At 41.6% G+C, this 576,716-nt stretch overlaps 10 protein-coding genes, 4 long non-coding RNA genes and 7 other non-coding genes across 32 annotated transcripts in view; 10 read left to right on the plus strand and 11 right to left on the minus strand.

Moving 5' to 3' along the window:
* The window catches only part of rev3l (REV3 like, DNA directed polymerase zeta catalytic subunit), a 96,258-nt gene extending 67,433 nt beyond the window's left edge, over nucleotides 1-28,825 (minus strand). The window contains exon 1 of one of the 3 annotated variants that reach the window (XM_035995770.1): nucleotides 28,145-28,824. In XM_035995770.1, coding sequence (XP_035851663.1) covers nucleotides 28,145-28,283 — 139 coding nt within the window. In that variant the 5' untranslated portion in view covers nucleotides 28,284-28,824. Of the gene's footprint in view, nucleotides 1-28,144 lie in introns of all 3 variants that reach the window. The other 2 variants (XM_035995771.1, XM_035995772.1) reach the window with 2 other exon arrangements.
* Nucleotides 28,826-46,736: 17,911 nt separating this feature from the next.
* Nucleotides 46,737-56,947, minus strand: traf3ip2a (TRAF3 interacting protein 2a). 3 transcript variants are annotated; one of them, XM_035995779.1, is made up of 11 exons: nucleotides 56,843-56,895; nucleotides 56,651-56,725; nucleotides 56,387-56,443; nucleotides 55,797-56,291; nucleotides 54,260-54,407; nucleotides 52,639-52,814; nucleotides 51,885-51,973; nucleotides 51,732-51,800; nucleotides 51,545-51,655; nucleotides 50,106-50,180; nucleotides 46,737-46,989 (listed from the first exon to the last, which is right to left on the minus strand). In XM_035995779.1, the coding sequence occupies exons 3-11, from the start codon at nucleotides 56,400-56,402 to the stop codon at nucleotides 46,843-46,845; spliced, it is 1,326 nt and encodes a 441-aa protein (XP_035851672.1). In that variant the 5' UTR covers nucleotides 56,403-56,443; nucleotides 56,651-56,725; nucleotides 56,843-56,895; the 3' UTR covers nucleotides 46,737-46,842. The 3 variants fall into 3 exon arrangements, with proteins under 3 accessions (XP_035851672.1, XP_031141520.1, XP_035851673.1); XM_031285660.2 differs by lacking the exon at nucleotides 56,651-56,725 and having other exon boundaries at nucleotides 56,387-56,432; nucleotides 56,843-56,947; XM_035995780.1 differs by lacking the exon at nucleotides 56,843-56,895 and having other exon boundaries at nucleotides 56,651-56,834.
* A 2,992-nt stretch (nucleotides 56,948-59,939) lies between these two features.
* LOC116040334 (probable G-protein coupled receptor 139) lies at nucleotides 59,940-63,068 on the minus strand. Its single transcript, XM_031285642.1, has 2 exons — nucleotides 62,990-63,068; nucleotides 59,940-60,952 (listed from the first exon to the last, which is right to left on the minus strand). Exons 1-2 carry the CDS (start codon nucleotides 63,066-63,068, stop codon nucleotides 59,940-59,942), a joined length of 1,092 nt encoding a protein of 363 aa, XP_031141502.1.
* Nucleotides 63,069-69,614: 6,546 nt separating this feature from the next.
* fynb (FYN proto-oncogene, Src family tyrosine kinase b) lies at nucleotides 69,615-187,499 on the minus strand. 4 transcript variants are annotated; one of them, XM_031285602.2, is made up of 14 exons: nucleotides 187,288-187,499; nucleotides 165,642-165,711; nucleotides 124,712-124,968; nucleotides 114,155-114,251; nucleotides 103,716-103,814; nucleotides 99,880-99,983; nucleotides 98,564-98,713; nucleotides 89,246-89,410; nucleotides 88,751-88,906; nucleotides 85,836-86,015; nucleotides 82,730-82,806; nucleotides 78,794-78,947; nucleotides 73,132-73,263; nucleotides 69,615-70,307 (listed from the first exon to the last, which is right to left on the minus strand). In XM_031285602.2, the coding sequence occupies exons 3-14, from the start codon at nucleotides 124,956-124,958 to the stop codon at nucleotides 70,099-70,101; spliced, it is 1,770 nt and encodes a 589-aa protein (XP_031141462.1). In that variant the 5' UTR covers nucleotides 124,959-124,968; nucleotides 165,642-165,711; nucleotides 187,288-187,499; the 3' UTR covers nucleotides 69,615-70,098. The 4 variants fall into 4 exon arrangements, with proteins under 4 accessions (XP_031141462.1, XP_031141461.1, XP_031141459.1 ...); XM_031285601.2 differs by lacking the exon at nucleotides 89,246-89,410; XM_031285599.2 differs by lacking the exon at nucleotides 88,751-88,906.
* Nucleotides 95,434-97,079, minus strand: LOC116040293. The gene is made up of 2 exons (XR_004102633.2): nucleotides 96,111-97,079; nucleotides 95,434-95,891 (listed from the first exon to the last, which is right to left on the minus strand). It is a non-coding gene; the product is annotated as an uncharacterized LOC116040293 (long non-coding RNA).
* Nucleotides 187,500-192,177: 4,678 nt separating the features above from the next.
* On the minus strand, nucleotides 192,178-222,040 carry si:dkey-119m7.4 (uncharacterized protein LOC560629 homolog). 2 transcript variants are annotated; one of them, XM_035995379.1, is made up of 11 exons: nucleotides 218,505-218,580; nucleotides 218,153-218,155; nucleotides 217,882-218,025; nucleotides 217,521-217,675; nucleotides 205,491-205,659; nucleotides 203,169-203,292; nucleotides 201,475-201,578; nucleotides 199,633-199,844; nucleotides 197,072-197,180; nucleotides 193,474-193,686; nucleotides 192,178-192,437 (listed from the first exon to the last, which is right to left on the minus strand). In XM_035995379.1, coding segments are annotated over exons 1-11 (1,329 nt in total). In that variant the 5' UTR covers nucleotides 218,507-218,580; the 3' UTR covers nucleotides 192,178-192,343. The 2 variants fall into 2 exon arrangements, with proteins under 2 accessions (XP_035851272.1, XP_031141500.1); XM_031285640.1 differs by lacking the exons at nucleotides 218,153-218,155; nucleotides 218,505-218,580 and adding an exon at nucleotides 221,690-222,040 and having other exon boundaries at nucleotides 217,882-217,985.
* tube1 (tubulin, epsilon 1) lies at nucleotides 221,826-260,364 on the minus strand. Of its 3 annotated transcripts, none has more exons than XM_031285634.2 (13): nucleotides 260,138-260,361; nucleotides 259,801-259,874; nucleotides 257,993-258,045; nucleotides 257,837-257,894; nucleotides 257,024-257,139; nucleotides 255,772-255,893; nucleotides 254,559-254,746; nucleotides 251,598-251,770; nucleotides 249,279-249,419; nucleotides 242,656-242,796; nucleotides 241,533-241,707; nucleotides 241,058-241,218; nucleotides 221,826-221,888 (listed from the first exon to the last, which is right to left on the minus strand). In XM_031285634.2, the coding sequence occupies exons 1-12, from the start codon at nucleotides 260,160-260,162 to the stop codon at nucleotides 241,060-241,062; spliced, it is 1,425 nt and encodes a 474-aa protein (XP_031141494.1). In that variant the 5' UTR covers nucleotides 260,163-260,361; the 3' UTR covers nucleotides 221,826-221,888; nucleotides 241,058-241,059. The 3 variants fall into 3 exon arrangements, with proteins under 3 accessions (XP_031141494.1, XP_031141493.1, XP_031141497.1); XM_031285633.2 differs by lacking the exon at nucleotides 221,826-221,888 and adding an exon at nucleotides 240,047-240,862; XM_031285637.2 differs by lacking the exons at nucleotides 221,826-221,888; nucleotides 242,656-242,796 and having other exon boundaries at nucleotides 240,047-241,218; nucleotides 260,138-260,364.
* Nucleotides 232,799-240,300, plus strand: ccn6 (cellular communication network factor 6). Of its 2 annotated transcripts, none has more exons than XM_031285639.2 (5): nucleotides 232,799-233,062; nucleotides 236,047-236,323; nucleotides 236,801-237,037; nucleotides 239,292-239,464; nucleotides 239,546-240,300. In XM_031285639.2, the coding sequence occupies exons 1-5, from the start codon at nucleotides 233,015-233,017 to the stop codon at nucleotides 239,825-239,827; spliced, it is 1,017 nt and encodes a 338-aa protein (XP_031141499.1). In that variant the 5' UTR covers nucleotides 232,799-233,014; the 3' UTR covers nucleotides 239,828-240,300. The 2 variants fall into 2 exon arrangements, with proteins under 2 accessions (XP_031141499.1, XP_031141498.1); XM_031285638.2 differs by having other exon boundaries at nucleotides 232,800-233,062; nucleotides 239,271-239,464.
* Nucleotides 260,365-264,622: 4,258 nt separating the features above from the next.
* Nucleotides 264,623-320,595, minus strand: lama4 (laminin, alpha 4). Its single transcript, XM_031285663.2, has 40 exons — nucleotides 320,203-320,595; nucleotides 311,417-311,518; nucleotides 310,947-311,074; nucleotides 310,770-310,850; nucleotides 307,783-307,997; nucleotides 306,507-306,607; nucleotides 305,859-306,039; nucleotides 305,317-305,400; nucleotides 305,048-305,199; nucleotides 304,111-304,221; nucleotides 303,678-303,789; nucleotides 302,138-302,302; nucleotides 298,696-298,889; nucleotides 294,431-294,547; nucleotides 293,685-293,833; nucleotides 292,755-292,896; nucleotides 292,121-292,214; nucleotides 291,903-292,019; nucleotides 289,347-289,532; nucleotides 288,623-288,762; nucleotides 287,498-287,662; nucleotides 285,339-285,484; nucleotides 284,394-284,556; nucleotides 284,162-284,295; nucleotides 282,642-282,813; nucleotides 281,260-281,391; nucleotides 281,037-281,179; nucleotides 278,546-278,675; nucleotides 278,159-278,296; nucleotides 277,057-277,190; nucleotides 275,631-275,795; nucleotides 272,776-272,929; nucleotides 271,959-272,140; nucleotides 270,704-270,893; nucleotides 270,450-270,605; nucleotides 269,532-269,691; nucleotides 268,494-268,621; nucleotides 267,718-267,811; nucleotides 267,102-267,221; nucleotides 264,623-265,476 (listed from the first exon to the last, which is right to left on the minus strand). Exons 1-40 carry the CDS (start codon nucleotides 320,302-320,304, stop codon nucleotides 265,331-265,333), a joined length of 5,625 nt encoding a protein of 1,874 aa, XP_031141523.1. The 5' UTR covers nucleotides 320,305-320,595; the 3' UTR covers nucleotides 264,623-265,330.
* A 77,870-nt stretch (nucleotides 320,596-398,465) lies between these two features.
* Nucleotides 398,466-413,775, minus strand: LOC116040366. Its single transcript, XR_004895839.1, has 3 exons — nucleotides 413,698-413,775; nucleotides 400,329-400,336; nucleotides 398,466-398,476 (listed from the first exon to the last, which is right to left on the minus strand). It is a non-coding gene; the product is annotated as an uncharacterized LOC116040366 (long non-coding RNA).
* Nucleotides 413,219-413,300, plus strand: trnas-gcu. Its single transcript has one exon. It is a non-coding gene; the product is annotated as a tRNA-Ser (tRNA).
* On the plus strand, nucleotides 413,451-413,532 carry trnas-gcu. Its single transcript has one exon. It is a non-coding gene; the product is annotated as a tRNA-Ser (tRNA).
* trnas-gcu lies at nucleotides 413,699-413,780 on the plus strand. The gene has a single exon. It is a non-coding gene; the product is annotated as a tRNA-Ser (tRNA).
* Nucleotides 413,781-413,930: 150 nt separating this feature from the next.
* On the plus strand, nucleotides 413,931-414,012 carry trnas-gcu. The gene has a single exon. It is a non-coding gene; the product is annotated as a tRNA-Ser (tRNA).
* Nucleotides 414,013-414,162: 150 nt separating this feature from the next.
* Nucleotides 414,163-414,244, plus strand: trnas-gcu. Its single transcript has one exon. It is a non-coding gene; the product is annotated as a tRNA-Ser (tRNA).
* A 166-nt stretch (nucleotides 414,245-414,410) lies between these two features.
* On the plus strand, nucleotides 414,411-414,492 carry trnas-gcu. Its single transcript has one exon. It is a non-coding gene; the product is annotated as a tRNA-Ser (tRNA).
* A 150-nt stretch (nucleotides 414,493-414,642) lies between these two features.
* Nucleotides 414,643-414,724, plus strand: trnas-gcu. The gene has a single exon. It is a non-coding gene; the product is annotated as a tRNA-Ser (tRNA).
* Nucleotides 414,725-434,042: 19,318 nt separating this feature from the next.
* Nucleotides 434,043-453,724, minus strand: LOC118493819. Its single transcript, XR_004895842.1, has 3 exons — nucleotides 453,710-453,724; nucleotides 453,486-453,487; nucleotides 434,043-434,218 (listed from the first exon to the last, which is right to left on the minus strand). It is a non-coding gene; the product is annotated as an uncharacterized LOC118493819 (long non-coding RNA).
* Nucleotides 453,725-526,733: 73,009 nt separating this feature from the next.
* Nucleotides 526,734-527,335, plus strand: LOC116040363 (gamma-crystallin M2-like). Its single transcript, XM_031285677.2, has one exon. The coding sequence runs from the start codon at nucleotides 526,772-526,774 to the stop codon at nucleotides 527,318-527,320; it is 549 nt and encodes a 182-aa protein (XP_031141537.1). The 5' UTR covers nucleotides 526,734-526,771; the 3' UTR covers nucleotides 527,321-527,335.
* A 12,798-nt stretch (nucleotides 527,336-540,133) lies between these two features.
* LOC116040371 lies at nucleotides 540,134-552,853 on the minus strand. Its single transcript, XR_004102653.2, has 3 exons — nucleotides 552,842-552,853; nucleotides 552,094-552,097; nucleotides 540,134-540,257 (listed from the first exon to the last, which is right to left on the minus strand). It is a non-coding gene; the product is annotated as an uncharacterized LOC116040371 (long non-coding RNA).
* A 16,160-nt stretch (nucleotides 552,854-569,013) lies between these two features.
* marcksa (myristoylated alanine-rich protein kinase C substrate a) lies at nucleotides 569,014-572,965 on the plus strand. Its single transcript, XM_031285675.2, has 2 exons — nucleotides 569,014-569,440; nucleotides 570,967-572,965. Exons 1-2 carry the CDS (start codon nucleotides 569,345-569,347, stop codon nucleotides 571,696-571,698), a joined length of 828 nt encoding a protein of 275 aa, XP_031141535.1. The 5' UTR covers nucleotides 569,014-569,344; the 3' UTR covers nucleotides 571,699-572,965.
* Nucleotides 572,966-576,716: the final 3,751 nt, after the last annotated feature.

Consider the following 576,716-nt stretch of genomic DNA (forward strand, 5'->3'; position numbering starts at 1 on the left):
AGAGCAGGCACACTAGTGACATCCACCGGCTAGAGTGTTTTTGGGCTCCATGGCATCATGTGACGCATTACGTGACACATGGTTGCTATGTCAAATTGGCTTCAAATCTCTGCACACTTGGCACACTTTTTTTTCTTTGGATGTGCACAAGTTAGCAATATAAACATAGATTTGAATATATCTTCCCCATTGTCACGAGCCTCGATCCAGCTGTTTGGGTCAAATCTCTGCAGTCACGTTACTGCGGCTGGTGCACAAACCTAGCACGTGCCTCTCAAAATCTAAAAACATCGTGGCCTGCAGCAGTGAATGCCCAAACTCCTTGAAGAGGATGTGGTACCCCTTCCGCTATCTCCACTTCCTATTTTGCAAGGGCACCGTCGCTGCATCCGGAGCTTAGCGGCGCCCGAGACAATTGTGATTGATTTAAAGAAATACAAATAACCCACAGCGTTTTTTCCCCCTATCCCAGAATGATAACTCGTGCAAACAGACCATACTCCAGCGCTGACACAAAGCTGGAGTATGGCAACGTGCGACTAGGTAGCCAGTGTATTTCTAAAGAAAGGCAGAATCAGTGAGTGTTACAATACAGAATGCATGAGGGAGACTTTTAGAGAAATCAAAATACAATGATACGAGGCTACGATGTGCCTGTTCTGGGGATTAGACCAATTCAGGTGCCTAGTAGGGTTGGGTACCTTTCGCGTCTGAACCAATATCAGTACTGATACCTGAAATTTGGTACCCAACGGTACTTTTTATCGGTACTTTTCCTCTGTAATTACAAAAAAAATATTTCAGTTGTAAAAATAATTCCAAACCTATTTATCCTATTTACTTAGAACATTATGTTATTTATTTAGAATATTTTACACTGACAGAAATTAAATAAAAATAAAACCCCTCCCTCTCTCCTCCCAAACCCGTCCCTACAACCTATTAACTTTTATTCTTGTATTTGTATATTATTCTTGTTTAGCCGGTTTTATTTTCATCATGACCGTTTTTAATTGCTCTTTAATGTTTCATGTAAAGCACTTTGAATTGCCGTGTTGCTGAAAGGTGCTGTAGAAATAAAGTTGCATTCATAGACAGTTAAAGAAATGGACACTGTGACGCCGTAGATTTCCAAGGAGACCAGTGAAGGATATTAGAAGTCACTTTCCCGGTGATGGCTGAGCGTTACTGAGCAGCCTCCTACTGAGCTTGACGACGTAAATGTGACGTGAGCAACCTGTCTGAAAGTTGGAAGTCTTCTGGTAGCTGTGCCAAGAGAAATCTCAATCATTCCCAATCTAGCAGAGACGGAGAGCGTAGGTATATGTAAGGAGATAACATAGACACAGGCTAATTATTGATCACTAAAATGATAGTTAACATTAGTAATTAAACTTAAACAGCTAATGGAAGTCCAAACTGCCTGTGAGCTTCTCCTGTACTATACGGTAATTCCTCTACTATGAGACAGTAAGTCTCGTGGTTATGACCCAATCGTTAGCCTATTTTTATAAAAACGTCTGCTACGGAGCCATAACGTGAGGTACAAGGTAATGGAGCCTTTTATACATTGTCGTGTTTCTTTAGAAATAAACAATGGACAAATAGTCTTTAAACTCTTCAGATGTAAAGTTATTCTCTGTCAAAGTGACACCAAAATGAATGGCAGTCAATGGAATGCTAACGGCGGGTGATGGCTTGTTGCATCAAAATGGCTCCATAGGAGCTACGCTTTGTGGACGCTCGCTTACCCCCTTGGTTGCCTTGCCTTACAACCTCAGCCTGTCAGTCAGTCCCCAGGGCATAAAAACCACTGTTGTGCCTGCTTGTCTCAGAGGAAGTGTAATGTCAACAGCACCGCGACTGCTTTCGGCTCGCCATTAATATCATATCACAGTGAATGGTGTCTGCGTGAAGTTTTGGAAAACTGTAACCACACTTGAAACCACTTTATCGGCATTGCTGTGACTCACTGTGACTTCAACAAAACTGCAGAGCCGGAGTTTGCTCCATCCACACCTCTGCATGCGTGCGTGCATGTGTGTGTGCGTGCCGGCGCGCCGCTCTCTGTCAACATCAACATGCAGAGAGGACAGATAAGCTTGTGCTTACGCGCTCTCAGGTACTGAAATTTGGCACCATTTGATTTGACGTGAACCAATACTCGGTAATACCGGCGTGATTCGGTTGGTACCGGTAAAAGTACAGGGTTCGGTACCCAACCCCAGTGCCCAGGGTGTGGCAATTCAAGAACTGTATTTTAATTCAAGTGGTCAGAAAAAGACTTTGGTGGCCACAATAACAGGGTGTAGGATAATATTAAGACACTGGAAATCAACTCGCTTTTTGGATGTAATAGAAGAAATGTCTGTTTGATTTTGATTGGTATATTGGATCGGTAGGCGTGATAACTGGTTCTATCAAGTCATGTTTATTGTTTAATTTGTATCACTTTTTGTTTTTGTGGTTTGATTATTTTATTTGTATTGGTTTGTATTCCTCATATTGTTAGGTTCGTTTTGTGATTTTGTAATCAACGGCTGACTAATTTGTCCAAGATGCTTCGGTCATATGTTGGGGAAAACAAACACTTTGGGTTGGCTAAAGTGGAAACCACTCTTGGGTGGTAACGCTGGTTGTGGCAGTGCTGCAGTGAGAGTGAGCAGCATCATTTAGCTCAGAGGCAATTCCTGCAAAACTGTAAACTTAGCTTCATCTGCTGCCATGGCAAATCAGTGTAGTCCTTCCATCAAGCAAATGAAAGGAGCTATTTTGGCTTTAATTAAGAGGTGAGAAAGAAGTAGAGAGCTGACAGGAAATGAGGGGAGGGAGAGAGAGAGAGAGAGAGAGAGAGAGAGAGAGAGAGAGAGAGAGAGAGAGAGAGAGAGAGAGAGAGAGAGAGAGAGAGAGAGAGAGAGAGAGAGAGAGAGAGGAATGACATGCAACACAGGTCCCCTGCCAGAATCAAACCAGCGACCAGATTATATGGCCCTCAGGCACGAGGCCACCTCGGTGCTGGAGGTCTCTTTCTTTGTGAATGTCTGGAGAAGGCTGTTCTGTCAGAACAAACGAGGCACAGCAACCTCCTTCACTCTACTCTACATCTGAAACTCACCAGCTTTACACCAGACAGAAATCATCGCTTGTTCCCTTACACAACATAAACTGCAAAGCTTAATCAGTCCACTTTGCTATAAACAGCAGTCCATCATCTTATGCACTCTTCCACTTCTGTAAACAGAGCAGCTCTGGTGGTTTCAAACAAGCCCTGTCGATGATTCTGCTGGCCAGACTTCACATAGAGCCTGATAAAACTCTGTGTGCTCTCTCCTCACTGGACCACACAAATAATGCATTTTGCATAGATATTAGTGGCTGCCCGCCCACAAGTCTTAAAAGGAGAATTCCGGTCGATTTCAACGCGTAGCTCTGTTGTTGAAAAACATATTTCAGAGTCAGCATAGATAAAGAGCCATTTCCTCACAATACACTAACAAAGCCTTTCTCAAAAAGCCAAATTCATGCAGTAGTAGGGAGAGCTGCGCAGGACGGTATCCAAGTCTGAAACTGACTGGGTGAGTCTCCCTCTGAAGCCTGTTTTACAGTTCTGCGGAGGCTCCACGCAGAGCTTTCTCCGAAGCCTACATAAGTGGCCTGATGTTTATACTTGTGCGCTGGTGTGTGCGTCGAGCCGGCATGTGTGTGTGTGTGTGGGGAGTGTGTGGTAGAGCGAGGAAGAAGTGAGAGAGTGACAGCGATTAGCTTCGGAGCGAGTAGTGACTCTAGAGTCATAGTGAGAGAAACAAAGTGTCTCCCCTGTTCTTTCTGACCACGGTGGGAACTCTGAAGCAGGAAAAGTTAACCCTCTCCTTGATTTCATGTTTATGGAGAAGGAGAACCAGGAAATGAGTCAGGGGAAATGCAACGCTACCAAGCCACGGCCGTGCGTCGCTGCGACATGGAATTACATTTTTCGAGAGGTGCAGGTCAGGCTACAGCATAGTGTCCGGCGTAGGTTTGTGTCTTCACGTACCTATGTGCGTAGCAACGGCGTAGATTTTAGGCAGAAGTATAAATCAGCCTCGCCTGTGTCTGGGCTTTGATCACTAGACAAATAGGTGCTTGCCTGAGCAGCCATGACAGGGGCTGGGGAGAGATGAGTCCTAGCTTGGTTATTCCTAAACTAGCTAAAGGACTTCCTACTTTGCTCCTGTGCACAGTGCTTAAGGTCTGCTTAATGAGGTGAACATTTGAGGCAGGGTAATGATGCATTCTCACGTACTTTTGTCCCCAGTCTTGACTTCAACAAGGCACCAGAACACATTCTGCACACCAGTAGTGATCCAGACCACATCTGGCCCAATCCATGACATATAAATCACTTCGGTTTGATCTGCAAGTGCTCAACCAGCCTTAGTCAAATCAGTGTAACCACAATGCAAGATTTCATTTCCCCCAGTTTTACCCAAATTCAGTCACCTGTGTCTAACATAATGCCCGTGATGGCAATGAGCAGGTGAATGGCGACCAATCCATTGTCCCCCTTCCCCAGTTTCATGACAGGAAACAGAATCAGCTCCCCGTTTTTCCTTAATGACCACTTTGTAGCCAGCATGTCCCCGTCGCTCAAGCTGAGCCTGCTGGAGCACAGACATGGATGGCAGCCTCGATGCCAGCGATCCCCCGACGCCTTCCTGGCCGTCGAGCCAGTCATCTGAGCAGACAGGATGAGGCAGACCAGATGGAAGGTTCTTCATGCCAGACCTCCGTTAAGCAGACAAAGTAAGAATACATCAATCTTCACAAATGTGAACACTGAAATCGAGGTTGGCTGCAGTGTGATGTTGGCCAGCCAACGCTGTGATTGTGCAGGCCGGTCTTTCTGTCGTTCCTTCTTGTTAAGATTCCTGTACGTCTGCCTGGCTGGTGGGAATGGAGGGAAGATGGAGGTAGCAGACTCAGACAGATCTGGACTGGGTGAGGGATGAATCAAAAGCAAGATGGACACTCATGGGATGTGATTAGAACAACACAAAAAAGCAGGCAACACTAAGCTACTTTGAGCTATTTTATTGAGTTTTTTAGGTCGAAAAACGTTGGTAAGCGCTGCCTTTGTCAAGGTTGAAAGTATTAATAAAGTATATTAATTGTTGTATTACGATCCTCATAAATAAGCAACTTAACATGATTGGTTGCTGTCTCTCGTTCCGAATAAGAATTTACGTCGCTTTATTGCTGAGCAATATTCTGTGTGAAAGTACTCATGACAAAAACTACAGTTTGAAAAAGAATATCTTTCTCTTTCAAATAAGTTTGGCTGATCTGGGAGGTTAAAACCTCTGATTGTCGGACTGCGTTTCTTTCCCTGTTGGACATCTTTTTAGTGAGGTCATATTATTACCAGATGTCATATTATTACCAGAAATATAACCCAGGCTGTAATAAACGGAAATGATCCTTTATACCATAGGATGTTTTTACAGTTGTTTGAGTGGTTTATTCTAAGATTCTAAGAGAAGAATGTTTTTTTCTCCTATCCTTGAATGCATGTGTGATAAGAGTCAGACCTTACTCTACAGCACTGTGGAGATAGGGCTGGCAATGCGAGACTACCTGTTGACTAATACCTTTCTACTGCCGCCAAGGTGCCCTCGAGCAAGGCACTTCAGTTTCGTTCCAGCGGAGCTGGTCAGCAGCCAACGGTACAAGTTTGTGGCTGTGCGACTCTCAAGCGTGAGAGCAAAATGAGTAAAGCCGGGCAGTGCTGAGAAAGAGCACATGCTCGGTCAACTTTCCTGGGGATAAAAGAAAGATCTGCTCAAAGGCTCCAGTCACCTGAGCAGGAGTCAGAGGAAGGGCAGACGAGATATGAATCACTCGCCGTCAATGCAGAGCGAGGTGAACAAGAGGTAAAGACACGGTTTTCGGGTGACTCAGGGAATTCTTTTGGGCTGTGAATCAAACTCTTATGGAGCACAGCCTGTGTGTTCTAACAAACAACTACTCTATGGTAGTAATATCCATATCATGCAGAAAAGGCTGAAGAGAAGCCACTTATCTGTCCACTCCGCCGGTTATTTGGTGGCCTCTCCCTCCTCCTCTTATCTCTGCTGGCGTGAACCAGAGCCCATTACTAAAAGTGTGTACAATACATGCGGAAAGAGAGTGGAGAAATAAAAGGGCAAAAGACAGATTAGGTGTCTATCACCTGTGCATCCCAGCCTATAAATCCTATCCTACAGACTAAAGAAGAAATCTTTGTTTGGTACAGATCCTCACAAAAATCACACCATTATCTATCTACCTACCTACCTATTTTTTTTTTCAATGAAAATGAGAATAATGATACAAAATTTATCATTCCCACCAATATCTTGAATTATATCGCAATCCCAATATTAGTCAAAATAATCGCAAATTCCATATTTTCCTCATATCGTGCTGCCCTACATTGCAGATGTTTTCACGCTTGGTGTATCTATAACAAGAAGATGCAATGAATGCAGTTGTACCTAAGAGGTAATTCAAGTACTGTTAAATTGTATGCATAATACTGACAGGTGTTTCTATCATTGTGTGCAATCTATTTCTAACAATGAGGGTTGGTTGATTACATAACAGAAACAGTGAGTCCTGAGCGTGGTCCCATATCAACAGATTATAATGAAACAGCTGAAAAAAGTTACCTAGGCGATTACAATGTGTAGTTCCTTTTTAGCAACTGTTTGCATTACTGGCAATTGTTTCTCAAAAGCATCATATGTCTTACAATAACATTCCAGGGTAAAGTGTCCTTTCTCTCACACAGGTCAGAATAAAATCTGTTTTACTACTGGGAGTCCTTTCAGCTTTACAGACACCACACATCGCTAATGAACAATTCCAGATACATAAACAAATTTTGCAATGTGCATGTCAGATCCCATTTTCAATCACTGTGATCACTACTACTGTCAGTACTCAGGGCTCGACAGTAACGGTTGCCCGGTTGCCCTTTTTGTCAACCATCTGTTCAAAATGTGTTTTTCTTAATATATGAAAACAAATCAAAACTGAAATAATCTCATTTCAAAAGAAGTCAATATTTTATTTGGATGTCTCCTTAAAGTTTAAACACTACGTTCATGCGCAACACGATCATTTCAGCTGTTGTGCGACCACTTTCTACACACGCGTTTGCCGTGAAAAGATAGCTACAGGCAAAGCAATTTTCTGTTCACGTTAACGGCGTATGTTAAAATCCGGTGCTAATATGGCACCGGTGCCCGGTATCTACCGGCCGGAATAGCAACGCAGATTTCGGTGCCTCATTACGGTGCCACCTAAATGTCAGCGCTGCTCTGATGCTCTGAAACCGACGTTACCGGCAATTTCCACCGGGTGCGTCTGCGCTGCATTAATAATCATTTAAATCCCCCCCCCTTTTTTTGTGCTGATCTGAAAATGTATCCGATCCATGACTCAAAACCGTGATCCAATCCGTTCTGTTATCCGTTGCACCCCTATTTGAAAGGGATGGGAAATTATATAGCAAGTCATTCTCTCATTGTTTCATTTTGAATATGTGCGGTATAGTTACATAAGAAATTAAATTGCTCCAAATATAGGCAGTTTAAAACATGGCAACCGCATTGTCAATTTCGGCAACCATAAGCTGATGCCTGGTTGCCAAGCCGGAAAACTCCAGCACATAGACGGTTACCTGAAACAGGTGACTTAACGTCACCACACATTTTACATACAGTTTAGCAGCAACACAAAATGCTGGGTGAACATTACCATGTTTTCATGTTGGTTTCAGAGCTGTATGCATCCCTATGAACCTAGAAAGCGTTTTAAACAGTGAGTTAATACAGCGTGTCGGGGGGCAGAGGGACAGCAGGGTTCACCAACGTTAGCTTCTTGTCTCATCTGGGGTCTGATTCATCAAATTCATCCAATTCAGTTCCCATAACACTACTATCCAAGCTAATGCAGACATTTTGCGGGGCCCGCATGAGCACGGTTTTCATGGTAAATGAAAGCGATTTCGTCGATTTTGGCTCTGCCTGGAGAGAGAATGCTGTACTCGCGCTGTTGTTTATTTGGTTGCCATGACTTTGCGAGTGATGACGCCCAGCACTGTTCCAGTTGCTCACCCTTGCTCACCCTGACGCGCCCGTTACCGGCAATAACTCGAGTTATTGCCGGTAACGGGCGCGTCATGAAGTTGGCAACATTGCCCCGCCCCCTCTGCTGTACAGGGGCTGGTACAACCAACAGCGTGCTGCGGGTGACATCTTTTGCGCATGCCGGATTGTTTGAAACACACACACACACCCACAGAGGTTCCTCGATTTATAGTTAGATGTCATGAAGTTGTAATTACACGACTCTGCAGAGCCGTCTGCTCCACTGAAATCAAGCGAAAAGCTCTCTCCCGCTCTCTCTCCCCTTTTTGAGGGTGAGCAACTGGAACAGTGCTGGGCGTCATCACTCGCAAAGTCATGGCAACCAAATAAACAACAGCGCGAGTACAGCATTCTCTCTCCAGGCAGAGCCAAAATCGACGAAATCGCTTTCATTTACCATGAAAACCGTGCTCACGCGGGCCCCGCAAAATGTCTGCATTAGCTTGGATAGTAGTGTTATGGGAACTGAATTGGATGAATTGGATGAATTTGATGAATCAGACCCCAGATGAGACAAGAAGCTAACGTTGGTGAACCCTGCTGTCCCTCTGCCCCCCGACACGCTGTATTCACTCACTGTTTAAAACGCTTTCCAGGTTCATAGGGATGCATACAGCTCTGAAACCAACATGAAAACATGGTAATGTTCACCCAGCATTTTGTGTTGCTGCTAAACTGTATGTAAAATGTGTGGTGACGTTAAGTCACCTGTTTCAGGTAACCGTCTAGGTGCTGGAGTTTTCCGGCTTAGTGGTAGAACATTACTGATTATGTACTCTTGCCGTCACCTGCTTTTTATTTTGGGAAATCTACTTAAAACTTGAGCAATATTTGGATGGAAACAGCTGGAGAGCAAAGAGACAGGAAGCAATTGGTCTGGAGAGAAAGACAGAAACTTGGCTTTTACCACAGTGTGAACAGAAACAGACAGAGAGAGAGAGAGAGAGAGAGAGAAACAGAGAGGGAATGAGTGAGAGGAGACAAGCGGAGAAGATGAACAGAGAGTGAGCGAAAACAATTGGAGAGAGAGGAGAGCAACTGAAGAGACAGATTGAGAGGGAGCGAGCAGGAGAGAGAGCGATTGGGGAGAGAGAGAGGGAGAGCATGGCTGAAAGGAGAAGTCCATCCAGTGAGAGTGTAATTAGCAGCCTGAGAGTTTACAGGAAGAACCCTGTGAACTAGGACACTTTATTCCACATAACCTCAGCTGAACTTCTCCTCAGAGCAGAGACGGAAAGGGAGGAAAAAAAAGAGGTCTGTTTGGCCTGAGCGCCGTGCATGAGAATAGGGAGCATCAGTGTAGGCCATGTAGGCCGAGCACAGCCCGAGGGCAGGAGCAGGGCAGGGCCAGCAGAGGAGGCTCACACATTGGTCCTGCAGCGACGTACGGGGACCAGGAGGGAGGAGTGACGGCAACTTTGGGTGAGGAGAAGAGAGTAGTGCAGATGCAATGAGGTACAGTGGGGAAAAAGGGCTGGAGGAGAAGACTGAGGCTGAATTGAATTAAGCTGCATCAACATGCAATGGAAGGAAAATGAAAACGCCTTTCCATACAAGAGAGGAGGAGTGAAAGCAGATTTATCTCCGACGCACACAAAGGACATGAAGACGGTCGTGTTTGTTGCGCACATAATAACACATGGATTAGCCTGATTCAACTATTTAATTAAGCATACTGCCAGTCACACCAGCCATTGAAAATACCATGTTCAAAGGGAAGTGTGTGTTAGGGATGCACCGATCGGACTTTTTCAGTCCAGACCAGTGTTTAATTAATAAGCTGTGTGTTTCACTGTGTGAACGTGACTGAGATCAAAGGTTGTATGAAGGCAACATCATTACGAGATGCACATGAATGCACCATGCGTTTACCAGGGCCACCTGAATGCACCATGAAGTCCCGTCGGAGCTAGTGCTGGGTATCGTTCAAAAATATCCGATACCGGTTCCTTAACCTTTTGCAATACCAATTGTATAAATCAAAAAGAAATAACAACATTACAGCACAAATCTTTGCATTTAGTTTTCAGCTCCTGCTACGTGATAGGGTTAGACCGATGATCGGCCCTGGCCGATTATCAGGCTGTTTTTTGGCAGTTTGCAGATTATCTGCGTTTATAATAGAGGTGTTGAAATGAATCAATGTATGCATCGAATCGTGGACATGGACGATGCTGCATCGATAATCGGCCGGGCCATAATCGATTATTTCCGTTTTCAATTTAATGTAGGCCTAACAACATTTCTGTTTTCATATTCTGTTTTGTTTTGCACATTCAGAAGTGCCATGTGCTCAGTGCTGTAGTTTTATGTATCCAATTTATTTAGTATTAGAGCACTGCAGAATGTTTGGTTTTTGAAGCTTGAAAAGCTATGAATTAAATATCCTATATGTCTTTAATAGAAAAATGTATGTGACGCATCGTGATATCGAAATGAATCGAATCGCGGACATGATAATCATAATCGAATCGGGAGATCAGTGACGATTCACACCTCTAGTTTCTAATTATTAATAATTATTAAAAAGTGGTCTAATATGGCTCGGCTACAGCTCTGTGTCTGTCCCTCTGCTTCGGTTTCACTCACCACTGAGTCTGACTTAATGTCCCCCCCCACAACACTATCTGACTCTCTGTTACTGGGGACTATGTTGATTTATTTCAATTTATTAAATAATAGCTTAAAGCATGTCAACAAAGTTTTGTGTTGGAGTTTGTAACATTGCAAAATCTTAATTTTGACAACAAAAAATTTTTAATTTTACTGTAAATGCATATCAGTTCCATATATCGGTTATCGGTTTCAGTAACTACTTATAATCGCTATCGGCCTACGTGAGCCCTGTCTCTGTGTAACGTAGAGTTTTTCCTGCCTGCCTCTATGATGTGTACCGTCACAAACATTATTAGATCTGGGTAGATACATGCTGCGTGCTTATTAGTACCCAGCCGTAGTCGGAGCCCAGTATCAGAATGGTGCATCCCTAGTCTGTGTAGGGCCATTTCGGTAACTTTCTGAAACCGATAATCCAACATTCACAGCCACGTCAAACCCTGGCTCCTGATTCTTTATGACACAGTTGTTCCATACCAGTTCATTTCCAGTGTAATGTTGACCATCGCGGTTTAGGCGCATACTATATAATCACAACTGCTGTGATTCGATTGCGACAGGGGACCTTGGTTGTATGTCACACACCTCTAGCCTTTCCCCTTGTTTCCTGTATCGATCTCCACTGTGGACTGTCCAATAAACACAAGACAAGTAATGCATACAGGTCAAACACTCCACACACACACACACACAACTCTATACAGGGGTTAAAGGGGTTTGTTATCCCAGCAGGAAGGCTGACAAATTAAAGTCCGGAATGAATAAACCCTGGATTACCCCAGCCCCACAAAAGGACCTGTCCATTTTACTTGCACCCCCTCTCTTATTGCCCTCACTAATGATTGCCCCCGTGTTAATGTTTAGGCATGCGAGTGTGTGGGTCTACACGATATGAAGAAGAGGTGGGCGTGGAGTGCAGAGAGGGATTTAAAGGCTGTGTGAGGATTTGAGTTGAGGGGGGCAGCTAGGAGGGGTAGGGGGAGTTGACAGAGTGAGGGCAAAGACCAAACTAGCTCTAGTTGTAAACACTCCCTCTGTGTGCGCTATGCGGCAGCTCTCCCGTGGAGCCAGCCCAGGACAATCTGAGGGCAGGAGGAGGAGGAGGAGGAGGAGGAGGGATGGCGGAGAGAGATGAAAGGGAATGCTGATGGGATTCAGGGAGAGAAAGTAAAAACCCTCGAAACTGGAACGGCATGTCGAGGAAAACAAAGGAATGTGGAGGACTGTAGGAGAAGGAGAGCCATAGACCGTGACCAGCAGAGGGGAAATCCTCTGGGTGCCTGCAGAGAGAGAGAGAGAGAGAGAGAGAGAGAGAGAGAGAGAGAGAGAGAGACAGAGACACACACTCTTTGCTTCCTTTGGAATTCATTTCTCTGTATAGACACGATGGCACCAAACCCAAACCTGGCAACCTCAGTGATGACTAGGCTTAAATATCACTGTGCCCGGCGGTTGTGATGTCACATTAGTCGGCATCGGTTGAGGCTGAAGACTACAATTGTGAGTCAGACAAAAACTCTCATCAAGAAATCAGCTTCTCTAATCTAATCTGCTTCATCAGGGCTGTATGGGTGCGAGTGACAGAAACCAAACAACCCACCAACTGAAATCTAATTTTGAGTTTCTAAATCCGGACTGGTGCACGGTACCGGACAATAGTTTATCCCCATAACGGGTCCCAGAGAAGTTAATTACAAAAAATAACCAATACTGTTGAACTCATTTCATGTAGGATTTCATAGGAAGGCGCGAAATCGAGAAAAATACATTTTGAGGGCCTTTATAGCACAGACATAAGAGTGGTGTTGGCCTTCTCATCTCACTCTCCAGGAGAACACAAATAAACACATTTCCAAAAACTATTCCATTAAGCGTCGACTTCAACCAGATTTACCGACTGCCGAGCCAGTCTAAATAAATAGACCGTGAAAGCACAAGGATAGTTTAATAACGGGAGGCGAGTGCCGAAGATTCTGAGCTCCCTTACGTAATGCATTATGCAAAACTCTTAATTAGTGTATTAATGTGTGCCCTCGTTTTAAGCAGCCTCAATGAATGCCGATCCTCAGTTACTGGAGATTCATATCAGAGGGAAAAGCAGACCTAGTGGAGCACCTTGAGAGGAGGAGGAGGAGGAAGGGAGGATGATGAGAAAAACAGGACTCAATGAGAAACAAGGAGTATAAGGAATAAAGATGTTCTTTTAAGAGAAATGGGAGCTCAGTGTGAACGAAAAGAGCAAAAAGAGGAATCCATGACAGACAGATTTCCTAATGAGTGAGAGGAGCACTGGTTAGAGCTGAGTGGTTGCCACGGTGCTAAAGGATGCTGTGTGTGTGTGTGTGTGTGTGTGTGTGTGTGTGTGTGTGTGTGTGTGTGTGTGTGTGTGTGTGTGTCCGGAATTGCTCTCTGATGAGGGCAATGTCTCGCCAGACACAGGAGCTTTTTTTCCAAGCTCTGCCCGCTCTCCTTTGCTCAGCTCCGACCACATTTGAGATTCACAGCGCGTCTCGCTCTCCGCCGCACATCACGAGAAGGGGGACGGCGGGCTCGGCTGGTGCATTGGGCGAGCGAGACTCACGCTCTCTCTTCTCCTCGGCACCCTCTCCTCCCTTTTCCCCACCCGTCCACTCTCAGTCTAACACGGGGGCAGCCATAAAGACACAACAAAATAGTTAATAATACATTTATTTAACGGTCGTCAACATTTTTTGAGCGAAGCACCCCTTAACTGAATTAAGTAAGCCTATCATCAGTGGGGATTTATGTTTGCTAATAATATGTTGTAATTAATTAAGACATTTTAATTTTTGAAAAAAACTTTCAAAAATTGACAATAATTTGGAGGCCCCCGTAGGGGTCCAGGACCCCCTGTTGAAGATCTCTGGTCTACATTAATTAAGTGTCTTGAACCATGCTTTTCGTTACATTAGGTTGGCCTACACAACAAGAACGTGCTATTTAAAATAAATCGGTGCAGCAGAGCGAGAGGTGAAACATTGTTTCACAGACTATTAAAGATTAATTGTCATCATTTCGATGAGCAGCCATTGAAATCAACAACATGGATTCAGGTCTAGTTGCTGAGCCGAACACAACAGCACCGCTGTGTGGCACAACACGAGCACAAAGAAAAAATTTAAAATCGTTAATCACAATTATTTGTGTGACAATAGTGAACTAAAGTTCATAATTGTGACAGCCGCAGACTGGAGCAGATTACGGTGGGAGAACAGAGAGCGGAAGCAAAAAGAACTGAGCCAGTCTAGACAGAATCAAAAGGCTTTTGGTTCTGACGTCAGAGGAGGTAAATGTCTCCCACAAATATAAAAAAAAAAAAAGGTTTCACAGACAGAACCAACTGGAGACAGTTTTAGAGTCGGTGGTTTGTTAAGTAGCAGCAACAACAACAACAACCAGCCACAAACACAAGCTTGGCACACACACACACACACACACACACACACAGAGTTATTTTTAGAGCCGGGCTTCCAGAATATCCCTCCCCCCTCCCCCTTTTAATAAGCCTGCTCTCAAGCTGACTGTACGCTGCTACGGAATTAATAATTGATCAAAACAGACCCTTTGGTTCCCACTGCAGTCTCAGATAAAAACAGCGGCAAAAAGACTGATGGGTGTTGAACTACTAAACTCTACTACTACTACTAATAAAGGAAAAGTGGACTTTGCACAGGTAAAGGAATAAGCAAATTCCTCTGGAGCTAAATGCATGCAGAGAGATCGAGTATGCACACATGAGCAGCGGTAAAACCACGAGGTAGGACGCAGAGCATAGTGCAGACACCTCAGAGGCAAAGCGCAGCGCATTTTTACCTCATCATTGCTTCTGGCTACCTCTTCATCTCATTGGTTGTACTTTGAAAGAGAGGTCGTCAGCGGCAACGAGGTCAAAGTTGAAATCATTTGAACTTTAAACGCTCGGTGGCAGACAAGTTGGGCTCAGTATCAACACCTCCAAAACACAAGTGATGTGTGTCAGCTCCATCCCCACAGCACCCATCCTCGTTAATGAGGAACCACTTGAGTTTGTGGAAGTGTGGGAAGTATCATCAGTAAGGACAGCGAGGCATCTAAAGATATTAAAGCAAGGCTGGGAAAGGCTCAGGGTGCCTTCTCCCAACACCGTCCCATCTGGAGATCAAAACAATACAGCCTTAAAAACGAAGATGCTCCTATATAACTGCAATGTAAAGTCTGTTCTGCTGTACGGTTCAGAGAGCTGTCAAAACAGACATGAGGAGAATGGAAGTGTTCCCTAATGGATGCCTCTGACGAATATGCCAGATCTTTTGGTTTAATAACATCTCCAACAATGAACTGTACAAGAAAACAGGAAGCCGGAGCATCACCAAGGATATTACGCACAGACGCCTGAGATGGCTAGGACATATGTTGAGGATGGAGCAGGACCGCATCACAAAAGTCGCCTTTAGATGGACACCACCTGGCAAAAGAAAACCTGGGAGGCCCAAAACCACCTGGCGCAGAACTGGAACACAAGAGCTGGAACAGCTGAACCGGTCATGGGGAGAGGCCCAACATGCTGCCAGGGACCAGAGGCAATGGAGAGGGCTCACTGAAGCCTTATGTCCCATAGGGGACGAAGAGGAGGAAGTAAATAAGTCGGTGGCAATTCTGAGCGATGTGCCACACCAAGGGCAGCGCTTCCTCCCGACTTTTCTCCCCAGAGGAAAACAGCGGATCATCTGTAGGCTGCTCAAAATCTAGAGCTTATAAAAGACCTAGGTACATTTGTTGTATTGCATTGTGATTTGAGATGATTCTGAAGACATTTCCAGTAATAACTAATGACTAATAGGTTCTGAACCAAAACACTAAAAAGAAAACGACTAACAGACTAAAATGAGGAGTGACCAGAGACCTTAGGGACACTTTATGGGACAATAGTGCTCCAAATACCACAATTGCATCCAATCTTTGTTGAAGGATACTATGAAGGAGTATGCCATTTCAGCTGTTGTGCGACCGCTTTCCAAACATGAGCGTTTGCCGTGAAAAGATACAGGCAACGCAATTTTCTGTTCATGTTAACGGCGCATGTTATCCGGTATCTACCGGACAAAATAGCAACGCGGATTACGGTGCCACTTAAATGTCTGCGTTGCGCTCTGATGCTCCAAAACAGACGTTAGAGGCAACAGAAACATCGCTGCATGTCACGTTAGCAAACACTAATAACACGTTACACAGCAGCTAATGTTGGCCTACCATTAGCTACAGTAGTAAACACGGCTAAAATGCTGACAGCTAAACGGTGTAGTGTGACTATATTTCACTGTAGAGGATTAAAACAGCGGGACGTCCAACAGTCTGCCGCTAAAGCTATGAGCTAAAAGACTCAAACTAGCACTGGTCACTGCTGTTGTCTGAAAAACAACACAGACGGGACTAAATGTTGCGTTTACTGGTAAACTGGTAAACCTCGTGACGATTTATGACCGACTGCTATCTGTTGTGGAATTTTCCTCACGTTACTCTGTCCCCTGAGACCAAAGAATTTCTAATAAGGGAAGAAGTTCCACTCTCTCGTTACTTCCGGCTTCTGAACTGGTTGCAGTTCCACCAGAGTTCCAAATAGGGGGCGCTCACAGGCCAGTGCAGAATGAATGGGACTCTATGGAGCTGTACCCCTCAAAATCCACTTTTCTCAGGATATAATTTTTTGTCTAGTAATTTGAATGTTGCATTTGAAAGGGGAGGCTAAGAAAATACACACTGCTGGGTGTTGGATTTTTTTAAAGTGGCTTTTTTGTTCTAAAAAGCCTTTTAAAATGTCAATGACGTCATACACATATACGGCCAGAGATTCTGCTTTACGGCAAGCTTTGAGTCGCTTCCTTTTTTCTCTCGAGGCATCGACAACACAGCTGACAGGTTAGACTCTCCCTGTCAATACACATGCTAGAAAGAGGTTTGCTAATGTTTTAAAGACCACGCCGAAATATTCACTCTGGCATTCTGGTTCTGCTTCGGATGCCGTCAAGCGGGATCTCCGATCGTAATCTGTCCTTCACTGACCAATCAGCATTCATTAGCAGAATGCTAGCGTGTTATGGGCAACAACGACTCAACCTGTAACAAATCGAAAGGGCATAAGTACTTGTTCATTCAACTTTTGACCTATAATCCATGTTGAACTTGCAAAAACTACAATCCAATCTGAGATTTCTCATCGACAATCAGGCAAAAGAGACAAATTTAGCCGTCTAGCTCCATAGGGTCCCATTCATTTTGCACTGGACCGTGATCACCCCCAGTGGAACTCTGGTGGAACGGCTTTCCGTAGACGGGCTTTGCCTGAGACTGTCTACATCTAAACTAAGCTGCGTGGTGCAGGGAACAACTCTGATTGGCTCATGGAGGCACGTGATCAGAGAGTGGTTCACGGAGCTTTGAAAAAGAAAAAGAAAAAACTTTGATACAGAGCGTTCTATGAACGGAATGAAGCATTTTAAAATATCACTCGATCACGTGAATTTGATCTTGGGAAGCCAAAATCGTGATCGTGATTATAATTCGATTAATTGTGCAGCCCTAGCTAGCGTGTTAGCGTAAAGCCTGTAACATGGATGTAATGTCGTTTCCCAAACTGGCGGGGCTATCACCTAGTAGCTATTAGCGGTAGCTAGCATGATACATCTTATGATACATCCGAGGGCTGTATGCTGTAAAGCTTGTAACGTGGATGAGGGATGAAGCCATGGATGTTATTAAGAGAAGCTCTGTTCACCAAACTGCAGGCTAACCTTAGTAACTAGCGTTAGCTCGTAGCTAGCTAGTAGCACGACATAATGATTAAATCTCCTTGGTTGTCTAAATACATCCATCGTTTATTGAGATAAGCATGTAAACGACCAGGAACAACGAAAACACAATGTTTAACGTTAGTGAATATTTTAGACAATGAAAACGGCGAGTTCATGAGTTCGCCACTTGTAAGAGACACAAGAGTGAAGCTCATGAACGAGCATGTTGCTACCGGTTGCTACGACAACACAAACAAACTGTTGCTTATGTCCACTAGGGCTGTTGGAACGAATGCCGAAATTGGAATATAATTTGAACAGTAAAAAAATCAATACTATTCGAATGCCGAAATTACTATTCGAATGTGACTTTTTTTTATAAATATGTTGGCTAACATTAGCTAATCTCCCTCTTCTCGCCTTGGCCTACCCGCATGCGTCACTCATGTCACGTCTTATGAACAATAACTTAGCGGGAGTGAGAAACACAAGGCATTGTGAAGATAACGTTAGTACAACATTATGGAGCTAGCGTTACGTACCGAGTAACGTTAGTACAACATTACGGAGCTAACGTTACGTACCGAGTAACGTTAGTACACGGGGGAGTGACAGGCTGCGGCTGGAAATCGTAGAAGGACGGGAAATTGTTTTAACATGACTTTAAAATCGACTTCCACCGAGCCAAAGTGCTTATTAGTTAGCTCATTCTTGTTTTCTAACTGCGTCGCGAGGTACAGTAACGTTAGCGTAGCTGGGAGCTTCATGGAGACAGCTAAAGGTAATGTTAGCTGCCCTACAGCTGTCAGAGTTAGCTTCTACTTATATATTACCTTCTAATAGCTGTATTCTCAGTAACGTGACAATCTGCAAGAAACATGTTGCTTATAAATCACTAAAATAGTAGGGACAGCCCCGTTTGGCTTAGTTATTAATGCCGTTAGCATCATTTGTTACTTATCTAGCTAGCTAGTTTATGACAAAACGTTTCGGCTGTGCTTTCTAACATGATGTCATTGTGCTATATGCTTGTAATGCCATCGACAATGCATAAGCCTGAGTAGTGTAGTACATATTATTTTACAGGCTGCAATTGAGCATTAAATATTCAAATATTTAAAAAAATATCAAGTGGAATACCTAGATTATTATAGAGGAAGATTGACAGCTCTAATGTCCACCGTCACGTCATGGGCCAGTCAAAGCGGAAGAGCCGAGCTCCATGTTTGCTTTATGCGCTTTTGAGCACTCTCATTGGAATGAACGGGGCTTCCCACCTAACACTGTATCCACTTCTCTTAATACATCCATGGTTTAAACTGGTCAAGCAAAGAAGTCTGTTTTATGTCAAAATAACAATACTTTACATATAGAGGCAAAAGTCCTATGAATCCTGTTATTGCACAACAATGCATTTATCAGTACATTCATGTGCTGAAGTATTGGTGCATTCCCATAATAATAGGAGCCAGTGCTAATTTGCAGATATACCCAAAGCTACAGATGAAACGAAACTTTGAGTGTAAGCAAGCACACTTGTGTGTACGCCCATCACACACACCGGTGCTGAATGGCACAGCATGGCAGGTTCAAAGCATTCTCCTTCCCCCCCCCCCCCCAGCAGCAGCAATTCAAGCTCTGCTCAGCCTGCCAAATGCTTTCATTCTTTTTAAACAAGATCTTAATCTGCTTTGAAACACTGCAGAGTTCTCATGCAGCACTGCCAGTGGCCCTGAGGAAACACAGGGTGGGATCTCTCTCTCTCTCTCTCTCTCTCTCTCTCTCTCTGGAGGACCAGAAATGACCCAACACCACGTGCCAACATGGGCCTCTCTCTTCAGACCACACAGCACCACATTACAGGAACCTGCTTTGGAAAAGATGCGGTGCAGCCAGAATGGAGGACTTTACAGAGCTCCGGTCAACAGCGGCACTCAGCAGGCCGCTGCATTAGCAGGCACTTCACATCAAACACTGGCTTTTTCCATACAGCTGCATCAAAAGACAAAATACTTCCTGTAATACCCCACTCCCTCCTTCCGTCCATCCATCCATCCATCTGACCATGGATATGAACTAAAATCACATGCAGCTACCAGAGAGAAACAGCAACTCCAAGGCTCCAACTCCTTGGGGGCCTTACTTTGTCACGACCCGAAACGCCCAAAGTGGCTTATAACACATATAGGGCAGGCCCTGCATTTTAAATTGAATTTAAAAATGATTTTAACATCAGAGTAAACACAGAGGTGTGTCCTTTCGCCGAGACTTGGCTGGATCCTGGAGTGCTGGTGCCATTCAGCCGGGACACTCTTTTTCTGTGTGCTGATCTGCCAGCTAATTCTGCTTTATGAATCATGCACAATTTAAAAAGGAGCTGATGGGATTACATTTTACTGGAATTATACCTTGTACAACTGCACGTGACGAATAAAAATTGACAGACACTACTTGTGCATCAGGAAAAAAAAGCTCAAAGACATGTTGAACAAAGGTAACCCTTTGTCTTATAGAAAGGAAGCAACTAACACATTGAATTGCCAGGACAAATTGACAATGCAACTGTCATGAGAGAGCACATGCATGGACTGCAAGTTGGGGTTGTTATGCTTGATACTCGGGGGTGCTCGTTGGTGGGGTTGCTGGGTTACTGGTTAATTGGGAGAATGAGAGGGGGCAAGGCAATCCACCACCAACCCCCTTTATTCCCATCACACTGGACTGAAAAAGGTGTGTGTGTGTGTGTGTGTGTGTGTGTGTGTGTGTGTGTGTGTGTGTGTGTGTGTGTGTGTGTGTGTGTGTGGTGACAGTGATGAATCTGACATCCACAACATTTCCCCACATCAAGTCTATCTTATTTTCAAAGCTAAGAATGCCTCTTTACAAGAAACGTGGGCGATGTGGTGCACGAGTAGCAGTCACTATGTGCTGGAAGCTCAAGATGGTCCTCCTTGGTTCAAACGTGAATGTTGTCCGTTTATGTTGTCTATTTATATGGGTTAACCCTGTGATGGACTGGCAACATGTCCAGTGTTGAGTCCCTGCACCTCAGGAGCTTGGGCTGCTTTCTGTATGCGCCACTGCTCCACGATAATGAACAGCCTTTAAATAGTGGAGAAAGACATCCAATAGCTACATAGGGCTAGCTACATTTTTTTAACAAGATTACTCATTGTCTTTTGGAAAGATTTTGTTTGAATAGTTGAACTTAAAAGACAGTGAAACAGTTAAATCAACTGTGAACCAACTGAAATTTCCCTTAATACTTTTCCCGTTTGAACATATTTTTTCCATTCAGAACACATGACAAAATAAGAGTTTACTTGCAAAACGTGATGTTAAAAAATACTTGGTTTTTCTTTATTATTCTGTTTTGTGATAAATAAAAAATAATTGATTAATTGCACAAACCCTACAGCTACAGATGTTAATGTAAAGCCACCCGTCCAACCTGAGTGAGGAATCGAGGTGAAAGGAGATGCATTGGGGACGAGGATTGCTGCAGTGTCAGGCCATTGATGCCTTCGGATACCTAGTGAGAAGCCGGTGGGAGCCATTATAGCCATCAATCAGACTGACTGGGCCGCAGCAGCACCAAGGACACTGGGGCAGCTGTTGTACACTCACAGCTCCTTCAAGACAAAAGGAACTCACTGCTGGCTACCTTGGAGTCAGTGCTGCTGGCTGTGGCTGGTTAGTACAGCTACTGAAACATGAAAGTAGCACGAAACACATGTATGACTACAGGGTCTTTGTCTATTCTCTTAAACCGCAGGATGTGGCTGTGAAGTTCAGGATGCTTTTAGTCTCGCATTTGGCAGACCTTCTTCCACAGCGCTGCGGAGGAGGGTCCGGCTAGTCCACACAGCATTCTGGGATGGGAGAAAAACGCGCTCTGGTTTATTGCCATTTCTTTAAACCAATCACAAACGTCTTGCCGGACGGAGCCACGGTGCCTCTGCAAAATAGCCTCGGGAAGGAACTTGTTTTGGTGGAACATGTTTACATTCAAAAGTTGTTTCAGTCGTGCAACAGAAAACTCAGATTGGACAGATAGTCTAGCTAGCTGTCTGGATTTACCCTGCAGAGATCTGAGGAGCAGTTAACCATAGTCTTCATAACTCGAGTTTAAAATGCCAACACAAAGAAAGGGGAAGGTGACGGAAATCCAGCCAAATTGGATACAATCGGCGCTATTTCCGGCAGCACCTGAACAATTCCGCAAATTAAACATTGTCAACATAGACTAGTATGCATTAGACATAGTGGCATTGCTGCACAGTTCTGTATGAACAGGTCAAAAAGAGAAACAGTGAGAAAGAGAAACGGAGAGGCTAAACAAGCAGAAGGACAGGGGGAAAGCAAGCGTATACATTATGAGACTTTGAGTTGCAAAAGGCATTATAGCAATTCCTTGTAGCACTGCAGTCAATGGAAGTTCGACAACCTTTGTCAACACGCCAAATGTGATTCATGCTGTGAATTCCTAGTGGAGTTCTGATAGTAGAGATGTCAGTCACGGTTAAGCACCTTGGTATTTTCAGGGGGGAAAAAAAAAACACCTGGTTGAGTGACTTTAGATAAATCAGCATGGGAACAAATACAGCCTCTGAGGTATAAAAAGGTATTCAGGGAGATACAAAGCCTCCTCGCACATGTATATACATGGTTCACACAAGCCTGTGGGAAAGGTAGGGGAGGGGTCTTAGCCTGTTTACTTATTAAACACTTTTCAATGTGGCTGCCCTCACTGTGTCTGGACAAGCCTCTCTGAAACCAGATAGCACGTGGAGATGCCTTGGATGTTGGAATGCCCTGGCAACAGAGACATGACAGAAATGGCAGTGCTACCAACATGACAGCACCAGAGAGGTGCGAGTGCCCGCGGCCCGGCACTGTGCGTCGGCGACTGACCGGGACACCTTTGGAGTCAACTGAAACTCACAGCTGAAAATAATCCAGGATGTACTGTAGCTAATAATGTCCGAAGCTGAATGTAGCCTTTCACAACAGCTGCCATTCATACAGGATTCAGATATGAATAGCATGCAGTGTTTGCCACGGGTTAAGAAATGTACTTGTGGTGGTGGGGGGCGCAGGATGTGACAGCGCGGCGTGCGATGGCTGGGTTCAGTATAAACTAGTCAAACAAAGGTTTACTTTTTGAATATGATCATTGTTTACCAGTGAAGATACAGATGAACAGTAGCCTAAATGCTTTGCCAATTAAATCTGGTTGGTTTGTCAAATACAATTTTTTGGTTCAGCAGATAAAATACCTGATTACCCAGGGCCGAAATGTTCTATGTAAACTTAGCACAAAAAGTAAGGAAATTTGTGTTTGGTAGATTATTTCTCTGTGGTAACAATGCTTTTTGGCAATACATTTTATAACGTTGGAAAGCCTGTTGAGCAGCAGCGCTGAGTATGTGGGTTGCGCCCATGAAAAATTTGCCAAATCTTCTCTGCCAATGCCAAACAGGTGTGAAAAATGAATGAGTCGTTTGCCATTTTAGTTCGTTTTGGAGCCACACCATAACGTGCGCATATATCATACATATATCAGATCCAGGGCTATTGATAAATTAAATAAGAACAATCCAGAGACACCATAGCAACAAATAGACATCTCACTCATTCTTAAAGTAATTAGAAGCAACGGGAGCAGCAGTTACAGGACCATAATTGAACCTGAGTAACTGACAGGGAGAGAGGAAAGTAAACATTTAAGGGGACAATGACCTTCTGCCTAATGAGCCACAGAGTCCTTCTGAATCCGCCTATTATCCTATTAATGGATCCGGGAGGAATTCCTTCAGATGGCATTAAGGGTTCCCCTGGAGAGAGCTAAACCTGGGGGGAGAGGGAAGGAAGAGGCCCTCGGTTTTATTCTTCCATGCGCTTCATGCTTGGCCCCCCCTCATTCAGGTCAATTGGTCATGCACTTACTCCTTTTCTGCTCTTACACACACACACACACACACACACACACAATAAACACTCAAGTGCACATGTCCAAGCGAGGAACCAAAACAGTGTGCCTCCTGCTGTCGTGGGTCTCAGGGCCTGCCAGTGCGTCTGGGCCCCGCTTGTCAGCGTCAAGGGGGGAGATCAATGCTGTCAAACCTCAAAAAAGGCTGGAGCCACCACAACAACAACAACAAGAACTCATAGCAGTGTGAGAAGAGGCTCGCGGTTTACCTCCCAGGCAGATTTTCAACCACAAGCACGGCAATGAAGCCGGTTATTAATAAGCATAACGCGATACTGATCACAAGTGCAATTTTCACAACAAAGGGATTCCTTTTTCCACCCCTCTTCTGGAGCTATTTTAGAGACAGATGCGTGTACAGTAGTGAGCAACACAGGCAGGACCGGCCACTGAATGCTAACAAAGAGAGGGGAGGGGGGGGGAAGCAGGAAGCGTTGCATCGAATTACACCGGGCTGATTGGTGGGAGTGAGCATGGCTTAGGTCAGGGAAGGACAGGGAATACGAGGCCTGGGGTTGTATCCAGAGCCACATGGTGCAGATGCACTGCTGACCGCCCACACCAGGGTAAACACGCTGATGAGATAAAAGCCGACACACATTAAGCAAAACTGCTCATGAATTCCTCCCTTCAGGCCAGACAATGGAACTCACCGTGAAGACAACAGGAAATAAAACAAAGTAACCCATTTGGGGTAGGCGTGGCCTGTTTCTGAGCTACAGTGGAACAGATCCCTCTCCGCTTCAATGTGTTCCAGATGGTGATGTTATTTTTTTTCGGGAAAAACGCAGAGCTAACTCTGACTCTGACTCGCCACAAGTGGTACATAAACTGAGCAAGAGCAAAGTCCAACTGTGCACCCACAGCACACACACACACACACACACACACACACACACACACACACACACACCTTTATCATTACTGCAACTTGAGGCAACACATGTCCAATTCGGACCACATTTATAACATGTGTTGTGTACATACTTGTGTCAGAACTCGATCAGTGAAAGCTTTTAAAGCTCCAATGGGGTACAGATATCCGTTTACATTTTGCATGCTGGCTCACTTGAGCCTCTTTCACACATGCACTGCAACCCTGAAATTACCCAGAGGAGATGTTTAATGCAAATGTCTGAATCAGATGGACCGCACATTAAATGGCCTTTACCCTCCCCAGTACAAAGTCTGCGTAAGGTCCGACTGAGCCCATGTGTGAATGGAGCAGGTCATTGTTCAGATAATTCACAGCGAGCGAGTGTGCTGCTGACGTTTCTGTCAACTCGCGCAAAACCGAATAAAAAACAAAAATCTGAGGGTGAAGATGAAGGGCGATTTACATGAAGACGGCAAAGAAAACGTCTAACCGGAGAAGACGAGAGTCGGGAACTTTTGTTGGTGAGGGCCGACGCTGAAATAGTCAGACAAATTCAAGGAACGGCAAGAGACTCGGTTGTATATGAGCTAGTCTGGTTCAACGAAAGTACAGTTCCAGGATAATTGCCCAACACCCTCACCTTCCGCTCTCCGTGTGTTGCCGTTCTCAAACTCCCTTCGCTACGGGAAACGACAACGACCTTTGAGCTAACGAGCTACACGCTGAAAATGGCAAGTTTAGAGGAAGATTTGGATTGTGCAATAATGCAGGTCAGCGTGGTTCTTTCAGGGAATGATTGTAAAGATTTACAAAGAATATGTTTACAGCATTACTCTAACTGGGACGTTTTGGCACCGATTGGTGGGATTGCTGTGGACGAAGTACACACGGAGATACACTGGTAAGAGCCAATGACGTTTAACCATCTCTCCAGCTAATTTAAATAGCTTGCGTTATTGTATTGTGTGAACAGTTAACTTAATTTAATATTGTATGTGGCGTTCTCTTTTGCGGAGTGCAAAACAAGTTCCTTCCTGAGACTATTTTGCAGAGCTGCCGTTGCTGCGTCCGGAGCTTAGCGCCACCCAAGACCATTGTGATTGGTTTAAAGAAATGCAAACAACCCAGAGTGGTTTTTTTCTCCTATCCCAGAATGCCTGAGTGGACAGACCTTACCCCACAGCACTGTGGAAATAGGTCTGGCAATGTGAGACTATATGTGACCAAATGACGAGCCGGCTGCGTGACGCAGTGTAACCTGCATCGTTTTCTGTCACTTCTGTTGTAGAGATTTGGGAGACAACTCCACCAACTGAGCTGAAACTGCATATTAGATTAATTTACTTATTAATCCAAGGTGCAGGAACCTAGTTTCAGATAGTTTCGGCCCACTTCAACTCCTCCCCGTAGTCATGACGAACACAATTGGCCTATGAGAAGACCTAGATTGGCAAAAAATATAAGCATTTTTCTGGATAAGGGCTAAAAAATGGTTGGTAGATATTAATTATTTACTACCAATTATATTCCTCATGTATATCGTGTTTTATATCATTGTAAAATGCATATCTTTGGGTTTTAGTATTTTATAATGTCGATCACAATTTCCTAAAGCCAAAAAGGGGGACATTTTCAAATTGTTCGTATTGTCTGACCAACAGTCCAAAATTATTCAATTTATTATCGGATAAGACAAAGAAAAACATAAAATCCTCACATTTCAGATGGCAAAACCAGCTAATGTTTGGCATTATTGCTTAAAAAAAAAAAAAAAAAAAAAAAGACTTGCAGATTCAGACGATTACATAAATTATTGAGTGATTGACCAAACATGTTCATTTTACTCAGTGGGTCATTCTCAGAGAATTGTACAGTAGCACTCGGCATTAATGCATCTATTAAGACCAGAGCAGAAAAAAGGAACAATATGGCCGGTATGATACATGTATTATCAAATGACCAAAATCCAAGACAGTATCCAGTCCAGTATCATACAATTAGAGTCATATCAGTACACTGAACAATGTGTTTACAGACTCTAGAGCCTGCATGCAACGCTGTGTTCATTGTGCTTGAATCAGTGTTGATGAGTTGCTCCTCAACATTCATTCACTGACAAGATACCTCGGCTGCAGAGTGAGTGAGTGAGTGAGTGAGTGAGTGAGTGAGTGAGTGAGTGAGTGAGTGAGTGAGTGAGTGAGTGAGTGAGTGAGTGAGTGAGTGTGTGTGTGTGTGTGTGTGTAAGTGAGCCCCCTCGTATCAGCTCAACCACAGGCAAACAGTGCAGGTTTATGACAGTACCAAATTAGGCTTGGCATCCTAACCCTGACCCACAGTCCTTCATTTCTCTGCTCTAAATCCCTTAATCCTCACTGAGGTACATCCTGTTGGACGCTGCTCCCGGGTCTTCCTGCAGAGGAGCACTGCCACAGCCCATGGGCACAAGTTTTGACTCCCATTTTCCCCCACTGGGGACTAACTAACCCTGCTAAAAATACACACAGTCACTATACTGCAACGGGGTTTTCGCCTGGCAAATAGGACTGAAGAGAGGGCACAGCATTCACTGGAGGATTTGGCTGGGGGGGATAATGCTGTGCCATTGTGAAGGAAATGATTCTATTGTTTTGCAGCGTGGGGATTAAAGGTACCCAGAGTGCTCGGCTGTAATGAGTTTATTAGAGAGCATGGCATGTGCCAAATCTAAGAGAAAACACAAATCTACTCTAAATCGTAGCCCCTCCTTTGTGTGTAGATGCGTTTTATTTTTTGAAATCAGGAATCTGCAAGCCATGACATGTTCTCATGTAGGCCTTGTCTAGGCTTGTGATGTCAATATGCACTGCACGTTCATTTTCACACAATGTAGGATTGTGTTTTCATTTATCATGTCTACCTCATTGTTATATCCTGCATATTAATGTACTGTCATGACGGCTCCTGCCTTTTCAGACGCTGCAGTCTTCTATAGCGCACAATATACCAGAGAGCTTTCAAGAACCAGTATCTTAATCTCGGCTACTGATATTATTATACCTATTCTTTGGCTGCTAATATTGCTGCTGTCACACAATTTCACTATGGTCATGAACAAAGTTTCCTTTCATCTACCGCTGTCGTTTAGCTTGTACTAACGTTACATTGACACTGATTATTACACTGACAAAATGAAAAAACGCTCCGAAAAAGGATGCAGCACGTTGTAGTCTAGCCTGTCCACACTCTACAGGTTGCTATAAACACAATAGAACCACCATAAATGGAAGCATGTAGCCTACGCTGTCCCTGAATGCCACATGTGGCAGACAGCTAGGCGCAAGTCGAGCCCTTAAAGCAGAGCTGACCGCCGCCACCATGCCACGATGGAGCAGGGGAGCGAAAACAAAGCCGTGTGAGGAGGGGGAAGCAGAGGAGGACTCCCACCGCTGCAGACAGTCCGTATGCAAAGCAACAGCGGTGCAAGCCGCGTTGGTACAATGTGTCAACACCCTACATGATCTTCCTGTTGACATTTTTGCATACCAGACCCGTTAGATTTCCTCTATACAATACAGTGCGGACGCGTTTGTGTGTGTGCGCGCGTTCCCAAGCAGCAGTCATAAACACGTACCATGCCGCGTGGTGCGCCGCCACCATTAGCGCCCTAAAAAAAAAAAAAAAAAAAAAAAAATCACAATAATAAACAGGAGAGTTGTCCAACCTGCAGGCGTTGCTCCAAAGATCCGCACCACCGGCACTTTCTTCACCTCGCTCTCCCTGAATTCAGAATAGCAGACGTCCAGGTCTTTAATGGGACTTTGCAAATAGAAGTCTGCGGTGACGATACGCACGGCAAACATGACTGCCGCGTCCGTTAGAGAGGGACCGACCGTCAGAAAAGCCCAAAAACTATTGTTAGGAGTCCATAAGATGCGTGCGCCTCGGTGGCCAGTCGACACCAGCCGAGGGGGTTGCTGTCACGGCGGTAAAACAACGACAAAGCGGAGGGAAAGCCCGGTTGTGTCCCATGAAAAAACGCGAACAAAGATTCCCGTGGCTCCAGCGCGCCCCGAGGTGCCGCCGTTTAGGTTCAGCTGCGGCCGGGGAGAGCTAAACTCGACGGCGGAGAGTAATTACCGGACGCTCTGCAGCTGTCAGGTCCATGTTGAACTTATAATTGTGGCTGTCCCGTGATTTAGCGCTCTCTATCTATGGTGTTTTTTGTTTTCCGCCAGGAAGACGTTCCCCAGACTTCCGGTAGCTAGCGTTATCTTTCCCTATCACGCCTCAGAACTCCCAGCCAGTCCCGTTTTATCAGACAGCCCCTCGGTTGTGCTCCTTCTTCTTCCATAACAGGCTAGCCCGCATTAGCTTAACTATGAGAGGAGGCAAGCTAGTAAGATGGTTTAATAATAGTACTTCCGACTAAAATTTTCAGAATAAAATCAATGTTGACGCGTCACCAGCGCAGTCACACAAAGCACCACAGTGAAAATGACCGATTTATTTTGGAAGACTCACATCTGTCACAGTTGTTTATGGGCAGCAGTTATGGTCGCTGCTTTTATCGACTGCCTAGCCGGCTAACCACGGTAGTGCGCAGACGTTTCTTTCGCAAGCAGGAGACAGTCTTGGACGTCTTCCTTCGACATTTGTTAAAAGGGTAGGGTCGATTAAACAGACTGTGTTGGTGTTGTCCTTAAGTACAAACGGTGCAAATCAAAATGTACATGATTTTCCCGGTAATATCCGGAAGCATCATGTTTGGCATTTCAAAATAATAGCATACAACCTTGATGATTCAGAACAGAAACAGGTTGTGGGTTTTCACATTCAAGGAATTTCTCTTGCTATTTCGGTGCGTAAAAGTCACGATAAACATAATAAGAGAAAAGAACAAAAATACTGCAGACCACACTTTAGTAATCATGAGGCTGGATGAGAGTCAGTGTCAGTGGGGGTCCCAGGCCTTGTTGATGAGGCCAGCTGCAGTCGGGAAGAAGACCCCAGAATACAGATTCAACATTCAATGCTTTATTTCGAATTCATTTTGTTGAGCTCACATAACAAAATCTTATCACATACAATGACAACACTAACATATGAAACAAGTGGTAAGAACATAACATGGCCATAGTCAGCAATGAACCCATTATGCATTAAATAATAGGCTAAATAAACAAAACAAGCATTCCCATGGGAACAGCACCACACACCAACTATGATGTGTATACCATTGCAAAGATACCATCACAGTGTTTTATGAACATGAGAAATTTAAGACTTAAGTACATGAATGGCCTCTGGGTGAGTGCTGCTGCAGAACCTGGCTATCTACTACTTTTCTGTTTTATAAGAAAGGGGAAGTTAACACATGGTTAGTAGGGTTAGGGTAAGAGGAGTCTAGAATGTTCATTGTTTCTAGAATGATGGTGTAAAATGTGTGCATGGATTGAAAATCAGCTATTGAATTCAGTAGAGCCAGTTTTCACTCCTAAATGGTTCAGGCCACATTTCTTCCTCTACATGTGATACTTGGAAATGACTTCAAGCCAAGGTCTGTCTCCTTTTCAACCACAAAACACAGAGAGGGCATTTTAGAAAATGTGGCCATCCTCTGTGCTCTAAATGCTTATGCAATACAGGAATTATAGAATGCAGACACACACAAAATCTTTAGAAAAATGTCTTTAGAAAAAACAAAAAAAACTAAAAAACAATAACATTGGAGAGCATATTGTCAAAGCTAGAAGCCTAGTTATTGATCAGTTCATCATACTATAATCAAATTAAACCTGCAGGAAGCTTAGCCTCATATACCTAACTCCCTATTTATGTAATATGAAACTTAGCCTGACCCCTTAGATTGCACTACAGCCCGGTGGAAAAGTACTTTTAGATCATAAATAATGAAAGAGAAAAGGGATGAAAAAAACTTTATTTCTTTAGTCCATTGCATATGTCTGATGTCTGTTAATTTTCAATAACTAAAGTTCTAACAATTAAATGGACATCATGCAGTGCTGCAGCAAGGACTGCCGACAGTTTCAAACTGACGCCCTTGGTCGACTTTTATTTTGTAACTACATGCATTTGAACAAGGAAATGGGGAAACAGCATTGTGGAACTTGATGGAAAGCTTGAGGTTCACCCCATTTACCACTGCAGCATCAAAACAAGGATCAGACCCACATCAAAGAGCTGGAAAGCATCACTTTCCCTATTGGTAAGGAACACGTTTCTCCTGTGCTTGGGGAAAGAAAAAAATCTATCCTAAAATACATCAAACAAATAGGTATCACTTAGAAACATCAAATCCATTAAGAAATCATACAAGAAGATGTTAGGCCTATTGAAAAATCTATTAAGAGCAATTGGACTGCCCTTAGCAAATACACTGTTAGCTTATATGGGAATATTATATTGATACAAAAGGATGAAATTATCATGAAATACAGTGAGATGAACATGAGGCCACCACGGACTAACACTGACATATTCTAACATCTGAAATATTCATATCATTTATATTCATTATTGACTTTTCATAAAGGCAGTTTTTATGGAGCTTATGCACAAGCCTTTAAATTGCAGACAGATGAACACAGTCTTGGCATGCTGTATACTGTATCTCCTCTTCAGGGTCGTAGCTCATTGCAGACATTGTATTGTTGTTTTTTTTATCGATTGATATTCTACATCAATCACAAATAAATTCTGGCATTTGATATTCTTAAATGTGACTGGCATTGGAACAACATTTAGACCATTGTATAGGTGAATACAAATATAATGTAACAGTTAAATAAACGCAAATAATGTTAAAAATACAAAAAAATATATATACTGGTGTTTTGGGTTGTAATTTTTTTAACTTTAGTTTGTTTATTATATTTCCAAGTACAAATACAAACACACAGGATATTGATATGTGGTATATGTCTAGGGCACAACAGGAAAAAATAATTCAGGAATTTGAATTAAGAAATTATACCACACATTGTTATATGAAAACAACTACACACAGAACCCCCCACTCACCGATCCATACATATAGTGTGCATGACATATGCTATGTCTGCGGACATTTACCATATAAAAGAAAAAGAAAAAAAGTGAAAAATAAATAAATAAATTTAAAAAAAAACACACACACAAAGCCTGCATTCTACAGAGAAATGTGGGTTGTAATTTAAGAATCTCTCGGGGGGTGGGTGGCACTGGTGGAATTATAACTTATGACCTCATAAATTCTGCTCCTTTTTTTTCGTTTTATTTATGATTTTAGATTCTATGAGTGTCAGAATTACAATTTATCAGTTTATCTGTTTTGACTCTGAATCGACTTATTATTACAGATGAATCTAATATTTCTTCTAAACATGATCACGCTCAGAAAAAAATTATATTTTATTGGTATTATAGTCCTTCCACCTTAAAATCAGTCATGATATTAAAGTCACACATTAAATTAAAAGTCCCATGTCTTTTTTTTAATTATAAATCAGGTCAAGGTGCTGAACAAATACTGTGAAAGTATCGAAACGCTCAATCCACAGAGAAATGCACACAGCCGTATTCAGAAACTGTGCCTTTAAACAAACCAACAGGACTTCGGTAAGGTTGTGATGTCACATATATATATATATATATATATATATATATATATACTATACATAGGTAGAAAGTGACTGTGCTGTTACAGTCAAGTCATTCCCCGGCTGCAATGATGGTGCAGACACTCCGAGAGTGCAGATGCGGAAGAACCAGAAACGCTGACCAATCAGAGCAGGCTGGGCTTTTTCAGGAGGGAGGCTTAAAGAGATGGACGTTGAAACGGAGCGTTTTACACAGAGGGTAAATCCGGATATATTTAAACAGACAGTATGAGAAAAATAATGTGTTTTTTGAATATTAAAGCATGTAAACATATTCTAGTAGAAACCCCAAATACGTATATGAACCTGAAAATGAGCATAATATGGGACCTTTAAGGCTTTATCAGTTATTACCGATAGCCTTGTTAATCTTTTATAACCTCCCAAGCAGACTTTTTCTGTGACTCTGCAACAAGAGGTAGTTCACTGGCAGTGTGTTTGATGCCATTTTGCCTCCTACACACGTTTGAGCTGTTTAGTATTCCAGTCAGATTCCCATAATGGCCTATACATAGCAGGCAGCAGTGGTGGATGTGCTGAGCTCACTGCTTTCTCCTCTCCACTGATAGAGCCATAACCTCTCTAAACAGCTGGTTCGGTCCGGTTCATGTCAGGGACAAGAATGAAAAGTGTTTCATTTGCATTTTCATCTTGATGGAGAGGGAACCTCTGTCTGCCAGAGTGTGTGCTGACCTTGAGTGAGAGCCTGACTGTCTTAATGAACCAATCAGCAGGCATCTGCTTACATCTGCCAGCACCACGCCTGAGGTCAATAAGAACATACATTAAACCGACCCAGAAATGTGATATATGCCATATTTAATGCAGTGTTTGCTGGGAGCTTTTATCTAAAGTGCTTCACAGTATACTGAGTGCATATGTATGGATGTCCTCAGTGGGAGCAGAGCCTCAAACTGTGATGGTGAAAGTGCCATTTACTACTTACCTCCATCATGAGCACCCACTTTCCTCTCAGCGATAATGATGGAGGAGAATTAAAGAAGAAAATGAGTTGATGAGAATGATTTTTTATTTTTAGTATCAAATCATAACAAGAGTTATCTCAAGATACTTTAGAGATAGAGTAGGTCTAGACCACACTCTTTGTAATTTACAAAGACAACAACAATTCCAGTAATTCCCCCAAGAGCACGCATTTAGTGCAACAGTGGTGAGGAAAACCTTCCTTTTAGGGAGAAACCTCGGACAGACCCAGGCTCTTGGTGGGCGAGCATCTGCCGCTGCTGGATGAGGGTGATGAACAGTAGCAGGGTGTAGCAAGGCATAGTAGGGCGTATCAGGGCGTATCAGGGTGCCGAACACGACCATGGTAGCAGCTGCAACCATGACTTAGGTGCCACCCTGAGCCACCCTGTGGCTTAAAGGAAAAGATCCCCCCAAAAATCCAAATCCAGACATCATCAAGCCAACCCCATGTCAGTGAAAACTGGTAGAGGTACACAGAGGACCCAGAATAAGTTTGATCCCAAACTGTTTACGTCAACAGCCCCAGACAAATTCCCAGTGTATTCAGCATCACTTAATTAACAAACATTACCAACTCCCGGGCCACTTACTAGCTTTTTCCTGAGCTTCCAACCAGCGTTTCCTAACCCAATGGAGTTTGTGTAGCTGTTATAAGAATGGCTCAGATGTCATGGGTCATACATGGGGGGAGTTGGTAACCCGTCTCTGTTCAAAGATGTCTGCGGCGTCATCCACTGACTTCTGGTCAATTACCTTTTCTTTTTTTTAAACAATGTTTTTATTAATTTTTCCTTGCAATTATGACAGTATCACAGTAGCAGCTCCCCTATGTCTTCTTCTTTTACGAACCGGTCAAATGGCCTCCATATTTTCTCATACACCCATACAGTCTCTCAATATATGTCTCTCCATGAACATACATTGCGCCATATTCTTGATCCAAGCACCAATTGTAGGTGCCTCCATTTTCTTCCAGATGACAGCTATAGTCCTTTTTGCCTGTATTATAGCAAAATCAATACATTTCCCGATTCAGATTTGTTGGATACAGGTGCAGCAAAATAATCTTAAGGTCAAGTGGAATGTTCATAGACAACATGAACATAGTTTTATAGATCACCTCCCTCCAGAATGTTTTTTTCAGTTTAACAGGAGTTGTGTATGTCTGCATCAGCCAATTAAATTGGAATAGCTTTAAATTAGTCACACGTTTCCTTCCAATTGTTTTCTAAAATGTCCTCTTTTATGTCCGCCCTCCATGTCTAACTATCAATAACTCTTTAGAGCCAAATGCAAACCAGTTATTTATTGATGAAATCATACTGGTTTTGGGTGTAGGACACAAATTGTCCACTGGTGACACTAGTGTGCTTTTGAGTGTCTATTTAGGTAGGAACCTTTCAACAGGTAACATGGGGTGCTGTTAATCGGAGGAGCACAAATAGTTTTTGACCGCATCAAATCCAAGGGGGTAAGCCTCTCCTCACAACGCGTCGCTCCTATGGCGCCATTTTGATGCTAACAAGCACTCACCCGCCGTTAGCATTCCATTGACTGCCATTCATTTTGACGTCACTTTGACAGCGAATAACTTTACATCTGAAAGACGTTTTTGTAAAAATAAAAACGATTGTGTCATAACCACGCGACTTAGTAGAGAAATTACCGTAATGTACAGGAGAAGCTCGCAGGCAGTTTGGACTTCCATTAGCTGTTTAAGTTTAATTACTAATGTTAACTAGCATTTTAGTGATCAATAATGAGCCTGTGTCTATGTTATCTCCTTACATATACCTACGCTCTCCGTCTCTGCTAGATTGGGAATGATTGAGATTTCTCTTGGCACAGCTACCAGAAGACTTCCAACTTTCAGACAGGTTGCTCACGTCACATTTATGTCGTCTCTCTCAGTTTGAGGCTGCTCAGTAATGCTCAGACATCACCGGAAAAGTGCTTCTAATATCCTTCACTGGTCTCCATCCAGAGACACGAGATCTGGTGGTCCATTATATATACTGTCAATGATCAAATCGCTACACACCGCAACGCTCGTGTGGATGTGTAAATGTTTGTTGATGGAGCTTAATGGACACATGGATTCTTGCACGTTCATTCGAAGAACATTTTGATCAATAAATGTCCATCAAAACTTCAACAGTAGGCTACTGAGCGGTGTAAGGTAGAAGAGAGCGCGTCAGCTAGTTTACTAGCCATAGACTGTTAGTTTCAAGTCCGTATAGCAGCCCCTCAGTGGCTTTAAGTTTTTAGGCTTAGCCATTATAATGACCTGTGACCTCTTCCCAGTGGATGCGGTTTGGGTCCGGTGTTAACAGACAGCTGCTGTTGTCTGTTTGTGGGGAAAAAAGGAATCCTCCACACTCACACTGCAGTGACGGAGGCAGGCTGACATGATTGTTTTTGATACATCACACTATGTCAGAGTATCCCATTCACCCTGGATGTCAAATGTAAAATTAGAATAATAAAAACAAAAAAGGAGGAGATACTAGGACAAGAGCACTTCTCTTTAGACACAAATTAAGGTTGTTTTGATCCACTTTAGCTGGACTGATGCTTTTTGTCATGGATATATCAAGGCGTAGAAAATAAATCATAAACTGAGCCAGTGTTGGGAGTGTATTTTACAAGCAGCAGGGCAGATGGATCCAGATATCTACATCTGGTTGCTTTGGACTCACCAGATAAGGCAGAGTCAAGTGGCACGCAAGTCCTGGAACAATGACAAACAGTGGATTTATTGGTACTGGCAGCACTCATGTTTACAGACTGCACCCTGTTGCAGGGGCTGATAAAAGCCTGGATGGACATCACCAGAGTTACCCTCATACACACACTGATGTGAGCAAATCATTTTTGTCAAGTTTGGTAAACAGGCTGACAGAATTGAAGTAGTCTGTGCACACTGACAGGGCACAAATGATGAAGTTCTGGGTGAAAGCTGGCAGTTGGACGTCTCTCACAATATGCTGGCTTATCAGGGAGTTAGTGCTCAACATATGGACAGGATGTGTCTGCTGGGCCCCGTCTACAGCTCCTTCAGCACAATCAGGACCCTCGTGAACTCCTTTTTTTAGAACCACAGTCAAAATTGTCAGTCAGATATCCTCACCGGGTAGTTAAAACAATGGCATTTATTCCAAAGCAATATGAAAACGCGATATCAATATCATAAACTAATATTGAATGGAAATTGAAGCTTTTGCCATGAAGAAGTCACCGAGACTGGGAGTCATTATTTGGGACATGCTGCCACCTGCTGGTTAATGATTGGCTCCACAGAAAAACACAGAGGGTTTACTGTGGAACCACTGGAGTAATTATAGGCTTTACAGTGTTTATTATGATCTATTAATAAATAGCATAATTTAAAAAAAGCTAAGAAAAGCTATTATAAATTGATTAAAACAATTTAAATTCAAATGCTGCATTAATAAGGTTGAAATTAAATAATAAAACGTTAAAAAAGATAATTAAATCGGTCTGTAATGATGGTTTAAAAATCCCGATTTTAATGTGGAATAGCAAAATGAATTGCAAAATGTCATATTATCACTTTCCATTTCACAAAACATTTGTCTTCTGCTTTAATAATTACAGTTTCTATTTCATGAAGCTGCACTAATCAATATTTTCATATTAACAATCAAGGGTTAAATGGCTGTGTGGAATGTAATGGTGACAAACCCACAGAGAATTATTATTAAGCCTCTTTTAGCTCTGAGTTTTGATTTAAAGCTATAGTGCGTTTCTGTCGCCCTGATTAGGAATTCTAAGTAATGAGAATGAAAGTGTTGACTTCTGGGATCCCGCACCCCCACACCCCTCCTCCACACAGTTGCTAGTAGCCAAGGAGGACACGGAGGATTAAAAACACATGATGGACTCTTCAGAAGAGGTCATTATCTTCACTCGATTTTCTGTGAGGGAAAGTCACCGGACACCACAATCTTCTGAACATAGTCATACTGAGAAATCCAGAGAGAGTTGTGTGGAGCTGATAGTCTTAACCCTTGTGTTGTCTTCTGGTTCGACCATGCACTTGTTGTCCTTCTGGATCAAAATTACTTATATTTTTGACACATTTTCTGACGTTTTCGTCATTTTTTTTCAATGTTTTTGTCACTTTTTTTGTCACTTTAAAAAAAATGTTTGTCACTTTTTGCCACATTTTCAATGCTATTTTTCCACTAACACTGGAATTCATGGTCAATAAATCTCATTTATAGGAGATTATATGTGATTTTGAAATGATGAATGATTTTGACTAATATTAGAGGAACGTATGTTGGTGGAGAATCAAAGATGTGTGGATGTCAAAGTTTAGTCAGGTTTTGAAACCATTTCAATTTTTTCAAATGCTATAAAACTGAATACCCACAATTCAATGAAAGTACTGATTGAGTACTTGCAATTGTACTTCATTTTTTGAGTCATATGGTTAAAAAGAAACCCATATTTCTGATATAGAAGTTTTGAGAATGGGTCAAATTTGACCCAAGGACAACATGAGGGTTATAATTAGCTTTGTAGCAACTCATTTGGCAATGACTTGAATGTAACGGATGTTCATTAATATCAAAAAGTTATGCACTAAAGCTTTAATGGCACAATTTAACTGTTTTGGTACCACCACTCTCATCAGCCTCAGCTGGAAGCCGTTTTCAGTGAAAAAGCTCTGATAAACCGACAGGAGCTACCTGCCCAGAACCAAACAGCAGACTGGACAACGTTAGTGACTATCTGGAAACATAGTGGAGCATTTAGCAGCTACAGAGCAGCCCCCCCAGCTGCCCCCCCTAACTTTGGTGTTCAAAAAACTGTGCTTGTAAAAACAAACTGCCACTATGTCCACAAGCTTCTTAAAACATTGAAACAAACAATTGCATCAACAGCAACTAACTAGGATTAATTAAAGAAAACCACAAACAAGGTCCTGGTTTTATACTCACGGCAAACGAGCCCCCAACTTGTTACGACCGGCTCACAGGCCACAACAAAAGAGGGAGATGCACAGCAACGTAACAATAATAAAGTGACATTTATTAAAATCATGATGCAAACAAGAGAATGATGAGGTGTGGTTGTCAGTATCAGTAATGAATGAAGGTGTATGGATGTAATGGAGAATGTGAGCTGCATGTTGTCAGTAGTTAACAAAGGGAAAACTCAAACAGAGAGAAAACATGTTGGTGCGCAGTCGGGAGAATGCAGCCGCCTGGTCTCGGGGCGGGCGGGGTTAAATAGTCTGGGAGGACCGGCCAGGTGATCACAGTCATCTCATTATCTCCTCCGCTACACCTGCAAGTTAACAAGACAAACCACAGTACTCATGTACGACAGGCCCAGGGCCGTCACACCAACAAACAGGACATCATTTTGATGCATTTATTTTAAAAGTGTATTTGTGTAGCTAGTGTTTGTGTGTATGTAGAAGTTATTATATAGTTGTGAGGACTAGTTTCAGTTTTCTCACATTGCCACAGGACTTTTTTGGGGGGTGGCGGCAAGAAGCTTGCGCATAGGTGAGGATGAAGGTGAGTGTGTGGGTGCACAGACCTTACTCCCACCATCTTCACTCCTACCAGATGGACCTCCAGTGGCATGAGGGAACCCATGACGACCTTCGTCTGGCAGGAGTTGCAGGGGGCTGCCGGTGGTCCGGTCAGTTGGACTCTGCCTGTGCCTGTCCCCAGGTGCAGGTTTGTCTTCAGGGTTTGCTCCCCTAGCCACTGTACCCTCCCGAGTTAACCCACGTGGCTGTGGGGTTGCCTTCTTCCATCTTCCCAGCCGTTGTGGTGGTTCTCACACCAACATCTTCCGCCTGCGCCGCCGTTGGGGTCTTCACTATTTACCCATAGCTGGGGCTATTTACCCATAACTGGGACAGTGGTTGACGGACATCAGGGCGTTTCCACTCACCGATGGCCCTGCATGCCACGTCTCTGGGGCCCACTGCTGCTCCGAGATCCTGTACAACTTAGCTTGGAACCACAAGGGACCAGTTACCATGTGTGCCACGGGGAGGCGTGTACGAGATCTTGGCAGTGGAGAGGCTATGTACCGGCGGAGGAGGCTTACACACTCGGCTCCTCTTTTCGCCCCTGAGAACAAAGGGCTGTCCGGTGGCAGTAGCTGAAAGCAGAGAGTGGTGAGCAGAAACAGCATGCACTAACTACAGGCACTACTACTCCAACACTACTGCACTGACGCATCACACGCCCTGCTGCAAACGCGCACACACACACACACACACACACACACACACACACACACACACACACACACACAGACCCACAGACAGACAGACAGACAGACAGACAGACAGACAGACAGACACACACACACACACACACACACACACACACACACACACAGGCCCACCCACACACAGACAGACAGACCCACCCACACACAGACAGACAGACAGACCCACCCACACATAGACAGACAGACACACACACAAAGACAGACACACACAGACAGACAGACACACTGACAGACAGACCCACCCACACACAGACAGACAGACAGACCCACACACAGACAGACAGGCAGACAGACAGACCCACCCACCCACAGACAGACAGACAGACACAGACAGACAGAAAGAGCCACCCACACATAGACAGACAGACCCACCCACACACAGACAGACAGACAGACCCACACACAGACAGACAGGCAGACCCACACACAGACAGACCCACCCACCCACACACAGACAGACAGACAGACAGACAGACAGACAGACAGACACTATACAAGTACAAATGCATTTCAATCAATCAAGATTGATTCAAGCAATCTTTTCCTCAGCCAGGCAGAAGCTTTCTGTACCACTTCTTCTTCTTTGGCTTTTGCATTATCTGGCTCTGAAGATCTACCAGCTGGGACCTCATGGTGCTCTCGGTCCTCTCCCACGCCCGCTCTTTTTCCTGGTGAGTCAGCTTCAGGCTTTCTGTGGCCTGAAGGAGGGATGCCTTGTCCTCCTTCCACTGGTTGAGATTACTCTCCAGCTGCTGCTCAGTCTTCTTCAGAGCAGCCAGGAGGCAGTCACTCGCAAAGCTTTGCTCGTCATTCTGATACACATAGGAGGCTCTTGATTTCTTGCTCTCCTCTAGCAGGGAGGTTTTCTCCTGCTGCCATAGGACACGCTCACTCTCTAGCTGATGTTCCCACTTTTTCTCAAGAGCAGCCATGAGGTTCTTGTTGCTTTTGTCCTGCATCTCCAGCTGGGCTCTATGGGAAGCCTGGGATCTTTTTGCTTCCTCGTCCTGTTTTAGGAGAACTTCCTCCATCTTGCTCAATTTATCCTTCAGCTCCTGAGCTTGAGCCCTCTCAATCTCCAGATAGCTCTCCAACGTCACGTTGGTCTTACCTACCGCGAGCGTCTGTCTTTCCTTACAAAGCTCGATCTTCTGAGTCTCCACATTGTTTTTAAGGGCCTCCTTCTCTCCCTTCATCTGCTCCAATTCGACTTTTAGGTCTTCAGTAATGAAGTACTGCAGGTCGAGATCTTTCTGGGCTTTTCGCAGCCTGTTGCTGAATTTTCCCAGCTGGGATTTCAGATACTCTGTCTCCCTGGGTGGGGAGTGGACCCGTTCAGCCAGAGCCTCATCCAGCTGGGCTCTATGGGAAGCCTGGGATCTTTCCAGTATCTCCTTTGCCTCCTCTGCCTGTTTTCGGAGAGCTTCCTCCACCTTGCTCAATTTATTCTTTAGCTCCTGAGCTTGAGCCCTCTCAATATCCAGATAGCTCTCCAACGTCACGTTGGTGGTCTTACCTGCCGCAAGCATCTGTCTCTCTTTATGAAGCTCGATCTTCTGAGTCTCCACATTATTTTTAAGGGCCTCTTTCTCTCCCTTCATCTGCTCCAATTTGACCTTCAGGTCTTCAGTAATGAAGTACTGCAGGTCGAGATCTTTTTGGGCTTTTCGCAGCCTGTTGCTGATTTTTCCCAGCTGGGATTTCAGATACTCTGTTTCCCTGGGTGGGGAGGGGACACGTTCAGCCAGCTGAACTTTCAAGTCACACATCTCCCTCTGCATCAGCTTTTTGTCATGGCTCAAAGTGCTGCCCTCTCTCTGTTGTTGGAGATGATCGAGGAGATTGGCCAGCAAGTCCTCTCGGATTATCAGGTGAACTCTTCCCTCAGATTCACATTGGGTGAGCCTCGCCTCGCTGTCCTTCAGTTCACACCGTACTTGTTCTTCAAGTGAACTCAGATAGAAATTCATTTGCGGTTCAATCTCTCTGGAGTGGAATTCCATGTTTTCCAACTTTGTATTCTGCTGACCAGTGTTTTTTCTCTCGTTGCAATCTGCACCTTTGGATTGTCACAGTCCAATGACTCTCTGATACAAACTACTGTCTGAGTGAATTTGTGTCAGAACTAAAGTTGGGTCCCAGTATTCATAGTGTGTCGTTATGACAACAACAACAACATGTATTCTTATGTTTTCAATCCAAATGGTTATTGATTCTATTCCATTCTATCTTTGATTCTATTGTTGCTATCATATACTAGTTTGTTTATGTTTGAATATACAGTATGAATGTAATGATTTCTGATGATTCCTAAAATATGGCAAAGAAAGAACACTTTACGAAATATGGAAAGGAAAAAGATGGATGTCTTTGCACAAGAGCAGTACACCCAAGTATGCGCCAGTTGGGACGCCATTTTCTCTAACTCCAATAACCATGTGCACTCAGCAACTACCTATTATTTAAGATGTGTATTTACCACAATAAAACATACTCCATAAGTCCAACCCATTTCCTTTGTTCTGGCTGGCAGCAACACGAAGCAGCATGTGATGGCCCTCTGTCCCAACGATTCAGAGACATAAACCTATGGTTGTGCTTGAACAGTCTTGTATAAAGTACTTGAAGCAATACTTAAGTAAAAGTACAAGTATCTTGGCAGAAAATGACTTCGGTAGAAGTTAAAGTCACCTTTTAGAATATTACTTGAGTAAGAGTCTTAAAAGTATCTGATATTTACTGTACTTAAGAATCAAAAGTAATTTTATGATATTAAATGTACTTAACTATTAAAAGTAAAAGTTAAAAAAAAAACAACTAACAACTTTATTGTGGCTTCCTTATAGTGAAGCATAATATTCAGGGTTTCCACTCCTTATTCTTTTATTCTTATTCTTTATTTTATAATGGACAACACACATTAATTAACATTTCTGTAAATGTGCCAGTGTTAGCCAGCCGGCTAATTTTCAACTGTAGTCCTTTGGCCAGATGATTTTAGACCAGAGCAACAGGAAACAGCCAGACATTAGTACAGTTTAAACTATGCAGACAGAAGTCAACCAGACACCACACAGACAGCCCGAGCAACAAATAAGCTTTCTCAGTAAGCCATGCAGAGCTACAGGAAGCAGCAAGACATTAGCACAGTTACACATCAACAATATCCCCATTCAGTATAAGAAGCCATGCAAGCATCAAAACACAGCCAGCAACACAGACCTGAGCCATCGTCTTGCCCCGTTCAACCATGCAAAGCAGTAACAAGCATGAATGATGAAATATCACTCATGAGGGAGGCGTTAATACGACACAGGTTAATAAGATGGTAAAATAGGTAAAATACAAGTTAATTTTTCATACATACCCAAGAAATGCAGAGCGGGCTACATTTGACACCGGGCAAAACATCAAACATCAAACATGTTAGCAGCAGGTCAGCAGTGATAATTCAATTCAATTTTATTTATAGTATCAAATCATAACAAGAGTTATCTCAGGACACTTTACAGATAGAGTAGGTCTAGACCACACTCTATAATTTACAAAGACCGAACAATTCCAATAATTCCCCCAAGAGCAAGCATTTAGTTAGGAAAAACTCCCTTTTAGGGAGAAACCTTGGACAGACGCAGTCTCTTGGTGGGCGGTGTCTGACGGTGCCGGTTGGGGGTGTGATGAACAATGGCAATAATAGTCACAACAATAATATAAAATTACCAGGAGATTCAAAATGTTCACAAGTCTGACTTTCCAAGAGCCAGGCCTTGAGACTTTGTGTAAAGTTATGGTAGGTGGTGCAGTTTCTTGTGTGTGTGAGTGTTCCACCTGTTAAAGGCTCTAACACAAAAGCATGATTGAGTAAAGATCTTAAACATCATATTCAAATTCTGACTTCAATAAAGAGAAAAACAGAAACAGAATTTTAATTTTTAGTGAGCATGAATCTTTCACTCCAACGTATGAAAAACTTTCTTGCAAGTATGGAGTATCGAAGACGCTGAGGGAAAATGTAAAGTAAATGCATACATTTTATTTAGGATATGTAGTGGATTAAAAGTAAAAGTTTCCAGAAATATAAATAGCAAAGTAAAGTACAGATACTAAAATTCCACTTAAGTACAGTAACGAAGTATTTGTATTTTGTAACATTACAACACTGTGTGTGATAAAGTGAGTTTACTGCTTTCTCCATATGTTGTTACATTAAATGGTTATTTGTAAATTGGATGTTATTTAATGCTTGACCTGTATATATTGTTAAATGCTATGTCATCTTGCCTGTTTGCCTTGAGGCTACAGAAATAATAGTGTGTAAGTCAGTGGTGTAGTGGTCCCTGGAGAAGTGGGTATACTCTCAGTTTTCACCTTTTTTTTTTTTTTTTTTTAAAGTAGTCCAGAAAAAAGCCCTGTTTTAGAAACAGTGACATGTAAGACTATGATTTAGTTTACCCAAAAATCTGTAATTTCTACTTGCTCACTATTATAAAATGATCATGACTTCATTAGGAGCAGTTTGTAGTTACTACTGGTCACACAAGCAGCCTGGATGAATGTAAAATGTATTTATCATGAGGCAAACATGGTGTTATCTCTTCTCCTCTAAATGTGCAGTCATATTGCCACTGGCAATTTGGCAGTAGTTTAAAATAATTATTCATTTGGAAACCACCTTAAAACTTACCTCAGAATTATGTCTTCCATCAACTGGGGTGGCACACCGCCGCTTGTGTTATTTCTTCAGCTGTTGTTTGGTCTGCTGCCGTTATCGTAGTCAAGTGGCACCGGCACCTGAGGTTTTTTTTTGTTTTTTTTCACTGGCACCTGAGGTATTAGCGATATTTTCCTCGGCATGACCCGCCCTACTCTGCCTCTGATTGGCTCATCAGTCCTCATGCCTAAAGTTAACCAATCTAATCAGTGAAAGCAGCGAGTACCAGCCAATTAGAGGCAGAGGAGGGTGGGTCATGGCTTCACTATCCTTGAGGAAAAAATGGGCAATCTGGCTCACAGATATTACTGAATGGTGCGCATCAGGGGGGATTTAGAAGTGGGTATACGCAATGCTGACTGAAAAATAAGTAGGTATACGCCGTATACCAGCGTATACCCTGGACTACACCACTGGTGTAAGTGTGCAGTGCACAGGACTTGTTAATTGTAGCTTTTAAAGGTGCCCTGCCACACAAAAACGTTTTTTGAAATATGTTAGGTCCATATGTGTTTGTGCTATGTCGTGAATGTGAAAATGAACTGCTACCTCCTCTGTCAGCTCTAGCCACTGAAAAGAAATAAGCGGAGAAATCAGGCCAATTACAAAAGCTGGTCAGTCTGACGTGGTGTTGCCTGAGCTCATTACTATTCATGAGTAGCCCAGTTGCGCTGGGTGAAGGATGCTGATAGCCAGCCTCTCATTGGCTAGCTGTTAGTCAATCAGAGTCAAGCAGCTTAGCTCGTCAAATATTAATGAGAACTGGCACAAATCGAGTTGAGTCTTCCTGCAGGCTTTCTATACCACGCTAGAATGGCTTGAAACAAGGTAACCAAGGCATTTTTTTCCACAAAAAATGTTAGAGTCCATGGTAGAACTTCAGACATTACCACAAAGTAATGAAATACGTGTGGCAGGGCACCTTTAAAGAAATGCAAGTATCCTCATAACCTGATTTAGATTGTTCAATTTCTTATGTAATTGTCAAATGAATGTTTGTAATGTAGTACTCTACAATTTCAGCAGTGGTAGACCTACCCCTCACTCGGGTTAGAGTAATCATATGTATGGTGATGTATGTATGGTGTATGTATGGTGATGATGAAATCCCGACTGTTCACTGTCCTGGCTCCCAAATAGTGGAACGAGCTCCCCATCGATATCAGGATGGCCGAAAGCCTACACATCTTCCGCCGAAGGCTAAAAACGCATCTCTTCCGACTACACCTCGGATAAAAAAAAAAAAAAAAATTCTTGAACTTGCACTTTCGAACCTGCACTTTCATTTGTCTCTTTGTAGCTTTGCCTATTTAAAGCTACTGTATTTGCACTTACTACTTGTTGTCTGGAGTTTGAACCTTCACAGTTGAAAGCACTTAATTGTAAGTCGCTTTGGATAAAAGCGTCAGCTAAATGACATGTAATGTAATGTAATGGTTGGTGAGGTACCTAATTGTTAAGTTTGTTTACGTTATATATTGATTAACTGTATTGTAATTTCAGTCAAGCCCCATCTGCCTTTGCCTTGAATGTGTGCAAAGTAAAAATAAATAAACGAAACCCAACTTCAACTAGAAAATCCATTCCCTGCAGAAAATGCGTGTGAATGCTAAATAGCTAAATTGCTAAAGCTAAACTGGATTAATAGCATAAATCTGTAAGAAGAAGTTGAAGTGGTGAGACTAGTTGGAAAAGTGGGAATGGTTTTAATTAGTATGAATTTCATTGACGAGTTGAATAACCACTAATTTAAAAAAGATGTGGAATAATTAAAGGTTTTTTTGAAAAGCTAATGCTAAAGCTAAACTGGATTGCTGGTTATGGGAACGTATTGATATAAAATGTATGTGGAAAAATAAAAAAATGTGGGCATATCATGGCCGGGTTGGCTCAGTGGGTAGAGCAGGTGCACATATAATTAGAGGTTTATGCCTCGACACAGAGGTCCAGGGTTCGAATCTGACCTGTGATGATTTCCTGCATGTCTTCCCCTCTCTCTCCCCTTTCTCACCTAGCTGTCCTATCAAATAAAGGCGGAAAAGCCCAAAAAATAATAAAAGTAAAAAAATAAAAAATAAAAGTGAGCATATCAGCGATTCAAAAAGTGGTTCGCTGTGCCTTTGCGTGGAAATGTCGAGGATGTTTAACATGGGCAGCGAATGGAGGAAGATTTGGAATTGTTGTCATTTGGAAGCTCACCGAGCGAAATGTATAAGCCCTATTGCTTAAATAAGCACATTGGCTGAAAATAGACAAAAAAATTTTGGGCGTGAGAGCAAGTTATAGAGAAGGGACTAAGATGATTTTTTTTAAGGCTCCGTGCTCTACCGATGACCTCACCCACTGTAAGTCATGCAATACACACCCATTATAAGCTCCCTGAAAGAATCAGCATTCACACAATAAATGCTATTGCTGCGGTGTCTGCTGGAAATAAATAGGGAACTGTTTTGCTAACAACTTTGTAAAGTGATGATATTTTAATGTTGTGTTTACAGCTTGTTCTGCGGCCCCAAATCAAATAATGCAACTTTGACTTGTCAAGGAGAAGATTAAACGGTATTCATTACTATGATATTAGAAACACTGGTACATTTTGTTTTTATATACTGTATATAAAAGAACCAACAGCAAAGCTGTATCTGAAAACACTTTCGACTAATTTTCTGCAGTGTTAACAGTCCTCATGCCTACAGCATGTTGAGGCCTTGAAAAAATTATCCATTTCTTTTAAATTGCTTATGTTCCACATGACAGTCCTTTGTTTAGTTTTTCTCAGAGGGGACGAACAGTGAGGGTGAGGTCAGCCCCTCGCTGGGGGATGATGTAGCGCTCCTCCCTGAGCAGGCGCAGCAGCAGGTCCTGGGTGTCCTGGGGCCAGTGGTAGATCCTGGTGCTCCGGAGCCAGTTGGGGACATGTCTCTGTAACACAGACATACAGCACCAAGGGTAAGTGAGTAGAGCTAGCGCTAGTCTATATCAACAACGTTTCATTTCTGGGATTGTTCTGGTGCCGCCGGAAATTCCGTTGGATGTCCCTAATTTTTGGCCAGATGTCCGTCCCCTTCCTCTTTCTTTGTGTTGGCGTTCTAACCTCTGGTGGATTTGTGAGGACTATGGTTAACTGCTCCTCAGATCTCTGCAGGGTAAATCCAGACAGCTAGCTAGACTATCTGTCCAATCTGAGTTTTCTGTTGCACGACTAAAACAACTTTTGAACAAGCATGTTCGAACATTTTCCACCAAAACAAGTTCCTTCCTGAGGCTATTCTGCAGAGGCACCGTGGCTCTGTCCGGCGCTTAGTGCCACCCAAGACGATTGTGATTGGTTTAAAGAAATGCCAATAAACCAGAGTACGTTTTTCTCCCATCCAGTAACACTGTGTGGACTAGCCAGACCCTCCTCCACAGGGCTGTGAAGGAAGGTCTGGCAATGCGAGACTAAGCTAGCGCTAAACCCAAAGGGGTATGTCCTAATGTGCTAAAGGCTAAAGTATTTTAACCAAGATACAACAATGACTATTAGCATCCAACAACTACATCTCCCATAAGTCTTAGCCATATATGCTATATGCCTGGTGTGAGAATGGCCTATTGTCACTGGCGGTTCTAGGGGGGGCATTATTAAGCCTGGACCCCCCTCTGGCCCCCATAACTGTGGCAAATGTTTCCCATCTGGGCCGACATTACTCTCTTTAAAAGGCCCTTTTCAAGTTAGAGTGAAGACAATATGACCTAGAGAATCCATTGGTACCAACCATGGCATGCTAGCTTGTCGGCAAAGTTAGGTTAAACTTTCTCTTAGCTCAAGATATCTGAATGAATATGGGATCTATGGGTACTTATGAGTCTCCCCTTTACAGACATGATTTATGATATTGCACGCAGTTTTTTCATGTGTAAATGTGTTATTTTCACCTATTCTAAAATTATGTATTTGAATATTTCTGCATACAAACGGTCTTGGAATTACATAAATTGGGTACGACTGGATAGCTGAGACTCTTGTGGATTCAATGAGTGTATTTATGTGTGATGATGTTATTCCGACAGTAACTATTTCATTGTAGTGAGACCAATTTATGAAACTTGACCTCACTGTATAAAATGACCTGCTGTAACCTCTCGAATACATACCACAGCCTCATGAAACTTTACATCCCCAAACTAGAGACCTAGGGCATTCAGAGGATGTATGGCTTTAGGTATATTGACAACAAGTGGGTTTCTGAGCAGAAAACAAAACAGAAGTGCTCGCCATCCAGTCGCCAAAATCGCATTTCTTTCTTTTTTAAGATTATTTTTTGGGGCTTTTTCCCTTTATTTCAAAGTGACAGTGGATATACAGCAAAGGTGGGATTTCTCCCACCTTTCCTGTATATCCGTCTTGATGGGGGATGACACGGAGCAAAGGGCCACAGGTCGGATTCAAACACAGGCCGTTGCAAAGGACTCAGCTTACATGGGGCGCACGCTCTTACTGGGTGAGCTAGAGGTTGTCCCCGAAATCGCAATTCTTACAGAAATCTCCAAATGTCAAAGGTTTTTAAAAATCACACACCAAATCACAGCATGGATTTTCTATGGTTGTAAAAAAGGTTAAATTCTGCACCAAATCTGTGTAACAAATGGTATCAACCCAAAAATTGCTGCAACAATATATGAGACATAATGGAGCACGATAGCATCATATACTTCCATCATGATGTTCTAACCCCTATACACTCTAAAGTTTCATTATTTAATAGGCGCAAAATGTTGAACTTGACAAACGGTGCTGAGCTGCATCCTTAAATTTCAGATGACGTATTCCACTTCTGTGTGGCTTCTACTGTTCTTCTTCCCCTAAAGATCCACTGTTTCCACTAAAAGAAAATGTGTCTATTCTGATTCTCTGAGGATTAAAGCGTAACTCTCGCCAAAATGCAACCTAGGGTCTTTTTGTGAATGTACCCGAGTCAAACTTTCGTTTAAAAAGAATATTTAGGACGGAAGCGCCACTTTTAAGATGTACCGTATTTTTGTTTTTCGGTCAAATGGCCTTTTGAATGGGAGTGCTAGGGGCACTTTTATGGGGGTCATCCCTATGTTCCCCGGGTCCTATGTTCCCTAACTAACATTCATTGAAAGGATCCCTTGGTTAGGGTTAGGGTTAGGGGTTAGGGCTGTCAGTAATGGTGGAAAAAGTAACAGACCGGGGAACATATGACCCTTTTTTTGAAAAAGGGTCCTATGTTCCCCAGTCTCATACAAAGAGGGGAACATAGGACCCAGGGAACATAGGACCCGGGGAACATAGGACCCGGGGAACATAGGACCCGGGGAACATAGACACGCTCCCGTTTCCCGGCTGCTACCACCTCGGCAGTCAAAACGAGTCAATATCAAAACAAGTAGCCACAGATGTAGTATATCCCTTGGTCACCGGTGTAGTTAAGGTGTAGAGCCCTGGTGATACTTGGAGCAAAGTTTCATGTTGTGTCGAGCCTTCTTAGTGTTTTAAAAATAGCTATTTTGAGGCTAGCATAAAAGTGCCCCTATTACTCCCATTCAAAAGGCCATTTGACCGAAAAACGAAAATTTAAAAGTGACGCTTCTGTCAATATGGTTTTAAACGAAAGTTTGACTCAGGTACATAAAAAGACCCTAGGTTGCATTTTGGCAAGAGTTACGCTTTAATATGTGTAGTACCCCTAAAATCACATGTGGCCCCATGGTCTAATATGGTCTAGGACGGCCACTGCCTATTGTAGCCTCTGTCGCCTCGGCTACTGTACTGGTTAGTGGTTGGTGATTTGAAATGAGGGGTAGCACTGTAGAGAACTGCTTATCTTAAAAGTTCAATTCACCCAAATCACAAAAACATGTTTTCTCAGTTATCTCATGAGGTCTTCATTCAGTAAAGGGAGCTGAGTGAAGGTGTGGTTGAAAAGCTCTGACAGCTGACACATCTGTGTCAAGAATGAATTTTTTATGCTCATATTGTTTTTTACTTTATGTAATTTGGGTGAACTGTGTTTGCTGTTTACTGTACTTACCTTGGATGCATTAGGAAATACCACAGGTACCAGTCTGAAGTTAAGGCAGCCTTGTTGGATGAACTCATTTTGGATCTTTACCAACAGAAACACATACAAATCAGTGCTGATAGTTTTCCATACGCTTAATAATACAGCCTAAAAAAGTACTGTAATGAAGTGCTTCCTTTACATTTGTGTGGTCCAAAAATAGTTAGCATTTGTCTATGTGTCCATGTTTACTGTATGTTGTACTTAAACTGCTGATACACTGTAGCCTGGATTTTAAAATGTACAGAAGTCATTGAAGTCTGAAAAAGGTCATGAATACTAGTCAGACACACTGGTGGAACTGAAGCTTTGACACAACACAACAGGCTTCACAGAGAGTTGCAACAAGCATCATTGAGCAGTGACAGTCTTCTAGGCCCACAGCCAGGTTGCTTGAGTCACTGTGGCACACTAACACTGTGGGACAGTGGGTGGAACTGGCAAATAAAAAAAAAAAAAAAAATCCCAGTAGGCATTTCCTCATTCTCCTGTCCCTATTGTCATGTGGTAGTAGGGTGTGTAATGACAGAAACCTGCCACCAGAGGGTGATATTTCACACAGACCTCAGTTGTTGACAGCTGTCTTGATAACTAAGTAAGTAGTGCTTTTCACAGATAAAACAAATCACAAGTATAAAACATACAATATGATACATATTAAAACAAAGTACAATTAAAATCACAAAGTAATACATGAAAATAAAGTGCAGAGAGGTCATCCAAAGGCCTAGTGCAGGACCGTCAATGGTTTTTAAGCCAAGGACCCCTTAACTGAAAGAGATGGATCAGGGACCCATTACTACATATATTGTAGAAAATGAAGTTGTATAATAAACTGGGTCTACAATAACGTGTGGGTCGTCTAAAGCTTTTATACATACATTTGTAGTGCATAGAATACTAAGCTAATAAAATTACAGATGTTGGCGTGATTTTATAAATCATGTTTAATACTAAACGTGCATGTGGCACAGTGAATCCTTAGGATGAACTGCATCTGTGGATACTTTAGAACAGGGACCCCTTAACTGAAAGAGACGGAGCAGGGACCCTCTACTACACATATTGTATAAAATTAACTGGGCCTAAAATATCGTGTAGGGCGTCCCAAAGCCAATCATGTTTAATACTAAACATTCATGTGGCACAGTGAATTTTAGGATTAACTTTACCTTTGCTTTGAATGGCTACCTTAGTGATTACCTTACCTATTAGCCAGTCATCCTAACATCAGTGGGGATTTAGATTTGCTAATATGTTGGATTCATGTTAAGACATTTGAATTTTTGAAAAAACTTTCAAAAATTAATAATTTGGAGGCCCACCTGCAGTGACTCTGAGGACACCCCCTGTTGAAGATCCCTGCCTTAGACTCTTAGAGACTAATGGATAAGCGTGCAAGTTCTCACCTGATTGTGAATGTACTTGGTGTGCAGGCCGTGCTCGTCGTCTCCGTCTCCGTCTCCCTCCACGTCCTCCTTGTACTTGGGGCTGATGACCACGATGATGAGCACTGATTTCTGTAAAATGACATCTCACTGTCAGCATTACAAGTTTGATTCATTCTCTCCGCTCCGACTCATTAGTTCCACTTACATCGTTCAAAAATCTGTCCATCCACTTGATGATGCCCATTTTTCGGATTGGATTATCAAAGATGTCAATCTGTCGACAGACAAGCAGATTGTGAGTGTTTATAATGGAAAGTCACTGAGAATCAAAAGTGATGGAAAACATGACATAACTTACTGCTGGTTTGAACCCCTGGTCAGTCAGAAATTTGGCGAAAGGAATGATCTCTTTGGCTGTATCCACTGAATATGTGATGAAAACATTCCCTGTCAAAAGAAGGACAGTGAAACATCCTTAGCTATTACATTCTTAGGGATTAGAAAAAGAAGGTTACAATACACATGTTCATGCAGGGACATTGAGTATGTTTACACGCACACCAATATTCCACTATTATTCAGAATATGACAATCCGAATTTGAAACAGGTCAAGTAAATAGCATATTCCGGTTGGATAATCCGAATAAGGCCTTTTTCCAAGTATAGCATTTTCTGACATTATATTATATTCCGATATTTCGGTATTATTCCGGCTTTAGAGGCATTCTTTGGACATGTATACAGCGCATTCGGAATATGCGTCTCAATCTGGGTTTTTACCGCAGTTTACAGCCTCTTGCCTGTTTACGACTTATGGTCAGCTCTGTGCGTTGCTATGGTTGCTGTACACAAACCAACCAGCCAACAGTTTGCAAGGCTGCAGACCCGTGTTTGCACGGTCCAACAAGTCCACCACCGTTGGTAAACTTTGACATTTTTTATTTATTTTGCACGGCTACATGTAAACGGGAATATTAGTGGAATATTCACTTTCATTAGGCATGTAAACAGCTTAATTGGAATATCGTCTTTTTCGGAATAAGAGCAAAAACTGAAGTAAAACAGAATATTACAGTATGTGCATGTAAACATAGTCAATGATGTAACTTACTACACTCCTCAGACAGACTGATGGTCCTCCTGAACTCCCTTGTGGCTGGTGCTGGACCAGCCTGGAGGGAGCGATTCACACTGACTTCATGCATCACATCTCTCAGAGGGGCCACATACTGAGGCTCAGACCCATGGGAAGCATCTTTACGTTGCAGCCTATTATTGGGTGGAGGCCTGTGGAGGGAAATAATAAAAAACATCTGAATTCTTAGGAAATGTAGATGAAAGGTTAAATTGGAAAATCCATATTGATCATGTAAACAGGAGGTCTTTGAAGATGCTTGGTATATTGAGAGTTTATTTTTTGATACATCCTTATTCCTATTTAGGGACCGTTCGGTATTTATGGAATGGACCACCGGAGGAAAATAGGGGAGGGTCATGTCTTTTTATTCTAATTTTTCCCTATATCAACTACTGTAATATTGTTTGGGCTTCTACATATTCTTCATTTCTCACCAAACTACTTGCAATTCAAAAGAGGTTCTTGAGAATGATTTCATATTCCAACAGAAGAGATCCATCTGCTCCTCTGTCATTGCTGTCTAAAGATAAGGTAAATGTGTTTCAGACCTGCATGTTAATGTTTAAATTCATGAATTGCAGGCAAGATCTCCCAGATACATAATAATACATAAATTGGGGGTGGCAGTAGCTCAGTCTGTAGGGAGTTGGGTTGGGAACCGGAGGCTCACTGATTCAAGTCCCCATACGGACCAAAGTATGGTGGTGGACTGGTAGCTGGAGAGGTGACAGTTCACCACCTGGGCACTGCCAAGGTGCTCTTGAGCAAGGCACCGAACCCCCAACTGCTCGTGGGTGCCTTTCCATGGGCAGCCCCCTCACTCTGACATCTCTCCATTAGTGCATGTAGAGGTACTGAGCATGTGTGTGTAATTCAGGCCTGTGTGTAATAGCATTGTAATTTCCCCTTGCGGGATTAATACAGTATACATTATTATTATTAAGACATGAAAGGGGAGAGAGAGAGGGGGGAATGACATGCAGCAAAGGGTCGCAGGGCGGAGTCAAACCCGCGGCCGCTGCGTTGAGGAGTGAACCTCTACATATAGGCATGCTCTACCAGGTGAGCAACCCAGGTGCCCACATTTCACATTTTTCAAGACATCCTTTCTGTTAATCAGATATAGAGGTCCACTGCTGGGGAATTCATAGACTATGTCACTAAAAACATGAATGTCTCTGCCAGCCTTCAGCTCACAGTTAAAAAAGTGTTTAATTTCATCTTAAATCTCATGTTGGGATCATTTTTGGTCCGACTCAAAGGATTGTACCTTTGTTTGCCTGGTCTTTTTTCTTGCTTTAACTATGTATAGTTACGTAATATATATTTACATAGTGTGTATGTTTACCTGTTTGTTTGTTGCTTCTTTTATTTATTTTTTTTATTTTTTATTTTTTCTTTCGGGCTTCTCTCCTCTCCTGCACTGTAATTGCTTGTTTTTAAAAAAAGTCTATTGTATGTATTTCACTTGTTTGTGCAAATAAACAAAACTAAACACGCTGAGGTTTATGCAGGACATCTGTTAAGAATTATACAAATCAATGTTGAAAACATCAGATCGTAATGACAGACAGGACAGGAATCGCTCTCATACCATGACGGTTGATGATGTTGAGGCTCCTTGCATGGATCCGCCGGGTAATCATGCTTGTGATGATAATAATTGTTCTTGTGACGGGGCAGATTTGCTGGAGGACAGCACGCACATTGTCTGAGACGACTCTCCTGCATTGGATTGGGGCCTGCAGAGACACGTGAAAGAGCAGACATACAAGAAGTTTCCAACTCAGCAGTAATGAGGTCATCCAGACTCAAACGGAAACACAGTGAGCAGCAGCCAAATGATAGCTTTTAGGAGGTTTGGGAGGCAACCTTTAGAACTAAAACCATCACAGATGTTGTGATTACTGGATCTGTGCAGAATCAAATCAAATGTTCCAATTTTGGCATACGTTGTATCATTTATTCTATGTTTGGAACACATAACTTGAATAGTTTTTTATCTGAAACAGCTCACGGTACCCTTTTCCTCTAACTACCACTTGAGACACTCTACACCAGAAGTGTCAGACTCAAGTTCACTGAGGGCCACACTAGAAAAAGAGAATCACCATCAAGGGCCAGACATGTAGAGTTTATTGACATGCTTCTATTTAATTGAAAAAGTAAAATATCTTCTTACTGTATGTTGCATTTTTCGTCATTTTTGCAGTTTATTTTCAACATTGTTGTTGCTTTTTTCCGTCTTTTTTGTAACTTTCTCCAACGTTTTAGTCGGGTTTTTTTATTTGTCGTTTTTTTTCGACGTTTTTAGAACTTTTTTCATCATTCTTGTTCCTTTTTTTTTACACTTTTGATGATGTTTTTGGACACTTTTGACACTTTTTTGTCACTTTTCTTGACATAAAGCCCAACAAAACTCAGCAAAAAAAGTACCTTAGCCATCATAGAATTTAGCAAATCAAGAAAAACATTTTCACGTCTTTTTGATTTGGCGCACAAGCCAAAATGTATTGGGCTGTATTGTATTGGCCAGATCAAAGTCTGCGAGGGGCCGGGTTCGGCCTGTGGGCCTTGAGTTTGACACGTGCTCTACACAGTCCCCCCCCCCATCTACCTCTACAGCTAAGAAAGTTTATGTTTAAAGCCCCCTCAGATTGGATGTAAGAACAAATGTAAGAACGTCTACGCCACTTGTGTCTAACTCAAGGCCCGCGGGCCAAATCCAGCCCCTCGCAGATTTCAATCCGGCCCGCATATCAGTTTAGGTTCACAATCAATTTTCAACCACCTAGTTTTTGTCACTTTTGCCGATGCTTTTGGCTCTATTTTTTTACGTTTTTGCCACTTTTCCTGACTTTTTTGGCCCATTTTCTGACGTTCTTCTTTCGATGTTTTGTCAAGTTACTTTTTTGCTGAATTTTTGGGGTCTTTATGTTGTCCAAACTGTGAGAAGGCTATATGAGACATGCAATAATACAGTAAAAGATGTTTGACTTTTTCTCTTAAATAAAAGCATGTCAATAAACATACATGTCTGGCCCTTGATGTGATTGTTATTCTCCAGTATGGCCCTTAGTGAAATTGAGTTGGACACAGTTTTCTAATGATAATGCATCACTGACACTGACCGGGCATGCATGCTGCTGCAGGGTATTGTGATGGGACGCAGTTGCTGTAGTTAACTCCAGACTTGAGTGAGAGAGGGGGCTCCAAGTATTCTGCCTCCTCCACAGAGTGATCCTGGGGCCAGTTTGAAGAACTCGCAAAGCCTCTGCTTTGGTTAACCATGAAGTCCTGTACATACAGCGGCGCCTGTTCTCTGAGACCATGAGGCCAAACATCTGCAAACTGTCCCCCTGAGTGTGTAGGGGGGATGAAACGAGGTTCCGGGGCCACATAACAGGCTGCTCTGGGTTCATGCTGGTGCAGGCTCTCAGGGAGTCTCCACTGGCTGACATTGTTTGCTGCCCCCCTAGCTCGCTCATAGTCATGTTCCTGCAGCCGTTTGCTGGTCTCGGTGTGTCCACTACACTGTTTGCAAGAGGCAGGCAGGGCCAAGTCCAGACTGGAGGAAGTCATGCTCTCATCCATCTCAACGGGAACACTCTGGTGAGGGCAGAGTCCTAACAACAAGAGTTAACAAACCGGTTTTCACGTCACTCAGACATTTTTGACAGATTCATGACTGCTGCGAGTCTGATGGCGTTTTGTTTCCTACCTTGAAAAGAGGCCATTCTGTCACTGAGAAAAAGTGTGTGTTGCCTCTGGTGAAGAGAAAAGGAAAACAACGTCAAAGGAATTCAATGGAGCATGCCAACTTCAAGAGCCCAGAGACAGGAAAACAAGTGTAGTTTCAACCGAGAGATTCAAAGTCCACTTTTCAAAGTCATAGGAAACGCACATCTAACAAAGTAGATAGCAGACAGAAAAGTATTTTCTAAGTATAAACTGTTGAGGAGTAGTATTCACAGTACACATTCCTGTGTCTTCCTCACTGAATAGGTGTGACATGTCAACACGATCGCAGCAAACTAGTACAAAGGTCAAAATCACGGATCTAAAGGTATGCCTTCTTAAATGACAATTAAACTATCTCAAATGTTTTCAGTATGTTTGTCCGTATAAATGTACACACAGAGAAAAAAGCAAAACTTCACTGGGATCCCACACCTACCTTTTTTGGATCCGCTTATCCCTCAGCCACAGCACAAACCTGTTCTGAGGCAAACAGGAAATATTCCCACTATGCAAAGCAGGGAAGTCTCGTGACCCATTTATGCAAATAATGCAGAACATTAAAACTGAAACTAAACCAGTCAGGTTCAACTGTAACTTCTCTGTAGCGGGTCTCATTTTCATCAAGCAATGCAAGCATTCAAGCAATTCATTCAAATCTGTCAAAAAGTACACAATTGACTTGACATGTAAAACACAAAAATGTGTAGATGTATATGGGTATGCATGTGTATATGTGCCTGTAAGCAGGTATATATGCATGCATGCATGTGTATGCATATATAAATAAGCGAAGAATTAAATTGTTTGTATAAACAGTAACTAGCAGTGGCGCAAAAAGTGGGTATGCGCTATATGCGGCGCATAAGGGCGCAGCACCATGGGGGGCGCCAAAGCGATGGTAAAAACATATATATATATATATTATTTTTTTGGTATTTTCTATATGTGGCTGCTGTTGTGCATTTCTAAATAATTTCTGCATTTCCTCAATGTTATTATATAACATTTTAGAGGCCTAACAGGCTAGAGTAGGCGCCCTGTCTCATAAGATTCATCATAGAATGTTGACATAGAAGGGGGGGGGGGAGCGGGTGGGCGCCGTAAGCGCAGAGCGAGCAGGTACGAGTAGTGAAGTAGAGTAGTATGGAAAAAGAACAAAGCAAAACAGCTGTTGGGGCTAAAAGTAGAAAAAGAAAGAGGGAAAAGGAGATGACATGTCAAGGGCTGTGACAGCAGTTAAATAAGTGGATGGTGACAGGCAACAGGTAGGATTTAAAAAACGTCAAAATTGTTGCTGCATACCCCTCTGACACTGGGTAGTTGCGCCCTGGTAACTAGTATATAAAAGTAGAAAAAAGGGGGTTGGACCAGAAAAGTATTTTTTTTTACTTCTTCCTACTCCTTTTTTGAACATGGAAATCCTTATTTGAAACATTCACAATCATTTAAAAAGATATGTCTGCTGAGTATTTTGTTTTTGTCGGTTTTCTTGCGTGTACTGAAATGTACATGTTCTTATTTAGCTTTGATTTTATTTTTATTAAACTCAATCAAACAATAGCACTGCAGCACAGCTCACATTTATTCCGATTTTATTTGGAACAAACCATTATACTATTTGATGTTATGTGGCAGTTTTGGAGGAGCAAATATTTTTAAGGCTATAAAGCATCCAGTTGCTCTCCTTTTTTTTTATTATTATTTTTTGGGCATTTGTAGGTCTTTACTGACAGGATAGCTTAAGAGAGGAAAGGGGAGAGAGAGTGGGAACGACATGCAGCAAAGGGCCGCAGGTCAGCAGGTCAGAGTCGAACACGCAGCCGCTGCATCAAGGACTGAGCCTTCGTACATGGGGAGCCTGCTCAACCAGGTGAGCTACCCAAGCAGTTGCTCTCCTACTGCACGTGACCTGGGTGACTCAGAACCTACAATTAGGCTACACACCAGAGAATAACTGTCAGTTATGGCCTCTTGATCACGTTTCGTTAATACAGTTCAGCCCCACCCTACATTACAATGTTAACTTACTCACAATGACAGTGCTGACATGCTGATGTTTGTCAGGTATACTGTTTAACATTTGCTAATCAACACTCAACACAAAGTACAGCTGAGGCTGATGGGAATGTCATCATTTTCTTATTTGTCGTTCTTTATTTTTCATTTCAAACAAAAAATAACAATAAAATAAAATATAAAAAAACAATAAGTGCGTAGCAACACAGCAAAAGGAAAAACAATATCTATAAAGCGTTACAAACAATATGTTCAATCTGTCCGAAAAGGAGCGGGATGAAGCCGAAGCTTGTTTTTTTTCCCACCCCTCATTTCATTTTAAAATAGTTCCTATAGTATATACAGTATATTATATAATTTGTATATGTATCATATATTATATATTATATATTAATAGAAAGATAACATATAAATACCTAACAAACATTTTCTTTTATTTTGCACCAAATAACCCATTACCCTAATCACCCACCTCAGTACAGTCAGTATAATAACCCACCCTCACAATCATCTCTCTTCATCCTCATATCCTTTTAATAAAGTGTTTTTATACAACTTTTTATTTTTAAGATATTTTTTTTGGCATTTTAGGCCTTTATTGACAGGACAGCTGAAGACATGAAAGGAGAGAGAGAGGGGGAATGACATGCAGGTTGGAGTCGAACCTGCGGCTGCGGCGTTGAGGAGTAAACCTCTATATATGGGCGTGCGCTCTACCAGGTGAGCTACCCAGGCGCCCTTTATACAACTTTTTAAACTTTATAATGATTGTACAATGTTTTAGCGCCAGGTCCAAACCATTCCACAAACCCACCCCACAGATCGTGATGCACATACTTTTTAAAGTTGTTCTTCTTTTGAGCTTTTTAAAGTTTAGTTCTTCTCTCAGATTATACCCACCCTGCCTTTCCATAAACATTTTTTGTAAATTTCCCAGAAGTAAATTATTTCCTTCTTTGAACATGATTTGTGCTGTCTTAAATTTAACCAAATCAATCAGTTTCATAATAGCTGGTATTTCATCACAATCCAAGAATTGGATTCATTAAAACCCTGAAATGATGGTGGCGCTAGAGGAAGAGTGAAGGGGTCACCTCCTACATGTGTGCAAAAGGAAACTCCAGACAATGACTGTTTTTAATGAGAAAACGGTTTACGATTAATCCTCTGGGGGCCATAAATGTCTATACAAAATTTCATGGAAACACATCAAAAAGTTGATGTATTTCAGTCATCAACCAAAGTGGTGGACTGACCAACCTTGCCATCCCTATAGCCACGCAGGTGGCTAAAAACAACTCAAGGTCCACTTAATCACGTGTTCACGACATTTGTGAGGATGGCTTGGTTGTCATCACGTGACCTAGGTATATATCCGTCAATGAGGACTATAAAATGTGGTTGAAAGCCCTGAATAAAAGGTAGTAAGTGGATTATTTTGTCTGAATAAAAAGATAAAAGAATAAACGTTCATGCTTTTTGAATGTCTGATCTCTGTCCATTCTTCCAAATCCTTTCTATTCTACAATCAGTTTGAGATTAGTTAGCACTACAGTCACAGGCTCCCTGGATGGCGATGCCTTATGATCTACCACTGAGAAGACTTTCATGGTGGTGTGGGTGATGACAGAGCTCAGCTTACGTGCCTTTGGCTTACAAGTTACCACCTGGACCAGCTCCTGCCGGAAGCGCCGGCTGACCATGCAGTAGAGCAGGAAGTTGGTGGTAGAGTTGAGGTTCTGCAGCATGTTGGCCAAGTCTCCGGCCACATTGATGGGGATCCTGTAGTCGTTCCGGTTGAAGCTCTCGTGGTTGTACTTGGTCCTCAGGGTGCAGTATGTGACAAAGCGGGGCAGGCTGAGGACGACAAAGGCCACGGAGACAGTGCCCAGCAGCAGGATGGTCCTCCTCAACATGCCCCTGGTGCTCCTCCCATGCATAACGCGACGCTCTTCCTTGGTGAAGAGGTTGCTGGCGTGGCACAGATGGTACCCGATGAGGTAGTTGAAGATGATGACCAACACAATAGGGATTCCTCCTGAGAGGAAGGTAGTTATCCACACTATGACAGTAGAGTAGGCATGATCGCGGTAATGACACCTAGGCAGCATCATATTCTCCCCTTCCACTGTAAAGTTAACAGGTGTGACAGTGTTGATCCAGCCCAGGGGCACAGAGACAACATGTGACACTAGCACGATAGCCACACACGTCACTTTAGTGACCCAAGACTGGTAGAAGTGCTGCTTGGCCACTGTGCTGCGAAGAACAAGGTAGCGCTCGATGGTGAACACCACCACGATCCAGGAGGAGCTGTAGAGCGATCCATACTGCAGGAATCCCAGGATGCCACACCAGGGTTGGGAGTGCCAGAAGGGCTGCAGTAGCCAGAAGGTGAGGGTCAAGTCGATGAGGATCACCCACACCAGGTAGAAGGTGTCTACGATGGCCAGACAGCTCAGGTAAATGATGGCCGTGTTGGACATCCCGCAATTACGGAAGCAGATCATGTAGAAGGTAAAGAGGTTGGCTGGAAGACAGGAACACAAAGTTTAGATGGATACATTTGCCTGTCTGGTCGAACTTTAAAGTGCTCATATTATGCTTTTTGGCTTTTTCCCTTTCCTTTGTTGTGTTATGTATCTTTTTGTGCACGTTATAAGTTTACAAAGTGAAGAAGCCCAAAGTCCACCCCAAAGGGACTTACCATCTCCAACAGAAAACACTGTTCACAAACTGCTCCAAACAGCTCTATTGTAGTCCAGCCTTTACTTCAGAGACAAACGTGCGTCACTTTGTAACACACGTTATAATGCTCGCCTAGCTGCTAGCGTGGCACGCGCTCATACTCTGCTTCTGACTGGCTAGTAGTCCTTACCTAGCTACTGCGGATGTGCGACTCCCAACAAAGTTGGAACAGAAGTGAGATGCCTCACTCTGTAGCTAAAACAGAGTGCTGATAACCCAGAATTGCAGGTGTGTGAAGGAGATTGATTCAGGAGATGGTTTCTGGCTGGAAGCAGTCCCGAAGAGCCTCAAGCGGACGGCTGCACACCAGACATTTCTACACAGAGAACCCAACTGAAGACAAAGACTCTGAGAGACTATTCTCATTTTCCCACAACACAAACCTTTGTATATACACCTTTTAAAACCTTAACTACAACAACAAGGAAGAGCAGGGCTGTCCCGGCAAAGATGCTGACGGAGCACACGGGTCAGCGGACCCAAAGCTACGGCGTGGTCACCGAAGCAAGCAGCAATCTTCCGATGCGAAACCATGCAATGTCTGGGTGAGTCAGTTTAACACAGCACAGACCCCTCTAGAAGTAGAAAAGACATACACTCATCCAGGCAAGTTTAGTCTCATTCTCACGTTAAACGCAACACGTACGGAAAAGGAAACGGGGATTAACTTTACGAGTTAGGTTAACCTTTAGCAGCTGTGTGTCTTTGTTATACAAGCACAGGTTAGATTTAGCTTTGTAACACAGATGATCATGGGACTGGAAACCCAAACCATAATCTAAAAGATGCTTAAACAGAACGTAGCACTGAGGGCAACTTAATGCAGTGAGTTTGGCGATAACTCTCTGTACACACAGCATCTAGACATTTGATTCATTTTCAGAAAAACAATATTGAATAGTGCCAACTAATTATTTTAATGCTCAGTGTATAAATTAATGGACATTTTATGGTTTGCCAGACTGTTTAGCCTAGCTTAACTCATTTCTAAATCACATGAGGTACCCTGGTAATACTTATTACTTACGTAATAATTAAAACCCTATTCGCACGGGACTAGTATTCACACAATAACACAACCTCTGTGTTTGGCAAAATATGGTAGGCGGTGGAATTTGTACTTGACAAATTACAGACATGGCAGATTCGCACAGGATCAAGTAATCCCCAAGTAATACTAGTCCCTTGCAAATAGGGCTAGGCAGTGTCTTTTTCTTGAAGTGTATTTTTTTTTAATAGTCAGAACGAGGCTAACAGTTTTCCCCTACTTCCAGTCTTTGAACTAAGCTAGGCTACACATCCGCACACCACTGCCAGCACCAAAACGGGTTGTGGCCCATTTATGGCTGCCAAATCTGGGCCAGATTAGGCCTTGTAGACACGGGCCTGTCCCGGCAGAGACATGGCTGCTGGACACGGCTGCCAGCACCAAAACGGGTTCTGACACTTTTATGACTACCAAATCTGGGCCAGATTACTTTTAATACTTTAAGTACATTTTCCTGATGAAACTTGTTATCTGAATGTGGTTTTGAACACCAATGTACATGTATTACAGGACTATCCTTTAATATGTGTATATGTGTGTAGCCTATTGCTGTAATGTTAGTCATTCATAAACAATGGTTATTGATTTCTGAGGGCAGAAGGTCATAGTTTGCAGGAAAGGAGGCTGATTACTGCCTGCAGGACAGAGTGAGCTTAAAGTGATTGATTAACAATAATAACGCCATTAGTTACCTATAAACTTATGACTGCTCTGATAAAAGCTATGCAAGCATGGACAGCCAAAGACCAAACACGATGAGAAGATACAAACCTGGAATACCCATGACACAAAGCAAAGGGTAGTAGATCTTCTGAACAGTAACGAAGATGGTGACGCTGGCTTCATCCATGGTTCACTCACCGCCAGGCAATCGCTAACATGCTAATACCTGCAATAAAGGCATTAGAGAGGTGAAGGGGAAGAGGAGTACAATAAACAAATACTGATGAGGGGCCGATGTTGCAGATTACAGCTTTTAACTCTTTAGTGTTGGAGCTTTAGAGCTTTTATTATTTAACTATTTCTTTTGCACGTTAAGGTGCTGTGAATACAATTATCACCTAAATGACTAAAATGTCAAATGTGAAAAAAAACATTAGACACTAGAAACATTAGGGTAATTGGATCTGTAATTTGCATTTCATTTACTTTTGGTTGTATATCAGAGGCCATTTGATCTTTTTAGCCTATTTGTCTGCATAACTAATGTGTCATTACTCTCACAAATGCTTTGCTCAACTATTCAGAACTTGCACACGGAGATTAGACAGGTCCACATATGTTACAGTAACAAAAAGAACTTGATCCAGTTTCCAGTTAAAGTGAACCATTCAGCTGATGACTCAGTAAACGCTGGATGAAAGCTGATCCGTCTGTTTGGGTGGGTCTCACCTGGGAGTCACTGCAGTGGAGGTTTCTGTCTCTCTAACTGCCGGGAAAATAGCTGTCCAGTGTTACATAATAACAGTACACTGATCCACTGTTATCTTGATGCTATCGCTAAGAGGTTCATTCATATTCAAACAACCTCTTGTGCAAACTGCTGTTAAAAGCATGTGTATTTCAGTTTGTGGGATGACCATATGGAATGGACTAAACAATGAAATCAAACAGAGCCATAATGTTATACAGTTCAAAAATAGATTAACGAAAACAATACTTGACCAATATAAAATGGTGACCTAAATATAGGAAATAGATGGTAATGTAAGTGTTTTGTTGTATGTTGTGTATTGTGTAAGTTATTATATGATCTAAAATTTCATATACGCATATCTTTTTGGTTTTGTAATAATATGAAGTAAGGGAAGATTTTATAATCATTCTACTTCCGCCTGCTCCTTCTCGAACTTATCCTTTTTATTGTTCTTTGTTAAATTCTGAATAATTTGTCTACATTTGTGTTAATGTTATTGTGTTTGTTTTGTTTTTAGAACATTGATGGTTAAATAAAACATAAGAATACAAAATAAAAAATAAAAAATATAAATACAAAATAAAGAAAATAAAACTAGCGCCTAATGCTTGTTTTACCGAGGCTCACTTTAACTTAACATAATCAAGGTAGAATGTTTCAGTCATCTCAGTTTGTCTTTTCACAGTTCATTATCAAAATCACAGGTTTATTATCTTCATCTGGGTGAAAATAGCAATATTTCAATGGATAAAGTCAGACATACCTGGTGTCTATATATATATCCTCCGTGCTGTGTTCTATGGAGCTATGAAGGTGTCATACAGAAGTGACTTCTGCCACAGAGGTGCATAGCAGCTGGTTATGTCTCCACAATATAAAGACTATGAAAGATATGAGGAGGGATGGATGAGACAGCTCCAGCTGTGCCCCCATAAAGCTTCAGGAGGAGGGGTCAGGCTCAGTTGTTCCTAAATGATACTCAATTATGCCAATAACTGATGGCACAAAATGAAACTATGTTATGAATTTACCAAAGTATTTTCTAAATTTCTGTGAATAGAAGTGATAGTATTGATTTGTGTTCAAACTCATCAGTTTAAATAGTGCTTCCCACAGGCTAGCTGGCACCTTATTGATCAGAGAATCCATTTTTTCCTAAGGACTGGTTTGTGTGTGTTTTCTACTGGATAGCTGCAACTACAAACAAAGTTAAAGGAATGAAAAAAAACAATGAAAGGTTTGTGTTACAAAAGGACAACTAAGCTAAAATTCTTAATTGAGAAATCCAAATGTTCCAACTGTTGGGATGTTTGGCGGTAGGCTGAATGATAGCACTAGATAAAAAGTCAGGGGATCAATTCAATTCAATTCCATTATATTTATAGTATCACATCTTAACAAGAGTTATCTCAAGACACTTTACAGATAGAGTAGGTCTAGACCACACTCTATAATTTATAAAGACCCAACAATTTCCCGTGAGCAAGCATTTTGTGCAACAGTGGCGAGGAAAAACTTCCTTTAGACAGAAACCTCGGACTGACCCAGGCTCTTGGTGGGCGACATCTGTCGCTGCCGATTTGGACCCTGACACTGATACAGATATACAGATATAGAGAAATATGATTCATAATAATTATAGCAGTTGGAGTGATGAACAGTGACAGTTATAGTAACAATAAAAATAGTGGAACTATGACTAGAAATAATAGTTGTAGCAATTCAGGGCGGGGCGATGTGGGGCGTAGCAGGGCGTTGTGGGGCATAGCAGGGCATAGCGGGGCGTGGGGAGGGTAGCAGGGCATGGCAGTGCACTGTGGAGCATAGTAGGGCACAGCAGGGCGTTGCGGGGCATAGCAGGGCGTAGCGGGGCATAGTAGGGCGTCGAGCAAGACCACGGCAGCTGCAACCGTGAATTAGGTGCCACCCCAATCCATGGAAAACTGCGAGGTGAGAAAACATAAGGACTCTGAGGAATAAGCTCCCCAGAGCTAAGTTAGTAACAAGCATTAATGGAACATGAATGCTGAAGAGAGAGGAGAGAGAAGCTCAGTGTTTCAGTCCCCCGGCAGTCTAAAACTATAGCAGCATAACTATGAGCTGGTCCAAGGTAAACCTGAGCCAGCTCTATGAGGGTCGGTAGATGATTAGGATGACTATGAAGAGAAGCAGAGAAGAGGAGGGGTGCCGTGTCTGTAGCGATACACCCTCCCCCGCCTGTCTAGGCGAACGCTGCAACTCCTCACTCCCTAACTATAAGCTTCATCGAAGAGGAGAGTTTGAATTTTACTCGGACACGGTGTCTGCTGGGATCACCGAAGTTATCAGGTTTCATCCTCTGGGCACCATTAATATGTGTATGAAATTGTATGACAATCCATCCAAATAGTTGTTCAGATATTTCTGTCTGGGCCAAAGATGTGGACTGACATTGTCATGCCTAGAGCCATGCTGCAAGCAAGGCTAAAAATGACCAAAATTGAGTCAATAGACTGTAAAATACCAATTTCACGTACTCACATGGATTGTGAACTGTTATAAAAAATGCATCAACACACATTAGCCTTAATACTTCAGGTTATAAAAAAAGTAGAATTGACAGCGTCATAAAATAAATGCCGTAAAGCTAGTAGCTTATGTGCTTCCTTTATGCAGAGCAACAATAGATTAGCTCAGAATCCACCGAGCAACTAATAGCAACACATACAGGAGGTAAGGGTACAGCCGTGAAGAATATACCTGTTCAGAAATTTAAATTCCAGTTTGAGATTAAAGTGCTTGGAGAGAAGATACAAGGATAGCGGAGGACAGAGTCAACAGCAGGAAGATAGTAAAGGAAGGTGGAGAGGACATGAAGTGTCTTTTGAACCGATGAGTGTTGAGGTCCAACAGAAAACAGTTGTTCTGTAACTTAGCTCCAGGGAGCTTATCCTTATGTTTTCTCGCCTCGCAGTTTTCCATGAATTGGGGTGGCACCTGGACCGTGGTTGCATCTGCTTCCGTGGTCCTGCTCAACGCCCTGCTATGCCCTGCACTGCTCCTACTAGTAGTTCTAGTCATAGTCCTTATTGGTACAATAATTGCCGCTGGCATTGTTCATCATACCAACTGCTATAATTACTGCATTATGAATCATATTTCTCCATATCTGTATATCCGTATCAGTGTCTCTGTGCCCACCAAGAGCCTGGGTCTGTCGAAGGTTTCTGAAGAATTTTTTTTCTCGCCACTGTCGCACCAAATGCTTGCTTGTGGGAAATTGTTGGATTGTTGTGGAAATTATAGTGTGGCCTAGACTTACTCCATCTGTAAAGTGTCCTGTGATTTGACACTATGTATACAATTGCATTGAATTGCTGAATTGAGGTGCATGGAAAACTTGGACAAACAGAGGCGAGGACTGTAATAGACCTTTCTCATGGTGCCCATATCGATTTGTCAGACACTGGTGTAATAAATATTGGCTGCATTCCATCTTGACGTGCCAGTGCCCTGCTCACTGGCTTGGTTTAGGCGACTGGGACACCCAGATGAAATCATTAATGATTAAATTAGTTTCACCTGTGTTTTTCCTGATATTGCACTTGAAAAGTCGCCGCCCTGTGAGAAAGGTCTGTTCTTTCATCTCAAGAGGAAATATAACTAGAGGTCTTCATGGGCCCACTCAGACTTGCTGCCAGGTCTAAATTATATTCAGTCGAAAACAAGTCTGTGTAGGGTCCTGTTCTATTGCTACAGGGCTTGGGTCTGTATGTACAATACTGAAACAACTGGACTCATTTCAGTTCTGATTACATGGTTTGTTATAATCAAGAATTCATTTTTTCAGGCGAGTAAAGTTCCGAGAAAAATATATGAATTGTTGGTCTTTTTTTAAACTATAACTGCATGCTAATTGGGGTTTTATCATTCATCTGTTTGGCTCCATCACACTTAAATCTGTTTTAATTTCATTAGAAGCAGTATCCCCTTCAGTTTGGTTGTCTCAATAACACAACTGGCTGTCAGGGACCATGTTAGAAATGACAAGAACCACACAGTGCATACAGAATAAAGCACTCCAACGTGGGGCAAAACCCTTTAAATAGAAAAAAGGACAAAAGTGCTTGCTACTGTTTCCCCTGCTCCAGGCTTTATGGTGTTTAGCACTGTGTCTACCTGGCACTAGTCTATAGGCTATCGACAACGTTTCATTTCCGGGATCGTTCAGGTGCCGCCGGAAGTCCCGCCGGAAGTCCCTCGTTTTCGGCCGGATGTCCGTCACCTTCCTCTTTCTTTGTGTTGGCGTTCTAACCTCCGGTGGATTTCTGAGGACTATGGTTAACTGCTCCTCAGATCTCTGCAGGGTAAATCCAGACAGCTAGCTAGACTATCTGTCCAATCTGAGTTTTCTGTTGCACGACTAAAACTACTTTTGAACGTACACGTTCCACCAAAACAAGTTCCTTCCTGAGACTATTTTGCAGAGACACCGTGGCTCTGTCCGGAGCTTAGCGCCGCTCAAGATGATTGTGATTGGTTTAATAAATGCCAATAAACCAGAGCCAGTTTTCTCCCATCTCAGAATGCTGTGTGGACTAGCCAGACCCTCCTCGGCAGCGCTGTGGAGGAAGGTCTGGCAATGCAGCTAGGAGCAAATAGACTTCAAAATGCATAAAAATACATGTAATGGAAAGACGGCTTTCTGGAGTCTGAAAAATAACCCTGATGATGTCATCAGGGTTATCACAGCTTGGACTTGAGACTTATTTATAACAGAGAAACTGCTTTACAAACTAGTTGTGTCTATGGAGTTGCTTCACAGGAACTGTGGGATGTAGTGTTTTTGAGGCTAGCCCCATATTGAAGAGTTAAATCTGGATATGTCTCTTGTGAATCCCCTGGCTTTATGAAAGTTTTAGTGATTTTAAATATGATACTAAATATTATCTTTTCTCCTCTCCTCAGACAGCGTGCTGGATTTGACTTCACACACAGAAGCATGTCATGGTTTCAACACACAAACACTGGCATGTGGAAGGGAAGTGTGTTGGAAAGAGTGTAAAATGTTTATTGTTCTTTTCTGAATTCCAAACGCCAAATCACTGAATTAACAAAACAAGTTGTGTTAAAAAAAATGGAAATGAAAAGATATAAAGGAGGGAAGTTAGCGACACTTAAAACCATTTAGCTGTACAACTGACAAATGAAGGCTTTTCCATTGGCCACGAAACCATCTGCAGTAAGATCAGATCAGGGTGGGTTGGATCCGTTTTCAATTCAATGCGTTCCTTTGTGAATTCAAACCTTAAAATCTTTATTTTCAATTCAAATGAATTGCAACGTGAATCGGCCCCCAAGCCTCCTCTGATCATACAGTACAACTGGGATCACTTTAAAAGGGTTAAATAAGAACATACTCAAAGCAAAGACTCAAAATACTGAAAGAATATAACCGTGTCAGTAAAACATAAAAGAAGAAATAAGTCGGGAGGGGAGCTGGTCCAGGTTCAGCTGCAGGAAAACGCCACCGTCCATGCTGACTTCACCCGAAAAAAAGCCGTCCTGGCGAGGAGCGACCAATAAGTCATACATACTCTCTTCTTAAATTAACTCAACCTTTCTTTTTTCCAGCTAAACAAAAAAAAAAAAACTTGCGGTAGAAAGACAGAAATATTTTCCACCCAAATTGTTTTAAAGTTATAAGCGAGGAGGGATATGTTCAAAATCCTTGCACGCTCGGCTGTCATTCACAAAAATGTGACTGTGTATATAGTTTGTAGAAGAACCTTCTTCGGTACAGCAACAAGCGCTCTGAGGAAGCTTTTTTTTTTTTTTTTGGGCGGGGGGGGGGAATGCTAGAGAAGATCAGAAGGCTGATGGAGGACTGTGTCATGCTCGTCTGAAGAAGCCTCTGCAATACTACCAACTGAAAAGTCAGGAATAAAAGCAATAATCTGGGGCAGAATGTTTTTTTTCCTTTTTTTTTTTTTTTTTTTTTTTACACATTATGGAAAATTTGAAAAAAATATATGGAGGCTTCCAATTCAATCTCTAGAACATAATACAGGAGCTGCAGTATAATACACGTACAATGTACTTCTCTTCTTTTGCCTTCGTCATGTTTATCATTATTATTTTGTGCAGGAGAAAATAAAATCTTAAAGCAAACAAATGAAACTAAAACAAGCCTTTCTTATTTACACTGAATACATTGCATTAACACAACCCCAGTTAACTCCGTCCATCCTCCACCTCCTCAACTTCCCGTACTTGTGGCAGACAGCGGCGGGGCGTGTCGGAGACCGAGGGTTGGGCTTTAGGGGTTGGTGGTTGAACTGGAAATGCTCGGGTTGAGCTGAGGAAGCTGTACAGATCCCTAAAATAAAGGCCTGGCTGGGAAGGCTCCAGAGTTTTTGTAACAGCGCTGATTGGGCCAGTCCTGCCCCAGCCCCCGGGCCGACCGCCGGGCGAGACAGGGGGTCTAGAGGTTGTCCCCGGGCTGGTACTGAGGCTCGGTGGCTGTGAAGTAGTCCTCCAAGAAGGCTTGCAGGTACTCGAAGGTGGGCCGCTCCTCTGCGTCCTTCTTCCAGCACTGCAGCATGAGCTCGTGCATTGAGATGGGGCAGTCCTGGGGGCACGGCATCCTGTAGCCTCGCTCCACCTGCTCCAGCACCTCGCGGTTGTTCATGCCTGAAAAATGAAGCACACGCAGAAGGTGAGTAAGTGCACCAGGGGCTCTTAAACAGATCAATATGGCAGCTGCGTGGAGACGGACTGCTTTGATTTTGCCTTGGTGACCTTCAACACAAACACAATCCCACTGCTACCAATCTGTTGATCTTCTCCCAATCAATCTCTTCAGTCTAAAACTAAACCAGAGCATTCTCTAATGAGTTACATTTGCTCCATTACATGACCCTGGAGTACTTTTAATGTTGCTTTTTTTACTCTCACTCAACTACTTCATATTTTGGGAGAAAAATAATACTTTTACGTAAGAATGCAGACCCTATTCATTCCTTCTCACACTTGAAACAGATCCCAGGTCTGCTCTAATCACTCTGTTCACAGCTGGAGAAGAATGGATGAAGCTACAGCGGGAGATTCAGATCAGACACAACATCTGGGGTCCCTCTTTTCATTTCTTTTTTTCACTGTCGGAATCTTGCTTTTCAAACGGCACCGCTCGGACTGTAGTGAGCTCCAGATGTGAGGTCAATCGCGCGCGTGTGTGTGTGTGTGTATCACTCCATACTGCTTACAATGTGTCACAGGGCTGGGACGATATGCTTTTGTCCCGATTCGATTCTTTCCCGATACATGGGTGCCGATTGGATTTGTATCGTGATTTTCATTTATCATGACTCTAAAGTATTGCGATTCGATAGTATTGAGTATTGCGATGTTCTTTTCCTTCTCTAACAAAAACAAAAGTTGAATAATACACTTTTAGAGACAATATATCATTTCTAAAAACTGATAGTTTTGTAAGAAGAATGACATCACATGTCAGTCAGTCAGTGACATTTATTTACTTTGTCAAGAAGAACATAAGATGGACTTTCTGCTTTTTCTGCTTTCACTCTGTTTTGCTGGAAACAGATATGATGTAGTCGCCGTCGGCGATACGGTTTAAACAGAAAGTATTTAGGTGAATCATTGAAAAAAAAAAAACGTTTCTAGGGAAAGAAAAAAATCACAATATATCGATTTTTTTCTCCCTCCCCTAGTTTGTAGTATCCAAGTAGTGAAGAAAGAGATCAGAAAGAAAAGATTATCATACATTAGAGGTGTTAAAAGCTGTGACAACCATGGCCAATCACATCCCATAATGTTAGTGAACCCTGTGGAGAGCTTCTAACATCATGACAGTCACATGATCCATAAAAGACGTGGGAACAAGTGTGCTAGCGTTTTTTACTCATGAATATCTGATAAATACTCAATACTGAAGTAGTTTTTTCCGAGTATACTTTTGTACTTTAACTCAACTAATTATTTTGATGATGGTGTCTTCTGTGTTGTTGTACTGTTTTTGTAAATGAGGGTCGCCCCTCAGTGATCTCTCCAGTATAAATAAAGGTTGAATGAATGAACTTGTAGGTATGCGTGGCTCTACAGAGTTAGCTGCTAACACATCTGTTAGCATGCTGCTCGTTGTGTGCTAACTCTCCCCACCTCCTCCCTGAAGCACATGCAGCCCACCAGCCCCATCTGGACAAACATGCGTTTCCCTCCCTGCGTGGAGCTGCACTCAGAGTCCTCTCTGGGCCCCCACCCAGCCCGGTCCAGGCCCGGCCTCCCCCTCCATTTCGGTTTTACTTTCTGTCTAAGATGCAGTTGTCCCACAGGCAAGCGGCGCTAATTCATAAAGGGTTATCTCACATTCTGGCTGGGAAAGGAAGGTTACCCAAGCATAAAGAACCTTCTACAAAATAAGGAGACATAGGGAGCTTCTACAGAGGGAAAATATGGGACAGGATACCTAAAGTCCAAACGGGTGGGAAACCCCAGAAGGGGAAAGGACTGAGACATGTCTTGATGGGTGACAGCAGAGGTGCAACTCTTATTTATTTGTGTATTTATGCATATCATGGCTTTGCTGGAGGTGCCGTTGTTCTGTACTTATGATACTGTCATATAATTAGTGATATAATAATATATTTAGTTTTTTCTTGTTTTTTTAGCTCTTAGGCCTCCTGCACACTGGCTGCGTGGCGTGAGCGTGTCAGCTGCGTGGCGTGTCCGTTTTCATTTCGGCTCCCATGGTAACAGGTTAGAGCTAGAGAGGCTCGAGCCGCGCCGAAAACGCGTGCATTCTAGAAATAGAACCAACGCCTATTTTTCATGCGACACGCAAGCCTGTTGGAAGCGTTTCCAGGCAACATAGAATATGAAAAGATGTTTATATGTCATTTTGACACAAATACATTTAATAGACAGACACGTTTCTGATGTGCAAAGACATAGAAAACGCCACGCAGCTGACACGCCACGCTCACGCCATGCAGCCAGTGTGCAGGAGCCCTTATAGTGTAACTATTGAGAGACAAACTTTGTTGTGGGTTGGGTCAAGGGGGGTAGTTGTTAAACAAAAGTTATATGTATAACGTATGTATGTATAAGTATCAGTAAGTGCAAAAACTCAAAAAAGAACGTTTTACATCCATAACCAGCAGGAGGGGCTTGTTGTCGTAGAGACAGCTGTGTGTGTTTTGGTAACAACTCATACGGGACAGGTTTTTTCTTATCAGGGCGCTCTATCCACGTGTCGCGAGTGGCTCCAGGTGAAAGCTAAGCCCCGCCCCGCCCTGCCTCTGCTGTCTGTTTAACCCTTCCTCATTTAGATGAAATTATACCTATTTCTTTAGTTTAAAAAAGCAGAAATTATGAATGATTCTGACTCACAGGAACATGTGTTGAGTGGATAATCACAGATTGGAAGAAAAAAACTTTGAAAAGGGGTCAGATTTGACCCGAGTACAACATGAGGGTCAACCCTCCCCCTCCTCACCCGGGTAAGGCACCCGACCCTTGGTGACCAGCTCCGTCAGCAGGATGCCAAACGACCACACGTCCGACTTGATGGTGAACTTCCCGTACAGTGCAGCCTCAGGGGCGGTCCACTTGATGGGGAACTTTGCACCTGTAGGAGAGCAGAAATTAAATAATTACCTTTGGACATGTCATCTTCTCTTTCCTTCGTCCCTCTACGCCCTGCTCGACGCCCTACCATGCCCTGCTATGCCCCGCATCGCCCCACTACGCCCTGAACTGCTACAACTATTATTTCTAGTCATAGTTCCACTATTTTTATTGTTACTATAACTGCCACTGTTCATCATTCCAACTGCTATAATTATTATGAATCATATTTCTTTCTATCTGTATATCTGTATCGGTGTCTGTGTCCAAAGCAGCAGTGCCAGACACTGCCCACCAAGAGCCTGGGTCAGTCTGAGGTTTCTGCCTAAAAGGAAGTTTTTCCTCGCCACTGTTGCTCCAAATGCTTGCTCAGGGGAAATTGTTGGGTCTTTGTAAATTATAGATTGTTTCCGAGCTCGGAACTCGGACAACCTCACAGTACCTCGAGCTCAAAATCCAACATGGCTGCCCCGTGCATCAACAGTAGTGAAAGCTATATTAACATACAGATTATTAACACTTCTGTCTTATTTGTTTCCCACTAAATCAGTTGGGGTCAGCCCTATGTTCCCACAGCCCTATGTTCCCACAGCCCAATGGTCCCACAGCCCAATGTTCCTACAGCCCAATGGTCCCACAGCCCTGTGGGACCATTGGGCAGTGGGAACATAGGCACGCTCCCAATCAGTCGTACACACAGTCCTGTCCAACTTGTATCTGTGGACATGTTGCTAACATGTTATAAACTAGGAATTGCTAACACTTGTAAATGTGAAGCTCCCTCAGTTGACATTTTTAAATCTAGATGGAAAACCCACCTCTACTCATTATACCCCAGCCAACCATAACACACCATCCTTTCAGTGTCCTTCACAAACAAACCCCTTTGCACTTCTTCTCTTATGTTGCTGGTTTTGTATTGTTTATTATTACTGATTTAATGCTGTTCAGTTGTTTTGTTGCTGTCTGTTATTTCTGTGTTCCTTTAATTGTAAAGTGAACTGAGACCATGTTTAATGGAGGTAAATGGAACACACTATTACTTACTCAATGGGGAACTCCACATTTTACAGATCAAGATTTTAAGTTACATGTCATTTAGCTGACACTTTTATCCAAAGCGACTTACACTACGTATCAGAGGTCGCACGCCTCTGGAGCAACTAGGGGTTAAGTGTCTTGCTCAGGGACACATTGGTTGATGTATCACAGTGGGAATTGAACCGAGATCCCCCACACCATAGGCATGTGTTATATCCACTGCGCCATCACCACCCTGTGATCAGTTTACCCTGTCATTAGGAGTGAAACAAAACAAAACAGCACAAAGCCTTTGCTGTCAAACGCATCAAAAGGATTTACATCTGCCATGACACACATTTATGGCAGTTGCTCCTAATATTTAAAAAGGCCCTGCATTTTTAATCTGATATCAGCTGTGTCCATTATGGTAATTCGATGATTCTAGCCTACAAACACACAGTCAGTAGTAATTCATAGTCAATAGTTAAACAGGTATGTGTGCACCTCTGTGGACTGAGCCCCTTTGACTCAGAACACGTGTTCTCATTTTAGTGCTAACTGGGTCTGAAGGGATACAGCTGAGCTAAGCGTGCCAGCTGCAGCCACATGTATCCAATAAGGTGATTCACCATTCTTGTTACTGAATGTTGCCATGTGCCATGACATACACAAGTCTTGCACGTTGTAAATAAGGGCCATCAGTGAAGCTTTTAAAGGTAAAGGTACTTTATTGTCACATACACATGCGTGTAGCAAAACTCATTCTCTGCATTTAACCCACCCCTCAAGGGAGCAGTGGGCAGCCAAACACAGCACCCGGGGACCAACTCCAGACCTGAGCCAGCCTTGATCGAGGGCACTGACTGGAGAACCTAGTACATGTTTTTTGATGGTGGGGGAAACAGGAGCACCTGGAGAAAACCCACGCAAACATGGGGAGAACTCCACACAGAAAGGCCCGGAACAAGCTGGATTTGAACCCAGAACCTTGTTGCTGTGAGACCACAGTGCTAACCATTGGGGCACAATGCTGTAACTTTCTAGTAACAAATAAGACTGATATATTAGGGTTACTGCGTCTAAAAAAAAGTGTGTGGTGAGAGTGAGGAGTTTAAAACTTTATGGAGGTACAATACCAAATCACTGTAGTACCCAGAGCCGGACGAAATGGAAAGATTACACTAGGCAGACTGCATTTATCAGGCCCTTTCCAAATGGATACTTTGTTATTTGGTGATTAAACAAGATTACTTTTAACTGCCACATGATTATTGTGCTAATTTATTTATTTAGGTATTTTAATGCATCTAATTTAGGCCCCCCCCCCCGCTTTGCTGCACCCGAAAGCATCCCAGAAAAGTGGTAGTGTAACCGTTATGGCTAACATACGCTAACATACTAACTACTACTACTTTTTTCCTTTACTGTACTTTTAATTAACAACATATAATATAATAATTTATATATATAAAAATAAACAAGTTTAGATGAAGTGTTCGATTGGAAATTTAAATTTCTGCCTAGAATGCCTCTGCCTAGATTTGGGCCTGGTAGTACTCTTTAAATCTGCTTTTATGTACAAGGGGAGTATTGCACATGTGTTGCCTGAGTAGTAGCTCATTTTCATTCTGCTCAAGAAGCAAAACCAAAACCTGAACAAGTGCAGCCATATGTGCTGGGCAAAATAAATAGTTTCATTCCATTATATAATTTGCCATGATACTGTACTCTCTGATGGTGTTGGTTTGACACGGTGCCATTTCACTCTTGAAGATGCTCCTATATAACTGCAATGTAAAGTCTGTTCTGCTGTACGGTTCAGAGAGCTGTCAAAACAGACATGAGGAGAATGGAAGTGTTCCCTAATGGATGCCTCTGACGAATATGCCAGATCTTTTGGTTTAATAACATCTCCAACAATGAACTGTACAAGAAAACAGGAAGCCGGAGCATCACCAAGGATATTACGCACAGACGCCTGAGATGGCTAGGACATATGTTGAGGATGGAGCAGGACCGCATCACAAAAGTCGCCTTTAGATGGACACCACCTGGCAAAAGAAAACCTGGGAGGCCCAAAACCACCTGGCGCAGAACTGGAACACAAGAGCTGGAACAGCTGAACCGGTCATGGGGAGAGGCCCAACATGCTGCCAGGGACCAGAGGCAATGGAGAGGGCTCACTGAAGCCTTATGTCCCATAGGGGACGAAGAGGAGGAAGTAAGTAAGTCTTTCACTCTCTCTTACAAAGTCAGTGTGCTTTATTGGCATGATTAACATGGTATTGTTGACACAACCATGAAGCCAATACAATCTGGTGTAAAAGAGTTACAGGGGGCAGATATTTGTTTTTCTGTATTTATTGTTTATTTCATATTAATGTTTAATATATATTTGTTTGTTTGTTTATGTATGCACCTTTCACCAAGGCAAATTCCACATAAGTGTACTTATTGTGGCAATAAAACCTTTATTCTGATTTAGGAATGTAAAAAGTATTATTATTTTTTTTTTCAGCTCTATCTGGTGGCTCACATATAGAAATGTGATTGTCTAAACTGTAAAGCTACTTAATGGACAAGTTCAGAAGGTGAGTCACGTTACAAACACTGCTATAAACTGGGGTCGTGTTAGGCTGAATGCCAAAAAAAAGAAGGTTATACTTCTTAAGGCAAAGCTTCAAAAACATATGCGCAGCAAAATGACTGCAAAGGACAAAGAATTCTCAGAATTGATACGAGAATTTTCTGAGCACAAACAAACTGCAATCAACAGGAACAGCTGTTATGAGCTCAGACTGACCAACAGGGAGATGACGGACATTAACATTTACAGAGGACTGGCTGCTGACAAATGTTTCAACTAATATAACCCACATTTGTAGCAGAATTTGAAAACCGTGTTTCATGAGGTGTTTCTGTTACTATGTGTACATATTAAGTGAAGAATGTTTATTATATTATTTATTATTATTATTATTATTATTATTATATTTATACAGAACACCAGGAGTCTGTGAATGAACCATAGACGTAGATTTCGTTGGGGGATGCAGGGGATATCTCCCCCCCCAATATTTAGTAGACGTACATTTGTCCCCCCTCAAAAAATATAAAAGAACTCACTCCCAAAAAGAGGTGAAGATAACCATTCAGGGGGCTCAAACATGTATATATCCTTCCCAAGGATTTCAACCTTGAACCCTGCAGCGTCACAAAGCACAGTCCCTCCGTCTCTTTTCTTTCTCTTTCTCCGTGAAATGACGCTGCCTTCGATCGGAAACGTCGAGATCTACAAACAATCTGACGGAAAACAATAGCTGTGTCTATCAATTTAGATGAAATTCACAAGAATGCAGGACATTAAGTGTTTGATGCTCCAAATGCCCCCCCCGGGATATAATGTTTTCCCCCCAGTGTTGAAACATAACCTACGCCCTTGGCAATGAACGTTCAAGCTCTGCATTTTTCTTCAATCAACTGAATGACAAACATGAAGTAATGATGCTGACAGGATGGATACCAGGGGCGGGGCTAGAAAGGGGGAGTGTTTTCTGTGATTTCCATTGGCTCAGACTACTGTCACTTGGCTGTTCCCCCCTCCCCCCCCTGGACTGATTATTGGTCCCCCCTGTGCCCCCCCACTTAAAAAATCCTGGAATTGCCCCTGATGTATACACCAGTCAAATACCAGAAAACAATGTGTGATTCAATGTGACTATCAGGAGAGAAACAACAGGTTTCCTTTCTCGAACACATGCCTTCTAAACTCCTTGTCTCTGTGGAGCAGGGAGTGTCTGCTCTGTGTTTCAGAGGATCAGTGACTCTGATCATGACTTCACAGCTAACTATTTGCCGGTCATGTTAATGTGGGCGTGTTGCAAATGTTGCGGTTCTGCTGCTGAGAGAATTTCCTCCATGACCTAATGCAGTCATAGGGTATGTGAATGTGAGTTGGAGAATTAAGTATGTGCATTTAACCAGAGACAGTTTAGGACCGAGACGCCCCGACTCAGAGTAGTTTCCTGTCTCTGTGTCCCGTGGGTTTCTCCACCACCACGTCTCTTTAAGAGACTAGCGGCAGGTCTGAGCGTGTTGATTCCAACGGGAGAAGTGAACGTGAACGGGAGCGGTTCTTTCGCCCTGTTGTCACCTAAGTAAATATTGGATCCATTCTTCACAAGCCACATATATTTTTTGTTGTTTCTGTCTCAGGACCAAACTCTCGCGAGATCTGGCAACACAGCTAACGTCAGCTAATGTTTTTAAACGCCCTACCTTTGTGGTGCCTTATGTTAGCAAAAGAAAATGTTAATAAATGATTCAAATATAACTTTTCATTCATCCACACGACGTTCACTACACGCCCATTGAGGAAACAGGAAGTGTGAACTGTTTCATACCATTGGTGCTGCTTGAAATGTGCTATCGTTAGTATAGAGGATCTTTGATTTAACTTTGTGTGTGTGTGTGTGTGTGTGTGTGTTTGTGTGTGTGGGAAGCCCCACCTTGCCGAGCGGTGTACTCGTTGTCTTCGATGAGCCTGGCCAGGCCGAAGTCAGCAATCTTGCACACCAGGTTGTCTCCCACCAGGATGTTGGCGGAGCGCAGGTCTCTGTGGATGTAGTTCATCCTCTCGATGTAGGCCATGCCCGCTGCCACCTGCAGCACAGCACAGGGAGCACCCAAGTCTTACTGCTCAACACTGCAACTGGGATTGGTTTCAGGACATCACATCTCAATCTCTATATTCTCGGACATCAATTGTACAATTATGTACAGTAATTACTCAGTGCAGTAATGTTTGCACTGTAGCTATGTTAGTTATATACAATTATTGACTACCTTTTTTTCTTACTCTTTTTGTTTTTTAAAGATGATTCTGTTTGGGTCTTTATTATACAGGACAGCTGAAGATGTAAGAGTGGAGAGAGAGGGGAATGACATGCAGCGAAGGGCCGCAGGTCGGAATTGAACCTGTGGCCACTGTGTCAAGGACTGAGTATTAGTACATGGAGCGCACACTCAACCAGGGAAGCTATCCAGGCGCCCCTACTCTCACTTTTTTTAATTTATTTTTATTTATTTATTTCTTTACCTTCAATCTGACTGTGAGCTAGCCTGGTCCTACCAGACTCTGGTCCATTAGCCTGGTCCTACCAGACTCTGGTCCATTAGCCTGGTCCTACCAGACTCTGGTCCATTAGCCTGGTCCTACCAGACTCTGGTCCATTAGCCTGGTCCTACCAGACTCTGGTAGATTTCATTGGTCCACAGAGTCTGGCCACTCTCCATTGACAAGTGTTAACTTCCTTGAAGGCGGGTACTCTGTTGAAGTTTAAAACTATTGGATCTGCCCAGAGCCACTCTGGATCTGCCATAACCAATATGTCATGCGCACGTGCAACAATAGGGGAGACCGTCAAGGCTTATATTTAGCATTAGCATCGCTAGCGTTAGCCCTAGCCAACTCCTTCACCACTAACGGAGCGAGCTGGAAAATCAAACATTTCCCAAACCCCGTGGGGAGGAGGGCCACAACATCATGGCCACCAACACAACTCAGCAAAGATAGTTCTTGCTCAGGCTTTAACTTCTGGATATTCGGCAGCGTTGCCACAACGGACCGAATGGCTTCGCTCGCATCTTTCTCCGCCGCCATTACTGAACTACAACTCAAACTAGCGCACAACCTCAATGTCATCGTTCTCAGCCACTCCCTCTGTTCGCTGATTGGACCGCCAAATATTTGGCTGGAGAAAACCCAAGAATATACCACGAACCCAGAAGGAGTACTGAAGGGAAATGAAAATTGAATGTAGGTACGTAGGAGGGTGGAGCCAGGCTAACTGTGAGCAACTGCAACTGAACAAATTCCCTGAGGGGATCAATATAGTATTCGGATTCTGATACATGTAGCATGGAGCTTTTTCTAAATAAGTACTACTATGTGTATAACTTACAGTGCATCAATTAAAAATATGGGGAAAATATCGGCTGACAGAGAAAACATGTAAATCAAACACCCCAAAAACAAACAAACAAAAAAAAATCTGTAGGCAAGTGATTCCATAGAGCAGAAGAATAGCTTGTTTAGGAAGGAGCCTGATATCCTGTATCATCTTGAGGCTTTAGAAATGCTAATACTTAGAGCTCATATAGACCATTTTTCCAATAAATATGCAGGCCTAACAAATACCTCTGTGTGGTTTCACCTGCAGAAAACCGGTCATCAGAAAATCAGGTTAAGGGAAGTTTAATCCTATTACAGGTGTATTATTATACAAATGTGGGTCAATATAGGATGATCTGCTATGGACTGAATACATTCTGTGTTTTTCTTCTGAATATGTTTCTAATAAAAGTCTACCAGGCAGGTATTATGTCGCTGGAAGACTTTCAATGCCAAAGACTTGTAAGGAAGAGTTGTCTTTGTCTTTAACAGCGATCGAAAGACAGAAAGGTAGAAGCAATTCTTCTTCAGACCCAGTAGCTGTGCTGGAAACCGTTCCTTATAACGGAAATAGTGCACTATATAGTGTGTTCGCCATTTTGTAGTGGTGTTGGAATGTTGTGAATTTCATAGTCCACTGTAAAATACCCACAATGCACAGCTTATTTGAGTGTACATACGGTGTACCCTACATTTTACTCCCGTATACCACAATGCAATGCGGTCGTGTTTTCCCGGAGGAGGAGAAGAAGCAGCAGCAAGGAAAAATGGAGCGGGCTTTCGTTTTTAAGCAGTGGAAATGTAACATGCAACATACTGTATATACAACCTCTTATTATCCTCCCGAGTGCTCCGTTGGTTTCAGGGACGTATTAGAAGTATTTTTGTTTGTTTACATGATGCTGGGCGCGCCTAGCGCCGCCCTCCTACGTACTTCTGCTGAATTTTCATTTTCCTTCAGTACTACGTCTGGGTTTGCGGTATATTCTTGGGTTTTCTCGGGTCCAATCAGCGAACAGAGGGAGTGGCTGAGAACGTTGACGTTGAGGTTGTGCGCTAGTTTGAGTTGTAGTTCCGTAATGGTGGCGGAAAAAGATGCGAGCGAAGCCATTTGGTCCGTTGAGGCAACGCTGCCGAATATCCAGAAGTTAAAGCCCGAGCAAGAACAATATTTGCTGAGTACCAGGCTAATGTACCAGAGTCTGGTAGGACCAGGCCAATGGACCAGAGTCTGGTAGGACCAGGCTAATGGACCAGAGTCTGGTAGGACCAGGCCAATGGACCAGAGTCTGGTAGGACCAGGCCAATGTACCAGAGTCTGGTAGGACCAGGCTAATGGACCAGAGTCTGGTAGGACCAGGCCAATGGACCAGAGTCTGGTAGGACCAGGCCAATGTACCAGAGTCTGGTAGGACCAGGCTAATGGACCAGAGTCTGGTAGGACCAGGCCAATGGACCAGAGTCTGGTAGGACCAGGCCAATGGACCAGAGTCTGGTAGGACCAGGCTAATGTACCAGAGTCTGGTAGGACCAGGCCAATGGACCAGAGTCTGGTAGGACCAGGCTAATGGACCAGAGTCTGGTAGGACCAGGCCAATGGACCAGAGTCTGGTAGGACCAGGCTAATGGACCAGAGTCTGGTAGGACCAGGCTAATGTACCAGAGTCTGGTAGGACCAGGCTAGGGCGCGCCCGCCTCCATCACACAAATAACCGGCACATCTACTGACGCAACGATACTTTCAGTGAGTGTCCGAAATCTGTTTTGGTCGTTCCCAATATAGTTCACTATTTAATAAACACTATATAGGGAATAGTGAATGACTGAATGATGGAACGGTTTCGAACACAGCTACTGAGTCACAGTGGTGAGGAGAGCTGAAACAAATTCAATTAACAGAAAATGATTTGCCAACTATGTTGATAACTGACTAATAGTTTCAGTCATTTTAAAAAGAAAAATTCTTTGGTTTCATCTTCTCAAATAGGAGGATTTTCTTTGTCGTATATGATTTTGAGTTATTTGGGGCTTTGGACTGAATTATGGATATGTCACCTTGGGTTTTAGGAAATTATAAGGAACATTTTCACCACTTTCCAGCATAGACAAATCACCTAATGGAGAAATGAATCTGCAGATTAATATCACTAATGAAATAATCTTTCTGACTAGTAACATACTGAATTTATCAAGACAACATGTGAACATGGCGGAAGTGTTGAATTTTTTTATTTTTAACACTGGACCAAATTAGAAAACAGGGAGGCTTCTGACTAAACATAATACAATATAAAAACAAAGGCTAGTCTCTGTAAGCCTATTTCAAATGAAGGCCTGATTCTCTGGGCTGAGGTCATTAGAGTTTGCAAGTTTCTGAAATATTTTCTGTCGTTTTCAGGGAAGCAGTGATGAATAACCAGTCTACTCTTCTTGTTACCTTCATATAACAGAAGCAGACCAGCGAGAGGTGTACAGATCAAACAAGGTATACCTGTGCTGCCATGTCCACCAGGTTAGGCAACTTCAACGCTCGTCCTTCTCCATCCTTCAAGAAGTCCAGCAGGCTTCCTACAGCAGACATAAACAGATGTCTGATTTCAGCGCACGTACACATACAGACACTGAAGACACTAGGTGGGGGGGGGGGGTCCCCGACTAAGAATTTTCACAGTCGAATCAGAATGGTCAAGTCTTGCTTATTGTCGACTGATCGGTGAATCATGTTGGTGGGGGGCGACTGTCGGTCACGGATCATGGAAAGTCAAACTTAAATCTGTCATGGGACGGTTGGATTTATTTACTCACTTTAAAAAGATTTATGAAAAGCTTCAAAGATTCGCGACGAGACGAAAACGATTTAGAACGTCGACGAGCACCCACAAGCACGGTATGTGGTCGAGAGACCTAGAGTGACTGAAGAGAGCGAGCGGCGTTAAAACAAAGCAGCGAATCAGAGAAATGAAATGTGTTTTCGCTGTTTCATCACTAGAAATGAGGCTGTAGCAAGCATCTCACTATCAACAACGTTATCCACATTCATATTCACAAATGATATTCAACTACAAAAAAACGCCTGAAAGTCGGAAGTTAGGACGGAAGTACAGAGAGTCGTGCTAAGAAGATGATACACCGTCTCATCTCGTTGCATTGGTGTAAACTAGCTGCTTTCACAACGCTGCAGACCGACGCGTTGCAAGTAGCTGCAAGTTTACACTCCTTACGTCCAGAATCTTTGGTCTGAACTGGACTTTTCAGTCTCTTTCGATTCTAAGCATTGAATATTCGACTATTCGGGGTCACCCCTAGAAGACACAAACTATATGTCTCATGCTGCGTTCCAGACACAATATTTAGCCCGTAAGTTACGACTTCAAGTCACGACTCACGACTTGGTAGCATTCCAGGCAAAGTCACGACGTCGCTCTGGTCTGATGATCTTGGCGTCAGCAAGCCAAGCTTTGGTGTCAGCAGACAGACGTTTATGTACAGCAGATTTGTGCGTCTGATGATAAAAATAATGACATTTGGCACACCGTCAAAGCTGGCTAGCTAAACATTGTGCCATTGGCAGGATTCAGGTTAGGCTACCTAACGTTGACGTTAGCTAGCGCTAGCTGATACTAGCGATTTCTAGTCGGCGACATATTTTGGGCTTCATTTAATAAACATAACCTGTAGTAGTACACAATCGTATGTGTATTGTTTTGATTACAATGTGCGGAATTACTTTACTTTACGTTTACGTCTATTTCTCACCGTTAATCACCGGCGTCTGTACAGCATCAACAGGCGTCGCCATTATTGTTTATGTGTGTGTGACGTCAAAAACTTTAACTAGTACTAGTAACTAGTAAGTTAGGGTTTGACTGCCGTTCCAGGGCACTTTCACGGGTAGAAGGTTGTGAAAACACGAGTTACGGGTTGCCTGGAACGCAGCATCAGATCCATCAGCCAATCAGTGGGGCCCTATGGCCCCTACAGGAACTGTTTTTAATTCAGCAATTACCAACCACAAGCAATCCGCTGACAGCTGAATGTTCTGGAGACATGAGGTTTGTAATATGTCTGTTCACTTCTACTTTATATCATCAACAATCATTAGTTAGAGTTAGAGGATAAATACAGGACAGGGGGACTTTATGATCACCACAAATGCATTTTGGCATTCATCACATTTCACACTGGCTCTGCTTTTCAAAAACGCTGAACATGTGGCAGCCTCTGCACGCAACAGACACAGTGATGCACATCAAAGTTTCCATTCTTGGGTTCTCTGGTGTTTAATGTGCGTTTCTTGTGGGGTTTCTAAATGCCAGTGTTTTGGGAGGATTGTTTTGAAGGCCTTAATCATCTTCAGTCTCTTTGAAACAAAGGGTTTACCAAACCAGAACAGCTACTATTATTCTGACTGGAATGGAAGTAAAACATTTCTGCTGAACAGAAAAACATTTTACAAAGCCTGCATGCTTGTGCGCGGTGTCATATGCTCACACACACTAGCACACAACAGGCACATATATAGAGTACGCTGCTTTGGATTTAAAGCATTTTTTACACTTTACTGTGCTATTGTATCATGTCTTTGCTATCGTGGCAACTTAGGTCAAACAGAGCAAAATGTTGAGACTAATCCTATTCATATTTTTGCTCCACAAGCAGTAGGGCTGTCCATCCATAGGTCATTCCATCTACAAACACTACATTTAGTGTGGGTATTCATGGTCCTCAGAGGATCATTCCAAATGATTTCAAGGAACCCCTGACGTTTCTTCTTGTACCAGCATCAGGCAAAAATCTCCACTGACACAAACATCCACATCGAATGTGCAGATTGCCAGTTTTGCTAAATTCATTAAGCATATCCCAGAAGGATAAATCCCTTACATCTGAATGAATAATCTTTCCTCTACCACAGCCCTACTGCTCTAACCCTACAGTATGTGCAGACATGTATGACACATGAACACATGTCTAGGCATTACTTATGCTGACTTTAAAGTTGTGCACCTCCTTAAAATGTAAGCTACGTTGGGGCTACGGAGAGATCACATGGGGACCAGAAGAGAGGGCTGTACAAATTATCGATATTTTAATCGCAATTAGGATTTCGGCTGCTAATGATCACAAAAACAGAAAAATCGAGAAAACGATTATTTAGCACATTACGTTTTGCAAGTAATCTGCAAGGTTTGCAAGGTTTAGCGGCTGCAAAAAATTGCTGTGCGTGAATTTGCCTGAGAGTGTAGCCAAAGTGTTGCTTTATCCTGGTGAGCTAACCGTCAGTATCAGTATCAGTTGGGACCAATCGAGTTGGGTCTTAAAGGTGCCGGTACAGGTTCAGCTCTCAGCTTGATACCCCTGCTAGTGGGGCCTTACACTTTGGGTCGTTTGGCTGTTGTAGTTCTACTTCTTGTAGAACATTTGATATGACTTTCCACAGTTCTGTTTTCTGTTTGACAAAGTGGAAAGAAACCTTTATTGAACTGAGTTTATGAAACTGCATAGCCAATAGCTATAGAATGTTTAAAGAACTGTATCCATGTCTGTTGTGTGTATACTGTATATGCATACTGTATGTTTGTGTTCATCTACTGTACCTTTGCCCATGTACTCTGTGACGATGTAAATGGGCTCCTCAGACACCACGGCGTAGAGCTGCACCAGCTTGTCATGGCGGAGTTTCTTCATGATCTGAGCCTCCTCCAGGAAGGACTCGGGGGACATGGTGCCAGGCTTCAGGGTCTTCACCGCCACCTTAGTGGTGCCGTTCCACGTTCCTGGCACACGCACACACATGCTGGCATCAGCACAGAGAAACCGCGATTCATATTCAAATCACATCATTTCAAGTCAGACTTGCCAACCCTGCTGTCTAACTTGAAGAGATGATTGGCAGGTGTGAGTCAACTGTAGTCAATAACAGGGGGAAAGTCTGGCTTTTAAATGACAATGAGGTAAACATGCAACACAGAATGAGATCAGGAGACAGTATGAGAATCAGCGTGCCTGTTATTCTCATGCGCAGAGGTTGTGCTGAAGGATAATTAAATGGGTACGAGATTTAGAGTGGACCTTGATTTGAAATGGCTTTAAAAAGCCAGGAGAAGGGATCCAGCAGGGCTTTGAGAGCCACAGTACACCGACACAGGAGCAGATAATCCTTTGTAGGATGATTAACAAAGGCAAGCCTGTAAGCTCCTCACTGGTCGCATGCCAGTTACTGCAACACAGCATGGCTATCCCACCAATGTGCCAGAGCATGCAAAGACACTCCAATAAAGTAGTACTCCATTTATCTCATTCTGTGACAGTTATGGGTGCAGGTGTATTAGTAGTGACCCAGAGGGAGGGCAGAGCCCACCAGCTAACATGTGATCTACTGTACAGGTGTTTGGGGGTTTGATTTAAGAGTAAGCCCATAAATCAGAGTAGACTTCTTTAGCGATGCAGCTGTGCAGACGTTCTGAGAGTCGGGACTGAGCGGGTGATGGTCACCTGCTGGGTTGTGAGGTAATATGATCCCAGAGGCTGGGTGTCATCTGGGAGCAACCCTATCCTCAGTATCTGTCCAGCTGGAATATGACTAGAATGCACACCCTCATGTTCTGCAGTATGGAAGCCCAAAATGGACCAAACTAAACATTAGGAAGTTATATGAACGAAAAGTGTAAAACAAATTAGTTAATAAATTATTACAACTTTTGCTGTCAAAAACTATTACTGTGAATATTTTGTGGATACATACTCTCCTGTAGCCAGCCAGCCTCTATGAGTACCAGTGTATGGCTTTGATTGATAGGAGCATGGAGACAGAAGTTGAAGCTAGTTACCTAACTAACGAGCTAATGACAGTGTGTCAAATTGAAGAAGAAACTATTATACATTTATTCTGGGAGTGTGAATTGAAAACTATTTCAACATTCAAAAGAATTACGTAATTAAATTGGAAGCAGAAGATGTAATTCTATATTATGATAAATAACAAAAACAAAACAATACATAGGATTGTCAACCTATTAATTCTACAAGGACAATTTCATATCCACAAAGCAACATTTTCAAAAACTCGGCCAGCTTTTAATCACTTCAGAATTGAATTTCGGAATTCTTTTTAGTCTATCGATATTATTATTAATAAGAAAAGTATTTACATAGCTGATGTTCTACAGATTTTTTCAAGGAAATGTGATTATATAGCCTACCTTTCAATTCATCTTTTCTTTGTATTGTATTTTTTATTGTTTATTTTTTACCTTATTCTTTCAAGTGCCTTTCTTCTTAAGTTTCTTTCTCCCTTTTTAATTTTTTTAATTTTTTTTTTATGCCATTATGTAAGGTTGTAATGCTCATTGGATGGAAATAGATGTCTTATTTATATATTAGTACAATGCTGAATTGTGTAAAGATTGTCTGTATCACATGATATTTGAAAATATGCAAATAAAGTTAATACAAAAAAAAGAAAAAAGCTAACGACATTTCATTAGCAGTAATGTTGAAGAATAAGGACCACAATATTTAGCAGGTAAGTGCTACAACTGACTAGCTAATTAGCCATGTAGCCTGCAAACCAACTAGCTGTTTCTATAAATAAAAATTTAAAGGAACACGCCGACTTATTGGTACTTTGTCTTATTCACCGTAACCCCCAGAGTTAGATAAGTCCATACATACCCTTCTCATCTCCATGCGTGTTGTAACTCTGTCAGACGGCTCCACCGCTAGCTTAGCCTTAGGAACATGTTGGCGTTATTTTATCACTTATTCGGAGCAGTAGGCTAGTTGGAACCGATTACCTTCTGGATCTGTGCTAGCCTAAGCTACCGGTGGAGCCGTCGGACAGAGTTACAACACGCTTGGAGATGAGAAGGGTATGTATGGACTTATCTAACTCTGGGGGATACGGGGAATAAGACAAAGTACCAATAAGTCGGCGTGTTCCTTTCAAAATGCAATGCCTCCCTTTCGTCTTTTAGCTTTTTTAACAAGGCTGCAGAATGCTAACTAGCTAGTTTTGAGTTTGACCGAGCTTCAAAGTAAAGAGCAAATGTAAATAACAGCTGGTAGCTGGCCAATTACTTTGGTTATTTGGCCAGTGTTTTCATTTCACACACGTTCCTCAGAGAGAACAAATACTATTCCTCTTTGGGTACTTTGGTTTATACATTTTATCTGATTATTAATCCATAATATCTGAAACATGTATTTAGTATTGCCCTTTTTGGAGTTCCATACTGCATTTAATACTGTACTCAATTAATTACAGCAACGTAGAAACTTGTATTTATGAATAGGGACTTATTTTCTGGATTTTAGAAAAAAAAAAGATCATCCTGCAGGAATGCTGGAGAGGGATAAAAAAGCAGTTGCTTTCATCTCCAATTAGCAAACAAAATTGCAATTATTTTTTTGGCACATTTAAGAATGCAGGTATTTATTTATTTCCAGGGTGGCCCAAGGTGAACATTTAAAAAAAAAAAATAGAGGTACTTTTTGGGGGGGATTTCCTTACCGTAAAAGACATCAGCAAAACATCCTGTCCCCAGCTTTACTTCCAACTCAAGTGTGTCTCTGCTGACCTCCCAGGCATCATGACTCAAGCCCACAGTGTCAGGGATGTAGTTCACACACACGGCCGTTAAATTAAAGCACAAACCATCAGCACTCTCTACATGGGGAGGGAAGGCAAGGCACACAGGGTTAACTACTGGGGAGAGGAACATGCAGTAAGGGACATGGAAGGGAGCCATCTTCAGACTGTGAGAGCAGAGTCTCTTGACACATTGCATGTTTTTCCAGATGATTTTGGAAGGGAGGGGTCAGAAACCAGAATCATTTCCCTGGCAAAAGCCCCAAACTGAACATTTTCCAAATTTCCTGCCCAATTTTCTCATTTTATCCCCTCCCTTCCCCAGGCCACATTATTTGCTTGTGTTTTGGTGTCTCTGCTAGCTCAGCGTGGCCCCTTCCATGCAGCCTCTTCGTCCGGCGGTCCCTGGATCCGTACCCATCCAGACCTCCCCAAACTGTCCGTTCCCAAGACGCTTGATGAGCTGCAGCGACTCCCGCGGGATCTCCCACACGTCTTTGGTTTTAACGGACAGGTCGGCGAGGCGTGGCATCCCTTTGTGGCAGGGAACCACCAAGCGACAGCAGAGCCCGGCGGCTCGGTCTGCACACGCCGCACAGCGATGCACAAACGGGAGCATAGACAGAGATGTACAGAGAGTTAGCAGAGCATTCTGCAGGAGAGGGGAAAGCCTCAAGGCGACACAAGAACTAAAAACAAGGGCAACAAAGAGCAGAGTGAACATGGAGCTGAAAATCCGGCTGCTTCCAGGTCAGGTGATCCATCAATGAGCAGTCTAATGCGGTCTCCACGGTCCTTACTTATCACCAGATTTATTTATTTTTATTTGTTTATTTAACAGGGACAATGGACAGTCATTGACTGTCCTAGAATTAGCCCATTAGCTACATTTAATCAGCAATCAACCAGAGTGGTGCCAGGTCACACACATCTCAGCACACATAACCACAGAAATAAATGAGAGTAGAACAGATATTCCCATTCAAATCAACATAGCAAATATGGTCAGAGTGGCAGTCATTTTTATGTGTACCGTTGCCATTGCAAGAGCTGTGACCATTCTATTTCTATGGTCAATGCACAGTAGTGAGAGCAATTTTCTTTTGAACTAGTCAAAGGACCACAGCAAACAGCTCAATGTCCATTCTACTCTCACTCTACACTCTTTATTCATTCTATGACTAAAACGTTACCAGGGATTTATCTCCAGGAGCAGCAAGACAGCAGTGCTGTCACAGTCCTAACACCACTGATTTCACACATCAACATCATTCTTCTACTCATGGAAAGCACTACTCAGCCTGTAAAAACAGTTATAGTAGTAGTAGTAGTAGTATATATGTCTATTGCTGATGTCATCATGGTTATTTAGATGACGTCATCATGCTTTTTTGACTTGGGCTTGGAATCTACAAATCTGTAATGGTAGAGTTATAAACTGGGGGCATAGAGTTTAAAAAAATATGACAGGGAAGCACTATTTAGTTGCATTATGGGACGTGTAGGTTCCAGCACTTTTGGACCATTGACCCATTCTAAAAGACATAATATCGGTACTTTTTCTGCACAGATTTTGCCATATTTTCATTCCGACTCTTGCTTAACCTTATTGACAGTATCAAAGGAAATGGCTGGAGTAGTTAAACAAAACAAAAAAAGAGAAATCCTGACAATTTCGATGAATGGTATGCTTCCTCACCGGCAACTTTTACCCGTCCTTCATTCCTATCAGCTGCTATTTGCAGATATTTATTAGAACTTTAACTGGGATAGAGCACACAATTAATCTTGGCCGAGAGATGCAGCTACAATGCTTTCTCTTTCTGACTTGCATTTTATTATCTTCAGGAACAATTAGCAGTGTGGTATACACAGTTTATAATAGGTACACCTAGCTAAAACAAACTCAGTCTGATACAACGGTCCTGCAACAAATCCTTGATGAAAGTACTAATGTTCAGATTCTATTGAAAGGGTTTAGGAGAGGAGTTGATTCTACTATTTGATAATTTTGGAGGCTGCAGTTTGTGATTCTGTTGAACTGCGTTATACAGAGAGGTGTTTCTGTTATTTAGCATACCCTCATTGATATAAATGGGGTGGACAAAATGGAAGCACAATGGAAGGAGGATTGGAATAAGCCAAAGGATAGTAATGATCATAGAATATTACTCAGTCCTTCCAGAAAAACGTGATTATGCGATCGCATAATTCAATGCATAATCAGCCAAAGTCCGCATATTTATGCGGGGGCCGCATTTTTTCAAATACGCCGCATTTTCGCCGCATAAATTGCAGATTTCCGCGCAAAATATGCGGGGCTTGCATGATTTCATAATCCCCGCATTTTCGTTGCAAAAAAGCCACACATATCTTAGCAGAAAGTTGAAAAATGTTGCGTTTACTTCACACAAGAGCAGCCATTTTCCCCTGTTGCCATGGGATAATTACGCAACGTGAACATCATCAAAAAGCTGCAAACCCCGCGATGAAGCCATGATGAAACCGTAGTTTTTGCAAGTTCCCGCAATTTCATCGCATAAAACTGCATAAATATCCCACATATTCCATCGCATTTTTTAAGAAAACGTGCCACATAATCAAGGATTTTTGCCCGCAACAATCACAAAAAAACACAGCATTTTTCTGGAAGGACTGATTACTACACAGAATCAAACATGAAATATCATTTGATGGACAATTCCGGTGCAAAATTAACCTAGGGGTTAATAACACATGTGTACCGAGTCGACCGTTCTCTGGGATCTGTTTTCATGCTAATCCAATGTGTCTCTAGCTTTAAACAAGCTAGCGTAAACCGGTGATTAGCTTACAACGCTAGGCTTCGGGGCAGAGGGTAAATGACTATTTTCTACACCACTAACAAGGCTCAAAATAGCACCACACTTCAACGGTAGCATAATGAGGGTCCCTACATGTAAACTGAAGCATTGAGAACTTTGTAAGTGTACAGATAGTTTATTAAAAATATAGATTATAAAGACAGTACCGTTCACTATACAGGCATGCGCATTCCCAAGATGGCGCCTGCCTGTATAGTGAACGCTACTGTCTTTTTTTGGCAGAGTGTGTGCTCCATTAACAACTGGTACATTAAACCTGGCAATTGAGGTAAGCAAATATAAAGGCATTCTTTAGGAGTAGCGTTTATGTGGTTTTAGGATTTTGGTGCTTTTGTAGAGGAGTTTTCATATTGTGTTTCATTAAAAGGCTGGGCACTATTTTGTTACTTCTGAGGGACTCGTTGCATTTCGACCACAGGGACCAGGTACTATATTTAGTTCTGGGGACATTTTCCAGGGCCTTTTAACCTGCCCCAAAAGCCCCAGATCGGAGGGTAGTATTTTCTGAAAGTACAGGAACCTTTGGGGTGGGGTTTGCATTGATGACCGTTGCTGATTAGTGAACCACACACAGCGCGGCAGCTTCAACCCGCCGACTGCTTCATCCATAAAACAAGGAAGTACTCTCATATCTATTTGGGACCGTTTTAGGTTGAGGGGAGAACATTGCTCTTTGTTGGATAACGTTAAAAGTAAAGATAGGCTTTGCTGTTGGCTTCCTGACTCATTTTAAAAAAGACAAGAGAGAAAAAGAGAGAGAGGGAGATCGGGCGAGCTGCAGGCTACAGAGACGTTGCGCTTTGAGCTCGGGCGGGCGCAGAGAGCAAGTGTATTTTCTGACTGTGTCACAGCAGTTGCGTTCTGAAGCACAGTGAGACAAAATCTATGTTGTAAGTGTTTTTTTATATGAAACAGGCAGCACACTGAACTCCAGCTGCAGAGGGTGTTGACCCCGCACCACCAGCAGCCCTCATCCTCATACTGCCATGTTGCTTTGTCATACGTTTTTCGACTAATTTGCCTAATCTTCACGGGTCTTTAGACCACGGTGGAAAAGCAGACATCAATGCCACTGTCAACAATAGGATAAAGGAACCTGTTAGTTTCTTAAAGTGGACATATTATGCTTTTTGGTACGTTTTCTGTCACATTTACAATGTTATAATGTCGGAGATATTTTTCAAATAATGAGGTAAACGTATTTTAGACAAATCCCCGTGAGCTAAAACGTTCAGATTTCCAACTGTTCTGAACGCTCCGTTTTCAACAGTTTTTTCTAATCTCGGCTAAGTCTTATGCAACTCTAAGCCGGCCTTCTCTGATCGGTCGTCTGCTCCAGGTAGGCAGGACTGGAGTGATTTTTTTTAAGCTACTGCGGTATTAACATTAAAGTGAAATACGCAGTAAAATATGTCATCTTGGCTGCCAGTGTTGTTAAATTCTCCCCAATTCTAGGTCACATTACCCCAGAAACATTTTCGGTTTTGTAGTATTTGGTTTAAAAGCCTTTATCTGTGATTTTTGACTGTAGAAAGAGCATTGGCAGCTGCTTGGCTGCCAATGTTGTTAAATTCTAAAAAACATGTAAACATGTTCTAGTAGAATCACAAAATACAAGTATGAACCTGAAAATGCTATATAATAGTTCCCCTTTAAAAGTTGTTCCTAGAACTAAAAACAAGCAACTTTGGGTCAAAACGCAGCTATAGATAAACCAACATAGCTACTTCCAACAGCTTTGGAGTTATGTTTTAGGGAAACCTGGTAGTAAAATGTTATTTAGGGCATGGTTTTCTCTGCTGTATATTTTAGTCTTTTTGTAGTGGGCCCCATCTTGCTAAATAAATATACAGTAAAAGTATGTCATCCATCTGCTAAAGCTGGAGAACCAAAGCAGCAAGTGTGGGTGCAGGTCATAGACAAAGTAGGGATCTATGTTACGGCTCACTATGGCTAATGGCGTCTACGACTCCCATACACTTTACGATAATGACAGTAATTTATTTCAAGAGAAAGCTCTGGCTGCCAGTCACTCTTCTGGGAAATGTACGTCAAAAACATAAAGATGGAGCACAGGGACTTTATGCACCATGAGAAGCATTAACGACCATGCCTGTTTAGGCAACTGAGTGGTGCTCCAGCTGCTTCCATTTTGATCCTCTCTGGCTGTGAATGCTTGATGACACCATCTCATCTGTGTCATAAAATCAAACATCTCTTGCTTTTACTCTGGAAGACGAGGAAGCTCTCATGTTTGCCTATGCTTAATTAAACCAGTGGATTAGGGCAGAGTTTCCGTTGGTACCTCCATGCTAATATCTAGTGACCCCCCCCCCCCCCTAATACTGCAAGTACAAAGTGATAAGGCCCGAGGTTGTTTGCATGAGGCAGTAAAAACCAGATAAAGGCCCGCGTCTCACCCGCGGGAGTGTTCAACCTGCAGCTCGACCATCGACGCTGCCTCAGCTGCTCCACTCAGACATCAATACAGCTCTATGTTGACTGTCATAAAACCTGTCAATATGTGGACCGTAACCACGCACCACGCATCAAAACAGTCAGTGTTTCCTAGAAAGGCGTGGCAGCTTCAAATGATTCATTTTGTGCTTTGATCGGAGTTAGTTACAAAGTTACATCCGTTACTCACCTTTTGGCTTTCTAATCATTTTTAAAAATGTCTCATTTTATTTCTAACTAGCGCCGCCAAGTGGTAGTTTGAAAAACCGCCAGTGATCCAACCTGGGGACAATGACTGAATGAATGGACATAGACCAGGACTGTCTCATGTTCCTACAAACAAAAACATCAGAAGAATTTGAATCTTGCTATAATCACATATAACTTTAATACATAGTGGCCTTAAATCGTGACTATGCAATTACAGCATGTTGGCTCATTGAGTTTCCCTTCATTTCCTAAGATTCTCTTGAGTCAGGTCATCATAAGAAAAAGGAACTACACCTGCCAACCGTAAACATTAATGACGTACTCCTCAGCTATGCTAGCAGTATCAGTTAGCTATAAATTAGTCTATATGGACGACAGTTCATTTATCGCATAGTTCCAGTGCTGCCGGAAGTTCCTCCGGATTATTTTTTGGGCATTTCAGGCCTTTATTTTTATAGGTCAGCTGAAGTCATGAAAGGGGAGAGAGAGAGGGGGAATGACATGCAGCAAAGGGCCGTAGGTCGGAGTCGAACCCACGGCCGCTGCATGGAGGAGTAATCCTCTATATATGGACATGCTCTCTACCAGGTGAGCTACCCAGGCGCCCCACTTCAAACTCCGGTCCCATCAAGGAAACATTAACCGGAACCTCGGAGCAACGTTACACGCTGAAAATTGCAAGTTGTAAAGAAAATTTAGATGGTGCAACAAGTCAGGCCTGCTTGGTTCATTCAGGGAATGATTGTAAAGATTTACAAAGAATATGTTTACGGCATTTACTAACGTCTAACTGGGACATTTTGGGGCCGATTGGTTGGAATTGCTGTGGACGAAGTACACACAGCGATACACTGGTAAGAGAAAATTACATTTAACCATGTATCCAGCTAATTTAAATAGCTCACGTTACTGTATTGTGTGTGTGCGTTTTATTTTGCTGGGTACAAATATTCTACTAAAACAAGTTCTTTCCCGAGACTATTTTAATGAGCCATACTTGCTGCGTCCGGAGTTTAGCGCCGCCCAAGACGACTGTGATTGGTTTAAAGAAATGCAAACACCCCCTGACCGTTTTTCTCCTACCCAGGAGTGTATGCTCATGTTGCCAGACCTTCCTCCGCAGCGCTGTGGAGACAGGTCTGGCAATGCAACACTAGCGATAAATGAATCTCCTGTTCACATCTCGAGCCTCTTGTCCATGAGTACGCCATGATACCGCTGACGGTTGAGTTCGGAAGAAAGAAAACATGAAACTGCTCACAACCAGGTCTGTTGATTATCTTGTGCAACCGGGTCATGATTTCTAGAAAGAGACATTGCTGTTGAGTTTTTTTTTTAATATATGTATATTTTTGGAGCTTTGAGGACCACAAGCCAAGTGTCATCTAGTTCCATTATATTTGAGAGAAGGCAGACATCTCTACGGCCGATATCTCCAACTCTGGGCAACTCACACCCAACCAATGTAGACTGATAAATAACACTATAGGTAAGAGGAAAATATGTATTTTTGATTTTGGGGTGAACTGTCCCTTTAACATTTTTTTGTTTTTTTTTTGGACATAGTATCTCAAATTATTGACTCAGTAAGTCATTATTTGGATTTACTTTCTCATAAATACTTACTGAGTCAACATTGGTAAATATGAGATGATAAATCAACATTTAGATGTGCAATTGCTATCTCAAAAATTGGACTTAGTAGGTCATAATTATGAGATAGCAAGTCAACATTTTCTACTCAATTTGACTTATTTTGACTTAGTATCTCATGATTTTGACTTACCATGTCTGTTTCCTTTCTTTTACTGGATGAATTTAGCAAGGCTCCTTTATTGCTTAGGAATCAACTGTGTATTTGCAAGAGGATGGATGGGCTGGTACACGATGCCCGATATGCTCTCTAGCTCTTTAAAGACATGAACATAGAGGAAAGCAGAAAGCAATCAAAAGCACAAGCCCTGAAAAGAGTCAAGGTTATTTGCAAAGATGTGTCATCGGCTCCATACATCATCTGGAATGGTAAATCATACGTGGTGAGAATGTAAAGGGACGGTTAATGTGCCATGACACATACACGCAGAAAATCCATGGTGTTGATTTTAGGGCTGAAACATCGATATGTCAAAGTGCCAAGTAGAGCGTGACAGGATAAATATCCATTTTTCGAGACGGACACAGAGGATGAGAGCGATAAAACACAGACTCGGTTACACTTTGTACATCATCATTACTCCGAGACATAGAGAGAAACACTGGGAAAACAAAGTGAAGAAAGAGGAAAAACACAGAGTACAACTAAGGACAATAATCACTGTCTCCACCTGTAATCTGTGTGTCAAATATGTGTTAGCAGCTGCAGGGGTCAACACACACACACACACACACACACACACACACACACACACACACACACACACACACACACACACACACACACACACACACACACACACATCTGGATAACATGATGCAAACTGTAGCTCACACACTAACTCCCTCTGCTTAAGGAGAGTGCCAAATAAGTGCTTTTCTACTCTAACGTGACATCATGTTTCTTGTTCACTGTGCAGTTGTGCTGCTTCATAAACAAAGATGCATGTAAGGTAGCAAATGTATGCTGGGGGGGTGGCTATTGGCCCAAATGTTTTGTCAAAAGCCCTGAATCTTTTAGGGTTTTAAAATAATTTCAACTTTGTGTCATTTCCAAACATTTGTTGTGTTCTGGTTTCAGAATAATAAAGACAGTTAGAGAACAATTAGATACAATGATGTAAAAAACAGAAAATAACGTTGAAAAAGCGACAAATACATCGAAAATAAGCAACATAAACGTTAACAAAAGCGGAAAAAGCAATCAAAAACGCTGAAAAAATGACAAAACCCCCGAAAAAAGGCGAAAAAAGTGAGAAAAAAACCCGTCTAGGTTTGGGCTGAGCCCCAAATGTTTTCAACGTCTGGCTCCGCCCCTGCTCATGGTGAGTGCCACCTTTTATTCCTGTATGTGGAAATGGGATGCTGGAAGACCAGATGCAATTATAGTGTAACAGTGTCTGCTTAATGCATTCTGGATCAATTTAGGGAAATGGACACCGGACAGGAGAGAAGACTTTGAAGTTGCTATTTGGGCAAATGAGGCCACAGTGTCAACGCTCGCCATCTCCATCATAACATATCTCTCTATGGCAACATCTGTCTGTTTCCCTTTTTAATGCAGGGTGGGCAATGCAATGCTTCATGGGCCATATGGCAGCCATACCACTGAGTACAGTGATCACAGTGAGTGATGTGCACTATCTTCTTGGTCTTAGTTAAAAGTCTAGCAGCAGAGTTCTGTATGAGTTCCAATTTCTTTATAGGTTTTTTTGGGAGACCAGTAAAAAGTGCACTGCAGTAGTCTAACCTACTAGTGATGAAGGCATGGATTAGTTTTTCTGCATCTTGTTGAGTTAAAAAGGGCCGTACTTTGGCAATGTTTCTCAGGTGAAAATAAGCTGTCTGGGTAACTTTACTGATCTGGGGCTTGAAGCTTAACTCTGTATCTAAGATGACACCTAGGCTTGTTACTTTTGGTTTGACCTGGTGTGCCAGGTTCCCAAGATCACTAAGAACGGTGTCTCGCTTTGATTTTGGTCCAACCAAAAGTACCTTTGTTTTGTCATCATTTAGCTTTAGAAAATTGTTGGTCATCCACTGATTAATGGAGGTTAATCATGTGATAAATGAATCAATGATACAAGCCTTCCGTGATCGCGCACGCGCCCCCCAACCCCTCCCCCACGAAGTTGCTAGTAGCCACCACTGTAGCCACAGTGGATTAAAAATACATGATGGACTCTGCAGAAGAGGTCAACATCTTCACTCAAGCTTCTGCGCGCGAAAGTCGGCGGACGCCACAATCTTCTGAACATAGTCATACTAAGAAATCCACAGAGAGTTGTGTGGAGCTGATAGTCTTAATTAGCTTTGTAGCAACTCATTTAACAATGGCTTGAATGTAACGGACATTCATTAATATCAAAAAGTTATGTACTAAAGCTTTAACTGCTCTTTAATGTGTTATGTAAAGCACTTTGAATTGCCCTGTTGCTGATATGTGCTATACTGTACGAATAAAGCTGCCTTGCCTTGTCTTCTGAGTTTGTCCTTAACACCCATCATGATATAAAAGCAGTGTGCATCATTCAAAGCGTAGCGTTTGTACCTGAGTAGTGCTGAACCAGCTGCTGCAGCGTGTCAAACTGAGCCCTGGTGGTGATGTAGTAGCCGCCACTGTCCAGCTTGCGGATCTTATAATGCTTGACATGGTCACCTTTCACATCGTCCCAGTCCCGTATGGACAAGGAGAAGGCACCTGGGGGGGAGACACAGTCCACGCCAAACATCAAGAACTTCTCTACGATTTAAATCAGGAAACATCATATTAGGGCTGGGCAATATATCAATATTATACCGTCATTGATATATCAGGATAGATATCGCCTTACATTTTGGAAAACGTAATATGGTGATATAGAATAAGTGTTGTCTTTTCCCTGGTTTTAAAGGCTATATGACAGTAAAGTGATGTCATTTGCTGAAATTACCAGACTTATTAGCTGCTTTATTATTTGCCTTTACCCACTTAGTCATTGTTTCTCCATTATTGGTGACTATTTATCAAAACTCTCATTGTGTTCATGGCACCAATAGTCAACCCTACAATATCGACGCAATATTGACATTGATGTATTTGGTCAAAAATATGGTGATATTTGGTTCTGGTATCTGGTATCTGGCTCCATATCGCCCAGCTCTATATTTTATCAAAGAATAATTACGCGTAACGTATGCGGACCGTTCCCGGAGCGGATGTATCTTTTAACCGGCTACCCCACCGGCCTTGGATTGTGTGACTCATAGGAGACACGGTGAGCTTTCCCTCTGCGACTGTTGTTGTTTCTCCAGTTTTTTTGGAGCCGGCACAGCGCTGTGAAACGTCAATCTCCTGTCAGCTGTTATCAGAGGACGCAGGGAAGGAAATAAAAACAGAAACCCTCAAAATGAAACTGCCAACACGCTCACTGACAGTCTTTAAGTCTTTTCCTGTGTATCGGTAGTTTAATTTAAAAGACATATAGACATTTTATGATCCATTTCTGTGTCAAAGGGCCGCACACACCTCACGTAAAATATCTAAAAATAGAAGACTGTCCTATTTTTATGCTTGTAGAGCAGATCTCTGCGGAGCATACGCGCTGCTGTCTGCCCGGTGTAGCCAGTTTCATAGATTATAGTGGAAGCGTAGAGTTGGAATGTACGCGTGCAATGCAGCCAGCCCGTAAGAATCAAGTACTTGTCACTTAAAAAAACATGCTGCTGTGGAAACAATTTGGTAGGCACTCAAAAAGAATGAAGGTTCTCTACTCAGCCGTAGCCAAAGTTCACAAAAGCAATGAAGATTTCCACAGGTTCTTCTTGTACTGACGCTCTCAGGCTGGTGTGAATGGGAGTGAATCTGTCGTGTGTCTGTGGTTTTACCCTTTGTGGTTTCACTCTCCCGGATGAGATAGGTTCCTCGAGGGTTGCCGGTGGACAGCAGCTGCCTCTCTGCATCCTTACGGCCCAGTTTACCAAAGTACCAGCTGCAATTACAGGACATGACATGTTAACTTAGAATTCACTGCATTAACTCCTTGTTCTCTTACTCAATTGTTTTTGCTCCATACAATTTCTTATTCATTTTTAACACAACACACAAAACAAAACATACAATTTGCAACATGTACATATCCACCAGTACCACACACAGTACCAGTACTAGTCACTTGTAGTCATTGTGACCAATAGCTTTGTTGATGTTGTAACCTGAAAGTCCTGATAAAAGCACTTGGGATCAACACAATTTAAAAAAAGCTGCTCAACTCTGTGCAGATGTTGGAAACGTTTTCCTTTTCCCTACTTCCCCATAACACATGCACATGTGACTGAGCCAGGCTGACTGCCCGCACAAACGCTTTCCAGACCCAGTGGTTCGATCCGTGGCGATTCTTTTGTCTGAGGATATAGCTGGTATGTATTAAAAAAAGTTTGTTCAGAATATTATACAATATATTGGGTAGACTGCTGTGACCTTAATCGAGCATATTCATACCCCCCAGATGATGGACGCTTTTGTCTTCAGTGCCACCCTCAGGACAAAAGGTACATGTTTAGGCTTTAAGACGAGCAACAGTGTCAGTAGGCTGTTCATTTTTCATCACAACACTTTCATCATGTGGGATGTAAGCAGCATTGTAGCCACTAGGGATGCTATCGTTCCTCCACGTTTTTCTCCCGTCCCGGAATGTTGTGTGACACTGCATTCTGGGATGGGAGAAAAACGTGCTATGGTTTATTGGCATTTCTTTAGACTTAGACTTAGAAAACTTTAATGTCCCAGAGAGGCAATTTCTTGTACAGTACAGGCATATTGACACATAATCCACAACACAAACATTGAACCAGACATCTACAGTGCTATTTATCTAACACATCAATAAATAGAACACAGTAAAAGGAGTATATTGCACAATGTCATAAATAAATCAAATAAAACTACTGCACATTATCGTACTTCACATCTATTCCTTCAGTCATACCCCTCCCTACATCTTATTTAATTGGGTTATTGCCATAGGAATGAATAAGTTTTTTGCTCGGTTGGTTCTGACATTGGGGTATCTATATTTACGACCAGAAGGGAGCGGCTTGAACTCCACTGAAAGTGGATGGGTTGTATCCATACAAACCTTGTCTGCCTTCTGTGCCAATCTGGTCAGATATAGTTGGTACAGGTCTACCTGTTGCCTACCAATGATTTTTCCACAGGTTTTAACAAGCTTCCCCAATTTGTTCCTATGGGTGATTTTTGAATGTCCATACCAGCATACAATACAGTAGGAGAGAATACTCTCGATAAAGGACTTGTAAAAAAGAGTTAAAATAATTAAGTTTCCTAAGAAACGTTGTTGTTGGCCCTGTTTAAAAACGGCAACAGCACACGGATCCCGGGATAATTTATGGTCAATGATGAGACCGAGATATTTGCACTCCGTCACCAGCTCTATCTCCTCTCCTCTTATCAGAGTCGGAGTGGGTGAGGGAGCCCCACTACTAAAATCAAAGACCAACTCTTTGGTCTTGGACCTATTCAAATGCAACTGGGAGGCTTCACACCAGTCAGCAAATTCCTGCAACACTGGACCATGTTCAATTTCATCTCGCTCCAGTAAACTAATCACAGCAGTATCATCTGCAAATTGAATTATATGACGTCCAGGGTAACTACTGCGACAACAGTCAGTGTACAATATATATAGCAGTGGTGACAAGACACTACCTTGTGGTGTCCCAATTGAAGTAAAGTGGAGCCCAGATAAAGTGTTTCCCACCCTTCTCTTCTTCTCTTCTCTTTGTGGCCGCCCACTCAGGAAGTCCAAGATCCATTTAGTTAATGTTGAGTTTAGCTGGAAATTGTCTCTAAGTCTGTTTGCTAAAATTTGTGGGTGGATTGTATTACATGCTGATGAAAAATTTAAAAGCACTGCAATGGAATCGTCCGTCCCCCTCCCAAATCTATAGGCAAATTGTAGAGGGTCAAGGGCATGTCTACAGGAGTTAATGATGTGTGTTTTAATGATCCGCTCAAGTGATTTAACTAAAAGAGTGGTTAGGGCGATGGGCCTATAATCCTTGGATGAGGATGGATGGGAGACTTTGGGAAGGGGGGTCATGACTGCTGTTTTCCAAAGCAGTGGAACCACCTGGGTGTCCATTGAGCGCTGGAAGAGGGAACAGAAAATTCCACTTAATTGGACCGCACAGTGCGGACCGCAATGTTATCCGGCCCCGGGCTCTTCCGCACATTAGTCTTCTCAAACACTCGCTGGACCATCTCCTCCTTAATAATCAAAGTGCTCTCCATCCCAGCATCGTCTATCACAATCTGTTGCCAGGCAGAGACGTTCATGTCATTTATTTCAAAGCGGGTAAAATGTTCATTTAAGTTGATGGCCAGAGCAAGGGATGCTGTGTCATCCATGAAGTCAATTTTTTCCCCCGTCTTAAACCAATCACAATTGTCTTGGGCGATGCTAAGCGCCGGACAGAGCAACAGTGCCGCTGCTAAATAGTCTCAGGAAGGAACTTGTTTTGGTGGAACGTGTACGTTCAAAAGTAGTTTTGTCGCGCAACAGAAAACTCAGATTGGACAGATAGTCTAGCTAGCTGTCTGGATTTACCCTGCAGAGATCTGAGGAGCAGTTAACCATAGTCCTCACAAATCCACCAGAGGTTAGAACGCCAACACAAAGAAAGAGGAAGGTAATGGACATTTGGCCGAAAATTCGGGACATCCTGCAGAATTTCTGGCGGCACCTGAACATCCTGGAAATGAAACGTTGTTATATGGAAGTGACTTGTTCAAGGCCTGCTGCTCTCGTTTCTCATTAAACTGCAACCAAAGGCAACGGGCAACAATAACAAACTTTTTGAACCTACACGTGGACTGAAACTACAGCTAGAAAAGAAAAAAAAAAAAAAGGAAAATGTGAGCAGTGTGACCTCAAAAGGGTTCATTTCACAGAGGTAGATCTGTGTTGATAAGCGGAGCTGCACCCACGCCTCCTCTGTTTTTAATCCCAGCATGCTCCAGTGAGATTCTACCTCACAGTGAACTGAATGAATCGTTCTTCAGAAGCCTTCTTCTGACTGAAAGGTGGGTGGGTCGGGGTCAGGTCTGTGTCAGCAGCCGATGCTATTCACAGACAAAACCACACACAGGATGAGAAAGAAAAAATACTTTTATTTCCTCCTCATCATATGTTTGAGTGAAACTTAAAATGGTTTAGGAGTGAATGAACTGTCAAATTAAACCACCAACTTGGATATATGGACCTCTCACACACAGTCTGGCTGGCATTTCAGTTTCTAAATTCATCTCTTTGTAGTGTCACATAAATGCCATTTTATCAGGCCCTGCAGAGAAAGTAGAAACTGTGGGATGACGACAACTTTTTCTCCTGGATTTCGTTCCTCAGAAGGTTAAGCCTGCACATGTGCGGCTCTCAGTCTGAGGCCTTGCCTTCTCTAATCTTCAGCTACTTCAGAGCACATTCTAGGGCCAGTGTACTGTGGGTCTCTGAGGAGCACACACACGCACGCACGCACGCACGCACGCACGCACGCACGCACGCACACACACACACACACACACACACACTACTTACTCCTCAGCCTGGATGGAGTCCACTGGAGCCACGCACACAGACACACACACACACACACACACACACACACACACACACACACACCACACACACTCACACACTACTTACTCCTCAGCCTGGATGGAGTCCACTGGAGCCACGTAATTACTGGGAATGTAGCCACTGCCACCGGTGGTGAGCGAGCGAGCATCCCACCAGTCCCCTTCACTGAGAGAGAGAGAGAGAGAGAGAGAGGATTGGGAGAAAGGGAAAAGAGAATTAACAAGAAGCACATTACAGTGATACACTTTCTTTCATATGAGTGGACATGATCTGTGCCATTGGACACATCTAAAGTACAGCTTTAGTTGGACTTGCTCCCTAATGCTGTCCATGTGGAAAACATACAGGATCAAGTGAGTGTGTAGGGAGTGGAGTGGAGGGCCACATGTGGCTGTAGGAAGGCAGTTTGGGGGCTGTTCAGTCCTGCAGCCACCCCAGTGGTGGATGAAGTATTCTGATCCTTTACTTAAGTAAAAGTACTAATAACACATTGTAAAAATACTCTGTTACAAGTAAAAGTCCTGCATTGAAAGTGTTACTTAAGTAAAAGTATGTACCATCAGGAAAATGTACTTAAAGTATTAAAAGTAAAAGTACTCAATGCAGAAAAAACACACACATTGACTTGTAGACCTATATCTTGTTTGGTAGTTTAATTTATAATAAAACATCAGATCTGATAAACTACATGTGTTTTGTGTGCAGTAATCTCAATGTGTAAAGTAACTAGTAACTAAAGCTGTCAGATGAATGTAGTGGAGTAAAAGGTACAATATTTCTCTCTGAAATGTAGCGGAGTAGAAGTAGAAAGTGGCATGAAAAGAAAAGACTCAAGGAAAGTACAAGTACAATGAATTTGTACTTAAGTATATTACTGGAGTAAATGTGCTGAATTACATTCCACAATATTAGTTGAACAACATCTTAAATCATATGAAAATGACTGTGTGCTGAATGCTCTAGTCTTAGAAAGATATATATATATAGCTCAACTGTTTTACATGTTCAACATGTGATGCTGTTGTTTCAGCCTCTGTTGTCTGATGTTTGTGACACATAAACTGAAGTTTGGCCGCTTTGTAGAAGCGTGTCTGCTGAATGTCCTAAAGACTTCTCCGCCTGGACACCCACACAGCCATTAGTGTCTCTCTGATGTCTCTTCCTCACCAGCCACCATCTCTCTCTCTCTCTCTGGGCCCATCCATCCCTCACTGCGCCTCGGATTGATTTCATTTGTCCATTCACTCAGCTACTCATCTTTCATCTTCCTCCCTACCTCACATTTCTCGAATTTCATCTTTTCCTCCTTTCATAATCCCACACTCAGAGTTCAAAAAGTCCTTCACGCCTCCTCCTTTTTTTTCAGCATGAGAAACGGAACTTTTCTCAACGTTAAAATGCATGCAACCGTGGCTGGTTTGGCTCAGTGGGTAGAGCAGGCGCACATATATTGAGAGGTTTATGCCGTGACGCAGAGGTCCAGGGTTGGAGTCAGCCCTGTGATGATTTCCTGCATGTCTTCCCCCTTTCTCACCTAGCTGTTCTGTCAAAAACGAAAGGCGGAAAAGGCCAAAAAATCACCTTAAAAAAAAATGCATGCAATCATTCTACCAATTGATCGACAATAATCGCCTGTCTAAAGTAGAGCTGCACAATATATCGTTTTTTTATCGCCATATCAATTTGCTCAATACACACAACGCGAAAGGCTGCTGAGATTTTTTGTGTTAGTTGAAAGAAAATATCAGCAGAAAACTGCCCTTTGTAATGTAACTCATTCTTTTTTAAGTGTAAGGGTAAGTGATATTACAAAATTTCATTTCAGACATGTATTTACTATTTTAATCATATATATATATATATATATATATAAAACCTAAGACTATGGAAAACTCACTTCAAGCACTGAAACAATTTGTACAACACATCATAAGATAAAGGTCCAGTGTGTAACGTGTTTAGTTGTTCATTATCAAAATCTGTGTTGCCCGTTCCCAAACTTTTTCCTTTTTCATGAATATTAGTAAGTATTCCTTTTGGCTTGAAATTTTACATTTGCGTTTGCATGAACTGGGGTAGACGCTCCATATTCATGCTCCATCTTGAAACACGTTAGCCGGTAAGGGACATACAGGACATACTGCTCCACCTTTCACGTTTTCTCTGTCACATGATAAACTCATAGCTGCTGCTAATGCTGCTAATGGGTATCGTAGTTTCCCGGCCCCGGCAAGTTTGAAGAAGGAAACATGGAGGACCACATGTATTCAAAATCCAAATTTCAGGAACAGGAGTCTTCTTCTTCGCCCAGAAAAAGGATATTGAAAAGAGCAAGAGCCCGGCTTTTTGAAGCGCGAAGGCTACCGTAGCTGTAATACGTACTTTGAACTGCGTGGTGCGAGAGAGCTGATTGATATATGATCTCAACACTAGATGGGAGAAATTCCCACACATTGGACCTTTAAGGTTTGTTTTCAAAAGACATTTGAGGAATTTAAAAGGCAAACATCAACGTTTCAGCTTTAGCACCAAATGATCTCTTCACGCATCGCTCTAGAAAACATGTGGGCCTAACTATTCGGAAAGCTGAGTTTGTTCTGAACATTTTGATGTGAAACACACAGGGATCAGTTACAGTCATGTGAACAAAGTTGACTAAAAAGAGGAATAAAAAAAAAAATCATCTTTAGGAAATTGATCTTAATGCCTTAATTAAAAAAATGAGGAAAAATCCAACCTTTAAGGACACAAATTTTCTTTGTGAATGAATAAATGTTCTTCCTTAAAATACAGGGGGCATAAGTAAGTACACCCCTATGTTAAATTTCCATAGAGGCAGGCAGATATTTATTTTTAAAGGCCACACCATACCTAGAGATTGACATGGTTTTATTTCAGTTAGCCTGATAGCTGGTTTGATTTGCATTGAGAGATGATCTTATGGAAAGTACCCCATGCCAATCTGTAGGTATGGTGAAGGGTATGTGATGATGTGGGGCTATTTTAATTCCAAAGACCAAGGGAACTTTATCAGGATGCATAGTATCCTAGATCCATGAAATAACTGGCCTTTAAAAATAAAAACCTGCCTGCCTCTATGGGAATATAACATAGGGTTGTACTGACTTATGCCCCCTGTATTTTAAGGAAGAACATTTATTTATTTACGATACATTATTCATTCACAAAGAAAATTGGTCTCCTTAAAGGTTGGATTTTTCCTCATTTTTTTAATTAAGGCATTAAGATCACTTTCCAAAAGATGATTTTTTTATTCCTCTTTTTAATCAACTTTAGCATGGGTGTCCTAATTTTTCACATGACTGTATATGCAAATACCTTAAAAAGGTAAATTTAAGAAGATGTGTGAAAATGCCTTCAGACCTCAGAGGGTTAAGGGCATTCCGCTTTGAGTGACAGGTGTTCCTCATGTTTGAGTAAAATGTGCTGTTTTAGGAAATTACAGGAAATGGTTTTGAAATGAAAACTTATATTTGTGACACATTTTAAAAGATGGTCTTATGTTCAGCATCACCTCTGGGCTTGGGTCTGAATGCTACAGACAGGAGTCACAGTCTTACAAACACTCAGCGGTGGAATGTGACCAAGTACATCTACTCAAGAACTGTATTTCAGTACACATTAGATGTACTTGTACTTTATTTGAGTCTTTTCTTTTCATGCCACTTTCTCCTTCTACTCTGCTACATTTCAGAGAGAAATATTGTACTTTTTACTCCACTACATTCATCTGTTACAGCTTTAGTTACTACCAGTGGTGTAGTCTACGTGATACGCAGGTATATGCAGTATACCCACTAAGACAGCTCCAGGATTTCCATATACCCACTTAAAAATGCTCAATGACACGCAACAACATACTTTCCATATATTTTCTTCACATAGGCTAAATAAAGGCTAAATAAAGGGATTTCCACCATAAATTGGTGCATAAAAGTGAATAAAAGTGTATCAGAATACAGGAAATGAAGTCGTTGATGTTTAAAACTTCCCTGGGGGAGGACACCCAGACCCCCCACTATGATATGCCTCCCCCCCAAAGTCCCATTCTGGCCAATATATATATATACATATACAGTACAGTATACCCACTGCAATACATTAGACTACACCACTGGTTACTAGTTACACAAAGCATATGTAGTTTATAAAATGTTTTATTCTAAAGTAAACTATCCAACAATATAACGGCTACAAGTCCAGCTGAGATGATCAGACCATTAAACACACAACTGGTTGGATCCTTTACTCTTTCTACAATGGGAGGAGAGTTCTACATTCAGTACTTTTACTTACATACATCATACTTACCTCATTTTACTTAAGCAACATTTCCAATGCAGGACTTTTAATTGTAACAGAGTACTTTACAGAGTGTTATTAGTACTTCTACTTAAGTAAAGGATCTGAATATTTCATCCATGTTTCTGCACAGTACTTCTCCACCATTTCCATTCCTCTTTTTTTCTCGCCTTCTCTCTTCATTCAGCCACTCTCTTCTTCTTCACACACATCAGTGTCTGGCTGCCTCAAGGGACAGCTAGCAGTAGTGGTTTACCATCATTACCAGTGCTTACACATGAATGCACAATCACTCATGTATATTTCCTTCCCCCCCATCACTGTGCTCTGACACACTGTGCCACCCCGTGCTTGTTTCTATCACATCCCTTACGCACCAGGAGGGAATGTCTTTGGCTGTGTAAGAGGGATGCTAAAACAGAGAAAGAGACAGAGAGAGAAGGGGGAGGAGAGGCGTTGTTGGTCCTTCATTTATGCTGAATAAAGCCATGATGGGGGATCGCCTGGGGACGACGTCCCAGGCAGAAACAGGCCTGCTTCCCTTTGTTCGCGGAGGATCCCTCAGGAGGGAGGGGAAGGAGGGAGAGACGGAGCCGCAACAATCCGCCTTTTGAGAGGGAAGAGTATGCTGGAGTGAGAGAATGTGTTTGTGCGGTGTAAGATGTGTCGGTATGTGTGTTTGCACGGAGCCAGAAAGACGTAAACAGACGGGGCGGGGTGGGCCCCAGTCTGTCCCGCCGCCTCTTTTGTCTCCAGAAAACAAACCTCCTTAAACCAACTCGGCCCTGCCACAAAAAGACAGAACGCAACAACAAGAGTAAACAAAGAACCTCCCTCCTGTCTCTGACTCCTCCCTCCCCATGGTGACAGCTGATGAGAGAATACAGTACACACAACACCACAGTGTGTTTATTCATAGCCTAGCAGTTCAGTCAGAACAAAAGTCATTTCATTTACTAACAGCGTCGACTTGTAGCATTCTGCAAAAAAACAGGAGCTATTTCCTGATTATGTCTGATGAAGCGTCACAATTGTACACTCACAGGGGGTTATAAAACGCCTGAGGTGAACACAGGGCCTTATACACACTCAGGGATGGAGGCTGCTGCCTCAGGGATGCCATCACAAAACAAAAAGGGACAACGGTGCCTTCCGTCAGCTGGGATCTCTGGTGGGCCTGCTTCACGTGAGCCCTGCCTGCTCGGGCATCTGACAGCCACTTCCTGCTAGGGGGAGGGCTAGAAGGGGGGCACTGGTGCCCCCCCACCAATCCATTGGGCTAGTTTTCCAATTTTCCCAGCACTTAGTCACATGACCAATTAATGTTTCCATGACGACTATCCAAAATTCTGATACCATGGAACCAGCACTGGATTTGTTTTTTGACTTGCCCCCCCCCCCGTGCTACCCCAGTGAGGATTTTAGCCTTTTATCACCTTTGTCCAGCAGGGGGCAGTGTGGGCGGCTGGAAGAAGCCCAGTCCATATTTGAGGCTGGTTGAAGCAGTGAGGCGTGGGCGGATGAGGGAGGTGGAGAGGAGAGAGGGAGGGGGGGGGGATGCAGCTCTATCTGGCCCCTGCCGAGGACGAGGAGAAGGAGAAGAGGAAGAGGAGGGAGTCTCGGCTCTAATGACGGTGTCTTCCTGCTCTGGCTGAGGCCCAGCGGGGGCCGAGGTGTGTGCTGGAATGTGCAAGATGCTAACTGGGTGTGGTGAAGAGGAAGACTGACCTTGCTGGGCCAGAGGTGGAGATGATAAGGCAGCCATGTACAGCAGGGCAGAGAGCTTTGACATCTCATCAGGAGAGGATTTATTTGGCAAAAGCATTAACATTTTTATATTTGAGACACTGTATGTACACTGTACATAAACAGGTTGTGCTTATTTGGAGGAAAACATCAATAAATGTAACACTCGTGCTGCATTAACAAGCCTTATTTGACTAATATTTGAACTACATTAACACTTAGCCAAGGGTGCACTAGGGGCGGCAGGGACTTTGTGCACTTTATGTACTTTTTTTGCCCTAGATTTCACCTTTCAGGCTACATACAGTCACTACACTTTGCACTAACCTTCATCCTGGACTATACATCTACCCATTGCACTTACTATATATTTTTTGCATTCTGCACCCTCCTTTTTCTAAACAGCAATTTTGTATATATTTGTTTCTGTTTCTGTATTTATTTCAATTTCTATTCAATGTTTATTTGTGTATGTATGCATCAATCACCAAGGCAAATTCCAGGTAGGTGTTACTATCTGTGGCAATAAACCCTTTTCTGATTACGATACTGACTGACACACAGAACCAGGGCTGCTGCCTGGATTTGTTTAGCAAATTTAAACATAATGAATCTAATCATGAAATCAATCTATCAAATCAGCCTATAACATATCCACCACGTGTTCAATTTTAAATTGTAGGACCTAATTTCTCCCAGGCGATATAAAACCCCCGAATAACCAGACCTCAACCCTCGCCCCACCACTCTGATTGGTGGAGGCTGCTGTGGTCGTAGCAGCCTGAGAGGAAGACCTGCAGACACTACTTGGGGCTGAGTGCCTAAGTATCAGGCTTGTATCAGTGAAACTAAATAGGATTACCATTTGGACAGGTCTGATTCATTGTGATATTCAGTGTAATGTCTAATATTGTTTGTTTTTTTAATCCCAAGATCGCTCTTTGCATTTGTGCCTTTTCCCAGTAAAGATATTATGATGGTGACGGTGGTACAGTAACTTGCTATAAATGGTGCAGTCTTATTTGTTATGGATGGCTTTGTCGGTTTATTTCCTAAACTAAACAAAATTTGCACTTGAAGCAATTTCATATTCAAAAGAAAATAGCAGTGTTGCTTACATTGGGAATAAAAGGAAATGCATGTTCACAGTATAAATTCTAAAAATTCATATTTATCTAATGTTTGGTATTTGTCTGATTTAACAGAATCTTAAAGCATCAGTCATCAGTGGTTTTGAATGTTTTAGCCGTTTTAGTACACCACAGTTTTTCATTTTGCAAAGCATACTGCTGAGTCTTAGAAATTCTGATGCATTCTGTTCACAATTTCAGTCAGCCATTGGCCTCTATTGATTTCCTTAGGGTACTGAAATAAATACGTAACATAGACTCTTAAAACCCGTTGACTTCTGTAATCCATCACAGTAAACGTCAAGTCTACATTAAGAGTTTTCAAATCAGTATGCACTGCTAATTGATTTCCATACAGTACAGAAATGAATGGAAACCAAGGGCTGTCTGGAACAGTCATACACATACATCTAAAAACGGTTTCAAATGATTTGGAGTTTACACATGATCAAAGTTTGCAGTTAAGCTCAGACACAGTGGTATGGTCCAAATCAGGAGATCAGTGACAATAACACTATTCCCATAGTTTCAGTTTTGTTTCACTTGAAAAACCAAAATAATTGACTTCATTGTGAAACTACACCGGCCTTGATATCCAGGATCCATGGTAACAACCAAATACAGTGTCATCTACTGGCTGTGTGTTTACCTATTTGCACAGAAATGAGAGCTAGCAGTTGAGTGACGCTACATACAGTAGGACAATGACCGCCACCCACTACACAGCACGTTCACTAAACAGAGGAGCATGTTCAGTGGCAGACTTCTGTCACTGTCATGCTCAACAGACAGGTTGAGGAGGTCCTTTGTCCCCTGGGGCCATCCAACTCTTCAATACCACACAAAGGGGGAGGGGAGAAATGGAGTTTTCAGCATGAGCCTGTTTCTCTCAGCCCCTACCACCATTATATCTCTGTCTGCTGCACACCTGACTGGCTATATATTATATTAGCCCTCCTACACAATCTGGACTGTGGTCATAACATCTACATCTTATAACTTATTCCCTGTTATATATTGTTCTGTTAATATTTAATATTTAATAATAAGCTATTGCACTGTTCAATCACTGCACTGTTCACTATTGCACTACCACCATTGCAAACACTACCATAGCACCTTATCATGGTCATTTCATCACATGGTCAGTCCATACCAGACCTTTGTAATCACTTCACAAATTGTTAACTCTTTAAATTTCTATGAGTGATTTTTATGTATGTGAGATATATGTGTGTATGTGTTGTTGTGTTATGTTTGTATAAGCTACTCTATGCCTACAATTTCCCTCGGGATGAATAAAGTATCTATCTATCTATCTATCTATCTATCTATCTATCTATCTACAGGTCATTAGCGTAATTATGAAACAAGAGAGTCACAGTAAACCTGCCGCCCCCTCTGCAGTACTGCACAGCACCTGCGCAGAGCAGCATAATTACCACCAAACCTAAAAGAGAATCGGGCCGGTCTCCCGAGCCTGCTCAAATGTCACTGCACCACTGCAGCAACCCAAACAAACAGAGAGGCAGCTGAGGGTCACTCCAGCAGGCTGAGACACAGCCTCATGTAGACAGAACCAACATCAACACCGTCCACAAGCTGAGGCCACGATGGTTAGAGATCATGCCCCTTCTCCCATCCCCCAGTGGTGGAAGAAGTATTCACACCCTTAACTTAAGTAAAAGTACTAATATCACAATGTAAGTAAAAGTCCTGCATTGAAAATGTTACTATATTATCATCAGGTACTTAAAGTATTAAAATACTCAAAGTACTCAATGCAGAAAAATCCTCCCGTTTTAGAAACTAGAAACGATCCAACCAGTTGTGTGTTTAATGGTCTAATCATCTCAGCTGGACTTGTAGGCTGTTATATTGTTGGCTAGTTTAACTTATAATAAAACATCAGATTTTATAATCTACATATGTTTTGTGTGCAAAAATCTTAATGGGTAAAGTAACTAGTAACTAAAGCTGTCTGATTATTCAGTCCTTCCAGGATTTCAAGGCATTTTTTTGAGATTGTTGCGGCCCAAAATGCCTGATTTTGTGGGAGCTTTTGTAAAGAATTGCGGTAAAAGTTGCAATGTCTTTTGTATTTTTGTTGCAATGAATTGAGAGAGACAGTGAAAATTGCAAAAATAAGTTGCGATTTTTTTTGGGCTATAATTCTTTAAAAATAAAAAGGAAACTTGTTTTGGGGAGAATAAAATTACTCTGGGCTGAGATTTCCTAGTAACCTTACCAAGAAAGGCTCAGGATGCTGCAAATGTTGGTATAATATGAAAATGGCTGGTGGATTTAAGACAGTTAATTTCCTAACCTGGCCTGGGACACACATTCATACGGTTTGATAAAGTACGGGACGATGTTATACAGGATTTATGAATGTACGTTAGCAACAGTAGGCTACTTCACGAGGGTGCTATTTATGTGTGAGCTAATATTGCGCATCTGTTCATGTGCGCTGCAAGAGTTATGTTTCTGTTCATTGAATGCGTTATTCAGTGCAAACATAACGGAGGATGTAGTTTAATCTCAGTAATGATGGTATATTAGGTTATTACTGTCGCTCTGTTAAAGGCAAACGTCCCACTGTACTGTCGTTACGCAGATCACGGACATCTGATTGACTTTACGGCACCGTAGTTAAGTGAAAGTGGGTGAAGTTGTAATTTACTGCCCCTACCAGCAGGGCAGCATAGCCATGTAATACTGTCTATTTACAAAGGGCATTTAAATGTATGTCTGATCGTTTATATGTTAACTGTTAGCCCATAGTAGTAGAAAAAAATATTTATGTAAAGAGATATAGTAAAATAAAAAGTGCTTAATCATGTTTTTTTAATCCTTCGTGTCCTCCTTGGCTACTAGCAACTGCGTGGAGGAGAGGTGGTGGGGGTGCGGGATCCCAGAAGGCTTGTATCATGTGGACGTAACGACAGTTTGGTTGTCATTACTTAGAATTCCTCCTGGGGGCGTCAGAAACTACGCACTATAGCTTTAATTTTCATTGGATTGAAGCCATTTTTACACCTGTAAATTACTTCAGTTGTCAGTGTTGGGGCTCCCAGGTTGGTTCTAACAACTGAAAATGATTTTTCTAATCTTATACTTCCACAAACTGAAGTAAAGCAGAATTACTTTTGGCTGGCTCCAGATTAAGAAACCAAAACACTACTTTCCCATGTACAAGCTGCCACTTTTACCTCAGCCCTGTGTGCTCCCCTCCCAGCAGCACCATCCCCTTTAAGACGAGTGATAAAAGTGCAGGCAGTGTGATAAGCAGCTGTAGCGACTTACGTGCTGTTGATAATCTGGAACCTTTCTCCTTTCCTGAAGCTGAGGTCGTCTTCTGTCCGCGCCTCGTAGTCATAAAGTGCCACAAAGAGGGTGACTCCTGCAGGAGGGATACAAACGATGTCAGCGCTCAGCAGATTAACGAGAGAAAATGAAGCTCAGAATCATGTTTAACTGAGGCTGCACTGGCAGCTGCAGCACACTGAGTACATAAGGAGCCATCTCAGGTTTGAATATAAATCAGTCATGTTGACTTTACTAGGAACCAGTGGTGGAAGAAGTGTTCAGATCCTTTACTTAAGTAAAAGTACTAATACCTCACTGTAAGAAATACTCTGTTACAAGTAAAAGTCTTGTGTTGAAAATGTTACCTAAGAGTCTGTAAGTGTGATCAGGAAAACGCACTAAAGTAAAAGTACTCAATGCAGAACAATCCTCCCATTTTAGAAAGTGTAAAGGATCCAAACAGCTGTGTGTTTAACGATCATTTCACCTGGACTTGTAGGCCGTTAAATTGTTTGGTAGTAATAATAAAACATAATATTTTTTAAAGAACATGTGTTTTGTGCTCAGACATTTTAATGTGTAAAGTAACTAGTAACTAAAGTTTTCAGATGAATGTAGTGGAGTAAAAAGTACAATATTTCTCTCTGAATGTAGTGGAGTAGAAGTAGAAAGTGGCATGAAAAGAAAAGTAAAGTACAAGTACCTCAAGATTTGGACTTAAGTACAGTACTGGAGTAAATGTACTTAGTTACATTCCACCACTGCTAGCAGCTCATCAGATACAGGTTACAGGTTATAATTGATGATCAAACTGAATGAAAACAGGAAGGGTTTCCCAATGATGAAACCTGTTTCTGCATGAGACACCGTGTTATTATTTTTAGCCATGCGAGCAGCAGGGCTCTAGGGAGAGCAATGTTGGTCCAGACTGAAATATCTCAACAGCTATTGGATGGATTACAATAACATTTAGAAACATTTTAATGTTTCCCACAGTAGAGCTGTAATCGGGCCTTAAATGTTAGGCACGACAGAATTCAACCCGAACCCAGTAGTACAAAAGTACATTTTGATTGACAGCTTTTTAAAAGCCCGAACCCGTTTACAGCCCGACATTATTCAAATGTGCGCACGCACACAGCTCTTTTGCCTTTAGTCAAGAAAGAGTCATTTATACATTTTTTAACATAATGTATTCATGACTAACGGAGGCTATAGGCCACTTGGAAGTTAGAACAAAGAAATAAAATAAGTCCTCCAGAGGGCAGCCTCTGTTTCACCTCCTCAGAATCCATTTTCGCGCTGATCGAAATGCATCACCTGACCGCTCATTTAGCCCGTGTGAAATGATAGAAATTAAGACGAACCCCAAAGATCTTCAGCTCTACCCCACAGGATGAATCCAGCCCACCAGGAACAGCGCTCACCCTTTCCTCCAATTATTTCCCAGTGGCCACTTTCGATTGCAACGAGAAATCCCCCTGCGACCCCAGAAAGGATATTCCCCGTGGGCTAGCACTGGAAAAGAGACGCCTGTAAAACTGCTGCCAGGACACCTTGAACTGCAAACGAGGTCGGTTATGACCCTTTATATTCAGATTTTTGATCCATGGGATTTTCATAATTGCAAAACTTTCCTCTAGCTGAGAAAAACTATTTAAAAACCTGTGACGTCAGCACAATGTAAAATCTATGGGGCGAACCGGAACTTGTGGGCGGGGCCAGCAGGGGAAACACTACTGCGCATATTCAGTGGGCCACATATTAAGGAAGTAAACCTGGAAGCTTAGAAACTTTTTTGGCGTATTCGCCAGACCAGCAACTCCATTGAACTGAATGGGCACCGTTTTGTAATCTTGTTTCCAGGTCAATACAACACATCCATGGATGAATCATAATAACTTTTTATCTGGTGCTACCAGCATGTCAAACCTTAAATCATCCAGTGAAAAATCTCAACATCTACTTGATGGATTGGCAGAGTTTGATCATTTTTGGGGTTTTCCTGAATAGACACTCTATTTTCTGTGTCAAGCCTACAAGACATGTAAAAAGGGAGAGAATTTTTGGAGAGAGATGAGGGGGTCAGTGTGATGCAGCCAGGGAGAAGCTAGTGCAGCAGGCTTTATGCCTGGCCTTTGTATGGTCCTTCAGAACAGCTATAACACTTCTGTTATTGTCAGTTACAGATTTTACAAACAAGTTAGTTCCAAGCACACTAAACTCATTTGTATTGTAGTGTTGGTAACATCTGCTGTAAATATTCCATTAATCCTACTAACTTTGCCCTCATCCCAGAAGTTAAAAAAAATATCATTAAAATATCTCCCAGTAGCATGTCTCTCACAGGAATATCTTCTCAGCCTTACTCCTGCTGTTCGCTTGCTTGTGGCAAACATGAAGAATGAATAAAGACATTTCGTCTCATTGTAGGAAGTATTAAAGTGCTCATATTATGCTCATCAGGTTCATAATTGTATCTAGAGGTTATATCAGAAAATGTTTACATAGTTTAATTTACAAAAAACACCATCTTTTTGTTGTACTGCACATTGCTGCAGCTCCTCTTTTCACCCTGTGTTCAGGTCTCTGTTTTAGCTACAGAGTGAGACCTGTCACTGCTGTAACATCTTTGTTGGCAGTCGCACACGCTCAGTACCTAGGTAAGGACTACTAGCCAGTCAGAAGCAGAGTATGAGGGCGTGCCCTGACAGTAGCTAGGTAAGGACTACTAGCCAGTCAGAAGCAGAGTATGAGGGCGTGCCCTGACAGTAGCTAGGTAAGGACTACTAGCCAGTCAGAAGCAGAGTATGAGGGCGTGCCCTGACAGTAGCTAGGTAAGGACTACTAGCCAGTCAGAAGCAGAGTATGAGGGCGTGCCCTGACAGTAGCTAGGTAAAGACTACTAGCCAGTCAGGAGCAGAGTATGAGGCTGTGCCCTGACAGTAGCTAGGTAAGGACTACTAGCCAGTCAGGAGCAGAGTATGACGGCATGCCCTGACAGTACCTAGGTAAGGACTACTAGCCAGTCAGAAGCAGAGTATGAGGCTGTGCCCTGACAGTAGCTAGGTAAGGACTACTAGCCAGTCAGGAGCAGAGTATGACGGCATGCCCTGACAGTAGCTAGGTAAGGACTACTAGCCAGTCAGAAGCAGATTATGAGGGCGTGCCCTGACAGTACCTAGGTAAGGACTACTAGCCAGTCAGAAGCAGATTATGAGGGCGTGCCCTGACAGTACCTAGGTAAGGACTACTAGCCAGTCAGAAGCAGAGTATGAGGGCGTGCCCTGACAGTACCTAGGTAAGGACTACTAGCCAGTCAGAAGCAGAGTATGAGGGCGTGCCCTGACAGTACCTAGGTAAGGACTACTAGCCAGTCAGAAGCAGAGTATGAGGGCGTGCCATCTAGCAGCTAGGCGAGCATTATAACGTGTGTTCCAAAGTGACCACGTTTGTCTCTGAAGTAAAGGCTGGACTACAATAGAGCTGTTTGGAGCAGTTTGTGAACAGTGTTTTCTGTTGGAGATGGTAAGTCTCTTTGGGGTGGACTTTGGGCTTTTTCACTTTGCAAACCTATATCCTGCACAAAAAAAGATATATAACACAATAAAGGAAAGGGAAAAAGCCAAAAAGCATAATATGATTAAGAGATCGCAGCAGGAGGTTAACAATACAAATGAAAGAAAAACTAAAGTTGTTAAACTACCCTTCTAGGTTTGGTGAAAATATTTGTACTAAAGAAATAAACTCCTCAGGGCCACACTAAACCTAATCCGGCTCTCATTTCATCCATCTGTAAATGTGTCTAACCACAAGCCCTGTGCTGGTTGACTTGTGTGTGTTTCTCCTAATAAGAGCTTTGGCTAGATCCCTACAACAAAGTTGCTCGATGGTGTTTTAAGCCCCCATCGTCTCCTTCCAGGCAGCGCTGCGACCGTTGACTTCAAGGCACCTAACCCTAACCTTAACCCTTTTTTATTTTACCTTTATTTATCCAGGTAAGTCAATTTCTCACCTGTCACATTCACACAGTTCCACATTGATACCTGGAAGCTGCCCAGTACAACCACAGTCTGATCTGCTGGCCACTGAGCAGCTCCACTGGAGCGGTTGGGGTTAAGGTAATGAGGAAGGGACAAGCGCTGCTCTTTCACTTTTCCCCACCCAGATTTTATCCTGCCGGTCTGGGGATTTAACTGTCGACCTCCCGGTCCCAAACTCACTTCTCTAACCTTTAGGCCACCACTGCCCTAACCCTAACCCTAACCACAAATATTGCCTAATCCTAAATGTTGGGGGCTTAAAACACAGATAAACAACAAAGTTTCAGCGCCTTTGGCAAGGTGCAACATTGCCCTTCCATGCAAGTGTTTCTGCTTATCTCAGGCAAATCCACCGCCTGAACTGCATGAACTGACAGAAATGTGAATCCAGACACAAACTGTTTCAGACATTGGACGGGTCCACTGACAGAAGCTGGGATTTTGGGCTGCCTCAGTCCAGTTTGACTCCGATCAGCAGGGCTGGACAGTAACTTTTTCGCTCACCAGCCACTGTGGCTAGTGGTTTTCCAAAGATACTGGCCACTTTTTCACATTTTCACTAGCAGCTATTTTGTGGAAAATTATGCTTTAATCGGTTTTATTTGAATAGAGTTGACTATGGTGTGCTACAATTAACTCGAAGAACCAGATTTACAACCCTTTTAAATGTAAATGAGTACTGTAAACACCTAAATCAAGACTACATAAAATATAACACTGCAGTCATCAAATATTCAGCTCTGATAATATGTGTAAAAGTCCTTTTTGTATGAAAACGTGCAACCGAATAAGACAAGAGATATAAAGAGTAGCTTGTAATGCATAGGCTAGGTGGTGCAGGCGTAGAGAAGGTTAGTGGTGGTGATGGCGCAGTGGATATAACACATGCCTTTGGTGTGGGAGATCTGGGTTCAATTCCCACTGTGATACATCAACCAACGTGTCCCTGAGCAAGACACTTAACCCCTAGTTGCTCCAGAGGCATGCAACCTCTGATATATAGCAATTGTAAGTTGCTTTGGATAAAAGCGTCAGCTAAATGACATGTAATGTAATTAGTTGAAAGTAGTTAAAAGTGATGTGGAGTGCTCGCCTGTCACTTAGCAGCTGGCACGCGCCCTCAATGACGGGAAGCAGAGCACACAGACCAAATGTCCTGCTAAACTGTCCTGCTGCGCGCCCTCTCTGTACTTCTTCTACAAACCTACACCTTATACAGTCTATGACCTGTACAGACGCAACTGTTGCCCCATGCACTCGCTGAACAGAGCTCTGGGGGATATTTTACCATACTCCGGCCGTGGGCTGCCGCTGCACACTGGGTCACAGCTGGGTCACAGCTGTGTCCCTGTGTCGGGAGGCGGCGCAGTAGGCTACGCCAGCCACCAGTGTTACAATATAAAGGCATGCCACCCGCCAAAGTGGCTAGTGAAAGTGACAGTGTTACCCGCCACTGTCGGAATCTATCCGCATTTGGCGGGTTGGCGGGTGCTAATGTCAAGCCCTGCGGATCAGGCGGACTAAAAACCTCTCTAGATAAAGACCAATATCTCTACTGAGGCACCAGACTGGGAGCATCACAGTGGCTGAAACAGAGCAGAATTTGTTTGCACAAAGGTACTGAAAAGTGTGTAACTTAAAGTTTTTGCACAATTTCCAAAAAGCTTCTCTCATGCTGTCGGCCTCTCTAGTGATAACGAGGGAAACTGAAACTGTTTTCACACTACAGCAAGAGAGTTGTGGAAAGATTAAATCTGCCAGTGCAAAACTAGCAAAGTGTAAAACTACAGGGCAATACACTACTTTGGCGGTTATGTATTTTAATTGAATGCACTAAATACAGTTCTGCTGACTGAGGCTTCAGTAAATAGAAGAGATATCCATCCCATTTGTACTTCAGACTAAATTAGTCATGTCATTTAGGAAAAACCTTGCAACAGTCCCTTCTTGATGGCAGTGTATGGAGGAACTCCCCTTTAAACTACAGCGCATCAGCTTGTGTTTTAGGATAGCTCACTATTTAGACAAAGCATCTGTACTCTGAATAGGATGCCAGTGTCTCATAAGGAGACGCTGAATGAGTTAACTTTTTCATATAGGACCATTCATGCACAGAATGCAGCACAAAGTGCTTTACAATTCAGCATAAAAAACTAAAACACAAGTTTAAAATCAAACACATACACATGGGGGAAGGGAGAAAATGAGTGTTACTGTATCTAAAATTAAGAGACAATCTTCAATAAGCCAAGTTATAGGCTATATTAAAAAGATACATTTTGAGTTTTTGTTTAAAACTGCCCACTGAGTCAGCAAGTCTAGAGGGTGGGGGGGTTTCCAACTTGTCTGATCGTGTGACTCGTATTGTATTTCTTGCACCATCACACTTCATTTTTCAAAGTCGTGAAATTCCCAGATCTCAACAATTGATTTAGTGAGTAGTATTATAATTACAAATAGAAATGATGGCTACAATGATGAAACATGTAATGAACTGGAATTGGCCTTTAAAGGGGCTTAGATCTCTATCAAACTGGCGATCTTAGTTTGAGTTGTCTCTTCTCATCACAGAGCACATGAGACAAAAGGAGCACTCAGAGTGTTTGCTCAGCTCGGAGGCTGAAGCTGTTTCATGCCTCGGAGTGTTTGACAAATGGAAGTTGAATGGGCACTTCTTCAAAGTTCACTTAAACTCTCTTGATCACATTTTTTTATTTCCCAAGTCATTTGACTCCAGACTAAGGCTTTCTGGGAAACAGTGTTGATTTGAAGACGGTATGTGAGGCTCTCGCTGATAGGACTGCAGATAGAGAGGACCTGCTGCTATGCATGTGATAACGAACAGGGGGAATGGAGAGCTATCTGACTGAATCACTTCACAACTAGGGCAGGGTTTTAAAAAATCCATTTTCTGACTCAAATCGATCTTCATTTGAATCATTCGATATCGTTTCATAAAATCCCAAATTTCATTTTGTAAGAGGCTCTAAGGAATCCATGTCATGCTAAATAATGGTAGCCTGGTCCTACCAGACTCTGGTCCATTTCATTTGTACAGAGAGTCTGGCCACTCTCCATTGACAAGTGTTAACTTCCTTGAAGGCGGGTACTCTGTTGAAGTTTAAAACTATCAGATCTGCACAGAGCCACTCTGGATCTGCCATAACCAATCGCTAACGTTTGGTCGTGACGTATGTCATGCACATGTGCAACAAGAGGGGAGACCGTGAAGGCTTATATTAAGCATTAGCATCGCTAGCGTTCGCCTTAGCCAACTCCTTCACCACTAACAGTGCGAGCTGGAAAATCAAACTTTTCCCAAACCCCGTGGGGAGGAGGGCCACGACATCATGGCCACCAACACAACTCAGCAAAGATTGTTCTTGCTCTGGCTTTAACTTCTGGAAGTGCACGTCCTCAACGTCATCGTTCTCAGCCACTCCCTCTGTTCGCTGATTGGACCACCAAAAATTTAGCTGGAGAAAACCCAAGACTATACCGTGAACCCAGACGTAGTACTGAAGGGAAATGAAAATTGAGTGTAAGTACGTAGGAGGGCGGAGCCAGGCTAAAATAATGCTCCAAAGTAAGGCAAAATCTTGGCAAGGGAGAAACATGCCCATTTTCACAGATGTACGGATTTAGATATACCGTATCTGCATCATACCCTCTGCACTGAAGAAAACACTTACTAGAGTCTGTGGTGTTGCACTTTATTGGGTCGACTGCTGTAGTGTGTGTTCATATAAAATAATAAAAAAGTAGGCCATAAAAAAAGTACATTAATGTAACTGCTTTGGGATCAATTCTTAATGTCGACATTTATATTTTTAATAATTCACCAGGTTAGAGAGTTCCTCCTTGTACAAGTTACATAATGAGTTGTCTGAGAATCTCTTTCATAGCCAAGCAAAATTGGTAATATAACTGAATAAACCTAATCAAATCAATATTGAATCAAATCGAAAAATCGAATCGGTACCTTGTGAATAGGAATTCAATTTATTCAGTGTCAAATCAGTGACGATGTATATCCAGCCCCATTCACAACATAACAAGAATGCATCACAGCTGTGGTTTGCACTGCTTGAATGTTCCATTCGGTTAGCAGAGGTGGGCGTTAGGTATAAACTGCTTTATTGATTCATCTCAGGGTCGTCTGCTGGGATCCTACCCAATTAGCTACATAAGGTCATAGGACTAGCTGTGAATTTCCATTTGGGGAAAATGACATTAGTAAAAGATCAACTGATAATCAATAAGATTTCCGATGCCAACTGCAGTTTGGGGTCCTCTGCAGTGCGACTGAGCGGCATGATTGTGGCTGTTAGGCAAATTAGATAGGCAGCTGTGTTATGAAAGGGGTTGAGAGGGAAGGGCGGCTTATGTCCAAATTTCCCCACCAGAAGAAAATTAAAAAGCTAAACTCTATCTGCTCTCCTTTCTGCTCCGCTACCACTGAGTGGATTTGGATTATACAGCGCAGAAAATAATCCACACTTTGAGGGAGAGGACTCCTGCTAAGTTGAGTGGAAATGCTGAGTTCCTCTGCAGAGCAGCCTGGGCTCAGTCAAACATAAAGGATATCCTGAGTTGGAATATTCCCCACATAAACAATGATCCCGGCACACAAAGCCCTGTGCTAATGCCAGCCGGACGTTCCTGACAGGGCCGGGCTGGGGTCGGGGCTGTGAGTGAGGATTGTCAGAATTTTGGGATGCCATAGGAAGTCTTTAACTGCACAAATAATCCCTAAGAGTTTGTGCTTTTGCATTCGGAGGTGTTTGCGTTGTGTGTGTGTGTGTGGGCAGCTGTGTGTGAGAATCACTGGGTGCATAAAATGCTGTAACTGTGTGGGAATGAAGTGAATAGAAATGACCTTCACACTCCGGTTTGTGTTGCAGATACTTTCCCTGTTCTGACAAAACAATAAAGACACATTGCTCTAAGAAGTACCCTTCAAATGAGTGACTTCCTCCTTCTGTGTTCCCTGCAAACAAACACTTGCCTCTCCGAGCTCTGACTGTCTCTTCAACATGCTCCTGCAGAGATTTTGAATGGATGACCACTCCTTACTTTTGATTGTCATTTGTGGTAACCCCGGAGATGCTCAGCGTTCTACTTTACTTCTGTGGTCATTTCTTTTAACTTTATTTAATCAGGGTAGTTTCAATGCAGTGCTTTCTTTATCAGTCACATTCAAGTCTGTGTAGGGTCAAGGTTGGCGAGGACAGACACTAGGTCTACCAATCATTGGACTTTGCCACCGCAGTTCGTTTCCCGTTTCACATCGAGAGTCAACGATGGTTTCTTTTAACCAAGGCCATGATCCTTCCCTTACTGCTGTCACCATGAAGATGAAGGCCCCCGGACCTTTATGAAGTAGTTATTTTAACCAAAACTACAATCTTTCTCTAAATCTATTCAAGCAGATTTTGTCTCTAAACCTAACCAAACGTTAACCATAGCGTTAATCATACATAGCACATAGAACAGCATGTTAACGTACCTACACATGAGGCCGGTTAGATGCTGCTGTGCTCCTTACTCTTCAAAATGACTGCTACCAACATGCTGTCTGCCCATGATGACATGTAGCTACAGTTTACTTTGTCTCTCCTTCCCTACGGCCGGCACTCCGGCAGCCTGCCAGTTGCTGTCAATCAAAAACTAGTCTCGCATTGCCGGACCTTCCTCCACAGCACTTCAGAGGACGGTCTGGCTAGTCCACACAGTACTCCGGGATGGGAGAAAAACGCGCTCTGGTTTATCGGCGTTTCTTTAAACCAATCACAATCGTCTTGGGCGCAATGACAAAATAGCCTCGAGAAGGAACTTGTTTTGGTGGAACATGTGTAGGCTCAAAAGTAGTTTTAGTCGTGCAACAGAAAACTCAGATTGGACAGATAGTCTAGCTAGCTGTCTGGATTTACCCTGCAGAGATCTGAGGAGCAGTTAACCCTAGTCCTCAGAAATCCTCCAGAGGAGGAAAGAGGAAGGTGAGGGACATCCGGCGGGTCTTCCAGCGGCACCGGAGCAATCCCCTAAATGAATCGTCATCCATAAAGACTAATCAACAGCAGACAGGGACATGCCCCTTCTGATATATCCCCAAAGACCCCTTTTCTTCCTTTTAATAATAAAAAACTATTTACAAAATGTTTGAAAAACCCATTGACATTATTTTTGAGGATAAAGGATGACTAAATGTGATTTCAGTTGGACTTCAGTACACAGCTACAGTATATCTTTATCTATCTATATGTGAGCAGAAAGTGCAAACAGAAATTAAATTTGGATTGACTGACCACAGAGGCGTCGTTAGGCCCGGGCGTCCCTGGCTACAGCCGCGAATGTTTAATGAATAGCCCCGGATCTCTCGCTCTCTCTCTCTCTCCCCCCGTTTACTGAAATGTGTCCGGGCTAAGCCCCGAACCTCCTTGAGTCCTAGAAACGCCCCTGACTGACCATGACTGTTCCTCACTAACTTTGAACATCACATATCCCTTACCTGTCCCACCACGAGTCCTCAGGGTTCCAGTGTGAGAGGAAGTGCTGACCCCCCCGAAGACGGTCATCCCCTGTCCAACGGGGGCGTGGAAGTTGTTGTAGTTGGGGATGGCGGTGACCCCGAAGCTGGGGTAGTGCTGCGGCGTGGGGTCGGCCCCATATCGGTAGCCGGCTCCCTGGGAGATGCTGGTGTCTCGGTCGTCTGTGAGTTTGGTTGCTTCCTTATCCTTGCATTGCACACAGCCCATTATCTATAATCTGTGGACGACAAGAGAAAGAAAAGGTGGGTTAGATGAAACTGAAGGGAAATCAGAAGGGAAATGGCTAGAAAAACCTAAACACGTTACATTCAAACAGAAAGACTGTGCAGCTGAGATGAAAACTTCAAGGGATTTATATAGGACGTGATAATGGGAAGGAGAAATAACAACAGGCTAAAAGAGCCTTAATGCAGGCAATGAATTCAACTTCGGGATCGATAGGATGAAACATGCTGTCTGGCCGCGCTCGGCCGCTCAGCACAACAAACTGAACTGAACGCATCACACTGCTTTCTCTACAGATGACATCCTTCCACTGATTAGCGCTCTGCTCTGGGAGGCAGGGAGCTTTTGTTTATAGCCTGACACACAACTTGGTCTCTGGATGACTCACACAGTGTGTGTGTGTGTGTGTGTGTGTGTCTCTCTTGGTCAGGAGGAATAACGGCTCCTGTAACACTGATGTCAGGGAGGCCGGCCGGAGAGAGGGGGAGATGTGGAGGCATTGCGCTGTGCTGTCAACATCACCCTGTTGATCCTCATGGAGACTGGTGGGAGGACAGAGTGGTGGGAGGACAGAGTGTCGGACGCTGGTTTAGTCATGGAGTCGAACAATCAAAGTCAGCCTGACAAGCCAAAAGCAAGAATATTTACCTGTCATTCGTGTGTTGAACACCATCAAAGCATTCAACTATATTTTTTAATGTGCAATGTGTCTACCGATATATCCTCTCCCATAATCCTCTTTATAGAAAACGTTTGACTGTAGTGCAGGGTAAGCTGCAAATTCGGACTTTAAAAGCTGGAATTCTAAGTTGCAAATACAGCTACTGTACCTTACTTTAAAGATTAAAAGAATGGTCAAAATCAAAGCAGCAGAGGCCGAGATATCCTGACTTTTAGTCCGACTATTAGGCTAAGCTCCACAAATGCTGGACCCGCCTGTGATAAGTTGAAACTACTGGGTTGCAATGAACCAGGAATCCATCCACTGTAGACCACTAGAGACGAAAGAATGTTTCTGTTGTACACATGTGCTTGTAGGGAGTTATGTAGATACTGCTCCAGACTAAAGTCTAAAAACATCTTGAATTACTTGCTCAATAGTTTACTTATGACTAAGCTACATGTAGGATGGTCTTTCCCTCTGCGAAATAAAATGCTCAGATTTGAAAAAAGACACCAGCCACATCCCAGGGGGGTGTGTTGTACACAATGTTGTGTACTCCCAGAGGAATGATTGCCATCTAATTATTTCTCTGCAAAACAAGGATGAAATACCAGTGTCCGCATGGTGTATCAGTGCAGACACAACGGGCGATAAATCCAGGCTCTCCTTGGAAGATAAAGTGCCGGTCTGGCCTTCCGCTCCAGTCCTCAAATGTGTCACTTGAGAATATATTCCACTCCCTGCTCTTTCTTTCTTCCCCCTGCCTTGCCTCTGTCTTCTGGCTCAGTCACCTCATCTGACTGCAGCCAGAAGCAGGACATGTATTCACTTGTGACACACTGAGGACAGAGAGAAGAATAACAAAAGAGGAGTGGGGGCTTCCCCTTCTTAGCAGCAGCAATAAACAAGTGGAGGATCAGAGGGAGGAACCACACTCTTCTACAAACTGACAATGTCACTGACAAACAATAACCACTCTGAATAAGATAATCACAGCCCAATCTAATGTCAGAAAGTAACCCGACAGTAATACAATGACACAATATCCATCTACTGCTAAATCCCACAGAAATCCATCCATTCATCCGTCGTCATCCGCTTATCCGGGGTCGGGTCAAAGGGGCAGCAGCTCCAGCACGGGACCCAAACTTCCCTTTCCTGAGCCACATTAACCAGCTCTGACTGGGGGATGCCGAAACGTTCCCAGGCCAGGGTGGAGATATAGTCCCTAAACCTAGTCCTGGGTCTACCCCGAGACCGCCTTCCAGCTGGGCGTGCCTGGAACACCTCCCTAGGTAGGCTTACTGGGGATTTCCACTGAATGCAGAATGGCTGTGGACCGGCTCCACTGCGTGTCGGCTCCGTGCTCCGCCGTCCTTCAATGCCCACCAGGTCCGTATTTGTTACGTAACGGCTGCGGCCATGACTGACAGCTGTAGTCACAAGGACCCACGAGATCTCGTGAGTTCAGGTAGAATAGAACCTCAAAACCAACAGCAGTTTGTTTCTATCCAGAGGATCCGCAGCCGTTCCGCAACCTGTGGAAATTGGGGGTTAGGGGGCATTCTTATGAGATGCCCAATCCACCTCGACTGGCTCCTTTGGACCAAAAGAGCAGCGGCTCTACTCTGAGTTCCTCACAGATGTCTGAGCTTATCATCCTATCTCTAAGGGAGATGCCAGCCACCCTCCTAAGGAAACCCATTTTGCACGCTTGTAGCCTGGATATCGTTCTTTCTTTTAGCGCACAAGCGTTCTGTGATTTGGGCCTTGGGCCGATCCGTAGGTCTTTTTGAATGAATGGCAAGTTGAGTTTCAAAGCCCTTCCAGATGGTTCTCTCCACAAGACTAAAGTTATTTGCGTTTACTGTCAATGTGAATTGAATTTCCACCGGAGTACGTTAAAGGTCCAATGTGTGGGAATTTCTCCCATCTAGCGTTGAGATCATATATCTCAATCAACTCTCTAGCGCCACGCAGTTCAAAGTAGGTATTACAGCTACGGTAGCCTTCACGCTTCAAAAAGACGGTCTCTTGCCCTTTTCAATATCCTTTTTCTTTTTCTGGGCGAAGAAGAAGAAGACTCCTGTTCCTGAAATTTGGATTTTGAATACATGTGGTCCTCCATGTTTCCTTCTTCAAACTTGCCGGGGCCGGGAAGCTATGATACCCATTAGCAGCATTAGCAGCACCTGTGAGTTTATCATGTGACAGTGAAAACGTGAAAGGTGGAGCAGTATGTCCTGTATGTCCCTTACCGGCTAACGGATTTCAAGATGGAGCATAAATATGGAGTGTCTACCCCAGTTCATGAGAATGCAAATGTAAAATTTCAAGCCAAAAGGAATACTTGGAATTGATGGTGGAGGTAAATATTCATGAGAAAGGACAAGTTTGTGAACGGGCAACACAGATTTAGATAATGAACAACTAAACACGTTACACACTGGACCTTTAAGTCTAAAATACCACTTGAGCATTTAATGTCATGACATCCCCAAAGGCTCTGAGAAAATGTGATGGTTCTTATAGACCAAACGATTCATTGAAAAAATAATCAGCAGATTAGTCGATTGTCAAAACAGTCATTAGTTGGAGCCCTTATTACACTGCTAGGCCTGTAACAATTATTACATTATTGTCTAATTGTCCATTTTTTTTTACATAATCGCGTTTTCTTTGTTAAGCCACAATTACATTAGCTAAGGTCTTAAGGCTCTGTGTGGACGTCCGTGTACCGCCAATTGTTTTTTTTTGCGACCAAATGTTTGTGGCCACTCTGCCACAAGTTGTAGCGTAGCGATCTACTGTGCGTGCGTGGAACGCGTCCTCCAAGTGGATAGTACTGTATAAACAGACCTACTGTCTTTGTACGCGTCCGTTCCGGAGTATAATCGAGTCTTTAAGGTGCCGTTTGGATTTGGACACCTGCACTAGCAAAGAAGATCTGTATCACATTTGTGCTCCTGGTAATTGACCCGTGTCAACAACCTGGCATCAAACCCAGAGTGAAATGGGCGTCTCACACATGAAGCAGCGGTGCAGCAGCAGCACACGCCACAACAGCTCTGTCAGTGGGGGGATGTAACCCCTTGTGACAGGACACGGGGCAGGCAGGGCGCCAGGCAACAACAGCAGCAATGAAACGCTCAGTGCAAGACTGCAGAGCATCTCTAATCCTATATGCTCACAGCACAGACCAAAAACTGCTCTGCATTGGGACTCTTTACATCAACACCTGAGTGGCAGAGGCAGACTCAATCGGCTTTTGGAAGGGAAACAAATCCCTGTGAGCCAGATAGACAGCTGTTCCTGTCCAGTTGTTAAATGATAGTCTTTGGAGGAGGGGTGTGTTTTCAGGGATAGATATGGCTAAGCATTACAGGTGGTCATATGTAGGGTTGGGCATCGTTTGAATTTCAATAATTTTGATTCCAATTCCGATTCTTATCGATTCTTTGAGTAGTGGAGTTGAAATGGGTCACAAAGTTTTATTTTGATTCAGTGGTGGTTTGCAGTTTTACCGGGCGTAAAACAAAGCCAGACTACAGCGCTGCTTACTGTGCTCCAAGGCTGCAACACAACAAGCACCTGGCTGCTACGGAAACCAGAACTTGCGCATGTTAAATTTGGAACCGATGATCGGATTTGAAACCAAATCCTCCAAACGATTCCAATAAAGATATGATTCCGATGGAATTGTAATTTTTGGAACGATTCCGAGTAGGAATCGGTTCTCGATGCCCAGTCCTAGTCATATGGAGCTGCATGTAGGTGGTTTTGATTCTGACTAGGGGCCGATCATAAGTGACAAAAACAATACGCAGGGAGTATCTCTCACCACTGCATTATGTAAAACAGTGTGGCGGCAGTGCTGTCACCCAGAGTGACACTACACATCCAGCAGTCAGTACCGCCTGGATCTGCTGCTACCAGAGGCCCAGTTGGAGTTTTTCAAATCTATTCTCTGCTGACAGAGACAGACACAGCCCCAAGAGACAGAAAAGCCCTAAATAGGAAGGTTACTTTCAAAACTAGATGATATCGCAGACCTAATTAAGGAAAATGACACATGTAGGATACAACTGGGAGAACGGGGACATGTCCCTACATAGCTAGCTGGCTAGATCCTTTGCTACATCCATGAAAAATAGTAATAAATAAATGCTGTGTGGACTAGCCAGACCTTCCTCCGCAGCGCTGTGGAGGAAGCTCTGGCAATGCGAGACTAGGCGGCCATAAATCAAATGCATTATACTATTATTATTATTATTATTATTATACGTGTTCCCGTGTTTCTCGCGTGATCTCGTGATATTGTGAGAATTCAGCTGCCGTGCAAGGTTTATGTTTGAAATATCCCCATCAAAATCCTTACGTCCTCCCCAACAATAATCCAACAAATAGCACATTCTGTTATTCAAGTCCTGTGTTTTTCTGACCAACTCTGATCAATTAGAGTAATTGTTTGAGCAATCAGATTAGTGGATTCATGTTAAATGCAATCTGCCTCAGTCCAAAGAGCCGTGACAGTTCTAAGCCCTGTTTGTCTGACTCCTTCCTTCCAGCCTTCTGCAGGCCCAGTAAGGGCCCAGGCTCATCGCTGATTGCTCTCTTTGAACTGAAGGCTCTTTCATCTCTTTATTTCCCTCTTCCTTCCCTCCTTTTCACGCAGCCCTCTCTGCTGATTAATTATTCCTCCTTGGCAGAAAAAAGCCGCCACCTGCTTGCCGTAGGGGCTGTTTTGCTGTTTACTCCCCCAGTCTCTCACTCCTCGTCCCAGAGGGCTGCAAGGAAACAGCTCCTGAGGCGACTAAAGCCTCAACCAAAACTGAGGCCATTCATCGCATGGTTTCACTAAAATCAACTGTCGCAGAGAGTCTTTTAAAATGCATACACTTTCATACAAGCTAACATAAATTTTCAATATCAGGGTTCATATCAGACCAAGCAGCTCCTCCCATGTTTTAGCCATTTTCAACATAAAATCAATGAGCCCTCTGGGAAAAATCCAGGACGTGACCAGCAGTGGAGTCTGATCTATAATAAGTTAACTCAAGAGGCTATTCATATAACACTGGATGGACAGAATTCATTAGGTTCTTTAATTGGAGCCAAAGACCCAAAGCATCTGAACGGGTAAAGAGTGTGATTTAAAGAGATGAAAATTGATTAACTCAACATTAAATGAGGTGGCGTCCACCTGTGCTCCATGACTAAGAAAAGGCAGGGGGATAAAGAACAGGGCTGCTCGATATATGGTTTTCTTACTGGCGCAATAAACACATCTGAAAAGGCTGTAAAAGACACATTTTTTGAACTGAGTACACTTACGTAACTGTTTATCGCACGTAATATCGTTATCGCCATATTCAACAGCATTATTGAATATTACATATTTTCCTGATATTGTGCAGCCCTAATGAAGAAGCTTTTTTTTTTGGGGGGGGGGGGGGGGTTGATCCAATGGCATGCCCCCGTCCACGTGCCACTCTGGGTGAATAATTCATGGGGTGGTTGTGCAGAGCTGAAGGTATGTCATTGCGTTTTGGGGGCAGCCGTCGAGGGAGTGGCTGCATCTATATTTGATGTGGAGGTGATGGGGTGGGAGCAGAGGGAGGAGGGGGAGTGGGGGGGGGGGTCTGGGTGGTTATGAAGGAGGTGGAGGGTACACTGTCTAAATATCACGTATTAACCCCTCAGGGAAGGCTTTTTCCATCCCTTTGGTCATTGGAAGTCTGAAGTGAACCCAGACGGTATGAAAACACCTCCGGCTCCGGGAGAGTGGAAACAGGCCGGGTGGAGGCCTGAGAGGCGGACTAATAATATGTTTCACACAGATTGGGACATACATGTGGGAGCATATATCCTTGACAAGGACACATTTAATGTACAACAACGCGTTACAATTTAAAACCGTGTGGCTGGAGACAGACTCACTTCACTAAACCTGGCAGGTGCAACAAATGCACAGGTAACTGTGATGAATGATACAGGGATGGAGGAAGGTATCAACAATAAGAGGAGCCAGGAGTTCAGATGGAGAGCAGTTCCTGGAGCCTTCTTTTACCCTATCAGCCAGCACGGCCGCTGATAATGCAACCAAACCTGCTGTTTCTCAGCCTGTTGTGGTACACAGACATCATGAAATAATTATTCACTTTACAGTCTCTGTGCTGTGCCCTTCATCAGGAGGAACACCAAAACAGACAGACAGAGATAGAGAGAGAGAGATAGACAAAAAAAAGAGAGAGAGAGAGAGAGAGAGAGAGAGAGAGAGAGAGAGAGAGAGAGAGAGGTCTGTATGGCGTTATAATGAGAAAAATATTACAGGGGCAAAGGAGGAGGGCATGGAGCAGAGGAGGAAGAACAGTGGCTTATGAATGGATAGACAGGAAGATGGGGAAGAGGAGGAGTGAGCGATCAGACTCTTGACAAAGGGAGCAGGCTAATGATGGGCTCCGGGTGTCTGCCAGGGGAAAGCCTCGTCTCGGCACTCCCAGCATGCCATCCTGCCAGTGTCATGCAGCATCCACACACACACACACACACACACACACACACACACACACACACACACACACACACACACACACACACATACACACACACACACACACACACACACACACACACACACACACACACACACAGATGGAGGGATGTACCCACACAAACATCAAATGCACCCACTAAACACATCCTCTCTCTATCGCTTCCTCTTTCACTTATTCATATTCATATAGACATAAGCTACAAGCATGCATACAGCCAGCAAACTACTTAGTTATCGCCACAGCTGCAAGCCACTGTAGGCTTCAGATCAGGCATCAACATGGCAGCAGCATCCTGACAGAAAGCTGGCTGCCACAGTCGACCCATCAGTTCAACCGCAATATTTATTCCGCCTAAAAGTGTCCAATCACTTGGCTGAACACTGGCTCCTCATCACATCCATATCCTGCTGTGAAGGTACATCATTATGAATTGTTCACTGATGAGCAGAGTGTGTAGGAGAAAGATGAGGAGCAAGAGGGAAGAAAGGAAAAGAGAAATCAGAATCTACTGTAGGGGCGGGCATGCCTGGTGAACTGGTAACTGTGAGGGAAATGAGTTTGATCACGTTTGAACATCTTTATTGCATCTGTAGTAGTGTTTAACCTCTGTGTTTGATTATTGTGAATTGTGTGTGAAGATTCCTCTGAGAGAAGTTTTCTGATCTCGTAGGAATGTTGCTGAAGCCAAAAGGTCATACGCCTTGGCTGGTTGGAGATCAACCAGACGGCTTGGTAAGTGGTAACATCCCAGACGCTGATGACAAGCAGCCTTTGCCGAATGGGGGTACGGACAGAAGAGATAAGACTGTCCCAAGGTATAAGAGAGACAGATAACTCCTCATCTGGATGCACTATTGGAACTTAAAGGACAATTCCGGCGCAAAACGAACCTAGGGGTTAATAACACGTGTGTACCGAGTCGACCGTTCTCTGGGATATGTTTTCATGCTAATTGAATGTGACCAGTTTTATCACAAACCGCTAATTAGCTTATAAAGCTAGTCGTCGGGGCATGCAAAAGTAAAAATAAATCTCTATTTCTACACCACTAACAAGGCTCAAAATATCACCACACTTCCACGGTAGCATAATGAGGGTCCCTACATGTAAACCGAAGCATTGAGAACTTTGTAAGTGTACAGATAGTTTATTAAAAATATAGATTATAAAGACAATGGCGTTCACGTATACAGGCAGACGGCATCTTGGGAAAACAGTCACGACCAGTTGAACGACGAACGCCGTGCAACCAGTAACCAGTAACATAGCTCAAGCCCGGCGTTGTTGGTCGTGACTGTTTTCCCATGATGGCGTCTGCCTGTATACGTGAACGGTACTGTCTTTATAATCTATATTTTTAATAAACTGTCTGTACACTTACAAAGTTCTCAATGCTTCAGTTGACATGTAGGGACCCTCATTATGCTACCGTATAAACAGAAACTATTTAGTTCAATCATTGATTAAAAAAAGTAGTGAAAAAAAAAAATTCTAGGGAAAAGAATCGATTCTAAAATAAAAAATGCTAAAAAATCACAACATACGATTTCCGATTTTTTTCCCCCACCCTTATTATATACTGTGATGTTTGGTTTGATGTGGGTAATAATTTTATTGCCGTAATATCAGCACTATTGATATTATTATATAGAGGTGCATATCAGTAGGTGTACATGCTTGCAGCTATGAATGCTTCTGAATTTCTTTTGAATTTCTGTCTGAAATCCACACATTTGGAGTCATAAAACATCATGTTATTTGCATACATGCGATGTTAAATGAGAAAGTTTCGGCAGGGTTAGCAACAGTAACTAAGGGGGCCGCAGTGAGGTGTTAATCAATTAGAATAAATTCATTGTGAGCCAATAGAACTGTGGATTGTATTTTTGTTTTAACATAAAATAGGGAGTGTTATCCAGACTTTGGAACACAATGTTAAAAAGAAAGTGTACATGTTTTCACAGTTATTTGTGTGGTATTAAGTAAAGGGAGGATTCTGCTCGACATGTTGTGGCTCAGGCAGGCCTGGTTTGGTGCCGCCAGGTCACTGAGGTCAGCTGGCACCGACACAACACCGCCGCCGCTGCTGCAGCAGCAGCTGTGATCCGTGATCTGTGCCTCCCCAAAAACACTCCACCCCGCCAGCATTTTCCAGGGAAGCTGGCGTTGCTGCGGTGAGTGAAAGTACACACAGCTGACCAGAGACACTGATACAACCTGCGGTGGAGGAAGTATTCAGATCATTTACTTAAGTAAACGTACTAATACCACACTGTAAACATACTCTGTTACAAGTAAAAGTCCTGCATTGAAAATGTTACTTGTAAGTATCATCAGGAAAATGTAAAAGTACTCAATGCAGAACAATCCTCCCATTGTAAAAAGTGTAAAGAATCTAAACAGTTGTGTGTTTAATGGTCTAATCATCTCAGCTGGACTTGTAGCCGTTATATTGTTGGCTAGTTTACTTTAGAATAAAACATCCGATTTTATAAACTACATGTGTTTTGTGTGCAGAAATCTTAATGTGTAAAGTAACTAGTAACTAAAGCTGTCAGATATATGTAGTGGAGTAAAAAGTACAATATTTCTCTCTGAAATGTAGCGGAGTAGAAGTAGAACGTGGCATGAAAAGAAAAGACTCAAGTAAAGTACAAGTACCTCAAATTTGTACTTAAGTACAGTACTTGAGTAAATGTACTTACAGTTACATCCCACCACTGGTTACAAATGATTTATAACGTTCGGACAGTGTCAGTAAAAGAGGAAATGTGGAGAGGAAAGATAAACTAAAAATGTCCAAATTTCGGATGACTGTCGGACCTCAATATGACATGAGGAGCTGCTAGCGGCCTCCCCGAGGTCAACTTAAAGAGCTAAGTTTTAACCTTAAGTAAGCATTCTTGCAATCCAAAGGCTAGCTCCTGCAGCGCCAGCTGGTTTTTAAAGAGGCTGGGTGGAGTAGAGTCTATAAAGTGTAGGATCTGGGTGACATTATGTCGTTTTCACGGATCTTTTTATTATTTTTTTTACAGCACGTGTCCCTGCAGGAGGTCTGCCTGAGGATGCTCCAACCCCCTTCATTAAAAATCACAAACTCTACGCTGCTTTTATCCCGCCCAATGTGAGTGTACAGGTCGCCTCTCAGTCAGGGGCAGGGCTAGAAGGGGGGCACGGGGTGGCACCGCCAGCCCCCCCTAAAATATGATTGGCCCCCCTAGTGCACCCCCCACCCCCAAGGTTAGAGTGGGGCTAGAGTGCTATCAATCTGACAATTGTGATTTCCATTGGATCACAGCACTGTCACTTGGCTGCCTGTTCTGCCAATTTTCCAAGCCCTTGTCACATGAGCATTTAAAGATGCAGTAGGTAAGACTTATAAAACTAACTCTGACCTATGTTCCAGTAGAACTACATGAAGCAGGTAATAAAAAATTAAAAAAAATCTGGCTCCTCTGGCTCCACCTACAGCCTGTAGTGAGATTTGCAAAAATCCACAGCTCCCTGTTCAGATGCACCAATCAGGGCCGGGGGGGGGGGGTGTCTAACTGCGTGTCAATCAATGCTCATGCACACGCATTCATTCTACCTTGTGGGGGGAGGGGCTTAGGAGACCGTTTTGGGCTTGAGCAGAAAGGGGGGGAGGGACTGAGAAGTTGTCGATGTTAAAGAATTTTGGCTAAGTCCTGGATCTTCACAATCCTACCTCCAGCACCTTTAATGTTTCCATGGTGACTATCTAAAATTCTGATACCACAGAACCAGAACTGGAATTGTTTCCCCCTGACTGATTATTGACCCGATTGAGGAGATGATAAAGGAACTACCTCAGCCTGGAAACTGCCAAAAATGCACAAAGAGGCAGTCAAGTTTGAGGATTAAAGTATCTCCAGTATTTTTTTTAATAGTTAATCTCCTCTCCGGTATGAGCTGCAAGCTGTCAAAGCTGGAACAAGCCCCCCTCCTGCCGCCCGGCTCGTCTGTGGTTTGGCTGGGGGAAGCAGAGAGGCCACATGCTCGTCTCCATCTCTTCCTGCTGACTGAGCGCCGATCACAACAACACAGGCCTCAAACAGTCCTGCTCCCTGGACTAGGGTTGGGCTCCTTTTTGATTTTAACAAATTCTAATTCCGATTTTTCGGATGGCCAGTTACCGTGGCAGCAAAAGATGCAGATAAATGGCTTCCTCAGAACAGAGAGACGCTAAAAATAGACCCATGAAAGAGTTGTCTCATGACTTGCTACGTTGTTTTCAGATAATATGACGTAAAAACGTCATGGCAACTGTTTCTAAGCATCACAATACAACTTTGTATGTGTAACTGTGGCCAAAATGCATTTTGAATCACAAGTCAAAGCATTCACTGTCATTGCAGTTTGAACTATCTGAATTGAAATAGCGCCTGTTTTAACAATTCTTATTCCAATTCGGATTTTTTCCTTTTGATTCCAGTTCTTATCGATTCTCTGATTTGATTCTTTGAGGGGTGGAGTTGAAACGGGTCACATGCTTGTTTCAAATATAATTTTGTGTTTTAGTTTCGATTTAATGATTTTACCGTAGCCTGACGTGGTCATACTCAGATTCTAGTCAGAATAGGAGTCTGATTCTGCTCCACTGGGCTGGGATTATAGGGTGTGTTTCAACCGAACCAGGAAAGAAAATGCCTCTGCACTCAATTGGATAGACCTACAACCAAACAGAGCAACGGATAGACCTACAACCAATCAGAGCAACGGATAGACCTACAACCAATCAGAGCAACGGAGTATGTGACGATGCCGAATCCCGTAGGAAGGACGGCAAAAACATCTTTCCGATCGACAAATGCCTTGATCGCGGTTCTCTGTTCCTCTTTTAAAATGAATGCGCTGTCGATATCTTCTATGACAGACGCGATGGTGGAATCTACACATCTCAATTCTCCTGCGGCAGCCGTCTTTGTTGTAAATTAATTCAACCCAAGCGCTCTTTGGTGACGTGGTTGACTACGTTACTGTTGATCATCTGTCCATCACCGTATAAAGCCCGCCCTGACAATCTGATTGGTGCGAACAGCTCTGGTTCGAACATAGTTGCTCCACAACGGATCAAGTCCAGACCGAACTTCCCGACCTCAAATGTTGTGGGCGGGGCTAAGTTCGGCTGGCATCCAGGCTAGTTTTACCGGGCTTTTTCAATGTAAACTAAAGCCACAGCCACACACTGGAGGGCTGCTTACTGTGCTCCATGTCTCCAACACAACGTAACCGAACGATAGGTTCAGTATACTTTTGTGTAAATAAACACTAGTGTGGATCTTTTTCGTACGCGCTGAGCTGTAGTTTTCAACGTCACTTCCTGAGAGCCTCCTTGCTGTTGAAGATGCGTAACCATGGTAACCCCTGCCAACCTCCAACCTAGCGGCATCGCCAGATAACGCTTAAATGACTGAAAGAGGTGAATAACTACACCAACAGCTGTTTAAATATGTAGAAATGTAAATTAGAGCGTTAGTGACGTTACAGAGCTCCTTGGTTTCTGTCCGTTTGTCTGTTATGAACGTTGTCTTTACTACCGCATTGCATTGTGGGATACTTATGCCTGCGTAGTGTCCAGTGTTAGCATACTGTAAAAATTGACCGAAAATAGTATGCAATTCGCGTACTATTGGTTTTATACTAAGATATTCGGATATACAAAAATATCTCACATACTGTTGAGCTACTAAATAGCATGTTATAGTATGGAATTTGGGACGCAGCCAAAACCTGCTAAATTTGGATTCAAGACCACATTTTCCAAACGATTCCAATAAAAAAATAAATAAAAAAGATTCATTGGAATCGTAATTTCTGAAATGATTCCACGTTGGAACGGGTTCTCGATGCCCATAATCCTCTCTCTCTCTCTCTCTCTCGCTCTCTCTCTCTCTCCCTCTCTCTCTTTCCCTCTCTCCTCGCTGCTCCTGCCAGTCAAATTCGAGGTGGGCGGGACCAGTGGTGACACCATTGTGTCAGGGCAGCTCAGCGTCAGCAGCAATACTGCTAGGAGCTGAGGGAGGATGACGGTGGACACCTACTGCTGATGGAAAAAGATACAGAACCATCCAAACCTGGACTTACAGACTGAGGAACAGCTTCTTCCCCAGAACTGTAGCCTCCATCAACAGACCTTTTTCACGGCAGACATGTTGACATGTCATAGTAGGAAAAGCACAGGTGTATTCAAAACCATTAATGATGGCTGCATTCCACTGAGGAGAGGTCCTGGTATTGTCCATGCTGACTCACTGAAATAGCTTACTGGGACACCTGATGGAATGGAGCCATCGTTAAAGTTATCAATTTCAGCTGTGCTTTTCCTACTATAACAAGTCAAAATGTCTGCTGTGAAAAAAGGTCCATTCAATGAGTAATCATGTTATATAATCGGGATTTCAATATTGTTCAAAATAATTGTGGTTTTGTACGTAATCGATCAGCCCTATATGAACATGCATTTTCTTTATTTTTCACAATTTCATTAAAGAACTAATGTGTCGTTGAGCTTATTTGTGTCGCAGGTCTGTTTTCGAGTCAATATGTGCAGGCTCTCGGCCAATATATCTTCTATTTGTTTTTATGGCGAGGTAATAAAATTGGCTCCAGATGCTCCGTGTGCTGTGTTCTCCTCGTCGTCTAGCTTTTATTGGGACGAAGAAAAAACATGAAAGCTGGAAGAGAAGGCTCGTGAACCTTCATTAAATGGCCTAGAAGGTTACAAACATGTCAGCCAGAGGCGCGCAACCGAGTGCTCTGCTTGATGTGAGCCCTGCAGACGTGTGCTGACAGCTGACCTTCTGTTAATAATGCAGCGCCCCACACACACACACACACACACACACACACACACACACACACACACACTCACACACTCACACACTCACTCCTTCCTTCCCCTGGGCTCAGGATGAATCAACACCAACACATATATTCATCTGTCCCTCGGAGGAAACAATTCATTATCTTATTCAGGTGCTTTTTGTCGGTGGTACACGGCAGGAAACCTCACACTTTACATTTTCTTTAAACTGCAGTTTCAAATTTAGCGATTTTTGCGACAATTTTTAAAATTGAAAAAAAATTGAAATTGCAGCAGCAGGATGTGTTACGAGGAAGTGGCAGCTTGATGATAAATAATGGTGCTGCAAAGGGTCAAAATAGTAGCCTGTTAGGCACCACGCAAATCGCATCGCAATTAACGCGTTAATGTTGACAGCCCTAATATATATATATATATATATATATATATATATATATATATATATATATATATTTATATATATATATATATATATATATATATATATATATATATATATATATTTTCTGTTTAACTGAAAATCAACACTTTTTCCACATTTTTTCGACACATTTTTCGATGCTTTTATCAACATTTTTGACATTTTTTTTTTTTTTTTAAACGTTTGTCGCTTTTTAAAACATTGTTTTGTTTGTTTTATTTGTTTGTTTTATTTGGATCCCATTATCTTCAGCATAAGCTAAAAGTTATTCTTCTTCCTGGGTTCCTACAATCTATCATGTGACAATACAATTTAGGACATCACATTACACACCATACGCACAAGACATTACTTCAGATTACACAACATTTGAAAATACAAATCATATTTTACAATTAACGCAATTAATCACACACACACAAAAAATACAAATAAAAAAAATAAAAAAAATTACGCTATTCCGAATAGATCTATTTTTTAAAAATAAGATATAACGAAAAGCCCTATAACAGAATCTCTCTAAATTGATATTAAATATTGAAATATCTTTGAAGGTAATATTTCTTAAGTGATTTTTTAAAATCATACTGAGTGTTTTGTTGTTTGATAGTATTTGGGAGAGAGTTCCATTCACACATTACTCTGTACCTGACTGAACGTTGAATTGATTTGGTTTTCACTTTAGGTCAAATATAACTACCTCCTACTGCATGCCTCGTTGGATAATGATGTGTATCAGTATATAAAGTTAAAGGTGTTTTGTTTGTTATAACATTATGTCAAAAAACCATTAGTGAATACACAAATCTGTTTTTAACTTTAAACCATGAGAGGCTTTCATGCATTTTATCAACATTTGATCTAAACCCACATGAGAGAGCCACACTTTATTCTGAATCACTTGTAGTGTTCTTATATTAATTGTTGAGGTGCTGGACCAAACCACAGAGCAGTAATCAAGGTGTGAAAAAAACAAAGCCTGAAGTACTTGTTTAGTGTTTACTGTGGTGTAAAGTTTTTTGCACACCTTTTAAACAGACAAAATGTTGCCCATTTTAGTTACCAGTTTCTGAACATGTCTATCCAACACAATCTATTATCAATCATCACTCTCAAAAGTTTAGCCTCTTCTCTTTGCTCTTCAGAATTTTGCTCTATGTTGAGTTCAAGTTTGGGTTTGGAACATAAAGAAAAAGGAGTTCCAACCACTAAACAGGTAGTTTTAGATACATTGAGAATCAATTTGTTAGTCCTTATCCAGTCCAACACTAACTGTAGCTCTCTCTGTAGTTTTATATTTAAATCACCAATATTAGTTCCTGCCGTCAGCTATCAGGCTCCTCTCCTGTGGAACCAGCTCCCAGTCTGGGTTCGGGGGGCAGACACTGTCACCACATTTAAGAATAAACTGAAAACACTCCTCTTTGATAAAGCATATAGTTAGGGAGTGAGGAGATCCAGAAATGCTTGTTACTAACCTAGCTCTGGGGAGTCCTTATGTTCCTTTTCCCAGCGTTTTTCGTTGGATCTGGATGGCACCTAGACCTTGGTTTCAGCTATCGCCGTGGTCCTGCTTCAGTTCACCCTGCTACGCTCCTGCGTCCTGCTGAACCTGCTACATCCAGCCATGCCCTGCTGTACCACGCTACATACTGCAACGCCCTGCAGTGCCCTGCTATGACATGAACTACTATGACTACTATTTCTTAGTCACTGTTCCATTATTTTTATTGTGACTATTATTTCCACTGTTCATCACACCCCCAACCGGCACCGTCAGACACCGTCTACCAAGAGCCTGGGTCTGGCCGAGGTTTCTTCCTAAAAGGAGTTTTTGTCATTACTGAGGTTTCTTCCTAAAAGGGAGTTTTTCCTCGCCACTGTCACACTGAATGCTTGCTCTTGGTGGAACTACTTGAATTGTTGGGGCTTTATAAATTATAGAGTGTGGTCTTCACCTACTCTATCTGTAAAGTGTCTCGAGATAACTCTTGTTATGATTTGATACTATAAATAAAATTGAACTGAATTGAATTGCTAAATATATAGTGGAATTATCAGCAAACATTGAAATGCCTGCTTTATCTAAAACAGATGGAAGATGATTGGTAAAGATTGTGTAGAGGAGCGGCCCAAGACAACTTCCTTGAGGCACGCCATGTTCCACAACCCTTACCTTTGAAAAGCTTCCATTAAAGTAAACTAATCGTCTTCTCTCTGTCAAATAACTTTTCATCCATAATAATGCAGTTCGTGAAAAACCATAATATTTCAATTTTTTTTTTAACAGTAAGTCGTGATCAATTATATCAAATGCTGCAGTGAAATCAAGCATTACAACACCTATTATTTTCCTCTCCTCCGTATCCTTGAACCAGTCATCTACCATCTGAGTCAGGGCAGTGGTTGTTGAGTGTTTTTCTATATGCATGCTGAAAATTTGTAATTAAATCATTATTTAAAAAATAAGACTGAATCTGTTCATAAACAATTCTTTCCATTATTTTACCGAGAATTGGTAATAAACTTATTGGTCTACTGTTTGAGCCAGAGAAAGGCATTTTCTTATTTTTAGGTATTGGCACAACTTTACATATTTTCCATGCTTGCAAACATATATTTTCCATAAAACACATATTAATTATATGAGCAATAGTAGGAGCAATGATTGAAACTATTGGCTTAAGCAACTTATATTCAAGATAGTCAACATCAGGTGGTTTGTTTTTACAATTCATCAGAAGTAATTCCACTTTAGAACCACTGACACTCTTGAATTTAAAACTACATGTTTTACCTTCCATCATCTTATTTATCAATGTATTTGATAAATCTGTCTTGTGTGACTGTGTAGTATTTTTAAGATTATTGATTTTATTTATGAAATAATCGTTGAGATGATTCGTTAGTAAAAAATTCACCTTCATTTTCTAAATAACCTTGGAGTTGATTTATTATTTCCTCTTAATATATTATTCAATGTATTCCATAATTGTTTACTATCATGTTTTATTTCTGTAATTTTGTTATTGTAGTATAATTTCTTTTACTTCTTATTTAACTTAGTTACAAAATTTCTAAGTTTACAATATATTTGCCAGTCCGATTTGAATTTAGATATGATTGCTGCTTGTTTAGCTAGATCTCTCTCTTTCATAAGATCTTTTAATTCTTGATCTAACCACGGGGTGTTGACATTTCGAACAGTAAACTTTTTTATTGGTGCATGATTTTCTAAAATTGTTATTAAAGTTTGATCAAAAAACTGAAATGCTTTCTCTGGATCCTTTTGTAGAAATACCTCTGACCAATTTGCATTTCTGATATCATCTTCATATTGTAATTGATTGAATCTTCTAAATGACCTTTTCATTATTACTTTTGGACCCGATTTAGGAACTTTTGTTTTCCTTACAATTGCAATAAGATTATGGTCACTACAACCAATTGGCACAGATAAACAATTTGAGCAAAGTTCTAGTCTATTTATAAACATGTGGTCAATACAGGAAGCTGATTGAGTGCCATCCCGTTTTATACATATTCTAGTCGGTTTATTAATTACCTGTGATAATCCACATGCCACTGCTGTGCTCATTAATTTGATTTTCAGACAGTCAGAATAATTCCATTGAAGTCACCCATTAAGTACATTTCAAGATTCATACTACTAACATGATCTAGCATATCACATATTTTGTCCAAATACTCACTAATGAAGCGCAGCGTAAATTCTTTCAGGAAGACGTCATTAACCCATTCACTACTCTTTCTTCTTAAATCAAATCAGCTGTTTAGAAGTGATACTTTCAGTTAAACCAATCAGACATGGCACGAAATTAAAGGGCCAATCACAGCATTACAGCTCTGCTTTAAATCTGTTCTCCCCGTGCTGTCAGCTGTCGTTTCAGGCAAAGCGCTCAACCCTCCACCTCCCCTGCCGCCTCCGGTCTTCGTGTTTCTTTGAATTTAAAATCCTTCTCCTGACCTACAAAGCTCCATATGGTCTAGCACATCATATCTAGAAGAGCTCTTCGTACCTATTGTCCTGCTAGAGCACTACGCTCGCAAAATTCTGAGTTACTCGTGGTTCCTAGAGTCTCTAAAGTGGGATGGGAGCCAGAGCCGTCAGCTATCAGGCTCCTCTCCTGTGGAACCAGCTCCCAGTCTGGGTTCGGGGGGCAGACACTGTCACCACATTTAAGAATAAACTGAAAACACTCCTCTTTGATAAAGCTTATAGTTAGGGAGTGAGGAGATCCAGAAATGCTTGTTACTAACCTAGCTCTGGGGAGTAGTACTACCCGGAGTCCTTATGTTTCTTTTTTCCCAGCATATTTTGTTGGATTAGGATGGCACCAAGATCTTGGTTGCAGCCATCGCTGTGGTCCTGCTTCACTACACCCTGCTACGCTTTAAGGTGCCCTGCTGCGTCCTGCTGAACCTGCTACATCCAGCCATGCCCTGCTGTACCACGCTACATACTGCAACGCCTGCAGTGTCTGCTATGACATGAACTACTATGACTACTATTTCTTAGTCACTGTTCCATTATCCTTCTTGTGACTATCATTGCCACTGTTCATCACATCCCCTACCGGCACCGTCAGACACCGCCTACCAAGAGCCTGGGTCTGTCCAAGGTTTCTTCCTAAAAGGGAGTTTCCCTCGCCACTGTCGCACTAAATGCTTGCTCTTGGGGGAATTACTAGAATTGTTGGGACTTTATAATTATAGAGCGTGGTCTTCACCTACTCTATCTGTAAAGTGTCTCCATATAACTCTCATTATGATTTGATAATATAAATTGAATTAATTGAATTCTTCCGGCTGACCACTCCGTTGCCTCGTCGGTCTGGTCTCCGGTCTCCTTCTCCGCCGCCACCAGTGTCTAGACTCCATCGGGGGGTTATGTTCCTATTCTCTACCCCTATAAAAATATTATTAATTCGATGGAGTCTAATCTCCAAAAGACTTGTACATTTTATCATGCAGTTGTACAATAAATATTTTTGCATATCTGCAAATGAAGTCTCTCCTGATTGAATTAGCATTTGGAGGTCTGTAACAGCATCCTATTTGTATTGGCTTAAGATGTTTCAGACTAACTTTTAACCAAATTACTTCAATACTAGAATACATTAAATCTGGCATCACTTTGGCAGGTATATGATGTTGAATATAGATAGCACTCCTCCTCCATATGCATTCCTATCATTCCTAAAACTGCTGTATCCATCAATCATTAAAGTTGCATCATCAAATGTAGAGTCTAAATGAGTTTCGGACACTGCCAATATGTGCAAGTTATTTGGTTGCAGTATATCTGTTAAATCACTCAATTTATTCCTGAGACTGCATATATTAATATGAGCAATTTTAAGACCTTTCTTTGGTAGTTTATGTAACATACCAAAGATCACCATCTTTTTTTTATTCAAACTTTTAGATTCTATGTCGGAGCAAAACAGTTTACAGAAAATGACTAAATTAAACCACATATATACATTCATACACATAAATTCAAACAGAAAAAAATGTATTTGCCACTCTAGTTGTCAAGGTTGCAATAATAAGTGAGCTGAACTCCTCTTGAATTCCATTTCCTTAATATAACTCTGTAATGCTCAACCTAATTAATACATCAAAATGTGTAAGTTCCTACTATACGTTGCAGAATATCTTATCTGACATAATTATAATGCTAACAACTTAGGCAAAAATCAACAGTCCTTAGTGAAACGACACAGCTGTATTTTAGTTTTCCACTGTATTTATATTTAATTAACATAAATAGTTTTCCTCGAGTTCCTGAATTTTTTAGCCATTCAATAATAAATAAATCAACATAATATATAAGGCTATGGAATCAGTAATTATACAATATATTATGTCCTCAAGTTTATGTCCATATACCAATTCCCAACTCCTTGAGATGTATGTCAGGCAGTTCTCAATTCAGTTCAATTCATCATACCTGCATCTGATGCACTTGTTTCTGGTGCAAAGTCCCATCAATAGCCTACTTAATTACCAGACAGCGTTGGTCCAATCACTTGATTGTAGTAGATGTCTCCTGATTTCTGATCTTGGAAATATTTTGTTAGTGCCTTGTTGTGTTTGAGGCTTTTTTCAAAGCTTAATTCTGCTGTTTTCGAGGCTTTCAATGCCTTTTTTCAATGTTTTGGCGCTTTTGTCAATCTTTTGTCATTTCAGTCAACATTCTTTGACGTTTTTTTTACACATTTAATTGTATTTGGGAGGAGCGCTGCGTTGAACCATCCATGTTATTTTCGGGCAATTTTGTTGAAAGAAACCCAAATTTCTGATATAGAAAACTTTGAAAAGGGGTCGGACTTGACCCGAGGACAACAGGAGGGTTAAACGGTACCGCTGACGGTGACTACATCATATCCGTTTCCAGCAAAACAGAGCAAAAGAAGAAAATATATAAAAAAAAAAAAACAATATGTTATGTACTTCTTTACAAATGAAATACATGTCAGACTGACTGACTGACTGACTGATACTCAATACTATGGAATCGCAATCCTTCTAGAGTCACAATAAATGAAAATTGCAGTATAATTCCAATCGGCACCCATGGAAGCGTGGAAGAATTGAATCGGGACAAAAGCATATCGTTCCAACCCTATTATTTCATCTTTTACAGTAAATGACAAGCATTCTCTGATAGCTGGACAACAACATGAATTGGTCTGTTTTGGGGCATTAGTATATTATATGTAGACATTCACTTGAGCTGCTGAATGTTGTCAGGCAGTGATGAGTCTGCTGGAGCAGCACCACCGGGCTCTGGCTCAGGAACTAAGTAGCACATGAGCACAGAGACACCTTCAGAGCCACTTTAGCAGCATCCTTAGAACAGCTTGACATTCTCAGGTGCCTACAGCACTAGTTTTCACAAGACAAGACACTGCAGGAACAGGAAGGTTTTACATTTGTCCTTCAGATTTGCTGATAATGGTAAAGATAGCCTCTTTCTTTTGGAACTTCCGATGAGTCAAAGTTTTCATAAAGTATCATTTCAGTTCATATCATCTCCTAAAGTTTGGATACACCATCTTATCAGTTTGACAAAATCCGACCATGGTGTTAAATAACCAACGTCTAACCAAAGTCCAACCAAAGTCAGTACAATGAAAACAGATTCGGATCGCCAGTTACCATGGCAGCAAAACATGTAGAGGGTCTTCCTCAGAACAGAGCAGACACTAAAATAGACCCAGGAAAGAGTCAGCTCATGACTGGCCACTTTGTTTTTAGATAGTATGGCGTAAAAACGTCATGGCAACTGTTTCTAAGCACAACAATAAAACGTCAACGAGCATGTGTATAATTCTGGCCAAAATGCATTCTGAATCATAAGTCCAAGCATTTACTGTCATGGCAGTTTGAACCATTTGAATTCAAACAGCGTCTGTGTCCATGTTCAGTCTTTTCCTCCCTGTGCTGCATTGTGACCTTCCTATCACAACTCAGCCTGTAACCACCCGCTGTATAGTTCTAAAAACATTAATTAATAATTTTAGTTAGTTGAAGTTTTCAGTTGGTGCAGTTGGAACCGCAGGTCGATGACACCCATAAGACACAACACTTACAGAAATTTAAAGTTTCTTCAGTTACAGTTTGATGCCCACATTAAAATTACTTCTTTATTACCTTAAAGGAACACGCCGACTTATTGGGACTTTGTCTTATTCCCCGTATCCCCCAGAGTTAGATAATTCCATACATACCCTTCTCATCTCCGTGCGTGTTGTAACTCTGTCTGACGGCTCCACCGGTAGCCTAGCTTAGCACAGATCCTGGAGGTAACCAGCTCCATCTAGCCTACTGCTCCCAATAAGTGACAAAATAACGCCAACATCTTCCTATTTACATGTTGTGATTTGTAGAGTCACAGCGTGTACAAATAACACATGTCACATGTCACATGACACACAGCCATCTTCTAACCGTATACATACTGGGAACTATTTTCTCAGAAGGCGAAGCACTGCTATTTCTGCTACTTGGGCGGAGTGATTTGCTTTGCAGCAAGCCTTTCTGAGAATATAGTTCCCAGTTAGTTTACAGTTAGAAGATGGCTGTGTCTCATGTGACCTTGTTATTTGTACATGCTGTGACTCTACAAATCACAACATGTAAATAGGAAAATGTTGGCGTTATTTTGTCACTTATTGGGAGCAGTAGGCTAGATGGAACCAGTTACCTGCAGGATCTGTGCTAAGGCTACCGGTGGAACCGTCAGACAGCGTTACAACACGCACGGACATGAGAAGGGTATGTATGGACTTATCTAACTCCGGGGGTTACGGTGAATAAGACAAAGTCCCAATAAGTCGACGTGTCCCTTTAAAAAAGCAGGGTGGTAGGCTATTTCCAATATACACTTTTTTACATATTGCTTGAAATAATCTTTACACCCCGACAGCAATAAATAACTTATAGGGAAATAAACCATTGTTAGAACTCGTTGCTGTAATTTCCCCAAGTCGTCAACATTCAGGACAGTGTTGTCAGGGTCCCACGCTGTATTCAAATGACATATTGTTAGAAAAGAGGCTGGGCACATGCTTCCAAATGATACTGTGAGTGATATTTGTAGGGGCTAGCTTCTTACAGGGGGCATAGGCCACATGTTTACTATTACAATGCTAAGGAAATACCCTTATGAAACAAAACGTAACTAAAAGGTCAAAGTGACAAACAAACGCTGTACCAACTGTGCATTTCAGCTTGTGGGTGCTGCATTTTCTTGCAAATGTGCAGATGTGAAGAAGGTGCAACGCCCCGCTGAAGCCCCTGGCTGGGAGCCAACACACACTGAGAGCTATCTCAGCATCATCACTTAGACGACTGCCTGCAGGATGTGGTTAAAAGCCTCAAATGCACCTTGAAGGGTGTTAATTTCCATTCACCTCGCTAAGAACAAGAGCTTTGTCATAATATGGCTCTGACTCAAAACGCTGAAAATAACCTCTGTTTTTCCATTCGGAGGAAGGCAGTTTTGCTGATGAAGTGCCTTATGCCAAGTCGACCAGTCGTTCTATAAATAGGCCAAGGAGCCCTCTGTGCCCTGCTCCAACTCTCTGCGCTTCATCTTCGCAGTTTCACTTCAACGAACGGGCCAGGCTGCAGTCAAACAAGGCTACGGCGCGTGTCATGGGTTTGACTCTGGCTCATGTCATCCTCCCCGCCTTCTGTAAAGCCTCCAACAGCAGGAGAAAAACTCAGAGCAGACTTTCAACTATACAGCCGTCCACATTTTGGGCCCTATCTTGCACATGGTGCAGTACAGCGCCCGACGCAAGTGTCTTCGTTTAAATAGCAAATGCACCTGCGCCCATCTTTGCGCCCATGGGCGTGCTGGTCTTACAGGGAGGTGTGTTCAGGTGCATTTTGGGAGTATTGCTATCTTGAGGCAGCAGGAAGTGATTGCACCATTGACCAACAAAAACCTGGTCTAAAGTCAATAACGCAGCATTTCATTGTTATTTTAACAGAGCATTAGTAAAATGCTCCTAGGCTCGTGCACAGCACGCACGCTATGCTTGTTACACACACAGACGCACAGCAGCACACACACATGCAGAAGATTACAAATAAAAATATTACGGTGCAAATCCTCCATCATAATAGCAATGCTCCAAGGTCCAAACGCGCCTGGCTTTTAAAGGGAATGGGAGATGATCTCTGATTGGTTTATTTCATGTTACGCCCAAAACACACCTCTGATTAATGAAGACACTAAGTACAACCCTTTTGAACCATGCGCCCGGCGCACGGACCCTTTTTTCCGCCGTCAAACTAGCAAAAGTGGATTTGGACACGCCCTAAACGCTTCACGCTGTGCGCTTAGATCGTTAAAATAGGGCCCATAAAGCTATGATGCTTATACACTAACAGCACATGCATGTTTTATTTCCCAGCAGCCAAGTGCATTTTTCCTGTCCTACACAGACAGGATAAATGAGTGGGATGCCATCCTGTTCGCTGCTGTAGTAACTTCCTTTACCTTGCTTTGCACTTTCTTGCCACCAAGGCTGTATCTTTTACATTTAACTTTTCTTCTTTGGTGTCTATTTTACATACTGTCACTGCTGGCAGCAAAAATGTCATCTTCAAATTGTACCAATTTCTGTGTTATTAGTGCAATAACCATGCAGCTCTTGCCAATGGGTTTCATATATATATATATATATATTTCAAAATGTCAATTGTCAATCAATTCTTTAATATATTTATAATCTAATTTTTTAAATCCGCTTCCTAAAACTTTCACAGACTTGTGTTCATGATATGATTTTGTCAACTTACATCTTAACAAGTGGTGATTTGATACCGTTTTTAATTATGGAATATGGAATTTTATATTACAATATAAGAATTGTAATACTCTACATTCTTTTATTTATAGATACAATACTAAAAATAATAATAATAAAGAATTTGAACACACCGATACAAAAGTTCTGTGAATCCAGTAATGCCCAATCTCATTAAAAGCACAAACGTCATATATATTTCATTGAGTCAAAATAAAGTACAGAGTGTGTGTTGATGGTAATAAAGGAACAGGTCACCCAGTGCAACAGTGTGGCTCAGTGATGGGTCTTATAGCCCAGAGGAAGACGATATATCAGCCTTTAGACTAGAAGTACATACATTCACGGTTGGTTAGAGTTGTACTTTTTTTGCTTTTATTGAACTGTGACAGTAGAGATATAGAGAGGAAACATAGAGAGACAGAGAGAGAGAGAGAGAGAGAGACAGAGAGAGAGAGCGAGAGAGAGACAGAGAGAGAGAGAGAGAAACAGAGAGAGAGAGAGAGAGAGACAGAGAGAGAGAGAGACAGAGAGAGAGAGAGAGAAACAGAGAGAGAGAGAGAGAGAGAGAGACAGACAGAGACAGAGCGAGAGAGAGATAGAGAGAGAGAAAGAGAGATAGAGAGAGACAGAGAGAGATAGAGAGAGATGGAGAGAGAGATAGAGAGAGAGAGAGACAGAGAGAGGCATGCATGCAACAAAGGTTCCCACCTGGATGCAACCAGGGACATAGGGTATGCATCCCCCCCCCCAACCCTGCTCTTCACCTTTAACTCTCTCTTTTCTTGGATTGTGGTGGCACCTGGATCGTGGCTGCGGTCCTGCTCGACGCCCACTGCTACTATTATTGTTATTATTTGTCATAGTTCCATTATCTTTACTGTTACTATTGTCTTATCCTTACTGTGACTGTGGCTAAGTGCCACTGTTCATCATGTCCTTCCATTACACCCACTGTTATAATTATCATCACACATCACAATTAGTCACATTTCTGTATTTATTGTAGCTAGGTGTTATTCTCTCTCTCTCTCTCTCTCTCTCTCTGTCTGTGTCTCTCTCTCTGTCTCTGTCTCTCTCTCTGTCTCTCTCTCTCTCTCTCTCTCTCTCTCTCTCTCGGCAGATGGCCGCCCACAAGAAGCCAGGTTTCTGCCTGTTAAAAGGAAGAAAGGAAGTCTTTTCCTCGCCGCTGTGTGCAATTGCTCTTAAGGGAATTCTTGGGTCTCTGTAAATTATAGTGTAGTTTAGACCTACTCTATCTGTGTGATTTGACTCCATAAATAAAATTGAATTGAATGTTCATTGTTGCTGGCTTGCATTCTTTTCTTGAAGATTTTTTGTTTTTTTTACTCTCTTTTAAAAAAGTGCTGAATAATTAAGATGGCAAAAATAAACAAATAGAATTGAGACATTTCACCTGATGATGACCTGATGTCTGTGTGCATTAAGTAAACAACTGAGAGTAATATTGAAAACAAAAGCAAGTGCATTCAAGTACACGAAGGACAGCTGCTGGAGAGGGTGACATCACCGTGAGCAGGCGAGGCACGGTCGCCCATCATCGACCCAACGCAGTGATCTCTCTCCAGCCCCGTTGCTAGGCGACCACATTCCTGAGCACAGTGAGTACTATGGGTTGGCAGAGCCTGGGGAGCGGGAATGACACAGTAGCCATGACGATGTAAGATGACGTGAGTGATGGAGGATGAACCGGGGGCCGAGGGGACGCGATCTGGGAGACAGGCAGTGCAACATCACTCTACCTTTGGCAGCACGGCCCTAAAATGTGTCTCTGGAAAGAAAACGATACATGTGGGTTCCTGTGAGTGTGTGTGTGACTTCAGACGTGACAATGTGCTGTGCCTCCGAGGAGGCACTGTGAATCAGCTGTGACACCAGGGTGTGCAGCTGCCTGTCTCAGTACAGCACGTTCCTGCACACAGAGCTGCAGCCGTCTAGACAGCAGCCAGACTCAGAAACACCCCCACCGCTCAGCGCCTCCAAAGAGGATTGTGTTCCGGCTGGGGATAATCTTTAAGGCTCATCATTCTTTGTCTTAACATGGTTTATATGTATGGGTGCACGTGCACACAAGAACACAGCCCAACACAAGAGATGCAAAGTAAACGGCAAGAATACACATTTTACACACTAACACTCGTGTTGTTACAGAAATGCCACAGAGGATATGACCTCAAAGTTCCAACTTTAGCTGTGGCTCTGCCGAAGATGTTGTGATTATATGGTATGTGTCTTAATGTAGTTACATGGCTGCCATTCCCTGTACACACAATAATGAAAGTATGCATATATTAGAGCTGCACGATATGAGGAAAATATGCGATAACGTTGAATATCACAATACCAATATTACTTGTGATAAAAATAGATATTGAAGTGAACTCAGTTCTGCCTTTCTGCTGCTTTCAGTATTCTGCTAAAATATAACAAATGTTGAATTGAAAACAAATGAAAGGAAATCATTTCCAACATTTTATTATTGAACTAATTGAACTTATAAAAGGGCACCACTAAAAAATAATGACAGTTACAGTTTAAAGTGCAGTTTTCTGCTGATATTTTCCTTCAACTAACACAAAACATCTCTGAGTGTCTTTTGCGATATGTTGCAGCCTTTCGCGATGCGTTTATTTTACCTGTTGATATCGCAATGACAATAAAAAACGATGTATTGTGCAGCCCTAGCATATATAAAATATACTCATAATTCTGTACTACTCCCTGTGTTCTCACCATGCTGTCCGTCTCCAACATCGACAAGTTGTCCCGTATTACACACACTGCTTCCAAAATCATTAGTCTATCAACCTCTGATTTCAATAACACCGGACACGCCCTCAACACATGTTTCACATCTGCCATGCAATCCAGATATTAACTTTGAGATACCTTGTCATTGACCTTTTGCTGGTCAAGAAAAAGGTCGGGAGACAATGTACAGTACTTTCATGACATTAGGAATCATCCTCTGGGGACCATTAATATCCCCACCAAATGTCATGTCAATCAGGCCAGCAATATGTTGCTTTGGACCAACAAATACAGACTGTCTGACTGGCAACAGAGCGTGCTGGGTTGAGGCGGGGCTGTGTGATGGGCCAGGGGGCTTCCTGTGTGATTGATTGGCCATCAATCACGGGTCAATCGCGTGAAGCCATGTGGAAACAAACCTGTCAATCATGTTGTAGCAGAGATCTGTGGAGTCAAGCATCAAGCAGAACCAGCCCCCAATCACCCCAATCAATACATCTATATATATATATATATATATATATATATATATGAAACGTAGATCATAACATTAGAGTCACTGTAGTCATATATATATATATATATATATATATAGGGTTGGGCATCGTTTGGATTTTAACGATTCTGATTCCAATTCTGATTCTTCCTTTCGATTCCGGTTCTTATCGATTCTCGATTCCGATTCCTTCAGGGGTGGAGTTGAAACGGGTCACATGCCTATTTTCACAAATAAGAGGAAAGTTTTGTTTTGATTCAATGGTGGTTTGCAGTTCTACAGAGCTTTTTCAATGTAAAATAAAGCGCCACTAGAGCGCTGCTTACTGTGCTCCAAGGCTGCAACACAACAAACGCCTGGCCACTTCAGAAACCATATTGCGCATATTAAATTGGGAAGCAATGATCGGATTTGAAACCAAATCCTCTAAACGATTCCAAATGATTACAATAAAAAACGATTCTACTGGAATCGTAATTTTTGAAACGATTCCAAGTAGGAATCGGTTCTCAATGCCCAACCCTATATATATATATAGACAACGTTTCATTTACGGCATTGTTCCGGTGCCGCCAGAGGTCCCTCATTTTCGGGCCGGATGTCCGTCCCCTTCCTCTTTCTTTGTGTTGGCGTTCTAACCTCCGGTGGATTTGTGAGGACTATGGTTAACTGCTCCTCAGATCTCTGCAGGGTAAATCCAGACGCTCTGCTGAACGCCTGAAACTACTTTTGAATGAGCACACGTTCCACCAAAACAAGTTCCTTCCTGAGACTATTTAACAGAGGCACCGTTGCTCCGTCCGGCGCTTAGCACCGCCCAAGGTGATTGTGATTGGTTTAAAGAAATGCCAATAAACCAGAGCGCGTTTTTCTCCCATCCCAGAATGCTGTGTGGACTAGCCAGTAGGGCTGAACGATTAATTGCATTTGCGATAATATCGCGATATGTTAAAACGCAATTTCCTAATCGCAAAGGCTGCGATTTGGTCACGTGACTCGCAAGAGCTAATCAGTCTGCACTCCGCAGAGAAAGCATCAACTAGCACGCTAACGCTACGCCGTACCTTGAGCTGATTTCTGTCATTCAAACAACTCTGAGTTGTAGTTTAAAACGTTTACAGCCATTTTAATAAAATGAAGGGTTTTATTCTGGTTTGAGTCCATACATGCAGTTAATGGATACAGGCACACAGAACTCAAGGCTCGGTTAGCAACGATTAGCTCTGATTAGCGGTTAGCTCCGGTTAGCGGTTAGCTCCGTTATAAAGATATGAGTGGAGGAGCTGCCACTGAGAGGGGTAACAACCAGACTGATAAATGACGTTTCACAGCAGCGTGGCCGCGGTGTTTCAACAGTTTTATTAGTACAGTTAATCCCACGGCAAGAACACCAGCAACACGCTAACGCAACGATAGCCTCTCTGAACAAGTGCAACGTTCGGTGTCATGCACACGGCACGCAACTTCACGAGGGGGAGGGGCTGGAGGCAGCTCCTCTCTGTGCACTGTAAAAAAATACTCTGTTTAACTGTCTAGTGTGTAATTGTGTGTTGTTCATACTATGAAATGATTTATTGTTTGTCTTTGTTGAATAATACAGAAGACAAAGAGCTTAAAAAAGTAATTGAATATCGAATCGCAATCGCAATATTTGGGGAAAAAAATCGCAATTAGAGCCCTCAGCCCTACTAGCCAGACCTTCCTCCGTGGCGCTGTGGAAGAAGGTCTGGTCTCTATGCGAGACTAGAGTCACTGTGACAATGTGGAACTGTTTTTTGTGTCCAGGTCTTTAAAGTTTCTCTTCAAATCAATGCGCCCTGTGTGACAGAAGCATGTGTCCTTACAGACCACAGACACCGAAGCTGTGAGTCCATATTTCGCACCTCTCAGACTTGATTATGAACGAGGCAGACTTTCGCTCACCACAGTAATATCACATGGGAGGGACAGGCCTGATGTAATTTGCCCCCCCCCCCGTTTGTGTCGCGACTACAGCACAGCACAGCAGGTGGGCTGCATTAAAGTGCCCATATTATGAAAAAATCACTTTTTCTGGGATTTGGGGTGTTATGTTGTGTCTCTGGTGCTTCCACACACATACAAACTTTAAAAAAAATCCATCCATGCTGTTTAGAGTGAGATACGGTTTCTGAATGTGTCCTGCCTTCAGTCTCTGGGTGAGCTGTTCAAAATCGGCACGGCTTGTGACGTCACAAGCCGAAACGAGCAGGCTAACCGCAACCATTAGCTCGTAGCGTTAGCATGCTAACGCTATGGCTAACGCTAGCATGCTACCTCGTTCTCAATAGCAAAGCACTGCTACAACACACACAAGTTCACCATAATCTACAAAAGAACTACTTCCATGTGCGCCCTCATTTAGAAGTCTCCCAGCTAATCCTGCCTTGTAACTGACCAAAGTTGTAGAAACAGCCTTTCTTTTACTGTCTATGGAGCTAGCTAGCTGACATGATCTACATCTGAGCTACTGGGCATGTGCAGTGCAATCAAAGATAGTACAGAAGAAGAAGAAGAAAAGAGGTCTCACTCTGTAGCTAAAACAGAGACCAGCTGAAAAGAGGATCTGCAGCAGTGAGAGAGAGCGCTGCAGTACAACAACAATATGGTGTTTTTTGAAAATTAAACCATGTAAACCTATTCTGGTACAACCTTAAAATACAATTATGAACATGAAAATGAGCATAATATGGCTGCTTTAAGATCAATCAACAGAAAATGTTTGAAGAGGGTTATGTTGCTGATGTGAAATGTCAGATTTCAGACTGACTGTGTGAGTGCTCTCAGCAGGGTGGTGATGGCGCAGTGGATACAACGCATGCCTTTGGTGTGGGAGACCTGGGTTCGATTCCCACTGCGATACATCAACCAATGTGTCCCTGAGCAAGACACTTAACCCCTAGTTGCTCCAGAGCTCCGTGCAACCTCTGATATATACAGCAATTGTAAGTCGCTTTGGATAAAAGCGTCTGCTAAATGACATGTAATGTAATAATAACAGCATTATGGGATGCTGAGAGCACTCACACAGTCAGTCTGAAATCTGACATTTCAAATTCATACAATAAAAGAACAAAAACAGCAGAAATGATGTGAAATGTTAAGCGACAGGTATGCAATATTTAAGAAAAGAAGTGTGTGACAGACTATCCTGCTTCCTGTGTTTCCTCCATGTTTTCATCTTTTCTGTATATTCAGAACTGTGTCATGGTTTTACGCTGAACCCAGGTTTCCCATTTGTGCAGAGTAAAGAGATGAAGGTTTCTACTATACTATCTTCAGTTTCTTCCCTGTGCGGCTGACTGTCAATGGTGTCTACAGCACTCAGGGGGCTTATATAAATTAACCCATGTGTAGTTTGTGTACTTGACTGATTAAAACGTATGGGTATGTTTCTCCTCAAGACCTTTAACCATTGGTGTGGTGGTTTGTTTGGAGACTTAAATCACAATTTTGCTCATTTTTGACCAGTTTATTCAGGTAAAGTTCTTGTACAACTACTTGTCTGTGAACTGTGGCTTCTTTTGTTCAATTTAAAAAAAGGGTTTTGTAGAAAAAAATGTTATTTATTTCTAGATACCTTACTATATTTCAAAGTAAAGTATGTAGAGTTCTGTTGTCAGTACTGAATACTAGGGGTGTGCAAAAAAATGGCGCTGCGTTGAATTCACACTGACGCCTGGGCCCTCTTGTCATAATCAGAATAAGAATGAGTGCAGCGGAGGTAGTTTAGTCGGCGCAAACCTCACAGAGAGAATGATTCAACCTGCTCCATCTTCATTGAAGGCGAGAGTCTGGGCACATTTGGGCTTTTATAACCTCGAGGGGAAGATGGAACTTGATAGGAATCATGCTATCTGCAGACTTTGCAAAGCGAAAGTTAAGTATTTTGGAAACACCACAAACTTGAGAACTCACATGGTACGCCATCACCCAGAGATTAACATTAAAGACGTGGATGAACAACAACCTAAAGTAGCTAACATGCCAGTCAACAAACTCTTTCAATGCTCTATACTCCCACCGTTGCGTCAGAGAGAGAGTTCTCAACTGCCTGAAACATCGTAACTGCACAGCGGAGCATGCTCACTCCAAAACACGTAGATCAGGTTCTGTTTCTGCAAAAGAGTGTACAGATTCCAGCCAGTGGTGGACTATGAACTGGTTACACACACACACACATACACACACACACACACACACACACACACACACACACACACACACACACACACCTAAATGTTTATCCATTATGTGATTCTGACACATCACACAAGTTCTGTTGAATGGACTGTAGTTGCCACAGTTCTAAAAAGAAAGGGCCTAATTTTAGGAAGTTCAATGTGCTCAGTCAAGTTCACATTTAATATTTTTGTACTTCAATTAAATGTATTTGAAAGCTGGCACTTTTGCAGGTTTTAGTTGCAAAAGTTTTTATTTTTGTATGAAGACACAGAAAGTAATATCAAACTACATTTAATTTGTTGTGTTTCTTTTCTTTTAAATTGTATGTCTACTGCAATCACATGGGAAAAGTAACTACATTTACATACTGTGAGTCGTTTTTTTGAATCGAGAACCGTTTTTGAATCGAAAATCGGAATTGAATCGAATCGTGACATTTTCTGAATCGTACACCCCTACTGAATACCTGGTACTGTGTTGGCACTCGTATCACAAAATCCAAACAATTCTCAGCCTTCCATTAACCGAAGTCAGAGGTCTGAACTGGGAATGATGTCACACCCAAGTTGACCGTGTTCCAGTAACAAGTCGGAAAACCATTATATTTAACGAAGTGGGGGGACTCTAGCCAGGTTAGCCATTCTAAGCAATACCAGTTGATAACAACGCACTATGCTGTATTTTGTGCAAACACCGTAGCAACATGTCAACAGATGGAAGTTGGGCAGGACTATAGTGTTCATTTTGTCATCTTTTTTAATTTAGTCTTAGTCTTGTGCCAAATGTCCTTGTTAGTTTTAGTGATATTTAGTCATTCACATATCTTTTTTTTTCTTTTCTGAGGACTATGGTTAACTGCTCCTCAGATCTCTGCAGGGTAAATCCAGACAGCTAGCTAGACTATCTGTCCAATCTGAGTTTTCTGTTTCACGACTAAAACTACTTTTGAACGTACACATGTTCCACTAAAACAAGTTCCTTCCCGAGGCTATTTTGCAGAGGCACCGTCATTGCGTCCGGTGCTTGGCGCCGCCCAAGACGACTGTGATTGGTTTAAATAAATGCCAATAAACCAGACCCAGTTTTCTCCCATCCCAGAATGCTGTGTGGACTAGCCACCGCAGCGCTGTGGAGGAAGGTCTGGCAAAGCAAGACTATAGTCTTCTGAATTGCTCTGAGGTGGAGGAAAAGTGTTGAAGCTCTATCCTGAAACAGTTTAGAAAGAAGTCTACATGTCTGCTTACAGACAGGATGAGGTGGCAGCCTCCTCCCATCAATGGCTGTAAATCAGCTGAGCAGTGGGCTTCTCCCAGCAGCCAAAACACTGAGGTTAAAGAAGCACTAATTCCTGCGGGGTTGCTCATTAAGCTGCTGGTTTAGTCCCTCGGGACCTGAGGCCAGCATATGGGCAGCTCAACCGCCGCAACCCCCCCCCCCCTCTCCCTACCCCTTATCCCCCCCCATTATAATTAAAACCACCTCACAGCTAAACCTCCAACATGTGGAGTGCTGATGGAAAATGCGGCTGATTATTGACAAGCCAGACTGCCCCGAGCAGAGGAAGCTAGCGCAACATCAAAAGTGCTCTAATCTTTGCCTTGGTGCTGGCACCATTTAACAGCACTGAACCACTTGACAGGCTTCAGTCAGTAAATTGGTGAATACGACATAATGACAAAGCTGAGCGGGAACACTGAGAGCTTTGAGTGATCAAAGTTCAGTCCACATGGTGAGTTTAGATAAGTGAAACTCTGTGTAGTGACCTCAATGGGATGTGTGGCGTTTCTGGCGCAGAGGTTTTCTTTTGTTACAATTGTCGATGGTCATCTTGCCTGGGTGGGTTAAGATCAGGCTCATTTGCAAACCAGAAAAGTTTTCGTGCAAGGTTTTCAGCCCCGCCACGGCCAAGTGAAAGCCTTCATTGTTAGCCTCTTTGCATCCGTGTCCATAATAAGCCCATCAGAGTGTAAAGCCATTAGAAGGACTGGAACACCCAAAGCCTCTTGCAGCTATGGTGACAATATACCTGTCACATATCTCAGCAGGCTGGCCAGTAAGTCTAAAGCGTGTCACTGAGGAGCTACAGCTGCTGTTGTTCCAGCCATCTGATTCCCCAACCCCTGCTTTTTCAAACTGGCTATTCAAAATCTGTGTTCATTCTCTTCTCCCAGGCTATATGGTGGCCTCGACACTTAATCTGCATGCATTTAGACAGGAATCTCACCTAGTCTCCCCATTCTGTAAAGATGCATTTCTGCTATGTTAGAACATACACACAGCACAGACTAAAGCAGGATTTATGGTTCTGCGGTGGCTTTACGCAGAGTTACGCTGCAGCCTATGTAAGTGGCCTGAGGTTTATACTTGTGCGCTAGTGTCTGCGTCGTTCTAGCTTATCTCTATAAGAGAATAGCAGGGCCGGCATGTGTGTGCGTGGGGAGTGTGTGGTCGAGCAAGTGAGAGAGTGATGGAGATTATCTTCGGAGCGAGTAGTGACTCTAGAGTCATAGTGAGAGAAACAAAGTGTCTCCTCTGTTCTTTCTGACCACGGTGGGAAATCTGGAGCAGGAAAAGTTAACCCTCTCCTTGATTTCATGTTGTTTATGGAGAAGGAGAACCAGGAAATGAGTCGGGGGAAATGCAACGCTACCAAGCCACGGCCAAGCGGACCAATCACAGGTGTTGAGATCTGCGTGTAGTTACATTTTTTTTGCGAGGTGCACGTTAGGCTACAGCGTAGGGTCTGTATCTCTACGTACCTACTTACATAGCTACAGCGTAGATTCAAAGCAGGACCGTATCTTGGGTTTAACAGGAGAGACAAGAGGGTGCAGCGACATAAAATACACTCACACCTTGAACCCGACAAGTACATGTATGAGAAAAGATTTCAAAATCACTGAACAGATCCAAATCAAGTCATTAGCGTGCTGCAGCACGTGTTGAAGGTGGGCTCTTTAGCAAGTTGGAGAGTTAGTAAAACAGGATGAGGTTATGGCGCTGTAGCATTTGCACAGTAGGCTCTCTCACTCACACACAACCACATACTCCACGCGCACGCACTCACTCACTCACACACACACACACACACACACACACACACACACACACACACACACACATACACACACATCCTGTAAGCAGTAGAACAGCACTCTGCAGCCAGCATCCAGCCAGCTGTCGGCGCTGAACAGAGAGAGACAGCTCATAAACTATAAACCATGTTACTTCCCCAGTCAAACAAACGAGACAAATCAGTACAAACACACTGCATAAATATCCCGGGTCCTCTCGGAGCCAAACGTCAGCCTTCTGCACGTGGCCTCCACCCACCCAGCTTACCTCTATTACAGTCAACAGTAGGCAGACGAGGGGGTTAAGTGCGAGACCATTAAAATGTCGTGGTCGAACCCCTCCAGCCCCTGACTTTCCTACGCCCATCCTGGCCTCATTTTTCTAACGTAAGATGGAGGGATGTGGGATGGAAGAGAAGATGAAACACCAAAAGAACTTTGTGTAGAGGTGTAGATTAAAACCACTCGGAGCAGGTGGTCAGTCATCCCACCTCTTCTGGCTCGTTTTCCTCTCCACGTCCTCTACTTTTTTATTACTCAACTGCAGTGTCTGAAAGACACATTTAGGAGTGAGAGAGCAGGGCACTGCAAAGAACACAAATTCCAACCTAAACGCATAATTCTTGCTGTGCAAGCCCGACCCGGCTACTGAGGAAAAGGCCACCCTAAAAACAACACTATTGGCAAACAAACCTGCATTTTTGGTTGGGTGTATATTTTTATCTTGGGATATTTCCAGCACATTGTTCTACAGTCATGCATGGGAATAATTTGTTCGAGAAGAAGCAACCCAGTTTTCACTGACGTGCCATGTGCCCTTTACCTTTCATTACTGACATGTACAACCAACTGAACGGAACAGGTCCTTGTGTTATCTTTGGTATGTTTCCAACTGCGTTATGGGAAATGTAGGAAAAAGCTGACTAAACTTCAGATGGGTGACAAATTAAAAGAAAAACCTTTAGAACTTAAACATAACAAATCCAAATGCTTTTATACAAGTAGCAAGAGCTCACCGAATAGTTCTGGGTATTTTCCATCATGCTGATTATTTTCTTGATTAATTGATTAATTATTGGCTCTGTACAGTAAAATCTCGGAATAGTGTCAAACGTCCATCACAGTTTAAAAGAACCCCAAGGTAGCAGCTCCAAACCCAAACAGATCCATCAGACTGATGTATGACAGACTATGTATGACACGCATGTTATCAGATGCATACTCGCTTTTTAGCGTGTTTATCAACGCCGTTTGGCCTCCATTGACTTACATTATCTTGTGATTGCGTGTGAACTGACGCCGTAGCGAGTAGTATGAAAGGGCGAAAATCCGCGTAGGGAGGTTGGTCGGGGGGGTGGATGGATCAAACACAGGACTTTCACCCAGGAGACCGGGGATCGCATCCCGCGTGTGACTTTGTGTCCTGCATACATTTCCTTTCCACGTTTTTTGTTTTCCTAATCCCAACCATTTCTTCTTTTCCTAAACCGTAGCCTCACGATAACACGCCACGTAGCTTTAGAAAGCGCCACGTGGCGTGTTTGTTTACGCTGTGATGTTGCAGACTGCTGTCCACTGTATACAGCGTAGACATTAAGGATAGCTTAAAATGCGTACAGATAACACGCCAGTGGTATGTATGTTTACGCAAAGTCATGATGTCATGATGAGCAAATAGTTCCATCTGAAACCAGAATAGAAGCTCAAATAATAATAATATTAATAATAATAATTGACGATTCATTTTCTGTGGATTAATCAAAGAACAAATTGTTTCAGCTAATGTTCCACACGTTGGAGAATCTATGCCAAAGAGTGTTTAAGCTGTTCTGGAGGCTCATGGTAGACTGACACCTTATTAATACACTTTGTGTATCTTTAATGACAACCATCTGCACACCGTCAAAGAAAAGAACTCATTGGTCAATCTTTTTTTTTTTACATTATTTAAATGGTAGGTTTTCCTTTAAATGTGTATCTACATGATGGATAATAATGACATCTAGATTCATCAGCCACACATTCTACTGTATATGGCTGATGGATATGCAGGAAAGTTGAGACCGACTCAACTTTTGGAGAAATGCAACCCCGCGTCAGGCTGCGGTGGCCAGTCATGTAACCTGGGATCAGACTGGTTGGTGTGATTCGGGGGGTGTTTTGAGACGGTGTGAAAATCCCATAGGCTACAGTAAACAGGGACCATCACTGCCTCTATCGCTGCCCGTTCTCTTAATACAGCCACGAGAAAGTTTTAAAACACAAAAACACAAGCCCTGAACTGCCCGGGAGTTTGTGGAACAGCCGAAGTGCGGTCGGAAACGCTGAGATCTATAAACTACATTGGGGGGAGGGGCGTCACACAAATGGGCCGTTTCATTGACCCTCCCCCCTGCCGCACTACCCTGCGGAAAACCACCGGATTGCTATTTTTGGTCTGAACGTAGCTTAAGAGTCGGTAACGAGCACAGAGAGCCAACAGACAGTAGAGTACATCCTGTGAGCTATGGTTGCTGCACTTCACTTTGCAGTAATTAGGGGGAGGGAAGGTATGCGGACGAAAAATGCCACCAGATGTGTCAATATTATGGAGTAAAGTTTAACTAGGTTCATTAGCGGGACCACTCCTGCCCACGGCCTGCGTCTCCTTACCATCAGGCAAACTGAGAACCACAATGGGGCCGCCGTCTGAGGGCGACGCTGACATTTCAGTGAATAGTTGCACAGCCCACACTGGCACAGTCATTATCCTGGAGGTACCAAGCTGGGAGGAGGAGAGGGCTAACAGTCAGCTTTGGCGCTGCGAGGAAAAAAAAGGCAAACACAAGTACGTGTTTGTCTCATGGCTGCAAATTATTCTAGCAATGAATATCAATGTCTCGGATGATGCGAGGATAATTACCAGTGTGCTGTTTTGCAGAGAGGCAGCGAGAAGTGGAAGCATGAAAACATGATTGGAATCGGTGACTCACTTTCTGTTTCTCACCAGCCTACAATACCGCCCACCCGCTGAAGCACACGCACAAGCATGCGCACATGCGCACACACACACGCACACGCACACGCACACGCACACACACACACACACACACACACACACACACACACACACAGATGGAGGGATGTGCCCAGGTATGTGTGCTCCACGTTCCCACACTAAGGCAACTGTTGATGTGCTACCTTTGCAGATCTGCAGAGCTTCTTCTGACGCCTGCCGTGTACTGTGGTATTTCTTCTATGTCAGCGTCACCTCAGGAAAAAATAGCTGAGTCACATGCAAAACTCCGCAAAGAGCCCGCTTTACTTGCTCCGTCTCTGAGCAGCAGAGACATGCAGAAGCACCCTGGGAAACTGGAGCACTCGTCATAAAGGAGCTATTAGCGTAGCGATGACTGAGCCTGCATAATGAATACACTCGCTACGAATGTCGGATCGTCTGGTTTCCTGGAAGAATCCCTCGATTAGCTCGTTTCCACTAACACATTGAGGAAGTCTCCTTTGTCATCGGGCTGGGTTTTGGGTTGTTGGAAGCTTACACTGAAGAAGAGGAAGCTACGGACTGAAATGCCTCTGACTAGGCCAGACATGGACTTCTCTTTCACTTCAAGACAGGTCGCAGAACAAGTAAAGCTAACAAATGGCTGCAGTGTCAAAAAGAAAGTTCTTGACTTGGGTTGAACTTCCCAACTTAAATATGACGAGGCCATGCTGCTAGCTGCTTGTTTTTAACAGACAGATGGGTGACAAATGACAGAACATAAAGTGTCTTAGTGAGGGCCGCAGGTCGGATTCCACTCTAGTTATTGATTTAAGTTCAATATTAAAATGCCAATGAAATGTATCAAATATATATACAATAATAGGTTGGAGTCTTTTGTAATAATGATGCAGCAATACTGAAATATTGACTTTTGTTTGTATTATTGACCAACAAAAACTAAGGCATCTCAAACTTCAGATGGTTAAATCAGAAAGATACAAAAAATGTGAACTTCGTGGCCTGATTTGAGGACTGACCGCAGATCAGAGGCAGAATAAAAGTGCATTATGCTCCCTACACTCCCATCACATGATGTATGCTTTCACTGCTTATTATTATTATTATTATTTCAATCCCAAACTCCATATTGGCACCGGAAAACAGAAAATTGTGTTGCCTGTATCTTTTCACGGCAAACGCTCATGTTTGGAAAGCGGTCGCACAACAGCTGAAATGGCATACTCCTTCATGGTATCCTTCAACAAAGGAGGAATGTAGCACAATATGGATGTGAAAACAGTTATAATTAGCCTATGTGACAATACAATTAGTTTTGGTTAAAATCAACAAATAATCGTGATAATTAATCGTGATCTCAATATTGATCAAAAATAATATGGATTATCATTTTGGCCATAATCATGCAGCCCTACCTCTTATTCTCTTATCTGTGATATGAGTGTGTGACCATAGAAATAAAATGGACAAAAAGGCCATTTCCATTCAAATCAACGTAGCAGAATGGTCAGAGCAGCAGCCATTTTTATGTGTACCATGAGTACCGAAAGATACTAAAAATGTGAACTTCGTGGCCTGATTTGAGGACTGACCACAGATCAGAGGCAGGATAAAAGTGCATTATGCTCCCTACACTCCCATCACATGATGTATGCTTGACTTTCACCGCTTTATTTCAATCCCAAACTCCCGCCTATTTATCAGCCATGTTGCATGGGATGAGAAAATAACCCACTCTGATCATATGAGAAATCACACAGTGGAACAGACCTCACATCAACCCCTGCAGAGTTTAATGGGCCGACCTCACTGCTGCTGCTTAGTGCTGCGGATTAAAGATGGCAGCAGCAGAAATACACAGTTGGGTCAGGTCATATACTGTATGAAGCTGTATAAAAATATAAAGGAATACAACACTTTAGCTTTTAGCTGGTGGCATCTGTTTCCCTGTAGGACAACCTGAAACAACAACCAACAGCTAGTTGTGGCCAGCTGGTGGGTATCTGTGCGTGCTTTAATGCATGTGTGTGTGTGTGTGTGTGTGTGTGTGTGTGTGCGTGCTCTGCTATCCTTATGACACACATGCACTAAAAGACGAGGAAAATCCTCCAGAATGAGCATGTTTTGCAGTCCATCTGCTGTCAGTGTCTACATGAGGTTACTGTAACTCTGCATTGTATGCGCATGCAAGTAAACACGCCGGAATTCATGGATAAGAGAGTTTGTGTGAGGTCACAAATGGGTGCGAGAGTGTGTGAGTCCAGCGGCGTGTGAAGAGTCATACCTCTGGTTTTCAGCGTATCAGGATTTTTTATTTCCTCCACATTGCTTTGCGCGCCGCCAAAACAGAGGCCCTGCAGGGACACAGAGACGCTTGGATTATTCATCGTCCCATTCCATAAAACATGAATATCAATGGCACGTGCCAGCCGCCGTCATTGACACTTTGTTGCGAAAATGGGTCTTGCAAACTTTTCCCAGAATGCTTTGGGACAATGGCAAGGGACCGACATATGACTTATATAACAATGACATGGGTGTGTCCATGTATGTTCACAGTGTGAATTGTCAGGGCCCTCTAGGGCCCTAAGTTATTCCAAAAAAATGATATTTAAAAAGTCATCAGTTGTAACTCATACTTTGACAATCAACATGCAAACAAAATGTTTTTTGATGAAATAAACCCTTCCAACCTGCCTATTAAGTTGGTGTTGTGTGAAGGGTTAAATTAATTGCCAACCAATCAGGTTTTGCTGCAGTTGCTAGGAGGAAGATTCACGATTCACACACACACACACACACACACACACACACACACACATTCCCTGTTTTAGTCAATAGTTTTTATTATTGATGTATTGAGTTATATTACAAATATCACCTTGCCTGATAAATTTCTACTGCCTTTTGTCCGTTTTGAGGCTTTAATCAGTTATTAAATTTTAATAATTTTAACCTTATTCCCAAAGGCTCAAATAGGGGTGGGCAATATATCAATATTATATCCACAATGATATATGAGGCTAGTTATCGTCTTCAATTTTGGAAATTGTAGTATCGTGATGTTAGCCTGGTCCTACCAGACTCTGGTCCATTAGCCTGGTCCTACCAGACTCTGGTCCACTAGCCTGGTCCTACCAGACGCTGGTCCATTAGCCTGGTCCTACCAGACTCTGGTCCACTAGCCTGGTCCTACCAGACTCTGGTCCATTAGCCTGGTCCTACCAGACTCTGGTCCACTAGCCTGGTCCTACCAGACTCTGGTCCATTAGCCTGGTCCTACCAGACTCTGGTCCATTAGACTGGTCCTACCAGACTCTGGTCCATTTCATTTGTACAGAGAGTCTGGCCACTCTCCATTGACAAGTGTTAACTTCCTTGAAGGCGGGTACTCTGTTGAAGTTTAAAACTACTGGATCTGCCCAGAGCCACTCTGGATCTGCCATAACCAATCGCTAACGTTTGGTCGTGACTGTCGGCTTAGCATCGCTAGCGGCTAACGGAGCGAGCTGGAAAATCGAACTTTTCCCGAACCCCGTGGGGAGGAGTGCCACGACATCATGGCCACCAACACAACTCAGCAAAGATTGTTCTTCCTCCGGCTTTAACTTCTGGATATTTGGCAGCGTTGCCACAACGGACCGAATGGCTTCGCTCGCATCTTTCTCTGCAGCCGTTACGGAACTACAACTCAAACTAGCGCACAACCTCAACGTCATCGTTCTCAGCCACTCCCTCTGTTCGCTGATTGGACCGGTAAAGATTTGATCGGAGAAAACCCAAGAATATACCGCAAACCCAGACGTAGTACTGAAGGAAAATGAAAATTGAGCGGAAATACGTAGGAGGGCGGAGCCAGGCTATCGTGATATGACACAAGTGTTGTCTTTTCCTGGTTTTAAAGGCTGTATTATAGTAAAGAGATGTCATTTTCTGAACTTACCAGACTTATTAGCTGTTTTTATTATTTACCTACTTAGTCAGTGTATATAAATGTAAATGGACTGTATTTATGTAGCACTTTTCTAGTCTCAACGACTACTCAAAGCACTTTAACATAGTACAGGAACCATTCACCGTTCACACACATTCACACACTGTGGCCGAGGCTGCCGTACAAGGTGCCACAAAAAAACATGATGGACTCTTCAGAAGAGGTCATTATCTTCTTAGCTTCTGCGCTGGAAAGTCACCGGACGCCACAATCTTCTGAACATAGTCATACTGAGAAATCCAGAGAGAGTTGTGTGGAGCTGATAGTCTTAATTAGCTTTGTAGCAACTCATTTGGCAATGGCTTGAATGTAATTGATGTTCATTAATATCAAAAAGGTTACGCATTAAAGCTTTAAAAGCAGCTGTCAAATGAATGTTCAATTTACAACAGTCCCTGTTTCCACCTCTACTGTAGGTAGACTGCAATTACCTGATCTTATTCTGAGAAAAACAACAACCCATTCTGAAATAAAAAAGTTTTTTCTTTTCTTTTCTCTTTACTAACAGAATACATGCAGAACTAAAGCATAAAGGACATTTCTGAGACTCTACAAGGCAACTTTTATTCACAAGATAAATCTCCAACAGACGTGGATAAACTTGACAGAGGCTTCCAGCTCTCTGACTGACAGTCGAATGACACAATGGAGTCATTGTGTTGCAGGAGGGCCGGGGGTTAACTGCATGGCGCACCTCCTAACTGCCCTTTATTTACAAAAGACGCGCTGTCACTGCTGCCAAATATGTTGGAACCCATTAGCTGCTGATTTGACTTTAAAGCTCAGCCCCGCTAATCTAATTTAATCTGTCTCTGAGGCTTCGCCGACTGCTGGAGCTGAGCGCTAATGGCGCTGCAAGTGCACGCAGGCTTCAGCGATGTGATGCAACTATTTGTTCTGCAACAGCAGACACCCACATGGAAACTGCTGCTGCTGATGGTGATGGTTTGTGTATGTGGGGGGGTCCATTACATGATCATTTCCTGTTATTGGTTGAATTAGGCCTCCACAGAGTAGACAGTTCATCTGATAAAAGTGAAATGATTTTATAATCACAAGATCAAGTGTGTGAAGCAGGTCATGATGGGAAACAACAATGAAAATATACATTTATTTATTTGATAGTTTGTTATTCGGCAATGCAGACGCACGTTCTCATGTGGAATGGGCATCAGACTGTCTCACTCTCACACACACTCACACACACACACACACACACACACGCACACACGCACACGCACACGCACACACACACACACACACACACACACACACACACAGCTATATGAAAAAAAACTACTTCTATAATATAAAATCCCCCAGTGTAACAGCTGAACAGCAGAGGTGTGGATGCAGATAGTGTGATGTGTGGAGTGTGTGGTGACTGCTATGGTCTCTCTGTCTCACCGGAAAAAACAGAAACAAAGATAAATAGGACAACAGGATGAAAAGAGACCTGCTTCCAGTTAAGTCTGCGCTGTTATCTTCTCACGTGTATGAACGGCATCATCACACACCTGTGCACACTCTCATCTTGAGAATTCAATTGAGCAGGTCAGAAAGTACCTTTAAAGGCAGCTGCTAAGCAACCTTGCTCCCTTTGTTTTGTCCCGCCATGGCATTTGACACGCTCGTGCTTATCCTCCCTCTTTATTTAAAAGTGCATTAAAACGTACATTTTGTGCAGCTAAAAAAGAGATTTACGCCATTGTAAAACACAGTGCTGGTAAACTTCCCTATGAAAATCACATATGTACGTTTTATCCACAAAGATTTATAGTATTCTTTAACATCAACATTTATTTTTGGGCCTGTGGCCTTCCATCCAGATACATTTTTAGCCCTTCAACTGAAAGAATTTGGGCACCTCTGCTACAGAGGGATGTACAGGAAGTATTCAGTAGTATTCAATGTTCAGCCAAAAGGTTTTTTGTCACAGGTGACAGCGTGTCTGTTTTGGAGAGGTGTGCATAAGAACTGTGAGGGTGTCCCGAAATACAGGAGCCGCCCTCAGTGTGTGAGTGAAACACGGGATTTAAATAGTGGCCTTCTTCCTCTCGTCCGCTCTCTCTCTCTGTCGCCCGATGCAGCCATGGCGACGGGCTCCCAGCAGGCTTTGCTGTGAGTTTGCGGAGCCCGTGGCCCCGGAGGGATAGCTGACTCTCTCTTTTCATCAGCAGCCTTCTTCCAATAAAACATAACGACACCGAGACGGGGGGGAAAGTCATTCAGCTACACAGAGCTGTCACATGTGCGGCCGAGGCACAACAGGCTCAGTCATTCTGCTGCTGCTGGGACGGATGAGTGGGCCACTGAAGAAGCCAGACACGCAGCAGGATCCATAGAGAAGACACCGCACTCAATGGGTTGTGCTGCACAGAGGAACAGTGGGCAGGAAGGCAGGAACTGCATGCACTGTACTGTACAGAAAGATCAGGCTTTGTTCGGATTTTTTTTATTTCATTTTAAGCCATTTCCCCCCAGTATAGAGTTCAACAGATTGGTTCCGGAAGTAAAAATCCCATTCATTTTTCTCCAGAAGCATTTTATTTATCAGCCATAATGTCTAAACCATCCGACTGAGATAGACTGAGCGCGAGCTCCGAGGTTGTGAAATGATTCACGATTCCTGTATCTGTCATTTATTTTGCACCACATAAAAAACAAAATTGTTTCACACATCCACTAGTCAATAAATAAGTCAGTTCAAGACAGAAAACTTTAAAATTCCAAGCTCATAAATAAAAGCACTTTATAAATGGATTATTATGCTAACATAAGCACTGATAAAATGAAAAGGTGATGCTGCTGTAGAAGCCACAAGTCCTAAAAAAGCGTTACAGCGACATCTCTGAATGGTGGAATTCGCTGTTACCATGGAAATGTTAACCGCACCTGCGCACCTGCGAACGGCTAGCTCTAGCTGCTTCCATTGAGGTCTATGAACGTTTCCGTACACCGTCTTGTACCTTTGCCATTTTCAAACTGTTATTTTGCATCGAATCAAAGGTTTAATGTCACGATTCATCTCGGGGCTGGTTGGCTTGGTTCCAGGCTTAAAAACCTTTATATAAGCATTTAAAAAAAAAAAAAAAAAAACTTCCAGAACTAGAGCCGTTACAAAAGTGGGTGGTCACTTTAAGTATAGTCACTACCAATCAAAATCAACGCAGCACAAATGTTGTTTTTCTTCTATTACATGCTTTTTTTTCCTCCGGGTCAAAACCAGGCGCCTGCGTTACCAAGATTCAGTTGTGCTACGCTAGAGATGAGCAGCGTGCTACAGAGGTCTGGTCAGCTCACGTCTTTCTAACTCCACACCTCCAGATTTAATCTTTTAACCGACGCTGACTCAAGTGACATCACTTGAGGACATTTCTGACACTTTAAACCCCACACTCAGGACACACTAATGGCTTTATACTTTGTTTTTCGGGCATTTCATGACTAAATGATGAATTGATTAATTACAAAACCATTACATTATACTGTAAAGTAACTTCACAGACATTTTTCACAGAATTTTTATTCAGTAGAGAGTTTTGTACATAAAACAAGGTTCAAGGGCACGTTTAAATGACCCTGATTCTCCGCTGGGCGCTTTGCTGCGTTCCGCTTTGTTCCATCCTCCGCCACGCCACGCGCCATACCACACTGGGAGCGTCTCAGAAGCGGAGCGTCTAGCACGCCTGACTCGCAGATTTGATTTTATATGTCTCTAAGTACAAGCTAGTAGCTGGGGGTAAATTTAATTTACAGTCAATTTGCAGTCAATTTAGTAAATTGACTGCATGCTCTCACTGTTTCACTTCAATTCAATTCAATTTTATTTATAGTATCAAATCATAACAAGAGTTATCTCGAGACACTTTACAGATAGAGTAGGTCTAGACCACACTCTATAATTTACAAAGACCCAACAATTCCAGTGATTCCCCCAAGAGTAAGCATCAGCAGTGGCTAATGCGACAGTGGCGAAGAAAACCTCCCTTTTAGGAAGAAACCTCAGACAGACCCACACTGTAAATAATTTTCTTGTAAAATAACAGTAAAGAGCTGGCAGCAGGGACGCCAGCAGTATACCGTTATTTTTACGGTATTCATACGTAAAATGACTTTACGGTAGTAGTCTGTAAACCAGAAATACAGTATATTTCTGTATTCACACTGTTAAATGATTTCACAGTCTAATACAGTAAAAAAATACATGCAGCACATTTCTGTGATTATTTAGAAATTACAATACTATTCTGTTTAGGTTGTTACTTTAACTTCTCACAGTTTACTGTAGACAGGCACAGTAGATAATACAATATCTAAATTTAACAGTTTCCTTAACTTCATTATTCTCAGGGCTATAGATAATTGCTTAAGATATGCATTATTGTGACTATTATGCAAAATAAGCATAAAATCAAAATCAAAATACCTTTATTTCAAAGAACAATGTCAATGTCAACATGAATACTGCTACTTTCAAAAAATGGAAAAAAAAGAAAATAAACCTGTTGGACGACACTGAGAAGTAGCAAACAGAAACAGCCTAGTAGTGTCTGCTTTAGACTATGGCCATAAACTTCAATTCTTAAATGAGTCATCAGAGACTGCCCCTAACCCTTACCAAACGTGACAGGCATAACCTATAGTTGACTTTTTTTTTATTTAAGACAAGTTTGAACAATTACCAAATTCTTGTCATAAGTAATGTATCTTACCTACAGTAACTTAAGCTTTACCTTGAATAACACAACGGGTCTAAGAAAAGGACCAAGGCAACAAATATACATCATTAGCAGTATTTGGAAAATTACACTATTAAGACTATTTAAGGAACATTAAGACCTTTTTGATTACATGAGTAAGAACATTCAGCATACAAGCATCTTTGGTACATTTTGGGAAAAACAATGCCCACAGGCTCGTGTTTTTCCTCTTAAAATAGCCCTGTGAGTTAGATTAAAATTTCCTCAAAAGTCAACTTAAAATATTTACATATGTAATCTGCAATGTATTCTCTGCTGTCTGTAAAAATATACTTTCATAATAACATTTTGAACATATGCAGAATTGGCAACATTTGGAAAACAAAATGTGCATTAAGGCCATTTTGAAACTATTATAGCACAGTAGAACATTTTGTCAATATGCATCAATAATATGCATCAATAAAAACATTTAGGGATGAAACTATAATGTAGGCACCTGTGCCACTGTGAGCTAGACTTGCAGGTTACCTCTTAAAATAGTCCTGTGAGGTAAGCTTGTGTTTTTACCTCTTAAAATAGTCCTGTGAGGTAGGCTTGTGTTTTTACCTCTTAAAATAGTCCTGTGAGGTAAGCTTGTGTTTTTACCTCTTAAAATAGTCCTGTGAGGTAGGCTTGTGTTTTTACATCTTAGTTCTTGTGGATCCAGGAGAGATGACCATCACTTTGGTAGCCGCTGTTCCTCTCTGCAGCATTATTCCAGTGTTGCCACTGTCAAACAACAACAAACAATCATTATCATAATAATAAATAAACTATACAATCAGGAATGTACAGTATAATGCTATTTTCCTGCTGCCTCCATCTGCCAATTGGCCTCTCTTACCGATTAACAAGTGTTGTTCCTCGGATGCAGACGTTCGGCTAATCTTACCAAAATTAAACAAAAAAACACCCAAAAGTAATATTGTTTTAGCTATTGAAATCTAAGCCTCACTGATAAATGACCCTGATCAAATCCCTAGCAAGATAAGCTCCTGAGCATCAGTTTGATATCAAACATTCTTTGCAATATAAATAAGATTTTAATTACCGTTGAATTTGTAGATGCAAGACCCGATGGATGTTGATGAAGAACACTCGATGATATGTAGCACGTCATCTAAATTGTGCGTCCTCTTCTGGAAAACCTCCTATCCAAATGATGGTTCCTGAAGTCCCTCCAGGAGTTGATGGCAAATTATTTTTGTATTTTTTTAAAGAAAATTGACCAAAAGCAGTAGCCTCAATTTAAAAGAATAACGTATCAAACTTCTGACCGTGCTCCAAATTCCCCAGTCAACACTCGAAAGAATACTGTAGTGTCCTGTAATTTTAAACATCAGCATACTGTTTAGGGCATCTGCCCTATTGCTCCAAGTTAAGCAGACCACAATGCATTGCTAACTACAGTACTAAACTGTTTAACATGAAAACAGTATTTTAGTGTTGAAAATTGGCTGTAAATTTACAGCAATTGCTTACAGTGCAGGCTCTTGGTGGGCGGTGTCTGACGGTGCCGGTTGGGGGTGTGATGAACAGTGGCAATGATAGTCACAATGCCCGGCTGTCCGAACGGCCCACGGCCGCGTGAAAATAGACCTGGCGAGTATCTTTAGCGGAGCGGAGAGCAGCTTCACGCACGCTTTTTGGACACGCTGTGACGTGGCTGGTGGAATATCAAGCATTGACTTGAATGGCCTGGATTGCTTGCGGGGGCCGCGGCGCCTCCGGAACGCAGCACAGACGCGCCTGGTGGAAAACAGGGGTAAGGACGGCATTTAAAAAAAAAATAATAATAAGATCAGGTATCGTCGTTGTTTGTAGAAGAGTGTTGGCGAGTTTTAGTTGGCATATGGACGTGAAGACCCTATCTCAGTCAGCGACAGGGCCACGCTCCCTCAACGGCTTCCCACCTTTGAGCCCAGCCAGTCATAATCGTTGGGGGGTCCCAGGCCAAGCCGGAGGTGGCCCTGCTGGGAAATGAAACCCTCTGATTATGGGCGACTGCTTTCCCTCCGCGCCGCTCAGACGCACCCTCCCTTGTACAGTTTTACATAAAATTCGCTGTCAGCCACCCACTTCTGGTTCATTTCAGGGCTGTCTCTAAAGGGTAAGTAGGGCACTTTGCCATTTCAATAATAGCTGCATTTGCAAAGCTTACAGCTGCAGGCTACAGCCTTTACATGGATTTAAAGCAAGCTTGCAGACTGTGAGGTAGTTCAGTTGGGATAATAGATTCAGCTGCCTGTTTTTTTTTTACCTCCAACGTCATGGAGTTCATGGTAAAGATATGAGATGTTAGAACGCTAATTAAATCCAGAATGTTTCATCCCCGTTCCCATGAGCACTGCCGGATGTACTTTGATTGACAGGTCGGGACTGTCAGAGGGCTGCGAGCCCTCACTGACAGGCTGACTGACAGTCACTGCTGAGGAGGGGATTCAAATGGACAACTAGCCTCTCAGCACATCAGGCCAGCGGTGGAAGAAGTATTGAGATCCTTTACTTCAGTAAAAGTACTAATACCACGTTGTAAAAATACTCTGTTACAAGTAAAAGTCCTACATTGAAAATGTTTTTACTTGAGTAGTGTTCATCAACAAAAATTATGACTAAATATCGTCGTCAACGAGACGAGACGCAACGTAAATGCTGGTCATGTGACCACGACTATAATTAAATGTATAATGCAATATTGTTGACGAACAAAAACGAGACTAAATGTGGTTTACAAAATAAAAACTATGCTAAAATGTCTCTTCATTTTCGTTGAGGAGACGAAATGTTAAAACGTTATTTCGTCTTGTTTCGTCTTTGGGAGAAAAAGAAGAAACGACATTTGGAAAAACTTTCATTACATAGAAGTGGAAAAGAAAACGGAATGTGTTGTGGAAAAAGATGGGGAGAAATGCGGCCACAAAATCACAGGAAAAAACACCACGAACCTTAAAGGCCCAGACACACAGACCAGACGGCCGACCGTCGGCAGTTGAGCTGGTCAAAAAAGTTCCTCAGAACACACTAAAGAGACGAGATGTAAAACGTCTCCATAACAGCAGGCGGCGCTAATCTGTATTGTCGCCCAAAAATGAAAACCGGCAGCTGATTGGACGAACGCGTCACGTGGGTCTGGTTTCTTCAGAAATTCAAAGTCAGACGGCTTGTTCAGAATACGATCTCATATTGTACGAAAATAGTTCACCGAAACGTGTTTCTGAAAACATTTGAAGAGAGAAATAGGCCGTGCAGTTGCTGAATCTGTCTTCATTTCAGATCAATAAAGTCAGTTTAAAAGATTTTCGTCAGATTTTGAGAGACTCTAGTCACGCTCATCCCGCTCCCCGTTTCCGGGTTAGCTCTCCACCAATCAGATGGGTCATTTGAGTCCGACTGCCGGCAGTGCCCGCCCCGCTGATTATACATGTCAAATCGGCCAAAATGAAGGCCGACGGCCCCTCGGACGGACGACGGCACGGAACACACCGAACAGACTCGAGTCACCGACCTCGCCAGACTGTCAGACGGCCGATTATCGGCTCGGTGTTTCCGGGCCATCTCATGGGTTTGGCTAAAAGAAAATGTTGGTTTTGTCTATACTACTAGGTACTTATACTATATTGACTGGGTTAAATAGAACTGCATTACTAAAAAGAGACTTAAATACAATTTTCTACAATTTAGACTAAATGTCATCAATTTTCATCGACCAAAACTAGACTAAAAAGAGTATGAACGTGACTAAAACTAATAAAAACTAAAATGACAGCTTGACACAAAGACTAGACTAACACTAAAATTAAAACAGGCCGCCAAAAACAACACTCTACTTAAGTAAAAGTATGTAAGTATCATCAGGAAAATGGACTTAAAGTATTAAAAGTAAAAGTACTCAATGCAGAAAAATCCTCCCATTGTAGTGTTTGTTGTAATCCAACCAGTTGTGTGTTTAATGGTCTAATCATCTCAGCTGGACTTGTAGGCTGTTATATTGTTGTGTAGTTACATTTATAATAAAACAAGATTTTAAAAACTACATGTGCTTGTCAGATGACAAAGCTGTAACAGATGAATGTAGTGGAGTAAAAAGTACAATATTTCTCTCTGAGATGTAGCGGAGTAGAAGGAGAAAGTGGCATGGTAAGAAAAGACTCAAGTAAGTACAAGTACCTCAACATTTGGACTTAAGTACAGTACTGGAGTAAATGTACTTAGTTACATTCCACCGCTGCATCAGGCCTGGTGTGCTCTATCTGCAGCTACAGCACATCAGAGAGGGATTTGCCCGGTGACAAGAGCGTAACGCAGGAAGCAAACGCCAGTGTGTTCACAGGAAGACCGAATCAACAAGTGATCTGTGGCCACCCTGAACACCCACGAGTCAGGGAAACTCCTGAATCAGGCTAAAATAGAATAACATAGAAGTACAAGAATACAAGTTTCAGTGCAGTGTAAGATATGAATCATAGTGTAAGATATGAATCATTATTTGATGAAATAGTTTGTAGGCACGGGTTAGGGAGGGGTTTTATTTTGTGTGGTGTGTACAAAATGTGTACACTGTGGGTATACTGTACTGTATAAATATATATATATATATATATATATATATATATATATATATATATATATATATATATATATATATATATATTGGCCAGAATCTGCCTTTGGGCAAGGGGGGGGGCCATATCATAGTGGGGGGTCTGGGTGTCCTCCCCCAGGGAAGTTTTCAGCATCAATGACTTAATTTCCTGCATTCGGATACACTTTGATGCACCAATTTACAGTGGAAATACCTTTATTTAGCCTATGTGAAGAAAGATACCCATTTTACACAGATAAAAATTCAAAATATATCAAAAATATAATGGAAAGTATGTTGTTGTGTGTCATTGGGCATTTTTAAGTGGGTATATGGAAATCTTGGAGCTTTCTTAGTGGGTATACTGCGTATACCTGCATATCACATAGACCAGTCATTCCCAAACTGTGGTCCGCGGACCACTAGTGGTCCATGAGGGTACTGCAGGTGGTCCGTGGAAAAGCAAAATAAAATATAAAATAATATTTTTTTAACGTTCATTTTACCAGGAAATTCCCATAAAAATTACGAATATGTATATTGATATAAAATTTAAATTTAAATTAAATTGTCAAGTTATTGTATGATTACTAAAATAGGCTAGTGGCGCTCGGCCGTGACGTTCAAGTCCAAATTCTGAAGATTAATAATCAAAGCCTGTTGTTCAAATGAACCTGATTATGCCCTCGGGCGCTTGAGTAAATAAATAAATTAAATATGTGGCAGCTGTTTGCAGTAAACTTGCTTTTAACGAGCCTGTTGTACTGATGCGATGACCAGTTCTAGTTTTAGTGCTAGTAGGCCTATTAAGAGGTGCGGATTAGTTCAGGTAGGACTGTGTGTAGACATATTTTATGTGTATTATGAGGTGGTCCGCGAAAATTCTTGATCACAAATAGTGGTCCACACACACAAAAAGTTTGAAAACCCCTGACGTAGACTACACCACTGGCACCGGGAACCGTATTTCAGGTATCCAACGATACCGGAAAAAATGTCAACGGTACCCAACCCTAGTGGTACCAGTACCGCTATTGGATATTTTTAAACTGTACCCATCCCTAACCAGCAGAAACACTTTATATTCCAAATGGCCGCAGTAGGAATACCATCTTTGGCTTTTGGGGTTATTTGACATATGGCAGCACCGTGACGATAAAGCCCTGTGACGGAGAAGGCCCAGGTCTGGCGGCCAACATGAAGTCAATCCTCTCCTTCGTCAGCATCTCCCAGCCGCATCAGCAATGCAGAGAGATGACGCTGCACAGTCAAACGGAGAGCAAAGCGGAACGCAGAGGGCAGACAGGCAGCAGAGTTCAGGACACTGAACACTGCGCTGGAGCTCTTGGCGAGGAGTCTGACACATCAGCTACTATCGGAGAGGAGATGAATGCTCAGAAGCCGGAATTCTACATACGATCAGCCGCTGTGCTCTGTGTGGGAATCTGTGTGCATGAATCAGGAACTGCATTAAGTCCACATTTAAATTCATAGAAACCATAAAACGTAATAGCTTCTTTGCAATGCAGATTTTTTTACCAGCGTCCTCCACGCACAGCACAGGGAGGCTTTGTTGGGGCAGAATATAGTCTTTGTCACTCACACATGACATTAGACACAGCTGGAAATCTCACAGCACGTTCATTATGTATGAAGCCCATAAACATACGTGCAGAAAGCGCTATTGTTTTCCACTTAAAAGTCAGTCTGCCTGGCTGCCAGCATGGTAAACATAGCATTAATAAATAATAAAGCGTAGTGAGATGTATTGTGCACAGTGTCAGCAGGGAAAACAACACCCGCGCGATTGCTGCTTTTGTCAGGAGAGCCTCAAATGTTCTCACACACACACACACACACACACACACACACACACACACACACACACACATGCATCGACGCCTGCTCGCAAACATATATATATATATATATATATATATATATATATATATATTAGGGCTGGGACCATATCCTTTTGTCCCGATTTGATTCCTTCATGATACTTGGGTGGCGATTGGCTTTGTATTGCGATTTTCATTTATTGCGATTTCATAGTATTGAGTATTGAGATTTTCTCTATCAAAAATGTCTCTGCTTGTGGGCGTCTTTTGGGGGGGGGGGGGATCCAGGGGCACAACGTGCTATATATCTATTTTGCACTTCATCAAACTTATGCACTTCCGCTGCTGTAAAAAATCCTCCGGGAAACACAGAGACCTCAATAATGTTTTGGACGTGGCAGAAATATGTCTGTAGTCATACCAGATAGTTCCTGATTTAAATAATTTAAAAAAAAAGATAATTTTAGACTATTTTGAAAGGCACAGTTACTTGTGTTTGGACAAGGTTTAATATTTGAGAACACTTTGGAGTTATAGTCCTCAGAGTAAGGTAAGTTCATATCATTTTGGTATCAGTGCTAAAACTCAGGCAAACGGATTGGATCTAATATCGAAACATTTCGAATGATACCCAGCCTTACCTAGCCTAGAAATCTAGACGCACCCTAGCGGCAGCAAATGTAATTTACAGCCAGGGTCAGTCTAGCAACTCTCCGTTGGCTTGCGAGCTGGAAAAACCAAATTCTGGTCAGGCCAATCACATCGTGTATAGAGTTGGTGGGCGGGCTTATGGCCGCTGCTGCTGGCGAACAGCGGTCTTTGGAATCGGCTTTGGCCGTGACTCTGGAAGACTTGGAGTTCAGCTTTTCTTTGAGAAAAGAACAAAGAACGGCACTGAAGTCATTGTTAAAAAAGGAAGATGTGTTCAGAGTTTGGCTGAGCAGATACGGCCAAAGAATTGAATCTATCAACTAGCACCGCTACCTTCTTCGTTGCTCTGGTTGGTTGTAGCGCTATCATATTGCGTGCAGTGGTAATTTGTAGGGCTGCTCCCTCTTAGTTGATTAGTCGACTAATCGGTCGTTTTGGTGGTAGTCAACTTAGATTTCTTTAGTCGATTAGTCATGTTTTATGCTTTTTTCATGCTGAATGACTTATTTCCAAGAAATGTACGAGCACATCTCTGGCAAACACAAGAATTAAAGTGGTGCTTTTGCATGACTCTTTGCGGAGAAACTCAGATTTACAGATCTGTCGATTAAATCAACTAATTGATTAGTCGATACAATTGAATGAGTGTTAGTCGACTAAGAATTTCTTCAATCGAGCACAGCCCTAGTAATTTGAAAGACAACCGTTTATCCCGCCCCTCGGATTGAGCCCTGCCAATGGTGAGTTCCCAGACCCAACATCTGGATGTGGGGCTGGCTTGTCAGGCTGAGCCTTACCCAGAATACTGATGAAAACCCTACTCTCTGAGGAAAAGAAAGCAACAGTAGTGAGACACCAAAGGCTGTCATGCGCTTTGCTAAATTCTACAAACACAAAAAGCCATTAAAGGAAGCTTTGCTTTTCACACACTATCAGTAATACCTCGGAAAACCTGCAAGCGCTGCTGCATTGCATGCTGGTCCACTGAAGCTCCTCTGAGTGAGGTACATCTGCCTCTGAGAATGTGACGGTTGGACATCACTGTAACGTGAGTCTATGCTAATAGGGGGCATTCACACCTACCTCGTTTGGTCCGGACTTTCGGACTTTTCAGTTTGATCTGAACCAAAATTACAGGTGTGAAACTTGCAGACATTGGATCTTTTTCATGTTTGTCTATCTCGATCTGGGTGATCATTAGAGCTAAAACAATTAGCAAAAATAATCGATCATCGACAACAATTTCAAATGATTGATTGTTTAAGAAATGTATCAAGAAGAAAAATATGCTGCTTTTCTCAGGAATTTGGACTTTTGGTGAGACAAAATAAAGAATGTGAAGACGCAAAGGGCATTTTCTCAACTATTTCTGGCATTTTATACGCTTAATCAAAAGAATAATTGACACTTTTAATAAAAAAGAATGCTCTAAACATGAAGTATTTCAAAATCTAAAAACGACAGCACGCTTTGGAAAAGTGTCAGCAGAACATCCAGTAGGCCTATGTGCTAAAACACTGCTTGATGAAGGTGCTGTGTTAAATATAATGCTTATACATGAGACAGAGTCTTAGAGAGTAGAACTAATGGAGTCAGTAGGCTCTCTCTCTCTGCTGCTTCTCCAACCACCACATGGTGCCTCAGATCTCTGCACATGGCAGGGTTTTCCCTGGGATCGTCGAAGGCTTGAGTGTGAATATTTGGCGGAGGGGTTTATGGGTCCTCACTCAGAAAATGGGATGTTTTTCAATAGAAATAAATCATGAATTTCACATCCTCTTGGAGCATTCTCATCACCGTATCTGTGTCTCAAACGTTGGGGAAAGCTAGAGCAGATAGTGAATAAATAACACTCAAAAAGCTTGCTGAAGAAGTCCACCGGAGACCAAACTACAAGCATTAGAGCGGAGTATTTCGGAGTACCTAAATGTTATTTAGTTAGTTTTGATGCTTGCATTGGTTTTACATTCTTTCGGCTTAGGCGGTGCCAAAAAAGGGCTTGGGTGCTGCACCTAAGCCATATAATGGTAGGGAATACCCTGAATGGAGGAAACCTGTTATAGGAACCTACCATTGTCCTTCCACTGCTTCAGCAGCAGTACAGACCTTCGGGGTTGGGTGCTGGCTGGCAGAATTAAAAGAGTTTTGCTTGATGTATTCAGTGGTAAGGTTTTAAATATAGACCGAGCCACTCCAGTGCACTCTTGAACTTCTGAATGGACCTGAGAGCTATAATGGAATTGGAGAGATTTAGAAAAACGCGGGGGAAGATTAAAAATGGAGAAAAAAAAATGTTGAGCAGGATATGAGAGACAGCCACGCTCGCTGGTGCTCTCATGCCTCGCCTGCGCTCCAGATGCAAATGAGCAACTGTGATTCTCTTCGGAGGAAATGAAGCCACACAGTTGACGACCAGTAACTGACTTGGCACATTTTTTGGAGCCAACGCACGCATAAGCACACACAAAGACGAGCTGTGGCGGGCTGATAAGGGATCAGCTTGATAGGATCTGCTACTCCTGCTTCTTGAAGCAAGACAAACAACTCCTGCTAATTGAATCCCTTTTGAAGAAACCCCCCCCAAGATGGACATCTCCACGGGACCCGTTTTGACACGCTCTCATGCAAGTGTATCGCTTTCACGCATCATTTCCTCCCTTGGTATCGCTGCAACAATGACCCAGAGGCTTATTCCTTCTTTTTTTTTCTTTAAATGAAGCTGACGGATCGCGTAAAAAAGTCAAAAGTAAGTGGCAGTGAAACCTCCAGGTTTATTTTTTTTAATTAGCAGAGTGAAAAGAAAAGGTAGCAGTTGTGATGTGCAGATGCTGGAGGGATCATATGATCCGCAGCGTACATCTCCACCGCCTCCGTCCCGGCCTGCATTCGTCAACACCTCCTCGTCTGTAACAATCACTTCGTTTGAGCCTGCGAGTACACGCCACGACTCAGCCACGTTTCATCCCCTCAGCTCTGGACGCGCCACACAAAGGACCACACTGTTGCGACGCCGTCCTGACCGCAGAGGTTCAGGCGTGAGGCTGAGCAGCTGACTGAGCCAGGGTCAGCTGACCCACCGCATGCCCCACGTGATGTCATCAACTACTGGACTGCACTATTCTCCAACTTGGACCAATGGGATGGCTGAGGGGGGCTACATGTATTCATGTGAAAACCCTGGCTTTGATTTAATAAGCAGCAGACTTTTTTTGAACTGAAACATTGAGCTTTCCACACAGAGACTGACAATTGAACTCCACCTTCCTCCACGGCGCTGCGGAGGAGGTTCTGGCTAGTCCACACAGTATTCTGGGATGGGAGAAAAACGTGCTCTGGTTTATTGGCATTTCTTTAAACCAATCACAATCGTCTTGGGCGGTGCTAAGCGCCGGACGGAGCCACGGTGCCTCTGCAGAATAGCCTCGGGAAGGAACTTGTTTTGGTGGAACGTGTGTACGTTCAAAAGTAGTTTTAGTCTTGCAACAGAAAACTCAGATTGGACAGATAGTCTAGCTAGCTGTCTGGATTTACCCTGCAGAGATCTGAGGAGCAGTTAACCATAGTCCTCATGAATCCACCAGAGGTTAGAACGCCAACACTAAGGAAGCGTTAGGTAACGGAAATCCGGTCGGGAAAAAAAGGACATACGGCGGAATTTCCGGCGGCCACGGGGCAATCCCAGAAGTGGCAGGTTGCAGATATTGACTAGGTATATTGAATGACGAGGCATTTTTCGATACTCGATGCTTTAGAGGCAATTCGGTCAGTGCCTAAAAAGTACTGAATTCGGTACCCAGCCCTTTGTATTATTAGGACTAAATTACAAGAGCAACTGGTACATCTACCACTGCATTCACTTCCTGTGTTCCACTGTCTAACCTCCTCACCTCTGTGTGATAACTGGCCTGATTCTGCCAACACCAAGTAGCCGTGTGTCAGTCAGTGACGGGGTGAACTGCGTTGGCAGGCGTCTCACCACAGTGTAAGAGGATGAGAAGCTGTTTATAGATGTCTGTCTAACTGGGCCTTCACGCTAAACACAGGAGACGTTCATCAGTGATAACGAGCGAGCCTCGTCCTATTATACAGAGCCCAGAATTAAAAAAAGGAGCAGCCTGCAACTCATAACTCATCCTAACACGAGCAGGGCTTTTTTTTCTGCAGACGGGGGACAGATGGGGGACATCTGCAATACAGAACTTCACTGGAAAAATAGCAGATTTAACACAAACATGGATACAAAGATGTTTCATTTGATATCTGTCGTTTTCCGATTTGGTAGGATTAATGCTGACTTCCAACAAAAAAATTGATGACCCTTGATTTTCAGACCTGCAGCACCAGACCTCATCAGCCCACAACACCACATGGTTGTAAAACAAGCAGCTTTGTCTTCTTGGTGCAGAGATCTTAAACTTAGCGGTCTGCTAGCCACTGGCACTGCTCGAAATCCAAGGAAGCTGGCTTTCTGAAAATAGGCATAATAGTACTTCTACAGCAAAAGAAAGCAGGGGAATTTAAAACTCACTTCCAGTTTGTTCTGCAGCCACCTAAAATAAATTCAGCGCACGTCTTGCTGTCCGTCGCATGTTGTAAATAGAAGCCGCTTCATTAAGAAACCCTTCTTAAGAGGGGGGATGCTGGTGTAAGCTAATGGCAGCGGCCGGCATTATAAATAATTGACACTAATTCTGCGGGACACAACGCATGGAACAGATGACTGTGGTTCAGAGTTTAATGGGCCGAAGAAATGGCTGGAGGGATGCCCGTCATTGTTTTTAAAGGTGAGAGAGGTGGCGAGAGCAATTAACCCCAATTACCAAAGCTAAGGAGGGAAAACTTCACTTACACGAGGAGGAAGAGGCCCTCATATTAGGAGGGTCTTCATGTCCTCAGCACAGCGCAATGTGGGGCGGCAGCTTAGACTGTAGGGAGTTGGGTTGGGAACCGGAGGGCAGCCGTTCAAGCCCCCACATGGACAAAAGTATGGTGGTGGCCACTGGACGCTTGAGAGGTGCCAGTTCACCTCCTGGGCACTGCCAAGTAGGGCTGGGCGATATGGAGAAAATCAAATATCACGATATTTTTGACCAAATACCTCCATATCGATACCGCAACGATATTGTAGTGTTGACTATTGGTGTTACAACAGTTACAACAGTCTGGTAAGTTCAGAAAATGACTTCACTTTACTGTAATGCAGCCTTTAAAACCAGGAAAAGACAACACTTATGTCATATCACGATATCTAAAACCTAAGACGATATCTAGTCTCATATCGATATAATATCGATATATTGCCCAGCTCTACTGCCAAGGTGCTCTTGAGCAAGGCACCGAACCCCCCCTCTGGCTCGGCTGCAGCCCCCTCATTCTGACGTCTCTCCTTTAGTGCATACGTCTACTGAGGGTACTGGTTACCTGTGTGTACTGTGTATTCTAACAGAGTGAAAACATTGTAATTTCCCTTGCAGGATTAATTAAGTATGACTGGAAGAATACATAGTTTCATATTCCCCCTTGTTAAAACCTGCATCAGTCTACTTTCTGTAAAGTATTTCGGTCCAACATTATTTAGTGCCCTGTCAGTCCCTGTTAGTGTTTATAAAACACCATCTTGGATAATATCAGATCTGGCATATAAGTAAGATGTAGTCTTTGTTCTTGTTGTTACTAGTCTTTGTTAATATTTTTTATTTAGATTCATTTTTATTTTGCTGTCATTTAAAAAAAGGGAAAATGATTATGTTTTGAAACGTATTAGCTGTATTTGAAATAATTTTTTTAGTTAGTGTATTTGTACTTGGGGAGAAACTTGATAAGCCTTTTAGGCGTTTGGCCTCCCTTGCATATTGTGTTACTAATATTGCTTTGTTAGTTTTCTGTCTTTATGTGCTAGTTAATAAACAAAATGAGGTGTTAACCACCAGGTTATTGAATTGAAATTCATTGAAAACATTCTGGTACAGGATATCAAATCCTCTATTCCTCAAACGACACAAAAATGATATGAACACATTTGAAGAGGATTGATTTCATAAATCACATTCATTTCATGATTAAAAATGACTTACATCTCATAAACAAGTTACATCCGTTTCAAACAAGCTTTATACGTAGTTGTACGTCACATCTTTTGACAGAGACGATGTATCCAACCTATTCTTGAAAAAGTTAACTGAGGGGGAATGGAAGCTGGTTCCACGCTTTTACCGCTAGCCTGGGAAAACCCTGACCAACTAACGGCAAATTTGAGATTTGCTCTGCAAGTCCATCTGGCCAAGAGCCCATTCAAGCCCATTTCTAATTTTTCCAAATCGAGGCACCAATCACAACCGTTGAGGCGGCTTTACACGGTGACGATAGCGCAGCGACGGCGAGCAGCTTTTCGTTTACGTTCAACATGACGGCCACTGAAGCGCAGCAACCCGTTGATGCCGCTGTCGCTGCTACATCACCCGGATCCTTGGTCTGATTGGTTGAAGGATTATCCAATTGCGCCCAGAGGCATTTGAGTGGCGTCCGTTGGAAATGGGCTGTGAATCATGCTTCCCCAGAAAATAGGTAAAATAACCTGGTTGACACCAGACCCACTCTCACTGAGTGGGTCTGGTGTCAACCAGGTTATTTTACTGCACAAAGTGCAAAGAAAATTCTTTCTCTTTTCATGAATGCATGTTCTGGGGTAAAGCTTTAAATAATATCCTCGTAAATCATTCATATTGCTCCAAAACTGAAAGATAGGCTCAACCATTACATCATATACTCCATGTACAAGCTTATACACCTGAATCATATCTCCTCTGTATCTCCTGTGTTATCCTCCAGGAATTACATCCAAACATCAGGAAAGATACAACAGCTTGGGGAGATAGTACTAAAAAGTGATGCCAACTAGGGATGTAACGGTGTAACGGTAAACCACGATAAAAATGTTGACGATAACAATTCTCGTTTTCATTTAAAATATCCTTATTAGCACGGTAGATTACCAAGGTGTGGAAACCTTGTGTTTAATCCTTCCCAGCTTCATCCGAGGCTCCTGAAGTTGTGTGTACGGTTTTACATTTTAATTTTGATGATGAAGAAAACACGTATATAATTAGTGGTGTTTCTTTGATTTGTTGACATATTGTTCTTTATGTCTTAGCTTGACTGTTTGGATTTGTATCATTTAAACCTGCACTACTGGAAATGTTCCTGACCAATCAGCTGCTTACATGCTGAACCCTTGTTCTTTTGATGTTAAAAGTTTTTAACTTTTAATAAGGTTTTGCCTATATTTTTGTAATATAATAAACACTGTTACAATTTTTAGAACTATTTCAGCTTGCGTAGGCCTATCAGTGCATTCTGAACATACTGAACACACTTTTTAAAAATACCGCGATACCGAAAACCGTGATATTTTTGGTCACTATAACAGTGAGGTTACATTTTCATACCGTTACATCCCTAATGCCAACATACTTTCCCCAGCACCTTCTTATCTTATGTGTTGGAATGCAAAAGTTAACAGGGCACTGTGGTTTCCCAACTGCATGCATACGACTCTAAATGCATCCCAGATGCGAGAGCCACTGTCAATCATGAGAGGCTGTGTCCTTCATCTGACTCCACTAAGCACCAATAGGAGATGCTGATGCTGACCATCTCGGTAAACAAGCGAGCAGAGGAACTTAACCCAGGATGCTTTGAGGGCTCAGCGCCTCCTGTGTGATAACACTAACAGACACAGCGTATACTATTCCTTAAGCTTTGCCATTGACCGTGGCTAACCTACTTGTCTAACGCGAATTAGCTTTGGGTGCCGTTTCTTAACTCCAGTTCCAGGCTCGACATGTGCTGCTGCTGCTGCTGCTGCTCTGTGTACGTTATAATTCACTTATAGACACCGGGTATCGCATTAAACATAGCCGCGTCACCCTGACAGCTTTTCCATATAGAGGAGCTGGAGAAAGAGTTAGCTAGCTAACAGGCTAAGCACCTTTAACGTGCGTTCAACAAATGTCAATAATAGTCGTAAATAAATACCTGGAAAATCAAAGTTAATCATTCCGCTTCAGAGATAGAGGCGAGCCGAATGATGAGTCAAATGGAAAAACAGTGTGTCTTACCAGTTTCAAACGCTTCTAATACTCTGCAGCTGTGTAATCCATAACCGTTATGATGGAGCGATGTGTCGGTAATGAAGAGTGTGGAGCCGCTGCGGTGGCCCTGGTGTCGCCCTGCCCGCTGCCCGTCGTGGCCGCTGCGTGTGATGGCGTTTTGCTCTGCAGGGCCACAATGAATCTACTGCTGCCTTCAAGAGCTGTCGGAAATATCAGGATAAGGCAGGAGTACACAGCCTACGCGACCAAACAAAAGGTCGTAGTCTACCAAAGAGGTTGTACCTTACACAGAAGATTTATCTGAGGAAATAGGACCAGCAAAGTCCGTATTAATCTCAGTAGCCGAGCTGTCGAATGTGATAATTAAAGGACAGAGGACACAAAAGTCACGACAATGGTTTATTCTAGTGTTAGCTGGTTTATCCGAACTGCAGCCTATAGTAGGTTATTGTATTCCCAGTGACAAGTACTAGTCTTGTTAAATCTCCTTTTGTAACTTTAGATGTTCTCAAAAATAAAAACAATTCTGCTTTTTTAAATAAACTTTGTTCATTTGGTTTGGTAATTTGTTGCTTTTATTACAACACTTGATTGTGCTGACAATTCAGAATCCCGAGCTTTTAAGAAGCAAGGGAAGGGCGCATAACGGGCCCGTCCTATGACTGGCATGACGCCCGTCCAATCAGAAAATACCGAAGGGTAGTAGGTGGGTGGGACAGAGATTGAAGTGGTGAGTGTTAAGGTAAATACAGATTACTTTGATGAAGATGTAGTAAACAGATATCACAGCAAAAACCAATCGGTCCGCCACTTGTATTAACTGTTAGAGGCTTTGTAACATAAACCGTAGCCTTTGACAAGGTCTCAATAGAAATATAGTAACATAGTAGCTACCTCGCAGTTCAGTTTTGTTGGGATATTTTGATAAATACATTTCTAAAAGGACTAAATGTAGTTTTTGTAAGGTGGCAGATGACCTGCTATATTTCTGTTTCTAATTAAGTGATAAACAGCTGTGTGAGCTGCAGTGCACGTTTAGTTTTTTACTTGACGTTGGAGCGCCCTCCTCTGTCTATAGGTAGAACAGCACTCTTAATGCTGCCCCAGGACACAGCTGAAAACTCATGTTATAACATATTTATTCACTTTCCTTCAGTTGTAGTTACTGTTGCTGGAAGTAACAATATGGCTCATGAACTGTAATTAGTCAAAAGTTACAAATATTGGGCCATCTACTTTGGAGAGGTTCTTATGGAAGCTGAGAGGCAAGGTGCAAAAACAAAATATTATTATATATTTGGCCTTGTGCATGATTCTTCTGCAAATATTAGTTCATGAGATGCATACATTGCATTTATGTATGATGTTTGTGTGAACCCGGCCTGTTGGCTGGTATTTAAAGTATGTGCGGTAAGCTAATCAGATTTTAAAGGTGTTGTACTGCTAACGAAAAAGAATCCTGCGGGCGCCACTGTATGATTCCATTATTTATGTTTTACAGTGGACATTTGTAGTTAACTGAGAAGGTAAAAAAATTTTTTGTTTATGCTGCATTTGGCTGAACTTTGTATCTTGTGTCTTTCTCTCAAAACCTAATCATGCCTAAGTTTATCTCATAGGAAATAATATCTCATACGTAGGAGATAAACTCGTAGATATGATCTCCTACATATGAACTAATATCTCCTACATAGAAGAGAAACTCTTAGTCATTATCTCCCCCCACGTCTCTGATGTAGGAGATACACTGGCAATGTTTTAGACCAGAGACATTCCACAGGGGGTCCGTGACCCCTAGGGGGTACTCTGAGATAGTGTAGGGGGGCCGCCACATTACGTAAAAAAATAATTTTTATGAAAGTTTCTTTTTTTCAAAAATCCAAATGTCTTAAAGATATACAGTAATATGAATCCTGCATATTATAAATATATATTGACCTATTTTGAATTTAACAATTGTAGCTATGGTAGCCACTATGGTAGCCATACAGTTAAGTTTAAGGTAGTCTATATCCACGACGTTCCACTTCTGGGATTGCTCCGTTGCTGCCGGAAATTCTGCCGGATTTCACTCTTTTCGGCCGGATGTCCCCTTCCTCTTTCTTTGTGTTGGCGTTCTAACCTCTGGTGGATTTGTGAGGACTATGGTTAACTGCTCCTCAGATCTCTGCAGGGTAAATCCAGACAGCTAGCTAGACTATCTGTCCAAACTGAGTTTTCTGTTGCACGACTAAAACTACTTTTGAATGTACACATGTTCCACCCAAACAAGTTCCTTCCTGAGACTATTTAGCAGAGGCACCGTGGCTCCATCTGGTGCTAAGACGATTTTGATTTGTTTAAAGAAATGCCAATAAACCAGTCCTTCCAGAAAAGTTTTTTTGTGATTGTTGCGGGCAAAAATCCTTGATTATGCGGCACGTTTTCTTAAAAAATGCGATGGAATATGCGGGACATTTATGCAATATTATGCGTTCTTTTAGCGTTGTTTCATCGTGGCTTCATCGCGGGGTTTGCAGCTTTTCGATGATGTTCACGTCGCGTAATTACGTCACTTCATAACGTTCCCATGGCAACAGGGGAAAATGGCTGCTCTTGTGTGAAGTAAACATTTTTCAACTTTCTGCTAAGATATATGTGACTTTTTTGCAACGAAAATGCGGGGATTATGAAATCATGCAAGCCCCGCATATTTTGCGCGGAAATCGGCAATTTATGAGGCGAAAGTGCGGCGTATTTGAAAAAATGCAGCCCCTGAATAAATATGCGGACTTTGGCTGATTATGCATTGAATTATGCGATCGCATAATCGCGTTTTTCTGGAGGGACTGAATAAACCAGAGCACGTTTTTCTCCCATCCCAGAATGTGATGTGGACTAGCTAGACCCTCCTCCGCAGCGCTTTGGAGGAAGGTCTGGCAATGCAAGACTAAGTCAAACCCTATACCTTTATTAAGAACTGTGATAGTAATGAAGTCCATTAGTACACATATGTCAGAGCATGTGATCGTTGAATCCTGCCTGCTACAGACAACACTGGTGTTCCAGCCTCCGCTCTGCTAACTGAAGCAGCAGTTGCTGTGTGGTGTCTGCAGGCCGGCGGTCAGTGGCGGTCAGTGGCGACAGCCTCGCTGCCCTCTGCCAGCTTCCCACAGCTCATGACCTCCAGCTGCTTTGGCAGAACGGAGTCACACACTGACCACGCATGCTGACATCATCCTCCGAAACAATGAAACTCAGCAACATCCTACATTACACCTAGACCAGATATGGTCGCTAGGATGGATTTGGACTAGGGTTATAAACAGTGTTGGGAGAGACGCGTTACAAAAGTAATGCAATTACAGTAATGTATTCCTTTTTGTTGTAACGCAGTAATATAACGCATTACTAATTACATTTCTGTAATATTATACAATAATATATACAATTACATTTGTGAGATGGAGATTATTTTCAGGAGTTATTAGTAGAGATGTTCCGATACCGATAACAGTATCGGTATCGGCTCCGATTCTGCCTAAAACGCTGGTATCGGTATCGGGAAGTACTGGAGTTTATGCACCGATCCGATACCACGTAATAAAGCCCTAAAGAAAATCTACGTTAAAGTAGTTTATTTATGTTAATTTTCCGTTATAACTGACTGTCAAACTGCAGAATAAAAGAAAGCTCTGGGGCATTTTTGTTTGAGTTTGTTCATGTTTCACAAAGAGTTTAACCTGAGCCAGACCGACAACAAAGATAGAAATCATATCACATCCATACAGGGATAGTAGTATACAGTTGTTAAAACATAATAAAATATATGACACACTGGTATCGGATCAGTACTCGGTATCGGCCGATTCGCAAGTTCAGGTATCAGAATCGGTATCGGAAAGCAAAAAATGGTATCGGACCATCTCTAGTTATTAGCCTACACTGCGTTGAAGCGAGCTGTCCCGTCTCTGTTCCCGTGGTCAGAGCCAGAACCAGAGACGGTACGGACAGCATCAGCGCGGACAGCAGTGTGTCCGAGCTGCTGACAGACAGAAACATGTCGGGAATTAATGTTTAGGCTTGCTACACGTAAATACCATTGCATTTTATCAGCCATGGAAATTAACTATGCCGTACTTCAATACAACTGTAAGGTACTTTTAATTGAGTATTTATTTTTGAGTATTATGTACTTTTTACTTCTCTATTTTTTATAGCTTTAGTTATTTTGCGTATTCATATTAATTATACAAAATATTATGAATAATCTATGATATAGTCAAGTGGATAAAGAGGAGACTTTATTGATCCAGTGTTGAAATTCACAAGCTAGCTGCCAAGTCAGACTTCAGCTGTTATTTTGATGAAAGTAACTGAAAAGTAACGCAAAAGTAGTGTAAAGCATTACAATTCAGAGACAGTAATATTGTAATATAACTAATTACTCTCAAATGACAGTAACTGGTAATCTATAATGTATTACATTTTGGAAGTAACTTGCCCAACGCTGGTTATAAATCACTATAAATGGTATTGCTGGAGTTGTGCAACAGCTTCCAGCTTGCTCTGCTGCCCCCAAGTGACCGGAAATAATGAATGAGTGCAGCTTCAAGTCCCGAAGCATACTCTTGTAAGTCACACTCCTGTAATTTCAAGCGTTGTGTACGAAAATACAGTACGTTAGCTGGAAGTCCTGCAGCAGATAGGTGCTATGTAAGAGGATACAGTGTAAAGAGTGTTTTCATTAGGTCTTGTACATATACAAGACCTCTTTCACCAGTTTCTATATATAACGGCTCCTTAAGGACTTGTGACTTGGACTAGACAATTTGACTTTGAGAATGTACACGTATTCATGGATGTGTAATGCTTAATTTGTAATGCATAATTTGTATTGTCAGTAAAAAAAACACAACGGAACAAAAGCAAATATGGCATATAAAAACAAACAACAAAACAAACACGGAGAAACTGTATAAACTATCAAAATCCTGCAAAGAACTGAAAACAAAGTATAATCTAGACTGACTGGAAGTATAGACGTTTGCCTTTGGAATAGTCCCGAAAAATACTGAGTGCCTCATGAGAAGTGGCAGCTCACACGGCTGCTGTTCATCAGTCCATCTTGGCGGTTTTCCTCCGAGACGACTGGCCTCACACCGCCATCCTCTGCGCTGAAAAAGAAAAGATGGAAACAAATGATGTACAGTCAGCTTTGAGCCTCAGTACAGCTGTAGAGCAACAATAGTCTGCCACTGAGTCTTCAAATTCCATTTCTTTTAGACGAGTGAAATAACTCCGCCTTGACTCCAACGCTAGTCTCGCTTTGCCAGACCTTCCTCCACGGCGCTGCGGAGGAGGGTCTGGCTAGTCCACACAGCATTCTGGGATGGGAGAAAAACGTTCTCTGGTTTATTGACATTTCTTTAAACCAATCACAATCGTCATGGGCGGTGCTAAGTGCTTCACGGTGCCTCTGCTAAATAGCCTCAGGAAGGAACTTGTTTTGGTGGAACATGTGGACGTTCAAAAGTAGTTTTAGTCGTGCAACAGAAAACTCAGATTGGACAGATAGTCTAGCTAGCTGTCTGGATTTACCCTGCAGAGATCTGAGGAGCAGTTAACCATAGTCCTCACAAATCCACCGGAGGTTAGAACGCTAACACAAACAATGCGAAAGGTAACGGACATCCGGCCAAAAAGAGTGTGACATCTGCCGGAATTTCCTGCGGCACTCCCGGAAGCGTACCGTCATGGCTATAGACTACTCAAATGCTAATTAAGAACAATTTGTGGCATTCACCAATTTTCTCGTCTTTTTATTTTCAGTACGAAGGAATCACCACAAGTTCATGTTCTGTATAATTGAATATCTGTAGATTGGATAATGAAGCCTGTAGAGGTGTGGACTTATTGAATTACTTCAGACTTGAACCTTGTTAACCTGTACTTGTCACTTGAAAGATTAATATCCTGAATATGAAAGTTATAGCTGGAATATTAACTGATGTATTCTGGTATCTATACACAAATCATTTTGCAATGATTGTTTATATGGGGGGGGGGGATTTAAAGATCACAAGGTTTGAGAAATGCAGTATGTACTACTGCATTTCTCAAACCTTGTGATCTTTAAATCCTGCCTGCTACAGACAGTTTGAGCAGAGCTGCGAGACTAAAAACAACGGTCTAAACGTGGTGTTGTCAAACCTGAGGTTGGATCCCTCTACGTCTTCGATGGTGTCCGGCAGGGGTTTGTTGGCTGTCTCAGGAAGCAGCAGGGTCAGGGCGGAGCCCAGCAGAGGGCAGAGGCCACACAGCACCATGGGAGCCTGCGGACTGATCCTCCTAAGAAGGTACATCAGGGGAGCCAGGACTCCTCCAATGCGAGCACACATGGAGCCCATACCGATCCCATTCTGTCTGTGACACACATAGACAGTCAGAACCTAAAGGCACATTAGAGCAGTGGTTCCCAAAGTGGGGTCTTTGAGGGGGGGTATCAGGGGTTCCCCAACCAAAAGGGGAATTATTTAGTAAGACTATAATTCCATCCATTCCAAGTAACACAATGACAGAATGTATGACTTTTTGGGTCATGGGTTTCATATACTTTCTGTGATAAAAAAATCTAAAAGCAAAAAATCCTATCAACATTTTTAACCTCCGGTGGATAAACTCTTAGATATGATCTCCTACATATGAAATAATATCTCATACATAGAAGAGAAACTCTTAGTCATTATCTCCCACGTAGGACATAACATCCTACACATTGGAGATAACGACGTCTCTGATGTAGGAGATACACTGGCAATGTTTTAGACCAGAGACATTCAACATGGGGTCCATGACCCCTAGGGGGTACTCTGAGATAGTGTAGGGGGGCCGCCACATTATGTTAAAAAATAATTTTTATGAAAGTTTCTTTTTTTCAAAAAATAAAATGTCTGAAAATATACAATAATATGAATCCTGCATATTATAAATATATATTGGCCTATTTTGAATTTAACAATTGTAGCTATGGTAGCCACTATGGTAGCCATACAGTTAAGTTTAAGGTAGTCTATATCCACGGCGTTCCACTTCTGGGATTGCTCCGTTGCTGCCGGAAATTCCGCCGGATTTCACTCTTTTCGGCCGGATGTCACCTTCCTCTGTCTTTGTGTTGGCGTTCTAACCTCCGGTGAATTTGTGAGGACTATGGTTAACTGCTCCTCAGATCTCTGCAGGGTAAATCCAGACAGCTAGCTAGACTATCTGTCCAATCTGAGTTTTCTGTTGCACGACTAAAACTACTTTTGAACGTACACATGTTCCACCCAAACAAGTTCCTTCCTGAGGCTATTTTGCAGAGGCACCACCATTGTTTCTGGGCTTTAACGCCTTCCAAGACGATTGTGATTGGTTTAAAGAAATGCCAATAAACCAGAGCACGTTTTTCACCCGCAGAGCTGTGGAGGAAGGTCTGGCAATGCGAGACTAAATGAGTCGGCAGCTTCCTTGAACACGTTCTAGTGTGTGAATTGGGTCTTCTAGTGCTGAGGTAGTTCCAGCCGGCCACACTGATCTGCTTCAAAACCGGTTTAAGCTGTTTACACACTGGTCTGTAAACAGGAATTAGAAATGACAGAGATTTGGTCTGAGTAGCCAAGGTGGGGTCAGAGTCCTTTATGAGTCTTGGATGTTTGAATAAGCCAGGTCAAAGTTAGCCAAAGCTTACATACTGATAGAGATCTCGGCAAGACAGTTTTGAGATCTGCATGGCTCATAAACCGACTAGTCTACCTTAAACACAGAACAAAGCTGACTGGTTATTCATTTGCTGTTCTGTTTTTCTCTGGCTTTGTAAAACTGGTTTGAGGAGTTTTTTTGTGGAAGACTTTTTTAAAAAAAAAAGTTTTTCTCCCAACCTAAAGATATACTGCAAATGAAATAAAATAAATAGAAATATACATACAAATCTTTTTATTCATTTTCAGCTCCTGCTACGACAGGCCGAGTTCTTCCTGCGTGTCTCGACGACGTGTAACGTTAGACAGCCAATCACAGACATTATTAGATCTTTGTAGAAACATGCTGCATGCTTATTGGCTCACTGACGCTGATGAGATTTCCTCCTTAGGTATTGAAATGAGGTATTGAATGATGAGGCATTTTTCGATACTCAATACTTCAGAGGCAATTGGGTCGGTGCCTAAGAAGTATCTAATTTGGTACTCAGCCCTAACAGAACATGTATCCTGCCTTTGTGTGGTGCTGACCTGTAACATTTGTTTCATTTGTTAACACTGACACAATATACACACATAAACATCGACCGATCGACAGAAAATTAATCAGCAACTATTTTGATAATCAAATCATCGTTTGTGTAATTCTTCAAGCTAAATTGACCTAACAGTACCTAGCTTCTTTATTATGAGGATGTGCTACATGTGACATGTGACATATTTTGGACCAGTGGTTTCTCAACCTGGGGGTCCCGACCCCCAAGGGGTTCGCAAGATAATTTCCGGGGGGTCGTGAGATTGTTGTGGAGAAAATAAATAAAATTAAATAAAAAATTAAATAACATTTTAGACTGGGGAATGGTTTTCAACATTACTTTGCATGTACCAGTGATATCATTAGTCTTAGAATAGATTTTATTCAGGTTTGTGTGAGAGCAAAGATTGAAACTTGGAGCAGGGTTTTTCCTGCATAGAGACATGTTTGGCCAGGTTTTAGCCAGCCCCAAAGGAAAATCACCAGCACAAAATAAAAACAATTGAGAATAAAAATAGTGATTCAAATCCTCTCTCTATGTGTTTAAGAGCAATTAACAACCTAACCTGGAAATCCAGACCCAAATCCGAAAGATTAAGGGTCTGGCATTGAGTAATGAAAATGGCCCAACTCAACACCAAGCATGCATTTGAAAATCTCACTGCACACAATTGGATAACACTACGACCAATCACAACAATACACGGGGTGACGTATCCAGAGACCCATACGCTTAGCTACCAGCAGAGCTAACTGGTAGATTAAACTCTCGTCATATCCGGTCGGAAAAAGAGCAAAAACGTCCTTCTTGCAAAGGAACGATTCGAGCGCCGTCTTCTGTTCGTCTTTGAGATAAAAAGCCAAGTCTAACTCGTTCATTGTAGCGGCCAAAGCCGTTTCAAACAACTGGTGTTCATCCATAGCCATCTTGCAATGTTTACTAATGACTTGGACGTCCCAGCGCTGTCGTCATCTGTTAAGCTGGCCTCTGGCCCGCCTATATCAGATACACCGATGTGATTGGTGCAGCTCGGCTACAAGGGCATAGTTAATGAGCATCATTCCTCAATGCCAGAGTGACTCGCTGAGCAAACTCAAATTGTGCTCTCACGAGAACTCTGGATTTCCAGGGTACAAACAACCGTTAAAACAAGCAGAACATAAACTGGAATATGAGAGCTGATCTCAGCTTTATCTCACCTCAGCCAGGCTGGACCGGACTCTCCCCGTGATTTCAATATTAATATTATTATTTTAAACCACTTTTGTTAATTGGGGTTTAATTTACTCATACATAATATACATTTTTGTTTGTCAAATTATCAGAAATCATAGGTAAATGCATAGATTTCTGTTAAATAAGGAAACACAGAACTGCCTTTACTTTACATGGACCGATCATGCTTACTGCCGTGCCCAGCCCCCCCCCCATAACAGGTTTGGTTTTTAGTAAAAGCCGATACGTGTGCCTCAGGAACTTTGTTGGGAAGCTTTTTAAATCAGGAAGACAGGAGTGTTTGGAAAGGGAAACACTCACCTGATAACAGTAGGGAACACCTCGACTGAGTAGAGGTAAATGATGGAAAGAGAGGCTGTGATCCCGAACTTCCCAATCATGGCCAGCACGGTTTTAATGACGGACAGCTCTAGAGGAGAGGTCCAAGAAAAGGCTTCTGACACAGACTGATAAACATGGAAAAAACATGGACACATAGAACATAAAAACCCTTAGAAATGCTTATTTCACACCTGCCAACTACATCTGTTGATTAGATAGGGCCTCAAAGTGTATTTTGATAAAGTGAGAAAAGTCACCAGCCACGGCAAAAAATGACCATATTTATACACCGCAAAAAAAGGCTAAATCTTACCAAGTGTATTTGTCTAATAAAGTCAAAATATCTAACAACACTTAATAAAAGACACAATTACCTAACAAGTAATGTTCAGTGAGACATAATGACTTGTTTTTCGACGATGCATCTTAAATATCTTGCAGGGTTTCTGCAGATTTCAGGTTTAAGACTTTGTAAGACCTTTTTAAGACCATTATGAATGAAATGTAAGACCTTTATCACACTAAATTCAGTTTTTTCAAGCCAAGTATCACTAACTTACACTTCCCCATAGCCGAAGAACAACATCTGTTTTATGTCTGTGGTACAATCTGAAAGAGACTCACGGCAATAACACCAAAGCTGATTGGCTGCAATATAAGTTACATGTTGGTCTCATTTGTAGTCGTAATACAGCGAAATTATAATTGGCCTAACGAGAAAAAGAACTACAACACCATGGAATTAAAAAAGAATTAGCATAATAAGGTTGCGTTGCATGGACCGTAGGAAAATTCAGACCTGTTTAAAATGATTTAAGAGCTAGAACACAATACTTTAGCGAATTTAAGACTTTTTAAGGCCTAAAATGTTGCTGAAACCCTGTCTTGTAAAGTGAAAGAGAAGCAAAGAAAACATCTTGTTTTGAGTTGTATCTCAGATGAAACAAGCTTTTTTTGCACCCGGCACAGCGCAAAGCCCGACGCAAGTCTCTTTGCTAGTTTAAAACTTAAGAGTTTCCCGTCCAGCGCCCACATCATTTAAATAACAAATGCACCTGCGCCCATCTGTGGCCCATGGGCGTGCTGGTCTTACAGGGAGGTGTGTTCAGGTGCATTCTGGGCGTGCTGGTCTTACAGGGAGGTGTGTTCAGGTGCATTCTGGGCGTGCTGGTCTTACAGGGAGGTGTGTTCAGGTGCATTCTGGGAGTATTGCTATCTTGAGGCAGCGGGAAGTGATGGCGCCATTGACCAATAAAAACCTGGTCTAAAGTCAATAACGCAGCATTTCATTGTTATTTTAACAGAGCATTAGTAAAATGCTCCTAGGCTCGTGCACAGCACGCACACACTATGCTTGTTACACACACACACACACGCAGAAGATTAAAAATAAAAATATTACAGTGCAAATCCTCCATCATAATAGCAATGCTCCAAGGTCCAAACGCGCCTGGCTTTTAAAGGGAATGGGAGATGATCTCTGATTGGTTTATTGCATGTTACGCCCAAAACACACCTCTGATTAATGAAGACACTAAGTACAACCCTTTAGAACCATGCGCCCGGCGCACGGACCCTTTTTCCGCCGTCAAACTAGCAAACTGGATTCATACACGCCCTAAACGCACCTGCGCCAGGCACTTCACGCCGTGTGCTCAGATCTTTAAAATAGGGCCCAAGGTGTTTTTTTGGTAAAAGATGGATTATGTTGTTTAAAGATCATATCTTATTTCAAAAAATCTTACCAAATGAATTTTACTTCTTCCATTGGCAATTTGTTTTCATTTATTACAGTCCTTCCAGAAAAATGCGTTTTTTTTGTGATTGTTGTGGGCAAAAATCCTTTATTATGGGGCATGTTTTCTTAAAAAATGCGATGGAATATGCGGGATATTTATGCAATTTCATGCGATGAAATTGCGGGAACTTGCAAAAACTGCGGTTTCATCATGGGTTCATCGCGGGGTTTGCAGCTTTTCGATGATGTTCACGTCGCGTAATTACGTCACTTCATAACGTCACTTCATAACGTCACTTCATAACGTCACTTCATAACGTCACTTCATAACGTCACTTCATAACGTCACTTCATAACGTCACTTCATAACGTTCCCATGGCAACAGGAGAAAATGGCTGCTCTTGTGTGAAGTAAACGCAACATTTTTCAACTTTCTGCTAAGATATATGTGACTTTTTTGCAACGAAAATGCTGGGATTATGAAATCATGCAAGCCCTGCATATTTTGCGTGGAAATCCGCAATTTATGCGGCGAAAGTGCGGCGTATTTGAAAAAAATGCGACCCCTGCATAAATATGCGGACTTTGGCTGATTATGCATTGAATTATGCAATCGCATAATCACATTTTTCTGGAGGGACTGTTATTACAAGCAAAAAAACACCTTGTATTCATTGTTTGTTATATATTTTTGAAGTGGCCTTTTTTCCAGTGTTGGCTTGTGTTAATTTCCCAGTTTGGACAATCTGGAGGTCTACAGTATGCAGTTGAGCTGTACATTAGGCATGTGTGTGTGCATACCACTGGGGATGAAGATGGTCAGCAGGCAGGCCGTGCCACCCACAGCCAGGAACACTAGCTGGGAGAACTTGCGGGAGCGGTTGAGGGTGAACAGGGTGATGGTGAGTGCAGGCATCTCTACCAGGCCAAAGATCAGCTGGGTCAGATAGATGTTCATTCCAAAGTCAGAAATGTTGAGAGACAGGTCGTAGTACACGAGCACGTTGGCGAACCTGAGACAGATCAAAAATAGCATCATTTTAACCAACACGCTGTTCCTGTATTCAGCAGACAGATGAGACTACGTCTAAACACTTGTCCTAAAGTTAGCATGTGTGGCAACCTTAAAATGATGAGATACGTTTTAGAAAAAAAAGAAACAAATATTTACGAGAAAGAAAAAATTCCACTGTGCTGTTCTTGATATTACCACTGAAGATGTTAAATTAACAAATCTTACACATGGTGGCTTTAAAGTGCTCATATTATGCTTTTTGGCGTTTTCCCTTTCTTTTATTGTGTTATATATCTTTTTTGTGCATGTAATATGCTTCCAAAGTGAAAAAGCCCAAAGAGAGTTACCATCTCCAACAGAAAACATTGTTCACAAACTGCTCCAAACAGCTCTGTTGTAGTCCAGCCTTTACTTCAGAGACAAACGTGGTCACTTTGGAACACACGTTATAATGCTCGCCTAGCTGCTAGCATGGCACGCCCTCATACTCTGCTTCTGACTGGCTAGTAGTCCTTACCTAGGTACTGTCAGGGCACGCCCTCATACTCTGCTTCTGACTGGCTAGTAGTCCTTACCTAGGTACTGTCAGGGCATGCCCTCATACTCTGCTTCTGACTGGCTAGTAGTCCTTACCTAGCTACTGCACACGTGCGACTCCCAACAAAGATGTTACAGCAGTGAGATGTCTCACTCCGTAGCTAAAACAGAGACCTGAACACAGGGTGAAAAGAGGAGCTGCAGCAATGTGCAGTACAACAAAAATATGGTGTTTTTTGAAAATTAAACCATGTAAACCTATTCTGATATAACCTCTAGATACTATTATGAACCTGAAAATGAGCATAATATGAGTACAATAAGATAAAATGCAAGTAGTCTGGATCAACGGAAGTACATTTCCAGGATAATTGCCTGACATCGTCCCTCACCATCCGCTCTCTGTATGTTGCCGCCCCCCCCCCCCCCAACTCATTTCCTGGTTCTCCTCCATAAACAACATGAAATCAAGGAGAGGGTTAACTTTTCCTGCTCCAGATTTCCCACCGTGGTCAGAAAGAACAGGGGAGACACTTTTCTTTCTCTCACTATGACTCTAGAGTCACTACTCGCTCCGAAGATCATCGCCGTCACTCTCTCACTCGCTCGACCACACACTCCATACACACACACAGATGCCGGCCCTGCTATTCTCCCTAAAAGGTCGACGCACCAACGCACAAGTATAAACATCAGGCCACTTACGTAGGCTACGGCGAAAGCTCTACGTGGAGCCTCCGCAGAAGCATAAATCAAGCTTAAGTAAGAGAGACCACATGTGTATTCCAGTACTCCTAACTCCCAAAATCTGTCACTAACCCCATTGTTAGCCCCAGGAACTCTATTAAGTCACTTGTTTTCTGTAGTTGTAGTTTTTATCCTCAGTGATGGAAGACCAGACCAAAAACTGTTACATACAGCAAATGGGTAATAAACAAATATAAAAAAATCATAATTATCCTGTGTGGTTCCCTTTTACTCTTTTTTGCCGTGTCAAATGTTGGCTTGACATGGACGTAAGTCCAAACATTTTCTAGAGTCAGATATGAACACTGACATAAAGAGAAAGGGAATGCTCTGCTCATACTCACCAGAGATAAAAAACAATCAAAGACTGCTTCCTCATTTTTGGGGTGCGAACGAGGTCTAAGAAGTGATTTTTCTTCACCTCAGTTTTCACTTCAATGTTATAGACCTGGTGAAAACAGTGAGCAGAACAGTGAGTAAGAGACTTTGGAGTTAGGACTATAACTTGACAACACAGTACTGTTTAAGTAGTTTGCATGTTTAACCCTTGTGTGGTGTTTATATTTTTATTACACAGCCAATGTTCAGACACATTTTTAGGCTTTTCAATCAATACAGCCATAACAATTTATGTAAAAATACTTAACAGATGTTTACTTTAGCTCAATTACCAATGACATATACATCACTTATGGTTCATATTTGCCATTTACCCCTGTGAGATCAGATTTATGATCATATGATCATTTTCGTTTTTTGTGAGAAAACAAGGAAATTCAATTATAAAAAAGGTAAAAAAAATAGAAACAAGATTTTATTTTTTTTATTTTTTTAAACAATATTGGTGCTTATTTCTTAGAACTTAATCGGAACAGGTGAAAGTGCTTGAAATGTAACCATTTTGTAACTTTGTGTGGTAATAATAGCATAATATCAGGTTCAGAAAGACAACATTCCCGCACACAGACACGCACACATACAGACGCGCAGACACACACACACACACAGCAGGCCCAGTTAGGAGGAGGACACAATTAAGTTTCATAGCACCTACAATTATTACACTATTATATACACAATTATTACACTCGGGCCCAGTACACCTCATGTGTAATAGTTATGTGTAGGGGGGGTGTACCGTGTGCAGTCATTGAAAATAAGTTATTTTTTATGTTCTTCACAGAACATGAGCCAAGGCCAATGAGTTTGAGTTAGAAGAAATAATAAACAGCATAATTTTTCTTTTAGCAAACATTGAAAACGGGACCCACAGACCTGAACACCATACAAGGGTAAATAATTGTGACTGATGGAAACATTTATGCAAAGTGAAAATGTTTGCAGGGGAGGATGACGCGGCCAAGCCAGTGTTGTTAATGGTTGCAATAGCACTGCGCTAAGCTAAATGCTAAAGGGGGAAAGTTGCCGATTTTCAACCCTCCTGAAGTGTGTTATACCAGTGGAGATTTAACAGCGGGTACTGCCGCCATTCATATGCATGTATGTCAGCACAGAAAATCTTTACTTTAAGTTACAAGCTAACGCTAGCAGCAGCTAGCTAGCTTGGTTGGTTGGTTGGCATAACAAGGCGACCAAATGTTTCAATTAACTTTGATGGAGTGAAAACACAGTGAGAGAAACCTATTTTTTTGGAAATATGACCAAGTATTTCAGCTTAGCAGTCAAACAGGGTTGTGTTAGAACAAAACAAGAGCCTGTTACAGCGTTATCATATGTTTCCAGCTGACTAGTTATAAAACAAGAATCTTGTAAAATGGGTCCAGTCTATGATCAATGCAGAATACATGGAAGTACAGAGAAACATAACGGTTATGTTTCTCTGTACTTCCATGTATTCTGTGCCAACATTACATTGAAACTGTTTTCCACCTTTGTCTGAAATCAAGGACTTACTGTTTTCAAAAATTGGTAAATCTGCACAGGCTTTCAACTTCAGTTTTGGCTGTAATGGGTATTTGTTATTATTGACATTTTGAAAGGATTAAATGAATGTAGTAGTAAATTGTTGCATCTCTACCGGACACATCTCCAAATCTTTGGTGAGGGGCTTCCCATTCATCTGTGCTGCTTTTCGGATCAGTTCCCAAGCTTCCTCTTTTCTGTCATTGGCTATTAACCAGCGAGCTGACTTTGGCAACACCCTGACAACATAAAGACACATTGTTCAGATGACTCACTGTGCTGCAGGGGGGCACTTTGATAGACATTTCACACTGTGGCCAAATTGATTGGTTATAGGCCTATTGTCGAGAGAAAAAGAGCATTGCCTAAAACTGGAACACTTTAATAGAATGCAGCCATTATTCAGGTTTGTTTACATGACTAAATCAACTTTTGAACGTACACATGTTCGACCAAAACAAGTTCCTTCCCGAGCCCATTTAGCAGAGGCACCTTGGCTCCGTCCAAGAGGACTGTGTTTGGTTTAAAGAAATGGCAATAAACCAGAGCATGTTTATTCTCCTATCCAGGATTGCTGTGTGGACTAGCCAGACCGTCCTCTGCAGCGCTGTGGAGGAAGGTCTGGCAATGCGAGACTACTCTGGAACTGTCCTCCCTCCTTTGTTAGATTAGCCGAGTCTAGAAACGGCTTCAAAAAGACTCTTAAAGGTCCTATGACATGATGCTTTTTGGATGCTTTTATATAGGCCTTAGTGGTCCCCTAATACTGTATCTAAAGTCTCTTTTATATAGGCCTTAGTGGTCCTCTAATACTGTATCTGAAGTCTCTTTTATATAGACCTTAGTGGTCCCCTAATACTGTATCTGAAGTCTCTTTTATATAGGCCTTAGTGGTCCCCTAATACTGTATCTGAAGTCTCTTTTATATAGGCCTTAGTGGTCCCCTAATACTGTATCTGAAGTCTCTTTTATATAGACCGCCAGTTCTAGCCACTGGGGGACCATAGGCAGGCTGGGGGAACGCATATTAACGTTAAAAAAACCTCATAAAGTGAAATTTTCATGCCATGGGACCTTTAAAAACAGATTTCTACTGACTTTCTTTCCCTGTTAAGGAGCTGTAATGTATCTGAGTCCTCTGTATATGTCTGTGTATTCTGTTTATAGCTTCTTAATTTTCTGTATTTGTATCCTGTGAAGCACTTTGTTTTAAAAGGTGCTATATAAATAACATTTTAATTACTTACTACTGTATAAGTAAGATCTATAGCAAGAGGAACGCAGAAATACTGCTCAAAGTAGGTCTTTGCATAAAAGGATCTCCTTTCTCATTGACTTTAACAAAGCACAACACAACCCAGGCAGTCGTTGATTTCAAAGACACTTGCCATCCGTACACACTAGGGATGTCCCGAGCAGCTTTTTTGGCCCCCGACTTCGTTCCAATTTTTTTAATATTGAATATCTGCCGATACCGAGTCCCAATCCGATACTTGTATTTGCCTAGATAATAGAGCTACACACCGTTATTTTGGGTTTACAAAAATAACTAAGTAAACAAATTAACTGAAAGATGTCTTTAGCGTAAAGCGTGATTTATGGTAGTGTGAAGGCTAGACGCAGACCTTTCCCCGTAGCCTATGTAAGTGGCCTGATGTTTATACTTGTGCGCTGGTGTGTGCGTTGAGCCGGCATGTGTGTGTGTGTGTGGGGAGTGTGTGGTAGAGCGAGGGAGAAGTGAGAGAGTGACGGTGATTAGCTTCAGACTGAGTAGCGACTCTAGAGTCATAGTGAGAGAAACAAAGTGTCTCCCCTGTTCTTTCTGACCACGGTGGGAACTCTGGAGCAGGAAAAGTTAACCCTCTCCTTGATTTCATGTTGTTTATGGAGAAGGAGAACCAGGAAATGAGTCGGGGTAAATGCATTTTTCTAAAGGTGCACGTCAACGTAGGTCTACGGCGTAGGTCCATGTCTCCATGTACCTATGTATGTAGCCACGGTGTAGATTTTACGCAGAAGCATAAATTACGCTTAGTACATTTAACTTAGTGCAGCTAGCATTTTTGTAAAACTCACATATACCATCAAGGTAAAACTTTATAATAACCATCACTAATAACAGACCCTCCTCCGCAGCGCTGTGGAGGAAGGTCTGGCAATGCGAGACCACATGTGCAATAACTCGGCTAAATTTGCACGTGATGTAGAATTCTTTCGAGATTGCTCCTGTGTTTTTGTGTAAAATTGTGTTGTATGTATTACATTCAGAAAACATTGTTGTACTTCATGTCTTTGTATTGTTGTCTAGGTTTATTTGTACGTCGTTTGTACAGTATGTGTTTTTTTTTTATCTGACTTCAGATCAAGTTTCCCATTTGGGATAATAAAGTGACTGAAGTGAATCAAATCTGGGTTACACTGCTGCCCACCCACTCACCAGATGTAAAAGATGAAGAGGAAACCAGGTGCTGAGATTGCTAGCTGCAGTTTACGCCAGTCTCTTATGAGGTACGCAATACCGGCCAGCAAAATGTAGCCAGCGCCAAAGAAGTAGTCAGTGATTAAAGCAGCCAACATCCGCTGCTTACATCCTGTCCACTCTATCCCTGCATGGGAGACAAACAGGGCAGGGACATACTGTATGAATTACATGTCATACTGTATGTACATACAATAACTCTTTAAGAAACTACATGTACAGGTGTATCAGCCCAGTCCAATACATATCAATCAGCAGGTTATTTTCTCAGACTTGACACAACTCGTGTAGAGCCACAGAAGACACAGAATTAGTTGTACTTTTCATTACTAGTAGGGCCTTTTTGTGTTATATCAGTGGACTGTCCCTTATTTTTTTTAACTCTGGTTATTCATCCATCTCTGAAAAATAGTGTAACAGTATTTAAACAGTTTAAAGTGAAAACAATTCACTATTTTAGACTTGCTTTTTTATTGATGTTTTGGTTTGTTTGTTTATTAACTGTCATTTTTGTCTTGCTTTTTTTTTTAATTGCTTTCTTATATTAACTGCTCGTTGTTTTTATCAAAATGAATGTAAAGCACTTTGTAACTTGTTTTTGAAAAGCACTTCATAAATTAAGGTATTATTGTTATTATTTTTCAAACTGAACTTAAGGTAAATCAAAACAACAGCTTGAAAAGGATCTCAGTGACCACAAACTGGCAATTACAACAGGAAGACACAAAAAGTCATGGCAACCAAAAGAAAACTGAACATGTGGTCACTGTTCAATAGGTGAGGTTGAGACAGAGATGCACTCTCCTACAATGTGAAGCATTCAATGACACAAGGAACATTTATTTTAACAAATTTAACTCTGTAATCCCAGATTTCAAAGAGACTAGTGCAGTGCCCGTTGAAACTGTGCCTGTTTGGAACGGGCCGATTACTTGGCCTGTGGTATTGCTGCTCGTAGAATTCTTCAAAGCCAAATTGTACCCCGAAATTACTTACAGAAGGACCCCAAACCACTTAATATGCAACTCCACTGTATAGCCTACTACTGACTTACAGTGTAGGCTACGTCTACATCAGAGGAAGACATTGTACTACTGTATTTACCTGACAGAGAACGGGGGAGATTCAGAATGTAATCACAAAATATCACTATGACAATGTGGAGTAATCAGACATTAGTGTCATGGACTCATGGCAGTGCGCTACCCACCTGGCCCATTATGAGAGCTAATCAGCACATATCTGCGTTCATCAACCATCAGAACCGGACCGTGTGTGTGTGTGTGTGTGTGTGTGTGTGTGTGTGCGCAGAGAGAGAGAGAGAGAGAGAGAGAGAGAGAGAGAGAGAGAGAGAGAGAGAGAGAGAGAGAGACGGTGTTGTCTCGTGTCGTATGATCATTAATGAATTTAACATTTCAGCAGAGGTGCTCATTTCCATACAGGTTTAGTGGCTTGACGGTTAACGGGGGTATTTTGGCGACAGTAATGTTATTAGTGTTGTAAGTTAGCAGTAGACTTACGTAATTAACCCAAACCTGGGGTGAGTCTGATGAAAACTGATGTGTCTGCCGTGTTCAACTCTGAGATGTTCTCGCATTGCACAGCGCTCTGAAGGAATAATCTCAGAGATTACGTTATGTTCTGCCAGCTCACAGCAACTTAATACAATAGCAGGATAAGAGTCCCCCCCCCCCGCTGTTGTAAAGCGTTCTGCATGTGGCGTCTGCGTGTGATGTGCAGGTTACCTTCCCCCCAAACACAGACACACATGTATACATACAGATACGTCTCGCTTTACTAGATAGATAGCCTGCCTATAAGTGGCATCACGCTCTGTCTCTGTCTGGTTGTGCTTTGCATGCGTGGTATTCTGAAACGTCCTTAAATTCGGGAATTGTCGTTTGTTTATTCAAAGTCAAAGACAGTAGTGCAACTTTGCACGTTTTTGTGGGTCTGAGGTGTATGTCACATTTTAGCTGCCAAAGTGTAGTATATGACCATTCTATAACTTTCTATAAACTTTGCTTAAAGGTTTGTTATAAGGGAGTCCTATGAACTTTACTCTACACTTACTGAGAACATCTGGAAATTGTTAACATGAGTAGGGGTCCCCCCAAGACAGAAAAGACCTTTTTTGGAGTTGTGCCAGATAACAGGCATTGATTGGCTAAGTTCTGTGTCGAACCATGTACTCACACATATCACGCCCTATGTTGATACAATGCATAGGATATATACGTTGCTCACACAAAGGAAAGGCAGAACGACTTTTGGAAGAATTTGAGTTGGTCGTTCTCCAAGCTTCCTGCAGGAGTTTGTTAAATTGATGCTGAATCTTTGCTTGTAATAAACCTTTTTATAATCAAGATCAGTGTCGGCGGATTCCTCTTCATACAGCATCACAGCATTACTATTTAAGACACCACAATTTTGGCGACGAGGATGGGATCGGTTGCATCTCCCAGGTCATCGTTTCATCATGGGCACCCAGGGACTGACTCCCGCTTCATTGGTCGACTATGAGGTGAGCTTTCTCACTATTTGGGCGCTGGTCAGTTCATGTGTGGCTCTGTGTGTGCGTTGAGGGATTGCACCGTGTCGAATCTGTGTGTATTTTGTGTAGTGATTGCTGTGTGATGGGGTTCCGTTTTAAATTATTTGTATTAAAATCAACGCAGACAGAGGGAAGTGTGAGTTAACATATGAGAAATAAGAAGAAAACAAAGCAAAAGCTTAAGCAAGCTAGAGAAACAGAGGAAAAGGAATATGAGACAAATGAAGCAAAGGCTTAAGAAGTTAGAGAAACAGAGGAAAAGGAAGTTTAAGTGAAGAAATAGAGAAAAGGGAGAAAAAAGTAAGGGATTAAGGAATATTCACATAGACAATGTGAAAAGGTTTTAAGGAATAGGCAAATTGGTTTAAAGAAAACAGTTTAACCCTGGCCAGGGCAATTTGGCTTAAACAACATAAAGAAAGAAAAAGGAAACAAGAGAAAACAAAAACATGAAGTAATAAGGAGAAGAAAAAGGAAATAAGAGAAAATAAAAGAATACAGAAAAGAACAGGAACAATAAAGAGAAACCAACAAAAACAAAGAATAAAGGATAACGCCGTTAATCTGACATAAAAAGCCCTTTGAAAAAAGGCGATCATAGGATGGGCCGTAGTCTTGAACTTTTATTAGATGAAAAGTTTGAGCCAGTTCTGAGAACTGAGGTGTAGACTAACAGTTCAATGGTAGGTTTGCCGATCGATGCATTGTTGACGAATAATGTTCGAAGTAGACCCCATTGGACATCTATATCTAAGGTAGCAAAATAATAAAAAAAAAAAAAGACAAAAAAAAAACAAAACGGCGGAAAGCAAGCTCTTTTTAGGAATTACATGCATGAATGATGTCGACTTTTGTGTGTATGAGAGAGAGTGTGTGTGAACAGCGGTGTGAGTGTGAACAGTGGTGTTTCTGCTGTGTGTGATAGGCTGTGCATGCGTTATAAGGATCCTATATTAGATATATATGAAATATTCTGTTCATTATGGCTAAAAATATGAATCTCTTTTTCAAGAGAACGTTTTCAAATGTGTTAAAACGTATGAGCCTTCTTTGGGTGGACTTTGTTAAATTAGGTAAAAGACATAAATTGATATGAGCCCCTAGGAGGACTTTTGTTTAATAATCTTATGAATCTTCAAAAACATATAAAAACTTATGAGCCCCTTTGGAGGACGTGAAAATAGATTAGTCTAATCTATAGTATAAATAAGAAGCTTCAAACTAGTATTTGTGTTTTATGTGTTGTGTTGGTTTGTTTTGTCCTGTGTCATTGTTGTTTTAATGTGGTCTTTTGAAGGGAAAAATGGAGAGACAATAGGTCTGTCTGTTGAGAGAATTTGTAAGAATCATTAAGTTTTCCCTGATTTCTTTGAGATCGTTTAAACTGCTTTATGATAGCATATTGCTATTTGCATTATCTGCTGCTTTGAAACTAGTGAGATTAAGAAATTCTATGTTAAAGTAAGCTGAGTGATTCTTTAGCTATTCTTTTGGTTGAGTGTGAGCCTAGGTTCTTTAACTCCAGTGGAGTTCCACTCACTGTGAAATCACACTGTTGACTGATCTGCGCATGTCCAAGAATGCTAGGAATTCAGTTTTCACAGAAAGTTTAGGCCACTCCTTACCTGCACTAAAGGGCAGAGACGGAGCGGCTGAAGAAGAAGGGGGGTTAAGTGCAGCTCAGTAAAACATTAAAGTGGCTGTTGCTTGACTATTTAACTATTTGATAGGGATCCATTAAATTTATAAATGAGAGTTATGTTGATGGATAAAAAAAAAAAAGAGAGAGAAAAATGTCATAAACACCTAGAGAAATGGCATTAGAATTTGAAATGTCCTTCTAATTAGGAAGCCTTAACTATGCTTGCTTCTGTAGCATGAAAAGAAAGATTGGGAGAAAGATATGAGGATAAAAGTAGGATAAATAAGGCTCAGGCCTGAAAGAAAAAGGAAAAAGAGATTAATAGTTGGCATAGGTGATTTGCTGGAACTCAAATCAGTGATTGATCAACCTGGATTAAGAAAAGTCCAGCCTCTATACCTCTATTGAAAGAAAGAGATGAGAGGACTGATTGATGGGCTTCAGGATTGTCACCTCTGCCATTTTAAAATGTTGGACCACTTGTTTTGAGTGGCGAGGCATCTAAAATGATTTTACTTTGAATAAAACAATTCAAAAATTTGATAATACTATAAGGTTTTTGATTTTGCTAAAGTTCTCCACTGTTACCTGTGGTTATGTCATTGCACCAAGGAAATGAGTGACATTTGTGAAGGTGGAAAACCGAATGAATGAATCTGATTCCTGTGAAGAAACAGCGAGTAATTCAATCCTAATCAAACAGTTAGAGTTAATAATGGGTAACTATTGTTACAAAAGATGGTCAGGAAAGCTGAGAGAAGATGTTAAGTGTATGCTGTAGAAAGGGAAATGAAAGTTTTATGGGATAATGGAAAAAGGCATGACTTTAAGAGAAAGTTAAGTGTACAATAAGGTACTAAGGTGGTTAAAGACAGAAAGAGAGTGTTGTGAAAGTGACAGAAAGACAAAGAAAGAGATAAATGTCCTTTTGAATTAGGATACTGGAGTTCATACTAATATTGTTGTTACAGAGACAACTGTAGCATTGGGGTTATAATCTACAGGAGGGAAGACGTTTAGATGAAAATAGTAAAAACTGCTATACAACAAGCACCAAAAACTTAGGGAAAAAGAGATAAATTATGTAATTTTCAGGAATGACTAATGGCAATTTCCAAGACAAATTGCTTTTGGATTTTATTGTAATCTGACATATCATAAGAAATGAATAGAACAAACATATGTTTATGGAATATGATGTTTTATTGTTGTTAGACTGTTCAACAAATATATAGGCCTATAAGTCCAGTTGAACTGATTAGCTGTTTAAATGCTTAGTTAGTTGACAGGACTGTTGGGATCATTTCTAGCTTCAGAAATGTGAGGATTTTCTACATTGTTACTTTTAGTATTTTAAGTACATATTTTATGATACTTTTCTTACTTAGGTAATATTTTTGTAGCACCATTTTGAATCAATGATGTCATAGGTTAGAAGTAAGAAAACTAAAATTAGTATGATTAAAAGTACAAGTAATGCTTCTCGGAGGTGTTGTGTTTTGTGTTTATTCAGTGTGCCTCGATGGATGTCAGAGCAGACCTGTCTCACTCCTCTACAAGCTGATTTGGTAGTCAACTTTGGTCCCATCCCCCACCACTTGCACCAGAAACTGCATCTGGAGCTGGAGCAGCAGAGAAGGAGGGGCGACAGATTTACTGTCCATGGTTAAGTGACTGAATTGGACACCCAGATGGCTGTCAGGGCATGACCAGAGACTGACATTAAAGAAGTAACGTCACACATGCCTACAAAGTACTTTGGTGAAACATTCACAGATTAACTAATAATTGAGAAGCTGAAACAACCATAAAGATGAATCCGAGCTCCAAAAGTAAGAAGAAAATGAAACATCTGGAAACTAAGGGCAGACTGAGGTTTAGGAAGACAAAGGAGGATGGTGATGATGATGACCAGAGTGATTCAGAAGAGTGTGATGAAAGTGAAGATGGAGACAGTAATGAAGATTTGGAGAGCAGAGGAGCTACAGGACTTCATCCTGCAGCGATTAGCATAGAAGAGATTGAAAGAGACATGGAGCAATTGGAAGAGCACTTGGAGAAGCTGAAGATACAGAGGGAGAAATTGCTGAAAAAAGGGTCCCAAAAAGTGAAAGAACAGGACCGAGAAACTCTTAGAACACTCAATCAAATGCAGCTGGTGGAGAATAAGAAGAAGAAGAAGCAGGCCGTGGTTTTGCAAAATCAATGCCCACCAAAACAACAGTCACCGCCACAACTTCAGCCGAGCAACGTCCAACCGCAGTTGTCCCAACCACCACTAGTGGTTCCAGTTGTTTTATATCCACAGCCAGTTTTTGGACAGATACAGAACTGGAGAGGAAGAGGACGAGGAAGCTTAGGCAGAGGAAGAGGAAGAAGATTTGATTCATACTCTATGCAATCTCCACAAGCGTGTTTCAATTATGGACAGGATGGACACTTTGCCCGTGAGTGTAATAGACCAGGAAGAAACTCCAGAGGAAATTACAGAGGAGGACCGGTGAACCCTTATAGGAGTCTGGAACCAAGATTCTAGAGATGCCCAGAAGATCTGAAAGGGGTGTCAGCTGGTGTCATCAGGACCAGAAAGAGATCCAACAATTGAGGACAAGGACTGTCGCAAGTTGGTACAGATCTGCACAGATGAGCGTCTGACCAGAGAAAGAGGGAGGAGTGAGAGAGATCGGATTTGCTCTGACGCATCGACGCATCGACGCATCGACACATTGACACATAAAAAGGAGGTAATGCACCAACAAACACACAATTTGAAAATACAAATACTCTAAAGAAGTAATTATTTTTGCTTTTAAAATAGAGTTACTCCTATGTGAACACACCTATGTGAAGGGTTAAGCCAGACATCTAAATTAAGAAAATTGGTATGAAAACCTTATATTTTGTCAGTATCTGGTGAAATATATTCTGTTAAATTTGTAATGATATTCCTGTGACAGCTTCTAACAAGACTAGTGACAAATATGCTACTTTGGTTGGTGTGTCAGGAAATGTTAAAAGAACATTTCACTGTTTTATTTTTGTGCTCTAATGACATTTAGTTTACAACTTTTGAAGATGTTTCTATTGTTTGAGTGTTGCCCAGATAATTTATTGGGAAGTAATCTCATGTATGAATTTGAATTGGATTGATGTAAAGTTGTTACAAACAGCAGATTGAGAGTGCTGTTCTCAGAATTTGGTTAAAAGTAAGCTTAGAACAATTGTGTAACTAAAAGTAAAATAGGGATGCATAGAGAATGCATAAAAACATTAGCAGTGATAATGTGAGAAAAGATAAGACAACTCCCAATCACAGATATAGTCTACTCAAATTAAAAGTTGTTTGCATTGGTTTATTTGTTGTTTATAGTGTACCAGTCATGTGTTCATGACTTGTCTCTAAGATTTGCGAATGGAAATCAGTTATTATAGCCCAATGATGGATCAGCATCTTTTGGCATTTATATAGCGGTTTAGAAATCTGATTTGAATTTCGCTATTCTGCATAAGTTGCAGTGGTGTTACTTAAGCTAGTAAATGTTAAAAGGTAAAAAACAAATAATAATAACTTACAAAAACTCCAGAGTGAAGCTCTGTAGTTTATTGAATTTTGATAGTGATTACAATTTACTGGAGAGGAACGATTGTTCTGCATATTACATTAGCAAGCAGACTTGGTTTGTCTTGTGTCTAATTTAAACAGGAATGTCACATAGATGAGGTTGACAGAGTTGGACATGAGGAGATTTATTACACCCACTATCTGGTAACCAAACAGTGAGGAGAGACTTTTGTGTGGTACTTTGTAGAAAGCAAGTAATTACATGCTATAAAATGATTGGCTCTTAAAATAAATTTGGTCTTCTCTAGTCCCCAATTGGCTACACCAAGACGTGTTAAAAAGGGATGTTTATGATTTGTTTGATTTAATTTGTTGAAGGTGTGATTGATGCATCAGGATAAGAGTTATTTTTTTTAGAAATGATGACTTTTGTTGCTGACTATCAATGGTCGGCGAAGAGGGAATTAGACATGTCATTTAAAATGAGGGTTTGGTTTACTGTATGCTTTTTCACATTTCTTTGGATTTTGTAGTGGTATTTAGTGTTTGTCTTATTAATCAAAGGGGGGAAATGGAAATGGAAAGTGATTCATATTATCATATATTATTTTTGATATTATTAATTTTTATTCTTATTTGATGTTTTTAATTTTCATGTGTTGTTTTGCAAACGATACTGGTCAGTGTTTTCTTTTCTTCCAGAGCATATGGGGTAATGTGCAGAGGGGATTCAGATACAAATATGGACAATATGAAGGAACTAGGAGACTTCTGAACCAGGATGGTGTGGATCTGTTCAGATTTCACCGCATCAACATTACTGAGAAGCTGCAATGTAGTGGACTACATTCCTGTGTTTGTCTGATATATACATGTTTGCATAAGTAAAGCATATTTTGTATCATATTTTTGTATTAATTGCTTGAATAATGAAGTTTTTGTCATGAAGTGAATATATGGAGATCTCAGATGTTTTTCTTTTTTGTTGACGCTTAGGGAAATGGGGTCCAGGCAGGGAAAGGTCCAAAGGATGGTCCTATGGGTCGACTAGCCTGAATTTGGACATTGTTTTGATTTTATTTCATTTTCTGAGGTTTTTACATGTATTTGCTTATACCATAATTCTACATAAATTGATAAAGATTTATTTTCTAATTGATCTGGAGTACTAAGGTGGTCGCCTAGGCAGAGGGACCGTGAGTGAATTTTCCTATCTTGATTGATTGATGGTTACTTGAAAAGACAGCTGCCAGATGGGTTTTTCGCTCTCACACTCCAACGATTAAATTTTGTTACACTCTATAAATTTGTTTACACTCCGAAAGTTATATTATAAGGAACATGTTATAATGAGAAATGTTATTCTTACTCTTTTTGTTTTTCGAGACTTTATTAAGTCTCGAAGAGGGGGAAATATGTAGTATATGACCATTCTATAACTTTCTATAAACTTTGCTTAAAGGTTTGTTATAAGGGAGTCCTATGAACTTTACTCTACACTTACTGAGAACATCTGGAAATTGTTAACATGAGTAGGGGTCCCCCCAAGACAGAAAAGACCTTTTTTGGAGTTGTGCCAGATAACAGGCATTGATTGGCTAAGTTCTGTGTCGAACCATGTACTCACACATATCACGCCCTATGTTGATACAATGCATAGGATATATACGTTGCTCACACAAAGGAAAGGCAGAACGACTTTTGGAAGAATTTGAGTTGGTCGTTCTCCAAGCTTCCTGCAGGAGTTTGTTAAATTGATGCTGAATCTTTGCTTGTAATAAACCTTTTTATAATCAAGATCAGTGTCGGCGGATTCCTCTTCATACAGCATCACAGCATTACTATTTAAGACACCACAAAAGCTCCGCTGCTTTCTTCGACCCTCTCTGTCTCTGGTCCTCAGGGTGAGAGGGGGAGTGGCCAGCTCTCTGTCTCTGGTCCTCAGGGTGAGAGGGGGAGGGACCAGCTCTCTGTCTCTGGTCCTCAGGGTGAGAGGGGGAGGGACCAGCTCTCTGTCTCTGGTCCTCAGGGTGAGAGGGGGAGTGGCCAGCGGCTAGAGGAGCAAAAGTCAATGTGTGCTTCTTAACTGGTCTCTCAGAGCAATTGACACTGTATTCTCTAGGAGGAGCACTGGTACGGGTGAGCCAGCATGTCCTGACGGGACGTTTGCTGCGGGGTATACGATGGACGGCTGGGAGAAATGGCGTGTCGTGTGTCTCTCTGCTCTTTCCGTGGAGGACGTTGAGGATATCTACCTATTTGGAACCATGATAACTGGACTGCTGCTGATTGGAGGATGCTTCGCTCTGGTTTATCGAGAAATTAAAAAGACTTTGGTAGCTGTCCAAAGCCCAAGGAAGCTGCCTGGCCTGACTGAAGCTGTTGAAAAAGCGATCAGTTTGCAAACTGGGACTATTAATCGCGTGATGGAAAACAACATGGTAATGACCCGCGGCTTGGATACCATCATGAGGAAGGTCATGGATTTGGAAAGAAAAATTGACCAGTTGAACAGATGAACAATAGAATGAATGTTTAAATTAGAGCAGCCATTCGTGTAGACCAAACAAATTTAATCTTTCGGCCCCCTTATCCTGAAGAATTTTCTCAGCAGGCCAAACTCCCCCACCCTACCCTATACCCCCAGTCCCACGCCTTCGCCGCTAAATGTGCAACTGTACATTTATGTTATGTTATGTGCTGCAGTGTAAATGTACTGTTTGTGTGCTTACGTGCTGAGGTGTTTTTTCCTGTTCCCACACTGTTCTTATCTTTATGAGGATAATCTGAGAGTTGCTTTTTTTTCCCTCTCCTCTCCTTCATGTCATGCTGTATCTGTCCCTGCGAGAGTTAAGAGAGAGTTTTAAGTGCGCATGCGCGAAAGCTGGGTTCGGACAGATATTTAGAAATGATGGTCGGGTTCGGGCCGGGCTCGGTCACATCAGCGTGATAAGGCATTTGTTGTAAAATGGTGCTGCGGCTCCTTTAAGAGAGCTCAGTGTGTGTGTGTAAAGTGGGCAGAAGAGGAAGAGAGGAAGCAGACGTGTAGATGTGACCGGAGCAGAGTTGGTGGAATTAGTTTAAGTTTTGTACACTGTGTGTGTGGTGTCCGAGATAAACCCCAGACTGAAAACCAAGTTCATTCATCTGCTCACCAGAAACGGGATTTTAACCCTGACGTTATATAACATCGGCCCTGGAGGTAACGAGTCTCCCCTGGTTTTCTGATCACGGTCGGAATCGAAGCGATCAGGAAAGGTTAACACATTGAACATTTTAAATTAAACAGCTTATTAACGTGCGCTTGTTCCCTGTGTGCGCTCATCTGTTGACATTTCCGAATGCCTTCCAGTTGCTTCATAAAAGCGGGCTTTCCACACAAACAAACGTACATGTGTCCTTAGTATGAGAAAAAAAACAACGAGATTTTAACTGTGTCCGGCTCGGGTCGGGCTCGGACATAAATATCATAATGCCTGACGGGCTCGGGCCGGGTTCGGTCATGGCTCTGTCGGGCTCGGGCCGGGTTCGGACAGAAAAATTCGACCCGATCCAGGCTCTAATAGACACAGACAGACAGACGTTTATTCAATTTATAGATAGATTAATGTAAATTCAAAATTAAACTCTCTCCTGGGTGAACGAGAAAGGGCTTATCTTGCTGCCCAATATATACAAACATGCCACAACCTGAAGGACAGTGAATGACTACACACACACACACACACACACACACACACACACACACACACACACACACACACAGTAACATACATACAGTAACTGTTTGTTGTGTTTTGTCTGATGCTTTGGCAACATTGTTATTGAAACGTGCATGCCAATAAAGCCCCTTGAATTGAAAAAATGAATTGAAATGAATTGAGAGAGAGTGAGAGAGAGTATATAGAAATAGAATTACCTTCTTATCCCTATTGATTTTTAGGAGAAAGTATTGGTTTATTTTGACAAACATTTGAATATCCACGGCTGAGGAGGGTGCTCCTGCTTCTCAACCTGTCCATCAGTGACACTGTCAATCTCTAAGTGGTTTTCTTTAAGCAAACAGTTGCTAATGAGATCTATGAATTGTCTTGAGTATCTGCGACATTCTCTCTGGTGAGACATGTTGCTATTGAGGAGGGGGAGGGGGGGCAGTATATCTCATATCTCATCCATAGACTGTTTAAGACAGGTCAAACCTGAATCATCGTCTTTCTTTAAGACACTGACCTAGGACAAAGGCACTCATGGTGACACCAGAGACAGATGTTCCAACCATAAAGCGAAGGGCGATGTAGACGTAGAAATTAGGGGCGAAAGCAACACCGACCCCAGAGACAGCCTGGATGGCTAGGTTAAAAAGAATGATGATCCTGCGACCATACCTGGAACAAGACAAGACATTTCCGAACTTGGTCATTCCAAACTAAACTTTTTTTGAAATTATGTGTAATTCTAAGGCAGCACATGATGAATTAAAAGAAACAAGTCTAGAAAGTAATGCAGAAGACAGACATGGGAACAAGTGGTAAGGAGTTACGTCATCTATTCAATTAGTGCTCTGAAGATGGATGGGTGTCATCAAACGTACTTATCAGCCAAGCTTCCAAACAAAACGGCTCCAACTAGGAGGCCCAACATGTATATGGAGGAGCCCATGATGTTCAGGTTGGCACTGTCACAAACCAGGTCCCACTGCAAGAAGCACAGAACAGGTTCAATAAAAAACTGTTTTCTTCATTCTGTCACGTTTCGTCCCAGTCAAGTTTCTGTTTTTTAATTTGTTTCATGCTTTGTTAGTTTTCCCATTTCCTGTTTTATTTTGTAGGTTCTCTGTTCTCTCTTGTGTTGTCTTGTTTTACTTCCTGTTGTATATTTTCCCGCCTGTGTGATTACCAGTCCACCGCCCTAATGTGTTGCACCTGTGTCTCATTGTCTCCCCTGTCTTGTGTATTTGAGTTCAGTCTTCCCCTTACCCCAGTGCGAGATCGTCTGCTTCCATGTGTTCAGCCTTCGAGCGTTTTTCCCTATGTCCTGTTATCCTGAGTTCCTGTTGTTCCCCTTGGATTTTGACCATTGCCTGTTTTCCTGGATTTTCCCTTTGCCTGCCGTTTACTGGACACTGCTGCTTGGACTTATTAGCTTGCTAATAAACCATTGTATTTTACGTACCTGAATCGTGTATATGTGGGTCCATTTCCATGTGCGTGATACATTCATTTCTCATCGTTCCGTCCTTGAGGCTGAACAAGAGACCTGCTCTGTGTGAGAACCATTCACAGTATAGTGTTCCCTAGATGCATGTATTTGGTGGGGGGTTTAAGGGTCCTCCCTCAATAATATGTGATGTTTTTCATTAAAAAAAGCATATGCAATTTCACATCATTTTGGACCATTATTATTACCAAATCTGTGACTAAAACGTTGGGAAAGCTAGAGCAGATAATAAATAAATAACACAGAGCTGAGAAAAGTCATGTGGTTAGGTTTGATGCTCACATTGATTTTACATTCATTGGCTTAGGTGGTACCCAAAACGGCTCGGGTGCTGCACCTTAGCCTTGTAATGCTAGGAAAAACCCTGTATACCACTAAGGGTCCTTAAATTATCAACAGCTGGACATTTACAGAGCCACTTCCCATCAAGATTCACCACAGCTGGTGCACTGACACGATTTGGAATCTTTAACACTCAAATGCAGACAATTTCTCCTACCTAATGCAATAATGTCTGTGCAATAACTTTTGTATTCACTACTTCTTATATTTCTATTTTTTATAGATTTTATAGATATTTTATTTATTTATACCATGGGTAATAGGTGTATTTATAGTAGGAGTATGTGTATGAGGCAACCAGGTCTCAAGCCAGTTCGTGAAATGGTCACGTTATTTTGATTTATTGATTTGTGTATAGGTCACGATTTTCTTGTTTATTTCGTATACAGCTCATGATTTTCGAACGTTACCGTTTCACGAACTGCCATGATGCTGGGCTGCTCTTGGGGACGCAAAAACAAGGAAATTAAACGCCACACGCTGGCGACAACAACAGGACGGACCGCCACACGCGGCCAAAAAATGGGAAATTAAACGCCAAATGCCGGCGACAACGGAACGGAACGCCACACGTGGGGGACATGAAACGCCACACGCCGGCCAAAACAAAGGGATGGTTGAGGTTAGGAAAAGAAGAACTGGGAAAGGAACCGTCACACGCAGGACACGCCGACAACAACAGGACGGTTGTGGTTAGGAAGAGAATAACGCGGAATAGAACTGCAACACGCGGGACGCGATCCCCGGTCTCCGGGGTGAAAGTCCGGTATTGTTTGACCCATCCACCATCCTGACCAACCTCCCTACGCGGATTTTTTGCTTTTCATACTACTCCCTACCGTTGTCGTGTTGTGATCACGAAATATGCTTCCCATTTAAATACATTAAATTAAAATTTGTGATCACCACACGAAAAAAACGACATAATCGTGTCCTGTTCAAGAATCAATAGATTCAATAACGTAACCATTTCACGAACTGCCATGAGGCTGGGCTGTATGAGGCCACGAGTAAGGGTTGTGGGGGTGAGGTGTGTGCATATATTTTGTATTGTATTTAAATGCTGCAAACTGGATTGCTCCAACTAAGTTTCATTGTGTAATTATATGCAATGACAATTCCAGAAACTTCTAAATCAACTGCAGATCTGACTGACTGAATGCAGCTGACCTGTCACGTAGCCGCATGTGACACTGCTTTGTCCAATCACATCACTTTGGTCATGTAACTGCTCCAGCTGCCCACCCCTCAGGTTCATGTGTTACAAAAGTGGTTTTCCATGTGGGGTCGTTGAGAGGGAGTTCCATGGGGTCCCCAGCAAAAAGGGGAATCATTTATTTGCACTATAATGCCATCCATAATGAACACAGTGACAGAATGTTTGACTATTGTGGTCATGGATTTCATACACGTTCTGTAATAAAACATCTAAAAACTAAAATCCTATCCGATGGGGGTAGCGCTGCACCATACGAGGAAAATATCCAATTGCGGTAATTTTTGAGTGATATTGCGATTGCGATATGATTCACGATATTTAAGGGAATAATCATTTTTGTATCATTAATCGGTTACACTTTACTTGAAGATACATAAGAGTGACATGACACTGACATGAACGTGTCATAAACATAAACAAGTCATAAACGTTTATGACATGCTTCTTTTAGTAAGTTATGGTTAGGGTTATGGTTAGGGTTCATGTGTCATGACAGTGTCATGTCACTCTTGTGTAGATAACTTCAAGTGTTACCCATTAATCTCATATGTATTAAAACATTTTAAAAGTGATTATAGTGTGATTTTTGTGAGGATCTGTACCAAACAAAGATGTTTTCTTTAGTCTGTAGGATAGGGTTTGTAGCAATGGTTGCTCTACAGCACCACAATACTTCATTCATAATTGTTTGACACATATGGCCCCCCTCCCCCCCACGATTTGGATATTGCACTAGTCCATATTGCGATTTTGATAAAACTGCGATTAATTGAATCTTATTAAATGGGGGTGTGTGGTCTAATTTGTGTCAATTGAGGGTTCCTTGACGATAAAAAGTTACACAACATGGTAGCGTGGCAGAGTGTGTGGGAAGGCCAGAAGATGCCTGCACTGCAGGAGTCCATCTCTCAAACCCCACCCTGTTTAAACCTGTATCAGGTATCAGCAGAGCCCACTGTGAAACACAGCTAAGCCCCTCCACATGAATTAGCTGCATGGAGTCCTCATGTTAAACTGAAAGTGCAAGGGTGTTTGAGTTAACCCTCGACCGGCTGAACGTAAGGTGAATAATAAGACGGCGCCATTCTCATATCAAAATCGATCTTCGTCTGAGTGATCTGATTTCCATTAATAAAATCCCCAAATCACCATGGATGTATCGGTCATGTCAGTCCTGTTAAGTAAAAAGTACTTGTTGGGAGTCAATTCTTAATGTAAACATTAACATGGTGCATTATAAAACATGTTTGAGGGTTGCTTCTTGCTAGTACAATTTTGTACCACAAGTTTTGTAAAATCTCTTTAATAGCCAAGCAAAATTGGGATTGGGATTGAAATTTCTCCAAACTAATTGAAATCCGATACATTTTAGACTTGATTTGAAATGTAATCGAATCGGGACCTTGTGAATCGGAATCAATTCGGTAAATCTTTTGCGATACTCAGCCTCCCCCCCCCTCCATTCTATGATGAATCATGCTCAAGTTGTGCTGACGGGAAAACATTTCACCTTGTACGATTTCATGTCACATAAAATTGATTCATTGATTGATTGAGAAACGTCAGCTGAAAACGTAGATATTACAATCTGCTAGACAAGCAGTTGGTTTTTTCCACTCACCTCAGTTACTGTGGTACTTTGGAAGGTCTCTGTGCTGTACTCCCAGCCTCTCTGGCATCTCCCAGCGGGGTGTCCATCGCCAAGAGCTACAGCACCGCTGTGGTTCAAGGGAACTGTGCAGGACAGCTCAGGCCGGCCATCAAGATGGCTGAAGTTGAAATATGAAGAGGCTGGAGCACCCGCCGCGGGACTCGAGGAGCTACACAAATGCGGAGGAACAGCCTCAGTGAAGACAGAGACGAGGTTGTGGAACGCCAGAAAGATCTGAGGTAGACAGATCCATACATACAAGATCTTCTGGAACTTCCCAAAGCCTCCAATAAGACAGATAATTTCATCAAAGTTCATTTTTCTGGCGAATCAGAAAGTCCAAAAGTGCCCCTGAAAATGGAGCTGTCAAAGATGCACAAGCAACCAGAGGCAGAAGGCCAAGTGTCAGACAAAAGTCAGAGATAAAAGACTACAACGCTGATGCGTCTCCGTGAAACAAAGCTGCCTTCAACTGCGATTCGAAAAACATGGACGTCATAAAAATGATCTGACGGAAAACAATAATCGTGAAATTGAAAGACTACATTGGGGTGTTAAATAAAACAACATGACGCCATTTACAGTAAGGGACACTCCCACTGCTGCAGTACCCTGGAATGCTTTTTTTTTGGTCTGGACGCACCCTAACAGGTAGAGAAAAGGTCCTCATTCAGATGCAGTCCCACTTGTCTTGACTTGTCGTGCTTCAGTGTGAGACACATCTGGGACTATCTGCAGTGAACTGTGCGGCTCTCTTAGGGGATGGGAGTGAACTAAAACAGGAGGGAGGTGTTTGCTCTCTGTGGGCGGAGCTGCTGTCTGATGATGGCTCAGCTGCTGCTTTAAACTCTTTCACCCTACTTCTCTTACTCCAAAAGGGTCATGACATAACGGTTAATCTTAGGTAACCCATTTAGCCTTTTATAGCCATAGTTTTTGCCATCTCTTAAGATAAACCTCACTTGGTGGAGTTTTATAGACTGAAGTGTGTAAACACTTTTAGACCGTCATAAACGGTGATTTTGAGAGTGTATATTCTCTAAAACATTGTAAACAGTTTATGGTAGGTATTATATGGCATTTCTGCTTAAGCTGTCAAACAGCTTCTTTTGTTCTCAGTGGGACATTAACCTTGGGTGAAAGTCATAAAGTTCCCTTGGCCTTTGGAATTAAAATAGCCCCACATCATCACCCTTCACCATACCTACAGATTGGCATGATTTTATGTTGGTTAGCCTAATAGCTGGTTTGATTTGCATTGAGATATGATTTTATGGAAAGTACCCCATGCCAATCTTTAGGTATGGTGAAGTGTATGTGATGATGTGGGGCTATTTTAATTCCAAAGGCCAAGGGAACTTTATCAGGATGCATAGTATCCTGGATCCATGAAATAACTAGCCTTTAAAAATAAAAATCTGCCTGCCTCTATGGGAATTGAACATAGGGGTGTACTCACTTTTGTTGCCAGCGGTTTAGACATTAATGGCTGTGTGTTGAGTTAATTTGAGGGGACAGCACATTTACACTGTTATACAAGCTGTACACTTAATACTTTACATTGTAGCAAAGTGTAATTTCTTCAGTGTTGTCCCATTGAAAGATATAATGAAATATTTACTAAAATGGTAGGGGTGTACTTACTTTTGTGAGATACTGTATATAATTTTTTTTAGAGTAGATAGATAAGAAAAGGGCACCAACAGGGGCATAGCACAAATTCTGGGCCCTGTAGAAAGGCCTTCTCTATGGGCCCCCTCTACTCAGTCCCCCCAAGCCTTGGTACATGGGGCACACGCTCTACCAGGTGAGCTACCAGGGTGCCCCATTTTTAGTTTTATTAGTTTTTAACCTGGCAATATAGTTTCAGTTTAGCTTTTCTTGAAGGTTTTAGTTTTTGTTAGTTTCAGTTTAATAAAGCTATTTTTCATTGTTATTTTCATTTTAGTTTCCTATAATAAACCTGTCTGACATTTGGCAAAGTATGCCAATGTTTTACGACAAAGATGAAAAACAGCATAGATGAAACACATGAATACTTATTTATTAATTGGGCAGGTAAAAATAGGTTTGGACAGGTTGTGATCATTTGGGCTACATTTTTGTAAGAGTTGGACAGTTTTGGCCATATTTCCAAAAATGGCTCACTCCTATGAAGGTAAATATGGTGCAAAAAGGGAGAGCTTGTAGAATACAATGTGAGAACTTGCAGAACAAAAAATCTGAACTTGTATGTTAAAATTTGCACTTGTAAAAATTTAATTTGCACTTCTAAAAATAAAATTTGCACTTGTAAAAAATATTCACACATGTGATCTGAATTTGAAGTCATACAAAGAAAAAAAACATGAGAGCTTGTAAAAAAAATCTGAACTTGTAAGTTGAAATTTGCACTTGTAGAAAATGTTCACACACCTGTATTCTGAATGTGAAGTTACAGAAAAAATATTCACAAATGTGTAGATTGATATTTACATGAACACAATGACAGCTGCAAACTTATAATGCAACATTTACTCGTATACTTTTTTTTTTACTCTGGTTCATTTTCCATCACAACCACAACTCAGTGATTACAACCTCTGGAATCTGTCACTGCAACTTCACATATGTGCTCTCTCGCATCACAAAGTGGCCAATCTGCACCTCGACTTTCACAACACTCGACGATACATTTGGTGCAAAACTAATTTGTACCTGTGGACTTAGGCTGTGGAGCTCTGAGCTAACAGAACGGGAAAAGCCTTCTTATATACAGTCTATGGGAAAAGCAGGGTTTCTATCGCCAGATGAGGGACAACTCTGTCTGGCTTATTTATGTAGCATGGAAACTTGGTGGAATAGCATGCTAGTGTTAGCTAGCTAACTAACAGCCAGCCCGCTTCTAAATAAATACCTTTTAATTATCTAAACACTTTTTAACAGTCAAACTAAAACACTGGCGGTGAGCTCCACGGCCTGCAGCCGCAGACGGACCGTCATCAGTGGGTAACAGGTGCCAAGTTTCGCATCCCTGCCGAGAATTGCATCCACTAGGGAAAATAATGAATTTAAAAGGCAAAGTACTGTTTAAAAACTAGGCAATAGTAAATCTCTTTGTCATGTTCATTAATAATGATTAGGATTTTAGAAGGTTTAGAGACATCAATGTTTTATCAGACTCTATAGTAGCATTTCCTTGTTACCTAGATGCAATTTTCGGCAGCAATGAATTCTGTAGAAATGATTGTTTCTGCCCAAGCGGGTGCAATTCTTAGCAGGGATGCACAACATCAGCAAAGCAAGCTCTGGTCATGGCCGGGGGATGGGCCGCTGCTACCGGATGTGGGGCTCTCCGTGTCCCGCTGGAGCTCCGACTGCAGGTCGAGGTCGGCAGCGAAGCTTTCTGGCAAAAGCAGTGTTACTACGCTGGTCGATCCCCACTGATGACGGTCCGTCTGCGGCTGCAGGCCCTGGAGCTCACCGCCAGTGTTTTAGTTTGACTGTTAAAAAGTGTTTAGATAATTAAAAGGTATTCATTTAGAAGCGGGCTGGCTGCTAGTTAGCTAGCTAATGCTAGCATGCTATTCCACCAAGTTTCCATGCTACATAAATAAGCCAGACAGAGTTGTCCCTCATCTGGCGATAGAAACCCTGCTTTTCCCATAGACTGTATATAAGAAGGCTTTTCCCGTTCTGTTAGCTCAGAGCTCCACAGCCTCAGTCCACAGGTACAAATTAGTTTTGCACCAAATGTATCGTCGAGTGTTGTGAAAGTCGAGGTGCGCAGATTGGCCACTTTGTGATGCGAGAGAGCACATATGTGAAGTTGCAGTGACAGATTCCAGAGGTTGTAATCACTGAGTTGTGGTTGTGATGGAAAATGAACCAGAGTAAAAAAAAAAAGTATACGAGTAAATGTTGCATTATAAGTTTGCAGCTGTCATTGTGTTCATGTAAATATCAATCTACACATTTGTGAATATTTTTTCTGTAATTTCACATTCAGAATACAGGTGTGTGAACATTTTCTACAAGTGCAAATTTCAATTTACAAGTTCAGATTTTTTTTACAAGCTCTCATGTTTTTTTTTTTGTATGACTTCAAATTCAGATCACGTGTGTGAATATTTTTTACAAGTGCAAATTCAATTTTTACAAGTGCAAATTTTAACATACAAGTTCAGATTTTTTGTTATGCAAGTTCTCACGTATTCTACAAGCTCTTCCTTTTTGCACCATATTTACCTTCATACACTCCTCTGCAACTAGTAAATAGGGATGCACTGAATCCGTCTGGTTAACACCAATTTTTAGCTGTGACTGTACCTGAAGTTGCTGCATTTTGGCTGCTGTCTGTAGATTCCTTCATGCACAACTCGTATTTTTTCGGATGTTTCATACCAAATGTTGTAACAGCGGTGATGTTGTGTATTGTTTAGGGACCACGAGACAAATCAGCATTGCAAATTGAACATGTAGCTGGACTTGAATGGCCTTCTTTTGACTGAAAGTACTGCCAAACTACACTTTTTCTGCTCACAAGATCATTTTCACTTTCTCACAGCCTACTGCATTGAACGCTCCACCTACGTAAACACCTTCCCGTAATCAACGGCGCCGTCATTACGTCGACCAGCGTAGCGCGCGTAGTGCAAGTGTAGGGTTCGGTTCGGTGGATAAAAATTCTAAGGTTCAGCAGAAACCGAACCCCGTCAAAAAGCCGAATATTCAGCCGAATCCGAATCCTGGAGTCGGTGCATCTCTACTAGTAAGTTCAGTCGGCTAAGCTCGACACGCAATCATAACTTATAACCAACAAAATCCAAGTCTCTTCTGTGTTTCTTCTTGTTTTAAGGGAGATGTATAAGACCACATTAATTTCCCCTTGCAGGATAATAAAGTTTACTTTGACTTTCTTAATTAAAACTTACTTGGTTAACACTTTTTATGAAGGTTGTGTCTGTTTTTAAGGCATTATGATGCATTGATTAAACTATTTCTAAATGTTTAAAATCATGCATGACAACTTATATGTAAATGAAAATGGACGGGGGAGGGGTGCGCGATCACGCAAGGCTAGCGTCACGTGCACGCGCCGACAGTGTTGTTGTCATTTCTTAGAATTCCTCATGGGGGCGACAGAAACTATGCACTATAGCTTTAACAAGGCCCAACCAGTCCTGTGTGAACCGAGCCATCCTCTTTTTAATGAAAAAAAGTTGCTTCCATCCGGCTGTATATACTGTCTGCCTACTTGTAGGACCAACAGGTTCATAAACTTAGAGGTTATATCAGAAAAAGGTTTACATGGTTTAATTTTCAATTATATACATTATACATTTGTTGTACTGCACATAGCTGCAGCTCCTCTTTTCACCCTGTGTGTTGAGCTCTCTGTTTTAGCTACAGAGTGAGACATCACACTTCTGTTCCATCTTTGCTGGGAGTCACACATGCTCAGTAGCTAGGTAAGGACTACTAGCCAGTCAGAAGCAGAGTATGAGGGCGTGCCCTGACAGTAGCTAGGTAAGGACTACTAGCCAGTCAGAAGCAGAGTATGAGGGCGTGCCCTGACAGTACCTAGGTAAGGACTACTAGCCAGCCAGAAGCAGAGTATGAGGGCGTGGCCTGACAGTACCTAGGTAAGGACTACTAGCCAGTCAGAAACAGAGTATGAGGGCGTGCCCTGACAGTACCTAGGTAAGGACTACTAGCCAGTCAGAAGCAGAGTATGAGGGCGTGCCCTGACAGTACCTAGATAAGGACTACTAGCCAGTCAGAAGCAGAGTATGACTAGGGTTGGGTACTGAACCCTATACTTTTACCGGTACCGACCGAGTCACGTAGTATATTTGAGAGTATTGGTTCACGTAAAATCAAATGGTGCCAAATTTCGGTACTTGTTTGTTTGTTTGCCAACTTTGACATCCCGCAGCATCCCGCTGTGTTTTCCTCCTCACATGCTGCTCGGTGAGCTCACAGGCCGGCCAGACGTTAATATCATCCCCGTTGGTATTATTGTTAGCTGCCGCTGATTCTGGATGTGAATTAACCTGTGAGGCATTCAGGTTTATTCCGAAATAACCTCTCTCAGCTAAAGGCTGGAGGTAGGACGAGACACGACAACATCCCGTCTGGTATTTACTGGGTTTGTTTGTGAAATCACTGCCGCCAACGCTGCTAACGCTGGGCAGGTCAGTTAGCTCCCGTTAGCTAGCTGCTGCCCCTGGATGCAGCCAGGCGGCCAGTGTAGCTCCGTGTTAGCCCCGCAGACCCGCGGAGCAGACCAGACTGAGCCCCGGGAGTCAGTGAGGCTGTGGCGGGGGCACACTCCTCAGTCAGCCGATTTGTTTTAGCGAGCAAAATGGCTGAATTTATTGTGCCGACCTTGAAAGTAATAACGAGATGACATATTATTTATAGCAAGCTAACCGTTCAGGTGGACTGCACGGCAGCGCGAGCTTGCAAACAAATATCTTTGTGTTCAGGCTTCTTCCACCCCCTCAGTGCGGTTGTTCTCAACAGCTGGGGACACAGTGAGTGTTGAGCGGGCGCGGCTCTTTTTTAACTGTAATCAAATTTTGTAGTTACAGTTTCAGTAAGCGTAAGGTACCGAAAAAAGTACCGTTGAATACCGAGACCGAACACCAGGCACCAGTACCGGTACCGTTATTGGTTCAGATGCAAAAGGTACCCAATCCTAAGTATGGGGGCGTGCCATGCTAGCAGCTAGGCGAGCATTATAACGTGTGTTACAAAGTGACCACGTTTGTCTCTGAAGTAAAGGCTGGACTACAATAGAGCTGTTTGGAGCAGTTTGTGAACAGTGTTTTCTGTTGGAGATGGTAAGTCTCTTTGGGGGGGACTTTGGGCTTTTTCACTTTGTAAACCTATAACATGCACAAAAAAAGATATATAACACAATAAAGGAAAGGGAAAAAGCCAAAAAGCATAATATGAGCACTTTAAGGTAGTTTAAATGTTTTATTCATCAACTGACTTGTTGAATGTTATGCTTGATTGTTTTAGTTCTTTGCGGTCTACCTGTGTTTTGTGATTTCTACATTGCTTGTATGGTGCGTGGTACTGCTGGCTGTAAACCAAATTGCCCTTTGGGGATAATAAAGTTTCCTTGACCTTGTTGTAATCCGAGTTCTCCGTTGTTTTTTGATAGCCGATCTGGCCGTGCCTGAGTGTTAGTGCATGTGGCTGTAAAAAGAAAATAGCTATGTGGAGGCAATCCCAGCATGCTGTTTTATTCAGTATTTTAAGTACAGCTCCTTTAACTTCTATTTCCCCAGAGGGGGCTTGTAACACAAGACAGGTTAGGAATAATTCAATGTTTTGAGAATTATGCTTATTTAAGGACTTTAATCCACTACACTCTTTAGATAATTCCCTTACTTTCTGCACAACAACTGACATCTGGAGTCCCTGCAATCTGCCTTAAAATCAATAAAAGTGATTACAAAGACAGACAACAAACTACAGATATGTATTCAGCACATTCTTTAAATTCCGTGGTGCTGATTTAATGATGTTCTGTCTGGTTAGTGGTTTGGCCACCTGAGAGTCTGCAATGCTCAGTTTCCAAAGATTAAGGCTATTTCCTCAAACCCATAAGACCTTGTGCTTTGGGTTATTTTCTAAAGGTAGTTCAGATTATGTTCTGAATCCAGACCACACTGAACTTCTGACACAAATCCTAATCAATATGTGATTTCTTTTATTTTTAAATGCCGTTGACGTTTCCACCCTCATTAATAAAAGTGCATGACCTGCTCCTTGGAGGCTGTGGGCTACACACAAGTGATGCAATGATGTTAGCCTAACTATACTCATACAGCAACAATGACATTTTTAGAAAGTTTAGATAAAAGGAAACTAGGCAACAATGTACAACTTGCAAAAACACTGCTATGCCCCTTAATCAGTCCCTCCAGGATGTCGCGATGTTGCGATTGCGCCAATTCACGCAAATTCAACCAATCACTGTGACTTTGGTGCGACTCGCAATTTTGAGTTTCACGCAAATTCAACCAATCCCAGCAGTCCCACGTGCCAGACTTTACGTCAGTATAATGTGACTCTGAGAGCCACTGACCAAGCGGGAGTGAGAGAGAGCTTGTTTCCGATATGTATGTATGAAGACGAGACTCAAACATCTCACATTTACCAACAAAACGTACAGCGAAAGACACACACAGTGTACGCTGTAACGTTTTCATATTATACCAACATTTGCAGCATCCTGAGCCTTTTTTGGTAAGGTTACTAGGACAACTCAGCCCTGAGTAGTTTTATTCTCCCCAAAACAAGTTTCCTTTTTATTTTTAAAGAACTATAAATAAAAAAAGAATCACAACTTTTTTTGCAACTTTCACTGTCTCTCGCAACTTCATTGCAACAAACATATAAAAGACATTGCAACTTTTATCGCAACATTTTACAAAATCAGGCATTTTGGGCCACAACAATCTCAAAAAAAAGGCCTTGAAATCCCAGAGGGACTGCTTAATCCTGTGTGTGTGTGTGTGTGTGTGTGTGTTTTTGGGGGAGGATAGTCTATAAATGCTCCCTTGCGACGACTTTTACAACTGTGACTATCTTCACACTTGACTTTTTATCTAATGTCGCTTTACTACTGCACGGCATGGCTTGATTCGCTCTTTTTTTAGTTTTCCATTAGCAGAGGTCGTGGGTAGTGCGTGTACGTGGTAGTTCTTGGTACCACTTCATTTGAGGTTCCAAGCGAGCTGAACCAATACTAGAAGGTTGAGCTAAAACACTGCACACCACTGATTGGTCAGAGAGAATCGCCACTAGCACGACACGGTACATCCGGCCATGGTTGGGCATCCGCCATTTCTAATTGGACAAGCTGCCGTTAGTCTGGATCAATGGAAGTACATTTCCAGGATCATTTCCTGACATCCGGTGCGTAGCTCCCTCACCTTTCGCTCTGTGTTGCCGTTCTCAAAACCCCTTCGCTTTGGGAAACAACCTTCCAGCTAGCGAGCTACATGCTGAAAATGGCAAGTTGTGAAGAAAATATGGATGGTGCAACAAGGCAGGTCAGCGTGGTTCTTTCAGGGAATGATTGTAAAGATTTACAAAGAATATGTTTAGGGCATTTCCTCTCTAACTGGGACATTTTGGGACTGATTGGTGGGATTGCTGTGGACGAAGTTCACACGGAGATACACTGGTAAGAGCTAATGACGTTTAACCATCTCTCCAGCTAATTTAAATAGCTCACGTCAAAGATGTTGTCTTGGTGACTTGGAGTCGAGTCTACTCGAGTCACTGATTGATGACTTGCGACTTGACAAAAATTAAATGATCTGAGACTCGGATGACTTATGCGTATTCATAAGTTTGAATGTTAGCTGTTAAATATAAAATACGTTGTCATGTTTCTGTATTACTATCAGGTGTGCTATGCAGCGGCAGTAGCACAAACTGAGAATCAGGACTGGATGATTCAAAAAGCTCACCGGTATGTGATTGTCATGATTGGATGACTGGCTGTCAGTCTGTTCATGACCGTTCATGTCATACTTTTTGCACTAGTTATAGAAACTAGTCAATTAATTTATTAGATGGGCTACTAATATACTGTCCTTTTTCTTCATAAAGAACGTATACTACAGGTAAGATTGCTTTATCTTGGGTGTAAAAAAAGTGACTTGATTTGGGGCTTGACTTAACACAACCTGTGACTTGACCCCCAATAAAAACTTAATACTTGCTTAAGACTTGGACCAAACGACTTGAGCCTTACTTGGGACTTGAGCACAGATGACTTGGTCACAACGCTGGCTCACGTTACTGTACTGTGTCAACAGTTAACTTAATTTAATATTGTATGTGGCGTCGTCTTTTGCAGGGTGCAAATGTTCCACCAAAACAAGTTCCTTCCTGAGACTATTTTGCAGAGCCACCGTCGCTGTGTCCGGAGCTTAGCGCCGCCCAAGAAGATTGTGATTGGATGCTGGTGTCACTCAGAGCTATGTTGTTTCGTTGCCCTGACTGGTTGCGGGTCAGCTTCCTGATTTCACAAACTAAGGAGCGAAATCACAGAGCATGCATGCGTTAATCGCACGTTAGTGGGGTTAAAAATAATTTGCGTTTACGCCTTAATTTTGACAGCCCTAAAATATATACATATATATATATACACATACATACATACATACATATATATATATATATATATATATATATATATATATATATATATATATACATACATACACATATATATACACATACATATATATATATATATATATATATATATATAGTTTTAGATGTATTTTGACCTGTTCATAGTAGTTAAATGTTTGTTTGACTTTGTTCAGCTTTGTTGTCCTTGTTTGTCTAATTCAGAAAAAAAAGAACAGAGTCAAATTCCCTTTGTGCTATTGGAAATGTTGGGGATCACTAAAGTCAGCACCATTAATATTTGTAGCAAATTGGATGGCAATTCAATAGTTCTCAAGACATGTAGATAAAACCAAAAAATGACCTGCTGGTGGCGCTAGAGGAAAAGTCAGTAGATCACCAAAGTAATTATGGTTCACCCTCTGGGAACCATGAATGTCTACAAAATTGCATAGCAATCCATCCAACAGTTGACTGACATTGCCATTCACAGAGCCATGTTGCTAATAATCAAACATTGGATCATATATTACAAATATTCTGGTCTGTTCATGAGAAGCGCCGATGGCTTAATGTGGATGGAGGTGGAGGGCTTGCTGTGAGAGGGACCTCTTTACTCAGTGTAAATAATAATGGAATGTGAACTCAGATACATGTCGGTCTGCATTAAGTGGGACCATACAGCTTAAACCAACATACAGTGTGTGCATTTACAAACCAGAATTCTACCAATGAATTCAGTGTGTGTCTTTTACAGAATTTAGTAGAACGTATTCCTTGAAATGTCCTTTACTGAGTGCTGTGTAGCAGCCTGCCACGCATGGTTTACAGATTTAACTGTTAGTTGCACCCAGGTAAATGGGAGCAGACTAAGAATAAACAAGTGGGCAGGACTTGAAGGCCCTGGCGTGGCCCAGCAGTTATGAAGACAAATATTTCCCCTCTGGATCAGTAAGGCGGGGAATAGGTGTGTTTGGAGAGGAGACAGAGGGGTGCTTTGTCCCCTTCTCTGACAGGTCAGCGCTCTCAATCTCTTCCCCCCCATTTCCCTCTCTCTCTGCCAGTCTTCCTCACTAAATCCCACCTTCCAGCTCCCTCGTCCCCCTGCGCCCTCCTGGAGCTCACACAAACCATCTCACTTAAGAGATGCTATCGCTTCTCTGCCGTTCCCTCCTGCTCATCCTTGCTCAACAGGTAAGAAGAGCATTATCTTTTTCTATTCTAACACTACAGACACATTGAGACAAGGCACTCAACGCCTGCTATACCTAGATGCTTCGGTGATCTCAGTAGCAGAGCACCAGCATTTTTCAGAATTTGCCTTTTCATTTTAATACTGGGAATATATTTATTTACATACAAAATCTAAAATAGCAATCAAGTAGCCATTAACAAAGTAACTTGGAACATTTGGTTTTCACTGGTGTTGCTCTCATTTTATTGAGCTTAAAGATAGTCTTCCTGTCCGGAGTAAAAACTTGCAAAAGGGGAGCAAAGTCTGAGGTCTTTGTATTTAAAGCTCCTGTGGACCCGTTTTCACACCATGAAATGAGCTCATTCAGTAAACCTGGCAGACAGGCTTCAGATTTTTGGCATAACCCTCAGTGACCCTTGGAAGCAGTGAGTAGTCAGGGGAACTGGAGCACACAAGTGGCACCATGCATTGATTACATCATTGTAAATACCGAGCAAAGCAAACATATTAGTTTTACAGGACTGAACACAAGCATTTATAATCTGTTGGGCTGTCATCGCTCTGAGCTATGTGCAGTTTACACCTTGACATAGACTTACATTTGAAATGCCTTCTTACTCTCTGAGCAGTTAGACTTGAAGGTTCAAAACATTGGCTATGTAACCATAATAGATAAAATGCTTCAATTGCAAACTAAATGTTATTATATCATTTGTGGTCGTAGTTAAAAGAAAGAAGTTGAGATTCTAGCTGATTAGGCTTAATATCTCAGTTGTTTTAAGGGTTCTTTTTTGTAATTTTCTGCTTTTTTAAATTCTATCTGTAACTGAAAATATGAGGTGAGTAAGATATACCTCAAGAAATCCCACAATGGCTTACAATCCCAAATATTTAGACCTTCACCTGTCAATGATGATGCAAAATGATGATGGTTACAATGTGCCAAATGCTGCTATTATTTAGGGAGTAGCTCGTGAATGAGTGAACAAGGGAGAGGTTTTAGACACAGCTCATGACTAAATCTTATTAAACATTCAAGGCAGCTCTGTGTGAGAAAATGTGCCTCCAAACAGAGTTACATTCATCAGGCGGCCAGAAACACGAGTCCAAAGAATTGGAAATGTTGATTTGTAGCTTTGTGACGTATAAATAAGCAATCGTTTGCTTACAAGTTAGCTATATCTATTATTTAAGCTGATGATATGTCAATGTTGTGATTACAGCGAGCTTCCGCTGACTCAACTGGCCAAAACGCACATTTTCCATACAACTGTACACCTTCTGACTCAAGTTTCTCTCGTTCACCAACAAAGACTAGATTCAGGCTATGTTTAGACGCAACGCAAAACTGGCGTTGCATTCTCATTTTTTATTCCGCGTTTAGACGAGTGTTATGGGGGGGAAATCTGCGTGCATATGGTGACGCAAAAGTGTGTGAAATGCGATCCACCAAGTCTGCGCGCCTGCGTAGAACCTTCCTTCTACTCGTCTACCTCTTCTCCTCCTCTCTCCCTCTCTAGTAGTGCGAAGCAAACAACAAAAGCTGACAGTTTTGTCTGAACAGATGAGGAGGTGGAGTTATTGCTCCAAACAATGCACACACACACACACACACACACACACTCGCACAGTGCGTTTTTACCCTTTAGACGGGAACACGACGGTGGAGTGTTTTTACGATTTCCACTCTGGAAGGTGGTTTTACTTTTTTGCGTTTTTAAGCCCCAAAAATGCCGTCGCCGTCTAAACGAAAGGCACATCTGATCAAATATTTTGTCGTTTTCACCCGCGAGTGTATTCCTGTAAACAGGGCCTCATTGTCTTAACTCACCTAAAAGCACACTTCATTCATCAAACTCAAACTGTACCAACAATCTCCAACTCTGGTTGGGTCAAAATAAATCCTTAATTCACAGAGTAATTACGTCTCATTTCATTATCACTGAGTTTACTGAACTATAGGTGTGAAAGCACCCCTAGACTACAATATATCGTATGTGCCAGTTTGACATTTTGCACAAAATCTGCTTGATTATGGAAAGAAATCATGATCACAATTATTTTGGTCGATATTGAAATGACGATTATTTAACACAATTACCCATTGTCTTTTGGAAAGATGTAGCAATTACTGAACTTACAAAACAGTGAAACAAATCGACAGTGAAAACACCTTGAACTGTGGAATTTCCTTTAATATTTCTGCCATTTTAACTTTTTTTTTCATCCACAAACATAAGCAAGAGTTTATTTGCAAACGTGCAAAAAAAAAATGCATTTCGATCAATCAAAGTTTTTGTGATCATAAGGGGCCCAAATCGTAATGCACCAGAGGAAACTAGTCTTTGAGATACCAAGTTCTATATCCGAGTCTAGGTCGGGGGAGTTGTTGACCTGGCTGGTCTCCAAAATTATTAGCCATCCTTTGGAAACCATGTCCATATTTATGAAAATACCTTTGGATTCCAGTCAGCTCTCAAACAGAATAAGGTCTGCCTGCTGACTTAATACTGATTTCCAATAGCCTTGCACCTACATGTGACGTGTGTATAACTACAACCATGAATATCCAAGTTTCATGGTGGAAAATATCTTGAGGGACAAACAGAAGACAGATTGACTGACGAGTGCAATGTTCATCCAGTGCAATAAGTACATAGATGTAGGCAAAGGTGTTACTGTTGTCCATTCAACATTTTCTGCCTAAGTCTAAATTCTAAAGGTGGAACTGAGGTCTGGGTGTGCTCAGCAACTCTTTCCAAGCAAAACATACAGAAGCGAAAAGGGATACAAATGTGGATTCTTTTTTTTTTTTTTTATCTCAAAGCTATTTGGTATACAATGAGCTTTCTCTAAGATGAACAGATCAAAAAATTCAATAAAGCAGCAGCTGCTGCGGTTTCAAGAATAAACAGAATTTGTACATCCAAATCCCTGCCCAGTTTTTTTTCATCAAAGGATCTCTGTCCTCCTCTTCACCCAGTGCTTCAGCAGGGTTCAGAACAATGGACAGCTGGCTCCTCGAGATGGGCGGGCTGCGGCTGAGAGGCGGCAGTTTTGCCAGTGGCCCTGCAAGTGTCGGGAAAGACCCTATTGTTCCCCGGGAGTGAGCTCTGTCCTGGATGGGTGTGGCTGCTGCAAGAGCTGTGCCAGGCAGATCGGAGAGCCGTGCAACGAGAGGGACGTGTGTGACCCGCACAAGAGCATGTACTGTGACTTTTCAGCTGACAAGCCAAGATTTGAGGTCGGAGTGTGTGCATGTGAGTGGCTCTCAACTTTTCCCTGAATTAGTCATGGTAGGATAGGTCAAGGTAACAGGGGTGCTAACCATTTTCTGTTTCAAACTAGAGCTTGGGCAGTATGATGCATATGGTTACCTGGTGTTCAGGCTGAAAGCAGCGCTGTGTTAAAAACAATGCAAGGGGCTGCGCTGTTGTGCGGTGATGTTGGCGTAGTAGCCACACTGGGATCATCACATGACACACACTGACCCAAATAGCATTTTTCCCCATAAACAGTCATTGGGAAAGGAGTGGCTGTTAAACGGTGAAAACGTTACAGACACACTTTAAGACTAATCAATAAAGCCATCTACACGGCTAATGTTTTACTCGTGCTTTAAGTACAGACCTGCAGCATATTTTTACATTTCAAGTCTATTTTCTTCCAGCGTATTGGGGTGCTGCACCAACGAGTACCAGAGCCCTGACATGTTTCCCTTATTCTTTCTCATTCAGACTTGATGGCAGTAGGCTGTGACCTGAATGGGGCCCACTATGAGAACGGTGAAGGTTTCGAGCCCAGCCCCCTCTATAAGTGCACATGTATTGCTGGAGCCATCGGCTGTACCCCTGCATTCATCCAGAAGCCCGCTGGTCTCTTAGGCCCTACACCGCTGATGGGCAACATGCCAGCCGGCATTCGCAGTGGCCAGAACCCAAAGAAGCACCAACAGGATACTACCTACATGTCAGGTGTGTTTATAGAGTGAACCTGTGGAGAAAGGCCAGCCTGTCTGGCCTGGAATGCTAATTGGTGTCCAGGTTAGCCGGTTGGGGAGTGGGTGTTTCATTACTCTGGCAGTGTGAGCAGAGGGAGGAGTGAGGTGGTGTAAGATGGATGGTTCCAATTATAAGCAGGAAGAGGGACAACTCACTTCCACTTTGATGTACCAGCGTAGTGTGTTTGCTTTGCATGAAACTCTGCAGAAATATATCTAGATAATGGCGTGTCAGGGAACCACTAATTTAATTTGTTCATGGTGGAAAAACACCGCACCTTGTTTAGATTTAAAACATCCACACAAGGAAACTGAAATCTTTTGGGATGTCTAAAGATAATTTCAGTTCAGCAGAATGGTTTTTCCACTCATTCCACTTAAAGTGGCCATATTATGCTCATTTTCATGTTCATAATTGCAATTTGAGATTGTATCAGAATAGGTTTACATGGTTTAATTTAAAAAATTACATATTTTTTAGTGGTGTGCAAAAAAATCGATTCGTATTCGAATCGCGATTCAAGCTCTACCGATTCAAAATCGATTTATAGAATTCCAAAAGTCGATTCATATTAAAAAAAAAAATGTGTACTGCACATTGCTGCAGCTCCTCTTTTCACCCTGTGTTCAGGTCTCTGTTTTAGCTACAGAGTGAGACCTCTCAACTTCTGTAAGATCTTTGTTGGCAGTCGCACATGCTCAGTAGCTAGGTAAGGATTACATGAGCTAGCTAGCTGTTTCTCCAACTTCAGCAGTACAAGGCAGGATTAGCCGGGAGACTTCTTCTAAATGAGGGCGCACTTCCAACTTTGTGTGGAATACCTGCAGAACAGGGACATGGAAGTAGTTCTATACAATTTATTTTGTAGATTAGGCTGAACTAGTGTGTGTTGTAGCAGTGTTTTGCCATTGAGAACGAGCTAGCATGCTAACGGTTAGCCCCCTAAGCCCCTCGTCTTGGCTAGTGACGTAGAAAGCCGTGCAGATTTTGACCAGCTGACCCTGAGACTGAAGGCAGGACACATTCAGAAACCGTATCTCACTCAAAACAGCTTGTTAGTTTGTATGTGTGTGGAAGCACCAGAGACACAACATAACACCCCAAATCCCAGAAAAAGTGATTTTTTTCATAATATGGGCACTTTAAAGCGTAACTCTCGCCTTAAATGCAACCTAGGGTGTTTTTGTGAATGTACCTGAGTCAAACTTTAGTTTAAAAGCATATTAGGACGGAAGGGCCAATTTTAAGATTTACCGTATCTTCGTTTTTCGGTCAAATGGCCTTTTGAATGGGAGTGCTAGGGGCACTACTATGATAGCATCAAAATCAACATTTTTAAAACACTAAGAAGGCTCGACACAACATGAGACTTTGCTCCAAGTATCACCAGGGGCTCTACACCTTAACCAAAGCATTGACAACATTGTTTGTGTTCACAGAGTTTACTAAATAGAAAGGTTTTGAACGACTTACTTTAGCAGGTGTTGTTATTTCCGGGCGCTACCATCTCCGAATGCAACGTAACAGGGAGGAGAGTAAAGATGGAAAGCTCCTAAAGCTTAGTTCCATATAAATGCACGGATTATTTGTTGTTTTATCGTTAGTGAAAAACAATATTGACCTTGTAGTTGAAAAAGGAGCCTCATATAAGAATGACATTTCCTCCTATGGAGTCCGTTCATTTGCATTTGGAGAGACACTTTTTAACTGGCGAGATGGTAGCGCCCGAAAACAGCGACAAAACCTTTCTTTTTTAGTAAACTCTGTGTACACAAACAATGTTGTCAATGCTTTCGTTAAGGTGTAGAGCCTCTGGTGATACTTGGAGCAAAGTCTCATGTTGTGTCGAGCCTTCTTAGTGTTTTAAAAATGTCGCCCCTAGTACTCCCATTCAAAAGGCCATTTGACTGAAAAACGAAGATACGGTAAATCTTAAAAGTGGCGATTCCGTCCTAAATATGCTTTTAAACTAAAGTTTGACTCGGGTACATTCACAAAAAGACCCAAGGTTGCATTTTGGTGAGAGTTACGCTTTAACTAATGTAAGTACAGCCTCGAAGGAAACTGAAAATGAATTCCCTCGTGGTGGGTAAGGTAAGACCAGGTATTTGGGGTGTGTGCTCTTCTTGGCAGTACGGTGGCACAGAGACTAGATCTTTGTGTAGGGTGTTGTTGACACAGTGCCCTTTAACTGTAATACTGAAAGCTTACAGGGATCCTCCTTTAGCCTGGAAGAAGAACTGTCTGATCCAGACCACGCCCTGGAGCCCCTGCTCCAAAACATGCGGCCTGGGCATCTCTGTGCGCGTCACCAACGACAACAGCAAATGTGAGATGAGGAAGTCCCGACGCCTGTGTCTGCTGCGACCGTGTGGGAAGAGTGTGATGAAGAGTATTAAGGTGACAAGTTGGTCAAATTCTATCAAAGTATTGTTTTATATAAAAATCAAGACTAATCAAATCAATGTTTTCCCCTTATAGGTGCCAAAGGGAAAGACATGCCGGCCTAAATTCCAAGCAAAGAAAGCAGAAAAGCTGACACTCTCAGGCTGTACCAGTACCAAGAAGTTTAAGCCCACGTACTGCGGTGTCTGTACAGACCAGCGCTGCTGTGTCCCAAACCAATCACGTATGATCAAGGTCGACTTCACGTGCAAGGGGGGCTCCAACACACAGTGGAAGATGCAGTGGATAACATCCTGCGTGTGCCAGAGGAAGTGCAACGACCCAGGTGACATGTTTTCAGACCTGCGGCTACTCTAACGGAGAAGTCCAAGAAGTCCAGAGACACAGACGCAGGACATGAGCCCTGCTGGGGCGGACTAAGGACTGAAACGTATGCATACTTTGGTCATTAAGTTCTCCTCAGCAGTGGCGATGGGACTTGAGAAATCAAAAAAAGAAGACGACAAAAACTCAAACTACAAAACCTCATTTCATAGGGAAGAATGGCTGGGATCATTAAATGAATTAGGAAATGTGTTTTAGTTATGGTAGAATATTTTATAAACCCTGTCTTCAGGACATGTATGTGCAATAACAACAAGGAACATGGCCAGTGCATTAGCTGTAACAGCACACATTAACAGTACCTCATAATACTATGGTCAGGGAGCCCACACATGGCAAATCAGGTCACACTACAGATTCTTTTTACATGTTGTCCCTGCTTATTTTTAATCTGTTCACAAATTAGACAATATTGACATATAACTTATAAAGGTATATACAAAAGATTTGGTTGTGTGAAGTCCTTATTGAAAAATAATTATTGGTATAACTGTGTCCATGTTCGGAAACCGTTCGCCGTTATTGGCCTTATCTGGACACCTCCGGTCTGACGTCTTTCCGGCCTTTTAACGGTGCTTTTCCTTTGCGATCGCCCCCGAAGTGCAAATAGAATTCATTTATACACATCTAAGAATCTACATGTGAGTTTTCATATGTATGTACATGGACATTTGCATGTCAAATTAGTATACAAAAGTGACTTTAAGGAGAGAAAGTAGTAAGAACGCTTGGGCGATGCTCAGGTGGTGGAATAACTTTACAAAGTGGAAATGAAGGGGATACTGAATAATTTGGAAGCATGTCGTTTTACATTTTATTGTGAAGAACGGAAGTACGGTCCCAGATGTGTGGACAGCATTGATGTTAATATGGTTAATACCCCGAAAAACCAGCAGCGCCCAGTGAGGTTTTACAGCGAGGACAGGGGGTGTCCGAGTATGGCCAACGGTAGCGCGTTGCTAATTCACCGGTATTAGCTTCCTTTTGCTGACACTTGGAAAGACAAAGCTAAAGTAAATGGTTAAAATGATATTCTGTTAGAGAGGAAAGAAGTTACACTTCCGTTTTACACCATTAACTTAACTGAAAACGTCACTAATATTTGTATTTAAACAGATATTCTGATAGGACTTAGCATGGACACAGTTATTTTACAATGAGACAGTCATAGACACAGACATCTACACACACAACAGCGCAGACCTTCATCTGGCAATGCGGAGTCTGGGTGCGTCTGGCATAAGTGTCCCCTTGGTGGCATCTAGATGTTGGTACTCTTCAATCAGTGAGCTGAGAGAGCTGATGGCCTCTGAGAAGCAGCTCTGCTCCATCCCGTCTACATGCAGGTAGTGGTGTAAGTGAGCCTTCAATAGGGAGGGAGGGAGCACAATGTGCTGTTAAGTAATTATGTCTGACTTCCTCTTTTTCTTCAGTCTATAACATTTTCAAAAACAAAAAAAAAATGTCCATCACAAGTTACCACTACTGAAAGCTACAGTTCAGTATGTCTTCGATCTGTTTATACTGTCTAACCAACTGTCAAAAATCCCAAAGGTGTTCTATCATGAGTAAAGACAAAAAACTAGTTATCCAAACACATTTGACAAGGTGTAAAGGGAATATTTGATGGCTTTGACTTATTAAATGATAAATTCCTTTGCTGAATCTTCTAATGCACCTTCTTCCTGTAGAGCCTGATGAAGCGTTCTCTCAGCTCCATGAATGTGAGCTTCACACAGGTGTTGTTGGCCAGGGCTAACAGGGCGTGGGAGTGACCCACGGGAGGCACTGAACACAGGCTCGTCTTCCAGCCTTCCTGGTTCCACGACACAAAGGGTAGCAAAGGCTTAAGTCTAGAGCAGAAGGAGAAAAGAAATACATATCGAATGCAGGAAAAATGCAGGACATTTTTATCAGAAAACAGCGTAGAAAATTGGGAAGATTGGCTGAACAGGCAGCCAAGTGGCAATACACTCCCCCCCACCACCCTGTGCCCCCTGTTCCTTGGGCACATTTTTAAAAAGTATGGAAAAATATACAAGAGGGTTAGTGACACTTAAGAGTTCAACAGCACTGTTTGTATTATTATTTGCTATCTTGTGACAAGGAGAAATTTGTAAGATACTATATTGACCACCACAAAAATGGTAATGACCCAGTGAAAGATCTCAACAGACTGATGTTATGGGCTGCAACATTTTCGTTTTTTCTTCTTTAAAAAGTCCATCACAGTTTCCCAAGATTGTGAGGTCTTCAAAATAAAAGAAATCTTGTTTGTCAAACCAGCTGTCCAAAAATCAAAGATATTCAGTTTACAATGATGCAGCAAGTCTCAAATGTAAGCAACTGGAACCAACCATGTTTGGAATATGTGACGATTCATCTATCAACACGTGTTGGCGTTTAGTTTCGTAACAATTCGTAAAGTTAAACATTTGTTTTAACCAACAGAAAAATATGCTGCAATATAGTTTGTACAGTGATTATGTGTGTGCCCCTGAGTCTTTTGGTGGGCAATATTTCTGTGCTTTTCTTCCTCCTCTCTCCCTCCCTTTCCTCCTCTTTTAGACCATGGTCATACACAAATATGTACTCTCACAGCAGCTTCTGTTTCAGCTTCTCTACATGAAAACAGCTGCTGCTGAATGGACCAGTCATGAATCAGTGCTGTCAGTGCTGAATGGGGGTACTATTTGGGAGAGTGAGTGTGAAGGTCATCTTTGGGCCTATCAGGGTGGTTGCACGGACTCGTCTGCTGTCTCGGTGCAGAAGGAGACAGAGTGGGAGGATGGCGCTCTGACCTCTCGATGTTCCTGCGCAGGTCAGACACCTGCACGTTGCCCCTGACCATGAGGGCGCAGGCCAGGTAGAGGCTGTGCTTCGGGTCAGCTCGGATTAGCTGGTGGTCTTTACTGAAGGCATCGCTGAACATCTGATCCAGTCTAGAGGGCACAGTTAGAGGAGAACAACAAACACTTCACAATACTTCCAGACAGGGCTTTAAATTGACACCCACCAACCCACCAAATGCGGGTAAAAATGACCTTTGGCAGGTAACGTTTTAAAGTTACACTAGCCAATTTGGCGGGTGATGAAAGAAGCGAAGCGTCTGTTTGAATCTACAGGCTGCAGAAACAATGCGACAAGTTTTCCAGATTGCTCGGTTTTCTGCCAAGAAATTTGGGCGGTTTTGTGTTTGTTTAGCCTGGAAAGGTAATCTTTATCATGCCAACGCTGCTCGTAGTACTAATCTTACATTACATTACATGTCATTTAGCTGACGCTTTTATCCAAAGCGACTTACAATTGCTATATATGTCAGAGGTCACACTCCTCTGTAGCAACTAGGGGTTAAGTGTCTTGCTCAGGGACACATTGGTTGATGTATTGCAGTGGGATTCGAACCCGGGTCTCACACACCAAAGGCATGTGTCATATCCACTGCGCCATCACCACCCACATTTCCCATGAACACTATGTCGCGACGTGTCAGACAACCGTTGGCTACGTGGCTAGCGTGCGGAATGGATTACGAGCTACGCTGAAGAAAAACAGAACGGAGCGAAACAAACCAGATTAGCTTAAAGTAAAGTAAAGTTAGTTAGGAAAACAAACAAACAAACATTTGGCTAGTGGAAAATCTGATTGGCTGGTAACTTTTAAAATATACTAGCTATGTTGGCTGGTGATCAAAAAAGTTAATTTAAAGCCCTGCTTCGAGATATTACATTTACATCCTGGCAAAGACTAGCGTTTGTGGTTTGCTTGTTCAGCACCTAGACTGGCTGTCATACTCTGAAAGCCCTGACCACCGGAGGGGAAGACGGTCTGTGCCACAATATGCAACTAAGGGCTGAAACGCTTACAAAGTGCCTCTAGCTAGTTAAAAACATCAGATTTAAGCATGTCAAAGGATTATTTTAGCTACCTACAGTATGTCTCTTCCAGAGAGGACAACAGGGTTTCCCGCAGCACTTTGCAGCTCGGGCGGCCCGCCTAAGCTGGGGAACCCCACCGCCTTAACTAGGTCGTCAAAAAAAAAAAAAATAAAAAAAAAAAAAGTCCGCTACACAAAAGGCCGTCAAGTGCATCTCGGACAATAGCGCGGACGCGCTTCACACCGCGAGCGGGCACGCGCGCCACACGGCCGAAATGAGAGAAAGAAAAAGAGACGTGGTCCGTCGCTGTCTGGAGGAGAACTAGCCAGTTGATATCGCGTGTGTCCGTGAGAACAATCGCCAATTCACCGTCGCGTGTGCGTTGGAGTTTGTCAACAAATGTGGTCAGCTGGGGCATGCCCGGGCAGAGACGGGGTGATGGACTTACCGGAGTGTTGGCATACGGTGGGCAGAGAGCATTTCTATATGTTTCTCTGTCCTGTTGTTCACATCAGTGAGGCTTTCTTCTCTTGTTTCAACCAAGTGAATACATGAGGAAGTGACTGGAACTATCCATCACCTCTCGCGCGTGGATTCTCAACATCCCGGCTGCCGGTCTTTGAGACACAGCTGTTTGTTTGTTTTTAATCACTACACGCGGTTCACAACACACGGTTAGTTAGCGTAGTTACACACAGTGAAATGACGTGTCCTGTTTTTATTTCACGCATACTTTCATTTCTTTCATTCACACGCATGTAAGCTATGGGCTGAGCTCTGTTATCTCAGCGCAGTTTGTTTTGGAGAAGAGTTGTCGGGCAAAGTGGAAGAGTGCGTGTCACTGAGGATAATGGGAGCAATGCCAGTAAAAGTGTTATAGCACTTTTTTTGAAAATAGTTTAATGAGCTTAAAATTGCCCATTGCAGCTGTTATTTTGAAAAGCTGGTTATTTATTAATTATTTATTATTATTTAAATGTAATATTTAGTGTAGTGTGTAGTACAGAGTCTGCACTACACATTACAGTGTTTTATCTGTTACTCAGACAATATTGAACTTAAGCTAAACTTTTAAAAAAAAGAAATCGCAAATTGAACCGTAATCACAATATCTGGCAGAAAAAACGCAATTAGATTTTTTCCTTAAATTGTTCAGCCCTATTATGGGTTATACACATTGTCGGTAGTGCATCCCATCACAACAGCTTTTAGGCATTTTTCTGTTATTCATTAGCAGACGGAACTGACGAGGAGTCACCTTGACGCAATACAAGTCAATGGAGAATGATGACTTGTTTTTCCCTCCGGTGGGTGCGGGACTTAAATGAGCTCTATCTATAGTGTGTCTATTTACTGGCTACAGTAACTGAAGTGGCCTCGCAGGGATTTCAGGTACAGCTGAGTTAGACTGGGGGCCAAGAGGGCAATGTTTGAGAAAGAAGAGTTGTTGTACCTTTATTTATACAGGCAAGTTCTGCTGAGCAGGCAAGACATTTCTAACCAACACCCTGCTCTGCATTCATAGTCATATATATTAACTTCTGGAAGTTTGCCCAGTACAACCACCAATCTTACTGACCAATGAGCAGCTCCTCTGGAGCAGATGAGGTCCATATGGCTCACACAAGGCCACTTTCATGGTGGTTGTTGTTGGGGAGCAGGCGGGAGGGGAGGTGGTGGATCAAATGGTGTTTTTCCTGTCACAAGCCTGCAGCACTAAACTTTAAGATGCCAACATCCCACTTAAAAAAATAAAAGCCAGCTTTGTGGTGTTCGCAGATCTTATGCCTCTTTTTAAAATTATGGTACTGCACTGAAAAAAATTGGATTTGGTCCCTCCTAATACAGTGGTTACAGCTAGTCTATACAGAGCCAATGGTGACCGTTCTTAATAATGGAGTCATGTCACCCTCATTAAGCCTTAGTCGCAGCACTCTGCAGGGTTTTCCATTATCACTGCTGATATTTGCCCCGTTTTTAGAACCTTTGGCAATTGCATTGTGTAAAAGTGAAAATGTCAAAGGGGTTAAAATGGGCCAGGTAGAACACAAACTTTTACGTCGTGGACGATATTCTTTTGGTTTCAAGTAAACCGCACACGGCAACATCTGAGATCTCTTCAATTATTGATTCCTTTTCTGAAATTTCTGGTTGGCCATGATGGAGTCTTGGCACTTCAAGTGGATGCCGTCAGGTTTGAATTATTTAGGGATTAAACTAACACTAGGCCTGGAAAAAATAATGCAAACTTATATCTCTTCAGTTATTCAAGCTATCCAACCTGTCCTACAAAACTGGGCAAAAATGAATATGTCTTTATTAGGTAGGATTCATTTGGTTAAGATGATCGTCACTCCCAAGATAAATTATATTTTACATATGTTACCATTACATTTCCACCCAATCTTTTAAAACGGTATAACACTGTTGTAGAGAGCTATGTGTGGGCAGCCAAAAAAGCAAGTTTTAACCATACTAAACTATATGCGGCTAAAGAGAGTGGAGAGCTTGCACTTTCCAAAATAAAATAGTTTTGCCAAAGAAACATGGACAAAGACTCATCAAATAATTAAGGCTAGTCCATATCTTACCCCTAAAGCCTCTGTCTGGTTTAATAAAAAACTATTGATAGGCAAAAAAACTGTTCTGTGGGGACGAATGGGCCAAATCAGGAATTCATCATCTTGGTGAATAGGTTAGGGAAAACAAAATTAGATCATTCGATGAAATTGAGAGTGACTATGATTTTAGTCAACAGGATTTTTGAAAAGGTCTACAGATCAGGCATTGTATTCTAACCAATAGAAAAAACAATCTTGACCCACCAACTAAGATCCAGGAGCTGTTTCATGTAGCTGGGCAGAATAAAGGTGGAGCCTCCCAGTTCTACGGTCTTTTTCAAGGCGTACATGTACCCAGATTGGAAGGTTTGAGAATGTGTTGGGAAATAGATGTGGGTGAAAGAATTACAGATGACAGATGGGAAAAGCTGGTTGCCTCTTGGTATATCTGCTCACGTGAAGCTCAAACTCAATTCACTTTGTATGAACTGTTAAACAGGAGTCACTGGACCCCAAGTACATTAGCCAGACTTAAGCTAAGGGACAGCAACACCTGCTGGAAATGGGAGAAAGAAGTTGGTACTCTTGTACACATGTTGTATTTCTGTGAGAAAAATGAGAACCTTTGGGAAGGTGTTGTTACTCTCCTGAATAAGATATTTCCATTGCAGTTGACTAAATCTCTAGCTTTATGTGTCCTGGGTCTTCTACCAGGCGACATAGTTTTGAATGAACGGAAGAGATTATGGGTTTGTCTGGCCACAACAACAGGGTGTAGAATAATATTAAGACACTGGAAATCAACTAGCCCATGCTGTTTTAAGGAGTGGGTTGAGTTGATGACAAAAATGGCTACCTTTGAACGGGTTACTCCTTTTTGGATGTAACAGAAGAAATTAGAGATGCACCGATTACAATTTTCTAGGCCGATTCCGAGTTTGATCTGCCGATACCGATTTCGATTTCATTTTTTCTAACCACTTTACAGCACACACAAATATTTATTTTATCTTTTCTTTAATAGAACATTTTACATAGAACATTTTTTGAACAGATAATCGATCGCTATAAAGTAGAACTATATAAATTTCTCACATCTAAAGTGCAATGTTATGGAAGAACCATTTCCTTCTTTTCACATCCAATATCCAACTAAAAAAATGTGATATATTTAGCAAACTAAACTTCTGTATGTATGAAAACAGGGGAAACAGGTAATGGCAATAAAATATGAAAATAAAATAAATATAGCCTTATTGCAGTATTAGGATATTTCTCAAAACACACACACAGGCCTGTTTGAACGTCAACAGTAACGTTACCTGAAAACAGCGTGTGGTTCCTTTTTTAGCAAGTTTGCTTTATGTGTCATTGTGCATAAATATGAACAATATACCGTTGCTGTCAGCGGGCTTATCTGCTAACGTTAGTTACCGATGGTTACCTTGGAACAATCCAGCAAATAGACGGTACCCTAGACTGCATTACCTGAAACAGATGATTTACCGTCACCGCTCATTTTACACACAGTTTAGCAACAAAAATAAACGCTGAGGGAAGATTACTACATTTTTAATGTTGGTTTGGAGCGGTATGCACCCCCACTAACCTGGAAAGAGTTTTAAACAGTAACGTTAATACAGCGTGTCGGAGGAATACAGCGTCTCCTGCAGCGGGGAGGCAGAGGGACCGCAGTGTTTGGTATCTGGTTCTATCAAGGCATGTTTATTGTTTAATTTTCAATACATTTTGTGTTATTTTAGTTTTTAGTTTATTTTATTTTTATTGGTTTGTATTCCTCGTATTGTTAGGTTCGTTTGGTGTTGTCTACAGCTGTGTCTCATTTTGAAATGGCTGACAGGTGCAGCCTGAGTTCATTTAATCAAAGAGGGCAAGTATTTGGGTAGTAGCCTGATTTCTATTATGGATCCTTCTGTTGTAGTCCAGGGATGCTTCTGTTTTGTGTTGTGTAAAAAGAAAATTGGGGACAAGGAACATAACTGCAACAAAAAACATAAAAGCTCCTGTTTTGGGGGCCCTTCCACTCGGTTTTTTTCAGCGATTTATCATCTCTGAAATGTTAATCATGTTATATGATCTATCATGTTATCAACCTTAAAATTTCAACTGGATACATGAATTTAAAACAAGAAAAGGAAGAAAATGAGTTATTGAAGTGTTTGCCTGATGTAATGCATAGCAGTGGAACACAGTTCAGTGCATTGAACATCAGTTCAACCATTTTATTAATTAGTTTATGCCATTTGTCGTAACATAATATATATTATATGAGAAAACATTATGACTTATATTGTGACAGTAGTTTTAACCACGTTACCCAGTAGCACTATGTGTTCATGTTGTGAGTTGTATGTTTTGTCAAAAAATTAAAAATTAAAAAGTTGTTAATCACAAAACTAACAACCCAGTAGGGGTTGAAAAAAGAAAACGAAAATCAGATGATCTTTTAAATCGATTTTTTTCCCTGGAATAAATATGTTTTTTTTTTATTTTTTTAACCAATGATTCACCTAAATATGTTTTGTTTATACGGTACGGCCGACGGCGACTACATCATATCTCTTTCCAGCCAAACAGAGCGAAAGCAGAGAAAGCAGAAAGTCCATCTTATGTTCTTCTTTACAAAGTAAATAAACGTCAGACTGACTGACTGACATGTGATGTCATTCTTCTTAGAAAACTATCAGTTTTTAGAAATGTCTCATGTTATATTGTCTCTAGAAGTGTTTTATTCAACTTTTGTTTTTGTTAAAGAAGGAAAAGAACATCCTTGTAATCGATACTATGGAATCACAATACTTCTAGAACCGCAATAAATGAAAATCGCAATACAAATCCAATCGGCACCCAGGTACCGTGAAAGAATGGAATCGGGACAAAAGCATGTGGTCCCGGCCTAATACCCAGGATTCAAAACAACTCTGAGGTAAACAAAATAGCTGCAATGAGAGCCAGAGAGCTGACCTTCTGGTGGGGACACTGACATCTGCCAGTGTGTAGAGGGGGGTGAGGCTGGGCACCAGATAGTGTAGACGGGGGAAGGGGACCAGGTTCATTGCAATCTCGTTCAGATCCATGTTGAGAGATCCCTCAAAACGAGCTGAGCTGAAACAAAAGGAAACTTAAGGTGACTTACAACTCTTCCTGCACATTTCAATATCTTTATCTTTAATTTTCTGTACCGTTTGGTTTTGCCTTACATTTGCACTGTTTAGAATTTATTACGGTATTGTACATATTACTTTTTACTTATTTTTTTTATTGTATATATTAGTTATCTTTCTTTATCTTATTTGTACATATTATCTTTTTTATTGTATATATTACTTATCTTTTTTTTTAATCTTTATTTGTATATATTTCTTATGTTTTATATTATACTTGTTGTACGTGTCCTTATTGCACCGTGGGTCGGAGAGAAACGTATTTTCAATTGCTCTGTATGTCTGGCACATTGCAGAATTGACAATAAAGTCGACTTGACTTGATAAGCAACATTTAAAAAGGTACGAAAAAAATAGTGTGGTGACTTAGCATGAAAAGGCATTTTCGTTATGAGACCTTCACTGTTTAACAATGCAATGCTCAATGAATTGGTAATAACTTAAGGAAAAACTCAGGAGCAGCACAACTCACTTCACATATGTGAAAAAGGTTCGGGAGATTTTGATGAATTACACAAAAGCATTTAATGAACACTCAACTGAGGAAAGAATTCAGGCAGGCAGTACAGTTTAACCACCATGTGTTATCGCGTCATGCTGTCCAGACTCTCTGAAGTTCCTGTGTATTTAAACTCATGCTGGAGGCGTTACGTTTAGCTGAACCTTCAAAGGTAAACAAAGATATTGCGGGCCCCCCAAATATCTCAGCACAGACATAATGTGTTATGTGTTTACTTTCTCTATGGCCTTGGCAGGCTTAGCAGCACTGACTTATCATCCAGCTGCTACGTCTCCCGGCATCTATGGAGGCACAAAGTGAAAGCATTCCTCTGCCTGGAAAGGTTATGAGGTTATGTTGGACCCTGACCTGAAGGACACCTGGGTACCACTGTGTCAACTTACATAGCATGAGTTCATAAGCTGGAAATTCCACCCCAAAGCCTTTAAACTGGACTCTGGTTTAAATGTTCATACTGGCAACACAACAACAACAACGCAGAGCCTCGCTGTAATCTGCCGAGGGCTTTAGTCTGAACAGCCCTACTGGCATTCCGGTTGGTCAGTCACTTAGAAAAGGTAATTGCAACATTCTGCTTTCTTAGCGGGAATCTGTTCTCTCCTGTCTTTCCATCCTTATTGTCTCCATCGACTTCAATCTAAAAAGGCAAAACATGACCTAATGAGCAAGCAAGAATGTATGCCAATAAGTATATAATAAGCTGGAAATTCCACAACTGGGCTTTATTGTCTCCAGTCTGTTCAGAACTCTGCTGCAAGGCTTTTAACTCACATTAACAAACGAGCACACATCACACCTGTTTTAGCAGCACTTCACTGGTTAGCAGTCCAGTATAGAATTCAATTTAAAATCCTGGTCCTTACTTTTAGAGCCCTGCATGGTCAAGTTCCTACCTACATATCTGACTTGATTCAGCTTCACACTCCCACCCGGAGTCTGAGGTCATTAGATCAGAGGCTATTAGTGGTTCCCCGCACTCATTTTAAAACTAGAGGGGACCAATCCTTCCAGGCAGTGGCTCCTAGGCTGTGGGATGCCTTGCCTCCCTTTCTGCGTTGTGTGAATTCTGTTGAATCTTTTAAAAAGCAACTGAAGACTGTGCTCTTCAAGCAGGCTTTTAGTTAGTCAAGGGTTTCTTATGGCAGAAGCGTGCTGCGTGCTTATTGGCTCACTGTGGCTGTAAAGATTTACTCCTTAGGTACTGAAATTAGGTATTGAATGACGAGGCATTTTTTGATACTTTAGAGACAATTCGGTCGGTGCCTAAAAAGTATTGGTATTCGGTACCCAGCCCTATCCACAACAACTCTATCCATGTCAGACCAGACTTTAAATTGCTTTCAGGTGATTTACAAAACTGTAAAGGGACACGCCCCCTTCCTATACTCCAATCAGGATTTTCTGCTCTCAGAATACAGGGGTCCCTGTATGTCCCAGAGTTAAAAAAAATAAGTCAGCAGGCCACAGAGAGTTTAGATTAAACTTCACACAAAAAAAAACAACAGTGCCAAAACATGTCTAGTGGTGAAATAAACAGAGAGCCCCCTCTCCCTATGCAGACAGGGGTGTTCTGTATATGAGCAAACAGAAATACTATACCTGGTAATATTGAGCAACAGGTTAGCCACAATATTATTCATGGCATCAAAGGGCTTTTCAGTCCCACTGAGCCCGCCCTGCCCAGAGATGATGGTGCTGTCTCTCTTTATCGCCGACCCTGGCTTTCCACCATGAGACATATGTTTAATCTTGTCCACAATGTCCACCAACGACTGGATGAGGAACAGTGAGAACAAATACTCGTTAATATTGATTAGGGCTGCGCAATATACCGTTTTTTTTAATCGTCATCGCAATATTTATTGGCACAATAAAGACATGGCGAAAGGCTGCAACATATCGTGAAAGACACTGATTTTTTATCAGTAGAAAATGTTCAATTCAATGTTCAATTTGTTCAATAAAAGAATATTGGAAATCATTTCCTTTCATTTGTTTTAAATTCAACAAGCAATTTGTTGGATTTTAGCAGAATATTGAAAGCAGCAGAAATGCAGAATTGAGTACACTTTACAGGGTTTCTGCAGGTTTCAGCAAGTCATATTTAAGACTTTTTAAGACCTTTTTAAGACCATTATGAATGAAATTTAAGAGCCATATCACGACATCAAAACAAAGTCGGATGTCAGAGTGCGGAAACATTGTCTGAAACAATTCCCTGATTTCCTCATTGGCATTATATTATAGGACTGGTGTCTAGATTGGCTGGAACATAAGTTGCATGTTGGTCTCATTTGTAGTCGCAATACAGCAAATTATAATTGGACTAGCGACAGAAAGAACTACAACACCACAGAATTAATAAAACAAACATTGTAAAGCGCTGCGGGAACATTTCAATGAGCATTATAGGTAGTGTTACATGGACGTTGGAAAATTAGGACTGTTTAAAAATATTAGAGACCTAGAATATGGAGCTAAAAGAGTCTCAATAAAGATAAATGCACACACTACATTCACATATGCACACACAGGATTCATACATGCACACACATAATTCATAAATACACACACAGGATACACAAATGCGCACAAAATTCACAAATACACACACAAAATTGAAAAAGCACAGAAGATTCACAAATGCATACAAAATTCATAAATGCACAAAAAATTCATAAATGCAAACAACATTTACAAATGCACACAAGATTCAGAAATGCACAGGACAAGATTCAGAAATGTATTTCTGATGCACACACAAATATATCTTAATTTACAAACTGCTTGCGGTCTGTGAACTTCACTGCATTTGTGTGTGGATTTTGAGACTGCCCTGACTTGGCTCGACACACAAATGCCTATTTTTAAACAGGGAATGATCTACAACCAATCAGATATCTCCCTTGTTTTAGCCAATCACAAGAACGCACCCCACGTGGGGGATTGTTTACTTATAAGCCAATCACATGAATGCGTTCACACAGCGCTATATGAATGTGGTGTAGGAGTCATGAGGGTCTTTCCGACCGGAGGGATTTTTGCAGTTCTTAGAACTAAACGTTCCTAGAACACTTTTTTCGTCGTGTTCCGACAGGAAAAATTTGGGGATTATTAAGTTCCTCTGGCCTCTGTAGCGTACTTTTTTAGCTCCTACTTCAGAGCAGGGTCTTTTCCCTTTTCCTAGGTGTACTTGATTGGTCAAACTTATAAGTCACGCCCACTGCCAACTCGGAACTTGCAGACGGAGCAACAACCAACAACTGGACATTTTTAACAATTTTCACCATCTTATTCATCATTAAATTCACTTCTGACAACATTTTAGGCGAGAAATCAACTATGTAGAGGTCAAATATGGGCCGTTTTACGAAAATTGATGGCTAATTGCAAATTTTGTCCGACTGTGTGTCGGGAGTTCAGCGGCCAGTGCTGCCTGTGTTGCTGCCTCGCCGCCCAGCCTGTCTTCCTTCACAGACCCCGGCCTGCTGGGAGGTAGATGGAGCTCCGTCACGGCTGGCAGCCCATGGCGCTCCATACCCGCGCAAAGTCACCGTTTTTTGGGTTAATGGACTACCAAACGCCGCTGCCCTGACAGAGCTCCAGGGCCTGCAGCTTCCCTCTTCCTGCTAAATGGCCGCTGTGTGTGAGTGAGAGCACGGTCAGCGAGCTTGTTACGCCCGCAATCTCTTACCACAGGTTCCAGTTAATCTTATAATGGATATGTGTGTTGAGTTATTTAAACAAACGATCATGGAAATAAACACCTCTTGTCCGCGATTCTCATTGATAGAGCCTGCGGCTGGATGGAGCTCTATCAATGAGAGCTAGCTAGCCTCCTCTTAGACCCCTGAAACGAAACCCCTAATGTTCACAAAAAAGCATTAAATTGAAATCGGACACCATAATTAGCTTTATAAGACCTTGGGGTAGATGTTATATAAGTGGCATGACGAAATTCAAACTGTAAAGTCAAAATTCACACACAAATGCAGTGAAGTTCACAGACTGCAAGCAGTTTGTAAATTAAGATATATTTGTGTGTGCATCAGAAATACATTTCTGAATCTTGTCCTGTGCATTTCTGAATCTTGTGTTCATTTGTAAATTTTGTGTGCATTTCTGAGTTTTGTATGCATTTGTGAATCTTCTGTGCTTTTTAAATTTTGTGTGTGTATTTGTGAATTTTGTGCGCATTTGTGTATCCTGTGTGTGTATTTATGAATCATGTGTGTGCATGTATGAATCCTGTGTGTGCATATGTGAATGTAGTGTGTGCATTTATCTTTATTGAGACTCTTTTAGCTCCATACCAGAACACAAAACTTCAGCGAATTTAAGACTTTTTAAGGCATAAAATGTTGACCCCGCGGAAACCCTGCTTTAATATCTGTTCATTTATCGCAAGTAATATCGTTATCGCAATAATCAGCAACATTATTGCATATGCCGTATTTTCCTCATATCGTGCTGCCCTAATATTGATGAGTTCAATTTGTACGTACGGCCGAGATTTTTTCAGGGAGAGGGTAAAAATAAAAATTTACAAAAGGTACAAACTTGGTTTTCAACAGGCAGGACACAGTCGGCGTGCTCTGTGAGCTCCCTCATGGCCAGGACGCTGTTGTAGGGAGAGGTGATGACATCATCCTCCGCAGACGGATAGATGGAGGTGACAATTCGACATACCTCAGGAAACTCCTCCTCCAGCAGGCTCAGCACTCTGGTCCCCAGGCCAGAGCCCGTACCTTCAATTCAGAAACCATGCATTTACTTTCGGCTGTAACTAGATTTCTTCAGTGTCATGTAAACAAGAAACCTGGTGTCTGTAATTAGTGTAGAGTATCGTAGTGACCTGGTTTTCCCATCTCAATTTCCCCCAGACAAACCACATTTCTTGGGCATGTATACCTATAACCAGGCATTCGTAAAACTGAGACATATTCATGCTATAAAGAAAACGTATTAGTCCAAATGCTTGGACATACTCGGAAAATACAAAAATAAAACCCGAAGCCGAGTCTCGAACCACTAATACGTTGAGCGCCAACATCTAAAGATCACGGATTTCAAAATAAAGGCTTGTTGGAGTTAAGATTTAATGATTTAATGCAGAATGATAGGAAAAGCATCCACACACACTCTGTACATGTTATGTATAGGGGCACCAATGCTTCCATGGAGTGAAAAGCTGTGTTTAAAACTGTTCCCTCACTCCCTCACTCACTATTCCCTATATAGTGTTTATTAAATAGTGAACTATATCGGGAATGACCAAACGAGGTTTCGGACCCTAACTGAAAACATCGTTGCATCAGGAGATGCGACGGTCATTTGTGTGCCAGCATCATGTAAACAAACCGAAAACAAAAATACTTATATCACGTCCCTGAAACAAACCGAGCACTCGGGAGAGTAATTAAAGGTTGTATTTATGTTGCATGTTACATTTCCACTGTTTAGAAACGAAAGCCCCCTCCATTTTTCCTTTTCAGTTTTCGTGGGTGCTTCTTCTCCTCCTCCTCCTCCTCCTCCGGGGAAACACGACCGCGTTGCATTGTGGTATACGGGAAAAGAAATGTAGGGTACACCGAATGTTCACTCAAATTAGCTGTGCATTGTGTTTTTTTTATAGTGGACTATATAGTGAATACAATTAGCCACGGAGAATTTGAACACCACTACAAAATGGCGAACACACTATATACAGTAGTGCACTATTTCCATGATAGGGAACGCTCTCCAACACAGCTAAAGTGTCTTCGGGCCTTACCTCCTCCCATAGAGTGAATGAGAAAGAAGCACTGCAGACAGTCACAGTGTTCTGCTGCCTTCCGCAGCTTATCCACTATCTGCTCCCTGTAGGCTGAGCCATACGTCATGTGTCCAACTGCCCTGGAGAAGAAGAGGCATATTAATGAAGGGAAAAGTTGTTAACAATGTTTTCGTTTGGGATGCAGGTAGGGCTGCTCGATTATGGAAAAAATCATAAGCACAATTATTTTGGTCAATATTGAAATCACGATTATTTAACTCACTGACTTTTGGAAAGACGTTGCAATTACTGGATTTTAAAAACAGAGAAACAGTTGAACAAATCAACAATGAAAACTCCTTGAACTGTGAAATATCCCTTTCCCCATTTGAATTTTTTCATTTAGAACACAAGACAAAATAAGAGTTTACTTGCTAAACATAATGCGCAAAATAATCGTTTTTCTATTTCGAATTACTTTGTTTTTGTGATCATTAGGAGCCAAAATCATAATCACGATTAGAAATTAGACTAATTGCACAGCCCTAGGTGCAGGTTTCTGTTAAGCTCATACGTGTATGGTGATACGTATTATGTATAAATGAACTTTGGTTCCAAAATGATCGATTCATTTTCTTAATTGGGTCAGATACTGCAAAAATATTTCCATTTTGCAAACTGTACAAGTGGTGGAAACGATAGAATGTGGAGTTAGAAACTCTTGAGCGACAACAAGCTGTGTGGGCAGCGTGCCTATGTTCCCACAGCCCTATGTTCCCACAGCCCTATGTTCCCACAGCCCTATGTTCCCACAGCCCTATGTTCCCGCGTGCGCGCGTGCGTGCGTGTCAGGCCTGGGGATATAAAGTATCTAAGTGTCGACTTTGTGACACTTCCAGAAAATTACTCTGGCAATCCAATGGACCTTTTTTCACAGCAGACATTTTGACTTGTCATAGTAGGAAAAGCACAGCTGAAATTGATAACCTTAACGATGGCTCAATTCCATCAAGTGTCCCAGTAAGCTATTTCAGTGAGTCAGCATGCACCATACCAGGACCTCTCCTAAGTGGAATGCAGCCATCATTAATGGGTTTGAATACACCTGTGCTTTTCCTACTATGACATGTCAACATGTCTGCCGTGAAAAAGGTCTATTGCATTGAATCCCTGAACACCACACCATCACAGCTCTGTGCGATGTAACGGCACTTTTTTTTGTTGCTACCAGCCATGTGAGCTTGTGTCCTGTGTCTAGTCTGTCTCTCACCAGTTGTTGCCTGAACCTGACACGTCTGTGAGGAGCTGAGTGCTGTCGAACATTTCTCTCAATGGGCCCTGCAGGATCTCATTGACCACACCCTCCTCCATGTCCACCAGCACTGCCTGTGGATTCAAATGTGTGAGTATAAGGCCAGCACATACAGTGGCATGGGGTACTTTCCATAAGATCATCTCTCAATGCAAATCAAACCAGCTATTAGGCTAACTGAAATAAAACCATACCAATCTCTAGGTATGGTGAAGGGTATGTGATGATGTGGGGCTATTTTAATACCAAAGACCAAGGGAACTTTATCAGGATGCATAGTATCCTGGATCCATGAAATAACTGGCCTTTAAAAATAAAAACCTGCCTGCCTCTATGGGAATTTAACATAGGGGTGTGCTTACTTATGCCCCCTGTATTTTAAGGAAGAACATTTATTTATTTACAATACATTATTCATTCACAATGAAAATTGGTGTCCTTAAAGGTTGGATTTTTCCTATTTTTTTAATTAAGGCATTAAGATCAATTTCCAAAAGATGTTTTTTTTTTTATTCCTCTTTTTAGTCAACTTTGGCATGGGTGTGTAAATTTATGCAAGCCACTGTATGTTCCAATGCTATATTACACTGAGTACATATGCCTTTGACCCCCTGCCATAATTCCATAACTCCTCTTTGTAACTTGAATCAAAGAATGCCAAACCTGATATGCAGAATTCAACCCTGACCTACAATCAGCTGTTACCCCTGTGAAGACCAGAGGATAGAGAATGTTCTCTCAAGCAGATTTCTAGTAATGAGCAGAACTTACCCTGGCCTTCAGATGTTGGATTCTCCCACCAACAACGTGGGCTCCCCCATCACTTTCCCTGGAAACAAAATATGACAGAACTAGATTTGGGCGTCTGTATGGAGGCACATGTCTCAATCCATGGAGCAGTAACTGGGTGAAAGCAGGTGTGATTACCTTGAGTCCACATTTCGGAAAAAGCTACTGAGGGCCTCATCGTACAATCCTTTCTGAATAGGAGAAAAACACAGGATATTAGAGATGCCCTAACATGTGGTAGGTGATTGTCTGTTCTTAGAAGCTTTGTAAGGTCACAACAACAGTGGGCTTCCCTTAAGATAATTCAGGTTTATCACAACGTAGGTTTTATTTTCATAGTAATGGCCATCATTCCCATCCATCAGACTTCATTCTAGCAATGTAGTTGTGTTCACAGTTCTCAGCAATTATTTTGGTGAGTACAATGGTATCATAACTGATGGGAACAAAGGCAAAAAGACCCAAGTTGTTATAAACTGGAACTATTAAATCACCGTTAAATCAAACTGACTGGGTAAACAGGGATTTGATTTTACTCAATATCCAATTCGTTAGAGGGTAATTCAGCTGAAGATCATTTTTAATGACATTCAGTTTTGTAAGTCACGATTCAGTTAAGTGACTAATGAAAGTGTTATTTTTTTGTCTGTAATCAAACAATAATTCTGTAGAGTGTGTATATGCACTGTCTCTCTGTCTCTCTCTCTGTCTCTCTGTCTGTCTGCCTGTGTGCATGTATCCTATTGGCCTTGTATAAAATTATTAATAAATAACAACATTTTACATTTGCCATAATCCATAGACTTTGTCTTAGGACTGCAATAACCATTCTTGTCATTATTGATAAATCTGTAATTGTTTTTTGACTAACTAACTGACTTGTTTCAGCCGACTATCCACAAAGTAAGAAATACACAGCAAATTATGTTTCAGAAATCCTCCTAATAATTGTGATATGATTAGGAATATGAGGAATAATTAATATATAGTATGTTAAAAACAAAGGTGCTGATTGAAAACTGACTTACAAAAACAATGTAAATATATCTTTTATTGTCCTATTGTTATAAAACAGTATATTAAATATATAGTGGTCACAGTACCAATTCAATGTTTAACCCTGGCAGGGATGGGATGTGTGGGAGTGAATACAAGTAACAACTGAGGGGAGGGGGGGCTGGTGAGGATATGGATGGCATGCACATATAATCATATTACCCTATGATACAACTGTCCTACTAGTGAGTACCTTTTCCCAAGGTACACATTTTCTCTCACAATAACCCAAAAAAGCACAGGTGTAAGTAATTAAACTAATGGATGTTTGAGCCATTCCATTCAAAATCCTAGTCCCAGTTAAAAAGCACATCATCCATCATTATTGCTATTAACGCTACACCTGTGCTTTTCTTGTTATGCCATGTTAAAATGTCTCTTATTGGGGTCCTTCAGTCTTATCAAATACAATGCATGCAAATGTAAGAGGACAGTGTACCGTAACTGTCTGTAGGATTGTGTTTGGCTTAGTTAAGTGTACCTTTGCTTTAGTGTGTGTGTGTGTGTGTGTGTGTGTGTGTGTGTGTGTGTGTGTGTGTGTTGGGATGCTGCATGACACTGGCAGGACGGCATGCTGGGAGTGCCGAGCCGAGGCTTTCCCCTTCCATCATTAGCCTGCCACTCACTCACTCCTCCTCTTCCCCATCTTCCTGTCTATCCATTCAATCCCCCCCCCCCCTCTGCTCCACGCCCTCCTCTTTTGCCACTGTAATCTTTTTCTATCTCATAACTCCATGCAGACCTCCCTCTCTCTTTTTGTCTCTCTCTGTCTGTCTATTTTGGTGTTCCTCTTGATGAAGGGCACAGCACAGGGACTGTAAAGTGAATAATTATTTAATGATATGTGTATGTGTGTGTGTGTGTGTGTGTGTGTGTGTGTTAGCACTTACTTTATTGACGTGGGCATGTTCTCGCAAAGCAAGATCCCAAAACCTGCAGCCAACCTGGTTCCCACACTGACCAACTGAAGAACACGAATTCAAAGTGTAACGTTAGTTACAGTAACAACATAAGTAAGGGAAATGTTTCCACGAGTGGACCCTAATGTTATGTTAATTAAAAGTGTAACGTTAGTTACAGTAACAACATAGGTGAGGAAAATGTTTCCACGAGGGGACCCTAACGTTACCTACAACCCCTAGCTAGCAACACAGCAGGTGACAGCTAAGCTAACGCTAGCTAGCTAGCTACGTCTCTTTAACGAGATGCGCTGGAGTCTGAACTCACCTTGGACAACAACGGATTGTGTCATGGCCGCAGCAACACGCACACCCCTCTAGAAGGCGGATTTAAGTCATACGTAATGTTAACATTTGTCCATAACTCTCCACTGAAACTACTTTGTGTAAATAGTTTTAAACAATTCTTTCGTCTCGCGCCTCCCCTGTGTTTGGTCGAGTGCTAATGACGTATTACCATGGAAACGGCGTACACGTAACGTAGCTTCCGCATATTGTTTTGGGTTGATGTTGTGTGGCTCTAAAATAAAATTATAAACTTGACGTTATTTTTTACTATGAAGGAAATGATTTGGATAAATGCCATGTTTTCATTTTGAATACTTTTAATTTTATTTGGAAAATGTTATATCCATTAATGTAAATAGTCTGAAAGAAAACCGAATATTCACCGATATTAAAAACGACATTTTATTTTAAAACTTTAAAAGGACTGACAAATATAAGAAATCCGTCCGGACCCTAAACATCTAAAATGCCTTAAAACCTCTTCATTGTAAATGTTATACACCCATTTTTGTTCATGTTTATCGGTATATATTCACTGTGCTCATTGTGTTATTGTATCTTTACTTAAATAATAAAGTAAAATAAAAAAAAATTTTTTAAAAAACGTAGCTTCCGCATTTGTATCTATGGCTTTCGCACAACTTTACATCATCTCTCCAAATAAATATGAGACTGGTCATTAGTTTAATACAGAAAGCGTCTTCTGGAGAGAAGAGAAGAGAAGAGATATTTTCGTAGAATCAGTCAAATGTAGCCTATAGACCTTTTCAATGGAATTCCATTGCTAGGCAACAGCCTGGCCCCTTGTTAACTTCCTGTCAGTTGATGCCATTCACATACACTGCAACAGGAAATCAACTTGGGTCCATTTAGGACGTTTATGTTGACATCTGTGAAAGAAACACCACTCTATCTTCGACTGTATCACGATGGTTACCTAGACAACAATATGCCAAACAGTGAATGAATGAACGAGTGTAAATAATGTGTTGTGTGCCTGCTATTGATTTAATAAATTGTGACAGAAGAGATGCTTTAAATGATCATATTCCACGTTTCTTAACTTCTCGGCTGTTTGTTTTGGGTTTACAGGCTGTATGGAGTTTCCTCTCTATTTGGTTTAGAAATCCACTGTATATGCAGTAGAGGGCAGTGTTTAACTATATTTATTTCAAGTAGTTGTCTAACAACAGACAGACAGAAAAAAAACTAATAGAATGAGCATACATTTTATAACAGAAATAAAATGAACTACTACAATAACTAATTGTCAAGAAAGTAAGTAGGCTAAGCCAGTAAGTAACACTTTATTAATATACAGTAGGCCTTTTAAAAACACGCAGTTACAAAGTGCTTCACACACGCATGCTCAATAGCCTATATGAAAACATAAATAAGAATAAACATGAGTTACAAAATACAAATTTAAATTTAAAATACATCATAAAGAGGGTGCAGCCCTTTACACAAAGGCTAATGTATTAAGATTCACCTATATACATTATCCTAACATGGTAGTCAACAGATTCTTTTTCCCTGCCATTATAAGGTTTCGGTGCAGCACCTGAGCCAACTGAATGGAACTTAAAGACTTTTCTCAGATCTAATGATTTAGAACTTCTTTAGCTAGTTTTGTCTTTAAAGGTCCAGTGTGTAACGTGTTTAGTTGTTCATCAAAATCTGTGTTTCCCGTTCACAAACTTGTCCTTTTTCATGAATATTTACCACCACCATCAATTCCAAGTATTCCTATTGGCTTCAAATTTTACATTTGCGTTTGCATGAACTGGGGTAGACGCTCCATAATGATGCGCCATCTTGAAATACGTTAGCTTAGGACATACTGCTCCGCCTTTCGCGTTTTCGCTGTCACATGAAGTTTTATTGAAAAGGGTCATATTTTCTTCAGGAAGGATGCCTTGACTCCCCACTAAATAGCGCACCCAAGTCTTCCACAATGCTAGGGAAAACACTGTACTGTCTTCAGAATTTTACTGGAAGCCAATGAAGGGATGGATTGGTGTGATATGAGACCAGTGACTTGTCTGGCAGCTGCATTTTGTACAAGTTGTAGACCTCATAGAGCAGCTTGACTGAGGCATAAGTAGAGGCAGTAACAACTATTAAAGAGAAAATGAATGTATGAATGAATAGTTCCAGGTCTGAAGGGGACAACATATATCGGATTGTTCGCAATGTTTCGTAACCGAAGAAAAATAGACTGGATAAACTTAGTGACATGATGGTCAAAAGACATATATTGATCAAAGATGATACCAAGATTCTTAGCAGTGGGTTTGATATATGATTGAAACGGGGTGATAGATTGATCAACAGCAGTGACAAAGTTGTCAGGTCCAATTAAAAGAATTTTTTGTTTTGTCCAGGATTTAGGTGGAGGGAATTGAGAGACATCCAGTCCTTGGTGGCAGCTAAGCAGTCATGTAGAGAAGACAGTTGGATAAGGTTATTAGGTTTGGCAAAGACAAGTCCATGTACTGTACAGTGCTGTGAAATAATATATGCTAGCTCTCTATGATTGTGATGGACTCATGCCCCAGAAATGCTTGTTTAAAGTCTGGATAATATATGTTTGTTTGTATATGTTGTTTGTATACCTGGAGTGGTAACAAAAATAATTTCCCCCTGGGATTATTAAAGTATTTCTGATTCTGATTCTGATTCCTATAACTTAGCTCTGGGGAACTTATTCCCCAGAGTCCTTACGTTTTCTCGCACCGCAGTTTTCCTTGTATTAGTGTGGCACCTAAACCATGGTTGCAGCTGCCGCCGTGGTCCTGCTCGGCGCCCTGCTACGCCCTGCAGTGCCCTGTACGCCATGAACTACTACAGCTACTATTTCTAGTCACTGTTTCATTATCTTTATGATGACTATTATTGCCATTGTTCATCACATCCCCAACCGGCACCTTCAGACCGCCTACCAAGAGCCTGGGTCTGTCCCAGGTTTCTGCCTATAAGGGAGTTTTTCCTCGCCACTGTCGCACTAAATGCTTGCTTTTGGGGGAATTATTTGAATTGTTGATGTCTTTGTAAATGATAGAGTGTGGTCTAGACCTACTCTATCTGTAAAGTGTCTTGAGATAACTCCTGTTATGATTTGATACTATAAATAAAATTGAATTAGTAGAAGTAGAATAAGTCATTTCCAAGTAGAGTCCTGTAAGATAATAGGCTATAGTTCTATGGTAGTTATGGATGATGGCGGTTCAACCCAAGGGCGTAACTTTGGGTTCAACATTGTTCAACACAACTATCTAGGGAGGTCCCGGGACATGTATGCATGTATTTAAAAAAGCGACAAAAACATTGGAAAAAAAATCGAAAAAAAAGATGAAAACATCAAAAGGCTACAAATGTTGGAAAAAGTACCAAAGACTTCGAATAAATAAATAAATTGTCCATAAAATCTTGACAAAGGTGACAAAAACATTGAAAAAAATGTCCAAAAAAACCTTGAAATAGCCGACAAAATCTTTGAAAAACGCAACAAAAACGTTGAAAAAAGTGGCTAAAACATCAAAAAGCTACAACAACTCTCAGCTCTATTCACATTTCAGTGATGTAACAACAATCTAACCAACATTTCAATTAACAATAACACCACAGGTAACTTTCTTTGTCAGCACAAAAAAATGAAAAGGCTGTAGTAGTCAATAATCTATAAAATAAACAAAACAAAAGAATGCTGACATGGATGTAAAATATGTTTTATTTATGTAAAATAAAACGGTACAAAAAGGAAAGTTTTGAACATGAGCTTGTAAAAGAAAACATGTCATTGTGATTATACCATTGGGATGGTGGAACATAAAAGCATTTTTCATATTATGCACTGTAAAAAGTCTAAGTGATGGATAGACTTTAGGTTCCTCAGGATGGTTCTGAACCTGCAATCTGGTCACTGTCTCGTATAAATCTGTTCTGGTTATTTTTAATTGTGGACGATTTGGTCGTATTCTTGGCATTTACATGTGAAACAATAAACAATAAATGACAAATAACAGTAAAAGAAAGAAACAAGGACAACCAATTGGCAGAGAGACGGTTATGTTGAACACAATGACAGTTTTAGGCTCATTTACATTGCTACATTTTGGTTTAAAAATGAGCATCTGTTGCTACGTTTCCCCCTCTCATTCCCCCTGCTCTGGCATTTCCCCCTCTCATTCCCCCTGCTCTGGTGTTTCCGAGCCCCTAAACCGGAGACATTTTGAAACACTTCCTGACCCGTTTTGGTTTGGAATCTGCGGGGTTGTGTTGCAGTCTCAACGACCACAAATGGAGACCTTTGGCAACACCGACACTGACGCCAACGTTTTGCTTGGGTCATAACATCTCGTTCTCTGAGACTAAGCTACTAACGTTACCATGGCTGCGTCTGAAATTCTATACTTACATGCTATTTAGTAGGCTAAAACGGTATGTGAGATTTTTTAGTACGTCTAAAACCTTAGTATGAAACCAATAGTACGCAAATTGCATACTATTTCTTGTAAAATATTACAGCATGCAATACTGGACACTACGTCAGAAAAAGTACCCCACAATGCAATGCGGTAGTAACGACAACAATCGAAACAGACAAACGGACAGAAACCAAGGAGCTCTGTAACGTCAATAACGCTCTAATTTACATCTATACATATTTAAACGATAATATATATAGATAATAATGGTCTAGTTATTTATCTATTTCAGTAATTTAAGCGTTATCTGGCGAGGTTGGCATTGGGTTACCATGGTGATGCGTCTCGAAAAATGACAAGGAGGCTCTCAGGAAGTGACGTTGAAAATCACATCTTAGTGCGTCCGAAAAGATACATCCTACTGTTTATTTACACAAAAGTATGTTAAACGATAGTATACATATTGAGTATGTAGTGCAGAGTATGCGATTTCAGACACAACCAATGGTAACTACCAGCAGCGGGGCGGAGTCTCCACGCTGCCTCCTGTTTATGTCCAGTATACCAGAATGTTGATGAGATATGAGGTTTAAACAGAGATTAGTTCTTCTACTGGAGATAAAAACACTTGTGTACTTGGAGATCGCTTTTGGCTCAAAAACCAAAACGTAGCGGTGTGAATGTAGCCTTAATGTGTTTGGTCAGTGCTGTATTTGGGGATAGTGATGGCGTTGACAGAAGTGTTATGCTGCTGGACAGGTTCCAACGCTGACCGCTCCACTGACCAGAACAGCTTTGCTGAAGCTCACGCGGCTGTTATTGATGGTCAGGTTCCTCATGCAGCCCACCCAGGCCTTCCTGGTGGCGATGCTCTCTGGCAGGAAAAGATCTGAGAGGTGGAAGAGTGCATCATTAGCAAGGTGTAATATAATGTCATTATAGTGCGTTCCATTTGTACTCGGAAGTCGGTTTTTCCGAGGTCAAAGTCAGAAACACGCCCCTGACCTCGGATTTCCGAACTCAGAACTCAGACAACCTCAGAGTACCCCGAGCTCAAAATGACAACATGGCTGCTCTATGCATCAACAGCAGTAAAAGCTGAAGTAACATACAGTTTATTTATTAGCACTTCTGTCTTATTTGTGTCTCACTAAATCAGCCGTACACACAGTCCTGTCCAACTTCTAACTGTGGACATGTTGTTACGCTGTTTGTATGCACAAAAAAACCTGCAAGAATTAAATCCCCCTTCCAACACCATTTAATGGAAAATAATCTCAGAATGAAATAGCACAACGTGGTGTCAACATAAAACACAGAGCTTTCACGCCAGAGAGCAGAGTTCACTTTGCGGCAATAAACTAAATACTTTCACCCAGGAACCGATCGTTCGTCGGGAGTGTTTTAACCACAATCTTTTTCCTAAACTTTAATAGTCATTTTGGTGCCTAAACTTAACTGTCATTGCTGCATGGAGCTCACTTTTTCTGGCTAAACTCCTCTACCACAGCCCCTGAAAGGACCTCATCTGGTGGTGCCTGTAGCCGGCTCACAGTCACCTACTGGCGGCTAAACAACTACCGCTGGTAGCCGGCGTCACGGAGCTCTGTAGCGGCTAAATATAGTCTCGCATTGCCAGACCTTCCTCCGCAGCACTGTGGAGGAGGGTGGGAGGATGGGAGAAAAACGCACTCTGGTTTATTGACATTTCTTTAAACCAATCACAATCGTCTTGGCAGAGCTTAGTGCCGCACAGAGCCACGGCGCTGCTGCAAAATAGCCTCAGGAAGGAACTTGTTTTGGTGGAACATGTGTACGTTCAAAAGTAGTTTTAGTCGTGCAACAGAAAACTCAGATTGGACAGATAGTCTAGCTAGCTGTCTGGATTTACCCTGCAGCGATCTGAGGAGCAGTTAACCATAGTCCTCATAAATCCACCAGAGTTTAGAACGCCAACACAAAGAAAGAGGAAGGGGACGGACATCCGGGCGAAAAGAGGGACATCCAGCAGAATTTCCGGCGGCAACGGAACAATCCCGGAAGTGGAACGTCGTGGTATAGACTAGTCTAAATACAACCAGCAACTGCCTCTCGGATTTGATCTTTCTATGGGATTATGTGTTCACGTTACAGCGCTTTACTTAGTTTAAATTACTTCTATTTCAGGTATATAATACAGTATATGATCTACTGGTGAAGTAGCATTGATCACTTTGAGGGGGGGGATACATTTTGTCCTCACCGGGGATACAAATAATTCAGCCGAGGCAGAGATATAGGCTATAGAGCAGAAAGAGGGAAATCCCACGCATCCCCCCGACAAATTGCACCCTGTAGCTAACAATGGCTAACCTGGATAGAGCTAACCCCACAATGAAAAATCCGGCTTGTAAATGGAACGCATTCAACCCGTGTGCTGTCATTCCAAGCGCCGGCTTCCGAGTTCCGAGGTAAATGGAACGCACTATAACGTGTAACAAGAGAAAATCTGAAACGTGTAACTTCCTGGTTCACCTGGAGCTCCACCAATAAACACCGGCTTCCTGGTATCTGTAGAGCTGGGGTTCAGAGGTCCCACCACATGGTTGACCTCAGAGTCCACATCAAGCTGGACAACATTGGCATCCCGGATCACTAAGATCAAGCAGAAGAGAGTGCATCAGTTTAGCCAAAAAAAACTCTACAGAATCCCTGATCCAACTGTAAAGAATGGCTGTTTTCATATGCACCATATGAGGAAAATATGCAATGTGCGATAATGTTGAATATCGCGATGACAGTATAACTTGCAATAAATAAACAGATATTAAAGTGTACTCAGGAACAAATTAAACATTGAATTGAGTATAAAAGGCACCACTATAAAAAAAGAATGACAGTTACATTTTAAAGTTCAGTTTTCTACTGATATTTTCTTTCAACACAATTTCTCCTTTCTTTCGCGACGTCGCAGCCTTGTTGATGATGAAAAAACAATATATTGTGCAGCCCTATTTTTTATAATGAAACCAAAGCACTGTGGCTTACTATTGTGAGTCTTTTATTATTTCGATCCCTTTTAAGAAAAGTAGCTATATCTATTTCATTATTTATTTTAATGGCTTTTAAGTGTCAATAAGAAAGCTCTCACCTGTGATTCTGTGCCAGTTGCCAGCGCACAGACCCTGTATCGGTGACACCTTGGTGAAGAACTCACGAGACCCGTCGTTCACAAGAACCACCACCTGGAAACACACAGAGACACCGTGTCCATACTTTTTAACGCAAGATGCATATTCAATTAACAATATCTGCCCTAAATGCAGCAGTGGAATGGAACTATGTACATTTCCTCAAATACTGTACTTAAGTACAAATGTGAGGTACTTGTACTTTACTTGAGTCTTTCCTTTAATGCCACTTTACTTCTACTCCGCTACATTTCAGAGAGAAATATTGTTCTTTTTACTCCACTACATTAAAGCTATAGTGTGTAGTTTCTGTCGCCCCCGTGAGGAATTTCAAGTAATGACAACAACACTGTCGGCATATCCACGTGATACAAGATTTTTGCACCCAAAACATGTAGTTTATAAAATCTGATGTTTTATTCTAAAGTAAACTAGCCAACAATATAACGGCCTATAAGTCCAGCTGAGATGATCAGACCATTAAACACACAACTGGTTGGATCCTTTACACTTTCTACAATGGGAGGAGAGTTCTGCATTGAGTACTTTTACATTTTCCTGATGATACTATTTTTACTTAAGTAACATTTTGAATGCAGGACTTTTACTTGTAACAGAGTATTTTTTACCGTGTGGTATAAGTATTTTTATTTAAGTAAAGGATCTGCATACTTTTTATGTGTATGTTATTTTTATGTGTATAGTTTTCTATAGCACAGTAGTGCTAAGGACTTACCTCTCCGTGGTGAATGTACATAGTGAAATAGCCCTCTGCCGTGCGCACGTGCAGTAGCACCCCAGATGCCACACGGGGGCGCACCTCCATCACTATCTCAAACCTTAGCCCGAGGTCAAATGTTTCATCTGACGGAGAGAGAGAGAGAGAGAGAGAGAGAGAGAGAGAGAGAGACAGCGAGAGAGACAGAGAGACAGAGAGAGAGAGAGATGAAGTGAGTTCTGGGTAACCTCTTCCACTCTGGGCCTCATGTCTCTGCCACATGAATCAGCCATGTTGCTCTGTGGTGCGTGCACGTGTGAAATGACTCTACTCGTTCGACAGCTGCAGCTCAGTTCCAAAGCCCCCCCCCCCCAATCCTCTGCGCTCCCCCCACAGCATAGACACAATTTCACCACAGTTGCACTGAGGGTATCATGTTCCATCACCCAACCAAACTCTCCCCATGCACATGGGATGGTGAAAGACCAGAGGGGGCTTGTGAGTTTTCCAAAAGGAAATCTAATGAGCCGTGTAATATAACAGATGTTCAGTTTGAAACCAGTTGCAGATCCTGCTCATCGTATGTGGTGTTACATTTGGGAAAAAAAGGGCCGCGCGAAATCAACACCGGGCAAACTTTGCGTTTCGTCTCGCTTTGCCAGACCGTCCTCCACAGCGCTGCGGAGGAGGGTCCGGCTAGTCCACACAGCATTCTGGGATGGGAGAAAAATGTGCTCTGGTTTATAGACATTTCTTTAAACAAATCACAACTGTCTTGGGCGGTGCTAAGCGCTGGACAGAGCCACGGTGCCTCTGCAAAATAGCCTTGGGAAGGAACTTGTTTTGGTGGAACATGTGTACGTTCAAAGGTTGTTTTAGTCGTGCAACAGAAAAGATTGGACAGATAGTCTAGCTAGCTGTCTGGATTTACCCTGCAGAGATCTGAGGAGCAGTTATCGCAGTTTAAAATTCCAACAGGTCGTGGATATAGACTAACAAAATGTAGAATTCCTGTGTCTTTTGTTTTTCATTGAAAAAAGGTTACTACAAATGTACCCAGCACGACATATCCTCCTTCCTCTGAGAAGTATGTTCCCGCCTCAGAGAGTCCCTCGAAGCACGGAGTGACCCCAAAAGTCTCGGCCACGGAGGACAGCCACTGCCCGTCGAGCTGAAGGTTCTTCAGACAGCCGGTGAAGCTGTATGCAGAGTTTCTCTAAAGGGACACACATGGAGATGCGTATCACAAGGTTAAAGCAGCCATATTATGCTCATTTTCAGGTTCATATTGTATTTTAAGGTTGTACCAGAATAGGTTTACATGGTTTAATTTTCAAAAAACACCATATTTTTGTTGTACTGCAATGCTCTCTCTCACTGCTGCAGATCCTCTTTTCAGCTGGTCTCTGTTTTAGCTACAGAGTGAGACCTCTTTTCTTCTTCCTCTTCTGTACTATCTTTGATTGCACTGCACATGCCCAGTAGCTCAGATGTAGATCATGTCAGCTAGCTAGCTCCACAGACAGTAAAAGAAAGGCTGTTTCTACAACTTCGGTCAGTTACAAGGCAGGATTAGCTGGGAGACTTCTAAATGAGGGCGCACATGGAAGTAGTTCTTTTGTAGATTATGGTGAACTTGTGTGTGTTGTAGCAGTGCTTTGCTATTGAGAACGAGGTAGCATGCTAGCGTTAGCATGCTAGCGTTAGCATGCTAGCATTAGCATTAGCGTTAGCATGCTAACGCTACGAGCTAATGGTTGCGGTTAGCCTGCTCGTTTCGGCTTGTGATGTCACAAGCTGTGCCGATTTTTAACAGCTCACCCAGAGACTGAAGGCAGGACACATTCAGAAACCTTATCTCACTCTAAACAGCATGGATGGATTTATAGGATGTTTCAAACGACCCGTGCAGTGTATATTTTTTTAATTGTTAAATCTCCACTCCAAAATTCCACGTAAGCTTTAAACCCATACCTGAATATTCTTTTGAGCTCTCTCTGGAGGAACTCCTCCGACGTAGAGAGGACTGCTGACGTGCCAGGAGACGTTGCTTCTTTGAGCTCTGTCTTCCAGCACCGTGAGCCCATCAATTATTAACCGCCCCATATTCCCGTCACGGATAAATATAACCTTGAGCGGGAGAAGAGAGGAGGTCGTCACAAAACTGGCATCCACCCATGCATACATACAATACAGTACTGACGGATGGAATAAGTTCATGAACTTACATTGTGCCATGCGCCGTCATTGTACTTCTCCTCGCTCTTGATTTTGACTCTCTGGTCTGCTACGTTGAAGGTGTATACGAGCTTCCCGTTGGCCAGGAAGAGAGCCATGAAGTTGTCCTCTTGGACATCCGATACATAAAAGATGAGGCCAAAGGATGAGTGGGTCTTCAGGGACAAGGAAAAGTGGGACCTGGGAGGTGGTAGGGACATTAAGTCATTCATGCAGACACAAAGAGACCCTTGAAAGAGTTTTGGAATAGACTTTGGAGCTGCATAGATGAATCAAATAATTGATTAGTAAAATTAATCAACCAACTATTTTGATGATCCATTAATCGGTTTGAGTAATTTTATGAGAAAAAAAGGAAAAAATTCTCTAATTCAAGCTCCTTAAACGCAGTGGAGGAAAGTAACTTAGTGCATTTACTCCAGTACTGTACGTACTGTAAGTACAAATTGGAGTTACTTGTACTTTACTTGTACTTTTTACTCCACTACATTCATTTGTACTAGTTACTTTACACATTAAGATTTTTGCGCACAAATCACAACAAAAATATGTTTTATTATAAATTAAACTACTTAACAATATAACGGCCTACAAGTCCAGCTGAAATGATTAGACCATTAAACAGCTGATTGACAAAACTGTTTGGATCATTTCCAGTTTCTACAATGGGAGGATTTTTCTGCATTGAGTACTTTTACTTTTAATACTTTAAGTACATTTTCCTGATGATTCTTACAGACTTTCACTAAAGTAACATTTTCAATGCAGGACTTTTACTTGTAACAGAGTATTTCTACAGTTTGGTATTACTTTTACTGAAGTAAAGGATCCTGAATAGTTCTTCAACCACTGCTTACTGTAAATGTGAATATTTTACTTTCTTTACTCCCTTATGACAGTAAACTGAATATCTTTGAGTTGTAGACAAAACAAGACATTTGAGGACGTCATTTTAGGCTTTGGGAATAATCGACAGATTAGTCGACAATGAAAATAATCCTTAGTTGCAGCCAGGGTCCAAAATTAGCACCGTCTGCTAGCCAAATGCTGGTAAAATATGCAAGTGGCTGGTAGATTTGCTTCAATAACCAACCAAAAAACAATAGTAATCTATTGAGGTGGTAAAGTTTTAACATTCACTAGCCATTTGGCTGGTGGACGATAAAAGTTGATTTTGGACCCTGCTTGCAGCCCTAATAGACTTAACCTTGAGGTCCCTTGTAAAGGGTTCTTTGCTTGACATACCTCTCAGAGAGGGAGTCGGGAAGGTCTGTGTAGTGCTGCCTGCTGTTGGCGATGCCGCCGTAGTGGAAGGCTTGGCGAGTTGCTCTGGGACTTGAGGAGAGGTAGCACGGCTTGATGTTCAGCTCTGATGGCTCCTGGTCATCACTCTTCAGTTCCATCAGGCCCAGAGGAAGGCTGCTGACCTATGAGAGCGTTTTTTTTTTTTTTTTTTAAAGATTATTTTTTGGGGGCATTTTTAGGCCTTTATTTCCACCGGACAGATGAAGACATGAAAGAGGAGAGAGAGGGGGAATGACATGCAGCAAAGGGCCGCTGGTCGGAGTCGAACACACGGCCACTGCGCCACTATGAGAGTGTTTTTATTGAACGTCAGGATGAGGCAGATCAATCAACAAACCTGTACACATTAATGAAGTGTGTGTGTGTGTGTATGTGTGTGTGTGTGTGTGTGTGTGTGTGCGTGTGTGTGTGTGTGTGTGTGTGTTGGGAAGCGGGGGGACTGGTTTTAGGATGTGGGAACGATTGAGCCCATGATAATTCTATTTTATTTATTGTGCTTTGCACACTTGTAAATTAGGTGTAAACGTGTTTGTAAAATTGTATATTCTGATGTTTTGTACTTCACTTGCATTGAATATTTATTGTTTTACCTATCTGCCCAACGACTACGGGCGGAAAATAGCAATTGTGCAACAACTTGGTGCAATGCATCTCTCCTTGTTCTTATACAAGGTTCATGTTTAATTGTGTAATTACATTACATGAAGAAGGAAAGATCCCCCTAAAGCCAGTGTTCTCTGCATTCTTTTCAGTTTACCTTCTGTGATTGGCTCTGTTTGGCTCTGGATGTGTGTTCCCTGTGCCTTGACATCAGAGCAGCAGGGGGGCGCTGGACTGGACAGTCCTGCAGGGAGGTCTGGACCTTCTCAGTGTATCGCTGGAAGTCCTCAGGCTCAATGTCCCGGTCCTGTCTACAGAAATACAGGTAGAAGGGAGTGCAAGAGTGCTCAGCATGTGAGAGCTGCAGATACACACACTTACATGTCTCCATAGCAACAAACTCCATGTCCTTAACTAGGGGAGACCATGCATAATTGTAACACGGGTCAATTGTAAGTTAACAGATCCAATTACTCCGATCAGGAACAAATTTCAAATGACCTGATTCACTCTGCACATGCTCTGTTTAGTCCTTACTACACATGTGAAGAAGCAGCAACCTGTGACAGACACTGCACATTTTAGAGGGAAAAAACAAATTTTTTAGGAAAGTATTTTTTTTAACCTAATTTATTTTTGATTTGATTTAATGCCAGCTTTGTAGTTAAACTCAACTCACTTAAATCATGTTTATTGTGTGTCTATATGAATATCTTTCATGCAGGTTGTAAGTGCTAATGTTTTTAGCTGTTAGCTGTAAATTAAGCTAGTTCATGGCGACAATAGTCTGGAAAATTGTAACATTTTACTCCTTGTGTTTGAAAGTAGTCTATATCCTCGACGTTAAACTTCTGGGATTGCTCTGTTGCCACTGGAAATTCCACCGGATTTCACTTATTTGAGCTGGATATCCGTTGCCTTTGGCTGCCTTTTTGTTGCCATTTTAAACTCCGGTGGATTTGTGAGGACTATGGTTAACTGCTCCTCAGATCTCTGCAGGCTAAATCCAGACAGCTAGCTAGACTATCTGTCCAATCTGAGTTTTCTGTTTTCTGTTGACTAAAACTACTTTTGAACGTACACGTTCCACCAAAACAAGTTCCTCCCGAGGCTATTTCACAGAGGCGCCACTGCTCTGTACGGAGCTTAGCGCCACGCAAGACGATTGTGATTGGTTTCAAGAAATGCCAATAAACCAGGGCACGTTTTTCTCCCATCCTGGAATGCTGTGGGGACTAGCCAGACCCTCCTCCGCAGTGCCACGGTGGAAGAAGGTCTGGCAAAGTGAGACTAGTTTGAGAGTAAACCATGCATTTTCTGTTTGGGTTGCAGAGATAGCAGCTACACAATTTCATAGCAGTCACATGTAATTAGTTTGCATCACATTTTGAACCCAATGGCTTAAAAGAGCTCCAAGATACAGACAGAAATGTCAAAAATGGTACAACTATCCCCAGTCTCCCTACTCAGCTCACAGCTTTAATTGTGAGTCTCTTCCTCGCATAGACTAAGCAGCAAATGGAGCCAAATCCTTGATTAGAAAGCTCTCAGTGTTGCAGTCAGGAGAGATATGAAGGGAACAATTTGCCCGAGTATAACCATAGACTGTAATAAAATAGTGGATGTGGCATCGGTGATGCCACCCATTGGTTTGTGGACTGCCGTTTTGAAGCCTCCAGTTTTGGCCATCTTGTTTTTTTTGCAACCGGATGTGACAATTTTTCATGAGAGGGTGGAGCTGGGGAGGATGACGCGACCAAGCTAGTGTTGTTTATGGTTGCAATAGCGCTCCTCTAAGCTAAATGCACTAAAGGGGGAAAGTTGCCAATGTTCAACCCTTCTGAGTCAGATTCAGTGCAGATTTAGCGGTGTGTTAACGTGGACCTCTCAGTACTGGCGCCATTCATCTGCATGTACGGCAGAACAGAAAATCAAGCAAGCTTGGTTGGCAGAACGCTGAATTTTGTGTTCCGATTAATTTGATGGAGTGAGAATACACAGTGAGAGGGTCAAAGTTTAAGATAAAAACACGGACAAAACCCCAAAACAAGTTCAGGTCTATTTTAATGTACTCAGCGCCATGGTTAGCATTGCTAAGTCTCTGTCCTGATTGACAGGTCGGTGTGTAGCCACGCCCCCAAAGCATCTCCTGCTTTATGGTCAATTTTAACATAAATGGGACCATAATTAACAAAATGAGTATCATGCTGTATTGAAGAAGACTCGAAAGTAGCAATCGAGACAATAAACCCATTATGAAAATGTTTATTAAGGTAATAAATCAAGTGAGAAGTAAGGTCATTTTCCCATAGACTTCTATAGAAACGGACTTCCCTTTGGAGCCAGTGGAGTCGCCCCCTGCTGGAAATTAGATAGAATGCAGGTTGAAGGCACTTCCGCATTAGCTTCACTTTTCAGACATGGAACTGTCGACGGTTCAGACCAAAGATTTGCGACAAGACGAGTTGAAACTTGCAGCTACTAGCAACGCGACGGTCTGCAGCATTCTAAAATCAGAATCAGAATCAGTTTTATTGGCCAGTTTTAAAACCTGAGAGGAGACAAGACGGTGTATCATCTCCATAGCAACGACTCTTTGTACTTCCGTCCTAACTTCTGACTTCCAGGCTTTTTGTAGCTAAATATATCATTTTCTGCATCTAAATATTAATGTGGATAACATTAGTGATAGTGAGATGCTTGCTACAGTCACATTTCTAGTGATGAATCAGCGAAAACATGTTTTTTTTTTTTTTTTCTCTGATTCAGGGCTTTGTCCGAGGCGCTCCCTCTCTTCAGTCACTCTCTATTCGACCAGCTGAGGAGCAGCTACACCATCAGCTGGTTTGAGTCGAGCTGTGACGAGCCGGCTCAGAAACTTTTCTCTGCAACGTTCTAAAACGATTTTGTCTCGTCGCCAATCTTTGGTCTGAACTGGGCTTAAGAGTAATACCTGTAGTATAAATGAGTTGCATCCTATACTCTAGGCGGTAGTGTTTACTGGTGATTTACCTGTTGATGTAGGCGTAGCTGATGCAGCCTGTGAAGTTCTTGAAGCTGCTGCTTGGAGACCCTCCGTAGTAGAAGGTCTTCACAGCAGGACCTGATGAGGATCGGTTGGCAGATGATGGACGTTTCTTCTCCTGCTTGTCTTTGTCGTCCACCAACAGTGAATACCTGATGTACAGTTCAACCAGTCGGTCATTACATTGTGACACTTTGTGTTTTCTTACTGCGTACTTATTGTTCACACCACCCCACATATCATACTTTTTTTTACCAACACACTTTTTGGGCTGTCTGTCTGCAACTAAATTCAAATATGGATTAACAATTTTTCACAAGGTATACCTGAACAGATAGCTGCTCAGTCACTGATACAGACCTTTACTTTCTTGGTGCTGAACTGGCTGTAATAGAATCATGCAGTCACATTTGTGCTGGTTCACACCGCCACGCTGGGTGTGGCCATCCTGATGTGAGCGTAGTATCACTATTTTGCCACCAAATCAAATGAAATAATATGGTGGTGGAGTTTTTCTACTCAGATATTTGTAAGAGCTGTTAAAAATGTCTGGAAGCAGAAAGACGTCTGTTAAACTATTGAGAGGTTCATGATATTATAGTCTATATCGACAACATTTCATTCAAGCCAAGGTTATCGCCAAGGGTTCCGCTGGATGTCCCTCACTTTCGGCCGGATGTCCGTCACCTTCCTCTTTCTTTGTGTTAGCGTTTTAAACTCTGGTGGATCTATGAAGACTATGTTTAACTGCTCCTCAGATCTCTGCAGGGTAAATATCAGCAGTAGACTATCTGTCCAAAAAAAGTAATTGGCTGCGTCCGAAATTCCATACTAACATGCTATTTAGTAGGCTAAAACAGTATGTGAGATTTTTTTAGTATGTCCGAGACCGTTAGCAACGTTCATAACAGGCAAACGGACAGAAACCAAGGAGCTCTGTAAAGTCAGTAACGCTCTAATTTACATTTCTACATATTTAAACAACTGTTGGTGTAGTTATTCACCTCTTTCAATAATTTAAGCGTTATCTGGCAATGCCGCTAGATTGGAGGTCGGCAGGGGTTACCATGGTTACGCAACTTCAACGGCAAGGAGGCTCTCAGGAAGTGACGTTGGAAATTACCGCTCAGTGCGTCCGAAAAGTTTCACACTACTGTTTCTTTAAACAAAAGTATGATAGTATACATACTGAGTATGTAGTGCTGAGTATGTGATTCATACGCAACCTTTGTTCTGAGTTTAATCTCAGAATTCTGACTTATATCTCAGAATTCGTACTTTATTCTCAGAATTCTGACTTTAAACTCTTCCGTAGAAGTCTAACGTAATACAGTTGAGAGTAAACAGGATGTAGAGATCACAGTTGTGCATGAAAGCCATTAGTTGGCAGGACTCTGTGAATACTGTACTTACTTCTGACTGTTTACTGTGGCCACTAAGAAGTGTGTCCTTCCGTCGTTGTATTGTTTCTTGTGTGATTTAACTCGTGTGCCTCTGGAGTTCATCACCACGGCTCCATTCTCCAGGGAGATGCTGAACTCATCAGACTGAAGTGGGAGAAAACAAGGTCATACCTTTTACATAGCAGCACAACTACAAATGATTACAAAAACATACAAGATCAGTTCTTGAGTTGTCTTTTTTTTCTACCTGTTTTGACCCCAAATTTAGGAACACTTTATAATAATGGTACAGGAATTATCATGAATTCATGCATGACTTCATGCATGAAAAAGCATGAATTCATTCATGTAGTACTTTATGAACTATCAGTAATGTACAAGGATCAATAGTATCTCATGCATGACTCAATGCAGGAACAATATGTTAACTCTGCTGTTGTCTTCGGATCAAATTTGACCCGTTTTCAAAGTTTCTATTTCAGAAATTTGGGCTTCTTTTTAACCGAATTACCCACAAATAACACGGATGGCTCCATAAAACACTCTTCACAAGTAAAATTAAGGATTTGTTTACTACTTTCATTGACTTTTGGGTGTTTTATTCAATTTTATAGCATTATCCTAACTAAACTTTGACTGTCTGTGATTATCCATCAACATCCTCTGATCTTAAATATTTGTCAAAATAAATCATAATTTCTGCTTTTTAACACAAAAATTAGATATATTTATTATTATTAGTTTAAAAAAGTGCAGACGTCAAACTGCTATGACTGGTCAGTTTTCTTTTAAAGAAGACATGAACATCATTAATAAATCAGAAATCATGATGACTCAGATACTTTCATTGATGCATTAATTAGCGCATTGTTCCTGCGTGCACAAGATACTATTAATCCTTGTACATTACGGATAGTTCATGAAGTACTAAATGAGTGAATTCATGCTTTTTCATGCATGGATTCATGCTAATTCATGTACCATTATTATAAAGTGTTACCACAAATTCTTTGAAACTGCACGAAAAACTGATTTCCCATCCAACCATTTGCAATTTAGCATTATATAACTTTCTAAAATGTGTCTAAAAAATAAAAAAAATGAGTGCATACCCCTTCACTCAGATAGAACAGGAGTCCGCCCGGCTGCAGCGTTCTGAAGTTGAGTCCTCCCTCAAAGTTGTCGAAGGGTGAAATCTTTGCTGTGGATCCCAGGTAGCTCTCTCCGGTGAAATAGGCTTTACGGGACATCTGTCACAATACAAACACATCTCACTTTCATCAGCTTATAGTACAGTAATCCCCCAATGGAAACATTGATTGACTCATGTTAAAGCTGTTGAACTAGAACAGCCAATTATTTTCTCTCGGTTCAGACTGAAAGAGCATGTTTAGATGTGTGTTTTACTGATTGTGAGACACATTTGATATTGATTTCCAGAGGGACATACGCAGTGCATTATCACTGACAGTGTGTGAAGTGTTGGAGGGAGCACTCACAAAGGACTCCTCGGGGCAGCCGCTGCTGATGCCAATGGTGCCAGGCTCCTCCAGCAGATTGAAGTCTTTTTTCTGGAACTGGAAACCTTTCACACAGCCTTTCAGGCTGACGACAGCAGACAGCTCAGGCCTGTGGTGATACACATACTGTCACCATCTTATAGTGAAATTCTAAGCTGCACTAGACAAGGAATAGATAGTTTCCCCTAGTGTATTGCAATCATGGTGGCCCACTGGGCCTAAGTTGCCCCCCCACCAGGCCTAAGCCACTGGGAATTAGTGACTGATGGGAACAACAATCTTTGACAGTGGTCCAGTATTAAGAGAGATCGCTGCAGTCGGCAGCGGCGAAACAAGCTACAATGTAAGTTAATTGGGCAATTGTACAGCTTGTATTTACCTTCACAAAAGTGCTTGTTTTGCCGCTGACAGACTCAGATTAATATTCTAAGTGTCTAACAACATTATGGAAAGGATCCCTTCATGGATAGACCTTTAAAACCTCTTTGTGACCTTTCTGTTTAACCAGAAACAGCTCTGAAGTTGCTGGCGCTAAACCCACCAGACTCCATTTAAAAACACAATACCTTTAGCGTGTATAGAGCCAACATATTTTCACATGTAAATTGGTAAACTATGTGTTTATTTCAACCAAAACTAGAGTTGTGATGGTTTGAAAAGTGGAAAGACGACCCAAAACGTCTTTTCATAGTTTTATTTTGTTTCTGTCGACTTTGAATGAATGTATTTTACGATGCTTAAATTACTGTTTATTTACATGGAGTCTGGTGGGTTTAGTGAATGCAATTTCGCAGATGTTTTGATGTTTAAAAAAAGGATCTTACTCTTTAACAGAAAGGTCAAGCTCCTTAGAAATCCTTTCCATAATGTTGTCAGACACTTAGAATATTAATCTGAGCTTGTCAGCGGCAAAACAAGCACTTTTGTGAAGGTAAATACAAGCTGGACAATTGTCCTATTAACTTACATTGTAGCTTGTTTCGCCGCTGCCGACTGCAGTGATCTCGCTTAATACTGGACCAATGTCAAAGATTGTTGTTCCCATCAGTCACTTAGACACAAAAACAGGCAAATAGGGTCCAAGTTTAAAAAATGGCAGTTACCCTTTAAGTAACATTTTCAATGCAGGACTTTTAAATGCAATAGAGTATTTTTTACAATGTGGTATTAGTACTTTTACTTAAGTAAAGGATCTGGATACTTCTTCCAACACTGCTCTGAACACTACCTGCTCAGCAGCAAACAGAGTCAGTCAGAGACTAGCTGGTGAACATAGTGGAGCATTTAGCAGCTAGAGAGACAGATATTTCCCTCTGGAGTTGGTGAAGACTAAAAAAGTTAGAGGGAGTAAATATAAATATTAGACATTTGTCCAACACATTAATGCTAATGTTAGGTCTGCTGGATGTTGTCATGGTTGTGGTTTTCAGTTGTAGTTTTTTCCTGTTTTGTTGTTAATTCATTCCCTGTTTCCTTGTTGTTTACAATCTCATGTAATCCCGTATTCTCTGTTGTGTTTTACCCTGTTCCATGCTTCAGTTCCCTGTTTTACTTTGTAGGGTCTGTTTCTCCTGTGTCATGTCTTGTCTTACTTCCTGCCTTGTGTATTTTCCCGCCTCTGCGATTGTCTGCCCTGGCCTGATTTGTTCCACCTGGTCATCAGCCCTCATGTCACCTGTCCCTCGTTTTACCCTCGTTACTTTGTGTATTTAGTCTCTGTGCTTTCTTTGTCTCTTGTTGGTTCATCGTCGTTCCTCCCAGTGTCATTCCCTGTGTCTTTGTGGTTATTGCCTTTCCTAGTCTTTAGTTTTCCGAATGTTTTTTTGGATTTCGCGTTGGATTCCTTTTGCCAGCTTGCCTGCCTCAGGACACCTTCTGTTGTAAGCCTTTTTTATGTTTATAAACCTTCTAAACCTTTTCACTGCTCCTCACCTCCACACTCTGCACTTTTGGGTCCAAGCCTGCTATTCCCTAGACGTGACGACAGATGTTTGAATGACAGCTGTTTGCTTAAACGTTTGTTAAATAAGGTGATACAGTCAGTACTGTGATTACAGCTTGTTGCCCTGCCCCTAAGTGGGAGAGAAATATATGAATGCAGCTTTAACAGCAGTGAGCAGCTGTCTCCTCCAGAGAAAAATGAAATACGTCGCTCTCAGCTGCCAGTTCCTTTATCAAAAATGTGGGTTTCTTGCAACCAAATTGTCAAAAAAACGCTTTTCACAAGTAAAATAAAGAATCAGTTTTATTGAATTTCATAAAATTTGAAAAAAGAAGATAAAAGAATGTTGATGTTTTTAACGGAAAAAACTACAAAAAAGAAATTTTGGAAAAACTTGGAAGCAAGTGACAAAAACATTGGGAAACGCGAAGATGAAGATGAGCAAAACTAAAATTTTGACCCAAAAAAAACAAAAAGTTGCATGGTTGACAGGAAGATGACACAAGGGTGAAAGTGTATTTAACTTACCTGGATTTGAGAATGCTGGAGGGAGCTCCACCTATGTAGATATCTGAGAAAGGCAGCGTGGTTTTTGGATTCTCCATAGATTTGACATGGCTCTTGTCCACCAGTAGGATAACCTTCTTTGACTGATGGTAGATCACTGACACCTGTGCAAAACAGTTACAGTTACAGCAACACGTGACTCATTGGCGAGGGTCAAGTTGTAATTGGAGAAGAGGGAATCTACCTCATGGTATCGTGCATCATTTATTTGCAGCTTGGGTAAGTTATTCTCCAAAAGTTCTGGCCCTTTGCTGAAGCCAAAGTCGTACATTAGGCGCAGGAAGCCATTCTTTATCTCTAAAAGGAAGAATTTGTCCTGAAACAAAGAAGTTAAAATAGATTAGGGTTTGTGACATTTCATTTACAAAAACTTAAATATGCTTCTATGCTTCATCATTTTTATTGTGTCAACAAAAAGGAAATGTGATATTAACATGAGAGGTACTGTATATGTGGTGGTAAATATTATTTTGTTGAGAAGTATATATACTTATGCTTATATTTCAGTGTGAAAAGGGCTTTAGGGGTTTTATTTCTCAGTGGGGTACAGTGGCGGGTCTGGGGGGCGGGGATGTGGCCAGGGGTGGCCCCCTCTGCCCCCCCTAACTGTTAAAAAAATAACGCAATTACTGTAATGTGTTCTGTACAATGTATCCTTTTTGCTTTAATGCAGTAATATAACGCATTACTAATAAAATGTCAGTAATATTATACCTGTAACAATCTCAGTAACGGCAGTTACTATGCATTTTAATTGTATTTGTTTTTTTTAAGAATTGTTAAGGGTTGGTGGTATGTATCACTTTTTAATTATGGTTTGAATGACTTTCTGATCTTTTGTACCTTAGAATGTACAGTATTACACAATGCATTACTTATTTATTTAACTATTTATACATTTTTCTACCGTATCTGTGAATTGTCCTTTCATGTGTTACTCTTTGTGTCTTTTAATTGCCTCTCAGGGACAAATAAAATTATTTGAATTGAATTAATGTATTTGGTACCCCTAAAATCGCATGGGGCCCCAGCCTGGCCCCTCTATTTGAAATGGTCCAGATTGCCACTGGTGGTGCTCAGCTCTCCTGCCTAACTCTTAGGTTTACATTAGTTCCATACACACACTTCATACACAAATGACATGCACACATCACATACACACATCCCATACACACATCACATTCACAAACCCCACACACACCCAACATATACTCACATACACATACCCCATACACACATAACATACCATCTTTTCCAAGAGTAAATATTGCACCTGTATTTTCACCTATGCTATTATACCTTGGAGTGGACACTTACTATTAATATTTTTTTTAATCTTTTTATGGGTTTGTTTACAGTGTGTGTAAGTATATATACAAGTATATTGGAGTGGATACTGTATTTATGACTTTTTGAATTTGAAATTTGAAAATGTGTACAAATGCTAAAAAGAAAAATAGTAATTGAAAATGTATATATTGTACTGTTAAAGAAAACTAAAGAAAACTTTGAAAAAAGGTATATAGGTCTTTTGTGTGAGTTCAAAGATAAAGTCGTCAGACTTACCTCATTGACCATGAGGAAAAGGACACCATTGTTTGCGACAGTTCGCACTGAAATATCAAATCTGGTGACAACACCAAATTTGCCCCTCCTCTCGATATTGTTGATGAGTGCATAGCCCGTTCCATCAAACAGGTAGCTAGCAATACGGCTCTGGGAAAATGCTAACTTGTACCTGAGAATAGAGGGAGAAATGTCATTTGATACATTTTAAACAGTCTATAGATTAAGAATGAAGGTAACATCTGGTTCAGATACATGCTTTATAGGTCAGCACAAGAAAGTAGAAGGATGGGAACCAAATGGGAAAAATGGGCAACTCCTACAGGCGCCATGACCCCCAGGGACCCCAAGAAGTCTTGATTGATAGCTCATTTGTAAGGGAATTTGCACCACTAAAGTATACTATCAATTAGGGCTGAACAAATAATCGTTTGCGTATGCGATAAGCTTATTGTGAAGCACTGTCACGTCCTGCTCCTGTGTCAAAATTGTTTTGAGTTCCATTTATGTTTTCTGTCTGGTTTTCCACTTCCTGTTTTATTTTGATACTCACCGTCTTGTCTCATTTCAGTTCTGTTCACTTCCTGGTCGATGTCTGCCTTCCCGCCTGTGTGATTACCTTTCCCCGCCCTAATGTGTTGCACCTGGCTCTCGTTGTCTCCCCTGTCTCTGTGTATGTATGTATATATATATATATATATATATATATATATATATATATATATATATATATATGTATATATATATATATGTATATATATGTATATATGTATATGTATATATATGTATATATATATATATATGTATGTGTGTGTGTGTGTGTGTGTGTGTATATATATATATGTATATGTATATATATATGTATGTGTATATGTATATATATGTGTGTGTATATGTATATATATGTATATGTATATATATATGTATGTGTATATGTATATATATGTGTGTGTATATGTATATATATATGTATGTGTATATATATGTATGTGTATATATATATATATATATATATATATATATATATGCCCATTTGTTACTCACCTCAGTGCGAGATCATCTGTTCCATTGTGTCAGCATTTGAGCGTTTCCCTAGCCTAGAAATCTAGACGCACTCTAGCGGCAGCAAATGTAATTTGCAGCCAGGGTCGTATACATCTATGTAAAAGATAAAACCACAAGACACAACAAAAATTCTCGCTCCTGTTGTGTTCTTTAACCCCCTGATGTAGCAAAGTAGACATGGTTCTTGTTTTCCGACATGTTTTAAGCCCCCTGAATGGGTTTTTTTTTTTTACCTCTTTTGAAGAGTGGGTTGTCTTCTATTTTATTTAAATTTTTGAGAGGGACAAGTCTACATCTGCTAAATATTGGGGGGGGGGGACATATCCCCTGCATCCCCCTTGAAATCTACGCCTATGGCAGTGCAACAACATAATGCCAGTGAGTGGTCGGTGGGGAAGAGGCGGTCAGGAGGGGCCCTATAAAAGGTTACTCCACTCATGCATAGTGTTCTGTACCTGGAGCATGGTGCTGACGTGATGACATCCATTTTGTGAGTCTCTTTAAAATTGTATAGACTGATGACGTCGTTGTTCAGTGAACCCAACTCGATGCAGCCCACAAAAGGTGCTAGACTCAGCGGAGGTGGAAGCTAGTACATTTACAAAGACAAACGCATGTCATCATTTAGGAAAAGCTGATGATTAGATATGGATTTATTTGTGTCAAGGACTGTGTAAAAGGCATTACCCTGACATCTGCTGGGACACCGCCAACAAAGAACACTATGTCTTTGGGGTCGATGTCAAACAGCGAGTCGGTGCCTGGAGCTTCGCCTTTCTGAATGAACTTCTGCTCGTCTGTGGAGCTCTGGCTGGGGATGGTCAGGAAGACTTTTCCATGTCTGCCCAGCCTGCAAGCAAAGAACACAAAGGAGCATGGGTAATCACACAATCTGGCTGACACTCCAGAGTGTACCTTTTATTTGACCTCTTTATTTTAGTTGATTGCAGTATTGACATTTCAAATTCATAGTTCATAGTTAGGCCGACCTTATACCAAACGACTTTTCAAGCGATTCCACTGTCGCAGACAATTTTCCAATATCGGAATGTAATCATGAGAGTCTTGCTAGAGTTGGGGCGCTCCCGTCGTCTCAATCGTTTGGTGTAAGATGGTCATAAAACTCAGCCCGAGGCAGTCTTTTCCTGTCTTGACGTTCCGACAAAATCAAACGTGTTTGATGTTATAAGTTTTAAGTCTTGGTAGTGAAGTTAAATCATGTGAACATTGTCAACAACAAACAGTTGCACTCCCTCCAGCAGCAAACAGGAAGCAACCAACGACTAGAGCCAATGTTGTTTATGGTTGCTATGGCGCCGAGCTAAGCTAAACGCTAAAGAGGGAAAGTTTCCGATTTTCAAACATTCTGAAGCGAGTCATCCAACGGGAGTTTTACCGGCAGATAAATGTGGACCTCTGGGTACTGGAGAAGTTCATCTATCAAAATAATAATAATAAAATAATCAAATTGTAGTCTTGCAATGTGTGACCCTGCAAGATCCCCAGTCTTTAACGTTAGAGGTGAGATGATTGTCTTTAGATGTGAGATGGTGTCAGTTCAGAGTCTTCTAGAGTATTTTAGGCTTTACTTTAAAAAGTAATTCTTGGATAAAGTTCATGAACAGATATTACCTCTCTACTTTGATGTAGTTGAAGACTGCGGGCCATTGGCTGACAGGCTTGGAACCTAATGGGATCTCAACATCTTCCCCCCCGAGGTTGTACACGTACACCAGGTTGTCATTCTTGATAGCCAGTCCCATGTAATCCTTCCTACCCTGTGAGAGAAAACAGCAGAACAACCTCATGGTCAGTGTTCATTTTCCCATCATGGCCCCGAGTACCACTGTGGAATCAGTTTCAAAACAGGGACATGCCCTGCGTTCCAATAGCCATACTACTCTTTACTATCCCAAAAATATATTTAATATGTCCCAATACTAGGGATGTCCCGATCAGCTTTTTTGGTACCCGATCCTGATCCAATTTTATTGAATATTGAAAATCTGCCGATAGCGAGCCCCGATCCGATACTTATATTTGCTCAGATAATAGAGCTGCACACCGTTCTTTTGTTTACAAAAATATCTAAGTAAACAAAGTAACTAAAATATGTCCTAAGCTTAACCCTTGTGCTGTCCTCCCATGTAAACATTTTAAATTAAGAATTTTTGTTGTCTCTTTTCAACATTTTTTTTTTTCAACGTTTTGTAGCACTTTCGGCACTTTTACCCCTCAAATTTCTGATGAAGAAACTTTGAAAACAGGTCAAATTTGACCCGAGGAAAACATAAGAGCTAATACAGTACATTTAACTTAGTGCAGCAAATGAGTCTTTTCTCTCATCCCCAAAACAGTTCTGTTTAGGATCCCAGCAAACCCCCAACCAAAAAATACACAGTCTCAAGTTCAGCCTCTTGCGCTTGATAGTCAATCTTTGATTTTCTGTGTTCAACTCCGATCGTCTCCAGGGAATAACAGCCTGTAAGCATGGTTAAGAAGCGTAGAGAATTGGAGTAATCCGCTTTTGTAAAAAAAATGACTAAGAAATACGGATTTTGTACTTGTTACCAAGGACTGGCAAGCGACGAGACACTCATTGGACGGACACTGGTGAGTGACAGCACCACCTTGGTTTGAAAGTGCCGGCATCAAGGCAGTCTGGTGGTGTGTCTGTGGCGCAGCCGGGTGTGTGTGATTAAAGGCGGCGATCACTATAAGCTGATGTAAATGATCAGAGTAAGTTAATCGGGGTGAATGCCGATCCCTGATCAGTTAAAAAATGCCCATATCGGCTCTGAACCAAAACTCGCGATCAGAATTGGGACATCCCTAGTCAATACATAGTATCAAAAGCAATATGCCAAAAATACCAGAATGTCCTATTGAACCGGATGGATTTTGCAGTATGCAAGCCAGCATGCTTTTCTGACTATTCTGACCCACAATCCTTTGTGCAGCATAAATCGGCAAGAGGGTCAAATTTTAAGGTGCAATGACAAGAAAAAGTAGTATGTCCCAATTGTATGGATACTTGATACAAACGTAAGTACTTTGTAAGGGCAGCTGCAGTACATACTAGAAGTAAAAAAAAAATTGGAACTCAGCCAAAATAATATTTCATGTTATTTAACCTTAAAATATAGTGGTTTGAAAAACATAAACATCCTTCATTTGAGACTAGCTCCAGAGCTCATGCTGAGGCTATTATCTCACATTGAAAACACCAATGCATAGTTTACAGTGGCAGTGAAATCACCAACGTGTCATTAAAGGGAACAGAGAGGCCTCACATTGGGTAGCTGCGCTGTGCTGGGCACGGGCTAACGGTATTTATGTTAATGAACTCCAACTTTGAAGGCACACACACATGCACTATTGTCACAGCGTCTCTTGGAGACCTTTTGAAAAGGGGCAACTGTGCACTTTCAAAGCCTGTCGTTCCTGCCTCCGTGATCACAACAAACTATTCATGTTCACAAGTTGCTCCCTGCCTTTCATCTTTGCGCCAGGGCCCCTGGGTGCAAGCTTGTGAAGTTTCAGCAGTAGATGTGGGCCGCATACCCACCATGAAATCTCCTTTCTAACTAGCAGCTATTCCACACATACAACAGGAAAGAACGGCCAGGTTGTAGAGTTCTTGAGAGTTGTGAAATGTATATGCCTAGTTGTTTCCCACAAGTGCTTTTACTTGATGTAATGGCTCCCATCTGTATCCACTTAGCATACCATGTTTTATAGTAACTGATTACTGGCAAAGCAACCACATATGATTTCCATGGTTTGCTCACATTTCTGTCTCCCAGGTATAAGATGAAACGGTCCTCTATGGGATCCTTGTCAGGGTCCACTCTCATGAACAAGCTGATGGATGTCACTGTCTTCAGGTCTTCCAGGTTACTGGGAGGATGAACCTCCACTGAGGACTGACCGTTGAACTTCATGGACACTTGGACCTGGGGCAGAAAACAAACCAGAAACACTGAGCCATACGTTTCAAATTTATGGCACAGAAATATATGCAAATAAGCCTCCCTGTTAGCTTTTAGCAGCTTATTACTATTTGGTCCTGGGATTTTAATAAAGGACATGGATGTTTAATGGATAGTGCAAAAGTTTATCAGCCTCTACGATCCATGCTGTGGTCATAAGTCTGCATGTGTACTTGGTGACAGCTAATAGACGAGCAGACCGATGGCTTTAGATGGGAAATGCATCACATTGTTTATATATATTTTAAAGAAAAAAATACAAAGAGGTGGAGAGTTATTATAAGTATAGTGTCTGGCAGTAAACAGCAGGAAGTTCACACATGCTAATGTCCCAAATATAATATCCAGAAAGAAGAGGATTATATTTATTTCAGGCTAATGTTACTTGTGTGAGGGTACTTGTGTAAAGCTCCACACTTTATACTTAAAGACACCACAAGTTTGAGACTCTAGTTCCCGGCTTTGAAAGAGAGTAGCTCATGTTCACACATAGCGATTGAAATAACATATCGGGATTCTTAATTTAAGCGGTGTTCCCCTTTAACCTGTGCTACCAATTGATGGTCTGGAACACATTGACACTTTATTTCTTAATACCTGCAGAAGCTAACTTTGTGTAGTCTCCGTTAGCGTCAATACAGCTAGGAGCTTTGAGAAACTGGAGAAATTCCATGAGTAATGATCTTGAGCCGACAGATGTCTGTCAGTGTAATATGTACAGTAAAAAAAGCTTTGGAAATGCAAAGTTGAAGGCTTCATAAAAGTAATTTGTTAAGTTGCTACATTTAAAAATAGTGAAAATGTCCGTAAATAAGCTATGAGGAGTTTTGTGAAATGTGGTCTGCGTGTGTATCCTCAATGGTAAGTAAATGGGACAGTTATAAAACTAACGGTCCTAAATCATCTATATTGGAAGCAACTAACTTTCTTGGCCACACTCCTGGCTTGGGCTATAAGCTCTCTGATCCTCATGATGTTGGTTGTCACGTTGTTGATGGGCTTCTTCTGCTCGACCACCTTCAGCTTGTCCAGCAGCTTAGGAACAAGAACATTCAGGTTCTCCACTAAAAAATTACATGAATGAGAGGAAAACAAGAATTAAAACAGGATATATTATACGTAGAAAGTGAAACGTTGTTCTGTTATATATATATATGGTACTCCAGGCGTGCACACATTAGCCCTATTCATCTACATCTCTCCATTAGCTTCCAGTGCATTTTAGAATTGATTTTTAGATTATAATGTTTGGTTTTTTAGGACTCTGGCTCTGGATGGGGGGGTTACAGCCCCCCCCCAATAATCAAACTGCCAGTGCAACCCCCAATATGTGTAATTCCTTTCTGATTTTACTGTATGTTTTATTCTTTTCTGATTTAGTACCAGTCAAAAGTTTGGAAATACTTACCCATACAAGTATATGAGAAAACGTGTCTAAACGTTTGACTGGTACTGTATATGTTATGTTTTACTGTTGTTACTTCATGTAAAGCACTTTGGATATCTGCTGGTTGCTGTAAAGCGCTACATAAATAAATGCTGATTGATTGATTGATTGAAATGGTATTAAAAATGGTGATTTCCCATTGAGGACCTTTAAAATATCCAAGAGAATGTATGTGCTGTGAACATTGCACCACTATGATACCTGCTTCCCCGGCAGACTGGATGGCCTGCTCATAAGCAACTGTGGAGTATTCGTCGTTCCTCATGTTGTTGGCCCACTCCTCCACCTTGCTGCTGATGGGGGTGATGGTTTGAAGTACCTCTGCTGAGCGGTTGAGAGTCCCCTCAGCCACCTCCAGCGTAAACTCCAGTCGTTGTGGTGTTCTATCTGTAAACGGATGCAAAGGGTGACTGTCATTGAAACACAATGCTTAAAATGGTCAGTTTATCTAAATGAACAAAAACTGGCACATAGCATATCTTAAAACCTGGGCAAATAAAACTAAATCTATCCTGCAGCTAGATACGCCTAGGTACGTGAGAAATTATCTTTTTTTATAACAACCCTTTGATTCAAACATTAAAAGAGAAGTTCGACAGGAACTACACTTGTTGACACGGAAATTGCTGCCACTTCCCTCCCTCTCTCTGCTTCTCCTCATAGTTGTCAGATTCATCTACCAACCCTTTAAGAGCTGGCTCAGGTTTGCCTAGGACCCACTCATAGTTAAGCTGTTATAGTTCTAGACTGCCTGGGGACTTCCTTTGAAATACTGATCTCCTCTCTCTTTCCATCCATGTGCATTCATGTCCCAGAAATGCTTGTGACTGCTTCTGTGGTCCTGCTCAATGCCCTGCTACCTGCTACATACCATTGCTACTGTTCATCACACATACTGCTGTAATTATTATGAATCATATTTCTGTATATCTGTAATAGAGCTGTCAGTCTTCCTCTATAATACAATTCGAATTTTATTTGTTATTTTTTAAAATATTCAAATAATATTTAAATATTTAATGCTCAAATGCAGCCTGTTATAAATATGTACTACACTACTCAGGCTTATGCATTGTCAATGCCACTATAAGCATGTGGTTGCTGTTACACGTTCTGTCCACTAGAGGGACTTCCAACACCAGCCTGGCCTTGAAGGGGACCTACGTCATGGCACATTGCATTTCTGGCACGCCGCTCTATGTTTACATTATTTTCCACCACGAGCACACAAGTTAGAAAGCACAGCTGAAACAATTTGTCATAAACTAAGTAACAATAGTTTTAGCCACAATGCTAACGGCATTGATAACTACGCCAAACGGCGCTGTCACTACTATTTTAGTGATTTATAAGCAACCAGTTTCTTGCAGATTGTCCCGTGACTGAGAATAAAGCTGTTAGAAGGTAATCTATGAAGTCGAAGCTAACTCTGACAGCTGTAGGGAAGCTAACATTAACTTTAGCTTTCTCCATGAAGGTCCCAGCTAAGCTAAGCTCCTATAACTTGCGACGCAGACAACCAGAACAAGCTAACTATTGATAACATAAGCATTTTGGCTTGGTGGATGTCGATTTTAAAGTCATGTTAACACTATTTCCCATCCTTCTTCCGATTTCCAGCCACAGCCTGTCACTCCCCTCTGTACTAACGTTACTCGGTACGTAACGTTAGCTCACAATGCCTTGTTTCTCAACCCCATAACTTATTGTTCATCAGACGTGCCATGAGAAGAGGGAGATTAGCTAACGTTAGCCAACCTATTTATAAAAAAAAAAAAAAAAAAAATCACATTTGAATAGTAATTTTAGCATTTGAATAGTATTGATTTTTTTACTATTCAAATTATATTTGACTTTTGGAATTCGTTCAAACAGCCCTAAACTGTATCAGTCCAGCAGCGTCAGATGCCGCCCACCAAGAGACAGGGTCTGTCCAAGGTATCTGCCTGTGTTTCCACTGTCACACCAAACTAGCCTGGTCCTACCAGACTCCGGTACATTTCATTTGTACAGAGAGTCTGGCCACTCTCCATTGACAAGTGTTAACTTCCTTGAAGGCGGGTACTCTGTTGAAGTTTAAAACTATTAGATCTGCACAGAGCCACTCTGGATCTGCCATAACCAATCGCTAACGTTTGGTCGTGACGTCGGCTTAGCATCGCTAGCATTCGCCTTAGCCAACTCCTTCACCACTAACGGAGCGAGCTGGAAAATCAAACTGTTCCCGAACCCCGTGGGGAGGAGGGCCACAACATCATGGCCACCAACACAACTCAGCAAAGATTGTTCTTGCTCGGGCTTTAACTTCTGGATATTTGGCAGCGTTGCCACAACGGACCGAATGGCTTCGCTCGCATCTTTCTCCGCCGCCATTACGGAACTACAACTCAAACTAGCGCACAACCTCAACGTCATCGTTCTCAGCCACTCCCTCTGTTCGCTGATTGGACCGGTAAAGATTTGGCCGGAGAAAACCCAAGAATATACCGCAAACCCAGACGTAGTACTGAAGGAAAATGAAAAGTGAGCGGAAATACGTAGGAGGGCGGAGCCAGGCTAGCACCAAACGCTTGCTTGTGGGAAATTGTTGGGTCTTTGTAAATTATAGAGTGTGGGCTAGACCTACTTTATCTGTAAAGTATCCTGAGATAACTCCTGTTGTGATTTGACACTATATATAAAACTGAATTGAAAAATGAATTGAATTGACAGCAAAATGTCAAACTGTTACTTCAAAACAACCACATATTGTCTTACCTGGATGAATTCCACTGATATCCTCCACTATTTCTGCAAGCTTTTTGTGGTTTTGGTCCATGGTCTCTTTGGTCTCCTCGATGTATTTCAGCTTGTCAATCACTTCAGCTTCGACCTCTGTCACAGGGAGATACAGTAAATGTCAAAGGGACATTGGATAGTGCACATATTGCACTTAAAACAAGTATCTGGTATTTCATTCAGTGACAGCCTCATACCAATTTGTTCTGAACGTAATGAAACAGACTCCTTGAAAACGTTGTTGCTCTTCGTTACCAGGTACCCGAGCTGCATATTGATCCCAGCGATGGCCTGAAACACAGAACACATAACTAAGCTGCAGCATGTTAACAGGTATTACAGCAAGGGTGTCAAACTCAATTTCACTATGGGCCAGACTGGAAAATGAGAATCCCGTCATGGGCCAGACATATAGACATATAGTTTATTGACATGCTTTATTTTAACAGAAAAAGTAAAATATGTTGACTTTTATTATTGCATGTCTCATATAGCTTTCTCACATACAGTTTGGGCCTCATAAAGCCCTAAAATAGCCTTAGAAAATAGTGACAAAACCGTTAGAAAAAGCACCAAAAACATCGCAAAAAGTGGCAAAAACATTAAAAGAAGCCTCAAAAAAGCGCCTAAAGTGTCTAACAAAATGCCAAAAACGTTGAAAAAAGTGCAGAAAATGTCGGAAAAAGCAACAAAAACTAGGTGGGCCAAAATGTATTGTGAACCTTAATTAATATGCGGGCTGGATCACAATCTGCGAGGGGCCGAATTTGGCTCACGGGCCTTGAATTGGACACATTACAGCGATGTGTGCTGTGTATTTCTGTGACATACATCTTCAGCTCTTTGGGATAAGTTGTGGGTGGTGAGCGAGGTGATATTGGCATCGTGGATGTATTTCACTATGTTGTTGTAGACGTTGGCAGCACTTATGGCTTTCTGCACAAAGCCATTGGCGTCACTCTCCCTCAGGTCCCTGGTAAAGACAGGATGATAGACGTTACAGTTTCATTTCAGTGTTTCCACATGGTATATAACAGCATCACAAATTCCCAATGCTCCTGGAAATCATATTAAATTAAATCTGCACTAATCAATATTTGTATATTAACAATGCTAGATCAAATTACTAGGTGTATTGTGAAAGGGGTTGTTCGTAGTGACATACTCACAGAGAATCATCATGCATAAAAATGTGTATTAATCCACGGCTGAAAATAGTCTCCACAAATGCATTATATACAGTACTCATATGCAGTTATCTAAAAACTACAGCGCCCAGCTGTATTTGAATTTTAGTCAACCGTTAACAAAAAGTACATTTCATTTTTCGAAGGTTTATATTTGTCAGTGCCACAGAGAGGGTAGAGAAGTCTTACTAGTAGTTCTAGTCATAGTTCTATTATCTTTATTGGTACTATAATTGCCACTGTTCACCATTACAACTGCCATAATTATTATGAATCACATTTCTCCATATCTGTATGTCTCTGTCTCTGTAAACAGGCAGCGGCAGATGCCGCCCACCAAGAGCCTGGGTCTGTCCGAGGTTTCTGCATAAAAGGAAGTTTTTCCTCGCCACTGTCGCTCCAAATGCTTGCTCGTGGGAAATTGTTGGGTCTTTGTAAATTATAGAGTGTGGTGTAGACCTACTTTATCTGTAAAGTGTCCTAAGATAACTCCTGTTGTCATTTGACATAAATTGCTCTTTTCATGGGTCTGATTATTTGTAACTAAGAAATTGAATCCAGAATTGTGTCTCACTCCTCCAATTGGTTGGCCTGTCGGTCCAGCTCGTCGGCGTGCTCGTCGGCCCTCTGCACCAGATCTCTGTCAGCCAGCGAGAGACGCTCAGTCTTCTCCATCAGCTTTTCGCTGGCGCCATCGATCGCTGCATGGTATCCGCTCACATTCTGTACAGATGTACACGTGCAGACACGCAAACACACGCAAAAACACACAGTTATATAATTTACCATTTCCAAGGACATTCCACTGCTTTGCATTTGTGTCCCATTCTCAGAATCCACAAACATCTCTGTAAAGGTGCTATTCTGTGTTACATCCTCACAAATTTAATCATTTTACCCTGTTATTACTCAAAGTCCAGCCCAAGTATGAGAACACGTGAACACACACACACACACACACACACACACACACACACACACACACACACACACACACACACACACACACAGCGCTAACATTGTTACCTCAGGATGCTTGTAATTCCCCACAGAGTAACCCTATAGAGAGCTACTTGACTAAAAAGGGAGAGCTGTTTGAGCACACAGTTTATTCAATCTATGGCCATCCACAAATTGCTTCCAAATCAAATTGCCCACTTTTAGCATAGAACACAGGCTGCGTCTCAGGAATCCATTTCATGAATAAATTCAATGCTATCACTGAGATACAGGAGCCCCATATTACAGTCTATTAGATTATGATACATACTCATGTGTCCTCCTAACAGTCATGTGTCCTCACAGTCATGCAGGCCTCACCTGCACCATAGCATCCACCTCAGCCAGAGTCCTCTCTGCTTCGGAGAAGGAGCCTCTGGCGGTTTCCAGTGTATCGTTGACAGCAGCGTGGTCCTCCGTCAGCCTCTGCTGCTTCACCTGGAGGCACAAGCAAATAATAATAATAATAATAATAATAATAATAGCTTATTTTTATATAGCGCCTTTCAAAACCAAAAAAAACACATTACTGGGCAGACAGAGCTAAGGGAGGTTGTACGCTGTGGTGAAAAGGTGGTGTTTGAGGATTAAAAAAAACCAACAAAAAATACAAAAGATTCAAGCTTCAGAATTATGATACAGTAGAGATATATATGATATGAGAAGGGGGATCTTCACGTTGCAATAACATGTTTAGAGTCCCTGGATCTCGGGCCACTAAGACACCATGAAACACTATATTTAAGGGGAGACACTACAGGCAAATACATAATTTTTCAATTTTGAGATTTTTGGGCTATTTCGCTTCTATAACATGGTGAAATCTATTAGTAAAAATATTTTCTTTCTTTTTCTGTTTGATTATTTTTTGGGCATTTTAGGGCTTTATCTATAGGACAGCTGAAGACATGAAAGGGGAGAGAGAGAAAGAAGGGGGGGGGGAATGACATGCAGCAAAGGGCCACAGGTTGGAGTCAAACCCGCGGGCACTGCATCAAGGACATGGTAAATGTATCTCTGTATATGGGTGCGTGCTCTACCAGGTGAGCTACCCAGGCGCCCTGCAAATAGTTGTTTACTGATATATTAATGTTTTGAATGTCGAGAACTGCCCCTTTAAGTTTGTATTTTACTTTTTCCTGTTAAATTGTGGAGTACAATTTTAGCTTGTATTAACCTACTTTTTAATAAAATGTAATATGATACCTTAGTATTACTGTTTTTCACACCATATTGCTATTGACAGATAAAAAACTGTGACACTGGGGTGTCCTGGTGACCTAGCGGTTATAACTGTAACATCCCCGGGTTGATTCCAGCCTGGGACTATAATAAAAATGACTATAATATCAATTATATACTGTGTAACCCTCTGAGGACAAAGGACACGCCTGCATGTCCAAATTATGTTTTAGACAACACTCCTACTCAAAAAGCGATATTACAAAATTTCATTTTAGACATTTATTTACTAATTTACTCATATATCACACTACTTTTGGGAACCTAAGACTTTGGTCAAGCACCAAAACAATTTGTCAACACAAGATTTGAGGAATTTCAAAATGCAAAGATCAACTTTTCAGCTTTAGGGCCAAAGTAATCTCTTTACACATTGCTCTAGGACAACTTTGGGCCGCACTACATAGAAAGCTGAGTTTGTTCTGAACATTTTGATAGGAAGCATATGGGTATCATGTTATATGCAAATAGCCTAAAAAGGTGAATTTAAGACAAATTTAAGACCTCAAAGGGTTATTAATAAGCTCTTCTTATAGGATGTACGCGACAGTAGCCACACCCCTTTAATTTGAATATTTAAATTTAAAATATCTAACGTTAGCAAAAGAACATATTAATAAATTATACAAATTGGTGCTGTCAGTTAAACATGTTATTAATGGCGTTAACGCAAACCCATTTTAACGGCGAGATTAACGTTCTTTTTGGCCTAGCAAACTTTGTAGTTTTTTTCACATGCTGTTGCAACAACTAGTAACGTTAGAAAAACTACAACACCACACCGGATCTAGCTAGACCGGAAACACAACAACAGGCACGCTGCACACACTTGTTTGGGCTTGTGAGCCGGCCAAAGAGTAGTAGGCTAACGTTACGTTTGGAGTGGATGGCGAGCGCAAGACGCCAAAATGGATGCCAATAAGATTCTGAATGGAAAGTTTACTTTTAAAAAGTTGCCAAATGGTTCCATTGACAAGACCAAAGTGATCTGTGTGTTTTGTCGTTGTGAACTGAGCTCTCATCGCAGCACGTCCAGTCTGAAATACCACTTGATGGCCAAGCACACAGCTGATGCCAATTCTCCGCCCCCTCGTCAAAGCCAGGCGACAAAAGCACAAAGCAAGCTGATCCACTTTTCCATGTTGATAAGAGCATTAAAATGAGAAAAAAATAATTGGACAAAAAGAAATCTAGGGACATTTAGAATAGATAAAAATGTGCGATTAATTGCGAGTTAACTATGACAATGCGATTAATCGGGATTAAATATTTTAATGGTTTGACAGCACTAATACAAATATAACTTTTCATTCATCCACATGATGTTCACTACACACTCAAACAAGGCCACGCCTCTTTAGGAGACAGGAAGTGTGTACCGTTTCATACCACACCATCTTTAGTATAAAGGATCTTTGGTATGGCACAATGATGCGTTCATTTGATTGGCTGGGTGACCCAGCAGCGTGCACACCGTGGCTGCAGCTGGTGTCGACCGGTCTGTGCCGAGGCGAGGAAGAGCCCCCGGATTAGGAGAGGCTCCATGTTTGGTTAGTGCACCACTCATGGCATTGATTTACAGCAGAGACCCTGATCATGGAGATCCCCACTCCTGATAACACACGCGCAACCACAGAATACACAAACGCAGACACGCAGCATTGAGCAGCAGCCGTTCCACTGCTGGACAGCAGACCCATAATGTCAAACAGGGCATGGCGACCAGGGCTGGATCATAACTTCCTGGATCCAAATGCCAACCACATATGTTTTTACAGAGTTGTAAATCAACACATTCAGGCAAACCACATTAAAATACAGCATAGGAACTCCAGGACTGGGAGGTCCATACTGGTGTTTCAACCCATTTATTAAAAATCATGTGCACTGACATTACTGCCAACCATTTCCCATAGCATATGTTTGGAATTATTGAATATTATTATTGATTTAATGTGTGTCCTACCTGTCAGGCAGCACATGGTTTTTACGACTCACTACAGCATGAACATTCAGCAGCTGGAAACTTGCCTCAGATACTGCAGGTAATCCATCACAGTGAACATCATGCCTGATATTTATAAGTTTAAGAAAAAGCAGATGCAATACAGCTAATAAGCTACAATAGCTTTCTCCATTTCCACAGAGGTCAGCACTAAGAAGATGATTTGCATTTTAAAGTTCACCAAAGTTGAACTCCACTGATTCCATTGAATTACATTAATTCCTCCACAAACTTCTGTTGTTTTAAATACTGGTGTGGCTGGGCCTTTAGGGCGCTACTTCTGTTGCCAGGGAGATTTCAAGACAGATACTAATACAGTGTGTCTACATTATAGTAGATATATAGCAAATCCTCTTGCCCAAAGGAGAGTGAATGCTTTATATCTGCGTATACCGTCACTTCATATCTACTGTATCATACTGAATAATGTTTTGCTGAGCAGTCTAAATGATTTTGGTTTTCTCTCTTGGATCTGGGATAGGACGAATCTCCCCTGTACAGTAATGATTCTGTGGGCTGTATCATGGGAAAATAAAGTCATGTTTCTGTGTGTAGGCTCTGGATATTATCATGGGAAAATGTTTTGTATTGCAGCATTGCTGCCCCCCCTGTGCGGGCCTCCTCCTAATGTAACAGTGCAAAGCTCCCACAGATGGTTTTGTGTTTCTGTTCTCAGCACTTAAATACCACCAGTAATAGACTTCTCTGACGTGCCTGGCAAACAACAACCAGATCTCTCTCTCTCTCTCTCTCTCTCTCTCTCTCTCTCTCTCTCTCTCAATTTCTGCATGTGCAGTGCATGCCTATAAGGAAAATGCGTCTTTTACTAACTCAACATTGTTTGAGGAGATAAAGCCAGCCGAAGACAGAGAAAGAACTCCATGCTTGTGTTGGCGTTCTAAACTCTGGTGGATTTGTGAGGACTATGGTTAACTGCTCCTCAGATCTCTGCAGGGTAAATCCAGACAGCTAGCTAGACTATCTGTCCAATCTGAGTTTTCTGTTGCACGACTGAAACTACTTTTGAACGTACACGTGTTCCACCATAACAAGTTCCTTCCCGAGGCTATTTTGCAGAGGCACCGTGGCTCACAATTGTGATTGGTTTAAAGAAATGGCAATAAACCAGAGCACATTTTTCTCCCATCCCAGAATGCTGTGTGGACTAGCCAGACCGTCCTCCACAGCGCTGTGGAGGAAGGTCTGGCAATGCAAGACTAACAGTTTATTATTATTATTAATGCATCCATACTGACAAACACAGAAAGAGAAGGGAAGAGTAGAGATGGCAAAACAAAGTGACACTCAGCAGGAGCCTTGAGGGTTCATGGGAAATCACCTCATTCCCCTGGAATTTGAGGATGCTGGCTCTGTTCCTGTCCTCCGTCTGCTGGATGGTGCTAGCTGCTTTCTGGAGAGAGCCCTGCGCGTCAGTCAGCTTGGTGGAGAAGCGGGACAGGATCTCCCGGACAGGCGGGAGGCGGCCGTCTGTGCTCATCAACTTCTTTTCCATCTGACGAATACGCCTGAGCACTAAAAAACACAGGCCACATGAGCCATTACTTTATTATTAGTGTCACATTTGAGTCACTCAAGAATTGGTACTATAGACACACTGGCCAAAGCAATAGAGACCATTGCGCTTGATAACTTTATATATGAAAACTTTCTAATGAAAGATAACAAGGGGTTCTGACAAGTATTGGATGCTATGACAAAAGATACAGATATCTGTGTTTGAATCATGGTTATAATAGTCTTGCATTTTCAATTAGTTTTAATTTTATTTTAGATTTGACTTTTGGATTTCATTTAATTTTCAGAGTGTGTTTGCTAGTTTAAAGGTCCTATGACATGCTGCTTTTTGGATGCTTTTATATAGGCCTTAGTGGTCCCCTAATACTGTATCTGAAATCTCTTTATATAGACCTTAGTGGTCCCCTAATACTGTATCTGAAGTCTCTTTATATAGACCTTAGTGGTCCCCTAATACTGTATCTGAAGTCTCTTTATATAGACCTTAGTGGTCCCCTAATACTGTATCTGAAGTCTCTTTTATATAGACCTTAGTGGTCCCCTAATACTGTATCTGAAATCTCTTTATATAGACCTTAGTGGTCCCCTAATACTGTATCTGAAGTCTCTTTATATAGACCTTAGTGGTCCCCTAATACTGTATCTGAAATCTCTTTATATAGACCTTAGTGGTCCCCTAATACTGTAACTGAAGTCTCTTTTATATAGACCTTAGTGGTCCCCTAATACTGTATCTGAAGTCTCTTTTATATAGACCTTAGTGGTCCCCTAATACTGTATCTGAAGTCTCTTTCCCGAAATTCAGCCTTGGTGCAGAATTACAGCCACTAGAGCCAGTCCCACTATGAGCTTTCCTTAGGATGAGCCATTTCTGTGTCTGTAGCTTTAAATGCTAAGGTGGAGGGTGGGGGTGTGGCCTTGACCAACTGCCATGCTTGGCTTGTTTTCAAGCCATGATGTCTCTCTCTCATGGGTGGGCCAAATTCTCTGGGCGGGCAAAGCAGAGAAAGGGGAGGTAACCTTTCCCCTTATGACGTCATAAAGGGAAGATTCCAGATCGGCCAATCTGAGCTTTCATTTTCTCAAAGACAGAGCAGGATACCCAGGGCTCGGTTTACACCTATCACCATTTCTAGCCACTGGGGGACCATAGGCAGGCTGGGGGAACTCATATTAATGTTAAAAAACCTCATAAAGTGAAATTTTCATGCCATGGGACCTTTAAGTTTAGCTTCAGTTTTTCAGAAAGGTTAAGTTTTAGTTATTTTTATGTTATGTTGTCAGAAGTCTGTAGCTACATATACATACATAATACATTGTTGGAGAATGGCCATGATGTTTAATGGTTAACCTTTGCGCTACTTAAGTATTGGATGTAAAGCAATTACGGCACAGCGCCATCTCATGTCAACTCCGTTCAATTTCTGTGATTCAATGTCACAAGAGTTGATGGATATTCATGGTATCAGTAGTGATATATCATAGCTAAAAAAGTAAAACTAAAATGATTGATTTTTCCTTTTTATTTTTATTAGTTTTTTACCAGGCAATATCATTTCAATTTAGTTTTTCTTAAAGGTTTATGTTTTTATTTAGTTTGAGTGTACTAAAAACATTTTTCACCACTTATTTTCATTTTAGGTTTAGTTTACTGTAATAACCCTGGTTTGAATGAATTAACAAATGATTACTAATTACTAGTATACTAGTTTGGTCTGCTCTACTTTACTTTGAGTGCTAATTAGCAAATGTCAGCATGTTAGCTTGCTAAACTAAGACGGTGACCATAGTACATATTACCTGCTAAACATCAGCATGCTAACATATTAGTTGAAAATGAATGAGCATATTAGCATTCTGATGTTAGCATTTAAAAATAACCACTGTGCCTATGTGCAGCCTCACAAATCTGCTAGCATTACCAATGTGTTTTCTTTGAGTCAAGACTAAGACAAAGGCAGGGCGAGACCGAGTCAAGACCAAGACCAAGGCAGGGCGAGACCGAGTCAAGACCAAGACCAAGGCAGGGTGAGACCGAGTCAAGACCAAGACCAGATTTGTGTTAGACAGCCAGAGCTTCTTCTCCTGTCTCTCGCATTCACTTTCTTGGGATTGTGAGTAAAGGGGGCAGGAAGAGGGGGGGGTTACAGTAACAAATTTCAAATTAGATGTAAGTCAAGTCATTGGTTACATTTGCAATTTTTAACACATAGGCCTAAATCAGACATGGAATGCACAGGCAGTTTAGCGAAATCCCTGCGGTTGTAGTCTTGACCGGTCTTGAAATAAAATCCTGAGTCCTCTTTATCCGAGACCGAGACACGACCGAGTAAAAATGCGGTTGATCCCGAGACGAGACCGAGACCTTCAAAAATTGGTCTTGAGACCAAGACCAATCTCGAGTACTACAACACTGGCATGCGGAGCCTGTTTCTGTCTGTGTTTGCACTCTTGCTTTATATCTCCCAGAGTGGGGACTCAAGTTTGAGACTCGGACTCAAGTCGCACTAAAGTTGCACACAAAGTAACTTCAGGCTTGACTTGAGACTCGTCCTCAAAACACTTCAGACTCGACTCAGACTGGAAATGCGAGGCTCATGAACAATCTTTTCTTTTTTTTAAACGTCTGTTCAGCTGAATCCCCTCCCTGTGTAACCTCTAACCTACCTACTGTACAAAACACTTAGTAGTGCTGTGCACGGCCACACGTGAGAGACAAATATGAACATGTCGACCGCGCAGGCAGCTGCTGTGCCATTCATCATAATCTTTGGGTTTAAAAACTTCATGCAGCAAGTAGGGCTGTAATATATCAATCTTATATCGATATCGTAATATCTACTATATGAGTAACATTATCGTTACATCGTTAGTTTTGTCTTTTCCTGGTTGCAAAGGCTGCATTACAGTAAAGTGATGTCATTTTCTGAACTTACCAGACTGTTCTTGCTGTACTTTACTATTTGCCTTAACCACTTAGTTATTGTATCCACATGACTGATGGTTATATATCTAAAATCTAAATGTGAGGATATTTTGTTAAAGCACCAATATCGTCGCAATATCGACATTGAGGTATTCAAGAATATCGTGATATCTGATTTTCTCTATATCGCCCAGCCCTAACAACAAGACCCAAACAAGAGAAAGGCTGAATGCAAAATATGTGGACTCTAGCTCAGAGACTTGAGACTTGACTTGAACTCTAGCTCAGAGACTTGTGAGCATCTCTGATATCTCCTCACAGTCATGGGCTTCAGTCGACTCGTCCGTGGCGATGGGCTCTCGTGGGGACAGGTCCAGTGTCCTCATCCAGGCCACCATTCCCTGGGCCCGCTCAGTGTTCCGCCTGGCCACCTCTGGATCCACATCCTGGTGAACACTGTACAGCTCCCAGTCATGGATCATCTCTGCGCACATACATTAACACACATAGATGAGTTACAGTTAAGTCAGACTTAGAGGACTAATGGTTTAAAAAAATGCAGCACTACTAAGATACTGCACATTTAGTGTGTTTCAAAATAACTGTATGCAAATGAATCCTAAGCGGAATAGATAAGCACATAAGAAGCTGGAATCAAACTAGTTTAATGATAGCCGGACAGATTGTTTTAAGAGGATGGAGGAATGAAGGGGTGCCGTTAATTCAAGAGTGGGCTTGTGAGATGGCTAGATGTGGTGTTTAAAAATATGTCATATAAACATTTATCATGATTGGAGGTCTACAGTAGGAAATGGGGAAGGTACTTGAACTTTCTGGAGGGCTCCTAAGAAGCTTTGTTCTGGGGAGAGAAGGGCATGATGGGCTTATGGTGTTGTCATTATGTTTATTTGGTTTATGGTGTGTCTATTTTGTTATGCTTTTCTATGGTCTTGACTATTGCAGTTGATGTCATGGGGGGTGGTGATGACGGGGGGGAGGGTATGTTCATGTTTCCAGTTGTATGTTTGTTAAAATGAAAAATAAAATGTTATTTATAAAAAAGACTGTGCAGCCTGCAATATCAACTCCTAGTTAGTAACATTTAATCTCTCCAACTCTTATACAACTTCATGATTCCAGGAAACGCATGAGACAGTCAGTACGTTTACATGCACCCCAATATTCCACTATTATTCCGAATATGACAATATTCGGAATTTCATACAGGTCACGTAAACAGCATATTGCGGTTGGATATTCAGAATAAGGCCTTTTTTCCGAATATAGCATGTTCCGATTAAGACGTGTGTGATATTCCGGTATTATTTGGGTTTTAGAGGCATTCTTTGGACATGTATACAACACATTCAGAATATGCTTCTCAATCAGGGTTTTTACCGCAGTTTAAGCCCAGTTTATGGCCTCTTTGCCTGTTTATGGCTTATGGTCAGCTCTGTGCGTTGCTATGGTTTCTGTAGACAAACCAACCAGCTGACAGTTTGCAAGGCTGCAGACCCGATAAGGAGAATTCACAGCTACTTTTAAACATTATTAAAGACTTGGATATCAACAGGTTTTTGGATATGCGCACACATCGCTACGCCGACCTTTTCAAGAAGCTGGTTGAAGGACTAAAAGAGGGAGGCTTTGTTCGCATGGTCCAACAAGTCTTATTTTGCACGGCTACATGTAAACGGGAATATTAGTGGAATATTTACTTCATTAGCCATGTAAAGAGCTTAGTTAGAATATTGTTTCAATTGTTTTTCGGAATAAGGGCAAAAAGCAGAATATTATGTGCATGTAAACGTAGTCACTGCATTAGGAGGCAAGCTGCAGTGACCAGAGCCGTTTTGTACCTTCGATGCGTAGGTTGAGATCTGTGAGGTTTGTGCTGAGCTGCTCAGCCAGAGTGACCGTCTCCAGCGTGTCGTTATCCAGCTTGTTCCCCAGAGTCTTCACCACACTCTCCTGGAAATGTAAAACCACAAAAACTAATCAATGACACATCAATCAGTGGGTGAAGACCATGCAGGGGTCTAAATAAGTCTAAATAACTGGAAGATGTCCAGTTATCCAACTTTGTAGGCAATGCTATGGTGTTTATAGAATGTATAGGATTTGATTGACATACTGTATAGTAGCATATGGATATAGTGGAATTTTAATTATAGTAGTTAATCTGATTGTCACTGTGATGCACATGTTAAGAACTGATGCTTAAACATCTAAAGCATTTGAGACTCTTAAATGGTTAATGCGATTGAAATGAAAGACGATGGCTTTGCCGACCGATTCTCCCAGCTGTTTGATGTCCAACACCACAGCGTCTGTGGCCTTCTCCAGCTCCCCAGTCTGGTCCTTCATCACAGAGGACTTGTTTCTCCAGCCAAGAAACTGAGTCTGGGAGCAAAGCACATTTATTAATTTATTAGACCAGCTCATGTACCGTAGTGTACAGAACATGTAAAAGAAAAAGAAAACATAAACCCTTAGGCTAAATTTACTTTACTAGTTTGGTTAAAAAACAAATATCTATTGCTACGTTTACACCTCACAGTCACGCTACTCTGGCATTTCCGAGCCCCTAAACCGGAGACATTTGGAAACATTTCTAACCCGTTTTGGAATCCGCGGGGTTGTGTTGAAGTCTCAACGGCCGCAAACAGAGACCTTAGGCAACACCGACACTGACGCCAAGGTTTCGCCACCTGATTGGGTCATGATGGCTCGATCTCTGAGACTAAGCTACTAACGTTACCATGGCAACTACCATCAATGAGCGGAGTATACATGCTGCCTTCTGTTTACCCCGTCACGCGCATGCCCAGTATCCCGAGAATGTTGATGAGATATGAGGTTTGGGCGTGTTAGTTTAAACCCAGATTAGTTCTTCTACTGGAGCTAAAACCACTTGTGTGCACAGAGATCGCTTTTGGCTCAAAACTCTGCATAAAAGCCAAAACCCAAAACAATGAGCTAAAAGAGGCTGATGTCATCTCTAGAGAGCTGAGAGGAACTGCAGAGTCGGCCAGTCGGGTTATAATTATCTGTGGGTTTGTCTCTACAAGCGACAGCTTTCACATTACACATCGATCGATTGTTCATATACAAATATTGATCAGTGCAACTTTAACTTTTCTTTTAATGCATGTGTCATGCTTCAATGCATTTCTTTTTGACCTTGCCTTTACGGTACTACTGATTTTTTTTTTATGTGTGTATGTACCTGCAGTCGTTGAGCAGTATAGTTGTAGTATTTGAGCCTGTCGTTGGCAGCAGCACCAGTGGAGATGTTCAACACACCGACTTTCAGCTGGTCCAGTGTCTTATTGGACAGCCGCAGATCCCCAATCAGATGCCAAATGCAATTATCACAACCTAAAACCAAAGGAGATACCTGGATCACAGCATTACAGCACAGTTGTGTTTTATCCTTTTCAGAACAGTACTCTACTCTGTAGTGGAGTCTCTGTTACAGCTGTTAAGTCCACTTACTGTTGTTGCACAGGTTGACTGTTGCAGCCTCTGGCAGGCACTCTCCTGTATGCATATCACAGTGGCCGCTCTCACAGTCACACTCTGTAAAAAACAGATGCACTTCATCATAGACTGTAAAACAGACAGTTCTGCACTTCAGCCTAAATTGCTGATCAGCTGCGAACAGCTCAGTGCATTTGCCAAATATATATAAAGACCCAGATGGTAGTTTGGCTTGAGGCCTGCACATCTGTCTTGTGGCCTTTCTTGTGTGGGACTGATGGTTTTGAAAGCTGTGTGTGTATAGATTTGGGCTCTATGGTGATGTCATCCAGCTCTCAGCAGAGAGTCTCCGGCCACAGGGTCACAGCTCTCAGCAGATGTTTCTCTGACATCATGAGCACTACTGTGGTAGTGGGTGTGGGAAAATGAACACTCAGCACAGCTTTTCTTCTGGGAAAGCGTTATCTGCGGTGAATGTTTGGACAAATGGTCTGGGGGTGTTTTTTTAAGAGAGCGAGAGAACATTTGACATGTAGTATGACGGACAGATGACTTACTCTGGCAGCCGGCAGGGCTGTAGTCCCAGTAGCCCGGCAGGCAGCGCTCGCAGTAACGACCTCCGGCCCCCGGGCGGCATAGACAGCTGTGGGTGAGATGATGGCAGGTGGAGCGAAGGGATGCTGGCCCGCATTCACACCTCCGACAGCCCTGACAGCTGGAGAAACCAGAGTAGCCCTCCTAGATTACATGAATGACAAAAAAACACCATTAGATCCCAGTATCTGGCTGTTCACGGCCATTTTGAAACATATTGTTCTACATAATTCAAAGGATAATTCTGGTCTATTAGCTGGGGTCTTATTTTGGTAGTTTTGGCCATCATCAATTATGCAGCATCATACTCACTTAAGTTATTGCTGAGATCACGGCAACATTGCTACAACGAAGTCCAGAGGGGCACGAAAAACACTCTCAGGTTGTCACAAACCAACAGTTTAGTCAAATTATCGAAAAACCACTTTATTAGGAGTTAGAAATCAAGTGAGCACACCCAGTTCCTGAAATGTTTTTTTATGATGTTGCTGCATTGCCAGAAATTGTTATTATTATTAACAGGAATGAAAATAAGACCCACGTTGTGATAAATTGGAATTATTAGTAATTATATTAGACTTCTGAATGCACAGTTGCATGTTTCCTCTCACCTCACACTGGTCACAGAGTCGTCCGGTGACACCCGGCTTGCAGTGACACACTCCTGTCCTGTCGTCGCATGAAGAGGTGCCACATTCATTGCACTTGCACTCTGCGACAGACACAGGGCACATTCAATGATGAGAACATTAGGGTCAAATGATGTCACAAGCATGGTGGAAAGGGTTATTTTTGGACGTGCAGGGCCTCCAAAGGCATACAGTAATCCTCGATCCTGAATTGTCACCTTGGTGTACCCGTATTAGTACTTTGTACTTTTTTTAGGTGCTCTAAGAAATGTTGGGTGACGTTACTTCTTGTTGACGTTCAAAGTATTGTCAAACAAAACAGAGGCTAGCTCGCCCCTCCCTCCTCCCTTCCGTGCTTCCTGAAAGAATAATAAACGCGCATTGTGGAAGTAGCCTACGGTGATGGCTAAACCAAATCCTTCTTGTCAGTTATTGGCTGGAACGCTGGAAGACTGTTGGTTATGTTTGGTGGTGCAGGTTGGCGCAGTTTGTTTTTGTTGCCGTTTGTGGAGCCTGGGCTGTCTACAGAGACCGCGTTTCTTTTACAGTGTGTTCAGGGGACAGGCAGCTAGCAGATAGTGAGGAGATGTTTTTTACAGTGTGTTCAGGGGACAGGCAGCTAGCAGATAGTGAGGAGATGTTTTTTACAGTGTGTTCAGGGGACAGGCAGCTAGCAGATAGTGAGGAGATGTTTGCTGTATGTGACAAAAAATGTTGTAGCCTAAAAAACGCGTGACATCGCTTAGAGCACCTTTAAAGGTGCAATATGTAATACTGACAGCTAGCGTTTAAAATAGTTACTGCAGTACAAATTCAAAATGCTGGAGAGAGTCGTCTCCCCCGCCCCCTCCTCCCCAGACTGAAAGTTCACGGAGGTTGCCAGGCTGAGACCGCAGCATCCACAACAATGTTGCTAGACACTTTTCTCACATAGCCAGACATTACTTCACAGCAGCACAGCGGAGTAGCTAACGTTAGATGCTGGCTATATTGACAGTCATAAAAGCCCGTGCTCACGCGGAGCGCTGTACCCAACTGACAGACACACTTTTTCGGCTTTTACGGTAAGAACCGCTAAAAACACAACAACCTCGCCGTCCTCTCCACCCGACGGACAACTTAGCCAACTCGGCGTCCTTTTGGTCTCTAAGCTGTCTCCATCTTTCTTGTTGAACATAGAAGCTCGTCTTAGCATCATGAGTATTTCAAGCATGGATCAAACATATCTTGAATGAAGGTGTTTACTCGTTGCCCCCACCTCTGCAGTTCTTGGCACTGATGGCGTCGCCGTAGAAACCTGGGGCACACCTCTCACAGTTGACCCCGGAGGTGTTTCCCCAGCAGTGCTGGCAGTGGCCCGTAACATTGTGGCACTCGCTGAAGATCAGGTTAGGATCGGAGTTGCTGTTACAGTCGCATCTCTTACAGGAATTGCCAATCGCCATCGGGTTGCCGTAGTAACCTGGAGCACACCTGGATGGGAAAGACTGCAGATTAGGGATGTCCCGATTGGATCGGGAAGTATCGGCATCGGAGTCGATGTGGGCATTTATTTAACTGATTGGGGATCGACAGTCACCCCGATCACCTTAATCTGATTTTTTACGTCAGTAAATTCTACACCATTCTAAATAGAAGTTGATTTTATACGTGAGTTTGACAAAAATGCTAGCTGCACTGAGCTGAAGAAATATTTTAGTTACTTTTTTAAATTAAAGGGTAACTACCATTTTTTCAACATATGTTCCTATGTTTTTGTGTCTAAGTGACTGATGGGAACAACAATCTTTGACATTGGTCCAGTATTAAGTGAGATTGCTGCAGTTGGCAGCGGCAAAACAAGCTAGCCTACAATGTAAATTAATAGGGCAATTGTCCATCTTTAGATTAATATGTGTGTCTGACAATATTATGGAAAGGATCCCTTCATGGATAGACCTTTAACACCTCTTTGTGACCTTTCTGTTTAACCACAAACAGCTCTGAAGACACTAACGCTAAACCCACCAGACTCCATTTAAAAAAAAAGCAATACTTTTGGCGTGTATAGAGCCAAAATATTTTCACATGTAAATCGGTAAACTATGTGTTTATTTCAACCAAAACCAGAGTTGTGATGGTTGGAAAAGTGGAAAGACGACCCAATGTTCTTTTGGGATGAAGTCTTTCAATGGAATTTTGAATGACTTTTAATAATCTACAGACAAGGACCGACTTGTTGGTTCAGCTGTTTGTTACATATGTAAGTGGCCACACCAAAATGTGATGTAGCAGCAATGGATTTTGGGGGACTGAGGCTTCCAGTGGAGAGCCTCAGTCTCTGCATTCACCTATCTCTGCATTCACACTTGATTCTCGACTGTTGAACACTGGCGTAAATTGATGACATACGGAAGGACTGACATAACTAACACAGGCATGTCATAAACATTATAAAAAAGTCATAAACGTTTATGACAACGCTTCTTTTAGTAAGTGTCATTCGGTTTTTGTCATGACAAGTTATGGTTAGGGTTAGAGTTAGGGTTAGGGTTCATGTGTCATGACAGTGTCATGTCACTCTTATGTAGATACCTTCAAGTAAAGTGTTACTGAAAAATCATATATTTGTGTTAAGTACTACCTGCAGTGTTTCTGTGTTTGCTGGTGCTGCATGCAGCATATTTTTGTATGAAACCGGTGTGTTATTAAACTGCTGAATATGTTTTCTTATTTTCGGTTTTTATGTTACATTTCACTGAGTGATTGATAAATGCTACATATGTGTTGTCAAAGTGGTACAGATAACAAATGCTACATTTGGATGAGATGGTAGATGCAGAAATGGGAAAACTCTACAGAGAGACATGGCACATTTACATCTTCATCAGAATTGGTGGCTCTAAACTAAAACCTGATGAAGTGTGTTATCTCTTTTCAGCCAGTTGTTGTTGTTGTAGGCATTGTTTTCTTGCATTCACATGTGATGTCAATGGTTGCAGGGCTTGGGTGGTTGCCAAGAGATCGGCCTGTAATCATAGCCTAGAAAATGTGTGTATGAAAGCGAAAAATGTAGTTCCTGTGTGTGTGTCCATGGAAGACACAGTGGTTGCTACATAGATACTACATGTTGCAGGCATTCTATGATTGCTCACACTGTAACCTACTGCACAGTGGTTGAATGTAACTAGGTACATTTACTCAAGTACTGTACTTAAGTACAAATTTGAGGTACTTGTACTTTACTTGAGACTTTTCTTTTCTTCTTTCCGCTACATTTCAGAGAGAAATATTGTACTTTTTACTCCACTACATTCATCTGACAGCTTTAGTTACTTTACAAATATAGAATTTTGCACACAAAACACATGTCGTTTATAAAACAAGATGTGTTATTATAAATTAAACTAGGCAACAATATACAGACGTAGAAGTACAGCTGAAATGATTAGACCATTAAACACTTAGTAGTTGATTAGTTGATTGACAGAACAGTTTGGATCGTTTCCAGTTTCTAAAACGGGAGAATATTTCTGCATTGACTTATGCACTAACTCTGCAATACTTTTACTTTTAATACTTTAAGTACCTGATGATACTTACATGCTTTTACTTAAGTAACATTTTCAATGCAGGACTTTTACTTGTAAGAGAGTATTTTTATTCTGTATGTGTATAGTGTGGTATTAGTGTGGTATTAGTACTTTTACTTGCGTAAAGGATCTGTATTACTTCTTCCACCGCTGTTTCTGCATGAATGCTTGTGTGAAATGGTCACGTTATTTTTTATCTATTGATTCGTGTATACGGACACGTTTATGTCGTTTATTTCGTGGTGGTCAGCGCGTAATGGGAAGCATCTATACGGAGGTTGGGTTTAGGAAAAGAAGAACGAAATATTATGTCACACGCGGGACATGTTCCCCGGTCTTCGGGCTGAAAGTCCTGTATAGTTTGACCCATCCACCACCCCGACCAACCTCCCTATGCAGATTTTCATACTACTCGCTACCGTAGTCGTGCTGTGATCACGAAAGATGCTTCCCATTGAAATACATTAGTTTAAAAAACGTGACCACCACGAAAAAAACGACATAAACGTGTCCGTGTACACGAATCAATAGATTAAATAACGTGACCATTTCACCAACTGCTGTGAGACTGGGTTGTATATTGCAATGAAGTCAGTAGTTTTTATTGAATGTGCACAGAGAGCATTATTATATAACTTCTGGACTGGTTGTTTAAAGCCTGCTCAGCACTGACCTCTCACAGAAATGACCAGCGTAGCCCTCTTGGCACTTGCAGCGCAGAATGGCACCTCCTCTCTCACAGTGCACTGCGAAGCTGGCCGGACACACAGGGGGAAAGTATTTCAGAGATTAGCCACTGCTTGCCAACATGCAGTCTTGCGGCTGCAGAAACAGGAACAGAAGGGCTTACTTATTGGAGGGGACGGAGAGGGGGCAGGCGCAGGGTCGACAGGTGTGGCGTCCATCGGGGCTGGGAGCCAGCATGTAGCCATCCTCACACATTTCACAGAAATCCCCTGTACTGTGGTCCTTGCAGTTCTGAAAGGCAGATATTAAAAACAGTAATAAAAAGATCTATTGGTTATTGGTATTATACGGAAGAGGATTAGGGCCACATGTGAATAATGTATTTGAGTTCTGAGAGAGTCGGAAATGTGAGAATAGGTCAGAATTCTGAGTTTAAAGTTAGATTTCGGACTTTAAACTTTGAAGTCAGAAGTCAGAATTCTAAGTGTAAAATCTGACTTTAAACTCAGAACTCAAATACATTTTCCACATTGGCCCTAATCCTTTTCCGTAGTATTAAAATGAAGTGAACTGAAGTGGTGTGTTGTTCACTCTGAGACTTCAGTGAGAGATCATAAATTTGGGGAAACTTACAAAACAAACGCCAGTGATGTCTTCACAGTAGTCTGCTTGGCCTTTGCAGTTACATGGCAAGCAAATGTTCTGCACACTCATGAAAAACCCCTTGGCACACACCTGCAGTGGGAACAGAAATATACATTCTTACTTAAGTAGAACAGCAGTATAAGCCAGCGACTTCAGTTTGAGTCTTCTAAACCACAAGAGCCCTGTAAACTGCATGCATATTCTGTCCTCCATCGTTCTCAGTGAAGATGCTCATGTTGAGTAAAATGCCCGTGCTCCTTTTGAAATCAGGGAGTGAAAGGCTTTCGCACACCTTTGGCGTTTGTGCAAAGATGGTGGCAGAAGAGGAAAGTCCAAATCATCTTACCCTATCCTAACCCTAACCCATTCATCTGGGGAGCATGAATGTGTTCAGGGAATGTCAAAACAAACTAGATTAGGATATTACAACGGGAGGAGTGGAAGGTCAGGGGATTACCCACAATTTTTAAATCCACATATGTTGATTTGGCTCGTACCTTTTAATACTATTAATGTGAATAACATACGGGTGGCTGGTGGCATGGAGGTAGAATGGTCGCCCCATAACCGCAAGGTTGGCAGATCAATCCTAGGCTCCTCTGGCCGCATGTCAAAGTGTCCCTGAGCAAGATGCTGAACCCCAAGTTTCTCCCCAGATGCTGTATGTTCAGCTGTCTGCTGCTCCTAATACTTAGAATGGGTTAAATGCAGTAAGAGAATTTCACTACATTGTACTCTGTGTATGTGACCATTAAGGAATCAAGTTTGTTTTGTTTAATTGAAAAAGCAGATACCAGGAATCACTTAAATTATGGTTTTCTCTAATCTGCGGCGTACATTTGGATTTGGGCTGCACGATATGAGGAATATTTGCAATGTGCAATAACGATATTACTTGCGATATATAAACAGATACTAAAATGTACTCAGTTCTGAGAATTGAACAAATCGAACATTGAATTGAGTATAAAAGGCACCACTATAAAAAAAGAATGAGTTGCATTTAAAAGTGCAGTTTTCTGCTGATATTTTCTTTCAACTAACAAAAAAATCTCTGTCTTTCTCTTTTGCGATATGTCGCATCCTTTCTCGATGTGTTTATTGCGCCAGTTGATATCACAATGAGGATAAAAAAACAATGTATTGTGCAGCCCTAATTTGGATAAAAATCAAGTAAATTCAAGTCAGGTGTAGTCCAATCTCACATACAATGTCTCAGTAGGTTTATAGGTTTATGAGATCAACTGTTCCTGAGTCAGCCTGAGCTCTGCAAGCGTTCTCATGGAATTGATTTATTATCCAGGTTATAATTGTATCTCATTTCTATTTTGTGTAACAGGGGGTGTGGGTGACAGAGGGTGAGCAAGCTGTCTGTATGTGTATTTGCAGTGTGTGTTTGTTATGTAATGCTGTTTTGTTTGTATGTATTTTATAACTACAGTACCAGTCAGAAGTTTGGACACACTTTCCTGTGTCCAAACTTCTGACTGCTACTGTATGTATTTGTGTTTATAGGACCCCCTCGAAAATGAAATTCTACATGTCAAGGGGCTACCCTTTCAATAAATTTAATTCAAAAAATTCAAATTCAATTCAAGGATGAGGAAATAATCCTCATATCACATAAGGAAAAAAAGGAACCTAATGGGAGAGGCAATTCAAAGATAGATTGCTTTTTCTCAAGCAGATATGGATGCAAAATGAAACCAAGAGCATACTGCAGCATTCCTGATCAAGTGAATATTCACACAAAAGCTAAACAATATTGTATTTCCAATATTAACACAGTTACCCTTCAACCCTTGGTAATGCAAATCTCAGCCTCAACTATGAATGACAAGTATGTTTTTTTCTTAATCCATGGTACAACCTCCTAACATGATTATTCTCATTAAAGGTGAAAGGATTGACATTGTCACTCATTTTAATTATCTTGGCGTGATACTGGATCAAATTTGAACTTTAAGAAAGACCATTAAAAAAAAGCAAGTACAACTTGTCAAATTGGAGACATATCAGAAACTGTCCCTCTATGGACTCATCTAAGATATTAATGCATGCTATGATCCTTTCCTATACTGTATATCCTATTGCATTACATGCTGGGGACAGGCTGGAGAAACAGCCATAAGACCTCTTGAGTCCTTATACAAACAAACTAAAAACATTGGACAAAAAGACATCACATTCTCATCAGTGTAGGCTACTGAAGAAATACAATTTACTGAGCTCAAATTTGTGCCTGGTTTATGAAATCTTAAATGGTTTGGCCCTTCTCACACTATGTGACTTTGTGTTTACTCGCTAAGAAAATTGTGTAAGATCTTCAAGAAGATCCTCTCTACCAGATTGTACCATACAATTTCACCACACTGATTTGGGCAATCAGCTTTTTTTCTGTAAAATCAGTGGAACTCCCTACCTGACGATGTGAGGAAAACCAACTTTAAAAGGTTGTTAAAAGCTGTTCAGCTTTGTACTCACTGACCCTAATCCATATCTTATGGTCTGCATGACATGTGCTATTATATTATGGGTAGCAGGGCTGGGCGGTATGGCTGGGGTCTTCTGTCCAGTGTAGGTCATTTCGTGTTGGGGTGGCGATGTGTGTCCAGGGGTCGCATGTTTTCTGGTGGTTCGGCAGATTAAAGATCTGTGTAGAGTGGCCGCTTGGTTGAGCCTATTTTGTTTGCTCCATGTTGGCGAATTGGCGCTTCTGTGGTTCGAAGCCACGTGCATGGATCGGAACGTGGAGTGTCGTCCCGGCAGCGTGGATTGGTGCAGTTGGGCCATAGGTTTTTTCGCGTTAGGGGCAATTTGGAAGGGTATTTAGTGGACATTTGTGTATCGTTTTGACGATGTGTATTGTCATGTTGCCCAGCACTAATGTTTAGCTTTGTATTGTGTGTCTTGAATATGCTTTCCATTTAACTTTCTACTCTGTTTTTCCTTTTTATTGTGCCGTTTTTTTTATTTGACCTGCCAAAGGACTACAGATGTGATGTGAATGCTTGAAGTTATAATCTGGTACGATGCATCAAATGGTGACATTTATGTTTTAAACTGTACCATGGTCCCTTTTAAATAAAATAAATAAATAAAGATAGTTCTGCAAGCATTAAGTAGATATGTTAATGAATATGCCCACCTGACTGGTATTAACATTTCTTGTTGGAAAGGTGACGAGCTCAGTTACTAAGTAATTAGTGTAAATAACTAAAGCAATTTAAATGTGCTTGACAGCAGGAGAGTTTTCTGTCCATGTCTGACAGGTATTCCAGTTGGTAAGGATAGCAGTTAATGGAGGAACCTTGTTAGAGAAAGATAATATCATTTAAGATAAGATAAAACTTCCCATAAGGAAATTCTTGTGCCAGGGATTGCTCAAATTTTACAACCACAACATACATATAGAATATACATAATAATAATAATAATAATAATAATAATAATAATAATAATAATAATAATAATAATAATAATAATAGTGTAATAAATGTAAAGTGTATGAGGAGTTATGTTGACAAAAAAATATGTGAATATGTTGCTTATACACCTGAATAACTATAATTTTACAATCGTAATATTCCTGATAATACTGATAACTGGTTAGCTGTTTTTTTTGCAGTGTTACTTTTCCATTTGATATCATTTAGGCATTGACCTTATGATTTCTGCACCATGTGAGCTGTAAGGAAAGTTCTCTGAAAGGCAGCAGCTACCTCCCATTTACAGTATGTGATTTTAAAACCTGCATCCTGTCTGATGTTTGTTCACCACGGTTTTTCAGGATGGTGTGATGTCAGAGTTCAGAGCCACCCCCCCCCAACACATGCACGCACGCACGCACGGACACACACACACACACACACACACACACACACATACACACACACACACACACACACAGAGCCCTTTGAACATCTTTGAATATTTGAAGCAGCAGCACCATTCATGAGGCCTACTGTACAATAGCAGTCTGTAAGAACTTCATAGCTTGACCTCCTTGTTCCGCTCAGTTAACTGGACATTGATGCATCCAGAACAGCCAGAAGATGGAACATTCCACAGACAAACAGTACTGCATGCCTACTTATGAGTCACATTTTCCTTTCATTTATTCACAGATGGGCTGTGAAACAAAGACGTGCTTCTGTAGCCAGCTAATGTGAAACAACATATGAATAGCAGCATTGATTCTTCCTGCAGATCATTTTCCTGCGGCTTTCCCTGACCCACAGTGAACACTGATACCAGACCCATACATCATTACCATGTAAACATTCAATTTGTCAACCTTTCACGTAAACAACACATCCTATGATCGTAAATCCTAAAATGCTGCAAATGATGCAAATGGGTTCGGTGCTCAGAGAAATAAGATAAGTTTTTGCCCCACATAGCAAAGCACTGCTACAACACACACAAGTTCACCATAATCTCCAAAAGAACTACTTCCATGTGCGCCCTCATTTTGAAGTCTCCCAGCTAATCCTGCCTTGTAACTGACCAAAGTTGTAGAAACAGCCTTTCTTTTACTGTCTATGGAGCTAGCTAGCTGACATGATCTACATCTGAGCTACTGCGCATGTGCAAGTGCAATCAGAGATAGTACAGAAGAAGAAGAAGAAAAGAGGTCTCACTCTGTATCTAAAACAGAGACCAGCTGAAAAGAGGATCTGCAGCAGTGAGAGAGAGCGCTGCAGTACAACAAAAATATGGTGTTTTTTGAAAATTAAACCATGTAAACCTATTCTGGCACAACCTTAAAATACAATTATGAACCTGAAAATGAGCATAATATGGCTGCTTTAAAAGAGTTTTGAATTGGTTCCGACCTATAAGCTGTGTGACAGTCTGTGATGGGTCAAACAGCTGCTGTGTGTATACACAGGGGAGCACAGGGCAGAGGGTTAGAGGAGGATGCAGCAGATGGTCTTGAGGTAGGACATGGACTCCTTAGATCTTTCTAAAATACAACAAAGGAATGCATCTCAAGTATATAACCCAGCAGCTTGTGGAATAACATTTTTTCTGCCGATGTTTGGATGACTTGGTGTCATAATCATTTGCATTTATAATTTAGGCTTCAGACCTAAATGGAGTAGTTCAACATTTTGACGCTTAACCACTTTTTTCTAAGAGTGAGATGCAAAGATTGATACAAATCCCATCTGAGTATGAAGCTTAGGCTAACACATAGCATAGCATTAAGACTTAAAAATATGCCTCCAACTAATCTGAAACTCATCAATTAACATGTAGTATCTTGTTAACTGGAACATAAACAGAAATTTAAGAAGGGGAATTTAGGGGTGTTGGAACTACTTTTTTAATAAACAGTAGTTCATCCTACCCTGCTCAGCAGCAAACAGCAGACGGACAGTGTTAGAAACTAACTGGTGAACATAGTGGAGCATTTAGCAGCTAAAGAGACAGATATTTCCCTCAAGAGGTGGAGACCAAAAACATAGATAAAAGTAGAAGAATTTTTAACTTACATCCTTTGGGTATTGAGAGACACAACTCTAAATGAATGCTAATGTTGCTCTGTACCTTTGTTGTGTACGGGGATAATATTGTGTTGACAAGTTAGCCATACACCCTCTAAAGCAAGTTCTTTGCCCAAACTGCTAAAGTTTTTTTTACACAAAGTTCTCCCACTACATTGACAGTGAACTTGAAAGTAAGATGGCTGTCATAATTTGGTTTTGACTGACATGTTTATTTGATTAGCATTGATTAGCTTAACAAATGTGCCAAACTTGTTTTTCTCTCTGAACAAATGTTGCTAACCTGAGTCTTGCTAGCCAGCACAGCATGTTGTTAATTGCTACCCCATTAATCATTCACTCAACATTTGTTCTGTTTCCACATTTTCCCTTCTTGTAATGTCCACCAGTTGAAGCTGTTAGTAGCCTTACTTTTAAATGTAGGCAGAGCCAGGCTAGCTGTTTCCTTCTCACTTTTTAAGCTAGGCTAACTAGTCTTTTACACTAGCCCAGTGTTTCCCTAACTTTTTACAGTCCCGTACGTAACTTTTATTTTCATGTACCATCTACGTCACTTTGTATATGGTTTTGCATACCCCTGGCATACCCCAGTTTGGGAACCAATGCTCTAGCCCAACTTAACACACAGACATAAGTCGATATCAATCTTCTCATCTTACTCTCAGAAAAACAGCAAATAAATGTATTTCTGCAATCTTAAACTACTTATTTAAGATCCATTTCTCTTGGGGTAGTCCTGTAATACAACATCTGAAAGTTTGAATAGAATTTGTTAATTTTTGATTAGAACTTTGTGGTTACTTTAATAAATACCTATCATGAGAATTAAAACAATTGACATTTGCAGCCTTCTGCCAACTACTGTATGAGCACACTCAGTAATGTTAACTATTTCTGTGGCCCTCCCACTGTGCCCACTACAGTGGAGAACAAAGATGACATTCATGTTATATAGCCTCTCTCTGCTTTCATGTGAAGCTACCTCTTCTCAGTATTTATCAGTGTACTTCCTGTGTGTTGACTGAGCATTTATAAGTTACACCATAAGGCTCTATCTCTGCGATACAGAGCCGAACAAGCAGGTATCAAGCACAAAAACAGGATTTGGCTCTACAGATGAGTGCTGTCCAAAGTCAACAAACTCTCTGGTCATGTAGCTTCAAACTGTGGCCATGCCCTCTTTCTGCAGTGTTTGAGGGGGTGGGAAGCCTCTATGATACAGACGGATCTCAAGAATGATATTGTATAAAGATAACTTTTAAATGCCATGTGTTCTGTGTTTTATGTACATCTGCCTGCCGACAGAGTTTTCCCAGACTCGGAGAATTAAGTTGATTAAATGTTAAAGCTTCAAGGTTGTATCTCATTTCCGCTTTGCCTCCCAACTGGAGCTGCCTGCTGTATTTATATTGACCTTGAAGAGGGGTTCAGACACTGGATTTAGTCATGCTAACTCCTCAGGATGGGACAGATCCTGGTTCATGAGAATCTCATCCTAACTCAATAACTGTGCACAGACAGTCTGGCTGAAGGGGACGAGGCCTCCTCTCTGGGGACCCTCTACTCATAAACACATACAGTAGAAAATAAATAGTTTGAGGATTGAATACCTCTACATTCATTTCCCCAGGATGTTTCTTTATACTGATCAGTTTTGAGCAAAGTCACTACAGAGCCAAGAATCATGGCTCTCCGGTACAGTTCTATGGGGCCAATGGACACAAATCAACCACAAAAGCATCCAAAGGAGCCACATAATTACAGTCACAGTGTAAGGGAAAATGTCTGTAAAAGGATAAAGTTGTGGTTCATCTATTGCCTGACATCTTGTTCTACTCGTTTGCATTTGCAGGCAGCTAGCACATGTACATTATACAAGGGTGTGCAGCAAATAATGCTGTCAACCAAGCAATCTGATTTTAGATCAAGAAATCAGGACATGCAAACATGCATTGGCTCATTAGAACTTTGTTGCGCAACACACAATCTGGCAAGCAAGATGTTGCTCTCTGTAAAGCATTTAGAACAATTAGCTCAGAACGAGTTGATGATAACAACCCTATTGCTAGACAAGAACTTCAATATTGGTCGACTGCAAAAATCAAGATTAAGATAAAGAAAATTTTGTTTTACGTCCAATGCCAGGGTTTTTTAAAATGATTGCTTTCTACAAAGTCTATGCATGCAACAATGGTATGGTCAAGGTTAGGGAAAGCATGTGGTTATGGCAAATAAATGATGGTTACAGTAGTATTAGGCAACTAATACACAAAGTCAGGGCTAGGGAAAGATCACGGATATGGTTCATAAAAAACAAACATCATGTGCAGTTCCTGCATGAAAGATGCCAAACACGCACATCCACCACTGCAACCTCCACCCTCTTGTATTCCACATTACGTGAACTGTGCAGATGCACTGGCTTTTGTCTTCCGCATCTCATCCAGTACATACATCGTTTCCTGTGAATCTTTTGTGTGTTGATACACAATTTGAAACGTGGACTGAAGGCTGAATTACCAGTAACATCTAACCGCTGTATGGAGAGGAAGGCAAATACATTGAATGACATTTGCGTACAGGCATTGCATACACATTACGAAAATGGATTTTAAATAATCAAAATCTTACATATTATATAACTTTAGAGTAATACAGAAAATATAAATATAATATAAATATCAGAAGATACTGTATATATATATATATGATTCTTTCTCTCTATATATAAAAAGTACAATTTGATTGCCCAGTTGAAAGTTTGGCCTCTGAGCTGATCCTTTGGAGCATACTAAGCCAAGGAAACATTGGCCAGTGGTCATGTATTGCTTCCCATGCCCTTACTGTCTATTGTGCTCTCTCTTTCTCTCTCTCTGGGGTGTTGCTCAACATTTGGCAGCTGGTTTCCATTAGGGGACCTGCCAGGGAGGGGCAGGGGGTGCATGACAGTGGTGCAGACAGTAATTCAGAGACCATCTGAGCTTTAGCTCTGGGGCACGTCTGACGACACAAACACACACATGAGTAAACACAAAGCAGGACCATTGTGAAGTCCACACAGACACACAGAAGTCCTCAGAGAGCTCTGCCATAACTAATCACTCCCAAAACACTCCCAAACCTGTCTTATCTTTCACAGTTTTCACCTTAACATTTGTGTACATGATCATCTACCTCATTACATACATACATGAGCAGGAGGTAGAAAAGGTCAGAAACTAAACATAGCATGCGCAAAAAAAAGATTAAACCATATCTTACTTTCAGCACCGACTGTTGCTGTTCCCCCAGCCTGGCGGCAGAAGCTGGATAGGCAATCCCTGATAGGATGCAGAGAAGGCAGGACAGGGATTTAGCAGCCATATTTGTGTGTTTGCCCAGTAGAGCACTGATCCCCCCTTTCTGTCTGTTTCTCCTGGCTGTAGGAACTTCTCTGGGCAGCTCCTCTTGCTCGGCTGCACCTTTGGCTTCACTTCTCCGCTGCTCCGACCTCCAGATGCAGCACTGCGTCTTGTCCCCGCCCGGCCAGAGTCCTGTAAAACAAACTTGTGTGGACTTCCTCCCTTTCTCTCACTCCCTCCCTCCCTGCCCTGATTCCTCTCCCCTAGCGGACTTGCCTCACCCCTGAGCCTGTGCCTAAATCACATACAGATGGGAAGGCTGAAAACTGAGAGACAGAAGGAGAGGGAGAGAGAGAGAGAGAGAGAGAGAGAGAGAGAGAGAGAGAGAGAGAGAACGACAGACAGAAAGGCAAATGAGTCACAGAGGGCTTCTGTCTGTTGAGCAGAAGGCAGGCAGACAGTCCACCCATCCAAACTGCATATCCCCCCCTCTGACTGGCAGAGTCAGATTGAGTGTTAGCTCCCCGTCTCCATTTGCAGGTCCGTGGCACCCTTTCACCTTGGGCTCAACAGGCAGCACCCCTCCCTCTGCACTCCCCCTCCCCTCGGTGGGCAGAGGGTCTAAAGCTTCAACACTCACTCTGCACTCGGGCAGGCAGAAAAGAAACAGCTGCTCCGATATCCCGGCCCATTCTCCAGCTCACAGCCCCAGACACGAGTTTGTTTTTCCAAGGTCAGACCATCAAAAAGCTGCTAAATTTATGAATGTTGTGTGAGACTCCAAACAGGAAGAGCCTGAGTGTAACACTTCCAGCACAAAGGATGTATTGTCAGAGGCTAAAAACAGTAGTTCCGTAAGATCTGAATAGCTGGATACTGTGAAGGCCACATGCATGCACGTGATCAAAGCTAATGTCTCCAGCACTGGTCCAAAGACTGTTGTGACTTCACCACAAAGACCATGTTGTAAGCAGTTCCAAATATGTCCAAGTTATGTCGTGCTAGCCCATAGGACCATGAGGGAGTTATATGTCTCAAGTGACCAATAAACAGGTTGTCACATTTCAGTTATGTATGGCAGAGATGTCATACAAGAAAAAACAAGGCCACAGGCCGCTCTGTATTAGGGCTGCACAATATGAGGAAAATATGAGATTTGCGATAATGCTGTTGAACATCACGATATTACTAGCGATAATTAAACAGATATTAAAGTGTACTCAGATCTGCTGAAAAATTGTTTCCATTCCGTTTTGTTATTATAGATACATCAACGGTTCCACTAGCCTAGAAATCTAGACGCACCCTAGCGGCAGCAAATGTAATTTGCAGCCAGGGTCAGTCTAGCAACTCTCCGTTGGCTTGCGAGCTGGAAAAACCAAATTCTGGTCAGGCCAATCAAATCTTGTATAGAGTCGGTGGGCGGGGCTTAACATAAGGACGGCAGAGTTGCAACGGTTCCGCATGAATTCCCTGCTACTTGAAACCAAAGAAGATGGCTGCTGCTGCTGAATTGCCCATTACCACTTAGGGATTTTTTATGCGCAAATTAAAATGTGCATAAAATATTCACTTATTGGCAGCCCCTGCATACTAAGGGTTTTGTTTGTCCCACATGATACAGTAGAAAGGAGGGGCTAGCATTAGATTAGATTAGATTAGACATTAGAGTCTTTCTTTTATGGGTCCAGTTGTGGTGGTGGCAACTGACCAGACGGTTCAAACTCACAGTAACGGGTAGTCCTGTAACATCAGCACTCAATACCTTACCCCAAGATTTCAATGACATTGAATAGTAATTGAGGGAGTGCTATAAACACAGATGGGACCAAGTAACTGCTGACTATGTCAAGCCCCAGCTGGTTGGCTGCCAGTCGATCTGTACTAAGAATTCATCCCCCTGGATAACTTCTGTCTTCTGAAATTATATTTTTTCTTCCATTTCTAAAATGGTCAAAACACAAAAAGAATTCTCTCTTTCATTCTGTTTAGTCTTATATTACCTGCATACTGTATGAAACTGTGGTACCATAACAAAGTTAATTGCTCCTTTTGGGAATAACAGTAGCCTTCTGTAATTGCCCGTTTGAGTCCAATTCCATCCTTTATATAACACTTTCATGCCATGTAAAGGACAGAGAGGCGGCACAAACCACCAGAAAGCTGATGTTAGTCTTTGCTGAACCACAATCTGTTAACTTCACCAGCTCACTGAGACGGAAAGGACTTTTCCTTCTCCATGTTTGGCCCACTGCTCATTGGTATTCTCAGCACAAGCATGGCGTAAACACAGAGATCCCTCACATACCAGGGTCCTATTCAGTGATCTCGGAGCAGTGGTAACTCCTCTTCAAAGGGAAGAGTTTGTCCCAGGTGGTCTTCTTTGCCAACCATATTCAGCTAGGGCCATTCATGTGATCAAAGGCCACTGCTGGGTCTGAGTGATACAGCAGGCATAGCACTGTGCAACACTGCCCTCTGAGCCAAAAGCATCTGCAGTGCTGCACTGTGAGTATCACAATATCGTACTTAACAAAGCTTTGCCTAGACCACAGTGTGTTACTGATAATTGTCATTTTCTGTTGTTTGCCTGATAATATTTTGCATATCAAAAGGGTTCATCGAAGGTTAGTTCCAGTATATAACTTGGGTCTTTTTTTTGTAATTCTCTATTGGAAATAATATCACATCACTTATCATGTAATTGCTGAGATTTGGGGAAACACGCTAACATAGCTAAAAAGAAGTCCTACGGTCGCAACCCTTTTGTCGGCTAAACTTAACTGTAACGGCCGCTGAATGGACCGTCATCTGGCAGTGCTCTGTACCCGGCTCACAGTCACCTTTTGTTCGGCTAAATTTAACTGTAAAGACTGCTAAACTTAACTGTCACGTGATCTGTCATCACGTGGTCAACTAATAAAGAGTAACTTTTTTTTCCCCAACTGGAAAAGCAAGGAATGAATCACATACTGTGTACCTACAGTAGAAGAACAACTGACATATATCCTGGTCCAGTATATAAGAAAAATCTGTGTCTCTAGGAAACCTACTCACAGCTAACCCACACATGACAAGCACTATCACAACACTAGACATGCCTTTATGGTACGCTTGGCACTCTCTTTAACTAAAACTAATGCCATAAAGAAAACTGTAATGTATAGGGCGATGTCAAATTGGAACATATTACCACTGCATTTAACACAGATTACAAGTGAGATTAGGGAATTCAATTAGCAATTAGTCAAAAAGAAATCATCTTAAACTGCATATGATAGTGGGGATGTGAATGTGGATTAATGTATTGTTGTTTACCTAAGTACGGACACTAGTCTACACTGGTGCAACGTGTCCATTGGTTACTTGTGTCAAACGTTTGTTGAGAAGGAAATGTGAAGGTATCAGTAGAACTATATTTTATTGATAATGTGGAATTATTAATGATATAGTATTTATTTATTGTATTCACAATATGGAAGTATTAATGAACGTAAGTCTTGCATTGCCAGACCTTCCTCCACAGTGCTGCGGAGGAGGGTCTGGCTAGTCCACACAGCATTCTGGGATCGGAGAAAAACGTGCTCTGGTTTATTGGCATTTCTTTAAAGCAATCACAATCGTGTTGAGTGGCGCTAAGCACCAATCGGAGCCACGGTGCCTGTGCAGAATAGCCTCGGGAAGGAACTTGTTTTGGTGGAACATGTACGTTCAAAAGTAGTTTTAGTCGTGCAACAGAAAACTCAGATTGGACAGATAGTCTAGCTAGCTGTCTGGATTTACCCTGCAGAGATCTGAGGAGCAGTTAACCATAGTCCTCACAAATCCACCAGAGGCCAAAAAGAGTCATCCGGTGGAATTTCCGGTGGCAACGGAGCAACCCGGAAGTTGAATGTCGTGGAATAGACTAATGTAAAGTTAAATGTAAGACGCACCCTAGCGGCAGCAAATGTAATTTGCAGCCAGGGTCAGTCTAGCAACTCTCCGTTGGCTTGCGAGCAGGAAAAAACAAATTCTGGTCAGGCCTATCACATCGTGTATAGAGTCGGTGGGCGGGCTTAACATAAGGGCGGCAGAGCTGCGACGGTTCTGCGTGAATTCCCTGCTACTTGAAAACAAAGACGATGGCTGCTGCTGCTGGCGAACAGCGGTCTTTGGAATCGGCTTTGGCCACGACTCTGGAAGACTTGGAGTTAAGCAGAGCAACCCGGAAGTTGAATGTCGTAGTATAGACTAATGTAAAGTTAAATGTAACAATAGTTGTTACTACAGTAACAACTAATGGGGATCCTAAATAAATAAACTGATTTGGAAAGCAGGCTGCCACTAACTCATGCTGTAGCTGTGGTTCTCCTTCAGATCAGAGCAGAAGGAGAGAAGCCGAGATGGCCGAGAGGTCGCTGAGTACAGCAGGTCAGCCCTACTCCCCTCAGCCCACGGTGTCTCCTTACGCTCTCCACACATACCAGAGAAAACTATGACCTGTGTCACAACACACACCTCCTCACTTTAATGATAGTCAAAAAGCTCCCTGCTGGGCAGAGCAAAAGCACAACTGTCAAAAGTTAAAAATAGCTGGATTGAAATACGTTAAAGTGGCCATATTATGCACAATATTTTCAGGTTCATAATTGTATTTTGAGGTTGTACCAGAATAGGTTTACATGGTTTAATTTTCAAAAAACACCATATTTTTGTTGTACTGCACATTGCTGCAGCTCCTCTTTCCACCCTGTGTTCAGGTCTCTGTTTTAGCTACAGAGTGAGGCATCACACTTCTATCCTATCTTTGTTGGGAGTCGCACATGCTCAGTAGCTAGTAAGCTATCTAGCTAGAAGCTAGCGCTGCTAGCGGTTAGCCACCTTGTTCTCAATGGCAAAACACTGCTACAACACACACGAGTTCACCCTAATCTACAAAATAAATTGTATAGAACTACTTCCATGTCAATGTTCTGCAGGTATTCCACGCAAAGTTGGAAGTGCGCCCTCATTTAGAAGAAGTCTCCCGGCTAATCCTGCCTTGTACTGACTGAAGTTGGAGAAACAGCTAGCTGATGTGGTATTAGCTAAAGTGGTTAGCACACACCAAATTTTTCGGCCGATGACGTAGACGGCCCTGCAAATTTTGACCAGCTGACCCGGAGACTGAAGGCAGGACACATTCAGAAACCGTATCTCACTCAAAACAGCGTGGGTGTTGTTTTCCCCCAAGTTTGCATTCACATTCATGCTTTAGAGATTTAGCTGACATGCTCATTCGGATGGACTTGAATGAGAGCAAAATGCTTCAATTCTTAGATCAGCAGAATCTTTAAAACACTAGTAGTAAATACAGGCCAGAGTTTAATGTCCTGCAAAACTAAAGGTTAACACTGGTTTGTTACAACTCAGGACTTTAGTAGTTTTGGCCATCATTCATATCAGTTATAAAAACATTGTCCTTGCCAAAGTCATTGCTGAAATCTGGGAGTACTGATGTTGCTTAACAATGTCCGATGGAGCAAGAAGCACAAACAGTCAGACAATCAGACAGTAAACAAGCCAACCGTTGAGCCAGATCTAAACCACTTTATGTAGTGTTACAAATATTGGTAATTATCCCTCATATGTTGCAGCATTCATGCACCCTGCTACGCCCTGCAGCGCCCTGTTATGCCATGAACTACTACAACTACTATTTCTAGTCATAGTTCCATTATCTTTATTGTGACTATTATTGCCACTGTTCATCACACCCCCAACCGGCACCGTCAGACACCGCCCACCAAGAGCCTGGGTCTGTCTGAGGTTTCTTCCTAAAAGGGAGTTTTTCCTCGCCACTGTTGCACTAAATGCTTACTCTTGGGGGAATTACTAGAATTGTTGGGTCTTTGTATATTATAGAGTGTGGTCTAGACCTACTCTATCTGTAAAGTGTCTTGAGAAAACTATTGTTATGATTTGATACTATAAATAAAATAAAATTGAATTGAATTGAAATTCCCAGATCTCTGTTTTATTATTTTAGAAGTAGCCTGTCCATGAATGGCAAACCCCCTTTTAGATATTGCATCTTGTCGGCTCATCATTGTAGTGAGGGTGGAAAGTTCATGGAGTGTCCAAAACGGAAAAGGTTCATGCGATGGTGATAAAAATGTGCTCTGTAAATTCCATTGCAATTTGCCAAGTATATTTGAATACTTCTGGTGTACAATTGGCTGGACAATAGCACAGCAAAATCATCAAGAATCATTCATTTGGGGACCTTAAAATTCCAAATGGACAGCACACAGTATGGACTGACATACATTGGTCTGGTTAAAGCCTGTTTTACAGTTCTGCGGAGACTCCACGCAGAGCTTTCTCCGTAGCCTACATAAGTGGCCTGATGTTTATACTTGTGCGCTGGTGTGTGCGTCGAGCCGGCATGTGTGTGTGTGTGGGTGTGATAGAGTGAGGGATCACTGAGAGAGTGACGGCGATAAGCTCCAGAGCGAGTACCGACTCTAGAGTCATAGTGAGAGAAAGAAAAGTGTCTCCCCTGTTCTTTCTGACCACGGTGGGAAAATCTGGAGCAGGAAAAGTTAACCCTCTCCTTGATTTCATGTTGTTTATGGAGAAGGAGGACCAGGAAATGAGTCGGGGGAAATGCAACGCTACCAAGCCATGGCCAAGAAAATTGACAGTACAAAATCTGCACTTAACTGACATCCAAGACTTTATTCACAGTGGACATTTTGACATGTCCTGGCAGGAAAAGCCCAGGTGTATCAGTGTATCAGTGTTGTAAGTATCCTTTTCCTGTGGTACTAAATATTTTAGATTTAAAACCACATTATTTGGAACAAATGTCAAATTAATGTAAGCATCCAATGGAGTAAACATTTAGATAGGCGTCTTGTGTCGCTTCCTCTGTAAATTCCTCGCATTATCTTAACTGCCATGTGTGTTTTCTCAGTGTATTCTCTTCTGTGGGTTCCTGTTACTCTTACTGTCCACTTTATAGACTGCTTCACAGTTTCTCTTTCTCTTGACTCTTCAGGGAATAGAGTATCTTGGGCTTGGCATTGAGTGTTGATTAGAAACAGATGGAAGGAGGAGAGGGTGTGAGAGAGAGCGATTTAAAAAATGTAGAGCGGAGGTCTGACTTGGTGGGAAAATGGAATGATTCAATCTCCACTCGTAAGCTGTCCTCGCCAAAAACTGAAACTACCGGACAGATCAGAGTGCTACAATTCACATGTGTAATTTCTGGCATTGCCTGTGTGTTTCGCTGTGCATTTCCCCAATTGTAAGTTTAGCCAATCATCGGCTCTGAGTCCAGGCCTTTCCCCAGACAACTGATGGAAAAACAGGAACCTGAGGCCAAGAAATTAAATAGATGAACCTTACATGGCTAGACTCCACATATATCCAGGGAACAGATCAGTTGAAATTAGAGCAATTAAACTCTTATATTGAAATGGCATTTTGATTGAAGATTTAACACCATCAAACAAAGTTTTTCTAAAGATAGCAGCACATATGTCAGACTGCATTTAGGAAAAACTAATTAAGCACATACATCTGAAATACCAATGCAATGGTAAAAACATAATTTGCTCAGTCAGAGCATACGTAACATTAAAGCTATAGACGCCCCCGTGAGGAATTCTAAGTAATACAAAAAACAAAACTGTTTGCACGTCCACATGATACAAGCCTTCCATGATTGGCCCCCCGCCCCCTTAACGTAGTTGCTAGTAGCCAAGGAAGAAGACGTCATTATCTCCGCTCGATTTTCTGCGCGGGAAAGTCACCGGACGCCACAATCTTCTGAACATAGTCATACTGAGAAATCCAGAGAGAGTTGTGTGGAGCTGATAGTCTTAATTAGCTTTGTAGCAACTCATTTGCCAATGGCTTGAATGTAACGGACGTTCATTAACATCAAAAAGTTACGCACTAATGCTTTAAAAAACTAATCAAACTGTAAAAACTACTGAAAAACTGGGCCAGTGTAGGGTGTCCGGTAAGAACTTGAACCAGAGATATCTGACTTTGAGGTCCAGGAAGATTTATTAAGATGCCAGATGAATGACAATTCAAATATGAAGTTGACTATGAAGTTACATACATACATACTGAAATATAAGCAAATAATAAAGAATGCACATTAATGGGCATCTGACTTAGGATGAACATTTACCAAAACTGAAAGTTATAGCACATAACCAGCATATAACAAACAATACTATTACATTAATGTATGTGTAATATAGGCTGAGTTAACATAGATGATATGCAACATAATGCTCATTAACACAAACTGAGAATTAGCTACATCCATTACAACTCACATATCCATTACGAAGCAAAACAGTGAACTACACCTTTAAAAGGGCTACATTTTATATCTGAAAAACAATACTTCAAAATAACACTTAGTATATGGATAGTATGTCATAGCCCAGCTGTTGATGCCGTGGTGAATGTGTATCTTCTGCTGTCTCTTCACAATCTGCTGGAGCTGTGATATACATTACATCAGACTTCTAAACACAGCTGCATCCTCTGGGACTCAGAGGACTCACTAACAGGTTTTCCAGTTCCATGTCAGGCATTCAGTGACATCACGCAGCTTAAATCAGGAGTTCTCAGAACGTTTTTAATGTACCCGCTTTAAAATGTGTTTTTAATCCCAGAACCCCCTGAACCAGCACAAACATTTTGGGTGGAAAAAAACAATGCCTATAGCTTTATAAAGAGGCTCAATACATTTTTTACATTTACATTTTATTATAGGGTATAATTATTTTAGGAATTATGCATGACTATTTTTTTAATTAACATTTTTAAAAATCTCAAGCACCCCCTGCATTTTCATCAAGCCTAACAGAGTTGACTTGCCAGTAGTACAGTGTTCAGTACTTTCTTGAATTTCCTAAGTTGAAGTTTGAATTTCTATGGGCGTCCTTCCTTCGACAAGTAAGTGCTGTTGCTATCTTTTAAACAAATGCTGCTGGAAGACTACTACTGTATATCTGTATCAGTGTCTCTGGGTCCCAACCGGCAGCGGCAGATGGCCGCCCACCAGGAGTCAGGGTCTGTCTGAGGTTTCTGCCTGTAAAAAGTTTTTCCTCGCCACTGTTGCACCAAATGCTTGCTAATGGGAAATTGTTGGGTCTTTGTAAATAATAGAGTGGTTTAGACCTACTGTGAAGTGTCCTGTGATAACTCATATTGTGATTTGACACAATTACAATTGAATTGAATTGAAAGATAAGTTCTCTGCTTTTTGCGGGCCAGTGGATTTTAGACATTGACCTAACATTGACTTTTCCTAAAACCTACTTAAAACCCATAGCTTGCACACCAATCTTAAAGCCCAGAATCCTGCCATGCTCAGCCTGTTGTGCTTTATGAAATGACTCAGAAGAACAGGACGCGGTCCATCAGCACAACACTCAACATATGGAGGTAAGAGAGGAAGTGTTTGGCTGGCTGAGCGTTCGGCCGCGGCCTTGGTGTGAAGAGGTACGTGACAGATAGTAGTGTGGATACTGAACAGAGACGTGTAATGCTGAGGAGAACAGGAAAACCCCCTCCTCAACACTGGGAGAACACAACTGTGTCCTGTTATCAGACACTGACAGTCACACACTGCAAACACATGCAGACACACTGTATAAAACATGGACTCACGTAATCATAACCTCAAATAAACACTACATTTCAGTGAATACAGTTTTCTGCTAAATTATAACTGGAAATAAGAAACTGTCTAACTAGACTGTAAATATAAGTTCACCCTACTGGTCAAAGCAGTGAAAGGTGTGGCTGGTTAGCTTATTTGGTAGAGTAGACGCACGTATGCAGAGGTTTATTCCTCTATGCAGAAGGTCCAGCGTTCATATCCGACCTACGATGGTTTTCCTGCATGTCTTCCCCCCCTCTGTCTCCCCTTTCATATCTCAGCTTTTCTATCAAATAAAGGCAGAAATGCCCCAAAAAAACAGTGAAAGGCAACTTTTTTAAAGCTGTCCATTGTGTGTGTGTGTGTGTGTGTGTGTGTGTGTGTGTGTGTGTGTGTGAAAGAGAGACAGAGAGAGATAGGAATTTTATTTCTGGCATTGTTGGGCAAAAATTCCATAATAATCTTTCAGCATATTGTAATTCAAGTGATCTGAGACAAAACTGGACTTCTGCACCTCCTCCTTCGCTCCACCTGTCACCCCTCAATCACTACAAACACAGTCTATATCGACAACGTTCCATTTACAGGATTGTTCCAGTGCCACCCCAGATGTCCCTCACCTTCCTCTTTCTTTGCGTTGGCATTCTAAACTCTGCTCAATTCGGGAAAGATCCTTAGAGCTAGAACCGACAAATTATATTTATCTTTTTTTTTTCTCATCACACACCTGACAGCCATTTTAATTACAGAGAGTGCCTCCCAATGTGCACATGCTTCACCCAAACAAGTTCCTTCCCGAGGCTATTTAGCAGAAGCACCGTTGCTCCGTCCCGCGCTTAGCGCCGCCCAAGACGATTGTGATTGGTTTAAAGAAATGCCAATAAACCAGAGCAGGTTTTTCTCCCATCCCAGAATGCTGTGTGGACTAGCCAGACCTTCCTCCGCAGCGCTGTGGAGATATGTCTGGCAATGCAAGACTACTTCACACTTACACTGTAAGTCATGAACTTTGAAACGTTGCTTTTGCACTTGCTTTACTTCCTGTGGAGTCGCAGTGTGAAAGAAACAAGAGAATGATAAATCAATAGGAGTCTGACTGGAACACATCAGAGAGCTGTCGTCTCCAGAGGTCTCTGTATACCTGCTGTCCATCCTCTCTGCTCCGCTGCTGTGAACACAAGACTCCAGGCAGCATCACACCCTGTCTGACAGACACATCTCCCTGGGAGACAGCCTAAACTATCCATCACCCTGTCTCACACCTCTGTTCCTCTGCCACAAGCTTCATTCATCTCTTTCTGTTATGTTACGAGACTGGCCTGCAGGAATTTGGGGCGACAAATGCACTTCACTAATGGACCTTTTTCACAGCAGACATTTTAACTTGTCATAGTAGGAAAAGCACATCTGAAATTGATAACTTTAACGATGGCTCAATTCCATCAGGTGTCCCAGTAAGCTATTTCAGTGAGTCGGCATGTACAATACCAGGACCTCTCCTAAGTGGAATGCAGCCATCATTAATGGTTTTGAATACACCTGTGCTTTTCCTACTATGACGTGCCAACATGTCTGCCGTGAAAAAGGTCTATTGGTTGCACACTCAATTCAGATGCTGTCAGCGTCCAGTCTAATGTCTAATCTACCTTCCATTTCAGCGAGGCAGGAAGGACAGTAGCTGTGTTTGAAACTGTTCCCTATCACAGAAATAGTGCACTATATACTGTAGTGTGTTCGCTATTTTGTAGTGGTGTTCGAATTCTCCGCGGTTAATTTCATTCACTATATAGTCCACTATGAAATAAACACAACGCACAGCTAACTTGAGTGTACACGATGTACCCTACATTTTACTTCCTTATACCACAATGCAACGAAATGTTTTCCCGGATGAGAAAAAGAAGCAGAAGCACCCGTGGAAAATGAAAAGGAAAAATGGAGCAAGCTTTGGTTTCTAAACAGTGAAAACAGTGCTCGAATTACGTGGGAGCCAGAGGGAGCCGAGCTCCCATAGAGTGAGGACTGGCTCCCATGAAAGCCTCAAAGTCAAAAATCTGAGGGGGTCTCTCACATCTCAAGGTGTCTGCCATACGTGGCATTGTAATTTAATCTTAAACAACGCTCATTATCCATCCCTGTGCAGTCTCTTACCATTAAAGACGTTAAATTAAAATATAAAATATAGGCTATTACGGGACGTAGACCTGAGCCTACCCTACGCTCATGAACGCAGCATGACTGCACTTCACCACCACACCACTAGGCCATGTGAGCAAACCGCATACGATCCATTTGACAGCACTCGCAAGTCCGAAGAAGTCACCTTGCGTTTAGCTTAATGTGCTTTTGAGGTAAATACCACCAATACATCTTAAATAAATAAATGTGTAGCTATCCTCTGCCATTCAGAGCTCCGGAAAAGTTCCCAGATATTTTGAAACACCTGTCAGCAATACAATGCAATCTCTGATGGCGGAATATTCAGTGAATAGGCTTCCCGACAACATCGCAGTGCAAATTCCAAAATTGTTGGTCTATTTATTTCCACGGTTCAACACACGAGACGACTGACCACCCAGGTGTTGTTATCACTACGTGTACATTATAAGACTAGAACATAGTTTGGCTGTGCAATGGCTTTATTCATTCCTTTTGTTAGTGCATTTTCCCTGTGTAGAAGTTAAAGACTACATGCATTATTGTGTTAGACACTGAGGATATCTGAGACGGTGGTCTGGTTCAAATGAGTTATCATTTAGTCTATTTCTTTGTATTGCGAAATTGAAATGAAATATGAACTATTACAATCAATAATATGTTGAAATTAATTTTGTAAAAAAAATCTCTGTCTGTTGTGTGCGTGTGTCAAGATAATAGCCTAGGCCTACCGTGCGCATATACTGCGCAAAAGCGCCACTCGCGTCTAGACTATTTAATCGTATAGCCTTGTTAGGCTATGTGCAGGGTGGGCCAACTTTTTTTATGAGATAGAGAGACCCCCTTAAAGACAAAAAGATAATTTGAGCAATGAGTGAAAATGTAACATGAAACATATATGCCGCATGTTTTCACCTTTTATTATCCTCCTGAGTGCTCGGTTTGTTTCAGGGACGTATTAGAAGTATTTTTGTTTGGGTTTGTTTATTGACGCTGTGTTAAAGCGATATTAAAGTCAGTGTGTGTATTTCCACTGACTGCCTCCGTCCCAGCTCCGCCGGTCCCAGCCCTCCGGAGCAGATACGCAGAGCTTCTATTTTTGCCGGATGACGGTGAGCTCTGCAGCAATTCAGAACACGGCAGATAATACGGGACAGGAAGTCAAGCACAGACACAAAATAAAAATCTGGTTAATTTTCTAAGTAAAATCCACCGTGCTCACAGCGGATCATATTTCCCTGCTCTACACCTTGAAAACACAGCTCAGAGTAGTTTCCCCTCTACTCCTCTGGATGGAAACAGTTGTTAATGGTTCTATTCTACGTGAATTCGTGAGATCTCGTGGGTCCTTGTGACTACAGCTGTCAGTCATGGCCGCAGCCGTGCCGCAACAAATCTGGACCTAGTGGGTATTGACGGACGGTGGAGCACTGTTGTGTTTACTTACTATATATATATATATATATATATATATATATTCCTGATTACACCACTAGGTGGTGCTGTGAGTAATTTGACCTTCGTTGTTAGACAGGAAGTACTGTTGTTGTTGTTCCTGCTCCCTGCATGTGAATGTCACTGTGCCATGCTGGTCGGATTAAAACATCTATAACCATCCTGCCGGATATTTGATTCTTGGACATCCAAACCTTACAAATTGGCAACGAGACAACCCAGTGAGCAATTTTAAGTGAGGATGGCTTTGAATGCTCCATTTCCGGATTTTTTTCTGCCATGCCCGGGGGAGTCGGCAATTCCTTTCAAGACATGGGTGAGGATGTTTGAGAATTATCTTCTAGTGATCAATGCAACTGGAAACACTTGGCCAGAGGCAAGAAAAAGAGCATTATTACTGCATTGCTTGGGCTCAGAAGGGCAGAGAATTTTCCAAACTCTCCAGACTCTGGAAACGATTTAGCAGCTGCCATTACTGCACTACAGAATCATTTTACTCCTGCTATCAATGTGGTTGCAGAGCGCCACACTTTCAGAAAAAGAGCTCAAGGAGCCCAGGAGACCATATTACAATACATTGCTGCATTAAGACAACTCGTCGCAACATGCGAATTCCCAAATGGAGATGATATGATTCGAGATCAGCTTGTTGAGCATGTGGCAAACCCTCGTATTAGAGAGAGACTGTTATTGAAAGAGAAACTTACATTAACTGAAGCCATTACTATAGCCACTCAAGTTGAATTAGCAACCCAGCAAGCTAAAGCTATGGCAGGTGACCAGCATTTACCTGTACAAGTGGTCCAGACCAAAAGTGCAGAGCGCAGACAAAGACCACAACACCAGGGCACCACTACAAAGTTGCGCCAAGGTTCCACTGCAAGACCAGCTTCAAGATCTACCTCAGCTTCCTCGGCACGTGCCTGCTTCCGCTGTGGTTCAGATAAACACCTTGCTAATTCACGTGAGTGCCAAGCAGCAAAAGCAACCTGCAGGAATTGCAGTAAAAAAGGACATTTTGCACGTGTTTGTCAGTCTATGCAGACTCATTCAGTGAAAGAGGTTGAAGTGCCTGAATATACACTTCTGCTTGTGGAAGGAACAGACACTCCTGATAAGATACAATGTACAGTGGACATTCAAGCTGCACAGATTGTGAAGACAGTGAAATTAACCGTGGACACTGGTGCTTCAGTTTCAGTCTTACCCAGATGTATCTATGAGGAACATTTCAAGGAAGCTCCTCTCCAACAGTCTTGTGTTCGTCTGGTGACATACTCGAGAACACCTATCAACGTGCTGGGCTGTATGCAAGCAACCGTTCATATGGATGGCGTTAAAGGTTCCGCCAACTTCTATGTGGTGGACTCAGGGACTGCACTGATGGGCATGGATTTAATATCGGCTCTCCACCTGCGCATCGAGGGCAATACTGTGTACCCTCCATCTACATCAATCTCTCCTCCACCATCCACAATGTCAGTGGGGCATCTGACCACACATCCAGCCGCACCAACAACGATAGGGCGTGCTATAGGCTTCATGCATCAGGTGAAGATTGCACAAACTGCTGTTCCTGTGCGTCAAAAGCTGAGACGCCTTCCTTTCTCAGTGAGATCTGCTGTGTCAGACGAGCTGAACCGTCTCCTCTCAGCTGGTGTGATAGAGCGCATTGACTCTTCTCCTTGGGTATCGCTGATAGTGGTCACACAGAAGAAGACTGGTGGAATTCGAATGTGTGTAGATCTTCGTGAGCCCAACAAGGCAATCATCATAGATAGTCACCCTCTTCCTCACATGGAGGAACTGCTCACCACACTGACAGGAGCTACCTTGTTTTCAACCATAGACCAGGAAAGTGCATATCACCAAGTACCGCTTCATCCTGAGAGTCGGGATTTAACAGCTTTCATCACACATGAAGGACTGTTCCGGTTTTGCAGAGTTCCCTATGGCCTTGCATCAGCTCCTGCTGCATTCCAAAAACTGATGGCCACAGTACTGAGAGGTGTGTCAAATGTACAGAACTATTTGGATGACATTATTTGCTATGGGCGCACAGCACAAGAGCATGACACTGCTCTGGAAACTGTATTGCAACGACTCAAACAGGCAGGCTTACAGCTTACTGAAAAGAAATGTCACTTTCTGTCTGAAGTTCTTGGGACACCTGGTGACCGCTGATGGAATCAAACCAGACACAGAGCATTTGCAAGCGATCACACAGGCCCCTCCTCCCAAAGACGCTGCTAGCCTTCGCTCGTTCCTAGGTATGCTGTCTTGGTATGGGAAATTCATACCAAACTATGCCACAGTTGTAGAGCCTCTCCGCGCCTGTCAAGACGCCATATTTGAATGGACTGATAAGGCTCAGAAGTGCTTCCTCGCAGTGAAACAGCTGCTCGTCGACAGCCCTGCACTTGCTTTATTCAGCCCGGAACTTCCAACAATAATTTCAACAGATGCATCAGATTATGGCCTGGGTGCCGTGTTTACACAGCTGCATCCAGATCACACGGAACGCACAGTGGCGTTTGCGTCAAGGACACTGACGCCGGCTGAGAGAAGATACTCAACAATTGAGAAGGAAGCCCTTGCCTGTGTCTGGGCTGTGGAGAAATGGAGGACATATCTGTGGGGCCGTAAATTCACGCTTCGCACTGACCATCAGGCCCTTACAACACTCCTCTCTACAAAAGGGGCTGATCGAGCAGGGATGCGTATTGCACGATGGTCTGCTCGTCTCCTCTGTTTCACATATGATGTCGTATACCGTGCCGGAACATTGAACCATACAGCTGATTGTCTCTCACGCTTACCTCTGCCTGCTGCTTCTCCTCTTACCGCAGACATGGGACCTGAGCTCGTGGCCTTGTTGTCAACGGCCCCTATCTCATTGACTGCTGGTGAGTTCGAAAATGCTTCCTCTTCCTGCTCCGAACTCGTTTCTCTGCATCAGCAAATTAGCCAAAAGTGGCCTCCTTCTGGGAAGATGGTGAATCCAGTGCTTCAGCCGTACTTCAAGATTAGGCATGAACTGAGTGTGAAGGACAACTTGGTGTTTCGAGGGTCACGCCTAGTTGTGCCTGTCTCCTTGCGCAGCACGCTCATCTCCCTGGCACATGAAGGTCATCAAGGCATTGTGCGGACAAAACAGAGACTGCGCGAGCTTTACTGGTTCCCAGGTATGGACGCGCTGGTTCGTTCTGAGATTTGTGCCTGTTCACTGTGTCAAAGATCAGACAAGTCAGCAAGAGTTTTTGAGGCACCGTTGCAGCCTGTACCCTTACCTGAGGGCCCATGGCGTAAGCTGGGAATAGATATTGTTGGACCATTTGAAACTGCAACATGGGACTGCAAGTTTGCAATCACCCTCACTGATTATTACTCAAAGTGGCCAGAAGTCGCTTTTGCATCATCTGTTACTACTGAGACAGTACTTGGATTTCTCAGAAGTCTCTTCAGCCGCTACGGTAACCCAGAATCCGTGGTCACGGATAATGGGCCACAATTTACAGCTGCTGCTTTCTCTGCATTCCTCAAAGACCGGGGAATCACACTTATCCATTCGTCTGTGTACCATCCCTCCTTCAACGGTGCCATAGAGAGATTCAACAGAGTCTTTAAAGGCTGTATCCAAGCTGCAATCCTCCAGAATAAGCCGTGGAAACCGGCAACAACTGAGTTCCTTCAGGCATATCGTGCCACACCTCATGCCATGACCGACGCATCGCCATTTGAACTCATGCATGGCCGAAAAATGAGAACTAAGATCAATGTTCTCGCCCCTCCGGCTGTGACAGCTCATGACGGTGACGTGCGTCGCAGAGTTTCCCTTCGCCAATCTCACATGAAACAGTACTGTGATGCAAGACGGGGAGCACACACTCCTGTTTTCAAAGAAGGGGATAGAGTGAGAGTGCGAAAACCAGTGCATGTTCCAAAGGGACACCAGAAATTCTCTGCACCCATCAAGATTAAGAGGCAAGTGGGTCCTAGCACCTACATCTTGGATGATGGGAAAACCTGGCATGCTTCCCATCTGGCCTCTGTACCTGTCAGACTTCCAGAGGTTCTAGCACAGCCAAAGGCTGGTCCTGACAATCCAGCTGAGCCAGGAAATGGCCAAGAAGCAAGAGACCGTCCTGTCAGAGCACATAAGCCACCAGGTTGGCTCAAGGATTATGAGACATAAAGAATTAACATTGGATGTTTGGACTGTGATACTTGGTTCAAGGAAATTGCCTTTAAGTCATAGTAGAAATCTTTTGGTCATTCCTTCTATGCCAATGTATCTTATTAGAACCGGTATAGCAGCTTAGTTTTGCTCAGGTTGTTAGAACAGTTCATGTTGCAAGTTATGTTTTGATTTTGCCTTGGGTATTGAAACCATATAGCTAAAGGATTTTGGTTCTTAATTCTGTCCGTGAGAGGAAGACAAGTTGTTTAAGTAAAGGGGGGATGTTGTGTTTACTTACTATATATATATATATATTCCTGATTACACCACTAGGTGGTGCTGTGAGTAATTTGACCTTCGTTGTTAGACAGGAAGTACTGTTGTTGTTGTTCCTGCTCCCTGCATGTGAATGTCACTGTGCCATGCTGGTCGGATTAAAACATCTATAACCATCTTGCCGGATATTTGATTCTTGGACATCCAAACCTTACAAGCACGGAGCCGACACACAGCGGAGCCGGTCCGCAGACGTTCCGCATCCAGTGGAAATTGCCGGTAAGAAAGTGTGAGGCCCACTGCCCCTAGGTAGCTTCTCTGTTCTCTCCTCTCTCCCTCCCTCTGTCTGTCCTAATTGCAGGAGTGGAGTCTGGTTGCAGGAGTCAGGGTTCCAGGTACATCTCATCATCTACCACAATCAACCTCTGCTACATATACCCGGTCATTCCTGTCAGATTATAGACAATACTGCCACAGTTAGTCTCGCTCCAGACAAACCTTTGCCAATCTGTTTAAGTCTACTTGTATGTTTGCCTGTCCTGATTCCATCTCTTGTGCCTCCAGCTGCCATTGGAACCTGACTGATAATGTACTTTTATTAATGTGCTTAATTTGTCCCCTTGGGAAAATTCATTTTTTTTTGCACAAACCAGAGAGTGGAATCTATAAAAGATCATTAAATAAGGAGTGACCAGGTGAAGAAACGAAAGCAAAGGAAGTAAGGTAAAGGAAGTGAGGTATTTGAGGAAAGAAAGAGCCAAAATAAGGAATCAGTAGCGAATCTGAGTAATTCCCAATCTGTTGAACTGTTGAACTGTTCCCTTAGTCAGTGTATAAGCATGTGTATTTGCATCTACAGTATATACTTATATAAATCAATGTAGTAAAATGACAACACAAAAACCTCTGACAGCTCCGATATCCCCAATCCCCCTTAAATCCTACACCTGCTGTCTGGTCTTAAACACTTCCACCAAACCATTCCATGGTTTGCTAAGCAGACACGTCACACAGCTGTTTTTAACAAAAAACCCAGTGTACATGACCTGCTCAGCAGCTAACAGCAGGCAGACACTAGCTGGCGAACATAGTGGAGCATTATGCAGCTAAAGAGTCAGCTATTTCCCTCAGGAGTTGGTGGAGGCTAAAACAGAGCTAAAAGAGAGTGAGTATTGGACATGTATCAGGTGGACACAGATACAAAACTAAATGTGTATCTGCTCGATGTGTAAATAGGTAACAGTTTGTTGACATGCAACAGCTTTATAAGGTAATACTCAAGCGGCAAATTCCTGGCCTAAAAATTTAAGTCAACGCGGAAGTGCCTTAACTGTGTTGTGTTGTCTTCCCGTCGACCATGCAACGTTTTGTTTTTTCTGGGTCAAAATTTAAAATTCAAACTTATTTTGAACGTTTTGGTCGACTTTTCGACACTTTTGTCGTATTTCCTGATGTTTTTGTCAGTTTTCCCACGTTTTTGAAGCTTTTTCTGACATTTTTGTCACCTTTTTCAACATTCTTTTATGAATTTATTTTCAAATGCTATAAAATTGAATAAAACACCCAAATTCAATGAAAGTAGTGAACTGATCATTTATTTTACTTGTGAAGAGTGTTGTATGCAACCATCCATGTTATTTATTTTGACAATTTGTTTTAAAGAAACCCAAAATTTCTGATATAGAAACTTTGAAAATGGGTCAAATTTGACCCGAGGACAACAGGAGGGTTAAACCTGCATTCTATCTAATTTCCAGCAGGGGGCGACTCCACTGGCTCCAAAAAGAAGTCCGTTATTAAAGAAGTGTATGGGAAAATGACCTTACTTCTCACTTGATTTATTACCTCAATAAACATTTTCATAATGAGTTCATGGTCTCAATTGCTAGTTTCAAGTCTTCCTCAATACGGCATGATGTTGATTTTGTTAATTATGGTCCCATTTATTTTAAAATACACGATAAAGCATGGGATGCTTTGGGGGCGTGCAGGGTCCAACATAACATGTTTCCTCACTCGCCCCTCCCACTGGACCAATTTCAAAGTCTGTTGTTCCCATCAGTCACTTAGACACAAAAACATAGGAAAATAGGGTTCAGGTTGAAAAAAACGGTAGTTACCACCTTTAACACAATATATTAGCTCGTATTTCTATGGACTTTTCTAACAGTGTACATGATATTGAAGTATTTGGCATATATACATGCCAGAATGTGTTGAATCTGCTGTGTCTAAGTTACAATGTAATAAATAAAGTAGCTATACTGCAGCACGCTTACAGAGAATGATGACTCCACTTATACTGATATCACGAGTCCAAATTCTTCCAGCAGTACCTCACTTACCTAGGAAACTATACATTAGCCACCAATGTTTAAAAACATCCAAAAATTCACAATTCATTATTATTTAAACTAATATATTACAAATGATGTAAATTTAATCCATCTATATTTAAATTTATTGAGATTTTTGTGTGAAAAAAAAGTCAAATATTAAGATTATACATAGTCTCAATATATCAGAATCAACCTTAAACACGTGTGTTTGTTAGGTTGTAAACTCATTCATGAAATCACCAAATTCCCAGAAATATCACTCAGGATGTAACCCTAGCATGCTCAATGATAGCTACGGCCCAGTGAAGATATCAACACAGAAAATATTATAGAATGGTTTATTAAATTTTGATTCATCATTTTGGACCATGGAATAATTCCACTGACAAGTGTCTTATAAAGTCTAAAAACTGAGCAATGGGCAGTTTTATAAAGTGCCACTATGAAAAAAAAATATTATTCTATTTCCCACAACACCTCATGCTGAGTATCAATGCTACCTGTTATTATACAATAAACCAACATTCTCCTTTTTGTCCAAAGAGTGTGTGCTCTGAGAATCTTATTTCCTTAAAACAAGTGAAAAATATCATGTAACAATCTACTATCTGAACGTCTCTAACCAACTAGCTTTCATTTATAAAATTCCTGACAGAGAGGAAACTGCACTTGAAACAACAAAATAATCCTCTTCATTCCTGAAGAATCTGAAAAAACATCTTTATAGTTTTCATGGATCCAGAGGCACACATACTGTACAACCTTTTCTTGTTTATGGAATAAATAAATCACGAAGGCTGAATCTGAGTCATACAGTATTTTGCCATGTGTGAGGGAAAAGTTGTGAACAAGAATTAACTTGTGAGTCTACAACTGTCACCCAATCAGAGAAAATCAGCTTGAGAGCTGAGATTGAAAACCTGTAATTCACGGTGTGTCATCATATCCTTAATTAACAATTACCATCCGAACGCTCGGATCTATGCTAACACACACACACACACACACACACACACACACACACACACACACACAGAAACAGACACACACACACACACACACACACACACACACACACACACACACACACACACACAGAGTACATGCCCCCCCCCCCCAACATGCAGACCCAGACACAAAGATGCTGTTGCTGCTGCTTAGTCAACATCCACATGGGAAAACAAAGCACTGAATCACACCCAGTGGGGATAAACAATCTGATTTGTCATCATCAGCAGCCCCCCCGTTCCCTGTCCCCCGTCCCCCGTCCCCCACCACCACCATGGCAGCACACACCAGGCCGACTGCCAGCCTGCCTCCCCAGCCCCTCTCCGCAGACACTCTAGAGGGCAGTGTTGCTCTCAGATTGAAGCGAAGGAACCAGCTGCAGTGTCTCCCCAGGGCCTCCTGGCGGGGAGGTAGGGGGCTCTCTTCCTCTTTTGTTTCCCAGTTGTTGCAGGACGGGGCCTCTGCCAGCCTACCTCTGAATACGACGTGAAAAAAAAAGAAGTGTGTGGCAGAGCAGACAGATCTGCAGATTTGTGATCTGGCACGGCTCACTTATTGAGTGTTATGGCTGCAGCTACACAGCAATTATGGCCCTGGGCCAGTCAATACAGAAGCATTTTATTTCCTCTCAGGGTGTCGTGTGGGGAAAAAGCACACTAAGGTTAACTGCTATAATCGTGCTTTACATGAAGAAGGCCTGCTGCGTTTAGTCGCAGGGAGGCCAGCCAGCCGAGTGTATTCAAACTATGAATTATGTATTGTGTTTTCTTAGAGATGTCCTTTTTCCCTGAGGTGCCGGTTTTTGTTAAAGCATCAGAATGGATCACCTTAACTGTAGGAGACAGCAAAATGGTAACACATCACAACAAATGTATTTCTCTACACTTCCATAAGGACCTCTGAGGATCTGTGGCAGTGTTTTTCACATTCCGGATGCAAAACTAAATAATTGTGAATCTTGGAGTATTGCAGAGTTAGAGGACTATATGGGTGTATTCTAGATTTTAAAGACCTTCAAGCATGTATACTGGGTTCATGAGGACTGTAAATATTCTGGAGATATTGTGGAGGTTACTGAAGTGTATTTTCCTGGTCCTGTAAGATGTGTTCCTAATCCACATCCACTGTAATCATGCATTATGGATCCTGTAATGGTATGTGTCCATATAGTCATCTTTTTCATGGCAGGGATCACCCTGCTTCCCAGCATTGCATGTAAGTGATTATGCCAACTCAAATTTCCCAATTTGGGATCAATAAAGTCTATCTATCTATCTATCTATCTATCTATCTATCTATCTATCTAAATGTTTTGTGAACCAATAAAGCACTAAGGATTCTGGATGAACGGGTAGATTTACTGTATCTGGATGTTGGAGGCCTGTAAAGGTGTATTGTTTATCCATAATGACCATAAAGGCGTACTGTGGTGCTGTATATTCATCTGTTTCTTGGAGGTGAAGTATTGATTCTGGAGTAGCACCGAGTGCTGTGTACATACCAGGATTCTGGACTGTGAAGGTGTATTGTAGATTATGAAACTCTAAATATATATTCTGGTTCAATGAGACCTGTAAAAGTGTCAGATTCTTGGGAAGTACTATCTATGGATAATTATTAAGCTTGTAAAGGATTGTAGAAGCACATTTTATGCCCTGGAGGACAGTTAAATCACTGGGATGTCACACTAACACCAAAATCACTTCTGGGTAGACACATGGCTGTTGATTTGAAACTTCTGTTGTCATTTTCAGCAATAATTGTAAGGTTTAAAGCTATATAGTTAAACATGGCGGTCCGACCTATGTGACGTTTTTATGGTGCCTATATTCTGTACTCGAGGCATGGATTGGCCATCGGGAGTACCGGGAGATTTCCTGGTGGGCTAGTATATTTGCGTGGGCTGAATGGGCTGCACTCTGGTCGAAAACCTTTTCTTTTTTTTGACTGGCCCATAGAGAGAAGAGAGGTCACATGATTGGCCCACTTGTGTGTCTTTCATGTGGTAGCTAGCTAAAAACACGAGATTTAAGCATGTCAAACGATGACTTTAGCACCCTTGTCTACCAGAGAGGACAAGTTAGCTGTTAGTAAGCTAATGTTAGTTATGTATTAGCAAGCTAAGGCACTTGCAAACATAGTACTATAGCTTTCTGATTTATGAACATTTCACAATAACACAAGTGTTACATACTGTGTACAAAAGTCAGCTTTAGCTTAACTTACAGACTTATCACTTGTTAACTAACGTTATACAAGACATCTTGATGACAGCCATGCTCCACCCTCAACCTTTAGCCATCTTGCCATCAAGAGCCAGGCAGCCTTTTTGACTCAGTGAGTACATTATCTTACTCTCTCTCTTAGCCTACCACTCAGCTAAGTGAGAGTATTAGGAGCAGGTATGCAGGGTTCAACATTAATGTTTTGTCCACCAGCTAAATGGTCAGTGAATGTTAAAATTAAAAAAAAAAATTTGGCTGGTGAGTCAAGCAAATCTACCAGCCACTTACATATTTTACCAGCATTTGGCTAGTAGATGGTGCTAGTTGTGAACCCTGCTCGTATGTACATGTGTTGAAGGGGACTGCAAGGACAGTTGGTGTCCGTCTGATTGTGGTGGGCTGGTCTGGGTCTCAAAAGCCCTGCTGTACTGTGTTGCTTTGTTAGTGTCTTCAATAAACCAAATCTAATGTTACGAACAGCAACATATCACTGCCGGTCAGACTGACCTGCTAGTTTGGGTGGTGTTATTTTCTTTAGTCTGTGGCCCAACAGGTAAATTAGCTCTCCAAGCTACGTTAGTGAAAGTATTGACCTATGAAAGCATCAAACATGCATTTTAGATGAATGAGATGAGAGAATATCCAGTTGTTCCTCACCCCTGTTTGCTCAGCGCCGTTAAAATCTAATGTATGTACGGGACGTGTTTGTTTATGTATGTTTCGTGTATGTTTTCTACCCGGAAGTTATTGTAAACAAACATTGTGATTGGATCAATCGGGGATCCATTTAGGTCTTTACACACCGGGGGCGTGACGAATAAACGACACGAAAATGTGAAATAATCTCTGAGCGAATATTTCACATGAAAACTATTGATACTGGCAGCAATGCGAATTTGCGACAGTTGTTCAATAAAATTGAATATTCGCGCCAGCTCATCTACCATAGAGACAGAGCGCATTGCGTCATACTCTAAAAGCCACGGCCACCTGAGGGGAAAACAACTCTCCGCTCTCCATTGACTTGTTTTGCGTAAAGGTGCCTCATCGTCAATTCCGTCTGCTAGTAAACAACAGAAATATGCCTAAAAGCTGCTGTGGTGGGATGCACTACCAACAATGTGTATAACCCAGAACTTTTATAAACTGCGGACCTGAAAAACAGAGCTTTTATGAAGACAAAAGCGGATACAGACGTGAGGAATCAGCAGAGAGAATGGGAAGACTGTGGGATTCTGACACTAAGCTAACGATATGTCCGATGTTACGTTTGCAGACATTTTGTTAGTTTTAGGCTACCTATGTGTCTGTAAATTAAGCTAACACATGCCAACACGTTGGACGTATCGTTTGGTTAGTGTCAGAATCCCACAGTCTTCCCATTCTCTCTGCTGATTCCTCACGTCTGTATCCACTTTTGTCTTCATAAAAGCTCTGTTTTTCAGGTCCGCAGTTGTATGTATGAAAACTTAAGTTATGGGTTCTTTACATTGTTGGTAATGTATATCACCACACAGCAGCCTTTAGGCATTTTTCTGTTGTTTACTAGCAGACAGATGTGACGAGAAGTCACATTCACACAATACAAGACAATGGATCTAGGTCTGGGGAAGTCTGGGGATGCTGGTGAAGCGAGAGTAAGTGACGGGTGATGTGGTGTTAGCGGACCGAAGCAATCAGAGAGTTAACGTTTAGCGGTGAAGCGGCTGGGCAGGGCTATCCTCATGTGGTGAGGCTGTAATTTACAATCAATCTTGTAGGTGGGCCATCACAGAAAACTCCTCAGATCCTCTGAGTTGTAAATCAAGCTCCACCATGTCACAGACCCAACACTAAAGAAAATGTCCATCTCAAATATCCAAGCATGTGATTTTATCCAATGGTGAGTGTGAAACTCTGATTTATGGAGAAGCCCTCAGAGAACTCCCAGTGGTAATAAAGGTGGACATTTTCTGCAGTGTCCAACTCCCTCTGATGTCCATCTCTGACGTGTAACCATCAATACATCCCTCAACGTCACTCCTGTCTAATTTGTATTCTAGTACTTTGCAAGGAGAATGGGGAAGAGGTCAAGGTTGACTTGAAAGCAAGCGCTGTGAAATATTAACTGGGATAATAAAAATATTCAAATTCTGAAGCATCAGTCACATTCAGACAGTTTTGTTGAAGACCATTGGTGCAAAAAAACCACAAACATCAGCAAAAAAGCACGCTCACGCCCATAACAAATTGACTGCTGTGTACATTTGTGCTTACTGTGTCGGACATGTGAGAGGAGATTTAATATTTTCCCTACAGAGACCCCCCCCCCCAGCCCCTCACCCCTCTCCTGTGACTGCAGAGGTCATGGGTGCAAATCAGCCACGTTGATCATAGACACACAACTGCTGCCATTGTACACACACACACACACACACACACACACACACACAGAATGAATAGCATTAGCTATCCTGCTCTCACTCTCCAGCAAAATCCATCACATTTTTCAGACCTGTAAAAGACACACACCGCTGTCCTCAGAGTTTGAGAGAGACGGAATAAAAAGACAAAAATACTATAAAGACATGTAAACACTGCAGGCTTGGGATCAGAAGTCACCTCAGGAGCAGGACCATTATGCAATATTTGTCGTCATTATTGCACGAGCAGCACTGCAGTGCGTACCCTCTCAAGGCGTAGTAATAACAGTCAATCAAAGGTCCACTGAAAACCTCACTCTCTGTTTTTGTTTGAACCCGTCTGGAACATTTCCAGGTTATTCTATCTGCCGAGGTGTTTTTTTTTAAAGAGTGAGGAATGATTGTTTTTTTTTCTCAGGGACTGAGGCGTTCCCTCTACTTCTGCAGTTGTGACTTTCTGCCTCGGTGTATTCGTTACAGTGTTGCACAACTGAAAGCTTGTGTTAATGTGTGAATATATACCGCTTAATTCCTTCATGGTTATACCAAACTCACTAAGAGTCGCGGCAATGCAACTGTACGTATATGTATCTATGTAAATGTTGACTCTTAATCTAGAGTCCAGCATTAGTTGGTTTAGGGGATGTTGTTAAGGCCTCATTAGTAGTGGGTCCCTGCTTTCACACCAAACGTGCAACTTCCTGCAAATGTCACACCAAGCTGGAAAGCCATGATTGGACAATTCTGCAAAACCCTGCGTTATGTTCAATGACAGCATTATTTAACCAAATGACCTCACACAGGTGAGAGTGAGAGTTTATTGAATAGCCATTAGTGGAAATTTGGAAGCACTGGGTTAAGCGAGAAATGCATTTTTCTATAAAAGCAGTATGTGGAGTTGAAACAATCATAACTTGAAGTGCATGTGTGAATCTGTGCGTTATGGAAGCCCCTAACGCAGCATAAACTGACCTGTGTGTGCACCTTCTGTCCATGTCATTTTGAGGGTTGGGGTCTGAAGTGCTTCTTTCCATTTTCCAAATACAGATACTTGCAGGAATGCGAAAGTAATCTGGAGGATTGCAAACATATTTTCTGGTTTTACAAGCAATAAGAAGTCAACATGAATGCATCATTTGTCAGTCACTTTTATTCTCGTTTACCGATGGGCCAGTCAGGCAGTTTGTTTTGCCACGGTGTGCTGATCTCCAGAGGATTCAGGCTATAAAATATGTTTTGTGCAGCGTTGACATTATTACATAATACCCACAAAATAGGGATTTATGGAACCGTTATTTAATTAAGTATGTTTGGAAACAAGGTCAGTTCCCTTCAAACTGCTGTGATCTCTAGTTTGTGTAACACTAGTTTTGTACAAGAGCAGCACATATGATAGTACACTGTAAATCACCAGAGATGGGACAACGTTTACCTACTCCCAGTCCAAATGGAAAATCCATTCAACTTTAACTCCTATTCATGTAAAAAACAGACAAGGTAATGTGCAATAAATTCCAGTCTTCTTTTCTCATTTGAATGACTTTTATGTATTCAATACATCACACACTCAAATTCTCAGACAAACTTTGGGCTGGGAAGCCTCAGTAGCAGAACTTTCCAATATTGAGCCAAACTCGAACTTAAGGGCTTTGATCATGCAGCCTTGAACAAAATATTTCAGACTCCCACACACAACATGGGCCCTCTAGTAATTAGGAATAAAGCACTTCCTCCAAAAAACTCTAAACGCTTTTGTCAATCAACCCAGTACAGCCAGCTGTTGTGTAGACTGACCAGAGACCACTGCAGTGTTCTGTACACTGGGGCATGATCAACACATACACAGCTGTTTCTGGTTCTAACCTCTCGGTCTCTGAACAAACATTAACCCTGTTTTATGGCATGAAGAGTTTTGTTCCAAAATAAGGTATTATCCTTCATTTGAAGATAGTACCGCCTGCAGTTACACAGTAACAAGTTATGGCTCACTGTGGTAGCAGCTGACCTTAATCCTTGGGTGGCAAAATTGCATCAGCTACTGTAGCTGTATATTTACTGTATAGACATGAGAATGTTGCTCTTTAATTCTGGGGGAAAAAAATGAGTAAGCGTATTTACCAAAACATCAAATTATTTTTAAGCTATTTTTAAGTATTCACAGGATTTAGGATTTCAGTATAATACTGTATGACGTTTAGGATTATTTGACTTTTCACGGATTTACCTTTTCTTTACTTGTGTTTTTACGTCCCTTTGAGGACATGCTGCTGCAGCTGTGACGGTGCCACAACACCTGAATCAAATAATGCCATGGACGACTAGAGCAATCACCACCATGCTGCCCTTCACATTAAATAGCATGGACTCCTGCTCAACCAATTCATGTGCTCAGTGGCCCTGTAATAAGATTATTTTACAAGTGTGCTCAGATAAGCTGGATCCTCGTATGACTCCTGGCAGGAAGTCTGAGGTTATTATCCTGAGCTGAGAGGGACAGTGGCGATTAGCCCACATTTAACGCCATACCCTTGGTGTCCATATGTGAACTCTAACTACCCCACCAGGGGGAAGGCAAATGGAGGAAAAGCTGGTTGACGATTTGAAACCCAACCAGTGCTGGTGCTTCACAGACAGGAAGAGTAGGAGGCAACAACTGTAATCAGGCAGGGCCCTGTGGAATAGATGACAGTGCAGCTGTGCTTGGGCTTTGTAAGTTGTGCTGTTGTGTAGCAGGGACAATAAAGACACAAGATCTATTTTAAAAATCCTTGGAATCACAGTGATTACAGTCATCTTCGAAACACACACACAAGGGCTTAGCACTAAAAGTACAGTATATACCCTGTTAGTGACTACAGAGGAAGCCATGTTGGTGACGGGCAGGGCCAACAACATACTGATGACTGAATTATTCATCAAGATGCAGTATTTAATGTTCATATAAACAACATGTCAAGTGACTTAGTGTAATATGAAAAGTGTTGCTCATAGTAATGAACCCACAGAGAATTATCACCCAACTCTGCACTTCCCCTCAGTGCTCACCAACCCTGTTTCCAGCAGCAGGCAGCTGTTTGCAGTGATAAAGCTCTGATGAACCCATAATACACTACCTTCTCAACCCTTACCCTAGACTCGCATTGCCACAGCGCTGCTGAGGAAGGTCTGCCTAGTCCACACAGCATTCCTGGATGGGAGAAAAACGTGCTCTGCTTTATTGGCATTTCTTTAAACCAATCACAATCGTCTTGGGCGGCGCTAAGCCCCGGACGCAATAACACTTTCGCCATAACTTTATAATATGTCAATGCTGTGTTTATAGCTTGTCTAGCTGTGCCCATGCTGCCAATAAAAGTCCATTAGAATTGCTTTAAGGTGTGTTCAGTTTATATGTGAAGTCTCTTTCTTTTTGTACTGTTCCTCCATACCCTCTGCATGTCCTCTTGTCTCTCCCACTTGCATCTTTCAATTGACTTTGTTTGCAATTGCACTGTTTCAAAGATTCACTATGCATCTAGTCTGGACACACTTTCAAAACCTTTGTCAAGACTGTCCTGATGCTGGCTGAAATGGCAAAAATGTAACAAAGGATTTATCGTCTGTGAAGCATGAAGTCTGTATATTAGAATTTAATGTTACTCGTATACAAGTAGAACATTTTTAGATGTATTATTGCATTATAAGAAAGGCCAGGGGGTCACCAAAAATATTAGGTTCTCTTTTGAATTTTATGAATTTCCATAACAAACTTAATGGAAAAGAAACGTTATCATGGAAGAAACCACTTCATAATGACACTTGATGAAAGGAACTGGGTAAAGTAATACCTGATGTTATGACTTATTGGCTGAGATTTCTTGCTCTGGATGAAAGTGTTGGGCGCATCGATGGACCAAATTGTGCACCCAACAACGCCATCCATAGCATCTTCTTCTCTCAGGGTATTTGGGGAAAATCAATACCTAATATGACTTATTGGCTGAGATTTCTTGCTGTGGATAAAAGTGTTGCATGGATGGATCAAACTGCAACCAACAACGCCATCCATAGCATCTGCCTCTCTCAGGGCATTTGCAGCAACTTTCCAAACCACATTATTGACAAAAAGAGTATCTTTGTGTGGAATCTGTAAAAAACCCACACTCAGTGCATTCAGTGATACAGCATAATTACTTTTCACAGGACAGTATCATGGCCGTCTTTCAGGATTCTTAGCAAGAAACCCTTGCATCCACCCCTGCCTTCTCCTTCACTGTGTCCTTCCACAGACTTGATTGTACAGTAAGTGGCAGTTGGTGCAGCAGTGTGCAGGAGTGCTAATGCCAGGACCCCACATGAATAATGGGAACCCTGTGCAGCGGCCCAGCTGCTCCTGTCAGGCCCCGGCGCAGCCAAAGCCAAACAGCGGGCCCCTCACACTCTGCTCTGATAACACACTCTGTCATCGTCCAGCCACACAGGAACGTGGCCAATCACAACTGACCGCAGCATGTGGCGATATCTCAGACCCCTGCCCATCTGCTTCCTGGCCAGCCTCAACTTGGAGGTCACTCAGACAACAAATGTTGGGCCAAGGATGAGGCCAGTGGCTTTGAGATGATAACCTCTGAGCTAATGATGGACATTTGCTTAGGAAAAGAAATAAAACACTTGCACCTTTGGAGCTAAACTCTTTTAAAAGTTTTCACCCAAAAAAAAATTAAATACATCTAGAAGAAATACATCTTTCTATCAAAAGCATTATGTGAAAATGACGACGAAGAAGACATTACAGTTAATGTTACCTAATGTAAAGATTTTTTTATTATATAGGATAAATACATACATACATACACACATACATATAGGGCTGGGTTTAAAACTAACTACTACTATGTCTAGTTAGCTACATTTTAGTGAGGGAAAAACTGGCGTGCCCATTTTAAAAAGGGGTCCCTCTATAGAGTTTTGTTCCTATCTTTATTCAAGAGCATTTGTCATTGATTTCATGTTCTGATTTTGGAATAACTTAACACTTAAAACCTTGCTCTCACACTCAAATAGCCACTGCTCACGCTTGGATTTGCTCAGCTTCTGCTCAAACTTTCTGCTTGGACTCAGATATGTTGTTGCTTAGACATATTTCCTGCTCTCAGCGTTGGCCTTCCTCCTCGCTCTCAGGATGCTTCTGTGCGCTTGCAAATCTTCGTGCTCTCTGATTTTTTGTGTGGTTTTGAGGGATCCAGAGAGTGGTGGTCGAGCAAGCTAGAGAGTGAAAGAGAATGAAAAGAGGGAGAGCCGAACAAAGCAGTGAATCAGAGGAATAAACGGTATTTTCTGATTGTTGCACGGCAGTTACGTTCTAAAGCACAAATAAACACACCCACACCTATGACGGCTCGTTTGGAAATGTTTGCTTTATTTTAAGAAAATAGTTCACCAAAACGTTTCTGAAACTTTTTTCTGCTAGAAATAGGCTGTGCAGTTGCTGACTCTGTCTTCATTTTAGATTGACAACAGTCAGATATATATATATATATATATATATATATATATATCAGTGGAGCTGGATGCCTCTGAATTGCATAAAGTAGACTGGATTCAACTTTATGTAAATGAGGAGGGGGCAACTTGATCTATGGAAAGTTGCCGCCAAGAATGCATGAAAAACCGGGTACTTTGACTTTGTAAACTTGTAAAAATGAAATAAAACCAAAAGAAATAAATGTTTCTATCAAAAGTATTATGTGAAGAAGATGAAGATGAAGAAGACAGTAGGGTGCTGTTCTATTTGGCTTGCCTCAAGGGCCTCAATGACATGAGCAATTACCCTTTCAACATGTCAGCTAATTCTTCATATGAAAACATACAGACATTTTCAGTAAATGCCTATAATTTACTTTTTCTTTTCAATTGAGTGGAACCCACCAACACAAACATATTACGTTAATACAGTTTTTGGAGGTCTACAGAAATTTATGGCAGCTCAAGGTTATACTTAAGGGTTAATATTTTTTCCACTTTTGCATTTGGAGGAAGTGGAACTAGTTCAAAAACACATCCTTGACATATATGGAGAATTCATTGCCCGTTTACACAACCAGGAGACATTTCTGGTCATGTGTCCCATGTTTTTTCTATTTCTGTTTTGGGTGTTTCACATCCTGACCAAAATATGTCACTATTTACCTGCCTGATGTTCCATTATGTTCCCGAGCTAATCGCTAACTTTTTCAAAGAGTTTTTTTTTCTTCTGAAAACACCTGCCTGCTGTTGCTTAAAACAAGGTTAATGAGCGTTGAGTTTTAAGAGGCTAAAAAGCTACAAAGAGCTGAGTGGTTATAACCTGACAGACCAGATGTTGTTTTTTCCCCCCATAGAACCATTTGAGAAGCCTTCTTTGGAAACTGTTTGGAAAAGGGCAGGCACTTTCAAAAAAATACGTAGCAGGTGATTGGATGAACCATCTGTCTACCACGCCCGCCATTGTTGTTTTGAACGAACAGTCACAGTCACACACACCTAAACAACACCCGTAGCCGCCAGTAGCTCCGCACTGGATGCTGATTGGTTCGGTTAGCTAGTAGTTTAGAAATGAATGCATTATGCCTGCCTTACACCAAACAACTTTTCAAGCGATTCCACTCTTGCAGACTTATTTCCAATATCAGAATGAAATCCTGAGAGTTGGGGCGCTCCCGTCATCTTAATCGTTTGGTGTAAGATGGTCGTAAAACTCAGTCTTTTTCCACATCTTGACAAAATCAAACATGTTTGATATTATTGTAAGTTATAAGTCTTGGTAGTGAAGTTAAATCATGTGAACATTGTCAACAACTAATGGGTGTGCTCCCTCCAGCTCCAAACAGGAAGCAACCAACGGCTAGAGAGTGTTATTTATGGTTGCTATGGCGCCGTGCTAAGCTAAACGCTAAAGAGGGAAAGTTGCCCATTTTCAAACCTTCTGAAGCTTGTCATCCAACGGGAGTTTTACCGGCAGATAAACACAGACCTCCAGGTACTGGAGACATTCATCTGCATGTACGGCAGAATAGAACATCTGCAAACTTTCCCTTAAAGCTTTAGTGCGTAACTTTTTGATATTAATGAACGTCCGTTACATTCAAGCCATTGCCAAATGAGTTGCTACAAAGCTAATTAAGACTATCAGCTCCACACAACTCTCTCTGGATTTCTCAGTATGACTATGTTCAGAAGATTGTGGCGTCCGCCGACTTTGCGTTTTCTAGTGATTTTATTTTTTGTTATATGAAATACAAAATGAAAATCAAAGCATATTTTAAATTTCTTTTACTACCTTTTGACAATGAAAAGAAAAAAAACACCTATTTCAATTTCAAATTTTGTATTATAAAACAAAAATCAAACAACCACTCGTTTTTTTGTTTTTTAATGCCTGGTTATGCAAGGAAAATCGAACGACCAAAAGATACACTGACTGGGAGCCCACTGTGGGAAGCAGCCAGCAGGGGGGAGGGGGGGGGGGGGGGGCGGGGGAATGTACCACTCGGCAACTTTACTGACAGGAAGTGGCTCAGCTCTGTCCCCACATTCCTCCAACAGATGTTTGACAGAGAAAATATTTTCACAGCTGGAGGGAGAAGCGAGGGAAAATATATGTTTTACGATACATCACACTGGAGGTGGCCAAAACCACATGCATGATATTTTACTGTACATGCATACTGACTGTCCTCAAGGCTGGTCTTGGGAAATCCTAATGGATGTTCAGTCCCTGTCTTCCCCTCAAAATTTCCCATAACTCCCTGGGTTCATGTCCCTGTGTTGGTGATAGGAAACGTATCCATCAATCATTCACTCTCTAAGGAATGTGGGCTTGCCTGTTTAATGATTAATGTAAGAAAACAGCACCTGGTCTCTATCAGTAACACACTGATGTAAGTGGTGGTATAGATGGTGTTAATGATGATAAGGCTACAGGGACTACAAAAATACATTTTCTGTAGAAAAAGAGGAAATAGGAGGACGTGTAGCTATTTCTACATTAGTGTATATTGACTATTCATTTAGGGGATTGTTCAGGTGCTGCCTGAAGATCCGCCGGATGTCCGTCCCCTTCCTCTGTCTCTGTGTTGGCGTTCTAACCTCTGGTGGATTTGTGAGGACTATGGTTAACTGCTCCTCAGATCTCTGCAGGGTAAATCCAGACAGCTAGCTAGACTATCTGTCCAATCTGAGTTTTCTGTTGCACGACTAAAACTACTTTTGAACGTACACATGTTCCACCAAAACAAGTTCCGTTCCTGAGGCTATTCTGCAGGGGCTCCGTTATTTCATCCGGCTCTTAGCGCCACCCAGGGCGATTGTGATTGGTTTAAAGAAATGCGAATAAACTAAAGCATGTTTTTCTCCTACCCAGGAATGCTGTGTGGACTAGCCAGACCCTCCTCCGCAGCGCTGTGGAGATAATCTCTACATTAATAATCTAAACAGAAATAAAATTGTCTGTATTGTATTGAAGCACTGTGCCAAAAGTGTTGACAAGAAGCAGCGGTTTCACATCTCTCTTTTCTGGCCAAGTCAGATGTTAGAAAGTGAGAAGTGGTCATCATTGACTTAAAGCACAGAGACTTCCTGCTGGAGTCGACTATATGAGCTGCTGTCTCCCTGGAGACACACTTCCCGGCTGTCTGAGCTCTGATGCTAGAATCACCAGAGAGCAATTATTCTCTCCTTCCTGGGCTCGTCCTGAAACTGTAAGAGATGACAATTTATCATTCCTCCGCAGTCCTCCCCTCAAACGGTTCAATGAAAAGCTTGTTGGCAGACAGTTCACTGCTTGACGTACAGTATGTAGCAGCAGTTAAACAGTATGTTCTCTTCAGCAGAAAACCTGCATCACATCACTGAGTTTGAGTTTTGAGAGAAACCCAAAGTGTAATTTTGTACGGCAATGTTGTCGTTCTGTAGGGATAACTTTGTTCGTCAGTGCCTTCCAAATTGGGTGCCATGTCATTTCTCCAACACTCCATTGTTCCGACCTCTCAAAAACCAGAAAAATTCCCTTTGGTCCTACGAATCCCACTATGGCCATGCCAAGACCCGCCCTTCAATAGCATTTATTGGCCAGGCGTCCATGCTTACGCAAGGTAACGTAACCCCATTTGTACAGGTCCTATCCCCTGACCAATCGGCTATCCTAACCTTAACCACTCAAGGTCAAATGCCTAACCCCAACCAATCGAGATGCTTTGTAGGGCGGGTCTTGGCGTGGCCATAGTGGGATTTGTAATTTCACCACCAAAGGGACATCGGACTAGTGGGCTGTAGGATCAGCTCCACACAACTCTCTCTGGATTTCTCAGTATAGCTATGTCCAGAACATGGTGTCATCCGGCAACTTTCGCACGCAGAACCTTGAGTGAAGATAAAAAAAAAATCTCTCTTTATTTTTCTTGATGAAAAAAAGCAGAAACAAACTTTAGCCTGGATTTTTTTTCCTGTGGGTCTGTGCGTAATCACGGAAGGCTTGTATCATATGGACGTGCCAACAGTTTTGTTGTCATTACTTAGAATTCCTCATCAGAAACTACGCACTACAGCTTAAAATTACAAATGTTAATATGCTGTTTAAAGCTTTTCAACAAACAGAATACTTGATGTATTTATGGGAAGTACAGTCTCACCTTGCTCAAAGTCACTGTGATATCAGCTTATACTGTCCATTTACCTCAGTCTGAACTCTCCTGAATCCCCCCTGTTGTGACAGCTGTGAGGGCTATGTTTGAAGATCCTCTCAGTGGAAGGAAAACACGGCCTGGGAGAGGATCACTATCCCTCCTGTTATTATTATTGCTGGTGTGGCCTGGATGGTTGTGGAGTCTAGCCATGGGCCAGCAGGATGCTGTCAGTCACAGACCACCTGAGAAGACCTCTGCCTCTGAGGGTGGAAGGTTGGGGATGGAAACACAGGGGCTTGTTGAGGAAACAGCAGGCTTGGACCCAAAATGCAGAGTAAAGACGAGGAGACAGCAGATACAATACAAGAAAAAAACGGCTTAAAACCAAAAGGTGTCCTGGCAGTTTCATACATTGGTGTTTCACGTTTCTTTAAAATAACGCTACATATCTTGTTCAGCGTTTTTTTCGACTCATTTTTGCATTTAATGTGCAGTGACTGCATCAGACTCCCTTTAAAAAATTGCCTCACATTTGTCAGCACCCGGTCATATGTTAACTTAGGAGGCAGTTTGGCCTTGTGTGCTCTGATTACTTTTGGCATGCAGATAACACACCAGTCATAATTTTGTTGTAATGAAAACTCAACTCCTGACAATTACTCCTGGTGTGCTGTGTTGTGGCTAGAGACTTTAAAGTGGTAAGAATCTTTTAACAAGATAAACTTGCGAATGGAATTTGATCTTAGGGCTTCCCCACCTGCTGGTCTGGCAATGCGAGACTAGTCCAGTATTAATGATTTTATCTTTAGTGCATTGAAGACAATAATCCCCTTGAAACTGAATGTGAGTCAAACAGGGATAAAAGTGATGAAGGCAATAACTGAGACAGATCACAGCACGGCTTACCTGATAGCTCACTCATTGTGAAAACGTGCTGATGAGTGTATTCCCTGTTTTTCTAGAGCTCTCTGATTACAGCGTCATTGCTTACACAGGTGCATGACCGACAGCACCATTCATCTGTGTCACTACAATGACTTTGACCTGAAGACCTGTCAGAGTGCAGGAGAACTTTGCCCATATTGGGGTTTGATTCAAAACAGGCAAGGAATGATCTTCCTGCTGCACCCAGCCGGCCACGTTGTTTGGCTGGACTCCGCTCTGGCTAGTCTCCAGCTCAGGCTGGCCAGCACAGGCCTCTGACCCTGTGACCGCACAGCTCAGATTGCAGCGCCAAGCTGTGTGGTTAAAAGGTTGATAAACCAGGAAGTCAATGCTTAACACTTGGCCACAGCAAGTGTTGGTTTAAAGCAGCCCTTATCAGCCGCTATCAGGGACCAGGGGGGAAGTAACACAACTGATGAAACTCCTGCACTTTTACAGAGACGTATTCTCGACATGACAGTCTAAATTTCTTCCCAGCTGGTGACTTTACCCTAAAAATATATCCAGATGTCACTCTTTTCGGCCAGATATCCGTTACCTTCCGATTTCTTTTTTAAACTCCGGTGGATTTGTGAGGACTATGGTTAACTGCTCCTCAGATCTCTGCAGGGTAAATCCAGACAGCTAGCTAGACTATCTGTCCAATCTGAGTTTTCTGTTGCACGACTAAAACTACTTTTGAACGTACATGTTCCACCAAAACAAGTTCCTTCCCGAGGCTATTCTGCAGAGGCACCATGGCTCCGATTGGTGCTTAGCGCCACTCAACACGATTGTGATTAGTTTAAAGAAATGGCAATAAACCAGAGCAGAGTTTTTCTCCCATCCCAGAATGCTGTGTGGACTACGCAGACCTTAATCAGCAGTGCTGTGGAGGAAGGCCTGGCAATGCGAGATACATGATCTGTCTGTTTGGCAACGTAGTTCAGTGCGAGTTGTGTTGACTACTACTGGCCAGATTGTCATGTAATTTGATATGGATATACATGGTCCCCAGAGGATGACTGCTAATCATTCTGCTGACCTTTCCTGTAGTGCAACCGACAGGTCAACATTTCTCAATGTTTGCTCTCTCAAATGGTTAGACTTTTTATTGAGTGTGCTATGCATTGTCATGATGCCCAGAGGTGATTTCTGATGTGTTTATGACCCCCTGACAATTCCTCTATAGCACCAACATCAAGAGAGGCAAAAGTTCCACTATACTAATATCACTATCTAACAATATAGCCTGTTGTGACATTTAGATGAAGGAAAGAATGAACCCTTTGTATTTTGGACAGTCTGTGGGCTTCACTAAAACCTGACAAGACAAAATGTCACCTTCAAGACAAGATATCCAACAATCTAAAAGAAAGATTCCCATGACTATTTCTAAACACATATTCACGTTTCCAAGGGGATACACTCTTTTGAATTTACTGCCCATAATGCTTTTTCTCTGGTGCAGTAGTTCCCAAACTGGGGGGCGTTACAACAGTTGGGGGCCCTCTACAGTAAATCATCTGTTGAGTGTTTGATTGGTATTAATTTGTGTTTTAGAACAGGGCTCTTCAAGGCCAAGGACCCCTTAGCTGAAAGAGAGACAGAGCAGTGACCCCGAATACATATGTTTTGAAATTAAGTTGCAGATAAACTGGGCCTATAATGATGTGTAGGGTGGCCTAAAGCCTTCACACATACTGTAGCTTTTTGTGGTGCATACAATATATTAAAATAATTATTGACATTCATATATTTATACATGTTTTAATGTTAAACATACAGTACATGTAGCACAGTGAATCCTTCAGCTTAACTGTATCTGTGGATGGCTACCTTAGGGGCTACCTCACCTACAGGCCAATACGCCTGTCATCAATGTTGTGTAAATCTAAAAACAAATCACAAATAGGCTAATAATATGTTGGACTCATGTTTATATAAATTTTCAGACATATTCACTTTTGAACTTTTTTTAAAATTAATAAACAATAACTTTGGGCCCCCCTGCAGTAGCTCCGAGGACCCCCTAAGGGTCCAGGACCCCCTGTTGAAGATCTCTGCTTTAGAACATAACCATTGTGAAACAATCAGAAAATGTTATTTTTCTCATTCGAAGCATCGTTCCCTGCAGCTCTCTCTCCCTGCTCCCCGTGCTCAGCTCGACACACGTCTGCAGCCTGCAGTTCAGTGTGGCCGCCCGCTCGCCCGATCCCTCTGTCTTTTTCTCTCTGTCTTTTCTAAAATGAGTCAGGAGGCCGACAGCAAAGCCTAACGTTACCTTTTAATGTTCGATGTAACAATGTTTAATGTTTGGTTAGTTTGGGTTTCACACTGAAGTTGTGCAAGTGCACTAACGAACTATACATGACATAACTACGTCCTGTCGTCATCACATACGTGAGCAATGCCTCCCAGTAGTAATAACTGATTGGTTTGTAGACGGGCTTCCCCATCCTCTTGTATCCTCTCTCTGGCGTCAGACTTTTTCTGCTCTCCCCATGGTACCGCGGCACTTTTTGATTTTTTGTTACGAAGCAAGGAACACAGGAACTTTACTTGGGTTTTGAGGAGCTGCAGCATTTATTCAGAGACAAACTGAAACCTACCTCTGATTGCTCTGAGCGCATCCACCATCACACTCTCTCAGGTGCACACTAAGCTCTGAGCTGTTCTTAAAGGTCCCATGGCATGAAAATGTCACTTTATGAGGTTTTTCAACATTAATGTGAGTTCCCCCAGCCTGCCTATGGTCCCCCAGTGGCTAGAAATGGTGATAGGTGTAAACCGAGCCATGGGTATCCAGCTCCTCTGCCAAAGCTCAGATGGGCCAGTCTGGAATCTTCCCTTTATGACATCATAAGGGGAAAGGTTACCTCCCCTTTCTCTGCTTTTCCCGCCCAGAGAATGTGGCCAGCCCATGAGAAAGAGAGAGACATCATGGCTTGCAAACGAGCGAAGCCTGGCAGTTGGTCAAGGCCACACCCCCACCCTCAACCTTGCTCCCCCCCTCTCTCCTCCTCAATAGCATTTAAAACTACAGACACAGAAATGACACATCCTAAGGAAAGCTCATTGTGGGACTGGCTCTAGTGGCTGGAATTCTGCACCAAGGCTGAATTTCAGGAAAGAGACTTCAGATACAGTATTAGGGGACCACTAAGGTCTATATAAAAGAGACTTCAGATACAGTATTAGGGGACCACTAAGGTCTATATAAAGAGACTTCAGATACAGTATTAGGGGACCACTAAGGCCTATATAAAAGAGACTTCAGATACAGTATTAGGGGACCACTAAGGTCTATATAAAAGAGACTTCAGATACAGTATTAGGGGACCACTATATACAAGCATCCAAAAAGCAGCATGTCATAGGACCTTTAAAGGAGCTTCCCCGTTCTTACAACACGACAACGGCCTGCCAGAGCTTCCTGTATTTGGTCCGAAAGTCCCAACCTTCCAAAAAATGCTTTCACACTAGAAACGAACCGGACCATTGTTCAGCTTGATCCAGACCACCTCTTATGGTCAGAACAAATTTCGGCTGTTTAATCCAGACCGTGGTCTGGGGGAGGTTTCACACCTGTAATTTTGGTTCAGATCAAACTGAAAAGTCCGGACTCAACAGAGGTAGGTGTGAAAAGCCCGTTAAATTCCCTTTTGAATAAGTCAAACACATAATGATCAAACTAAAACAGCCATAGTAAATCTTGGTTGGCCAGGACATATAAACAACATGAATAGTGAATAATGGTCAAATGGGAATATCATTTCATAATTCAACAATTAAAAAAAACAAATATATATTTAACACACTGCAGTTAAACACAATGACTGCCTATCCATCAGCAGTGAGCTATTCTGCATGTTTTCTGTCAGTATGTTAGATGACATCCACTATGTGTATTCCCCTTCTTTTAAAGATATTGCCTAAAACAAACCCTGCAGCCCGGCCTGCGCTTGTTTAACATTTTAGTTGTAGACCACTGGTACTATGTTATCGGGAAGAGAAGTTTATTTTTTTTTTTTTAAGAGATAATTTTTTGGGGGCTTTCCCCTTTATTATACAGTGACAGTGGATAGACAGGAAAGGGGGAGGGATTCGAGGAATTCAAACCCGCCCCGCTGCAGGACTCAGCCAACATGGGGCGAACGCTCTTACTGGGTGAGCTAGAGGCCGCCCCAGGGAAGTTTGTTTTTAATGTGCTTCCTGTTAATGTTCCAGTTACACTAAGAACTTTACCACGTGTAAACAAGGCTTAAACACATTCCACACAAACGCACACGCAAGCCATAGCATGTCAAACCATGCTCATAGAAAAAAATGGTGTAACTTTCCCACTTTTCTTTTTAAATTTGATACATTAACGTACCTGTTGAACCGGACCCTGAGTACACAGAACAGCATGTGGCTAAATATTGCACACATGGATTGGAAAGTAGGATGGTGATTCCTCTTGTCTTTGGGCTCTGACTTGCAGATCAATATGTGCTATGTAAGTTTAATTGTACAATGATAAGAAATGCATTATAAATTCCAGCAGTGGCAGAGCTGTTAGAGCATGATCACCACCTGACCTGAGGCCAAAGGGCAATATAGCTATTTGATTACAGTATATAATGTCTCTGGGGCCCTGGGAAGAATCTGCTGTACAATACAGCTCAGGATGAGGGGATGAGATGAAGTGGTAGTTCAGGTTGGCTCAGATTCAAAAGAAAAGTGAAACTAGAAGCCCTGGCAGGGGCTGACTAGAGTCTGGGAGACAGTTTCTTGTAACTGTCGAGCTCTTTTAACTGCTCCACAGGCGCAGCCTGGACCACAGTCTCCCAGAGATAAAGACAAAGGGGACACATAGCCTCTCTTCCCCTGAGAGCACCCCCCAGCCACACAATGATAGCAGACAATGGGACGATGTGATCTTTTGGCCTGCTCCGGATGTGTCATCTAGCGCTGCTGCGCACAACTTCCCAGCATTGTGTGCGGGCCTCTGCCATTGTGGAAGGGCAATACTAATAGGTTGCAGATATTTCACAGTGGGCGAGTGCTTTCTTTCCGCCCAGGCAGCCTGGGGTTCCCTCGCTGCCTGGGTCAGGAAACAGGGAGGCCCCAGGACCAACTAGAACTACAGAACTGCAGAACTACAACTGGGTTCGGAGGAAGCCAATGATCTGTTGTCTCTCTCTGTCTCTCTACCATGTTTGGAAAGCTTCTTGAACACCTTGCTAAAACTCCGGTCCTCTCTAACTGAGAAACCCTTTCAGAGTCCAATCCAAACAAGTATCAGTCTGGGTTTAGGTCCAAACACAATTATCTCTGCAGCTTCCTAAGAAAATAGTATCAGTGTCTTCTGACACTATTTATCATCATTATCATCTCTCTTAACACATTGGATTCCTTTAGGCTTGACAACAACACCTTTAAATGTCCTGACAACAGTCAATACATTGTAAAAGATAATCAGAGCCACATTTCAACCACATCTCATGGCCTTTCTCAACGGATGGCACAATGTAAATGGACCTTGGAGACTAACCCCCCCCAAATAAAAACACCCACGTAAATCGTTCAAGCATCAATTACGACTTTACGTTTATAATGGTGGTGTTTAAAATGGTAAAGAAAGAAGGCAGGTTAAGGGGATGGCAGGGTCAAATAAACACAGGACTTTTACCCAGGAGTATGGGGTTTATGTCCAGTTTGGAAATAAAAGTAATCAGTGAGTTTTTTTTTTTTTTTTTACTCGGGACGGAACAAACAGAGCTACATCTCACTCTACGGGACGTACGTAACCGTAAGTAAGGTAATGTCTGATTTTAGCCCAAACCATGATCTTTTTCTAAACCAAGCTGCTTTGGTGCCTAACCCTAACCAAACGTTAATGACTTGTTTCAAACCATGACCTTTACGTTCTCTGGTTTAAATATGATACGCTCTGTGGGTCATATTTCCTCCCACCGCTAGGGGCGCTAATTTATGAAACGCTCCTGTGGGTTGTATCAGATGGTAGGATCAAATGACCTATGTCATCCCATGGTTCGGAGGACTTGTTGGGACCTTGTGTTAGGAAATAAGGCTGTTTTCACATGGACATGCTCTTGTTCTTACAGGGATGTAATCCTTTAAACTTCAGTCCTGGTTGATAATACCTGATTTCTTTGTCAATTGTACTGCTATTTAAAAGAGAAATGCACCAATGAAAGCTAAAGAGATCTTGCCGTTCTATCGTTCTATATTCTTTAGTTTTGGTTGTTATTCTATCACAAATGCAAGGGGGTGACCATGCTTCCCCCTTAACAACATAAAAAGGGAAAAACATGTCTGTGGTCTTCTGACATCTGATCTAATCAGCTTGATCACACCTAAATCTTCTATATCCTACATCTGTGCGGTGTTGTAGCATTTTGGCAACAGCTGTGATGCTTAACACTGTTAGGAATTTGATTGTATGTCTGGACGAGACTTTAGGTTAGATGACCGGAAAAAGTGCATTCTGCAAATGTTACGGTCCAGCGGCCATAGTGCACACAATAAAAGAAGCTGAACCAGGAACTATGGGTATGCAGATGTGATATTTGTCATGACCACTTAGGGCTGTCTGCTCAGACGAGACCAGAGAGGAACAGAAAGGCTGGACAGAGGAACTGTGAGAGCAGTCAAAAGGAACATTGCCCTTGGGCTTATGAAAGCACATTTTTCTCCAATGTCATGGAGATTTCTTTTGCTAATGAGCTGTGTCTATGGGCTATCAAGTGCTGCCAAGTGCAGAGGAGAGTTGTTCCTTTGCTTAATTAAATCATGGACAGTTTTGTGGCCTCAATACTTGGGATGTAACCCTTTATGTAACTGTTAGTGGGAACCCAGGTCCACTTATTTATTTTGTGTAACAGAAACAATAAAACAATGAGTCTTTGTCAGTTCGAACACAGAATAATGTGGTTTGTTGTGGAAGTATTAGCACCATTCCATGTTACTTTGTTTCTTTACTTATAAGCAATGGAAACTCTCAAAGAGGAAATGTCGGCTGCAATTCTGGAAGTGGAGTTGGATTGGACCTTGCTTACATAACCACATTTAAAAACTGATTTGTCAAAAAAGCCCAGCCCAGTGACTGATGAGCACACTGATGCCTGGAGGGTCTGGAGGTCAGGTGGTGGATTGGACTTTCATGTAAAAGACTAGAATTTGCACCCCATTCCTTCACCCTAAGTGTTTTACAGCCATTTTCCACTGGGCCAGTCTGTGCTGCGTTCCGGTTTTGTTCCGTCCTCCGCCACGTGCCATACCACAGCAAGGCCAGACAAGCTAAAAGGTAACCAAAACTCGTCTAACTGCTGAGCTGGTTTTGTATCTATGTAACACAACGCCAAAGTTAAAAAGCCAAACAGACTCTGGCCCATGGCACTTAACATGATACATGATCCGTGAACAATGGCTTGGTGAATGTATACACCTCCAAGAGCTGAGGCAATGTTAACTTTGCCCTGCGGATCATACCTTTGGTGAATGGAATGGAATCCAGAGAGATACTACAGATACAGTAGGAACAGAAGGAAGGGGGGGTTTTAATCCTGGACAGAAAACCACCGGACGTGCAGTAATCCCTCTTTTACCCACAAAACAGACACACTGACAAGTTACCAATTCGAGAACTATATCCTAATTCTATAAATCTACATTGTAGTGATAATAACCAGTAAAGGGTTTGCATGAAGCTTTTAAAGATTGTACTCTGCTCCTCTCAACAGGCAGACAAACTGAAGAAACAAAAGGATTCTACTCAATAAGTTTCTTTCTCTCTGTAAAAGGGGAAGTGCGGTTTTGTGTGAGAGCTTTGAGACGATTAAAAGAGGCTCTTTTCAAAAGACTTAACAGCTGTTTTTGCAATGCACGGAAGTGTCAATGCAACTTTTTCATATTAAAGACAGGCCCTGCAGATGAAAGGCTCCTTTCATGGTTCTTTTATGCAATAAAAAATGGCCACTTGCAGCAGACTGGAACTCGGGGGAGGTAGATCCAGGTGGCCTTGGTTGGCACACAATGAATGTCGGGAAAACCAGTTGTTTTGGTGCGGTGTTAATCTTGCTAATGGAAACTTTTCAGATGTCAAAATAGAAATTTATAATTGCAATAACTTAAAAGCATTGGAAGATTGGCCTCAGTAAAAACAGACTCTGAGACGTTCTTGCATCATTACAAATGTACTTTGTCAATGAAGTGTATTTTCTCACATGTGGTTTCAAGTGTTTGAAGCGAAATAAAAGGCGCAACTACGCCAGAGAAGGCGGCATTCTGTTGTCTGTTGTCATTCTGCTACTCTCAAGCTCTCGTAAGTTCAAAGTGGAGTTCTCCCAGACTTATCTCGTTCTTGCCACAAGGGACCTCATTTATGGCATTCTAAAGACTAGCGGGGCCTGATTTCAACCAAAGAACACCACATACAGATTTTCAAAGGGCCAAAAGAAAAATATTCAGACTCCAGCTAAGACTACTGTACAATACTTGGCACATCTGTTCACGGTCCTGCTCTGAAAGAACAAACACACACATTTACCTCTCTGATGGGATGGAAACAGTCCTGGGGAACATGTGAAGTGGTGTGGAGGTGGTACGTTTGAAAAGAGGCTTAATGAATTCATAAGTATAACAATATGTATGGGCTGTTTGATGTGTAGCTATGGCTCTGAATGGAGGAGGCAGCCTCTGCTAACATAGAGGTTATTGCTCTATTAACTACATACTGCTTAAAAAGAGTTAATTTTAGCTAAGCTGCTACATGAGTTGTCAAAACAATTCTCAATTGCAAACTGTTTTTTGCTCATTCTGAATCAAATTTAAGTTTTGAGAATCGGCACGTTTGAGATATTTGCTTTTCATTTCCTGTCTGTAACAAAAAGAGAACATCTGGAAAAAATATCATCCGCTTTCTATGTTGTGTCACACAGTTAGTGTAACCACGGCAACAGGGGTCTGGACGAAGGCAGCGTTCAACAGGAGGAGTTCACCTATGTGTCTATGCTGAGGGGCAGTGAAATAAAAACCCACTGTACATGAAAGGAAGCTGCATCCAAACTTGATTTATCATCAGATCTTTTATTAAAAAGGCAACTGGGCTTCATCACTTGCAACTGTCTGCAGAGGCCTCCGAAATCCAAATAATATGAAGCTATAATCCTCCTGTGTTATGTCTCCTCATGTTGTCATCACATCAAATGAAAGCCCAGTCAGACCTCTCTTTGACAGCCATCTTAAATCCACTCAGAGATCTCAGGGGACCAGTTTTCTGCATGCTCAATATGCTCACAGCTCCTTCAGCCCACACAGTCGCTATGGCAACCAAGGACCACCTCTGGCTTCTAGTGCATCTGTCAGCCCCTACACACACACACACACACACACACACACACACACACACACACACACACACAGCCATCTTGCTTCTTTGTGGCATGATGGTGTGTTTCTGCATCGGCATTGGGAATTCTTTCTACATTTTTATAAATTGTTATAATATTTAAGGTCGTTAACATAATACATAGATTGAGTTAATCTCAAAGTCACGTTTGTGGATTTTTCACCCCCACCATTTTGTCTCCTCTCCAACACCACACACAGCATAGTAGAGGCTAGAACAACGCTGAGATGGTCATGAAGAACTCCCATTTTTTTTTTGTCTGAAGAGGGCAGCCATGAGCCTTTTCTGTGTAGCCCTGGTGACACTACCTCACCACAAAAAATCCATGCAAACCTGCTGTGTCACAACCCAAACTATGAATGTAGGACCACCCATCCAGCACTAAAAGTCCCTGGCTGGGATTTAAACCTTACTGACCCCCACCCCCACCCATCAAATCACCTACAGGAAAATATACACATTCTGTGTGTGTGTGTGTGTGTGTGTGTGCGTGTGTGTGTGTGTGTGTGTGTGTGTGTGTGTGTGTGTGTGTGTGTGTGTGTTTGTGCCGGTATGCATGCATGAATGCGTGTGCGCAGCAGCGAGAAGGGGAAGGAAAGTGCAAGGAGGAGGAGGAGGACGACAGAGAGCAGCTGAGTGGCGCAGCTCTCTCTCATCACTGAGTAATGTTTCGCACCGGCCTTTTTTTTTTTCTATCGCAGAAAAGAGTGAAACAGCATTGTGTGTTCGGCTGAACCGAATGTGTCTATTCTCTTCTCGCCCTCTTCACTTTTACTGGAGATCTTTCTCTTTTGTCACCCTAAACCCTCCAGACTGTGAAAAGTCCCCCTTCGCCCTCCAACCCCACCCCTCTAAACCCTTCTGAAGTCCCCACACTTCATCTAAAAGGGCAGTGCAAGAAGTGGGGGTTTGGCAGAGGAGGAGGAGGTGTGTGTGTGTGTGTGTGTGTGTGTGTGTGTGTGTGTGTGTGTGTGTGTGTGTGTGTGGGGGGGGGGGGGTGTATGTTGGGGGAGGGGAATACTACTGTTGTAATCTGCAGTTGTTACAGTCGGGAGTCTTGCTACGCTGTCACCATCCCAAATTGATTTAAACATCAATGGCAGCATCCATTTAAGGGCTGCTAGTGCTCTGGGCCCGGCTTACCAAATTCAGCTGAATGTGCAATGAGCCCCCTTTTTGCTGTCTTTCCCACCGTCGGGTATCAAAGGCTATTGTGTCCAGAGAAAGTAGAGGGGTCACCCACTTACCCCCTGTGGGTCAACCATGAGCTGGGACAGAAGGGTGAAGTGAAATTGCAGAGGAAGGAGAGCGGCCAGGAGGACGAGGTCTTGAAGTGCAACATCAGGACAGCGCACTTCCAGTTATCGGTATAGAGGAGGAGATAAATGCGTGTGTGGCGGCCCTGACGTCAATGCAGCCATTTTTTACGGCACACTGAAAATATTTGGAATGTGAGGCATCTGTGTGTTGTTATCACCGGGATGGAAGCTCCTTTCTCTCCACAGTTGGCTCCCTCCCCAAGGCTGTGTGTACCCCGGCTGGAGTCGACCCAAGGAAGTAGATTATTTACTTTCCAACTCAATACCTGCACTTCTTTTTTTGTTTATTTGCCTCACTGTTATTCTCGTGTGCAGTTTAAAAAATCAAATAGGGAAGGAAAATAAAGAACCTTGCACACTGGGGAACTTTCAGTGGTTTACAACACAGATGTCACCTGACCCGTCTCCAGACCTGAATTGTTGTCTTCAAGTGGCTCCAGTTCCAGCCTGTTTACTTTGGCTTATTACATGTTACCATATCTGCAGAAAAACTCAGATCCACTTTTGTTTAGCTGAAGCACACCGATGTCAGGGGGAGGAACGTGAAAATTAATATTCTTTTTCTACAGTAGCATCAGCAAAGCCTGTGGTGTACAGTGAAGAGGAGAACACAGTGGTCTACGCTGCTTGATGTTTAGAGAAAGGAGGAGTCATTTGAATAATGCGATTAGGGATGAGGTAATACCACGCTGCCCTTCCTCTGTAAGGTCCACTGATACACAGTCCAGAATTAACACAGATATTTTTCTACTTGTGAGTATCTGTGAAAAAAGAAAGCTGACAGGCTCTCTGTGTTAAGAGCAGATATGTTAAAATGCTTAAACTACTTACGCTAAAGTATTTTAATGCTGAAAGGAAGGTCTTTCCATAAAACTGGGCTGTCTATGCAGTAGAACGGCACACATACTTTTTTTTTTAAATTGGTGCTACAAAGATAGGGCCAAAGAAAACAGAGGAAAGGGGCTCTGGTATTCCATTTCGCTCAAAAGGTAGAAAACCAGAAAAATACCAGAAATTAAATGCGCCACACTGGCCTAATAAATGCTCGTGCTGGTCTTGCCCTCTGGCCCAAAAAGACTTTTTCCCGCAGACTTACATGGTGAAAGACACGTCTGTAAATCAGTGGATACATTTTGTTGGAGTGTCACAACCCCAGCGAAATGACACGTTTCACTATCAGGATTTGATCCATTTGGACTAGTTGATAACATTTGGAAAGTCTAGAACAGCAACGATTAAATCATTTAATCCCCATGCAAGTTAGTGGAGCACTAAACTGGAAGTAGCCAGCTCAGCTGGAAGAGGTTTCTATGGGCTGCACAATGCGGAAGTAGTGCCGATCATCCGGGTAACTTTTGGCTCCATGATGGTTTTTTTCCACTGAGCAACTCTCATAGGAATGAACAGGGCTCCACCTCCAACGCTGTTGGAGGTGGAGGTCCTATAATACATCCACGAACAGCTCTCAGAAAACACAGGATGGCGCAAAACGTGTCAACCGGCCTGTTAGTAGGGGGATCTTGCCACTAGTAAGACGGCGAGAAGTTTAACGTAGTTCATACTACCTACATTATTATGATACAAAGTTGGTTGAATATTGGCAAAGTTTCCCCAGAAGGGTAATTTTACCTAACCGCCTTGCAGATAGGTTTACGATATCTGTCTCTGAGATTTCTGTGGTGGCGCTCACAGCTTTGGAAAATAACAGTGACAAATGTCAACAACATCTTCACCATTAACAGTATCCCTTTTACTCTCAATAATCCAACGTCAAAGTCAACAAACTACTTCAATACAGTACATAGCTAATTTAGACTATTAAATATTACACAATCATCAAGAGCCGCACATAGATACGTTCTTCGCAGGTTCTTCGTAACCTTCGTAATCACCATCAACGATGAGATGATACCGTCATGTTCATGAAGACTAGAAGAAGAATTGAAAAAGAGACAGCAGTGTGTGGTTATTTTGTGACTACAAGGCTAGCAATGTGGATTATCATCTTGGAATAATGCCTGTTAGGTGCTGTTCAGACCTGGTATTAACATGCATCCTGGGTGATCCAATCACAAGTGGACAGCTCTAAATACAGGTGTGAAGGAAACCCAGGACTCATTGAGATCCTATTGCTCAGACCACATTCGGAAGTGGTCTGGGCAGCATATGGCCACATTATTTTAGCAGTGTACGCAAATATGTCCTGGGCCACATTAAGGGCTGACTTCTCAAGCAGAACTACGTACTCACTCACTGGCTTTGTCCACAATGTCTAAACTATAGGTAGCTCTGTGGATTTTGGCCGTTTTTGTATTTTTAAACATTAGGATTTTCAAAGTATCTCTGGAGCTCTGTGGACAATAACCTTATTTTTAGGTTCCTAAATAAATGCAATAAAATATACCCGAAAATCCGAACATATTACACACTTACCGCTATCAGGCAGAGAAAAGTATGTCCTTCAGCAAACAGACAAACTGTAGGCAGCACTTTTTCATTAGTCATCTCAGGTTTCTGTAGGTTAATTATGCATGCTTTATGTGAGAGTAACAACTGACAATTATACACACAACAAACATGTATTTTTGAAAATATGCAAAGGGAAATTATATACTGACTATTTGCGTATGGCGCGGCGAAGTGAGATCCGATCACTTGGTCAGTCAAGACGCATTTGGAGACACTGCCAGGTGTGAACAGAAGTACTGATTAGATCACCTGAGACACACCTGCCCTGCAAGTACTCACTATGTCGCAACGCTTCAAGTGACACTCATTTAGCAAGGGTGTGTGGATGAACACAATTTTTCAGTGCTGTGAGTTCAAGAAATGATTCACCTCTATTGTGTTAGGCTGGAGGCAGAAATCTCAGAAGTAGATATCTCAAAAACTGGACAAATCAAACCAAAACAATTTGCAAGTTAAGATTTCCTAATTTTTAAGAAATTTGGGTTGACTGACCCGTTAAAATAATAAATATTGGAATGAAATAAAATAAAAATACTGAAATGAGGGTCATGACAGGATCCATTCGGTGCCTCTGGCTGGTAAAAGCCATCTGAAATATGCTTTCTTATGCTAATGAAATGATGTTAATCTTCATAATTTCAGCAATTTGCCATCTGCATAGAAACAATATTGTATTATTGTCGCTAATTACATCAACAAGCAGGGTTTCTTGGCATTATAACATGTTTTGACACTTGAGTGTTCTGCATGTGTGCCAACAGTGAAACCCAAGTGATGGTGCTCCTCGTCCAATCAGATCACTCCTACTGGGTTTCTATAGGGCTCAGACAAAGGTGACTCATATCCAGCTATGAATGGCACTGGTCTGTCCATGATAATGTTCCAATTACACCTAATGATACACTAGAAGACTTTGAACGGACTATGAAAAGACTAAAGTCTGACACCATCGCACATTTAATGTTAAAGACTGTCGTAAAGACTGGGGATCTTGCAGGGTCACAAATTGCTAGACTACAACTAGATTTGTTCTGAAAAATGTAACCAAGCTAGCTAGCTACCGCTAGCGTTAGCTGGTAACTTAAGGACAAGTTTGCCAATTTTCTGTTCTGCCGTACATGCAGATGAACTTCTCCAGTACCCGGAGGTCCGTGTTTATCTGCCAGTAAATCTACTATTAGATGATTTGCTTCAGAAGACCTGACAATCTGCAACTTTCCCTTTTTAGCATTTAGCTTAGCGTGAGCCGTTTGCTGCTTCCTTCCTTCCTCCGTTGACAGTGTTCACATGATTTAACTTCACTGCCAAGGCTTAAAACTTACGGAAATATCAAACACGTTTGATTATGTCGGAACGTCAAGACGGGAAAAGCACTGACTGGGACTGAGTTTTATGACCACCTTACACTGATCGAGATGACGGGAGGACGCCCCAACTCTAGCAAGACTCTCATGATTTCATTCTGATATTGGAAAATAGTCAGTGGAATTGCTTGAAAAGTTGTTTGGTGTAAGGTCGCCCATTAGCCACACAGGCACCATTCTGCACTGTAACTACATTTTGTTGACTAAACGGTGGACACTCCAGGGAGGGACTGAGACACTTCATTATTCCACTCAGTGGCTCGTATCCTGGACAACTGGAGAAGCTGTTTTTTCACTCTGTGACAAGTTTCAGGTTGACTCAGGTTCATTGACTGTTACTTCTTCTCAGGAATGTTACTTGTCTAATTATCTACTAATTGTTCAGGAAGAGCGCTATTGGAAATATAACTTGAGATGGACTGTTGAAGTTTTAAATGGAGCAGAGGGGAAAGCAGAGGATCCCTCTACCTCTAAAGTAGCCTTGGGCGACTGTCGTTATGCATAGCATATCTTTGGGTTGGTTCATGCACCAGAATACTGATGAGGCTTCCTTTCACATTCCTCTCCTCTACAAAGAGAGTATCACTCCCTTGTCACCAAGTAAAGGGCCACTGCGCTCACTCCCTTTATTTCAGTTTTGCTCCCGAGGTTTCCATGGTAACCTAAATACTATTCAGCCCTTGCAAGCAAAGCAGTCCTTGCAGGTGGCTGTTCTTCAAAGCAAAGAATACCGCAAATGCAGCTCCTTTAAAAACAAATGTTGAGTGAGGGACGCTTAGAATTTGTTCAGTCTCAGATGCCAAGTTTTTCCTGTCAATTCAAAGCTTGGAAAAAAAAATGAACAAAGCTGGATCCTTTGGGTTAATGCTGGAGCCGTGGTTCATTCAAAGTGGGGAGTGTTAGATGAGGCTGTAGCTTTTCTGTAAAGACATGAGGTTTATTAAAGTATTAAAGGTTTTAATGACCGATTTAATTCATCCTAAGTAAAACAGCTCTCTGATATGATGGGGGATGGGAGCGACGGAGTAATAAGACTGATGTAACGTGAGTGTATTTCTATGGTGAGCTTGGCGCTGAGTAACCAGTTGCCTTGGAAACCCTCCCCTTCCCACTTATCCTCACCACTATTCCTCAGCCAGTCTCTCTCTCTCTCTCTCTCTCTCTCTCTCCTTTCTTTCACTTTCTCATCTCCATTGCGGGAGGAGGATATTAAAGTGTATTTATCAGGACAGGAGAGAACAACAAGGCCAGCGTAATCCACGCCCCTGCATGGGTCCAGTTAAAGGTCTTGACAGAGTCATCTCCCATATGGTCCTGAGTGGCCTTTCGCCGTGTTGTGTCACTGACTGAGTAGTCTATATCAACGATGTTCCACTTCCGTGATTGTTCAGGTGCCGCTAGAAATTCCGCCGGATGTCCCTCATTTTAGGCCGGATGTGCCACACCTTCCTCTTTCTTTGTGTTGGCGTTCTCAACTCTGGTGGATTTCTGAGGACTATGGTTAACTGCTCCTCAGATCTCTGCAGGGTAAATCCAGACAGCTAGCTAGACTATCTGTCCAATCTGAGTTTTCTGTTGCACGACTAAAACTACTTTGAACGTACAAACGTTCCACCAAAACAAGTTCCTTCCCGAGTCTATTTAGCAGAGGCACCATCATTGTGTCCGGGGCTTGGCGCTGCCCAATACGATTGTGATTGGTTTAAAGAAATGCCAATAAACCAGAGCATGTTTTTCTCCCATCCCGGAATGCTGTGTGGACTAGCCAGCAGTATTGTAGTACTCAAGATCGGTCTTGGTCTCAAGGCCGGAATCGTTCGCATTTTTAATCAGTCTCGGTCTGGGATAAAGATGACTCTGGATTTTATTTCAAGACCACAACTGCAGGGATTTCTGCCTGTGCATTGTCTGATTTATGTCTATGTGTTAAAACTTGCAAATGCAACCAATAACTTGACTAATATCTAATTTGAACTTTGTTCCCTGAAACTCCCCTATTCCTGCCCCCTTTACACACTCCCAAGAAAGTGAATGAGGGAGACAGGAGAAGAAGCTCTGGCTGTCTAACACAAATCTGGTCTTGGTCTTGACTCAGTCTCGCCCTGCCTTGGTCTTGGTCTTGACTCAGTCTCAACTCCTCAAAGTCTTGGTCTTGTCTCGGTCTCAATACACGCTGGTCTTGGTGATGACTTGACTCTGTTTAGCTGGTCTCGACTACAGCACTGCTAGCCAGAACCTCCTCTGCAGCGCTGTGGAGGATCTGGCTATGTGAGACTGACTGAGCTAATGGCTCTGCTTAGACAAATGAGACCTGAGGACCAGATGGTGGGTGCCACTATGTGCCACAGGGAGCTCCTTAACATTGAGTACGTCAATTAAAGTAAGGGGGCAGTAGATTTCTTCATGCATCAATATTTGACAACTCAATAAATAATGAACAGGATGAAGTGAGAATACATTTGGAACTCCTAATTACTGAGGGCATTTTACACATTGTTTTATAAGTATTTTATAGTATTTATGACATAAACACACATACAAACAGCAACATGTACCACACTGTTTGATGATAAGTGCCTGCTATTGTGTCTCTGGACTAGTGCTTAAGTAGGTCTATGTCAGTGCAGTCCTCTGGTGAGTGTGTTCTGTGCTTGAGACAGCACTGATGAACAGTGCCACACATATCACTATGTGTGTGTGTGTGTGTGTGTGTGTGTGTGTGTCTGTGACTGTGGTTATGTCTGAGAACGCTCCACTTGTTGTTCAAACACAATGATACATCTCATTTATGCTGTGGTGTAATTAAGAGCTGGGATTACAAGGACACTCTTCATCATTGCAGACAAGTGTGTCTGTGCCATAAAATGGCTTTCTTGTTCCGGGACTGAAAAGAGTCTTTGGCTCTGAGAGCTTCCCGTTTCATTATCTGTTTTTACTATTTTGGGGGTTGAGCTGAAGACATGCTGCAATAATGGCACAAATCACATTTATCACAGCAGACTCCAAACAAGGTTGATGATGATCCTGTCAATATGATATCTAGAGTACATCATATTTCCACATTTTAAGCACCTTAATATGGAACTATGGTAGAAAGAAACTTTGTATTTACCATGCTATTTCCATGTGGCAATGTCAACCGTGTCCCCTAAAATCAGCCCAGTCTCACGGCAGTTCGTGAAATGGTCACGTTATTGAATCTATTGATTTGTGTACTGAACACGTTAATGTCGTTATTTTCGTATGGTGAGCACGAATTTTAAAGTAATGTATTTCAATGGGAAGCATATTTCGTGATCGAGTACTATTGATAAGGCGAAAATCTGCGCAGGGAGGTTGGTCGGGTGGTGGATGGGTCAAACAACACAGGACTTTCACCCCGGAGACCGGGGATCGCGTCCTGCGTGTTGCAGTTCCTTTCCCCGTTATTCTCTTCTTAACCACAACCGTCCCATTGTTGTTGGCGTCTCCTGCGTGTGACGGTTCCTTTCCCCGTTCTTCTTTTCCTAACCACAACCGTCCCGTTGTTGTGGCCGGCGTGTGCCGTTTCATGTCCTCATTGTTGCGTGCCACAGAGATCGCGGATCGTGTTCCTGCGCCCAGGAATCGCGTCCCACGTGTGGTGGTCCGTCCCGTTGTTGTCACCGGCGTGTGGCGTTTCATTTCCCTGTTGTTGCGTCCCCCAGAGCAGCCCAGTGTCATAGCAGTTCGTGAAATGGTCACGTTCGAAAATCGTGACCTGTACACGAAATAAACGAGAAAATCGTGACCTGTACACGAATCAATAAATCAAAATAACGTGACCATTTCACAAACTGGCATGAGACCGGGTTGCCTAAAATACATTAAGTTAGTACTCATTTGATTTGAATGAAATGTACTTGCTGCCCAGATTACTTTCTGTGGCAGTGTGACATTCTTATACTGCACAAGTCTTAAGGGAAAGATCAGGCTGACACTGGAGACAAAGGTTTGTGTCCTGGGTCCTGCATGTTGTCAGATTTAGGCTACTAAATCCTCTGCGGTCTAAGCCATTTCTTTTTTACAATCTTTGTGTTGCCTTGTTTCCTTGTGTAATAATGCTTGTATAACCTCAACCCCATAGACATAATTTTTTTCAAGACAACCTGGGCTATCAAGATATGTAAGCTGCAGGGATTTCACACAAATATATACATTGTTATATAACTATAAATAAAAAATATAAAACTAAACGAAAATAGAATCTCACAGAAATGTATTGAAATCACACAGAACAATAATGTGTAAGACTTTTGGCTTTTTTTTAATTGTTCTCCCAAGTCTTAGCAATCAGGGGAAACAAAAATAAACACTGTAATTAACACGCTTTCATCCAAAAAGTTAGAAGTAACATCTCGAATGCATTTGCAGCCTGCCAAATCAAACTAATTTACACATCCAGGGCTGCCTGTACAATGTTAGGGTTATCTATTGGCTGAGCAGGCTGCCTGTCTCCTGCCATGACTTCATATGATTGGTCGACACAGCCAACAGTCTGACGTCAGAAGCCAAGATGGCGGTAGCTAACAGTAAATGATCGCTCTTTTATACGAAAAGATGAACAAATAACCACTAAATTGTGGATTTATCGCTCTGGAATTATTGTGCAAAGTCTCCAGAAGTCTCTGAAGTTCCAGGCCGGATTACTAAGCTTCTGGAAGGGCCACGATCGCAATGAAGCACTCTTTGGAAAGGCCCTGGTTTTAGCTATCATGCTAAAAACACACAACGATACTAGGTTCAAGCGATGAGGAGATCTTGATGTTTGGATTCATAATTATTTATGATGGATTAAAAAGCTTCTCGAAGGCCTACAATAGCATGCAGGACCTTGTTTAAATGGTGCATTTCTCTGCTTCTAGGCTAATACATACAAAACATAGGTGTGTTACTGAAATACGTAAGTCCTTTAGAGTGGCCCACGATCAGCTCTGGCGGCAGCCTTGCAGCCAGAATATGAAATCATGAAATCTGTCTCAGCTTAATATGACATTGCAAACAACAATAATAACTTGCTTTATCACATTTCGTTTGTTTATACAATGAAAAAATATCACTTCCATGAGACGGTTCTCAGCAAACAGTAAATCTAAGATGAAGCCAGAGGCTTACTGTAGACAGAGAGAGAGAGAGAGAGAGAGAGAGAGAGAGAGGGGGGGGGGGGCAAGGATGGGCTGAGCGAATCAATGTGCTGTACGCAGCTTCACATTGAAATACGATTTAACCCATTTTAAATAGTAAAAAAATATATATAATCAATCTGTGATAGTAAATGTTGATACTATGCAGGGCTGCCACAAATAAATGCCTAATACCTTCCAACACCAATATAGCTGTCTTATTTACACATGAGGCTGGTGACCAGTGCCATGTTGGCAACCATGATACTAGACTTACACAGTCACTGCACCCATCTATTCTTGGCCAAGAAATTTATGACATTTATGTTTAAACAAATGTACACCATGTTCATATGCCAGCTTGGTACACATTTTTTTTTATCACTTTGGACAGAGCCAGCTAGCTGTTAACCCATGTCCAGTTTTTATGCTGAACTAGGCTAATCATGTTCTGATTCAAGCTCTGTACTTCAGTCACATACATGAGATGTACGTATATTGAATAATGATATATCGGAATTGTGATTGTGGTTTTAGTTAAGTATTGAATCAATGTTTCCCATCTAGTACTTCAATGTGACTTTTTCAATATTTAACCAAGACCACAATCTTTCCACCTCAATCAAGTGCTTTAAGTTGAGTTTGAGTTGTGTCGCTGTGCCTGATGTGATAAGTGGGGATGCTGATTTCTTCCTGATGATCTTGTGACACAGTGCACCCCTCTGAGCCCTTTGATTAGAGCACTGGCTGCTCATCATGGGCCAGGCAGCAATGTGAGGTTCTGATTAATTTATTCTGGTTTTGGAGCGACTCCCAACACAACTCCAACCAAGATATACCCTCAGGTTCTCAGCTCAATAGGGGAACTCCATGAAAAACCAGTGCAAGGGGGTTATTTTCTATTTGTTTACTTTACTCATTCTTCCACCAGAAACTCAAAAACTCAGAAACTAAAAGCAGTGCTTCTTCACTGTTCATCACTGATTAGTCAATACTCTGGTCTAATAAGTCAGGCTGTTATCATAAACCATCCATACATACAGCTACAAAAAGTAAAGTTCGTGGCCTGGAGGAAGTTAAGGGGAAAACACAAGACTTTCACCCAGGAAATGGGTGTTCCTGTCCCGGGAGTACTTAAGGGGACTGGTGTTTTAACCCAAACCACAATCTCACAATCTGTCGTCGCCATGTGACGGTTGCATTTTGTTGGCTCAACGGTGACCGCTAATCGGCTCAAAGACACCTTTTCTCGGCTAAACTCAACTGTCATGTGACCAGTCGGCTAAACTTCGTCACGTGATCGGTCGGCGGTCGCTGTTATCTCGTACGTTATCATATGAATTGTTGTGCATGAATTTTCATACTATATCATACAACCTGTTCATGAAGTCCTGTTTTGCCATGTCACATCACTGCGTAGCTTGACATGTTGTCTCTGAATGATGGCAGTTTTGACAGTTTTATCAAGACTAAGAGTCTCAACAAGTCCTCCAAATTGAATTACAAAATCCGTTCGTTGTCCATCGTTCGCCTAGACCGGTGGGTGAGGGTGTAGTGCTGCAGACACGGCACCCATTCTCTTCTCTGCTTCTCTGCATAGTCGTCAGATTCATCTACCAAGCCTCATAGAGCTGGCTCAGGTTTGCCTTGGACCAGCTCTTAGTTATGCTGTTATAGTTTTAGACTGCCGGGGGACTTCCTTTGACACACTGAGCTTCTCTTTCCTCTCTCTTTCCATTTGTGTGCACTCATGCCCCAGAAATGCTTGTCACTAACTTAGCTCTGGGGAGCTTATTCCCCGGAGTCCTTATTTTTCTCACCTATGCAGTTTTCCTTGGATTAGTGTGGCACCTAGATCATGGTTGCAGCTGCCACCGTGGTCCTACTCCGTGCTACGCCATGAACCACTACAACTACTAATACTAGTCATAGTTCCATTATCTTTATTGTGACTATAATTGCCACTTTTCATCACACCCCCAACTGGCACTATCAGACAAGCGCCCACCAAGAGCCTGCGTCTGTCCGAGGTTTCTGCCTAAAAAGGAAGTTTTTCCTCACCACTGTTGCGCTAAATGCTTGCTCTTGGGGGAATTATTGGAATTTTTGAGTCTTTGTAAATTATTGAGTGTTGTCTAGACCTACTCTATCTGTAAAGTGTCTTGATATAACTCTTGTTATGATTTGATACTATAAATAAAATTGAATTAAACTGAATTGAATTGTTAAAAGTGTTGAATCCCCTAAGTAATAAGAAGTTGACTGCAAACATAGTCAATTTAGCATCCAGTTCACGTCAGCCACAGGTAACCAAAAAAGGGGCAATACTTAACAACCTAATTGGAATTACAACTACCACTGCAATGATAGAACAGGATAGGAAAATTAGATGCGGTCTACTAAATATCAGATCTCTGTCTTCTAAAGCAATACTAGTAAACGAATTGATATCCGATAATCAAATTGATCTATCCTGTCTAACTGAAACATGGCTGGGCCATGAAGATTATGTCAGTCTAAATGAAGCCACTCCTCCCACTCATATTAATACTCAAATTCCTAGAGGCTCAGGCCGAGGAGGGGGAGTTGCAGCCATATTTGACTCAAACCTGTTAATTAATCCTAAACCTAAACTAAATTATAACTCTTTTGAAAATCTCGTTCTTAACCTTCAGCATTCAACATGGAAAACAGTACAGCCAATTATATTTGTTGTTGTCTACCGAGCACCAGGTCCATATTGTGAATTTTTATCGGAATTCTCAGAGTTTTTATCATGTGTAGTCCTAAAATCAGACAAAGTACTTATTGTAAGTGATTTTAATATCCATGTGGACGTTGACAGCAATAGCCTTAGTACTGCTTTCAACTCACTACTAGATTCAATTGGTTTCAGTCAGAGTGTGCACGAGGCCACGCACTGTTTTAACCACACCCTTGACCTTGTGCTGGCATATGGCATCAAAATTGAAGACGTAATAGTATTCCCGCAAAATCCTTTATTATCAGACCACTTCTTAATAACTTTCGAATTCTTACTACCCGATTATACGAAATTAGATAAAAGCTTCTACGTTAGAAGCCTATCTGACAGTGCTATAGCTAAATTTAAGGAAGATATTCCAACAGCACTAAACTCATTAACGTGCCGTAATATAACAGAGGATCTTTATGTAAACTTTAGTCCCTCTCAAATTGATAATTTCGTAGACGGTGCTACGGCCTGCCTACGGACGACTTTAGACCCTGTTGCTCCCCTTAAAAAGAAGACGATAAAGCAAAGGAAACTAGCACCTTGGTATAACTCCCAAACTCGTAAATTAAAGCAAATCTCACGCAAACTTGAAAGTAAATGGCGTTCCACCAAACTGGAAGAATCTCGTTTAGACTGGCAAGACAGTCTGAAAACCTATAGGAAGACCCTAAGAAAGGCCAGATCAGACTACTATTCATCACTAATAGAAGAAAATAAGAACAACCCAAGGTTTCTTTTCAGCACTGTAGCCAGGCTGACAGATAGCCACAGCTCTATTGAGCCATCTATTCCTATAGCTCTGAGTAGTGACGACTTCATGAGTTTCTTTAACGATAAAATTATAACAATTAGAGATACTATTCATCACCTCTTTCCCCCAACCTCTAATGGGTCACCTTTAACTGACAGACTGCTAGAAAGAACGACTAGACCTGACATATACTTAGATTGCTTTTATCCTATAAACCCTCAACAATTAATGCTAAAGGTCTCTTCAGCTAAGCCATCTACCTGTCTCTTGGACCCCATCCCAACGAGGCTACTTAAAGAAGCGTTACCCGTGGTTAACACTTCATTGCTAGATATGATAAATATGTCTTTATTGACAGGTTATGTACCGCAGTCATTTAAAGTAGCTGTGATAAAACCTCTACTGAAAAAACCCACCCTCGATCCTGAGGTCTTAGCCAACTATAGACCTATATCTAACCTTCCCTTTCTCTCCAAGATCCTTGAGAAAGTAGTCGCTAATCAGTTATGTGATTTTCTACATAGCAATAGCTTATTTGAGGACTTTCAGTCAGGATTTAGAAAGCATCATAGCACAGAGACGGCACTGGTGAAAATCACTAACGATCTTCTAACTGCATCAGACAAAGGACTTGTCTCCGTACTTATCTTATTAGATCTTAGTGCTGCATTCGATACTATTGACCATACCATCCTCTTACAGAGACTGGAACATTTAGTTGGCATTAAAGGAATCGCACTAAACTGGTTTAAGTCCTACTTCTCTGATCGATCGCAATTTGTTAATGTTAACAATAAACCCTCCAATTACGCTAAAATTAACCATGGCGTTCCTCAAGGCTCAGTGCTTGGACCAATTCTATTCTCCTTATATATGCTTCCTCTAGGCAATATTATTAGGAAACACTCAATTAACTTTCACTGTTATGCGGATGACACCCAATTATATCTGTCAATCAAGCCAGACGAAACCAGCCAGCTAGCTAAACTTCAAGCTTGCATTAAAGATATAAAATCATGGGTGGCCTACAATTTCCTGATGTTAAACTCAAACAAAACCGAAGTTATTGTCCTGGGCTCCAAACCCCTACGAACCTCATTAGCCGAAGATATAATTACTCTGGATGGCATTGCCCTGGCCTCCAGTACTACTGTCAGAAATCTAGGAGTTATTTTTGATCAGGATCTATCCTTTAACGCCCATCTAAAACACACCTCTAGAACAGCCTTTTTTCACCTTCGTAACATTGCTAAAATTAGGAACATCCTATCTCAAAACGATGCAGAAAAACTAGTCCATGCATTCGTTACTTCCAGGCTGGACTACTGTAATTCCTTATTATCAGGATGCTCAAATAAGTCCGTTAGGACTCTCCAGCTGATCCAGAATGGTGCAGCGCGTGTTCTGACAAGAACTAAGAAAAGAGATCATATTTCTCCTGTATTAGCTTCTCTCCATTGGCTTCCTGTAAAATCCAGGATTGAATTTAAAATCCTTCTTCTGACCTATAAAGCTCTAAATGGTCAAGCTCCTTCATATCTTGAGGACCTCTTAGTACCTTATTGTCCCACTAGAGCACTACGCTCCCAGAATGCAGAGTTACTTGTGGTTCCTAGAGTCTCTAAAAGTAGAATGGGAGGCAGAGCCTTCAGCTATCAGGCTCCTCTCCTGTGGAACCAGCTCCCAATCTGGGTTCGGGAGGCAGACACCGTCGCTACATTTAAGACTAAACTGAAAACTCTCCTCTTTGATAAAGCTTATAGTTAGGGAGTGAGGAGTTGCAGTGAACGCCTAGACCGGCGGGGCAGGGTGTATAGCTACAGACACAGCACCCCTGCTTTTCTCTGCTTCTCTTTACAGTCATCAGATTTACCTATCGTATAATCAATAATATAGTGCCTCTCCTAGTTATGCTGTTATAATTCTAGACTGCCAAGGAAGTTCCTTCTTATGACACGCTCTTTTCTTTTGTTTCCTTTTATGCACATCCTGTTTCAGAAGTGCTTGTTACTCACCTAGCTCTGGGGAGTTTACTCCCCAGAGTCCTTATGTTTCTTCTTCGCCCAGAACATCGCCTCGGATTAGGGCGACACCAAGACCTGGGTCTTGGGTGCAGCTGTGGCTATGGACCTGCTACACCCTGCTACGCTCTGCGATTCCCTGCAATGCCCGGCTACGTCCTGCTGCGTCCACCGCGTCCACCCATGCTCTGCTGTGCCACGCTACATCCTGTACCGTCATAACCCCAACCGTCAGACACCGCCCACCAAGAGTCTGGGTCTGCCGAGGTTTCTTCCTAAAAGGGAGTTTTTCCTCGCCACTGTCGCAATAGCCACTGCTAATGCTTGCTCTTGGGGGAACTATTGGAATTGTTGGGGCTTTATAGAGTGTGGTCTAGACCTACTCTATCTGTAAAGTGTCTCGAGATAACTCTTGTTATGATTTGATACTATAAATAAAATTGAATTGAATTGAATTGAATTGAAAAGCTTAGGGGATCAACCAACTTTGACGGCCTCCCATATTAAAGTCCGCTATTTAGTTGACCCATCCAGCCACCCCAACCAACCAACCAACCCCAGCCAAAATCCTGGTTGTTACATCGATAACATGGATACAGAAACTGTCTGTAATGCTTCATACTAAAGGGACAAGAGATGAAAGAAAACTTATCATGGAGAGTCCAGCTTTCTCTAAATGGACCAATAGCTTGCTGCTGGTTAGAAGCAGTTTGTATTTGGCCCTCAGGTTTTGATTGGTAATATCTTGTAGATGAATTTCATGCATGTCATGTCTCATCCATCATTTCATTTAGGTAAATAATCAAATTCTATGTTTTTATTCAAATGAATAATATCAGATTTTTACTCATGTGACTCTCAGTTCTCATTGCATAATTTCCTGTATGCTGGATATCCTTCCTGTGGTGCGCTGATAGAGATGCAATGGAGGGGTGGGTATTGGGGGGTGTTCACAAATTGGGAACACACACTGATATTCTGCCAAGTAGGTTTTGCGCAAATCCAATCATTTATAACAAAATCATGAAGCTCTAAATAACTATTTATTCACCTGAAAAATGATTCAAATCTATCTGGAACGAGAGGAGCTGCAACAGGGGATCTTCAATTTAGACATGTGGTTTCCTGGTTTGGTTTTACAAGACAAATGCTGGATTATGAGCACCAGCAGAATGAAAAATCTGCTTGGCTGAGCAGCAGTATGAAGACTTACAGTACATACAACTCTGTCAGTAAATGAATACTTAGTTGATTATTACTCTTAGGTTTGTGGGACATAAAGGGCTTAAAGGGAGGAAATGAGGCCACAATGGGCAGGTAACTTGAAAATAACCATCCTCTCATGTAAATGGCAGTCCATTTATCAGTGTGTCAGGTATTAATGGGAATGTACTTTACACTGGTTAAAAGTCTATTGAATTGTCCAAAGTGTCAAAAGTTTCACTTTCTTAGTTTTTAACATTTTGCAGCTGAGAAATGGTTATGACCAAGACGAAAAATCTTTATTTCACCTTTGCTTTTAGCTTTAGCCTCTGGAATTTCGATCTCCAACTGCCTGTCTCACATACCTTACGGTGGTAAAAACAAAGCAAAGAAGAAAAAAATATATATACAGGTATATGTACGTTGAGTGAATACCAAAAGGTGTCCAAGAGAATCCCAAACTCTGTGTTGGTATCTCCAGTGTATGACTCAATACAAGTTACAAGTTGGAGAAAAAAAGGGAAGAGGCTAACCAGTGTGTTTGTCACCCTGGAGAATTAATTCGAGACACTTTACAAAAGCCTGCTTGTCCTCCAGTTGATCCAACAGTGCAGCTGGGATCGATGATTTACAGCGGCTGCACCCACAGGACCTTGCAGTGCTCATCACACGGCAGTGGAAGACACTGAGGGTCAAGGCTCAGACCAGGACTGGGGGGATTACTGAGGAATGAGGCAACCCCACATAAGGCTCCAACCATGAAACCACAGAGAACAACTGGTGCAGAGGTGACTGTGGACTCTGAAGGTCTGTCTGCTTTAAGCAGATTGGGGAAGTGATAAAACAATTACATTGCATTACATTTAGCTGAATCTTTTATCTAAAGCAACTTCCAATAAGTGCATTCAACCATGAAGGTACAGTCTTCAAACAGTAAGAATCAAGTACAAGGACATTTGCTTCAAATAAGCCAAACTTCAAAGAGCCACATAAAAGGGCAACATGTAAGTACATTTGTTAAAATGTATTTCTGTAGTGTAGCATCATCTTCTTAGCCAAGGTACAGTCAGAAGAGATTTGTTTTTAGCCTGCGGCGGAAGATGTGTAGACTTTTAGCTGTCCTGATGTCATTGGGAAGCTCGTTCCTCCATTTAGGAGCCAGGACAGCGAACCGTTGGGATTTCGTTGAGTGATAAGGTGTCCCTTGCAGTGTTGGAGCAACAAGCAGATTGGCAGATGCAGAGTGGAACAGACGGGCTGGGGCGTAAGGTTTTGCCATTTCCTGGATGTAAAACCAAATGTCACCAGGGGGCGCACAAACATTCTGTGAAGAAGCAAGAATCCCAATGACTGGCAAAATGTCTCAAAACAAACATGCAACTCCTCAAAGCCAAGGAGGAATTGTAATTAACTGTAAACTCCTATCTCATATATATAAAAAAAATCATAGGCATACTTTAAGGCCTTTATAAAATCCCTGTAGAGAAAGAAGTCAAGTATTTGGAACAACAAATGTATTGTAATGAAACGAAGGTTGAAAGGTTGAACATCTTGTAAACAATTTGATCGGCTGGCAAAATATTTACTCAAATGTAGATTTTTAAGATCTCCTGTTTTTAAAAGCATTTCAAAAGCTGAGTTAACTTCCTAATTTAAGTTATTTGCTTTTATCAGTATTATCATTATTTGTGGCAGTCGTGTATGAAAAGCCCCACGCTCGCGCAGTAGGCACCTAGTTACGAAAATTTTGAGATGCACGACCAATCATCTCGACAACTTGCGGAGAGTTCGCACTTTACGCAAAACACGCTATGACCTCATCAACTGTCGAACTAGGTGGCGCTGATCAAACTGCATTGCTTATTTCTCTCCTCAAATGTTTTCAGACACATATTTTAGTGTACCGTTTAGCTGTAAAATGAGAAAGGTTGTGACCCAGCCGCCATGTTGAAAACAGTCGAGCCAAAACCAAGTGTCGCCCTCCAACCGTACTCGTTACTTACAGTAATATCTGCACAGATTTACTTACTGATCACGGTGATTCCATAGACATGGTTTCATTTTGTTCCGACATCTTGCCGCTTTAATTTCATGTCAGCTGGGTCTTTTCTCTGAGACCTGACTGAATTGGACTTGTCAAAAAGGATGTCAAAACAGCTCTGCGTCTGTGACCCAGACTTGGTAGCAAATAAACTATTTAGTGGTCACTACTTCTTATTTCATGTTTTGTTAAAAACCATATTCATTATTGAACACAATATTTCTTTAGTAGTGATAAGTAGCCTAGTGCTTTATATTTCTTCTTTGCATGTTTAACTCAACATGCTTATTTTAGACATGACATGACATGACTGTTTACTAATGATTGTTGGTAATTACTACTAATGTAAACTTGATTTGTCTACTGCATCAATTTACCAATCTGTTTTAATACAACTTAACCTGTTAAGTTTAACCTAGTGTAAAAACTAAAGTGGTTTAAGGCAACAGGTTTCTACGCAAATTTCTAGTAATGTCAAGTAATTTGAGTTAACAGTGTACACGTGACGTCTTTTCATTAAAGCAACATAAGACTTGACCCGTGTTACTTAATCAATCAATCAATCAATTTTTATTTCTCCCGTGAAATCAAGGCACCATTCCAGTAAAATGTAATCCCATGAGCTACTTAAACGTGTGCATGATTCTTAAGGTAAGCTAGTGTTGAGTAAAAATCCCTCCCATAAAATGCAGGAAACAAAAGTTATGAGAAACACAGAACGTTTGTCCTCTTTCAACCTGCCTCATTAAATAGCCGTCCTTCGATGCCTGCACCTTACAACCCACGCTTTGATAATACATTCTTTACTTCCCCTTCATCAAGTCTTCAATTCTTTTGTTTGCCTGTTATCGAGATAGATTTAAATTAGCTACCCATGGAGCCTCTGAGTTTCATGTAAACTCAAAGACCGTCCGGTCCGTTGAGCAGATCCAGATTTGTATTCATTTCTATCCTTTCACCATGATTCAATACATAGAATATAAAGATCCCTATAAATAAACTGTAGCTCGATATGAGTGACAAGGACACATATCTTGTGTCATATTTTGAACTGTGACCTTTCAACAATTACAGACTGGAAGAAAAAAAAGCAAGATTTATCTTTAAAGAGGAACTAGTTGCCCCTTTGCTTTGCATATGATCAGCTTCCACAGGAAGCAGCTTGTAATTAACCCTATGAATGACACAGACAGGAAGTGCATTGACAGTAGCTATGATTCCCCTGGTGGGTGTCTACACATGAATGCAAGGCAGATCTAAATATAACCTGCTCCTTTCCCTATACAGATGGCTGGCAGTGAACACCAACTCACAGGGCTTCAAAGCTTAGACCGAGGAAGAATGTGGAGACCTAGAGGGTGTTGTTTTACATCAATATTTCATGAAGCAGATACTTCACACCAACAAGTATTTCTTTCCTTTTTATTTTGACCAGAAATAGTGAAAAAGGGGAGCATGGCTCAGACCTACACTTTCACACCTGCCTCTTTTACTTTGGTTGAATCACACTACAGTTGGTTTTCCTCCTTGGTACGGTTCGTTTGGGCAGGTGTGAACGCAGCTATCACACTCGGAATGCATATGCCGAAAGCGGACCAAACAAGGTTACCAAGAACTCCTTGGTGAGGTGGTCTCGGTACGCTTTCAAACCAGCCGTTCGTTTGTGGTGAGAACGTGATCGGACCTCGAACTGCACCAACTGTGTACTCCATACTGAGCAAAACAATGTCAAACTTTGAAATATTTTTTCATCAATGTACCCCCTAGTTTCACATTGCCAGACCCTCCTCAACAGCGCTGCCGAGAAGGGTCTGGCTAGTCCACACAGCATTCTGGGATGGGAGAAAAACATGCCTTTAAACGTGTGATTTAAACCAATCACAATTGTCTTGGGCGGCGCTGAGCAAAATAAGTCTCAGATAAGATAAAGTCTCAGGAAGGAACTTGTTTTGGTGGAACATGTGTACGGTCAAAGGTTGTTTTAGTCGCGCAACAGCAAACTCCGATTGGACAGATAGTCTAGCTAGCTGTCTGGATTTACCCTGCAGAGATCTGAGGAGCAGTTATCCATAGTCCTCACAAATCCACCAGAGGTTAGAACGCCAACACAAAGAAAGAGGAAGGGGACGGACATCCGGCCGAAATAAAAGACATCCGGCGGTATTTCTGACGTCGTGGATATAGACTAAGTACCCCCTGACCGGCAAAAAACATTTTTTGGTAGAAAAAAAACAATGTAGCTATATAAAGAGGCACAATACAGCACTGTGCCATCAGTGTCTGATTTACTAAACAATATTGTAACTGAAAAACACTTAAAAGCTACATTTCAAATATTAAGGATCACTAAATATACTCATACTATAGTGTATAATTATTTTAGGAATTACACATGACTGATATTTTTTTTTTAAATTTAATTTTTTAATTTTAATTAATTTAAAAGAAAATCTCACGTACCTCCTGCAGCACTCCAAAGTACCCTTAGGGGTATGCGTACCCCCATTTGAGAATACTTGCTCATGCAAGCTAATGTTACTTTAGTCAGTTTGCTATGTAACAGTTACTGTACGTCTGGCGGATAGTGGGTGTCAGTGGTGGAATGTAACTAAGTTAATTTACTCAAGTACTGTGCTTAAGTACAAATGTTGAGGTACTTGTACTTTACTTGAGTCTTTTCATGCCACTTTACACTTCTACTCCGCTACATTTCAGAGAGAAATATTGTACTTTTTACTCCACTACATTCATCTGACAGCTTTAGTTACTAGTTACTTTACAAATTAAGATTTTTGCACACAAAACACATGTAGTTTATAAAATCTGATGTTTTATTCTAAAGTAAACTAGCCAACAATATAACGGCTACAAGTCCAGCTGAGAGGATTAGACCATTAAACACACAACTGGTTGGATCCTTTACAATGGGATTTTTCTGCATTGAGTACTTTTATATTTAATACTTTAAGTACATTTTCCTGATGATACTTACATGCTTTTACTTAAGTAACAGTTTCAATACATCACTTGTAACAGAGTATTTTTACACATGTATTACTAAGTAAAGCTGCAGGGTGGGTGTTACTATTTAGTAACAACTGGTCTCTATGTAAGAACGTGTTTGTGTGGCGGAACCCATTTTAATTTAGTGATGCGTAAATCTCAACTTAGCAAACACTTCAGTCATAATGTGGCTTAGTTTGAACTTTGAACAGCTGGTGCAACCGGCTCCAGGATTTTCATTTCTGAAACCAGGCATGCCTGAAATAACTCTGTGTTCCCAAATCACAGTAGAGACTGTTCTGCCACATTTGCTGGCCTTGGCTGAAAAGCTGAGTGTAACTTACTTTGTAAACCATAATCCAATTCTGTAACCTCCTGGTGTATCACTTCACACAGTCTATATCAACGACGTTTCATTTCCAGGATTGTTCAGGTCCTGCGGGAAATTCCGCCGGATGTCCCTCTTTTTAGGCCGGATGTCCGTCACCTTCCTCTTTCTTTGTGTTGGCGTTCTAACCTCCGGTGGATTTGTGAGGACTATGGTGAACTGCTCCTCAGATTTCTGCAGGGTAAATCCAGACAGCTAGCTAGACTATCTGTCCAATCTGAGTTTTCTGTTGCACGACTAAAACAACTTTTGAACGTACACGTTCCACCAAAACAAGTTCCTTCCTGAGGATATTTAGCAGAGGCACCGTGGCTCCGTCCGGAGCTTACTGCCGTCCAAGACAATTGTGATTGGTTTAAAGAAATGCTAACAAAACAGAACACGTTTTTCTCCCATCCCGGAATGCTGTGTGGACTAGCCAGACCCAGGTCTACCCTGCACTCCACTCTCACTGCAAGAGCACCCCCAAATCAAGCAAAATAGAAAGAAACCTCAAAGCAGTAGAGAGCAGCTGCGCAGAGCTGATAATAAAATATTTAACACGTAATATACAAGACATAAGAATATAATTTGAAAGAGATTCTGGGATCAGGGTTATTTTTAGTAACCACTGAATATTTTACTTCATTTGGCCCTCGAGTAAGCATGTGACCTCCCTTTCTGTTTCTCACTATGACTATAGTGGGAGAGCTGTAATGCTTCCTTCTTCCCTTTGGCCGAGTGTTTGTTCAAAGCAAGTGTGTGAATGAGGATGACCTGCACCTCTAAAATCTGATGTGAAATGTGATTATTGGTGATAACAGTAAATGTGTTTTTTAATTATTCTTCATTCTTTATTTTATAAAAATGGGACATTGATTAACATACTTTAGAAAAAAAAATGTAAATGCACCCGAGTAAGCTTAAAAGCTGGTTTTCCTCTGCAGTCCCTTTTTTTTTTTGATTGCTAAACGACAGTGGGCACAACTGGAGCCACATGTGCAAAACTCTAACCACAGTTGGCACAGCAGCAGCTCATGTGGACCAAACTCCAGTTCGTTTTTCATTGCTTGAACACAGTTTTCAAAACTCTACACACTAATCCCATGGCTTTAACCACAACCTGCACAACACTGTGGATTTACAGCACTTTGTTCAAAGTGTTTTGCACATGTGGCTTCATTGTGACCAGTGTCGTTTAGCAATCGGAAAAAAACTGCAATAGGCATCCTAAAAAACACCATCAGATAAAGCACATTACATTCTCGTCTTATATACAACAAATAAAAGCAGATTTAATTTCTTTATACAACATTTATACAGTGTTTTCTTATGTAAAACAAGGACACCGCTCTACTGTTTAGAATTCATTGCAATATATGTTACTGGAATGAATCAGACATGATGCAGTACGCTTCAATATATTGTATGTCTTTTATTTGAGTTATTCCAAAATACAAGAATTTGTACACACCATCCACTGATACAGATACAATAGGAATGCTAATCTACTCGGTCTTCTGCATTTGGCCACAGGTTCTCATCCACATCACATCTTATAACATACAGGGCAATACACCTAGGAAAGAATCTTCTGGCATGCCTGATCCATCCCTGGCAGTCTTCTGCTGATATGTCCAGGCATCCAGCATTCATTGCTTCCAGGAGGGACATTTGATTATGTGGATGATCGTCATAAACCTTCCTCCTCCATGAGGAAAAAAATTCCTCTATGGGGTTGAGGAATGGAGAGTAAGGTGGGAGGAAAAGTGACACCATTCTGGGATGGGCTGCAAACCACTCTGTGACTGCACGGGAGTGGTGAAATGCCACATTGTCCCATACAATTATAAATGTTGGTTGATTTCTTCTCTCTGCATCCCTTTCCTCAACTAGCACAGCCCTTTCATAGAGATCATGCAGGAATGCAAGGAGACGCTCAGTGTTGTATGGCCCAATTAGTGGTTTTTGTAACAGCAGTCCATCAGTGGATATTGCTGCTCACATTGTGATGTTGGCACCCCTCTGGCCCGGGACATCCACTGTGGCTCTCTTCCCAATCACATTCCTTCCTCGTCGCCGTGTTTTGGCCAAGTTGAAACGCGCCTCATCCACAAAGATGAAAATGTGGGGTGTTTGCTTGCCTTCAATCTCCATGACTCTCTAAAATAAATCCACAAGGCAACATAAGAGTTAGGCTTTTGCAGTAGTATACACTACCTAAAATGTATGTCTTTGTGTGTGTTTGGTTTTGTTCAAAACCAGTTCTGTATTTTACAGTATTGTGATCTTACCTGGACATATTGGTTCCTGAGTTGCCTGACGTGTTCAGAGTTCCTCTCAAAAGGCACAGTATACAACTGCTTCATCCTGACCTGATGGTTTTTCAGGACTCTAGAAATAGTTGTTATGCTTACACTGTGAATATTTTCAAAAGTAACGTTGTCTGCCAAGACTCTGTCGCGAATCTCAGTGAGTTTTATGCCGTTGTTTCTGATGACCATATCAACAATGGCAGTTTCTTGTACATCAGTGAACTTCCTACGTCTCCCACCTGTGTGAGGTAGCCGTTGAGTCCTAAGCAGAAAAGCAAAAGCAATTACACACAAGTGGGTTTGCAGGCTTTGCTCTATTTACTTCTGTAATGTGCAGCTCAGTCAGATGCCATGCAGAATACAAGTTACCTGTTGGTTTGCCGGAAAACTCTAGATGCCACTGTTGAGCGTTGCAGATTTGGCTGCACTCTCTGACCAGCCTCTCTCATTGAGAGACCATGATTGATTACATGATCAATTACAGTAGCTCTAATCTCATCTGAGACTACAGTTCTTGATCTTCCTCTTCTTCTTCCATCACGCATATGAATTCCTCGCCCCCTCCCAGCCACTCTTCTTCCTCTTTCAGCCACTTCTCCATCTCTGGCTGGGTCCATGTTTATGTCACATTACAAAACTATTCTGAGGTTGTCTCCTTTTGTAATGAAATTGAAAGAGTAACACCTGTGAATCAGCTGTGGTTGGTCCAATTGTTCAATTGTTTTCATAGCATTTAATTTTTTGATTAAAAATATATTTCATTACAATATTACTGTAGAAATGTAGCAAATTGCTGTCTTATTCAGTTTTTTATTATGTTATTGTTTTGAACTTAAGTTTAACAGTTTTGAAAACAGTATGTTAGCATGTACAAATCGGCTTATAGGTATATAGAGTTTTGGCGGTTGTTGTGTTGAAGTGAGAAAAGAATGAATGTCATTTGAAAGATGTAGTCATTGAATGCATTTTGTGCCAAAGCAATGATAAATGATCCACAGTTTAGCCCACATATACTTCTGTTGTGCTCACTGTGTGAAGAGTTTTGAAAAAGTGACCCAAGTATTGAGAAATGCGTCCTAGCAACTGTAATAAACTGTAAAAGGAATATCAGATGGATCAGTGTTGACATCTTTGGGTGTTGACTAGACATTTATTTTGCATTAAACTCAAATGATATTCACTTTATGAAAAATCTGTGTATAACAGAAAGGGTTTGGAAGATTAAAGAAGTCCACATTGTCGCTTTTTACAGTTTTTTTCGATTGCTAAACGACAGTGGGCACAACTGAAGCCACATGTGCAAAACTCAAACTACAGTCTGCATTACCAACAGTCACCTGAACTAAACAGTTCACATCACCTGCAAAACTCACTCCAAGCAACACAACTCTTAACACACGTCTCAGAACAGGCTCAGTGCAGCCACACACTCAGAACAGTCCTCACTGAGATAACACACACTGTCACTCAGAACACACTGAGAGGAAAAACACTAGCATCTAACACCAATACAGAAAATACTAACTTTCTCATCTTTACAGTTTGAACAATTTGAGTGACTTTACACTACTCAATAGTTTATTTAAGGAAAAGATATAGATTGTATAATATACCAATTTTTACGTAAGGTAAACAAGAAGAAATGAAAATCAGCAGTTATATATATATATATATATATATATATATATATATAACATTAAAAAATGGAAATTATGAGTAGCTTCAGTTTTATATATATATATATATATATATATAACATTAAAAAATGGAAATTATGAGTAGCTTCAGTTTTATATATATATGTATATATATATATATATATATATATATATATATATATATATAACTGAAGCTACTCATAATTTCCATTTTTTAATTAAGGGGGAAAAGTCTAGGTAATGAGCTGCCTGAACTTTTTCTGTTATTTTACAGATTCATTTCTTAGTGTGTGTGGGCAATGGCTTGAATGTAACAGATGTTCATTACAGTTTTTTTCGATTGCTAAACAACAGTGTGCACAACAACATGTGACGGAGTCACATGTGCAAAACTCTAACCACAGTCTGCACTACCAACAGTCACCTGAACTAAACAGTTCACATCACCTGCAAAACTCATTCCAAGCAACACAACTCTTAACACACGTCTCAGAACAGGCTCAGTGCAGCCACACACTCAGAACAGTCCTCACTGAGATAACACACACTGTCACTCAGAACACACTGAGAGGAAAAACACTAGCATCTAACACCAATACAGAAAATACTAACTTTCTCATCTTTACAGTTTGAACAATTTCAGTGACTTCATACAAAGTAATATTGTCTTCAAAGAAAAGAATGACATTCTTTCACATGATTTATTTAAATTTTTAGAACATAATTCTTTAAGGTAAATGAAAATTAGCAGTTTGCTTCAATAGTCTGTAGTAATTTACGGAATTACAGTAATGAGAAAAAAAAAGGTAGAAACTAAAAGTACATACTGTAATTCGAACAAATAATTGAGGGGCTAATCCTGCCTCTCTCTAGCATCAGGCCACAGGTTTTCATCAACATCACATCTAATGTTCTCTCTTGCCATGCACCTGGGGAAGAACATTCTAGAGTGCCTTATCCATCCCTGGCAGTCCTCTGGACTTGTGTCCTCACATCCGGCAGGTACAAAACCATAAATCTGTGATGTGCTGCAAACCAATCTGTGACAGCTGCAGAGCGGTGAAATGCAACGTTATCGCAAACTATGACAAAAACTTTCTTTCTTACTGGCTCCCCCTGTTCTGCTGGCACTAGCTGAGCATAGAGCTGTTCTAGGAAAGCTATAAGCCTTTCTGTGTTGTATGAGCCAATGAGTGGTGTGTTGAGAAGCAAACCATCATTGGCCATTGCAGCACACATGGTGATATTTCCCCCCCTTTGGCCTGGAACCTCCACAGTGGCCCTTTGACCTATGACATTCCTTCCTCTGCGCCGTGTTTTGGCAAAGTTAAATCCAGCTTCATCGATAAATACAAATGAATGTGGTGTTTCCAGTGCTTCCACCTCCATTACTCTCTGAAAAACAGTAAGTGCACAGTTTTACTGCAGTAATGCTAGTGTTTTATTTACTGTAAATATTTTTTATAGCTGTGTATGTAACCTCAGACGTCTTACCTGGACATATTGGTATCTTTGCTCTTTTACCCGTTCACTGTTTCTCTCGAACGGTACAGTGTATAACTGTTTCATTGTAACTTGGTGTTTCTGTAGGACTCGAGCAATAGTTGTGCTGACAGAATTAACATTTTCAAATATATCATTATCAGCCAGCACTCTATCTTGAATCTCCCGCAGTTTTATTGCATTGTTGACAACAACCATGTCAACAATAGCATTTTCCTGCTCATCTGAAAATATTTTTGCTCTTCCTCCTGTTGGGGGCAGCCTTTGGGTCCTGTTGTAAAAATATATTTTACAGTCAAACTTACTGTAATATATATCTGTGTAAATATTCTATAATTGCAATACAAAATAAATTGCTGTAATGTTTTCATTTACTGTAAGGATGTAACTCTCACCTGTTTGTATGATGGAAAATTCGCATTACAGATGCCACTGTGGATCTTTGCAGATTGGGTTGCACCCTCAACCCTGCCTCTCTCAATGAGAGACCATGGTTCACGACATGGTCTATAAGTGTAGCCCTTATTTCATCTGAAATAACAGCTCTTTGTCTTCCTCCACGCATCCGCCCTCTCCCTGCCACCCTTCTCCCTCCACGAACCCGTCCTCCTTGTTCCATTTCCAAAATTAGTCTTTCTGAGCTCTACCTATATAGCTATATATCTATCTATATACATATAGTGTGTTAGCATTTGAACAAAGTGCTGTAAATCCACAGTGTTGTGCAGGTTGTGGTTAAAGTCATGGGATTAGTGTGTAGAGTTTTGAAAACTGTGTTCAAGCAATGAAAAACGAACTAGAGTTTGGTCCACATGAGCTGCTGCTGTGCAGACTGTAGTTAGAGTTTTGCACATGTGGCTCTAGTTGTGCCCACTGTTGTTTAGCAATCAAAAAAAACTGTAATATCAAAAAGTTGCACACACTAAAGCTGTAAGGGGTCAGTATACGTTGAACAGAAAGCTTTTCAGATCGTTTGGATGTTTGCACCCCTTCGAACAATTTTGTGGTCAGATGACAGATCATACAAAGTATTTCGTTTTGAGCGCAGTGAACCCCTGATGAATAAAGTCAACAATTATGTCTAATGCAGTTATACTGAACTCATGATAGAATGATATTTGAGATGCAATGTGTCATCACATATGGGTATATTTTTAAGTCTTAGAATCCACTGTTAGCTAAAATTATGTTAGCTACTTCCCCATACAAACATATTGTAACTTTGTATCTTTTCCCAGCAGCAGTTGATGCACATATTACCCCACTTGCTCTGACAAAGTTCCCAGCAATTCTACAATATATGAAGCCCTTGTGTGCACTGGGATTTTTTTTTTCCTGTGAACCCCTAACGCATGGGTACACAATTTGAAGTCCTTGAGCATAAAATGTCATTTGTGACCTTGGGGGAAGTAGATGCATTTATTGATACTCAAAATAGTCTTGCATTGCCAGACCTTCCTCCACAGCGCTGTGGAGGAAGGTCTGGCTAGTCCACACAGCATTCTGGGATGGGAAAAAAACAAGCTCTGGTTTATTGGCATTTCTTAAAACCAATCACAATTGTCTTGGGAGGTGGTGAGAGCTGGATGGAGCTACTGCGCTCCATCTGCAAAATAGCCTCGGGAAGGAACTTGTGAACTTCCCTTCTCAGGGCCATCCAATCTCTGTATGACCAAAGCAAGAGCTACGTCCGGGTTCTCGGCAGTAAGTCAGACTCGTTTCAGGTGAGGGTTGGCCTCCGCCAGGGCTGCGCTTTGTCACCAATCCTGTTTGTAATATTTATGGACAGGATATAGAGGCGTAGTCAGGGTGGGGAGGAGTTGCAGATGATGTGGTCCTGATGGCATCATCGGCCTGTGACCTTCACCACACACTGGATCGGTTCGCAGCCGAGTGTGAAGCAGCTGAGATGAGGAGTGCCTACTCCAGGTAGGGAATGAGTACTTACCCCAAGTGAAGGAGTTCAATTGTTCACAAGTGAGGGGACAATGGAGCGGGAGATTGGTCGGAGAATCGGCGCAGTGGGTGCGGTATTACATTAAATTTATCGCACTGTTGTGACGAAAAGAGAGCTGAGCCAGAAGGCAACGCTCTCGATCTACAGGTCAGTTTTCGTTCCTACCCTCACCTATGGTCATGAAGGCTGGGTCATGACTGAAAGAACGAGATCCAGGGTACAAGCGGCCAAAATGGGTTTCCTCAGGAGGGTGGCTGGTGTCTCCCTGAGAAGCATAGTCATCCGTGAGAAACTCGGAGTAGAGCCGCTGCTCCTTTGCATCGAAAGGAGCCAGTTGAGGTGGTTTGGGCATCTGGTAAGGATGCCCCCTGAGCGCCTCCCTAGGGAGGTGTTCCAGGCACGTCCAGCTGGGAGGAGACCTCGGGGAAGACCCAGGACTAGGTGGAGGGATTATATCTCCAACCTGGCCTCGGGATCCCCCAGTCAGAGCTGGTTAATATGGCTCGGGAAAGGGAAGGTTGGGGTCCCCTGCTGGAGCTGCTGCCCCCACGACCCGACCCCGGATAAGTGGACGAAGATGGATGGATGGATGAAGGAACTTGTTTTGGTGGAACATGTCCCCTTTTTAAAGTAGTTTTAGTCGTGCAACAGAAACTCAGATTGGACAGATAGTCTAGCTAGCTGTCTGGATTTACCCTGCAGAGATCTGAGGAGCAGTTAACCATAGTCCTCACAAATCCACCAGAGGTTAGAAGAAAGAGGAAGTTGACGGACATCCGGCGGAATTCCCAGCAGCACCTGAGCTATCCCCGAAATGAAATGTTGTCGATAGACTATACTCAAAATAACTCACTTTCATATGCTTAGAAAGACTGTGAGATGCGGTTGAAAGCTCCAGATAAAAAAGCTTATTTGTGGATCTTGAGTTAAAAGTCAAACTTGGATCCCTTGTGGTAAAGGAAGGCTCAGCCAGTAACAATGAAAACTTCTATGCAGAGACGCAATTACAAAATGCAAATACTGGCCATACATAGTATCAAGTATTTGGTTTTATTCATAGACTGTAAAGATAGTGGACGTAGCATCCATGACGTCCCCCATTGGTTTGTGGACTCCCATTTTGAAGACTTGAGTTTGGCGATACAGGCGTCGCCATCTTGTTTTATTGCAACCGTATGTGACAGATGTGATTTTTGGATGACGCGCCCAGGTCTGTGTTGTTTATGGTTGAAATGTAGTTGCGCTGAAGGGGAAAAGTTGCCGGTTTTCAACCATTTAAAAGTGAGTCATTCAGTGCAGATTTACCAGCCGGTAAACATGGACCTCGGCTCACTAGTGCCGTTCATTGGCATGTAGGGCGGTACAGAATATCGTCCAACTTTTTCCTCAAGTTACCAACTAACCCTGGCGGTAGCTGGCTATCTTGGTTGGCATAATGCTGAACAAGACAATTTTAGGCGACCAAAATGTTCCAATTAACTTAAATGAAGTGAAAACACACAGTGAGAGGGTCAAAATTTTAGACAAAAACACAGACAACACCAAAAAACAAGTGCAGGTCTATTTTAATGTACACAGCGCCATGGTTAGCGTCGCTAAGCCTCTGTCCTGATTGACAGGTCAGCGTGTAGCCACGCCCCTAAAGCATCTCCTGCTTTATTGTCTATTTTAAAATAAATGGGACCATAATTAACAAAATGAGTATCATGCTGTATTGAATAAGACTAGAAACTAGCGATTGGGACCATAAACTAATTATAAAAATGTTTACTGAGGTAATACATTAAGTGAGAAGTAGGGTCATTTTCTCATAGACTTCTATAGACACTTTACTTTTCAGACCCAGAAGCTTCATCCATTTTTTATTTAAAGTCTTAAGGATTATAACTCTTAAGTTGTTGTTTTTTTCATTTAGCCACAGTAATAAAAAACGAGTTCAAATTAAAACATTTTTAAAGGTTACTGGCATGAAAATGGAAACCAAACACTGACTGAGTAGGTCAGTATAGTTGTAAAGGAGCTTCATGTGCTTATTACTGTCCTGTCATGGCTGTGATGGATGGCCTTTCCATTTTTTATAGGTACTTTTACTATTTGTCCATGACATTGATAGGCATGCATTTGTCTTTCCAACACGGTTTATAATGACATTTTTGTAGTGGGATGGTGGGAATAAAACATGACCTGACATGAAAAAAAACATTCAAAAGGCTGAAGGTGTTTTCTAAGCTCCAGCGGATCCCTGCTGCCACACACACACACACACACACACACACACACACACACACATAGGAGCCATGTAAAAGGTAGCTATTACATTACATTCTCTGCTGGATTATGGTGCTTATCTGCTCACAGTTGAGGTACCTTTTGTTGTAGACCTCTATATCCTAACAGGATGAGCTGCACATTATCTAAAGAAGGATAAATCATCTTAAAAAACCCTGAGAATCATTGTGTTAACAAAGCATGGCACTGTTAGTTAAGTCATGATATGAACCTGCCCTGTTATGTGAAGAGAGAAGTTTCAAAACTGAATATAGTACAGAATTGAATGAGGATCAAACGTTTATTGGCAAACATCAGCCATTCAGTTCATCTTCCTTATTGTCCTTTTATCGTTGAATGGATGTTTCAGGATCTTCTGAGCTTTCAGAATTTTTTTTAAAAGCGGTAAAAAGAAGTATCCGGAGTTATTGTTCTTTATTGTTTACATGTTTTACTTACAGCTGCATCACTTAAATTTGCCTAAAATAATAGGGCTATACTTTGGAATTTAAGATTATGATGATGATTCTACAGTATGAGACACAATAATCTCTACTCAAAGGTCCACTTACTAGCTTTTTGTGTCCTGACTTAGTTAAGTGCTATTGCTCTAACATAAGTAACAACAATACAATGAAAAATATAAACTGGTGGATAGAAAAGCACTTTGACAAATTTGAGTCAAAGAGATGCAGAACATTTCATGCTGTTTATATGTTTTCTATGTTTCTCTTTGAATATACAGAACCTTTACCCTGTTGAATGTTGTTGTAGTTTTTACAATGTCCTTTTTTATTCATTAACTGCCCAGAAATCAAATCTGGGTTGAGCTCCTGCCAGTAATCAATAGAATAAAAAAGCCTTTATTGTCATTGTACAGAATACAACAAAATTAGGAATGCTACTCCTGAACAGTAGCCTGGTTGACACCAGACCCTTCTCAGTTGTAACTGAGAGTAGGTCTGGGGAAGCTTCATTCACAGCTCATTTCCAACGGATGGCACTCAAATGCCTCTGGGCGCAATTGGATAGTCCTTCAACCAATCAGACCAACGATCCGGGTGGCGTAGCAGTGACAGCGGCATCAACGGGTTGCTGCGCTTCGGTGACCGTCATGTTGAATGTAAACAAAAAGCTGCTTGGCGTCGCTGCGCTATCGTCATTGTGTAAAGCCGCCTCAACGGTTGTGATTGGTGCCTCGATTTGGAAAAATTGGAGATGGGCTTGAATGGGCTCTTGGCCAGACGGACTTGCAGAGCAAATCTCAAATTTGCCGGAAGTTCATCAGGGTTTTCCCAGGCTACCTAAACAGTGTAATAAAAGACACAGGAAAAACTTCACAAAGACAAAAACAACATAAGCAAACCAAAATCCACAGCCAACAATACAGGTTCAAACATATTACCGTTTTTCTGAATTGCTAAAACACTAAACCCCATTCCTTGAACCAAATGCTCAGTGGCCTAAACCCATTTGCTGAATCAATCACTCTCTTTGCAAAACTCTACACACACTCTCACTAGCTAAAACACATTTCACACTGTGATGCACTTGTGTTGCAAAATGGTTAACACAGGCAGCAAAAGTTAAACACAACTACGACACAGTTGTCATCGTTTACACGCGACGACTCAAAATTGTACACGCGTTTCTACGGAGGTGATCAAACCAATCGTAGAGAATAGAAAAGCCAGTTCAGAGTGCACAGGTGGCACAGCATTGCCGTAGGTGTTGCTGTCTGATTTTGTGGTTTCACAATACTTTTTAGTGTACTGTCACATGCTTTTTATTTCTTTTTCTTCTTTCTTTGACCTTTTGCAGTTTGACTACTGTATTGCTCTACAAGTGCCTAATATACTGAGCAGACATTCAATATTGGGTTACACTTTACTTGATGGTATCTACATAAGAGTGACATGACACTGTCATGAATGTGTCATAAACATTATATACAAGTCATAAACCTTTATGACGTAATGCTTCTTTTAGTGTAATTTGTTTTTTGTCATGACAAGTTAGAGTTAGGGTTAGGGTTAGGGTTCATGTGTCATGACAGTGTCATGTCACTCTTATGTAGATACCTTCAAGTAATGTGTTACCCAGCATTGTAGTACTTGCACTACTTGCAGTGTACAAGATATTAACTGTACAAGTTGTGATATACTTTTTGTTTTCATTGCAAAATGTGTTTACTATATGAAACACTGTGAACATTTTGTTTCTGTAACTACATGCCCTGCACACTGTGTTCTCGAATGTTTGAGGTAATGTCTAATGAATGCTCTGTAGTGTTTAGTTATTGACCGGCTGTGTGTATGTGTCACGCACACCGGGAAATGGACCAACAAATGCTTGACTCAGGTAAGTAGAGTTCAATGGTTTTATTAGAGCACTAATAAAACTTACAGGCAACAGTTTCCAAGAAATGACAGACAAAGGGAAATCCGAAAAACAAGCAGTAGTCAAACATCCAAGGGAATCAGGAACTCAGGAACACAAGAAACAGGGAAAAACGCTCGAAGGCTGCACACAGGGAAAACAGACGAGTAAGGGTAAGACTGATGCTACGTTTACACTTGGCCGGCTATTTTCATAAACAGACATTTCAACCTCTCCGTTTTCAAAAATAAGATCGTGCACAGCTGTCAGTTTTCAGAAAAGTGTTCGTTTACATGTATCCGTGTATATATGCCGTCAATGCCGTCAACAGCATGCCAAACCTGTAGGTGGTAGTGTAACGAGAAGCTCAAGCCCACGTTAGCCAATCAGAATCCTGAAAATAGCAACAACAGCAACGAATCACTCTTCTTTTCCTCACTTCCTCGGCTGCCTAAACCTCAGTTTGTCTCAGTTTACATGCAAACGTGCAAACTAAGTTTTCCAAAATCTCCACTCTGGCCGGAGATTTTAGAGAGAATCGTTTTCAGAGGCGAATTCTCCGTTTGCGTGTAAACAAAGGGCACAAACGAAGGGAAATGTCTCAGTTTTTCAAAATAACCATGTACGTGTAAACAGGGCCTGAACTTAAATACACGAGACAGGGGGGACAATGAGACGCAGGTGCAACACATAGGGCCGGGGCCAGGTAATCACACAGTCGGGAAGGTGGTCAAAGACCAGGAAGTCAATGAGACGAGAAGGTACGTTTCAAAATAAAACAGGAACTGGAAAACTAAACAGAAAACACGAAACAAACAAAAAAACAAACTTGACACAGGGACGAGACATAACAGTATGATCTGAAAGCAGTGTTTGATTTTGCCAACAGAGTAAGGTGTTTTGTGAATATAGTTTGAGAATTTGGTTTTGTGTTTACAGATTTGAGAAAATGGGTGAGGGTTTCAAGAAATGTGTCTTAGCAATCGAGAAAAACTGTAAGTAAAATAAATAAACCCAATCTCATTTTGTACTAGAAGAGTTTGTGTTGCACCAGGATAATCTAACTAAAACTTAGACTTAGACTTCTCTTTATTGATCCTTTTGGGATGACTCCCGCAACGAAATTAGATTTCCAGCAGCAGATTTCAACAGCTTACAAAACACTCTTTAAATAAGGCGGTATAAAAAATACAGTATAGAAAAAATACAATATAAGAATAACAATAACAATAAACTTTTAGCTAAATATTTTTTACAAAAAGTAAACAAACAGTAAAAAACAATAAACTACAGATAAACAAAGATAAATATATAGGACTGTGTATGGTATTGTGTTATTATACAGTTAATAAATAAATGACATTTAGCATAAATTAGCAGTTAAGAGCAGTGTCCAGGTATGTATGTGAGTAGATTATTAATTTATTGCACAGTGAATGACTGAGTGAGAACTGGGTATTAATGTGCAATTTATCATTCTGGATAAAATGAGACATTAAAAAATAGTTTGTGTCAATCTAACACAATGATAAAGTATTATTACACAAAATATAGTGGGTATGAATTAAATAAAAACAATCCTAATACTGTCTGTCAGGATCTGCTAGGACAGGCTAAAGAAAAAGCCTCAAGCAAGAATCAGATATGGAATTTCCCCAGTTGATCTTTTAAATTCAGTTAGTCAGTATCGGTGGCGCCGGCAGGATTCTATTTCATAGTACGCACAAAAAGGGCCTGCCTGCTGAAGGGTTTTACTGCGCCAGAAATCAGCTGTTCTTATAATACGAGAGTGTGCTCCTAACATACTTTTTATCATATCATAATGACCAGATCATGAAAGTATTTTACTGGAACGTTTTGTAAGAGAGAGAGAGAGAGAGAGAAAGAGAGAGAGAGAGCGAGAAAGGGGGCGAGAGAGGTGGTTGAGCTCAGAACAGACAGCTGTTGGCGAGCCAGTATAGAGAGATAAATAACAGGATTTCTCTGTGTGCCATGTAAACATCATATCCTGAATATGATCAAAAACGGGATAAGCCTCATAACCACAATGTTCATGTCCATGTTAACACACATGATTCATACAGCATGCTAGCTCGGTCCGTGGGTTTAACGATACTCAGCGTCCAGCGGATCGAGATACAATTAACATTCTAATTAATAGTGGATGGGTTGTTGGTGAAATAACGTGTAATAATGAGAAAAAAATCGAAAATGATTACTGTGAACATAGCAGAGCTGCTGTTGGCTGCTGCTCCTGTGCACATTAAAGCATTGTTATCATTAGATGCATTGCATGCCTCACAGAAGAAAAAAATGTACGCACAGTGACAGGATTACGGCTTCCTGCGCCACTGAGCAGTATCATCAACATTATCATAGTAGTTTGATATATATGCTTGTTACATTGCTTTAAACCACTAATAGTTTGATTTATTTTTAAATTAACACTTTGCGATAATGGTACCTTTCAATAATTTCTGCCATTACTCTTTGCCGTGTGTTAGTGTTTATCTTTCAAATTATTAATGCACAAGTCCAAGCATGCAGAGAGACAAATGTCCTCCAACGTCCAAAAGAGCAGCAGATGGTCGATAGCTTAGGAGAACAGACAGACAGCCAGGTTCCACTGCAAACACATTAACTTCATGGGGGCATGAAGCCACACTTATGTCAAGGAGCGTGATTGGATTTGCAGGAACCCAGTGTTATCATTGGTTATTCAGCCATTTATCTGTAACATAATGACGAGGATATTGAGTTCTTCCTGCTTTCCGTCCGGCGAGTATGACATCATAGTCTGGAAGGGCGAGAGGATCATAACCTGATTATCTGATTAGAAAATGGAGACCTACCAGGGGCTAACACAGCTCTGCTGCCAAGACATCAAGCCAGTATGTGGTGCAGTCTGCCTCTGTCTTCTAAAAAATGCTTTTTCACTTTTTATGGAACCTGGGATGTCACACCCATAACCGTTTCTTTTTCTCTTACCAATGAGTTAGCAAAAGTCCACCCTGATTACAGTTTTACAGGCTTTAATTACAAAGTGCTCGGTCATAAAGAGGGCCCTGGCTTTTCATATTCCAATGCTCTTTATTTTCCCCCAAAGGAGGAACTGACCTTTCTGAAAGCTACCACACCTCTTTCCAAAGATTAAATAGGTCACCTCCTGTTTTCTTGCAAACACAATGAATTCATGCTAAAGCAGCACAGTCTAGGTTTGTAAAAAAAAGGTCTAAATTAAGTTTTTAATTTCCAACCACTCACTATGACATCTAAAACTATCTAATAGATATTTTACAGTATCATGATTACTATCATGACATAGATTATTTTGCATTAGTGGCCCTATTGGGAACCATTGTTGTGGCATTGCTGATGTCACGTGAATAGCATGATGTCATGGAAATGAGCTGATCTAGTTGAGAGTCAATCTTCACACATTTCTTGCCAGAATGGAGGCATTTCATTTCCTGCTCACAAGTAACAAAGTAAGTAAGTAAGTACAATGTATTTATATCACACTTTTCACAGATAAAAATCACAAAGCGCTTTACATAAGACATACAATATAATACATATTAAAACAGTGCACAATTAAAATCAGATAGTAAACAAGACAATTGATCATGTCCGAGAGCGCTGAACATGATCAATTTAATTTAACATTCAATGTTTTATCTCAGTAAATGACTAAGTAGTGCTAAAAATGTGTTAAACTGGCTTGACTCCAGATCCAATAATACTGTGTCCACATAAAGGACATTTAACATAAACACTGGACACGGTCAGTTTCACTAAGATTTATGCAGGACACATACCATTCAAACGTTTCCATGCTTGGGTCACTCTCATCCCATCTGTCTTTCTCGTGTGTGGAATTAGGCATCAGTAACACATCTCTACTGGCAGATTTATTGGTTGTTGAGCCTGGCTTAATGGTGCTCTTGACAGCTTTCTCTGGCTCAGTGAGCAGGCCAGATCCTGGAGAAACCCTCTTTGGATCCTTCAAAGTGACTTACTGTGTTACCCTGACAGCCTGGATGGGCCTGTTTATCCTGGCCTTCACTGATAATTACAAATCTGGAGGCTGGAGTGTTCAATGGAGAACAAGAGAGGTGGAGTAGCCTCAAGAAGACCTGAGCCCCTTTCACACATGCACTGCAACGCTGAACGTATTAAGACATTATTGTAAATGTTTTAACTAAACATTACCGGGAGGAGATGTATGAGCTGTGTGAGATTGCAAATGTCCGAATCAGGGGGATCGAACACTAAACGGTCTTTACCCTGCCAGCTCCCTAATACGAAGTGTAATGTATTGTCTGATTGAGCCCATGTGTGAATAGAGCAGGTCATTCACACAGTGAGTCGGCATGTTGATGACGTTTCTTTCATGCGGTAACCAGAAGAAAACAAACATCCGAAAGAGAAGAGGAAGAAGGGTGATTTACACAAAGACGCCAATGAAAAGGTCTAACTGGAAAGACGTCGAGATTCAGAAACTTCTGTTGGTAAGGGTCAATGCAGAAATCGTCAGACAAATTCAAGAAATGTCAAGAGACTCTGTGTTTATGACCAAATTATGAATCGGCTGCACGCTCTACCCAGGCGCCACCCTCATTTAAACCAAATTTCCATAAAGTGAGAGTGCGTCTGACATGGACAATTCCCTGTCGTGTGCTACAGTGTACATGTGTGAAAGGGCAATGTCCGGATCTAATTCTCCGGACATTGTCTGGAGTTCACATGAGAAAAGGGCCCTGGATAGATCTAGGCCTTAACAGAGAAATTGAGGTGAATGTTTTTCAGATTGTCAATTTAAAGCCACTGTATGTAGATTTTGTTGCTCTTGAGAATGGCTAGACCTTTTGGAACAGTATGTTTCCACATGCCACCATTTTAAAGCTTTCAACTGCATCCTACAGTCTTCTTGAGAAAATGGAGTGTCTTCCCCATCATCGCACAAGCCCAGTCCAATGATGTGGGACAACTCCACATCCCTCTTGTGAAGCACCTTGACCACGTTGTCAAATATACACTGTGCGGTTACAAAGTGCACATTATCATTGCCCAGATCTCAACTCTTCCTTTAATTTCTAACTTGACGTACAGAATCTAATCAGCAGGGCTGTGAGTAAGTCACACATGCAAGTCGCAAGTGAGTCCCAAGTCTTAACCTTCAAGTCACCAGCAAGTCTCAAGTCACTGCGGTGAGGATCAAGCAAGTCGAATCCCTGCTATAAGTCCAGCAAGTCTCAAGTCAAGTCGTACAACATTTTGATGATCTACCCAGTTTTCACATTTAAATCATCCCTTTGATTTGGATGTACTTTTCATATCTGGTGCCAGTAAACAGAAGTGAGAGAAAAGAGCGCACATTATGATCTTTATTGCATAGTTAATCATAAGAAATCTAGTTTAGACTGTGACAGCGGAGGACGTTGCCAGCTGTGAGAGCCGATTCATTTTGAAACAGTTTCGGCCAAGGGGAACCTCGAAATTGACCAACGTCATCACTCACTCCGACCAACTTCATCACTCACTCACTCTCTCAGTCACTCAGTGACAGACTTTCACATTTACTCTATAGGGCTGACCCTTGGCCCTGCCAGTTCAGCCAAAAAGCAATTAGACCAACAATGACCTACAACAAGACAGATATGATATGTGTCCTAATGTGAGCAGTGGCTTTCTTTTTGAAATATCAACAAACCCGAAAAGACAGCTGCACATTAATTGTTAGCTATTTGGTTTATAAATGAAATGCTGAATCAGCCGTTTTCATTGAGTAGGTGAAACACAGACGTAATGTCAAATTTCAACTATTTAACTGTGATTGAAATATTTAACAGTCTCACCCAAGATATTTTCTTTAGTTCAAATTCCCTGCCAAGGATTATCGCCACAGCTGCAATGACGTCTTCAGTATGATGACAAAGAGGATAAAAACATGAAAAACGTGAAATATCGAAGTTTGGATGATGACTTAATTGTAAATAACGTAAGCTGTTAAAGGAGACCTATTACCTTTTCCTCATTTTTCTATCATATCTATAATTACAATGTCGGATGTTCATATGAAATGTAGCCACAGCTGCAAATAATGTGATAAACATATGTACAAGTCATCCTTGTGAGCCAAAACCTCAGATTTTTTATGTAACACTGGGCGTGTAACCTGTGTAAAACATGAAACTGAAACATAAAATAAAATGATTGAAATAAAAAATAAAAAAACATTGGTTTCAGGCTGTCCTGAACTCTGGTTTCAACAGTTTCTTCTACTTTCGGCTCAATGTAAGTAAGTAAGTAAGTAAAGTTTATTTCTATAGCACATTGAAAAACAGCTCGCGCTGACCAAAGTGCTGTACATAGTGCATTAGCCACAGGGTAATAAAATAAAAATAAAATACACTTACAAATCAGTGGTTTAGGCTAAAACGACATCAAAAGACAAACACTTAATTACAAACATAGCAGAGTAAGACAATTAAAATGCTGGGAAGGCCAATGTAAAAAGGTGAGTTTTGAGCCTGGCTTTGAATATCACAATAGAAGAGGCATTTCTGATGTCAGGTGGCAGTCGGTTCCACAGCTAAGGGCCAGCAACAGAAAAGGCTCTGTCACCTTTTTGCTTAAGCCGGGACCGTGGGACATGGAGGAGACCTTGGCTGGAGGATCTGAGGGACCTGGGAGCTACATGGGAATGAATGATATCCACTATGTAGCTGGGGGCCAGGGCGTGAAGAGCTTTAAAAACCATCAAAGTATTTGCAGTCTAGCCGCTGCATTTTGAACCATCTGAAGCCGTGCCACCAGAGTCAGAGGGAGACCAAGGTAGAGTGAGTTACAGTAGTCTAGGCGGGAGGTTATGAAGGCATGGATGACTTTTTCCAGATCACTGTATGACAGAACAGACTTGAGTTTGGAAATTATTCTTAATTGGTAAAAACTGGTCTTTACAACAGATGATATTTGTTTCTCCAGGTTAAGATGGGAGTCTAAAATAACACCCAAGTTGCGCGCATGGGATTTAACATAGGGGACAAGGGGACCAAGGTCAGCAGGGATGGAAATTTGGGATTTTGAAGGGCCAAAGACAATAACTTCAGTTTTGTTATCATTTAACTAAAGAAAATTCTTAGCCATTCAGATTTTAATTTCTTTCAAACAGTCTAAAAGAGGCTGCATGGAGTTGCTGGATTTAAGTGGGATGTACAGTTGGGAGTCATCTGCATAGAAATGGAATGAGATATAAAATGTTCTGATGATGTTACCTAGGGGGAGCATGTAAAGGCAGAAGAGTACTGGACCCAGAATGGCTCCCTGAGGGACACCATAAGACACAGGGGCAGGGGATGAAGAGTACTGGCCTATGGATACTGAAAAAGTTCTTTGGTGGAGGTAGGAGTGAAACCAGTTTAGAGCTGTACCCTTGATGCCAACCCACTGTTCAAGATGCTCTAGTAGTGTACCATGGTCTACAGTGTCAAATGCAGCGCTAAGATCCAGCAGGACCGGAATGGCATTATCACCTGAGTCAAGGGTGAGCAACAGGTCATTTGTCACCTTTAACAGGGCTGTCTCAGTGCTCTGGCAATGTGGTGCATTTTGCATCTAGGTTATGTTTTTTTAGCATAGGCTGGACAACCACATGCTTGAAACATGTAAGAACGGTGCCGGTGGTAATCTGTGAAGGGATAGGATCGTATGGGGCTGTTGATGGTTTCATGTGCTTTACAATGTCCCATAGTTCAGTGTAGGACACTGCTTGGAATTGGTCAAAAGAAGCTGTAGCAGTGGGGAAATGTGGTGTGGTGTCAAATACAACAGGAATGAACTGTCTCTGATGTGGTCAATTTTCACAGTAAAAAACTTCAAGAACTCTTCACAGCTATTGGTAGATGCCTCGACCTCTGAAGAGACTTGGGGGTTAACTATTGAGTTTATGGTATTAAATAAAATTATAGGGCGATGGGAATGTTTGGTTATAATGTCTGAGAAATGCTTAGCCCTGGCTTTTTTTGCTGCAGCTTGGAAATTGGCCAGGGAATTTCTGAATATTTCTAAAGAGACTAGGAGGTGATCTTTTTTCCACTTACGCTCCGCTCTTCGACAAACCTGTCTGAGATGGCGGGTGGAATCATCAAACCACTGTTGAGATTTAAAATTAGGGCGTTTGAGTTTAAGAGGGGCCACAGTATCAAGGATAGCTGAGCTTAATGTGATGTCAATCCTTGCCGGATTTCTTTATGTGGTCATCTGCTCCAGGCACGTTACTGCAGTTTTACCATTACATACACTGCTATATGTAGCTACATGCTAAAAAATCTAATATTGGAACATTTTTGATTGCGTCGTTTTTAGTTAAGAAGCCTTATTTGGTGATTTTCCACAAAGTTTTCAGAAACTGCCACTGTGTACTCTGATACAGTCAGTCCACTGCTACATGTGACTGTACAATAAAAAGTAATAAAACATTTTTTAAACATTAAATCATGCAAACATATTCTAGTAGAAACACAAAATACAAGTATGAACCTGACAATAAGCATAATAGTTTAAAAACAAAACAAACCTAGGCCTGTCCATGCAACAGACTAGTCCTATAAATCATTTCTATTTATATATTTAATCCTATAAAAGCAGGCCCATGTTCATTGTGACTGCTCAATGAACTGCTTGCTCATTTTTTATGTCCTGGCTATTATTCCACTTTCTTCACCGCCTTCCACATGGCCAAAGCGCTGCTTCTACAAGTTAAAAAGGACTATGTGTCCCCTTGATTGAGGGGACAACAGATGCAGCACACTGCCTGCTTGAAGCGGAGCCATTAATCACAGCAGTGCCGTTAATGAAAGGGACTTACTCAGCCGAGCAAGGAAAGGAAAAAATAGGAACCTCTTATTTAATTAAGAGGGAAAGCACAGATTGACAGTGATGGGCAGCACTGAGGGACTCCCCTTATCCAAATGGAAGCAGATTGCACTATTCACTTGGAGCTTTACAGGGAAACAGTTGGAAACACAACATTGTTAATGTTCGAATGGAGAACAGGTTGTGTATTCTTCCCTTGACAAAATTATCTACAGCCCACATTAGCTGTTTCTATCCTCAGGAGGGAACATGGAGTCATTAACTAATTGCCTGCAGCGAAACAAGCTGGAAATGCACACTATTCAGCACATTAAAAACCCTTCAAATTCAGGTGTATCTAACTTTTCTCAGACTCAATATAAACAGTGCCCTATAAAAGTGAAACTGAATCCATTGATGTTTTGTTCACCATTAACCTGAGAAGTGTGGGCCATGTGTTACAGGTCAGAGGCCACTGGGGGGAGAGGGGTGTTGGTACAGTATTAGTTTGCACATAGACTCCATAAAGAGCTCCTTGGTTAAGCAACAGATGCCCGGTGTCAAAAGTCACTGTGTGCCCTTTCCCCCTCCCTCCTCAGACAGAAGGGAGATAGGGAGGGACAGACGGACTCTAGGCCCCTTTTAGGGCCTCAACAAAAACACGCTCCAGGCTTTTGTTTTCTCTGGAAACCTGCTGCCTGGATCCCCACTGAACTAGCCGAGGGTGCACTACAAGATAATGGTTGGATGTAGGTAGTTGCATTCGTATTAAAGTGGAAAAGGGATGAAGGACACAAAATAAAGAGTAAGAAATGATAGGGGTTCAAATGTTTTGCCTATCTGCAGCACTATTTCTTTACAGCAGACATATTGACATAGACAAATATGAATATATGCATCGCACTCTCATGAATGAGTCCGTATGATATTGTAGGAAAATGTCATGCACACCAAAACGTAAGATAAGCCAGGTGGAGGACGCCACCTGGCTACGAGCTCCATGACGTCGAGCGGCAGTTGCTAGTTATTTAGGCCGCTACAGAGCTTCCTGACACTGCATAATATAGTATGTTGAAAATAGTGATAAAAAAGTTATAGTATAATATGTCGAAAGAAGTCATAGTATTGCATGTCGAAAAGACATAGTATGGTGAAAAAAGTGATAAAAAAGTGATAGTATAGTATGTTGAAAACAGTGATAAAAAAGTGATAGTATAGTATGTCAAAAAAGTCATAGTATAGCATGTCGAAAAGTCAAAGTATAGTATGTTGAAAAAAGTGATAACAGGTCATAGTATAGCATGTCAAAAAAAAGACGTAAAAAGTCATAGTATAGTATGTCAAATGAAGTCTGGAAGGACATGCAAACTCCACACAAAAATGCCCAGCCCGGACTGGGGATTGAGCCAGGAGTAACAGTCTACAGTGCCTACTTGTTGGTGCTAGTTAGAGGACTGCTAACAACTGAGCCGTAGTCATAGTATAGCACGTTAACCACTGAGCTACTGTGCCACCAAATAATGTGTTTTGAAAAAAATCATAGCATATGTCGAAAAAGTGATAAAAAAGTCATAGTATAGTATATCGAACAATGTCATAGTACAGTACATCAAAAAAAGTGATAAAAAAGTTGAAAAAAGCATAGTATAGTATGTTGAAAAAAGTGATGGAAAAATCATAGTATAGTATGTTGAATAAAGTGATAAAAAAGACATAGTATAGTATGAGATCGAACCAAGGGTCACAGTCTGCAGTTCCTATTTGCAGGTGGTTGTGGGAGCAGTGCTAGCCACTGAGCCATAGTCAAGGAATGAAAAAGTCATAGTATAGCATGTTGAAAAAAGTCACAGTTGATATGTCGAAAAAGTAATAAAAAGTCCCAGTATAGTATGTTGAATAAAGTGATAAAAAATCTTAGTATAGTATGTCAGAAAAGACATAGTATAGCATGGTAAAAAAAAGTAATAATATAGTATGTCGCAAAAAAAGTAATGGTAAAGTATGTTGAAAAAAGTCATAGTATAGTATGTGGAAAAAGTCATAGTATAGTTTTTTAAGACACTGTTGCAGGTTTCTGTTTAATTGGTGGCAAAGGTAAAAAGGACAGAAGAATCAAAATTCCTCTGGAGAATGCGGGTATCTAGCTACCTCTCGCATGCTAAGCGAGCGCTCTACCATTTGAGCTAATTCCCCTATATTTAGAATGACCGTGTAATGCCGTCTAGATCGGCCGAGGGCCGAGCGGTTAAGGCGCTGGGCTACTAATCCATTGTGCTCAGCATGGGTGTGTTCAAATCCCAACCTTGTTCACTCAGAGTTACTTATTCTGCTACAGTGAAGAACAACCGTTTTGGCATGTCCAGATCGTATCTTCCTCATCAACTCCATGCTGCATTTTTGTAGACCTACAAAGACCTATGTAAACACTAAGGGCATGTTCTGGATGAGACCTTTACTTTGAAATCACATGGAGGTAGACGAGGTGGCCGAGCGCTTAAAGGACAATTCCGGCGCAAAACGAACATAGGGGTTATTAACTGTTGTGTACCTACTCTGTTGCTCTCTGGGACATGTTTTCATGCTAATGAGTTTGGAGCTTTAACGGGGCTACCGCGGACCGCTGGTTAGCTTACAATGCTAGTATGTAGGGCATGGGGACACTCAAATTAAATCGCTATTTAATACCACTAAAAAGGCTCGAAACATCACCACACTTTAACATTAGCATAATTAGGGTCCCTAAATGTGAACCGAAGAATGCCGTGCAACATGGAATTCCCATGGAGATTCCACGTTGCACGGCGTTCGACTAGTCATAACTGGTTTTCAAGATGGCTCCCGCAAGTGAACATGAACGTGACTGTCTTCATAATCTATCTTTTTAATAAACTATCTGTACACTTACAACGTTGTCAATGCTTCGGTTCACATTTAGGGACCCTAATTATGCTAACGTTAAAGTGTGGTGATGTTTCGAGCCTTTTTAGTGGTATTAAATAGCGATTTAATTTGAGTGTCCCCATGCCCTACATACTAGCATTGTAAGCTAACCAGTGGTCCGCGGTACCCCCGTTAAAGCTCCAAACTCATTTGACTATTATTGTCCCAGAGAGAGACAGAGTAGGTACACAACAGTTAATAACCCCTAGGTTCGTTTTGCGCCAGAATTGTCCTTTAAGGCGAAGGACTGCTAATCCATTCCATAAAAAAGTCATAGTATAGCATGTCGAAAAAAGTGATAAAAGTCAAAGTATAGTATGTAGAAAAAAGTCAAAAAAGTCATAGTATAGTTTGTTGAAAAAAGTCATACTATGTCAAAAGAACACAACAACTCCATACAAATATGCCCACCCTGGACTGGGATCGAACCAAAGGTCATAGTCTGCAGTTCCTATTTGTAGGTGGATGGTGGAGCAGTGCTAACCACTGAGCCATAATCATAGTATTGTACATTGAATAAAGTAATAAAATAATCAACCGATATAAATATCCGATATAAATATTTATTATATATAATAAAATAATAAAAAGTCATCGTATATTATGACACAAAAGTCATAGTATAGTATGTTGAAAAAAGTCATAGTAAAGTATGTTGAAAAAAGTCATAGTATAATATGTCGAAAAAGTCATAGTATAGTATTTCAAGACACATTTGCAGGTTTCTGTTTAATTGGTGTCACAAGTAAAAAAGAAAGAATCTAAATTCCTTTGGAGAATGGGGGCATCGATCCCACTACCTTTAACATGCTATTGTGTAGCTCCAACTAGATCGTATATTCCTCATCTACTCCAGGCCACATTTTTCTGGAATTACTAGGCCTTATTAAACAATGAGGGCGTGATCTGGATCAGAACTTTACTTTAAAAATGCATAAAAACAGACGAGGTGGCCGAGTGGTTAAGGCGATGGACTGCTAATCCATTGTGCTCTGCATGCATGGGTTTGAATCCCATTCTCGTCGAACCACAGTTCTTCATTCTGCTACAGTGAAGAACAACCGTGTAGCTCCGTCAAGATCATATCTTCCACGTTTTTCTGGAATTACTAGGCCTTATTAAACAATGAGGGCATGATCTGGATCAGACCTTTACTTTAAAAATGCTTAAAAACAGACGAGGTGGCCGAGTGGTTAAGGCGATGGACTGCTAATCCATTGTGCTCTGCACGCGTGGGTTCGAATCCCATCCTCGTCGAACCACAGTTCTTCATTCTGCTACAGTGAAGAACAACCGTGTAGCTCCGTCACGATCGTATCTTCCTCATCTACGCCAGGCCACATTTTTCTGGAATTACTAGGCCTTATTAAACAATGAGGGCGTGATCTGGATCAGAACTTTACTTTAAAAATGCATAAAAACAGACGAGGTGGCCGAGTGGTTAAGGCGATGGACTGCTAATCCATTGTGCTCTGCATGCATGGGTTCGAATCCCATCCTCGTCGAACCACAGTTCTTCATTCTGCTACAGTGAAGAACAACCGTGTAGCTCCGTCAAGATCATATCTTCCACGTTTTTCTGGAATTACTAGGCCTTATTAAACAATGAGGGCATGATCTGGATCAGACCTTTACTTTAAAACTGCTTAAAAACAGACGAGGTGGCCGAGTGGTTAAGGCGATGGACTGCTAATCCATTGTGCTCTGCACGCGTGGGTTCGAATCCCATCCTCGTCGAACCACAGTTCTTCATTCTGCTACAGTGAAGAACAACCGTGTATCTCCGTCAAGATCATATCTTCCACGTTTTTCTGGAATTACTAGTCCTTATTAAACAATGAGGGCATGATCTGGATCAGACCTTTACTTTAAAAATGCTTAAAAACAGACGAGGTGGCCGAGTGGTTAAGGCGATGGACTGCTAATCCATTGTGCTCTGCACGCGTGGGTTCGAATCCCATCCTCGTCGAACCACAGTTCTTCATTCTGCTACAGTGAAGAACAACCGTGTAGCTCCGTCACGATCGTATCTTCCTCATCTACGCCAGGCCACATTTTTCTGGAATTACTAGGCCTTATTAAACAATGAGGGCGTGATCTGGATCAGAACTTTACTTTAAAAATGCATAAAAACAGACGAGGTGGCCGAGTGGTTAAGGCGATGGACTGCTAATCCATTGTGCTCTGCATGCATGGGTTCGAATCCCATTCTCGTCAAACCACAGTTCTTCATTCTGCTACAGTGAAGAACAACCGTGTAGCTCCGTCAAGATCATATCTTCCACGTTTTTCTGGAATTACTAGGCCTTATTAAACAATGAGGGCATAATCTGGATCAGACCTTTACTTTAAAAATGCTTAAAAACAGACGAGGTGGCCGAGTGGTTAAGGCGATGGACTGCTAATCCATTGTGCTCTGCACGCGTGGGTTCGAATCCCATCCTCGTCGAACCACAGTTCTTCATTCTGCTACAGTGAAGAACAACCGTGTAGCTCCGTCACGATCGTATCTTCCTCATCTACGCCAGGCCACATTTTTCTGGAATTACTAGGCCTTATTAAACAATGAGGGCGTGATCTGGATCAGACCTTTACTTTAAAAATGAACATGAAAACTTCACACAGAAATACCCTGTGATGACATAAGTCATGTATTACGATGAAAAAAGTTATAAAAAGTCATAGTATGTCAAAAAAGTCATTAAGAAGTCTTAGTATATTATGTCAAAGAAAGGCTGGAAGAACATACAAACTCCACACAAAAGGCCCAGCCCGGACTGGGGATTAAATCAGGGATAACACTCTGCAGTGCTTATCTTTTGTGTTTCTAACCTGTAGCACTTTGAGATCTTTGATGAAAAGTGCATTATAAATTAAATGTATTATTATTATTATTTATTACTTACTGGTGCTAATTGGAGCAGTGCTAACCACTGATCCACCATGCCATTTGTTGAAAAGAGTCATAGCATAATATGTCGAAAAAAGCCACTAAAAACCTATAGTATAGTCACAGTATAGTATGTTGAAAAAAGTCTTAGTATAGTATGTTGAAAAAAGTCATAAAAAGGTCATAGTATAATATGTCAAAAAAAAGTCTGGAAGGACATGCAAACTCCACACAAAAAGTCCCGCACTACACACCCATTATAAACGCAGAAAAAGCCTAAAGAAGCACTAAACTTAACAGTAATAACAGAAAACTGTAAAATAAATAAACAAGCTGAATCATTTTCTAACAACTGAAGGTTTTATGAATAGTTCAAACTTTGAATGATGTCTGTAGTGGGACTAGCAGCATTCTGAAGTTGAAGAAGCCTGAAGAGGATTTGATTGATTGCTCCATTGACTTTCAATGTAAAAAGAAAAAGGCTTAATATTTCAAAATGTATAAATGGAAGAAAGAAATTGAATACAAGCACAAATGGTCTTAAAGAGCTGAACATTTAGATATTTGAAAGGTTTTTGTAGCTAAAAGTATGCAGAAGTAGTAGGCGTCCGAAAATTGTACGGAAGAATCAGATAACAATACTATGAATGCTGCTGAATCAGCATTTACACAAATCTGTAGCATTTCCACATTAAAAGGATGACTATACCTATGTTATATTTTGTTGAGTTGTGTACCCAAATGTTTCCAACAATGTTCAAACCCAGAGAAATCTGTAATTTTATTCAGCAACACGGACAATGTCAACAATGTCAACATGTTGACAGGACTTCCAGCAAACGTGTCAGGTAGTGTAGCTGATTACAGTTAGAGGAAAATCAACAGTGTGATGTCTCTAAAAATATCCTATCAAGCTTCCTCTTTGGTTCGACACAATGTCAGCTTGTTGAACCCTCCAGCACTGTCATTACCAGTATGAATTCCAAAGAAACTTTAATTTCCAGGTCTGAAGTGGAGTCAAATTATAGCCGTGCTTCTCTTCCAGTCACCACAGAATTCTCTGATTTGCATCAGCTGTAATTTTGCACAAACACGTTTCCTGTCGCCACAATGAGCAGCTTCTGTTCCTGGAAGTTAAGATTGACTTATTTTGATGGGCAGAGGAAGTGCTGAGGGGAATTGGGGGGATTTCAGACAGCTGAAATAGAAACTGAAGTTGACCCCTTCAGCCCTCATCTGGAACTTTGCCACCATGGCACTGGCAGTCTAAAACTTATTTTGATTTGCATGGCAGGCTTGCTGTTTTTTCTAATGAAAGTCAAATAAAAAGCATTTAAAGTGGTCAACATGAGTGATTTTGAGACTGTCCTCCCATTAATTATGAAAAGATTATCAAAGGTCTGCTAAAGCCACAGAAACATGGATAGATGGGTCAACAAAATATCAGACTTTAGCACAAGAGCAGGGTCTGAAATTAACTAGGATTTTTCTCCACCAGTCAGAAATTTTTAACTTTTGAAATGTATGTGTTAAATGAAAGAATAACATTTAGATAATTTAGAAATCATTTGTTAAGAATGTTTCAATGTTTGATATGTTTGAACAAAAAACATGCCGGGGTGAATTCAGTGTTCCAATTACACTGTGGCTTTGGGTGGAGCCCAATTCTTCGTGGGTAGGGGGTGGGAGGGTATTGTACACATGCAGGCACATACATGAATACGCCCGCCTACATGCAAAAATATACTGTCAAAAACATAAACTGCCGACTCCAGCTTTAACAGAATGAAAACCTTAGAGCTACAAGCTTTCTTTTTGGGCCAATCCATTTCTCCTCAAGAAAATGTCAACTTGTGCTGTTTTCATGGGACAGCTGAATGACTCAGTGGTTAAAACTGTTCCCTGGTTGGGGTTTGTGTTAGGTTGAATGGTTTAGAGTTCAATTGCTTTTGGTGGCATCGCTTACATGAGCACTGCAACTAACCAATACATTCTTACGCTCATGTACTATTGCTGCCAAGTCTTCGAGCTACAAGCTTTACTTTTCAGGCCATTAAACTCTCCTCAAGAAAATGTGAACCTTTCCCTGGAACTCGTGTTGGCTCAGTCCTGAGTCTTATAATCACAAGTTCATTCCCTGTTATAGATGGGCAGTCTCAAGCATGCTCCTGACAGCACTGTTCTGATAATTAAATTTGGTTGATTCTGGTTTTCGGATTCTGACAAGACTGTCCGGCTCACACAGGTGTGTGGTGTTTGGGCTTTCCTTCTCACATTCACTGCTGTTACATATGCTATTGCATATATCCACCTATCCACATTGTTATCAACTTTGTATCTAACCAAATGTAAACATTGTATTCAAGTTGCTCATATGAGAATCACTGTTTACATAATGATGACATATGCAGCTGAAACAATCAACTGACATTTTATCTGAAACAAGCAAAAATACTTACTTTTACCAGACCTGACGCTCAAGATGGTTTGTTAAACCATTCCCGTAGCGGACAGTAGTTCCTCATAGCTCTGCACTGTTGAGCTCAGGCTCGTGCACGGGAGGGGTAGAGTACGCACAACGGGGCGAGGACGCATTTCATTGGTTCTTTCCAAGCGGACCGCGTGGCAGTGATTGGTGGGCATTTTTACAGCAGCTACATATAAAAAAGTGTATATTGGAAATTACACTTTTGTTATCAACCCTGCCTTTAATATGTTTTGTTTGTTTATGCATGCACCAAATACCAAGGCAAATTCCAAATAAGTGTAACTTACTGTGGCAATAAACACTTTTCTGATTCTTAGTTCTGATAGAGGTGGCAGAACAGAAAACATACTCATAGGGCTAATTTTTGGAACTTTGATATGAGTTTGATATTCAGGGGTTATTGTGTTAGGTGGCAACACATTCTCACTCCCAGTTAGGTTTAGGATAAGATGGTGGGTGGGCTTATAAAAGGTACGTTTTCGTGACACGCGGGACAAGAACGGGACAGTTGAGTTTAGGAAAAGAAGAACATGACAGTTGGGTTTAGGTAAAGAAGAATGGGACAGTTGGGTTTAGGAAGAGATTGGGGTGGGGTTATAAAATGAACATTTCAGTGACACGAACCCCAGTCTCCGGGGTGAAAGTCCTGTGTTGTTTGACCCATACACCCCCCAAACCAACCTCCCTACGTGGAATTTTCGGTCTTTCATACTACTCGCTACTGTTGTCGCTCTTAATACTACGTCATCTTCACGCGCCACGGAGCTGCTGCTCTGCCCGATAAATCTGAGCATCCATCTATGAAGATATATTGAATTCATTTTATTTTAGATGACGAAGAGGATTTACAAAATTTTCAGGACTGTGTCATCATACAGAATCTGAGCAAGCATACAGAGCAGAGAGGAATGTAAGATCAGAACTGATGAAGGTGAAGTGTGTGGAAGATGAAAAGAATACAGCCCAAGAGGATGTTTTGTTGTCAAGTTCAAAGAAGAGACCATGGAAGTCATGGATTGTAGGTGGCTGCTGCTTAAGGCTCTTTTTTTTTTTTTAAGATGGGAAGCAACACTTCGCCTGCATACCAGCTTTAGTATGCAGGGTCTCACTGCGCTCCTGTGAATAGACAGGTAGACAAGCACTGCGAGCACACCAGGTGCTCTATGAGTGGTAACCATGGACTGTATATAAAGATGGACGATGCAACAACACTTCCTCCCACTGTACAAAAGTGAAGCCAAAACATCCCGGATACGGGCGCTGCCATCTTGTAATTTTGAAACCAGAGTCTATGCAGTAGTGTCCTTGCAGTATCGAAGTCTCGCCCATTCCCCCGCCCGACCAATCGCGAGTCAATCACAGCTGTAAATCATGTCAATCCCAGCTGTTTTTATTGAATCAAATAACTTAATAAAACCAAACTTATCAGAAAAATGAACACTTGAACAAACATATGCGTACCTAAAATGTACTTTTATTTTTCAGTTTAGTCGATGTCCCATCCGCTTACATGGCGAGGGTGGGGTTTATGACCTATACTGCAGCCAGCCACCAGGGGGCGATGTAGATGTATTGGATTCACTTATACAGTCCAAGCATCAACCCCTGGGGGTAACACTACTTTATCCCTGCCGGTACAACTGAATGACATCATTTGACGGTGGTATCATATATCCCTAATCATAGGTCGACTTATGACAAAGAGTAGCAATCCTAGTCTTTGCTAACCACTGGTAATGTTAGTTTAAAATTTAAAGTCTTGTCCCAATGCTCTGCCATGCGAAAGCCCTCCTGTTTATGTCCTGATAACTGTTGGGAAAACAGTTATATATTTCAGGGTACACACAAACAGCATTGATTTGTACTGCGCTTTGCGTCGCTTAGAAGAAAGACAATTCAGCTCTGGCAGCGGGTGGGCGTTTGCGTGAGATGAGCATGTCCGCAAAAGTTTGACAGGATGCACACGCTTGTAGCTACGCCTGTCAGATTGCCCAAGCCTCCCTACCTGCCCGCTCACCTCTCATTAAAAAATTGAATTACTAGGCTCCCAGTCTAAATAAAAAAAGGCCTTAAAGCTGCGCACAGAGCAGCTTCCTTGTTAGCATTGCAGCTGACAAAAGCCTACTTTTAATTAATCTCTTCATTTCTGTAACTGCAATAAATGCCAGAAGAGTATGCATACGGGGATCCCCTTGTCTTTGATGTATGGAGACTGGCTGCTCCAACATGTACTCTACGCTTCTGGCCTGAACTGACAATGGCAGTCCTACATCAAATCTCATTAGTGGTGACTAATATTCTTTTCATCTTCCACAAAAGGCTTCCATTGTGCCAGCACTAAAGTGCATTCCTCAGCTCCCACTTGTCTTCTCTGTGTCTCAGAGGGAGGAGGGGGGCAGGGAGGGAGGTGCAGACAGTGTAAGAAGAAGAGATTACTGCCAGAGTTGACTAAGTTCAACTTCACCTTGCCATGCATAAAAAGATTACAGCAGTCCCATTGTACGTTTGATTAATTTTGGTAAATGAATATGCAGCCCCGACGAGAAACGGTGCCAACTATGGAACAACACTTCCATAGTGAACTGACACACTGAAAACACTTGAGATAAAATAGCAACTTTGGAATATTCTCTAAGAATCGGTGTGATTGTAGACAAGTGAAACAGAATGAAACTCTACAGCACACAATATAAAACTGTTAGAAACACCAAACAACAAACTAATGATTCAAGACCAGAGTGGCCCGTGGAATTATGACAGTCCACAGCTGCCAACAACCCGGATTGAGCCAGCAGCCTAAACAGTACTTTTAAACAGGAGCGATTCTAGGATCAGACCTTTAGGGGGGCTCAGCCCCTAATGAAAATGTGACACTGTGCATCCCCCCCCCCTCCCCTCCCATTTTTTGACACTATGATGGAAATAAATCTGACAACGACCAATTTGACCCAACGTTCTAATATTCAGCAATTTTAGTTTCTTACGTTTTAATTTGGGGTCTAATCTGTGCCATGAAATGACCAACCTCTTCTCTGGGGACTACCAACGATAAACTTCACAACCGTCTCCTGCTCTCCCTCTGACAGATCAGATAGAGACTCAGCCAAAGGCGGGAGTCTGGCAAAACCTCCTCCGATTGGCCAAAACTACGTTTCTGTTAACCCTTTTCTTGACGGGGTTACAGGTGCATAGCATTGGCTACAGACACACAGGTTATTAAAACTGTTTCAAGCCCTTTTAACCTGTAATTGTTTGTCCTCCTTTTAACACTAGAACGGCCATGACGGTCATTTTGACCGTTTTGAAATGTATATGTGTAATAACTTTGCTGAATAAAAAAATACAATCCTGCTGCTGCCTGACTTTTCCTAAAAGAGTCTGTATTTTAATTTAAAATTGTTTTTATATACATTACACAAAAGGCAAAGAAAATACAGTCACTTTTACCTATTTCGGCCATACACGGTTATATTGACCGCTCGGATTTTCGCGGTATTGTTTTTAATTTTTCGCGCGGTTGAAGATGCATCTCGGTTGCTTAGTAACTACCATAGTCTCTGTCAGAGCAACGTAACTAGCGGTCTCGAGTAACAAGTGTGGGCATCACCGATGGGCCGAAGGCAAAGCCAGAGTCGGTAACGTAGGCTACTACGGCGTGGAGGCACTCTGTTCTGAATCAGAAGGCAAACACCGGGCGCTCGCTCTGTGAAAGGCGCGGTACACGTAGATGGCCGGTGGCTGTTTACATGTTCATATAACTTTATACATCCTCGAACTGGCTGGAATCGTTGCACACATCCTCTCCAAGGAGTGCACCAGCAGTAAAATTGTCCGGAGGAAGTTTATGCAGCAACTGGCAGAGGAGCTGAGAGCGGAGTTTATGGAGGAAAAATGGTCAGCGGCTCACGGTCCGAGCAGCGCTGCGCACCGCAGCAGACGCCAAAACGGAGGCAGTGCCAGGTTAGGTTATAGCTAAATGTTCAAATAAGATACTTTTAATTGTTATTTGGCTGTTATGAGTTAAGTTGAATGAATTTCCACACCATATTTTTCGGGATATGAATGTATGAAATAATTACGGTTTACTATGCCATGATATGAATAATTGAAACACGTATTACTACTCAAATGTATAATTAAACTCGTAAAAATGTACATTTCGGTGTTATTACGTTTTTCTAAAGATATCCTAACACAAGACATAATACAATATTGCAATTAGGTATTTATCATGAGAGATTATAGAGTTTGGAATCTGCCGGTCAAAATGACCGCTCACGGCAGTTCTAGTAGTTACGGAATTCCGGCACTTCTAGTGTTAATTAAATTTTTAGGGGGGCTGAGATTAAATTTAGTGGGGCTTGAGCCGCCCTGAAAAGGGTCTAAAATCGCCAATGCTTTTAACTAAAACAGCGGCCCTTTAAATTGCAATGTGTGTGGTACATTTCAAACAGTGTGGTGACATATCAGGTCAGGTTAATTGAGGTCAGTACGGTGGAGGAAATAGAAATTGTGAAGAGAAGCCGAGGTGGCTTTACGCCAGTGAAACCAGAGAAAGTTATCACTGTCATTCAAGTGAAACAACAGAAAAGGTTAGCAAGTTTTCCAGTGATGCAAATAATACTAGACTACTTAGATATTAGCAATGGATTGATGGATAAACAGTTGCTCAAAATGAGAACAGAAAGTGATAGGAGGCCTAGCTACTGTGAAATTGGACCTGAGCCCTGGTAGAGAAAGTGGATGGTGGCAGAAAACTTGCACAGAGAGAGAGAGAGAGAGACAAAGAGAATTGGACACCAAAATTAGCAGACGCATTTGGTGTTATGATGCGCTGGAGGGAAGGTCAACAAAATGAATGGAGAGACATGTCTGGGGACCATGAATATCCACAACATTTCATGGAAATCCAGTGGTTAGTTTTTGAGACATTTTGGACCAATGTGTTGGATGGATATCCTGTTACGAACAAAACATCTCTCTCAGCATACCACACATAGTGGACAACCACTGGCACCGCAGACATGTTAGAAATGTCAGCCAGTTAGTCATTACAGTGTGTAGGCTGAGGCAGGATATACAGTACAACATTACAGACAGACAAAGTACACTTGTTTGTTTTGGAATCTTCTTTCAAAGTCAGCTGACGACTATCTGGCACTTTAGGAAACAAGCATTTAAATGAAGTTCATTTTATTTTCTGCCATTAGATCTTACTGTACACAAAAAAAAAAAAACTCTCTATGATGCATTTATCTCTGAACGCATGATTAATGTAGCTCAGCGCAAATTCTTTCAGGAAGACCTAACAAATAATCAGTCTCTCCTAAAGCGAATCAGCGCTTGAGGCGCTCTCCTTCTGATAATCCAATCAGGAACGGCCAAAGATTCCATAGGCCAATCACAGCGTCACAACACTGTTTTGAAAGCCCTTTCTCTCCTGTGCTATCAGCTGTCATTTCAGAAAGGCGTCGTCCCTCCTCCTCCCCTTCCACCTCCCGTCCTAGTGATTCTACGGCTGTCGCTCCAGTGCCTCCTCGTTCTGGTCTTCCGGCCCTTCCCCACCGCCACCGGTGTCTGGATTCCATTACATCATGGTTCCCTACCCCTATATTAAATGTATTAATATATCAAATGTATTAATACAAATGTATTAATATAACGATGGAGTTCAATCTCCAATACTATGTTCAAATTATGCTCTTCTTCAATAAAACATTTTGCATATCTGCAAACAGTCTCTCCTGATTGAAATGCAGTTACTTACTGCACTTACTGTGATGAGCCTGTAGTGAGCATGAGTTAACAACCTGAAAGATGAAGTGTGCTTTGTTGGGTCCGTCTCCTTAATTGCCTCCGATGGGCCTATTGTTCTGAATTACAATCTCTAAAAATGACCATTCATTCAACCATTGCAGTTTATGACCTCACTTTTTTCTAATTCAAATATTCTGAATTAGAGATTAATGTAGTTGATTTGGACACCTACTCTGACACACATTCAGATAAGAAACCAGTTTATTGGGAGACAGCCAGTTATAGAGGCAAGCTGTACTGGTTCTGTGTACACGTTTCCTAATGCGTTCTGATTGGCAGTGGTGGAATGTACATTTACTCAAGTACTGTACTGAAGTACACATTTGAGGTAGTTGTACTTTACTTGAGTCTTTTCTTTTCATGCCACGTTCTACTTCTACTCCGCTACATTTCAGAGAGAAATATTGTACTTTTTACTCCACTACATTCATCTGACAGCTTTCGTTACTAGTTACTTACACATTAGGATTTTGCATACAAAAAAATACAATGTTTTATTCTAAAGGAAACTAGCCAACATTATAACGGCCTACAAGTCCAGCTGAGATGATTAGACCATTAAACACACAACCGTTTGGATCCTTTACTCTCTCTAAAGTGGGAGGATTTTTCTGCATTGAGTACTTTTTTAAGTACATTTTCCTGATGATACTTACATACTTTTACTTAAGTAACATTTTCAATGTAGGTCTTTTACTTGTAACAGAGTATTTTTACTGTGTGGTATTAGTGCTTTTACTGAAGTAAAGGATCTTATATAGAATATTTCTTCCACCACTGCTGATTGGGTACTGCTCTCCTTGCATATCAGACTTGTCACCAAACTACAAAGCAGTTTTTGTTTTTTTGCTAAGATTAAATCCAACGTGACTGCCATAGCATGTAGGATAGCTCATGTTGTGGTCTCCAAACCACTTGAACTACCTGACTCACAAGGGCAGATTAGTCTGAAACGCCCCACCTCCACCCCAGCATCCACCTGTAGGCTCTGCGTCACTGTTGCCCAAAGATGGAAGTTAATGTTGCCACTGCTGATCTTAGTGTATCCTTGTAGAGAGTGACGAGGTCCGAGCCTAGATGCCAAACATGAATGCACAGCAAATTCTACATTCACATAATCTATTGGACCTGAGTTGGCTGACTATAAAGAACGATTGGAAAGTTAAAATACCTGCTATATATTGTATTTTAAGAAATCTATCTGAAGAAACAAAATTATTCTTAATCTCTACTCCCAATTTACAGAATATTTGTGATGTTAAAGAAATTGGATTATTGCAGAAAGCGGAGTGTAAGCCTGTTATCTAAGGCTACATTTACATTGCTACGTTTTGGTTGAGTTTTGAGCCAAAAGCCTCCAGTAGAAGAACTAATCTCTGTTTAAACTAACACACCCAAACCTCATATCTCATCAACATTCTGGTATATACTGAGCATGCTCATGTCGGGGTAAACAGGACGCAGCATGTAGACTCGCCCGCTGCTGGTAGTTGCCATGGTAACGTTAGTAACTTAATTTGAGAGAACGAGACGCCATGACCGATAAAACCAGAGCAGGGGGAATGAGAGGGTGAAACGCCAGAGCAGGGGGAATGAGAGGGGGAAACGCCAGAGAAGGAGTAATGAGAGGGGGAAACACCAGAGCAGGGGGAATGAGAGGTGGAAACGCCAGAGCAGGGGGAATGAGAGGGGGAAACGCCAGAGCAGGGAGTAATGAGAGGGGGAAACACCAGAGTAGGGGGAATGAGAGGTGGAAACGCCAGAGCTGGGGAAATGAGAGGGGGAACGCCAGAGCAGGGGGCAATGAGAGGGGGAAACACCAGAGCAGGGGGAATGAGAGGGGGAAACGCCAGAGCAGGGGGAATGAGAGGGGGAAACGCCAGAGCAGGGGGAATGAGAGGTGTAAACGTAGCAAAAGATATTCATTTTTAAACAAAAACGTAGCCTAAGTGCATGTAAACACACTGAGTAAGAACAAAAAAAAAATCTAAGCTATGTGAAGTGTGAGAGTAAACAGCAGCCTGTTAACACATTCCCATGCTGAGGTAAATCTGTTTTGTTTCCTTTTCCCCTCCCATAATCGGACGTAAAGCCTCCAGCTAAAATGTGCTGACCTGTAAAATCCCAGCTGTGGGCCCTGCGGTGCCCAACACAAACTGGGTCTTTCCCGTTGAAACTCAACGCCCAGGGTAACATGCCATGTTTTGCTGCCCGAAACCAAAGAATGTTTGACCGCTGAGCCTGGCGATTGATGGCAGACTGCGTCCGTTTGAAGTATTCCCCTTCCAAGGCTGTGGCCAAAGTAAATAAAAGCACCCCGCTCTCTCGACCTCCATCAAACATAACTCAGAAACAGCTGTTACCATTTAGCTGAAAAAAACCCACCAACATTCCTCCCCTGTGAATGTATACGGGACATGTGAGATAGCAATCAACACACACATTCTTTGACTGTGGTTACACTTGCAATTTCTTCCCTTTCCAAGTGTAAACAGACTGGGCCGCCGCACAGACCAGGTTGGAGTTATGACCTCAGATATTGTTTTGTTGTTTCAAACATTTCTGCACTGTGATTATGTCGTCTGGTTTGTTTTGCTTCCATCCAAGAATCTGTGAAATTCCCTGACTGGCTGCTTACATTTTTAGCTCAGAGATAATGTTTGCTTATCACCCCCTACACTACCATCAGTTAGTGTTGTACAGTGCAATAAGGTCGAGCTAGTTCATAACAGAAAACAGCTCTTCCAGGAATATGAGATGTTGTGATAGTACTCTATATCCATATCTGAATACTGTACACTGTGTTCCAAATTATTATGCAAATATGATTTCAATTAAACAAACATTTGATTTTTAGTTTTTCAATGAAAGTTTTCAATTCTGCTACTTCTCCTGTCTGTTTAGATCACTGACATCAATCTGAGACAGGTTTGGTAATTAGTTTACCAGCTGAGTCTAATTAAAGGGAAACTACTTAAGGAGGTTGTTCCATATTATTAAGCAAGTCACAGGTTTCATGCAATATGGAGAAAAAGGAAGATCTTTCTGCAGATGAAAAGTGTGCAATAGTGCAGTGTCCTGCATAAGATATGAAAACATTGGATATTTCACGAAAAATTAAGAGAGATCATCGTACTGTGAAAAGATTTGTGTGTGATTCAGAGCGCAGACGGGTTTGTTTATATAAAGGCGTATTAAGGAAAGTTTCTGTAAGGCAAATTCATCGTATTAAGAGAGCAGCTGTGAAAAACCCACTGATGACTAGTAAACAGGTTTTTGAAGCTGCTGGTGCCTCTGGAGTCCCAAGAACCTCTCAATGCAGGATCTCCAGAGGCTTGCTGCTGTGCATAAAGCTGTATTTCGGCCAGCCACAAGGAGAAACGATTGCAGTGGGCTCAGAAATACATGCAGACTAATTTTCAAACTTATACTTAAACTTTTATTCACTGATAAATGCCGTGGTACACTGAATGGTTGAGATGGATGGAGTTCTGGATGGTTGGTGGATGGCCACCATGTCCCAACAAGGCTGCGACTTCAGCAAGGAGGGGGCGGAGTGATGTTCTGGGCTGGAATCATGGGAAGTGAGTTGGTAGGCCCCTTTAGGATGCCTGAAGGTGTCAAAATGACCTCTACAAAATATGTGGAATTCCTAACTGCCCATATCCTGCCATGGTATAAAAAGAAGAACCGTGCCTTCCGGAGTAAAATCATTTTCATGCAAGACAACGCATCATCCCACAAAAATACCATTGAAGCCTTGGCTGCTATGGGCATAAAAGGAGAGAAACTCATGGTGTGGCCGTTATCATCCCCTGATCTCAACCCTATCGAGAACCTCTGGAGCATCCTTAAAAGGAAGCTCTATGAGGGTGGGCGGCAGTTTACCTCAAAACAGCAGCTCTAGGAGGCAATTCTGGCATCCTCAAAGGAAATACAGGCAGAAACTGTACATGGACTTACAAGTTCAATGGATGAGAGAGTTGTTAAAGTGATATCAAAGAAGGGCTCCTATGTTAATATGTAACTTGATCTGTAATGACATTTTTGATTGAAATAGCTTTGATTTGAGTGAAATTACCTCTTAATGCAGAAACATACGACGGATTTCTGTTTTCAATCGTTTTCTTCTGTTTTGCATAATAATTTGGAACATTATATTGGAGTTATTTTGCAAAAAATGCCATTGTCATCATTGGTAATTTTGTTTAATAAAATCCTGATTGCGATATAATTGTAGAGTGTAGAGTGTGTAAACAATCCTATTAACTGTCAATTGTATATACTATTTAGGGGAAAAAGAAAAAAAAAAAAAAAAACTGTATATGCATAATAATTTGGAACACAGTGTATATAGGAATTCTTGGGCTTTATTTGTATGTATATGTAAGTTCCGTAAGATACACTTTTCAATTTCTGCCTGTTGTGTTTATGGTCGCCCCTAAAAATTCTCCAGTCTTACTTAGGCTCATCCTTAAAAAATAATCCAATTCTGTGGTCAAACTATCCAAAGCCTCCATTAACCAACATCCTGTGAAATAGATTTACTCCTTAGAGTTTACCTTTCCTCCTGGTGAATAAGGGCAGGTATTTCGCACATAGACTTGTCTATGTTAATTGGACTTAAGACATAAATAAGGGTGCCTGGGTAGCTCACTTGGTAGAGCTCAGTCCTCGACACAGCGGCTCAGGGTTCCAGTCTGACTTGCGGCCATTTGCTGCATGTCTTCCCCCTTTCCTGTCTACAGCTGTCCTGTCTATTAAAAGGCTAAAATGCTCCAAAAAAATTCTTTAATAAAAAAATAAATAAAATAAAGACATAAATAAGTATTTTTCAAATATTGAGGAGGAAAAACATGAAGTCTAAATGAATTAACTAGCCTGTATTAATTGTTTGAACAAGTATAAAGAGCCGCTATTGTGATAAACTAAGTGGAAACTAAGTGTGTTATTTTGGAACAACTTTAAGTGTGCTTAGTGTTCTTTTAGACATTCTTAAGTTCAACTTTTGCTTATTGCAATATATTTTGTTGTACTTAGTTGTGTTAAAACGGAACAACTTTGATTATCTTCACTGTATGACATGTATGACTAAATGTATTCCTTTAAATTACATTTTAAATACACTTTTAGGTTAACTTTGTCGTACTCTTTTTTAAGTTTGTTCCATGTGTTCCTTGAACACTTTAAATAGGATATCAATTCATTAGTAATTCATTACATACAAAATATATTTTAAAACACACACACAAACACACACATACATACACACGCACCCACGCACGTACATACACATGGATCGCTAGAAAAAAACTTAAATATGAAGTTTGTTGTGTACATTACAGCAAAAAATAAATGCCCATGAAGTGCTGCCGAGCTATTTGGAAAAGAACAATTTGTAGCACACTTTAAATATACCTCTATTACTGAAATGTAAACTATGAATATACCATCAGGTATAGCAGGGGCTTCATGGAAGTAAACTTTTTCTTTCTCTCCCTCAGAGACTCCAGACTCTTCGCCTGTTGCTGCTTTTAAAGAGGATGAGAAGAGCTTGTGTCATGTGATTGGTCATGATTGAAACTCGCCCAGAGTTTTTTAATGCCTGTGGTCACCACAAGTGCAAACATTTGACAAAATGTTAAATGTTGTGCCAATCTATCCAGTGGATGTCAAGTTATCTCTCTGATTAGGTTAAACATTTTGACCTGCTGATGGTGCAGGAGGAAGAGTCAGAGGGTCATTAAAGTTATTAGAATTTAAATATCTGTAAATAATAATGTCATACATACAGTATGTGGCACATATAATACATACAATCATGTCGGAGATATTTGAGTCTAGACTAAAATGGCAAACCCAACTACCAACAGACAGACGCCAAAAGGTGATCATTTCATTCATGATCAAATTCATGATTTGACTCACATTTACCTACCAAAAATAACACATTTTGCACTGAGTTCTTTTCTCCAACTATTTGCTAATACTGTCTTCGGGGTGCATGTTTGTCGTTATTTGACAGTTGACAATAACTGGGAGACTGGAAATCTGGGGAGGACAGTAAGCTGACTACAAAGGTCCCCAGCCTGCATTATTACAATTTTCTTAAGTAAACTTTATTTACGGTCACAATATCAATCATTCAAGGAGTGTCAACACTGCAAGTATTCTTTACATTATCTAATTTTATGTCTGGCTGGGGTTTATTTCATTTTAATCAAAAGCTAAGGAGGAAGTGGCCCCTCACAGAGTCCCCACTTCCCATTCTGCTTTGCCTTCTGTGGCTATTCAAATGTCAAACTGATCTCAGCCAAGCATATGGGTCTTTCAGCATCTATTGTATGTGCATTTGCGGAACATGGGGGTAGAAAAACTCTCAGAAAAAAATCCCTTCACTGGGGAGGTACGACTAAGCTGAATCCTCACTAATGCAACTTTAATGAGGAGCAAGAGAGGGGGACGTGTGGCCCAGCCAGCTGACGGCTGGATAGACACACTGCTTGTACTACTGCTGCTATGGTTGGTTAGAAATGCTCCAAGCTCTAAAACATTGAGATAAAAGATTTAAGATCTGAAAATGTCAGATTTGAAGCTGCTCTGATTCCTATTTTTATATCAGCAGCTGTTTAAATGACTATGTTTCAAGTAGTGACTAACTCATTATCACCAACTATGTAGTCTATATTGAAGACGTTCCACTTCTGGGATTGTTCAGGTGCCGCCGGAAATTTCTGCCGGATGACCCAAATATTTCAGCCGGATGTCCGTCCCCTTCCTCTGTCTCTGTGTTGGCGTTCTAACCTCTGGTGGATTTGTGAGGACTATGGTTAACTGCTCCTCAGATCTCTGCAGGGTAAATCCAGACAGCTAGCTAGACTATCTGTCCAACCTGAGTTTTTGGGGTGCCTTGCCAAGTATGTGAAGCACTTTCAGCAGATTAAACGCGCTACTAACGGAACATTTTAACCCGCTGGTGTGTTTAAATAAGAGACATTGAGTACGGAAATGGACACAGGAGGTGCTCACATCCCTGCTCTTACACACTTATATACACTGTATGTACACATTTTGTGCACATCCACAGGCACACCTATATCAAGTCAAGTCAAGTCAAGTCAAGTCATCTTTATTTGTCAATTTCTTCACATATACTGGACATGCAGAGGAATCGAAAGTTTGTTTCTCACCATCCCACGGTGAAGAAGAAAAAATGCACAACAGATAAGACAAGACATTCCTTCCACAAGAGTAAAAAAGTGCTCAACAGATAGGGACATTTTTCCTTACACTAAAACAAAACAAAACAATAAACAGCAACAATATCACAAGACAAGATCACAAGACAAAAAACCCAAGAATGTCACAAGCAGCAAACATAGTTATATGATGTGGTCTGGTAGTGCAGAAAGGTGTGCAAAAATGCAACAGTGCAACAGCAGCAACAAGTCCAGAGTTTTGTGCTTAAAGATGCTATGTACAAAAAGAAACAGAAGCAACTTCTGTGGCTCTGATAAGCCGATAGAAGGGAAAGCTAATGAGTTTTAGTATCATGTTACATATCGTCTTTTGTTGTACTTGATGCTGTTTTTGTTTTATTCTGACTGAAAGAGTTAATGCCTGTGTTTTCATTCCAGTAAGGACAAAGAACGGGGTGAAGCTCCTCTTTTCACCCTGTGTGTTGAGCTCTCTGTTTTAGCTACAGAGTGAGGCATCACACTTCTATCCCATCTTTGTTGGGAGTCACACATGCGCAGTAGCTAGGTGAGGACTACTAGCTAGAAGCTAGCACTGCTAGCGGTTAGCCACCTCATTCTCAATGGCAAAACACTGCTACAACACACACGAGTTCACCCTAATCTACAAAATAAATTGTATAGAACTACTTGCCCTCATTTAGAAGAAGTCTCCCGGCTAATAATGCCTTGTACTGACTGAAGTTGGAGAAACAGCTAGCTGATGTGGTATTAGCTAAAGTGGTTAGCACACACCAAATGTTTCGGCCGATGACGTAGACGGCCCTGCCGATTTTAACCAGCTGACCCGGAGATTGAAGGCAGGACACATTCAGAAACCGTACCTCACTCAAAACAGCATGGATGTTTTTTTTCAAAGTTTGTATGCGTGTGGAAGCACCAGAGACATAAAAATAACACCCCAAATCCCAGAAAAAGTGATTTTTTTCATAATATGGGCACTTTAAAATCACTGTGGACATTGGTTGCGTACGAAATTGCATGCTCTGCACTACATACCCAATATGTATAGTATTGTTCAACATACTTTTGTGTAAATAAGCAGTAGTGTGGATCTTTTTGGACGCACTAAGCTGTAATTCTTAACATCACTTCCTGAGAGCCTCCTTGACGTTGAAGACGCATAACCATGGTAACCCCTGCCGACCTCCGTTCTAGAGGCATCGCCAGATAAATAAGATAAGCTTAAATGACTGAAAGAGGTGAACAACTAGACCAACAGTCGTTTAAAAATGTGAATTAGAGTGCTTTTGAAGTCGTTAGTACCGCACTGCATTGTGGGATATTTATGCCGGCGTAGTGTCCAGTATTGCATACTGTAATATTTTACCAGAAATAGTATGCAATTCACAAACTCAAATCTCACGTACTGTTTTAGCTACTAAATAGCATGTTAGTATTGAATTTCAGACACAGCCATAAGCTCTCTGTTGGATTCGTTTTTGGAGTTTGGAAGGGAACACAAATATATGTCTTCCAGAGAAGCTTGGGACTCTCGCTTTGCTCCCAAATACATTAACTTAGGTGAAATGCACTAATTTGTCATCATTATTTGAGGTACAAAGTATCTTGTAAAGGAAATTTGGTCCGACATAATTTGGGTGGAGCTAACAGCACTTACTCTCCCTGAAATCCATTGGGATGCACCCGAGACGACAGAGAGCAGCTGAACAAACACTCTTTCATGTTGTAACTGATACCCCAATCATCATTCACAGCTATGGATAAAAAAACTCTGGACTTCTGCCAGACACCAGACAGCAGAAAACTCACTACAATATATGACACTCAAATGGTATTTTGGCTCATTTGATCATGCCTTAGGGAGGACAGAGCACTGTGTGCAGCTTCATATCAATATGCAGGTCCAGCAGCGGGCCGGGTTGTGGACACAGTTGACCGCTCCCTGGCTGGAGGAGAGGGGTGAGTTGGCAGTACATGGCCTGAAACGGCTAAATGGCCTGTCTGTGACCCAGCGTCACATTCACTCCCATGGTCTACTGGTCAGGGCATTGGCGTTTTACTGGGCAGGCACAGAAACAGGCTGACATGCCTACACAATGCTGCTCAGACTCATTATGTGACTGACCAACGGGACAACATGCAGGCTGGAGCAGTGAAGAAAATTCCTTCTCAGTGTGATAGGCCAAACCCTTCTACCACAGGAATTGACTTACTGACCATGATACCCAGTGAGGATGGATTCTTTAGGAGTTAATCAATGAACATGTTTCTACAGAAACTATTTGAAAGATAGAAATGGTCTATAAATCAATAAACCACACAATAGATAGTCCCCATAGAGCAGGGGTCTTCAACGTTTTCCGGCCAAGGACCCCTTAGCTGAAAGATAGGCGGAGTAGGGACCAGTGCTCGAAATACGTGGGAGCCAGAGGGAGCCGAGCTCCCATAGAGTGAGGACTGGCTCCCATGAAAGCAACAAAGTCAAAAATCTGAGGGGGTCTCTAACATCTCAAGGTGTCTGCCATATGTGGCATTGTAATTTAATCTTAAACAACGCTCATTATCCATCCCTGTGCAGTCTCTTACCATTAAAGACGTTAAATTAAAATACAAAATATAGGCTACTACGGGACGTAGACCTGAGCCTACCCTACGCTCATGAACGCAGCATGACTGCACTTCACCACCACACCACTAGGCTATGTGAGCTAACCGCATACGATCCATTTGACAGCACTCGCAAGTCCGAAGAAGTCACCTTGTTTTTAGCTTAATGTGCTTTTGAGGTAAATACCACCAATACATCTTAAATATTATTTAATAAATAAATGTGTAGCTATCCTCTGCCATTCAGAGCTCCGGAAAAGTTCCCAGATATTTTGAAACACCTGTCAGCAATACAATGCAATCTCTGATGGTGGAATATTCAGTGAATAGGCTTCCCAACAACATCGCAGTGCAAATTCCAAAATTGTTGGTCTATTTATTTCCACGGTTCAACACACGAGACGACTGACCATCCAGGTGTTGTTATCACTACGTGTACATTATAAGACTAGAACATAGTTTGGCTGTGCAATGGCTTTATTCATTCCTGCCAGTTAGTGTGTTAGTGTAAGTTAAAGACTACATGCATTATTGTGTTTGACACTGAGGATATCTGAGACGGTGGTCTGGTTCAATGAGTTACGTTTTATTTCATTGTGAAATTGAGAATGACACTCAGACTAAATCGTTTAGTCTATTTCTTTGTATTGCGAAATTGAAATGAAATATGGACTATTACAATCAATAATATGCTGAAATTAATTAAAAGGACTCCATTTCTGTAAAAAAAAAAAAATCTCTGTCTGTTGTGTGCGTGTGTCAAGATAATAGCCTAGGCCTACCGTGCGCATATACTGCGCAAAAGCGCCACTCGCGCCTAGACTATTTAATTGTATAGCCTTGTTAGGCTATGTGCAGGGTGGGCCAACTTTTTTTATGAGATAGAGAGACCCCCTTAAAGACAAAAAGATAATTCGAGCACTGGTAGGGACCCCCTACTCCATGTACTGTATAAAATGAAGTTGCATTAAACTTGGCTGGATGGATGAAAATGAATGGCGGTGAATCCTTAAGCTTAACTGTACGGCTAATCTAGTGGCTACCTTACCTATAGTAAGCTTGTCTTCAATGTGTACATTTCTCCCCCCACAAATAGGCAAATTTATCTTGCAATTAAAATGTTAGATGCATTTTATTTAATCTTTTCAGACATATTTAAATTTTTGAAAAAAAGCTAACTTTCAAAACATTTTTTAAACATAATTTGGCGACCCCCCCTGCACTTACTTTGAGGACCCCTTAGGGGTCAGGTACCCCCTGTTGAATATCTCTGTCATATAGTATTGCCCATGTCTGTGTGTATGTTATGAGTGACATCATACCTTGCAGAAATACCTCTGACTTACATTTAAAGTATACTTTATCCAGTAGGGGGATGACGTCTCCATAACGCCATGACACCTACTATTAAAATCAGAATCAGAATCAAAAAAGGATTTATTGCCAAATAAGTAGCAATTAAGATGAATTTGCCTTATTGGTACATACATAAACATTAAACATTAATATGAAATAAACAAACAATAAATACAGAAACAAATAACATACATATAACCATTTAACATTAAGAAAAAAGAGTGGATTAGTGCAGGATGTGCAAATGTCAAGGGATGTGCAAAACTACAGGACATATAGAATGTGCAGGGGACAGGATGTAGGATTGAGACATAATGTCAGTGGGGGTCCGGGGCCTTGTTAATGAGGCTGACTGCAGAGGGGATGGAACTGTTTTCATGGCGGGAGGTTTAAGACACAGCCTGCATTACAAACTGGAGGTGTGGAGGTTGACAAAGAGCATTTATCAGTTCTAATGGGCTGTATTTATATAGCACTTTTCTAGTCTCAGAGACTACTCAAAGCGCTTTAACATAGTACAGGAACCATTCACCGTTCACACACATTCACACACTGTGGCCGAGGCTGCCGTACAAGGTGCCACCTGCTCATCAGATAAACACTCACACACATTGACACACCGATGGCGCAGCATCGGGAGCAATTCAGGGTTCAGTTTCTTTCCCAAGGACACTTTGACATGGGACTGCAGGACCAGGGATTGAACCACCAACCTTCGCAGGCGACCGCTCTATGACCTGAGCCACAGCCGCCCCAAATGACCATGAGCCAGTGTTTTTGGAGCATGATCAATACAAGGGACTCAAAGTCAGGATATCTCGGCCTCTACCTGTCTTTTTTTTTAGTTTCTCTCGCAACTCCCCCAACTTCATGGAAGAGCAGTACTAAATCACTGTTTGAGTCATTTAGCATAAGCACTGTGTCGACTCTTTCCCCTCATGTACGGTTTTCTGTGGCATAGTAACGGGTGAACCAAGTCTGTGTTTCATCCAATGTACTAACTAAATTCCAAGGATTATCTCTAGATATGAGTGAAATGTAACATCCACTTTACTTTCTGAGCAGTGTTTTCAACAATCCTTAACAATTAATCAATATTTGGACCAGACAGTTGAACTGTTACTCTAAATGCTACTCTCCCACTAAAGTTACCAAGGGACATGGGACTAGTAGTATCAGATGACATCTTGGTGAAATATGGTGGGTAATTATTGTGGACTGAAGATCAAATCAAGTAGCATACATCATTGAAATCTTGATGGAACACATATGCAGGAACAGAAAAACAAGATGACAGTTTCTTTGATAAAATACTCAGAGTTCAGCTACAGCTCCATCAGAGGAATAGTCAACGGCATGCCATGAATGAAGTTTGTTTTAGATTAAAGAGTAGCAGCAGGCTGTTCTGCTCTTCTGTTGATCCAACCAGGGTTCATAGACAAGCAAGTCAAAATCCCTGGAGTGCCTGGGTGATTTGATGGTGTGTTTAAGGCTATCCCAGGGTAATGCAGCCCTGGCACTGGGGCCTCAAGTAGGAATCTGGGGATCTGGACACAGCTGATATGAATCAATGACGCATTACACAGGACTGCTGAGATCAGACTACACTTCTCAGAAACTGACGAGGAATAATTCTGAGAGCTGGGCATCAGCGACATGCTTTGTCTCAAGCTTGCCCTGTGTTGCACGGTTGCGTTGGGAATATAGTATTTCCTCATGCTGCTGGGTTAAATTAACAGTGATTTCATCCTCAGAGTGATTACAGCTCTGGGTCCACCACAAGCCTGCTGCATCTCTGGAAGATGGAGCAGCTGTACGTAGGGCCTGACTGTAAGTGAGAGTGTCTGAACGCCCCGCGGTTCACGTGAAAATAGACCTAGCGCGTATCTTTAGTGCAGTGCCGCTTCACGCTTCTACGACGCGATGTGGTGCATCTGGAATATGGAAAGCCAAAAGGGTCATAATACGTCACAATTCTCACGGCGTTTTGAACACCGTTCTTGCCGCCACCTGGCGTTTAATAAACGCCACCACACATCTGATAAACACCACCATGTGTCTAATAAACGCCACCAAGCGTGTGATGTCGACTATCTGGGTTATTTTTTCAGATTTTGAAAAGCTCTGCCAGAGCCACAGAATAAATTAAACTTGATCCTCCTCATAACCAGTCTACTGAACTTGATGTAGGAAGTTGGTTGAACCAGGAGGAGATGAGTTTAGCTTAGCATAAAGAGTGGAAGCAGCGCGAAACTGAGAGCCTGGCTCTGTCTAAAGTTAGAAGATTAAAAAAAAACACATGCTATATTTTAACACAGAATTTAAACTTTTGTTTGTTTTTAAGAGAGAACTCTGAAGGCTACCTTTAACTGCTCCTGGCAACCATGGAAACACCTTGTGTTGACTGAACATGGTGTTGGGGGGGACAGGTACTCGCCACTGAATAAAATCACTAAATAGGCTAGGCTAGTTAATGTTATGAATCCTTGAATCTTGCTGGTCTAAAAAATAAATCTAACCAGACAAAAAAAAAGAAAAATCAACTGATACGTTATGGTTGTTTTGGGTTCCTTGTTCCAAGATGTAGCTCAGATTATTTCTGGCTTCTGCGAGCGGCTCTGTCTCTGAGTTTCTATCACAATGTAATCAGTTTTTCCTAATTGTTTACACACCAAAATTGGAACTTGAAACGCAATCACCGAAACCTGAACACTCAGTGTCCCACTTTTTGCAAAACAGTACACACAGTTAGTTGTTATGTTTAGGCAAGAAAAAGTGAGCATTATGCGGTGACGAAAGTTAGTTTTAGGCACTGAAGCGACTAGTTAAGTTTAGGAAAAATATTGTGGTTTGTATTAAAACAGTCCCAAGGAACACGCATTTCCGGGGTGGAAGTTAGTATGGTTCATGAGAACAGGCTGTGGAAAGCAACACCAATCACAATGTCAAGCTCACAGGTGTAAACACTAGTTGCTGAATTGTGCACAATCAGAGCTTTAGTACTGTAAGGCCACAGATGAGCTCACCTGTTTCGGAGAAAAATGGGATTCAATGGTGAAGCAAGAGCTAGAGGTAGATGAGGTGCTGTGGCCAGACCAAAATAGGAGGTGGGATGCAGCCTGATTTCTTCTGTCCTACATTTTGCATGTGTTTTTGTCTTTTTGTGTTTAGAGTTTTGAAATAATTACTCACTTTCATTTGTAACTTTTGGACAGTAAACCCTTCATCTTGCATGTTTTCCTGGTTTTCTCCTCTTGGATATGGAAAGTAGTACATGCAAAACACAAGTGTTCAAAAATACTGCATTTTGGAAATACTGTAAATGGCAATGTTTTTGTTACTGTATTGCTAGAGTTCAATACTGAGAATGCAAAAGGCATAAACCTACTAATGGGATATCCATAGTAGTGTTTTGTGTTGAGCACATCAGTGTGCTGCTGGTTGGTAGACAGATCTATTCATATGACACGTGTGTGTGTGTGTGTGTGTGTGTGTGTGTGTGTGTGTGTGTGTGTGTGTGTGTGTGTGTGTGTGTATCATTTTGGTGCAAAAAACATTTTGGAAAGAGATTAACAATTTTGAATGCAGTGTTTGCTTTTGTAAGGGACTTGTAGAGTTTACCATTTTGTGTTTGTGGTTTTGTGTTTACAGTTTTTTATTAGCCAATGATTCAGCAAACGTGTGTAACCAATTGGGAAAAAACTGTATTAAACGTGCTTTATCAGACTGTACAATGTGGTTTGGGACAGTGTGATACACCGCCCGGGTTGGGAGTGTGCTTCACCTTGTATTGTTGCCATCGTAACCTGATCTTAGTGTCAAAAAGAGACAATGCAGTGTGCTTTTAGCTGAGCCAATCTTTTCCATTTAATTTTAAGTGTCTACTACTACTGGGTTTTTCTCACAAGATACTGAAGGTGTAATTTGGTTCTACTGTGTAATTTCGCTGAGTCTTATGTGAGCTATGTGGAAGCTTGATGGGATGTGGTGGGAGGAGGCTATTGAGCAATGAATTAACTCTCAGCCACCAAGAAGGATCCTTTGTGCGCCTGTCTCCAAGGACACCTCACTTATATTTGGCGAACAAATAGCCATCCCACACAATAATGGGAAATAAATGAAGTTACCGGAGATAAGAGAAAACTATTTCCCTTTTGGGGACACAGAAATACAAAGAGTTGGAAAATGAATGGCAGCTTTGTGTTCTGTTGAGGACATGTTGAACCCCTTGGCGTTAAAGAGGAACGTGACAGAAACTGATTACCGTGCGGATTCAATTTGCTTGTTTTCCACTGATTTTCTCGTCATACTGCTGGGACTCTGGGAACTTGTGCCCATCATAGTTTTTCAGATCTCTATGACAACAGATCACTAACTATTATAATGCTGATTCAGTAAGTATTATAAACTGACACACTGCAATTTTTCAAACAGTGTTGTCGTAAAGGAAATCAGTAACAAAAAGTGATGGGAATGGGATCAAGAGCAGAGGAGAGGATGTTAGCTCACAGACAACTTTCTTGATCATTTCCAAGTCCACTGATGTACAAAAATGCATGGCGCACTCAAATGTTGGGGCAATACTTAACCAACCTTTTCTGAGTAATATTCATTCTGATTTCCACAATCTTATCTCTGAAATAGGCAGAGAATTCATAGAATTTTGTAACACTTAAGTGACCTGAGTAATAATTAGGGGCAGGGTTTATTGGGTGTACTTACCCTGTTAAGTACAGGAGAACAGTGGATACTTCATAATCCAACCAGCGCCACTGATTTTACAGGGTCCTTACAGTGTAAGAAAAAGAGAACAGCACATACTTTGTTGTTACTATCAAATTACAGTACTGTATTATTTTTGTCCTTGGATGACAATACACGCCTTTCATAGCACTTAAGGTAAGTTTGTTTTCTACTCCAGCCTACCCGATATGACCTAATCCAGGGATGGATGAACATTCCTGCTTGGAGATAATTTTCAAAAATATAGGCCCTTTTCGAAAGTTCTTGAGCCATTATTATTCCAAATGAAGTAAAAGACATATGTATAATACATCCCTGGAGTGTGGGGTGGAGCTTGCCTGCCGAACCTTTAAGAATGTATTGTCACAATTGCCATGACAAGGCCAAAAGTTTTTTTATTTTTTTATTTTACTTTATCCATTAGTATATTATGTTTTGGTAGTACATCACAGTTATGATATACATTATACCATAATTACTTAAGAGGTACCCTGTACCCAGTACCTACAATATACTGTAAGTCATTTCCTTTCCCATAAAGTACCCTGTAAGTACCCATTACTTACTAAAATACTTACTGTATAAATCATTTCTCCTTTCTTCTGAAAGTCCCAATTCGTACTCCTTTGTTCCGCTGTACCTACTGTACACGTAAGTACAAGTAGGAAGCAGTAAGTAATTATATGTACTGTTTTCTACGCCAATATTACACCGTTAGTGTCCGGTAATTACCCTGTAAGTCACCGGCTGTAATATAAAGCCAGGATTTTGAAATCACTCTTTGATGCTGAAATGTCTTTGAACGCACCAACAAAGAACAAAACATGCTGCATTTACCATGCAACAGTATCGGAACTTTGACAAAAAGATATTCACTGTGATGAGTTACCTACAATATCAAGTCTTTTCAAGTTCATGCTGAACTGGCCTCCTGTCTGGAGGATGGGGTAAAGTAATGGTTTGCTTGGGAAAATGGTCACCAGTGACGTAACAGTTCACATGACTGTAAGTGAAATGGTTAAAACATGCAAAACCACTTCCTCTTCTCTGTAGCATTTAGTATGCCATGAGCCCAGACCACCCAGGCTGGTAAACATGCTGCCGATGTGTGCTTAATGGTGTCAAAGACATAAAAGGGGGAGCTGAAGAGAAAAGTGGGGGTTGGAGGGGGTACACACGCTGCTCTAGAGGACACGCTGCAGCTCAGCTGTCCCACACAAAACAACAAAGACAATGCAAACATTTGGCTCCTGCAATAATGACATTAATGTAGGCTTTCTAAAGTTAGAGCCTGGCTGGGAACAATGGTAACAGCTGCCTGTGTACAAGCTCATTATCTGTACCCCCCCAAACCCCGGACACACACACACACACACACACACACACACACACACACACACACGAAGTTCACACAATTTTTAGTTAAAAAGACAAGCAGCTTGGTTTCGCCTGCTGGCATTTGTGCGTATATGTGTGTGTGCTCAGATTGACGTTTGGGCAGTGGTGGAATGTAACCAAGTAGAAACCCCACTTCCAATTAAGTTGGGACGTTGTGTAAAACATAAATAAACACAGAATACAATCATTTGCAAATCGTTCAACCTATATTCAATTAAATACACTACAAAGACAAAATATGTATCAAACTGATACACTCTGTTGTTTTTTTTTGCAAATATTCACTTATTATATATTAATGCCTGCAACATGTTCCAAAAAAGCTGGGACAGGGGCAACAAAAGACTGGAAAAGTTGAGGAATGCTAAAAAAAAAACCACCTGTTTGGAACATTCCACAGGTGAACAGGTTAATTGGACATGATTGGGTATGAAAGGAGCATCCCCAAAAGGCTCGTCGTTCACAAGCAAGGATGGGGCGAGGTTCATCCCTTTGTGAACAACTGCGTGAGCAAATAGTCCAACAGTTTAAGAACGTTTCTCCACGTACAATTGCAAGGAATTGCAAGGAATCTGCACTGGCCTTCCTCCAGTCCAGACCTGTCTCCCATTGAAAATGTCTGGCGCGTTGTGAAGCACAAAATTTGACAACGGAGTCCCCGGACTGTTAAGCAACTCAAGTTGTACATCAACCGAGAATGGGAAAGAATTCCACCTACAAAGCTTCAACAGTTAGTGTCCTCAGTTTCCAAACACATTGAGTGTTGTTAACAGGAAAGGTGATGTAACACAGTGGTAAACATGCCCCTGTCCCAGCTTTTTTGAAACGTGTTGCAGGTATCAATTTTAAAATTAGGGATGCACCGAATCCAGATTTTTGGGGTTCGGCCGAATACCGAATCCACTGGTTAAGATTCTGCCGAATCCGAAACCGATGACCGAATCCTGCTCCCATCCTCAGTCCATTAACACAGTAAACACATTAATGCAGTAAACAACGTCCACAGCCTCTAAAATAGTTAAATGTAACAACTAGGGCTGTCAGCATTAACGCGTTAATCGCGATGCGATTAAGGACCGACGCGGTGTGATTAATTTTTTTTAATCGCATTAATTGCATGCCAGCATTTATTAATTTATTTTACATTTCACTCAGCTTTGCGTCATGCCTAACAGGCTACTATTTTGACCCTTTGCAGCACCATTACTTATCATCAAGCTGCCAATAACTGCAATAACTCTGAATGGAGCTTTTTATTTTCCAAAACTCCCGGACGGCTCGTAAAAAAATTTGTCGTTTGACAGCCCTAATAACAACTTAATGTTGAATTCACACGCTCTTTTCACATCGTAGGAAAGCACATTGCTATCGCCAGATGAGTGACAATTTTGTTTGGCAAAAAACTGGTCAACTGCAGTGCTGAATGCAAACACCCATGTCTATGGGCTTCTGCACACAACCAGTCATAGTAATAGAAGTTACAATAACTAACAAACTACAGCCTGTCAGACCACACAACAAAGATGACACACAAACAAACACAAAATCACGTCACCACTACACACTGTTGTATGACACTCATCTCCTAGTACTCTCCTGGAGGAAAAGCTGGTAAAATAAGACTGGGGAGAGAGACAGAGAGGTGCTGGGTGATGTAAGGCACAAGCTGTCCAGGGTCAGAGACACAGGCTGATGGGTTGAAAGAGAAAGGTCACTGGTGGTGGTGTGTGCGGTCAATTTAATGTTGAATTCACACGCTCTTTTCACATCGTAGGAAAGCACATCGCTATCACCAGATGAGTGACAATTTTGTTTGGCAAATTTTCGCTAACCAGTGTATGATGAAGGCATGTTGGGTGGGTGAAATTAGAAAGCTAACATTAGCTAACGAGCAGCAGCCGGGCCTTTCGGTCGCTCCGCTCACACTGTAGGGAGACTCCGAGAGAACAGCTGACAGCCCGGGAGAGGCACTGTCTGGTTAAGACAAGTCTTTAGCTGTGACTGTCCTTCCTTTGCCGTACCTGAAGTTGCTGCATTTTGGCTGTTGTCTGTAGATCCCTTCATGCGTGGCTCGTATTCTTTCGGATGTTTCATGTGCAGGTGTTTTGGCAGCGGCCATGTTGTGTGTTGTTTGGGGTCCTAGCCGGCGCGGGACAGGTCGGCATTGCGGGTTGGGCGTGTGGCTCGACTTGGGTCGCCTTCTTTTGGCTGGGGGTGCGTTGGGCGGCGCTTTTTCTGCTCGCGAGTTCAATTTTCACTTTCTCACAGCCTACTGCATTGAACAGTCCACCTATGTAAACACCTTCCCGTAATCAACGGCGCCGTCATTACGTCGACCAGCGTAGAGCACGTAGTGCAAGCGTAGGGTTCGGTTCGGTGGAAAAAAATTCTAAGGTTCGGCAGAAACCCAACCCCGTCAAAAAGCCCAATATCCGAATATCCGAATCCAAACCCGAATCCTGGATTGAGTGAATAGTTGCACAAAACAATGAAGTTGATCAGTTTGAAGATTAAATATCTTGTGTTTGTAGTGTATTCAATGGAATATAGGTTGAAAATGATTTGCAAATCATTGTATTCTGTTTTTATTTACGTTTTACACAACGTCCCAACTTAATTGGAATTGGGGTTTGTACATTTACTCAAGTACTGAAGTACAAATTTAAGGTACTTGTAATTTACTTAAGTCTTTTCTTCCCATGACACTTGTACTTCTGGTACTGGTGTAGTAGCCCTCCATTTTCCTGATGGTATTAACATATTTTAACTTAAATAACATTTTCAATGCAGGACTTTGGATCTGAATGCTTCTTCCACCACTGAGTTTGGGAGAGAGGGACATAATGCTGATGTAGTGGAGGCTTTAGAAAGAGTGAGGGGAGGATGCTGCTGGCTCTGATAGCTGTGGTTCACTGACAGCCAGGGCTTACGCTGCAAAAGCTAACAGAGTCGCTGACTCGCTGCTCTCTCTGCTCTGACACACTGACCGCCTAGAGAGAGAGAGAGAGATTTTTTTTCTTATCATATTATTATTGAATTGTATTATCCTTGATGCTTTGGCAATATCGTTTTCCTGGCATTCATGCCAATAAAGCAATTTGAATTTGAATTTGAGAGAGAGAGAGAGAGAGAGAGAGAGATAAACATACTTCATGTTCTCCATGTATTTTTTCTTTCTTTCTTACACTTGACACTTACCGATTACCGATACTTTCTGTTCTTTATTGACCCTAAATAAATTAACTCACGCACACACACACACACACACACACACACACACACATACACACACACACACACACACACACACACACACACACACACACAGACACGTGTTGTTTTTTTTCTATGATTTTCTTGTTTATCTTTTCTTTTTTTAAATGTATATATTTTAGTTTACTCAATGAATTGTATGTATGTATTTTTCTTATCTTATTATTATTGATGCTTTGGCAATATTGTTTTCCTGACATTCTTGCCAATAAAGCAATTTACATTTGTACACTATGTGAGCATGTTTTTGCAGGGTTCATGCAGTGCAGTGCTTGTTACAGACACTAAAAGTAGTATCATGTGGAGAATTATCAATCATTTCAATCTGAAATCTGTAATTTCACACATGCTCCCTCTGTGGTGGTGAAAGCTGATATTCTGTTGGACATATAGCACAGGCAGTGGAGTAGTGGTGGAAGGATGCCATGTATTTAAATCAAGTAAACATTTGACAAGAAATTGTGACGGCACTGGGCTTACATTGCTGGTTTTAATGTGTAAATACAAACACGGTGTGAAGCTCATCTCTGCCATTGCTCTAGACAGTTTATTAAAACGATAGATTATAAAGACAGTCGTGTTCTCGTATACAGGCGGCCGCCGTCTTGGGAGCTACTGTCTTTCTAAACTATCTTTTTAATAAACAGTCTGTACACTTACAAAGTTCTCAATGCTTCAGTTTACATGTAGGGACCCTCATTATGCTACCGTTGAAGTGTGGTGATATTTTGAGCCTTTTTAGTGGTATAAATAGCGATTTGTTTTTACTTTCCCTGTGGCCCGAATACTAGCGTTGTAAGCTAATCAGCGGTCCGCGCTAGCTTGTTGCAAGCTCCAAACACATTTGATTAGCATGAAAACATGTCCCAGAGAGCGACAGAGTGGGTACACATCTGTTATTAACCCCTAGGTTTGTTTTGCGCCGGAATTGTCCTTTAATACTGCCATTTTTTTTGTTTGCATGTCCAGATTACACGTTTGTAGACTCAGTCACAGTAATGCTGAATGCCTTGATTATTTTAAATTAAATCAAAAGGGGGCTGGGATATTTAATATGAAGGGATAATGACACTGCATAAAGCACTCTGTGGGATGTTTGTTTTTCCGCTACTTACTTAAAAAAATTCAGCTTCAATTACAAATGGGTCATGTTTTTTTTTTCGGTCACAGCTGGAGATTTGCCCTTAAACAAGTCAGGACGTTATTGTGATGGTGCACAAAGGACCTCCTGCTGAGAGCAGCCATTAGATGAGCCATACAGAATCATTATTCAAGGCCTATTAAGCTGCTGGATGTTTCCAGAGTGAAACACTCCCATTGTGGTGAGAAGGGTTCTGATCGTCTGGCTGGCATTCCAGATCTTGAGCTGTCTGAAGGTTATGGGAAGAGCCCTGAGGGCCTGGCAGAAGCAGAGTTCAGTGCGTGAGATTTCACCCTATTCCCAGCTCACAAACCTTGCCCCTGATATTTGGACAAAGAGATGGTTTTATGTTAGTTAGACAGACACCGAGTATGCCGAAAGACAAGTAAAACTGAGCATTGTCATGTGGGGTTCAGGGTCCTTAGGAAGATTTTAGGAGATCCCAGGAGGTCAGACAAAGTTCAAGTACCAGAGTTAAAGCTGTAGTGCGTAGTTTCTGTCGACGCTTAGTAAGTGTCTCTCAGCGTCAGATACGACACAATAAGCACCCCTCAGCGTGTGTATGAAACGTACCGGGCAGAACACATAGACATATATAATAATGGACCAACAGATCCCGTTGCTCTGGACGGAGACCAGTGAAGGATATTAGAAGCACTTTTCCGGTGATGGCTGAGCGTTACTGAGCAGCCTCCAACTGAGAGAGACGACGTAAAGAAGAAATAAACAATGGACAAATAGAGTCTTTAAACTCTTCAGATGTAAAGTTATTCTCTGTCAAAGTGACGCCAAAATGAATGGCAGTCAATGGAATGCTAACGGGAGGTGATGGCTTGGTAGCATCAAAACGGTGCTGTAGGAGCTACGTGTTCCTGGGAGAGGCTTACCCCCTTGGCAGAACACCAGCTCTGTGGCGCGTAAAGATGATGTAGTATTAAGAGAGATGACACAGGACTTTCACCAGGAGACCGGGGTTCGTGTCCCGTGTGTCACAGAAACGTTCATTTTAAAACCCCAGTCACAATCTTTTCCTAAACCCAACTGTCGCGTTCTTCTTTTCCTAAACCCAACTGTCCCGTTCTTGTCCTGCGTGTCACGTAAACGTACCTTTTATAAGCCCACCCACCATCTTATCCTAAACATAACTTCGTCAAATGTGACAACAATAGTTCCGACCCAGTGCGTTTAGATAAAGTGCGTTTAGATATGAAGCTAAAGGAGACTTTTAGTGTCAATAACAACGCCAAAGGCACCTGACCAAGCATCCATATTTTCCGTGAAGGAGTGAGAATGTGTTGGTTTCTGCGCGCGAAAGTCACCGGACGACACCATTTTCTAAACATAGCCATACTGAGAAATACAGAGAGCTGTGTGGAGCTGATAGTCTTAATTAACTTTGTATCAACTCATTTGGCAATGGCTTGAATGTAACGGACGTTCATTAATATCAAAAAACACACTAAAGCTTTAAGTACTGTACAAGCACTTCTGGTTGATGATATCATTTGAATCTACATAGGTTCCTCATAGGACCATACCCTTAGGTCTGCCCATTTACTTTGTAATCAGGTACATGTAGCTTTAGTCAAAAGTAGCACTGAATCAGTACGTCATTTATAGGGTACAGTACACCTAAAACTAATGTATTATAATACAGAAGCTTCACCCCATTTCTCTTTTGATGAGGCTAGACTAAATATTACGAACACCTCTTAGTTTAACGCGATACATTCCAACAGAATCAGTCTACATTACATTACGATCTCCATGAACGTAGGTTCTGCAGCCCAACTTGAACCTAACAGGTCCTAAAAAAGCACCAGGTTTTGGGTCAAGTCTGGGTCATGTGGGGAAATTTCTGCTAATTGTCTGCGTTCGTGTGTCATGTGTGCAAGTAGATAGACAATGCCCAGTGATAAGTAACAAGCTAACTATCATGAATGGATGGGATAAAGCAAAAAGATAGCTTTAGGTCTCAGGTGTAGTCCAGGTCTTACATTTAGGGTTAGGTTCTCAGTTTCAGGCATCTCCAGTCAAGCTTTTGTAGGCAGCTCATTCTGGTAGCCGCCAGGTTGACACAGGAGACGGGAGCACCGCAAAAAGCTGCCTGCTTTCCTTTGGTGCCCATGTATATGTATATATTAGGTTCACTAGAATCAATACTTCAGTACCAAGACGGTACCAAAATTCGGAAAACGCGACGGAACTTATTTATCTACAGTACCGTAGGTACTGAGGGATGCATTTCTTCCGGACCTGACGGGGGCAGTATACGCTTACAAGTGTTCTAGTCTGCCACTAAATGCTGGAGAATTTGAAGAAAGCCAAGCGGGACAGAAAAACATACCGCCTCATCTCAGTGTACATTGCTCACTGACGGCTTTACCGTAACATTACATCTACAGCAACAGCTTTCACAACTTCAGCTGGAGCTCCCAACGAGAAAGTAAATATGTTTCTCCCTGCTGTTGTCTGTCACAGCCTAGCGTTAGCTCCGATAGCTGACATTAGCTAACTGTAGCGCTTGTTTTAGCAGAACCGCTATAACGTCAGTTAACTTTAACCAGTCCGGTTCTATGTGAAAAAACGACGACGACAGAGAGAAACAGACATAACTATACATGCTTGCTGTCTTGTTTTTTATTTTTACACACCGTGGAATTGACTTCGGTATCTGTACCGACAACTAGTATATATTATATATATATATATATATTTCTTTTTACAATTGAAATGATAAAGGCACCTGCAGATTACAAAGTAGTACAAAATGTAAACCACACCATGGTGTTTCGTTCTTACTTCTGTTCTTAAGATTTCATCAAACTTGTTTTTTTTTTTCTTTTTAGAAAATAAACCAAAACATTGATATAGACTGTATATAGATACGATGTCAACCAATTAGGCTGTTGAGACAACGACGCGGAGCTCCTATCTAATCTATTTTGGTATCTCGCAAGTAGGTCAGCTCAAAGTCAGTTTTCTGGTCTTTTTTCCGTGTGACACGGTTAACACGACTACTGCAACAAGCCCAATTGGCAACTGAGTGTAAATGCTAGGAGGTTATTCAGTTCAGACTTTTTAAATCCAGTGTCCACTGTGATGGATTGCATTACTTAAACCTGTATTGATTGATTTTTTTGCCAATAAGCTGTGACAATTCCCTCTCCTTAAAGCTCTGTTTTGGTCTCCACCAACTCATGAGAAAGATATTTTGCTCTTCAGCAACAAAAAGCTACTCTATGTTCACCAGCTAGGTGCTAACTTCGTCAGTCTGCCATTTGAGCTAAAAAATGCTAAAATGCTAAGAGCTGAAAGCAACTGCAGGGTTGGCTGATCATTCGTGTGGTTTTGTAACTATTCATGTACCCCTTTCACATTAAATATAGTCATTTCATCCATTGCTAATATAAAAATATATATACATTAAAATATCTTACTAACATAACATAGCATGCATATACTAATGGTCAACAAAGATGTAAGGTGCAGTCAAGTAGCTTAGACATCCAAACATACTGATATGCCCCTTTAACATGACATTTTCATATTTTCTTTAAATTATACAGTATATTAATGCACAGCATATAATGAGCTTTAATATTTGTAGGTCAGAGTACTGGAGAAAAAAACTAAAGCTTACTCCTACAATATGCTTACTGGCATGCAAATACAATAAATAATAAATCACTAGTTCAGATTCATGTTGAGACCATAACCTGCACAGTGAAAGTGCTTTGGAAAATACTTTACCTAAATACTGAGCAGTAAAATCGACTGTAATAATTCACTCCAGAAACAAAACTGCCATGTTTAAAATTAATACACACTCTGTTGTCACCTTTGACTGAAACAGCCACTGAAATGTGAACCTGCTGTGATATTTTCCGTTCCTCACAAAGCACGATGATTCATGTATCCAGTCACCATGACCACTACAGGTGCTCAATTCTGTTTGTGGAATAGTTGCCATGGAGATGACACACTTGCTTTTTCAGTATCATAATACTGGGTGAAAAACAGTGACAGGCCTTTTTCGGTATTGGTATTGGTATTGGGCAGGCGTTAAAACTAATGGTAGTCCAAATAAACAACATCACTCACTTTCAGCCATTTACAGCCAGTTTTGCATCATGTCTCCAGGGCTCGATGCACTTCTGATGCAAAATTGCCCTGTGCAGTTTTTGGCCTTGTTGACCCCTTGAATCTGGGAGTTATACAGGTAAGTTGGTGGAGTAACTGAGAGGGCAGAGCAGCTAAAGAACGAGAGGCTAAAGCTTTGTTGATATCAGTCAAAGCCTGAAAAGCTGTCACACTGAAACTTATCCTGAGCACCAGGGCTTAGCAGGACGGAGACACAGTTGTGGTGGCAAGTTGTCCTAGCAGTAGGAGTGACTGTACCATCATGAACAGGTCACAGCTTCAATCCCAGGTGCTTTTCTGTCTGTTGGTGTTCTACTACAGAAGTTCTTCCTCCACCACCCACGGTAAAAGAGGAATTACAGAGCGTACATCATGACCTGGCCGTATAAATGGAAATTCTTTCAATATATTGTCATTAACCTGACATTTTCTTTTCTTGGAGAGAGACATTATTTGCATCTTGTCTTTCTAGCTTTCCTCACTGTATGCACTTTTAATACTGTCTTTAACGCGCCACCCATTCTGTGGAGGCAAAACACATGGGCACAATGTAAAAATGTATGACAAAACACAACACAAAATATGGCAAAGTAACAACAGATGAGCACACACCGTATAGAAACTGGTCAAAGATACTCTTCGTTGGAGCTGTCATCCCTTTCTCCATCATCTCTTTGATGGAATGCAGATCCTTTATCTGTCCAGTCAGTTCTGTAAGAAATAACATATTCAGAAAACAATAACTTCCACACAATACAAAATAGTAAAGGTGTCTATAGGGTGTACAACTTACACACTGTTCATCGGGTCATTGAACACATTTTCGTCCACATCCTCCTCCACGATGCTCATGTCATGTAGGCTTTGTAAAAAATATATATAAATATTTATATCATGAAAACATACAATAGATAACACTTGTAGGGTTAGGGTATAGACATTATGTGCATTGATGGGTTACCTCTGTTCAAGGCTCTCAATTTCAGGGGCTTCTGCAATTGCGCCATCTCTGAAATGAATAACCAGAGTGTTCCACAACACATAACACATATGTACATAAAACAGTAAACACCAAGTTATTAAAAAATATACTTTGAGTTGTAATCAAACAATAATATCACATAGAATCAACATAATTGTTTTCATGCAGTGACTTACCTGTCTGTCCCACTAGAAATGCTGGACACTGCTGGAGCAGTGGGTTTTCCCTTCATTGGAGTTGATGTGACTGCTCTCAGTTCTCTCTCATAGCTGGACAAGCAATTAATAATTAGTAAATTAACAATAAAGTGCATTCCTTTTATGACAGTGAATGGCTGATGTATTTTTAAGATAGAGGCGCAACATGGCTGCCGCCATTCGAGCGACTCGCTCGTATGTATTCTGAATGATTCTGAATGGCAGATTCTACGCTTACGAGAATACTTTGATTAGTTGGTGGAAGTAATTACACATGAATGAGCACATATCTTTTGAAAGAACAAAGGGTTTTTTGCTAAGAATCAACTCAAAAAATTACACAATGTAGCTTCAAACAGCCTGTTTGTTTTTCCTCAGCACTTCGCTTCACTCTGCCGTCTGAAACCTGGACCACTACACAACTACCAGCTCACCTGCCTGCCCCACGCTCCATCCTGGTTTCCCGTTAAGGACTGTTTTAACTTGTAAATAAAACACTTACCATCTGTCTGTGGTGATCTATATCCGGCTGTGAGTCCAACAACAAAACCTAACAAGAAACCAGTATAATTACAAGTTAAACCAGGAATCAGATAAAAACAAACGGTTAACCAAAGGAAATTATGAGCCAACCAGTCTTTAATGTCTTCGAGAAGGTTTTGTAATCGAGTTACATCGGACTGATATTGGGAAAACAAAACGGGGCCTATAGCTCATCTTTGCTACAATGAGTTAATCGCGCCATGACCTTAAAGAGACATTATTCAATAATTTGATATATATATATATATATATATATATATATATATATATATATATATTTTAATATGCTTTGGATAAAATGTTTTTTTCCAAAGACTCCTAACTACATGATGCTAACTGCTATCTGTTTGGAAGCCATAGAGTCTAGGGTGAGTTCTCTCTACTGAGTTATCCACTGTGTGAGAGATTTGATTGGTCAGAGCAGTTTTGACCAGTGGAGGAGGATGCGGGTGCAAAGTAATGCAGACACGTATTAAGATGCTTTACTGCAATGTTCACTGCATTGCTAATTGGACAGATTAAGGTGGATGTATCAATCATAATAGTTTTATCTTTTGCATTTGAATAGCCAATTAACAGCTTAGTAGATATTAAATTAGATTGTGTTGTCTTAGAGATGAGCCAGTGGCATCGATCCATGTCTCATCAGCTACAACATTCTAATGCACACAAGTTGAGGAAGCTGTTTCAGAGTCATACTTTATTGTCCCAAAGGAAATTCGTCTTGGGCAAAAAGTGCTGACAAAAACAAGCGTATTCACATAAATGTCTGGGAGTCATGATGGATCACAATCTTCCGTGGACTCCTCACATAGAGCACATTTGTAAAAAGATACAGCAGCGCCTTTTTCCGTAGGCTTAAATTTTCTGGAACCAGCGGCCAGATTATTTCTGTTTTACAACTCAGTGATTCAGAGTGTCATGCTGTACTGCAGCACAGCCTGGGTCAGCAGCCTATCTGCTAAACTTAAAACTAAATAACAAAATAGGATCAACTCAAAGTTTGCGCTAAGATTGTCAACCTGTTGCACACTCCTTTCAAACAACAGAACCACAAGAAGAGCATGCTCAGACTTGCTATGAATTTAAATAAAGTTATATCGTATCTTATCACAATATCACTCAATCACTTTATAACAGTAGACAGTACAATGCAATACATGACAGTACATAACAAGACAACAATGTACTTTAGGACAGGAAAAATGAAATGGAAATCATCCACTTGGTTGAGAGGAGACTGCACAGGCCCTGATATAGTAGAGTATTGCATGCGCCCTATTATAAAATAAATGACGCGTAATAAAAGGAATTGCACAAGATGAAAGAATGCAAATGGTAAAATAATTTAAAAGGAAATTGTCCATGGTGACACACGCCTCAAGGCTGACCAGCTGTGGGCTTACAGCTGCATCTCAGCTATGAAGGCATTCCATTAGTCAGAAACTACAGTTAATTGGTGTTTAATGGACCGTAGGATCCGAGATAGAATCCACTGAGGGAAAAACTGTGGAGATTACAGTTGTAAACTAGTGAGTTATTGCTTCAGAGTAAATGAAGAACACATCGCATCTCGTTTTAAAAGAAAATACACTCGATAGACCAAATTTCTGTCACGTTGATGTACAGTCTGAATCCTCTACTGACCGGAGCGTATTTCACACTAAAATACAGCCTAGAATGTGGTTCAAGTGTTCCATGAAAGTGTGGGGTCCACCCAGAAACCTTTTTTACAGTGGGACAGTTTTTTTGTTTGTTAGCTAAACTATGCCAGTCAGCTTAGCCGCTGGATATCATTCATATAGTGACTGCTGTTGGTATTATGACAACAATTAAGAAACCAGAGCGACAAGACGCTATGATGCCATTTAGATCTACTGTCTGGGACCAAAGAGTGGTGGATCGGACACAAAACTCTGTGCTGACATTGTTAAAGCTTTAGTGTGTAACATTTTTATATTAATGAACGTATGTTACATTCAAGCTATTGCCAATGAATTCATATAAAGATAAGTAAGACTATCAGCTCACAAAACTCTCTGGATGTCCAACACATTCTCCCTCCCATTGCGTCAAATACAGACGCCATTTGTTATTGACGCTAAAAGTCTCCTTTATCAAATATATAAACGTGCTGGGCGTCCCTGTTGGCACTCCCTTTTGGTCAGGACATACGTTTAAAGGTGCAGTAGGTAAGCCTTATTAAACTAACTTTCTGTCATATTTGCTGAAACTGCCCCTATGTTCCATTAGAACTATATGAAGCAGGTCATTTAAGAAAAAATCTGGCTCCTCTGTCACCACCTACAGCCTGTAGTGCGATTAGCAAAAATCCACCGCTCCCTGTTTTCAGATGCACCAATCAGGGCCGGGGTGGGGTGGGGGGGGGGTGTCTAACTGCGTGTCAATCACTGCTCATGCACACGCATTCATTCTCCCTTGTGGGGGGAGGGGCTTAGGAGACCGTTTTGGGCTTTAGCGGAAGCGACTGAGGAGTTGTCGATGTTCAAATTGTTTGGCTAAGTCCTGGATCTTCGCAATCCTACCTACGGCACCTTTAACTGACATGCGGCACAAGAACGGGACAGTTAGATTTAGGTTAGATTTAAGATGGTGGGTGGGGTTATAAAATGTACGTTTCAGTGACACACGGGACAAGAACGGGACACGAACCCCGGTCTCCTGGGGGAAAGTGCTGGAAAAACACCTCTGATTAATGAAGACACTAAGTACAACCCTTTAGAACCATGCGCCCGGCGCACGGACCCTTTTTCCGCTGTCAAACTAGCAAAAGTGGATTTGGGCACACCCTAAACACACCTGCGCCAGGCGCTTCACGCCGTGCGCTTAGATCATTAAAACAGGGCCCATTAAGTTACTTTATTGTCTCCCATGGGAGAAAATTGTCTTTGAGATAGGGAACCAGACATTGTGACAAAACACACAAAATAAAACAACATCATTAGAATATATCCAAAAGTTGCTCATGAAAGTATGAACGTACACTAATTGAATCACGGTCATGTAAGAGAAACCTATAAAACATTCATGCAATCTTCCAGTCAGACTGTGAGAGAATGCAGCTTTTTTGTAAAGCAGTGAACACATCAATGAACCAAATGGAATTCATAACCGTCAATCACATTACCACAAAAGAAACGTCATGGGAAATGTGTCTTCAAAGCATTCTGTGTGTAATGTAAAGCCATCAGAGTCCTGGAAGGCTTCTTGTGTCAAGAGTTTACAAATCTGCCTGTGTCATGGTTTTCAGCCGCCACGTCTACGAGTCAGCTGCCAAACTGAAAAACCAGCTCACAGCAGATGCCAAGCAGGGTCTCTGAGCACTGCAGTTTTGACAGATGTTTTCGGAGAGGGAAATGAGAATAGTGAACTTTGTTTTACCCTTTCCTTCATATGGTCATCTGAGGACATCTGAGATTACAATTGGCAGAAGTGTATGGAATATATTTTGAAAAAGGAGACTTTTACGGTTCATAATAAGCTGCGCTTCATGGCCTCTGGAGAATGTCTCCAAATCATGGACTAACATTCCTGGTTACGGCATTATTATTTTGGCATCCATCCGTTGTAATTACAGAGAAGGGGGTGGGTTTGTAGCAGTCTGGCCAGCTACACTACAAAGTTTTGAAAGATGCATAGAAGTTCTTAGCATGCCGATTATTAAATGCAGAGCAGTAAAAATAAATGCTGGTGAGCAGGCTGGACTGAGAAGGAGAATGTACAGAATGTACATTTCAAGATAGAAAGCACTAGAAATGACAGTCAGTTTGGTCAGTCAGATGTTGATGACTGCATCCCCTAGAATAAAGAACAGATTGCGAGGAAATGAGCTCTCACGGCTGCAATGCCTGCTTGCGATTTTCTTTAGTTTTGTTTCCCCGAGTTCTGAAGCCATATTAGTCAGAGAATCGATCAAAGTCTAAGAAAAGTTCCAGGCTTGTGGATGCTGCAGAGTAATTTCCATAACTCCAGATCTGCTTTCTCTCTTCAACATCTCAGAGACTGCAGACACCACGCACGCACGCACACACGCACGCACACACACACACACACACACACACACACACACACACACACACACACACACACACACACACACACACACACACACACACACACACACACACACTCTTCTGGAGGGCCAGCAGAGCAAGTGGTTTTCCAGATATGTTCAGAGTTGCTAGCTGACTTCAATTCCATACTGCTGTTCTCAGTGAAAACAACTCAAGCTGTCAGATGTTCAGTATCTTCTCTCCAAAGGTTTCTGGTTTTTAAAGCATCTTTAGCCTGTCCAAAATGACATTTACTGCCTGCATGTGAAACTGTCACAATGCATTGCATACACATTTAACTGTATTTTCTCCTACAGACTTACAGAAATACAGACTTTTCAATGTCTGGAGGTTTCGATGGCAAACTATTGAGGGGGCTGATAACAATCAATCATTGCTGCTTTAAGGACCTTAATCAAAAACTCCATTTGTCAAGGGAGGTAAGGGACAATGATTTTCCATGCCAGTTTGAGTGTCTCCGAATCCCAAGCTGGCTTTTTTAACCTCTATGATACCTCCAACTCAAATGAAAGCTAAACATACAGTATATCGGCATATGAATGCATAATCTGCAGATTGTAACGGGACAAGATTTTGGAATTGGAAGTATTCTGGTTTCCGTTTGTAGTACGAATAGTAATAACCAATCACGTCTATGGGGTAGAGAGCAAAAGAGGCGGAACACATTGGCTGAATTGCAATCCCATTGGCTACTGTCTGACGTCTATCTAATTTTTTCTTAGCTTTTTTTATTTTATATTTGATATCTTCTGGGCCCTCTTTCAGAAAGCAGGTTAAACAAACTGAGTAGTCCATTTAAACACAGTACCTGAAATGTTAATAAAACATCTTCGTAAAACACGTACGTAAAAACAAAATGTAATTTGGCTACAAATTTAGGGGCTCGGTGGCCCATGGGGCCAGTGATTAAAATATTAGTGTCTATCCCTGGATGGGTTCCGAGATTGTATAGAAGCAAATACTGCAACCTTTGTTCCAATGCAAGTGTTCAGCCCCCAACAGTGATATCAGTGAAGTCCTAAAATGCATCAACTCTGAGGCATAATACAGAGGGCTGCACCTCAGGCCATGTTACAATGGCTGAGGTAAAGAGGGATGGAGATCTGTTGTCCTGAGCCCCCTGTCAGTGGAAGCTGCCGGAGGTAGATAAGAGCTGCTGGACTGTAATCTACCTCGCCAGCACTGACAGCCATACAAGCCCGTGCACTTTGGGCCTTAAAAATGCTCCGATTATCCTAGCCAGCATTTGTTCCCCCTTCAGCAATGGAGAAAACAAGTCCAATCTGCATGAACATGAATATATACAGTGATGTGTGTAGACTCAAAGTGTACAGATTATCTTTGGACAACATGCAGTATTCTCTATGTACAAGAGGTCAACAACCCACATTTTAAAAATCTCAAAGCTTATAGTGCCATCACTTAAATGGTTTGTTTTCTTGGGTCTAAACCATTTACTTTACTGCGCTTATACTTTTATCTTTAACTCTCGTGTACGTTTCGTTCAGACTATTACTAACTAACTGTGAGTCAGAGTAAAAAATAATTGATGTTTAACCCTGGATGATATGATGGATTTGTCTTCACTTACACTGAATTTTTTCTTGTTTTAGTGTTCGTGCCAGGCAAGAGTACAAACATTATTAAATGCTGAATATGATCTTGCATGTACCAAAGATTCCAATCTCTTCCTGAATCAGAGTATGCTCTCAGTTTAATTTGTGTCTGATGTTGCTCTCCTGACTATCAAATGTCAACATCTATTTCCCTATGCCAATATAATTACATGTTTTAGAATCAGTGCACATTCTTGGTTTGTATTGCATTTTGTTGCTTGGGAGAAGTCAGAAAGACCTTGGTGTGGCCTTTGTACCCACCTGGCCAGAGAAACCAAAATAGTAGTAAGTAAGTAGCAAATGTTCCAGATTTTGAAGAAACCACTCACTCAACATTCTTGGTGTGAGCTTGTCCTTAGCAGTATGTTGTATTATGCCTCTAGTGAAACTCCTCTTTACTTGCAAAAGTCTTTCCGAGATATTTGCAGTTAAAGGTCATAATAGCCCTAGTTGTACCATTTGGGATGGAATCTGTGTGAGAGACGCAAATTGGCTACAGTATGTTTTAGCTATGTTTTCTCACACTCTCCCTGTTTCATAGGACAGTTGGAGCATCATGTCACTACATTCTTTTTTCTCTTCAAATCTAATGATGTTTCAATTCAAAATGGCAGTCCTACGCAAGCATAATGATGAGGTTTTAATGATTTTCTTCTGTCCTACCCTGGTGGGATGGCAGTGTTGTTTTAATCACAACAGGAAGTACTGAACTGCCTTTTAAACCTGCACACGTGATTAGATGGTGGGCTGTCACTCCAGTGTGGCAAACTGCCAACGCAGCCATTGGCAACTTACTTACCAAAACTAAAGCATGCAGTAGAATGCAGAATGCCTCTGCCAGCTCTCTGTGGATGTTGGACACTGTCTATCATGGAGCTCTAAGATTCATTATTGGTTGAAAACCCCTCACCCATCATTGCACTCTGTACTCTCTGCTCAATTGGTCATCATTATTCATACGTAGACTTTTGTGCTGGTAGAACTTCATCTACAAATCCATTCTTGGATTGCTGCCCACATATTTATCCAGTTACATGTCACGCAAACACTGCAGTCACAGCCTACGCTCCCAGGCCTTTATTACCTTCAATGTCCCATCAGTTTGTACAGAGCTTGGCAAAAAGGCTTTCTCTTTGTCTGCCCCCTCAACCTGGAATGCACTGCCTTAGTGACTACGTTACCTATAGGCCAGTAACCAGTGGGGATTTATAGTTGCTAATAAGATGTTGGATTCATGTTAAGACTTTTTAACTTTTGAAAAAACTTTCAAAAATTAACAATGATTTGGAGGCCCCCCTGCATTGACTCTGAGGACCCCCTAGGGGTCCCGGACCCCCTGTTGAAGATCCCTACGCTAGGGGATTTTAATCTCATTTTAAGGGCACTGGGAAAAAAAACATCTTATGCATATTAAATTTGTTTGGGATGTCTTTGTAATGACAACTTGACATTAAACAGGATGACATTATGTCAAGTTGACATGACAAAGACATCCTCTGGTAATGTGATCCTGTTTAATGTCAAGTTGTCATTACAAAGACATCCCAAATCAATTTAATGTCAACTTGTCATGACCAAGACAACTTCTGGTAATGTCACTTTGATTAATGTCAAGATGTCATAATCAAGACAACCCAAACAATGTCAACTTGTCATGACAAAAATCGAGTGACACTTAATGACAGAAGTCATAAATGTTTATGACTTGTTTATAACGTTTATGACACGTTCATGACAGTGTCATGTCGTAGTTATGACAGTGTCATGACACGATTATGTCGATACCTTCAAGTAAAGTGTTACCGAATTTTTAAAGCTTCGGCAATAAACATAATCCAGAACCATAATGCATAATTCGTCATCCAATATTAAGGGTTGCAGAGCCTGCTTTGATGCAGCATAGTTCCCTTTCTTTATGTCTGCACTTTAAATTACTCCACACGCTGGGGAGATAGGTCTGGCAATGCAAAACCAGCTCAGGCATTAGGGGAAAGCAACAGCTCTGGCAGAGTTTAAAGGCTCCAATTAGACGTAGCCTTTCTCCAACACTTTGGCCATCAGGGCTGTTCATTGGCCATAGTGCCCAGGATGTAGAGTGCTAGCCAGAGAATGACCCACACATTGGCAGCGCTCATTAGCCTGTCACCAGGGTCTCAGAGTGTTGTCAGTAATGACAGGGCAGGACAGAGCATGCATGATAACTGTCTCCGCACACACACAAGACCCTCTCAGGCCTGTAATTCACTCAACCTTTTACTTTTTGTGGTGTGTGATTTGCAGAGTTTAGAGGAGGCCTGCTACAAGTAGCTCAATGCCTGAACTCCTGCAGACATAGCCACTAAACTAAACCACAAATCACGGAAGTGCTGGTTTGGTCATCACCATATAAAAACGCAGGATGAATTGTAATAACCGTAACCTAACTTTTCCTCCACCCTCTCTCTCCATTTGTGATCAGTGGTATGAGCGCCGTATGAGCGCCGCTCTCCCACAGAAACCCGACCCGGTTACAAAGAGACTAGAATGCTTTCTCAGCTGTCCTTGGCGTCAGTGTTGTAGTCAACGCCACCTAAACTGAGACCAAGTCATCACCAAAACCAGAGTGTACCAAGACTGAGACAAGACCAAGACCAGGGCAGGGCGAGTCCTACACTGCATGCTACAATGAAATTTCAATTCAATTCAATTTTATTTATAGTACCAAATCATAATAGGAGTTATCTCAGGACACTTTACAGATAGAGTAGGTCTAAACCACACACTATAATTTACAAAGACCCAACAATTCCAGTGATTCCCCCAAGAGCAAGCATAAATGCGTAAATGCCACAGTGGCGAGGAAAAACTCCCTTTTTAGGATTAGATTCTTCCATAAGTGTCATGATAAATGCCTTGATAAAATAATCAAAAGACAGTTGGGGTCTTGACCCGTCTTGACAAGACTAACAGGAGTAAAAATGTGGTCGATTCAAGTCAGATCTTGAGTACTACAACACTGCTTGGCATTCCCCACATACAACAGGTGTCAGATTATAAATATTGAACAAATAAAACCCACTCGTAACAGACCTCACACAACAGGAAAATCTGGCAAAATCATCTTTAGAACCATCAAAAAATCGGGGCTTTGCTACCCATTGTTGTGAGTGGGGGAATCAGGCCCAAAATTAGCTTGATTCTCATATGGTTTGTACCCCTGATAAGCCATATTTAGAGCACAAAAAAGGACCAATGCCTTGCGAAAGTCTGGTCATATTATCTTTTTGGGAAAAAAACAAGTAAAGAACTCAAAATGTGGTGTTAAACATTAACACTCTACAAAGGCAGGATGACCTGTGACAAAACAAAGTAGAGAGAAGTCCTCCAAAGGCTCATTTAAAGCGTTTAAATACAGAAAACTCCACATCAATTCCAGGCTTTTCTTGGCGTTTACAAAGTTAAAATTCCTTCCAGTAGCTTTATGGCAAAAACTGCTTCTGCAAATGTGCTTCAAGTTCTCTGTTACTTTGAATATCTCTAACACGTGTTAAGGTCTGTTTTCCCCTGGCATGGTCTGCCAAAGCCTACATCAGTCGTTCCCATACAGTCCTGGTGACAAGGACCGCCAGGAGCTGTGGAGGAATCCAAGCCAGCGGTTAGATGATTCCACCACCTCATCTCTGTACTCTAGTAATCAATACATTCTCCAACTATATGGAAAACATTAAAGCTCTGATGGTGGAATTTGACTCAGAGCCACTGTCATATGCAATTAATTAAGGATGTATTTATTTCTTTAGTTCCTGTGGGTTTGTGGCCGTTAAAGAGTTCATCTAATGCTTGTTTTATTCAGTTTCACTGAAGTTCATGCAAAGTTTATATGGCATTGAGTGAACTCAAATAAATGCACAATGTATTTTCAGGATCCCAGGGGGAGCTACTTTTTTTCTTAAAAAATGCGATGGAATATGCAGGATATTTATGCAATTTTATGCGATGAAATGCAAAAACTGCGGTTTCATCATGGCTTCATCACGGGGTTTGCAGCTTTTCGATGATGTTCACGTCGCGTAATTACGTCACTTCATAACATTCCCATGATGGAAAATGGCTGCTCTTGTGTGAAGTAAACGCAACATTTTTCAACTTTCTGCTAAGATATACAATATGTGACTTTTTTGCAACTTTTCTCATTTTGAATTGTGGGGATAAAAACATTTTGCAGAAATATGGGGGTGAAACAGAGATGTAAAGTTGCATGGCAGTGTTTATATACCACGGCCGTGAATGTGCATGTGACGTAAATAGAAAAGTACAGTTTATTTTAAACACAGTTATTGCTGAGATCTCAGAACGTGTCGCTACAAATAGTTCTGTCAGCCAAAACATTAGCTGTCAGACAATCATACAGGTTGACGAATTATTTTCAAAGACAAAACAAATGTGACCCTGAAGATGTCATTAGGTTTGAGACCACACACTTTTAACAGAGCATTACATACATTTTAATGTGTTTGAAAGTTTAAATGACATGGGAGTGTGGGCAGTACTCAGAATTAAAGGTCAGAATACCTCGGCCTCTGTTACATCATTCTGTTTTAAAACCTCCATTGACTGACAGGTCACCTTGGGTCAGTGCAACTGGTGTGAAAAACACATTACCGACAAATTATCAACTTATAAAACTGCGTATTTACAGTGGTAGAGATGGCGCAACATTAGCATTCAATTGTAGTCATGTTTCTGACCACCTGGCAAAGTCCAATATACTCTCCTCTTAGCTCTGTTTTGGTCCCCACTAGTCTATATCGACGACGTTTCATTTACGGATTGTTCCAGTGCCGTCGGGAATTCCATCAGATGTCCCTCATTTTCAGCCGGATGTCCGTCCCCTTCCTCTTTCTTTGTGTTGGCGTTCTAACCTCTGGTGGATTTGTGAGGACTATGGTTACCTGCTCCTCAGATCTCTGCAGGGTAAATCCAGACAGCTAGCTAGACTATCTGTCCAATCTGAGTTTTCTGTTGCACGACTAAAACTACTTTTGAACGTACACATGTTCCACCAAAACAAGTTCCTTCCTGAGGATATTTAGCAGCGGCACCATCATTGAGTCAGGCACTTAGCGAATTTCTTTTTTTCTTAAAAAATGCGATGGAATATGCAGGATATTTATGCAATTTTATGCGATGAAATGCAAAAACTGCGGTTTCATCATGGCTTCATCACGGGGTTTGCAGCTTTTCGATGATGTTCACGTCGCGTAATTACGTCACTTCATAACATTCCCATGATGGAAAATGGCTGCTCTTGTGTGAAGTAAACGCAACATTTTTCAACTTTCTGCTAAGATATACAATATGTGACTTTTTTGCAACGAAAATGAGGGGATTATGAAATCATGCAAGCCCCGCATATTTTGCGGCGTATTTGAAAAAATGCGGCCCCCGCATAAATATGCGGACTTTGGCTGATTATGCATTGAATTATGCGATCGCATAATCGCGTTTTTCTGGAGGGACTGAATGATATTACGTGTAGCAAGACTAAACTTTAATTCCTGACATGTTGTTATCTGTCAGTTGCTCAGGCACATTGCTGTCGGCACTGACAAGACAAAGATGTCCCTAGCCTACCGTCTCTGGTTCTGGCTCTGACCATGGGAACAGTGACGGGACAGCTCGCTTCAACGCAGCGTAATAACTCCTTAAATTTTATCCATGTCGTAAATGTATCTGTCTCTGCAGTCATTTCAACAACCGAATCCAGCAACAAGAAACACCACTCGCAGACTTTTTTTTTCTGTGCCGAAATGTTTCGCGGTGTTGGGGAATTCTTAAAAAAACAGCCGCGACTAAATGTCGGGTTAAAAGCGTTGTAACTGGCGTTACTGAGATTGTAACGGATATAATATTACCAAAATTGTATTAGTAATGTGTTATATTACTGCGTTACTGTAAAAAGGAATACATCACTGTAACTGCGTTACTTTTGTGATGTGTTACTCCCATCACTAGTAATGTACAGTGGGTTCCTCAGACCTCTAAAAACAGCTGCCTGCGGAGGCTGGAAATGAGTTTGATAAGATCGGTGAGACGCAACCAAAACAATAAAGTTGCCGGCTGTAAAACCAGAAAAAAACAATGAGCTAAAAGATAGTAAAATGCTCTGTAAAGATGAGGGAAACTGCACTGTGTGCGACCCCTTTCACATTACACACAGAAAATGGATCCATTGTTAATATAAAAATATTGATTAGTGTGGCTTTAAAGGTGCTATAGGTAGGATTGTGAAGATCCAGGACTTAGCCAAAGAATTTGAAGATCGACAACTTCTCAGTCCCTCCCCCCCTTTCTGCTAAAGACCAAAATGTTCTCCTAAGCCCCTCCCCCCACAAGGGAGAATGAATGCGTGTGCATGAGCAGTGATTGACACGCAGTTAGACACTCCCCCTGGTCCTGATTGGTGCATCTGAACAGGGAGCGGTGGATTTTAGCAAATCACACTACAGGCTGTAGGTGGGGCCAGAGGAGCTGGATTTCTTTTTTAATGACTTGCTTCATGTAGTTCTACTGGAACATAGGGTCAGTTTCAGCAAATATGACAGAAAGTTAGTTTTATAAGGCTTACCTACTGCACCTTTAATATCTCTCCCCATTTATATTACGCAATCTGTGACTCTAACCAGTGTGGCTGTGATTACCTTTACTTTTATCTGGTTTGATTTAAACCATGTGTAATCTTGTGACCAGTGCTTTGCCCTGTTGGACCTGTTCTACTGTAGCAATGGCACTCTTCAGATCTCAGCACCGCACTCTTGCACAGCGCTGTTCCTCTAACATATTACGGTCCATTTCCTCATACTAAAGCATATGAAAGGGGCACTGGAGGGACAATAACAACTTAACAGTCTGACACAGAGGAACTAACTAGAGGGCTGTCTTAGTACACACCAAAACCACATCTCATCCCACCATCAGAAAAGTATAGCCAAAGTAACACCTTTTCTTCCTCAAAGAATTCCCCTTATGTAAGTTCTTCAAAATAAAGACTTTTCTTTCGAAAAACATGTGTAACCTTCTCTGGCCAGTGAGGAAAATCCCCAGGGTCAGGGTTTTTTCTAAAGTAGCTCCTGACTTTCATTTCTCTTTTCCTGAGAGCTCCTGGGTCTGTTTTTAGTGGGCAGAACCTTGGCAAGCGGTTCACTTTCAATTGAAGAGCAAAAAACAGGAACCCAATTCAGCGCTGTAACACCATCCCCATTCAGTGGTGCATGAGAGAAAGCCCTGATCCACAGGAAGTGAGCAGGACTCAGCTGGGCCCGGGGCATTGACATTCTGATGGGATGCAGTCATCGTGTCATCCTGAGTGCTGTCTCAGTCCATGGTGTCAAGCGGCCCTAACAAGTCATGTCATCTGACTGGTTAACAACGATGGTATACATGGTAGAAAAATAAAAAGGCCTTTTGCTTATCTAATACAATGATTTAAAAAAAAACACTCAGTATGTAAACTGACTGTGACCTTTAGAGCAGGGGGTCTTTAACATTTTTTAAGCCAAGGACCCCTTAACTGAAAGAGAGACTGAGCAGGGACTACATATATTGTACAAAATTAAGTTGCATATTAAACTGGGGCTACAATAACGTGTAGGGTGGCCTAAAGCCTCTATACCTTTTTTGCATAGAATACTAAGCTATTAAAATAATAATTGTTGGAATGTTTGGTAACACTTAAGAGTGACATGACACTGTCATGAACACGACACTGTCATGAACCCTAACCATAACCATAACTTGTCATGACAAAAACCGAATTACACTCACTAAAAGAAGCATTATGTCATAAACGTTTATGACTGTTTATAATGTTTATGACACATTCATGACAGTGTCATGTGTTCATGACAGTGTCATGTCACTCTTATGTAGATACCTTCAAGTAAAGTATAACCGAATGTTTTTATAAATCATGTTTTATGTTAAACATGTGGCACAGTGAATCCTTAGGATGAACTGTATATGTGGATGGCTACTTTAGTGGCTACCTTACCTATAGGCCAGTAAGCCTGTCATTAATGTTTAGTTTTTTTTTCACGAATAGGCTGATTTATATATGTTGGAGTCATGTTACGACTTTTTTTTTTTTTTTTCAAACTTTCAATAAATTACCAATAATTGTTTGGCCTCCCCCTGCAGTGGCTCTGAGGACCCCCTGTTGAAGATCTCTGCTTTAGAGGATACTCTAGAGTTGATAAGTAGAGTAAAAAAAAAAATCCTCTGAGACAGGATGGTGATTTGTGCACAGGAAAATCCAGCAGATGACTTTTGCACACTTCCTGCAGCAACCCAAGACCCGAGGCAGCAGAACTCTTCACCCCGACAGACCTCAGACTCCGTCTATCAACTGCAGACAGCTTACAAAATGGTATTTCCAGTCTGACAGTCACCAAAGCTTCCTGTAAGTGTCATCAGAGACTGCTTGTACAGCACCATAGTGCACAGCAGTATCTTTTTTTACTGGATTACTTGGTTACGTAATAGAAATGCTTGTTGTATTCATGTGGTAAAGGTATATTTGGATGCACATTATACATCACGTTATAACCGATAAATACAGCATTACAAGATATTTACATGGGTTTCTTATACATCCGTTCAATTATTAATCCTGTGTTCATGCTACAGAGCAGAGTCTGAATAAAGGTTGAAGATGCTACCCATTTGGTTAAAATGTCAAAGTCCCAGTAACCTTAGATGTTACCCATGTGGTTATGTCTTTGTTAATAGTGCAATAAATCTGAGTTTTAAGCTGTTCTTTTTTTTTTACAGTGGGTTCAATAAAGTAAAGCATGTGCAAACTAAATCCAAGAAAACAGATCAAATTACTGCCCTGTTAATATCTTAAAGGACAATTCCGGCGCAAAATGAACTTTGCTTGAGCTACTACTGGTTGCACGGCATTCATGGTTCGACTGGTCGAGACTGTTTTCCCAAGATGGCGCCTTCCTGTATACGCGAACAGTACAGTCTTTCTAAACTATCTTTTTAATAAACTGTCTGCACACTTCGGTTTACATGTAGGGACCCTCATTATGCTACCGTGGAAGTGTGTTGCTATTTTGAGCCTTGTTAGTGGTGTAGAAATAGTGATTTATTTTTACTTTACCAGTGCCCCGACGACTAGCGTTACAAGCTAATTAGCGGTTTGCGCCAAAACTGGTCACATTCAATTAGCATGAAAACATATCCCAGAGAACGGTCGACTCGGTACCCATGTGTTATTAACCCCTAGGTTCATTTTGCGCCAGAATTGTCCTTTAACATCAGCTGACAGTTTACTGCTGAATTGATTTTAAGATTTTACTTTTAAAACACCTTATGGCTCAGATTGTATCTCTGGCAAATTTTAGATGTTGGTTGAGTATGTTGAGATTGAATACAATAAGAATCAATGTGAAGAAAGACTCAGTTATCTTCTGCTTTCAAGTAACAAACGTCTAACAAAGCCTTGTCCACTGCAAACCCTCCGAATTCAATTCTTCCAGAGCTGAAAGGGAGCAGCATATATACACCTACATGTGTTTTAATCTGCTGTTCCTTTTTTTTTTTTACATCCAACTTTCCTACCAGAGTTTGTGTCCTGTCACAGAATGAGAACTGATTTTGTAAAGTTGCATATATAGTATAGGTCATACAAAATATGGGAAATTGCCTTTGTGCCATTGAGGGACACATAAACAGGGACTGCAAAAACCCAACAAATCTACTGGTCAAATTGCACAAACATCACAAAACAAATACTCTGTTACAAGGACTCCCCCTCTCCAGCTTTATACCAAACAACACCGTATTTCTGATGTGTACGTCAATGTAGTCAGATTGAAATTTTAATATGCTAGCGTAACCACCTTGTTACGTGGCACTCTGGATCCTTCCGGTGGCCAGCGAACCTGGCCTCTGACAGGGCCTCTCCGGGGAACTCAAAGCAGGACATCCTGCCATTCAGAGCTGCTGTCACAGCTGGGAAGGTGGTACAGCTGCAAAGAGTTTCCTGAACTCCGGGGTCACATCTGAGGATGTAACAGGAAGAAGAGCATTTCTGACCCTGACCAGAAATGTGCCGGGCAGAAACCAGTTTTGTCTTTGTCTGACGTGCATTTGTCTGTGAGAGAGAGCGAGATAATTGGGGTGTTCCCATAACAATAACGTCAATGGAATGTGGAGGCAACAGATCATCTTTTCCTCACCTGAAACACTGTCAAACTGAAAGCAGACAGATGATTTCCTAAAACCTTCTACTAGGCCTGAGGGTATTGGCTGACATGCAGTAGTGCAGAAAAATATAGCTCATATAAGCCAATAATCAATTCATTTAGGGGCCTCCGGAGCTCAGCACATGTTTATTTACCAAAGTGGAGATATTACTTTGGCTCCATTTTCTGAAGTCAATGACCAGTACAAGTTCCTGAGCAATCCCACATGTATTCAAGATCTCAAAAAAACAACTAATTACCACAATGTCTATTGTAAAACTCAGTGGATCCTTATTCCACTGGCAAAAAGGAAGAGATGGGATTAACTTTTCTGGCAGCAGAGACGGTGGTTTGTTTGGTTTGAAATAAGATCAGGCCATTAAGCATGGCGGAAACCCCTAAAAGAGCACCACCTACACAAACACAAAGACTTAATCAGCAGAAAGTCCAACAAACCCGAAAATCACAGCGATTGCTGCACTGATTACGTAGTAAATGTGCTGCTAGTCGTGCCTGAAAAAGATGACATTGCAAACAGAATGCAGTGATAACTGTACCAGTGGTCCGCCTTGTTATTACTTCATGGCATTGAGCACCAAAAAGCCCTGCTACGCCCTGCACTGCTACATCTATTTTTTTCTAGTCGTAGTTCTATTATCTTTACTGTTACTATTATTGCCACTGTTCATCATACCAACTGCTATAATTATTATGAATCATATTTCTCTATATCTGTATATCTGTATCAGTGTCTCTGTGTCCCAACCGGCACCGGCAAACGCCCGCCCACCAAGACCCTGGGTCTGTCTGAGGTTTCTGCCTGTAAACAAGAAGTTTTTTCCTCACCACTGTTGCACTAAATGCTTGCTCTTGGGGGAATTGTTGGGTCTTTGTAAATGATAGAGTGTGGTCTAGACCTACTCTCTCTGTAAAGTGTCTTGATTTAACTCTTGTTATGATTTGACACTATAAATAAAATTGGATTTAATTGAAATTGAACCACTTATGCGCTGCTCTCGTGCCCGGTGTAGACAGTCTCATTGATTACGGTGGAAGCGTAGTGTTGGAGCATCTGCTCCGCATACGTTACGTGTGCCCGTTAGAGCCGGTCTGTAACAGAGGATATCCTTCGTCAGGATGTTTGAGAGATGGATGTTGCCAGATTCAAAATGAGTACATTAATGGTTGCCAATAACAGCATGAACATAGACAATACATGAGTAGTGGAGCTCACTGCAACCGCTGCTGTATACTAACTACAGGTATCCCAGTACCTCTGTGAGTGATGGTGGCCCTTCCTTTCATGAAGTGGAGAAAGAGAGATGAGATCATGACAGCCTCCAATTGTGGAGCTGCACTCTATCAGGTTGTCATGGCGATGATGAGGCCCGCAAGTGATCTGCCCCCATGGGTCCAGGCATCACACTGTTTGATGAGATGAGCCACAATAACACTGTCCTCTACTTTTGAGAGGGAGACTAAGTGGGTTTAAAAGGACACACACACACACACTTGTAAATGTGTACACACAGAGCTTCTGTGTGTACACTACACTATGCACACATACACACAGGCTTAATGAGGTATAAGATCTGTTTGTACTGTGCCGAAATCAACACATTACAGAATTTATGAAGCTAACACTTCTATTTAAATAAAGTGGCCCAAGAGACAGTCAAAACAGTCAACTAAAACCACAAGCCAGCGCTGCGGGTCATCACCAGTTTGACAGTTTATATTATATAATTTACCAATGTCTGCATGCTACCAATATGATATGTGCTAAATATTTGTTGTTTCCGTATTCTCTAGGGGATTGTCACAGCAGAAGCCTGATTGCTCACCGTTCATTTGCTGTGGTAAGCCAAACATAAAGCTATTTCTCATGCAACTTACCTGTGTTTCATTAGGGATGCATTTTATTCATTTTTTTATTAGTGACATCGTCGGCGAAGGCCCTATTGAAATTCATATGTATTATTCATGCGCTGTATACATGTCCAAAGAATGCTTCTAAAACCTGAATAATACCGGCATATCCCACGTCTTAATCTGAAAATGCTATACTTAGAAAAGGCCTTATTCAGAATTTCCAAATGGAATATGTTGTTAAAGTCATTGTCCGTAAGATTTTCATCTAGTTAATTGTCGGTTAAGTTCCTATCTATCAAAGAGTGAGTTAAAACAATGGGGATTAAGCATATGACCCATTGATGAAAGCGCTTGTATTTGCTGCTTTGTCAAGTAATGGGATCTGAGTGTCTGTGGCGACTTTCCCGCCCTAAATTCAAATGCGTGTGCACAGTTAGTGGCGCTTTTTACGTCAGTCCGCAGAGGTTGGTCTCTCCCCTGTCTGCCCAGGTGGAGCTTGACAGTGCCGGTTATGCTGCGTTTTATTGTATTTGGAAATTGGAATCTTCCGACAAGGAAAGATGCAAAAAAGTGGTACGTTAATCGGGCAAGGCGCCTACATTTCATTAAGGCTGACTCACAATGGCGGACCAACAGACAGAGAAAGAAGACCATTCAACTTCGATATAACTTTGAGATAACTCTTGTTATGATTTGACACTATAAATAAAATGTAATTGATTTGAAAATGTTAATTTCCACAGAGATAGACTTTAACGTTTAAGTGAACTGTGATTTGTTTATATTTCGCTCCCTTGTTTTGGTTTTAAATATATTATACTGTAAATTTTAGTTTACTGTAGCAACTTTTCTTTTTGTTCAATGATGACATATGCAAATACATCAAAGTGAGAAAGCTGATGTATGCACACAGTATATTATCATAAACCATAATAGACAGATTTTGAATTCACGATGAAATGATGGCTAAAATCAAACCAGTATGTACCCAACATACATACTGTAAACACAAACACGTGTGTCTTATTGTTGTTAAATATGCTGTTGTTGTACAGTGAAGTCTTGTAATAGTATAATATTTTTATACTACAGTGTTCATTTTCTCAACAGAGATGTTATTCTCTGTTTTCTGCCCAGGGACTACAGACGCAAATCTTTCTAACTCTGGTAAGAAACTACAGCTAAGAAGCCGTGCACTGTCCCTGTCAAATAAACAAATAAGGAAATGCATTGAGTTCTATGTGCTTAGTCAAAAACAGCAGTATATCAATAAATTCATATTTTGGTATCTAATGTGGTATATGTGTGAATCAAGATATTAAAGTGGTCAAATTTAAACAGACAACATTCAATCGAAACAAAATAAAAATAATTCTGTCTGTCATACAGTAGTGTGGACACAATGTATGACTCGACCAAAGCCATAGAGACATTGGAAAGTGAGTTAACTATTTAAATTAAACCGTGACAAATGTGACATGTAATTTGTGCTCTCATCTGCAACAATTAGCACACATTTCACAGAAGAGTTCTTCCACTATCCAACGCTAAAAATCCTGAATGATTTGATCATGAGCTTCCTTCAACAACAAAACACTTAACTGCCCTTGCAAGATTTATTTTTTGGAAGAAGGGGAGGGTAATGACAAGTGAAGGGAACGCGCCCAGTTTGATGATCTATCCCATAGCAACAATTTAACACATAAAACTTCCCATTGCTGTGCTTTTGTTGGCCAGTTTGGCAGGGAAGACTGAAGCGGTGTGACGCACACGCAGACCTGGGGTGTGTTGGATTTTATGCCACAGGTTGAATTTGATGTCCCAGGGCGGTGGCATATAGCTAAGGGGCTGTTATTATTCCAGCTTCCTGTTTGGCTCTGCTCAGAGAGAGAGAGCTGTGAATACCTGCTGGCTGCACTGTCACATCTGGACGTGATAACAACCGCAACAATAGTGCAGCTCAGCCTAGATCTACTGTATAGCTAAGTCCATTAAGGCCAGATGTCTTCCTGTCATGTCACCGTGGTGAAACGATACTTAAATATCAGCTGTCGTTGGGGGGTTAGAGGCACTTTGCCAATTTGCACGTGTGCTTGTCTTGCATTGCAAACATTCCAGCTGTTTACTTTCAGCCTCCTGCGGCTCAGCTTCCCTTGAATATCTCTCCTGCTTCGTGGGGGAGTTCAAACCTGACCTGATTTTATTTTGGCTGCACAATGCAACACCTGCAGTCTGAAAGAGACGATTCATATCTATATCTGGCACAGCCTAGATATCTGTGTCTGTGTGTGCAGTCGTTGTATTTTCATGTGTGCCATCATCCCCGATGGGTACGGAGCACATAAATCTGCCCTCATCCTTAATGAAAGTCACAGAAAAATCCAACAAAGCCCAATGTCTCTGCCTCCAAAGCATCTTTCTGTCACTTGCCAGGAATCTGGGTGGTACAAGTCTATACATCACAGCATAATGCTCTTTCATTGTACACAGCCTTGTTTGACATGATGTGTGGCTCTTTTGTCAAGAACTGTCACAAAAGTACATTCAGTGAGTGCGAAACCTCTGACTCTCGCGCAGACACCACTGCCTGTGTCCCATCTTAAAACCAGAGGACATAACTGTCATTGTCCTTTGGCTGTGGCTATTGAGGGACACTGGCTGTGAAAAAGGCATTTCATTAACTTTGAACCCTCTATTTTGTATTACAAATAGTTCTGTAATGACATGTCCAACCCAGAGGCAGCGCGTATGCACAAAGAACAAAAGGCTCGTAACTCGGAAGAAGGAAGGAACTGTGGAAAGACCTCTTCTTAGAATTCCTGTGCTGCATATGATTGACACACACTGCTACTTCAGGCATTTCCTTTCATGATTTAAAAAATGAAAAGAATGCAATTGTTCATTCATTGCAAGCAAATGGAATCACAGCTCATGATAAGTCAAATTCAGCCATTTCACATTGTGAGGACTATGGTTAACTGCTCCTCAGATCTCTGCAGGGTAAATCCAGACAGCTAGCTAGACTATCTGTCCAATCTGAGTTTTCTGTTGCACGACTAAAACTACTTTTGAACGTACACAGTCAGACACTGTGCACACAAGTTAAACTTTATTTCCTGCATGGAGTGTGTGGAATTGTAAATTATGTACTGCACATTTTATACCATTTCCTTTGTACACAAATGTCTATGACAAATGGCTCATGAGTTATGAAAATATTGGCATGTAGCTATCCTCAGGCCTGGACTCTTATCAAGCATGAGAAATTTCGAGCAGATTGGACAATGTACATTTCATTAGTGTGTGTTCCTGTTTCATTGCGAAACGCGCAAAATGGCCGCTACACTACAATAGCCACTACTAGCATTACACAACTCTGATTTAACTGTTGGCGGTCGAGTTGCATTGTGGGTAATGCCAGCTTTTGACAAGGAAGAACGCCTGAAATAACAAAGACTATATGTCTGTCTCTGCTGTATCAGTTTTGTTATAAGAGTGTAATGCTAAACCAAAGGCAAAAGTTGTTCCGAAGAGCTACACCTGAAGGTCGGGTAAAAAAAGCCTGCTGTTATAGTGTCAAGAGAGGCGAGACATAAGCACTGCAGTTGAAGCACTCGGGTTCATATGCTCAAACCACCTTTTGACATGAAATAGCAGTGGGTGTCGTGTACTACAAACTTTGTGGTAGCCAGGCCTAAATTCACGGGGTCCAGTCAGGCTCAGCCCTAGGAAGCAACATTGAACCTCCTGTGTGGGCCCACCACTTGCAAGGGCAGAAATATGGGTTCAGGTGCCCTGCCGATCAGGCAGCAGGTAAAGGGGCAGGCCTTCGCATTCGGAATCATGGCTGTGAAAACAAGTTCTAGGGACGTGAAGTCAAATTCTAGAGAATGTTTTCATGACAAGAGTTGTATGTAAGGATGTATGTACTCCTTTTTTAAAGCATTCGAGCACAAGAAAACACAAAAAGAAAAGATGAAAACATGACTCACAGCTTTACTCTTTTTTGTGTCAGGCATGTATGTATTAATTTACTAATAATGGAGCTTCCATTGCAAAGTTGGAAATGTCTCTGGAGATTTTTGTCTGCATCAGGCCCCCAGCAAAAGGAGCAAGTCTTACCCAAACATTGCCAAGACTGAAATAAAATTAAAGTTAGAGTAAAGGAAAAGCACACAATACCTCCAAAGGCAGGGCTATGGTTACCTTTGAAAAGCTGGAGGAGGCTTTGTGGTTAAAAATTTGATGCTGACTTGAAGTAACTTTTATTCGTGGGAACCATGTGATCAGATACTCATGTGCCCCCCAGGCAAAGGAAACATATTAAAATATACATAACATTCATAAGTCTTTGGTTATTACGTTTTTGAAGCCCTTCCAAGCTGCCATTAAGTAGAGTTACAGTGCATTACACCAGTTTTTACCCACGGGGCAGGAAGTGTTAGAAGGCTGTTCCCCCTCCCCTCAACTGGTCAGGTTTCCACCCTAACATGTGTCATTCATGTTGATGGTCTGTATCCTTAGAGGTAACTAACATTCACAGGGTTTCAAGAAGCAGACTGCAAATGGAGCTAAACTGCAGCGTATGGAAAGAGAAAACCACAAAACAATCACTTTTGAATTGGTCCTACACATCACAATGACTTTGCTGTTCTTTCTTTTGTTCATGCTTTCAGTATGATACTAATGAAGCTAAGTGTAAATTCTTTCAGGAAGACTTCTAATAACTTCAACCACCACTTTCTCTTCCTAAAACTTTTCAGCTGTTTAGAGGCGTTCACTGTTCAGTAAACCAACCAGAATTGGCCACAAAATTCATGATCCAATCACAGCATGACATTATGCTTTAAATGTTTTCTCTCCGTTGCTGTCAGCTGTCTTTTCAGGCAAACGCGCAACCCTCCCCCCCCCGTTCCACCTCTGGTCATCTTAAACCACGGCACCCTGAGTCCCCTTCCGGCAGACAGCTCCTTCGGTTGGTCTTCGGGTTCCTTCTCCACCATCACCAGTGTCTAGACTCCAACGGGGGGATATGTCCTGTTTCTCTACACCTTTGAAATATTATTTTATAACAATGGAGTCTAATCGCCAAAGACTATTGTAGTATATAGTATATTTCATTATGCTTATGTACAATAAACTTTTTCATATCTGCAACAAAGTCTCTCCTGATTGAAATACCTGCGGGCTATAATAACTCACTGCTTACCACAACTACAGCAAACGGTCCATGCTCTATAAGGTAGGCCAAACGGTTAGGCAGCACACATGAAGTCACAGACAAACACAAACTCAATATATGTATCAGTTCAAAACCACAAAGTGGCACAGCAAAATCCATGTGTCCTCCTTAAAGGACAATTCCGGCGCAAAACGAACCTAGGGGTTATTAACAGATGTGTACCCACTCTGTCGTTCTCTGGGACATGTTTTCATGCTAATCGAATGAGTTTGGAGCTTGAAAGACGCTAGCGCAGACCGCTGATTGGCTTACAACGCTAGTATTCAGGGCACAGGGAACGTAAAAACAAATTTAAACGCTATTTATACCACTAAAAAGGCTCAAAATATCACCACACTTCAACGGTAGCATAATGAGGGTCCCTAAATGTTAACCGAAGCATTGAGAACTTTGTAAGTGTACAGACAGTTTATTGAACAAAGAGCTGCGGGAGCTCCGTGAAAGGGCTACAAGAGAGAGAGAGAGAGAGAGAGAGAGAGAGAGAGCTACCGGTAGTCAATGCCGCAACACAGCCTCGTACTTCGGGAAACTGGTGGTGTACCTGCAGACATTGTGAAGCTATGGCCACCTAACAGGAGTGTCTGTGTTGCAAGGAGTGGGACCTGTTGCGTCACGATGCCCAAGAAATGCAGTGTTTATACAGTCTGAAGATTTCCCCTCTCTGATAAATAGGGCTGGACTTGAAACTTTTTCAGCGACCCAGACTGGAGGGACCAGATGGACAGTTATCCACTACAGAGTAAGTACACTAGACAAGTTATGCAGAGTGCGATTATTTCAGATATATTGAGCAAATTGCTTTTGATTTTAGTTTGCATCGCCAGCTGTAAGTCATGACTGGTTTCCAAGATGGCAGAGGCATGTAAACATGAACGCGAGTGTCTTTTATAATCTATCTTTTCAATAAACTGTCTGTACACTTACAAAGTTCTCAATGCTTCGGTTAACATTTAGGGACCCTCATTATGCTACCGTTGAAGTGTGGTGATATTTTGAGCCTTTTTAGTGGTATAAATAGCGATTTGTTTTTACGTTCCCTGTGCCCCAAATACTAGCGTTGTAAGCTAATCAGCGGTCCGCGCTAGCGTCTTTCAAGCTCCAAACTCATTCGATTAGCATGAAAACATGTCTCAGAGAGGTACACATCTGTTAATAACCCCTAGGTTCGTTTTGTGCCGAAATTGTCCTTTAAGTGGTGGTGAAAGCTTGGTGACATAATGCTGCTTGAGGCTGTAGAGATTGTGCAATAGTTTCACAGTGTTTTAATGTAGAGTGAGGGAAATAAGTTACGTGCAATATGTTTTTACCACGGGATGAATGCAATACATTATGTGCAATTTATTGTTGTGACTGGTACAGTTGGTGCTGTATTGTTTGTTCATAGCTGTCAAGTATGGCTGGGCGATATGGAGAAAATCAAATATGACATTATTTTTGACCAAATACATCGATATCGATATTGTGACGATATTGTAGGGTTGACTATTGGTGCTTTGACAAAATATTAACACTATGAGAGTTTTGATAAATAATCACCAATAATGTGGATGCAATGACCAAGTGGGTAAAGGCTAATCATAAAACAGCTAGTCTAAGTCTGTTAAATGACGTCACTTTACTGTAATGCAGCCTTTAGAACCAGGAAAAGACGACACGTGTCAATAAATTATGATATCCAAATTTAAGACAATATCTAGCCTCATATAGCAATGTTGATATATCGATATATTGCCCAGCCCTACTGTGAAGGCATTATCTATATGTGTGCAGCTTTTGTGTCCAAAATATATTTTATTGTCCCTAATGCACGGTGGCCGACAGGTGCAGATGCACTTACGGTGGCCCTGAAGTGCAAATCACCACAGCAATTAGAGAAACGCAACAACAAATCATAAAACACAACGGCAAATAGGAAAACACAACAGAAAAAATGAAAACACGACAGTAAATATGAAAACAAAACGGCAAATAAGAAAACACGACAGCAAATAGGAAAACACGACAGCAAATATGAAAACACGACAGCAAATATGAAAACACGACAGCAAATATGAAAACACGACAGCAAATAGGAAAACACAACGGCAAATATGAAAACACGACAGCAAATAGGAAAACACGACAGCAAATAGAAAAACACAACGGCAAATATGAAAACACGACAGCAAATAGGAAAACACAACGGCAAATATGAAAACACGACGGCAAATATGAAAACACGACAGCAAATATGAAAACACAACAGCAAATATGAAAACACGACGGCAAATATGAAAGCACGACAGCAAATATGAAAACACGACAGTAAATAGGAAAACACGACGGCAAATATGAAAACACGACGGCAAATATGAAAACACGACGGCAAATATGAAAACACGATGGCAAATAGGATAACACGACGGCAAATAGGAAAACACGACAGCAAATAGGAAAACACTTCAACAAATCACAAAACACAACGGCATTAACTTCTACCGGAAAAGGTAGGGCCTATCTAGTAGAGGACGGACCCTCCTGATTGGACAGACGCACTGTCTGTCTTTTGACAGGAAGGAGAGGTGAAAAAATAAAAGTGCCTCACTGTCTATGCTTTTAACAGACGGACTAGCCGTTTCTCATTTCAAAACACTGGACGAAATGGATGTGGAACTATGAACTGTGCTGTTGGTGAATCGGCGTCAGTCTGCTTGCAGGAGGAGAATATTCTGTCAGGAACTTTGCTCGCAACGTGCAAAGGTAGGTAACGTTACCGACACCGATAGGCTTTAATGTAAGCAATAGTCGTTTTGTCTTATTTATCCCATGTCAATAAATTAAAACTCGTGGGAGTTCATGTTTGTACAGTAGTCATAACACTTACCGGTAAGGAGAATTGCAGTAGCTAACCGTTTACATTAGCTTGTAGTTTACTGCAGGTATGCAACATTAGCTCATTGTCCAGTAGCTTCTAGCTTTCAGACAAATGCAGTGCAAAATATGATCAGCAACTACAAGGTAAACGCTACCAGCTAATGAGCTACCACAGGCAGTATGATATGCATTAAACTGCAAGTGAGAAAGGGTAAATAGTACTGTAAACACATAAGCTACAAGGCTACAACCAACATATGAAAAGTCATAATACCTCCATTGATAAACACCCACTAACACAGTAAAGGTAGGTGTAAGTGTGTTAAATGGTCAACAGTTGTCAGTTAAGACCATGATGAAGAAACTACACCACTACACAGTTACATGAAGTACCTTCATGTTTCAGTATGCTTAAATATACTTGTGATACAATTCTAATCTTACCAGGACAGGTTGGATAACTACTGGACTAACCTAATCTTACCAGGACAGGTTGGATAACTACTGGACTAATCTAATCTTACCAGGACAGGTTGGATAACTACTGGACTAACCTAATCTTTCTCCTTCTGTCTGCAGTCCGGAAGCAACACCATCATCGTGAGCTGAGTCTGATCGCCGCTTCATGTTGAATATACTTGTGTACAGTATATAGTAATGTTTGAATAAATGTTATAATAAAGATACACGTTTCATTAATGTCTTTTTAGAGCTTGTATACCTAACTAGTTATTAAAACAGGTAGCATCTGAATATAATTACTCAGTTAGAAGTTTCCTGTGTCCAGGTCATAATTTGATGGAAAAATAAACATTGAAAAACAGTTTATATTATATACACACCCAAAAACTTAAAAGACACAGACAAACTAGTTAATTTAATGCATTTATTTTTTGAATGGCAATCTCTAATATAGCAAATAATCTATTCAACATCTCTTTTTGGCCTCTGTCTCCCTGCTTGTCTTTGGCTTTCCCTCTCCTCCTCATCTCTCCCTTCTGGTGACGCTAGTGCAGCCACGACGCTGAAGTTGGCATCCGATTCGCAGCTTCTGATTTGGCAGTTAAGGGGAACTTAAAACTGTTTTTTTAACCTCTTACTGTATTGAATGAGTGTTAGTCATTAAGGTAAATTTATTTATTTTTATTTTATTTTATTTTTATTTATTTTTCACATATAAACCACATTAGACTAGGTCTAGATCCACCTAGACTTGTCAAATCTGGACTACATTATCCCAGAGAGGCTAAGGAGTCTTAAAAACACAGTTTGGGATGTGTGAAAGCTTTATTCTATTTGTGAAAATGCCATAAAGGGAGATTTTACTGTTTTTTGCATATGTAGACCACATTGGACCAAGTCCACATCCAAACCACAATACCTAAACTTGTCAAAACTGGACAAGAATTAACTCACTCTCTCCATGTCATTTATTATATCCATGAGCAGGTCTTCCCCTGTACTTGTGTAAACACGGTAACGCAATCTTGGTAATCTACAGTGGGCAATACAGCACCGTAAAGAAAAGACCTTTACGACAGCAGGTGTGGTGAAAATACTACCACTTTTGTCCAAAGTGGCCGCTAGAATTAACACAAACTGAAAGTTACATATAGCCACTTTAAGTCATAGAAAAAAATGTCTTCATGAATATAATATGGAACTGCTGTGGACCTATCTCTGACAGCAACACATTTAGGATGTATTTGATCCTGTCAGAAGACACCATGGTGCACACTTTATCAGAGAGTGTGTCACAGCTGTCGAGGAAGTTTGACAGGTATTTCACAATCCTGTCCAGCTGGGTTTCATCATCAAAGAAGATCGGGACCCAGCGTTCCCCAGAAGTGGGGTTGCTCCTCACCTGAGACAATGGCCTATGAAGTATGAATTAAAAAAAATCTTAATAAATACTCAGTCCTGCCTCTTTTTCTGAGGAAAGGTGAGAAAACAACACTTATGTTGAAGGAGAAGGATTTGAAGAGTAAATTAAACCACTGGCAAATCTTTGACGATATTTGGATTGATTTCCAAAAGGTAAAAATAACTTTTTCTACTTTTCTTTTGAAGTGAGAAGGAAGACCTGCTCATGGATATAAGAAATGACATGGAGAGACGTGGACTTGTACGTTGAATGTCAATTAGCAAAGGCCATGCTGTGGCAATAAAATAAAACAGTTTATTTAGCCTCTCTGGGATAATTTAGTCCTGATTTGACAAGTCTTAAGTATTGTGGTTTTGGATCTGGACCTGGTCCAATGTAGTCTATATGTGAAAAATACAGTAAAATCTCCCTTTATTGCATTTTCGCAAATAGAATAAAGCTTTCACAAATCTCAAACTGTGTTTTTAAGACTCCTTAGACTCTCTGGGATAATTTAGTCCTGATTTGACAAGTTTAGAAAAACGGTGAAATCTCCCTTTATTGTGTTCTCATAAAGACAATAAAGCTTTCACAAATCTAAAAGTGTGTTTTATACATAATTAATAATTTACCTTAATGACTAACACTCATTCAATACAGTAAGAGGTTCAAAAAACGGAGGATCAGTCACTTAGCAATGTAAATTATGTTTCCCTGCTGAATCGGACAGTTTTAAGTTCCCCTTAAATTTCCCCTTAACTGCCGAATCGGAAGCTGCGAATCGGATGCCAACTTCAGCATTGTAGTGCAGCCTCCATTTGTTCCTTAGTCCCTGTTAAAAGACAGCAAACACAAGAAAAAGATCTTTACCATTATAAATGCTATAACGGAATGTTATACTTGTTACATGGGAAACTACTCATACATTTTAGCTTTCATTTAACGTTGCTAGTGAAGTTAACAAGGTGCAGCTTTACCTCCAATCCTGCAGCTACAACTGATAAACAAACCAATTTCTAAATCTCTGCTAACATTACGCATATACAGTAACGGCTTACAAAAAGAGATGAAAATGCCACCGGACATTAAACTTTACGAATACAAATGGCATAAAAGACAGCAACACAGCTAGCTAGCTAACAGCCTAATGTTAAATGATAGGTTCAGTTAGCTTAACGTTAGCTCGGGTGTATCTACCTAATTATAATAGCAATTTGTACCAGCATTAATGCGTAACACTTGACATTGATGTAACACATTAACGGTGATAACAAATGTACGGCAAACACTAAATATACTTACATTTAAATGTTAATTGTGCCATCAGCGATGCCGCTCCAACTCCCACTTAGGTCCGCCATTGTTGTTGTTTTTTTAACGAGCCGGCAAAGCCGCGTTGTGTTTTGTGATTTATTGAAGTGTTTTCCTATTTGCTGTTGTGTTTTCATATTTGCTGTCGTGTTTTCATATTTGCTGTCGTGTTTTCCTATTTGCTGTCGTGTTTTTCTATTTGCTGTCGTGTTTTCATATTTGCTGTCGTGTTTTCCTATTTGCTGTCGTGTTTTTTTATTTGCTGTCGTGTTTTCCTATTTGCTGTCGTGTTTTCCTATTTGCCGTCGTGTTTTCCTATTTGCAGTCGTGTTTTTCTATTTGCTGTCGTGTTTTCCTATTTGCCGTCGTGTTTTCATATTTGCCGTCGTGTTTTCCTATTTGCTGTCGTGTTTTCCTATTTGCAGTCGTGTTTTTCTATTTGCTGTCGTGTTTTCCTATTTGCTGTCATGTTTTCCTATTTGCTGTCGTGTTTTCATATTTGCTGTTGTGTTTTCCTATTTTCTGTTGTGTTTTCCTATTTGCTGTCGTGTTTTTCTATTTGCTGTCGTGTTTTCCTATTTGCTGTCGTGTTTTCCTATTTGCCGTTGTGTTTTCCTATTTGCCGTCGTGTTTTCCTATTTGCCGTCGTGTTTTCATATTCGCTGTCGTGTTTTCATATTTTCCGTCGCGTTTTTCTTATTGCTGTTGTGATTTGGTACTTCAGGGCCACCGTATGCACTGCAACTTAATGAAACACGCAAATAGACAAAACACAAGCAAATTAAGAAAACATCTTCAATGATTTGGGGTCGAAAATCAAGCTGTTCCACTTAGCGCTCCCCCTAGAGGCCTGGATAACTTCCATTGTGTAATCTGGATGCAGCGGTTTTTTGTTTTCGGGGATTGTGTGCTTTTCTTTTTGCATCGTCTCTGTATTTGCAACGCGTTTGTGTATTTGGTTGTGTTGTGTGTATTTGCAGCGCTTTTGCTAAATGCTGCGCATGTGTTGTCAAATTTTATGTGTTGTCAAATAAACTAAGAAAATCAATAAAACTGTGCACCATCCACTCCTGTCTCACCACTGACAGCAAACAATGCCATCATTCTGGAGCAGTTTATACTCTGGCAGGGTGAGATTATGTAACATTGAATGGTGTGATACAGCTAATATGATAGCTTCCCCCATTTTGGGTGTCGCTGCAAAATAGCCTCAGGAAGGAACTTGTTTTGGTGGAACGTGTACGTTCAAAAGTAGTTTTAGTCGTGCAACAGAAAACTCAGATTGGACAGATAGTCTAGCTAGCTGTCTGGATTTACCCTGCAGAGATCTGAGGAGCAGTTAACCATAGTCCTCACAAATCCATCACAGTTTAGAACGCCAACACAAAGAAAGAGGAAGGTGACGGACACCTGGCCGAAAAGAAGGACATCCGGCGGAATTTCCGGTGGCTCTGGAGCAATCCCAGAAATGGAACGTGGATATAGACTAGCGATGGACCAACAGTGCTAAATTTACAGTGTTGAACTACACAAAAACTCAAGTACATATAGTATAGTATAATTCAGTGCTTATTTCTATTAGAAAGAATCGGAGAGAGAACTATGCTTACTGTAGAGATGGAAGCTGAGGTGGGGAGAGACAGAGAATCTCAGGGCTGAGTGCAAATATGTGGCCGGTGAAGATTTAATTTTTGCTCTGGGGCTTTCTAATGTGGGTGGAACCGCAAAAGTTTATAGTGACCACATATTAAATAATGTCAAACCCTGCTTTGCTTACGGATACAATTACGTCAACTCCCCGGAGCGTATTTCATCTCATAAAACTGTATCTGATGTGATTAAGAACACAAACATATTAATATCGGTGGAATAACTCTTAGGCATTAAATACTGGATTGTGTGTTGTTTTGGCATCTTAATGTGATCATAAAAAAGAACATTTTGACTCAATTACAGTTACAACAATGCAGAAAAACAGCTTTCTCTCAGGATTCATGCAAAATATGAATATATATATATAACTGATGTTTTTTTCCAAGACAGGGTTTTTCCCAGTTTAAAAGAATGGTTGCAACACCTCTTTTACAACATCAAATTATTGTCTGTTTCCATCCTCCCATTACTTGTGCAAAGTGCAAACAGGTATATTGTGATAAAAGTTGTAAATTTAAAATATGACACGTGCAGTGGTATTTAATTCCAGTAAGGTAGGAGGCTGAAAAGTAATGCAGCTCTATACTGTTATCCAAATAGTTCTTATGACCAATCTTTATTTCAAAGTCATAATATATGTGTGTGTATATATACACTCACCTTGAAGATTATTAGGAACACCTGTTCAATTTTTCGTTAATGCAATTACCTAATCAACCAATCACTTGGAAGCTGCTTCAATGCATTTAGGGGTATGGTCCAGGTCTAGACAATCTCCTGAACTCCAAACTGAATGTCAGAATGGGAAAGAAAGGTGATCTAAGCAACTTTGAGCGTGGCATGGCTGTTGGTGCCAGACGGGCTGGTTTGAGTATTTTCCAATCTGCTCAGTTACTGGGATTTTCATGCACAACCATTTCTAGGGTTTACAAAGAATGGTCTGGAAAAGGAAAAACATCCAGTATGCTGCAGTCCTGGGGGCGAAAACGCCTTGTTGATGCTAGAGGTCAGAGGAGAATGGGCTGACTAATTCCAGCTGATAGAAGATCAACTTTGACTCAAATCACCACTCGTTACAACCGAGGGATGCAGCAAAGCATTTGTGAAGCCACAACACACACAACCTTGAGGCAGATGGGCTACACCAGCAGAAGACCCCACCGGGTACCACTCATCTCCACTAAAAATAGGAAAATGAAGCTACAATTTGCACAAGCTCACCAAAATTGGACCTTTCAAGACTGGAAAAATGTTGCCTGGTCTGATGAGTCTCGATTTCTGTTGAGACATTCAGATGGTAGAGTCAGAATTTGGCGTAAACAGAATGAGAATATGGATCCGTCCTGCCTTGTTACCACTGGGCAGGCTGGTGGTGGTGGTGTAATGGTGTGGGGGATGTTTTCTTGGCACACTTTAGGCCCCTTAGTACCAATTGGGCATCGTTTAAATACCACAGCCTACCTGAGCGTTGTTCTGACCAGGTCCATCCCTTTATGACCACCATGTACCCATCCTCTGATGGCTACTTCCAGCAGGATAATGCACCATGTCACAAAGCTCAAATCATTTCAAATTGGTTTCTTGAACATGACAATGAGTTCACTGTACTAAAATGGCCCCCACAGTCACCAGATATCAACCCAATAGAACATCTTTGGGATGTGGTGGAACGGGAGCTTCGTGCCCTGGATGTGCATCCCACAAGTCTCCATCAACTGCAAGATGCTATCCTCTCAATATGGGCCAACATTTCTAGAGAATGCTTCCAGCACCTTGTTGAATCAATGCCACAAGAATTAAGGCAGTTCTGAAGGCGAAAGGGGATCAAACACGCTATTAGTAGGGTGTTCCTAATAATCTTCAAAGTGAGTGTATATACTGTATAGCAACACTGTGAATGACTGTATTTGCTGTTTTATACAGTGGAAGAGTTGGTATTGAGTCTTTGCTATGAAAAAAGGAATGATGCATTTTATATATATTGACAGCAGCAGCCAGAGTTTGTCTCAAATAAACAGAAAAAGAAACGGATAGGATTAGCAGTGATAGCTACCATCACAAGACACAACTAACTTAAAAAGTAATTTCGCCCCAAAACATGAAAAAACATATACTTAAAGGGTAACTACTGTTTTTTTCAACCTGTTTTCCTATGTTTTTGTGTCTAAGTGACTGATGGGAACAACAATCTTTGACATTGGTCCAGTATTAAGTGAGATTGCTGCAGTCGGCAGCAGCGAAACAAGCTGCAATGTAAGTTAATAGGAAAATTGTCCAGCTTGTATTTAGCTTCACTAAAGTGCTTGTTTTGCTGCTGACAGGCTCAGATTAATATTCTAAGTGTTTGACAACATTATGGAAAGGAGGTCGACCTTTCTGTTAAAGAGTAAGATCCTTTTTTTAAACATAAAAACAGCTGCGAAATTGCGTTAGCTAAAGCCACCAGACTCCATGTAATTAAACAGTAATTTTAGCATCATAAAGTAAACTTCATTTAAAGTCGACAGAAACAAAATAAAACTATGAAAAGCCATTTTGGGTCATCTTTCCACTTTTCCAACCATCACAACTCTAATTTTGGTTGAAATAAACACATTTTTTAATTTACATGTGAAAATATGTTGGCTCTATACACGCTAAAAGTACTGTTGTTTTAAATGGAGTCTGGTGGGTTTAGTGCTAGCGACCTCAGAGCTGTTTCTGGTTAAACAGAAAGGAATTAAAGAGGTTTTAAACGTCTATCTCTGTAGGGATCCTTTCCATAATGTTGACACTTAGAATAATAATCTGTGCCTTTCAGCGGCAAAAACAGCACTTATAGTGGACCAAATTGACAATGCACATTTGCCCCATCACGTTACATTACAGCCCGTTCTGCGGCTGCTGGTGACAGCGTTTATGCTTAATACAGATTACACTTACACACAAAAACATAGGAAAATAGGGTCCAGGTTGAAAAAAACGGTAGTTACTCTTTAAGCTGGTTTCACACGGCCACACAGAAACCCTGACAACCACCTACTGTAACAGCAAGTGTTTCCCAAAAAAGACTAAGGTTTGTGAATCTAATGCCTCCACTTCCATAAAATGGATGATGCAATGGTTGATTCACTGACAGTAGCGCTGCAGCTATTGATTATTTTAGTAATTAAGTATTCTCCCGATTATTATAATTTATTATACTATTACACTTTTGCATTATGAAAGAGTAAGTATATGAAAGAGAAAATAAGACAAATGTATTGCTTGAATTGCATACAAAAATATCATTTATCAAAACAATTTAGCGCATTGAAGTGACATATTACATTCTGTGACAGTCCACTCTCCTGCTTGCGAATAAGTAGTCTCATAGCGGCTGGGAGAGAGGCAGGGGGATCGTGGGAGCGCTAATTCTTGTGTCATTTGTGGTCTCATAAACTGTAAATTCATGCCCCATATCGCTATTTTCCAAGCAACTGTAACTGTCATATTGCACGGAGATGGACCTTCAGTTAGCAGCTGTAAGAAATGGAATTCAGCCAGTGCAAGACCCAGTGCCATTGGGTCTAGCCTGTGTAACTTGATCCGGCCGGCCGTCAGTGGGGGGGGGGGGATTTCTGGGGTAAGCGCGTAGTAAGACAGTGATAATCATCTGTGCAAAACAGTGCGCTGTATAGAGTTAAATGGATTAAACAAATCTTATATGCAAATAATTGCATGATTTTGGGTAATCAAGTTACTTAAGATTCTCAAGAAATCGTTTTAGCCCTAACTGAGAGCACTGAAAAGTTCACAAGCAACAAAGATTAAGAAAAAAAGGTGAAAACTGTCTGAGGGTAGTGGATTATTGTGTCGGCAGCTGATACTTCAAGACCTTTGGCGGATATACCCAAAAGTATCTGGTCACTTCCTACCAAATATGTTTTTACTGACCCTTCAAACCTTTAAACTTCAACAGAAAATTCAAATAAATGATGTCACAAAAACACAGCCATGGTTTCATTGGGCAGGGCAACAGGAAGATACTACACCAATAAAAGGTTTACTGCGTATAAAACTCAAAATGGCAAATTACAACTTCTACCAATTAACAGAAAGATAAAAGTATTGGAGTATGTTTGTTTTTGCCATTATGGATTTCTCCTTAAGTTTGGATTCCCCTACCAACTCCTGGGTATTTAAAAAAAAAAAATATTGTTGCATGTACAAGCCTTACAAAACAACCTACTGACTAAACTGCATGGCAAAATGTGCATCAATCACTGTAGCACTGTAGCAATCATACTCATATTTCATTTCAGCATGTGAAAAATGTCTATGGCACTGTACTGTATGAAATGCATTGCTACTGTATGTGTAGCGGGCGGGAACACAGTAGCTAAGGATTTTTCTCGGGGACAAATGAGCCCATACAGTACAGCTGGCATCACCGTGGAATCAACATGAATTATACAGAAGTCACATGGCAGCTCCTCGTTCTGTTATTTTTCCAGGACAACGTACAGTACCATGCACTGTACATGCAGTAGACAAAGAGTGTCTGTGTATGACACCTGTCACTGCATTTGACTTGCATGTTCTTGTCTCCACTGACAGAAACAACATGTTTTACTGCCAGCCTGGGGGAAGACAAACATGAACCAAGGCAATGTTTAATGTCTCTAGAGCTCATGCTGGTTACATTGGGTTATGTTGTGTGGGGGGGGGCACTGTGATTTCAGGGTTGCCATAGGTGCACATGTGTGCGCAGGGACTATAAAATCTGATTATCATTTGACAAACTGTAAATAAAATTGAACAAGGTGAGACAACTCTCTAGCCTGGCTCCGCCCTCCTACGTACTTCCGCTCAATTTTCATTTTCCTTCAGTACTGCGTCTGGGTTTGCGGTATATTCGCGGGTTTTCTCCGTGGGTCGTGCGCTAGTTTGAGTTGTAGTTCAGTAATGGCGGCAGAGAAAGATGCGAGCGAAGCCATTCGGTCCGTTGTGGCAACGCTGCCGAATATCCAGAAGTTAAAGCCGGAGGAAGAACAATCTTTGCTGAGTTGTGTTGGTGGCCATGATGTTGTCCCCACGGGGTTCGGGAAAATTTTGATTTTCCAAAGTGGTGTTAGTGGTGAAGGAGTTGGCTAAGGCGAACGCTAGCGATGCTAAGCCAACGTCACGACCAAACGTTGGCGATTGGTTATGGCAGATCCAGAGTTGCTCTGGGCAGCTCCAATAGTTTTAAACTTCAACAGAGTACCCGCCTTCAAGGAAGTTAACACTTGTCAATGGAGAGAGGTCAGACTCTCTGGACAAATGAAATGGACCAGAGTCTGGTAGGACCAGGCTAACAACCCTCTGCTCTGAACACATAAACGCTAAACAAAGATACTGTTGGCAGTGTGTAAAACTACACCTGATGACAATAAAATCTTTTTGTAAGTGCACTCTCCTGTGTATCTGTAGGAATGGTGTTCCTGCCATCTCTGCTGTCTGACAGAGTGCACTGAGGTCGCTTCTTCTTCTTTCTGCTTCATGGCAGGAGGCAACCAGTAATCTGCATTACTGCCATAAGACTGAGGTCGCTGATCTGCTGGCAGCTTTTAAGGAAACCCATCGACATAAAAAAAAAAAAAGGAAACCCTGTGAAAGTTCTTTCATCCATCATTTAGGACTATGTTCTCTACAGCTACAAATTAAAACTTGTTTTAGTCATCGTTTGAATTATTAACACTGCGAAAAGTGTCAAAATATATATACATTGTTGAAGATGTGCTAAATTAAGCATCTGGTGATGTGGAATATAACAATACATACCCGATGAGACGATATATTTCTGTACCATTCTGTGTTTAAATGAGACATAGCAGTGTGCGTGCACCTGCTCAGCAGGGAGGAGCCCTGCAGCGGAGGGATTAGGTTTCTATTGCTGTGTTTGCTGTCTATGTGCTCTTATTTCCCCCTGGAGCCACAGAGAGAAAGTGGAAAAGACACGCCCCTGTGCTAACACAGTCAATGTGTCCTGCTGGAAAATAATACCAACTTGGCTAAACTATTTGTATATCACTTACCCATCCTGTCCCTCCCATCCTGGGTGAGGGTATTTATCTCTTACAAACCAGTTTATGTCTGTCATTAATCACCATGTGTGTATTTGACATGACTTTGAATTTCCACTGAACTAGAAATGATCTCAAGAGTACTTTCTTAACATCCTTCTTACAGAGGATGTGGGCATTTTCCAAAACCTGCCAAAAGTTTACAGTATGTTTCTTAAACGGAAAAGTGTTGAACAGAAACAATCCCTTCCACATTACAATGATATCGCTGATTACAACCTCAATAGCTTACACACTAACAGGTTTGCTATTCCACAGGCTTGCTGAGGATAGCTCATGGAGTGTCAAAATAGAGAGGCTTCGTCCACTGGGGAGCATGAATGTGCTCAGCAAGCTTCATGCTGATCTAACCATCACATTTTCCATTTCATATGGACAAGTGTAGCCAATGTGTTGGCCTGATCATTGTGTCGGAGGAAAAGTCAGGGGGTAAAACCTTAAAGGACAATTCCGGCGCCATCTTGGATAACAGTCATGACCAGTCAAATCACGAACGCTGTGTTTGAGCTATGTTACTGGTTACTGTTGCACGGCGTTCGTCGTTCGACTTATCCAAGATGGCGGCCGCATGTAAACATTAACGCTACTGTCTTTATAATCTATCTTTGTAATAAACTGTCTGTACACTTACAAAGTTCTCAATGCTTCGGTTTACATGTAGAGACCCTCATTATGCTACCGTTTAAGTGTGGTGCTATTTTGAGCCTTGTTAGTGGTGTAGAAATAGTCATTTACCCTTTGCCCCGAAAGCTAGCATTAGCAGCTAACCCCCAGTTTGCGGTAGCTAGTTTCAAGCTAGAGATACATTAGATTAGCATGAAAACAGATCCCAGAGAGCGTTCGACTCGGTACACATATGTTATTAACCCCTAGGTTCATTTTGTGCCGGAATTGTCCTTTAAGATTGATCCCATGGATGAACATGACATGACCATTTCTATCCATACCACATTTTATAGCAATTCGTCCAGTAGATATCTCTCACAAACATCTGTTCTCTTACGTGCAACACACACCAGATAGTTCACGTCTATGGTTGGGGTTCAATAGCATTTCACTAAATCTGAATCCAGCATCGAACCTGGCTATCAAGTCCGAATCCTTTCCAATCCCTTATCAAACCTAATTAGGTTTAGCATTCAACATTTGAAGTCATAAATCTAAAACTAAATCATAAAAATTCAATTTGAATCTGTAATGACGTTTTAAGTGACAGCCTTACTAAAGCTGTGGTAGGCAGTATATTAGCTTTCAGCATATTAAGGCTCGTTCGGAACACGATCTTGTATTTTACGAAAATAGTTCACCGAAACGTTTTTCTCAAAATATTTTAAGCGAGAAATAGGCCATGCAGTTGCTGAATCTGTCTTCATTTCAGATCGACAAAGGTCAGTTTAAAAGATTATCGTCAGATTTTGAGAGGCTCATCCGCTCGCCATTTCCGGGTGAGTCCCGACTGCCCTGTCAACAAGTCAAATCGGCCCAAATGAACGCCGACGGCTCCTCTGACTGACGACGGCATGGAACACACCAAACAGACTCAAGTCATTGACCTCGCCAGACTGTCCGACGGCCGATAATCGGGTTGATGTGTCAGCGCCTTTCAAGACTGACTGCCACTTCTCTGCTGGGCATCCTGCTGGCCAGTGTGCAGGCATCGGACGGCGGGCTGGGTGGCCTTTGTGCCTCCGTCGGTTTCAGTCACACTACACCTAAAACAATGTTCTATGTCACATCCTCTTGTGTGAATACATGTACCCTGGCCTGGATATTTAGATTAGTGAAAAAGTAGTCTCGCAGCTCCGATCGCAGCGACGGTGGCTCTACCAAACTGATCTCGGGAAGGAACTTGTTTTGGTGGAACATTTGCAACCCGCAAAAGAAAACGCCTCATACAATATTGAATGAAGTTAGCTGTTCACACAATACAGTTAAGTGAGCTATTTAAATTAGCTGATACATGGTTAAACCTCATTAGCTCTTACCAGTGTTGTTTCCCGAAAAGAGTTTTTCAAGGCGAGACATCCGGATGTTGCGGCGATTATCCAGACTAGGGAAAGAGTAAACACTTCAAGTGTGGCTAATTGGGAATGGAAGAACCTGAGACCGCTTGCAACACATCACTGCACACACACTAATAGCAGAAGAACATCTTAACCTGCACAGCAACACTATAGCTTCAGCTGCCTGTCCTCTGCTTCAACCTCCACTCCTCCAGCTCCTCTGACTCTATATCTCAATACAACCACTCAAGGTTGGACAGCTTAGAGTAAAACAATATGTACTGCATTCACTATAAGCTTCCATTTTTTTTTTACAAAGAGAGGAACATTAACTGTAATCTGAAATCTGGAAAGGACAATGCTCCAGGCAGAGCAGCCAGATGTCTGTTTAAGCGTACAGTTCTCCAAGTCTGTCCTACATTAGTCTGATAGAAACAAACCCTGGCCCTGCAGGAATTGAAGCCCCAAGTGCGCACACGCACACGCACACGCACACGCACACGCACACGCACACACACACACACACACAGCTCAGCTATCCCCTTCAGGACCCACAGTGCCAAGGGCCGGCCGTAAAAGATTTAGGGATCGTGGATGGGAGAGGTTAATGACAAAAGCTTGTGATTTGGATTGGGGTCATTTCAGATGATATGAAACTGAGCCTGTTCACACGTTCACTGGTTAAATTTGTCCACTACTACATTTTTAGGGTTTCACTGCTCTATCTAAAGAGGAGTGCAAGGGACCTTGGTGTGACACTGGATGACCAGCTATCCTTCGCTGTCAACATCTCTGCAACAACAACCTGCTCCTGCAGATTCATTCTCCACAACATGAGGAGGATACGCCCGTTCCTCACCCGGGAGGCGCTGCAAGTTCTGGTCCATCTCCCTCCTGGCTGGTCTGCCTGCATGTGCCATCCGATCGCATCCAGAATGCAGTTGCCCCAGCTGGTCTTCACACTACACCCTTCCTCTGCACGCTGCACTGGCTCCCTGTGGCTGATAGAATCCGATTCCAGACATTGGTACTTGCCTATCCCTAATAAGACTGGCTCAGGCCCATTCTACATCCAGGACCTGGTCAAACCATACGCCCCAGCCCGTCCACTACGCTCTGCTACTGCCAATCAGCTTGTTTCACTACGAATGGGACTGGCTTCTGCTTCACAAAGTCATGACTGTTTGCTGTCCTGGCTCCACAATAGTGGAACAAACTCCCCACTGACATCGGGACAACAGAAACCCCACACATCTTCAGACTGAAAACTCATCTGTTCAGACTGCACTATGGCCCATAAAATAAAAAAATAACAAAATAAACTCTACTATCTCCTATTGTCTATAAATATATGTAATCAGTATTTAGATATATTAATTATATAATAGTTATATAATTAGTGTTTTTGAGTTTAATGCAACCGTATCGCCAATATTTGATAAGCCACTCACTGTAAACATGAGCATTTGACAAAAAAATGTCTTCCGCAAAATAGCCTTTTTGAAAAGCAAAGAAGACACAATCCACGGACTATCTTTTCAAGTATTAAATACAGAGCGGTCGACTTTCTATAACAATGTTTGGCCGAGTGTTCAGTCACTAGCTTGCAATGCTTGTTTTCTTGATAACAGCCAACAGGTTCATTTTGGTGACTGGCTAACTCACACAATTAATGTCAATTGGCTATAGCCCATAAAATCTACAAATGAGAAGCTTGCTAACAGCTTTCATTCTGCCCTTGATTTTATGGGGGACAACTGAGGGCTGGGAGGTCACAGCGACATTTTATGTTTAAAGGGGTCATTGTAACAACATTGGTGCACTCCAGATTATACCCTGCATTCTGGATGATTAAACTGAATCCAGAGTTCAGAGATCCATTTTGCCACATTTACAAGAAAGTGTAAATATATCAAGAAAGTGTCTAAAGAATATGTGTATTAGTGCTGTGGCAACGAATTCCGGAAGACAATATAATTCGAATAGTAAAAAAATCAATACCAATCAATACTAATCGAACGCTGAAATTATTCTTTAAATGTGTATTTTTTTTTAAATGTTTTGGCTAACGTTAGCGAATCTTGCCCTTCTCGCCTTAGCCTACCCACATGTGAAAGTAAAATGCTTTTGTCACGTCACGCCTGATGAACAATAAAGTTAGCGGGAGTGAGCAACACAAGGCATTGTGAGATGTTAGAGGACGGTGCTAACGTCAACGCTAAAGAGTAAAGTTAGCCGAGAGGGAGTGACAAGCAGCGGCTGGAAATCGAAAGAAGGATGGGAAATGCTGTTTGATGAATTTAAAATTGACATCCACCAAGACAAAATCCTTGGGTTATCATGAATTAGCTCGTTTCCTAACTGCCTCATTGAGACAGCTAACGCTAATAGTGACAATCTTAAACAGGTTGCTTATAAACCACTAAAATAGTAGGCCTAGTGGCAGCACCGTTCGGCTTAGTTATCAATTCCATTAGCATGGTGATAACACTATTGTTACTCTGTTTATGACAGAACATGCTGTTAGTGTGCTACCTGAGCACCATTAGCCTTTTCAACAGAGCCGCTTTGCTACACTTGTTGGAGAATGTGTCATTACAGGGTTCTCTGTTGATTTGTGTTTGCCGCTTCATGCTCGTGGTTGAAAATGAACGTGGAGAAAGTGGTGTGCCAGAAATGCTTGACTTAGGTGCTCCTTCAAGGCTAACGTTGTAAGTCGCTCTTGTGGACAACCACATGCTGATAGTGGCACTGGCAATGGATAAGCCTGAGTAGTGTAGTAAACAAAATAAATTCTAATGGTATATCAGAGGAACATTGACAGCTTTAGCGTGCATGTCTGCTGTACAGAAGCCAGGAAAAATATTTACTGATAACATTAAAAGAAGGCAAAAATATTACCAGCATGCATTTTGGCAAGATGACAAATCATATGTGCGTATGAAGATGATATTAATAGCAGACATAAACACAATCCACTCACTGTGAGGCACACACAGTATTAATGCCAAGTGTAAAGGGCGCCTTTGTTTATTTCTAATTGCATCTCCACTGCTACAATAGAGAATGATGAAGGCTAGCCAGCAGCCTGCTAATCACTTCTTTACTACCCACAAACCCCTGCTGGTCTCCCAGGGATACGCATGGCGTATTAGGAAAGATGAAGCCGCGGCAGATGGGCACACTCCCTCTCCATGCCCACTTGCCTTATTTGTGTCGCAGGCTGGCGAGGCAAAGCATCATTATCTGCTAAGTGGCTTCTTCTCCCAGGGTGTGCAGACAGGTAAAGAGATAAAGAGAGAGTGAAGGAAAACACAGGCAGAGTGAGAGATGGAAAGAGAGGGAGCGAGAGAGCATGTTGTCTGCCTGTGGTTCAGGTAATCAGTTGGAGTGCAGCCCGTGCCCTGCTGTCTGCACACTGCTGAGCCTCGGGAGGCTGTTGTCTTCACAACGCTACTATCCATTTAAAGTGGCACTGAATTAAAGGCCCATGATTTATTTGAAGTGGTCCAGCCTACGGCTTCACACGGTTATCCTAAAGGTAGCCATTCATTTCCAGGAATCAATTATGTGGAATGGCTAATTAATAAATGTCTGAATTAATCAGAGAGGAAATGCGTCATCAGAGTACGCACAGAGTCACATCTGACCGCCATAATGGGCTTGGTTCATTATCAACTCCAACTGTGAGAGTCTGAGGAAATGGCCACCATTATCGCTGATGACAGCACAGCCCGCACTAATGGCCATGTCGCTTATCAGGACTGCAGGTGTGTAATTGTTCAGGAGGGATTCCAGTAACAAACAGTGATAAGCAAAACACATTCTGGAAACAAAACCTTGCTGCAGGACAAATAAGACGAGACAATGTGCTACTGTGTGTGCTGCCACATGCTATCATGCCTGGGCATCTTCAGCATGTAATGTCTGAGCATAAAACACACAGCAACCAAGGAAAGGACACAGAACACACAGCAACTGTGAAAAAAACAAAACATGCCATATTCTAAAGGAAGGCTGAGCACCAACACAGAGAATCAGCAGAGGGCTGGAAAACAAGCCTGAATAAACCTCGCTATTTATCATTGTCCAGTTTGACCACCTTACATCAACATCGGGACAGTTACACCCTTAACTGGCCTCAAGACTCCATTTATTCTTATTAGATGAGTCATTTCACATTTTGCACCTTGTTATCAGCAGGTATCCTGGCTTCTTCCTATAGCGCAGCACTACAGGCTGTGTCATATGGACCTATCAGACAACAGGCTGTCATAGTTTCAACAGTACCATCCATCTAGGATATGTTGTAAAACAGGTTTGCCTCTGAAAACATGAACGCTTTCTTATTTCTGTGACTTCTGGTGGAATACAGTATGTTTCTGCATTAAAATAATAACATTTGCTTTTTTATATCTCACAGGATTTGTTCTCTTTAGCCTAAAGGAAGCCATTAAAAAGCCATTATCAGAGGAATGTGGCCGGAGAGAAAATTCTCTCACCGAGACAAGACTGTCATACATAAACCACACAAGATTGCATGTGGCTTAGGTTAGATAAAGACACAGCAGAAACACTATATGAAAATGGTAATGAAATCCTATTCATGCTATCCAACTCTAACAAATCAACCCCACTTAAAGTCCCCATGAAGTCTGAATCACAAAGTCTTTTGAAATTCAAATAGGGCGTCTTTCAAAACTAAACTTAAAGCAATATAAAAAGGAGTGTTTGGAGATGTACACAAAACTGGTAGAAGATTGAAGCAGATAAATACAAAGACATGGTACATTTGTGTATACATGTTTTCGGCTTGGTTTGTTTGTCTGCCTGTCAGCAGGATGACACATTTTCATAAAAAAAAAATGTTGGAAGGGTATAGCATGGGCCAAGGAGGATCCTATTACATTTTGGAGTGAATCTGAATCACAGAGAAGGATCCACTAATTATTTTTCACTTTTGTTAGCATTGTGAGACAGGGCATGGCCTAGCCAAGCTGTCGAATTCACTTAGAATAAAGAGAATGTGATGTCTGCACCAAGGTTATAACCGTTAACGAAAACAAAGAAATAACGAAAACTAGGTGGGAAAAAACATTGTCGTTAACTGAAATAAAACTAAAAACGAGGCATTACAAAAAAACGATAACAAAACTAAAACTAATTTCTGTTTGCAAAACTAACTAAAATAAAATAAGATTATTGAGTAAATGTCCTTAGTTTTCGTCTTTGTCGATGTCTTTCATAGAGCAAATAAAGTTATATCTTTCCGACCATGACATTTCCCGTAGACGTACAGTTTCCGACTGGGAACCCAGAAAATCCCGTCATTCCACGTCAAATTGAACACAACATAGTCCATGCCCCTCGTCTGGCATCATGGCGGTACCGAAAGTCGGAAGAAAGCGGCAGAGTCCTATTTGATTATGACTTATGTGTGTCAGATAAAAGCAAGTGCCTTGCAGTGGAAGGTGGTAAAATATGTGGTCAATTTATTACAGGGAAAAATTCCACGAATTTGAAAGTACATTTGAGAAGCGCACACAAGCTAAGAGGCTAACCTAGCTTACCTTAACAAGGTAAAGGAGAATGCAAAGCCCCCTTTCCCCGAAACAGAAGCTAACCCCGGTAACGTTACAGGCATGGATGTATGGGTACAGGGCATGGATGTATGGATACAGGGCATGGATGTATGGGTACAGGGTATTGATGTATGGATACAGGGCATAGATGTATGGATACAGGGCATGGATGTATGGGTACAGGGCCAGGCAGCATGACGGAGACAACAGCAGGACAGAGAACACTACAGGAGGAACACCAAAAGCGGGAGGAAGCGTGGGTTAATATGTGGATTGATACTGGGATGTCTACACAACTGTGTGAGTCGATTGACTTCTAAAAGTTCGCCAATTTACTCAAACCAAAGTTGAAAACACCTGTTCATGTCTGTCTTCTTTAGTCTGTTGACTATTTAGGTTTTTTCCTGGAACACGTCACTTACATACATAAATACGGCACTTACTGCAGCGTCTTGTGTAGACTGTTTACATATTTATGATCATATGTACGCTACATTTTATGTACTGGTGTTATTGTTAAATACATTGTGAATACATATTTCTAAAATTGTATGATGTTTTTGTTGAGTTATTATTACACAATACTTTTTCTGACCTTTTTGAATCCCCCGACAAATAACCCATATTACAAAAAAGACTAAAACTAATAAAAACTAAACTAAAACTAAGCATTTTCAAAAAAACAAAAACTAAACTTAACTAGCAAACCCGCTTTAAAAACTAATTAAAACTAAACTGAATTTTAAAACAAAAAGTCAAAACGAAATAAAAAATAAAAAATAATGAAAAATGCAAAACTATAATAACCTTGGTGTGCACTTCATTTCACATGAGTAACGTATAATGTGAGGAGAGATGTCTTTGCAAGCTTCCAAACCAACACCTTGAGCCTACATAGAAATCTGTCCAGGACAGAGAAATGGAGGAGTTTCACTGGACCAAAACCGCAAAATGACCTGAGGGATGGAAGGAATTTTGGCACTTTTCTCACTTTCATACAGTGAACTTCAGCCCCTCTCTTTGCTCCTCTTGTATGTGATCTACAGTATTTCTTTCCTTTCTCCCCTTCTGCCTGTGAAGATTTATTCTCACTGATTCTCACTCTTTTCTATCAGGCAAAAGTTCACTGAAGGCGGCAACACTATCAGCCTGAGTTATTTCATCTGGAATTCAGTTTTGAAATATTATTTTTCTTTGCACAAATCACTGAAGCTTTACTTACTTTACTCTACTTAACACTAGGGTAAAATAATATACCTTGTTTCGAGAAGTCTATCAGGGAATTTAAATGATTTAGAAGATCAGTAGTGCTCTACCTTTTGAAGACATGCACACTACTCTCGCTTTGACAGACCCTCCTCCAAAGTGCGCTGAAGGAGGGTCTGGCTACTCCACGTAGCATTCGGGGATGGGAGGAAAACGTGCTCTGGTTCAATGGCATTTCTTTGAACCAATCAGAATCGTCATGGGCGGCGCTAAACTCCGCACAGAGCCGCTGCTAAAAAGTCGTGCGAGAGAAAACTCAGATTGGACAGATAGTCTAGCTAGCTGTCTGCATTTACCCTGCAGAGATCTGAGGAGCAGTTAACCATAGTCCTCAGAAATCCACCAGAGGTTAGAACGCCAACACAAAGAAAGAGGAAGGTAACGGAAAAGATTGAAGCAGATAAATACAAAGACATGGTACATTTAATTTGCTGTAACCACAGCAACAGTTACCTGCTGTTGAAACACCATCTCTTTTTAGTCTAATCAACCCTTGTTAGACATGTGAGAATCGTGATATTAATAATAACTGCAAAGACATGTTATGCATTGAATAAAAACCTATGTAACTTTTATTCGCTGCTTCACTGAACCTGCCTTCACTGCCTTTATTACCTCCGCCCAGGAGGTCATGTTTTCGGCTTGGTTTGTTTGTCTGCCTGTCAGCAGGATGACACATTTTCATAAAAAAAATGGGCCAAGGAGGATCCTATTACATTTTGGAGTGAATCTGAATCACAGAGAAGGATCCACTAATTATTTTTCACTTTTGTTAGCATTGTGAGACAGGGCATGGCCTAGCCAAGCTGTCGAATTCACTTAGAATAAAGAGAATGTGATGTCTGCACCAAGGTTATAACCGTTAACGAAAACAAACGAAATAACGAAAACTAGGTGGGAAAAAACATTGTCGTTAACTGAAATAAAAACGAGGCATTACAAAAAAACAATAACAAAACTAAAACTGTAATTTCTGTTTGCAAAACTAACTAAAATAAACACAACCTTTTTCAGAATATAGCATTTTCAGATTAAGACGTGGGATATGCCGGTATTATTCGGGTTTTAGGAGAATTCTTTGGACAGCGAATCCCGTTTGCGACAGTTTACAGCCAGTCTATGGCCACTTTTACGGCTGTTTCCGGCTTACGGTCAGCTTTGTGCATTGCTACGGTTGTTGTAAACAAACCAACTAGTCAACAGTTTGCCAGACTGTGGTAGAGATGCATGCCCAAAAAAAAAGCTGCCTTTTCTGGTTGGAAGGAGAAACACGCCTACTTTTAAACATGATGAAGTACTTGGATATCACCAGGTTTTTGGATGTGAGAACATCGCAACCTTTTCAAGATGGTGGTTGAAGGAATTAAAGTTGTGGGCTGTGTTAGCACAAAACAATGAAATATTATGTGCATGTAAATGTAGTTAGTGTCACTTCACTTGCACCTTCTTCAAACAGGTAATGTCTAGTTCCCACTACCGAACTTTAGCCCGGATTTTCCACTCACCGACAGTTCTTGGAGCTCCCCGACAAAGGTAAAGCGCCAGAGGGTTTGTTACACAGAACCATCTGAGAAGCCGTCATTGGAAACTGTTTGGAGAAGGGCAGGCACTTTAAAAAAAAATACCTGGCAGGTGATTGGATGAACCATCTATCAGCCAACAGTTGGGGCTGTCAAGCAAATTTGTGTTTCCTTGGATGGTGAAAAAATGTCCTGCCCTACTCTGCCTCTGATTGACTAGTACTGGTTACCTTCGTTGGTTGGATTGGCGAAGTTTAGGCATGAGCAGCGAGATTGGTTAGGGTTGGGCTAAGAATACCAGGCTAAGCTAATCAGAGGCAAAGTAAGGCAGAGTAGGGCTGGACATTTCTTCGCCATCATAGGGAACCTAAATCTGCAGCTGTCACACAACTAAACGACGCCCGGAGCTGCCAGTAGCTCCTCACCAGACGTTGATTGGTGCAGTAAGCTGGTAGTTCAGACGCAAACGCATTAGGTTGGACCCTGACATGTGATACATGATCCCGCGATTCTCGCATGACATTGCGATAATCCAGCTGCCAATCACTTTGTGCCATCTAGAAAGAATTTGTGTCTGTTCGATGGCTTTTTATGCACTTGAGCGACTCAACCTCACCACGCCTTTAGGCTGTGAGAAAAATAAACATACGATTAATGACTTTATAAGAATGAAAACCTCATCACGAACTAGTTTGGAGTTTAAAGTGAGAAACATTAAAAGTGTGATTGAATGCAAAACCGATTTTACCTTTTCATAGTTGAATAATGACAGTTTAGTGGGTAACTAGGACATACATAGAACCTCAAAATCCCATTGACACCTCTTTCCTCTGCAAATCTCACAATTTGAAACTGCCTCTGAAAACGGGCAAATCTCAACGAGCCGCCTAGTTGACGTCAACTCGGCGTCTCCTCCTCATTTGGCTCTAGTCTCTTTCTTTGTCACGCCCAAACATTTACATAGGCCACTAACTGATCTTAGTCTTCTAAATCTAGGTCACGCAAATCTCAGACACAAGTTACATGTACATGTTATGTAAGCGGCATGACGAAATTCAAACTGTAATTAAAGCTGCAAGCAGCGATGAATGGGCCCTCGCTCCTCTGCGCGCGTCGGGGTCACCGGTGGTCGCCGCTCCTTGCGACCGTGCATTTGCGCGGCACTCAGACACTGCAAATCGTCACCAATGAAAAGGGAACTCCCTGTTATGAAAGGGGGCGTGGCTTAAGCATAGGGGGCGGGCCAAACCATCACCAATGAAGAAGCAACTCTCTGCTGAGTTCAATGACACCTCACACAAGACTCTTCCTTAAATGGGTCACCAGTTATAAAAAGGGGAGTGGCTAAATTATAGCGGCCGGGTCAACCCATCACCAATTAAAAAGGAAGTCTCTGCTGAGTTCAATGATACCTCACACAATGGTCAACCTTAAATCGTTCAAATGTTATGAAAGGGGGTGTGGCTTAAGCATAGGGGGCGGGCCAAACCATCACCAATGAAGAAGCAACTCTCTGCTGAGTTCATTGACACCTCACACAAGACCCTACCTTAAACGGTTCAAATGTTATAAAAGGGGGCGTGGCTTAAGCATAGGGGGCGGGCCAAACGATCACCAATGAAGAAGGAACTCTCTGCTGAGTTCAATGACACCTCACACAAGACTCTACCTTAAACGGTACAAATGTTATGAAAGGGGGCGTGGCCTGAGTAAGTGGGCGTGGTTATATTATAGGGGCCGGCTCATTATCACATGTAGACCACACATTCTAAGTTTCATGTAAATCGGATGATGTTTGTCATATAAGGCGCATTTCCTGTTGCCAGCGGGGGGCGCTATGACCAAAAGTCAAATATGGCCTGTAGGTGTCCTCAGGCCTGGACCCTTGTCAATCTTGAGAATTTTCGGGCAGATACGACAACGTACACTCAAGTTACAACAACTTCTTTGTTCATCGCTCAACACTCAAAATGGCCGCCACGCCACGCCCACACCGTCAGACGAAAAGTTTTTCTTTTAATAACTTTTCATCTTTAAGGTGTTGGGATGATAGAGACCAAGTTTGAAGTACATCGGATGAAATCTCTAGGAGGAGTTCGTTAAAGTATAGCACCTTGACTTTTAGGCCTACTTCCTGTTGCCACTAGGGGGCGCTATGACTTTAAGTAAATATCGGCCTTTATTTGTCCTCAGGGTTGGACTCTTATGAATCCTGAAAAGTTTCGAGCCAATCGGACAATGTACACTGGAGTTACACCCACTTCCTGTTTCGGCGGGAAAACGCACAAAATGGCCGCCCCGCCACGGCCATGCCCTATGACGAAAAGTTTTTCTTTTAACAACTTTTCATCTTTAATGTCTTAAGATGGCACAGACCGAATTTGAAGTTGATCGGATGAAATCTCTAGGAGGAGTTCGTTAAAGTACGACCTGTGGAAATGGCCAAAATCGCACTAATTTCGAACTTTGAAATCAAAATGGCGGACTTCCTGTTAGGCTTAGGGTATGGCTTCAATGACGTTTATTGTACATCTTGACATGATACATATGTGTACCAAGTTTCGTGAGTCTATGTTAAACGCACTGCAGGGGCTCAATTTTTGTAACATTGTAGGGGGCGCTAGCGAGCCATTTTTGCACGCATATTCACGAAACCCTTAAAATACGTCAATTTTCACCAGACTTGATGCGACCGCCAAATTTGGTGAGTTTTTGAATATGTTAAGCCCTTCAAAAAGCCAATTCATTTGCCGGGAAAATAATAATTCCTTCAGTTTCAATAGGGTCTTCGCCGCTGTCGGCGCTCGGGCCCTAAATATACAAAAATGATGCCGAAAGTGTAGCAACGATCTTTCCCCATAGGATTAAATGGGACACATAGCTAGCCTAGCTTGCAGCTCCGGAGCTCCGCGGAGCCCCGAGCCCCGGTCGTCCAGTAACCGAGAACCGGTGACTTTAACTGGGTATGGAGGTTGCCGCTTTCTCATCAGACTGTGTGGAGCTCCTAAAGTCCGACACGTCTTACCAAATTTGCAATTAGCCATCAATTTTCGTAAAACGGCCCATATTTGAGCTTTATATAGTTGATTTCTCGCATAAAAAAGTCTCAGAAGTGAATTTAATAACGAAATAGTAGACAAACAATGTATAACTTTGCAGTGTCTGAAATATGAGACCTGCTGTCTCGTCTCCAATGTGTTTCTATGGGGTTGGCTCAAACCAATCAGCGCGCAGCTCATCTAAATATTCATGAGCATACCATATTTGCAAGAAAAGCTCTTGTTCCAAATAGAGCCATATTCACAGGGTAGTCAAGGGCCTAATAAAATAGCATTTGGGCAATTTTCAGCCCAACCAATGTTACATACCCTATTAGGAGACCTTAAGGAACAGTGTAAAATACCCTATATAATCACTCAATCACCCCTTTAAAGTAGTTTTAACCATAGACTGTAAAAGAAATGGACCAACAGATCCCATTGCTCTGGGCGGAGACCAGTGAAGGATATTAGAAGTCTCTTTCCCGGTGATGGCTGAGCGTTACTGAGCAGCCTCCAACTGAGCTTGAAGACGTAGATGTGACGTGAGCAACCTGTCTGAAAGTTGGAAGTCTTCTGGTAGCTGTGCCAAGAGAAATCTCAATCATTCCCAATCTAGCAGAGACGGAGAGCGTAGGTATATGTAAGGAGATAACATAGACACAGGCTAATTATTGATCACTAAAATGATCGTTAACATTAGTAATTAAACTTAAACAGCTAATGGAAGTCCAAACTGCCTGAGAGCTTCTCCTGTACTATACGGTAATTCCTCTACTATGAGACAGTAAGTCTCGTGGTTATGACCCAATCGTTAGCCTATTTTTATAAAAACGTCTGCTACGGAGCCATAACGTGAGGTACAAGGTAATGGAGCCTTTTATACATTGTCGTGTTTCTTTAGAAATAAACAATGGACAAATAGAGTCTTTAAACTCTTCAGATGTAAAGTTATTCTCTGTCAAAGTGACGTCAAAATGAATGGCAGTCAATGGGATGCTAATGGGAGGTGAGAAATGGCGTCATGTGATATGTTGTGGAGAGAAGTTTACCCCCTTGGTCTTAACTGTAGATATTCCTTTTTCTTAAAGCATTGATACTTCTAATGATAAACCCATAGTGAATCACACACTGTTCTTACGATAACACTGAAACACAAGTCTCTCGCCAGCAGAGGTATAAGTGGCTTAACCTCAGAACAGGCCAAGTTTAATTTGAGTTGAGAGGTTAAGTGGCTGAAATTGGAGCTCAGCAGATAATCTGTTCAAAACGTGTTCCTGTGAAGGGAAATGTAAGGCGGTGTTCTCCTCACACTGGTCTATGACCTTTAAAAATCTGAGGGGCCGTACTCTTTCTGCTGAAACACCACCACAAGATGAGTAGAAAGCAACAAGCACACCACCTGCTTTGTCTCCTTTGTTTAATTTTCCGGAGATCCATTTCCAAAGAAAGAAATTTGCAGCACTTGTCACCTCTGCATTGGTTTATTTGGCTGGTCGACGTTTCGGTCACGAAACACGTAGTAGTAAAGTGAGATCATGGTTACATGATCCACAGCTGTGTTGGAGGCATGTCCATTATCAAAACTCAAAATACCAAATCAAATCAACCAAAACATGTTTTTTAAATGCCACCACAAGGGATTTCAAATCTGATGAGAGAACTGAAAAAAAACATGACTGGAAAGAAACTCTAGTGAGTTCATATAAATCTGGATAATAAAATTTAGCTGGAGGCAGAATCTGATTTAAAATAGTGTTGCCATTCCATCATTTTTAATGGCGTCTTCTTGTCCTTGGAACACAACAGGAGAGAGGAAGGTAACAAGATAAAATAAACCACTTCAGTTATGAGACAATGAAAAAGATGGAGGATAATTTCACAAAGTGAGACTTCTCCACACAAGTGTCAACGAACAATGACACCACACCGTCACTAGGGAATTTCAACTAATCTAAAATTCCTCCTTAAATGCCTCCATTAGGCCCCGAGGTATCGGAGCAGTAATCCAGGCTTTATTGTTATTCCTTTATTGTGAAAGGTCAACCGCCAGAGGCCAACAGTCCCGCTGCAAGGGTCACTTTCAAAGGCATGGCTCAGATGAGACCTGCACTTCAGAGTGACAGCAGCGGCACGCCCCGAGCATTCACCCGCGTAGTTCATTAGCTTAATATCAGTGGACATCTGTTTAACGGGAGGGCTTTTACTACATCTTACCTAATCAGAGTGTTCCTCTGGGAAATCATCCTGAGGAGTTAGAGACGCCATCAAACAGCAGCAAACCTGCCATCCACAGCGCTGCTCCATCATCGGCGTAATTAGGATCTCAGTGAAAAGGAGCCACGTGCTGACAGCTTCCTTGTTATTTTTATTTTATGAGTGGGAGGAAGATACACAGCTAATATAATGCTCCTGTTCATTTCATTTCAGGCTTTCAGTTGATGCTCTTAGGCAGCATTCAGACAGCCTGCGTCGGCCGTCAGACGGTCTGGGCAAAAACGCAGGTCTCTGATTATCAGCCCTGGCTGATTATCAGGTCGTTTTTTAGGCAGTTTGCAGATTATCTGTATCGGCATTTTATTTGCCTGATAAAAAAAAAAAAGTTAATGAATTAAAAAGTGTTTGTGTGTACTTTGGCTCGGCTACAGCTCTGTGTCTGTCCCTCTGCTTCGGTTTCACTCCCCACTGAGTCTGACTTAATGCAAATTCTAGTGATTGAATTGGACCAGCTTTCATACACAAGGAGTGTTTCTGCTTGGTTTACTTTGCAAACTCAGTTTGCAAGTTCTTCAAACGAAGCAAAAATACGTTGTGTCTCTGCAACCTTGACCACTATGAGCAGAATATTGATATCCGGGCCACATCAGGACATCGACCCAAAGCACAGATATATTGTTGCCTCCTGTGTGAACACTCTGCACTGGCGTGTGACAGTTTACTGCTGTCAAACTAAACACCAAAGAGTTTAATAAAATTCAGTCAAAGGAAAGGAGCCGAGACAGTCTGAGAGTCTTTGGTGGACTGTAAAAGGAGGAATCATAATGTAAATCCACTTCATGGCAATTCCAGGTGCCTTTAAATCTCCACAGACTGCAAGTGTTAAATCCATTAGCAGCCCACGAAGAGTGGGACAAAAAACCCAAAAGATATGTTTGCATTCAGGTTTGTTTTGGCTGTTGGCAGTGACACAGTACAGTCCAACGATTAAAACATGTCAGCCATGAATTAGGAATGTGTGACCAAAGACGAACTTATTTGCTTTTCCCTCATGTTAAAGTCAACTTCTAATAAATAAAAACTGCAATGTCAGTCTTTATAGGACATGTGTTTTTCAAACATAAAGATGATTGAATAAGTTAAGTGGCTCCAACTCTGTTCCCTACATGTGCTGGGATGGTTTCCTCATGTTATCCCACAGAACTCTGGAGCTCTGGAGAGGCTTTCACAAGCCTCGCACAGATTATAAATCCTACAGAGCTTCTCAGGGCCGCCGTCCAAGGAAAACGCTCCGAGCGCACATGGCGTGAAAACTGATCTCCTCCAGTTCATGTGAACACATTGTACAGCTCGCACGGTAAGATAGATGAAGAACTATTGAGTCCAAGAGGCCAATCATGAACTAGACTGGCATGTTCAAAAAAGGAAAAATATTCTTAAATAAAATTCACACTTCCTGTCCTTGTGAGAAGTCAAAACACAGAGCAGTGATATGAAGCACCAAAATGAGAATCTCACCGATTACACTTTGAATTTCTAATTTACTATTTAGTACTTCAGAGAAATGAACTTCAGCGAAAGCTCATTCAGGAAGACTTCTATGCTTCACATTTATCTCTCTCTCCCAACCTTATCAGCTGCATTGTCATCAGCTGAACCAGACGGTTCGTGGCGACCATGCGTGCCGTCTGCAGTGCCCCGACCGCGCTGAACCCAAGAAACCTGAAACAGCTTTTTACCCTTCCAGTCACAGACTGATGGCAGCATTAAAAGAGCCCAAAAGTTCCTGTGATGGCATAATCATCGAAGGAATAGCGCAATTGACAATTTAAAAAAGCTTTAAGACAGACTCAATAGGGCCCTACATTAAGTCAGTGCTAAAAGCTAACTGGCGATTTGAAAATATGACTACGTCTATGTCCAACCGAGCTGCCCCACTGTAACTGTAGTTAAGAATACATAAAAAAAATAATTCCCAGTGGCTTGGGCCTGGTGGGGGGCAACTTAGGCCTGGTGGGCTACCGGGCTTGCAATACACTGGGGGAAACCCTAATCTATGTGAGCTACCGCTGTCATTTCAGGCAAAATCGATGCAACCTTCCTCCATACAAAGTGTATGGACTTTTACAATCCATATCTTTAAAGGTTTTGTTCTCAGACTCTGATTACAGTAGCACATACACCAAGCTTTGCAGTTTTATTCCTATCTATACAGTATAACGGTTTGTTCATATATCATTCATATATGTTAAACATATACATCATTCATGATTTATACTACATTTTATACCTAAAACGTAGAGAAAATGGATTTTGATACGGCTGTTGACATACTTTTCTGATTTACGGAGTGATAAAAAGAGATAACCCAAACTCTCCCTGTAAAAACGTTTGACACTAATATGTCAATAAAATGAAACAAGAATTTAGAACCTGGTTTTATCCAATGTTCACATTTCTGTCCTGGAAATGTATTCCAATTAGCGCATATTTAGCAAGATAATACCTCATTTGCATTTTTAAACAGAACATTTCGGAACACTTGTAGTATAAAACAATAATGTCTTAATGTAGGTAATCAACTAGGAAAGTTTCATGCTGATATCTAATTGGTTAAAATAGTTTCCCTATTTACCTGTAGTGTCTCCCCTTAAGTTGAGTTATCTTGTGTTTCTGTTTACTTACTGTTTTAAGTCATATTCACCAAACTTGTCATACATTTCAGCCTGATGATTGTCAGCCGCTGTTCAGATGCAGTACATCAAGTACTCTGACGACACAGCTATTATTGACACCACTAACCGGAAAGCCTTTGGCGTTTGTTACTGACGCAAAAAGTCTCCTTTAGCATCTTGCCCTTTGGCGTCATTTTTCGACGTGTTTGGCCGGTACGTACGTTTAACTGACATGTGGCACAAGAACGGGAAAGTTCGGTTTAGGAAAAGATGGTGGGTGGGGTTACAAAATGTACGTTTCAGTGACACGTAGGACAAGAACGGACATGAACCCCGGTCTCCTGGGTGAAAGTCCTGTGTTGTTTGACCCATCAAACCCCAACCTGCCTCTTTATGCAGATTTTTGGTCTTCCATGCTACTCTCTACCGTTGTCTCTCTTAATACTACGTCATCTTACAGCCCCGTGGTCGAGCTGCTGCTCTGCCCGGTGCGTTCCATACAGACGCTGAAGGGTGATTTTTGCGTCATATCTGACGCTGAGAGACACTGACCAAGCCTCAGTATATTTTGAGTTGGGAGTGAGAACTGGTTGGGAGTTTACATACCTTGGCACTACCCTCAACACCTACTACAACCTCATGCCCTCCGGATGCTGATATAGATCCCTGACCCTCAGAACATACCATCCGTCTACTGAACTCTTAACCTCCCCCATCCCCACCCCATGTTTTGGACCCCAGGAAGACTGTGGTCGTCTAGGCATCAGCTAATTGGGATCCTTATAATAAACTATAAACTAAACTATAAACCTGTCCTCTTCTAATATTACGTCCAAGCCATTTATATCAAGGAAGGTAGAGTAAATAATAGACACCTCTATGTATAATGTGATAAAGTTCAACAGCTGCACAAACTGCAGCCTCCAAAAACTGAACATTAGCAACTTCATGAAGGATTTATTGCAGCACTGTTAGTTTTAACTAGGTGCACCTGATAAACTAGCAACGGTGTGTATATTTCATATTATGAAATATAACACTACGCAAGTCTTTAGTTCAGAGATCTATCAAATGTAATAGTAATAACCTAAATAACCATTCTACAACCAAAACCATTTGGAAAGCCATAACATGGGTGTAAATATTCACATTTCATTGATATTTGATTGCTTTTGAGATCTCACATATAAAAATGACAGCAAAAGCACCGGACATATGATCTGCAGTAAAACAAGCAGAATAGACCCATCTTTTTATAAATTAGTCTCCTGGCTCTGAGTGCTTTTCACAGTGACACTTTGCAGTCCCCAAAGCAATCCCCAGAGGAAATGAATGTTTTTGCAGGCGTTTTATTAGAATGTCAAAAGTAAGTGGATGGTGGGAGTGAAATTGGAAAATGCCATGTAACAGCTGTCCAATTAAAGCTTCTTGATGGTCCATTCATCATTCATCAATTTCAAAAGTGTTCTGTATATCTTCCAGTGGTGCTAAAGAGGAGGCGATGGGTTTTTAGAGATTTCTCTTGTGAGTCTTTGCTTTTTTTTTCTTTTTTCACCACCGCAATACAGGAAGTGAGTGTTTTCTGTGGGGATACATGGAATGCCAGAAGAAAAGAACAAACCCCAACTTGAAAATCCCTCACACCAAGACAACCCATGGAAGAATTCAGAGCTCTACTTTTCCAAGGAGGAGGGTGAGAAGAGGGCTAATCTTTCAGGCAACACCACCCCCCTGCTCAGCTGGAAAGGAATGCACCCTTTCACAAGCTGAATTGAGGGCATGCCTGGCATGGAAATAATAGGGGAAGAAGTCACAATTTCCCAGATTCTGGGGGTGGGGTGTGGGTATGGGGGAGCTTAAACTGGAGCAGCTCAAGTCTTTTTTAACCCCTTTCCAATAAGAAGATGTGGTACACTTCCATGGCACGTTAGAGATGTTGGTTACTCCAGCCTGGTTCTTTGGAGATACACAATTTGGGACTTGGTTTTTGTAGCATAAGTACACACAGTGAGGTCGTTGTTCTTGTAATGGTGTGCATTTTTTAGGTGAACTTGTAACCATAAAGTAAAAGAAATTAGTGACACAGACAATTGTATTAAATCAATCTCTGTTTAAACATTAACCTACAGTATACACAAGACGCAGATTCAGACGCAGGGCCACCTGCGGCTGTGCAAAGTTTATTATGGGGAATTCCTAAATATATATTGAATATATCTATACATATTCTTTGTAAATCTAAACAATCATTAAACAATCATTCCCCGAAAGAATCAAGCAGGCCTGCCTTATTGCACGATCCAAATTGTCTTCAAAACTTGCTATTTCAGTGTGCTTGCTAGCTCCAAGGTTGTTGCTGTTTATCGTAGAGAAGAGATTTGAGAATTCAACAAACAAAGCCTGACATCCGGCACGTTCTTGACCTCGGTATTTTTAAAACCCAGTGTACGGCCATGTGTCAACCCATTCTATTTCCCGACTCGTCAAATACTAACGCTTGGTCAGTGGCTCTCAGCGTCGGACATCAACGCAAAAATCACCCTTTTGCTTATGTATGGAACGCACCGGGAAGAGCAGCCGCTGTAAGATGACGTATTATTAAGAGCGACAACGGAAGCAAGTAGTATGAAATATCTAACCAGGTTGGGGTGGTGTGTTGAAAAATTACACCAAAGGGCTACCCAGAGCGAGATGCTAAAGGAGACTTATTGTGTCAGTAACTAACGCCAAAGGCACCTTAACAAGTGTTGGTTTTTGACCCGCTGGGAGTGACAATATGTTACACGTGTGTATTGTTTGAAAAATATGAAACTAGCCTTTAAACTTTTAGACATGTCCTGCTAGGTTCTGTGTATTCTGTCTTTGCCAGAGTGCATGTGTAGCCTGGGAAATGAAACCCACATCTGCATTTCTGTGGTTTTGTAAGGAGTGAGCTCTGCCAGTCTGACTGTGCCACACATGGCCCTGTCCCTTCTGGAAACACTGTCGGTGCTCAGCATTCTTTGTGGCTGATTCCACACTAAATTTGCTTGTTTTTCCAACACAGACAAAATGTGTAGAGCACATACAGTGAGAACAGAGCCATATATTTACTCTGTATGAAAAAACCCTGTATTCAGTGACATGGAGGTTTACCAATAAGGTAATGTTGCCTATTCAAATGATGAGCTCATCCAGTTCTATTCTCGTGCTTTCTTCAATCATAAGGCAACACATGGGAGGAAACTTGAATCTTACCTCTGTAATTACCCAGGAAGTTTTTTTTCTGCAAATAGACAAAAAAGTAGGCATAATCATAGTATTATATCCTCTTTTCCAACCAGTGTTTGGCTGCTTATTGTGCCACATCGACAGTTGCCACATATTTTCCATTTGCAAGTCAGCAAACAATTACATCTTAGTTGAAAAGCTATTTCAGGTTTAAAAAGGATATGAAGTAAAGAAAGTGTATCAGCAGAACATGACAAAATCAAAAGCTGCATATTCTAGTTTAAAAATTTGAAAATAAATCAAGCAGGGTCGTTGTAGCAACTTCACTCACACACTTTAGAATCTGAAGTAAAGCAAGTGCAGACAAAGTACAAACATTTCTACTTGTTCCACTTGATTTGTCCCTTCATTCTGGTGGCAGAGAGAGTACCATCTCTGTCTTAAAACGTAGCCTACATGAGGGTGATGGCAGCAGTGCACCAAGAGCTGCAGTGGACATTTCCTGCACACTCAGCATCTTGGATGAATAGCTCTTCCTCCTGCTCTTTGCACTGCCTATTAAAAGCTCTTGGTGCATATCTGCTTCACATCAGGATGTGGGGATGTAATTACAGTTACCAAGTGAAGGATGAGGAACACAACCGTTTTCTTTCCACAGCCCCCCACCCACCCCCCCTACCACTGGGTTGCCAGGTTTTGCCATTGAAAGATTAGGCATTTTTTGCACTAACCACAACAAACTCCAGCTCATGTCCCTTCAGTGTTCAACAGTGTTTTTTATGAAACAGAGCTGAAATATGCCAGGTAATTTATGTTTTAAATCCATTAATCTGCTTTGCCAAATTGTTTTGGAGAATACTTTCTGTCTGATTACATTTTTTTTCCAATCCAGGATAGAGCTGTCACTTTTTCAACAACTTTAAATGACTTCAATGTGGTTTGTATCGACGATGTTTTATTTATGGGATTGTTCCGCTGGAGGTTCCGCCGGATGTCCGTCACCTTCCTCTGTCTTTGTGTTGGCGTTCTAACCTCTGGTGGATTTGTGAGGACTATGGTTAACTGCTCCTCAGATCTCTGCAGGGTAAATCCAGACAGCTAGCTAGACTATCTGTCCAATCTGAGTTTTCTGTTGCACGACTAAAACTACTTTTGAACGTACACATGTTCCACCAAAACAAGTTCCTTCCTGAGGCTATTTAGCAGAGGCACTATTGTTCCTTTTGGCGCTCAGCGCCGCCCAAGACGATTGTGATTGGTTTAAAGAAATGGCAATAAACCAGAGCACAATCAATCCATCAATGGTTGGAGAGAGAGTCTTATCCTTCAGTATAGTCTTTACATTTTCCCGTTTGGTGTCATACAGTGGCGTGTGGGTCAAAGTATGTAGCTTAAAGCTAAAGTGCGTAGTTTCTGACGCCCCCATGAGGAATTCTAAGTAATGACAACAAAACTGTCGGTGCATCCACATGAAACAAACCTTCCATGATTGCGCTTCATCCCAACCCATCCTCCATACAGTTGCTAGTAGCCAAGGAGGATATGGAGGATTAAAAAAACATGATGCGTGGCCAGGTTGGCTCAGTTGGAAGAGCAGGCACACATTTACATAGAGGTTTATGCCTCGACGCAGAGGTCCAGGGTTCGAGTCCAACCTGTGGTAATTTCCTGTATGTCTTCCCCCTCTCTCTCTCTCCCCTTTCTCCCCTAGCTTCCTGTCCATAAAGGCAGAAAAGCCCCAAAAAATAATCTACATAATATCTACATAATACATGGTTAGAGAATGGCCTCAATGTTTAAAACACTTGGTTAAAGTTAGGTGGTTATGGTGTTGAAAAACAAGTATTAACGGTTGGATTGTAATGTATTATATGCTCATCCACCGCCTCCACCTCTACACCCTTACTTTGTGCCGCTCTACATAAAGATTACATTACTTCATACACTGGCACTGACTGCTGACATTAGGAATAAATGCTGAGCTACAGGACTGTCCATGGAAATCCAAGGGTTACTTCCTGTTCATGGAGCTTCCCATTCTCTTTGTGCATTGCATTGTGCAAGAAAAAAGTGTACATCAATAGCCCACTCATGCCGACCTTTTACAGTACACTTGATTTTTCTACGTGAACACAGTCACTCAAAAGGATTCATCCTCAGGGAGCATGAATATAGAGAGCACATTCCATGAATGTCAGACTGTTACTTTATAAGATACTTCACCTCTGTGCAAGTGTTAGGAATAATCCTATAAAATATATAATATAATAACTCATCAACATTGCCACATGGGTGGACATGCATTCCTTTGTGCATACGTGCTTGTGTGCATGTACATACCCTTGCAAACAATACCTCTTGTGTGATGAGCTGTACCAGCTGAAGGGAGGGGGGGGTGGTCACACATGCACAGTAGATGCTTATCTCATCCATGAGCTGAAGCTGTGACAGGAACATGACACACAGATAGCTGAATCCACTGGGAGTTTCGCGGGTTCAAGACTCTACTATTCCCAATTAGTTTACCTGGATGGTTCAAAAACATTTAAATTGAAATTGTGTAACTTCAATAAAAAATAACACATTCATCCCCTTACAAATGGAAAGTTGAATCCAAAAGCAATACAATGCTCCGTTGATCAATTCAGTATACTCAGGGGTGGTGCTTCTTCTGCTTTTGACTAGCTTAGGGTGGCTAATGTTGGCAAACTATATAGAGAGATATTTCTGTGTAACATTACTGAGACAATTTGCATGAAGTATCTTGAATCTTTAATTTGTGTTATCTTCACAGAAAAAAGCCATCCAAACTTTCACTTTAAGTGAAGCACAGTGGACAGGCCTTCTCTCACACTTTGGAGGCAACACGTGCTGACCTGTGACATCATAGGGCAACTCTTCCCCTGACCTCCGAGGGGTCAACCTGCATTCACGACACAATGTGACTGTCAACACTCATTCACCGGCCTGAGGAGAGGAGCGCCACATAATCAGCGCCGCCGTCACTGAGCGATGTCATTAGGAACGGCTGGCTGAGCTTCTATGGTGGATCTAGCACTGAGCACATCAGCGCCCTGCTGCCGCTGCTGCGCTGTGACCTCTGTGAACACCAGGCCCCGAGAGCGCTCAACGTGTTAGCGCTCGACTGCATGTTGCCACGCTGGCTGGACCAATTTGTTCTGTAGCAGCAATATTGGGGCCAGCAATCTCGCTGCACCTTTACATCACATGCTGATGATGATGAAAATGTAGTCGGACACGTGAAGAGTCCACCATTAGTGATTCATGTCTTAACGCTATAGCGCGTAGTGCAGCCCCCATGAGGCATTCTAAGTAATGACAACATAATTAGCTTTGTAGCAACTCATTTGGCAATGCCTTGAATGTAACGGACGTTCATTAATATCAAAAAGTTACGCACTAAAGCTTTAAAGTGCTCATATTGTGCTTTTTCCCTTTCCTTTAATGTGTTATATGTCTTTTTTGTGCACATTATAGTGTTACAAAGTGAAAAAGCCCAAAGTCCACCCCAAGGAGACTTACCATCTCCAACAGAAAACACTGTTCACAAACTGCTCCAAACAGCTCTATTGTAGTCCAGCCTTTACTTCAGAGACAAACGTGGTCACTTTGGAACACACGTTATAATGCTCACCTAGCTGCTAGCATGGCACGCCCTCATACTCTGCTTCTGACTGGCTAGTAGTCCTTACCTAGGTACTGTCAGGGCACGCCCTCATACTCTGCTTCTGACTGGCTAGTAGTCCTTACCTAGGTACTGTCAGGGCACGCCCTCATACTCTGCTTCTGACTGGCTAGTAGTCCTTACCTAGGTACTGAGCATGTGCAACTCCCAACAAAGATAGAACAGAAGTGTGATGTCTCACTCCGTAGCTAAAACAGAGACCTGAACACAGGGTGAAAAGAGGAGCTGCAGCAATGTGCAGTACAACAAAAATATGGTGTTTTTTTGAAAATGAAACCATGTAAACCTATTCTGATATAACCTCTAGATACTATTATGAACCTGAAAATTTGCATAATATGAGCACTTTAAGCAATGTGATAAAGAAATATGAGCATGTTAGAGGTGCAGGCATACACAAATACAATATGTGCAAAAGTCCCAAATACAAAATGAAACAAATTTAAAAAGGCAACTATTCAAGCGACCTTAAGTCCTTTTAATACTTTTTCAGCACTTTCAACTACTTCTTTTATCATTCTTACATTTCAGAAACACTTCAACTGGTTCTGCTAGTTTTGCAGTGCAGCATCACACAAAATTACTAGTCTATACGTACATTTAAAAGGTTGAAGAAGACTCCTGTCTTTGACAATATGTACCTGTTAAAGCTGTCGGGCATACAGTATGCTTCACGTGATATTTCAAACTTCTTCAGCACATACACTTCACACTTCAAGGGATACTAAAAAGAGCTTTCAGTGCTCATACTTCAGCTGACACTTCCACAGACATATTTAACCCTCCTGTTGTCCTCGGGTCAAATTTGACCCATTTTCATAAAGTTTCTATATCAGAAATGTGGGTTTCTTTCAATCAAATCATCAAAAGAAATAACGTGTATGGTTTCGTACAACGCTCTTCACAAGTAAAATAAATGATCAGCTCAATACTTTCATTGAATTTAGGTGTTTTAGTCAATTTTATAGCATTTGAATTTTTTTTATAAAAGAAAGAAAGAAGGAACAAAAACATCAGAAAAAGTGACAATAAACTTGGAAAAAAGTGACTAAAACGTCAAAACATTTCCAAAACATCAGGAAAAGCAACAAAAGTGTCTAAAAAGATGACCAAAACAAGTTTACATTTTTACACAGAAAAGCAAAGTTGCATGGTAGATGGGGAGACAACACAAGGGTGGAAGTGTCAGCCTCACTACTTTCAGGATGTCCACACACACTTCCAGTTCCTTTTGTCTCACTCACACTTATACTGCCATTTCAACTGAAGCTCTTTCAGCATTAACACCTAAACTGAGACTTCGGCTGCTTTCAGGACTTCTTTTTTAACAAAATAATCTTAACTCAAGGTCCACTCAATTGTTGTGGTTTTTTGGAGCTTTCAACTGTATGTCGCGGCCTTTATCAATATTTTGAATTGTTCAGTTGTCATGGAGAATGGTTCTTTGTCTACATAAAAACTAACTACATAAAAAGTAGCAGCGATATTGGGGCGAGCTATCTGGCTTAGGGTTGCAAAGGGGCGGAAATTTTCCAGTAAATTTCCGGAAACTTTCCATGGAAAGTTAAGCTGGGGAATTTTGGAAACATTCCAATTTGGAAACTTTCATGGGAATTAATGGAAATTATGGGAATTAATGGGAATTTACGAGAATTAACTGGAAATGTTGGCTAATTCATACAAACTCCATCTTATACAAACATAAATATAAACAAACTAGAAATGATTTGTGCAGTGGGTGTGGCCTCAATAACCCTGCAGTAGGCAACCCACCTTTAGCTTAACATATGAAGGTAGCTAGCATGCTGCCTTTGATTTACTATGGTTATGGTTATATGCGTGCTAAGCTAACCATCAGCGCTGTCTATTGTTTCCAGTTGGCAAGTATGTAGTAGCCTATGCTGATTACTGCGTGCGTGCATGTCATTGACGAATATAGGAAGGACATTCAACTTCAACAAGTTGCATTAAATCAGGTTGTTTTAACCAAGATTATGCTGCAAGATGGGTTTTTTTCAACTACATTTAAGTTCCCTGTTATAGACTAACAGTATTATGACAAGCAATATTAACAATATCCAGATTATTCCCATTCTTTCCCGTTAATTCCCATATATTCCCGTTAATTCCCATGGAAAGTTTCCAACTTTGAAAATTCCTGGAATTTTGCAATCCTAATCTGGCTGCACTTTTACATCACAGAATGAGACACAAACATGTAGTAAGACATATGTGATGTGAAGAGTCCACCATTAGGGATTCATGCCTTTAAGCAGATAAAGCAACGTGATGAAGAAAGAAATACGAGCATGTCTGCGGTGCAGGCATTAGTGCTTCAAGTGCAGCTTTAAAATGAGCATTCAAATTTCAACAATGCAGCGAATGGCTCTCTACTTGTGCAAGGGAGTCATTTGCAGTCAGAATATAGCCTCCGCTGATGCACCTTAACATAGTTAATAATGGTGTCTGCTTGTACTGTATGGTGGAACTCTCTTTTCTTTATATTACATTCAGGAGTGTAATTTATCTCTCTGCTAGAGCACACGGCTAAAGCAAAAGCCATCAGTTAAAGCTCATTTAATCAATGCAGTTGTTAATGTAGTTAGGATAAATGTGCAGTCATTCCATTTTCTATCATGCAAAATGCCTACTGACCATTATGATTATCACTAGTCTCGCATTGCCAGACCTTCCTCCACGGTGCTGCGGAGGAAGGTCTGGCTAGTCCACACAGCATTCCTGGATGGGAGAAAAATGTGCTCTGGTTTATTGACATTTCTTTAACCCTGGTGTTGTCCTTGGGTCAAATTTGACCCGTTTTCAAAGGTTTTTTATAACAGAAATATGGGTTTCTTTCAAGCAAATTGCCCAAAAACAACATGGATAAAGGGATGATCCGATACGATATGATACGATACAACTTTTATTGTCAGCCAGGGCTGAAATTCTTTTTGCATCCCTGGGTAGCTCATATAAGAAAGAGGGCAAAGACATACATACAGACATACATAAGATGAATAACACCAAAGGACATACATCAAACATTACCACGAATGACATAAACACACAAGTAAGGAAACAAAGCATCCATGTATAACAACAGAAAATAACATGAACGTACACACAGACAAGATCTTGGAGACTCGTAACCCTAAATAAATATTGCACTGGATTTAATGTAGCTGGTTTAACAATAGGATAGATTGATGTATGAAAGAGTTTTTAAGCCTGTTGCGATTGAAAGAATGAATCATCTAATTGTCCTTATGTGCACTCATAGAAACAGTTGGCTGCAATACAGCAGAGGAGCATTATTGCTACTGGATAGTCAGTGGAGACGTATGTAGAGAGTCTGGGTATGCCCAACGTTGTTCGCAGGTAAAAATAATGATTACCTTCATCAGATTTTTGGTGTTTTATTCAATTGTCTAGCATTTAAAAAAAAAAAAAAAGTAAATAGTTTCAAAACAGTATCCTTAGTAAACTTCGACATACCAGTCTGTGATCCACTCAACATCCTCTGATCTTACCCATTAGTCAAAATAATTCATAATTTCAGCTTTTTTCACTAAAAAACAAGCTATAATGTTACATGAATTAGATTTATTAACCACAAATAAAAAAGCATTTAAAAAAAAGAGTCAAAGCGACAAAAACGTCATAAAAAAAGCGCACAAAAAAGTTCATATTTATCAATTTTGGCCCAGAAGTACAACAAGGTTCATGGTCGACAGTATGACAACACAAGGGTTAATGCAATTACTAATTGTCATTACTAAATATCCTCAGGAAGGAACTTGTTTTGGTGGAACATGTGTACGTTCAAAAGTAGTTTTAGTCGTGCAACAGAAAACTCAGATTGGACAGATAGTCTAGCTAGCTGTCTGGATTTACCCTGCAGAGATCTGAGGAGCAGTTAACCATAGTCCTCACAAATCCACCAGAGGTTAGAACGCCAACACAGAGAAAGAGGAAGGGGACGGACATCCGGGGGATTTCCGGCGACCCCGGAACAATCCATAAATGAAACGTCGTCGATATAGACTAGATTATCACTAACTACTCAATGTCATAAGTAGTTTGGTTAAATCCATTTCAGACAGAAACGCTGACAAAAAGAAAAGATTGAGGGCCCTATTTAACGATCTAAGCAGACGGCGTGAAGCGCCTGGCGCAGCTGCGTTAAAGGCATGTACGGAAAAAGGGTCCGTGCGCCAGGCTCACGGTTCAAAAGGGTTGTACTTAGTGTAGAAACTGATCTGCTCGTGCGTGATAGTGCTGTGCACGAGCCTAGGAGCATTTTACTAATGCGCTGAAATGCTGCGTTATTGACTTTAGATCAGGTTTTTGTTGGTCAATGGGGCGATCACTTCCCGCTGCCTCAAGATAGCAATATGCCCAGAATGCACCTGAACACACCTCCCTGTGTAAGACCAGCAGGCGTATTTGCTATTTAAACAGCGTGGGTGCTGGACGAGAAATTGACAACTGTGTCGGTCTTAAACTAGCAAAGACACTTGCTGCACTGCGCCGGGTGCAAGATAGGGCCCTAAGACTGCCAATTTACCAACTTCCACACACAAACTACTACTTCCTTTATATTTTGTATTCAATAAAACGCAGAAGTCAACAGGGTCAACATGGTTAAGCCAAAAGGCACACATATGCAATTAAATCAGGTAGTTTCTGATTGGTTCTGCAAGTTCTCACCATGGAGCACGACAAAACAATACTAGTTTAAACATTTTTTTAATTTGTATCTACTGTATTAAGCCTCAGGACTTGCAGTTTTTCAATGGTTCCCCTCAAAGAGATGCATTCAACCCCTTTTAGTGCTTACACTTCAACTGCCACTTTATCTCCTTTCAGTACTTGGACTCTTTACGTCAGCTCCACTTCAGCTTTTAGTGCTTACACTTCCACTGATACTTGAGACTCTCTCAGCACTTCCACTCAGCTGAAACGTCAACTAACATCCTTTGGGTTTTACACTTAAACTGGCACTAACTTGCTTCAGGCCTTCCGCTTCAACTACTACTTCCAGCTCCTTTCATCACCGCTACACTGACATTGACTCCTTTTAGGACTTCCATTTTTACCTGCCATTTAAGCATGTTTTTAAACTGCATTTTTCTTAGCAGCAAACACACATTTTCTTCAGAAAGTTCATCTTTTTCTTCTGTATTTATGTGTTCATTTATTTTCATACACAGGTCACTCGTCAGTGGAAGCTATATGCATACTGCTTCTGATAATGCAGAGTAGGCGTCTAAAAATGGAAACAACATGGTTGAACCAAAGGTACATAAATGCAATTACAACTAAGTTTTTGAGTGCCGCATAACACAAAAACTACTAGTCCAAACAAAACAACTCCCCTTATTCAAAACAATAAAAAGTAACCTTTACAATTGTGACCTACATGTTAAGCTGAATTGATAAGCGATAGGTGTTTTTTGAATGATGCCCCTCAAAGTGATTTATGTCCTTTTAAAGCAACACTATGTAACTTTTCCCACTTCGGTCCCCCTACAGGTTGTCTCATTGGAACTACAGCTGGCCTGTGAGCTGTAGTTCCTTTCCTTTCACAAGCATTTCACAAAAGTGCTCGTTTTGCCGCTGACAGGCTCAAATTAATATTCTAAGTGTCTGACAACATTATGGAAAGGATTTCTAAGGAGGTCGATCTTTCTGTTAAAGAGTAAGATCCTTTTTTTCAACACAAAAACATCCACGAAATTAAAACCACCAGACACTATGTCAATAAACAGTAATTTTAGCATCGTAAAATACACTTTATTCAAAGTCGACAGAAACAAAATAAAACTATAAAAAGCTGTTTTGGGTCGTTTTTCCACTTTTCCAACCATCACAACTCTAGTTTTGGTTGAAATAAACACATAGTTTACCAAGTTACATGTGACAATATGTTGGCTCTATATACGCTAAAAGTATTGCTTTTTTACATGGAGTCTGGTGGGTTTAGTGCTAGCAACCTCAGAGCGGCTTCTGGTTAAACAGAAAGGTTTTAAAGAGGTTTTAAAGGTCTATCTCTGTAGGGATCCTTTCAATAATGTTGTCAGACACTTAGGCTATGTTTAGACGGAAACGAACTGAAGAGAAAACGCAAAAGTGGCGTTGCATTCTCACATTTTATTCCGCTTTTTGGGGGGGGAAATGTGCATGCATATGGTGATGCAAAAGTGTGTGAAATTCGATGTAGTATCAGCTAGGTGGTAGTGTGAAGCACTGCCACACAACACCACCAAGTCCGTGCACCTGCGTAGAACACACAGCACACACACACACACACACACACACACACACACACACACACACACACAGATTGTTGTTCCTATCAGTCACTTACACACAAAAGCATAGGAAAGTAGGATCTAGGTTGAAAAAAAAAAACAGTAGTTCCGCTTTAAACAGAAGCAAATTATTGTTCCTATATAGAATTACCTCTTGAGTATTGTACCTTTAGCTACTCCATATTTTATAAAACCTATGCATTGTACATTAAATGTACAAAAAAAACAGTACCTTTACAATTGTGACCTACTTTTAAGTTTCATGTTTAGCTGAATTGATTCTGAAAGTACAAAAATTTGCATTTAGAGGAAGTGCTTTCACTGCATTTAACTTCCTTGTTTTTGCACAACATGATGAGTAGTCAAGACATTTATAGACAACTCTCTATAACATAACTTTTTAGCTCCCAACTCCCCTTCCTTTTAAGCTTTATATAACCACACGTGCAATATGAACACGAGCGCTCATTTCTGCTTCCCGTACATCACTTAAATGTAGAATTTGAAGTTTCCAGTTTAACATTAACAGCTGTTGACTGAAGTGAACTGTGGGAGATGGAGTAGACATTGCTGGTTTGTAGCTTAAAGAACAGCAGGCAGACTGCTGTGGCCGGCCGGGCTGCTCTCCAGCTGTGTGCACTGTAATGAGCAGCAATTACTCTGTATGACAAGTTAACATCGAGTCCCCTGCCACCGCTGCTGCACTGTGTCCATTTAGCCTGAGAAAGCAGCATGTGAGTCAGACACTTCTTATCAGAGCTTAGTTAATCAGTGAACCGATCCTAAACAGCTGTGCTGCTCAACTTTCTTGGCTCCTGGCCTTAAAACCCACACTTTGGTTTAGGGATTTGATTTTTCATATGCAAGCTAGTTTCACGTGGTTGTTTTCCTATTACAAATATTTGTAATTTTAAAGTGGTGATGTGTCGTTTCAGCAGTTGTGGAAAAAGTATTCAGATCCTTTACTTCAGTAAAAGTACTAGTACCACACCATAAAGATACTCTGTTACGAGTAAAAGTCCTGCATGGAAATTGTTACTTAAGTAAAAGTATGTAAGTATCTATATGTAAGTCTTAAAAGTAAAAGTAGTCAAGGCAGAAAAATCCTCCCATTTTAGAAAGTGGAAACGATCCAAACAGTTCTGTTTTCAGAATTATTCCGCAATTAAACTGTATTAACACTATTATGACAATGTTTTTCCTTAGAATGTTTGAGCTCAAAGCTGTTGCTGAACACAATTTCTGAGTTTTGGAGGAAATCTTGGAGGAAGTCCACTTTAAGCCTGTGGCCTCTTCACCCCTCCTGGTACATCTGTTTCACTTGTGTTAGACATCTTTATGTTGTTTGTATGAGTGCAAAATCAATTCAAATTGGGAAAACACAAACCTGACTCTTAATCAGCACATGAATAGTCTAGCTATCACCAGACTAGAGTTTAGATTCTCGGCCCGAGCCCGACCCGAGCCAGACTGGACCTCGGGTCGGGCTCGGGCCGTTATTTTCTGCCACATCCTCGGCCCGGGCCGGACCCTTGATCAATGGATTTTTTTTAATCCATTACCTTATTATCCTATTTGGGTGGGGAGAAAGCTATGCCATAATCAGAAATATTATAAATATATATATAGGCTATATAAAAGTAACAAATGTGTACAAAAGTTAGGCTGCAGTTACAAAATGCAGCACTTCATGCGCGGAGTCTCCTCCTCTCGCACGCATCACACCGGGAGCTTGAAGATGTAAAGAAAAAAAGAAAAACAGGAGAATTACCTTTGAGCAAGTGTGGAGGAAAGTCGGAGGTATGGAAGCAGTTTAAACAAGTCGTGGGCAGTGACAACAATATGTTGTTCATCATTGTTTCTTTTTTTTTTACGTTTCTTCATTCAGATCCATTTGCGATCCGTTCCATTCTAAACAAACAGTGCAGTTTATATGCTTCGTCCTTGTTGTATTATTCTAAACAGATTTCTGTAGTTCAAACAACTCTGAATTGTAGTTGAGAACGTCAGTTGTAACGGCCCACGTATTAAAAAATTGTCGGGTTTAAATTGGGCTCGGGCTCATAATTACAGTTAATGTGTCGGGCCGGGCCGGGCTCGGACGCAACGTGCTCGGGCTCGGGTAGGTTCGGGCTTGATTTTTTGGGCCGATCTAAGCTCTACACCAGACCAAGCTCAATCTTTTCAGATTGAACATTAGTCTGGGGAGTCTGCTCTGGATTTTCTACTGCACAAGAGGCGTGATCGACGGGCATAGGTCAAATGACTGTACGCAATTGGATAGTCCTTCAACCAATCAGACCAACGATCCGGGTGACATACTTTGCAGAGCGACGCTAAAACTCCAGGCAGGAAACGTGTCAACAAACATGTTGGTTTGTAGCATGAACCCTTGTGTTGTCCTTCGGGTCACTGGGACCCGAAGGACAACACAAGGGTTAAGCTTGGTCTGGTGATAGCCAGACTAGCTTGCCATCGCTTCTCTATCGTCATCATGTTAAACCCACCAATAGCGTGCCAGGTGGATAAGCCAGTTTGTGATTGGTCCCCGCAGATTCGTAACGGAAGCAGGATAGAAAAATGTACAGGTTTCCAGCCTGAGCTGCAGGGTGAAATCAAATCCCCGGCAGATCGGGCTGGGTTTACCCAGTCAATCACATGAAGGCTTTGATGAACTGATTCATGTTTTTGTTTTTTAACATTTCTAATAGTGTTGATTCCAGTGGACCATCTATCCTGCATCAGTAGTATACTCAACAATAGTTTAGTGTATGTGTTAAGTGAATTTGACACCAACAAGTGTTACCTGATCACTGGCGCAGTGTTGACCAGTTATTTCATGAGTGTCTCTAATGAGTGAACTTTTAACACGGACTTTGTGTTTTTGTCATCTTTGGTAGTGTTAATATTTTTACACTGTAAGAGTTTGTTCATGGACACTGTCAACGTTAACTCATTCATTGTTGATGTAACATTTTCACAGAGGTTACCAAATAAACCCTGGGTCAGTGTTCATTTTAACTCTGAGGGTGCAAAATTTGCAATATTACAATTGATGTGGAAATCACACGGAAAGTCCCACTGGGTATAAGAAGCAATTAGGAATGCCCCGAAACTAAAGTTATGAAATAACAGAAGTGAAGTAGGACTATAGTTTCCTCTGAATTGTAGTGAAGTATAAAGAAGCATCAAATGAAAATGTCACTTTTTTTTCAAAAGTCCCAGTACTTTTGTGCTACTAACTGAATCGCTGTGGTTTGGAGTTTTTTTCACATTTGTGTGAAAATTAACAAAGAGTTACAACTGATGTGGAGTCTGTATTTGGTCCTGAAATAGGCATTGTTAATTAACTGGGTGTAGTTGCCAGACGTTTCATGGTCACAGCACATGGGCCTTTGCCACGAACAGCTGCAAAGAAGTTTCACTCTGCTTCCACGCCATAGTCTTCCAAGTGGAGGTAAAGCCGCCATGTTGCACCGTCATGTTTCTACAGTAGGCCAGAACGGACAAAGCAAAGACTGGCTCTAGAGAGGGGGGTATTCCAATGGTGGCCTGGGCGCCCTTCCAGTGGAGAAAACACAACGCAGTGCCCCATATTGGTGCAAATAAATCGTACACACTGGTCCTTCAAAGCCCTCCACAACCTTCAGGGGAATTCCTGCATAGAGGAATTTGTGGCGCCCCCCAAAGAGGTTTTAGCCAGCCCCTAAGGACCACCAGTGCTTCAATGATAAGAATTGAGAAACAATAGCACTTCAACTCTTCTTTTAGTGTGTTTATCAGCAATTTAGCAAACAACAGTTGAAACAGCAGAACATAAACTTGAATAGGAGCGCGTATCTCACTTTTACCGTCCAGAGTCTGGCTGTACCGGACTCTGGATGATTTTAACGGTAGTATTTAAATATCAATATTATTTTTTTAAGCAGTTTTGTCAATTGGGGTTTCATATACTAATAGGCATTTTTGTTTATCAAATTGTCAGAAAAAAAAACAGGCAAATGCATAGATTTCTGTCAAATAAAGTAACACAGACTCATTGCCTTTACTGAAACCGATCATACTTACCGTCATGCATAGTCCACCCCCCCCCCCCCCACCCCAAAGGCCAATTTTGAATTAGGAAAAATCCTGAACCTTGTTCCTTGTTTACCTTGATTTTATTGACCTGAATGTTTTAACTAGTCACCTTGATTTTTAATATTGCTACATTAGTTGAGCCTTTTAATTTTTTAATTTTTTTTTTATTAATGTTCCTAAGGTGTCCTTGGGTGTCTTGAAAGGCGGCAACAAATAAAATGTATTATTATTATTATTATTATTAAATTGAGGAACACACTTAGCCATTAAGGTTTCTAATTTAATGCTAATTTTACCAAATCTAATCTTCAGGTTTTAGACTTACTGTAGGTATGTGATAAAGGTATTCTGTTCCCTTGTTATTCCTCCTTAATGGTAATTCTGCCACCATACACAGCACTGAACCTATAGTACAGACCTTATATTACAGTGATGCACATTCCCTTAAGCAGAAAGACAGGAATTCCTCTGATGCTCAGTCTCTTCCACACCCTATACTTTCTGTGGACAAACACCGCCAGAGAATACGAGCACTTTGTGCTGACATTTACTGTTTGCTCAACCTGGAACAGCAGCCATGAGATGCCATAACTCAGTTTAACAACCATGTTGAGTTTAATGGAGAGGCCACACAGCAAAGTGCTATTGGCAGTATGATAACATCAAGTGTTATGGTTTCAGTCAGCTGATTGCAACATCCCCATCCCAACATACAGCTGAGCCGCTGAGCTTTATGGGCTTCAGGGAGTCTTTATCTTCAGTAAAACATTTCTTTAAAAACATGATCAGCCTCATTTGCTGCACGTCCTGCATGAACGATGGTGTTAACGCTTTCATCCTCGCTCTCATGGGCGAGGAAGGAAAACATCTAAGCTAAAAAGCTGAAGAAAAATAGAACAAAGTGGTACGCTAAGTGAAGCAATGCTGGACCCAACAAGAAGTGAAAGTGATATGGTCACAGTTTACAGTACATGAAACTGGAGTCTGTTTCAGTCACCCACAACTTCTTCTGTGTCAATGGCAGCCTTTTACATTTGTAGCTATGCACCTAGTATATTGAGTCAGCTTCTCTTAACTGGCTGCTAGTTGAATAGTTCTATTTTAATAATTGACTAAAACCATTTCTTGCAGCTCGGAAGGGACCGATAAGTATTCCTCAATTTTACATTTACTATTGATCCATCCATCCATTATCTGTAACCGTGTATCCTTTACCAAGTCGCGGGGCCTTGGGCAAAACCCAGCTGACACTGGGCAAGAGGCGGGGTACACCCTGGACAGGTCACTAGAGTTGGGAACCGAAACCTGGTTCTAAGTTTGGTTCTGCCTATTGGTTTCATTAAAACTACACATGGTGCTCTTTCTGGACTGGACAACTCTGCGCAAAGCATAACTTAATTTATCATTCATACCATGTTTTACAACTCTGATTTGAGTTTTTAAAGACAAAGTAATCAAAGTAAAAAGAGGAAGTGGGGGACAGTTTGGCTTTAGAATTCCATATGCGGTATTACACTCTAGTTTAGTCGATGCCAAATTCCAGTGTACAAGCATTCCTGGCATACTGGTTTCCACCTACCACAACTTCCCTCTGTTGTTGTGAAGCCTCCTCTGATAGTTTTTTTGAGTTGCCAGGTACTGTTGTTGACCTGACAGTGAGGAGTTTCACCAAAAAAGTGTAATACCTTTTCTATAGTCTATATCAACGACGTTTCATTTACGGGATAGTTCCAAAGGTTCTGTCGGATATCCGTTATTTTCGGCCGGATGTCCCTCACCTTCCGCTTTCTTTGTGTTGGCAATCTAAATTCTGGTCGATTCGGGAAAGTCGGCTAGAACCAACAGTCAAATTATATATATCCTGTTTTTAAATCATCATCACACACTCAACAGTAATTCTCATTCCAAAGGCACCGTTGCTTCGTCCGCACTTAGCGCAGCCGAAGACGATTGTGATTGGTTTAAAGAAATGCCAATAAACCAGAGCACGTTTTTCTCCCATCCCAGAATGCTGTGTGGACTAGACAGACCTTCCTCCACAGTGCTGTGGAGATAGGTCTGGCAATGCAAGACTGCTTTTCCTACAACAGCTGTATTCATGCTGTTATCACAATAATACGATGGATGGTCTTTTCCCCTTTAACAGTTTACTCCGAATACATCTCTATAATGGCAGCTGTGTGACAAATTTTTGTTTATATGAACAAAGAAGCAGTAAAAATCTGTTTCATGAAAACCATATAAACGGTTCAACAAGTGGCTTAATCAGATATCCAGACCTCCATCCTGAATCAGAGCAGAACTGAGGCTCCCATCTGTCAAACTACCATAACAACATGTTGAAGTGGCTGCCTGCAAGCCATGGATATTCCTTCCCTGCCACTGCACACAGTAATAACCTCAGGTCAGCACTATAAAGACGGTCATATGCTCGTACTGTATAACCAGTTGGGCATAAACTGGATATGCTGAAAAACAGAGAATCAAAAAAACGGAGAATCAACTATTGGTGACACTTGTAGTGACCAAGACACATTCCCACCAGACTCAGACACCAGGGTATGTTGTAGCTGTATTAAAATCTACGACACCTTGCAAACCTTATTTAACTTTAAAGACTGAGAAAAATCTATCTGGACTCTTAAAAGATATTTCTTTAATTAACAAGATGACAAATTAATTTAAATTATTCTAATATAATAAAATGATATACCGTGCTGTCAGTGTGTAATTAAAATACATGCGGAAACAGCCACTTGATGAATACAAAGCCCCAACAAATGAATGTTGTTTGTAACATCAGTCAATTTAGTCACTAAAATAGTCAATAAACAATTACAAATAATGTAAGTTTGTTAGAATATGGGAACCTTTCACATAAAAAAACCCTTCACTGTTAATATTAATGGATGATCTGGCAAACTGCTAAGAATGAGACGACAGTACAAAGCCAAATTCCAAAGCAATGATTTTGTGCAGTACAGCAATTTAAGCCTTTGCAGGTGTTACAAAGGTGCTATTGTCTTGTGTTAACCCTTTGCAAAAAGGTTTTGTCTGACAGTATTCGTTGGGTCTTTTGGGGGAACAACTGTAAATGTGGACAACCCTCAGTGTACTATGGGCTTCTATGGCATGTTGCTGGGTCAGGCTGTTTTCACAAAGGGGACCTCTGCCTGTCAGGTATAAAAAGGAAGGCTTCAAACAGGTAGACAAGCAGTTCAGCTCCAAGTGCAGCACCAGCAGCAGCAGCAACATCTGGCAAAGATGACCTCCGGCAACATGATGAACAAGATTGTCTTCTACGAGGAGAGGAACTTCCAGGGCCGCTCTTACGAGTGCATGAGCGACTGCCCCGACATGTCCTCCTACATGAGCCACTGCCACTCCTGCAGAGTGGAGAGGGGCTGCTTCATGGTCTATGACCGCACCAACTTCATGGGCAACCAGTACTTCATGAGGAGGGGCGAGTACGCCGACTACATGAGCATGATGGGCATGAGCGACTGCATCAGGTCCTGCCGCATGATCCCCATGCACAGAGGCTCCTACAGGATGAGGATCTACGAGAGGGACAACTTCCAAGGTCAGATGCACGAGCTGATGGAGGACTGCGACAACATCATGGACCGCTACAGCATGTCCAACTTCATGTCCTGCAACGTGATGGAGGGCCACTGGCTGATGTACGAGCAGCCCCACTTCAGAGGAAGGATGTGGTACATGAGGCCCGGAGAGTACAGGAACTTCATGAACATGGGCATGAGTGGCATGAGGTTCATGAGCATGAGGCGCATCATGGATTCCTGCTACTAGACAATGACTTATGATGGTGCAGCGATTGGGTTCGAAACAAATAACTCAAAACTGAGTGACTAAGCAACTCATCTTCAGCAATATGCACTAGATGTTGACTGCAGCAAATGGACGAAAATGATTGACAACCAGTGAACTGCACATACATACGTCTTTGACTGCTGGCTGGTGAAGAGAATAAAAACAGCAATCATGAGATAACCCTAATAAAGTCTGCTTTATTAATAAAAATTCAATGTTAATTCCATTCTTTGTTCTTCTTTTTCTTCTAATTAGTTTCTTCTTTCTTCCTACATTTTCTGAAAGGTACTGTACCTCAAAAACCTTCCTACTTACTTTCCAATACCCTTGCCTTGCTGATGTAGGCAAATTAAAATAAGGTTGTCATAAACAATTGTTTATCTAGGGCTGGGTTTGATGAAGTATTGAAAAATGGACTTTCATTCGATAGCCCACATATCGATTCTTATGCAGGTACTCTTGTCAGTGTAGGGTGTCCCCACTAACACTGCTTCTGAATGTGGATTGACTTTACATTTGAGGAAACCTGTATTTCAAGTTCAGTTCTGAAGACACCAGGGAGAGATAATAACGAAAAAACATGGTTTTAGCGGAGGTTTTGGGAGTCTTGCCCCTTTCTTTTTTCTCTCCCATACTTGGCTCTCTGTCTGTGCATTAGGGCAAGGCTGAGCTCTTCCACTTGACAACGTGTGTCAAACATGAGTCATACAATCAGACAGACAGACCGTCGGCCTGTGAAACAGTCTGATGGTTTCTGATAGTCTGATGAAGATTCTTGCCCGGTCGGAAAGGTCGCCATATTCCCAGATTCCTGCAAATACTTTGGTGAGGTCATGGTTATCATGATCATTAGGTCTTATTTTTGTATTTTTAGCCATCATTCCTAAATTGTAACAAAGTGTGTGTAGTAGATGACAAAACACAGATTTTATTGCAAAGTATTGCTACCAGTATTTTGGGACCTTACCCGGCCCTAGCTTCATAGGATCATGACACTAAGCTGAGGCAAAGAGCTTCTAATGAATAGGTAGCTGTTTTCTTTTCACAAAACTACCAATTGATGTGCCTGGGGTCTGGTCTAGTCAAACTCTGAGAAGTGAAGAGCTCTTTAACTGGCTAATAGGGCTAAATCATCAGAAAGGAAGGTTAGAAAATACAGACTGACTGTTATAAATGACTCAGATGAACCACAAATACATTTTTAATTGGATTAATTCCTCACAATAGCAAAGGGATATTCGCCAATTATATCCAATTCAACAGAACCCACTGGAAAGTTCACTGGCTATGCAGCCCTCTGCATTATTCCTAAAGTTAAGTCCCTGCATGTGGGAAATCAGGCTGCATGTTGCAGGTCAAGGTGTGTCTGGTTTTTGACCTTGTCTGCTCCTTTTCCCACATTAGCAGGTGAAACAGCTCTCATTCCTCCCTGCCAAGCCTAATTAGAGAAGACCCGAACAAAAAACAGTCATTAGTCAGGCACCCTCATACAGGCAGGCAACTGGGATACAATAAAGCCAATGGCTCCACTGGGGCACTGCTGCCTAGTTTTTCATAGCATTACTATATTAATAACCTTCATATTAGTAGCTATGACTAAGTGATTTGTAACTCTAATAGCCCATTTAATGTCCCAGTAACTGTCTGACTGTGAGTTAGGATGCTGTTCAATAATAGCTTAATATTTAAGCTTATAACTTAAAGTTGTAAAACAAAAAGCCCTGCTAGAAGTAGCCACTAGCAATGGTGGTAGATGAGAAAAAAGTTTACCAATAGCATTGGGAGGCATCTTGCAGACACCTGCCATCATCATCTTTTTAATTCAAACTTTTATTGTCAAATCATAACAGAAGTTATCTTAGGACACTGTACAGATGGAGTAGGTCTAGACCACACTATGATTTACAAAGACCCAACAATTCCCCCCAAAAGCATGCTTTTGGTGGGACAGCAGCAAGGAAAAACTTCCTTTTAACAGGCAGAAATCTCGGACAGAACCTGGCTCTTAGTGGGCCATCTGACGAGACTGGTTGGGGGAATCCTTTTGGACCTGATACACCACAGCAGATCGGTTGGACCTTGGGCACTGTTGGACCATGTGTTTCCAACTGTAACCTACTTTTTTTTGCAGCTTGGCACTGTACTAGTCAGCCTGTATCAGTGGTTGAGTCAGTATATTGAATGGCATGAAAGGCATTGTCATTGACAGCCTCTTTTTCCAACAACACCAGTGCAAAGAAATGTGAAACTAAAAGCTGTTCCAATTAACATTTTTGTATTAATACCTGATCAAGTATAATTTCATAGGGGTCACCCATAGTGATGAACCCAGAGAGAAGTATGTAGACCAATATTGAACTTGCATTCGTCAGGTGGCCAAAAAACACAACTCCAAATAAATGCTAATCTTGCTACCTGTAGGGCTTAGGGTTATCGTCTGCTTTAAAGTGGTGATTTTACACCTCACAGCAACTTAATATGATGAATTTGTTTGATATCTAATGTCGTCAAAAATGTCGTTAACGTAGGGTAAGCTTTATTGTTGTATTATTGAGTTGCCTCTTAGTGAAGTGCTCTGAGTGAAAATATGTTGGGCTTTTATGTGAAGGGTAAAAACAGAAGCAATAGCGTTATGCAATGCTGTTTTCAAAAAGGTAGTTAATCAAAGTGTGTCTTGGTTCACGCTGGTTCAGATTACGAAGCCTCAGCTGTTTTTTTGTGACCCTCGGCTACAGTAATTAGCACACATTAGCTCAGAGCAGCTAACTTGGCTTGTTTACTTTATTAAGTGGACGTCGCTGAATGTCACGCCAAACCCCCTTCACAAAAAGTGCAATATTCGTAATGTGCAAAAGTCTGCTAACACGTCATACACAACTTTAAAACCATAATATGGTAAAAATAAATAAATAAATATTGCGATGTGTTGTTTGTTCTGGTGGTTTGACCCTAAGTAGCCAAACAAATGAAGCTTAGCAAAAGTTCAGTCAGGAAGACTTTCTTTACGCTCTTACTCAATAGCAATTATCAATGTTGACAGACAGCAAGCACAGAATGTACATTCCCATTGGTGGTCAGATGGCTCTGGTCTTTGTGTCGCTATGCATTATAATATAACTTTTAAAACATAATAGTAATAATAAAGCAACACTGGGCGGTGCATCGGTAAAGAACTGAAATGGGACTGCTTAGGGCCCACAGATCCAATAGCTGGGTCTAAAAGATGAAAAATAAGCTGTATGATAGTCAGAAATCATCCGTCTTCTTTTCATTATGCTGTACAATATTAGGCTTTGTAAAGCTGAGACACTTGTCAGTAGCTACTCCCAAACAGGGAAGACCAAAAACAACATAATCCTGTTCACAGCCCACAGCGGGGGTGGAGAGACAAATAGGAGTTCACCCACAAAAACACCTGTTTAGAGGACTTTCTAATGCCAAGTGGCTCTGTCTCTGTTTCTTGTGTGTCCCCTGCTTTCTTCTGTGTCTCTGGTGCCTTGCGGAGAGATCACAAGAAGAGAAAGGAAAGGGGCAAAATATCCCTATTCACATCCTTTCATGAAGAGAAGGCAGCCATCTGCCAAATGCCTCCTCACATTAACTTTGCACCATTGAAGGCTGTGCTGTGTTGGACCTATAGTGCTTGAGCAATCACTGCTGGCACATCAAGTTCTTCAATTGATTTATTTCCCCTTTTCACTTTTACACATACTTCTCTCAACATAGTCTGACACGTCTGCCTGGTAGGAAAAGATTATGTTTAGGGGTTAGCTACTAGGAGACAACAGCAAATGTGTTGTCTGATTTGAAAAGAAATTGTTGGACAGCTGCAGAAATAATTCATGGATTGTGCTGAAAATAACTTTTGACACTGCCTTCTGTGATCTTGGCTGGTGATCCAATGTGACAAGCTCCTGTTTGGTCAAAATCATCCATTTGGAAAAAGATGTGAGCAGGCTAATCCTAAACCAAACAATGAGCTCATAAATATGGATCCAGTGTCTATCTAAGCCGGTTAATTTGAACAGTGCCACAGGTCGACAACTACATGAGACTTCCTCTAAAAAGGGTACAACTTGGCAAAACACAGAGAGCTGAGAGTTACTGAGTAGGTTTAAGGACTCTGCGGGCCACATTTTAGACGTCTGGGCACTGGAAACAGTGGCATTAAGGTCGGTCAAAAAACAGTTTAAAAGAGAACAGAGTCTGGCAGGAGAGGACGGCTATCCAAACTGCTTTAGTGATTCACACCAGGCTTTAAAAAACAGCACAGGGTGAAGGAGGCCAACCTTTTCTTCGGCTCAAACAGCACCACTACGCAAACTCAACCAGAGTGGTCAACAAAACTCTCAACTAAAGCAACAGTAACATAAAATTGCAAACACATGAATGACTGTTGTCATTGGTAGTCATAGGAATATGTGGACAATGGTGGGAAAGGATTAGACACTTTAGGGGCTTCTGGGTGGTTCATTGTGTGATGAAGCAGCGTGTTCGGCCCCCAGCCTGTGCTCACATCAACTCACACATCAGTCTGTGATCATGGTACAACTGGTGCCCAACAGCTGGACTACAATTGGCAAGTCTGGATGTATTGTAAGGCATAGAGATGCTGGGAACTGGGGCTGTGGGGGTTGGGGGATCAGTCTACCACTGAAAGTATGCAGAGGAGAGAATTAGAAGAGAAAAGGGGGGAAGACTGCTTCAAGGTAAAAGCTTGTCGGACCGTTAAAAAAGCGGAAGCACCATCCCCAAGTACTTAATAGTTTTGGCAATCATACCTATTGGTAATAATAACATGATACTCACCAAATTATTTGCTCTGATCTCGGAATGCGGTGACGACAGAAACATGAGCAGTCATACAATCAGATTTAGGCTACATCCACACTTGTAACACTTGCATATCTTTTGCTACATTTTCGCCTGGCTCTGGCATTTCCAACACCCTAAACAGAGACATTTGAACACCTTGCTGACCCCATTTTAGTTTGAAAACTTTTTGAAAACAATTACGCAGACACCCACATTCGCTCCCTGATTGGATCTTATCAGTCCCCACGTGTCCTTTCCTAAATCGTCACACGACTTTTACATGACCCTTTTTTGGAAGAAAACAAACATCAGCCTTGACTACCAGTGGTTAATTCAACATGGATAAGAAATTACATTTCTCATCTTGTTGTCGATGTTAGCAGCTGTTGTGCAGTTCAAGTCAGCATTTTATAATGCTACTACTGCCTGCACGAGGCGAGCTTTATTATTCGAGGGATTTGCGGCAATTCCCGTGTCCAGTAGGGCTGGGTATCGTTTAGAAATATTCAATACCGGTACCAATACCAATACCGTGACTTTGATACCTGTTGCTAAATTATACTTTTTTCAATACCAATTATATATATAATACATTATCTCTGACGCTGATGAGATTTACTCCTTAGGTATTGAAATTGGGTATCGAATGATTTTTCGATACTCGATACTTTAGAGGCAATTCAGTCTGTGCCTAAAAAGTACTGAATTCGGTACCTAGCCCTAGTGTCCAGTGGCCGTAACAGCCACTGGACTGTACATCGTATTTACATCGGCACGCCCATGCCCAGTGCATGTTAATGGTCTGTGATATGCGTTTTCAGGCGTGTTACTATGAACAAAGATTAGTTCTGAAACGGTGCAAAAACGCTCGTGAGGGCAGAGATCTATTTTTTTTTTTAAACGCCATTTTAAAATGAGGAGTAGTGTGGATATATCTTTAGACAATCCAGCAAGACGGTCAGCCCGTGTACAAACTGTTTGATGGTTTGACTGCTTGTGTTTTTGCCATGTCGGACTTTGGTGTAGAAATGTTGCCGTATTCCTTGACTTCTGCGAATACTTTGGTGAGTACATTGTTACTATGATCGACAGGTCTTTTGTTCATAGTTTTAGTTCCTAAATTGTAAGAAACTGGAATCATCTTACTAGTTCATTCTTTTGTAGTAGATGACCAAAATCTTAAAGGACCTTGCTTAGGGCCTTGGGCTGAAATTGAGTCTTCAGGATCAGTTCCAGAGGTTGCACTGAAAACGGAGAAGGTACGACTCAACTAAAGGCATTTAGTTGCATTCACTGGGGGGAGATTTGTACTCAACACATTATGTTTTCTGAAGTCTTTGTTTTGCAGACCTTTCTGTGGTTGCCATGGAATAAGGCTTGACAGACTGGAAAAGCTTGTTTAGGGCAGATAAAGGTGGCTCAGATGGCATATCAGACCATTGACCCTAAGGCCAAGGATAGGGTATGTGTGTGTGTGTGTGTGTGTGTGTGTGTGTGTGTGTGGGGGGGGGGTCTTTCATATTGACTCATTGTGATTTCCCTAGTAAATGTTCATGGGAAAAAACAGGTGTGAACTGTTACAGGGATAAAATAATTCAGTATTACAAGAGCGAGAAGAATCTTATTTCACACACTGACTGAAGCCGACAGCTGCACTTGGTTGTCAGCCGTTACAAGCAGACTGTATCACAATAACATCACATTAACAGCTCTTTATTGCTGCAATTTGTGGGTAAATATTTTGACCATTCCGTATTCAGCCACTTCATTTCTTTCAAAGACCCAATCTGGAATCTGTTTGATCAGAAAAAAGAGATTAGTACATAAGGAGTTCCTGGATGGAAAACTATTATTAAGTTGGGACATTACCCATGATGAAATAAACTTGTCTCGTTCATCCATGAGAGTCATCCATGTGTTTGTGTTAATGGATCATTTTCAGATATCTAGCCAAACTGTAATTAGCACAAGTTCAGTGAGCCAATTTATTGGAAATGGATTATCATGTGAATGTAGAATACACACAGAGATCATATTTGGCACCGCGGCTCTGACCTCGTCTTTCCCTACAATAATATGCTAAACTCAGCACAGCAGATACATTAATTTGTCCTATACACCGCCATAATGCAGAGAGTGCATTTCCTTTATGTCCTAGTCATAAGAGTATGTCATGTGAGATCAGCAGTGGCCTCAAGTTGACTGCTCTAACTATCTTGCAGGCTTTGCTTCATTGATTGATTCTTGATTCTTCTTTTTTATTACTAAGAAGTTTGAGTTGCATTACCACGCCCTCTGGATGGAGTAGGGTTGATCCAGATTTGCATCAAGTGCAGAACAGAGACACATACACTCAACAAAATTATAAACACACTTTTGTTTTTGCCCCCATTTTTTATGAGCTGAACTCAAAGATCTAAGACTTTTTCTATGTATACAAAAGAACTATTTCTCTCAAATATTGTTCACAAATCTGTCTAAATCTGTGTTAGCGAGCACTTCTCCATTGCCGAGATAATCCGTCCACCTCACAGGTGTGGCATATCAAGATGCTGATTAGACAGCAGGATTATTGCACAGGTGTCCACTCTAAAATGTGCAGTTTTACTGTATTGAAAAAAAGAAGAAGTTGCTAGACATTGGCAAGACCTGGAACACGCTGTCGTATATGCAAAATACAAAATGCTGCTGCACGTCTTTTAACTGGCACACGCAAGTACGAGCATATTTCGCCTATTTTAGCTTCACTCCACTGGTTGCCTGTCCATTTGAGGATTCATTTTAAAATTCTTTTATTTGTTTTTAAAGCTTTGAATGGCCTTGCCCCACCTTACCTCTCTGAGCTGCTGCACCCCTACACTCCCAGCCGATCTCTCAGGTCAGCTGACCAGCTGCTCCTGACGGTGCCTAAAGCTCGGCTTAAGCTCAGAGGGGACCGAGCGTTTGCCGTTGCAGCTCCAAAACTTTGGAATGGACTGCCTCTGCACATTAGACAGTCCTCCTCTCTGTCTAATTTTAAAAATCTACTTAAAACTCACCTCTTTTCTTTGGCCTTTTAACTCCTGGTAGAGTGTTGATCTTATGTGTATACTTGCATATTTGTATGGTGTTTGTCATATTGTGTTTTATTTATTTTACTTATTTCTGTTTTATCTTTTTGTGCAGCACTTTGGAAACCTTGTGTTTGTTTAAATTGTGCTATATAAATAAAGTGGATTGGATTGGATTGGATGCCGATCCAGAGCATCCCAAACATACTCAATGGGTGACATGTCCAGTGAGTATGCTAGCCATGCAAGAACTGGGATGTTATCAGCTTCCAGGAATTGTGTACAGATCCTTGCAACATGGGGCTGTGCATTATCATGCTGCAACATGAGCTGATAGTCGTGGATGAATGGCACAACAATGGGCCTCAGGATTTCGTCACGGTATCTCTGTGCATTCAAAATGTCATCAACAAAATGCACCTGTGTTTGTTGTCCATAACATATGCCTGCCCATACCATAACCCCACCGCCACCATGGGCCACTCCATCCACGTTGACATTAGCAAACCGCTCACCCACATGAAGCCATACACGCTGTCTGCCATCTGCCCTGTACAGTGTAAACCGGGATTCATCCGTTAAGAGAACTCCTCTCCAAAGTGCCAGACGCCATCGAATGTGAGCAGATGAGCTTCCCTGAGATGGTTTCTTACAGTTTGTGCAGAAATTCTTTGGTTATGCAAACCGATTGTTGCAGCAGCTGTCCGGGTGGCTGGTCTCAGACGATCTTGGAGGTGAAGATGCTGGATATTGAGGTCCTGGGCTGGTGTGGTTACATATGGTCTGCGGTTGTGAGGCCAGTTGGATGTACTGCCAAATTCTCTGAAACGCCTTTGGAGACGGCTTATTGTAGAGAAATGAACATTCAATTCACGGGCAACAGTTCTGATGGACATTCCTGCAGTCAGCATGCCAATTGCACGCTCCCTCAAAACTTGCGACATCTGTGGCATTGTGCTGTGTGATAGAACTGCATATTTTAGAGAGGCCTACAACTTTTTTTTTTTTTTACCGACTGGTTTTCGGACCTCCCCGGACCCCCTGGACCCCCCCAATACATTAAAACTGCACATTTTAGAGTGGCCTGCCAATATCCAGCAACTTCTTTTTTTTTTGTTTACTGACTGGTTTTCGGACCCAATACAGTAAAACTGCACATTTTAGAGTGGCCTTTTATTGTGGCCAGCCTAAGGCACACCTGTGCAATAATCCTGCTGTCTAATCAGCATCTTGATATGCCACACCTGTGAGGTGGACGGATTATCTCGGCAAAGAAGTGCTCACTAACACAGATTTAGACAGATTTGAGAACAATATTTGAGAGAAATAGTTCTTTTGTGTACATATAAAAAGTCTTAGATCTTTGAGTTCAGCTCATAAAAAATGGGGGAAAAAACAAAAGTGTGTTTATAATTTTGTTGAGTGTATATGGCTGCGCTCAGAATAAAAGTAGCCCTGCGTAAATAAACCCACCCTTCTCATTCATTTGAATGGGACCAGTCCGGACTTCATGGATCATATTCTATTGTCTGACCTGTACCTTAAAACAACATGCCCCCACTGAAGTAGCCCCCTGCACTGGTTAAACCCAGGCTACTTGTATAAACAAAAATCTACTAAACAACATCTGGATTATATCTGGGTATAAGACACATTAAATAGTGCAAATGGGGGCTCAGGCTACAGGTCTATAGCAGATATAATACATCCTACATAAGTAATCCTATAGTAATTGGTAGAACGTGTTCATTCACAGCATGGTAAGCCAGTTTGGATGATGCATTTTAAATGAATTTGCATACAATTCCCGTCAAGATGAATAATTTTTTAACTGTGTTGCCACCCTCATACAAGCTTAATTTAACTTGTAACAATAACTGCTAATGCAAGATGTAGACGGATTATAAGACGTCATCATTTTATATTTTAGCAAAAGTGTTTGGAACTATATTGAGTGGACTATAGTGTGTGTATATTGCTGTTAGAGGAGTTTCTGTGGATTATTTTCTAAGTTGTCTATTTATAGCCAATAAAACTTTTATAGATTTCATCCAAAAGCAATTCAAATAGATCCTCCATGAAATCAAAAGACAGAGGAATCAGTTTCTTCTGTGGCAGTACAATCAAAGTGAGCATTGTGTTCAAATATTGAAGCCTTATGTTCATGCACTGTACAGTAAAGACTGGGGTCATAATTTAGTCTGAAGATGCAGACAGTGAAGTCTGATAGAAAACATGAATTCATCTATTGTCCTGTTTAAGTTTTCAAGTAGTCTCGAATTGCCACAACCCTCTCCACAGCGCTTCGGAGGAAGGTCTGTCTAGTCCACCCAGCATTCCAGGATGGGAGAAAAACATGCTCTGGGTTATTGGCATTTCTTTAAACCAATCACAATCATCCTTGGTGATGCTAAGCACCGGATGGAGCAATGGTACCTCTGCAAAATAGCCTCGGGAAGGAACTTGTTTTGGTGGAACGTGTGCACGTAGGGAGACGAGCTCTGGAATTAAAATGGCTGTTGAGTGTGAGATGAGAATTTTCTCCAAAAAAAAGATAAATATAATTTGATTATCAGTTGTAGCTCAGAGGATGTTTCAAGAATGGACCCGAGTTTAGAACGCCAACACAAAGAAAGCGGAAGGTGAGTGACATACGGCTAAAACTGAGGGACATCCGGCGGAACCTCCGGCGGCACCGGAACTATCCTTTAAATGTAACGACGTCGATATGGATTACTTTTCAGGGGACATGAGACCAGTTGAAGGAATGTGGGACTCAACATCACATACCTAGAGTTTTCAATCCTGGACTTGTAGCATGTAGATTTGACTGTCAACACTTTTATTTGTCCAGTGAGCACAACAGTTTTAAAACTAAGCTAACAGTTTCTATGGTTTACTGAATATGAGGGTGAACATTAGGCCGGGTGGGACCTGCCTGTCCGAGGAGTCTGCCTGGCAGCCACTGTGTGGCTATTAGCCATGTTACAAACTGCCCCAGCAGGTACCCAGAGACAGACAGACAGAGTGCCTATTGTCGCTGGTGTTATCTGAGCCGAGTGGTGGCAGTTGGCAGGGTAGGTTTCACCCAGCTAAATGTGAAGTGACAGTGTGTTATTGTGATAAAATCGACCGGAGCCAGTCTTATTCCAGGCAGTTCGGTTGGCAAGAGCCAAGGACATGGATACGGGCCAACTTTGTAATGTGAGCTGAACCCAAACTGCCCGCTTCCCTTTGTGTTGCAGCTAGCAGCGAAACCTGTTTCTGTCGCTGTTCAATTTCCAATTCCTACCTCTGAATAAAGATCTGAATCAATTCCAGTGAAATATCAAACAAAACACGTTGACCTTATTTTATAATGTTCCTGAGTGTGGTTTGGCTTGAACATCAACAAAAGAAATAATCAAGATGGAGAAAGGGCACAGCACACTTGACAGTGCAACTCAACACGTGGGGGTGTAGCAGTAAATTATGGGAGCATATGGCACAGGATGGGAGGAGCAACGGGAGTCACCAGTGTGGCTTAAAGGAGACGCAGACAAGAAACATCTATCACTTCATCACTGGCGACTACAAGATAAAAAGTCTACCTCAAAACTGGGGAAATAAAACACCATGGAGACATTACGTCTTCATGTGTGTATTTGGCGATGCACACATCAACGTGCAGGGCAGTGAATAGGGAGTGAGAGTGAAGGGGGTGAGGGGAGATAAGGGGGTACAGCCCCAACATTCGCTACTCTGCAGGTCAGGGAGTCCTACACTCCTCTCCCTTTCGCCAGCCGCCGCTGCTGCATCAGCGGGGGCATTGTGGAGCTGTTGCCATGGTGATGTGGGTCAGAGCGCTGATGTGCAAAGCACGGCGTGGATTTGGCGCTGGCAGCGGCCTGCAAACAGCCTGGGCTGGAGCCGGCAGTAAACGCCGGCTGAATCTAGGTCACCGGGATCCTCCAGAGCAGACGCAGGCTGAGGTACAAGTTACTACAGAGGGAGTAGGCGGGTGGGAGGGGAGTGGGGGGGGGGAACAGTTACAGTTTAAAGTGCAGTTTACTGAGATTGTCTTTCAACTAACACAAAGAATCTCTAAGTGTCTATCTCGATGTGTCGCAGCCTTCTTGCAATGTGTTTATGGCGCCAGTTAATTTTGTGATGGTGATAAAAAAAATATATATATATATTGTGCAGCCCTATAACAAACCCCATGCATTTACAATTTACAGTGGAGGTCAGAACCAGGACCTTCTACATTGGGAACATGTTTTTATTTATTTCTCTGTGTCTACTTTTCCTTTCAATGGTGCATCCAAACACAATGCAAAGCTAATCTTTCTCTGGCTTCATTTTGTCTGAATTTGACCGTGCACATGTTTTGGCAGATTGTGTTTTTTTAACAGCCAATGGACATTTTGGGATATTTACTGCAACAACATGCACTGACTCCACTTGTGTGGGTGTCTGTGAGACAGCTCCTACCGGTTATTGTTTAACTTCTCAGGAACTCATATTGTTTCTTTGACTTGCTTCCTTGTCTTCTCTTTAAGTGAAGTCAAATTACTCCGGATAAAATAAGGGGTCCGGTATACTCGCCGCAGCTGACCTGTCGCGCGCCCATGTGACATCATGGGAGCGCCGTAACTATTTATACTTGCGCGTGGTGGTCGCGACACTAGTTGCAGTCTTCTTCTGAACAGAGGTGTCGCTAATGAGGAAAGGCTACCGACTTTGCTATGTCTACGGACTAGACAACGGCAGAACTGGCAGCAGCGTTGCCGTCAATGCTTCCATTTGATTGGATGACCTACTTAGTCGGATCAAGCCTTTCATTCACCATAAAAGAACTCATCTTAACCCAGTAAGTTTCCAAGAGAGACTTGCAGTCACTCTGAGAGTCCTGGCGTCCAGTTGCCCTCGAACTCGTCCAAAAAATAGAGTGGTGCGCGACCTCTGGTTGCGCACTTTAAATCCTGGCGCACCAGCGAGATCTACGTCATTTTGACGTCACATTGGCGCATGACAGGTCGGCTGCAGCGACTGTAAAAAGGCCTTAACACCTCAACAAACTACATAGTTTATAGTTGGACAGCGTCTCATCTTCATCTAGCGCCATCATGAGTTGACATTTTAGGTTTTTAGTTCAGAGGAAGATGTCTTAACAACGGTGAGATGGATCGGCATACAATTCCCCTCAGGATGAAATGTACCAACATTGGTGATCCTCTGACTTTTTACCTAGCATAGTCTTCAGGTCAAAACTTTAATTTTCTTCAATACTTTGGTTTATGACAAATACCTGCATAACTAATGACTTTCCCATGAGCCTCAGCTGTGTATATGCTTATTAGCAAATAGGGCCGGGACGATATGCTTTCCCAATTTGATTCTTTCCAGATACATGGGTGCTGATTTGTATTGCGATTTTCATTTATTGCAATTTTAGAAGTATTGTGATTTGACAGTATTGAGTATTGTTTTTTTCTTTTCCTTAGGTGAATCATTAGTTTAAAAAAAAAAATCACGATTCTATGTATCAAAAAAATACATACGATTTTTTCCCCCACCCCTATTAGCAAAGGCTGTCATGCTAACATGGTAACATGGTAAACATTACACCTGTTAAACATCAGCATGTTGACATCATCATTGTAAGAGGGGTGCGATTTGTGGATAAAGCAGAAGGGGGGGGGGGAGATGTTTTTTGACCATGTACAACAAAACAAAACATGGCAGAATAAAATCCCCATTCCAATATCACCATGGATATAGAGCCACTCGGCCTGCCACGCCAAAACACCTATTTATGAACTTCAATATCCAACGGAAAATAATCTCTAAATGACATAGTACAACGTGGTGTCAACATAAACTATCTACTACTGGAATAGGGTGTGTATTGCCGCAGGAGTGTTTAAGGGGTTTCTGTGGATGATTTTCTATGTATCTTGTCTATTTGAATCCGAGAAGACAAGGATTTCAAAGAGTTTATCCAAAGGCAATTAAAACAAATCCTCCATAAAATCAAAAGCCTGAGAAATCCATGTCGTCTGGAGATGCAGACAGTGAAGTCTTTCCAACCTCTCTGAGACACAACACATATCTTCATCTCCCGCGTGAGCAAAAACCTCACAAATCCCTGGTGAATCTTTGACAATGAAGAAAACAATTCCTCCCATTCTTTCTGCAGCACCACAGACAGACAAAAGCCCCCGAGGACAGATGGATTGCTATCCCTTCCTTTTGAGCGTCACCCGGTCAAAGGGAAATGCTAATGAGGCGCAGGAATAAAATGGGGAAGCAGTGGAACTGGCAGGGTGAAGCAATTGTCATTCTGATTCCCAACCCTGACAGGAGAAATAATTGACTAACTTCTTCACTGGGAAGCAGGAGTCACTCAGCAGGTTTAATAATAATTAATGTTTTCCAAAAACAAAAAAAAAAGATACAAGTGGAGTTAAACTTCCCTTTCTGTTAAATTACATTGTTTCAAGAATTTCCCAAAATTAACTCTGGGGTATACAACATAAACATATACCTTTTATGTCATATTCTATATCTCCAGATCAATACAGTGTAGAGACTTGTTTTGTTTTTGTTCAGAAGCGGAGAGATGCGCCGTTTCAACAAGGCCTTCCGTGTGATCGTAGGCCTTCCAGAAGCTTTGTAATCTAGCAATACTACAATCCATAAATCATAAATCCATAAATCATGTTATATCATATTCAATAATCTCCGCATCGCTTCAAGCTTTGCGTCATACTTATTGGTTAGCATGAAAGCTAACATCTGGGCCTTTCCAAAGAGGGCTTCTGTGTGATCCTACGCAGAAGCTTTGGAATCCAGCATGGAACTGTTTCTTAGAGCTTTAGTGCGTAACGTTTTGGTATTAATGAACGTCTGTTATATTCAAGCTATTGCCAATTGAGTTGCTACAAAGCTAATTAAGACTATCAGCTCCACACAACTCTCTCTGGATTTCTCACAGTGGTGTAGTCTATGTGATATGCAGGTATACGCAGTATACCCACTAGGAAAGCTCCAGGATTTCCATATACCCTCTTAAAAATGCTCAATGACACGCAACAACATACTTTCCATTCTATTTTTGATATATTTGAATTGTCATCTTGTCATCTGTCATCTGCTAAATAAAGGGATTTCCACCATAAATTGGTGCATGAAAGTGTATCCAAATACAGGAAATGAAGTCGTTGATGCTCGAAACTCCCCGCCTCCCCCCAAAGGCAGATTCTGGCCCACAACAATACATTAGACTATGTTCAGAAGATTGTGTCGTCCGGCAACTTTCGCTCGCAGAAACTCAAGCATTATCTGCATTCAAACCACAGTAAAAAGAACTAAAACACTAATAAACCAATAGCAACATTTAGCAAAAGCTTATCCATTCTACATGTGCTTTGACAAATGGTCATCATGATGTGAAGTGCATGTGATTTGCAGTAAATAGACTAAACATGGAAAACCACTGATAAGTCATCGCTCACTACAGCAGTGTGATTTGCTTAATGTTGTACAAAGCAACAGGTGATAAAGTTCAATATTTGAATATGTCAAGCCCATGGAAAAAAAGGCTGACTACTGTTGCCATGGTTACAGCAAACAAATCTACTAAACCAAACAGCATTGAATAATGCTACATAACAGCATGTTATGCAATAGATTTGTCGGATAAAGTACATCAAAGCCAAAATGAGAGAATGTGGGATGGAGGTTGTGTTTAATGGGGATGGATGAGCAGCTGTCAGAGCCTCAGGCAGTTTCTCCTGTTTGAAATTGCATTTTCTCTTCCAAAGACGCTGCTGACGCAAACACCAAATACTCACAGCCAACACTGTCACTTGTAACTGAATACCCCATTTACACAGGATGACTGTGTAACCAGTGATGGCCATATCACTGGGGAAACCTGGAGACCTTTTATTCTCAACGAGAAAAGAGCAGTGCAACATTTGTTGAAATAAAGCATCTATTTTCCTCACACAACGCCTCTCATCAAAATGTCTTTGCGATACAGATTCATTGGATATGATGCAAATACATTTTTTTCTATTTAAAGGCAAATGTCTGTGAGAGCTTGAAAAATAGAAAGAAGGGGGATGTGCGAAAATGGGTAGTACGTCATTATGAGATTTTATAAAGGCTTTGTCCATCACGATTCTCTCACAAGCATCCAGAAGCTCTCAATAACTCAATGAAAGCTGCATCATAGATTTCAGAAGATGATTACATGTCTTTTATTAAGGTATACTTTATAAAATGGGCAGAGAAAATGTTGAAGCATCATAGAATTAGGGATGTCACAATACCAAATATCTAGTAGTCAGTACCAATACCACCAAAAGTACACCATACTCGATACCTAAGTAGATACCACGCTGTGTAAATAAAGAACATATTTTATTCCTTCATTTAAACATTTGAACAGTATAAAACTATGGCGACTACGGATGGCATGATACCAGAAATGTAGTTGTCCATACCAATTCCAGTGAAATTTCAAGATTCTTGATGCCCAATTCGATACCACTGTAAAAAAAACAATAAAACCCATATCCTCCTTTATAACAAAGATAACCCTTGGGGGGATTGGGACAGGGTCATGTCACTCTTTTTTCATGGTCAGTTTTTTTTTTTGTTAGTTTCAACTTTCTGCCACTGTTTTGGTAGTCTATATCGACGAGGTTTCACTTCCGGGATTATTCAGGTGCCGCTGGAAATTCTGCCGGATGTCCCTAATTTTGGCCGGATGTCAGTCACCTTCCTCTTTCTTTGTGTTGGCATTCTAAACGATTTGTGAGGACTATGGTTAACTGCTCCTCAGATCTCTGCAGGGTAAATCCAGACAGCTAGCTAGACTATCTGTCCAATCTGAGTTTTCTGTTGCACGACTAAAACAACTTTTGAACGTACACATGTTCCACCAAAACAAGTTCCTTCCAGAGACTATTTTGCAGCGGCACCATGGCTCCGTCCGGCGCTTAGATGATTGTGATTGGTTTAAAGAAACTCCAAAAAACAGAGCACATTTTTCTCCCATCCCAGAATGCTGTGTGGACTAGCCAGACCTTTCTACGCAGCGCTGTGGAGGAAGGTCTGGCAATGCAAGACTACTGTTTTAGTGTAGAGTGGAGGGGTTTGAGTGGAGGGGTCAAGGAGAGCGTGATTTACATGTAATCTGGGGAAAATGTCAGCCTTTGGACCCACGGCCCGCTGCTTTGAAGCCTGGCATCACTACACAGCCAGCTTATGGTAACGTCTTCCATGCGTACTATAACATCTATTCAGCCTGCAACTTTGCTGCATTTCTGCTCTCCTGTTCCTTTCTATCATACTTTAATGAAGACAAAATAAAACTCCACTTAGTCTAAATCCACATATCCTCGAGAAACAGGAGCTGCTAGAAGCTTGGTGACACAGTATTTCCTCACAAGGCAAACTGGTGAGCTAACCGTTAACATGCTAGGTCGTTGCTTAGCCCAACTCCTTCAAGTTGCCTTTAAACAACTCCAGATCCTTCGCATTTATACGTCGCATGTTCTGTGTTTCATTTAAAAAAAAAAATACATTTTGGTTTAAGCAGCCGGCATACCGTTTTATGAAGGATTTACTGATCATCTACAGCTAGCACAATGATGCTGAAAACTAGCCGATATCTGAATGTAGGCTAATTAACAAGAGCAACGTAGGAGAAAATAAAAGTTTACTTGCAAAATGTAATGTGCAAAATCATTGTTTTTCTCGATTACATTGTTTTTGTGATTGTTAGGGGCGGAAAACGTAATCGCGATTAAAATTTGATTAATTGCACAGCCCTAGTCTCGCAGTAATGTTATTACAGGCAGTTGCCTTCTAATAAGGCAGTGAATCGGCTTTCCTTTATCTAAAGCTTTTCCATCCATGGTGTTGAATCCAAGATGCTTCAAAAGATTACCTCTCAGTTGGCATGTTTATCCGGGGTGAATATGACCACACTGCTGCCATTTTTGGGTATTGAAATAAAAATGTAAACACAGTTACATCTTGCTGCCAATTGGAGACACCGATAGGTGCTATTGCCCGGTCCAGTTTAATCAACAAGTTACTGCATTACCTTGTCAAATATTATAAGACATTAAGACGTTTGATTTTGTGATATTTGGTCTTGTGTTTGGCCCAGTAAAAATGCAAAAGTATAACCACAAAGTTGATAACTAATACAATCAGGTCAACAACTTTTACAATTCTTTCTGTGCGAGTGACTGGGAGAACTTTCTTGAACCTGAATGACTCTCAGCTCAGCAGCCATGGTGATTAGTAATGGTCCTTAATTCATAGCTGCTCCTTTTGTATCCCTCTCCAACATTGTTCACGTGCCCACTGATGCCTTTATCCCTCCAGAGAACTGTGACCACATCCTTGCCATTCTTTCCATGAAAACTCAAACTACAGCAATTAGTGGACTGTGAGTTACACTATGCAGAGGGCTTGGGAACATAACATTCGTAGACCTCGAAAGACCTTTCAAAAGAAGACAACAATGCCTTTCCAGCATTCCACCGAGAATATGTACATATGCCCCAGAGCAAGAAGGGGGGAGAGCTCACATTCCCAGTCTACAGGGATCACAATTAGCCCCTGATGGAGTACAACAGAAAGAAGTCTATGAGGTCTTGTCGAGGATGTAAAAGCCCAATTGAGATTAGCTCTTTAATTCCAATTCAATTCACTGAGTTCTGATGATCTGTAACACACAGGGCACATGTTCAACCCGTTTCCCATAAACCAGACGCAGAAAAAAATCTCTCCAGACGTGGGATTAAATCCAGGCATGAGTAGCAGTGCATGTGTGTCGCATAAAGAAGAATTTCCTTTCCATCCGTCAAAGGGAATTACAAGCGTGACGGAACATAATGTGCTCATTGTGCTCTCCACCATCAGTTCTTATCTACAGCGATGGGGGGTGCCATAGTGGGCTTTACAAAAGCTAAGACAGGTTTGCAGTTGCTTGAGCTAAACACACCAAATATTGGTACAGTGCACTGATGTATGCTTGTCCCAGTGTGAGGAAATCTGGGGAGAATTTTATTTAGGGTGTGACTGCAAATCCATCAAACAGAATGCCTCAAGGGGATAAAGCAACACATTTTTATACTATGTTCAGGCAAACTGACACTGACCTTCTCAATCCAGATACACATTAAAATAAACCGATTGACCTAACTTAACAATATTAATAAAAATGTAATTTACATTAACATTTCTCACACATGAAGAGTTGTAGCTGGTCTCCGTTTTACATCGTAAATTACTGTGAATATCTTTGCGTTATTTATTAGGAAATTGCGATGGCCATTATTCACTACTTTCTGTCTCTATACACTAAACTATCAACAAAAAAGAAATCCATAGATTTATAGACAATGAAAAAAACTTTTAGTTGCAGATATGGCAATATAATTTTGTGGGCTTCAAAGCAGCAATGCAGAGGAGCATATTGATTTCTGTCTGTGGAAGAAAATCATTTCCTCTGGTGCATGTACTATTCTACTTAATCTTGGCTTTGCATTCATTATTTATGTTATTGACAGGCGCTCTGCTGGTGAGCCCTGGACATCCCTACATTACATCCAGGCTTTTCAAAATGTGTTGAACAGAGTATGACTATACTGTAGCCTATTATTTGATTCTATTTGGTCACTATGTATTTCTACATAGAAATTGACCATGTTTTTTTTTTTTAACACAAATCAAGAAAACACTGTGGATCACTAACCAGGTATGATTATTTGTTTTAGAGATATTGGCATTTGCCTATCCATGTGTTAGCACTGAGATGTTGAAAGTAATTGTTTCCGTTCCCACTGACTTGCATCAGCTTTGCCAACAGGAAGCTGCTGCCAATTTACACCATTCTTTGATCTTGGTGTGCATATATGAGGGACAGGAGCAGCGTTGTCCTGTAGTTCATGGGAAGAATATTGCAAAAGTTGGGGTTGGGTGCTGAAAAGGGATTCAAGCATCCACTGGATATTATATAATTATTTAAGAGGCGAGGTCAGTGACAAACCTGCAAGTTTGATAAACCGCAAACACTTCCCCCCAGTGTAACAGATGGGGGGGCAGTAAACATAACATTTCTTAAAGTGCTCATATTATGCTCATTTTCAGGTTCATAATTGTATTTAGAGGTTGTACCAGAATAGGTTTACATGGTTAAAATGGTTTTTGTTGTACTGCTCATTGCTGCAGCTCCTCTTTTCACCCTGTGTTCAGGTCTCTGTTTTAGCTACAGAGTGAGACCTCTCACTTCTGTTCCATCTTTGTTGGGAGTCGCACATGCGCAGTAGCTAGGTAAGGACTACTAGCCAGTCAGAAGCAGAGTATGAGGGCGTGTCCTGACAGTAGCTAGGTAAGGACTACTAGCCAGTCAGAAGCAGAGTATGAGGGCGTGTCCTGACAGTAGCTAGGTAAGGACTACTAGCCAGTCAGAAGCAGAGTATGAGGGCGTGCCCTGACAGTACCTAGGTAAGGACTACTAGCCAGTCAGAAGCAGAGTATGAGGGCGTGCCATGCTAGCAGCTAGGTGAGCATTATAACGTGTGTTCCAAAGTGACCACGTTTTTCTCTGAAGTAAAGGCTGGACTACAATAGAGCTGTTTGGAGCAGTTTGTGAACAGTGTTTTCTGTTGGAGATGGTAAGTCCCTTTGGGGTGGACTTTGGGCTTTTCACTTTGTAAACCTATAACATGCGCAAAAAAAGACATATAACACAATAAAGAAAAGGGAAAATGCCAAAAAACATAATATGAGCACTTTAAGAGCACTTTGTGAAGGAGAAACAAATAATACATATAAAATTGTACTTGTATACAGTAGGATATGTGTAGTTGTGGAACTCCAGTAAGTAGGCTGGCAACGCTGTTTTATTCACTTTAAACATTGGATGAAGTGATTCTATTCTCTAATACAGATGATGATGATGATGATGAACTGAGAACTGAGAACTGAGCCTCCTAGCAAGCAAGCTAACTAACTAGCCAGCCAGCCGGCCACTAAATTAGTAAAATGCAACAGCTTAATGTTTCATTCACACACTCTTGTCACAGCGTAGAAAAGCACAGCGCTATCGCCAGATGAGTGACACTTTGTTTGGCCCATTTTCTGTAACCATTTCTGTGTGTATTGTGAAAGCACAGTGGGTGGAATTAGCAAGCTAGCTAACTAACTATGCAACACGCTACCAAACAAGATAAGTAACTTTATAACTGCTAACATAGCAGACTGGTGGAAACTTTTTTTTGTCGTGACCTGAGTTTCCATTGTCAACGGATGAGGACCGAAAATTGTGGTGAAAAAATGACCGCTGGAAATAATTCCCTCTGCACAATTTGAATTGTATTAATATAGGCTACAGCAATTTTCATGTCTTTTATTTTATTAAAACAATGAACAATCATATTTTCTCAGTGAGAAATGACCTTAGACTGTAGCGTATGCGATAAAGGAAAAACTACATGTTGCATTCTCGCTCTGATTGAATGCAAAAGAGTAGCGTAGATTCACAACAAACGGCAACAAGCAAGCTGGAAAGTCAAAGCCTAAGTCCAGGGCTCCGTTTCAGAAAGCAGGTTTAGCGAAAACTCTGAGTTTGTTAACCCTGAGATGAGGGGAACTCTGAGTTTTCTGTTTCAGAAAGAGAGGTTATTTAAACCTGAGAAAGAGGGGTTACTCCAGCCCGTTTCAGAAAGAGAAGTAATTAACCTCAGAGTCAAAGTTATGGGTGTTCTTTGTGAGGGATTTTGGGCCGATGATGATCAAGTCAGATTTATTGTAATTGAGTTTGAGGAAGTTGATTTGCATCCAGGGTTTGAATATCAGTGAGCCTTGGTGCCCAGTCTGATGTAGAGATGTTTCCAGCCAAAGGCTCTGCAAGTTCTCGTGATGCGTGGTCATGCACCTCTGAATTTTTGGAACGCGGCGTGCGCTGCGCTTTCAGTTCAACATGGTCGTCTGGGAAGACTGGCCAAGCAATTTCGCCTGTACAAACATCTGTAAGATTCTTCATGTACAGACCACAGAGAGTCAAATAGCCTTAAATATGTGGTCAGAGGGAGACACCACACTGGGTAATAATAAGCCTTTTGCTGGAGAGTTTGGAGAAACACGAGATCGCTTTGTCAAAGTTAAAAAAAGGCCTCATGGAAAGAGTGTTCTTAACAGTGTTAGAGGCAGACAGTCGTTTCGATTTGGAGATCGACGACAGTCACGGTAATGATTAGAGTAAATAAATGTAAGGTTTGGCAATACGTCGGTGTTTACCGTGAATGTGCTTACTGCTGTTGCCAGACAGCCTGCTTTCTTTAACTTCTGCTCTCTACTTCCTTTCTACGAGTTCTTGCTTATTCACAGATTATTTTGTCCGTACGCCCCCTTGTGTTTTGGAGAATACTGCAACGAACAATGCTTTGAGCACAAACGTCTCTGTGCATGCTCGTAGCGCGTGCACCATCCTCGGAGTCCCGCGCCATGGTGTCGTGCCAGTATAATGTCGTGGATTTTTATAGTTGCCAAATATACTGATCAATGAATTTTTCAAGTAGACCGAGATGGTGCTATGATAAGTACTTTATTCAAAACAAAAGATGGATTTACCCGTCTCGATAACGTTAATGCCACAGACGCACATCCAGATGCTAAATGATGACAGCTCTCCGCAGTTACGGAGGCTTGACTTTCTCAACAGCCTGCGAGGTACTTATTGGGATTGCGGTAAAATCTATCCAGAGTGGGTCAAACTGGCCAAGGTAGCATGCGTGATTCCCGTCTCCAGTGTGCCAGCAGAGAGACGCTTCTCCCTGCAGATCCGCATCAAAACAGCGCAGCAAAGTCACCTTGGGGAAGGCAGAGGCTTATGCGCATCGTGAGTTGCAGAGAGACACTTGTTTACAATTATTTTGATTCAAGTCGGCACTTGATAATTTCATGAGCCAGTTTGTTTCACTGCACTTTGTATTGTTTTATTTCCTCAGCCTAGCAAATGGAAAATAGCCCTATTTTAATTCAGATCGGCACAATTATGTGTATTGATTTAATTCTTTTGCCCTCTCTGCCTGTAGCAAGTAGGCTACATTTCAATAAAAATAGTATAAATCTACATCCCTTGATGATATTATAGCCTGCCTAACAATTGTTTTTAGCGCAATAAACACACAAAATATTTGATTGGAACTTTTCCCATTTGACCGGTAAAATTAAATCTTACAGGTCACATGACAATATTTTCTAGCGGAAACTCTGGTCATGACTAATTTATTAATGACTCAGCATCATCTGTATTAAAGAAAATAATCACTTCATTCGATGTTTAAAGTGAATAAAACGGCCTTGCCAGTCTACCACCGGACTTCTGTTTACCGTTAACGTAACGGGAAAAAAAGCAAGCAGTGGACCAAACCACTGTTAGGCAAGGGAGGGGGGAATCAAAATCTTTCTAAACTTAAAACGCATTTTTTGCCCCGTTTGCGTTTGTATTGTTTTACTACTTACACAATTATTTGAAATATATTTTATATACAATACACAGCGGGGTTTTAATGATATTTTTAGGGGAGGGGCAACCCTCAGAGGTGGGTGGGTCCTGTCCCCCCCGATCCACATGATTTAAGCCTATGCTGACAGCCACACAGACTGAAAGCAGATTCCAGAGCACCATCAGCAGACAGCATTTCCTATGAAGAGGCGCATTAGCAGCCAAAAAGGAACAGATGTTAAATGAGCAAATGAGACACTCTCCATGCTCTTTACCATTGACTTTGTGATGAAGAATAAGTTGGCTACTCTCAGCGTGGCTGCTCTGGGTTCAAAGGCTCAGTATGCTTCAAGCAAACCTTGTCTTAGCATAAAGTCAAAACATGAACGAAGTACGTGGATCTGTGGAGGTCAACTGTTACACTTCAGGCAAGCACATATGAAATGTAGCCCCTTTGGTGAACTTCATAAATGCTCTGCACATGAGAGGACAATTTATATAAAATGTATATAAAAACATACTAGGAAACACTAGGACAGTGTGTTTATTTTTGTATGGATGTACCAATCTGATTTTCCCAGTGAATTCTATACATCCCTACCCTGCCCTACGTTAGATATCGATTCCGATTCCAGTGCCCTTTTCTTCCCCCATTTGAAATCACACACCACTATGTAAACCTCATTTGAAAAATAATAATAAATTGAATTTATATAGCGCTTTTCACGAACTCAAATGTACTTAGTTACATTCCAGCACGGCATACATACCTTTGAAACTGACAATCAATACCTCATCTCACTTGTTGTCTGCAGACACTGTGACAATCAATGGATGGGTATAATAGGTGTAGGGTTGGGTATCGTTTGGGTTTTTTCCGATTCCGGTGTTAAATCGAAACGGTGCCGGTGCCTAAACAGTGCCTGAACCGAAATATATATAATATATTTATAATGTATATAATATAAAATATAAAAAAGGAGCACAAAACGACAGTTGTCGACATTAAAGAACGGCTTGTTTATTGCTAAGGCCATATGGTCAAAATTAAATGATTGATTAATAATGTAATAACAATAACTTATAACAATGACTTATTTCACCAGTAAATTGTTGGTAAACGACAAAAACAAGCACCAGATGGGAAAAGGGTATTTTACAATAACTTAAAATGCACCACAAGGCTGGCGAGTTTCAAGTGAACCGTTCAACGGCAGCTGCAGTCAGACTGTTACGTCCCGCTGTTGGAATCCTCTACAGGGAAATACAGTCACACTTTACACCGCTTAACGTAAGCTGTCAGCATTTTAACCATTGGGTTTAATCCAGCTACTAGCTAACGGCAACGTAGCGTCCTGTGCAACGATGCTTCTGAAAACAAAAAAAAGTCAGGCACCGAAATGAGGAACCAAAATTTTTGTTCTTATTCAGTCTCGTTACTACCATTTACGTCGGAACCGCATTTTGGTACCCAACCCTAAATAGGTGTCACAACATTTAGACACTTCTGCCTCCTCTCTTATATCTATGCTGACAAAAAGAGAATCTGCCCTTATTTGCTTTGACCTTTAACATTGACTATACAGTAGATGTCTCTATTTCCACTTCCCCATTATAATCTCAGCCCATTAGCAATGAACAGTCTTTGTTCATTGCTAATGATCCTTGAACATCTCCGGTAGTATTAGACGTGTCAATATTACAAGAAAAGCCCTAACCCTAATAATCTGGCAACAGTCTTGTTATCCCATCATTTTACTGTCACACATTTAGCTAAAAGAACGGGACTTGCAACATTGAATACGTTTACATGCCCACTAATATACCAATATTATTCAGAATATGACAATATTCTGAATTTAATACAAGTCATGTAAAAGGCATATTATGTTTGGATATTTCATATAAGGCCATTTTCCAAATTTAGCATTTTCTGATTAAGACGTATTATTCAGGTTTCAGGAGCATTCTTTGGACATGTATACAGCGCATTCGGAATTTGCATCTCAATCTGGGATTTTACCACAGTCTGCGACAGTTCACGGCCTGTTTACGGCTGACGGTCAGCTCTGTGTGTTGCTATGGTTGTTGTACACAAACCAACTAGCAAACCATTCAAGTGAGTCCGGCTGCGGTAGAGATGCATGCTCAAAAGAAACACAGCTACTTTTAAACATTATGAAAGACTCGGATATCAACAGCTTTTTGGATGTGAGCAAACATCGCAACGCCGACCTTTTCAAGGAAGGTGGGTGAAGTAATGAAAGAGGGACGAAGTGTTCGCACGGTCCAACGCGGTCCAAGTCCGCCACAGGTGGAAAACTTGAAAAAATCCTATTTTGCATGGCTGCATGTAAAAGGAAATATAAGAGGGATATTCATTTCTATTAGCCATGTAAACAGCTCAGTCAGAATATTGTCTTTTTTGGAATAAGGGCAAAACACAGCATATTATGTGCATGTAAACATAGTCATTGTGCTGTGAATGTGTTGTTGGCTGAGCTGAATTACTGCCACAATCACTGTTGGTGTAAAAATACCAGGTGCAGCAGGGCAGTGCTGTGGCCTGGAGCAGAAATCCAGGAACTGCTGCCCCCAACACCCAAAACAACCCCTCCAAGGTTAGCACGCTGCCAGCTGGCCAGCAACCACAGAGTCTTTCCTTCCCTCTCAGATCCCCCAGCAGGCCTCTCTGTGATTGTCAGCAACCCATGAAGAAACAAGTACACGGACCTGGCCGGGAGCTCTGACACCCCCTGCTCTGACCAATCCACTCAGCTGTCCATCCCAGTCCAGGTCACTGTATGTACCCCAAAAATCACAGACAGGCTGGCCTAACTGTGGGAAAAGGCCTGGCCTTTTGTTGGCATTATTGGCTCTGACTGTATGAAAACTGTATCTGGCTGTATCAACATATGACTGAAAAACTTCTATTTGCAAAGATCCTAAATTGTGTGTGAGGGGGGAGGGCCGAGTCTCATAAAGCTTTTAGAATGTCTTCAGTGTAAACCCCTCTTTTGTTTTGAATAAAGTACTTATAGCACCATCTCGGTCTACTTGAAAAATTCATTGATCAGTATATTTGGCAACTATAAAAATCCACGACATTATACTGGCACGACACCATGGCGCGGGACTCCGAGGATGGTGCATGCACTACGAGCATGCACGGAGACGTTTATGCTCAAAGCATTGTTCGTTGCAGTATTCTCCGAAACACCAGGGGGCGTACGGACAAAATAATCTGTGAATAAGCAAGAACTCGTAGAAAGGAAGTAGAGAGCAGAAGTTAAAGAAAGCAGGCTGTCTGGCAACAGCAGTAAGCACATTAACTGTAAACACCGATGTATTGCCAAACCTTACATTAATCTGTGACTGTACTCACCTGGACACATTCAAATCACTCATCAAAACACACCTTTTCAGATTAGCCTTCCACATACAATAGTATTACATATTAACTCTATTGGTTATATTGCTTCATCTGTTTTTAATGTGCTATATGTGCTGGTTTTACTGTAAAGTGTCTTTGAGTACCATGTGAAGCACTATATAAATAAAATGTATTTGCATTATTATATTATTAAAGCGTAGAGTAAAAAGCATAGTAAAGCGTGCGTAGTTTCTGTCGCCCCCATGAGGAATTCTAAGTAATGACAACAAAAGTGTTGGCGCGTCCACGTGATACAGCCTTCCCTGACCGTGCACCACCCCCACCCCTCCTCCACACAGTTGCTAGTAGCCAAGGAGGACAAGGAGGATTAAAAAAACATGATGGATTTTCAGAAGAGGTCATTATTTTCACTCACGTTTCATCGCGCGAAAGTCACCGGACGCCACAATCTTCTGAACATAGTCATACTGAGAAATCCAGAGAGAGTTGTGTGGGGCTGATAGTCTTAATTAGCTTTGTAGCAACTCATTTAGCAATTGCTTGAATGTAATTGATGTTCATTAATATCAAAAAGTTACACACTAAAGCTTTAAGTGTGAAGGAGTTGAACACCAACCACTTCTCTGCTGGGCGTCCTGTAGCCAGTGTGCAGGAGTCGTACAGCGAGTTTCCAGCGAAATGTCGGTACCTATGGTGTCTTTTTGCCGTGACTTGGCTAGTTCCTGGAGTGCCGGCGGCGCCATACAACCACACATTCTTACGCACAATTACATGAATGATGCTTTAAGATGAATCATGCACAAGTTGAGTTGCTGTGTCCACACAAAGACAACTACACAATGAACGTCCATCTGAGATCATAACTTTTATCATCATTATATTTGCTGTTCTCTGCCATGAGGGGAAAATTACATTCACTTTTCAGCTCCAACTATGTATAAATGCACAATTGCTTCAAATGATTTTTTAACAAAAAAAGAGACTTTTTCCAAGGATCATTTAGGCAGTATTTGTAGCTTAGCAGTGGACCATTGCTCACTCCAGCTGTGCTTTCACTGTAAACAGCTGCAGGCATGGGTAATCTAACAACTGCGTTCTTTTTAGCCTGTAGCTTCAGCTAATTTGTATTTACTCTGACATTCCAGTCGTGCGTAGCTAAACTTCACCAGTCTGAGACCACAATCACCAAAACACAACATAGCTAAGTAGAGAGCACACTTTGATGTTTAACTTGAATCATATATTCATACTGCAAATCAAAAGTGTCCCTATCAAGATTTTCCCCCCATCTCACTCAGATGTGATTACAGTATATCAACTCATGTGAACCAGGAAGAGCTTGAAGTTATCAGTATTATACTGTAACACATCACGTCATCCAAAGCTAATAGTGGGTCCCCCTGCATCCATTTGTGTCTCAGACATATTGGCAGATCGACCCAAGAGCTGCAGCAGTTACAAGAGGCCCCTGCCTAACTTGATTTGACCAAATATAATTTAGATCTGGCCTGTCTTTGGTCTTGGATACTAGGAATCACATGGACTCTTCTTAACGGAGTAAAACCACTGCTTCTTCACATTGAAAAGAACTAATTGATGTGGTTTGTTCATCTTATTAGGATGCCCCCGGGACACCGCCCTCTGGCAGGCGTACCCAACTTAAAGGAGACCTTGGGGAGGACCCCAGACCCACTGATTAAATAACCCATCTAGCCTGGGAATGGCTTGGTGTACTGCTGGAGGATATCTAGGATATAACAAGGCGTTCTTTGCTGTTAACACAAACCGGACCGGGTGAGCAGCAGAAAATGAATGGATGGATGTTGGTTCAAACTGGAAAGAACTAAAGGTGGAAACCCGAAAACACACATGAACGATTCTCCAGAAAATTCACATAAAACCAGCAATTTGGAATATATGTTGCATTATTGTTATATGATATCCCTACACAGGAGGCTGTGGTCCAAATCAGCCCCAGATAAATGCAATACATTAGTAAGTCTAATGATAATCGTTAACAGTGATGGACGTTTAGGTATCAATCAAATGAACCATGGCAGCAGGCCCTTGACGCTTCTCATAACATTTCTAAATGATGGCCTGACGCTGTAGGAATGCCTTGTAGTTGAAATGGCCAATGCTTAGGGGGCTTCACAGTTGTGATCTTGGTCCAGTTCCTGTGCCCCTTAAATTCCTGCTTTCGATGCTGCTGATCTGACGCAGCACACACAGCGCCAGTCCTGTTTACTGAAGCCAGGGGTCAGAGATTCTCGCCACGCGTTTGTCATTAATTTGGAGCAACTGGCCGAAACGACGATCAAAGGAGCGGCTGCACACATGTAAACACTGTCCAGGCCTTTGAGGAGAGGAGCTGTGTGGCTCCATCAGCACATTGAGAACCTCAAAGACCTCATATCACATCAAGGATTGAAGAACAGGATTTCACACGCTCTAAAACTGACAGCCAATACTGATTTCCATAATCCTTTTTGTGTTGTTTCATCTCTAGGTCTTCCATGTTCAGTGATCATTACACAGTGATTCTGGAACACAAAATGCCTTTAGTGTTAATGCCCGACCTTGGAAAAAGTAGTCTGACAAAAGAATTTTGAGCTTAATGTTCACTTACTGTTGTTTCCAGCTGCACCTCACAGTCTTCCTCAATAGATTGAATTTGCTCAGTTGTACAGGAGTTTCACACTTTTTATTGTGATGACAACTGAGTTATCACCATGACAACTGAGCTATCTCTATCCTCTGAAGAAGACTACAAGAGGCGGCTATAATTATAAATCCTGGAAAAAGCTAGTTAATAGAACATGAGTTAAGATGTCTTTGTCAAACCAAGATGGCCTTTTTTTATAGCTGCATCATTCTGGAAATAATCTACACCATGGTCCCTCTTGTACCCTAATGCAGCAAGACATATTTGGTATCTGTAAAATGTATTTTTCCTACCCGAATGCAGAATAATGTTTAGCGGGTTTAAATAATGCTTGGCCGAACAAGATGAGTTGGCAGAGATGAACACATCGACGCTGGTGTGTCCTTGAGAGTTTAAAAGTTTAAGCAACCTGTGGTTCCTTGTACAGTTTGAATAAAAGGACAGCCTTTATAGCAAAAAAGGTCCCACACAGAGCAGATTCCACAAACTGGCAAAGTCATGTTACACCAATACTAATATTTCCCTGAGAAAACCGATAAGTTGATACAGTATGTGCTTCATCTCTACTGACAACATGAAAAAATCATCACCATCCCATCTAATGAGTCAGCACCAAAAAACGATTTAGAATGATTCATCCATTTAACCAAGCTGTCCTGTCACAGCAGCTTTAAAGGAAGAGGTGTGGGATGAATAAATAGAATCCCACGTTGATTAAGTCTTGCCGAGAATACACGTTTTTTTGCTTGACAAAACGCGACATGCAATTACAGCACGCACACACCGATAAGCACCAAACTGGAGAGCGAAAAGCCGCAGCACAAACTTCCGCCGCCATCTTGCCAACCATCATCCAAAGAGATCAGAGAAGAATTCAGAAGAATATGCCCTGTTCCTACAAACAGAGAAAAACTGACTGATGTTCATTTGCTTTAAATAAAAAACTAGATTCTGACAAAATACTGGAGTTGTTGCGATACGGCATAAAATGCTGGTATCGGCGAGTATGCAACTCTATGCACCGATCCGAGTATAGTTTAGTCATGTTCTTTGTCCGTTACGACTGACTGTCAAACTAGATATTATATGGCATTTATTCTCTGTATGCATTTGTCCACAAAGGTAACCTGAGGCAGGCCATACAACGATAGCAATCATAGCACATCCAAACATGGTTAACTGCTAAAAATAAATATAGGCTATGTATTTAATTTGTTTTAACTCACTGGTATCTGTTCGGTACTTAGTACTGGCTGATTCTGAAGTTCAGGTTTCAGAATCGGTATCGGGAAGGAAAAAATGGTATCGGAACCCTACAAAATACAGGACTGAAAGACTTATTTTTGCAGTGTACGAGCTCGGCATGTGTTGCGCTGGCAGACTAAACGTCCACTCTGCGAGACACATGCTGCTTCTGCTGCATCTGTCAGCCAGTGGCATCCCTGTGGCTGCAGCCTGTGCTGAGGCAGCAATCTGCACAGACAAAAGTCTTATCAACACGCACAAACAACAGTCTGACCTAACAGAACAGACACACAGCGCCATTCACTCTCCGTCTCTGGCCGTAGGCCGGCTTTAAATCAAACCCTTTAAAAAGGGGAACGATTAATCGTCATGCAAAATTGTCAAAACACAATTCTGCATTTTTCAGATCAGCCTCGGGTTCACACTCTCTAACTGTTAGCCGGCTTTTAATCGGTTTTTCCAAACCAAAATGCCCTCAGTCACTGAACGAACAATGCACAGATTTTCACAGATCACATTCACACACTGTGACCTGCTGTTTGGATGATAATACTGTGTGACAAAGGTGGAGGAGGCCGAGCACTATAGATGAAAATGGAGTAGGTGTTTAGCCTGAGGATGGGCTGAAGGAATGCGGCCGTGCCCACTCTGTGACCGCGAGGGACTTTTCCCTTCACTAATTAGAAACACTTAACGGTGTTGGAATGCGGTGCAAATATTACTTCCAGGTGACAGTCGGTGGTGTACAAGCTCACACACACACACACATTCATACAGTATATATCTGTGATATTTGGATGCAGTGTCTCCTACGGATGTGGTTGCTCCCACTCACACATGTAGGGAGAGTTGACTCGGTACATGCCTTTGTATGATCAGACAGCTTTGTAAAGAAAAAAATGCTGCTTATTAAGACTTGGGTCTTATTTGTCATTTTCACGTCCACCCTTATTTTCTCTCTCAAATTAGCTTGCCTAACCTGGGGAATTGCTTTAATTTAATGGTTAATGTCTTTGTGAGATAGACTGTATCTGAATACTTTGATTATCATTATGATTTTATCTGCTGACTGTCAACACCAACTGACCCAGAGTGGAACACAGCTGGTCTAACGGCCAAATCATCCATCATCAGTCCTGATGTGTCCCTGCCTTTACGAGACTTGAACTCATGTCTGTAGGTGGTGAAGCAGTTCTGAGTGTGAGAAATAAACAAACCGACGGACAGACTTTTTTTACAGTGTACAGATGTGGTTGCATTCACTGACAGATGTAGGCAGAGCTGGCTTGGTTTGGCACAGTGTTCAGAGGCTGCTTGTTAACTGGTTGTTCACGAGTGTACGGCCCCAGCAGAGAGGTAGAGCAGGAAGACAAAACCCTCCTGTTTCTTATCAGATCCCCCCCCTTTGGCAAAACAGCCCCTGTTTTGTTTGAACATGTGCTATATGCAAATAAAAGCCCGCCGTGCGGAGCATGAAGTCAGTGGCAGTGAAGTCACCGCTAGCGATAAGCCCAGCGTGGTGGTTGACATGCAGGGTGCCTGAATGGCCATCTGTGTGGGTACAGAGGCACACCCAAAACAGAAGGAGATATTCCCCGAATAGGGAGGGGGGGGGGCCTGAGCAGAGGAAGAAACAAAGCGAAGGGAGCAGGAACCGGGGCCAGATCCACAGTGGGGAGTGGAGACCTGCAATTATACAAGCCAGCGGAAGCACCTGACTCTCCCTCTCGCACAAAACTCAGCCTTATGAAAAAGACGATCGCGTTTCCGCAGCCTTTGTGTGGGCCTGAGTGTTCGGTTCCTATACCTTTTGTATAGGAAGCACGCAGACAAATCTCCAGTCTTAGCTGCCAGGTTGAGTCAGACTATTCCCACAAGGCACAATAGGCCCCGGCTAATAGCATTCCTGTAATGGCAGCAGAGAAGCTGTGGACTAACATTTACGGTTGGCCAGATTGAGTTTTTAAAGAGCCTCTTTCTCTCTTTCTGTCCTTGTTCCATTCAGACAGGTCAGTGGGCTCCTCCCCGGTGTTTTGTGCAACGCCATTCACAGCGCTCCATCACTCAGTGCCTCCAACTCTCTCCCCTGTCCTCTGCTCACTCAGACAACACTGAACATGGGCAAACGGACACCCCCTTAGCAAGTTTTGAGGGGGAGGCTTTTGGGCTGTGAAAAGGTGGAAAGGGAAAATTATACATTCATCTATGTCAACATTGTTAAGGAAAGCAACTAAATGACCACCTCTTCTTCCAAGCTTGTCTCCTAAACATTATGTTCCCGTCCAACTAATTAGCATTACCAACTACTTTTTGTAGGACACATAATGTACATTTATATTCCTGTAATTAGTTTTTAATTCAGTGCTTACTTGTGTTCAGTTTTAGGACTTTTGTATTTGTAATTGCTCATTACATATATGATTTTCTTCTTCTCTTCCTTAGGTAATATTCCTTCTATTAGCCCCTAGGGGGTTTCTTAATCTCAATTGCACAATCTTTATTTGTATATTATTTTATTTTATTGTGACAGTGTTGCCTTGATTTAATTGTACAACATAAACAAATTCAATGCATTTATATCGATATGCATTGAAAAATGTTTATGATGAATACATTTGCAAAAAGGTGATTCATGTTTTCATGGTTATGTTTAGACAACCTTAAGCACCTGGTTAGAAGCTTGTAAAGAGATGCTGTTGTAAATACTGGGAAAAGTCAATGCTGACTCAAATCACGGAATGGGGCGCGTTGCACTGACGTTGCTCTCATGTCAGCTGTGTAATTCATGCTCGGTATCGTTGGCTTGGCAGTTAGTCTAGTTACACTGACGCACTAGGCAGTCTTTTCATTTACTTATTTTTTCCACCAATTTGACTCTTATTTATTTGACTCTTATCACACACACAGACACACACACACAAAGATGGAGACATGGCATAGATAACAGTAAGAAAAGTAGGGTTAAACTAAAGATTAGTCATTACTCGATTAATGGATTTCTTTGTTCTATAAAATGTTGGAAAACCAACCAAACAAACGAGTTCAAAGTGAAGTCTGCAATCTACCCAAATATATTCAGTTTACTGCCATTCAGGAGAAGGAAAAGCAGCTCTGTAATTACAAAAAAACCATTTCAGTTGTAAAAATAATTCCAAACCTATTTACTTAGAACATTATGTTATTTATTTAGAATATTTTACACTCTAAAGAAATTAAACAAAGATAAAAATAAAACCCCTCCCTCTCTCCTCCCAAACAACCTATTAAATTGAATAATTATTAATTTCTTACTCACTGTAACTTTTTATTCTTGTATTTGTATATTGTTATATTTTAGCCTGTTTTATTTTCATCATGACAGTTTTTAACTGCTCTTTAATGTTTCATGTAAAGCCCTTTGAATTGCCTTGTTGCTGAAAGGTGCTGTAGAAATAAAGTTTCCTTGCCTTACAACCTCAGCCTGTCAGTCAGTCCCCAGGGCACAGAAACCACCGTAGCGCCTGCTTGTCTCAGAGGAAGTGTAACGTCAACAGCACCGCGACTGCTTTCGGCTCGCCATTAATATCACATCGCAGCAAACGCTGTCTGCGTGAAGTTTTGAAAAACTGTAACCACACTTGAAACCACTTTATCGGCATTTCCGTGACTTACTGTGACTTCAACAAAACTTCAGAGCCGACGTAGTTTGCTCGAGTTTACTCCGTCCGCACCTCTGCGTGCGCGTGGGTGTATGTGTGTGTGTGTGTGTGTGTGTGTGTGTGTCGGAGCTCCACTCTCTGTCAACATGCAGAGAGGACAGATAAGCTTGCACTTACGCGCTCTCAGGTACCGAAATTTGGTACCGTTAGATTTAGGACGACGACATTTCATTTATTTCATTTAATAGTTCCTGTGCCGATGGAGGTTCAGCCAGATGTCCCTCATTTGGGCCAGATGTCTGTCCCCTTCCTCTCTCTTTGTGTTGGCGTTCTAACCTCTGGTGGATTTGTGAGGACTATGGTTAACTGCTCCTCAGATCTCTGCAGGGTAAATCCAGACAGCTAGCTAGACTATCTGTCCAATCTGAGTTTTCTGTTGCACGACTAAAACTACTTTTGAACGTACACGTTCCACCAAAACAAGTTCCTTCCTGAGACTATTTAGCAGAAGTTTCTCATTTATGTTTTTAGGACGGTGTCATGTTTATGCCATCTAGGCACACAGGACTTGGGTCACCTCATATTTCCTTCAATTTGATGAGATCACTTGTCTCACATTTCACAAGAGAACACACCCTTGGGTATGTGTCTAATCAAACAAGCCTGGTTGTGTCAACACATCATGTGCATGGTATAGTGACAGTGGCGGAAGTTAAAGTACTAGTACCACACTGTAAAAAAATACTCTGTTACAAGTAAAAGTCCTGCATTGAAAATGTTACCTAAGTAAAATTATGTTAATATCATCAGGAAAATGTAAAAGTACACAATGCAGAACTCTCCTCCCATTGTAGAAAGAGTAAAGGATCCAACCAGTTGTGTGTTTAATGGTCTAATCATCTCAGCTGGACTTGTAGCCGTTATATTGTTGACTAGTTTACTTTAGAATAAAACATCAGATTTTATAAACTACATGTGTTCTGTGTGCAAAAATCTTAATATGTAAAGTAACTAGTAACTAAAGCTGTCAGATGAATGTAGTGGAGTAAAAAGTACAATATTTCTCTCTGAAATGTAGCGGAGTAGAAGTAGAAAGTGGCATGAAAAGAAAAGACTCAAGTAAAGTGCAAGTACCTCAACATTTGTACTTAAGTACAGTACTGGAGTAAATGTACTTAGTTACATTCCACCACTGGACAGTGGAGTCTATGGTCAGAGATGTAGCACAAATAGGCTTTTCTTTTGTTACTCAGTAGTTACTGTGTTGTGAACAAAGGACTTTTTTTAAATGAAGAGCTGAGTCTCTGAGCTGACTTGGGATTTCTTTGAGATATTTGTCCAAAACAAACAATTCCCAAAAAAGGCATGTGTAACTGATAAACAGAGCTAGTTAGCCACCTTGTGAACATTAAGTGTTTGATCACAGCCAGGAAGCTTGCTTTGAACGCAACATAACTGCTGGGCATTCTGGTACATTGAGGCAACTGCTTCTTTCCAGTGGCCGTTATAACTCGCGTTATTGCAACGAAGAAAATCCCACCGCAGCCCAAAAAAAGATTTTCCCCATAGGCCACCATTGTAAAAGAGACGCCTGTAAAACTGCAAATAAAGTCGGTTATGACTCATTTTTTGAATTTTTAATCCATGGACTTTTTATATTTATAAAAAAAAACTTCCATTGAGCCGAGAAAAGCGATTTAAAAACCTGTGACGTCACCATAATGTAAAGTCTACGGGCCAGCGGGAGAAACTATTCTGCGCATATTCAGCAGGCTGCATATCACGTAAAGTAAGGAAACCCGGAAGATTATAAACTTTTCGCCGTATACTTCAGGCGAGCAACTCCATTGAACTGAATGGGCACCATTATGGGATGACCAATCAGGGAAGGACACTTCACCACTGATAAGACCCAAACAGGAGGCAAACCTGGGCGTCAGTGTCGTTGTTTCCGGTCTCCGTTTCCGGTCTCCGTTTCCGGTCTCCGTTTCTGCTTGTCCATACTAGAACACAACCCTGGAGAGTTCAAACCAAAATAGGTCAGCTACTGGAGTAGTGTGGACGCAAGGCGCAAACATAGTTAAAGATATTCGTTATTAAACAGAAACAGAGAAGTGTAGATGTAGCTAGAGGTGAGTTCACTAACTGGTACATTTTCTCAACACATCATTTGGTATTACATCACCGACAGCAGGACCTGCTGTTAGTTCATCGGGAGGGAGAGCTAAATTCGCTGTCAAAAGTAATAGTACTTGTTAGCCAGAAGAACAGCCCCTGTTATTTACTGTATATTAAATCATAGAATTATTATAGGTTTCTGCCACTGCCTGTATAATATTTGCCTGTAGAAGTTATGAACAAAATCTTTCATCGTGGTATAGTCATTTCTTTTAAAGAAATCCAAAAAGTAATAATAAAATAACCAAATGTATGGCCAGGGTTCCACCCAGAGTATTGCAAGCCTGTGCCTAAGTTTGCCCCCACCAGGACTAAGCCACTGGGAATTATGTTTTAATGTATATTTTAGAGGTTTTGTAAACCACAGTTCGGGCAGTTTGGTTGGAAACTTAGACGTAATCATATTTTCAGTTAGCTTTTAGCACTAACTAAATGTAAGGCCGTATGAAATCTGTCCTATTGCTTTTTTAAATTCTCGATTTCGCGATTGCGTCCGTGATTCTGTTATCACAGAAACTATTGGCGACACTTGCCGGACTTAACAACTTTTTTGGGGGAAACCCTGATGACGTCAGGATTATGTCATATCTCGCAAGCGCGATAAAACATGTTATGTGAAACATAAAGCAAATTATATCATGTCACACGCGCAGATATTACTCTCCGTGTACCAATTCAACAATCGAGAGTTGTACAGGCAGCTGCGAGCGTGAGACAAAACATATGGAGAGGGAAAGAATGCCACCTGCGTGTATAAAGCTAAGCAGCACGTGCACTGAGCAGCCACCATGCGCCCGTGTCTGCTGTGCGAGCGCTGAAGTGCATACACGCTCTCGCAGGTAAACTCTGCTGTCAAAGTTGATTTCTGCTCGCCCCGAATTAAACTGACTTTTGACACTTTGGGGTCGGAAAGCAAGGGAGGCACTGGCCCTCCTCTGATTGGTCTCTTTCAAGGCGATCTCACCCACACACACACACCTCCTTAGTTTACCTTGACTGACAGCAATCGTTCAGGAACATCCCACCACTGTGTGTGGACTAGTGAAGATCACTGAGAGCAAAACTGCCAAACAAGCTGCCAAACACGCGTCAGCTTTTTGCCCTCTGGGGACCTTTTTACCAGCTGGAAGTAGAAGCTCTGGCCATCAAAATGTTTCGACCTGACAATAGCAATTATTGTGGAACAATAACAATAACAGCAAAAGGATGAACACTGATTTAAAAAAAAAACAATCAAACACAACAGCCAAAAAATAGCTATGAAGCTTATTTAATTTAGAAATAGGAGGTTTGATATTGGCCTATGATTCTGCATTATTGATAGGGATAGACTGATTATCGGCCCTGGCCAATAATCAATCCCTTTTTTGGCAGTTTGCAGATGATCTGTCTCAGTGTTTTATTTGCCTGATAACTGATAAAGTTAATGAATTAAAAAGTGTTGTACTTTGGCTCGGCTACAGCTCTGTGTCTGTCCCTCTGCTTCGGTTTCACTCACCACTGAGTCTAACTTAATGCACCCCCCCAACACACTATCTGACTCTCTGTTACTGGGGATTATGTTGAAAGTTTCTCATTCATTAAAGGTGCTGTAGGTAGGATTGTGAAGATCCAGGACTTAGTCAAAAAATGTGAACATCGACAACTTCTCAGTCCCTCCCCCCTTTCTGCTAAAGCCCAAAACGGTCTCCTAAGCCCCTCCCCCCACAAGGGAGAACGAATGCGTGTGCATGAGCAGTAATTGACACGCAGTTAGACACCCCCCCCATCCCCCGGCCCTGATTGGTGCATCTGAAAACAGGGAGCGGTGGATTTTTGCAAATCTCACTACAGGCTGTAGGTGGGGCCAGATTTTTTTTTTTTAAATGACCTGCTTCATGTAGTTCTACTGGAACATAGGGTCAGTTTCAGCAAATATGACAGAAAGTTAGTTTTATAAGGCTTACCTACTGCACCTTTAAATTAAAGCATTTAAACAAAGTTTTGTGTTGGCGTTTCAAACATTCCAAAATCTTAATTTTGACTTAAAGATTTTCCTTTTCACTGTAAATGCATATTGGTTCCAAATATCGGTTATCGGTTTCATTAACTACTAGTAATGGGTATCGTATCGGCCTTGTAAAACCAGTATCGGTCCATTCCTAATTACTGATGTGTCTAAATTGTTCTTTTTTTAAAGAGGCGTGATCACTGCTGTTTCCAGTGTTTTGGGGAAACAGCCTGTGAGAAGAAAGGTTCAGGAGGTCTGATGCCATGCAATTAAAACATTCTTCAGCTGGTTTTATGGGAAGACTATCAAGGCAGCAGGAAGAAGAACTTCATTTTAACACAATCTGCTCCACGGTGCTATGGCTGATGTAGATAAAGTTATAACGAGGGAACATTAATGACATGGACCCTTTGCATGGTAAGGAGGCACAGTTTGACCGTTTGTCTGACTTTCTTTTTTTATAGTTTCTCTAAAGAAGGAGGCAAAGTTGTTACTTGATTTGGTAGAGAGGAGTTCACACCAAACGACTGTTCAAGTGATTCCACTGTCGCAGACTATTTTACAATATCGGAAGGAAATCAGGAGAGTCTTGCTTTTATTTCATCGCAGAGTCAGAGTCAGTCTTTTTCCCGTCTTGACGTTCCAAAAAAATCAAAACGTGTTTGATATTATCCTAAGTTTTAAGTCTTGGTAGTGAAGTTAAATCATGTGAACACTGTCAACAACCAGTGGGAGCGCTCCCTCCAGCACCAAACAGGAACCAGCAAACGGCTAGGGACAGTGTTGTTTATGGTTGCTATAGCGCCACGCTAAGCTAAACACTAAAGAGGGAAAGTTTCCGATTTTTCAAACATTCTGAAGCGAGTCATCCAACGGGAGTTTTACCGGCAGATAAACGCAGACCTCCAGGTACTGGAGACATTCATCTGCAGACATACAGCAGAACAGAAAATCTGCTGACTTTACCTTCAGTTACTAGCTAACGCTAGCGGTAGCTAGCTAGCTTGATTAAATCTTTCAAAACAAATCTAGTTGTAGTCTTGTGTGTAACCCTATAAGATCCCCAGTCTTTGAATATTATAATAGTCTTTAACGTAAGATGTGAGATGATTGTCTTTAGATGTGAGATGGTGTCAGAGTCTTCTAGAGTATGGTAGGCATAAGTCGGACGAAGACCCCGAGATGTGGTTGAAAATGGTTTGTGGTTTTGGTCAACCTTTATTTTTTTAAAGTTTTAAAGCCACAGTTTGTAGTACTATCAGGAATTTCAGTTATTTTGTCCACCCCATACAAGCATGCGAGTAGAATTCTGGTGTCCTGTTAACGGACCCTCCAGCAGGACGCATACTGTAGATGGACACTTAAACAGGTCATTAACAGAAACGGAATCAGAAGTGTTGTAGTTTGCATGAGAGTGGCTTAGCGCTGCTGTTTTGCATTGCACTGAAACTACTCGGGGAAGCCTGGCTCAGTCTGTGCTGTCTCTCTCTGCCGAGGACAGTTGACTCCGCCTGTGGGACGGATTTGCATTGCAAATGTGAGCTGAGGGTCCTGTTTGAACACTCCAACCTTCCCCATGGGGAACATCACATCGTCGTCAACACGACTGCACTGGGCACGCTCCCACCCCCCACCCCCAACCCCTGTACTACACCTCCCCCCCCACACACACACTTTTAAAATGCATTTAAGTCCACTTGAAGGGTATAATTTACAGAGACATAAAAGACATAAAATCATGGGCCATTGGCATACAGGTCTTACTATTATACTATTAAGCACATCCATCCATTCTCATGGGTATAAGCGCACACACACACACACACACACACACACACACACACACACACACACACACACACACACACACACACACAGTTAAGAAAGAGGTTTTGATCGTTTTTAATAGAAACTGAAGAGGTTTCCAATTACTATTATCATCTAAATGTAAGTGATACTTGTAAAAGTGCAGGCAGATGATGGAAAACATGCCCAGGTGGATGGTTAGAGGAGCGTTAGTACAAGGGATTGTGTCGTCATCAGGTAATCCAGGTACAACTGGTAAATACAATGCTCATTCTATTCGAGAATAAGAAAGCATTCAAATATATCGAAAAATCCTGATGAGTGCAGATTTTTTATTTCAAAATATGGCTTACGAAGCAGAAAATGTGTGGCCAAAACAAGTTCATGCTATAATCTCCAGTGCTGCATTCAAGGCCAATGAAATAAATTGTATATACAAGCTCCGACTGGGAGTGAGGATCATTTTGGCAACTTTCAGATGAATGACTTTGAAATGATCTAATGTAATGCTGCTATTTGATGTCAAACCACAAAATGCAAGATTTCACCACACAGGCCATTGGTGTTCCCTAATGTGAACAGCAACCTGCCGTGTTCTCACCACATTGGTTTCATTGGGTGTAGTCTCTCGACCTTCCTCCACAGCGCTGCGGAGGAAGGTCTGGCTAGTCCACACAGCATTCTGGGATGGGAGACAAACGTGCTCTGGTTTATTGGCATTTCTTTAAACCAATCAATCGTCTTGGGCGGCTTAGCGCCGGCCAGAGCCACGGTGCCTCTGCTAAATAGTCTCAGGAAAGAACTTGTTTTGGTGGAATCTGTACGTTCAAAAGTTGTTTTAGTCGTGCAAACATTTCTCTCTGAAATGTAGCGGAGTAGAAGCAGAAAGTGGCATGACTTTACGTAAGTAGTACTGGAGTAAATGTATGTAGTTACAGTCCACCACTGTACAAAACTACATATCAAATATTAATAATAAAAACAAACATATTTTGATTGATGTATTTTCATTTCAGAGCCCCTCAAGTCCTGGACAATGTGATAAAATATTGATTTCAGCTTGTGGTGCACAAGATCCATATCTTTGCTATACATCTCGTTGTATAGCTGTACTTGTGATAAGTTGTATTTCATATTTGATCATTGTGGTTGGGTATTTATTTCAATGCAAAACAAAATGAACACATGGTTTGGTAAGATGTCATTCCAGTGATTTTTTTTAATTTTTTTTTTAATGTATTATCCCAGCTTACCGTGAACGCAGCGCTACAATCTATTGTTCACTCCCTTTCCCAAACCCCGCCCACGCTCCGAGCGGCGCCCGTGATTGGCTGAATCCGAGTGCGGTGCCGTCATCGCTCGGAGCGCCCATTCATCTCTTCACTTGGGCGTTGGACTCCGCATCTTATTAGCAACAAGGGGAATTTCTCCATTTTGCAGCCTGTCTACACCGACACGGCCACCAATCTGGGATTTTATTACTTCTCCCTACCTGTCAGCTTTTTCCTGCTATTTGTTGAAAAAACCCCTCTCTAACTGGACTTTGCTTTTTCCCCCTGTGAACTTTTTTTTCCTCTGTGCATACAAAGGGAGACATCAGCGAAGAGCTTTGTGTTTCAACAAAGAGGCTTGTGAGTCTTTGTTCGGGTTTTTTTCTCTTGTGGAATCGGTTGAGTTTCTTTGTTGGAGCGAAAAAAGCATGGGAGCGCAACTGTCCAAGACAACTGGAAAGGCCGAAACTGCGGCGGAGAAGCCCGGAGAGGCTGCTGCTTCACCCACCAAGACCAACGGACAGGTAAATGATATTTTATCATCCAGCTCTTCCATCCATCCATCCATCCATCCGCCTGTCCGTCCGGGGGAGAATGTGGCCGCTCTGCCGGCGCAACCCGTGCGTAATTGTGGATAGATTGAATGGAGATCCGCGGTGCGAGTTGAAACTAAATGGAAACACTTTGTTTAAAAAAATAAAAAATAAATCTGATTCATTATAGTTCACGAGCAACAGTTGAGCATTTGATATATCCCCATTGTTTCATGTAAACTGTATGTTGAGCGGATGTTGAAAGAAACGAGCTTTTATTTTAGAAGAGGAAGCCACTTTGATTGGATTCTTTGTTGATAAAAGAAATTCACTTTTGTTGAATTGTAGGATTTGAATGAAATCGCGTGTTAAATGGCTGATTGGTAAAATGCACTCCAGAAAATGATATTCAGGATAATAATGGAACAGCTTCGGCTTTGAATGAAGTCGCCTCTCGATCGTAATTTGGAGGGGAAAGTTTCTGAATAAGACAAGATGCGCGACACCGACAAAAGGCTGTGTGTGCGCTTGGAGCGCCACTCCTTTTGTTCCAGATGCTCGAATAGAAAGTGGAGATGGCAGCCTGCTATCACTCCGGAGGGGAGCCAGCGGCTCGGAGCCAGCGGTGCCCCCGGAGAGAGAGACAGGCAGGCTGCCGCTGTTCTCCGTCGCTCCTTTTTTACAGTTAGGATTTTTGTTAAAGAATACGCAATTCAGAAACCCCGCTTTAGATGTTATACTTTCTTAGGAGATGTATCTGAACTGTGCTCTCCGTGATCTGCTGGACTAATGAGCATCTGCTGTTTTAATGAGCAGCTGCTTTACTGTTGCAGCGACCCGGCACCGACCCCTTGCGATCCGGTTGAGGCACTGCGACCACTCTCTCTCTCTCAGAATATGAATAGAATCCAGAACGTGTAGACTAGTGCAGGGGTCTTCAACGCTGTTTAAACCAAGGACGGAGCAGGCCCCCCCTACTACATATATTGTATAGAATTAAGTTGCATATTAAACTCGGCCTACAATAACGTGTAGGGCAGCCTAAAGCCTTTTATACAGACTTTTTTTTGCATAGAATACTAAGCTATTAAAATACAGTGAATTCTTAGTATTAACTGAATCTGAGTCGCCTTACCTATTGGCCAGTCAGCCTATCATCAGTGGGGATTTATATTTGCTAATAATATGTTGGATTCATGTTAAGACATTTACATTTCTTTTTAAAAAGAATTAACAGTAATTTGGAGGCCCCCCTGCAGTGACTCTGAGGACCCCCCTTGGGGTCCCGGAACCCCCCTGTTGAAGATCTCCAGTGCATGATTGTTATTTTCCATAGCCTAGATTATTTCCAAGTGAAGTCTCTAAAAGCTTGAAAGTAGAAGGCTGAAGTGAGAGTGTGCTTTTGTCCCGGCTGATTGGATGGTGTCTGCTGCCCCCCCCTGATGTCTGGCTCGAGTCTTGAAACCATGCCAGGTCTTCTGCATGGCATTATTAACAGCCACTGTTTCTCTCTTTAGGAAAACGGCCATGTCAAAGTGAACGGGGACGCGTCTCCTGCAGCGGCCGAAAACGGCAAAGAGGAGGTGCAGGCCAACGGCAGTGCCGCGGCCGAGGAGAGCCCCAAGGAGGAGGCCAAATCGGCCGAGGCGGCCCCCGCCGAAAAGGAAGCTGCGGATGGGGAGACAGTAGAGGCAGCGTCCCCTGCTCCTGCTGAGGGAGAGGAGGCGGTGGCGAAGACGGAGGATGGCGCCACGCCTTCCGCCAGCAACGAAACCCCCAAGAAGAAGAAGAAGCAGCGGTTCTCCTTCAAGAAGTCCTTCAAGCTCAGCGGCTTCTCTTTCAAGAAGACCAAAAAGGAGACGGGCGAGGGAGCGGAGAATGAGGAGGAGGCAGCGGCAGCAGCCTCCACAGAGGAGGCCAAGGCCGAGAGCGCAGAGGGAGCAGAGGCTGCGAGTGAGGAGGCCAAGCCCGCCGCCGAGGGGGAGGCCGCACCCGCCGCGGAGCCCGCCAAGGACCAGGTAGAGGCCGAGCCAGAGGCCGAGCCAGAGGCGGCTGCAGCGCCCGCAGAGAAACCCGCCGAGGAGGCCAAGGAGGCGGCGCCCGCCGAGGAGCCAAAGGCAGAAGAGCCTAAGGCGGAGGAGCCAAAGGCAGAGGAGAAGCCGGCCGAGGAAGCGCCCAAAACAGAGGAGGCCGCCCCGGCCTCGCAGGAAGCAGCGTCAGCCGAGGCTCCGGCAGCTTCGGCCGAATAACCCCGCAAAAGGAATTTGGAGGAAAAAAAAAAAGGAGAAAAGAAGATAATCAAAGAACATTTCCCTGTTTGTATGTTGGAGTGACGCCAGGCTGATCCTGGCTTTGAAGAACTTGTCTACAACCAGGGATATTTTAAAGCTTTTTTCTTTTTCTTTTTAATTTTCGGTTTCCATTCCCCCCTTACACAAAACCCATCTCGGTCCATTGTTACGTGCATTCCAACGGGCTGGGGGAGGTGGGTGGCTTCAATATGTACAACCGATTAAATACATCCACACTCTGCCATATATTTTTTCATCAGTATTAACAAAAAGTTTCTTTTTGAATTTTTATACAAAATGTAAACAAAATGGTATGGACATGCCCATGGTATGAAGGAGACAGGGGGTTGAGCTGTAAATGAAGGGGTGGGGGGGTTCTGGGAGGGAGGGGGCCTGGATGTGCCATGGACTATTATGAAAAGAATAGTCCAAAATAAACCTATGAGACCAACGATCGCTATACACCATGCGGTTCACAACACTACGTCATTTTTACGATTTTAGGACGACAAGAAATCCCAGAGTTAGGTTCTTTAGAAAAGCTTTTCACTTCTCATTAGCTGTACCAGTCGGTGATTCAGTAGACATACGAGTTGTATAGGCTTTATTGTTTATTGTTGGTTTTATGACCTTAATACAAATGTAAGTATGTATAGGCAGGGTGTTTTTAACTGTGATTATTGTACAAAATGAAATCTTGATCTCAAGAAGCACATGACGTTTGCAGCTCTTTTTTTTTTTTTCCCACCCGCTCAGATTTGTAAGATAAAACGCAGCACACACAAAAAGTCATCCCGGAAAGACCTTCTTAAGCAATTTTGAACTCCAAACCAAGCTGTGATAAGTGGAATGGTTAACTGTTTATATACTGTGGTATGTTTTTTGATTACAGCAGGCAAATGCTTTTTTTTTCCAGTGGTCTTTGACAAAAATGTAAGGAATCTATCAGATGCAAATGTTTGTGTAGCATCTTGTCTCTCTCTCTCTCTCTCTCTCTCTCTCTCTCTCTCTCTCTCTCTCTCTCTCTCTCTCTCTCTCTCTCTCTCTCTCTCTCTCTCTCTCTCTCTCTCTCTCTTTTTGTAAATACTGGAGAAGCTTTGACCAGTTTGACTTAGAGATGGAATGTAACTTTGCTTACAAAAAAATTGCTATTAAACTCCTCTGCTTAAGGTGTTCTAAATTTTCTGTGAGCACACTAAAAGCAAAAATAAATGTGAATAAAATTTGAGGCTCCATCTGTCGTTATTTGTGTATTCCACTCTGTAGGCCAGGGGTCTTTAACGTTTCTTTAAGCCAAGGACCCCTTATCTGGGGACCCCCTACTACATATTTTATAAAATTAAGTTGCATATTAAACTGGGCCTATATAAAAGCCTAAAGCCTTTATACATACCTTTTTAGTGCATAGAACACTAAAGCTAAGAGAACTGTTGGTTTTATTGTTAAACACCCATGTGACAGTGAATCCTTAGGATTATTAACAGGAGCTACCTTACCCATGGGCCAGTAAGCCATTAATGTCTTTTTTTCACAAATAGGCTAATTAATATTTGCTAATAATATGTTGTATTCTTGTTAAATCAAAAAGTTGCAAAGGAACTCACCTTATTAATGTTGCCAGATGATGGTCTAGTACCCAAATGTTGCCTACTATTACATTTTTTTTACAGTGTGCATGAGTTGTTTTGCAACTTTTGACCAACTTATCCCCTCCGACGCACCTGCCTCACGTTCTACATGGGCAAAGTATTTCTCTGTACTGAAAAGACCTAAAGAAATGAACAATAATTTGGTGCCCCCCCCTGCAGTTACACTGAGGACCCCCCTAGGGGCCCCTGACCCCCTGTTGAACATCTCTTCAGTAGATATGTTGATTGACTGGACTGTTAAGTGGATTAATGACATTTGAACTGCAGCAGCAGCAAACTCCAGGGTAGAAACATTTAGTTTCAAATGGGACAATGAGAAATTTAAAAGTGGCTGGATAAAAGCTTAAGTGTATCCTGCACTATGTGGCCAAAAGTGTGTGGACACCCGGCCCTTACACTAATATGTCTTTCTGAAACCACATCCATCTGCAGCTATAAACAGCAGGGATCGGCCATTACTGGGTTTTCAAGGCTGATCCCGATTATTACTAGTTGATGAAAACGATAACAGTTATTTGGATCCGATATGCATTTACAGTGAAAAATTAAAATCTTTGGGACGGCCTCTAGCTCAACTCAACTAGCTTGAACCCAGATCTCCCACATCAAAGGCAGGTGTCATATCCACTGCACCATCACCACCCAGTAAGAGCGTGCACCCCCCATGTAGGCTGAGTCCTTTGCAGCGGTCCCAACACAAAACTTTGTTTAAATGCTTTAAGCAATTATTTAATTAAACTGAAACTTAACATAATAACATAGTCAAAAAAGAAAAGAATAAATCCAAACTAAAAAAGCTTCCTGGAGTTTTAATCTGCTAACAGTTTGTTTGCAAGTGTTGCAGACTGCCTACAGAGCTGTGGCGGAGCCAAAGTAGCACACTTTTTTAAGAAATTAACTTTAAAAAAAATGATACAGATAATCAGCAAATTGACAAATATCGGCCCCAATAAATGTGATTACTTTTCAAAAATTAGTGATACACACAATTACTGTACCCGGGGGAGTTCCACAGATTATAGGCCCTGCCGCTTTAGGAGCTGTATGGGAAAGTATTCTTTCCTATACTCTGCAGCTGTCTTGTGGAATAGTTTGCCTTTAAACATTAAACTGTTGAGCTCTTCATATTATCATTTTAAATCTTCAATAAAAAACTGGTTATTAAACTTATAAAGGAAAAAAGAAGAAAGGAAATAGAAATAGAAATCCTTGAAGTAGTAGGAATACTGTATTATTTGCTTGTTTGTCTGTTTGTCTATCTGGGAATTTAGACCTGGATATATCTGTTTTATTGTGATTTTTTTATTTTTTATTTTATTTTATTTGATTTATTGGTATGCTTTCCTTTCTCTTTGTTTTCAATGTTGTTAGTCTATGTACTGTCACTTGTCTTCCATCATAAGGACCACAATGGAAACAAGCCTTTGGGCTTTTTGTGTTTTTTCTATCCTTTTGAACACGTTGTGTTGATTGTTGTTGTTGTTCAATAAATTTTCCATCCATCCATCCATCCAGGCTGATAATTGCTCGATCCCTAGACTACATCATATCTGTCTCCAGCAAAACAGAAAATACAGAAAATCCATCGAATGTTCTTCTTTACAAAGTAAATAAATGTCAGTGACTGACTGACATGTGATATTCTTTTTAGAAAATCAGTTTTCTATTCTATTCTATTGCTAAAATCGCAATAAATGAAAATCGCAATACAAATCCAATCAGCACCCATGTATCGGTTAAGAATTGAATCCGTGGTGGTGGTCCTGGCCCTGGCCCTGTAGGCCAGTCGAGTTCTCCCAAACCAAACTGGGAAACCCATTTCTTAATGGACACGGCTTCATACCACTTTCTCCTTCTACTCCGCTACATTTCAGAGAGAAATATTGTACTTTTTACTCCACTACATTCATCTGACAGCTTTAGTTACTAGTTACTTTACACATTAAGATTTCTGCACACAAAACACATGTAGTTTATAAAATCTGATGTTTGATTCTAAAGTAAACTAGCCAACAATATAACGACTACAAGTCCAGCTGAGATGATTAGACCATTAAACACACAACTGGTTGGATCCTTTACACTTTCTACAATTTCTAAAAGGATTTTTCTGCTTTGAGTACTTTTATATTTAATACTTTAAATACATTTTCCTGATGAAACTTAAATATTTTTACTTAAGTAACATTTTCAATAAAGGATTTTTACTTGTAACAGAGTATTTTTTACAGTGTGGTATTAGTACTTTTACATTACATGTGATTTAGCTGACACTTTAATCCAAAGCGACTTACAGCTGCTATACTGTATATCAGAGGTCACACACCTCTGGAGCAACTAGGGGTTAAGTGTCTTGCTCAGGGACACGTTGGTTGATGTATCGCAGTGGGAATTGAACCCAGATCCCCCCACACCAAAGGCCAAAAACCATCTGAATACTTCTTTGTCCACTGGTGACAGTGATGCTGCAGTTTGTAGCCTGGTAGTAAAATTAGGTACAAAGTACTACTAAGCAACAGTGACTCGTCTGTTCCTGAACACAGCGCATCAGTGTTTCTATCTATGTGTGTGTGTATTGGCTGCAATGATGTTTGTGTATCTAATACTACTAAATAATATTTGTGGTACTTACCATTATGGTTCTAGGATGTGCAATGCCTGATAGGGTACTCGTGCAATAGTTTATATAATATAATAAAATATATATATATATATATATATATATATATATATATGCTATGTTATATTTGATATGGTATTATGCAATTGGGCATTGTGAAATACAGAAGTTATTGACCACAGCGTGAGTTAACGGGAAGTGTGCAATAATTATCAAAATGAAGTGCAATATGAGGGGGTTCTGTTCTTCTGTGATTGTGAGGAAAGGGGTGGGGGGGGGTATTGTGTGAGGTTTATTAGATGTTCATTGAAGCATTGGATGAGATAATGTATGATTATGTTTCGTGCACATCTGCACACTCAGAGTTCACCAAAGGTCAAGTGTGACGTGCGGCTCCTCCGGGGGCAGGAAGACAACATCTTGAAACAGGAAATGGACACTTGAAATCGTGCCTTCAACAGGCTTTACTTGAAGTAGATAAATGATTCATAGGACTATAGTGTAGAGCAGGGCTGTCAAACTCAGTTTCACTGAGGGCCACACTGGAAACATGAGAATCACATCAAGGGCCAGACATTTATCATTTATTTACATGCTTTTATTTCATGGAAAAAGTCAAATATCTTTGATTATATTACTGCATGTTGCTTTTTTTTTGGACATTTGTCGCATTTTAGTCATTTTCTAAGCTGTTTTTTTGACATTAT

Source organism: Sander lucioperca, chromosome 19, assembly GCF_008315115.2.
Source record: "Sander lucioperca isolate FBNREF2018 chromosome 19, SLUC_FBN_1.2, whole genome shotgun sequence".
Classification (NCBI taxonomy): domain Eukaryota; kingdom Metazoa; phylum Chordata; class Actinopteri; order Perciformes; family Percidae; genus Sander; species Sander lucioperca.

Coding starts and splice junctions, on each gene's coding strand:
- traf3ip2a (XM_031285660.2), bottom strand. Junction 54,408..55,796: donor TGCAGCAGCATGCATGCCCG/GTCAGTGTCAGT, acceptor GTGTCTCTGCAG/GCCCCAATCCAATGCAGGAG. Junction 50,181..51,544: donor CCAAGTACATTCACAATCAG/GTGAGAACTTGC, acceptor CTGTTGGTAAAG/ATCCAAAATGAGTTCATCCA.
- LOC116040334 (XM_031285642.1), bottom strand. CDS start 63,068: ATGGATGAAGCCAGCGTCACCATCTTCGTTACTGTTCAGAAGATCTAC. Junction 60,953..62,989: donor TTGTGTCATGGGTATTCCAG/GTTTGTATCTTC, acceptor CCTGTCTTCCAG/CCAACCTCTTTACCTTCTAC.
- fynb (XM_031285602.2), bottom strand. CDS start 124,958: ATGGGCTGTGTGCAATGCAAGGATAAGGAAGCAACCAAACTCACAGAC. Junction 114,252..124,711: donor GAGGACTCGTGGTGGGACAG/GTAAGGGATATG, acceptor TCCCTCCTGCAG/GAGTCACCCTCTTTGTGGCA. Junction 73,264..78,793: donor CGAGTACACCGCTCGGCAAG/GTGGGGCTTCCC, acceptor GCTCTCCTACAG/GTGCAAAGTTCCCCATCAAG.
- si:dkey-119m7.4 (XM_031285640.1), bottom strand. CDS start 222,037: ATGAACTTTGATGAAATTATCTGTCTTATTGGAGGCTTTGGGAAGTTC. Junction 201,579..203,168: donor AAGATTTGGAGATGTGTCCG/GTAGAGATGCAA, acceptor TGTTTTCACCAG/GTCTATAACATTGAAGTGAA. Junction 199,845..201,474: donor TTGATTGTTTTTTATCTCTG/GTGAGTATGAGC, acceptor GATCTGTCTCAG/GTTCGCCAACGTGCTCGTGT.
- ccn6 (XM_031285638.2), top strand. CDS start 233,015: ATGCTATCGCTTCTCTGCCGTTCCCTCCTGCTCATCCTTGCTCAACAG. Junction 233,063..236,046: donor TGCTCATCCTTGCTCAACAG/GTAAGAAGAGCA, acceptor CTCTTCACCCAG/TGCTTCAGCAGGGTTCAGAA. Junction 237,038..239,270: donor GGATACTACCTACATGTCAG/GTGTGTTTATAG, acceptor TAATACTGAAAG/CTTACAGGGATCCTCCTTTA.
- tube1 (XM_031285634.2), bottom strand. CDS start 260,162: ATGACACAATCCGTTGTTGTCCAAG. Junction 254,747..255,771: donor CATTCACTCTATGGGAGGAG/GTAAGGCCCGAA, acceptor TCTGAATTGAAG/GTACGGGCTCTGGCCTGGGG. Junction 242,797..249,278: donor GTCAGTGTCCCCACCAGAAG/GTCAGCTCTCTG, acceptor TGTGCCCTCTAG/ACTGGATCAGATGTTCAGCG.
- lama4 (XM_031285663.2), bottom strand. CDS start 320,304: ATGGCTGCTAAATCCCTGTCCTGCCTTCTCTGCATCCTATCAGGGATT. Junction 288,763..289,346: donor CCAGTCTGCCGGGGAAGCAG/GTATCATAGTGG, acceptor GTAATTTTTTAG/TGGAGAACCTGAATGTTCTT. Junction 277,191..278,158: donor TGTTCTATCTGAGTGAAGGG/GTATGCACTCAT, acceptor CTCCCACTTCAG/TCTGATGAGTTCAGCATCTC.
- LOC116040363 (XM_031285677.2), top strand. CDS start 526,772: ATGACCTCCGGCAACATGATGAACAAGATTGTCTTCTACGAGGAGAGG.
- marcksa (XM_031285675.2), top strand. CDS start 569,345: ATGGGAGCGCAACTGTCCAAGACAACTGGAAAGGCCGAAACTGCGGCG. Junction 569,441..570,966: donor CCACCAAGACCAACGGACAG/GTAAATGATATT, acceptor TTCTCTCTTTAG/GAAAACGGCCATGTCAAAGT.